This window comes from Salmo salar, chromosome ssa13, assembly GCF_905237065.1.
Source record: "Salmo salar chromosome ssa13, Ssal_v3.1, whole genome shotgun sequence".
Lineage (NCBI taxonomy): Eukaryota > Metazoa > Chordata > Actinopteri > Salmoniformes > Salmonidae > Salmo > Salmo salar.
Window position 1 is genome coordinate 87,698,276 of NC_059454.1, and position 424,750 is coordinate 88,123,025.

Consider the following 424,750-nt stretch of genomic DNA (forward strand, 5'->3'; position numbering starts at 1 on the left):
GTGTTTCAGCCAGAGCCTGCCTCGATATCCTTCAGCTTTTTCCTGGGCTCTGAGAGCCTATGGGAGCCGTAGGAAGTGTCACGTTATTGCAAAGATCCTAAGTCTTCAATAAAAAGAGCCCAGATGAAACACAACTTGTCAGACAGGCCACTTCCTGCATGGAATCTTCTCAGGTTTTGGCCTGCCATATGAGTTCTGTTATACTCACAGACACCATTCAAACAGTTTTAGAAACTTTAGGGTGTTTTCTATCCAAAGCCAATAATTATATGCACATTCTAGTTACTGGGCAGGAGTAGTAACCAGATTAAATCGGGTACGTTTTTTATCCAGCCGTGTCAATACTGCCCCCTAGCCCTAACAGGTTAAGACACTAACAGCTTACAAACGGTAGGCAATTAAGGTCACAGTTATGAAAACTTAGGACACTAAAGAGGCCTTTCTACTGAATCTGAAAAACACCAAAAGAAAGATGCCCAGGGTCCCTGCTCATCTGTGTGAATGTGCCTTAGGCATGCTGCAAGGAGGCATGAGGACTGCAGATGTGGCCAGGGCAATAAATTGCAATGTCTGTACTGTGAGACGCCTAAGACAGTGCTACAGGGAGACAGGACGGACAGCTGATCGTCCTCGCAGTGGTAGACCACATGTAACAACACCTGCACAGGATCGGTATATCCGAACATCACACCTGTGGGACAGGTACAGGATAGAAACAACAACTGCCTGAGTTACACCAGGAACGCACAATCCCTCCATCAGTGCTCAAACTGTCCGCAATAGGCTGAGAGAGGCTGGACTGAGGGCTTGTAGGCCTGTTGTAAGGCAGGTCCTCACCAGACATCACTGGCAACAACGTCACCAATGGGCACAAACCCACCGTCGCTGGACCAGACAGGACTGGCAAAAAGTGCTCTTCACTGACGAATCATGGTTTTGTCTCACCAGGGGTGATGGTCGGATTCACGTTTATCGTCGAAGGAATGAGCGTTACACCGAGGCCTGTACTCTGGAGTGATATCGATTTGGAGGTGGGGGGTCCGTCATGGTCTGGGGCGGTGTGTCACAGCATCATCGGACTGAGCTTGTTGTCACTGCAGGCAATCTCAGCGCTGTGCGTTACAGGGAAGACATCCTCCTCCCTCATGTGGTACCCTTCCTGCAGGCTCATTGTCAGTGTCCGTGTATAGGAGATGAGAAATAGAGTCAATCGCAGGACACCGAACTGAGTAAAACATACGTCTTTACTCTAGGAAAAGTTCATCATACAAAATCCACGCAGGGATAAAACAATAACGATACATACAACGAACACGACCAACAGTAAAACAATAACGCACAAAACATCATGAATATCAGAGGGTTTAAATAGGGAAGTAATCATAACAAAATGGGAACCAGGTGTGAACAATCAAGACATAACAAATGGACAAAGAAACATGGATCGGTGGCAGCTAGAAAGCCGGTGATGATGACCGCCGAACGCCGCCTGAACAAGGAGAGGCACCAACTTCGGCGGAAGTCGTGACACTCATCCTGACATGACCCTCCAGTATGACAATGCCACCAGCCATACTGCTCGTTCTGTGTGTGATTTCCTTCAAGACGGGAATGTCAGTGTTCTGCCATGGCCAGCGAAGAGCCCAGATCTCAATCCCATTGAGAACGTCTGGGACCTGTTGGATCGGAGGTTGAGGGCTAGGGCCATTTCCCCCAGAAATGTCCGGGAACTTGCAGGGGCCTTGGTGGAAGAGTGGGGTAACATCTCACAGCAAGAACTGGCAAATCTGGTGCAGTCTATGAGGAGGAGATGCACTGCAGTATTTAATGCAGCTTGTGGCCACACCAGATACTGACTGTTACTTTTGATATTGACCCCCCTTTGTTCAGGGACACATTATTTCATTTCTGTTAGTCACATGTCTGTGGAACTTGTTCAGTTTCTGTCTCAGTTGTTGAATCTAGCTATGTTCATACAAATATTAACACATGTTAACTTTGCTGAAAATAAACGCAGTTGACAGTGAGAAGACATTTATTTTTTTGCTGAGTTTAGGAGAAACTTTTTGATTACCTTTTTTCTGTGAGCCAGAAACAGAATCATTAAAACGTTTTGGGTGGAAAAAAGTGAACGCTGTCATGTCTCCCACCAATTTCAGCACTGGAGCTCTCTATCTTGAACTACAAGCATGCAGGTGGCCAAAACGCTCCTGCCATGCTCTGTGTCCCTGCCAAAGTGGAAGTGCTGCGCCTCTGTGATGAGGTCTCAGTATGTTTCCCCGAGCAGCTTGCTCTGTCTTAGGGATTGGAAAGAGTGAGCGGGAAACCCTCCCTCATGGGCCTCTGACAGTGAGAAGCCGTAGAAAAACCATCTGACACTTTAACAGCCTCCCGAAAGCACCAAGCTCATTACACTTCTACTTAAATATGTCCGTTGGTTTCACCGATGTGCTGTGATTCTATTCCTGTTGTCTAATCTCACCTGCCCTCTCTGTCTCCCTATTGGCAACATTCATGAGTATACATGTTTTGCTTTTTTAACTTGGCGTTGGTGTAACTTTGCTTAGACTTTCCTTAAAAGGTATGGTGCACAAACTGCCACATGCAGTAATGCATACAGTAATTTATGTTCATTGCATTTTCATGTAACCCATGCTGCAGGGAAGTATTGTTTGTCTTTTGACATTAAAGTATAGCTCATGCATTTTTTCCCTCACTAGCCAGGTCTGTGATCTTGAACTCCACATGAAATATTTCAAATCAGAAGGGAAAGAAGTGAATGTCAATCTATAATTTTGGCACCAATGTGAGCCCCCACTCCCCTCGAAGTGATTTCACACCCACTGTTCTTTCTCTCTCAATTCTAAGGGCACCAGCCCTCTCCACTTAAAAACAAGGTGTTGTCAAAGTTACCGGTTAACACCTTGCGTTTACTATGCGTGTGTTTTAATTTAAAACTTCCTTGTTGTCTCGCTCATACAGCCCACGACGATACCAACACATTTTCATCAAGATTAATTTTTCCTTTTCGTCGTGACCCACATTGGAACGGAGTTGTTCGGAAGCGTTGTCAAGCTAACTAAATATCAACAAGCAAAAGCTCCTCTGCGACTTTGCACGAAAGTCAGAGTTCGGAAGGAGAGAGAGTCGTTTGATTACGTGCTGTAGATGTCCACATTTTTGTACTTTTCTATGCATCCTTGTAATGTGTGTTGAAGACCCAGAGGGTGGTAATGACACTCGTTGAGCCTGTTCTGAGTATCTTTAAAACGCACCCTTTCTCCTCCTTCATCACTGATCTGTAAGTGACTGGATAGTGGAAGAATGGTATACATTTTATTGCTTTCACCAATCCAGCCTTGTCAGATCAGTGATTACCTCAAGGGAAGAAATGATGTATTTAATATTCAAAGTATTCGAACAGGCACTTTGGTTTTAGTAGTAGGAGGAAATGGATCTGAGTATGAGTGTATTGAGGATTGTTTTTTGCAGTTCGCTGCAGCTAGCGACTGGAACGAGCTGCAACAAACACTGAAACTGGACAGCTTTATCACCCTCTTCGTTCAAAGACTCAATCATGGACACTTACTGCCAGTTGTGGTTACTTCGCGTGATATTGTTGTCTCTACCTTCTTGCCCTTTCCGCCCAATAATGTTTGTACCATGTTGTTGTCATGTTGTGCTGCTACCATGCTATGTTGTTATCTTAGGTCTCTTTTTATGAAGTGATGTGGTGTCTCTTCATGATGTGTGTTTTGTACTATATATATATATATATATATATATATATATATATATATATATATATATATATATATTTATATTTATCCCAGCCCCCTGTCCCCGCAGGAGGCCTTTTGGTAGTCCGTCATTGTAAATAAGAATTTGTTCTTAACTGACTGTCCTAGTTAAAAAAAAATTTTTTTTTGTATAAATCATAAATAAACTATGCCACCACGGAATATGGCTTTGAAAACCTGGAAAGAAACCCATAAACGTTGTATTTTTGTTTTCCTAAAAGCAGCCATGAATCTCACTTTGTCAAATTCTGTTTGGATGGAGATGCAGCAAGATAAGCGGTGATGGAATTATCTAAATTGGCAAAATGAGCTCATAGGAGTTTATGCTCATTGACCCATCTTCCTGCTGTTGTGTTTGGGAATAATTTATGCTAAGAGCATTAGAAGTCACAGATCTGATGAGTTTCTAAAGGCTTTTCATTACATGCTGAACACAGTCAGAAAAGCAGGACCATACCGGAGTTTGAAGTGTGTTGCAGGTGCTCTTGTGAATGTGGGCGTTTTGTCATTTGTATTATCTTGTGTTGCCTGTTTCAAATTACCCCATCTACTCAAGCTTGATTTCAGCTGGCTATTTCAATATCAGGCTAGCTCACTGCAGAGATCCAACTGTTCCAAAATGAAACATCAAACTGTAACAGCTGAAGGCAGCAGAATGCATGAGGTGTAAAAATGGCCCAAGTGATGAAATCATCCCTGACAAATGAATTTGTCCGGAGAATGACTCATGCAAATGGTGTAATGTAATGCTTGTCTCCTCTCCTTCTGCTCCTGCAGTCTCTGCTCCTGCTTAGGGAGAGGCATGTATTTAGCCCTGTGCTGCTGGTGTAATGGCCTTTTTATGTGGCTGACTCAATCAATACAAATTCATTTCCAGCTCTGTGAATAAATATCCCAGTGATGTACTCACTGTGTAATTTCCCCATTGAAGCTGATGAACTGTGGTCATTGTGTGTCTGGCTGATTAGCGATAAAATGTTTACAGAGAGAACAGGTACGGTGGGACAGTACTGGCCTAGCAGTTAGCTGCCACGTCAGAAAGTAATGGCTTCACAGCTGATGACGTATTAACAATGTGTTTGCTCCATGAGGGGATTGTCACTGCAAGGAGAAACAAAGGGAGTGCCAAGGCATGAGGCAGGGATGATGCACATTACATTTCTTGGTTGAAATGACATGGAAACAATGTTGATTCAAACAGTTTTTGCCCAGTGGGACAGTAGTTCTTATGGTATTGTTTATCATTCACAAAGAGGTGGTATTCTACTCATATACACTTGGATACTACGCTTTCATAACAATGTTCACATTGGAAATTGTCAGTCAGTCTGTGGTCAGATGAAACATAGTGGACCAATACTTCCTACGGATTCCAGTTGTTAACTTTGAGGGGAATTCCGACCTGAGTTAAGCACACGCAAATGGAACGTAATTCCCGTTTTATGCACTTTTCTCTCTACATGTATTCTGACCTTGAATTTAAGCATGAGAATAGCATGCCATTCACCCGCTATTCGTTTGGTGTGGAGATCAAAGAAATGAAGGTGTCTACAGATACACCGTATTCTGACCTTGACTTAACTCCTTAAAGATTCCACCACCATTACACGCTATGAAACAATGAATAAAGTCAAGCAACCTGTCAGTTACATAGAAATAACACCATTCTCCATGTACTGTTATTAAAACATTGATACGAGCTAGGTAAATGAGTAAGCCGTTGTTATCAGGGGATTGTAAATCTATTTTACCTTCATGATTGCTGGAGACATATGTGAAACCAGTCATATGACAGCAAACTAAAGCATATCAACCTATTGTATCAGCTTTTCATTGTATTTTTTAAAACAATTTTATCGTGTTAAATATTAGCCACTATCAGTAGCCAGCATCAGTTATACCACATACATTTATAACATACATTTATCACTTTAGTGTTAGTTTCCTTACATTTAGCATAATTCCATTACATAGTTTACCTTTCTTTCTTCTGTCACGTTCGTGTGGTTTCATAAAGGCTTCATAAATACTTTCATAATGCTAAATAATATACAAAATCAGAGGGTTCTTTTTACTAATTGGTGCTGAGAAGGGGTTGAATATGAGTGTATTTAAGTCAAATCAAATCCAAAGTTATTTGTCACATGAGCCGAATACGACAGGTGTAGACCTTACAGTGAAATCCTTACTTACAAGCCCATAAACAACAATGCAGTTAAAAAAAGTGTTAAGTAAAAAATAGATAAGTAAAAAATAAATAAAAATAACAAGTAATTAAAGAGCAGCAGCAAAATAACAGTAGCGAGGCTATATACAGGGGGTACCGATACAGAGTCAATGTGCGGGGGCACAGGCTAGTCAAGGTCATTTAGGTAATAGTTCTTCGACCACTCCACAAATGTCTTGTTAACAAACTACAGTTTCGGCAAGCCGGTTAGGACATCTACTTTGTGCATGACGCAAGTAATATTTCCAACAATTGTTTACAGACAGATTATTTCACTTATAATTCACTGTATAACAATTCCAGTGGGTCAGATGTTTACATGCACAAAGTTGACTGTGCCTTTAAACAGCTTGGAAAATTCCAGAAAATGATGTCATGGCTTTAGAAACTTCTGATAGGCTAATTGACATCATTTGAGTTAATTGGAGGTGTACTTGTGGATGTATTTCAATGCCCAAAAATTGTAGACCTCGGCAAGTCTGGTTCATCCTTGGGAGTAATTTCCAAACGGCTGAAGGTACCACGTTCATCTGTACAAACAGTAGTACTGTCACGCTCTGACCTAGGAGAGCTGTGTTTAGTTAGGTCAGGGTGTGATAGGTGGGTGGACATTCTATGTTTTTGTTTTCTATGTTTTGGCCAGGTATGGTTTCCAACAAGAGGCAGCTGTCTATCGTTGTCTCTGATTGGAAGCCATACTTAGGCAGCCTGTTTTCCTGTGTTGGTGTGGGTAGTTGTTTTCCGTTTTGTTAGTTACCTGACGGAACTGTTGGCTGTCGTTTTGTTGTTTTTTTTGTTAAGTGTTTTCATTAAAGTAAAGTATGAGCACTCTACATGCTGGGCCTTGGTTCCGTTTATATGACCCTCGTTACAAGTACGTAAGTATAAACACCATGGGACCACGCAGCGTCATACCGCTGAGGAAGGAGACGCATTCTGTCTCCTAGAGATAAACGTACTTTGGTGCGAAAAGTGCAAATCAATCCCAGAACAACAGCAAAGGACCTTGTGAAGATGCTGGAGGAAACAGGTAGAAAAGTATCTATATCAACAGTAAAACGAGTCCTATATCGACAACCTGAAAGACCGCTCAGCAAGGAAGAAGCCACTGCTCCAAAACCGCCATAAAAAAGCCAGACTACGGTTTGCAACTGCACATGGGGACAAAGATCGTACTTTTTGGAGAAATGTCCTCTGGTCTGATGAAACAAAAATAGAACTCTTAGGCCATAATGACCATCTTTATATTTGGAGGAAAAAGGGGAGGCTTGCAAGCCGAAGAACACCATCCCAACTGTGAAGCACGGGGGTGGCAGTATAATGTTGTGGGGGTGCTTTGCTGCAGGAGGGACACGTGCACTTCACAAAATAGATGGCATCATGAGGGAGGAAAATTATGTGGATATATAGAAGCAACATCTCAAGACATCAGTCAGGAAGTTAAAGCTTGGTCGCAAATGAGTCTTCCAAATGGACAATGACCCCAAGCATATTTCCAAAGTTGTGGCAAAATGGCTTAAGGACAACAAAGTCAAGGAATTGGAGTGGCCATCACAAAGCCCTGACCTCAATCCCATAGAAAATATATGGACAGAACTGAAAAAGTGTGTGCGGGCAAGGTGGCCTTCAAACCTGACACAGTTACACAAACTCTGTCAGGAGGAATGGGCCAACATTCACCCAACTTATTGTGGGAAGCTTGTGGAAGTCTACCTGAAACGTTTTACCCAAGTTAAAGAATTTAAAGGCAATGCTACCAAATACTAATTGAGTGTATGTAAACTGCTGACCCACTGGGAATGTGATGAAAGCAATAAAAGCGGAAATAAATCATTCTCTCCAGTATTATTCTGACATTTCACATTCTTAAAATAAAGTGATGATCCTAACTGACCTAAGACAGGGAATTTTTACTAGGATTAAATGTCAGGAATTGTGAAAAACGGAGTTTAAATGTATTTGGCTAAAGTGTATGTTAACTTCTGACTTCAACTTGGTAGAGTTAAAGTGACTATGCATAGATAGTAAACAGAGTTGCAGCTGCGTAACGGGGGGGCAATGCAAATACTCTGGGTATCCATTTGATTAGCTGTTCAGGAGTCTCATAGCTTGGGGGTAGTTAAGAAGACTTTTGGAGAGACAGTCTATGACTAGGGTGGCTGGGGTCTTTGACAATTTTTAGGGCCTTCCTCTGACACCACCTGGTATAGAGGTCTTGGATGGCAGGAAGCTTGGCCCCAGTGATGTACTGGGCCGTACGCACTACCCTCTGTAGTGCCTTGTGGTCCGAGGCCGAGCAGTTGCCATACCAGGCAGCGATGCAACCAGTCAGGATGCTCTCGATGGTGCAGCTGTAGAACTTTTTGAGGATCGGAGGACCCATGCCACATCTTTTCAGTCTCCTGAGGTGGAATAGGCTTTGTCTTGCCCTCTTCATGACTGTCTTGGTGTGTTTGGACCATGATAGTTTGTTGTTGATGTGGACACCAAGGAACTTGAAGCTCTCAACCTGCTCCACTACAGCCCCGTTGATGACAATTGGGGCGTGCTCGGTCCTGTAGTCCACAATCATCTCCTTTGTCTTGATCACGTTGAGGGAGAGGTTGTTTTCCTGGCACCACACGGCCAGGTCTCTGACCTCCTCCCTATAGGCTGTCTCATCGTTGTCGGTGATCAGGCCTACCACTGTTGCGTCGTCGGCAAACTTAATGATGGTGTTGGGGTCGTGCCTGGCCATGCAGTCATGAGTGAACAGGGGGTACAGGAGGGGACTGAGCACTCACCCCTGAGGGGCCCCCATGTTGAGGATCAGCGTGGCAGATGTGTTGTTAACTACCCTTACCACCTGGAGGAAGTCCAGGATCCAGTTGCAGAGGGAGGTGTTTATTCCCAGGGTCCTTATCTTGGTGATGAGCTTTGAGGGCACTTTGTGTTGAATGCTGAGCTGTAGTCAATGAATAGCATTCTCACGTAGGTGTTCCTTTTGTCCAGATGGGAAAGGGCAGTGTGTGGGATGCAATAGAGATTGCATCATCTGTGGATCTGTTGGGGTGGTATTGGAGTGGATCTAGGGTTTCTGGGATAAGGGTTTTGATGTGAGCCATGACCAGCCTTTCAAAGCACTTCATAGCTACAGACGTGAGTGCTACGGGTCGGTAGTCATTTAGGCAGGTTATCTTGGTATTCTTGGGCACAGGGACTATGGTGGTCTGCTTGAAACATGTTGGTATTACAGACTCAGTCAGGGACAGGTTTTAAATGTCAGTGAAGACACTTACCAGTTGGTCAGCGCATGCTTGGAGTACACGTCCTGGTAATCCGTCTTGCCCTGCAGCCTTGTGAATGTTGACCTGTATAAAGGTCTTACTCACATCGTCTATGGAGAGTGTGATCACACAGTCATCCGGAACAGCTGCTGCTCTCATGCATGTTTCAGTGTTGCTTGCCTCGAAGCGAGCATAGAAGTAATTTAGCTCGTCTGGCCGGCTCGTGTCACTGGGCACCTCATGGCTGTGCTTCCCTTTGTAGTCTGTAATAGTTTGCAAGCCCTGCCACATTCGACGAGTGTTGGAGCTGGTGTAGTACGATTCAACCTTAGTCCTGTATTGATGCTTTGCCTGTTTGATGGTTCGTCGGAGGACATAAGGGGATTTCTTATATGCGTCCGGGTTAGAGTCCCACTCCTTGAAAGTGGCAGCTCTGCCCTTTAGCTCAGTGCGGATGTTGTCTGTAATCCATGGCTTCTGGTTGGGGTATGTACGCACATTTAACATTTAGGTAAAACGGAGTTAAGTTTCCCTGCATTAAAGTCCATGGCCTCTAGGAGCGCCACCTCAGGATGAGCGTTTTCCTGTTTTCTTATGGCCTTATACAGCTCATTGAGTGCGGTTTTAGTGCCAGCATCGGTTGGTGGTGGTAAATAGACAGCCACAAAAAAATATAGATGAAAACTCTCTTGGTAAATATTGTGGTCTACAGCTTATCATGAGATACTCTACCTCAGGCGAGCAAAACCTCGAGACTACCTAAATATCAGATTTCATGCACCAGCTGTTGTTTACAAATATACACAGACAGCCACCCCCAAGTCTTACCGGAGGCGGCTGTTCTATCTTGCCGATGCAGCGTAAACCCTGCCAGCTGCATGTTATTCATGTCGTCGTTCAGCCACGACTCGGTGAAACATAAGATATTATAGTTTTTAATGTCCTGTTGGTAGGATATTCGTGATCGTAGCTCGTCTATTTTGTTATCCTATGTTTGTACGTTGGCTAATAGGACTGATTGTAGAGGCAGATTTCCTACTCGCCGTTGGATCCTTACAAAGCACCCCAACCTACTTCACTGATATCGCCGTCTCTTTCTCCTGCCAATGACGGAATGTGGGCCTTGTCAGGTGTCTGAAGTAAATCCTTTGCGTCCGACTCGTTAAAGAAATTATCTTTGTCCAGTACAAGGTGAGTAATCGCTGTCCTGATATCTAGAAGCTCTTTTCTGGCATAAGAGACGGTGGCAGAAACATTATGTACAAAATAAGTTACAAATGATGCAAAAAAACACACACAATAGCATAATTGGTTAGGAGGCCGTAAAACAGCAGCCATCTCCTCCGGTGCCATTCTGCTATTTAGGATTACATAGCTTTCTTTCACTGATCCCTAATATTCTGAACCGTTGACTCTATATATTCCAGAGTATGTCGACAAAATTCTAATTAAAGGTACACCAAATTGAAGGTGCACCAAATTTAAAGGGAAGGCTTATTTCCCTCATTAAAATGCAAATCAATTTATAACATTTTTGACATGCGTTTTTCTGGAATTTTTTTGTTGTTATTCTGTCTCTCACTGTTCAAATAAACCTACCATTAAAATTATAGAATAATAATTTCTTTGTACAAAATCAGCAGGGGATCAAATACTTTTTTCCCTCACTGTAAGTATTCAGACCCTTTGCTATGAGACTCGAAATTGAGCTCAGGTGTATCCTGTTTCCATTGATCAGCTCTGTGGAGATGGGAGAACCTTCCAGAAAGACAACCATCTCTGCAGCACTCCACCAATCAGGTCTTTATGGCAGAGTGACCAGACGGAAGCCTCTCCTCAGTAAAAGGCACATGACAGCCCACTTGGAGTTTGCCAGAAGGCACCTTAAGGACTCTCAGACCATGAGAAACAATATTCTCTGGTCTGATGAAATCAAGATTGAACTCTTTGGCCTGAATGCCAAGCTTTGCGTCTGGAAGAAACCATGCTACGGTGAAGCATGGTGGTGGCAGCATCATGCTGTTGGGATATTTTTCAGCGGCAGATACTGGGAGACTAGTCAGGATCGAGGGAAAGAAGAACGGAGCAAAGTATAAAGAAATCCTTAATAAAAACCTGCTCCAGAGAGCTTAGGACCTTAGCCTGGGGCGAAGGTTCACCTTCCAACAGGAAACAGCCAAGACAACACAAAAGTGGCTTCGTGACAAGTCTCTGAATGTCATTGAATGGCCCAGCCAGAGCCCGGACTTGATCCCGATTGAACATCTCTGGAGTGACCTGAATATAGCTCTGCAGCGACAATCCCCATCCAACCTGACAGAGCTTGAGAGGATATGCAGAGAACAATTGGAGAAACCCCCAAATACAGGTGTGCCAAGCTTGTAGCGTCATATCCAAGGAGACTCAAGGCCGCAATCGCTGCCAAAGGTGCTTCAACAAAGTACTGATTAAATGGTCTGAATACTTATGTAAATGTAATATTTCATTATTATAATTTTTTTTACATATGCAAAACATTATGTTGCTTTGTCATTATGGGTTATTGTGTGTAGATTGATGTGGGAAAAACACCAATTTAATCAATTTTTGAATAAAGCTGTAACGTAGCAAAATGTGGAAAAAGTTAAGGGGTCTGAATACTTTCCGAATGACCTGTAAGGTAGCACACAACCAAATTATTAAGGGTTAAGATATTATATCTTTATAATGTCCCATTGCAAACCAGTATAATATTTTTCATATTTTGAAAGTACAGTGTGTTAGAAAGTTTCAAATGAGGTTAATTAGAACCTAGCATGTATATCTTTTAGATGAATACAAGGTCGTTCCACCTCAAAAAGCACAAGAAAGGGATTCGAAACCAACTAACATTGTGCTAACACTAGTTAGCATTGGCTTGCGAAACTACCTCTAACTTCCTTCATACTAGACACAGAGACATAAAAATGGTATCCATGAATTCATCTGACTCTGGGGAAGTAGATAAATGGCCTCGTTGCCAAAATCCAAAAGTATCCCTTTAATTTCTCCAAGATAAAATTATATTTCAACAAAATAATGTTTCAGGAAAGCCATTATTACCTGTTTATAACTACAGAAGCAATTTCAGAACAATCTGAGATGGTGGGTGTCAGGGCTTGCTGAAATGATAACTGGTTAAGTGCAGTAGGAGAGTATTATCCTGTCAACATGGTCAACAACATGTGGGTGGTATAAGAAAATCAAACTAATTAACAGTCATAAATGGTGACCCTGTCCGTTGCTCTGAATGCCTTACTACTAGAATGCTTGTAATAAATCATGAACCACCATAATATGAGGCGGCTGAAAGAACGATAGAGCATGCTCAGTCTAGCAGACAGCAAAGTCTTTCTCCAGTTGTGTTATTACATGTAAGACAATGCATCGCAAGATGAATAGCTTTGGCACCACGCCAGGACTGTGGCAGAGCTTGGTGGAGTTCCTAACCCCCAAGTTGTACTGGTCAGAGCTATAAATTGATTAAAGGCCCAGTGCAGTCAAAAGCGTGATTTACCTGTGTTTTATATATATTTCTACACTATGATGTTGGAATAATACTGTGAAATTGTGAAAATGATGATAATGCCCTTCCAGTGTAAGAGCTGTTTGAAAAGACCACCTTAAATTTCAGCCTGTTTTGGTGAGATGGAGTTTTAGCCTGCATGGTGATATCAACAGGGTATACATTAGGTAACAGACCAATAAGAAAGATAGTTCCAAACCTCTCTGCCAATAACAGATAGTTTTCAGTTTTCCCCTACCCACTCAGACCACTCCCAGACAGTCCTAGCAAAATTCTTGCTTGAGAAATTGCTCTTTGCTAAGAAGCCATTTTTGTTTATTCTTGACCATTTTAATTGAAAACAATCACAGTAAGGTACTTAATTGTTACCCAGAAATGATTTGATATTGAGATAAAAACGGTTGAATTGGACCTTTAAGAGCAGAAATTAATTACATGTTTAATCCAGAATTCATTAGTAGAAGCCGCTGAACAGATGGAAGAAATTCTGGGAAGTCCCTCCTGGTCTGAGTCAATGGGCTTTAAGTTTGGATTATTACACTTTGCCGTTATCCAAAGGGACGCACGCAGCCAGGCTACAAAACTGGCTTTCAGCAGGGTGGCCATTTGGCTGTAGGTTTTGATATGGTTTCTCAGTGCTGGAATGTGCAAATAGATATTGTAGAGGGATGCAAGAACACAGTACCATGACCACGAGAGGTGAATAGGGACTCCTGTAAATACACATAAGAATCCTGCTCCGATTACGATGTTGCCGTGGTGAGGGTGGCGATCTAGAACAAAGTGATGGTCTGGTGTAACCTGCAGGCAATCAGAGAGCATGCATACTCCTGTTAAAGTCTCCTTAGTACCTTACAGTACCTTGTGTACAGTGCATTTATCTTCATTTTATCTACAAGCGTAAATCAAGAAAATTATGAGTCAAGAGCTCGGTTTCCATCCAATTGGCGACAGATTTTCACGTGAATATTATAAAATCTGCATAAAAACAATATCCCACCTGATTAAAATGCTGTGCATGATGACATAGTGCACATGAAAATAACTTCTGAGTTTAAAATGTACTGAACCCCCCCCCCAAGTTAAATGGGCTTCCATCGCATTCTCAAATGTTTGGTTATATAGTGAATGTACCCACTCTGGTCTTGGCACATGTGCTCTAACCAACAGCTTGCACAATATTTATTATAAAGGAACATTGTCATACCCATGCACTTTCACTGACTACACTGTGAAGTTCATCCTAATTGATTTAATCTGTTGCCTAATAAACTGCATGCTCTCCTGAGTCGTAGTGGGAGGACCACACACCACATTACGTAACTGGTGATGGTTATTATAGCGATGGTTATTATATTGATGGTTAATATATTGATGGTTATTATATTGATGGTTATTATATTGATGGTTATTATATTGATGGTTAATATATTGATGGTTATTATAGCGATGGTTATTATATTGATGGTTAATATATTGATGGTTATTTTATCGATGGTTATTATATCGATGGTTAATATATCGATGGTTATTATAGCGATGGTTAATATATTGATGGTTAATATATTGATGGTTATTATATTGATGGTTAATATATTGATGGTTAATATATTGATGGTTATTATATTGATGGTTAATATATTGATGGTTATTATATCGATGGTTATTATATTGATGGTTAATATATTGATGGTTATTATATTGATGGTTATTATATCGATGGTTAATATATTGATGGTTAATATTGTCACACCCTGACCTGAGAGATGTTTTGTTTCTCTATTTTGGTTAGGTCAGGGTGTGATTTGGGTGGGCATTCGAGATTTGTAGTTCTTTGTTCTATTCTATGTTTTCTATTTCTATGTTGTCAGGGTCTAGTTCTGTATTTCTATGTTGGGGTTTTGTTTGGGATGATCTCCAATTAGAGGCAGCTGGTCCTCGTTGTCTTTAATTGGAGATTATACTTAAGTAGGTTTTTTTTTCCCCACTTGGGTTTGTAGGAGATTATCTTTGAGTCAGTGTATGTTTCACCTCTGCGTCACGGTTTGTTGTTTTTGTCATTCAGTTTATTTATGTATTGCATAGTTTCACAGTGTACACAAAATGTGAAACGACACACATGCTGCACTTTGGTCCGCTCCTCCTTACGACAGCCGTGACAAATATATCGATAGTTATTATAGCGATGTTTATTATACTGATGGTTATTATAGCGATGGTTATTATATTGATGGTTATTATAGCGATGGTTATTATACTGATGGTTATTATAGCGATGGTTATTATACTGATGGCTATTATAGCGATGGTTATTATACTGATGGTTATTATAGCGATGGTTATTATACTGATGGTTATTATAGCGATGGTTATTATATTGATGGTTATTATAGCGATGGTTATTATACTGATGGTTATTATAGCTGGTTATTATACTGATGGTTATTATAGCGATGGTTATTATATTGATGGTTATTATAGCGATGGTTATTATACTGATGGTTATTATAGCGATGGTTATTATACTGATGGTTATTATAGCGATGGTTATTATACTGATGGTTATTATAGCGATGGTTATTATATTGATGGTTATTATAGCGATGGTTATTATACTGATGGTTATTATAGCGATGGTTATTATACTGATGGTTATTATAGCGACAGTTATTATACTGATGGTTATTATAGCGATGGTTAATATATTGATGGTTCATATATTGATGGTTATTATAGCGATATTTGCGCATAAAGCCTTTTCCACTGCCATTTCTCGCATAATACATTTTACCGACACAAAAAGATCCAACCTTGTGAAGCATGTTTTGTTTTGTCAACTTTTGGGAAGTTTACTGTCAAATTAGTTGTTTCCATCAGGCCTGTCCTGACATTTTTTATCAGACATGTACAGTACTGCACTCCAGACATGGTGCCACAGGTTCAGAAGTGGTGTGGAAAAATGTGTCTTTTCTGAGGCCTGGAGTTTTTCCTGATCATATGACCACGTGAAGTAAACGTCTTGGCCCTATTCATAGGCTATGACAGGGTCCAACATTAGCTAATCTACTGGCCAGCACAGAATTTATACTGGCCTGGACATGGTGCAGTTTTTAAAATGCATTGTGGTCATGCAGGACCTATAATCCTCAAATTCAACTCTGAACCTTGAAGCCAGTTCCAATGCTTTTACTTATCAACAAAGCAGTTCAAGAAATATAGCTAAGAGAATATTTACTAAATAAATTAAAGTAGAAAATAAAATAACATTAACGATAACCAGGCTATATTCAGGGGATACTGGTACTGAGTCAATGTGCAGGCGTACAGGTTAGTCGAGGTCATTTGAACATGTGGGCAGGGGTAAAGGGACTATGCATAGATGTTCCCCTCTAATCAGGGACAGATTTAGACCTGGGGCACCAGGTGGGTGCAATGAATGATCAGGTAGGACAGAAAACCAACAGGCTCCGGACCTCGTAGGGTAAGAGTTGAGTACCCCTGGCCCCTGGCCTGACTGCTGGCCTATAGGTTAACATGCCTTCTCTCTACACTGAGTATACAAAACATTAAGAACACCTGCTCTTTTCATGACATAGACTGACCAGGTGAATCCAGGTGAAAGCTATGATCCCTTATTGATGTAATTTGTTAAATCCACTTCAATCAGTGTAGATGAAGGGGAAGACAGGTTAAAGAATGAGTTTTAAGCCTTGAGACAATTGAGACATTCAGAGGGTGGTAGTAGGTAGTAGGTGCCAGGCACACCGGTTTGTGTCAAGAACTACAACGCTGCTGGGTTTTCACAGTCAACAGTTTCCCGTGTGTATCAAGAATGGTCCACCACCCAAAGGACATCCAGCCAACTTGAAACAACTGTGGGAAGCATTGGAGCCAACACGGGACTCCAATATTAAGCGAAGGTGTTCCTAATGTTTGGTATACTCAGTTTATATGCAGCTATTAATAGGCTATATTTGGTTATTATGATATCTATTGAAAAACTGTTTAATATACACTGAACAAAAATATAAACGTAACATGCAACATTTTCATCGATTTTACTGAGTTAGTCAATTGAAATAATTTAATTAGGCCCTAATCTATGGATTTCACATGACTGAGAATACAGATATACCTTTAAAAAAGTTGGGGCGTTGATCAGAAAACCAGTCAGTATCTGCTGTGACCACCATTTGCCTCATGCAGCGCGCCACATCTCCTTCGCATAGAGTTGATCAGGCTGTTGATTGTGGCCTGTGGAATGTTGTCCCACTCCTCTTCAATGGCTGTGCGAAGTTAGTGGATATTGGAGGGAACTGGAACACTCTGTTATACACATCAATCCAGAGCATCCAAACATGCTCAATGGGTGACATGTCAGGTGAGTATGCAGGCCATGGAAGAACAGGGACATTTTCATCTTCCAGGAATTGTGTACAGATCCTTGCGTCAAATGAGGTAATGGCAGCGGATGAATGGCACGACAATGGGCCTCAGGATCTCGTGACGGTATCTCTGTGCATTCAAATTGCCATCGATAAAATGAAATTGCGTTTGTTGTCCGTACCTTATGCCTGCCCATACTACAACCCCACCGTCACCATGGGGCACTTTGTTCTCAACGTTGACATGAGCAAACCGCTCGCCCACACGTCTGCCATCTGCCCGGCACAGTTGAAACCGCGATTCACCTGTGAAGAGCACACTTCTCCAGCGTGCCAGGGGCCATCGAAGGTGAGCATTTGCTTACTGAAGTCAGTTACGATACCAAACAGCAGTCAGGTCAAGGCCCTGGTGAGGACGACGAGCATGCAGATGAGCTTCCCTGAGATGGTTTTTGAAGGTTTGGTTCGGTTGTGCAAACCCACAGTTTAATCAGCTGTCCTGGTGACTGGTCTCAGACGATCCCACAGGTGTAGAAACCGGATGTGGAGGTCCTGGGCTGGTGTGGTTACACCTGGTCTGCGGTTATGAGGCCGGTTGGATGTTCTGCCAACTTCTAAAAATGACGGTGGAGGCACCTTATGGTAGAGAAATGAACATTCAATTATCTGGCAACAGCTCTGGTTGACATTCTTGCAGTCAGCATGCCAATTGTACGCTCCCTCAAAACTTAACATCTGAGGCATTTTGTTGTGTGACAAAACACATGCACATTTTAGAGTAGCCTTTTATTTTCCCCAGCACAAGCCATGTGTCTGCTCAATTAGTAGTATTCTATGTTTTCACATGCAAAAGTGAATGCTTTTGATAAAAATGCTTTACATATATGGAAATGTTATGAAATGTTATGGAAAATAGATTTTGAATGTTTCTGGACGGTGCACCATGCTGCCTTGTTAACAACATGACCAAGCGGCGCAGATTACTGTTAGATTTGACCCTTTCACGTCACGGTGACCCGCGGCTCAACATTATCCAATCAGCCCTCTGTCCTGGCTACAGTAGCCTAGGCTAGCCAAGACAAATGCTAAAGTGCATTTTATTTGCTTTCTTTTCGCAGACTATCAACAGAAGCCAGCATATTGCTAGTATGTTCAATATTTAAGGTTTACTTTTGTAAATAAATCAGCTCAGTGAGTAGATTGATGGGTGCTTCTTTTTTCTCTTGACAGCTGGCGTGTGCTGTGTGAATGTATATGAAGCTATCCTCTTCTGTACTGCTCGAGATTTTGTGACTTACAGGAGCATAGTGTTGCTTGATTAATGGCCAATCATATTGCTCAAATACAAATAGCATGACTTTTCTATGTGTAGTCTTCAATGGTTTTCAATGGTAGACTGCGACAGAGCAAGTAAATATTATACTGGAACGCAAAAATGCGCTGAGAAGTTACTGGGCTAATCGGTGCTTTTGCTTTGAAAGTGGTGTGAAGTGCTAGGAAAAATGCTGTCTCACCACATGTTTCTGGAAGTTCTGCTTTACTTGCATAAAAAGGTTGGATGGAAACCTGGTTATTGTTTAAGCCATAGCCGCGGGAAGTAGGGGTGCTGAGGGTGCTGCACCACCCTTTTTTTTCTCACGAAAGTAGTGCGCTGGGCCTTTACTAGTCCTGTATTAGCGGAACGATAAAGCTGTCTGTAGCGTGGGCAACAAAAAATATTCAGCCGCACTCCCCCCTTGACAAAAACTTATCAGCAACCCCACCCCAAACATCTTCCCGCGGCTATGGTTGAAGTACATTGTTAAACCACTACTGAAAATGGGTCCCTCAGTGTTCTCTCTTCAATGATGTTGTTTAGAGTCTCTCTGAGAGTTTGCCACATGCTCTCATCCTAATTATATGAATCCAAACTGGATTGTTGAATGCAACTTGTGTTTCACGCTCAATTGAGTCACTCAACAGAACGTTGTAATTATAATGTCATGAGTGCTGTTAGAATTACATATTCAATAGTTTTCGGCGCTCTGAAAATAGCCAATACTAATGATATTGATGATTTAGTCAGACAGCAAAATCTCTACTTAGATTAGTGAGGATTAATTCATCTAGTGAATTGGTTAGTTCATTTTAGCTCTGGTTAACTGTAGTACATGGACATCAGTAGTCTGACTGTGTACAGGCAGCTCTCCACCAGGGCTGGTTCTGGCTCCAGTCCAGAGAGGTAGAGAGACACAAACTGGGAGAGGAGGAGGATGTTTGTCCTGTCCGTCTGTCTGACCCTCTCCTTATGTTCCATCTCACTGCCCCATGTGATAGCAGTTCTGAGGAACACAAGGCCGATAGCACCAGTTAATTAATAAACAGCATAAAGCAAATTTTAAATACCTGTGCATCCTTAGAGATTTTCTCTGATGAAAATGACTTGCTTTTAGAGGATAACAAGTTTCATTCACACTCTCTACAATAGTGTATTTAAATAGGAAAGACTATACCCTCAAAGCCCTCAAATAGCGTCCTCTGTGTATTCTCTCCTCACAATAGGGATCTGATTACAGTGTGAAGGAGTGTTGCTGTCAGGCTATCCCCTCCATAGGACAGCAGTTATTTTGCCCAGGGAAATGGCACTAATAGTTGCTGCATTATTCAGTGTCAGTAAGTGACACTTTCTGTATCCAGGGCGTGTCACAGTGTTCCTCACCTTCATCAGGCCTGGGCACTCATTGGAGAGAAGGCCATACAAGTGGTAATGCGCTCCCTCCGCTCCCATCTGGACGAAGCAGGGGAAGTGGCTGATGCCATATGTGCCCGGGGCAGACAGATTTAACAGACCTTCCTCAGAGGGAACACACCCTCCCTATAAGCTTCCTCTGGTGTTACTTGTGCTGTAACGGCCATCGTTGAAATGAGACCAAGGTGCAGCGGAGGATGTGTTCATCTTGTAAGGTTTTTAATGACCGAAAGAACACTATACAAAAATAAACCAAAAAGAACGATCAGCAACAGTTCTGTCAGGATACAAACTCTAAACAGAAAACATTCACCCACAAACCCCAAAGGAAAAACAGGCTGCCTATGTATGACTCTCAATCAGCAACAACGATCTACACCTGTTCCTGATTGAGAGCCATACACAGCCGAAACAAAGAAAACCACCAACATAGAAAAAGAAACCTAGAACGCCCACCCATGTCACACCCTGGCCTAACCAAAAATAGAGAACAAAAAACCCTCTCTATGGCCAGGGCGTTACAGTACCCCCCCCAAAGGTGCGGACTCCGGCCGCAAAACCTGACTCTAAAGGGGAGGGTCCGGGTGGGCCTTCCTACGGCAGCGGCTCTGGTGCGGGACGTGGACCCCGCTCCACCCTCGGCTTAGCCCACTTAGGTGGCGTCCCTGGCTGCGCCGGAGGACTGGCGGGTGACCCTGGCTGCGCCCGGCTGGCGACCCTGGCTGCGCCCGGCTGGCGGGAGACCCTGGCTGCGCCCGGCTGGCGGGCGACCCTGGCGGCTCCGGACAGGCGGGCGACCCTGGCGGCTCCGGACAGGCGGGCGACGCTGGCGGCTCCGGACAGGCGGGCGACGCTGGCGGCTCCGGACAGGCGGGCGACTCTGGCGGCTCCGGACAGGCGGGCGGCTCTGGCGGCTCCGGACAGGCGGGCGGCTCTGGTGGTTCCGGACAGGTGAGCGGCTCTGGCGGCTCCGGACAGGCGGGCGGCTCTGGCAGCTCTGGCCCAGGATTCACCAGGCTGGGGAGACATGCAGGAGGCCTGGCTCTGGGTGCAGGCACAGGACTCACCAGGCTAGGGAGACCCACAGGAGGCCTGGTCCGAGGAGGAGGCACAGGATGTACCAGGATGGGGAGACCCACTGGAGGCCTGGTCCTGGGAGGAGGCACAGGATAGACCAGGCTGGAGAGACCCCCTGGAGGCCTGGTCCTGGGAGGAGGCACAGGATAGACCAGGCTGGAGAGACCCACTGGAGGCCTGGTCCGAGGAGACACCCTCCTGAGGCAATACGCAGTGAGTTATAGCAGTCCGTGTCTTTGACAGACACTGCATAGTCAGACACAGGGCAGTAACATGCTCTGGGGGAGATGGACGGTCCATCTGCAGAATAAATAACTACTTGTTCTCCCTTACCCTTAGCAGGGCCATGATAGAAAACGCTTTCTATATTTCTGTAACTAAGAGGATTTATAATCAAATCTCCCAGGTCTTACTGTGGTAGAGCAGATCCTTTGTCTAGGGAAAACATTAGAGTCACAAGGGCTTGAACATACAGAGAGGTTGACTACATGAATGTAAGCTATGGAATAAAAGGCTATAGAAAGACTGCAGGCAAGCTATAGAAAGACTACCAGACAAGCTATAGAAAGACTACCAGACAATGTATAGAAAGACTACCAGACAAGCTATAGAAAGACTACCAGACAATCTATAGAAAGACTACCAGACAAGCTATAGAAAGACTACTAGACAAGCTATAGAAAGACTACCAGACAAGCTATAGAAAGACTACTAGACAAGCTATAGAAAACCGTAGACATACCAGGTAACTACAGCACATGTAGCCCTGGCCATAGAGAGGGTTTTTTGTGGTACACACACCGTGGAATGTTTGTGTATGCGAATGTGCGTGTGTATGTGCATGTACATGTGCATGCACGTGTCTAAAATGTCTGTGACTGTACCTGTAGTGGTTGTTGTAGTCCAGTATGGGCCACCAGTGTGTTGGCCCAGGGCCCAGCTGTAGTGGTAGTTGTAGTCCAGTATGGGCCACCAGTGTGTTGGCCCAGGTCCCAGCTGTAGTGGTAGTTGTAGTCCAGTATGGGCCTCCAGTGTGTTGGCCCAGGGCCCAGCTGTAGTCATTGTTGTAGTCCAGTATGGGCCACCAGTGTGTTGACCCAGGGCCCAGCTGTAGTGGTAGTTGTAGTCCAGTATGGGCCACCAGTGTGTTGGCCCAGGGCCCAGCTGTAGTGGTAGTTGTAGTCCAGTATGGGCCACCAGTGTGTTGGCCCAGGGCCCAGCTGTAGTGATAGTTGTAGTCCAGTGTGGGCCACCAGTGTGTTGGCCCAGGGCCCAGCTGTAGTGGTAGTTGTAGTCCAGTATGGGCCACCAGTGTGTTGGCCCAGGGCCCAGCTGTAGTGATAGTTGTAGTCCAGTGTGGGCCACCAGTGTGTTGGCCCAGGGCCCAGCTGTAGTGGTAGTTGTAGTCCAGTATGGGCCACCAGTATGTTGGCCCAGGGCCCAGCTGTAGTGATAGTTGTAGTCCAGTATGGGCCACCAGTGTGTTGGCCCAGGGCCCAGCTGTAGTGGTAGTTGTAGTCCAGTATGGGCCACCAGTGTGTTGGCCTAAGGCCCCGCTGTAATCACCAGGCTCTCTGGCCCGTAGACCCCACTTGCTGTCGTCACGGTGAGTGAAGAGCCAGGCTGGACTTTTGTAACCTTATCACCATCCTTAACACTCCCCCCAGACTCTGGAACTGTCTCTGGGAATGCATGGGACAGATGCAGAGATATGGGGAAAATCCTCTTACTTCCCTTAGCAGTCCTATGGGCCTGTATCAAATTCATGGAGGAGCCTGACTAAGATTTGAACCTGAGTCCCTGTGACTGTTACAGATGTAGGATCTTAATTTGAGTTAGTTTGCTATAGCAGGAAAATAATCCTGCAGCAACAAGAAATGTAGATTATATTTTTGTGGGGTTGATACATTTTTTGTAAGGGAAAATTAAGTCTGAAATTTCAGTGGAAATTACACATTTCAGAAGCCTTTTTAAACCTCAAATATACTATGTTTTAAATATCCCACATTGCAGGAAAGTTATCCTGCATCAGGGTGATCAAATTAAGATCCTACATCTGTAGTCCAATCCTTATTCATTACACCAAGAGGTCTGAACCTCTCTGCAGGGTCATTAGGTGTTGAACGAAGGTTGCTCCAGGGGCCCTGCCTGTACCTTGCTGCTCTGAGGGCCCGGCCTGCATACAGGACCCCAGCTGTGTGTCTATGAGGGCCCCCTCCCCAGCCAGCAGGTTGACCTGGGGGAGCCTCTGACTGAACTCCACTGGTCCCAGGGTCTCTGTGGTAACCTGGTTCCTCTCTCTGGCTGAACTCCTCTGGGCCCAGGGTCTCTGTGGGAACCTGGTTCCTCTCTCTGGCTGAACTCCTCTGGTCCCAGGGTCTCTGTGGGAACCTAGTTCCTCTCTCTGGCTGAACTCCTCTGGTCCCAGGGTCTCTGTGGGAACCTGGTTCCTCTCTCTGGCTGAACTCCTCTGGTCCCAGGGTCTCTGTGGGAACTTGGTTCCTCTCTCTGGCTGAACTCCTCTGGTCCCAGGGTCTCTGTGGGAACCTGGTTCCTCTTGCTGGCTGAACTCCACTGGTCCCAGGGTCTCTGTGAGAAACTGGTTCCTCTCTTTGGCTGAACTCCACTGGTCCCAGGGTCTCTGTGAGAAACTGGTTCCTCTCTTTGGCTGAACTCCACTGGTCCCAGGGTCTCTGTGAGAAGCTGGTTCCTCTCTTTGGCTGAACTCTCCAGGGTGCTTCTGAGCTGCTGGAAGTCCACGTCATCCTCAGGGCTCTTCACCAGGATACCAGTACGCCTGGGAGTGGGATTGGAAGAAACAAATGAAGTCCTCAAGTGTGTAGATGTTTGTGTATCATCAAGAGAACATTTTGACTGTTACCTGAGGCAGTTATTAAAGCATCCTGCCTACAGTGCCCAGTAAAAATAATAACATGGCCCTTTGCACTTTTGGCTCAGACAGAACTATTCATTTCCTATCAATACCACTATTACTGCACTGGCCAAATTCCTCAATCTCTTATTTCTGACAAGTTTGTGTTTTATGCAAGTTTGTTACATGTGCATACAGTACAGTATATCATGCATCTCAGTGTACTGTTGTGCAGTTGGGCCACCCAGGACGGCTGGGCTGCAGGCCCTCTGAGAGGCTGCCTCTAATTGAGTGGTCTGGGTGATGGATGGTCTCTGGGGCGATGTATGACTGCTGTTTTCTCTGGTGCACCCGGTGCGGATGGCCCGCTGTGATGCATGTGCAGCGCCCCAGCCAGGAGACTGCTCCATTCATCAGCTTTCCTCTCCTCTCCCTGACCCCCGCTCCACTAGGTGGGTGTAAATATGATCTGCACCCCCAGTGCGGCCCACCCGGCATTGAGTGATGGGCACAGTGTCCGGGGGCTGACAGAGGGCACCCAGCCAGGCTGGCTCAGCTAGACTCAGCCAGGCCCCCGCCCCCACAGCCCCCACAGCCCCCACAGGCAAAGCACTCATCCATCCTCCTCACTGAAGGATCCATTAGGCCGGTGAAATACAATCCAGGAAACTGGTATCGCTCACCAAGATTTACACAGCCCCCCCCCTCTATCTTTCATTGTCTCAATGGTTTTTAAAGGTCAAGGACATCCCTGCTTTAAGGCCCACGCCTCAGCCCTTATATCATCCTGTATATGCCTTAAACTGCATATACAGGATGATGCTGGGGTTCAAATGCAGGATGGAAGTCAGTTGACCCTCTATAGTCTATTAAATCAAACTGCATATGTCATTGTTTTTCTTGCTAGTATTGTAGCGTGTTATTTCACTGTTCTTTCCCCCTCAGACAATAATCTCTCCCACGCTAACATAACCTCACCAGATGCCTGTGATAGGTCAGTGAGCTGGAAAGGTGTCCTATCAGCTTTGGTTTGTGTGTTGCTAAGTCTAGCCCAGTGAGAACCGCCTTACGGTAACATGAGTGAACTCTCTCCTGTCATATCTACTCATGTCCATAAACACACAGTAAAAAATAGGCTCAGTTCAGGGCACTCTGTGGGAACCTAGTTCTTCTCTCTGGCTGAACTCCTCTGGTCCCAGGGTCTCTGTTCGAACCTGGTTCCTTTCTCTGGCTGAACTCCACTGGTCCCAGGGTCTCTGTGGGAACTTGGTTCCTCTCTCTGGCTGAACTCCTCTGGTCCCAGGGTCTCTGTGGGAACCTAGTTCCTCTCTCTGGCTGAACTCCTCTGGTCCCAGGGTCTCTGTGGGAACTTGGTTCCTCTCTCTGGCTGAACTCCACTGGTCCCAGGGTCTCTGTGGGAACCTGGTTCCTCTCTCTGGCTGAACTCCACTGGTCCCAGGGTCTCTGTGGGAACTTGGTTCCTCTCTCTGGTTGAACTCCTCTGGTCCCAGGGTCTCTGTGGGAACCTAGTTCCTCTCTCTGGCTGAACTCCTCTGGTCCCAGGGTCTCTGTTCGAACCTGGTTCCTCTCTCTGGCTGAACTCGTCTGGTCCCAGGGTCTCTGTGGTAACCTGGTCCCTCTCTCTGGCTGAACTCCTCTGGTCCCAGGGTCTCTGTTCGAACCTGGGTCCTCTCTCTGGCTGAACTCCACTGGTCCCAGGGTCTCTGTGGGAACTTGGTTCCTCTCTCTGGCTGAACTCCTCTGGTCCCAGGGTCTCTGTGGGAACCTAGTTCCTCTCTCTGGCTGAACTCCTCTGGTCCCAGGGTCTCTGTGGGAACTTGGTTCCTCTCTCTGGCTGAACTCCTCTGGTCCCAGGGTCTCTGTGGGAACCTAGTTCTTCTCTCTGGCTGAACTCCTCTGGTCCCAGGGTCTCTGTGGGAACCTAGTTCCTCTCTCTGGCTGAACTCCTCTGGTCCCAGGGTCTCTGTTCGAACCTGGTTCCTCTCTCTGGCTGAACTCCTCTGGTCCCAGGGTCTCTGTTTGAACCTGGTTCCTCTCTCTGGCTGAACTCCTCTGGTCCCAGGGTCTCTGTGGTAACCTAGTTCCTCTCTCTGGCTGAACTCCTCTGGTCCCAGGGTCTCTGTGGGAACCTAGTTCCTCTCTCTGGCTGAACTCCTCTGGTCCCAGGGTCTCTGTGGGAACCTGGTTCCTCTCTCTGGCTGAACTCCACTGGTCCCAGGGTCTCTGTGGGAACCTGGTTCCTCTCTCTGGCTGAACTCCTCTAGTCCCAGGGTCTCTGTGGTAACCTGGTTCCTCTCTCTGGCTGAACTCCTCTGGTCCCAGGGTCTCTGTGGGAACCTAGTTCCTCTCTCTGGCTGAACTCCTCTGGTCCCAGGGTCTCTGTTCGAACCTGGTTCCTCTCTCTGGCTGAACTCCTCTGGTCCCAGGGTCTCTGTGGGAACCTAGTTCCTCTCTCTGGCTGAACTCCACTGGTCCCAGGGTCTCTGTGGTAACCTGGTTCCTCTCTCTGGCTGAACTCCTCTGGTCCCAGGGTCTCTGTGGGAACCTGGTTCCTCTCTCTGGCTGAACTCCTCTGGTCCCAGGGTCTCTGTGGGAACCTGGTTCCTCTCTCTGGCTGAACTCCTCTTGGTCCCAGGGTCTCTGTTCGAATCTGGTTCCTTTCCCTGGCTGAACTCCTCTGGCCCCAGAGTCTCTGTGGGAACCTGGTTCCTCTCCAGGGTGCTCCTGAACTACTGAAAGTCCACAGCCTGCCTACAGTGCCTAGTGAAAATAATGACATGGCATAAATGCTCATTGCACTTTTGGCTCAGACAGAACTATTCATTTCCTATCAATACCACTATTACTGCACTGGCCAAATTCCTCAATCTCTTATTTCTGACTCTCTCGAGTATGATGTGTCTTTCCTTCTTCATAATTTCCTACATTAAGATGAAGTAGCAGCAGTGTACCTGAACAGTGTGATATTAGCCCCGGCCTCCAGTTTTGCTCAGAGCTGGTAGCACTCCTCCATCATGTGGGTCTATTCCTGTTCATAAGCCTTACGGATGATCCTGGTCTGGCCAAGGGAACTCCCCCGGGAGTGGGGCAGGAGCATAGAATTAGGAATTAGAATACTAGAATGGACATGAACCTTCTTATGATGGGGTAAAGGTCCACCATTTTGGTCAGGGAGTTGGTCAACCATGGTTTGCCAATGCTGTAAGATATTGTGTAAGATAATGAATTTGAAGAATTTATCTGCACTGTATGTTTGTTAGCTAGCTAGCCAGCCAATTCTAAATGTTTTTAAAAATGAACTGCCAATATGACAACATTGAATTCAGGTGATACATGGTGAAGGAGCCTTGGATCCCTGCTCCCATAATGATACAGTTGTAATTCTGCTGAGCTGACAGTGTGTCTCAGATCTGGTAGTGGTGGTACAACACACTGCTCTGTAATGAGTGTTTACCTCTCTACTCACCTACTGTACTGTACCTCTCCACCTTCATGATCTTCTGGGCAAAGTTCTCAAATTATTTATAAATGAGCCTGTCAGACTGACCATTCGCACCACAGCACTCTTTGGATAATTGGAGGGTCATTTACACAACGGGGATGATATAATAGATGTATTGTGTATGGAAGATATTATAATATAGGCATTTTACTGGATTCATCTGATCCTGTCTCAGAATCTCAGCAGCAAAGAAACTGTCAGAACATAAAGAATAGTTGGAGAATATGATATGACACCGTGAACATTGGTCTTATCTATGTGAAGAACTGATTCGAACTACATCTGTTATGTGGCAGCTCCTTTTTAGAGGCCGTCTCTCTCTGACATAGCTGATTTATCAGAAGACGGTAATGATAACTGTGATTCTCCATTCTCTTATATCTTCGAAACAGTGAGATGTTATTTCACACCCATTGCTTGAGCGTCACAATGATTTATATTCAGAAGGGCACTGATATTACTCTCCAAATAGGCCTACATACACAGCTTTATTGATGAGATATATTATGAACTTGCAATCACCCTTCTCACAGCATTAAAGCTACAACACACAGTCAGCATGTTTACCATCATCATAATATTGAGATTTGCATCATACACATTTACACATAAAGAAACAAAATCAAACCGGTGATACAGCAGTGTCAGCATGCAGATTCACTTTGATTTATTCATGAGACATTACTAGACACGTTGGTTGTTGTTGTTTAGTGCTGTTGTTGTTCCCCTGTGCAAATTGCAAGGTTTTCACACATTGGCTCCATCATCAATCATACATACGCACACACACACACACACACACTGATATGACACTCAGGCATTCCAATTAGTTCCACATCTAAGTATTCATCATAGAGGGGAATAACTGGTAGAGCATTGGCTGGCTGGCTTTACTCTCACATCAAACTACCCAGTTGCAAACTCTCAAGTGTTTTTCCCACTGTTTGCTTGATTGCAGTTTCATTGTAATGTGGGCAGTGTAAAAGTAAAGATACCTTAATAGAAAATGACTCAAGTAAAAATGAAAGTCACCCAGTAAAATACTGCCTGAGTAAAAGTCTGAAAGTATTTGATTTTCCATATACTTAGGTATCAAAAGTAAATGTAATTGCTAAAATATACTTAAGTATCAAAAGTAAAAGTATAAATCCTTTCACCAGATGGCACAATTTTATTGTTTTATTTTTATTTACGGATATCCAGGGGCACACTCCAACACTAAGACATGATATACAAACAACTATCCAAAATGTAATGAGTACTTTTGGGTGTCAGGGAAAATGTACGGAGTAAAAAGTACATTATTTTCTTTAGTAATGTAGTGAAGTAAAAGTAAAAGTTGTCAAAAATATAAATAGTAAAGTACACCTTATTTACATAAGTACTCAGACCCTTTGCTATGAGACTCGAAATTGAGCTCAGGTGCATTCCTGTTTCCATTGATCATCCTTGAGATGACATGATTTGGAAAGGCACACCTCTCTATATAAGTTCCCACAGTTGACAGTGTATGTCAGAGCAAAAACCAAGCCATGAGGTCGAAGGAATTGTCCTAAGAGCTCGGAGACAGGATTGTGTCGAGGCACAGATCTGGGGAAGGGTACCAAAAATGTCTGCAGCATTGAAGGTCCCCAAGAACACAGTGGCCTCGATCATTCTTAAATGGAAGAAGTTTGGAACCACCAAGACTCTTCCTAGAGCTGGCCCGTGGGCCAAACTGAGCAATCGGGGGAGAAGGGCCTTGGTCAGGGAGGTGAACAAGAACCCGATGGTCACTCTGACAGAGCTCCAGGGTTCCTCTGTGGAGATGGGAGAACATTCCAGAAAGACAATCATCTCTGCAGCACTCCACCAATCAGGTCTTTATGGTAGAGTGGCCAGACGGAGGCCTCTCCTCAGTAAAAGGCACATGACAGTCCGCTTGGAGTTTTCCAAAAGGCACCTAAAGGACTCTCAGACCATGAGAAACAAGATTTTCTGGTCTGATGAAAGATTGAACTCTTTGGCCTGAATGCCAAGCTTCGCGTCTGGACGAAACCTGGCACCATCCCTACAGTGAAGCATGGTTGTGGCATGCTTCACTGTAGGGATGAGGGAAAGGATCGAGGGAAAGATTAATCAGAACAAAGTACAGAGAGATCCTTGATGAAAGCCTGCTCCAGAGAGCTCAGGACCTTAGACTGGGGCGAAGGTTCACCTTCCAACAGGACAACGACCCTAAGCACACAGCCAAGACAATGCAGGAATGGCTTCGGGACAAGTCTCTGAATGTTCTTGAGGGGCCCAGCCAAATTCCGGACCTGAACCCGATCTAACATCTCTGGAGAGACCTGAAAATAGTTGTGCAGCGACGCTCCCCATCCAACCTGACAGAGCTTGAGAGGATCTGCAGAGAAGAAACTTGTAGGTTCATAGTGTTATACCCAAGAAGACTCGAGGTTGTATTTGCTGCCAAATGTGCTTCAGCAAAGTACTGAGTAAAGGTTCGGGAAAACTTATGTAAATGTGATATTAGCATTTTTTATTTTTAATACATTTGCAAAAATGTCAAAAAACCTGTTTTTGCTTTGTCATTATTGAGTGTTGTGCGTAGATTGATGAGGGGAATTTTTTTTAAATACATTTTAGAATAAGGCTGTAACGTAACAAAATGTGGAAAAAGTCAAGGGGTCTGAATACTTTCCGAATGCACCCCTAAAAACGTCTTAAGTATTACTTTACACCACTGAATGTGGGAGTGATTGGGTGATCACAGCCTGTGTTTCCAAGAAAACTAATTTTGATATCTAATTTGGTTTGAGGTAGAGGAAAACAGGCAAAAACAAAGGGCCACAGCTTTTTGATTATCACATGGAAGGAGGGAATTCATGCCAGTTCAGCTTTTAATTTTTTATTAATTTGTAAAAGAAATTTAAAACATAATTCACCTTTGACATTATAGGGTATTGTGTGTAGGCCAGGGACACACAATCTAAATTGAATCAATTTCAAATTCAATCTGTAACACAACAACATGTGGAAAAAGTAAAGAGGAGTGAATACTTTCTGAAGGCACTGTATTTGCACACACGCGTGTGCTTAAGGAGCGGACTTCCCCTGCAGCTACTCTAAAATCACCATCTGCCAGCTGAATGTTGACTCCCTGAGAGCGTTCTATGCAGGCTGGTAGTACGCCCGCTCACTTTCCCACTCTATGGGTTTTACCTCACCTTCTGAGATGATGCAGTTTAAAGGGTAGCTCTGAAATCTACTGAGTCAGGGTTTTCCCCAGAGAACTGCTCAACACTGTATGCATTTGAGAGGCTATAATATAAATGTTTGTCTTCAAGCTATTTCCATGTGTGCTGCAGATACGTCAGTGAGTTCTACATGCTCAGCTAAACCTATTTATACAATACATAAACCAAAATCCATTCAAGTGAATGGGTTGCAATATATGACTGCATGTTTCCCAGATTCTTTATTTAGTGGTATTGTAACGGCCGTCGAAGGGAATAGACCAAGGCGCAGCGGGTTGAGTGCTCATAATTAACTTTATTTAGAACACTAAACAAAGCAAGAAAAACCACGACAGCCAAACAGTACTGTCAGGTACACGAAACACTGAACAGAAAATAACCACCCACAAACACAATGAGGAAGAAAAAAAAACCCTACTTAAATATAGTCTCTAATCAGAGGCAACGAGATACAGCTGCCTCCAATTAGAAACCAATCCCAAACACTTCCAACCTAGACATAGACAACCTAGAATAAACATAGAAATAGACTAACATAGAACATAACCCCCAAAAAACCCAAAACACACAAAACAAACACCCCCTGCCACGCCCTGATCAAACTACAATAACAAATAACCCCTTTTACTGGTCAGGACATGACAGGTATAGCTACACCAGATTAGTTTTGTCCCTGCACATACTGTATGTCTCTGGGAACTCCTATGCTGTCCAATTGCCTGCAATCAAATAAAAAATGTCCTTCAGTCAGTCATTTGATTGGCTGTTGGGCCTCATATAGGCGGTTCTAAATACAATTTACCCAGCTCATCTGCAGACTTTGGAGAAAAACAAATCACTGTTCTAACATGTAAATGCCAACCTCATATTGGTCAGTTGGAATAATGAAATAATAATCACAATAATAATACATTTCATTTGTATAGCGCTTTTCATTACAGAGTTATCTCAAAGCAATAAAAACAACACGTTTAGAATCAAGGCAGGTAAGATAGCAACTAGTGGGCTTGGTGTTAAATTGATTTTATATTGGGACTAGGACTATGAAAAAGACAGTCTGTAGAAGTGGGTTTTAAGGCCCGTTTTAAAAGTTCAGAGTGATGGTGCAGCTCTCAGATGGCCAGGGAGAGCATTCCACAGGCGAGGGGCAAGGGCAAGGGACCAGAAGGGTCGGTCCCCCATAGTTCAGAGACGTGTCTTGAGGACTTGAAGCAGCAGGGAGTGGCTAGAGAGGAGAGTGTGAGGTGGCTTGCTGATTGAGATTAGGTTGCTGATGTGGGTGGGGCTCATTCCATTCATGGTTTTAATTAAACACAAGCATAAAGGTTTTTAAGTGGATCCTGTAGATGACTGGTAGCCATTGGAGTTGGGCCAGGATCGGGGTGATGTGGTCTGACTTCTTGGTCCTGGTCAGGACCCTGGCAGCACTGTTCTGGATTAGTTGGAGCCTTTGTAATGATTTGGCTGGGAGGCCCCCAAACAGCGCATTGCCGTAGTCGATCCAAGAGAAAATGAAGGCGTGGATGAGTTTTTATGCATCTGGCTGGGAGAGTGATGGTATGATCTGGGCAATGTTAAGATGCACATAACAGCTCATATGACATAATAGCTAATTTCCCATAGATAGAGGATTTGATAAAAAATGTTAACAGGGGCGTATACGTACCAGGGGAAATATAATGTTAATCCATGTCCCCATGTGTTATTAAACACAACACAGAGAGCTCCAGCTTAACCAACCAAAAGTGACTTAATTACCTGACATTTACAAGTCACGCTATTTATTTGTGTTCATGTTTAAATATAAGCCCTGCCTGTTGAATATTCATGTACCTCCCTTGCTTGCACACAGGTTAATATTTGTATGATGAATAACTAAAGGCTGATGAATAATGGATGGGCCTGCCTGTTTGTTACCAGCGTTGGGTCTGCCTGGCTTTGTGTGTCTGGTTGTGTTTGGTGTCTGAGGTGTCCATGCTGTCAGCTTGTGGAAGGTGACTCCAGAGATCACAATTCACTATCTACTCTGGCTTTTTGCACTTTTACACAGTCAGTATTGAGAGCATTTACGCAGTCAGGGTTTGGCATATTGAGACTGGGACGTACTGTACTGGAGAAAGTTTTAAAATGCCTGTTTTAAATGTCATTATACATTAAGCAAAAATGTGTCTATTATCATTGTATTTAAAAGGCACCATGTATCTACCTGATGTATTTTAAAGTTTGGTCTCTTTCTTTCCATGAGCATCCTACGTGTGTTTGACTCCTGTGTGTGCTCCATCTGTGTTGAAGTCCTTTGTCAGAGTGATTATGGATGTTGGTGTCCAGGCATGGAAAGTGGTTTAGCATGTGTTTCTCTATAATCATTCTGTGTAAATGATGAGATCCACAATTGGCGTACAAATATCCCTTGTGATTTGCTAACTACAATTGGAGTTATGGTAGTTATCCTACTTGCATTAAAACTAACTGGATATCAAGACACATTTAGTGTTGGCAAATGTAGTAATGCAATGCAAATCACATATATTCCAAAGCATATAAAAACACAATTTCTTCATACAATCCTATAGTCAATTTAAATCTAATATATTGAAATATACAGCATCCCACAATATTTGAAGTACAGTATATTGAAATGTACAGCATCCCACAATATTTGAAGTACAGTATATTGAAATATACAGCATCCCACAATATTTGAAGTACAGTATATTGAAATGTACAGCATCCCACAATATTTGAAGTACAGTATATTGAAATATACATCATCCCACAATATTTGAAGTACAGTATATTGAAATGTACAGCATCCCACAATATTTGAAGTGTGCATTGATGTGTCCATTTGTGCATGCTGCCTAACTACAGTATGTGAAGGCAGGCACTCCCAGCAGGGTAGGACTGACTGGCCCAGCCTATACACATTCTAATTGGTAAATGAGACAATGGCTGAGGAAGCTGCACCTCTGGAATACTTTGTTTGTTAGGCCAGGGAGCAGGGTGACGGGATCTTTATCTGGCTTATCAGTTAGTTCAGTTGAGCGGCTTTGCTTTACTGAGCGCTAGGTTGTAGTATCAACACTGGGTATCTACAGTATCAGGTGTTCTTGTAGAGTATCCCTGTATCACTGCAGCAGAGGGTGTTAGGAGAAGTACCTTTGCCATCCATGTTTACTTTCTTAAGTTGTTGATACTATCTGTCTTAGCATAATTATTCTGTATGTTATTAAACCGGCCCATGTCAGTGGATTTGACACATAATCCATCATTTGAACTGTTGCGTTGATTACGTAATCATGGTTAACCACTTATATTTTAATAACACAACACATTGAAGGGTAAAATGTGTTTTATGAAAACATCTGCAATGATTGATTTAATATCCCTGTGATTACGGTTCCACCTCCCTCCAGTGAACTGTGTTAACTGTAGTAGTAATCATGGGAGTACAGTATTCCCTGCCACATGTAGTCAAGGCAAGTGGAGGCGCAGGCTGGAGCTGTAATAACACACACTGCTGCTGACTGACATATTCATAGGCAGATGGAAATAAGGCCTCCTCTCAGGGCTGGTTACATGCATCTGCTATCATCACTTCCCCGTCTGTGTCTCAGCTCCAATAACAGTGGATGGATGCAGTGTTCTGTCTCAGCCAGTCTGTGCATGGTGCTGGTACAGTACAGGGCAGCCGGCATTGCTGCTGTTGTACCCTGTGTTAGGGCCAGTGAGGGCCATGGGGGGGTCGTTGGAAATGTAATTGCCTCTATGTATGCAAAACAGTGAGGCACTGTGAATGTTCACAGAACTGTGTGTTAAAATAGGGAGCTGCGCATGGGTGAGAAGTTATGGGGCTTTTTGTGTGGCTGAGGTTGGATGGATGGATACTCTGAAGGACGTGTAGGGCACTGAGCAGCAAGCACTCCAGCAGCGATGGGGCTGGCTTTAACTGCAGTGTGGAATCAATATGTGGAACCTCCATGCAGACTGTTAGGGCTACACATATTGCACTATAATTTACACTATAATGACTCAGTCCAGATAACAGTCATCAACAAGCCCCTGGGAAGTTTTGAGGGTCTCTCACTCTATTTACCAACTAATAGAAGTTTTCAGGAATAGATGTCATGGTCAGTTTGTGTGTGTACATTCATATGTTTGTGGGCTGGGTTTGGGTCAGGGCGAGTGCAGGCAGGAAGGGAAGACATTCAAAGGAGATGGTAACACAGTAGCAGTGATATAGGTGTTTTATGGTACGTAATAAATTATTAATACCATGCATGTGAGGTCTGGATCACTTCAAAAAGAATTCATAATGTAAACATCTTAGTGTTACTAAAAAGGGAAATCTGTGCCTGAGAGTAGACCAGTGATTCAGACTAGAGCTCCGCAGCTCAAAAGGCAGTCGGCCCTTCTGTGGAAAACAGCTGTTGAATTGAGAAAGGTGAAGAGAGCACTTGGCAGAGATGTAAGGTGAGCAGGGGAAATTAAACGCGGCGTGAGCTGCATTTGTCTGAGTGAGTCAGAGCCTTCATTTCTCTGATCCCATACATATGAGTTGTCCTGAAGGCCGTCAGCCGTACTCTATGGTCAGTGGGTGTCAGCCTCTCTCTGCCCCAGGCTGCTTCAACTTAGCATCTAATTAGGAGCTGTGGATATTTCTGGGTTGATAATCTGATACAGAATGACATGAGGAAACACATTGGGACCCAACAGATACGCTGTATATCAGACTATGAAAAGATGGGGGGGGGGTGCTGTGTAGCTGTAAGGCTATTGTCACCTGTCAGGTACAGTGGCCGCTGGCCTTGAGATGCTCGGCTGATGTCAGAGAGCCATCACATTGATAAAAAGCTGCAGCCTTGGAGCCGTGTTCTGTCTCAGCATGTTTAATGCCATGAGACACTGTTTGACTGATGCAAAGAGAAAGCCCAGTAGGAGGAGGAGGAGTGGAGCACCGTGAGAGTGTGAAAATGTCAATATTAGAACGAAGTAGAAAATAATAGTTAATGACAAGATGTCAGGTCACTGACTATCCCAATGGTTGTGTGTGTGGGTGTGTGTATGTGGATGCCAAGGGCAGTCAGGCTTCTCATAAAAATTGGCCAAGATAAAAACATGTAAAATAATGTATCTTTCTCTGTATTTCATAACCATCCTTCAATTCGCAAGAGGCTGAATGTATCTCAACGGAGAAAACTGAGCAAGTGAAACAGCGCCCCTCTGTCTCTGTATGTGTAGCCCATCTATACGATACTGTCTGGTAAAAACCAGTATAATATTGAATGCAAGGGAAACCAGCGGCATATGGCCTCCCTTTATATATTTTCTTTATACAATAATAGCCACAGCATTGCTTTATTTATGATTAGGATTATAACGGCGATTCTGATCCAACCATAAAGTCATACATGGGGCTCTTTGCCTGAGAGGATGAAGTTCAGTATGTAGCTAGATGTAGTAGGCTAATGTTAACTATCTGGCTAATCGTTGCCCATGAAACAAAGTAAGGCTAGCGAGCAAGCATTTTATCCAGGTAGTCTAGGTCAACAAAAAATAAAAGCATTTACTGTATGATTGTCACGTCCTGGCCAGTATAAGGTTAATTGTTTTTGTAGTTTGGTCAGGACGTGGCAGAGGATATTTGTTTTATGTGGTTCGGGGTGGTGTGTTTGTGTAAAGGGTGTTTGATTTAGTATTTCCGGGTTTTTGGTTGATGGTCTATGTGTTTGTATTCTATGGTTAGTCTGGTGTGTGTGTTTCTATGTTTGGTTAATTGGGGTTGGGACTCTCAGTTGAAGGCAGGTGTTGTCTATCTGCCTTTGATTGAGAGTCCCATATATTAGGGTGTCTTTGTGTGTGTGATTTGTGGGTGATTGTTCTGTGTTGAGCTTTGCTTTGCCAGACTGTTTGTTAGTTGTTCATTTTTCGGTTTTGTTATTTTGTATGTTCATTTTTGAAGATAATTAAAAATCAAGATGAGCATTCACGTACCTGCTGCGTTTTGGTCCTCATTCACCGACGACAACTGTGACAGAATCACCCACCACTCAAGGACCAAGCAGCAGAAGAAGGAGCAGAGGGAATTCGAGTTGGACTGGCGGGAGAAGTGGACCTGGGAGGAAGTTCTGGACGGGGCCGGACCTTGGCACCAGGCTAAGGATTATCGCCGCCCGCAGTGGGAAATTGAGGCAGCCAAGGCAGAGAGGCGGAGGTACGAGGCCAAGTACGCGCTGAGGGAGAAGCACGAGAGGCACCCCCAATAAAAAAATGTGGGGGGGCACACGGGTAGTTTGGCTAGGCGTAGGGAAGAGCCGGAAGCCAGCTACCCGTGGTTATATGGAGGAGCGTATGTGGTGGAGAGCGCTATGTTTCGCTGAGGAGCGCACTATTTCACCCATACGCACGCACAGTCCGGTGCGCGTTATTCCAGCCCCTCGCAGGTGCCGTGCTAGAGCGGGCATCCAGCCTGGTAGGAGGATGCCTGCGCAGCGCATCTGGTCGCCGGTACGCCTCTGAGGACCAGGCTACCCAACTCCCGCTCTACGCACGGCTACCATCAGGCCCCTGCACAGCCCAGTCTGCCCTGTACGAGCACCCCGATCGTACAGGGCTACTAGTTCCATCCAGCCAAGACGGGTTGTGCAGGAGGTAAGATCGAGACCGACTGTGCGCCTCCATAGCCCTGGGTTTCCAGCTCCTGTCTCTCGTGCGGACCCGGAAGTGCGTCAACCCAGTCCGACTCGTCCTGTTCCCGCTCCCCGCACTAGCCTGGAGGTGCGTGTACATAATCTGGTAAACCCAGTACCAGCACCACGCACCAGGCTACAAGTGCGTCAACCCAGCCCCGCCAGTCAACAGTCGTCACCAGAGCTGCCCGCCAGTCGACAGTCGTCATCAGAGCTGCCCGCCAGTCGACAGTCGTCATCAGAGCTGCCCGCCAGTCGACAGTCGTCGTCAGAGCTGCCCGCCAGTCGACAGTCGTCGTCAGAGCTGCCCGCCAGTCGACAGTCGTCGTCAGAGCTGCGCCAGTCGACAGTCGTCGTCAGAGCTGCCCGCCAGTCGACAGTCGTCGTCAGAGCTGCCCGCCAGTCGACAGTCGTCGTCAGAGCTGCCCGACAGTCGTCGTCAGAGCTGCCCGCCAGTCGTCGTCAGAGCTGCCCGCCAGTCGTCGTCAGAGCTGCCCGCCAGTCGTCGTCAGAGCTGGCCGCCAGTCAACAGTCGTCGTCAGAGCTGGCCGCCAGTCAACAGTCGTCGTCAGAGCTGCCCGCCAGTCAACAGTCGTCGCCAGAGCTGCCGAACTGCCGGAGTGCCAACTGTCGCCGAATGCCGGAGTGGCCAGACTGCGCCCGAACTGCCGGAGTGGCCAGACTGCGCCGAACTGCCGGAGTGGCCAGACTGCGCCGAACTGCCGGAGTGGCCAGACTGCGCCGAACTGCCGGAGTGGCCAGACTGCCCCGAACTGCCGGAGTGGCCAGACTGCCCCGAACTGCCGGAGTGGCCAGACTGCCCCGAACTGCCGGAGTGGCCAGACTGCCCCGAACTGCCGGAGTGGCCAGACTGCCTGGAACGGCCTGAGCCGGAGCCACCTCCAGAAATAGGTGGGTTGGGGAGGGGGGGTGTAGCACAGTGCCGTCGTTGACGGCAGCCACCCTCCCTTCCCTCCCTTTAGAAAAGGGGATTTTTTTTGGTGTTGCTTGGGGTTATTTTTTTGTTAAGGTGCTTCTGGGGTAGCACCTTTAAGGGGGGGGTACTGTCACGTCCTGGCCAGTATAAGGTTAATTGTTTTTGTAGTTTGGTCAGGACGTGGCAGAGGATATTTGTTTTATGTGGTTCGGGGTGGTGTGTTTGTGTAAAGGGTGTTTGATTTAGTATTTCCGGGTTTTTGGTTGATGGTCTATGTGTTTGTATTCTATGGTTAGTCTGGTGTGTGTGTTTCTATGTTTGGTTAATTGGGGTTGGGACTCTCAGTTGAAGGCAGGTGTTGTCTATCTGCCTTTGATTGAGAGTCCCATATATTAGGGTGTGTTTGTGTGTGTGATTTGTGGGTGATTGTTCTGTGTTGAGCTTTGCTTTGCCAGACTGTTTGTTTGTTGTTCGTTTTTCGGTTTTGTTATTTTGTATGTTCATTTTTGAAGATAATTAAAAATCAAGATGAGCATTCACGTACCTGCTGCGTTTTGGTCCTCATTCACCGACGACAACTGTGACAATGATAGAGTTATAGACCGTTTTGTCAACATGGTTGGTGTTTTTCTACAAGTTGGGTGAGTTAACATATTTTTTCTACTTACTTACACACACACACACACACGCACACAGACAAGCATAGGTGATTTGATGATGTTGAAATGGTGCTGGCATAGTGGAGGCAGCTCCTCTTTCCTTTGTGACTTGCGGTAACTCTCTGTGGTTCTAAATCAATAGTAGTCGGAAACTTTCTTGACCATGCTGTAGGTCATGTAACTCTTTGTTACATGCAATATGCTTTGTGGACTTCACCGGACAGATGCTGCTCTCCGGTTTTGTGATGAAACAAAGGTGTGGCTGAATGTATTCTGCCACTGTGTCTTCATATTGTCTTGGCCTTAGGCCTGTATATCACAATGTCAAGACATATGAACTAACAGGTTATAGAGCAAACAACACAATTATCACAACACATACTGTAGGTTGTAATATTGCATTTTATTCCTGGCTTGGCTTCCCCTGTGATTTTACCCACGTACTGCTGTGTGTGTGTGTGTGTGTGTGTGTGTGTGTGTGTGCGGGCACATGTTTATGTGCTTGCTCTGTAATCAGCCTGTCAAAGGCACGAAGGCTGTGTGAAGGGCATGTGTGTATGGCTAGGTGTTCCATCATAAAGAGGGTCTGAGATATGCCATGGACAGCTGACTGCCCTTCTTCAAAGACAGAGTATTATGTTATTCAGAACCTAGACTGTTCTCAGGGCAGGCCAGCTGGTTTTGACTAGCAGAAGTTACTTTTTGTAGCAGGTAGAGAGAACAGGTCAGGAAAATGAATGTGGCAGGTTAGGAGAATTAGGTTGAGGTTTGGAAAAGGGTTAGGATGAGTCGAACACATCCAGCTACAGCCAGGCCTTCCCTGAGAACAGCCTGTGTTTCCTCTAATGTGTTTCTGCTTCAAATACCTCTTTGTAAATACAAACAATATGTCTGTTCGGTCAGTATTTCATACGAAACATGGGATTGAGTTTTAAACTCAATTTTCATTTCATACTGTACATTTCTGACATGCAAAATGTCATGTTTTACTTTGCTACATTATGATGAATGCTTCTGGTAAGAGTTTATATTAACTTACAAGTAAATGCATAAAAAAACATGTGTGGATTATGGAATTCACCGACATTCCATTTAAAATGTTATTAACATGGTGTTAAAGGAATTTCAAATGTTATTTTAACATGGTGTTAAAGGAATTTTAAATGTTATTAACATGGTGTTAAAGGAATTTTAAATGTTATTAACATGGTGTTAAAGGAATTTCAAATCAATGTTCATTTTGGAGTTGTCAACCTGACACTGCTGAGCTTGGGGATACAGCTCTCATTTAGCATAGTCTGCTGAATCTATTGGCTGTGCTCCACATGACTGGGCAGACACGGCTCACCATATAGCTGTCAGTCCGAGGCAATGATCAGGGGGCTAACAGATGCAGCAGAATCCATGTGGTCACATCCACTGAAGTCCTGTGTTGGGACTGGCTCTGACTGAGTAGCTGGGCAGGACATCTCACAGCCCTCTGCCGTGGAAATAAAAAAAGTTATTTGAGAGTAGCAGCGCTTCCTAAGTGCAGTATGCAACGTATTTTTATATTGACTCCCCCTATCCAAGATGGGAGTGCTGTTTGATTAGGTTGTGTTTATTCAGTGCATCAGCAGTCCCAGGTTACGAGTCAGTCTTTGGCTAAAGACGACTGAGAACCATTAACAGAGGCTTATTGTTCAACCTGCTGGAGCCATACTGTGCGTAGGCTTGGGTTAAAATTCTCCCCTCCTCTCAATTCACACTGCCCTCATTGGCACTGTATACAGCTCCATGATGATTCATGCCATTAAACCCACAGTGTGATCTCTATAAATACCTTCTCTAAGTTCATCCCTGTTCAGGAAAAGGTAACGCAGGAAAAGGCCCCAGAACCAGATCACACAAACCCCATAACTAGGGCACGAACACTACCCCAAGGAATGAGTGAACTAATCGGTGGTGGTGCTTGCAGAATAGCATCGCAAATAGATTGCATTTTTGGGGGTAATATTATTCAATTCCTTTGTTCTGCCAGATGGTCCGTGCAGCTAGAATGACTTCATCAGGAAGCTACTATCCTGCGTGGCAAATGGACATGTATTCAGGGGGAAAGGGATCTTAAATAGAGCTCTGTGAGGGCACTCCTTGCTTATTGAGATAAATATGGCTGGCAGCTGAGGAAGGGCACAGAGCCTGCTGCCAGGGGGCCTGGAGCCCTAGACCCTGCAGACTGGAGTACAGTAGGCCTCATTTGGAGGCCAGAGGAGGAAAGGCAGAAAACCTTTTCTTACTTCCCAAGTCTGAGTGTTCTCACTTCTCATCCCAGCTGAATTATGGGGAAGTGTTGGGTAACCTGCTGTTTTAATCTGGCCTTATTCAGGATGACTCGGTTCCCATTTATATTGTACAGCTGGAGAAAGTCAATGCATTTAACGCTACTCTATGACGCACAGCAGTTTTAACCCTGGACTGGGCGAAAAAAAACATCTCCTCTACCTTTCTGATGTAAGGAACACATGGAATAATACAGCAAATTAGTTCAAAGCTAATGATATCAAAAGTCAGAATAGAGAACATTTGTATGCATGGTTGTTCATTTAGAGCTAATAGATTTCTGCACAATGCCCTAATGGCTGATGATTGTTCAGTGAAAGTGTAACTAGAAGGGGTTGCAGTAGGACAGCTATATGGTATGATTGTGATGGGAGCTGATTACCCCAGCATGCTTTTAAGAATCCCCTGGCTCTGGTGTTGCTGCAGCACTGAGTGGAGGTCTCTAATTCTACTCTGTGTTGGTAAGTAAGAGGCCCTCTGATACCATGTGACATCGTGTTTTCTTGTTTGGCTGAAAGACTAACAGTACAAATAAACATCTAAATCATTGCATACAGTTTCCATCTTTTGTTTGTCAGTTGCACGTGCCCTGAAACACGGTGATCCCTTAACAATACGATAAATGCTTTTAACATCCTGCCATCTAAGATGACCTTAATGCTTGTAACAGCACACCACTGATGTGGCTCATTACCTTGAGACATTGGTCATTTCATTTCACAGGCTTAGTTTTCATCAGCTGCCTTGACCGCCTGCCCATTAACTAAATTAAGGCTTGGCTGCAAATGTCTGGCTCCAAGCAAGACCTCTGGCTTGCTTAACTGGGCCAGTGAGCTTCACTGACGGGGTACCACACATTCCAAATGAAAGCCTGAAAGGGGGAAAGTGGGTGGGTGGGTGAGAGAGAGTGACAAAGAGAGAGAGAAAGAGACAAACCAAGAGAGACAGAGTCAAACAAATGGAGTGAGAAAGTGACAGAGGGGTATCTCTGCGATGACCGTGACATTCAATTTCCATACATTACCGCCACACAGTCACAGGAAATGTAATAGACATACAATAAGTCCCAGCAGAGACTCCCAACCAGTGAGGTCTTAGTGAGTGTCCACATCAGTGTCCACATCACTAAGGATCTATCATGGTCCACATACACCAACACAGTCGTGAAGAGGGCACGACAACGCCTCTTCCCCCTCAGGAGGCTGAAAAGATTTGGGATGGGCCCTCAGATCCTCAAAAAGTTCTACAGCTGCACCATTGTGAGCGTCTTTACTGGTGTCCATCACCGCTTGGTATGACAACTCCTTGGCATCCGACCGCAAGGCGCTACAGAGGGTAGTGCATACGGCACAGTGCATCACTGGGGCCAAGTTCCCTGCCATCCAGGACCTCTATAGCAGGCGGTGTCAGAGGAAGTCCCTAAAAATTGTCAAAGACTCCAGCCACCCAAGTCAAAGACTGTTCTCTCTGCTATCGCACGGCAAGCGGTACCGATGCACCAAGTCTGGAACAAACAGGACCCTGAACAGCTTCTACCCCCTAAGCCATAAGACTGCTAAATAGTTAGTGCAAAAAGAGCCAAAGAGTATGTAACTAACTTTTTTGATTCATCACATACGCTGATGTTACTGTTTATCTGTCACTGTATTCCTAGTTACTGTATATGTACATATCGACGTCAATTACCTCGTCGTACCCCTGCACATCGACTTGGTACTGGTACCACGTGTATGGAGCCAAGTTACTCATTGTGCATTTATTTGAACTTTTATTATAACGTGTTATACTTTTCTATTATTTCTCCTTTTTTTCATTGTTGGGAAGGGCCTGTAAGTAAGCATTTCACTGTTAGTCTACACCTATCATTTGATTTGATTGAAGTGGAGACATCTCTTCAAGAGGTGTGACGGTGGAGGCAGGCGCCGACTAGTCATCATGACACATCCCACCTTTACTTATACAAGAGAATGACTGGAATGTCTAAAACAAATGGTTGTGGAGCAGCTAGCAGAGAGAGGAAAACATGTAGCTCCATGTACATTATGGATCAATTTGGTTTAACCTTTTACTGCAGTGGGCTAAATCAGGGTCACACAGAGGGTTTTCTTGGTAGTCTTAAACAAATCTACTTTGAAACAAAAGTATACACCTCACACACATGGTTATAGGCTTCAAAAAAAGAAGACACCTGTACCATGTCAGATATAGAGAGTTTGCATCCTAAATTTACACTTTATATACATCACAGAAGACTGAAATATAACGAAGCAGTTTGACATAGAAATGCCGGATTTTCGGCATACATTTATTTTTATTTTGTATTTATTATGAAGTGATGAAACATATTAACACATTCCACATGAGGCCACTAGGTAATTTGACTGCAGGAAAGGGCTACTATGTCTCCAGTTAGGCATGATGCTGAAATAACACTAGGGTATCTTGCATTCCTGGTACATTAGATACGATGGGACTTACTGTTATCCTGTAGTTCCTGCTTCCCAGTCTTGTCTTACTCTCCTTTTATTTTTTTGTGTGAATTGATTTTCTCCTGTTCTATCTTGCATGATGGACTACCTGTACAGATGTAGGATCTTACTTTGAGCCAGTTTGCGACAGCAGGATAATAATCCTGTAGCAACATGAAATTATGAATTATTATGTGGATTATAATTAATGGATGTTTTTGTTGGAGTTTATACATTTTTTGTATCAACCGCTACAAGTCTGAAATGTTAAAGTGGAAATTACAAACTTTAGTAGCCTTTTTCATCCTCAAATACAGTGGCAATACTGTATGTAACGTTTTGGGCGACCTGACCAAATTCACATAGAAATGTGAGTTATAGAGCTATCATTCTACTTGAAAGCAATCTAAGAAGTTGTAGATATGTACTAAGTGCACTATTTCTATGCTTCCGTTCTTAAGTTTTGCTTTTACTTTTGCCTTTTACTATCGGTTTTGTACACCAGATTCAACAACAATATTTTTGATTATAGAAAATATATTTCACAGCGGTTTAGATGGTACAATGATTCTCTACACTATACTATCTTATTTTGCCACATAAACTGAAATTAGACAAAGTATTCGAGTTTTAGCAACCAGGAACGGTTTCTGCATAGTGCAACTTTAAATGTCCTGCATTTCAGGAAAGTTCAACTGCAACAGGTTCATCAAATTAGATCGTACATCTGTAGCTGCCTGTACACCATTTCAGTTCCTGCACTACTTTATCTGCCAACACATGGTTACTGTTACTTTAGGAGGGAGCATTGAGGCTGAATGAGCATATCATATGCAGTGTAATGATGCCATCCATGTGGTGTCAGAGCTCAATACTACCAAGGTGAGATTCACACTCCGATCGATGTGTTAAGCCATTCAGCTTATAGACCAGAGTCAGGGCAGAGGTGCTATAAACAGACAGAAAAATAAATCCACCTCACCAAAGGAGCATGAAAAAAAGTACCTAGTGAACTTCTGTATGAAGGCTATTACTATGTTCAATAACACAGGGCAAATGAGGCTCAGGCAAGTTAAAATGCATGAAGACAAGAAGCTAACCAACAATAATACCTTATCATTGATTAAAAAAAAATGCCTGAAGGCTCCACAGGTTCTACATCACATACAGTGCATTCGGAAAGTGTTCAGACCCCTTGACTTTTTCCACTTGTTGTTACGTTTCTGCTGTATTCTAAAATGGATTAAATTAATTGTTTTCCTCATCAATATACAGAAATACCTTATTCCCTTTGCTATGAGACTTTAAACTGAGCTCAGGTGCATCCTGTTGTCACGAGTGCTGTCTTCGAATTCCCTGTCATAAATTAGCCAAGGCGCAGCGTGCCGGTAGTTCCACATATTTTATTTGTGAACTCGAACAAAACAATAAACAGGTGAAACGGAAACAAACGTGACGTTCTGGGGCTGCACAAACACAGCTGCACAAAAACTAGACCCCACGAAAACAAAGGGAAAAACAGGCGGCCTAAGTATGGCTTCCAATCAGAGACAACGATAGACAGCTGCCTCTAATTGGAAACCATACCCGGCCAAAATATAGAAAACAAAACATAGAATGCCCACCCACCTATCACACCCTGACCTTACTAAACAGAGAAAATCAGCTCTCCTAGGTCAGAGTGTGACACCTGTTTCCATTGATCATCCTTGAGATGTTTCTACAACGTGATTGGAGGCCACCTGTGGAAAATTCAATTGATTGGACATGATTTGGAAAGGCACACACCTGTCTATATAAGGTCTCAAAGTTGACAGTGCATGTCAGAGCAAAAACCAAGCCATGAGGTTGAAGGAAGTGTCCCTAAAGCTCCGAGACAGGATTGTGTCGAGGCACAGATCTGGGGAAGGGTACCAAAAAAATGTCTGCAGCATTGAAGGTTCCCAACAAACTCAGTGGCCTCCATCATTCTTAAATGGAAGAAGTTTAGAACCACCGAGACTCTTCATAGAGCTGGCTGCCCGGCTAAACTGAACAATTGGGGGAGAAGGGCCTTGGTCAGGGAGATGACCAAGAAACCAATGGTCACACTGACAGAGCTCCAGAATTCGTCTGTGGAGATGGTAGAACATTCCAGAAGGACAACCATCTCTGCAGCACTCCAACAATCAGGCTTTTACGGCAGAGTGCCAGACGGAAGCCACTCCTCAGTAAAAGGCACATGACAGCCCACTTGGAGTTTGCTAAAAGGCACCTAAAGGACTCTCAGACCAAGAGAAACAAGATTCTCTGGTCTGGTGAAACCAAGGTTGAACTCTTTGGCCAGATGCCAAGCGTCACGTCTGGAGGAAACCTGGCACTATCCCTACAGTGAAGTATGGTGGTGGCAGCATCCTGCTTTTGGGATGTTTTTCAGCGTCAGGGACTGGGAGAGTAGTCAGGATTGAGGGGGAGATGAACGAAGCAAAGTACAGAGAGCTCCTTGATGAAAACCTTCTCCAGAGCGCCCAAGACTTCAGACTGGGGCGAAGGTTCACCTTCTAACACGACAACGACCCTAAGCACACAGCCAAGACAACGCATGAGTGGCTTCGGGGCAAGTCTCTGAATGTCCTTGTGTGGCCCAGCCAGAGCCCGGACTTGAATCCAATCGAACATCTTTGAAAAGACCTGAAAGTAGCTGAGCAGCGACACTCCCTATCCAACCTGACAGAGCTTGAGAGGATATGCAGAGAAGAATGGGAGAAAATCCCCAAATACAGGTGTGTCATACCCAAGAAGTCTCAAGGCTGAAATCACTGCCAATGGTGCTTCAACAAAGTACTGAGTAAAGGGTCTGAATACTTATGTCATGTGATATTTTTTTAATATATTTTTTTATACATTTGCAAAAAAATCTAAAAACCAGTTTTCACTTCGTCATTATGGGGTATTATGTGTAGATTGATAAGGGAAAGGCTGTAATGTGGAATGTGGAAAAAGTCAAGCGGTACTAATGCTTTCCCGAATCCACTGTATGAACGTTGCTCTTTATTATTTGTTGCCCTTTTAAGTGTTCAGTGAATGGATGATGACAGACAGGTCAAATATTACAGAGCGAAATATGAGTTATTTTATGTGTTATATAAAACCCTTCACCCTTAATATGATTGAAATTATAACACATGCAGCTGTTGCTCACTTTTTAGTTTTGATTATCGGCTGATCTTCGCGTTCTCAAACTTATAGCAATAACATGCATGCATATATCCAATAATTATTGAACATTTTATCTAACCAGAAAAAGGCATGTGATTTGTTGCTCATCACAAATGCACTGTCCAAATACGGAGTGGTAACTTTTCCATGGAGCGGAAGTTGTACCGTTTGCTGACGCTAGGAGCTGTCCAGGGTACTGAAGCTTCCGCGGCGTGCTTGCTGTCCTGAAGGTGCTGACAGCACAGAGAGCCAGCAAACCGCTTACTGAGCGTTGCAATTAAACGGGCTCTGCGTTTCAGTTGATTCTTGTCAGATCTGCTCATTGCTCGACTTGCTAAATAAGTGCAAAAGCAGCACGGATTTCTCTGTGTTTCACAGACCTCACGGACGTTTTATCATTCGTTTGCTTATTTTGCTCCGGAAAGTATTTAATGCAAGGACGTATTCTGTGATCAGAGAGGGACTTCGACTTCAGTAGACATGTGTATGAGAAGAGACTACCAATTACACGTCATCGTTACGGTGCTGGTTCTCGCTGCTGCGGTGACAAACACACATGGACAAGGTAAGAAATAGATTCAGTCCTACGTGGAGTTTTTAATGTCAGTCACAGTAGTCTATTTGTGATCTCAGCCCGTACGGCTCCGCGTACTGTACCATGCCACACATCTCCTGAAACCAGATCTACAAGTGTGTTTGTGCTTTCAGTAGTTATATATTTATATGCATAAATCCATTAAGGGTATGACTCCTATTCTGCCCCTGATATCCTCACATGCACCGTTGTCTGTCTACAATAAATAAAAATACCAAAAAGCCCAAAGCACTTGAAGGAAGCAGAAAGAAAAAGTCGCAGCCTAACATATCTTAGGTTACTTACATACTTCCAAGGCATTACGTAATGTTTGGTTATTTTAGACTTGAATAGGTTTGCATCATTGCATCAATTGAATCAAGCTAGAGCTAGTCATAACAAACTCTGGGACCAAAAGTTAAGCAAGCCCTTTAAACATGTAATATAAACTATTAAAAATAATTACATAGACATATAATACCAAACATGAAATACACTCTCAGTTAACATAGTTAATCATCATCTTGCTTGATTCAAATAAAATGGAAAAGGGTCTCGTAAAACCCATTTTAGGAGTAAAGTACTTAACCTACTTACCATCACAACAAGTTTGTTTTGGTTTTTGGCAACCGGAATCAATGCAATTGTAATGGTATGGAGTATAATATTAATGGAAATAAAATACTGTCATTCTGATTAAGAAAACATAAATGAAAAGTCAAATTCGATCAAATAACATAACAAACAATTAGGAGTCGCCTAAAACTAACATTTACGCAACACTGGGGTGAGCAGACCTTTATTATTTGTGTGTGAGAGGGTCCATGTGGCAGACAGTAACGAGAGACTAATCCTCAGGAATCGCTGAAGATTACTGACCGAACTGTTTGACATAGTTGATTGGTACTGCGGGGAGCGCCTCTCTACCCATTTACACAGTGCAATGGTCTTACTTGACATTAACATAACCGAAATAGGAGTTTATGCATTTTTAGATGATTGTAATTGAAGGTAAAAAAAAAAAAAAGTACAGCTTTTTTAAAACATTTTGACAACCCTGTTTGTAAGCGTTCAAATGATATCAAACTCAACTATGTATATTTTCAGTAATGAAGATATGGATGTCTCATGGTAGGGAGGGGTATGCTAAATGGGTCAACTTTGAGCACCTATATCTCCTGAATGTTTAGGCATACAGGCCCAAAAAGTTATCTGGTCTTTTCTACAACGTGCAAACATGTAGGGAAGGTTTCGTTGGAATCAAAACGGGTGCCAAATGGAACGACCCAGCTTGACACTAAAAGGAGTGGGAACAAAATGCACACAGTATTTTTAAAGCAAAGTAACCTTTGGCAGTTTCCATTAGTGCATTCAGGGCTGCAGCTATTCAATGATAACAATAAGCAGAATAAATGTGCATGTTGTGTTTTTTATGTGTAAACTTGAGCAGTGCTTTTAATGCTTCAGACTTTCATGAAGCAGAAAACCAAGCCTTGTGCATTACTTTGTATGGTTGAAGTCAGCCTGGATTCAAAGATTTGGTTAGAGACAAATTGCCTAACACCTTGAATTACAATGGTGTGATTACTGCTCAGTGATCAGCATCTATCTTATGCTATTGTATGGTCTGACCTTTCACCTTTCTTCTTTGTCTTTAAAGAGAGGCGAACATGAATGCCATTCATGCTCTTTAAAATACACAGGCGCGCGCATGCACACACATTTTTGTTTCCAACATTTTCACAGTAATTCAGAGACATTATCTTTGTAACAGTGTTCTACATTATCTGAGTGTTTTACTGTAACATGTGCGGTATGGGATCTAGAAGATTGGGTTTGGGGATGTTTTATGTATCCTGCAGCTCATTAAATGAATTACGAGCCCCTCCTGGTTGATGGAGCTGTCCTTGACACGCCACTGTTGGTTTGAATGTTGTACTAAAGATGAAAGCCTGTGATTAGAATAATGAGCTATTGAAGCCTCGTTGTGGAAGAATGGAGGATTATTACCCATGTGCTGGATGTGGGCTCAGCGGCTGCAATACGCCTGGAAACGGGTACTTATTACTCTAAAGAGTTCAAATCCATTTAGATTGTACGACAGAGGTTTTCACTGAAAGTCCGTCTTTCATTTTTGTCCTTTGGGGACACAGATATCCACCCCCAGTTTTGTGGGAGCTTGATATTGAGACTTGGTGGGGGCAGCTAGTTCCACTTTCAGATGGATGTACTGTAGACAACAAACAAAACCAAATGTAGAAAGAAACTGAGAAAATTAAATATTGTCAATTTCTCACCCTAATAGAATTCCAAGCTAATTTAAGTTGATGTACTTTAAAATGATAGCATGCAGTCATGCACTCTATAGCCTCAAAAAGACATAAAGCCACCATGAATATAATCACGGATAGAGCATTTTAGATAAACGGTTAACACCCGCACCTCATCTCAAAGCGAGGAGAGAAGGCTTGTCATTCATGGTGATCCACAGTAATCGTTTCCTCACAGTGTTTTTTAGGGTGGGGGTGGGAGGCGATGCAGCGGACGTCCCATTCAATTAAACTGCACACTCTTGAATTCTGATCATCCTGTAATTTCATAGGAGGGGATAGAAAATGTTCAACACCTGTTTTTTGAATTACTGGTGATTAACTTCATCAAGGGCTATTCAGCATCTGCACGCTGTCATAATTAGTTTCGCTTTCCTTCAGCTTGTCAATTGTAAATGAGAGTCATTATGCCAGAATGCCCCGTTTTCCGGGCTTGGCACCTGACAGAGCCGTTCCCTGCCTCTCTGCCTCTCGGCCTCCCAGGTGGAGCATACAGCCTGGCTAAATGCTGGCATTTTCAGCTCTCCATGTGCAAAGGCTTTCTGCTCTCACAGTATGTCACGTGCACTCTAATGTGAGTCATCTTTTTAAATGTTGTTTCAGAGGTTTATGTTTCTGTGGAAACTATTCTGTAAATATCTTATTTACTGAATCTGTTTTTTTACACTGCAATGATTCTGTCACTTGGACATTTTGTTGCTGTATTTTCTCAATGTAAAATTAATTCAGTTTCTCTTGTACAGCTAAATAATGGGTGGCTTTGTAGTGAAAACCTTAGCCTAGAGAGGAGCATGGATGTAATGATGTGCGCTGAGAGTCGGGAAACAAGTTCAAGGAGTGAGTGTTTTAATAAATAAACACAACACAATACAAAATAAGAAAAATGAACAACGCACAAACATGACACAGGAACAGAAACAATGACACCTGGGGAAGGAACCAAAGGAAGTGACATATATAGGGAAGGTAATCAAGGAGGTGATGGAGTCCAGGTGAGTCTGATGACGTGCAGGTGTGCGTAACGATGGTGACAGGTGTGTGCCATAATGAGCAGCCTGGTGACCTAGAGGCCAGAGAGGGAGCACACGTGACAATGGAACCTTTTATGGCTGTTCCTTCACTCTGTGGCCCTGGGTATGGCTCTTTGGTGATAGATACGGATTTGATGAGCAGATTCTTCAGGAGGACTTATCATCCATTTTCAGATTGTGATGGTTCCTCTCATCGCTCTCCTAGTCATCTCCAGTGTGATGAAGCACATTTAGAAGGGTTCACACCGACCGCAGCCCTTTTCACAAGTGACGTGCGTGCATTGGAGGAACTAAAAAAATCTCTTCAGGAGCAGATGCCATCACTCACAGCCAATCCTTTTATGATATATCAATCTCAACAGAGAGGACTGGGGAAAGAAGCAGTTAAGAGAGGGTCAGAGATTGAAAAAGATTAAGTGGATTCTCCCTCCCTCTCTGCCTCTCATGTCCACCTCCATTTGACATCTGACCTCCCTCAGATGTCTACTGCTACTTTGTCAATGCAGAGCAGAATGGGTTGAGTTTCCAGCTGTTGTCCCTTAGGCCTGTTGCCTTATCGATCCTACTACCACTCTCCCACTAAAAAACAGTGAGTGTGGTGAGCCCCCCCAGTGTTCACGCTCTGCCAGGCTGCGTACACACCTCTCTAATCAGGAGTGGCGTGTGCAGAGGAGCTGGTTCTCTGAAACGATTAAGCCCAGGGACAGCTGCAGCTCTCTTCCCCCTGTTCTGAACGCCAGATCCCATCTAGAAAGCACTTAATCTGGGTCGGCACAGAGGCCCCAGCTGGGTCGGGTAGAGCCATGTGGAAGGCAGCAGGTAATAGCCTGTGTAATGTGTTTGGAGGAGTAGCTTTAGTATTCACAGCCAGCGTTGACCTCAGCCAGGCAGGGCCACCCCCACAGTAACTTCCTCTGAAAAGATGTAATTGAATTCATCAGGAAGGGTAAACATATTCTAAGTAGCAGAGTAAGATAATGATGTTGTGGATAGATCAAGGAAGGGGATAGCAGCTTTACAAGTAATTGAAAATTGGCAAAGCCAAACACAAACATTAGGATTGGCAATGTGTCTGTTATACAACTTGCCTTTTCAGACAAACTAGCTAATGCTACTATACTTTGTGGCTGATTCAGATGGCAGATTCATTTTTATCGGCTACTAGAATTCTCACTTCAATCACTCCCCCCTCACAAAACTGATTACATTTGAGGATAATCTATGTTATGTGTTTAGGAGGCAGTTCTGCTAATTTAGAAACACCCAATTTCACAAAAACACACATACATACACATGCACACACTTGCACAGGTGCACATTCAGACAACGATTGCAATCCGATAAAGCAGAATATTTGCTTTTGGTGATGTGTTTTTATAGATATTGCTGTGGAAGTACAAAACAATTCCGGGTGTTATCTCAAACTAACTGACCATTGAAGAGTTTTCTTACCTGAGTAGCAGGCAGTCCTGTGGATGTCTATCCATCCAATCATTTTAAGAAAATAAAATGTTTTTGTTTATTTCCAACGTCACACTTCTTCTTGCCACACATCTCTTAAATGTGTTGTTTCCACCACTGTAGGTTTGCTGGTCTTTTCCATTACGGGACAGTGCCACTCCACTCCTGCTATTTACCTCCTAGCTCTATCCTTACCAACAGGGCTGTGATGTGGTTGTGGTTGTGAGCCTGTCATTCCTGTGTTTAGAGGTATTTAACCATGATCCCAGATGCATGTATAATTGAGAAGTTCTCACATCTGCTGCCATGTCAGAAATATTGAACATTGTCGCTCAGGGCAACCGTGGGGCAGCCTAGTTGTCTTGTCTTTTCCAGTCAGTCATTAGATAACAGTTCAGGAAGGAGGAAGACCCTCTGCCTCATGCAGAGCGCACCATCCACCATGCCTGTTCTGTTCTGTTCTGTTCTGTCAGTGCAGACTGTTCAGTGAGTGGCCCATAATAAGGACGCTCCTCTCTAGAAATGGATTAGTTAGCAGTGGACCTTGATCACTGTTAGGCTGTTAGGCCATTATATTGATTGGTCTGTTTGGCCCAAAGCTGTCTGTCTGTGGTACTGCTGCATCCAAAACAATGCCTGGACTATTTTAGGTTGTAATTAGTCCGAAGCCCAGCTGAGGACCCCTGTGTCCATCACTGTTGTTGATCAAATAAAAACATAACAGAGATGTATTCTGTTGATTTAGTTATATCATAGCTTTCATTCATTTCATATGTATTATTTTCATCACTGGTTTGACTAATTGTTATGCCTTTCTTTTGGTTAACTAATACAAGGTTTTCCCACTCGGCACACACTGGTTGAATCAACGTTGATTCCACGGCATTTCAATGAAATCTGTGTCCAGTGGGTTCTCTCATATGTTGGCTTTGGCAAAATGTTGTCCTACTACACACCAATCATAAAGGATTGGTAGGCATTTCAATGGATAATCTCTTTGGACTGTTCATACACTTCATATCATTCACACTAAAACAAAACTACACACTCCCAGGACATCCACAGCCTAGATTTTTGTAGAGCGGCCACTGCAGTTGGTAGGATTGTATCTATGTGGTGAGATGAGAGCCTGGGATAGTATAGCCTTCCTGCTCAGCCAGCGCCAGCAGCTCCCTGTGCCACTGCTCTGACGAACAATGAGATAAACAGCTGTAAATGTCTGTGCTGAACCTCTCTCTCTCTCCATTGCCAATGCTTTGGAAAACAGAGGAAGAGCTGCCTTCCTGATGTGACTATAGCATATGTGGAATAGTATTCTTCTCTCCAGCCATGTGTATTTATGGTTTATTTATCTAGCTGCTTTCCTTTGTAGGTGAATTTGATCAGCCTGCTTCACTTCGACGTGGCTTTGAGTGGATGGCTCTCCAAGTTTGTGTTTTTATTTTCTCAAGCTAAATGATTCACATAAAGAAAATAGAAGGGAAGGAGAACGGCTTGGAGAGATTAGTTTGTTTTATTGCCTTTCACTCGTCCTTGAGCCACTGTGGTTTGGGTATTCAATGATATGTGAGTGTGTTATTTTCCCTATCTCCGCCTCCACACCCAAATAACATAGAGAAGTTAGGTTATCTGTTTGGTGTGTGTGAAGCAGGCCACTAAAGACAACCACTCAGGCTACACCTTCACATTTTGTAATCATAAATCTTCATAGATCAGTGGTTTTAATGTGCTTGTTTGAGCAGTTATTATTAGCTGTAGACCTTGTCAATAATTCATTGAATACAATTTAGTCTGCAATTTATTTGACTATGGATTACTGAAGTGTGATTTCCTGAAGTAATGACTAGATCATCACTGTATCCAACAAGCCTGACCATGGTGGTAAATCTTGTACTCTTGCATCTTCATTTTGTATCTGTCATATTTTATTCACTGTTTAAAAAATATTGCAATATACAGAGCAATACTGTATGTTTACACATATGCCTTTTGCAGACGACGAAAAGTATGTGTAGGTCAGTGTGTGTGTATGCATGCATGTATGAATGCTGGAGGTCTTCAGCCATATAGCGCAGTGCGTGTGTGCCCCCGGGTGTTTTCTGACTGATTCTCCATGTAGCCAGGCCTATTACTGCAGCGTGTTGTCGCAGAAATCTAATCTTGTCACATCAAACAAGGCCCCTGTCCTCAGCCCCAGCACAATGGAACAGACCAACGGCTCCTGGCCGATGAGCTATCCTTCTGTTCGGACCTGTCATTTGAATGGCAGATGACTCCCCGTGAGACAGTCAGTCAGTGAGTCAGTCAGTCAGTCAGTCAGTCATAGGAGAGACACAGAGAGAACAGGGACAATCATCACACAGATGGCCTCGCCCCACCGCCTCTGGAGAGACACACGCCAGACAGCTTGTATTACAGCTTTTAGTCTGGAGAGAAATGTGGAAGCAAAATGCTTTCTTGATTGAGCATTTTGCATGTTATTTATTTATTTGACTATTTCCGAGATGAAATACACCCACTTAGTTTTTTTGCTCTGTGATTGCATATTCAGCTTGTGTTTGTCTTGTTGTGAAAAGGGAAAAACAAGTGTCAGTGAGCTTGTTATTTTCTGTCAACCCATCCCTAAGTTGTCTGCAGGTTAAGGTGTCAGTACCAATCAAATAGGGGATGGTCATCAGAGGAGCTGAGGGTTAGATCCTGTCATGGTCAGTCAGATGTGGGGTCTGGATGGTTGAGCTCACTGGGACATGGTCCAGATGTACCTTGGTAGCATCTGGCTAACCCTGTTTTTTTTTAATCAGATATGAAGGTAAGACCCAGATGCAGACCACGTTGACTAAACAGTAGTTTAATAATCCCACAGGGGCAGGCAATAGACAGGTCAAAGATGGGCAAAGGTACAGGTCGGCAGGTAGGCTCAAGGTAAGGGGCAGCAGGTGGGCTCGGAGTCAGGACAGGCTAAGGTCAAAACCAGGAGGGCGAGAGAAGAGAGACTGGAAAAAACAGGAGCTGAAAAACAAAACACTGGTTGACTTGACGAAAAAGACAAACTGGCACAGACAGATAGAAAACACAGGTATAAATACACAAGGGATAATGGGGAAGATGGGCGACACCTGGAGGGGGGTGGAGACAATCACAAAGACAGGTGAAACAGATCAGGTTGTGACAGTTTTATAGTCTCTTCCATTAGACTACAGGCCTGCTACAGTAACACTCAGCAGTCAGACTGGCAGAGCACAGAAAAACAGAATTTTGCAATCTACTGGTCCAACCCAACTATTATAACTTTAATGGGTTACAGAGTTAATTCATTGAGATGTATCTAAACATATTATTTACAGTGATTTACATGTACAAGAGTAATTGTATTAGAATTCATGTGATGAAGATTAAGAGTATTATGTACATTTCTGTTGCATTGGTTATAATTGGATTACGATATTGACTGAAAGCCCCAGAATGCTTTGCAACAGGAAGTGGAAAGAGAGAATGAGAATGCTCCAGTTATGAACACGTGTCAAGTGATTAGCCTGGTTTTCGCTAGCAACTTTGTTTATTATTTGTTATTTTTTATTAAGTGATAAAATGGAACGTGAACAAGTATTATTACCAAAAGAAGCTTTCATCTTATAATCGACGTCCCAAGTGATTACTTTTAAGATAGTTATTCTAAACCAACGCTGAAAAGTTTGTTAGTTAGATTCGCGTTCAAATGTAAAGGTAATTTCTGATTGAGCCGACATACGCAGCATTTACCGTGAATGCAGTCTCCGCTGCCTTTAATTGTCTATCGTGCTTTAAAGCGGATCTTCATCGTTACAGGTTGAATAGAGCCCTAAGTCTGTGTTTGGGAGTGGTGATTAGTGAGGAAGAGGATAGAGGCTCACTCTACGAGGAACCACAACAATGGGCACTTCATTAAAATCACTGTCACTTTTTGTGTCAGTTTATTTATCATGATGAAAGGTCTATTATAGTAATGTGAAGGGAGCACAGATTGCAACACTGAGCTGTTCTCTTCTCAAGATGATTTGAAGAGAACATTGTGCTGAGAAAGGAGGATAGTGGGGACTGGGGAGTATTGAGAGTTACAAGGTGAGTGTGTCTAAGGAGTCTATAATAATAATATATGCCATTTAGCAGATGCTTTTATACAAAGCGACTTACAGTCATGAGGTCATACATGAGGTCATACATTTTACGTGTGGGCCCTGGGAATCAAACCCACAATTCTGACATTACAAGCAATGTTCTATCAAAAACAATTTTTGCCATTGAGCAAATTTCAGGTCTGTTGAGCGCAAACTTGAACTTTGTGAAAATTCTGTGTAACTTCCAGCGTGCGTTTACTGTGAACACTGAGGCTGTACCCGCTTTAAGATACAGTTATAACACTGGACAAGTAGGCTACTGTGGCTATTCGATCATAATGTAGGCCTATCAGAGTGGCCTACCATCAAAAACAATGCATTAAATGCATCCCATAACATTTTAACATAGCTGTTGTATCATTCAGCCTACAGTAGCAGCCAATATGTGGTGTTCAATGTAGGCCTACATGCAGGGCTTGACATTAACCTGTTTATTGACTTGTCCTTCAGGCAAGGAGGTGACTGAAAATGTTGTGTTGTTTGATGCAAGAAACCACTTTACAAAATAAAATGCACTATTATTCCCATACCATTATTACAGAGAATCAGACAAATCATGCTACCCTCTTCCTATTGGCTATTTAGCTAATTCAAGCCTGCCTCAAAATACAACACTACCGCTTTTCAAAGATTTCTAGAAATGTACACAAAATGTGTTTTGTGCTCTTGTAGGAAACAATCACTCCCTTATTGCTGACTACAAATTATCTATAATTGGGCTAATAACTCACTAACTAGCACAGGATATGAACAAAATGTGCACACGTGGCTACATGCAGTTCTCGCTTTGATCTCAAAACAAGCGCAGCTATTCACGACCGCTCATGCTGTAAACACAGTCCAGTTAAAAGTAAATGGCACAGATCCATATATGGCAATCGTCTATTTGCATATAGGCCTACTGCCGCACCGGTCTGTGTAGAGTACAGGCTGAGTAGTGTGTGTCAATGCAATAGAATCCTACTCCAATGTGTTCTGCCTACAACAAAATCTCTTGCATAGACTGTTTTGTTTTGGTACATTGCATTGAAAGTGGCCTATATTGCATTGATTCGATCACTATTACCACAGTAAAGGGAAACGTTGATAGTATTAACAGAGGAAACTCTAGAACAGTGGTCACCAACCTTTTCTGAGTCAAGATCACCTTGAGTCAAAATGAATGCCGAGATCTACCACTCATATTTTTATTAACATGACTTAAAAACGTAAGCCTATGCAACATTAACCAATGAAAAACAGTACCGTATCAATGAGGTTTGTGCAGTACGCTATACATTACATTATCACCACATTTAGGCTTTTCTTGAATTGCTCAGGCCACTTAAAAAATATATATATTTCAAAATTTGAGGTAGACCATATGACACCGGTATTAGATCCATTGTTGTATTATTTGTGAAGCACAGCTGAGTGAGATAACATTTAAAGAATTTGCTTTTAATTTTTATTTTACTGGGTCAGCTTCTCCCTTTCCTCCACAGACACTGACCAAAAAGGGACGCTGTCTTCCAGCTGATGACAAAAATCACACTGCATTATTTCTGCCTCATGCACAAATTCATATTGTTACTCCTATGAACAGAGAAAGTAAAATCTTCCTCTCTGTTAAAAAAGACCCAAGCCGCTAATAATAACAACGCAAGCCTATAGATACACTTTCCTACTCATTCATTACTGCTGCACTGCTTGTGGCGCTGAGTGGAAATAGGAAGAACATCCATTTTATGGCTTATAAATGTGTTGAATACAAAGTGTTGACAGTGCTGGGTAAGAACTTAAACATCTGGGCCCAGCAGGAAGGCAGAGTTTGTACCTTCAGACACATGAAATGGTTCAAAATGGCAACATTTTGCCTGACCGGCGCGAGCAGGGCAGCAGAATCGGGTGCACCTACCAAACAGCCCGAGACAAAAAAAAATAGGAACACAAGGCTTTATCATTGGGTTTTTTACAGAAATGTTTGATGATCAACCGGTTGGTGACCACTGCTCTAGAAAGTTGAGTGAAGTTCAATCTCATGCTTCTCTCTGTGGGCTGATATTTCTGTGGGGCGAATATTTCTGTGAGGCAGTCCCGTGAGAGCTGTGCAAGCACACACGTGTGCAGTTTGGAGGGAACATTGGTTACAAGCACCATCCTCTACCAATTGAACCATGCAGAACCACTGCAATTCAGGACAAACTGAGCCATACAGGAGTCTCTGTTCTGCCCATGAGCCTTAGCTGTGTGTACATCTCAGGATTAAATCTGGATTATGGAGGCAAACAGAGAAAGAGGGGATGATCCTAGCCAGTGCTGGTGAGTGGGCAGCCCATGGTTCACACACAACACACTCTGGCTGTATGGGGTAAATAGCATGATGCTTATTTTCTTGTCTGCCTGTTTGAGAAATGAACAAGCTTTATTTCTCTGATTTGCCGTTACAATTGGGAGTCAGGTAAATACTAAAAATTGCCTACCATTGAGACATGTGTCTTGGCTGTCAAAAGGAGCAGACCAAAGTGCAGCGTGGTTGAAGTTCCCCATTTTATTAAATCCGTGAAACTTTGCAATACATAAATAACTGAATTGACAAAACAACAAACCGTGATGCAGAGCGAAACAAACACTACTCAAAATATAATAACCCACCAAACCCAGGAAGAAAAACCCCTACTTAAATATGATCTCCAATTAGAGACAACGAGGACCAGCTGCCTCCAATTGGAGATCAACCCCAAAAAACAACAACATAGAAATAGAAAAACTAGAACTTAAACATAGAAATACAAAACATAGAAAAACACAAAACATCCCCTGTCACGCCCTGACCTACTCTACCATAGAAAATAACCTCTTACTATGGTCAGGACGTGACAACATGTCTCAATTCAAACCGATCATAATGTCACATTGTGAGTCATTTTATGTGAATGGTGGGGAAAGTAGGGATTTTAGACAGCATTTTAACGGACTATTCCGGTGCCCCAAAATGCATATCATGTCAGCTCAAAAACGCAGTATGTACTATAAATGCTCTTGGTTGTTTTAACAAGCACTCAGACAAATAAGATGTATGAAAAAGGTGCTTGTCTAGCAGATGGTACCGTCTTTGCCCTGTTGTGCCTTTCACCACTTACATCAGTAGCATCATAGACACATCTCCTGTGCCTGTTCGCAGACAGTTCTTTGAAACAACTGCTAATATGGGGAGCCCAGATGTTTATCTCAGACTGGCTGACATAGGAACGAATATCGTGCCCAAGATCATCTGAAGGCATCCTTTGAGCAGACGTCCTTGATGTCGCAATCCATTTTTCTCATATGCTTCCTGAATTTGCACAATTTGCTGTATTTCCCTGTAAAACGTCCCTTTCCTCCTCCCTCTCCTTTCATCAGAACAAAGGGCTGCTATCACAGTTGTCTGTCAGTGTGTGGTGTGTGGAGAGGCCAAGAGATAATGGTCCAGGTGCAGAGACTCAAATAAACAAGGCCTGTCTCTTATCATTCCTCCAAAAGACAGAGCCAGCAAAGGGGATTCTGTCTAGTGATATCATATTGTTGTTGTGCTATTTATTTACCATAAAAGCACCGGATTTCTCACAGCACTCCAAACACACACACCAGAGAAGCAGCAGAAACATAGAAACACCAACTGGAGTATAACCTCTGTAATAAGATTACAGTAGTGGAGGCATGCCTTGTATTTTCATGGTAGGAATCACACTTCGGTGTGTCTGAGGTGGCAGTTTCTAAACAATTTGACAGAGAAAGAGAGTGAATGGGAGGAAGAAAGAGAGAGAGGGAAGCAAGAGGGAGAGTGAGAGTGAGTGAGAGAGGAGAAAGGGAGAGAGCGAAAGAGATTGTGTGGTACAGGTCATGCCTTGCGGACTCATTTTCCTTAGGGTGGTGGAGGTTGTGAACATGTTGTCTGAAGTGGATCTCTCCATGGTCACGCCTGTCATCCAGCTTACTGCCCCTGCTCTGGGTCATTTCACGGCTCGTCATGCACAACCGTGTCTACACTCAGCACAGAGCCTGATGCCCCCTTTGACCTCTCCAGCTTGGGGATGACGCGTTTACTTTTTGTTTACTGCTATTGGCCACATACAACTCCTTTATAGTCACCTTCATTTTGAGAGTAAACAACAACCCTCAAGGGTTTTAAGACGCCTGAAGATCTCAACACAAAGTGTTTCTTCCTGCCCGCCACATGGCTCCAGTGCAATTACCTTCTGTTAATGAAGCTCTCCCAGTCCTGTGGCTGGGTCGCCTTCCTTGCCTCCCCCTGGCCCTCCTCAGCCCCCAGACACTCACAGTGTAATCAAACTGACGAAGGCCTCTGTTTGTAAGACGGCAGGCTGTTTACCTTTGTTGCTGTGTGGATTGACGGCTGGGGCGTCTGAACTGGCATGGCTTGATGTGAAAAGCTCCTTGGTTGCTGCGGGAGGGAGGGAGGGAGAGGCAGGCAGAAGCAGCCCTCCTCTGAGGCGGTAGGCTAACTGAGTTTGACAGAGCTGTTTCTGCTGAGGGGCTGCAGGGATGCTGCTTTGTGTCTGGATGTGGAGTTGAGGAAGTGGTGAAAGGTAATGTAGAGAGAGGAGGCTCAGTCACCCCTCTATGGACTGTCAGCATGATGAGGACAGCAGCACACCACTCACTACTCTCTGCCTTTGTGGATCTGCAGGCTATCTGAATCCCCCCCACCATTTTCATAGGATATTACCCTCAAGTGTCCTTGGTTCCCAAGAGCTTCAGTAAAGCTTTTATTTAAAGTTCTCAAAGGCTCTTAAAAGCATTTAGTTTGCTTTCTGTTGGATCAGGTTAAGCTGTAAGAAATAATTGTTTTCATGGCATTTAAAACAGAATTGCCAGTTTTCAGGTAAATGTATCCATCCCATAACAAACAAGTGCATTAAACAGACCGCCAGACAAACAAAGTACCTGTTTTGCTTTCTGTAATGGCCATGACAAAGGTAGGCCTACTGTACAATTCTTTATTTATCACTTATTTTACCAGCTAAGTTGACTGAGAACACATTCTCATTTATAGCAACAAGCTGGGGAAAAGTTACAGGGGAGAGGAATGAGCCAATTGTAAGCTGGGGATGATTAGGTGACCATGATGGTATGAGGGACAGCTTGGGAATTTAGCCAGGACACCAGGGTTACCACCCCTACTCTTACAATAAATGCCACGGGATCTTTAATGACCTCAGAGAGTCAGGAGACCCATTTAACATCCCATCCAAAAGACAGCCCCCTACACAGAGCAGTGTCCCCAATCACTGCCCTGGGAGGGCCTACTGGCCCTCCAACAACACTTCCAGCAGCATCTGGTCTCCATCCAGGGACTGACAAGGACCAACCCACCTTAGCTTCAGAATGCAAACCAGCAGTGGGATGCAGGGTGGTATGCTGCTGGCAATGTTAAGGAAGCTTACTGTATTAGTTGGTAAGAGGCCATCCCTCCTTGACCTAACCATCTGTCCCTGGGTTTGGTCTTTCTTATCATTTCATATACCCCTAGCCATAAGATTAAGGCTACAGTGTAATGCTTTAGCCATCTCCATTTCATTTCCCAATGTCTGGGCTATAAATATCACCATTCAACTGTTCAGTGTTTTGTCCTTTGCGTTTGTCTGTTCCCCGTCACGGAGTTTATGGATAATGCAGCCTGTGTTTTGGGACAGAGGATTGGGCAGGCGATGAGGCACACCAGACTTTTTAGGATCAACCAGCTTGTGACTTTTACAGACTCTCAACTGCCAAGGAGAGCGGATTAGCCACCTACTGAATTTTGGGCTCACTTTATCCCCTTTAGAGAACAGTCAAGTAGTTTTTCTGGCCTCTTGTTCTGGTCAGGAACCCTCTCTCTCTGATCATAATCATTTCTAGCGTCCCTCTGTAATATACTCTGTTGTAAAGTACAACAGAAGCAAGGTAGATTAGAAATACTGTCAAAAATGACTATGTTGCTACTTCCCAAAATGTGGAAGTCATCAGCTACTTAATGTGAAAACAATAGTGGTGTATGGAGATAGTGAGAGTGAATGGTTATGTGAGACCCAGATTAAGTTGAAGAATAGATGAGTAAATGTCACCTCTTCCTGGAACCGCTGCCTGTCTGTCTTTTTGTCTGTCTGTCAAGGCAGGAAAAGGACTTATCCCTCCCAGTGGCGATTTTAGCATGTAGATCTTGTTGGGGCAAACAACAACAAAAAAAGTCTGATGCATGCCAGCAAAGCCACTACACATAAAAACATAGCTGATATGGCAGACTTGCTTAAACAAATGTGGTTTCTACTGACAAATGAGATGTGCAAACTATGGCATAAGGGGACGACAAGCGGATAAGAGGCAATACGTCATTTAGATTAAGACATTAATGAGCAACGACGGACGTAGTCAATATAACTATTTGTTTAGCACTTTTGAAATGTACAGCGACAGAATTCAGAACATGGTCCGTTCTTACAGTGTTCTCCATGTACACGTCAGAACCGTAGGATAAATAAATGGGGCATATAAACAGACAATGAAAGCTCTTACAATATTCAATGATTACATTTCTCTAAAACAGATTATAGGCTATTTGTGCACCACCAAATTAGAACAGTAGGCGAAATTAAGAGGTGAAAATAGATCAAATTATTAGGGTGAGGCACCTTGAACACCGTTTGGGTCTTTGCGTGTCAAAAAAGACACGTCATATAACACTATTTGATGTGTTAAATACATTTCTTACATTTTAGTCAACACTCAGCACTCACAGTAGTGAATGCATACATTTCATAAATGTTTTGTCCGTACTGGTCCCCCGTGGGAATCGAACCCACAACCCTGGCATTGCAAACACTATGCTCTACCAACTGAGCCACACGGGACCTAAATAAGCTTTTAATTTGACACATCTAAAACCAATTATATTATAGAATGTTGTGTGTTCTGAATTTGTACGTGCGAGCAAAGCACCACAACTACTATCAATAGCACTGTCAAAGCTGTACAAAAAAAGTTGCCAAACCAGCACACACCGGGCCACGAACGATGTGTTTACAATACCACGTTGGTGAAAATAGACCAAATTATTAGGGTGAGGCACATGGGATTGTAACAACTTACTACACAACATACACTTAGTATTACTTTCTTGGCTGCAGTATACATTTCTCCCTTGCATACTACATCACTTATGCAGCAGCATACAATACATTTTTGGACTCTCCTTGTGAAGGTGGCGCAGTCGTCCATTACTGGAACATTTTGTCATCAAAGTCTGGCATTCTCTGGATTAAAAAACACAGGCACTCCATCGAAGTCCCATAAAAATAAATAATTCTCTCTACTATTATTCTGACATTACACATTCTTAAAATAAAGTGGTGATCCTAACTGACCTATAACAGGGAATTTTTACTAGGATTAAATGTCAGGAATTGTGAAAAACTGAGTTTAAATATATTTGGCTAAGGTGTATGTAAACTTCCGACTTCAACTGTATGTATGTATATATGTATATATGTATATATATATATATATATATTCAATCCAGCAACCTTTCGGTTATTGGCCCTACGCTCTAACCACTAGGCTACCTGCTACCCCCCTGAATAAGAAATACAGAAGGTCTTGTTCTATAAATATACAGTAGGGCATCCCAGACGGCCAGATTATGTCAATGACGTTCTCTATGTTATTGTCACATATCAATGGCATAGTCATGTTGTAATACGAGGGTGAAAGTACAAGGCCATTTTTCAGGCCATTCAGGTTATTTCTGATGTAGAATAATCAGATGGATTAGAATTCGCCCAATAATGTAGACCACAAATTACATAAGGATGTTTGAGCCATCTTTTGAATCTGTACATTGTTTGTTTACAATGCAATTGTTTACAAACAATGGAGTAAAAAGCATTTCTATTTTGGGTTCTGATGGGGTTAGACAGTTAAAATAAGCTCATGCCGAATTTTAAAGTTACATTATATCTTTCAATAATCAATGGCTATATACAGTTAATTGAAAAGTAGATTGCCCCTTTAATAGTTTGTAAGTCCATTTACAGTGATCCGGTCATGGTCCTCATGTTCAGTTCATTACAGCATTGAGCGCCAAAAACAAATAAAATATAATCCACAATGAGACACTCATCCAGAGGTACGTCTTGCTCAAGGCAATGTGCTTTATGTTTGGCCTCCCTGATCAGCAGTAAATTGACTGTTAATAGTATCATAAGTCCATTTGCTGTAATCTGGTCATGGGCCTTGTTCCAGGGATGCATCTGCCCCACGCCAGTGTCCGCCCTTGGTCAGCCCTGGTTGATTGCATTGGCATACGCATAGGGGAACTGTGGAGAGGAGACAGCCAATGGGCACAACAGATGTGCCAGTTTGGCTGCAGGGACATGCAGGAAATGACTTGTATTACAAATTGCGTTTGCTGGAGGTTTAGCAGCTTTTCGTCAGTGTCCTGCGGGAAGGAAGGAGAAGATAAGAGTATACTGTCTATTTGGACTGGAAGGGAGAGAGCAGCCAAATGAAATTGTATTTAGAGACTATGTGCTGTTTACAATATCCTGAATGAAAGGTTTGGTCTGGAATAAACAGAGAGTGTATTTAGACAGTATCTTTGAATTGAGAGAATTACACAGACAATGCTGAAATTGTAAACCTTTTTTACAGATTTTCCATCAAGGAGTTGTCCTTGAGAAGTTAACAGAGTATCTACAGTGGGGGGAAAAAGTATTTGATCCCCTGCTGATTTTGTACGTTTGCCCACTTACAAAGAAATGATCAGTCTATAATTTTAATAGTAGGTTTATTTGAACAGTGAGAGACAGAATAACAACAACAAAAAATCCAGAAAAACGCATGTCATAAATGTTATAAAATGATTTGCATTTTAATGAGGGAAATAAGTATTTGACCCTTCTGCAAAACATGACTAAGTACTTGGTGGCAAAACCCTTGTTGGCAATCACAGAGGTCAGACGTTTCTTGTTGTTGGCCACCAGGTTTGCACACATCTCAGGAGGGATTTTGTCCCACTCCTCTTTGCAGATCTTCTCCAAGTCATTAAGGTTTCGAGGCTGACGCTTGGCAACTCGAACCTTCAGCTCCCTCCACAGATTTTCTATGGGATTAAGGTCTGGAGACTGGCTAGGCCACTCCAGGTCCTTAATGTGCTTCTTCTTGAGCCACTCCTTTGTTGCCTTGGCCGTGTGTTTTGGGTCATTGTCATGCTGGAATACCCATCCACGACCCATTTTCAATGCCCTGGCTGAGGGAAGGAGGTTTTCACCCAAGATTTGACGGTACATGGCCCCGTCCATCGTCCCTTTGATGCGGTGTCCCCTTAGCAGAAAAACACCCCCAAAGCATAATGTTTCCACCTCCATGTTTGACGGTGGATATGGTGTTCTTGGGGTCATAGGCAGCATTCCTCCTCCTCCAAACACGGCGAGTTGAGTTGATGTCAAAGAGCTCCATTTTGGTCTCATCTGACCACAGCACTTTCACCAGTTGTCCTCTGAGTCATTCAGATGTTCATTGGCAGACATCAGACGGGCCTGTATATGTATTCTTGAGCAGGGGGACCTTGCGGGCGCTGCAGGATTTCAGTCCTTCACGGCGTAGTGTGTTACCAATTGTTTTCTTGGTGACTATGGTCCCAGCTGCCTTGAGATCATTGACAAGATCCTCCCATGTAGTTCTGGGCTGATTGCTCACCGTTCTCATGATCATTGCAACTCCACGAGGTGAGATCTTGCATGGAGCCTCAGGCCGAGGGATATTGACAGTTCTTTTGTGTTTCTTCCATTTACGAATATTCGCACCAAATGTTGTCACCTTCTCACCAAGCTGCTTGGCGATGGTCTTGTAGCCCATTCCAGCCTTGTGTAGGTCTACAATCTTGTCCCTGACATCCTTGGAGAGCTCTTTGGTCTTGGCCATGGTGGAGAGTTTGGAATCTGATTGATTGATTTATTCTGTGGACAGGTGTCTTTTTTACAGGTAAGAAGCTGCGGTTAGGAGCACTCCCTTTAAGAGTGTGCTCCTAATCTCAGCTCGTTACCTGTATAAAAGACACCTGGGATCCAGAAATCTTTCTGATTGAGAGGGTGTCAAATACTTATTTCCCTCATTAAAATGCATTTGACATGCGTTTTTCTGGATATTTTTGTTGTTATTCTGTCTCTCACTGTTCAAATAAACCTACCATTAAAATTATAGACTGATGCTTTCTTTGTCAGTGGGCAAACGTACAAAATCAGCAGGGGATCAAATACTTTCCCCCCCCACTGTATAAAGTAGTCAAAAATGTTTTCCCTCCACAGTGAATCTTTGTTCTCTGTTACCAAGGACAGCATTGAAGGCCAAATATAGTAATAGTTGAATTTCATGGATATTATCTTATTAGGTTAACACATGAGTGTGCTGATGAATCTATTCTCCTCTGTTCTATACCGGAGGACAATAGATAGCTAACTTACTCACTCAACCACATACAGTTAGAACAGCTTTGACTGTGCTCTCAGTTTATGTAGCCACTGTAGTACATCAGCAGACCTTTCTTCCTTGTAGGGATTCCACAGACTCGATAGTCTTTATTTCTCATTTATCAACTTCATTTCTTTCTCTTCGTGTTTCTTTTTTGTCCTGTCTTCTGTATTCCTAATTCAAGACAATTCCAGTTTATCACAATAAGGCCACCTTCACCTTGAAGTTTATTGTTCCTGATTCATTTGTGTCATTTATATTTTCAATGTTTCAATTGTCATGAGAATACACATGCCTCCTTCTGCCTCCCTAGTTGGTATTCATTTGTTTAAACCAAGTTTGTTTCTTCCTTGTTGACCTAGTCAGACCTTCTGCCTCCCTAGTTGGTATTCATTTGTTTAAACCAAGTTTGTTTCTTCCATGTTGACCTAGTCAGACACAGACGGTGACATAGAGACGTCTCAAATCCTCATATTCATTATTCATCGCATAAATTGAATGGATCCACCGGGACGAAACTTAAAATTGTTTCCATGGTAATTCAAGGGAGAATACTCACCAAAGCAGGACCCAGAGGGGAGGTATAAATAAACTGGCAGAGAAACTTTAGAAAGTTAACAAGACACATGGGGAATACAGACAGCACCATTAGCAGCAGAGCAGTCTCAGTCAATTTCATGAGTCTCAAAAATGTCTCATGTTGGATGACAGTACAAATAACTCAACATTTCTAAATTTCCAACATAAACAAAACTCTCTCAGTTCATTGATTAACTGCACAACTATGAACAATTATTTGTCATTGTTTCTGAGCTAATCAGAACACCACAATATCTCCTCTGTTTTGTGTTGTATTTGATTTATTGACAGACCAAGAGAGGTAGAAGAAAGAAGAGTTAATACACACACTATCAGCCTGTTCACCGTCCACGAAAATGGATGTAAAAAGGCACTTCACTATGTTAGCTCTTCCTCTGTGGCCGTCTCTGGGCTTGGCGAGATTCAAGACAAACTGGCCCCTTGATCTCCCAGCTAAGACTCATGGGGCACTGAGATCAAAGCACAGCTCTCTGTCTGAGATGTTCCAGTTGGAGCCCGAGGGATGGAGGTAACCGTAGATAGAGGAAGAGAAAGAAGGGGTGGCGTGTTTTTGGGTGTGCGTGCCTGCGTGCGTGCATGGCGTGTGCATTTATTTCTTGGAGGAGAGCCAGTGAGTGGGGTGGCAGGTGGTCAGGCTAAAGGGGAGCATGGAGAGTGACCTGCATCAGAGGGCCCTCCTTCCTCCTCCTCAGACCCCCCACTGTCAGACGACAGGCTTCTGATATCATACAGTCTCACTGGCTATTGCTGGCCCTAATGGGCACACTAACCACAACGACTAGGAGAGGGCTCTCTGATGTCGGCAATTACTGTTTAGAGTAAGACAGACATTTAGCTTTTCTAGTGCACAGTATCGGAGTCAGCTATCTATGGCAGTCAGAAACATTCCAATAGTAGTGCTTATACTAGGGGTTTGGCCCACTACCCCATTTTGATATCTGAAAATTCTCACGACCCCAACAATGTAATTAACAGCCAATGTTTACTTTTTAAATGTGGGGCTATGACAGTCAATTGCAAATTAGTCTGACTGAATGTATCTTCTCACCACCACTAATGAGATGTGATTGCTTGATGCATGTTGCGTCGGAGCTTCTCAAAATCAGTAAGGACACAAGGCGAGACCCAAATGCAGACACAGGATGCAGATGGTTGAGCTCTGATATTTATTAATCCAAGGGGAAGGCAAAAGGTAGGTTGGGGACAGGTGAGAGTTCATACACCGGTTCAGAGTCCAAAACAGTACCAGATGAAGGGCAGTCTCGAGGTCAGGCTAGGCAGGTGTTCAGTAACCAGATCCGAGTCCAAACAGTACAAGGGGATAGGCAGGCTTGAAGACAGAACAGGTAGAGTTGTCAGGCAGGCAGGTTCAGAGTCAGGACAGGCAAGGGTCAAACCCAGGAGGACTAGAACCAAAAGAGACTGGGAAAAAAAATAGGCGCAAGCGAACCACTGGTTGACTTGGCAAACAAGATGAACTGGCACAGAGAGACAGGAAACACAGGGATATATACACCGGGGATAATAAGCGACACCTGGAGGGGGTGGAGACAATCACAAGGACAGGTGAACCAGATCAGGGTGTGACAAAAATCAGGGAACGTGGTCGACAGTGCACATCTCATCTTTGCTGTCACATCCAACCTGGAGACCATCCACAAGCACTGATGGTGCTTTCAAGACAACTGGGAACTTTGAAAAAAAACAAGGTCAAATCATGACGTCAGTGATCTTCAGGTCGGAAAGTCGGAGCTCTAGAAAGAGGCCAGAGTTCCCGAGTTGGATGACCGTAAAAAAATATTTTGCCCAGTCGGATCTAGTTTTTTTCTCAGTTCCAGTAGTCTTCAATGCACTGAAGATTCCCATTGAGTCAGGAACCAAAACTCCTCTGTAGTGACCCGTGAATGCATTTAGTCACATGACAGCTCAATCAGCTGTTCGATTTCACTTACTGGCATGTCAACTGAGCAAGGATTACAATCAAATGGATTGGGAAGTAGTTCTCAAAGTGATCTTCCAAGTGTTGGAGGTGAGCAGTCATCATTTGTGTAGGACACTTACTGATGCTGTTTTCAGCCTAGGGAAGGGGGCATGGTTCGCTTTTGAAAGACTCTCTCTCCAATAACCATTATTTCCTCTGAATCCACTGATTCAGTCACTCATCTCAAATCAAATCAAATTTTATTCGTCACATGCGCTGAATACATGCGCTGAACAGGTGTAGACCTTACAGTGAAATGCTTACTTACAAGCCCTTAACCAACAATGCATTTCAAGAAAGAGTTAAGAAAATATTTACAAAATAAACAAAAGTTTAAAAAAAAAGAAAAAAAAAAGTAACACAAAATAACAATAACGAGGCTATACATTATATAGGGGGTACCGGTGCCGAGTCAATGTGCGGGGGTACAGGTTAGTCGAGGTAATTTGTACATGTAGGCAGAGATAAAGTGACTATGCATAGATAATAAACAGCGAGTAGGAGCAGTGTAAAAACAAAGGAAGGGGGGGTCAATGTAAATAGTCCGGGTGTCACGGCTGTCTGAAGGATCGGACCAAAATGCAGCGTGTTCGTAGTTCCACATATTTATTTAACGTGAAACTAAATGCAATACATTAAATACTTGAAACACAAAAAAACAACAAACCATGCCGCAGACAGGAAAACACACTACTCAAAAGATAATCACCCACAAACACAGGTGGGACAAACATCAACATAAATATGACCTCCAATTAGAGGTAACGAGGATCAGCTGCCTCCAATTGGAGATCAACCCAAACAACACCAACATAGAAATACAAAACTAGAAACTGAACATAGAAATACAAAAACAGACAGGAAGCTTGGCTCCAGTGATGTACTGGGCTGTACGCACTACCCTCTGTAACACCTTTTGGTCGGATGCCAGGTGGTGATGCAACTGGTCAGGATGGTGCAGCTGAAGAACTTTTTGAGGATCGGGGGATCCATGCCTAATCTTTTCTCCTGAGAGGGAAAAGGCATTGTGCCCTCTTCACAACTTTCTTGGTGTGTTTGGACCATGATAGTTTGTTGGTGATGTGGACACCAAGGAACTTGAAACTCTCGACCCACTCCACTACAGCCCAGTCGATGTGAATGGGGACGTGTTCGGCCCTCCTTTTCTTGTGGTCAACGATCATCACTTTTGTCTTGTTCACGTTGAAGGAGAGGTTGTTGTCTTGGCACCACACTGCAAGGTCTCTGACCTCCTCCCTATAGGCTGTCTCATCGTTGTTGGTGATCAGGCCTACCACCGTTGTGTGGTCAGCAAACTTAATGATGGTGTTGGAGTCGTGCTTGGCCACACAGTCGTGGGTGAACAGGGAGTACAGGAGGGGACTAAGCATGCACCCCTGAGGTGCTCCTGTGTTGAAGATCAGTGTGGCAGATGTGATGTCGCCTACCCTTACCACCTTGGGGAGGCCCGTCAGGAAACGCAGGATCTAGTTGCAGAGGGAGGTGTTTAGTCCCCAGGACCTTAACTTAGTGATGGTTTTGAATGCTGAGGTGTAGTCAATGAACAGCATTCTCACATAGGTGTTCCTTTTGTCCAGGTAGAATGTTTTTGTATTTCCCCTGCATGCTTGCGTCCAGTTCTTTCAGTTTCCCAAATATGTCTGTTACATAGGCAAGGAGACACATTTTCCTTTCATTACACAGAAATGTAACCAAGTCTGTTTTTTTACATCCACTGTGAATGACAACAGTTCCTCTCTTAATGCAAAACAATAATACTCTCCCTCGATAGCCACCAAGCCTCTGTGTGAAATAGAACATTGTCGTGCTCTGATCCCATATCGCAACATAGTTTTTCTGACAGGCGTGCTCACAGTTACCTGCTGCAGTAAATCTCTCAGGTCTGTGCTCAGCTCTTTTGCCGCCAGTTGCTCTAGGTGTATCGTACAATGTGTCCATATGGCAGAGGGAGACACAGTCATAACTAGAGTGCAGAAGTCTGCCCACCGTCCCGCCATAGATGGAGCCCCATCTGTGCAAAAGCCCACCATTCAATCTGTTTTTCGTCAATATAGCCACGCAGCACACTGAACATCCCCTTTGCCGTGGCATGCTCGGGAATCGTGACACAGAACAACATGTCTTTGTGAATAGCATCCCCTGACATGTATAGCGAACAAAAGTCAATGCATGGGCATCTTGGCCCTCACAGCTAACGTCCATTTGGTGAGCATAAGCTGTGGCATTTTGAGTTTACTCTTGATTGCTAGCAATTGCATCATTTATTTGTTTAATAACAGTGTTATCTGACAAAGGTATTAATGTGAGATTCTGCGCCTCTGCCACCCCATACATTGTTTCACCATATCAATTGCAGCCGGTAATATCAAAGACTCTGCAATAGTGTGTGGTTTCACTGGACCCATATGTTCACTTGGCTACGCATGCCTCTCTCTAATATCAATATGCCTCGTCCATTACTGTCCTGGTTAGTGTTTACTGTCTTATTTCCTCTAGCCCTGCTCAATATGCCTTAACCAACCATGTTGTTTCACCTCCAACATATGCGATGACATCACCTGGTTTAAAACGTCTCTAGAGACTATATCTCTCATCATTACTCAATGCCTAGGTTTACCTCCAATGTACTCACATCCTACCTTACCTTTGTCTGTACACTATGCCTTGAATCTTTGCTATCGTGCCCAGAAACCGGCTCCTTTTACTCTCTGTTCCAAACGTGCTAGACGGCCAGTTCATATAGCCTTTAGCCGTACCCTTATCCTACTTCTCCTCTGTTCCTCTGATGATGTGGAGGTTAATCCAGGTCCTGCAGTGCCTAGCTCCACTCCCACTCCCTAGGTGCTCTCATTTGTTGACTTCTGTAACCGTAAAAGCCTTGGTTTCATGCATGTTAACATTAGAAGCCTACTCCCTAAGTTTGTTTTACTCACTGCTTTAGCACACTCTGCCAACCCGTATGTCTTAGCCGTGTCTGAATCCTGGCTTAGGAAAACCACCAAAAACCCTGATCGCTAACTATAACATTTTCCGCCAAGATAGAACTGCCAAAGGGGGCGGTGTTGCAATCTACTGCAAAGATAGCCTGCAGAGTTCTGTATTACTATCCAAGTCTGTACCCAAACAATTCGAGCTTCTACTTCTAAAAATGCACCTTTCCAGAAACAAGTCTCTCACTGTTGCCGCTTGCTATAGACCTCCCTCTGCCCCCAGCTGTTCCCTCGATATCATATGTGAATTGATTGCCCCCCATCTATCTTCTGAGCTTGTGCTACTAGGTGACCTAAACTGGGACATGCTTAACACCCAGGCCATCCTACAATCTAAGCTTGATGCACTCAATCTCACACAAATTATCAATGAACCTACCAGGTACAACCCCAAATCCGTAAACACAGGCACCCTCATAGATGTCATCCTAACTAACTCACCCTCCAAATACACCTCTGCTGTTTTCAACCAAGATCTCAGCGATCACTGCCTCATTGCCTGCATCCATAATGGGTCTGCGACCAAACGACCACCCCTCATCACTGTCAAACGCTCCCTAAAACACTTCTGCGAGCAGGCCTTTCTAATCGACCTGGCTGGTGTCCTGGAATGACATTGACCTCATCCCATCAGTAGATGATGCCTGGCTATTCTTTAAAAGTGCCTTCCTCACCAACTTAAATAAGCATGCCCCACTCAAAAAATGTAGAACTAGGAATAGATATAGTCCTTGGTTCACTCCAGACCTGTCTGCCATTGATCAGCACAAAAACATCCTGTGACGTTCTGCATTAGCATGTGATATGCAACTGTGATATGCAACTTTTCAGGGAAGTTAGGAACAAATATACACAGGCAGTTAGAAAAGCTAAGGCTAGCTTTTTCAAACAGAAATTTGCATCCTGTAGTACTAACTCAAAAAAGTTCTGGGACACTGTAAAGTCCATGGAGAATAAGAGCACCTCCTCCCAGCTGCCCACTGCTCTGAGGCTAGGAAACACTGTTACCACCTATAAATCCACTATAATTGAGAATTTCAATAAGCAATTCTCTACGGCTGGCCATGCTTTCCACCTGGCTACCCCTACCCCGGTCAACTGCCCAGCACCCTCCACAGCAACCCGCCAAAGCCCCCACCATTTCTCCTTCATCCAAATCCAGATAGCTGATCTTCTGAAAGAGCTGCAAAATCTGGACCCATACAAATCAGCCGGGCTAGGCAATCTGGACCCTCTCTTTCTAAAATTATCTGCTGAAATTGTTGCAACCCCTATTACTAGCCTGTTCAACCTCTCTTTCGTATCGTCTGAGATTCCCAAAGATTGGAAAGCTGCCGCGGTCATCCCCCTCTTCAAAGGGGGTGACACTCTAGACCCAAACTGCTACAGACCTATATCTATCCTACCCTGTCTTTCTAAGGTCTTCGAAAGCCAAGTTAACAAACAGATTACCGAGGATTTCGAATCCCACCGTACCTTCTACGTTATGCAATCTGGTTTCAGAGCTGGGCATGGGTGCACCTCAGCCACGCTCAAGGTCCTAAACGACATCATAACCGCCATCGATAAGAGACATTACTGTGCAGCCGTATTCATCGACCTGGCCAAGGCTTTCGACTCTGTCAATCACCACATTCTTATTGGCAGACTCGACAGCCTTGGTTTCTCAAATGATTGCCTCGCCTGGTTTACCAACTACTTCTCTGATAGAGTTCAGTGTGTCAAATCGGAGGGCCTGTTGTCCGGACCTCTGGCAGTCTCTATGGATGTGCCACAAGGCTCAATTCTCGGGCCGACTCTCTTCTCTGTATACATCAATGATGTCGCTCTTGCTGCTGGTGATTCTCTGATCCACCTCTACGCAGACGACACCATTCTGTATACTTCTGGCCCCTATTTGGACACTGTGCTAACTAACCTCCAGACGAGCTTCAATGCCATACAACTCTCCTTCTGTGGCCTCCAACTGCTCTTAAACGCAGGTAAAACTAAATGCATGCTATTCAATCGATCACTGCCCGCACCTGCTCGCCCGTCCAGCATCACTACTCTGGACGGCTCTGACTTAGAATACGTGGACAACTACAAATATCTGGGTGTCTGGTTAGACTGTAAACTCTCCTTCCAGACTCACACTAAGCATCTCCAATCCAAAATTAAATCTAGAATCGGCTTCCTATATCGCAACAAAGCATCTTTCACTCATGCTGCCAAACACACCCTCGTAAAACTGACCATCCTACCGATCCTCGACTTCGGTGATGTCATCTATAAAATGGCCTTCAACACTCTACTCAACAAACTGGATGCAGTCTATCACAGTGCCATCTGTTTTGTCACCAAAGCCCCATACACTACCCACTATGCGACCTGTACGCTCTCGTTGGTTAGCCCTCGCTTCATTCACATCGCCAAACCCACTGGCTACAGGTTATCTACAAGTCTCTGCTAGGTAAAGCCCTGCCTTATCTCAGCTCACTGGTCACCATAGCAGCACCCACTCGTAGCACGCTAGCTGGTCACCCCCAAAGCCAATTCCTCCTTTGGTCGTCTTTCCTTCCAGTTCTCTGCTGCCAATGACTGGAACGAACTGCAAAAATCTCTGAAGCTGGAGACTCATATCTCGCTCACTAGCTTTAAGCACCAGCTGTAAGAGCAGCTCACAGATCACTGCACCTGTACATAGCCCATCTGTAAACAGCCCATCTATCTACCTACCTCATCCCCTGTATTTATTTATTTATTTATTTATCTTGCTCCTTTCCACCTCAGTATCTCTACTTGCACATTAATTTTCTGCACATCTACCATTCCAGTGTTTTAATTGCTATATTGTAATTACTTCACCACCATGGCCTATTTATTGCCTTAACTCCCTTAACTTACCTCATTTGCACTCACTGTATATAGACTTTTTTTGTTTTCTTTTGTTTTACTGTATTATTGACTATGTTTTGTTTATTCCATGTGTAACTCTGTTGTTGTATGTGTCAAATTGCTAAGCTTTATCTTGGCCAGGTCGCAGTTGCAAATGAGAACTTGTTCTCAACTAGCCTACCTGGTTAAATAAAGGTGAAATAAAAAAATAAAAAATAGTATAGTGGGCCTAGCCATTCACCGTGGGTCAAGTGCGGCCTTTTTCCATGATCTAAGGGCACTCTCTGGTTGAATTTTATCTTTTAGATTTGAATCATTTAATATGAAGGTTAACCACATTACAATGATTTTGAGATACAACGATAATATTATAATATAAAAAAAAATCTTCAGGAATTTGGAAATTCCCCTGCGACCCCATTTTCATGTCAGGCGATCCCTAGTTATATTGTATACTTGTCATTATAGCAAAATTGTCATTCCGAGTTATATTATGTATACCTTTCAGTCATACAGTATGTTGCTGGTCTTTGCAGGTGCTCATCCTTGTGTGTAATATTTATGAGAGATTAATAATTATTTCGGGGCTCACTTCAGTGCTTTATTCCAAACATGTCAGATGATAAAGGATATCTAAATTAATTGTGTTTTGCAGTGTCTGAGTCAGGCCATTGTGGGTGTTTAAAGCGGTGTGCTATGCTGCTTGTCTGGCTGATTCCACATTAAGAGTGTGACATGAGCATTAGCAGACAAACGTGCCCCCTGTTCCACTCCTCCCCATGACTAAAATATTACCACTGATTATCTCCTGACATGTGTATAACAAGTCCATGTTATTCCTGTAACAGACCCACATTTTTTATCATGCTTAATTCTTTTGGGTTTCAGTTGCAACATACTAGCCAACGTCTGAGTATGGAAAAATAATTACTTAAATGTTCTAATTGTTAAAGTGGAACTAACAGCATTTGAACTACTTTGCAGATATGAAACAAACAGACCATCATAATATCAGTCAAAAATATCAAATTCCCAGTTTATGCTCCATGACGAAGAGTAAGGCATTGTTGTCAGAATAGATGGATGCAGTTCAATGCATGAATAATAGCTAATTCACCAATATATTTCTTGGTAGTCCAACAAATAGTGTTATCAGGTTGTACATCACAGCTTTCCTGAGACATTGTTTGCTGCCTCCAGCCCTTCAGGATGCACTGTTTAAGTTTCAATGACTCAATATTTTGGACAAAAACGGACGAATGTTATTAAAAATGGGATTGTCTTTACAATCAAACAAGCAAGGGAAAGTCAGTAATAATGTAGCTAATAGACTAGCTTTGAGAAAGTATTCAGACCCCTTGACTTTTTCCAAATGTTGTTAGCGTATAGTCTTATTCTAAAATTGATTTTTTTAAAAATTCAATCTACACACAATACCCCATAATGACAAAGCAAAAACAGGTTTTAAGAAATTGTAGCAAATTTATAAAAAAAAAGAAAACTGAAATATAACATTTACATAAGTATTCAGACCCTTTACTCGGTACTTTGTTGAAGCACCTTTGGCAGCGATTACAGCCTCGAGTATTCTTGGGTATGACGCTACAAGCTTTGCACACCTGTCTTTGGGGTGTTTCTCCCATTCTTCTCTGCAGAGCTTCTCAAGCTTTGTCAGGTTGGATGGGGAGCGTTACTACACAGCTATTTTTATTTTTTATTATTATATATTTTATTATATATTTTACCCCTTTTTCTCCCCAATTTCGTGGTATCCAATTGGTAGTTACAGTCTTGTTTCATCGCTGCAAGAAAATAAAACCTTGCTGATTCTTACATTTGGACGGATAGACAGAAACAGTCCAGAAAGGCAATTTTGGCGCAAAGGAAAGCTCATTGTCAGATAAGGTCTCATGCTGTGTTTCACAAAAAGGTCGAGAGCCCTGCGTCCTCCAAAACATGACCCAACCAAGCCGCACTGCTTCTTGACACAATGCCCACTTAACATGGGAAGCCAGCCACACCAATGTGTCGGAGGAAACACCGTACACCTGGCAACCGTGTCAGCATGCATGCGCCCGGCCCGCCACAGGAGTCACTAGTGCGCGATGGGACAAGGACATCCCTGTCAGCCAAACTCTCACCTAACCTGGATGACGCTGGGCCAATTGTAGGCTGCCCCATGGGTCTCCCGGTCGCGGCCGGCTGCAACAGAGCCTGGACTCGAACCAGGATCTCTAGTGGCACAGCTAGCATGGCAATGCAGTGCCTTAGACCACTGCCCAACTCGTGAGGCCCGCATAGCTATTTTCAGGTCTCTCCAGAGATGTTCCATCGGGTTTAAGCCACCACCATGCTTCACCGTAGGGATGGTGCCAGGTTTCCTCCAGACGTGACGCTTGGCATTCAAGCCAAATAGTTCAATCTTAGTTTCATTAGACCAGAGAATCTTGTTTCTCATGGTCTGAGAGTCTTTAGGTGCTTTTTGGCAAACTCCAAGCGGCCTGTCATGTGCCTTTTCCTGAGGAGTGGCTTCCGTCTGGCCACTCTACCATAAAGGCCTAATTGATGGAGTGCTACACAGATGGTTGTCCTTCTGGAAGGTTCTCCCATCTCCACAGAGGAACTCTAGAGCTCTATCAGAGTAACCATTGGGTTCTTGGTCACCTCCCTGACCAAGGTCCTTCTCCCCAATTTGCTCAGTTTGGCTGGGCGGCCAGCTTAAGGAAGAGTCTTGGTGTTTTCAAACTTCTTCCATTTAAGAATGATGGAGGCCACTGTGTTCTTGGGGACCTTCAATATTGCAGACATTTTTTGGTATCCTTCCACACAATGCTGTCTCGGAGCTCTATGGACAATTCCTTCGACCCCGTGGCTTAATTTTTGCTCCGACATGCACTGTCAATTGTTGGACCTTATAAAGAGAGGTGTGTGCCTTTCCAAATCATGTCTAATCAATTGAATTTACCACAGGGGGACTCAAATCAAATTGTAGAAACATCAAGGATGATCAATGGAAACAGGATGCACCTGACCTAAATTTTGTGTGTCATAGCAAAGGGTTTGAATACTTATGTAAATAAGGTATTTCTGTTTTTAAATTTGAATACCTTTACAAAAACTTCTGAAATCTGTTTTCCCTTTGTCATTGTAGTGTATTGTGTGTAGATTGCTGACCAGTTTATTTTATTTAATACATTTTAGAATAAGGTTCTAACGTTACAAAGTGTGGAAAAAGACAAGGGTGTGAGTACATTTCTAAAGCACTGTATTTATGTAGATATTTATTTAGCAAGCCAAAAAAAATCTGAGCCTAATGTTTGCTAGCTAGCTAGCTGCTGCGAGGATCTCATGTCATTGGACGTGTGGGTGATTGTGTAACCTATACGCCGGGAGTCAGAAAGCAGGTGCAGAAGGTGAATTTAATATGGAACAGATACAAAAGAACAAACATGGGACGTGTACTGAACGTGAGAGAAAACCAATAACACCTAAGGACTGATGATAACTGAGTGCTAAATAAAGGGGGAGTAATCATGGTCGTGATGAAGTCCAGGTGTGTCTAATAATGGGGCGCAGGTGTGCATAATGATGGGTTGCCAGGAGCGGTAGTTAGTTGACCGGTGATGTTGAGTGCCAGAGCGGGTGAGTGGGAGTAGAGTGGCCAACCCATATAACGTTTCAGTGGCTACAGCTAAAGATGCAGGTGTCTTTTGGTTAGCTAGCAAGAAATGTGAATCACTTTGCTTGCTAGCTGTGCTGAGCTGTGCTCAACAGTTAGCATATCTATTACTTGTCAATCAAATGTACACTGAACACAAATATAAACGCAACATGTTGGTCCCGTGTTTCATGAGCTGAAATAAAAGATCCCAGAAATGTTCCATACGCACAAAAAGCTTATTCCTCTCAAATTATGTGCACAAATTAGTTTACATCCCCCTGTTAGTGAGCATTTCTCCTTTGCCAAGATAATTAATCCACCTGACAGGTGTGGCATTTGCAGAAGCAGATTAAACAGCATGATCATTACACAGGTGCACCTTCTGCTGGGGAAAATAAAAGGCCACTCTAAAATATGCAGTTTTGTCACACAACACAATGCGTGCAATTGGCATTCATACGGCTGGAATGTCCACCAGAGCTGTTGCCAGATAATTTCATGTTAATTTCTCTTTAGAGAATTTGTCAGTACATCCAACGGGCTTCACAACCGCAGACTACGTGTATGGCATTGTTTGGGCGAGCGGTTTGCTGATGTCAACATTGTGAACAGAGTGCCCCATGGTGGCGGTGGGGTTATGGTATGGACAGGCATAAGCTATGGACAACAAACACAATTGCATTTTATTGATGGCAATTTTAATGCACAGAGATACCGTTGCAAGATCCATTGTCGTGCCATTCATCCACTGCCACCACCTCATGTTTCAGCATGATAATGCACACACCCCATGTCTCAAGGATCTGTACACAATTCCTGGAAGCTGAAAATATCCCTGCTCTTCCATGGCCTGCATACTCACCAGACATGTCACCCATTGAGCATGTTTAGGATGCTCTAGATTGACGTGTACGACAGTGTGTTTCAGTTCCCGCCAATATCCAGCAACTTCGCACAGCTATTGAATAGGAGTGGGACAACATTCCACAGGCCACAATCAACAGCCTGATCAACTCTATGTGAAGGAGACATGTCACACTGCATGAGGCAAATGTTTGGTCACACCAGATACTGACTGTTTTTTTATGGTATCTGTATTCCCAATCATGTAAAATCCATAGATTAGGGCCTAATTTATTTATTTCAATTGACTGATTTCCTTATATGAACTGTAACTCAGTAAAATCTTTGAAATTGTTGCATGTTGCGTTTATATTTTTGTTCAGTATATTTGACGTTGATCAAATAGGAGGGCAGGCAGGCAAGTTCCCATTCAGTTGTCAAAATGTGGGTTGGGACAAGCATGCATTGGCAGGCAAGTTGCAGAAGGGTGAGCAGGCTACTATTCCCCATCGTTAGTTCTTGATCATGTTCATAGGCAACTGAGGGATAGAGCAGCTACCTGCTCATGGTTGTTTGATCAATAGGACTGTAAAGTTCCCAAATGTAAGAGGACTCCTGTGGTTTTTAAATGTTTGCAGAAATCCATTTAGGTGTATTTTGTGGCTTTTGGCAAATGCGTTCTAATGATCTACAGTCACGCTGTTGCTACTGCCTCTAAACACACAGTCCAGTTCAAAGTTAATGATGGCAGGCCCGTGTGGCAAATGGCTTATTTGCATATAGGTCTACTGTAGCTCTGATGGGCTATGGTGTACCGGTCTGTATAGAGTCTGGTCCTGAGGTGCGTTCAGATCGCTTGAACGTTGTCTACTTTGCGGAACGGTTTGTAGTGAACGACACATTTCCCCAAAACGTTCTTGTACATTCTTGAAGAGACTTTGAGGTATGTTTGCTCCCGTTTGGTTGGTGTGGTGAAGTGTGGCTTGAAGCAATGAGTGACGTATTTAAAGGGATGTGGTCATGCTGACAATGTTCCCCAATCTACAACCCAACCCCTCCCCGTTTTTCAACTGGTTGTTTAGTTTAGTACATATTTTACCAAGATGGCGTAGCAGTGCAGACGTGGTTTGTCGTCCTCTCGTTTACTTTTTGTATTTTTCGTCTTTTTTTGGTATATATTTCAATTTATTTTCAATCTCTTTTCTATTTTTAAATTAAATATACCTTCCAGTAACCCGCCTCACTCAATTTGACATGGATCCGCAATTTTATTTAGACCTTATAGCCAGGACCACCATCAGAAGCTAGCCATCAGAAGCTAACCAGATAATTAGCTACTAGCTTTTTAGTCATTGTTAGCCACTGCTAGCGTCCTTTACCTTCTGCACAGGCACCAACCGTTTTTTTTTTTTGCCTGGATAATACCTACCAGCCTCGGACTGTTTTTCTCCACTACGACGCTGGATTCCTGCCGTAAACCCTGGACCATTACTCCTGATCATCACAGCTAGCTAGCTGCCACCGAGTGACCCAGCCTCGAAGCTAGCCCTGAGCCAGGCCCACCTCCCGGCCCCCTGTGATCACCGGGCTACCCAGCTGATGCCTCCCGGACACGGCTAGAATCCACTACACCTACCGGATATTTGCCGTAAGCTCTGGACCTTTGCAGTGGATCATCGCTGCTAGCTAGCTACCGAGGGGCTACAGTGGCTAAGGCCCCTGCCCCGAAGCTAGCACCAGTTAGCCGCGAGCCAGGTGCATCTCCCGGCTATCAAATGAAATTACTACAACTACAATACCTCTTTCGCCATCTGGCCCGGACCCTTTGCCGACACGACGCCCTGTTGTACCACCACAACTGGTCCGCAGACGTAATTCCATACACTGTGCCCTCAACTGGCCGTTGCCGGACGTCGGAGCAGACGCTTCCACTTACTCTGGCCTGCTAACTTTAAACGCTGTGTATCCCGCGTGCAAGCGTAGTAACGACTACGCCGCAGCTTCCCTGCTCCATCTATTGCTGTTCACTGGACCATATGATCACTTGGCTACATAGCTGATGCCCGCTGGACTGTTCATTTATCACGGTACTCCATTTGGATTATTTAACAACAAGTTAAGTTTTATTTTGATGTATTACACTTGTGATTTTATGAAAGTGAAATATTTATAATTCTGTAGTTTGAATTTCGTCCTCTGCCCATAAGAAGCTAAGTTTGTTTTACTCACTGCTTTTGCACACTCCGCCAACCCTGATGTCCTTGCCATGTCTGAATCCTGGCCTAGGAAGGCCACAAAAATTTGGAGATTTCCATACCCAACTACAACATTTTCCGTCAAGATAGAACGACCAAAGGGGGAGGAGTTGCAATCGACTGCAGAGGTAGCCTGCAAAGTTTTGTAATACTTTCCAGGTCTATGCTCAAACAGTTCGAACTTCTAATTTTAAAAATGAATCTCCCCAGAAATAAGTCTCTCACTGTTGCCGCCTGTTATAGACCCCCCCCCAGCTCCCAGCTGTGCCCTGGACACCATATGTGAATTGATTGCCCCTCATCTATCTTCAGAGTTCGTTCTGTTAGGTGACCTAAACTGGGATATGCTTAACACCCCGGCAGTCCTACAATCTAAGCTAGATTCCCTCAATCTCACACAAATCATCAAGGAACCCCCCCCTACAACCCTAAATCTGTAAACATGGGCACCCTCATAGATATTATCCTGACCAACTTGCCCTCCAAATACACCTCTGCTGTATCACTGCATCATTGCCTGCATCCGCTATGGGTTCGCGGTCAAACGACCACCGCTCATCACTGCCAAACGCTCCCTAAAACACTTCAGCGAGCAGGCCTTTCTAATTGAACTGGCCCGGGTATCCTGGAAGGATATTGACCTCATCCCGTCAGTCGAGGATGCCTGGTCATTCTTTAAAAGTAATTCTCTCACCATCTTAAAAAAGCATGCACCTTTCAAAAAATGTAGAACTAAGAACAGATATAGCCCTTGGTTCACTCCAGACCTGACTGCCCTTGACCAGCACAAAAACATCCTGTGGCGGACTGCAATAGCATCGAATAGTCCCCGCAATATGCAACTTTTCAGGGAAGTCAGGAACCAATATACACAGTCAGTCAGGAAAGCAAAGGCTAGCTTTTTCAAACAGAAATTTGCATCCTGTCGCTCTAACTCCAAAAAGTTTTGGGACACTGTAAAGTCCATGGAGAACAAGAGCACCTCCTCCCAGCTGCCCACTGCTCTGAGGCTAGGTAACACGGTCACCACCGATAAATCCATGATAATCGAACATTTCAATAAGCATTTCTCTACGGCTGGCCATGCTTTCCTCCTGGCTACCCCTGCCCCGGCCAACAGCTCCACCTCCCTCGCAGCTACTTGCCCGAACCTCCCCAGCTTCTCCTTCACCCAAATCCAGATAGCAGATGTTCTGAAAGAGCTGCAAAACCTGGACCCGTACAAATCAGCTGGGCTAGACAATCTGGACCCTCTCTTTCTAAAACTATCCGCAGCCACTTTAGTATCGTCCGAGTTCCCTAAAGATTGGAAAGCTGCCGCGGTCATCCCCCTCTTCAAAGGGGGAGACACTCTAGACCCAAACTGTTAAAGACCTATATCCATCCTGCCCTGCCTCTCTAAAGTCTTCGAAAGCCAAGTTAATAAACAGATCACTGACCAAGTTCGAATCCCACCGTACCTTCTCTGCTGTGCAATCCGGTTTCCGAGCTGGTCACGGGTGCACCTCAGCCACGCTCAAGGTACTAAACGATATCATAACCGCCATCGATAAAAGACAGTACTGTGCAGCCGTCTTCATCGACCTAGCCAAGGCTTTTGACTCTGTCAATCACCGTATTCTTATCGGCAGACTCAATAACCTTGGTTTCTCAAATGACTGTCTCGCCTGGTTCACCAACTACTTTGCAGACAGAGTTCAGTGTGTCAAATCGGAGGGCCTGTTGTCCGGACCACTGGCAGTCTCTATGGGGATACCACATGGTTAAATTCTCGGGCCGACTATTTTCTCTGTATATATTGTCGTGTCTTTGGCTATGCCGGATTAAGTGATATGACATGCTAACCTATACAATTCTTTCTCTGTAATTAATATTACCTGATTAAGCTAATCATGTAAATGTAATTAACTAGAAAATCGGGGCACCACGGAAGAACGTTTATAGAGCCGTTATCTTCCGAATAAACTCTTAAAATACTTAGTAATCTTTTACATCAATAGCAGTCAATATTAACCCTTATCTTATTTTCAGTCTCATAATGAAAGTTGTAAATTCTTGGCTATCTTCATGAACCCTGGCTAACAAGTTGAATCAGCAATACAAAGTTGGGTTTAATTATTTATTTACTAGATACCTAAACTAATCACACAGAATTACAAATACACAGAATACAAATGATGTCATACAGAAAACATCCCTGGTGGACGGAACCTGTATGAAAGCTGGTTACACAAAGGAAAGGGGGTTGGGCTTGAATGAAAGAGCGGGAAGACTTAGGAACAAAGAAACAGCAGCTATGCTATCGTAAATACATTATCTTATGCATTCTAAATTACCGCCCATTTGGAAAAGGAAAATGCAATAAATATTTACTCTGAGCTGTGCTTTGGTAGATTGGTCGTAGATGCTGGCTGGGTTGGCCAACAGATCTTCCTGTCCTCGGAAGAATGTATCTGGTGGTAAATTGGATACGTGGTGGTATCTTCGTGTGTTCGTTGTTAGACTGGATCCGTCGTCCGTCCTTTCCTAGCCCACGTCTACAGCGGCCGCTGCTAACTCAACGGCTAGGACGTATCACTTCTGTAGTGAATAAGCTCAAAGTTCATACCATTCGCCACCAAAGCTCACGCCGAGGTTGGCTTAGTTCTGTACTTGACGTGTGTCCTTCTAACGTAGAGGCTGCAGACCTCACGTACTGGAACATGTGGTTATCTTTTCATCAAAGGCTTATATAGTGGAGAGGGGGAAGGATGTGTTTCATCGTTTATAACCCCTGTCTCTTCACAGGGGTGGGCCACTGATCAAGCAGGGCACTTTCCTTATGAAAACCCAATTCTCTCATTTGGAAGCTAAAATTACATTTAATCTCCTAACAAACAATTTCAATATCAAACATTTCAATTGCATAACAATTCCATGTGACTCTGATAACTAGAGGGTGTATACTTTCCCAGGTACAGTTTATGTCGTCCTGTCATCAGTCATAATGTCTCAGATGACAACCGAACTGACATCCATACTCATTACGTTCCAAAGCATATTTCCAACTGGTTTTATTACCAAAATATGGTTCCTTTCCCCATTTGTTTGATGTTCCCATACTCTCTATATTTAACAGGACAGCAGTCCTTCAGGACAGCAGTCCTTCAGTAGGGTCAGAAAGAGAGAGGAAGGGAGAAAGGTATTTATGGGGGGGGTCATAAACCTTACCCACAGGCCAACGTCATGGCAATATCAATGATGTCGCTCTTGCTGCGGGTGATTCCCTGATCCACCTCTACGCAGACGACACCATTCTGTATACATCTAGCCCTTCTTTGGACACTGTGCTAACTAACCTCCAAACGAGCTTCAACGCCATACAACACTCCTTCCGTGGCCTCCAACTGCTCTTAAACGCTAGTAAAACCAAATGCGTGCTTTTCAACCATTCGCTGCCCGCACCCGCCCGCCCGACTCGCATCACTACTCTGGACGGTTCTGACTTAGAATATGTGGACAACTACAAATACCTAGGTGTCTGGCTAGACTGTAAACTCTCCTTCAAGACTTATATTAAACATCTCCAATCCAAAATCAAATCTAGAATCGGCTTTCTATTTCGCAACAAAGCCTCCTTCACTCACGCCGACAAACTTACCCTCGTAAAGCTGACTATCCTGCTGATCCTCGACTTCGGCAATGTCATCTACAAAATAGCTTCCAATAATCTACTCAGCAAACTGGGTGCAGTTTATCACAGTGCCATCCGTTTTGCTACCAAAGCCCCTTATACCACCCACCACTGCGACCTGTATGCTCAGTCTGGCCCTCGCTACATATTCGTCGCCAGACCCACTGGCTCCAGGTCATCTATAAGTCTATGCTAGGTAAAGCTCCGCCTTATCTCAGCTCACTGGTCACGATAACAACACCCACCCATAGCACGCGCTCCAGCAGGTATATCTCACTGGTCATCCCCAAAGCCAACACGTCCTTTGGCCGCCTTTCCTTCCAGTTCTCTGCTGCCAGTGACTGGAACGAATTGCATAAATCGCTGAAGCTGGAGACTTATATTTCCCTCACTAACTTTTATCAGCTATCTGAGCAGCTAACCGATCACTTCAGCTGTACATAGTCCATTTGTAAATAGCCCCCCCATCTACCTACCTCATCCCCAAATTGTTTTTATTTACTTTTCTGCTCTTTTGCACACCAGTATCTCTACTTGCACATCATCATCCGCTCATTTATCACTCCAGTATTAATATGCTAAATTGTAATTACTTCGCTACTATGGCCTATTTATTGCCAACCTCAAGACATTTACTCACTCCGTATATAGACTTTCTTTTTTTCTATTGTGTTATTGACTGTACACTTGTTTATTCCATGTGTAACTCTGTGTTGTTGTTTGTGTCGCACTGCTTTGCTTTATCTTGGCCAGGTCGCAGATGTAAATGAGAACTTGTTCTCAACTAGCTTACCTGGTGAAATAAAGGTGAAAAAAACGACAGAAAAACCCAGCACCATTTCCGTTCAATTGAACGTTCCAGAACGTAAAAATGTACTGACCACAGCCCTGGACAAGACTGACACATTTTTATTAAGTTTAAAAACTGCAGTGTTTATCAGTTGTCCTAACGGCCGCTCCCCCACTCTATATTTCTATAGAATTTTCACAAAGGCCTTACTCTACCTCAGTCCCAAACATTCTAGCCATGTATGAAAATGTAAAAATGACCATTGTCATGACTGTTCTGTGAGGATCCAAATAGGTCAGATCAGCAATAACTAACTTCAACCAGACCCCCTCTCACCCGCAGAATGACCAGACCTTACACCCTGTTGTAAATCAAGGACAGAATATTCAGCATCTCCCTCTCCAATGTTCACCAGAGGAATGTGCCTTTGTTTTTAAGAATACTTTAAACTCTAACACGTTCTAAAGCGAATACTGGAACAATATTTCATCAAAGAACGTGGGGAATGATCAGAGGCGATCCAAAGAACACTAATGTTGTTTAAGTTTTTATTTTGTGATGTCATTAAAAATGTTATAAAGGAAATACTGTAACTTGGAAAGTATACCGACGATATGTGTTTAGTGTCCATCTGATGCATTTTGCATGAAATATGAAAAATGATTAAAGTGTTTTTGTTTAGAGAGGGACATGATTTTAGGATCCATAAGAGATAATAGTATAACCTAACTTTGTACAAGTGACAAGTTGTGCCCTTGAGTGAGGTCAGAGAATGTGTCAGCCTGACAGAACCGTCCCTTTTGAACAAACTGTATAAAATTATGTGTTAAGAATTAACATATCAGACCAGAGAGACGTAGAGCTGCAGCTCAAGTTTAAAGTGGTTTGAACTCTGAATCTCAACACGAGGTAGAGACGATAAAGTCAGCTCCAAGACAATCACTGGTACGGCTGATTAGCTTTCTTAAGTAAAGTATCTAGAAAAGCGAATTTAAGTGGAACCATTCTACTACTCTTTTCAAACCATCGTAGTACGCTACTCTCATCACCCCACTTGGAACCATAGGTTAGCGAGCTGTGTCTATCTTCGGACAGCGGACGACGGCAGAGGAGAACAGCAGTAGAAGATGGGTGTGAAACCCTTTTGGACAATCAGAGCCTTACAAGCGTGCTGCGAAAAGGCCCAACCCCCTTTCCAAGGCGGCCTGGTTCAGAGAAATACATGGTGAACCAAGGCATTTTCACGTAAATACATTCATGATTTCTTACTCCAAGCAGGCGGCGGTTCTTGTGCAAAGTATAAGAGTACTATAAGTGAGAGTAGTTTCTAAAATGTACCAACGCTAAGTGTCTCTCTCTCTCTCACCCTCTCCATGTCTTTTATAACAAACAGCCATATTGTTGACAGTCCGCTAGGGACCTGTTTTTAATGTGTTAAGTGTGTATGTTTATCCTGTGTTACCATTTAGTTAGCTAGTGAATAAATAATTAAACCAATTGTGCAGTACTGAATCATAAGTAAGGCTTGGGTTTTTGCAGATGCAAGGAGGTTACAACTGTTCAGAATGATGTGGTGCCCCAGATCCTAATGAGTTAATTGTTACATGATGAATTTAATTGGGAAACAATTAAACATAGTTAGTTGATTAGATAAATAACAGTCTTCAGATTAATGTTAAAAGTCAAGTCACAACACCATATATGATGTGCTCGCTTCTCAGAAAAAGCGTCATATTCTTCCTGGGGGATATACAGTATATGAACAGATATGAATAAGATTTCATGTTGTTAAAATGCTGTCAGTTCCACTTTAAGTTAAAGTAGAAAATGACTTGAGACACTCTGGGGTCAACATGTCTACTTCATTTGTAATAGGAGAAGCACAAAGGGTAATGAAGGATTATGATGGAGCACAGAGATATTAAATTAGCTGAGGAGAACCATGCTGTTTGCAGCAAAACTGGACTTTGATACTGTTGCCATGGAGATTGAACAATCATTAAAATGTACTCAGCTGTCTTGAAGTACAGCATGATGAAAGTAAAATCTCTCCAGTCCAGTATTCCTCTGCAGGGTATACAGTTGAAGTCTGAAGTTTACATACACTTAGGTTGGAGTCATTAAAACTTGTTTTTCAACCACTCCACAAATTTCTTGTTAACAAACTATAGTTTTGGCAAGTTGGTTAGGACATCTACTTTGAGCATGACACAAGTAATTTTTCCAACAATTGTTTACAGACAGATTATTTCACTTATAATTCACTGTATCACAATTCCAGTGGGTCAGAAGTTTACACACACTAAGTTGACTGTGCCTTTAAACAGCTTGGAAAATTCCAGAAAATGATGTCATGGCTTTAGAAGCTTCTGATAGGCTAATTGACATCATTTGAGTCAATTGGAGGTGTACCTGTGGATGTATTTCAATTGCCTACCTTCAAACTCAGTGTCTCTTTGCTTGACATCATGGGAAAAATCTAAAGAAATCAGCCAAGACCTCAGAAAAGAAATGGTAGACCTCCACAAGTCTGGTTCATCCTTGGGAGCAATTTCCAAACGCCTGAAGGTACCATGTTCATACGTACAAACAATAGTCCACAAGTATAAACACCATGGGAACATGCATCCGTCATACTGCTCAGGAAGGAGATGCATTCTGTCTCCTAGAGATGAACGTACTTTGATGCGAAAAGTGCAAATCAATCCCAGAACAACAGCAAAGGACTGTGAAGATGCTGGCGGAAACAGGTACAAAAGTATCTATATCCACAGTAAAACAAGTCTTATATCGACATAACCTGAAAGGCCGCTCAGCAAGGAAGAAGCCACTGGTCCAAAACCACCATAAAAAGCCAGACTACGGTTTGCAACTGCACATGGGGACAAAGATCGTACTTTTTGGAGAAATGTCCTCTGGTCTGATGAAACAAAAATAGAACTGTTTGGCCATAATGACCATCGTCATGTTTGAAGGAAAAAGGGGGAGGCTTGCAAGCCGAAGAACACCATCCCAATTGTGAAGCACGGGGGTGGAAGCATCATGATGTGGGGGTCCTTTGCTGCAGGAGGGACTGGTGCACTTCACAAAATAGATAGCATCATGATAAGAGCGTCTGCTAAATGACGTAAATGTAAATGTAAATGTAGGAAAATTATGTGGATATATTGAAGCAATATCTCAAGACATCAGTCAGGAAGTTAAAGCTTGGTCGCAAATGGGTCTTCCAAATGGACAATGACCCCAAGCATACTTCCAAAGTTGTTGCAAAATGGCTTAAGGACAAGAAAGTCAAGGTATTGGAGTGGCCATCACAAAGCCCTGACCACAATCCTATGGAAAATTTGTGGGCAGAACTGAAAAAGCATGTGTGAGTGAGGAGGCCTACAAAACTGACTCAGTTACACCAGCTCTGTCAGGAGGAATAGGCCAAAATTCACTCAACTTATTGTGGGAAGCTTGTGGAAGGCTACCCGAAACATTTCACCCAAGTTAAAGAATTTAAAGGCAATGCTACCAAATACTTATTGAGTGTATGTAAACTTCTGACCCACTGGGAATGTGATGAAAGAACTGACCTAAAACAGGGAATTTTTACTAGGATTAAATGTCAGGAATTGTGAAAAACTGAGTTTAAATGTATTTGGCTAAGGTGTATGTAAACTTCTGACTTCAACTGTACATACAGATATCCATGTCTCTCCATGTCACTAGTTAGTGTGCAGTGTCCTGTCCAAAGACAGTGCCATGGAGTTTTAACTTGGCTTAGATCAGTAAAGATCCACTAATAGAAATGGTTGATGTATGATACTCTAAACTTCTCAATATCACTCTGAGCTCTTTTATAGAGCTTATAATGCAAAAAACAACTAAACTCGTTTGCCATCACAGAAGGCTGTCATCTAACTTTAAACTGCTGTTGATGTTTCTGTCCTCAGAAATAAAAACGTACTGTTCATCCGTGCTTGACAATTCTATTGGATACAGTAAAGCAGGAACAGAAACAGGACTGACAGTTATTATCTTTGCTCCCCTCAAAAATACATGCACATAATTCTGTGCACATGCACACACATACACATAAACACGCACGCATGCTCGCCCGCACACACACACACACGCACACACGCACACACTCACACACACACACACACACACACACACACACACACACACACACACACACACACACACACACACACACACACACACTCTCTCTCTCTCTTTTCCTCGCTCTCTCTCTCTCAATTTCTCTCTGTCTACTGAAAGCTTGCCAAGGAAACATTGGCTCGACAGGGAAAGGGCAAATTCTCTTCAGCCCATTTAAATTATGCCTAGCACATGGCACTGACAATTCCAAACTAATTAATAGATGTTATGAATAAAAACACTTTGATTATGCAAAAAGAGGGTGCCCTCCGCCTCCTTGTGGAGTTGTCATTAGAATGAGGACACGTGGTGAATGACTAAAGTGTCAGTCCATCAGCTCCTCCAGGGCCGTCAGACAGAGACGGCTCCAGATGCCCTCCCTTGATTAAATCTCCCCCCATGTTTTATTCAGATCTCGCTGCATGCCCCATGCCCCCTCGCCTCTCCCTCTGATTAGCTTGGGCCTTGCCAACATGACAAGGGGACAGGGGGACAGGAGGGGGTGGGTGGTGAGACAGGAGGGCAAAACCTGGTCAGGCGCCAGGGGATGGGGACACTCACACCCTCATTGACAGTGCTTACCCCTTCTACCCCCTCACCAGGACCCTCCTGCACTGTCATCTACTGTGACAGGCTCCTCTAACACCCCTGTACCATGTCTTCTGTTCACATTGTCTCCATTACCTTGGCTGTAGTGTCCTGCGGTTTAGTTAGAGGCCAGAGTATGCATGTGGCAATTGCAATTTGTTCCCCATTTTATGCGCAGTAAACATTGTTGTTGCCAATTAAGCCATCATCATGTCCCTCACATGAGACAGATTGCACAGTAGACACTTGGTAGATGATGATGTTGGGTTTTCTCTCGCTTTATCGGTCATGTTCCTACTGCCTACCCGATAGCAGACCGCCATCACAGTGTCTATCTATCTATCTATCTGCCCTAAGCTGCCACTGATCTCTCTGCGGCTCCTCCCGTCACACCAGACACTGTGGCTGTCAACATCTGGTTCCCAGCCCAGCCCTCCTCCCAGAGGGACCAGTTCCCCTTGAATGAACCATCTGTATGTTGGACAAGGCCATTCAAGGCACCCTGCCTTGGGGGGCTGTTCTGGAGACAGCCTGTGGCAGCAGCAAACAGCTCTATGTGTGCTTGTGGTGTAATGAAAACCCTTAAAGCAAGCCTCATGCTGGGCTAGGGGAAATCAATGGGACCCACCATCCCCTGGGTGGGGATACATCCCTGCTAGTTCACCCATGCTTTTCCTTGCTAGGTCAGAGAGACCTGAGGATCTTGGCTAGATGGTTAATGGTCCAAACAGCAGCTCAGACTGTGAACAACAAAAAGCAATTAGCATGTGACAGAGAGGGCAGATCAGTCCTCCAGGTAACCCATGGGCTTGATTCCATCTGTGAGAAGTAGTGAGTTTATTCCCCTGGTGCTACAGACTTCTATGTGTTGAGCATTGCACACTATGGACTGACCTGACCATCTGTTTTCATTCCAAAGTGTTTGTGTTACACTTATGTGGAGTGTGATCCAACAGAGACACTTGATTATATTGTGGTGGAGAAGAAGATACATTCAACTCCAAGGAGACAGGAATGTATGACCTATGGCTAACTGTTAACACCTCCCTGAATGTGAAGCAGAAACAGGAGACCTCTCACATAGCCTTCGAGAGCCCTCACTGACTTTACTGGGTTTACTGTCATCCTGGTTTACAATCAGCCCTGTTTGTTGTAGTTGAATGAGTGTGTTTATCCTGTCGTTGGTGTAAGTTATCAGGCTGCAGCATCCTCATCCTGGTCAAATCCTGTGTCAAACAAGTGTCCGAACGACCGGGGCTCAAACTATGTCAATAATGCATTTAAGTGTCTACAAGGGCGAGCGCTGAGAATCCACTTGTGTGGCGCTTAATTCAATCGGATTCAGCTGAATGGAGAGTGTTGACCACGCTCCCAGGGGGCAGTCTGGTTTGGAGATGGGAGAAAACAGGTTGGCAGGTGGAAAATGCCATAGGCGACTGCTCTGGACAGATGAGGCTGTCTACATTACACCGCTGACTTGGCCACTTACGTACTATAGTTGCAGCTTATTACATCTAAGTTGGAGGAGCGAAGCCAGGCGTTCACACACAATATGAATTGTTTTACTGAACATATTTTCCCACATTAAAATCTTATTCTTTATAGGATTGTGCTCAACCCCTCTCACAACAGCCCAAAATAGGCAGCTGTGTTTCTGCATCTCAAACCGCCCCACAACAATAACTCATCTAAATTGCTCTCCTCTCGATGTTGTATGTGATTTGTGGTGATGGCTGAATATGTTGCATCCGGCACACACATGGTCTCTGAGAGGCTCTAAGGTTTATACGCTGTGCTGGGGCAAGGAAATCCACACATTGCCTCAGGACATCACATATAAAAAGTTATTATGCCAAATTCATTTTTCAAATCTATGCACCAGAGTAGACTTTCTGTCTGTATTGCACATCACTATAAATAGCAGCTGGGCCCCCACCAGGTGATACCAATTAGCATGGCAGGGTTATGGAAGGAGAGGCGGGTAAGACTCAGTATGAGGCTCCCAGACAGTCCCCTGCATTGACCTGAGAGAGTGGGCACCGAAGGTGCCAAATCACCTTTTAAAAATGTCCACTGACTGAGTTGCTATTACATGTAGTAAGTGTGAAGAGTTATCCATTCTTTGGCTGTAGATGGACTGGCTCAGAGGAAAAGCAGACTCAAGGTCAACATCGACTTTCTCAGTCCTTCTGTGTGTCTGTGTCACGGCTGTCTTCGTCTTCTGACGATATAGCGAAATCGTCGTCTGAAAATGTAGACCAATACGCAGCGGATGTCGTGTTCATTTTTTAATTTAATTAATCGCTCACGTGAACACTATACAAAAAACAATAAACAATGACAGTGCAACAGTTTTGCAGGCTATCCTAACGCAGTGCAAAAACAATCTCCCACAACAGACAAACACACCCTCATATATGGGACTCTCAATCAAAGGCAAATAGACAACACCTGCCTTCAATTGAGAGTCCCAACCCCAATGAACCCAAACATAGAAACAGACACACTAGACTCAACATAGAATTACATAAACATAGATCATAAACCAAAACCCGGAAATACTAAATCAAACGCCCTTTTACCAAAACACCACCCCGAACCACATAAAACAAATACCCTCTGCCACGTCCTGACCAAACTAAAATGACAATTAACCCTTATACTGGCCAGGACGTGACAGTACCCCCCCTTAAAGGTGCTAACCCCGGAAGCACCTTAAGAAAACAAGAAAAACAACCCCAAACAACAACAAAACAAAAATTCCCCCTTACTAAAGGGAGGGAAGGGAGGGTGGCTGCCGTCAACGACGGCACTGTGCTACACCCCCCCTCCCCAACCCACCTATATCTGGAGGTGGCTCCGGTTCTGGCCGTTCCAGGCAGTCGGGCCACTCTGGCAGCTCGGGGCAGTCTGGCCACTCTGGCAGCTCGGGGCAGTCTGGCCACTCTGGCAGCTCCTGACTAGTGGGTGGCTCTGGCAGCTCCTGACTAGTGGGTGGCTCTGGCAGCTCCTGACTAGTGGGTGGCTCTGGCGACTCTTCACTGACGGGCGGCTCTGGCGATTCCTCACTGACGGGCAGCTCTGGCGACTGTTGACTGGCGGGCAGCTCTGGTGACTGTTGACTGGCGGGCAGCTCTGGTGACTGTTGACTGGCGGGCAGCTCTGGTGACTGTTGACTGGCGGGCAGCTCTGGTGACTGTTGACTGGCGGGCAGCTCTGGTGACTGTTGACTGGCGGGCAGCTCTGGTGACTGTTGACTGGCGAGGCTGGGTTTACGCACTTGAAGCCTGGTGCGTGGTGCTGGTACTGGGCGTACCAGATTGGGAACACGCACCTCCAGGCTAGTGCGGGGAGCGGGAACAGGACGAGTCGGACTGGCCTGACGCACTTCCGGGTCCGCACGAGAGACAGGAGCTGGAAACCCAGGGCTATGGAGGCGCACAGGCGGTCTTGATCTTACCTCCTGCACAACCCGTCCTGGCTGGATGGAACTAGTAGCCCTGCATGAGCGGGGTGCTTGTACAGGGCGGACTGGGTTGTGCAGGGGCCTGATGGTAGCCGTGCGTAGAGCGGGAGTTGGGTAGCCTGGTCCTCGGAGGCGTACCGGCGACCAGATGCGCTGCGCAGGCATCCTCCTACCAGGCTGGATGCCCGCTCTAGCACGGCACCTGCGAGGGGCTGGAATAACGCGCACCGGACTGTGCGTGCGTATGGGTGAGAGTGCGCTCCTCAGCGAAACATGGCGCTCTCCATCTCATACGCTCCTCCATATAACCACGGGTAGCTGGCTTCCGGCTCTTCCTAGGCCTAGCCAAACTACCCGTGTGCCCCCCCCCCAATTTTTTTGGGGGGTGCCTTTCGTGCTTCAACTCCAGTCGTGTCCCTCGGAAACGTTCCCGGTCCATACCAGCCTTACTCCATGGGCCTTCTCCCGCCATAACCTGCTCCCATGTCCATCTCTCCCCATAGTCCGTATCCTGAGCGTGCTGCTCCTCTCTCCACTGCTTGGTCTTGGTTTGGTGGGAGATTCTGTCACGGCTGTCTTCGTCTTCTGACGATATAGCGAAATCGTCGTCTGAAAATGTAGACCAATACGTAGCGGATGTCGTGTTCATTTTTGAATTTAATTAATCGCTCACGTGAACACTATACAAAAAACAATAAACAATGACAGTGCAACAGTTTTGCAGGCTATCCTAACGCAGTGCAAAAACAATCTCCCACAACAGCCAAACACACCCTCATATATGGGACTCTCAATCAAAGGCAAATAGACAACACCTGCCTTCAATTGAGAGTCCCAACCCCAATGAACACAAACATAGAAACAGACACATTAGACTCAACATAGAATTACATAAACATAGATCATAAACCAAAACCCGGAAATACTAAATCAAACGCCCTTTTACCAAAACACCACCCCGAACCACATAAAACAAATACCCTCTGCCACGTCCTGACCAAACTAAAATGACAATTAACCCTTATACTGGCCAGGACGTGACAGTCTGTCTGTGAGTGCAGCAGTGTCCTTGCCCTCCAAACTGATTAGGAGCCCTCCGTACTGTAGAAGAGGAGCTGTGAATCAATGCAATACTAACATGCTGCTGAGACACTTGAGATATTAGGTAAATATATTGGGGAGGAAACCATCATGGATGCCAAACTTCCCTCCCTCCCACTTTCTCTCCATCTATTTAATCTCTGTTTCTCTCCCTTTCTATCCTGATTTTGTGTGATGTTCAACATTAGATATAGCCTTTCTAGGTAGATGACTTAGTGAGTTGGACTGAGTGATACCTTGAAATAAGTTTATTTGGATTTGCATCACTATGCTCAGTTTACAAGGCATTTTAGTTGTTGTTTTATTCTATTATGGCCCCTGGGGAGGGGGGGGATTGTCAATAATAGCGGAAATTCTATTTGTGTAAAAGGTGGAAAGGGGAAAGGCAACCACTGCAACATATTGACCTACGTAGCGTTGGGTTTTAATCTATTCCCTCTCCCACATCAACCGCAGGCTGTGAAATTAAACACAGCACCCGATGAGGTGATTGGTCTTGTTGTTTGTGGGGGGACGCACACGTGCGTACCAACGCGACAATTCAATTAGTGCCTTTAATCATCTTCTCCAGAGCCATATATTTCGATATACATGGCTATGATCTTCTCTACTTCCCTTGTCTGGTGGAGTGTGACAATGCAGACATATAGGCTGCACTTCAAAAAACTCCATCATACAGAAATGTCTGAGTTTTGTGTTCATTAGGAGCTTTCTCTCTCCTGGCTCAGATCTCTCATCAATCCCTGCTCAGTCAGGAACGTCAGGATCAATTAACTAAACTTCCATTACATAGGACAGGAAAATTAGAAGAAAATGCATGAATAATTAATCATAAACAATAAAAACAGGACTCTCTGCTCCCCAAATCTACAATGAACCCCCATCCTGATACCCCCCCCGTTTTGATTGGATTAATTATAAAAGGTGAGTGGGCTACTGAAATGTCAGGAGGATTAAATTGGAGCAGGTAAGAGCGGTTAGGACCTGGCGGCAGCAGCCTGTCTTACCAGAGTAGCTGCTCCTCTTTAATAGAAATGTCAGAATGGGAGAGAGGATGAGAGGAGGGGAAGTTGGAAGGGAGGATAGGAGGAAGGGACGAGGGGGTAGGTGGTTGCTTTTCTCTTCCTCATGCAGGGTTTAAAAATCACTGCCGGCCTGCAATTCATCATCATCTCTGCTCTCCTAAAATTGCCCATAAGACTCTATTAGCCTCTGTACCTTTCCATCTGAATATTTATAGAAGTTGAGCATGACAGTGAATTGGAGAGGCCAAAACCGCTGTTATTTCAGACGAGTTTCACAAATACACCGAGCAGAGGAGAAAGGCTGTGAGATTGTGCCTTGAAGCACTTTTTAAAAAACACAAGGAGCTCTTAAGTTACTGCTGGGTATCAAATCTAATCAAAACAAATTGCATGTCACCAGCACCGTATACGACGGGTGTACACCTTATCGTGAAATGCTTACTTACGAGCCCTTAACCAACAATGCAGTTGAAGAAATAGAGTTAAGAAAAGATTTACTAAATAAACTAAAGTAAAAAATAAAATTAAAAGTAGCACAATAAAATAACGAGGCTATATACAGGGGGGTACCAGTACTGAGTCAATGTGCGGGGTTACAGGTTAGTTGACTTATGTCACTGGAGAGTTGAGGCAAAGAGGTGTCTTACACAGGAGGTATTCAGACAAGTCTGAATGTGATGTCCAACATGTGAGCTTGTCAGATTTGGAAAAAAATGTATATGTATCGTATGAGAGTGAAGATTAAGGATTTATGAGGTAAACGGCACACATTTTTCAAAATACTGCTGCTACAATCTTTTGCTCTGCTCATGCAGTAATACAGGTTATTATTGGGTTTCTGTCTGTAGACCTAAGTCTACATTAAATTTACGTGGGGCATGTCACAAGATCCATGTCAGTTACCTGACAGGATGTAGTATATTACTTGTTTAACTTACAGCCACACTGACACAAGCCATTAGTAGAAGTACTTTACCCGTTTTGAAATCAGAGTGGGTGTTATTTAATATCCATTTTCTTCTTGCTCCTGTTTTATTGTTTTATCTCTTCCTGAGTGATCGTTTTGTCAGTATCAGTAATGCCTGTGAATTCAACAGTGGAAGGGATTAGTTTGGGAGAAGTGGAGCCTCAGTAATTAAAACTGTTCTGGAGCTCCGCAAGCAGGCATTCTCCTCTTTTCCCTGCACCCCCCCCCCCGGCTCTCTCTCCCCCTCCCTCTCTCTCTCTCTCACTCTCTCTCTTTCTCTTTCTCTCTCTCTCCCCCCTCTCTTTCTCGCTCTCTCTGATTGCAGTTTTAAACTTCTTACAACAATTTTCTGATCTGATATGGAATGGAGGACTGTGTGTTATCTGAAGGGGACTGTTCTAAAAATAAAAACATATCTTGTCCATGAAACTGTATCTTATCACTGGTATGGGGATAATGGCAATGAGTGTTGTTACCTTGAACTATGAATTAAGCTCCAGAAATCGAAATTCTTTGACTGAACTTTTTCTCAAAAACTTTGATTTAAAGTGGATTATTTCAAGGAGATGTTATGTTCTGACTTCTGAAGGAATACCATCTTATAATGTTAAAACTTTACTGTAAAATATTTATCAAAGATCTGAATAAGTTCTATGTTCCTGTCGTAGTGTGATTTCATTGGCTAAAGAATAAGAGAGCATTTTCACTATGGGGGTCTGACTTTTAGTGCTGTTTTGAAGGTGAATGGTAATGGTGAAGTCTGAAACCTCATGATGTTGCCTAACCCTGAGATTTGGTGAACATTGTGTAGTGGGATAATATTTGATATGTATGCATATTATATACAGCCAGGTCACCCGTCACAAGTCAGTACTCGACGTCCATCCATGTCTGAGGACGTTGGGAGATTACGTGGAAACCAGCCACTAGGGGCAACAGTGAGCCAAAGGTTGCAGGTGCGAATCCAGTGAGATTTTTGTTTTAAGCCTATCCCAAACCTTAACACTTACCTTAAATATTCGGAGTTAATGCCTAACCTTAAGATGATGGAGTTAATGCCTAAACTTAAGCCTAACCTTAATAATTTTGAGTTAATGCCTAAACTTAACCTTAAACACTTCGAAATTTGACGTTTGGAACAACTTCACAATTTGACGTTTGAGAAACATGGATAAACATCTAATTCTGACATAAGACCGTGAGAGCTTGTTGATTATATACCTCACATGCGACACATGATAAGACTATGCAATTAATGGACAAAGTCTATTAAAAAATATATCTGACTCCATTTAACATTATAGTAAAACCATGTGCAATCAAGTATTATGTGTTTAGCTGACTAAGATCAAGGAATGGTCATGAGAAGCGAAATATCAAAGCAAGTATTATTTCATTTGAATGGATTGAAATACAAGGCATAAAACTTAAGTTAAAAGGAAATACTGACATTGACGAAACATAATTCGAGGCATATAGATCCTAAGGTTTCAAGACAAGGCATGAACAAAGAGATGCCTACTAGGCCAGAGGCCCAGAAGTCTAGGAAATTAAAATGTTTTATACAACTTTCCTCCAATGGACAGGATACAGGATAAGAGAGAGAACAACAGACCTTTATTCCATTTATACCAGATCTGACTTGTTTATATTCTAAATCAATTGTTGACCAATCCACAGGCCAAATCAAAGGTAGTAAAACTGAGATATCCAATCAGATCAAACCAACCAACGTCCTCTAGGAAGGGGGTCAAATCTATGTGTGATGACCTGAGTGGGTGGGCTGGGTAAGACACTTGCAGACAGTGTCGTCAGAGTTTACTCTGAACAACTTCAAGTAACCAATGAGATCATACATCCATATAGATAGCTTCAGAGTTCTATTCAGAGAACAAGTTTCAGATAGAATAATCCTACAGCAGTCATGTTTGCTTTCACACATTCAATAGTCAGTCCTCTGGATACTGTAGAGGGAGAGATACATTTTGGCACCTCAGAGGGGGGAAGGGCATTGTCTTGGGCAATTAGGGCTGAGCATACAAATCCCCCCTGGACAGAAGCTGTACATGGACAGCCTGTGTCCAATACAGGAAAAACTGACCCACACCACATGAGAGTTCATTCTTGAGTCTTCCATACAGTTTATGGAACCCAACATCTTGTCCTTGAGCCCATGACATCAGGAGTGTCTTCCCGTGGATCGTCGACAATGCGCTGTACACATGCAAATGTCCCTAGGTACACATTCCTTCAAACAAGCTCAATAAAGAGATTACATCAGTTCAATCAGTTCTCAACATTTGATTAAACATTATTACAGTCAAGAGTTACCAGTCACTGTTTGGCTGTGGATGTTGGTCAGATTGGTTGGTCTAGTTGATGGTATCCTCAAAGTTGATCAAGTATGAATCAGATGAATATAACATGGAATGAAAGGCCATTAAATGCATAATTAAAGTTACACTCTATCATAAGTGTTAAATTGTACTTTTCTCTGAGAAAGAGAGAAAGTTCAAAATGAAATAGCCTCCCCCTCAGGAGGAATTTGCCATGAAAATATAAAAAAACATTACAAATCATCTCAAGATCAATTTGTCAGTTTAGATTGATAGAAACAGAACATAATAATAACACATGTTAAAAGCACAAAGCAATAAAGTGTTCTGTAAAACAGTTGGGTAACACCATTAAAGGTACTGACACATGTGTCTATGTGTAGTGAGAATTACTATCAATCAATATTCTAATTTTAAAAACAAATGTATTTGGTTGCTAAATTATCTCCATGTTCTCCGCCGACAGGTAATAAGAGGAATTGCAACTTATAAACCAGAAGAGGGTATGCAAAGTAAATGTGTTTGAAATGTGTTTAGACCCAATCTTTAAACATGGATGAACTTTTTACTGCAGTGGACAGAGTGTTTCTTAGTATTCTTAAGCAAATCTACTTCGAAACAAAATAATACACCTCACGCATATGGTTATGGGTTTAAAAACAGAAGACACCTGTACCATGTCAGATATAGAGTTGAAATGTATTACATTCAGAATTTGTATCCCAATATTACTCTTTATATACATCACAGAAGCCTGAAATATAACAAAACTGTTTAACACAGAAACAACAGATTTTTGGTGTTAAAAAATATATATAGTTTATTAATTATGAAATTATGAAAAATATGAATAACATTCCACCCATGAGGCCACTAGGTCATCTGACTGCAGGAAAAGGCTATATGGTGTCTGACTGCTGCTCTGTCTCTGGAGCTGTCTTATGTAACATAATTGTCAAAGACTCCAGCCACCCTAGTCATAGACTGTTCTCTCTGCAACCACGCGGCAAACGGTACCGGAGCGCCAAGTCTAGGTCCAAAACGCTTCTTAACAGCTTCTACCCTCAAGCCATAAGACTCCTGAACAGCTAATCAAAGGGCTACCCAGACCCTTCTTTTACACTGCTGCTACTCTCTGTTTATTATCTATACATAGTCACTTTAACTCTACCTACATGTACATATTACCTCAATTACATCGACTAACCGGTGACCCCGCACATTGACTCTGTACCGGTACCCCCTGTATATAGCCTCGCTATTGTTATATTACTGCTGCTGTTGAATTATTTCTTACTTTTATTTTCTATTTTTTACTCATCTATTTTCTACTTAACACTTATTTTTTCTTAACTTCTTAAAGCATTGTTGGTTAAGGGCTTGTAAATAAGCATTTCACCATAAGGTCTACACCTTTTGTATTCTGCGCATGTGAGAAATACAATTTGATTTGATTTAATTTCAAACCTTACAAAATCACATTCAAATATTTATAAAAAAGTAATGCTATCTTTAGCAAGTTAACTTCTATTAGATGAGGATGATAGCAAAATTCTAAATAAAATTTGAGAGTGAAATCCAAAGACCAGGGAGGTTTTCCAATGTCTCGCAAAGAAGGGCACCTATTGGTAGATGCTGAATATCCCTTGGAGCATGGTGAAGTTATTCTTTACACTTTTGATGGTGTATTGATACACACGGTCAATACAAAGATACAGGTGTCCTTACTAACTCAGTTGCCGAAGAGAAAGGAAACCGCTTAGGGATTTAGCTATGATACCAATGGTGACTTTAAAACAGTTACAGGGTTTAATGGCTGTGATAGGAGAAAACTGAGGATGGATCAACAACATTGTAGTTACTCCACAATACTAACCTAAATAACAGAGTGAAAAGAAGTAAGCCTTTACAGAATAATATATTCCAAAACATGTATCCTGTTAGCAATAAGACACTGAAGTAGAACTGCAAAAAATGTGGCAAAGAAATTAACTTTATTCTGAATAAAATTATTATGTTCTGGGCAAATCCAACACAACATTTCACTGAGTACCACTCTTCATATTTTCAAGCAGGGTGGTGGCTGCATTATGTTATGGGCAAGGACTAGGGAGTTTTTTGGGATAAAAATAAACGAAAATCCTAGAGGACAACCTGGTTCAGTCTGCTTTCCAACAGACACTGGGAGACAAATTCACATTTCAGCAAGACAATAACCTTAAACACAAGGCCAAATATACACTGGAGTTGCTTACCAAGACAACATTTCATGTTCCTGAGTGGCTTAGTTACAGTTTTGACTTAAATCGGCTTCATTATCTATGGCAAGACTTGAAAATGGCTGTCTAGCAATGATCACCAACCAACTTGACAGAGCTTGAATAATTAAAAATATAGTAATGTGCAAATATTGCCAGCAGCATCCCACCCTGCATCCCACTGCTGGCTTGCTTCTGCAGCTAAGCAGGGTTGATCCTGGTTGGTCCTTGGATGGGAGATGGGATGGTGTTGGAGGGCCAGTAGGAGGCACTCTTTCCTCTGATCTAAAAAATATCCCAATGCCCCAGGGCAGTGATTGGGGACACTGCTCTGTGTAGGGTGCTGTCTTTTGGATGGGATGTTAAATGGGTGTCCTGACTCTCTGAGGTCATTAAAGATCCCATGGCACTTATTGTAAGAGTAGGGGTGTTAACCCTGGTATCCTGGCTAAATTCTCATACCATCATGGTCACCTAATCATCCCCAGCTTACAATTGGCTCATTCATCCCCCTCCTCTCCCCTGTAACTTTTCCCCAGGTCGTTGCTGTAAATGAGAATGTGTTCTCAGTCAACTTACCTGGTAAAATAAAAATATTGTACAATGCAGGTGTGAAAAGCTGTTAGAGACTTACCCAGAAAGAGGCACAGCTGTAATCGCTGCCAAATGGGATGCTAACATGTATGTAAATTAGATATTTCTGTACTTCATTTTCAATAAACAAATTTGCAAACATTTCTAAAAACATGTTTTAACTTTGCCATTATGGGTTATTGTGTGTAGATGGGTGAGATTATTTTTTGAATCAATTGTGAATTCAGGCTGTAACACAACAGAATGTGGAATAAGTCAAGGTGTATGAATTATTTCTGAATGCACTGTAAGCCATTTTGTCAAGCATTGTGTGTGACAACAAAGGGAGAACAGTTCAATTTAATGTTGCCACCGCACAAGGGTTGGAATTGTTTCGGCATACCCTAAAACAAGACATGTTGGCAGTGTGTGAGTAAGCATCTCAGTAGAATTATTGATAAAAAAATTCTGGCTATTCTCAAGACTCGACAGAAACATTCAACAAGTAAGAAATGTAACATATAACATACATGGAATATATAACGTAGACAAATGTAGGCCTATATATGGGACAAAGTGAAGGAGTTGCTATGGTCAAGGACTTCTGTCAAAGTCAGCTCAAAAGGGGGATTATCATAATCTCCCATTAAAAACGCATTAAAATCCACTGTTTCATATTGAGAGCTGAGTTTGGTATGAAAACCACCAGGCCGACGTGATTCCCATTTATCGTGCACATAAAAGGGACATCGAGCCAAAGAAATTCATCCAATGACTCAGCTTTCCATAGTGTTAGTGATTATCTAAAATGCTTGAAAAATACATAACAGCAATAGGTTGAGTCAGAAAAAGTTTAAATCTGAAATCAAAGTAATCCTTGCCGTGTAAGGGAAAAGAGTCAATCATCATTATAAAATAAGCAAACAAATTTAAACATACTGTAGGCAACTCTTATCAATTACATCAGACCACCCTGTGTAACCTATAAATAAACAGCCACCTGCCCAGTCACAGGCTAGCAGAGGTGTGGGACAAAACTCATATCTCACACACTTCACATCTTCACATATCAGATAGATTTGGCCACATGCACAATACGCTTAGGAACACAAAATATTAAACAAAATCACATTCAGAAATCTAACAACACTGATTACAACACAAGATTAAAAGAGTTAAATGTTATAAACGTACATGTATGTTTGAGACTACAATGTCCCAGCCCCAGGGCAGTGTTAGAATGACAGGTTTTGAAGGCTAAGTGGCACTATAATTACCCGGTCAAACCCTGCATTAAGAGGATGTCTACACATTGTATTTGCTAGTTGAAACCTGTCCTATGCACAACCAAGATAACCACAGTGTCGTGTCTTTGGGGGTACCATTAAACTGAAGACATATTTATCAATTAGCTCCCTGTAATTATTATCACGCGATTAAACTGATTAATCTTTTAATTGTAATTAACTAGGAGATCGGGGCACCAAGGAGAATATTCAGATTACAAAGCTATAATTTTCCTAATATAACTTTCCTGTACTATAATATTATATTCTATTATAGTATAGGCCGATTATCTTCTGGTTTAAATGGTGTATTTTACCTTTAGTCCAGTCTCATTCCAAACGTCGTAAATTGTTGTATCTGCACGAACCCAGTCTTTACTAAAATCATCCATACATCAATTGTCTTAAAATCATTTATTTACTACACTAAGTAATTAACAGAAAACATACAAACAGTAATTATCGTCACAAAGGATTGGTATAGTAATGTGCGCTAATGGCTAACAGGCATGGCTGGTCTGTTAGCCTCTATGGGCAAGGCGGGACGAATTCGTCCCACCTACGTAACAGCCACCTGAATTCAGTGGCGCGATTTTTGAATCGTTTGAAATACTATTACTTCAATTTCTCAAACATATGACTATTTTACAGCTATTTTAAGACAAGACTCTCCTTAATCTAACCACACTGTCCGATTTCAAAAAGGCTTTACAACGAAAGCAAAACATTAGATTATGTCAGGAGAGTGCCCAGCCAGAAATAATCAGACACCCATTTTTCAAGCTAGCATATAATGTCACAAAAACCCAAACCACAGCTAAATGCAGCACTAACCTTTTATGATCTTCATCAGATGACACACCTAGGACATTATGTTATACAATACATGCATGTCTGTTCGATCAAGTTCATATTTATATCAAAAAACAGCTTTTTACATTAGCATGTGACGTTCAGAAAAAGCATACCCCCGCAAACTTCCGGGGAATTTACTAACAGTTTGCTAAATTACTCACGATAAACGTTCACAAAAAGCATAACAATTATTTTAAGAATTATAGATACATTACTCCTCTATGCACTCGATATGTCCGATTTTAAAATAGCTTTTCGGATTAAGCACATTTTGCAATATTCTAAGTACATAGCCCAGCCATCACAGCTAGCTATTTAGACACCCGGCAAGATTAGCCTTCACCAAAATCCTATTTCCTATAAGAAAAATGTTCTTACCTTTCCTGTTCTTCGTCAGAATGCACTCCCAGGACTTCTACTTCAATAACAAATGTAGGTTTGGTCCCAAATAATCCATCGTTATATCCAAATATCCTCTGTTTTGTTCGTGCGTTCTAGACACTATACGAATGGTAAATAACAGTCGCACGCATGGCGCATGGCGTGACAAAAAATGTCTAAATATTCCATTACCGTACTTCGAAGCATGTCAACCACTGTTTAAAACCAATTTTTATGCCATTTATCTCGTAGAAAAGCGATAATATTCCGACCGGGAATCTGCAATAAGCTAAACAGCCGAATGAAATTTCTCCACGGGGGCGAATCGTGCACGCGCCTCATTCAATGGTCCTCTGATCGGCCACTTGGATAAGGCGATAATCTGTTTCAGCCAGAGGCTGCCTCGTCATCGTTCAGGTTTTTCCCGGGTTCTGAGAGCCTATTGGAGCCCTGGGAATTGTCACGTTACAGCTAAGATCCTTACTCTTCAATAAACAGATGCAAGACGCACGACTCCTTGTCAGACAGGCCACTTCCTGCATGAAACCTTGTCAGGTTTTTGCCTGCCATAGGAGTTCTGTTATACTCACAGACACCATTCAAACAGTTTTAGAAACTTTAGGGTGTTTTCTATCCAAACCTGAACAATAATATGCATATTCTAGCTTCTGAGTTGGTGTAGGAGGCAGTTAAAAATGGGCACATATTTTTTCCAAAATTCTCAATACTGCCCCCTAGCCCAAACAGGTTAGACAATGGGTCATAAACAGTCAGCTGAGAAGTTACACAGAGTTCATTAATATTAACAATTGACAATTGAAGGCTCACTCATTCGGGAACAATTGCAATCAATATATATTTACGCTCATGTGTCGTCGTTCTGATGGAGAGTTTTGTCCGCGTTCTCTCTCTCTCGGTTAGAATGGATCTTTCAGAGCGACATTCATTAATGTCGTCATAGAATGGTTGTTTCGTTGGTCTTCGCGTTCGATGATATAATTTACTTAGCTGCAGACTAATAATTAATATCAAAGACTTGTTCTTATTCTGTCGGTATCAATAGTCTAAAAGTTAAAATCGTGGTATGGTTCACTTTCAGTAGAGGAATTGGATGGTAAAACCTATTGGCCATGGAGTGGAGGCCTGGTCTGAAGAAATGTAAATCAGGGGGTGTTTTATAGTGCCCATCAAACAGGCTTGTCAAATGACGCCTGGTCCTGTATGTGTCCCTGGGGGCGGGCCGATGACTGAGCTAGACTTGGTTACAGAAATACAATTCTATCACATTAACATCAGTACAATAGCATCTCAATGTATTATAAAAGCTTCATCCTTATTAATACATTCTATACACCCATTATGATGCAAGTCTCAAGCTGAGTCTATTATATAAACAGTTTTATGGTAATATGGCTATATTGTCTCTTCTGAGTATCACAAAATTGTACCAAGCGGATCAGTTCGTAGCTGGATTCTTCACCAATCTTCCATACCTTCTCCAGAACACACATGTCGCTCGGTTCTCCAATTCTATGAGTTGGAAGAATTTCCTTTGTCTCTCTATGGGCCATGTGGCCAGAGACTCTACTGGAATTTTAGAGTTTTTACAACCCTTTACACACAGGGCCTGGGTTGGGGGGAAGGTAGGTTGGGGGGTGGTGCAAAAGGGAGGGAGTCAACTGTCCTCCCTGTACCAAAAGAGGCCAACGTCATGACAACAGCATAATAAACACCTATGTTTCCAAAAAACACTATGGTCTGTCCAGTTAAAACTTGCTATTCATGTTAAAAAAGGAGGAACGCATCACAAATTAAAGTTCAACAAGACTGCCCAAATGTGCCTAATTTGTTTATGAATAACTTTTCATGTTCAAACTGTGCACTCTCCTCAAACAATAGCATGGTATTATTTCACTGTAATAGCTACTGTGAATTGGACAGTGCACTTAGATTAACAAGAATGTAAGCTTTCTGCCAATATCAGATATGTCTATGTCCTGGGAAACGTACTTGTTACTTACAACCTCATGCTAATCGCATTAGCCTACGTTAGGATTGGTGGGTCCCTTGCGGGACCCACCAATCCTGAAGAATTGTAATAGCAATAATGTATAATGTGAACTATTGCTACCTGGCTCAGAGACTTGGAAACGTCCCGTGACCACAACGAACACCACTTACAGCATTAAAACATCTGACCATTTCTAGTTGTTAGGTCTATCAATCTCACATTTTTTTCTGATATTGTTCACATGTTCTGGAAGCAATCTGATGTGTTTCCAGCTCTAGTCATCAATAATTCACTTATAGCTTGTCAATGAAAGATGACTTTCAAAATATAAAAACAAAAAAACGGCGATTATGTGTGTGCTTGATCTTGTGTGCATTCTGTGTATTCTGAACTATGTAACTCTTATCTATCTTCTGATAATTTCCTCACAATCTCCCAAATGTCTTCTTTCCAAATATACCAAGTTTTTGCATGTCAGAATCATGTAATTAGCAGATACTCTTGGGTATTTCTATTAAGGCAGAAATCTACATTTTGCCATTAACTTTACTGCTATTGCTAAATGGACTCAATAGCCTATGAGTGAAACAGCGGCTGGGAGTTTGGATGCAGAACGTGTGTCCTGGAGGGAGGCTGCACTTTCCACAGTTGCCTGAAAAGCCAACACCACTTTCGGTTTCTGAAACATCACCAGTGCCTGAATGGTCGGCCTAAAAGCAGAGCTGTGGGCCTGGTGCTCCAGAGTCTTGATACTCTTTTTTAGCACTTGACATTGCTGCTTCAAAAGCGTCACCTCTCGCTCTAAGGAGGCAACACTTTCAACATTTTGCTCATGTTTCTTTTCCAAATAAATTAGTTCCAAAATGCCTATATTTCCCTTCAAATCCCCGTTTTGGTGTTTGCTCAACAAATTAATACTAACCTCAAGAATTGTAATCTCTTTAATATGAAGATCATTCTTATCCTTGATCAGTTTTTGAGCCAAATCATGAATATGAGATTCCCTTCACTGAAAAAAGTTTGTTGCCTGTACCTTATGTATGCAAGGTATACAATTGAAGTCGGAAGTTTACATACACTTAGGTTGGAGTCATTAAAACTCGTTTTTCAACCACTCCACAAATTTCTTGATAACAAACTATAGTATTGGCAAGTCGGTTAGGACATCTACTTTGTGCATGACACAAGTAATTTTTCCAACAATTGTTTACAGACAGATTATTTCACTTATAATTCACTGTATCACAATTCCAGTGGGTCAGAAGTTTACGTACACTAAGTTGACTGTGCCTTTAAACAGCTTGGAAAATTCCAGCATTTGAGTGAATTGGAGGTGTATTTGTGGATGTATTTCAAGGCCTACCTTCAAATTCAGTGCCTCTTTGCTTGACATCATGGGAAAAATGTAAAGAAAACAGCCATGAATAAAAAGTCTGTTTCATCCTTGGGAGCAATTTCCAATCGCCTGAAGGTACCACGTTCATTTGTACAAACAATAGTATGCAAGTATAAACACCATGGGACCACGCAACCGTCATACCGTTCAGGAACGAGATGTGTTCTGTCTCCATGAACGTACTTTGGTGAGAAAAGTGAAAATCAATCCCAGAACAACAGCAAAGGACCTTGTGAAGATGCTGGAGAAAACAGGTACAAAAGTATCTATATCCACAGTTAAACAAGTTCTATATCGACAAACTGAAAGGCCGCTCAGCAAGGAAGAAGCCACTGCTCCAAAACCGATATAAAAAAGCCAGGTTTGCAACTTCACATGGGGGCAAAGATCATCTTTTTGTCCTCTGGTCTGATGAAAAAAAAATAGAACTGTTTGGCCATAATGACCATCCTTATGTTTGGAGGAAAAAGGGGGAGGCTTGCAAGCTGAAGACATCATCCCAACCGTGAAGCATGGGGGTGGCAGTATAATGTTGTGGGGTGCTTTGCTGCAGGAGGGACTGGTGCACTTCACAAAATAGATGGCATCATGAGGATGGAAAATTATGTGGATTTATTGAAGCAACATCTCAAGACATCAGTCAGGAAGTTAAAGCTTGGTCGCAAATGGGTCTTCCAAATGGACAACGACCCCAAGCATACTTCCAAAGTTGTGGCAAAATGGCTTAAGGACAACAAAGTCAAGGTATTGGAGTGGCCATCACAAAGCCCTGACCTCAATCCCATAGAAAATTAGTGGGCAGAACTGAAAAAGCATGTGAGAGCAAGGAGGCCTACAAACCTGACTCAGTTACACCAGCTCTGTCAGGAGAAATGGGCCAGAATTCACCCAACTTATTGTGGGAAGCTTGTGGAAGTCTACCCGAAATGTTTGACCCAAGTTAAAGAATTTAAAGGCAATGCTACCAAATACTAATTGAGTGTATGTTAACCTCTGACGGACTGGGAATGTGATGAAAGAAATAAAAGCTGAAATAAACCATTCTCTCAACTATTATTCTGATATTTCTCATTCTTAAAATAAATCGGTGATCCTAACTGATATAAAACAGGGAATTTTTACTAGGATTAAATGTCAGGAATTGTGAAAAACTAAGTTTAAATGTACTTGGCTAAGGTGTATGTAAACTTCCGACTTCAACTGTATATCGGGGGCTACCCGAAACGTTTGACCCATGACAGCCCGCTAATAGAATAAACTCCAGTTTAGCCCAAATGATGCATAAGATACATCACATTGGGGTCACCATTTACTGTAGTGGGGTAATATTTTATGTGTATGCATATTATATATACCTCCCATGCGACCCATGATAAGACTATGCAATTAATAGACAAAGTCTATAGTAAAACTATGTGCAATCAAATATTATGTGTTTAGCTGACTAAGATCAAGAAATGCTCATGAGAAGCGAATATCAAAGCAAGTATTATTTAATAACTTTGTAATATGAATGGATTCAAATACAAGGCATAAAGCTTAAGTTAGAAGGCAATACTGACATTAACAAAACATAACTCTAGGCCTTAAAATCCTAAGACAAAACATGAACAAAGAGATCGCTACTAGGCAAGAGGCCCAGAAGCCTAGGGAATTAGAATTGATCATACGATATTCCAATGGACAGGATACAGGATAAAAGAGAGAACAACATACTTCTATTTATACCAGATCTGACTTGTTAATATTCAAAATCAATTGTTGACCAATCCACAGACCAAAACAAAGGTAGTAAAACAAAGATATCCAATCAGATCAAACCAGTCAACATCCTCTAGGAAGGGGGTCACATCTATGTGTCTTCTCTGTGGCTCAGTTGGTATGGTGTTTACAACACCAGCATGGTGTGTGCAACGCCAGGGTTGTGGGTTTGATTCCCATGGGGGGCCAGTACAAAGAAAATATATATATATATTACAAAAAAAATGCATGAAATGTATGCATTCACTACTGTATGTTGCTCTGGATAAGAGTGTCTGCTAAATGACTAAAATGTCAAATGTAAATGATCTGAGGGAGTAGAATATTTGCGTACAGCTTCGTCAGAGTTCACTCTGAACAACTTCAAGTAACCACAGACATCATACATCAGAGTTCTATTCAGAGGGCAAGTGTTGGATAGATACCAAATATAGATACTGTAGGTTTACTCTATCACATATTCAATAGTCAGTCCTCTCAATACTGTAGAGAGAGAGATACAATTTGGCCCCTCAGAGGGGGGGAAGGGCATTCCAGTCCTTGAGCAATGAGTGGTTATTTGCTAAGACAAGGCTGAAGGGACTTTTATAGCTTGGAAATTAAATAAAGAGGGGCACTTGGGGGTGTATGGTATACACAGTGCCTTCGGAAAGTATTCAGACCCTTTGACTTTTTCCACATTTGTTACGTTACAGCCTTATTCTAAAATGGATTAAATAAAAAAATATCCTCATCAATCTACACAATACCCCATAATGACAAAGCAAAAACAGGTTTTTAGAATAAAAACAAAAGTATTCAGAACCTTTGCTATGAGACTCAAAATTGAGATCAGGTCCATCCTGTTTCCATTGATCATCCTTGAGATGTTTCTACAACTTGATTGGAGTCCACCTGTGGTAAATTCAATTGATTGGACATGATTTAGAAAGGCACACACCTGTCTATACAAGGTGCCACAGTTGACAGTGCATGTCAGATCATAAACCAAGCCATGAGGTCAAAGGAATTAGAGCTGTAGAGCTCCGACACAGGATGGTGTTGAGGCACAGATCTGGGAAAGGGTACAAAAAAACATCTGCAGCATTGAAGGTCCCCAACACAGTGGCCTTCATCATTCTTAAATGGAATAATTATGGAATCACCGAGACTCTTCCTAGAGTTATTTTCCCGGCCAAACTGAACAATTGGGGGAGACGGGCCTTGGTCAGAGAGGTGACCAAGAACCCAATGGTCACACTGATAGAGCTCCAGCGTATATAGAGCTCCAAAGTTCCTCTGTGGAGATGGGAGAACCTTCCAGAAGGACAACCATCTTTGCAGCACTCTACTAATCAGGCCTCTATGTTAGAGTTCCCTGTAGCTCAGTTGGTAGAGCATGGTGTTTGCAACGCCAGGGTTGTGGGTTCGATTCCCATGGGGGGCCAGCACAGAAAAAAAAAAAAAAATGTATGAAATGTATGCATTCACTACTGTAAGTCGCTCTGGATAAGAGTGTCTGCTAAATGACGTAAAAAAAATAAAAAAAAAATAAAAGAGTGGCCAGACGGAAGCCACTCCTCAGTAAAAGGCACATGACAGCCCGCTTGGAGTTTGCCAAAAGGCACCTAAAGACTGTCAGACCATGAGAAACAAGATTCTCTAGTCTGTTGAAACCAAGATTGAACTCTTTGGCTTGAACGCCAAGCGTCACGTCTGTAGGAAACCTGGCACAATCCCTACTGTAAAGCATGTTGGTGGCAGCATCATGCTGTGTGGATGTTTTTCAGCGCCAGGGACTGGGAGACTAGTCAGGTTCGAGGGAAAGATGAATGGAGCAAAGCACAGAGAGATCCTTGATGAAAACCTCCTCCAGAGCGCTCAGGACCTCAGACTGGGGCGAAGGTTCACCTTCCAACAGGACAATGACCCTAATCACACAACCATGACAACACAAGCGTGGCTTCGGGACAAGTCTCTGAATGTCCTTTCAGTGGCCCAGCCAGAGCACAGACTTGAACCCGATCTAACATCTCTGAAAAGTGAAAACTGACTGTAGAATTGACGTGCTGTCTTTTTGGTAGGAGTGATTTCTCACTCTAGTAGTCACTGAGTTTTAAACTGTAATTGACTTTTAATACAAAGTAATATTTTTTCAGTGACACTGAAGTTGCTGCTTTGTTAAAAAGTAAAGTTATTCAAACATAACAATGGATCTAATTAATTACTCAAAGCCAGTAATAGATGGCAGTTTTAGCTGATAGCTTTTTGAGTGAAAAGACTTACCACTTTTGTGGTAATTAGGCATGAAAGGAGTCAGACTGATTCACATTCAGTACCGCAATTACTGACAGTTTTTGTCAAGACAATAATAAATGTAATCGTTGGTACACAGTTGTGAATGAATTAATGATCAAACAGCCTTTCTAATGGGCAATCTGAGAATGTTTCTCTAAAGACAGGTCTATTTTCTGTTTGTATTGTCTGAATCATTCTCATTCTTTATAGAACACTGATGTAACTGTCTGTCTACATTCTGCACCTTAGAGTTTAATGCTTTATTGGTTTATTCGGATCTCTATTAGCTTTTGCCGAAGCAGCAGCTATTTTTCCTGGGGTCCACACAAAAACATAACACACGACAAGTAACAAAACACTGATACACTGATAGACGAGAACAGTCACACAAATGTTAAAATACAACGATATACAAACAATACAACTAAGTTGGCGTTAGAACAATACATTCTACTCATTTATACAACGGGTGGGTCAAATCCTGAATGTTGATTGGTTAAAACCGCATTCCAGCCGATGTCTATTTCACAAGTTACCACCGGCTAAATCTGACATTGAAATGCCTATTTACTCTGTTCCATCTCACTGCGCAATCCACTGTCTCATCAACCCTGTCAGGAAATGTATAAACTTGATCTCCACAATAAAAAGCATCTAGACATTATCTCCCATTTCTTTTATACTAGCAATTGGGTTTCAACAGCAGAGATTTGTATAAACCTTGCTGTTTGTCTCACCGACCTTTTCAATATTGTTTCAATATTGGCTGGCTAGCAGAGAAGAAAAAAGTTGTTGACTTCAAAACTGTCACTAAGGAAGAGTTTAACATCCTTCTCCGACGGTTTTATGAAAATGTAGGAAATGGGAAGGGGGAGCAGTACAGCATAAGTAGCTATCTGGCACTCTGTAGTGGGCTCAACCGGTTTCTAAATGACCCACCCATCGGTCGCAGCTGGTGCCTTATGAAGGACGCTAAATTTACCACCTCGAATCATGTATTTCTGGGCAACATCAAACAGCTAAGAAGGCAAAGTCGCGAATCATAAGCTCATTATTATGGATGTATCCAAATAAATCTTAACTAGAAAACAGCTTAAACAAATGCCAATGAAGCTACTTTGTTGTTATTCAGGCTGCACATTTTGACATGACTTTAAATTAGCCGTAGTTGGCTACGTAGCTAGCAAGCAAGGGATAAGAACCTTGCCAGTCAGTATGGCAATGGAACATTTCGAGCGAACAACTGGGTCACGTCTATAGATACAGAACAAAAAGACTGAACGACTGGGTCGCATCCATAGATACAGAACAAAAAGAACGAACAACTGGGTTGCGTCTCTAGCAACACTAGATTTGTGTCCGGACTATATCTTGTGGAAGGATGAAATAGTATGAATAAATTAATCAAAATAAAGTTTTTCATGAAAATATGTCGATCATTATTTGAATATGTTGGTAACCCGTTGAATAAAAGTAATAATGCCCTCGAAGCCGGTGTTTGTTGGATATATTGGCACGGTTTGCCGGAAGCCGGTGTTTGTTGGATATATTGGCACGGTTTGCCGGAAGCCGGTGTTTGTTGGATATATTGGCACGGTTTGCCGGAAGCCGGGGTTTGTTGGATATATTGGCACGGTTTGCCGGAAGCCGGGGTTTGTTGGATATATTGGCACGGTTTGCCGGAAGCCGGGGTTTGTTGGATATATTGGCACGGTTTGCCGGAAGCCGAGGTTTGTTGGATATATTGGCACGGTTTGCCGGCCCTCAACTTCGTTTCGGGTTTAATAACACCCGTGCCAATATAGCCAACAAACACCAGCTTCTCGGGCATTATCACTTAAATAGCCCTGTACTAGTACCAGTTGTAATACCAGAGTCCTAATGTCCCACTGCAGTTTATGATGTCACTGCTGCCCTTGTCTTGTGCCTTGAAAGGCTGAGACTGTCATTAGATATATGCCAGAGATCACAGCATAAATCTGCTTGTTGGGAGGGCCTGGGAGGGCCCACCCCCTAGTTACCCCATGCCACCTGGCCTGCTCCTCACCTATCAGGATTAATGGAGGCATACATGTGAGCTATGAACAGCTCCATGAACAGCTCCTTCCATTACATCATCTCTGCTGTTACATTTACTGCCAGCTCAGAGTGACACCAAACATCTTAATTGGAAGAAGTTGATATTTTGCAGAATCATATTGTAAACCGCACCTGACCTTCACTTTGAACTCGTCTTTTAGTTTCGGTTGTGAGATCACCCTCTCCATCCCAAATGTACTTTCTCTTCTTATTTCACCCATAGGTTTTAGCTGAGTGTATGTGTAGTTTATTTGTATTTGACCTTTATTTTAAGAGGGAGTCCCATTGAGACTGTGTCTTTTGCAAGGGAGTTCTGCATACACACAATTTGCAAAATACAATGGAATACAAAATTACAACACACTTAAGAAAAACAAGCACATTTCTCAGCAAAGAGGTCCTCAATTAGCATGTTGAACTGCCCGAGAGCCACCAGTACATCCATGTCACGAGCATCGTATTGATTAGACCAAAATGCAGCGGGAGTCTGTATACTCATCTTCTTTTTATTTGGCAGAAAGAAGGAAAACCAAAACATAACACACGTATACAAAAATGACGACGATAAACAGTCCTGTAAGGCTTACAGCTATACAAGGAACAACTACCCACAAAATCTCATAGAAAAACACCCCTCTTAAATAGGCCCTTCAATTAGAAGCAACTAGGTGCAGCTGCTTCCAATTGAAGGTCAACCCAAGAAACACCACATAGAAATAGACATCCTAGAACTAACATAGAAATAGACTAACAAGAACATAACCCAACAAACCCCGAAACACTCTAAACAAACACCCCTCTTAAATAAGAACATAGCCCAACAAACACACCCCTGCCACGTCCTGACCAAACTACAATAACAAATAACCCCTTATACTGGTCAGGATGTGACAATCCAGTTGTAGGGAACTCTGAAGATTGTTCCATACATGGGATGCAAAGAAACTAAAAGCTGATTTACCTTAACTCTGTGGAGATCCAAGGGATTTCCAGAGTTAGCCATCCCTTGTAACTCGTACGTAGTGATGTTAAAGTTGTTGTGTGGGTTTGAGTGTTTATATTTACCTTCTGTTTTGTCCACTGACTCAAACTTTTTCATATCGCTGGCTGCCTATGAAGACTTAACAATGACAGATCAAGTTCAGATCCTCCATGAGAAACAAGCATAGCCTACCTGTGATTCACACATACTCCACACTGGAGATAGGGTGACTACATTTCAAATACCTAAATGCGGGACAACAGGATCATTTTGCGGGACATTCGCAGGACAGTGTAGCCTACACGAATACAAAAATGTTGGCAGCATTCTTCACGTTTTACCGGTGAAAAGTCCATACTGCATCTGCATGCAAAACATTTGATGGGTTACTTTTTTTGTGAGCAAATTAGATAAGATGGTGTTAACGAACTATGGTGCCTTCAGAAAGTATTCACACCCCTTTACTTTTTATACATTTTATTGTGTTGTGGGATTAAAATGTATTTAATAAAATAGTCAACGATCTACATGAAATACTCTGTAATGTCACAGTGGAAGAAAAACTCCAACATTTGTAAAACAATTATGAAAATTAAAACACTAATATATCTTGATTATATAAGTATTCAACCCCCTGAGCCAACACGTTAGAATCAGCTTTGGCAGTGACTATAACTGTGAGTCTTTCTGGGATGGTACAATATTTGCACATTATTCTTTTAAAAATGATTCAAGCTGTGTCAAGTTGGTTATTAATCATTGCTAGACAGCCATTTTCAAGTATTGTAATAGATTTTAAAGCCAATTTAAGTCAAAACTGTAACTGTAAGGCCACTCAGAAACATTCAAAGTCGTCTTGGTAAGCAACTCCAGTGTATATTTGGCATTGTGATGTGGATTATTGTCCAGCTGAAGGTGAATTTGTCCCCCAGTGTCTGTTGGAAAGCTCTTTTCTGTTTATTTTTATCATAAAAAACTCTGTAGTCCTTGCGGATGACAAGTATACCATAACATGATGCAGCCACCACCAATATAAAAAGTGGTACTCAGAGATGTGTTGGATTTGCCCCAAACATAACGCTTTGTATTCAGAACATAAAGTTAATTTCTTTGCCATATTATTTGTAATTTTTTGTAACTTTACTTTATTCTGTACGTGCTTCATTCTTTTCACTCTGTCATTTAAGTTAGTATTGTGGAGGTACTACTATGTTGTTGATCCATCCTCCGTTTTCTCCTATCACAACCATTAAACTCTGTAACTGTTTTAAAGTCACCGTTGGCCTTATGGTGAAATCCCTGAGCGGTTTCCTTCGTCTCCGGCAACTGAATTAGGAAGGACGACTGAATCTTTGTAGTGACTGGGTGTATTGATATACCAACCCAAGTGTAATTAATAACTTCAACATGCTCAAAGGGATATATATATACTGCTCAATAAAATAAAGGGAACACTTAAACAACACAATGTAACTCCAAGTCAATCACACTTCTGTGAAATCAAACTGTCCACTTAGGAAGCAACACTGATTGACAATAAATTTCACATGCTGTTGTGCAAATGGAATAGACAACAGGTGGAAATTATAGGCAATAAGCAAGACACCCCAAATAAAGGAGTGGTTCTGCAGGTGGAGACCACAGACCACTTCTCAGTTCCTATGCTTCCTGGCTGATGTTTTGGTCACTTTTGAATGCTGGCGGTGCTTTCACTCTAGTGGTAGCATGAGACGGAGTCTACAACCCACACAAGTGGCTCAGGTAGTGCAGCTCATCCAGGATGGCACATCAATGCAAGCTTTGGCAAGAAGGTTTGCTGTGTCTGTCAGTCGCAAAAACCATCAAGCGCTATGATGAAACTGGCTCTCATGAGGACCGGCACAGAAAAGAAAGACCCAGAGTTACCTCTGCTGCAGAGGATAAGTTCATTAGAGTTAACTGCACCTCAGATTACAGCCCAAATAAATGCCTCACAGAGTCCAAGTAACAGACACATCTCAATGTCAACTGTTCAGAGGAGACTACGTGAATCAGGCCTTCATGGTCAAATTGCTGTAAAGAAACCACTACTAAAGGACAACAATAATACGAATAGACTTGCTTGGGCCAAGAAACACAAGCAATGGACATTAGACCGGTGGAAATCTGTCCTTCACTCTGATGAGTCAGAGGGTGAATGAGCAAGACAAAATATTTAAGTGCCTTTGAACAGGGTACGGTAGTAGGTGCCAGGCGCACCGGTTTGAGTGTGTCAAATACTGCAACTCTGCTGGGTTTTTTCACACTCAACAGTTTTCCGTGTGTATTATGGAATGGTCCACCACCCAAAGGATATCAATCCAATATGACACAACTGTGGGAAGCATTGGAGTCAACATGGGCCAGCATCCCTGTGGAACGCATTCGACACCTTGTAGAGTCCATGCCTCAACGAATTGAGGCTGTTTTGAGGGAAAAGGGGGTGCAATATTAGGAAGGTGTTCCTAATGTTTTGTACACACAATCAAATCAAATTTTATTTGTCACATGCGCCGAATACAACAGGTGCAGACCTTACAGTGAAATGCTTACTTCCAAGCCCGTAACCAACAATGCAGTATTTAGAAAAAAAGTGTTAAAGTATTTCGTTAAATAAACTGTAGTAAAAATTAATAAAATATACAAATAACAAAAATAGAAAAATAACTAATAATTAAGGAGCAACAATAAAATAACAGAAAGCGAGTCTATATACTTTGGAACAGATTTTCTGGTGTTTTGTACAGTCTTATGTCCAACTAAAACATTTATTTATTTTTGCTCAAAATATTTGGGAGGCCAAATAAAATCAGGCCCACGGGCTGCCAGTTGGGGAGCCCTTCTCTAGAGAAAATCTTTGTCCAGCTTGTCCACAGCAGCCTTCCAGCTTGCTTTATTGCTATTTTGTCTTACTGAACTCCACAATTTTTATTTACAGTAATCCCTTAAATGTCTTTTTCCATATCAGGAGATCAGCTGATGAGAAGAGGTACTCAGAAGGTGTCATTGCTGAGTGGTTGGAGAAGTTATGATCCAAACGCAGAGTTCTAATCAACAGTCCTTGCCAAGGGACATGAGAGTTGCTTTTATGGACACATTGACCTTTTCTGAGCAATAAAACGTGTCCGCCAATCTCCTTAATGTCTCAGGGTCATCACTTAATCTCTTATCTCCCAACTAAAAACATGAGCACTCCCTAAACTCTCTCTCTCCAACCAGATGGATTGTTTTATCTGTAAAGATAGCTCATGCACTGTACTGTATACAACAAGACATCAATTCTCCGCTGATAAGAAGACACTTTTACAGACCAATCGATAGGTCAGGGCTGTTTCTGTGGCCCATGGCACTGCATGTAGAACAAGACATCAGAGCGCTGTGCTCTGCAGCATCAGAAATAACCATTAAAAACACACCAGGCTTATCAAAGCTGAGACAATACATTTTTTTGGGTCAGCAATAGCCACGTCTCATATAAGTCCACATATCCAATTATGATTATACCGTTAATACTCTATGCTAATTATTTTTCTATGGGGTAAAATAAAAAACCCACACCCTGCTGCCAATTACATTTGAGTACTGGATCGTAATACAGTATGTTGAGTAGAGGATCCTCAGCAGTGATTCCTATACAAAGCCAGTGTTTCACTGCATTGGGTCTCCCACTAAGTTTCTGTTCAGGAGATGAATGAGGAACTCTCAGAACTAGCTGATTATCTTCACACACAGCCTTGTGCAACACCTCCCTTATCCACAGACAAATGTTTTGGATATGGGAGGACAGCAAGCATCCTATCCTCCTCATGGACGTCGATATCCGGTTCATGATCACGATTATGGTCATATTCCATAAACATTCTCTCTTTGCCTTAGCAATTGACAAAAGGTTATTCAGTCTGGAAAGCGTACAATGCAATTGCCAAAGTTTTGATTTCTTCACAATTGATTATGTTGTTTGTTTCATAGAATCTTTTTTGGGGTGACTGAGAATGTGCTCCATTCCTAAGATACAGAGCACTAGATTGTGTGTGGCAGATTGTGATGCTTTCCGCACCTATCCAAGTCTCCTCTAAATCTCTGCTCCCATTTGGGTGTAATTGTTCTGCTGGAGGTAGATATGAGAATTGGTCTGACAGGCCGCTGCCTGATGAAAAACAACAGATCTCTCAGGTGTGGTTAAGATCAGAATAAACATAACCTCACTAGCAGACTGCAGAGTGAGGGGTTATGTGACCGTCCCCCCTCCAGCGGATGAGTGACCTTGCAGCAGGCTCTGCTCCCAGGCAGAACTCACACACAGAGGACATGTTGTGCTTACTTACTTCCCTATAGTGGGAGGCAGACAGGTAACAGGATCTAAAAGAACAGAGGATGTAGGCTGGTGCTGTCTGTCTGTCTGTCTGTCTGTCTGTCTGTCTGTCTGTCTGTCTGTCTGTCTGTCTGTCTGTCTGTCTGTCTGTCTGTCTGTCTGTCTGATGCAGTGACCGCCCCGGGGTAGTGACTCCTTATCGGCTTCCTTTTAAACAGATAGAACAGGCCAGTTTGGACCTTTAACCCTGGCTCAGGCTAACATCATAACACCTGTCATAAGGTTAGAGAGAAACTATACACCGGTGTATATATCTCAATGCTATACACACATGATATTGAGTTAAAATATATTTACATATTATTATTGTTTATTTTTTTACCCCTTTTTCTACCCAATTTTATGTTAGCAAAATGGTAGTTACAGTCTTATCTCATCACTGCAACTCCCGTACAGACTCGGGAGAGGCAAAGGTCGAGAGCCGTGCGTCCTCCGAAACACAACCCAACCAAGCCAAGGAAGCTTGTTGACACAATGCCCACTTAACCCGGAAGCCAAGCGCACCAATGTGTTGGAGGAAACACCGTACACCTGGCGACCGTGTCAGCATGCACTGCGCCCAGCCCGCCACATGAGTCACTAGTACGCGATGGGACAAGGACATCCCTTCAGGCCAAACCCTCCCCTTAACCAGATGACGCTGGGCCAATTGTGCACTGCCCCATGAGTCTCCCAGTCTCAGCCAGCTGCGACAGAGCCTGGACTCAAACCTAGAATCGCTAGTGGCACAGCTAGCACTGTGATGCAGTGCCTTAGACCACAGCACCACTCAGGAGGCCTCTAAATTTACATATTAAACAAATCATAGTATCCAGGGGATTGTGAAGAACAAGCCTGACATTTAAAAACACATGCCGCTGCATTTTCCTCCTGGCTCTCACCTCTGTCGCCTGTCAATCTGTTGCTCGCCATTTTGTGCTCTTTGTGTTTAATTATTATTTTAGTATTTTATTTTTTACCTTTATTTAACTAGGCAAGTCAGTTAAGAACAAATTCTTATTTACAATGACAGCCTACCCCAGCCAAACCTGGATGACATTGGGCCAATTGTGCGCCGCCCTATGGGACTCCCACTCACGGCGGTATATAATACAGCCTAGATTCGAACCAGGGACTGTAGTGACACCTCTTGCACTGAGATACAGTGCCTTAGACCGCTGCGCCACTCTATTTCACAGAGTATTTCTCCTCCCTCTATCATATTTTCCCAATGGTGTAACCTGCTGAGGCTATCAGCTAATACAGTTGAAGTCGGAAGTTTACATACACCTTAGCCAAGCACATTTAAACTCAGTTTTTCACAATTCCTGACATTTAATCCTAGTAAAAATTCCCTGTCTTAGGTCAGTTAGGATCACCACTTTATTTTAAGAATGTAAAATGTCAGAATAATAGAGAGAATGAGAACCACATTCCCAGTGGGTCCGAAGTTTACATATACTCAATTCGTATTTGGTAGCATTGCCTTTAAATTGTTTAACTTGGCTCAAACGATTCAGGTAGCCTTCCACAAGCTTCCCACAATAAATTGGATGAATTTTGGCCCATTCCTCCTGACAGAGCTGGTGTAACTGAGTCAGGTTTGTAGACCTCCTTGCTCGCACACGCTTTTTCAGCTCTGCCCACTAATTTTCCATAGGGTTGAGGTCAGGGCTTTGTGATGGCCACTCCAATACCTTGACTTTGTTGTCCTTAAGCCATTTTGTCACAACTTTGGAAGTATGCTTGGGCTCATTGACCATTTGGAAGACCCATTTGCGACCAAACTTTAACTTCCTGACTGATGTCTTGAGATGTTGCTTCAATAAATCCACATAATTTTCCTATCTCATGATTCCATCTATTTTGTGAAGTGCACCAATCCCTCCTGCAGCAAAGCACCCCCACAACATGATGCTGCCACCCCAGTGCTTCACGGTTGGGATGGTGTTCTTCGGCTTGCAAGCCTCCCCCTTTTTCCTCCAAACATAAGGATGGTCATTATGGCCAAACAGTTTAAACATTTTTTTTCATCAGACCAGAGGACATTTCTTCAAAAAGTACGATCTTTGTCCCCATGTGCAGTTGCAATCTGTAGTCTGGCGTTTTTATGGCGGTTTTGGAGCAGTAGCTTCTTCCTTGCTGAGCGGCCTTTCAGGTTATGACGGTTGCGTGGTCCCATGGTGTTTATACTTGCATGCTATTGTTTGTACAGATGAACGTGGTACCTTCAGGCATTTGGAAATTGCTCCCAAGGATAAACCAGACTTGTGGGGGTCTACAATTATTTTCTGAGGTCTTGACTGATTTCTTTAGATTTTCCCATGATGTCAAGCATAGAGCCACTGAGTTAGAAGGTAGGCCTTGAAATACATCCACAGGTACACCTCCAATTGACTCAAATTATGTCAATTAGCCTATCAGAAGCTTCTAAAGCCATGACATAATTTTCTGGAATTTTCCAAGCTGTTTAAAGGCACAGTCAACTTAGTGTATGTAAACTTCTGACCCACTGGAATTGTGATACAGTGAATTATAAGTGAAATAATCTGTCTGTAAACAATTGTTGGAAAAATTACTTGTGTCATGCACAAAGTAGATGTCCTAACCGACTTGACAAAACTATAGTTTGTTAACAAGAAATTTGTGGAGTGGTTGAAAAACGATTTTTAATGACTCCAACCTAAGTGTATGTAAACTTCCGACTTCAACTGTATACACATGAGAGATCGCAGTGTACAGTATTCCGATCCCTTTACTTTTTCTGCCTTTTACTATTACAGCCTTATTCTAAAATGTATTAAATAAAAAAAATCCTCAGCAATCTGCACACAACATGCCCAATTATGACAAAGCAAATGTATAAAAAAATATGTTTTACATATTTACATAAGTATTTAGACCCCTTGCTATGAGACTTGAAATTGAGCTCAGGTGGATGGTGTTTCCATTGATCATCCTTGAGATGTTTCTACAACGTGATTGGAGTCTACCTGTGGTATATTCAATTGATTGGACATGATTTTGAATGGCACACACCTGTCTGTACAAGGTCCCACAGTTCACAGTGCATGTCAGAGCAAAAACCAAGCCATGAGGTTGAAGGAATTGTCTGTAGAACTCTGAGACAGGATTATGTCGAGCCACACATCTGTGGAAGGGTACCAACAAATATCTGCAGCATTGAAGGTCCCCAAGAACACAGTGGCCTCCATCACTCTTAAATGGAAGATGTTTGGAACCACCAAGACTCTTCCTTGAGCTGGCCACCTGGCGAAACTGAGCAATTGGAGGAGAAGGGCCTTGGTCAGGGAGGTGACCAAGAACCCGATGGTCACTCTGACAGAGCTCTCGAGTTCTGTCAAACTAGATTCTCTGGTCTGAAGAGGAAAAAGATGTAACTCTTTGGCCTGAATGCCAAGTGTCATATCTGGAGGAATCCTAGCATCATCCCTACGGTGAAGCATGATGGTGGCATCATCATGCTGTCAGAGTGTTTTTCATTGGCAGGGACTGGGAGACTAGTCAGGATCAAGGCAAAGATGAACAGAGCAATCTACAGAGAGATCCTTGATGAAAACCTGCTCAAGAGCGCTCAGGACCTTAGACTGGGGCGAAGGTTCACCTTTCAACGGGACAGCGACCCTAATCACACAGCCAAGACAACGTAGGGGTGGCTTCGGGACAAGTCTCTGAATGTCCTTGAGTGATCCAGCCAGAGCCCAGACTTGAACCCGATCGAACATCTCTGGAGAGTCCTGAAAATAGCTGTGCAGCGACTTTCCCCATCCAACCTGACAGAGCTTGAGAGAATTTGCAGAGAAAAATGGGACAAACTCCCCAAATGCAGGTGTGCCAAGCTTGTAGTGTCATACCCAAGAAGTCTCAAGGCTGTATTTGCTGCCAAATGTGCTACAACAAAGTTCTGAGTAAAGCGTCTGAATACTTATCTAAATGTTATATATCCGTAATTGTTGGGGGGATAAATTAGCAAACATTTCTGAAACCTGTTTTTGCTTTGTCATTATGGGGCATTGTCTGTAGATTGATGATAGGGAAAAACAATTTAATCCGTTTTGGAATAAGGCTGTAACCTAACAAAATGTGGAAAAGTCAAGGGATCTGTATACTTTCCGAAGGCACTGTGTATGGACATTTTACACCTGCAAATGGTATTTACTTATGAATAAAGAAGTGCAATTTCATCTACAGTAGATATGTATGCAGTCTAATTTGTAATATATGTCTGAGATGGGAAAATGTTCTAATGAGAAATATCTCCCTCTCTCTTTCATATGCTGCTGCTGTTCCTCTCCCTCCTTTTACCACTGAATGATGGAACTACACAGGTGAGCTGATTTAGATTTTTCCTCTTTGAGTACGTTGTGTTTATTGGGTTCCTCTTTATTGGGAGAACGTCAGGAGAAAGTACTCAATCTAAATTCTCAGGGCAAAACCATGTAAAAGGATTCTTACATTTAATTTAAGTCTGTAATAAAATGAGGAGAGGAAGTCTTCTTAGACCGCTGAGAAGTGCAGCGCCCTCGTATGTCTCACCCTTTTCCTCCCATCGGCAACGTCAGCCATAGCCGTAGACTGTGTAGCGGGGTAATGTAACCCGATTCTAATGTAACATAACATCTGCGATAAGTCAAAATGCCATAAAAATGTTTTGTGCATAGCAGACCTTGCCCCCCCTGGTCTCTCCCTTGGTCATGCTCCAAATCCCCTCACTCCTGTCCTATCGCCCCTTCATCACCCCTCCTCCTCCACAGACCGTGGTTGAGGTGTTTGGTCACACTTGGACAGAGTCTATAGTGATGGAGGCTAAGCTGAGTCACCGTGGCAGTGGGCTTTAGCTTTAACAGGAATCTTAGTAATTCTGAAATAGCATCTCTTCAGAGCCCTTACAAATGACTCCTCTTGAACTTTCAAATCACTGCCTCCCCTTGAGCTGTCAACTCAGCCAATCAAAGTGCTGCCTCCTCCAATGCACACCTTCTGGAGTCTAAATCTAAATTCAAAAGCTAGACACTTCCATAGGCTGCGTCTCAATCCACTGCATCCGCTGGTGTCAGCCATTTGGCTCTACAGTGGAAGGCGGCAGAGTTACAATGGTATTTGTGAGTCCAGGAGACATCCTGGAAACAGGTCTTCTCACGTTAACATCTGTAAAGTCCAACCGGTTTGAGGCTATAAGCTACTATGACCCCACTATGAAAAGCTCAGACTCTTCCAGTCACGAACTTATCGTCCGTTTTGCTCTGATGCCCACAAGCTTCACAGGACTCGTCTGAAGTCAACCCGTCGGCGTGCCAACTTGTCACAGGTCTTCTCACGACAACGTCTGTCAATTTTGACCGGTTTGAGTTAGAAACTATTATAACCCCACTATAAAAAACAGACTCACAAACTCAGATGTGTCATCTGTTTTAAAGCTTCGTATGACTCATTAGAAGGTCACCCAGTGATTTTATTCCCCCTGAGCTTTCTTATTGCTCTCAGATATAGGAACCATACTGTACTTTATAAAACATACTTCCTTTTGCAAATTTGTTTTTATTCTGGGTTGCCATGTAGGAATTTGTTATTCAATGCGTTTCAATGGGCTAATAGCAGTAAGGCCAAATTCAATGTTTCATCAAAGAAAAAGAAAATGGATATCTTTTTTTATACCTACAGGTGTCCTAAATGATTCGTTTAATGGCCATCTTAAAACAATTCTAGGTATTAACTTAGTAGATATCGCCATCTAAGGACTTAGACCTACAAGGCCTACAAGGGCCATTCACATGAAGTCTTGAGGTAACATTTGAATCAAATGCCTCAGAGAAATAGAGGTAAAAACCAGAAGGTAAAGAGATAAAACAGCACCTCCTGCAGTGCGGAGGGAGCAATGTTTACCAACCTTTGTTTGCATACTGTCTGTCATTTTCCTTTCTCTTCTATCTTGTTCATTACAGAGCTTTATATCCCTTTGACAAGTTGTCACTTCCTCCCAGCCTTTTGTCCTTTTAAAAAAAAAACATGAATTATGCAGCTGGCTCCTGCCTTTGATGGTGCCGTTGTCAGTCCAAATCACTTTGGAAAACAGAAGGGAGAGAAGTTTGGGGTTTTTGGAGTTGTATGTTTGTGAAACCGGCTAGAGGGTGTAGCTGATGAAAGTGTTTTCTATGTTTGTGGCTCTCAGAGAGATCTCTGCATTATGTACACTTAGTTTTGTTTTGTTATCTAACATGTGGTCTCTAAAGAAAGCCCCATCTGGTTTGATCAGCTGAATTCACCTCTGTAAGCACAGACGATCAGTGCTGTCAGCAGAGTACAAAAGGGCAATCATATGTGTTTTTAGTGGGACTTTGAATGGCACATAATACTTACTTTTTGACTGTGGGCACATGTGGGATGTAGTGAGATTCTTGGTTGGTATTGGAATGTCAAACAGTACATGTCCTAGCTCAACACATATACAAAGGACAAGGTGCAGTACTATGCTCTTACTTACACTGTGTTCATTGACAAAGTGTTCATTACAATTGCCTAAGGTAAAAATAGGTATTTGCTGGGCCACACAATGTAAAGTAGAACAGCATACACAATCTGGAGGAATGCAGGTGTATTGAAATAAACCTCACCTGGCGAGTCTCATTATAAAATGACTGGCTGTTGGTGGGAAATTTAGTGTGAACTCCTCTCCTGAATGCGGTGGCGTGGTATAGCATCGGAAGCACAGTAATTATACATCAAAGCTAATCAGAGTGCTGTAACTGATTGTGTAACATTGTTTGTTTATTCTGCAGTGATGTCAGATCCCAGCGGGGAGACTGTTGTGACTGGAGCGTGTCTGTGTGGTCTCAGTTAGGATGACAAACACAAACAAACAGGTTCAGGTGTTGAATGTAATTTCCTCTGTATGTTTATTACGTAATGATATGGGGTGAGGATGGGGTGAGGGTGGGTCAGATGGAGCTATACCTGCTGAGATGAGTATACCTGCTGAGTTTAAAGGGGCTTGAAGAACTCCCTATAGCCTCAGTCCAGTTTGTCAGGAGTGAACAGAACGGTGGAGTTCTGAGGGTTGGTAAATAAAAAGAGAGCGGCTTACCCTTTTCACAGAGCTCTGTGTGTTGTGTGTGTAGTACCTGACCTTGCAATAACGTTCCTCTGGATGTCATGGCATTTCTATCGTGAAGCAGGAAAAAAGGCTGCAGATCATCTTTATTATTTCTCAGGAAGTGATCTCTGATCCCGGCTGTGTGCTGAGACCAAACCACTGGATGCAACCATCCAGCCTCCTCGCTTCCCTGACTCACTTTGTTGATTTTCAGTTTTTTCTGTGTGTGTAAAACTTTTGTGGGTATTTTCCTGTCTCAGTCAGTCTGGGGTGTGCTGGTCCACAGGGACATGTCCTTCTAGTCACCTCTACATTATGGCCACCAGAGGACTTTGTACATATTGATTATAACATAACCAATGCAGGTTCAGACCCCAGGTGCTCTAGTGGTCAAACTTGGATGAATGCCGCCTAAACTTTGGCAGGTGTTAAATGTAATTTGTGTGTGTGTGGGTCAGTGGTGGTCTGTGCCGTTGAAGATGAGCAAGGACTATTTTTTTTCATGAGCATGTCCTTATTTCTAAACTCAGCAACAACAAAAAAACGTCATTTTTTTCGGGACCCTGTCTTTCAAAGATAATTTGTAAAAATCCAAATAACTTCACAGATCTTCATTATAAAAGGTTTCAACACTGTTTCCCATACCTGTTCAATGAACCATAAACAATTAATGAACATGCACCTGTGGAACGGTCATTAAGACACTAACAGCTTACAGACGGTAGGCAATTAAGGTCACAGTTATGAAAACTTAGGACACTAAAGAGGCCTTTCTACTGACTCTGAAAAACACAAAAAGAAAGATGCCCAGAGTCCCTGCTCATCTGCGTGAACGTGCCTTAGGCATGCTGCAAGGAGGCATGAGGACTGCAGATGTGGCCAGGGCAATAAATTGCAATGTCCGTACTGTGAGACGCCTAAGACAGCGCTACAGGGAGACAGGACAGACAGCTGATCGTCCTTGCAGTGGCAGACCACGTGTAACAATACCTGCACGGGATCGGTACATCCGAATATCACACCTGCGGGACAGGTACAGGATAACAACAACAACTGCCGGAGTTACACCAGGAACGCACAATCCCTCCATCAGTGCTCAGACTGTCCGCAATCAGCTGTGAGAGGCTGGACTGAGGGCTTGTAGGCCTGTTGTTAGGCAGGTCCTCACCAGACATCACCGGAAACAACGTCGCCTATCGCTGGACCTGACAGGACTGGCAAAAAGTGCTCTTCACTGATGAGTCGCAGTTTGTCTCACCAGGGGTGATGGTCGGATTTGCGTTTATCGTCGAAGGAATGAGCATTACACTGAGGCCTGTTCTCTGGAGCGGGATCAATTTGGAGGTGGAGGGTCCGTCATGGTCTGAGGCGGTGTGTCACAGCATCATCGGACTGAGCTTGTTGTCATTGCAGGCAATCTCAACGCTGTGTGTTACAGGGAAGACATCCTCCTCCCTCATGTGGTACCCTTCCTGCAGGGTCATCCTGACATGACCCTCCAGCATGACAATGCCACCAGCCATACTGCTTGTTCTGTGCGTGAATTCTTGTAATACAGGAATGTCAGTGTTCTGCCATGGCCAGCGAAAAGCCCGGATCTCAATCCCATTGAGCATATCTGGGACTTGCTGGATCGGAGGGTGAGGGTTAGGGCCATTCCCCCCAGAAATGTCCGGGAACTTACAGGTCCTTGGTGGAAGAGTGGGGTAACATCTCACAGCAAGAACTGGCAAATCTGGTGCAGTCCATGAGGAGGAGATTCACTGCAGTACTTAATGCAGCTGGTGGCTGTTAGTCACATGTCTGTGGAACCTGTTCAATTTATGTCTGTTGTTGAATCTTGTTATGTTCATACAAATATTTACACATGTAAGAGGACATTTCTTTTTTTGCTGTTTATTACAGCATATTGGATGACTCTTATTCATATTCCATTCACCCAGTTCTATGTAACAGTGATAGGTTTAGGCTGCTACATGATACTCACATTTTCCCTTTACCCATCATGAGGTTGCTACAACCTAGCCTATGAATGAAAGTTTACAATGTAGGGGCACACAGGTCGAGAGACAAATACAACCTTGTACACTCTTGCCTGCATCTTTCTGTTATAGGGTGTAATCATTTGTCCAACAGTTGCAAATGAAAGTTTGTATTGGACAAATTCAGGTATGTTTATCCCCGTTTTGTTCCTTTTCCTTCCGTTTAAGAAATGTTTTTCAACAGAATCAGAGCAATGAATACACCCCTGATCACGCGTAAACACAGTTCACTTTCATAGCAGCTGTGCTCTCCTCCTCTCAGCTCTTCCCTTTACTTGTGGACTTCAATGCACAACACATCAGCTGTATGTGACCAGGCAAAAATAACTTTCCAGGCCAAACCCTATCATAACCACTACACACAGCCTACATCGTTGTCACCATATTAGCTAAAGTAACAATCATGAAGTAACGTTACAGTTTACAGTCAGTAAGCAGTAAGCAGTACTACCCCACAGAGTGCTGTTGAGGCTGCTGTATACCTTTTTTGCAAAATAGTGTGTTTTAAGCAATTAGTTGGTGACATATGATTATATTTTGTATAGTTTTATCTAAAAAATAACTTTTTTAATGTTTTACAATTTTTTTTAAATCAATTTCGCTGAGGAGGATGGTCCTCCCCTTCCTCCTCTGATCAGCCTCCACTGTGTATGTGGAATCTGTTTTGTACAGTGTAAAAGCTCTATGCTCTCTAAACGCAGAGGTGTTGAAAATGTCTGATTCTACAGAGATAAAGATCCATATATCGCTGACATTGTATTCAATCAATCATTGTGTCTTTCCTTTCAGATTACTTCCAGCAAATTTGCAGAAAAAGACCCACACAAAATGTCAATGGTAGGATTGCCTCAGTGCTTTACAACAAGAACAGATTGGCCTTGAAATTGTATTTGTTTGGAAAATTGCAGGGAAAATCCATAAGTCCCGCTGAGGTTCTGCACGCAATTTTAAGACAGATTTCAATCTAGGCCAGAGTGAAATGGATAGTTTTGCGAAGTTATAAAGCAGTTTTCTTGCACTTAAAACTTGCTGCATACTAAGTTGTACTTACATTATTGTTTGGCATTCTGAGAACTTTTCAGTCTAGGAATGCAGTATTCAATCCCCTTGGCCGTCTTTATCTTGCTGTGGATACGTGTCACCTATGGATTTTCTGTTGTGTCTGGTTGTGTCTGTCTGTCTCCCCAGGGCAGTTCTATACCCTGCCTAGAGACAGACTAAGCCTCGGGTAGCAGGAGACTAGGTTTTAAGATAACAAAGGTTAAAACAATGGGATTCTAATATGCCATACCTCTTTGCAAAAATGGGACCAGCATTACAACTTAGCAACGGTACTAGTAGTTATCAACAGCACTGGTCCAATGAATTTGTTTATTTTCGAACACTGCAGCATGGAAATATTACATTGTCTTAATCTGTATATATTCAACCTAGGCAGGAGGCTCAGACAACAGGAAGTTCAACAGCCTCGGGAAGACAGATCAGTGAAATCAGTGGGCAGCCTGCCATGATTGAGGACCTCTTTCCATGAGAATAGACATACTGCATACAGTATCTGTTGGAGAGACTCATCTATGTTTATTGTTGAACGTCGAAAGCTGAACGAGAGACCTCGGTTTATTGTTTTTGTAAAGCTGACAATGTTTTTATTTTATTTTGGATCCTGCGACTCTGTTGGGCTTAGTTGCTGTGAGCGCTGCTGACTGTCCCGGGATCCCTCCAGATTCCACAGAGGGGGAGAGACACGGAAGCCCAGCTAGCCTAGCTGGCTCTGCGTCTCAAATGGAGGTCGCTATTGAACATTTCCAGTGCTGCAGGAGCTGTGTTTACTTTGCTTTGTTCCGGGACAATATGGACTGCGCTAACTTTCATTGTAGCAACTGCTTGCTTACAGAGGACTACAGGGGGAATTGGCTACTCTTAGCAAGCAAGTAGCAAACCTACACAAGCTACTGGGGAATCCATGCCGCCTTCTTTTTATTTTTCTTCCACCCCAGTAGCCGGACACCGCTCTAGTCGTCGTGTCGGCTCTCCACAGCCGACTGGCTGGTGCTTAGCAGGGTTCCATCCCCGAAGGGGTCTCCCCCTTCGCTGGAGAACGGAGCTGTTCTCAACCCAACCAACCAGCCATGGAGATACGTCACTCACCTTGGAAGTCCAGGAGGTACCTGCGTCTTTGTCCTCTGTTCTGTCTCCCTCTCCGGTGGCTTCTACCTCGGGTTCAGATCCTCGGGGCTCCCATCCTCATCAGACCGTGAGGCTGCCTGAGAGACCGGCCCATTTAACATCGCCAGCTGTCATTATAGGCAGCTCTATGGAGAGAAACATCTCGGTTCCCAAGGCAAAAACCCTGTGCTACCCAGGAGCACGAGTACAGGACATCCCAAGGCTGCTTCCGACTGTTCTACGACAGATGCCGGGAGCTGACACTTTCGTAGTCCAGAACTGATTTTAGCATTTAAAGACTCCAAAAAACGGCCAATCATTTCAGGTCCAGTACCATTATTGGGCCGCAGGTGTGAAAGATTCAGCAGGCTACTCGCCTCACACATCTGGCTAAAAGATTATTGTAGCTCTGCTGGAGTCACTTTTATAGATAACTTTGACACCTTCTGGAAACAGAAGATACTCTACTGGAATGACGGAGTCCATCCAAATCATCTTGGCTCCTGGACTCATTTCAAGGCTGTGTTGAAACAATGACTTTTCAATGACCCTCAGCTAATCCCTACCATTGTGACAATGAGTCGTCATAATGCTGCATTACATGGACATTATCCTAAGGGTGTTGGCAGACACAATGTAAGTGTAACGGATTGGCAGTCGTGGTGAAGGAATGAGGCACAGGAAGCAGCGAGCACAGGGTAGTGGCGTATTTAATGTACACTCACTCATCAAACAAAATACTCCCAAACACAGGGGAGAAAATACACACGGCGTAAAATAGCGCCGACACGAACATGAGCCGTCACAATAGAAATAATCCCGCACAACACGGAAGCGGACCAGCTAACATAAATATCCCCGCTAATTAACCAAACTAAACACTGGTGCACAAAACCAAAATGAAAGGGAAAACCAAAAAGGGAATCAGTGGTAGCTAATAGGCCGGTGACGACGACCGCCGAGCGCCACCCGAGCAGGAGGGGGCGCCACCGTCGGTGGGAATCGTGACAGTAAGGAACTTAATTTATGTCCCGGTAATTGCCCTGAATACCTGTGTTAATCCTACAGCTATTGAATGCAGTAATCATGAGACTATGAATCAGAGTTACACTGTTAGCACTGAGGCAGTGTGCCCTAGTAGGAAGACCACTTTGTGCAGCTCACCCTGCACTAGAAAAGTCTACTTCTGATAAGCTTTCCAGTAAAGCATTAAAAACAATCAAGCAACCCAGAAAAGTGCTAAAAAGAGATTAACATATACAGGCTGAGAAACAAGGCCCATGAAGTCAATGACTTGCTTGTAACAGATGACATTCAATGTGCCCCCGCACGTTGACTCTGTACCGGTACCCCTAGTATATAGCCTCGCAATTGTTATTTTACTGCTGCTCTTTAATTCTTTGTTACTTTTATTTGTTACATTTTTTAGGTATGTTCTTAACTGCATTGTTGGTTAAGGACTTGTATGTAAGCTTTTCACTGTAAGTACTACACCTGCTGTATTCGGGGCATGTGACATATACAATTTGATTTGATTCTGATCTCTGAAACTCACAAGATCTAATGTTATATACTGTTGAAGTAATATAGCTACAGGTTTATCTGTCTCACCTAAAGCCAATTCTTGTGAGAAGCTGGTATAGACCACCAAGTGCTAACAGTCAGTACCTGGATAATATGTGTGAAATGCTTGATAATGTATGTGATATCAACAGAGAAGTATATTTTCTTGGTGACTTAAATATTGACTGGCTCTCATCAAGCTGCCTTCTCAAGAAAAAATGTCGAACTGTAACCAGTGCCTGCAACCTGTTTCAGGTTGTCAGTCAACCTTCCAGAGTATTTAAAAACAGCACAGGAATGAAATCATCAACATGTATTGATCATATCTTTACTAATGCTGCAGAAATTTGCTTTGAAGCAGTATCCAAATCCGTACATGTAAAGGTCCTGTGTGTAGCTGGTGCAGGCGCAGGACAGCAGATATGAGTAATCAACGTATTTTACTCAAAATACACAAATAGAAAGCAAAATAGTGAGCCCACAATAACGGACCGATTTACAACGAATATTTACTCACAAACAACATGCGGGAACAGAGGGTTAAATAATGAACAAGTAATTGGGGAATTGAAACCAGGTGTGTAAGACAAAGACAAAACAAATGGAAATTGAAAAGTGGATCGGCGATGGCTAGAAGGCCGCTGACGTCGACCACCGAACGCCGCCCGAACAAGGAGAGGGACCGACTTCGGCGGAAGTCGTGACAGTACCCCCCCCTTGACACGCGGCGCCAGCAGCGCGCTGACACCAACCTCGGGGTTGACCCGGAGGGCGAGGCGCAGGGCGATCCGGATGGAGACGATGGAACTCCCGCAGCAACGAAGGGTCCAAGACGTCCTCCACCGGCACCGAACATCTCTCCTCCGGACCGTACCGGAGTGGACCTGCCAGCACCGGCCTAAGGAGAGACACATGGAACGAGGGATTACTACGGTAATCTGGGAGAAGCTGTAACCTGTAGCATACCTCATTTAATCTCCTCAGGACTTTGAATGGTCCCACATACCGCGGACCCAGCTTCCGGCAGGGCAGGCGGAGGGGCAGGTTTCGGGTCGAGAGCCAGACCCGGTCCCCCGGTGCGAACACCGGGGCCTCACTGTGGTGGCTGTCGGCACTCGCCTTCTGCCGCCTCACGGCCCATTGCAGGTGCACATGGGCGGCATCCCAGGTCTCCTCCGAGCGCTTAAACCATTCGTCCACCGCAGGAGCTTCAATCTGGCTCTGATACCAAGGTGCCAGAACCGGCTGATACCCCAGTACGCACTGGAAGGGAGAGAGGTTAGTGGAGGAGTGGCAGAGTGAGTTTTGGGCCATCTCTGCCCAGGGGATGAACACCGCCCACTCCCCCGGCTGGTCCTGGCAATATGACCGCAGGAAACTACCCACATCCTGGTTTACTCTCTCCACCTGCCCGTTACTCTCGGGGTGAAAAGGTGAGGCTGACCGAGAGCCCCAGACGCTCCATAAACGCTCTCCAGACCCTGGGCATGAACTGGGGACTCTGATCAGAGACTATGTCCTCAGGCACCCCGTAGTGCCGGAAGACGTGAGTGAACAGGGCCTCCGCAGTCTGTAGGGTCGTAGGGAGACCAGGCAAAGGGAGGAGATGGCAGGACTTAGAAAACCAATTCACAACGACCAGGATCGTGGTGTTGCCCTGTCAGGAAGTCCACCGACAGGTGCGACCACGGCCGCTGTGGAACGGGTAGGGGTTGTAACTTCCCTCTGGGCAGGTGCCTGGGAGCCTTGCACTGGGCGCACACTGAGCAGGAGGAAACATAAACCCTCACGTCCTTGGCCAAGGTGGACCACCAGTACTTCCCACTAAGGCAACGCACCATCCGACCGATGCTAGGGTGACCAGAGGAGGGTGACGTGTGGGCCCAATAGATCAAACGGTCGCGGACAGCTGACGGAACGTACAGGCGCCCAGCTGGACACTGGGGGGAGTGGGCACTGTGCGTAACGCCCGCTCGATGTCCGCGTAAAGCTCCCACACCACCAGTGCCACCAGGCAAGAGGCCGGAAGTATGGGACTGTGATCCATGGACCGCTCCTCTGTGTCATACATCCGGGACAGTGCATCTGCCTTACCGTTCTGGGAACCTGGTCTGTAGGACAGAGTGAAAACAAAACGGGTAAAGAACATGGCCCACCTTGCCTGGCGAGGGTTCAGTCTCCTCGCTGCCCGGATGTACTCCAGATTGCGGTGGTCAGTCCAGATGAGAAAAGGGTGTTTAGCCCCCTCAAGCCAATGTCGCCACGCCTTCAGAGCCTTGACAACAGCCAACAGCTCCCTGTCCCCCACATCATAGTTTCGCTCCGCCGGTCTGAGCTTCTTCGAAAAGAAAGCACAGGGGCAGAGCTTTGGTGGCGTGCCCGAGCGCTGAGAGAGCACGGCTCCTATCCCAGCCTCAGATGCGTCCACCTCCACTATGAACGCCAAAGAGGGATCCAGATGAGCCAGTACGAGAGCCGAAGTAAACCAGAGCCTTCAGGTGACCAAAAGCCCTCTCCGCCTCAGTCGACCACTGCAGCCGCACCGGTCCCCCCTTCTGCAGTGAGGTAATGGGAGCTGCTACCTGACCAAAACGGATAAACCTCCGGTAGTAGTTGGCAAACCCTAGAAACTGCTGCACTACCTTTACCGTGGTGGGAGTCAGCCAATTACGCACGGCTGAAATGCGGTCATTCTCCATCTCCACCCCTGAAATGGAAATGCGGTTCCCTTGGAAGGAGACAGACTGTTGGAAGAACAGACATTTCTCAGCCTTGACATACAGGCCATGCTCCAACAGTCGACCAAGCACCCTGTGCACCAGGGACACATGCTCGGCGCGTGTAGTGGAGTATATCAGAATGTCGTCGATATACACCACTACACCCTGCCTGTGCAGGTCCCGGAAAATCTCATCAACCAAGGCCTGGAAGACTGATGGAGCATTCATCAACCCATACAGCATGACGAGGTATTCATAGTGCCCTGAGGTGGTACTAAATGCCGTCTTCCACTCGTCCTCCTCCCGGATACGCACCAGGTTGTAAGCGCTCCTGAGATCCAATTTTGTGAAGAAGCACGCCCCGAGCATTGACTCGATCGCACTGGCGATGAGAGGCAGGGGGTAGCTGTACCTCACAGTGATCTGATTGATACCTCGATAGTCAATACACGGGCGCAGACCCCCATCTTTCTTCTTCACAAAAAATAAACTCGAGGAGTCAGGTGAAGTAGAGGGCCGAATGTATCCCTGCCCAGGGATTCGGAGACATATGTTTCCATAGCCGCTGTCTCATTATGGAACACAGCTACCTCATCACGTGAACGCTCGCCAATGAACTCATGTCATTTTCTGAGTCACCAACTTCCTGGCCTTCTTGTTTGCTCTCTGTTCACTGCAAAAGCCTGAAACAAGGTTATAAAGACTGTTGATATCTAGTGGAATCCTTAGGAAGTGCAAAATTAACCCTAAGTCACTGTGTGTTAGATAGGCAATGACTTGAAAAGACTACAAGCATCAGATTTCCCACTTCCTGGTTGGATTTTTCTCAGGTTTTTGCCTGCCATATGAGTTCTGTTATACTCACAGACATCATTCAAACAGTTTGAGAAACTTCAGAGTGTTTTCTAACCACATCTACTAATAATATGCAAATATTTGACTCTGGGCCCGAGTATTAGGCAGTTTACTCTGGGCACGCTTTTCATCCGAAATCGAAATTACTGCCCCCTATACCTTAAAAAGTTAAGAAAATGAAACTGTTAAATCCCCTTGGATTGATGAGGAATTGAAAAATTGTATGGTTGAGGGATGAGGCAAAAGGTATGGCAAATAAGTCTGGCAGCCCAACTGACTGGCATACGTACTGCAAATTAAGAAATCATGTGACTAAGCTAAATAAAAATAAAAATAAACTATACTATGAAACAAAAATAAATTATATAAAGAATGACAGTAAAAAGCTTTGGAGCACCTTAAATGAAATTTTGGTGAAAAAAGCCAACACGGCTCCATCATTCATTGAATCAGATGGCTCTTTTATCACAAAACCCACTGACATTGCTAAGTACTTTAATGACTTTTTCATTGGCAAGATCAACACACTTAGGGATGACATGCCAGCAACAAACGCTGACACTACACATACAAGTATATCTGACCAAATTATGAAAGGCAAGAAATGTATTTTTAAATTCCATACAGTCAGTGTGGAAAATTATTGTTGTTTATCAACAATGACAAGCCACCGTGGTCTGACAATCTCAATGGAAAAATACTGAGGATAGTAGCGTACGATATTGCCACTCCTATTTGCCACATCTTCAATTTAAGCGTACTGGAAAGTGTGTGCCCTCAGGCCTGGAGGGAAGCTAATGTCATTCCGCTACCCAAGAATAGTAAAGCCCCCTGTTACCAGCCTGTTACCAACCCTTAGTAAACTTCTGTAAAGCCTCCTGTTACCAGCCTGTTACCAACCTTTAGTAAACTTCTGAAAAAAATGTGTTTGACCAGATACAATGCTATTTCACAGTAAACAAATTGACAACAGTCTTTCAGCACTTATATAGGGAAGGACACTCAACAAGCACAGCACTTACACATATGACTGATGATTGGCTGAGAGAAATTTATGTTAAAATTATTGTGAGGGCTGTCTTGTTAGACTTCAGTGCAGCTTTTGACATCATCGATCATAGTCTGCTGCTGGAAAAACGTATGTGTTATGGCTTTACACCCCCTGCTATAATGAGGATAAAGACTTACTTGTCTAACAGAACACAGAGGGTGTTCTTTAATGGAAGCCTCTCAAACATAATCCAGGTAGAAGCAGGAATTCCCCAGGGTAGCTGTTTAGGCTCCTTACTTTTTTCAATCTTTACTAACGATCCTTTGAGTGTATTTACTAATGCCAGGCTTTGAGTAAAGCCAGTGTGTCTATGTATGTGGATGACTCAACACTAAGCACGTCAGCAACTACAGCGACTGAAATAACTGCAACAATTAACAAAGAGCTGCAGTTCGTTTCGGAATGGGTAGCAAGGAATAAGTTAGTCCTAAATATTTCCTAAACTAAAAGCATTGTATTTGGGACAAATCATTCCCTAAACCCTAAACCTCAACTACATCTCGTAATGAATAATGTGGAAATTGAGCATGTTGAGGTGACTAAACTACTTGGACTAATCCTCGATTGTAAACTGTCATGGTCAAACATATTGATACAACAGTAGCTAAGATGGGAAGAAGTCTGTCCATAATAAAGCGCAACTCTGCCTTCTTAACAACACTATCAACAAGGCAGGTCCTACAGGCCCTGGTTTTGTCGCACCAGGACTACTGTTCAGTCGTGTGGTCAGGTGCCACAAAGAGGGCATGGCTGGGGCTCCATGCAAGATCTCACCTCGTGGAGTTGCAATGAGCATGAGAACGGTGAGGAATAAGCCCAGAACTACACGGGAGGATCTTGTCAATGATCTCAAGGCAGCTGAGACCATAGTCACCAAGAAAACAATTGTTAACACACTACGCGTGAAGGACTGAAATCCTGCAGCGCCCGCAAGGTCCCCCTGCTCAAGAATACATATACATGCCCGTCTGAAGTTTGTCAATGAACATCTGAATGATTCAGAGGACAACTGGTGAAAATGTTGTGGTCAGATGAGACCAAAATGGAGCTCTTTGGCATCAACTCAACTCGCCGTGTTTGGAGGAGGAGGAATGCTGCCTATGACCCCAAGAACACCATCTCCACCATCAAACATGGAGGTGGAAACATTATGCTTTGGGGTTGTTTTTCTGCTAAGTGGACAGGACAACTTCATCGCATTATTTGACGGGGCCATGTACTGTCAAATCTTGGGTGAGAACCTCCTTCCCTCAGCCAGGGCATTGAAAATGGGTCGTGGATGGGTATTCCAGCCTGACAATGACCCAAAACACACGGCCAAGGCAACAAAGGAGTGGCTCAAGAAGAAGCACATCAAGGTCCTGGAGTGGCCTAGGGAGCTGAAGGTTCGAGTTGCCAAACGTCAGCCTCGAAACCTTAATGACTTGGAAAATATCTGCAAAGAGGAGTGGGACAAAATCCCTCCTGAGATGTGTGCAACTTGGTGGCCAACTACAAGAAACGTCTGACCTCTGGGATTGCCAACAAGGGTTTTACCACCAAGTACTAAGTCATGTTTTGCAGAGGGGTCAAATACTTATTTCCCTCATTAAAATGCAAATCAATTTATAACATTTTTGACATGCGTTTTTTTTGGTTGTTATTCTGTCTCTCACTGTTCATATAAACCTACCATTAAAATGATAGACTGATCATTCTTTGTAAGTGGGCAAACGTACAAAATCAGCTGGGGATCAAATACTTTTCCCCCCCACTGTAGCATTAATGACATGCATTTCAATCTCTCATGGCTCAAAGTGGAAGAGAGATTGACTTCCTCATTACTTGTTTTTGTAAGAAGTGTTGATAAGCTGAAGGTACCGAGCTGTCTGTATAAAATACTGGCACACAGCTTGGAGATCCATGCATACCCCACAAGACACGCCACCAGAGGTCTCTTCACAGTCCCCAAGTCCAGAACAGACTATGGGAGGCGCAAAGTACTAAACTCAGTAAAAAAAAGAAACGTCTCTTTTTCAGGACCCTGTGTTTCAAAGATAATTCGTAAAAATCCAAATAACTTCTCAGATCTTCATTGTAAAAGGTTTAAACACTGTTACCATGCTTGTTCAATGAACCATAAACAATTAATGAACATGCACCTGTGGAACGGTCGTTAAGACACTAACAGCTTACAGACGGTAGGCAATTAAGGTCACAGTTATGAAAACTTAGGACACTAAAGAGGCCTTTCTACTGACTCTGAGTCCCTGCTCATCTGCGTGAACGTGCCTTAGGCATGCTGCAAGGAGGCATGAGGACTGTAGATGTGGCCAGGAAAATAAATGGCAATGTCCGTACTGTGAGACGCCTAAGACAGTGCTACAGGGAGACAGAACGGACAGCTGAACGTCCTCGCAGTGGCAGACCACGTGTAACAACACCTGCACTGGATCGGTACATCCGAACATCACACCTGCGGGACAGGTACAGGATGGCAACAACTACTTCCCGAGTTACACCAGGAACGCACAATCCCTCCATCAGTGCTCAGACTGTCCGCAATAGGCTGAGAGAGGCTGGACTGAGGGCTTGTAGGCCTGTTGTAAGGCAGGTCCTCACCAGACATCACCGGCAACAACGTCACCCATGGGCACAAATCCACCGTCACTGGACCAGACTGGACTGGCAAAAAGTGCTCTTCACTGACGAGTCGTGGCTTTGTCTCATCAGGGGTGATGGTCGGATTCACGTTACACAGAGGCCTGTACTCTTGAGTGGGATCGATTTGTAGGTGGACGGTCCGTCATGGTCTGGGGCGATGTGTCACAGCATCATCGGACTGCGCTTGTTGTCACTGCAGGCAATCTCAACGCTGTGCTTTACAGGGAAGAGATCCAATGGCCAGCGAAGAGCCTGGATCTCAATCCCATTGAGCATGTCTGGGACCTGTTGGATCAGAGGGTGAGGGCTAGGGCCATTCCCCCCAGAAATGTCCGGGAACTTGAAGGTGCCTTGGTGGAAGAGTGGGGAAAACATCTCACAACAAGAACTGGCAAATCTGGTGCAGTCCATGAGGAGGAGATGCACTGCAGCACTTAATGCAGCTGGTGGCCACACCAGATACTGACTGTTACTTTTGATTTTGACCACTCCCTTTGTTCAGGGTCACATTATTCAATTTCTGTTAGTCACATGTCTGGAACTTGTTCAGTTTCTGTCTCAGTTGTTGAATCTTGCTATGTTCATACAAATATTTACACATGTTAAGTTTACAGAAAATAAACCTTGTTGACAGTGAGAGGACGTTTCTTTATTTGCTGAGTTTACATAGAGCCATGACTACATGGAACTCTATTCCACATCAGGTAACTTATGCAAGCAGTAGAATCAGATAAAAAAAGCAGGTAAAAAGACACCTTATGGAACAGTGGGGACTGTGAAGTAACACAAACATAGGCTCAGACACATGCATACACACATATGATAACATACGCACTATACACACACGTACATATGGATTTTGCTTTGTAGATATGTGGTAGTGGAGTATGGGCATGAGGGTATACAATTAGTGTGTTGTGAATTCTGTAATTAATGTATTGTAATGTTTTTAAATTTGTATAACTGCCTTAATTTTGCCGGACCCCAGGAAGATTTTGCAGCAGCTAATGGGGATGCATATTAAATACAAATACAAATGCCTTTCCCCATTTTACCTTTCAATCACGATGACAGCTGTAGCTATACTGTGCATCGGGAATTGCTGCTATTAATGATTGGCATGCATTCAAAAGCAGGATAAAGTGTTCTTATTCTGCAGATATCTGAGGTTATCAACTTGGTATTCACACCATGATTGAATCGTAACCAAACATTAATCGCTACAATTATTGCAACAATCATTAAACTTTTTATTCTGTTTAACTAAGCTTTCTGTTTGTTTTTTTACCATATACATTGCTTTCTGCAGGGACATATGATTAACAGGATTGGATGAATTGTGTGTTTGTTTAATGCCGCCCACACGAGTGGTAAACCCTCGGTGTGATAGTCTGCAACAGCACACTGCTGATGCTTGCCTCAGGCATTCTATTGGATTCTATATCTGTGCCTCTGCATATAACGTCTTATTTGTGATTGTTGCCATTAACTACAGTATGTAAGCGATATCAGCGGAATGAATAGCATTCCACTAAAACCTTACTTCTCTTGTTTCAAGACCTTCCATGCTGAACCACTTGAATCTTCACTTTATTTTCCCTCTGACCCTCTCCCTCTTGCTCCACTTGTGCTTCTGTAGATCTTCCCGAGCTAGCCAGGCTTGAAATCCAATTTTGTTGCAGCCCTATAGCGAAAAATCCTAATAAGCTAACATGACTCTTTTCATTACACAGAAGCCAATACAGCAATCCGTTGCAATGTTATTTTCTATCTCTGTGATGCCAACAGGTGGTTAAGTGCAATGGTAGGAGTCTGGGTAATTGTCTAAATAGATCTTCACAGCCAATGCTTGTTTAGGTTACAGAACACTTGCTTGCTGAGAGTCTGTTCATTATCCAGACTGTTCTTGTCATCTACAGGTGCTTCAAATGAATTGGTTTGGTGATTTCTCTAGCTTGCAGTAAATGTAATACACAGCACTTTGTTAGTTCATATTAACTACCTCTTATACCATCAGGCGGCTCTCTACTGCTTGCAGCTAGTGGAAACACAACACAAAGATACAGTATCAACAATGTTCACAGAATTTCTAAGAGGCACTATAGATCAATGGTGAACTACAACATCAATAGTGCACATTCCACCAATGAAACAAAATCAGAGGATGGTTTTGCGATGGGTAACCGGGGTTCTACATGCATTCTATATGTGTGTTTTGAGTTTGCAACATGATGCAATAATCATGCAGCTTACAGTTCTTTGTAGGTCTTACTTGTTATACCACACTACAGGGTACTGGGTAGACATGCACATAGAGAGTTTGAGAGCAGAGCTCTCTCCGGATGGAGAGACCGAGGGTAGAGCACTCAAATCTTATTTAGGTGGATTATCAAATTTACTGAAGACATCTGTTTGTAAGGGCATGTAAACTGTTCTGCTATAGACACAGCAATCCCAACATAATTTAATAAACCACTCTCACTCTGAATTATGAAATGTACTGCCATCTTCAGAAGACACCCATTCATTTATCTAGTGGATATGTGGTAGTTTCATTTCAGTGTTCTCTTCTGTCTTAATTTCGTCACTGCTTTCACTTTGAGAGATTGATATCTACTATCTCTGGGTGAATGTGACAGTTTGTTCTGACAGGCAACAATATTTTTTAATCTCAAAGCTATTTGAGAGGAGAGTTCTATGCTGGTTATTATCTGATAAATCGGATGCTTGCCTTTAAAACAATACTCAATTGGCAATGAACTACATTTCTGTCAGGGCCACAACCACTACTAAACTCTGCAATGACAGTAGAAATATAGTTGGATACACAGAGGAACTATTCCAGACTCATAACAAGATCCTGCCTGACAAGTAAATATTGGAATGATATGAATTTGCAGTGGGCAGAGCAACCATTTATTTGAGCTATAGTGAGTAGCAGCAGCAGGCAATCTATTAGCTGTGGACAGGAGACAGAGTGAGGGAGGGATTGGCTTTTGATCTCCCATAAAGCTGCCAGCCACTCTCTCTTCCCAGAAGCCTCCATATTTCTTCATTAGACGAGACTGGACTCTGTCAGGACCCAATTTGTGCCCAGGACTCAATCTCTGGATGCTCACTGTAGCGTTGTCGCCAACCAAGGGAGTCATTCTATACTGTACGCACGCATGCACGTGCACACACACACACGCACACATACATACATACATACACACACGAGCGCACACACACGCACACACATGCATCCATGCACACACACGCATCCATGCACACACAAACATTACACATACACACATACCCTTTCTTGTTGTGTGCAAGCTACAATACCATTTATTTGGGGATTGTGGTCAGTCATTGTTTCCCTTTTCATTGAGGTCAACTTCTTCTCTGGCAGTATATGATCCCCTTGGATAATTTAGAGCACCATGGTATTAAGCTTTGGTCATCCCCTAATTGACCTAAGCTCTCACTAAACACTATGTACATTAACCGTACATACATGGAATGTCTTGTGATAGGCCAGACACTTACCACAGAGTAATCCCTATGGAATTCTCCTTCCCGGTGGTAATGGTGGTGCTCAGCTGTAAAGGGTACTATATAGACCTGTACAGCTAGCAACCTCATCCATCAGTGTCAGCTCTAATATTGTGTTTCCCCCCGGCTCCCAATGGGCACCTAGTGTTTTTGTTTACGTCATTTATGTTTTCAGACTTGTGTACTCACAGGCCCTCGCCTGGCGTTGCTCACTGACATCCTCCTGCCAAACCCCATAAAAGCAATTTCAGCGTTACATGCACCCAGCTTATTAAAATGCCTCAGCATGATGACACGACTCTGCTCTCTCTCCCCCCGCCGGTGGACTTGGATGTGACTTCAGACCCGGGAAATGGTCTCAAAATACATTTTTCCATCAAAATGTCCTCTGTCCCCAAATCTAATCCCCACTGTGGTGAAATATAAATGCATGATGCACCACAGAAACAAGTGTGAAGTGGTGAATTCCTCTTCAATACTTCGGAGTGATGAGGATGGTAGACAAAGTGAGATATTGGTTGTGGACTGGCCATGTTAACTGCTAACTGGGAGGCCTCATGCTGTCCGTCTGTTGCTGTCTGCCTGCCAACTCTGCTGGATCCCCATGAAGACTGGTGGCCAAACACACACCTCCATGTCCTGCAGGTAGCAGGCTGGCTGGAATGGGCAGGTCGGGCTGGAGGGGTTGGACCACTCTCTCAGTGTGGGAAAACTGGGCATGAATGGCCTGGTGTAGGCCTTGTCTGGCTGTGTATGAGTGAACAGCCAGATAGATATGCCTGGTCACAGTGAGTTTAATGAGCCAGTCCCTGTCCTCTTCCGTGTCTCTGTCCGTCCGCCCGTAGAAGTACAGGCCTCTACTGGGTTGCTGGCTCTACACTGGCTACATCTGATCCATCTGGGAGATAGTGAGATAAGCAGACCAGGAGACAGAGAGGGAAGGGAAGGGAGAGATATGGTGAGGTAGGGTGGTAATGGAAGGTAGTTGAATGGTGTGATTCAGGGCCTGGTGTCAGAATGCTGAGCACGACATATGCAGCATATCTGATCTGCTCCAGTAGGCCTTCTGGGGGCCTCCTGCACAGAGCTGCCTTCCAGCCAAGGCCATTTATCCCACAGCCAGAGTGGCCTAGCCCAGCCTGACTGTTTCTGACACGCACAGGACCGGTTCCAGGCATAAGCAACATAAGCGGTCCCCGGTCACAAATTATTATAAAACAAATTGTAGGAACTCAGCCAGTGTCTCAAAATGTGGTTGTGCATCAGCAGTTTTTTTCTTCTTATATCATTCACTGACAGTCAATAAATTAGCCATGTCAGCTAACAATGTTTAGATTGGTAGTTAGTCTAGCCAGCTATCTAAACTCGTAGTAATCATGGTCTAATACCGACCGGGCACTTGCCCAGGGCCCTGACCTCTAGGGAACCCCCATTGATATTGTTAGTTCTTCTCACTCAGATATCACATTAATATGGCATAAGTCATTACAAAATGTGTAGAATTGCAGGAAATGTGCTGTAAAACTGCAACAACAAAAAATATCTGCGCCATGGCAAAATTAGTACAATTGCATGAAATGTCTTATAAAATTGCCACATTTTCTCTCCGCCCCATGACAAAATGGGTAGAATTGCCATTTAGCTCTTATTGTCACGACTTCTGCCGAAGTCGGTTCCTCTCCTTGTTTGGGTGGTGTTCGGCGGTCGACGTCACCGATTTTCTAGCCATCGCTGATCCATTTTTCATTTTCCATTTGTTTTGTCTTGTTTTCCCACACACCTGGTTTTCATACCCTCATTACGTGTTGGGTTTTTAACCCTCTGTTCCCCCCATGTCTTTGTGTGGTATTGTTTATTGTAAGTGCTTGTGCACGTGTTGACTGGTGCACGATAGGTTTTGTACCCATGTCTTGTTATTTTTATGCCGTTGGTTTTGCTATTAAATTGCTCCGGCAATTACCTAGTTCTGCTCTCCTGCGTCTGACTTCCCTGCCACCGGTTACGCACCCCTTACACTTGTCCAGAGTGTATTACAGGAACAATTAGGTTTAAGTGCCTTGCTCAAGGACACATGAACAGATTTTTCATGTCGTAAGCTCAGGGATTCAAACCTGCGACCTTCCAGTTACTGGCCCAAAGCTCTTAACCACTAGGCTACCTGCAGGAAATTAACTTTAAAACTAAAATGTTTCTCTCCACCGTCAAGAGGGAGGCCACTAAAATGTTTTGCTCAACAGGCTAGGGCTCACACACACACATTGCGAGCGATTGGACTCGGTAGTTTTTTCCCATTTACCTTGAATACTACAGAGTGTGGCTCACGTTCAGTGGGACGGAAATAAACTATTCCAGAGTGAGCATGACAGACTAATGATTGTCACCTCCTTACTGTCACTTCTTTCAAAGAATATGATTATGGCACATTTACAGTTCATGTTTGAGATTCATTCTCTCTCTCTCTCTCTCTCTCTCTCTCTCTCTCTCTCTCTCTCTCTCTCTCTCTCTCTCTCTCTCTCTCTCTCTCTCTCTCTCTCTGGTTCATAAGCCACACTTACGACACACTTAAAGAGTACAGCGAGAGTGCTTGTAGCGTTCATATTGCCCTCGTTTTGGTGGATGAGAGAGCATACATTTGATCCTGATAACTCTTCCCTCAGTGAGGCGGGAGGGAGAGGCAGCCATTGAAGCTAATGACAGCACTTTATTCCTCATCACGCTGTTTGGCTCCCCCCTGGTTGCCCTCCACTTCCTTAGGCTTTGGGCTGATTACACAGCCAGATTGATGCCTGTCATCACCCCCCTGGGAATGGGAACATTGAACTAGTAGTCTCTAAACATATAAAACCAATGGAACCTGCAGTCAGCCACAGCTACACTAACTTTCATCTTGGAGTGTTTCAAACACCATGAGGACCACGGTAGCTTTGGTCAGTTGGGTTGATGAGGAGTAGATTTATTCGTAGCAGGACTTGGATCTTGCCATTGCCTTGCATCCGTCCTGATTTCATGGTCATAGCCACTGAGATCAGTGGAGGAGAGGGAGAGAGGGAGGAGATAGAGGAGACAGTAGTCGGAAGGAGATAGAGGAGACAGTAGTCGGGAGCTAAAGAGAGGTCTCTACATCTTCTGTGGTTGATGATGCGTATAGGTTATGCATACATGGACACAGGCTTTGTGTCCATGTACACTTTTGTGGTTACTACATGATTCCATGTGTGTTATTTTGTAGTTTTGATGTCTTCTCTATTATTCTACAATGTATGTTTTTTGAACACCAAGTTATGGTCAATGATAAAGAAAGGCTGAACTGTAATCTAACAGTACAGCTCCCACAATCTTCTTATTATAAATGTGTTCAACCAATCATCAGTCATTTGTGTCAGTTCAGTACATGCCGAGTGCCCTTTTCTGTAAGCATGCAGAAAGTCGGTTGTTAATTTGTTTACAGAGAAATTGCATTGTATTTAGTCACACAATTTTTTCCAACTGTTTGCTGAGAGCTGGCAGCAAGCTGATAGGTTGCCTGAAAGAACCAGTAAAGGCTGCTTTACCATTCTTGGGTAGCGGAATGAATTTGGCTTCCCTCCAGGCCTGAGGACAAACACTTTCCTCTAGGCTCAGATTAAAGATATTACAGATAGGAGTGGCTTTAGAGTCAGCTACCATCCTCAATAGTTTTCCATCTAAGTTGTCAATGCCAGGAGGGTTGTCTTTATTGATCGATAACAACAACAAAAAATCCACTAAGTATACTGCACTATATTTCACAACAGATTTGAAAGTGCTAAGCTTTCTCACCTAAAGCTTCTTTTTAATTGACTGAGAATGAGAATTGTGTTGAATGAGAAGGAAATTAATAGATAAATTACCCTAATGGAAGAAAATTAAGAGTGAAAAATACATTTACTCAAGCATTTTGAAGGCAGCACCACCACCATGTTCAAATAAAAGAAAACATGATTTTATAAATTGTTATTACAGCAAATGGTTTAATTTGAGATATCCTGCCCATGTGTGTACAGTAGGAAATGGGACATTCACATTCTTTGTTAAGGCAGACAAATAATAAAGGTACCAAAGCAAAACGGTGTTATTGTAGCTGTATAAAAAAATACAGTACATGTTGGAGCAATGAAACACCCTTTCTGTTTTCTGACAGAAAACTTCCAAGAACAAATATCCTTAATTTGTATGCTTTGCATTGCTATTGGAAACACTATATTTTTCCAATGAGTCATTGTTTTGTCAATAGAGCTCCATCAGTCATATTTTATGATTACTAGGGGTTTAACTGTTTATTTAGGGTTAGTCCATCCACATCGCAGCACAGTAGCTGCATTACTCTAGCGTGTAGCTATCATGCTAATAGTGGTTCTCTGTGCCTCTGCTTTGGTTCCGCTCCAGCTAAAGGTTGTGTCTGATGAGCTTATTGGAGCCATTAAGCCACAGTTTGTTCAAAGCCTGTCTGAAGGACGACTGCTCAATGAGCTGGAACACAGAGAGAGGCCATAATAAATTAAAATAGAAAGTTATGGTTCCACTTAATGAAGCAAAAGGGCAGATGGAGAGTATCTGAATGAGGGCAGGTATTCCAACTTCAACTCAATAAACTGTTATCCTTTCCACTCAAAGGCTGCTGCCTTCCAGAGAGGAGAGCAAGTGGTAATCTTTTGATACTTTGAATGGAATTGTCCACTTTTCTTTCAGCCCTTCAGTAATTTCTTAATTTCTATGTGCTTTTAATTTTTTTGCATTCTACACTGTATTATTTTATACAATCCAACTTGCCAAATCATTTTTTACACTTGCAGTACCATGCTTATGTAATTATTTATCTTCTCCATCCTTTCTTTCTCTTTCTTTCTCTCTAACACCCCTTCCCACCTGCACCATATCCTCACCAGCAGTAGGCAGGCATCACCTCAGACCATTGATCATTCTGACTCATAATGGTCCAGGTCCCTAATTACAACAGTCTGGCCAGCCCAGTCATTTACATGCCTTTACTATGCATTCAATACATCTGTAAGACCTCCTAAGGAGGGGATGAGAAAAGTCTGTCCTATAAAGCTGTCTTGTGATGGCAGCGTTGTAACCTCAGACAAGAGGAAAGCCGCTATTGATTTTCTTGTCTAGTGCCTCTCTAGAATAGTAAGGAAATGAAGGCCTGGATATTAGAGGATTGGTGTCCATCAGCAGCTTCTCTGGAGCCTGTCCTGTCTGATTAATTCTCTCTCTCTCTCTCTCTCTCTCTCACTGATGACTCCATTGATATACAGCTGTAGTGGGGAGGAATTCCCTGTGATTTTTCACCCATGGTCTTGATGTAAACAGAAATACTGGTACACAGAATGTACACAATGTACTCTAAAGCAGGGTTCATCAACTAGGTTTGGGCTTTTTCTGGGCTAATAGTCGGCGGGCCAGAACATAATTAGCATATAATTTTAGCACAATTAATAGGCCTACACTACAAATTGAACAACATTTTTAACACATCCGATTATACGTAATAAATTCAGTCACAATAGCATAATCATTTTGATCTGATTACACTCATAAAATCACCAATGTCTCTATTCAATTATTATTTATATATATATATATATTTCTCTGTGCGTTGATTGGTGGGGAAAAACAGGTATAATCAAATCAAACTTTATTTGCCACATGCGCCAAATACAAGTGTAGACTTTACTGTGAAATTCTTACTTACAAGCCCTTAACTAAAAGTGCAGTTCAAGAAGAAAATAATATTTACTAAGTAGGCTAAAATAAAAAGTAATAATAAAAAGTAACACAATAAGAATAACAATAATGAGGCTATATACAGGGGGCACCTGTACCGAGTCAGTGTGCACCGAGTCAGTGAGTAGCAGCAGTGTACAAGGGTGGGGGGGGGTCAATGTAAATTGTCCGGTGACGATTTTTATGAATTGTTCAGCAGTCTAATGGCTTGGGGATAGAAGCTGTTGAGGATCCTTTTGGTCCTAGACTTGGCGCTCCGGTACCGCTTGCCGTGCGGTTTTGACGTGCCCTCTTCACGACTGTCTTGGTATGTTTGGACCATGATAGTTCGTTGGTGATGTGGACACCAAGGAACTTGAAACTCTCGACCCGCTCCGCTACAGCCCCGTCGATGTTAATGAGAACGTGTTCGGCCCGCCTTTTCCTGTAGTCCACGATCAGCTCCTTTGTCTTGCTCACATTGAGGGAGAGGTTGTTGTAGCTTAAGCCTCCCTCAATAGCTTAAGCTACAACAACCTCTCCCTCAATGTTTCAAGTTTCAAGTTCCTTGGTGTCCACATCACCAACGAACTATCATGGTCCAAACATACCAAGACAGTCGTGAAGAGGGCACGACAAAACCTTTTCCCCCTCAGGAGACTGAAAATATTTGGCATGGGTCCCCTGATCCTCAAAAGGTTCTACAGATGCACCATCGAGAGCATCCTGACCGGTTGCATCACCGCCTGGTATGGCAACTGCTCAGCATCCAACCGTAAGGCGCTGAAGAGGGTAGTGCGAACGGCCCAGTACATCACTGGGGCCAGGCTTCCTGCCATCTAGGACTTATATACTAGGTGGTGTCAGAGGAAAGCCCAGAAAATTGTCAGAGACTCCAGTCACCGAATATAGACTGTTTTCTCTGCTATCGCACGGTGTGGGAGATAATGTAATATAAATAGGTATAATTGCTATGCTGAAGTAGCCAGGACATAAGTGCATTGGCCATAGGAAGAGAACATGAAACCCAGTGTCATTGCTATTCTGAAAAGGGTAACATGCCAAAGTATACCTTGAGCAGACCAAATGAGCAGGAATAGCCAAGGCCATGAGTACCTATACAACAGCTGACATTCCAATATCAGAACGACATAGGAAGGAGGATGGTGGCAAAAAGACCTACAGCGGCTGAAACCTGAACATGCAATGTATGCATTTCTTTTTGTGTAACATGAGGGGGTCCTGCTACCATTATAACCTATACAGCTGTCAGATGTGGGCGTTAAAAAGCAAGAACTGATATGGAGAGATAATGGTAAAGAACGGTCTAGGGAAGTTATTTTCATATAGAGGGAGGGGACTCTATACGTTATGCAAAGACAGAATCCTATAAAGATAGGACTCTGTAATATGAGAATTTAGTATTTTTCATGTAAGGGCTCGGCTTTGCTACTCTGTATTAAGGTCTATATTGAATTCAAAGGTTCTTGTAAGAGTGTTATATTTTTTAAGCAATATTCCACGACAACGGCAAGCGGTACCGGAGCGCCAAGTCTAGGACCAAAAGGCTCCTCAACAGCTTCTATCCCCAAGCCAGCTTACTCTGTAGCTTACTGTCGGCTACACTACTTTTTTTAACATCCACATTCGTTCAGAACAATTAGCTTGATAGCAAGACAGAATGTCACTCTCAAAAAGTATCAAAAGAAAGGTGGATAAGGAAAATCGAAGTTTCAGGGAAGAGTGGACAGAGAGATATGTGTTCATCTTACCATCTTTCTCGAATGCCAAGCCAGTGTGTCTTAGTTGCAATGAAAATGCCGCTGTTTGCATGGAATTCAATCTCAGACATCATTATGAATCCAAGCATGATACTTTCAAAGTGGCCTTCCCGCACCCAGACAAAGAAAAATGTAAGCGTTAACAGCAAGTTACACACACGGCAGCAGAATCCTCTTTTGTGGCCAGACCCAACAACAGAAGGTCACAAGTGCCTCCCCAAAAAAGTTCTGGGTTCTTACCAAACACAACATGCTCTTCACAGATGCAGAGGTATTTAAATAGTGCATGGTGACAGTTTGAGGAATTGGCTACCAACAAGTTTATGGATAGCATAATTGCATCTGTCAAACAGGTGCCCCTGTCTGTGTCAACAGCCGGCTGCCGGATCCGTGCACTGGCGGATGATGTGCATAGGATTGTTCTGGAGGGGCTCAGTCAGGCTGAGCATTTGTCCCTGGCTATTGATGAGAGTACTGACAACACCGATGTAGCACAGTTGTGTGTATATGTCCGTTATTTTGATGGGAATTAATTTAAAGAAGAGCTATTGGCACTGATTCCCCTCGAAGGACACACCACCAGGGATATCATATTCACAAACCTGGAAGAATTGTTTATAGAGCATGGCCTGTCATTCGAAAAAGTAAACTGTGGTCACCGATGGGGCTCCTGCTATGGTGGGCAGAATCTCTCCCCAAATGAATGGCTTGCAATGTCTCATCCATCAGAGTGTGCTGTGTGTGAGACCAAACGGTGAACAACTTTGTCAGGGGGACATCAAGCACCCAACACCGTCTTGTGACAGAACAGAACTAGCCACCCAAGATAATATCTTGCTTCACAACGACGTGCGCTGGCTAAGTAAAGGAAAAGTGCCGGAGCGGTTCTGTGAGCTGCATGACCAGGTTGTGGATTTTCGCAGAAAGAGCAAAATGAGGGTAGCAGTTGACCACCTTCGTATTCTGGAAATTGAGGAATTCCTTTCCAATGTTGCTTTTCTCCCACATATTCTGTCAATTAAATGGGTTAAATCTGCAGTTATAAGGAAAAGGGAACCAGTCGTGGACATGGTGGAAAAACTTGAGGCCTTTACTTGGAAGCTTGAGTTGTTCGATTTGGACTTGTAATCTGGAAGGCTACTACACTTTAGAACACTGAAAAAATGACAGGCAGAGAGACCAGGCCGCAGCATTGTCACAGAGGTGCTGGAAGATTTCATCAAGCAGCTGATGGACAACTTCTCCACCAGATTTGAAGACTACGGCATGCCCAAGGATATCATTGTGTTTGTACGTGATCTTCTCCCAGTCCGCCCAGGTGTAGAATTCTCCTCAATTTCTAAGAAGACGATACTCTCGCTGGATGAGGCCGCAATTCAAACTGAGATGATTGAATTCCAAATCGAGCCAAATCAGGGATGCGCTCAGGAGTGCCGAATCCTTGTGTCCATTTTGGGTGGAATGCTTAGAGGAATACAGCACAACAAAGAAACTTGCGTTTTACACTACATGACCAAAAGTATGTGGACACTTGCTCATCGAACATCCCATTCCAAAATCATGGACATTAATATGGAATTGGTCCTCCCTTTGCTACTATAACAGCCTCCACTCTTCTGGGAAGGCTTTCCTTTAGATGTTGGAACATTGCTGTGGGGACTTGCTTCCATTCAGCCACAAGAGCATTAGTGAGGTCGGACACTGATGTTGGGCGATTAGGCCTGGCTCACAGTCGGCGTTCCAATTCATTCCAAAGATGCAGGCCATTCAAGTTTTTCCACACCGATCTCAACAAACCATTTCTGTATGGACCACGCTTTGTGGACCTCGTTTTGTGGACCGTTGGACAGCCAGATGGTGAAGTGTGATTCATCACTCCAGAGAATGCATTTCCACTGCTTCAAAGTCCAAAGCCAGCGAGCTTTACACCACTCCAGCCTATGCTTAGTATTGCGCATGGTGATCTTAGGTTTGTGTGCGGCTGCTTTGCCATGGATACCCATTTCATGAAGCTCCCAACGAACCGTCCTTGTGCTGACATTGCTTCCAGATGCAATTTAGAAGTCAGTAGTGAGTGTTGCAACTGAGGACAGATGGTTTTTACCTGCTACACGCTTCAGCACTCGGCGGTCCCGTTCTGTGAGCTTGTATGGCCTACCTTTTCCCGGCTGAGACGTTGTTGCTCCTAGACATTTCCACTTCACAATAATAACGCTCACATTTAACCGGGGCAGCTCTAGCAGGGCAGAAATTTGTCGAACTGACTTGTTGGAAAGGTGATATTCTATGACAGTGCCACGTTGAAAGTCACTGAGTTCTTTAGTAAGCCCATTCTACTGGCAATGTTTGTCTATGGTGATTGCATGGCTGTGTGCTTGAGTTTATACACCTGTCAGCAACGGGAAGAGGTGTAAAGTACTTAAGTAAAAATAATTGAAAGTACTACTTAAGTTGTTTATTTTGGGTATCTGTACTTGGTTACTTTACTATTGATATTTTTGAATACTTTTATTTTTACTTCACTACATTCGTAAAGAAAAGGAAGTACGTTTTACTCCATACATTTTCCCTGACACCCAAAAGTACTCGTTTCATTTTGAATGCTTAGCAGGACAGGAAAATTGTCTAATTCACACACTTATTAAGAGAACATTGCTGGTCATTCCTACTGCCTCTGATCTGGAGGACTCACTAAATACATGCTTTGTTTGTAAATTATGTCTGATTGTTGGAGCATGCCCCTGGCTATCCGTTTATAAAAAAACAAGAAAATGGTGCTGCCTGGCTTGCTTTATATAAGGAATTTGAGCTCAAAATTGAGCTCAGGTGCATTCTGTGTCCATTGATCATCCTTGAGATGTCTCTACAACTTGATTGGAGACCACCTGTCCCACAGTTGACAGTGCATGTCAGAGCAAATCTAAGCCATGAGGTTGAAGGAATTTTCTGTAGAGCTCCGAGACAGGATTATGTCGAGGCACAGATCTGGGGAACGGTACCAAAAAATCTCTGTAGCTTGAAGGTCCAAGAACACAGTGGCATCCATCGTTCTTAAATGGAAGAAGTTTGGAACCACCAAGACTCTTCCTAGAGCTGGCCGCCTGGCCAAACTGAGCAATCGGGGGAGAATGGCCTTGGTCAGGGAGGTGACCAATAACCCTATGGTCACTCTGACAGAGCTCTAGAGTTCCTCTGTGGAGATGGGAGAACCTTCCAGAAGGACAACCATCTCTGCAGCACTCCATCAATCAGGCCGTTATGGTAGTGGCCAGACAGAAGCCACTTAGTAAAAGGCACATGACAGCCCGCTTGGAGTTTGACAAAAGGCACCTAAAGGTCTCTTAGACCATGACAAACAAGATTCTTGGGTCTAATGAAACCAAGATTGAACTCTTTGGCCTGAATGCCAAGCGTCACGTTTTGAAGAAACCTGGCACCATCCCTACGGTGAAGCGATGTGCTGGCAGCATCATGCTGTGGGGATTTTTCACCTTCCAACAAGACAATGACCCTAAGCACACATGCAAGACAACACAGGAGTGGCTTTGGGACAAGTCTCTGAATGTCCTTGTGTGGCCCAACCAGAGTCTGGACTTGAACCCGAACGAACATCCTGGAGAGACTTGAAAACAGCTGTGCTGCAACGCTCCCCATCCAACTGGACAGAGGATCTGCAGAGAGAAATAGGATAAACTCCCCAAATACAGGTGTACCAAATTTTTTGTGTCATGCTCAAGAAGACTCGAGGCTGAAATCGCTGCCAAAGGTGCTTGAACAAAGTACTGAGTAAAGGGTCTGATTACTTATGTAAATTTGTTAACATTTCAAACAAATTTGCTAACATTTCTAAAAAAAGAGTTTTTGCTTTGTCATTATGCGGTGTTGTGAGTAGATTGATGAGCGAAAAACAACAATTTGATCAATTTTAGAATAAGGCTGTAATGTAACAGAATGTGGAAAAAGTCAAGGGGTCTGAATACTTTCCGAATGCACTGTATATTTATTATTATAAATACCAACATTATTATGAGTGCTTATCCAGGGCTATTTAGTTCTCGTGCTGACAGTATTGTCTGTTTGTTCTGTCATTACAAGAGCAGGCTATCTCGAGCCTCCCGATACAGACATTCAGACACAGACATTGGCTTTTTTTAAAATTTTGTTTTATGTAGGATGCTACATTTTTGGCCAGGTGCAATTATAGGTAGGACTAATAAAAATAATATCACTTCTATTAGGATATATAACACCATTTTTTTTATTGTGAAAGGTAACTGGCTGAGGTAGGCTAAGTTATTTTATGTAGGCCTAGGCTCGGAAGAAATAGACTCCAATTAAGCCCTCTTGTTGTTTCTTAAGTCAAATGAAAATTATTGTTGAAATGAATTACTCGACTGGTGTAGTTGCATAACAAGTTAGCTATATTTTCAGCACCAGGCACTGTTGACCTCCTATTGATTGCGCTGCGGATGCAGTTTTACATTTCAGCACAACAAAATGGTCCGCTGCCTGCTTTATTAGTTGACTGTCTCATGAATGAAGTTCAAATGTAACTTTTGTGTTATTTAGGTAGGGCAACTTCCTTCTTGGAACATTGCATTTGGGACTTTTTGCATCTAATTAATTTGGGAGGCTTATGGGGGAAAAATAATATTTCTGGTGGGGCAGATTTGGCCTGCGGCCTGCCAGTTGGGAAACCCTGCTGTACAGGATCTCAGTGCTAAGCAGAGGTTTCTTCCAATCAGAATGTCACATAAAATACTGTACCATTTACTTTGGCTAAGGAATGAAAAGGAATAGTTAAGAGATGCCCTCAGTAGTGGCAGATTGAGACATAAATCCAGGTATCATGCTGCAGAACAGCTCTACAATTTATCTGATTGGCTCAATCGATTGTTTGCTCCCACCTTAACCACCTCTCTTCAACAATTTCTCTTCCTAGTGAGACAGTGTATTTTTCTTTGCCTCATTCTATCCTGCCCTGGCTATGTGGTGTGTAGCTCATTCTATCCTGCCCTGGCTATGTGGTGTGTAGAGCACCCTAATCCTGCAGCCAATCCATGGTGAAACAGTCAGTGATTTTCTCTCTGCCAGTCAAATGCAGTCAATGCCAGAATGTCTCTAAGCAGAGCAGTGTTCTGGCACAGCCAAGAGGAATCCAATAAAACAAAAGCATGCCTGGATTAGAGCTTTTTAAGAGGAACAAATACAATCCTTAATTGCTCTGCTATTCTGCCATCTTATTCAGGTCAGGATTTCAAGTCTGTTGTCATCAGGTTGACTGTCTGCCGCATCCTAACAAATAGATCCAGGCTATTGCTGTGGAACAGCAATCTTAGATATTTTAAATGAGGTCTCTGAGGCATGACATTTCCTTCATCGCTTGTCTCTCTCTGTCAGGCTATCTACACTTCCCAGTGTAGCATGTTCCCACTCTATTACTTGGCGATAGAGAGGAGGAACTCCGATAAGCTGTTTAGCTGAAACACATTAATTCTGAGCAGAAACAACAGAGGCCACCATCACAATTTGCTTTTTGGGTAGCATATTGAAGGCCATTTCACAATCAAGGCTCCTCCATTAAATGCACTTTGTTTCTCTGCCTTATATAATTTTCTTAATCATTTTCTTAAAGATGTAATTTGGTAAATGGTATACAGTGCTTTCAGAAAGTATTCAGACCCCTTAACCATATCCACGTTTTGTTACATTACAGCCTTATTCTAAAATAGATTTTTTTTAAAATCCTCATCAATCTACACACAATACCCCTGTCACGTCCTGACCAGTTAAGGGTTATTTGTTGTTGGAGTTTGGTCAGGATGTGGCAGAGGGTATTTGTTTTATATGGTTTGGGGTGGTGGTGTAGGTAGTAGGTTGTTTTATTTATGTATTCCGGGGGTTTTGGGCACTGCTCTGTGTTTATGTATTTCTAGGTTTAGTTAGTTAGTTGTGGGTATAGGTTCTAGGTTTGTTTTCTATGTAGAGTTAATTGGGATTGGACTCCCAATTGAAGGCAGGTGTGTTGAGTTGCCTTTGATTGGGAGTCCTATATTAGTAGGGTGTGTTTGTCTGTGTGTTTGTGGGTAATTGTTTGTGAGCACTGCTTGTTTAGCCTGCCACACTGTTTGGTCGTGAGTATCGTTTCTTGTTTGTTTTTTCCTGTGGATGCTTTGTGTTTTTTCATTAAAAGAATGAGTATCCACATACCCGCTGCAGTTTGGTCAATTCAACACGGCACTTTTTGTGACAACCCCATAATGACAGGTTTTTAGAAATGTTGGCTAATTTATCAAAATAAAATAATGGAAAGATCACATTTACATAACCTTTCAGAGCCTTTACTTAGTACTTTGTTGAAGCACCTTTGGCAGCGATTACAGCCTCGAGTCTTCTTGGGTAGCTTGGCATACCTGTATTTGGGGAGTTTCTCCCATTCTTTTCTGCAGATCCTCTCAAGCTCTGTCAGGTTTGATGGGGAGCGTCGCTGCACACCTGTTTCAGGTTTCTCCAGAGATGTTCGATCGGGTTTAAGTTAGAGCTCTGGCTGGGCTACTCAAGGACATTCAGGGACTTGCTCAAAGCCACTCCTGCGTTGTTTTGGCTGTGTGCTTAGGGTCGTTGTCCTATTGGAAGGTGAACCTTCGCCCCAGTCTGAGGTCCTGGATGCTCTGGAGCAGGTTTTCATCAAGGATCTCTCTGTACTTTGCTCCGTTCCTCTTTCCCTCAATCCTGACTAGTCTCCAAGTACCTGGCACTGATAAACATCCCTAACGCATGATGTGACCTCCACCATGCTTCACCGTAGGGATGGTGCCAGGTTTCCTCCAGACGTGACGCTTGGCATTCAGGCCAAAGAGTTCAATCTTGGTTTCATCAGACCAGAGAATCTTGTTTCTCGTGGTCTGAGAGTCTTTTAGAGGCCTTTTGGCAAACTCCAAGCGGCCTGTCATGTTCCTTTTACTGAGGAGTGGCTTCCGTCTGGCCACTCTAGCATAAAGGCCTGATTAGTGGAGTGCTACAGAGATGGTTGTCCTTCTGGAATGATCTCCCATCTCCACAGAGGACTCTTGAGCTCTGTCAGAGTGACCATCGGGTTCTTGTCCAACCTCTCTGACCGAGGCCCTTCGCCCCCGATTGCTAAGTTTGGCCGGGAGGCCAGCTCTAGGAAGAGTCTTGGTGGTTCCAAACTTCTTCCATTTCTGAATGATGGAGGCCACTGTGTTCCCTTCCCCAGATCTGTGCCTCAATACAATCCTGTCTCGGACCTCTACAGAAAATTCCTTCAACCTCATGGCTTAGTTTTTACTCTGACATGCACGGTCAACTGTGGGACCTTATATAGACAGGTGTGTGCCTTTCCAAATCATGTCCAATCAATTGCATTTACCACAGGTGGACTCCAATCAAGTTGTAGAGACATCTCAAGGATGATCAATGGAAACAGGATGCATTTCAGCTCAATTTCGAGTCTCCTAGCAAAGGTTCTGAATCCTTAAGTAAATAAGGTATTTCTGTTTTTTTTGTTTTTTTAAATAAATTAGTTACAATTTCAGGAACTGTTTTTATTTTGTCATTATGGGGTATTGTGTGTATATTGATGAGGAAAATGTTTTATTTATTCAATTTTAGAATAAGGCTGTAACATAACAAAATGTGGAAAAAGTCATGGGGTCTGAATACTTTCCGTATGTACTGTACCTGCTGTATTTTGCTGTGCTCCCTCTCGCTCCTTTGTTATGGGGTTACTTCACCAAAATTGAAAATGTACTTTTATGGAAGCATAGAGAGTAGTCTATGGAGCAGGAGATATTTGGGTTTGTTTACTTAGCTACAGTTTAGCTTTCACGTTATGTCCAGCCTGGCGATATGCTGGAGAAACAGACTTCAGACTTCACTGTCTGTACAAAGTCCTGTACTTAAAGAAATCCCTTCTCTTTTCACTCCCTCTCCAGTCTCATCACTCATTATCTTGTAGGTCTGGGCTGTTCCCTGTGTCTATGGGTAAAGCCAGTCATTCCCTCATCACAATCCCATGCATTGAGCCAGAACAGGCATGTCTGTCAGGATCACATCTATCTGACAGTGAAGCATCACACTCCGTTAGCCTCCCACTCCTGTCTTCTGTCTCTCTCAGGGACACTTAGACTAGTCAGCATATTTCATTTAAGCCTGTTTAGTAGAGTCCTTCAACCACTCAAAAACCTTGAATACTGTATCCCTCAAAAGTAATAATCCCGGAACTTTTAATAGGTTTTCCAGGACACTATTTGTCTTTGCAGCTTGTTCTACGGAAATCGTAGATATGTGGAAACACAACAACAAAGCAACTTCACAGTTTAGGTTCACTGTACCATATGAGTATGTATGTTTCTGTAATGTCACTCCACCTGCTTAACCAACGACTAGGCTGAAGGATGGAAGGTGCTTCAAAAGGTGAAAGTGTCTTATCTCCTCTGAGCAGGAGCTTAAGCATATACAGTATCAACCCTTTTCATTGGTCATCATTATGCAGATTAATATGTATATATTTAACCTTTATTTAACTAGGCAAGTCAGTTAAGAACAAATTCTTATTTACAATGACGGCCTACCCCGGCCAACACTGGGCCAATTGTGCACCGACCTATGGGACTCCCAATCACGGCCGGTTGTGATACAGCCTGGATACGAACCAGAGTGTCTGTAGTGACGCCTCTAGCACTGAGATGCAGTGCCTTAGACCGCTGCACCACTCGGGAGCCCAATGATAGGATGCGACCTCGGATATCACCAGTGGGGGACTTACCATTAGGCAGGAGAGGCAATTGCCTCAGAACTCACATCATCAAGGGGCCTCATGAGCTGGGAAACATAATTTGTATTTTTTTTAAACACACCAATAATTTATTTTCATACATATATATGTACATTTAACTTATCAGTATTAATATAATCTACGTTTTTCTCATCGTGGTAGAAACGAGTAATTAATGACCCACGGACTGGTTCATAATAAAGGACTATTCCTGGGCATTGTTTCACTCGATATGATTGCAAATGTGACTTTCATTGAAATTAAGCTGCAGCAATGAGACGCTTTCAGAGCACGGCAGAGAAAAGTTAGCGCATATCTTTAATAAAAAGACAGGTGCTGCTGAAAGTACTGGCATCTTCATTGAGGCAGAGGCAGAGTATATGCGCAGTGCCCTCAGAAAGTATTCATACCAATTTGTTGTGTTACAGCCTGAATTCTAAATGGATTAACTATATTTATTTCCTCACACATTTACACACATTATGACAGTGAAAACATGCCTTTAGAATTTTTTTGCAAATATATTGCAAATTAAATACAGAAATATCTCATTTACATACGTATTGACACCCCTGAGTCAATACATGTTAGAATAACCTTTACAGCGATTACAGCTGTGAGTCATTCTGGGTAAGTCTCTAAGAGCTTTGCACACCTGGAATGTACAATATATGAACATTATTATTTTTTTAATTCTTCAAGCTCTGTCAAGTTGGTGGTTGACTGGACAACTATTTTCAAGGCAATTTACATCAAAACTGTAACTAGGTCACTCAGGAATATTCAATGTTGTCTTGGTAAGCAACTCCAGTGTATATTTGGCCTTGTCATTTAGGTTAGTATTGTGGAGTAACTACAATGTTGTTGATCCATCCTCAATTTTCTCTTATCAAAGCCATTAAACTCTGTAATTGTTTTAAAGTCACCATTGACCTCATGGTGAAATCCCTGGGCTGTTTCCTTAGCATACGAAAACTGAGTTAGTGTCACGTCCTGGCCAGTATAAGGTTAATTGTTTTTGTAGTTTGGTCAGGACGTGGCAGAGGGTATTTGTTTTATGTGGTTCGGGTGGTGTGTTTGTGTAAAGGGTGGTTTGATTTAGTATTTCCGGGTTTTTGGTTGATGGTCTATGTGTTTGTATTCTATGGTTAGTCTGGTGTGTGTGTTTCTATGTTTGGTTAATTGGGGTTGGGACTCTCAGTTGAAGGCAGGTGTTGTCTATCTGCCTTTGATTGAGAGTCCCATATATTAGGGTGTGTTTGTGTGTGTGATTTGTGGGTGATTGTTCTGTGTTGAGCTTTGCTTTGCCAGACTGTTTGTTAGTTGTTAGTTTTTCGGTTTAGTTATTTTGTATGTTCATTTTTGAAGATAATTAAAAATCAAGATGAGCATTCACGTACCTGCTGCGTTTTGGTCCTCGTTCACCGACAACAACCGTGACAGAATCACCCACCAACTATGGACCAAGCAGCAGAAGAAGGAGCAGAGGGACTTCGAGTTGGACTGGCGGGAGAAATGGACCTGGGAGGAAGTTCTGGACGGGGCCGGACCTTGGCACCAGGCTGGGGATTATCGACGCCCGCAGTGGGAAATTGAGGCAGCCAAGGCAGAGAGGCGGTGGTACGAGGCCATGGACGCGCTGAAGGAGAAGCACGAGAGGCACCCCCAAGAACATTTTTTGGGGGGGCACACGGGTAGTTTGGCTAGGCGTAAGAAGAGCCGGAAGCCAGCTACCCGTGGTTATATGGAGGAGCGTATGGGGTGGAGAGCGCTATGTTTCGCTGAGGAGCGCACTATCTCACCCATACGCACGCACAGTCCGGTGCGCGTTATTCCAGCCCCTCGCAGGTGCCGTGCTAGAGCGGGCATCCAGCCTGGTAGGAGGATGCCTGCGCAGCCTATCTGGTCGCCGGTACGCCTCCGAGTACCAGGCTACCCAACTCCCGCTCTACGCACGGCTACCATCAGGCCCCTGCACAGCCCAGTCTGCCTTGTACGAGCACCCCGCTCGTACAGGGCTACTAGTTCCATCCAGCCAAGACGGGTTGTGCAGGAGGTAAGATCGAGACCGACTGTGCGCCTCCATAGCCCTGGGTTTCCAGCTCCTGTCTCTCGTGCGGACCCGGAAGTGCGTCAACCCAGTCCGACTCGTCCTGTTCCCGCTCCCCGCACTAGCCTGGAGGTGCGTGTACATAATCTGGTAAGCCCAGTACCAGCACCACGCACCAGGCTACAAGTGCGTCAACCCAGCCACGCCAGTCAACAGTCACCAGAGCTGCCCGCCAGTCAACAGTCGTCACCAGAGCTGCCCGCCAGTCAACAGTCGTCACCAGAGCTGCCCGCCAGTCAACAGTCGTCACCAGAGCTGCCCGCCAGTCAACAGTCGTCACCAGAGCTGCCCGCCAGTCAACAGTCGTCACCAGAGCTGCCCGCCAGTCAACAGTTGTCACCAGAGCTGCCCGCCAGTCAACAGTCGTCAGAGCTGCCCGCCAGTCAACAGTCGCCAGAGAGGTCAGACTGCGCTGAACTGCCGGAGTGGCCAGGCTGCGCTGAACTGCCGGAGTGGCCAGACTGCGCTGAACTGCCGGAGTGGCCAGACTGCGCTGAACTGCCGGAGTGGCCAGACTGCGCTGAACTGCCGGAGTGTCCAGACTGCGCTGAACTGCCGGAGTGGCCAGACTGCGCTGAACTGCCGGAGTGGCCAGACTGCGCTGAACTGCCGGAGTGGCCAGACTGCGCTGAACTGCCGGAGTGGCCAGACTGCGCTGAACTGCCGGAGTGGCCAGACTGCCCAGACTGTCCCGAGTGGCCAGACTGCCCAGACTGTCCCGAGTGGCCAGACTGCCCAGACTGTCCCGAGTGGCCAGACTGCCCAGACTGTCCCGAGTGGCCAGACTGCCCAGACTGTCCCGAGTGGCCAGACTGCCCAGACTGTCCCGAGTGGCCAGACTGCCCAGACTGTCCCGAGTGGCCAGACTGTCCCGAGTTGCCAGACTGCCCAGACTGTCCCGAGTTGCCAGACTGCCCAGACTGTCCCGAGTTGCCAGACTGTCCCGAGCTGCCAGACTGCCCAGACTGTCCCGAGCTGCCAGACTGCCCCGACAGCCTGGAACGGCCTGAGCCGGAGCCACCTCCAGAAATAGGTGGGTTGGGGAGGGGGGGGTGTAGCACAGTGCCGTCGTTGACGGCAGCCACCCTCCCTTCCCTCCCTTTAGAAAAGGGGAATTTTTTTTGGTTTTGCTTGGGGTTATTTTTTGTTAAGGTGCTTCTGGGGTAGCACCTTTAAGGGGGGGGTACTGTCACGTCCTGGCCAGTATAAGGTTAATTGTTTTTGTAGTTTGGTCAGGACGTGGCAGAGGGTATTTGTTTTATGTGGTTCGGGTGGTGTGTTTGTGTAAAGGGTGGTTTGATTTAGTATTTCCGGGTTTTTGGTTGATGGTCTATGTGTTTGTATTCTATGGTTAGTCTGGTGTGTGTGTTTCTATGTTTGGTTAATTGGGGTTGGGACTCTCAGTTGAAGGCAGGTGTTGTCTATCTGCCTTTGATTGAGAGTCCCATATATTAGGGTGTGTTTGTGTGTGTGATTTGTGGGTGATTGTTCTGTGTTGAGCTTTGCTTTGCCAGACTGTTTGTTAGTTGTTAGTTTTTCGGTTTTGTTATTTTGTATGTTCATTTTTGAAGATAATTAAAAATCAAGATGAGCATTCACGTACCTGCTGCGTTTTGGTCCTCATTCACCGACAACAACCGTGACAGTTAGGAAGGACGCCTGTATCTTTGTAGTGACTGGGTGTATTGATACACCATCCAAAGTGTAATTAATAACTTCACCATGCTCAAAGGGATATACATGTCTGCTTTTTTTCATTAAAATCCATCTACTAATACGTGCCCTTCTTTGCGAGGCATTGGAAAACCTCCCTGGTCTTTGTGGTTGAATCTGTGTTTGAAACTCACCGGGAACAAGTTAGGGTTCCATAGCTGCAGGCAAAAGAGCAGAAACTTTATCAGCAGCATGACCAGCTGGACTGGGGACAGCCAGGAGTCATCAGGCCAGGTAGTCCTGAGGCATGGAATTAGAGGGAGAATACTTAAGTTAACACACGACACCAGAAGACAGGAGAATCCCCTCTCTGCCCCCCCCCCCCCCCCACACACTTTTTGTCCTGAATACAAAGTGTTATCTTGCAAACTATTACAGACTACAAATGGAAGCACAGACGCAAGCTTCCCAGTGACACAAGCCACCAGACAAGCTAAATTACTTCTATGCTCGCTTCGTGGCAAGCAACACTGAAACATGCATGAGAGCATCAGCTGCTCCGTACGACTGTGTGATCACGCTCTCCGTAGCCAATGTGAGTAAGACCTTTAAACAGGTCAACATTCAGACGGATTACCAGGACGTGTACTCCAAGCATGGGCTGACCAACTGGCAAGTGTCTTCACTGACATTTTCAACCTGTCCCTGACTGAGTCTGTAATACCAACATGTTTCAAGAAGACCACCATAGCCCTTGTGCCCAAGAACATTAAGGTAACCTGCCTAAATAACTACCTACCCGGAGCACTCACATCTGTAGCCATGAAGTGCTTTGAAAGGCTGGTCATGGCTCACATCAACGTGATCAAGACAAAGGAGATGATTGTGGACTACAGGACAAGGAGGACAGAACACGCCCCCATTCTCATCGACATGGCTGTAGTGGAGCAGGTTGAGAGCTTCAAATTCCTTGGTGTCCACATCCCCAACAAACTATCATGGTCTAAACTCACCAAGACAGTTGTGAAGAGGGCACGACAAAGTCTATTCCCTCACAGGAGACTGAAAAGATTTGGCATAGGTCCTCAGATTCTCAAAAGTTCTACAAGTGCACCATCGAGAGCATCCTGACTGGTTGCATCGCTGCTGGATATTGCAACTGCTCGGCCTCCGACCGCAAGGGGAGTATGTATGGCCAAAAACTGGGGCCAAGCTTCCTGCCATCCAGGACCTCTATACCAGGTGGTGTCAGAGGAAGGCCCTAAAAAATGTCTCCAATTGACTCCAGCCCCCCTAGTCATATACTCTTCTCGCTGCTACCGCACGGCAGGTGGTACCCGAGAGGTAAGTTAACGTCCAAAAGGCTACTTAACAGCTTCTACCCCCAAGCCATAAGACTCATGAACAGCTAATCAAATGGCTACCCAGACTATTTGCGTTGCCCCCCCTCTTTTTTTGCTGCTGCTACTCTCTGTTTATTATCTATGAATAGTCACTTGAACTCTACCTACAGTTGAAGTCGGAAAATTACATACTGTACACCTTAGCCAAATACATTTAAACTCAATTTTTCACAATTCCTGACATTTAATCCTAGTAAAAATTCCCTGTTTTAGGTCAGTTAGGATATTCACTTTATTTAAAGAATGTGAAATGTCAAATAGTAGAGAGAATGATATATTTCAGCTTTTATTTCTTTCATCACATTCCCAGTGGGTTAGAAGTTTACATACACTCAATTAGTATTTGGTAGCGTTGCCTTTACATTGTTTAACTTGGGTCAAACGTTTTGGGTAGACTTCCACAAGCTTCCCACAATAAGTTGGGTAAATTTTGTCCCATTCCTCCTGACAGAGCTGGTGTAACTGAGTCAGGTTTGTAGGCCTCCTTGCTCGCACACGCTTTTTCAGTTCTGCCCACAAATTTTCTATAGGATTGAGGTCAGGTCTTTGTGATGGCCATTCCAATACCTTGACTTTGTTGTCCTTAAGCCATTTTGTCACAACTTTGGAAGTATGCTTGGGGTCATTGTCCATTTGGAAGACCCATTTGCGACCAAGCTTTAACTTCCTGACTGATGTCTTGAGATGTTGCTTCAATATATCCACGTAATTTTCCTATCTAATGATGCCATCTATTTTGTGAAGTGCACCAATCCCTCCTGCAGCAAAGCACCTCCACAACATGATGCTGCCACCCCAGTGCTTCACGGTTGGGATGGTGTTCTTCAGCTTGCAAGCCTCCCCCCTTTTCCTCCAAACATAACGATGGTCATTATGGCCAAACAGTTCTATTTTTGTACCTTCTATTTTTGTACATGTCCCATCAGACAAGAGGATATTTCTCCAAAAAGTATGATCTTTGTCCCCATGTGCAGTTGCCAACCGTAGTCTGGCTTTTTTATGGCGGTTTTGGAGCGGTGGCTTCTTCCTTGCTGAGTGGCCTTTCAGGTTATGTCGATATAGGACTCGTTTTACTGTGGATATAAACTCAGGTAAAAAGAAACGTCCCTTTTTCAGGACCCTGTCTTTCAAAGATAATTGGTAAAAATCCAAATAACTTCATTGATCTTCATTGTAAAAGGTTTAAACACTGTTTCCCATGCCTGTTCAATGAACCATAAACAATTAATGAACATGCACCTGTGGAACGGTCGTTAAGACACTAACAGCTTACAGACGGTAGGCAATTAAGGTCACAGTTATGAAAACTTAGGACACTAAAGAGGCCTTTCTACTGACTCTGAAAAACACCAAAAGAAAGATGCCCATGATCCCTGCTCATCTGCGTGAACGTGCCTTAGGCATGCTGCAAGGAGGCATGAGGACTGCAGATGTGGCCAGTGCAATAAATTGCTATGTCTGTACTGTGAGACACCTAAGACAGCGCTACAGGGAGACGGGACGGACAGCTGATCGTCCTCGCAGTGGCAGACCAAGTGTAACAACACCTGCGCAGGATCGGTACATCCGAACATCACACCTGCGGGACAGGTACAGGATAACAACAACAACTGCCCGAGTTACACCAGGAACGTACAATCCCTCCATCAGTGCTCAGACTGTCCGCAATAGGCTGGACTGAGAGCTTGTAGGCCTGTTGTAAGGCAGGTCCTCACCAGACATCACTGGCAGCAACATCGCCTATAGGCACAAACCCACCGTCTCTGGACCAGACAGGACTGGCAAAAAGTGCTCTTCACTGACGAGTCGTGGTTTTGTCTCACCGATGGTCGGATTCCCGTTTATCGTCGAAGGAATGAGCGTTACACCGAGGACTGTACTCTGGAGCGGGATCAATTTGGAGGTGGAGGGTTCGTCATGGTCTGGGGCAGTGTTTTCACAGCATCATCGGACTGAGGTTGTTGTCATTGCAGGCATCTCAACGCTGTGCGTTACAGGGAAGACATCCTCCTCCCTCATGTGGTACTCTTCCTGCAGGCTCAGCCTGACATGACCCTCCAGCATGACAATGCCACCAGCCATACTGCTCGTTCTGTGCATGATTTCCTGCAAGACAGTGTTCTGCCATGGCCAGAGAAGAGCCTGGATCTCAATCCCATTGAGCACGTCTGGGACCTGTTGGATCGGAGGGTGAGGGCTAGTGCCATTCCCTCCAGAAATGTCCGGGAACTTGCAGGTGCCGTGGTGGAAGAGTGGGGTAACATCTCACAGCAAGAACTGGCAAATCTGGTGCAGTCCATGAGGAGGAGATGCACTGCAGTACTTAATGCAGCTGGTGGCCACACCAGATACTGATTTATGTTTAATTTTGACCCCCCCCCCCCTTTGTTCAGGGACATATTCTTCCATTTCTGTTCGTCACATGTCTGTGAAACTTGTTCAGTTTATGTCTCAGTTGTTGAATATTGTGATGTTTATACAAATATTTACACATGTTAAGTTTGCTGAAAATAAATGCAATTGACAGTGAGAGGACGTTTCTTTTTTTTGCTGAGTTGATATACCTTTGTACCTGTTTCCTCCAGCATCTTCACAAGGTCCTTTGCTGTTGTTCTGGGATTGATTTGCACTTTTCGCACCAAAGTACGTTCATCTCTAGGAGATAGAACACGTCTCCTTCCTGAGCAGTATGACAGCTGCGTGGTCCCATGGTGTTTATACTTGCATGCTATTGTTTGTACAGATGAATCTGGTACCTTCAGGTGTTTGGAAATTGCTCCCAAGGATGAACCAGACTTTTGGAGGTCTACAATTTTTTTCTGAGGTCTTAGCTGATTTCTTTTGACGTGGGTTTTAGGTGGCATGGAAGTCAGGCGCAGGAGAAACCAACTTGATGTAATTGGAGTAGTTTAATGAGATAAAAACAAACTCCAAAAAACAAACGTACAAAAAATAACATGGGTAACATAACCCGTCGCACATCTATACATAATCCACGAAACCCAATAACACCAAACAATCTCGGACAAGGACATGAGGGAAAACAGAGGGTTAAATACACAACATCTATTGAATGGGATTGGAACCAGGTTTGTAGCAAAACAAGACAAAACCAATGGAACATGAAAAATGGATCAGTGATGGCTAGAAGACCGGTGACGTTGACCGCCGATCACCACCCGAACGAGGAGGGGCATCGACTTCGGCAGAAGTCATGACAAATAATATCTGTAAACAATTGTTGGAAAAATGATTTGTGTCATGCACAAAGTAGATGTCCTAACTGACTTGCAAAACTAGCATTTGTTAATAAGAAATTTGTGGAGTGGTTGAAAAACGAGTTTTAACCTCTCTTGGGTATGTGGGACGTAACCACACAGCCATTTTCCAAGCAAGGAGAGGCGTCACAAAAACCAGAAATACAGATAAAATGAATCACTAACCTTGATGATCTTCATCAGATGGCACTCATAGGACTTCATGTTACACAATACATGTATGTTTTGCTCGATAAAGTTCATATTTATATTAAAAAAAAAACATTTTACATTGGCGTGTAATGTTCAGAAATGTTTTGCCTCCCTAAACTTCCGGTGAATGAGCACATCAATTTACAGAAATACTCATCATAAATGTTGATAAAATATTAAACTGTAATTCAAAGAATTATAGATACACTTCTCCTTAATGCCGTGTCAGATTTCAAAAAACTTTACAGCGAAAGCACACTTTGCAATAATCTGAGTACAGCGTTCAGACACGAAACCAAACCCGCCATTTTGTGGAGTCAATAAAACTCAGAAATAATATTATAAATATTCACTTACCTTTGATGATCTTCATCAGAATACACTCCCAGGAATCCCAGGTCCACAATAAATGTTTGTTTTGTTCAATAAAGTCCATAATTTATGTTCAAATACCTCCTTTTTGTTCGCGCGTTCAGTCCACTACTCCAAATGCAGGAAGCGCGCTGAAATGTCACGACGAAAAGTCAAAAAAGTTATATTTACGTTCGTAGAAATATGTCAAACGATGTATAGCATCAATCTTTAGGATGTTTTTAACATAATTCTTCAGTAATATTCCAACCGGATAATTCCAATGTCTTCAGAAAAGAAAAGGAACACAGCTCACACTCACGTGAGCGAGCACCTCTGAGCTCATGTCATTTCCTCACTCATCTGACTGCAGGCCCTCTTGTTCGCTTCAAATTCACAGTAGAAGCATGAAACAACATTGTAAAGACTGTTGACATCTAGTGGATGCCTTAAGAAGTGCAAAATGAACCCTAAGTCACTGTAGTTTGAATAGGGAATCAATTGAAAAAACTACAAGCCTCAGATTTTCAACTTCCTGGTTGGATATTTCTCAGGGTTTTGCCTGCCATATGAGTTCTGTTATACTCACAGACATCATTCAAACAGTTTTAGAAACTTCAGAGTGTTTTCTATCCAAATCTACTAATAATATGCATATCCTACCTTCTGAGCCTGAGTAGCAGGCAGTTTAATTTGGGCACACCTTTCATCCGGACGTCAAAATACTGCCCCCTACCCTAGAGAAGTTAATGACTCCAACCTATGTAAACATCCGACTTCAACTGTACATGTATATATTACCTCGACTAACATGTGCCCCCACACGTTGACTCTGTACCGGTACCCCATGTATATAGCCTCGCTCCTCTTGTTTTACTGGTGCTATTTAATTATTTGTTATTTACTTAACACGTATTTTTCTTAAAACTGCATTGTTGGTTAAGGGCTTGTAAGTAAGCATTTCATTGTAACGTCTACACCTGTTGTATATTTTTTGGGCAAATCCAAAACAACACGTTACTGTGTACCACTCTCCATATTTTCATGCATAGTGGTAGCTGCATCATGTAATGCTTGTAACCGTTAAGGACTGTAGAGATTTTCTAGATAAAAAATTATTGGATTGGAGCTAAGAACAGGAAAAATCCTAAAGGAAACTCTGGTTCAGTCGTCCTTCCACCTGACACTGTAACAATGTACGCTGAGAGTTGGGAAGCCAGTTCATGGAGTGAATACATTTAATAAATAAATGAACAAAACAAGAAACACAAACAGCGCACCGACAGGAAACAGCTACAATGACAACTGGGGAAGAAACCAAAGGGAGTGACATAAAGGGCAGGTAATCAAGGAGGTGATGGAGTCCAGGTGAGTGTCATTATGAGCCTAACACTGGTGACAGGTGTGCGCCCTATCGAGCAGCCTGGTGACCTAGAGGCTGGAGAGGGAGCACAGGTGACACACTGGGTGATAAATTCACCTGTCAGCAGGACAATAACCTAAAACACAAGCCAAATCTACACTGGAGTTGCTTACCAAGCAGACAGTGAATGTTCCTGAGTGTCTGAGTTACAGTTTTGACTTAAATCTGCTGGCAATCTGTGGCAAGACCTGAAACTAATGTGACAGAGCTTGAATGATTTTGAAGAGAATAATGGGCAAATATTGCACAGTCCAGGTGTGGAATACTCTTAGAGACTTACCCAGCAAGTCTCACAGCTGTAATCACTGCCAAAGGTGATTATAACATGTATTGACTCAGGAGGTTGAATACTTTTCTAATCAAGATACATTTGTGTATTTTTCATAAATGTTTGACAAATGTTAAAAGTTTTCTTCCACTTTAGCAGAGTATTTTGTGTAGATCGTTGACAAAAAAAGAGAATTAAATACATTTTAATCCCATTTTGTAACACAACTGTCAAGGGTGCGTACTGGCGCCAGAGAAGTCAGACGCAGGAGAGCAAAACTGTGTTTCCAACGGCTAAGTTTATTTATCAAAACCTACCGGATACAGAACAATAAAATACATGGGTACATAACCCGACGCACACCAGAACATAACGTGCACTGACAACAAACAATTACGGACAAGGACTGGGGGGGGGGGGGGGGGCAGAGGGTTAAATACACAACATGTAATTGATGGAATTGGAACCAGGTGTGATGGAAGACAAGACAAAACCAATGGAAAATGAAAAGTGGATCGGCGATGGCTAGAAGGTCAGTGACGTCGACCGCCGAACGAACAAGGAGAGGGACCGACTTCGGCGGAAGTCGTGACAACAACAAAATGTGGAAAAAGTCTAGGTGTGTGAATATTTTCTGAAGGCACTGTATGTGTACAGAGATGAGGTAGTCATTCAAAAATCATGTTAAACACTATTATTGCACAGAGTGAGTTCATGCAAGTTATTATTTGACTTGTTTAGCAAATGTGTGGTCCTGAACTTATTTAAGCTTGGCATAACAAAGGGTTTGAATAAATTACAAAACCGGTGCTTGTTTTCTTTTTGTAATCCGTGATTGTCTGTAGACCCTGCCACACGCGTCTTGTGTTTGAGCCGTTGAATTGCGACTCCACATTGTCTCTATACTGACACTTTGCTTGTTTGATTGCCTTACAGAGGGAATAACTACACTGTTTGTATTCTGTCATGTTTACAGTCGCCTTGCTATGATTAAATGCGGTGGTACGTGCTTTCAGTTTTGTGTCAATGCTGCCATCAATCCACGGTTTCTGGTTAGGGAAGGTTTTAATAGTCACAGTGGGTACAACATCTCCTATACACTTCCTTATAAACTCACTCACCGAGTCAGCGTATACGTCAATGTTATTTTCTGAGGCTACCTGGAACATATCCCAGTCCACATGATCGAAGCAATCTTGAAGCGTGGAATCCGATTGGTCAGACCAGCGTTGGATAGACCTAAGCACGGGCGCTTCCTGTTTTAGTTTCTGCCTATAGGAGGGGAGCAACAAGATGGAGTCATGGTCAGATTTTCCAAAAGGAGGGCGAGGGGTGGACCTTGTATGCATTGCGGAAGTTAGAGTAGCAGTGGTCGAGTGTGTTATCGCTCGTGTACTGCAATCGATATGCTGATAGAATTTAGGTAGCCTTGTCCTCAAATTGGCTTTGTAAAAATCCCCAGCTACAATAAATGCAGCCTCAGGATATACTGTATGATTTCCAGTTTGCATAAAGTCCAGTGAAGTTCCTTGAGGGCCGTCTTGGTATCTACTTGTGGGGGGATATACACGGCTGTGACGATAACCGAGGAGAGTTCTCTTGGGAGATAATACGGTCGGCATTTGATTATGAGGAATTCTAGGTAAGGTGAACAAATGGACTTGAGTTCTTGTATGTTGTTACAATTACAGCATGAGTCGTTAATCATGAAAGATACACCTCTGGCCTTATTCTTACCAGAGAGATATTTGTTCCTGTCGGTGCAGTGCACTGAAAATCCCATTGGCTGTACGGACTTCGACAGCATGTCCCCAGCTAGCCATGTCTCCGTGAAACAGAGTTTGTTACAATCCCGGATATCTCTTTGGAAAGCAACTCTTGTCCTAATTTCATTGACTTTGTTAACTAGGGACTGGACATTAGCAAGTAATACGGCACCCTCTCCTCCGATGGCATTGTTTTGAGTCAGCCTCTGGAATCAGTCCAAATGCCCTGGGAGGTTCAGATAAAGAATCCGCTTTGGGAAAGCTGTATTCCTGGTCGTAGTGCTGGTTAGTTGACGTCTCTCTGATATCCAATAGTTCTTCCCGGCTGTATGTAATAACACTTAAGGTTTTCTGGGCTAACAATGTAAGAAATAATACATAAAAAACTAAATGCTGCACAGTTTCCTAAGGACTAGAAGCAAAGCTGCCATCTCTATCGGCGCCAACTTGTTAATAATTATTTTGGATGAACGTGCGAAGGTAACCTGCTTTTTGAAGTTATTTGTTTGACACTAACCACATTTCCATCCACAGTTTCTAATGCGAGTAAAGGCATACGGTATAAAAAGATATCAAGGCAGTTGTGATGGAAACCGGAAGTTTATAAATGCCTATAGATAATTTGTTTGTTTGACATGGTGGGATCTTTTTGTGTCAGTAAAATGTATTATGCGAGAAATGGCAGTGGAAACACCTTTATGCGCAAATATTTATATAATACTAACATGTTGAATTGAACTTGGAGTCACGCAAGGATATGGAATGTGGTCCTCCCACTAAGACTTGGGAAACCATGCAGTTTATTAGGCTACAGATGCAATAAGTTATGATGAACTTCACAGGGTGGTGAAAATGCACTGTGATGAGTTTGATGCTCCTTTCCAATAAATATCAAGGGTCTTATTCTGGTGACATGATGATCGATGCTTGACTGCTGTTTGAAAAATACAAATATTCTCACTTATCCATAATAAACCCTCATCATGTAGACTACCCTACCTGCACTGTAGGCTACCTGAGAGCTGTTGGCTAGAGCACACATGCCAAGATCAGTGTAGGCACATTTGCTATTTAACGCAATGGTTTTTGTTGACAAAACTACCAGTAGAGTCGAACATGCAATGGTAACACATTGAACTTTAGATTTTTATTCGGTACATGAAAACATAAGTCAAAAAGCACATTTTGTGTGCACTACGTCATCACACACTGATTTTTATCTGCAACAAGTCTGTTTGGTGGAAACACACCACTGGTAGGAAAAGATGCAGATTTTGGAATATTAGATAGTTGTGTTCATTGCACATGTTCATTGAACATTAAAAGGTAATACCTTTTCACAGTTAAATTACAAGTCTTTTCTATAAAACCCATAAAACTGGCTTCTCACTGGGGCCTCCAAATCACTAAGTCTGGCCCTGGAGGACAATGCTAAACAGGGTATAGAAGATGGACGTAATGAGCCATACTCTCCTTAACTACCACCATGGATCACTACTCACACGCACCATATGCAAAGAGAGAAGCCACTGAGAGGTTACTTAGTATTGTGTGTCATTTTACAGCTGCTCATTTTGCAATGTATCTCTGCTCTGATACTGAGTTGATAGTGGATTAAGAACATTGTAAGCTACGTATGGCATGAAACACCTGTTTTAAACATTCCGTTAGGATCTTAACACTTGTGAATAGCATCAGTTAGCAAAGCACCTATGACTTGTCTATAATCACCATGGTGAGGTCTCCAGCCTGTCCTCACTGGGTAATGTTTCCCTGATCATTGATCCGAGCATGAGATACCCTGTTAGTTTAATCTGAGGCTCAACTCCTACTCTCCAGTCTCCTGTCTCCCCTCTCCCCTCAGCGCTCTCCCCTCAGCGCTCTCCGCTCAGCACTCTCCACTCTCACTCAATATAAACACTGAAGGGTAGGGGCTGCACGGTCATTGGCCTCTCTCCATGTACCTTCTGTTCACACAGAGAGGGAGACATAGAGAGGGAGAGATGTGTGGGGAGGACCGGGTAGAGAGAAAGAGAGCAAGAGATCAGGAGAAAGAGAGCAAGATAAATATTTGAAGAGATTTGAAAAGGAGCAGTCTTTTACTGCAATGCTGTGATCATTAGCTACATGACACTCCAATTCAGAAAGAGAGATGATTATGGAAAAACAAAATAATGAATGCCTCTCACATAGTTTTCAGTTGTCTGCTTGCAATCATTTCAGAAATATTCATTTAGCTTCACCCTTTCCCATAGATACTACCTATGCTAACTATGTGGCTTGGGTTGTAGGAGGAAGAGAGGCTGATGTATTCATTGATACTTTATGGAGATCTTCCTTTACATCTTTTATCCTCTCTAGTTTGTGTGAGATGTCAAATGTGTTTAGTTTGCTTTTAAGAGCAGCTTGGGCTTCTCCTGTTGTGACATAATAAGGCTACAAGGAAATGTTCCCCTTCCATCTCGGAACATCAAAAGGCCTTTGAATTTCTTCTGTCACCCAGGAAGATTAATGACTGTTGAGTCTGTCGGTAAAATGTAACACTGTGTCAGCTCTCTGTCAGCCGGAGAGAGGCTTTGTAAAGAAATTGTTTACTCTGCCTCTTGAATGGTGCAATCAAACTTTTATTACTGCACACACCATGGCAGTGGTAAAAGCACGTATGCCTCTTTGCTTCAGAAAATGCTACAATGACATATACGCCTACTGTCTGTGACTGATGGGGGAGGCAGTGCTGCTGCAAATACTGAGACCAATCTGATTTTCAGAGCTAATTTTGATTCAATTTCTCATTTGCAATGTATGAATGTGTTTCCTGGTATGGGAGTCATTTCAGGATCAAATGAAAGTAAATGAGATTTCAAGGTTGAACATCTGGCCTCAGGGCAGAAAGAATTAAGTACACAAAAAATGTATTTGGATCTACTTAATTGAATTGTGTTATTGAAAGACTATTGAATTGAGAAATAATAATTAGAAATTATTATGTCAGATTGACAAAATGTTTTAAGGTAATCATGTTTCAATTTGATTAGAACAAGTACCTCCAAAATAAATTTACATTTTAGTCATTTAACAGGCGTATCTAGAGCAACTTACAGTAGTGAGTGCACACATTTTTGTACTGGTCCCCAGTGGGAATCAAACACACATCCATGACATTGCAAATGCCATGCTCTACCAACTGAGCAACTCTTTGATCCTACCTAGTATATGAACAACACACTTCTTCACATTCAAAAGTTGTATTTTCAATTAACAATTTAAACCTAAACCAGCAAGACTTAAAGCACAAAGAACTAACCAACAGATCAGTTTAACAATAATGACATTCTCAGTAACGGTTATATTAATGTTATATTTTTTTACTTGTGGTGGTTTATCTACCTTAGTTGAATGCACTGACTCACTCTTGATAAAAGTGCCTGCTAAATGACCAAAATGTAAATGTACAAATGTACGGTTGCACAGCACGCTGGGTATTATTCTAATGAGCTCTGTCACCCAAAATGGCATGTTCATGTATAAGTGAATGAATCTGGTGCACATCAAATTATAAACACAACATGCAACAGTTTAAAATATTTTACTAAGTTACAGTACATATAAGGAAATCAGTCAATTTTAATACATTTGATGGATTTCACATGACTGGAAATACAGATATGCATCTGTTGGTCACAGATAACTTTTTTTTAAAGGTAGGGGCATGGATCAGAAAACCAGTCAGTATCTGGTGTGACCACCATTTACCTCATGCAGCGCGACACATCTCCTTTGCATAGAATTGATTAGGCATTTGATTGTAATCTGTGGAATGTCGTCCCACTCCTCTTCAATGGCTGTGCAAAGTTGCTGGATATTGGTGGGAACTGGAACACGCTGTCGTACACGTCGATCCAGAGCACCCCAAACATGCTCAATGGGTGACATGTCTGGTGAGTATGCAGGCCATGGAAAATGTTCAGCTTCCAGGAATTGAGTACAGATCCTTGCGACATGGGGCTGTGCATTATCATGCTGAAACATGACGTTATGGTGGCGGATGAATGAATGACAATGGGCCTCAGGATCTCGTCACATTCAAATTGCCATCAATAAAATGCAATTGTGTTTGTTGTCCATAGCTTATGCCTGCCCAAACCATAACCCCACCGCCACCATGGTACACACCTCCACTACACTGATCCAAAACACAGGTGCCCCACTAGGGTGCGTGCTCAGCCCCCTCCTGTACTTGCTGTTTACCAATGACTGCATGGCAAGTTTGCAGACGACACAACAGTAGTAGGCCTGATTACCAACAATGACGAAACAGCCTACAGGGAGGAGACAAGGGCCCAGGCGGAGTGGTGCCAGGAAATAACCTCTCCCTCAACATCAACAAAATGAAGGAGCTGATCGTGGACTTCAGGAAACAGCAGAGGGAACACGGCCCTATCCACATCGATGGGACTGCAGTGGAGAAGGTGAAAAGCTTAAAGTTTCTCTGCGTAAAAATCACTGACAATCTGAAATGGCCCACCCAAACAGACAGCGGGGTGAACAAACAGCGGGCTGAAGAAATTAGTCTTGGCCCCTAAGTCCCTCACAAAATTTTACAGATGCACAATTGAGAGCATCCTGTTGGGCTGTATCACCGTCTGTACGGCAACTGCACCGCCCGCAATCGCAGGGCTCTCCAGAGGGTGGTGCGGTTTGCCCAATGCCTACACAACATCATACAAGCTGTCTGCAATCTGCCCGGTACACTTAAAACCGGGATTCATAAAACACTTCTCCAGATTGCCAGAGGCCATCGAAGGTGAATATTTGCCCGCTGAATATTTGCAGAACTGCAGTCAGGTCGAGACCCTGGTGAGGACAACGAGCACGCAAATGAGCTTCTCTGAGTTGGTTTCTGATGGTTTGTGCAGAAATTATTTGGTTGTGAAACCCCACAGTTTCATCAGCTGTCTGGGTGGCTGGTCTCAGATGATCCCGCAGGTAAAGAAGCCGGATGTGGAGGTCCTGGGCTGCCGTGGTTACATATGGTCTGTGGTTGTGAGGCCCGTTGGACAAACTGCCAAATTCTCTAAAACAACGTTGGAGGCGGCTTATGGTAGAGAAATTAACATTTAGTTCTCTGCCAACAGCTGTGGTGGACATTCCTGCAGTCAGCATGCCAATTGCACGCCCCCTCAAAACTTGAGACATCTGTGGCATTGTGTTGTGTGACAAAACTGCACATTTTAGAGTGGCCTTTTATTGTCCCCAGAACAAGGTGCGCCTATGTAATGATCATGCTGTTCAATCAGCTTCTTGATATTCCACACCTGTCAGGTGGATGGAATATGCTCACCAACAGGGGTGTAAACAAATTTGTGCACAGATTTTGAGACAAATTATTTTTTTTGTGTGTATGGAAATTTTTGACATGTTTTATTTCAGCTCAGGAAACATGGGACCAACACTTTGTTGCATTTATATCTTCTTGTATTTATATTTTTGTTCAGCATACAACAGACAATTACGTTCTGCCATAAAACATGAATTGATTGTGTAATGTTAAAATACGATAGAGACGAAACTGTTTGGCAGTGTGTATTTGTTTTGCATAAAAATCAACAAACCCAGCTAAGGATTAGCCCCTTTTTAATTATTTTTTGCCTAAAATGACATACACAAATCAAACTGCCTGTAGCTCAGGACCTGAAGCAAGGATATGCATATTCTTGATACCATTTGAAAGGAAACACTTTGAAGTTTGTGGAAATGTGAAATGAATGTAGGAGAATATAACACATTAGATCTGGTAAAAGATAATACAAAGAAAAAAAACGTGTTTTTTTGCATTTCTCTTTGAAATGCAAGAGAAAGACTATCATGTATTATTCCTGTCCAGGTGCAATTTAGATTTTGGTCACTAGATGGCATCAGTGTATTTGAAAAGACTTAGACTGATCCAATGAACCATTGCATTTCTGTTCAAAATGTTGTATCGTGACTGCCCAAATGTGCCTAATTAGTTTATTAATACATTTTCAAGTTCATAACTGTGCACTCTCCTCAAACAATAGCATGGTATTCTTTCACTGTAATAGCTATTGTAAATTGGACTGTGCAGTTAGATTAACACGAATTTAAGCTTTCTGCCAATGTCAGATATGTCTATGTCCTGGGAAATGTTCTTGTTACTTACAACCTCATGCTAATCACATTAGCTCAACCGTCCCACTAGTGACCCACCGATCCTGTAGAGGTTTTAACATTCTGAGAACCACATGTTTCTTATAGCTTGGTAAGATTGTGGTTGCCCTGTGGTTATTTTGCATACAACCTTTCCATAATGTTTCCTACAGGTTTCCTATTTAGTCATGTTCTTAAATTATTCATAGAACGTTAAACAAAATTTTTCTGTGGGAATTTCAGTACTTCATCAAAACGTTTTCTACAGGTTTCCTCATGGTTCTATTTAAACTCATATTCTCCGAGCGTTCAGGGAACATTAAGAAACAATGTTCTCCTGTTGGAATTTCAGTACTTCAGCTCAATGTTTACTGCAATTTTCCTCATGTTTCTATTTAAAGTAATGTTTTCAAATTGTTCAGAGATCGTCAAGAAACAACATTCTTCTGTGGGATTTCAGTAATTCAGCATAACGTTTTCTGCCAGTTTCTTCATTGTTCTATTATTTTTTTAAATCCATAAAAACCACAAGAAAACATTAGTAACGTTCAAAGAACGTTGTAAGAATGTTAATTAAAAACATATTCATTCCCTTCCCAGCATCAACAAAACATTCTCTTTCCTCTATCTCGTTAAGTGTGTTCAGGTGTGTTGGCCGCACCCACTAATTGGCCACACCTGATCTTAATGAGTGCTTGTTTCCTTTGAAATAGGGTCTGTTTGCATAAACTAAAGTGAACAGCTTTAAAAGTGTTAAAAAAATATGGCATGGGAGCTCCATCCTGGTGGTGCAGTGGACTAATTTCATGGATAGAGAGCAAATAATCTTGGATTTGAATCTCACTGTTGTCATGCCATAATAAAAAAGGAATGTGTTTGCATGATTTAATGTGCTTGGAGTTCAGAACAGTTAACCTAAGCTAGCGGTGTTGTCAGAAAGTTATTTAATTACCTTTAAATAACATATAATGTCCGTTCTCAGAACGTTAATAAAACCTCCCAGGAGAACTTTCAGCGAACCATAGAAAAACGTTCTCAGAACTTCCCTGCAACCTAAAAATGTACATTCCCAGAACAGGCAAAATGTTCACTTCTGTTTTCAGATCGTTTAGAAAATGTTCAGTTTTAACGGTCTGGAAATGTATGGCTTCGTTCCCAGAATCAATAGGAAACCAAAAACTTAAGTTCCGACAACTTCCTAGAAGCCAAATGTGCTAGCTGGGAACCTCATGATCAATATTGTCAAAATTGTTTTTGTGGAATACACAAGCATAACAATTTAATGGAGCATTAATAATGCATCTGTAACTCTATATGTTTTGGGGCAGAGAGAAAGTTAGCAAAGAGACAGATGAAAAGAGAATTGAGGGTTGTTTACTCTACACTGTCACTATATCGTTCCAGTGGTGCTAGACTCCATTTGGACATACTGTATTTTAGGCAAGCATTATAGTCCAGCTCATTTCTTTCAGCCCATCAAAAACTTGTTTATAGACTTAACAATGTTACTCAATTTGACCAGGTATGTCAAATGTAGTATTGCCAAAAATGTGTAAAGAAATCCAGTCTTCAAAACAAGTCACAAGGCGGTGTATCTGCTGTACTTCACTTGCAGAGTTTACAATATTATATTTATCATTGCATCACAGATTCATGCTTTCGAGCTCCCAGGTTGCATGGCTGAAATACGCTCCACTAGAGATTTGCCTTTCAGTATATGCAGCTCTGTGGCTTACATTGCTGCCTTGTGGGGTGCCGTGGCTTCAAAGCAGCCCTGGCTCTGGGATATCTAACTCATTTGCTGTCTGTGTCAACTCCATCCTTTCATCTCTCCCCATGTGAAGTGTGCTCGCAGCTCTCCCGCCTCGTTAAAACAAACTGTCACCCACAGAGCACAAGCTAATTAAGGTGTCAAAATACTCTCTGGATCCTTGTGTGTTTGCACATGGATACACCAGCAATTCAGGCCAGCATTCAGCATCGGGAGATGGCTAAATTATCCAGTTCAATATGTTCCATGGAATTCACTTTTTGAATTCTTTGAAGGCAATGATCATGTCATTAGAGCAATTTTATCAGTGGCTTTGTTCAGTGAGTTGAAATTGCCTAGGTTAAATGATTCATTTTCACCATTTGCTGGCTCATGCTCTGAGTTACAGGTCTTGATTGGGTGTGGCTCAGTAAAATGTGCAAATACATGACAAAGTACAGAACCACATAAGATATTACATAAAAATAAGAGTTATAGACTGAGTATACCAAACATTAGGAACACCTTCTTAATAGAGAACCTAGTGAGGAAATGGTTCCAATTATTTTTCCACCATTCATTTTTTCTAGACAAAGGCAGTGAGGCTGATATGTAAAGCTTATTAAAGAGCAGTGATACTATGAAGAGCAGTGTGCGTGTTTCTTCTTTATTCACATTCTAGAAACACTTAAATAAGGGCTATGTTTCGTGTAGGCTTACCCTGGCATGGCGTTTTAATTACCGTGTAAATCTCTCTAGGACTAAGTGACTTATATATATATATATATATATATATATATATATATATATATATATATATATATATATATATATATATATATATATATTCGCCTGTATTTACCCACATAAAAATTAAACGCTAATTAGCTGCTAATGTGGCTATCATAAAGAACTACAAATACCATGGTGATCTGGACAAGACTGCTGAATTGAGTTAAAGGTAAGAATTTCTGGATTAACTATCTAATGTTAGCTAAATGTAGTAATTCATAAATTGGCTAAATTTCTTTCAATTTACATGACATTCTGTGAACTGTCTTGCGCAAGTTTTAAATTGACACAATACCTGTTTAGCAAAGATTTCAGCTAGAGATGAAGTGCAGGAGCGTGCAAGGATTTGTAGTCTTGCATGATGTCTACTTAGCCCTCCAAACAGCCTCAATTTATCGGGGCATGCACTCTGTGTTGAAAGGTGTCGAAAGTGTCCACAGGGATGCTAGCCCATGTTGATGCCAATGCTTCCCACAGTTGTCAAGTTGGCTGGATGTCCTTTGGGTGGTGGATCATTCCTAATACACACGGGAAACTGATGAGCGTGGAAAAACCCAGCAGCATTGCAGTTCTTGGCACAAACCGGTGCGCCTGGCACCTACTACCATACCCCGTTCAAATGCACTTACATCTTTTGTCTTGCCCATTAACCCTCTGAATAAATGACACATACACAATCCATGTCTCAATTGTCTCAAGGCTTAATCTACAGTCGTGGCCAAAAGTTTTGAAAATGACACAAATATTAATTTTCACAAAGTTTGCCGCCTCAGTGTCTTTAGATATTTTTGTCAGATGTTACTATGGAATACTGAAGTATAATTACAAGCATTTCATAAGTGTCAAAGGCTTTTATTGACAATTACATGAAGTTGATGCAAAGAGTCAATATTTGCAGTGTTGACCCTTCTTTTTCAAGACCTCTGCAATCCGCCCTGGCATGCTGTCAATTAACTTCTGGGCCACATCCTGACTGATGGCAGCTCATTCTTGCATAATAAATGCTTGGAGTTTGTCAGAATATGGGGTTTTGTTTGTCCACCCGCCTCTTGAGGATTGACCACAAGTTCACAATGGGATTAAGGTCTGGGGAGTTTCCTGGCCATGGACCCAAAATATCGATATTTTGTTCCCCGAGCCACTTAGTTATCACTTTTGCCTTATGGCAAGGTGCTACATCATGCTGGAAAAGGCATTGTTCGTCACCAAACTGTTCCTGGATGCTTGGGAGAAGTTGCTCTCAGAGGATGTGTTGGTACCATTCTTTATTCATGGCTGTGTTCTTAGGCAAAATTGTGAGTGAGCCCACTCCCTTGGCTGAGAAGCAACCCCACACATGAATGGTCTCGGGATGCTTTACTGTTGGCATGACACAGGACTGATGGTAGCGCTCACCTTGTCTTCTCCGGACAAGCTTTTTTCCGGATGCCCCAAACAATCGGAAAAGGGATTCATCAGAAAAAATGACTTTACCCCAGCCCTCAGCAGTCCAATCCTTGTACCTTTTGCAGAATATCAGTCTGTCCCTGATGTTTTTTCCTGGAGAGAAGTGGCTTCTTTGCTGCCCTTCTTGACACCAGGCCATCCTCCAAAAGTCTTCGCCTCACTGTGCGTGCAGATGCACTCACACCTGCCTGCTGCCATTCCTGAGCTCTGTACTGGTGGTGCCCCGATCCCGCAGCTGAATCAACTTTAGGAGACGTCCTGGCGCTTGCTGGACTTTCTTGGGCGCCATGAAGCCTTCTTCACAACAATTGAACCACTCTCCTTGAAGTTCTTGATGATCCGATAAATGGTTGATTTAGGTGCATTCTTACTGGCGACAATATCCTTGCCTGTGAAGCCCTTTTTTGCAAAGCAATGATGACGGCACGTGTTTCCTTGCAGGTAACCATGGTTGACAGAGGAAGAACAATGATTCCAAGCACCACCCTCCTTTTGAAGCTTCCAGTCTGTTATTCGAACTCAATCAGCATGGCAGAGTGATCTCCAGCCTTGTCCTCGTCAACACTCAGACCTGTGTTAACGAGAGAATCACTGTCATGATGTGAGCTGCTCCTTTTGTGGCAGGGCTGAAATGCAGTGGAAATGTTTTTGGGGGATTCAGTTCATTTGCATGGGAAAGAGGGACTTTACAATTAATTGCAATTCATCTGATCATTCTTCATAACATTCTGGAGTATATGCAAATTGCCATCATACAAACTGAGGCAGCAGACTTTGTGAAAATTAATTTTTGTGTCATTCTCAAAACTTTTGGCCACGACTAAAGAGAATTTAATGGATCATAGCTTTCACCTGAATTCACCTGGTCAGTTTATGTCATGGAAAGAGCAGGTGTTCTTAATGTTTTGTATACTCACTGTATATTGGAAAGACACCAAGAGACAATAAAAATACTATTTACACACTATTCATATTTACAGTACAGTTAAATCATATCTTTAGAAAGAGAAGAAGAGCGCTGTGATACAATATATATTTTTAAATCCGTTTTTTAAGTAACCTCTGGTGGCAGAGCATTCCACGATGATTATGGCTCTATACATATCTGAGTGACGCCATCAATCTGTTTTTGGTTTTGGTAACATGAAGAAACCCATAGCGGTGTGTCTGGTGGGGTATGTACATGTATGTCTGTTTTGAAGTATATGCCAGTAGATTATACAAGTGGTTAAACATTTGACACAAATGTTTCTTAAAAATACTAAAAGAGAAGTAATCAATTTCTCCTCAACCATGAAAGACATCATGCATGTTGTTGATGTTAGTTCTGTGTTTGCAGTTAAGGGCAATGTGTGCTGCTTGGTTTTGAGCAAGCTGCTGCTTTGCTAGGTCATTCTTTGCTGCACCTGACAATAATTCTATCCTCCTGATTCCTGCTTACAAACAAAAACTCAAACAGGAAGTACCAGTGACGCACTCAATACGGAAGTTGTCCAATTGTCACGTCCTGACCATAGAAAGATGTTATTTTCTATGGTAGAGTAGGTCAGGGCAGCTATACGCTCGAGACCTCCGGTGCGCCTCCACGGCCCAGTATATCCTGTTCCTGCCCCACGTACCCGGCCTCCAGTGAGTCTATCCAGCCTGGTACGTCCTGTGCCTGCTCCTCGCACTTGCCCTGAGGTGCATGTCACCAGAATGGCGCCACCTATGACACCCCCACGCATCAGGCCTCCAGTGCACCTGCCCAGTCCAGGGTGTCCTGTTCCTGCTCCCCGCACTCGCCCTGAGGTGAGTGTTACTAGTCTGGCACCACCTGTGCCACCCCCACGCATCAGGCCTCCAGTGCGCATTCCCAGTCCAGAGCTTCCGGCCTCCAGTGCGCATTCCCAGTCCAGAGCTTCCGGCGACAGTTCCCAGTCCAGAGCTTCCTGAGGCGGCCCGCAGCCCGGAACCTCCTGAGGCGGCCCGCAGCCCGGAACCTCCTGAGGCGGCCCGCAGCCCGGAACCTCCTGAGGCGGCCCGCAGCCCGGAACCTCCTGAGGCGGCCCGCAGCCCGGAACCTCCTGCGGCGGCCCGCAGCCCGGAACCTCCGGCGATGATCTGCAGTCCGGTTCCTCCAGCGATGATCTACAGTCCGGTTCCTCCGATGACGATCCACGGTCCGGTGGTACTGAAGCAGAGGGATCAGCGGGCGGAGCGGGGTTTACGCCCTGAACCGGAGCCGCCTCCTCTGTGGGAAGATCCGTTGGATGATAGGGTTCTGGGAACTGCACCAGAGTCGCCATAGACAAGTTACCCACCCTGCCCACCCTTTTTTTTTTTTTTTTTTTTTTTTTTTGGGGGGGTTTGTTGTTTTGTCTAGGTGCGGTCGGAGTCCGCACCTTTGGGGGGGGGTACTGTCACGTCCTGACCATAGAAAGATGTTATTTTCTATGGTAGAGTAGGTCAGGGCGTGAAGGGGGGTTATTTCTAGTTTTAGGTTCTAGTTTTCTATTTTTATGTTGGGGTTTTGTTTGGGATGATCTCCAATTAGAGGCAGCTGGTCCTCGTTGTCTCTAATTGGAGATCATACTTAAGTAGGGATTTCTCCACCTGGGTTTTGTGGGTGATTCATTTTGAGTTGTGTATGTGTTCATCTCTGCGTCACAGTTTTTTATTTTTTTTCATTCAGTGTATTTATGTATTGCATAGTTTCACAGTAGAAATAAAATGTGGAACAACACACACACTGCACTTTGGTCCTATTCTCCTTTTGACAACCGTGATACCAATGAAACAGATGATTAACTAAAGGACTGCTTCACTAGCACAGACTGGAATATGTTCCGGTATTCATCTGATAACATCGAGGAGTTTACCACATCCGTCACCGGCTTCACTAACAAGTGCATCGACTACGTCGTCCCCACTGTAACCGTATCTACATATCCCAACCAAAAGCCATGGATTACAGGCAACATACAAACTGAACTAAAGGCAAGAGCTGCTTCTTTCAAGGAGTGAAAGACTGACCCGGACCCTTAGAAGAAATTCCGCTACAACCTCTGACGAGCCATCAAACAGGCAAGGCATCAATATAGGACTAAGATCGAATCCTACTACGCCGGCTCTGACGCCTGTCAGATGTGGCAGGGCTTGCAAACTATCACGGATTACAAAGGGAAACCCAGTGAGCTTCCCAGTGACCCGAGTCTACCAGTCAAGCAACATACCCAGTGACCCGAGCCTACCAGACAAGCTACATACCTAGCTTTGAGGCAAGCAACAATGAACAATGAATGAGAGCACCAGCAGTTCTGGATGATCTCACTCTCCGTAGCAGATATACCTGGTTAAATAAAGGTGAAATAAATAAAAGAAATAAAAAAATGTAAAATAGGTTATCATTCACAAGGCCACACAGTCAGACCGATTACCAGGATGCGTACTGGCGGGTGCTTTCACTGACATTTTCTACCTCTCCCTGACCAAGTCTGTAATACCTGCATGTTTCAGACTGGGACAAAGGGAGATTGAAAATGTCCGTGAAGACACTTGCCAGTTGGTCTGCGTATGCTTTGAGAACGCGCCCTGGTATTCCATCTGGCACGGCGGCCTTGCGAGTGTTAACCTGTTTAAAAGTTTTACTCACATCAAATAAAATCAAATGAAATTCTATTGGTCACATACACATATTTAGCAGATGTTATTGCGGGTGTAGCCAAATGCTTGTCATAGGTCAAGGAGAGCTATATCACAAAGTCATGAAGGGCGAATGACTTTGTTTGATCTCTTTTTTAGTCTGCTGTAGTTCAGAATACACAGCAGTTGCTGTGACTACAGGATAATGCATACAATATGAATGAATGGTGCGTCTTATCTATTTCTGTTAATAATTAATGCAAGCAGAGGCAACAAACTAAAGCACATCCAACAGTTCAACTTGGGTGCAGTTTTCTCTGAGTGATAAGTTACAGTTGTGTTCAATTGTCAGTCTAGAGGTTGGCTGAGGGTCAAGAAAAGCTTTGTGTTTCTTATGGCTTAACTATTGTGTGAGAGGTGTTGTTTTTTTATCCGTTTTGCTGGTATGTAAAAGTCTCATTTTCAAGATTGCACCCCACTGGATGTGTAAAGGGTTTATCCTAGTTCTACTGACATGGAGTAAACATGTTTTTGGTTCCTCACCTGGTGTCAGTCTCAGTGCTGGTAACTCCATCTGAATGAAAGAAGGTGTTACAGATTATGTTTCTCATCAGTACCAGGATGATTAGATCCCCTGGGTCTCTATCTTTTTCCATCTGAGAAATTTAAAAGAAAATACATTTCTAAAAGATTGGAGTGAGAAATCGTGCCAAGATCTAGAACTGTGAGTCAACATCTCCATTTGAAAGGCTTCAGATTCAGACAGCCCTGCTCACAAAAAGGTGTGCAAACATCCTCATTGACTCGTCACTGTAAATCCTAAAACTACCATCCAGCCTCAGGGAGAGTTAGTATGATCCATAGTACTTTGCGGCAAAGAGTGTGTAGTAACACCTACTGTGGCATCAGACAGCATTTGGATTGGCGATTTTCTGCTTTTATCAAGGTCACCATCAGTAGCCTGATTTCAGATGTGACCATGTAAACAGGATTATTAGGGAAATTGCTCTTCTTGCAAAGCATGTAAACATTTTAAACTAACTACTATATTAACCTGACTATCCACAATAATTGCATTATTGTGTGCATATTACTGTGCTTATTGTGAGGTTTGACATCAATGTCAGACTTACATATGTAGCCTAGTAGTCTACTATTTATAAACAGTGAACCACCATTCATCTTGTGATACGTTTAGACAGAGTAATTAGCACATTTTTCATAATAACAACCTTACTCACTTACTATACTGTAGCCTATATTCAGTCTACTGAATAGTTGCATCTCTATTTGTCCCCACAGCACGACCATAAGTGATGAAACTGTCAAGGACAATTATTGTTAAAAAAAAATCCCAGGACAAATAATGCAGTTTAACATCAGAGAGCTTTAGGAAGTCCTTTATTTCCAATTCACAGAAGTCCTACTCTGATAAAGGACAAGAGAAACCGTCATTATCACTGCTGTACCATAGCAATCCCTGTACACTGCCTGTTGTTTTGGCAGCTGTGTCTGTTTTTGTAGAAAATAACAGTACCTATATAACACAATTTTATAAATGTCCAAAGTGGTTTACCACTACAAGGCCTGTATGTTTTCATGTTTTACTTATTTTTCTGTCATGTGGTTAAATATGCAGATTTTAAGAACGGGCTACAGGTAGCCTAGTGGTTACAGTGTTGGGCCAGTAACCAAAAGATTTCTGGATCGAATCCCCGAGCTGACAAGGTAAAAATCTGTTGTTCTGCCCCTGAACAAGGCAGTTAACCCACTGTTCCCCGGTAGGCCGTCATTGTAAATAAGAATTTGTTCTTAACTGACTTGCCTAGTTAAATAAAGGTACAAATATATATATTTTTAAGAACTTACAAATTTGTAATGTATTGTATGAATTGAAATTTGTAACATATCATACAAATTGCAAAAAAACAAAAACAATTGTGCACAATTTTCAGGGGCCCGTTTTGGCTCATGAGCAATACTTTCAAAACTACTGTCTGAAATGATACTACTTTAAAACTACTGGAGCATCACTTTAAGGAGTGTGGATCAAGCAGTGTGTCTGTGTGTGTGTGCACACTAGGGGTAATCTACATCCTGAAAGTCATCCTATCCTTCAGCTGGAGTCTGTCCTTTAGAAAACTTGTGTCTTTTAATATTTTATCCCAGAAGTCAGATGAATATTTCAATTTTCTTTACTCTTTTTGGCTGTGATTGCAGCGCTTGTCTTCGATAATGATCACTCATGCTGACATGCTGCAGGCTTCACAGTGAGGACTGTCATTATTAATCTGTCACATAACTATTTAAAGGCATTCCATATACTAATGGAGATAAATGTAGAAGAGATGAAAGACAATCATGTTGTTGCTCATAATTCACCCTGAGAGACATCCTCTGGTGTCTTTTGACACTAAAGTTGTCATTCCGGCAAAATAAAGCCACTTTCAAAAGCACTGATAATTTTCCTCTATAATTCTTGAGAGCAAGTACACTGAACACTGGTTTTGGCTTCTTATAGAAATACTGTATGAGAGTAATTTGGAATTTTCATCATCAGCCCTCCCCTTCTTGAATTTAGCACCCATACCCCGGGGCTTCCTGATTGCATTTCACCTGCTGCAGGTGGGAATAATTACTCTCTACGGCTCAGCCATTATTACATTTGGTAATCATCACGAGAAATTTTGAGCAAAATCTTTACTTTGGATAATTGGAGGAAGGAGGAATAAAAGTATTCAAAGGCTTATCATGGGGGTGGGGGGGGGGGTTCTTAAAAGGCCTCATGACAATGTCTACAGTGGTAATTAATTAATCTGGGTTTTTATTGTTCCACTTTGCTCACTAGCCACAGCACTTAACCTTCTATCTAACATGATATCCATTCATAATGCTCCTTAGATCCTGGTAAGTTACAGTCCCTAGCCCTAGACTAAAGAACAGATTTAGCAATTACAGCAGAGCCAGATATCATGTATCCAATTTAGATTTTTGTACTAAGAAAATCTATTTTCTATGCAATGTTATATTTAGGAATCATGTTCTCTGGTATTTGTTGTCTTCTGGTATGCTCTAATATCTCCATGTTGTCTGTGTGTTTCTCTCCATTGTCTTCTCTAGAGAATGTCAATGCTGTGGGCCAGAGGAGAGTGGAGTCAGACAGTGGAGCCTTCACACACTCCCCCACACAGGACACAGCGAGTGAGAGCAACCATTTCACCACAGCATCCACCATGAACGTCCCCAACCACTGGCCCATCTTCAGAGGCTTCGCCCTCCATGAACACCTGCTCACTAAAAACTTCCAGGGGGACCAGCAGTTCTTCACAGACCATGGAGATGTGGCAGGACATCCTACAATGCCTGACTCTGTTTCCGCTCTTGAGGTGGGAGACGCTTCGACTCGCCTCGTGCAACATGAGGACACCCCTGCCTTCTCTGACATAGCCACTACTGCCACGGTGGCTGCCACAACACCACTCACCACCTCTGCTCCTACAACCCCGGGGCTACTGGTGAGCATGGCTCAGAAGGACAAGCCAGCCGAGGACGAGGCCAGGGAGGCAGAGAAGGTGACAGTGACCCCAGACTCCCTGACCACCACAGTAGTGGCAAACACTGCCCCTACAGTCAGTGGCCGCAGACCCAATGTCCTCCCCTCCCCGAATGGAAGCCTCCATAGTCAGAGGGCAGTTGTCATGGAGACCACCGTGGCACCCCCTGTGCTGACCACCTCAGTGAGGGTGGAGAAAGGGGAGTCAGAGGAATCAGGGGTAAAGAACAGGACAGGCCCTGGCATCCAGCTCACCAAACTGACCGCAGCATCCACAGGAGAGGTGGATGAGGGAACCACCACCACAACCATCATCACAACCACCACCATTACCACCATGCAGACACCAGGTACCTTCTATTTCTATTGGTCTCATATGAATATAGAGTGAAACTAGAAGTATGCAAATCCAGTTACATCTAATTGGCAAATGCAGCTTTTCTGTGATGACGATGGCTTAGGAGAAGCAGCTTTAATACAGGAATCGCCAAATCACAACCTATCAACCTAACTGCCTCTCACTAACAGTGTTTACTCCGACTTTAGTCAGAGTTTTGTACAGCGAGGCAGGAACAGCATCTGAGAGGGCCAGTCAGTGTTGCTCATCCTTCCATTGATGACTTCTCCCATTCATCCGGCACCCAGGATCACGAAGCTGATCATGCATCAAACCAATATGCCAAGGTTGGCTCCACCTGATCTGTGCTGCCTGGCTGTCCTGTCCAGTGGGTCTAGATGGCTGAGGGGCCGTGTGATAGCCAGGCCCTGGCTGTGAGGCAGAAAACCTGGGGAGTTAATGAGGGGGTTAGAGGGCCACTGAAACACAGATGGGCTGTCAGAAAGGGATCAGTCGTCTGGGAAGAGGGATCACTTGTATTTCTCTCTCTTCTGTGCCAGGTCCCTGCACTGTGAATTTCACTGACCCAGAGGGTCACATTGAGATTCCACAGCTGCATTCCTCAGCTTCGTTGCCTGACCCTGAAGTGGACTGCACCTACGTGGTGACCGTCTACCTGGGATACGGGATTGAAGTACAGGTCAGTGAAGACAGGATACTGTCTATGTTGTCCCTTTTATGGGGTTCACACTTCAAGGTTTTAATGAAAGCTTGCTCAGTGTAAATGTTAATGGAAATGATAGGACGGCTGTTATGTGCAGGTTTGCCAGTAGGCCTTGAGTTAGTGTTGCTGGACACATTGTTTCAGCCCCACAGTCCTCTCTCTCACTCTTTCTTCCCTACCTTAATTTAACCTAATTATCTATGGAGTAATCATGGCTGTCACTAGAGCCAGCGGCTCTGATGAAGTGCGTTGCACCTTTATGCTATTTTCAGATGCCCAAATGTATCTATTGGAATCTCAAACTAACAGAACACTTCAGCTTGCTCATGAAGCAAATACCAACATTTATGAATTTCTGCCATTACAAAGCCTGGAGCGTCAGATGACTTCAAAGGAAAATAGAATAAAAAAATAAACTGCGCTTCATGTTTAGTAAGTGTCTTTCTTGTGACCGAGCAGCTTAAAAAAAAAAACCCATCATAGTCGATCCTGAAAATGTTCTCTTGGAATGGTAAGGGAACACAAAAATTCAGCAGGGCTCTTGTTTGCTTGATGTGGTTCTATCCATTCATGTGGAACTTGTTATCCCTGTGCTGTCATGTCAACAGTCCCACCACAATCAATACAGAGACGGAACCAGGGACATCACTGCATAGCGAAATGTTTAGTCAGATGTAATTTCATAATTCATCTATTTACAATGGCCGACAATTTTTTTTACAAAATGCATAGTTAAAAGATAAACCCGGAGTTCCATTTGCTAGCATGCATTCAGAGGGCCCTTACTTTGTATGCATCTCTTTCACTGGTCTTTGGCTGCATCCAATCAGTGTTTATCTACGGAAGCAGGCATCATTCATTACTTTCTGCAGGGAAGGGATGGTGCATCTATTTCCCCCACCAAAAATAATCATAAGTTACTTATATTTATGTATGTGGAGCCTACATAAGAATGGGTCGAAATGCATTTAGATTCATTTATTTTCCCAGACATTATTTAAGAAACAAATATACTTGCATCAACAAACAAGTATTGCATCAACTGTAATATCCATATGGTAATTTCTGTATTGAAGTAGCTTCATTGATTGATTGTAAAATATAATGGCTGTTTCTTTTCACAGTCCCCATTGTCCCATAAGGTGTTCTTTTATCTGGATTTTGGAATCTGGTTTTATTGCTAGCATGAGATACCTGGGGTGGCAGAGAGTTCCTTGCAGCCATGTCTCTATTTAATACTGTGCATTTCCCAGCTTCTGTTCTGGACCTGGGGACTGTGAAGAGTCCTCTGATTGCATGTCTTGTGTTGTCAACTGCTTGAACAGACAGTTCAGTACCTTCAACACATCAACACCTCACACAAAGACCAATACTGATGCAGTCAATCTCTCCTCAACTTTGAGCCAGGAGAGATTGACATGCATGTTACTGACATACATCTAAGTGCAATACGTGCTACTCTGTTCTGGAACAACTGCAATTTACCAACAGTATGTCCCTCTTTGCCGCACATGACCACCAACTGAACAGTAGTCCAAGTGCGACAAACCTAGGCCTGTAGGACCTGTCTGGTTGGCAGATGTCAAGAAAGCATAGCAACGCCTTATCATGGACAGACCTTGTCCCATTTTAGCAGTTGAAACACTTCTGGGAGATTCTGGAGCGGTGCCTGAGACAGTGTTTTCCATCACCATCAACAAAACACCAAATTATGGAATTTCTTGTTGAAGAATGATGTCACATCACTTCAATAGAGTTCCAGACACTTGTAGAATCTATGCCCAGATGCATTGAAGCTGTTCTGGCGGTGTTATGTTGGTGTTCCCTTTATTTTGGCAGTTACATGTATTTCACAATATATTCATCATACATTGCATGATGCAATACAAACTGTGCATTTTATATCATTCATATAATTTTGTCTCATGGAAATGGACCCATTTTAATTCATAGTAAACTGCTTTAGCTATAGTTGCATACTGTTGCTGTTTCCAGCAATTGTTTAGTCTCTGGGGGTGTTCCTTGTACCTGGTTCAGTAGCCATGACTGTAGTAGTGTATTTTCTATGATTTCGGGCTCGATTCAATCCGTATCGCAGATGTATCGCGGAATATTCATGTTATAGTTAGACAGTGGTGTAAAGTACTTTAAAAGTATTTTTTTCTTAAGTACTAAAGTCATTTTTTGGGGTATCTGTACTTTACTATTTATATTTTTGACAACTTTTACTTAACTACATTCCTAAGGAAAATAATGTACTTTTTACTTCATGCATTTTCCCTGACACCCAAAAGTACTTGTTACATTTCAAATGCTTAGCATGACAGGAAAACAGTCCAATTCAAGCACTTCTCATAAGAACATCCCTGGTCATCCCTACTGCCTCTGGTCTGGCAGACTCACTAAACACAAAATGCTTCATTTGTAAATGAAGTCTGAGTATTGGAGTGTGCCCCTGGCTATCCGTAATTAAAAAAAATATTTAAAAAAATTGTGCGGGCTGGTTTGTTTAATATAAAGAATGTGAAATTAGTTATACTTTTGATACTTAAGTATATTTAAAACCAAATACTATTAGACTAACTAAAGTAGAATTTTGCTGGGTGACTCACTTTTACTTGAGTCATTTTCTATTAAGGCATCTTTACTCGTACTCAAGTATGACAATTGGGTACTTTTTCCACCACTGTAGGCAGATTGACATTTAAAAGGCAATGTTCCGGCGTTCGCGGAGACTGCATTCACGGTAAACTCTGCATGTGTCGGCTCAATTTCCTTTGCATTTTAATGTAGATCTTCCTGATACTTCCACGATACGGATTGAATCCAGTCCTAAATCAGAAAAACAAGAGTTGACATTAAATACATTTAGTCTAAATTCTTCACAAAGCAATCATCCCCTTTTGATTACACATGCACAAACAAACAATCTTTCAATTAGCAAAATATTTTAGAAGATGCTTTTTCTAAAGAGAAAGTGACACTACCCCTGTAGGTGAATGAAAGTCTGTGGCATTCCTAATAAATTGTCTCCTGCAATGGACAGAGTAATGATGTTTTTCCCCTTCAGCTGAAAATTGCCCGTCACAAACCACCAATTACTTAGCAAGAAGTATGCTGGGATGCTGTCCATTAGGACTTAACATTGCTACTGTATGTTAGACTTTTGTCCTTCAGAGCATGGCTAAACCACTACTTGTCTCCTTCCCCCTTTTTCCTCCAAACATGACGATGGTCATTATGGCCAAACAGTTCTATTTTTGTTTCATCAGACCAGAGGACATTTCTCCAAAAAGTGTGATCTTTGTCCCCATGTGTAGTTGCAAACCATAGTCTGGCTTTTTTATGGCGGATTTGGAGCAGTGGCTTCCTCCTTGCTGAGCTGCCTTTCAGGTTGTCGATATTGGACTTGTTTTACTGTGGATATAGATACTTTTGTACCCGTTTCCTACAGCATCTTCACAAGGTCCTTTGCTGTTTTTCTGGGATTGATTTTTATTTTCAAAGTATGTATAACCAAAGTATGTTCATCTCTAGGAGACAGAACGCGTCTCCTTCCTGAGCGGTATGACGGCTGCGTGGTCCCATGGTGTTTATACTTGCATGCTATTGTTTGTACTGATGAACGTGGTACCTTCAGGCGTTTGTAAATTGCTCCCAAGGATGATTCAGACTTGCAGAGGTCTACAGTTTTTTTCTGAGGTCTTGGCTGATTTCTTTTGATTTTCCCATGATGTCAAGCAAAGAGGCACTGAGTTTGAAGGTAGGCTTTGAAATACATCCACAGGTACAATCTCCAATTGACTCAAATGATGTCAATTAGCCTATCAGAAGGTTCTAAAGCCATGACATCATTTGCTGGAATTTTCCAAGCTGTATAAAAGGCACAGTCAACTTAGTGTATGTAAACTTCTGACACACTGGAATTGTGATACAGTGATTATAACTGAAATAATCTGTCTGTAAACAATTGTTGGAAAAATCACTTGTCATGCACAAAGTAGATGTCCTAACCGACTTGCCAAAACTATAGTTTGTTAACAAGAAATTTGTGGAGTGGTTGAAAAATGAGTTTTAAAGACTCCAACCTAAGTGCATGTAAACTTCTGACTTCACTGTGTGTGTGTGTGTGTATATATTACACACACATTTTTTTTTTTAAGCAAAGGTACACAGACTGGAGTGGGTGTCCTCTCCCTCAGAAACACCCATCATCTCCACTTGAAAAGGTTCCTCATTCAATTATGTACATTTGGAAAATTGAGTCACCAATCCAGCCTCTACAGCTCTTTTCATCATCAGTGTTCCTTGTGAAAGAGATCAGAAAGGATCTATCATGTGGAGCCCAGGAGGTCTCCTCCTCTCACCAGGCCCAGTGTCATGCTCACAGTCAAACAGATGACATCTCTTTGACTTTTATCTTCTTACAAAATTATTTCACAGCGCCTTGTAAATGCAAAGCTATTATTAGAGAGTCTCCAGCTAGTTGCCAGGAATTAAGTGCTTTGGACATCCTCCTCCATCGTGAGGAAGGGATTGGGACATCAGATCTGATCAGTGCCTCAGGGATCTAAACTTCTGTGTAACGTATACTTAGTTGCGGGAAACCAATTAGCCTGTGTCTATGCCCAAACACGAGCTAGGATTCAGGAAGTGAGCCCTGCTTAGAGCTAAAGTGTTAGCATCTCACATACAATGGAAATAGAACAACCAAATCAACTATGACTTCAGATAACTACACGAAACAATCAGTGCTGACTTGAGGCTATAGTGTTGCCAACAGAGGGATGGAGCCTGTATTAGGACAGCTTAAGTTCACGTCCTAGCCTCAGCTTGGCAGCAGAGACTCCGGTGGAGGAGTGTTGAGCAGCTCTGTAGTGCAGCAGAGTTTGCGACAAGGATTTGGCGAAGGAGAAACCCTGAACTAAGTGAGCTCTCAGTTTTTCAGAGTTTTATTGAACCTCTCCACCCATTTGACCCGCGTGTGGTAGTAGGCTGTTCTTATATGATTGATCCTCTTTATTTTTATTTAACTAGGCAAGTCAGTTAAGAACAAATTATTATTTACAATGACGGCTTACTCCGGCCAAACCCTGACGACGCTGGGCCAATTGTGCGTTGCCCTATGGGACTCCCAATCACGGCCAGATGTGATGCCGCCTGGATTCGAACCAGGGACTGCAGTGACACCTCTTGCACTGAGATGCAGTGCCTTAGACCGCTGCGCCATTCGCGAGCCCGCTGCGCCACTTGGGGAGCTCTTGCTTTGGATGTAAGAGCTGAACTCGTCTGAGACCAGCTGAGGGCTGTTGTCCATGGTCAGAGTTGCAGGCAGTTCCCAGCGAGCAAAGAGCATATCCACAAAGTTTAAGATGGACCCTGATGTGACAGAGCCCATGGGTGTGACCTCTGACCAATTTGAATGTAGGTCACCCGCAACCAACAAGAAGTATTGGTGTTGTGGCATATTGTGAAGTTCACTGCAGATGTCCCGTTGGATATGCTCCCATGGACGGGGGGGCCAAGCCAGTGGTTGCAGTGGTGGTGACGGAGGTGGGCCTGTCTATCTACTGACAAGACATGGTGCACAGTCACGTACTAGCCTTTCGATATCATGATCGATGCCAGGCCACCATACCAGGTCCCGGCAGCAGTGCTTCAGCTTCACAATGTCAAGGTGCCAACATTCGTCCCCTGAGGCTGCTTGGTACGATGGTGCAGTTTCCACGTGCCAGATGTGGCATTCCAGCTTGACAGCTCATGTTTGAACCTGGCATATGTTTTCCGTTCCGGTGGGAGCTGTGACGGCCAGCCATTGGCTATGTATTATAGCACGGTCATGATGATGTGATGTGATGACGGCTATTCATCGAATAATTACATACCACATTCAAGTATTACGCAGTTAAATTAATCATACAACAATTAATTAAGTAGTAATCTGGGGAACCACGGAAAAAGTTTGTTTAATGAGTTACAGTTTCCCAAATGAACTGAAGAATAGATCAGATATCTCGTTATCATAGCCGTCATTCAATCAATCATTTTCTAATAGTTACCTTATCAGTCTCATTCTGAATGTCGCAAAATTCTTGGATATCGGCATGAACCCTAGCATAAATGATGAATCAGCGATATACAAAATTGGCTTAATTATTTATTTACTAACTAACTAACTAATCACACAGAAATACATAACACACACACACACACACACACACACACAGGATACTTGCACATTATCATTTGCACATCTATCACTCCAGTGTTAATTTGCTAAATTGTAATTACTTTGCTACTATGGCCTATTTATTGCCTTACCTCCTTACTCCATTTGCACACACTGTATATTGATTTTCTATTGTGTTATTGACTGTACTTTTGTTTATCCCATGTGTAACTGTGTTGTTTTTTGTTGCAGTGCTCTGCTTGATCTTGGCCAGGTCACAGTTGTAAATGAGAACTTGTTCTCAACTGGCCTACCTGGTTAAATAAAAATATATAAAAAATAGATTATTCATTGGTTACTAACATGATGCAATGAAAAGTCCTTAGTGGACTAACCCGATATGATGGCTTGTTACACAATGAAAGGGGGGGGGGGGAGAAAGAACGGAAGAAGAAGAGACAAGGGAATTCAACTATCGTACATTCAGTTGAATAACACGCTTCATAAATATGGATATGTAGCACCCCAACAACCGCTCATTCGGATTTAGAAATGCAACACATATTTACACTTGCATGTCCTTGTCGTCTCTCTGTTGATATCAACCGGTTTGTCTATGGAGAGTAATTCATCAGAAGTCTCTGGTTGTGTAAGTCTCTGGTTGTCCACCAGAGGTCACCATGTCCTTTATAGTTGTAGTAGGTTGGTCTCGGAGTGTCTGTTAGAACGGAGTTTCATATTTAATCATATAAGTTCCACAACATGTAGATGTTAACCTGACAACTGGGAACTGTACACTTTCAGAGACAGCGAGACACACTTTCAGAGACACATAATGTTGTTCTACCGTATTTAATGACATCACAAAATCGTTATGAATTTGACAAGATTGAACTTTAAATACCCACGGACCATTCCAAATGTTCGGATTACAGAAATAGTTTCATTATCCAATTTTGGATGTTACAATACTACAAAATCTCTGTTGTAACAAAGGGATTTTTAACTTCCATTTCTGCAGTGGGAGACAGAGTTCCTGCAAGCTATTTACAATCGTCATAAAACGGCCAACATTGACTCATTCTTCAGACAGCTCCTTGAGCGACACTGTGTCTTGGAGAGGTGAGTGTAGGAGCTGGATGAGATCCTCCTACGAGTCAATGTGTGAACACGTGGAGTTTGGGGGAACTGAGTGTGAAAGGAGGTAGGCCACAACATTGTCCCTGCCTGGTGTGAGCTGCAGCTAAAAGTTATACTTCTGGAGGCGTTCTAACCAGCGGCACATACGAAGGGTTTTGTGACCCGACCCAGCGGTAAACATCAAGGCTTTGAGGGCCTGTTGGTCGGTGCGCATGGTGAAAGAATGTCCGTAGATGTAAATATGCAATCGGTCACAGGCCCAGACATGACAGTGCCTCCCTCTCGCCAATGGAGTACTTCTGTTCGATGGGGCTCAATGCTCGAGAGGCGAAGGCCACCGGCTTCGCAACGCCGTCCTGGAGCTGAGGGAGGTCCCACTGCTGTGGCTGATGCAGCACAGGTGACCAGAGTTAGACTGGTGAGGTCAAAGTTGGCCAAGACAGGTCAAATCAAATTGTATTTGTCACATGTGTCAAATACAACAGGTGTAGACCTTACTGTGAAATTCTTACTTACAAGCCCTTAACCAACAATGCAGCTCAAGAAATAGTGTTAAGAAAACATTTAATAAATAAAAAATGTATAAAAAGTAACAAGAAAATTACATAACAATAACAAGGCTATATACAGGGGGTACCGGTAGTCAATGTGTGGGGGTACATGTAAGTCAAGGAAATTTGTAAAGTGACTGTGCATAGATAATAAACAGTGAGGAGCAGCAGTGTAAAAAAAGTGTGTGTGTGTGTATGGGGGGGGGGTCAATATAAGTAGTCCCGGTGGCCATTTGATTATTGTTCAGCATTCTTATGGCTTGGGGGTAAAAGCTGTGAAGGAGCCTTTGGTCCTAGACAGTACCTCGTGCCGTGCGATAGCAGAGAGAACAGTCTTCCACTGGCACCGCCTAGTATATAGGTCCTGGATGTCAGGAAGCTTGGCCCCAGTGATGTACTGAGTCGTATGCACTACCCTCTGTAGCGCCTTACGGTCAGATGCCAAGCAGTTGCCATACCAGGCGGAGATGCAACTGGTCGCTCTCGATGGTGCAGCTGTAGAACTTTTTGAGGATCTGGGGACCCATGCCAAATCCTTTCAGTCTCCTGAGGGGGAAAAGGTGTTGTCGTGTTCTCTTCACAACTGTCTTGGTGTGTTTGGACCATGATAGTTCGTTGGTGATGTGGACACCAAGGAACTTGAAACTCAACCTGCTCCACTTCAGCCCCGTCGATGTTAATGGGGGCCTGTTTGGCCCTCCTTTTCCTATAGTTCAAGATCAGCTCCTTTGTCTTGCTCACATTGAGGGAGAGGTTGTTGTCCTGACACCACACTGCTAGGTCTCTGACCTCCTCCCTATAGGCTGTCTCATCGTTGTTGGTGATCAGGCCTACCACTGTTGAAGCAAACGTTATTTATTTTACCGTTATTTTACCAGGTAAGTTGACTGAGAACACATTCTCATTTACAGCAATGACCTGGGGAATAGTTACAGGGGAGAGGAGGGGGATGAATGAGCCAATTGTAAGCTGGGGATGATTAGGTGACCATGATGGTATGAGGGACAGCTTGGGAATTTAGCCAGGACACCTGGGTTAACACCCCTACTCTTACAATAAGTGCCATGGGATCTTTAATGACCTCAGTCAGGACACCCATTTAACGACCCATCCGAAAGACGGCACCCTACACAGGGCAGTGTCCCCAATCACTGCCCTAGGGCATTGGGATATTTTTTAGACCAGAGGAAAGAGTGCCTCCTACTGGCCCTCCAACACCACTTCCAGCAGCATCTGGTCTCCCATCCAGGGACTGACCAGGACTTAATGATGCTGTTGGAGTCGTGCTTGGCAAGTCAGTTATTTAACTAGGCCAGTCAGTTAAATTCTTATTTACGATGACGGCCTACCCCGGCCAAACCCGGACGACGCTGTGCCAATTGTGCGCCACCCTATGGGACTCCCAATGATGGTCAGATGTGATCCCTGAACCAGGGACTATAGTGATGCCTCTTGCACTTAGATGCAGTACCTTAGACCGCTGCGCCACTCGGGAGCACAAAGAGTAGTTCCCTGACTGGGAATCGAACCCAGGCCACGGCGATGAGCGTGCCGAATCCTAACCACTAGACAGAGAACAGAGAGTACAGGAGGGGACTAAGCACCCCTGAGGGGCCCCAGCATTGAGGATCAGCGTGGCAGATGTGTTGTTGCCTACCCTTAACACCTGGGGCAGCCCACCAGGTGCAGAGGGAGGTGTTTAGTCCCAGGGTCCTTAGCTTAGTGAGGAGTTTTGTGGGCACTATGGTGTTGAACACTGAGCTGTAGTCAATGAACAGCATTCTCACATAGGTGTTCCTTTTGTCCAGGTAGGAAAGATCAGTGTGGAGTGCGATTGAGATTGCGTCATCTGTGGGGCGGTATGCAAATTGGAGTGGGTATAGCGTTTACAGCATGATGGTGTTGATCAGCAGTTATCTGAGGGAGTGGACAGCATGTGCACAGTCGGGTGTCGTAACCCGTCGTTCCCAGAAATTAGGCGAGTTGTGCAGCAGATGTCGGTTCCAGGACAAAATGGATGGGTTCCACATTTGACTGCAACGGTGAGAGCCCTCGGGCTGACATGCAGAACCCGATGAATTCGATCTCTGGCACTCAGTGTTGAGTGTAAGGTTGTGCTGACTGAGCACTGCGAAGACTGCTTGCAGACGTTCATCATGGACATCAATGTTGGGTTTATGTTGTCAGAGCACCTACGCCATTGAAAAGGCTGGGCCACTATTGGACAACAAAGATAACCCCAGGCTGGTGAACATGTCCAGACCTAAGATATTAGTGCCCTGCTGTGTGATGTGGAAGGGGAACTGAGTGAGGGCCTTCTTGCTAAACTGTACAGGTGAGTGTATAAGGCAGACGACATCAATCACTGAGCGCCTATATCCGTACAGGTTAAGGCTGGGCCAGAGGGGTAGGCGGGACAATAACTGCTCGTAGGTGGCCATGTTGAGGAGCGACACTTTTGCTCCTGTGTCTAGAACGAGAGGAATACACGAATCACCTGTATGGAAAACAAGTGGAAAACCCAGCTGGGTTTGAGCCAAAAGTGCGAGTGACAGGAGGGGGTGTGGCCGCAGGGCATGATCCAGACGGGTTTGACCCAACTGCGTGAACGACAAGAGGGGGTGTGTCCGTGGGGCATAATACCGCTGGGTTTGAACCAACCAGGCCAGTAAAAGGAAAGGGCATGACCCAGCCTGGTGTGAGCCCACAGTATCAATAACAGCAGGGGTTGTGTCCATGGAGTGTTAGTGTTGCTGCACTGGGGGCTGGCGCTGACCTACACCACTTTGCAAAATGGTTTGGTTTCTGGACATCTTCTACATATGAGCAGGGCAATAAGAGGTACGCACATTTTTTTAAATTAACTAGGCAAGTCAGTTAAGAACAAATTCTTATTTACAATGATGGCCTACCCCGGCTAAACCCGGGCCAATTGTGTGCCGCCCATAGGACTCAGCCGGAGATACAGTCAGGATTTGAACCAGGGACTGTAGTGATGCGCCTTGCACTGAGATGCAGTGCCTTAGACCGCTGCACCACTCCGGAGCCCATTGTGTCTATTGGAACCACAGTTGGCACACCGTTGACGTGTCTAGGGTCTCATTAACTGCACTGAGTCACTCATGTCACCATCTGAGTGGCAGCTACAGTCTGAAAACTGAGACTCCTGCACAGCTTAAACAGCACTGAAGTCATGTGTCTGTGCCTCAGAGATCTTAGTTGCACAGTGAGCTGCTGATTTCACTTGGGAAGCTTTGACTACAGCTTTTGCTAAAGTCAGATAATCATCTTCAAGGAGAAGCCTCTCCCAAACAAGTGAGCTTGCGATTCTTTCAATTATCTGGGCCCTGATAATTTCATCTCTTAAACCGTGTTCACACTGCAGGCCTTAATGCTCAAATCAGTTTTGGAATACTGACTGTCCAAACAGCAAGTTACAAGTGGCAAAACTGGATTTGTGTGTGTTCAGACAGCAGTCATTCGCTGACATGCCTACACTAGTTGACATACTAACTGCGGGTGTGTGCGCAGTGGTGTAAGCTGATTGCTGGTGGTGCTTGTGCTTCCTACATGCAGAACTTATGTAGCAAGCTAAGGTGACAGCAATGCATGCCAGGAATGTATTTCAGTTGCTTTTAATCTTAAATCATAGTGTAAGAACAATTTTAAAGCCTCAAAGGATAAGATGAATCAACTTTAAAATTAGTCATTTTTGGCTAGCCACAGCAGTCAACAGTAGGTAGCTGATTAGCTTTCTAGCATATTCAGAAATTTGTTTGTAAACAATTAAAGGTAGTTTACCACATGGTATTGTTAAACTGTCAACAGAGTAGCTAGCAAGCAACAAGATATGCCAAATAAGTCTAAAAACCACTTGAGAGCAAATACATTTGATTTGACCTTTTAGACACAAATCGCATGGCCAGGAATTAGATTTGTATATGACTTCAAACCACCTACCAATGTGGTTTGAAATGTAACTTGAAATATTCGATTCAATGTGCTTTTTGGCTGTCAGACTGCAGAAAAAATAACAGATTCTAATTGGATATTTAAAAACAAAAAAAACATAATTCGAGTCATTTCAAACTGCCAATGTGAACAAGGCTTTTGATATCCAAACTAAAGACAGGACTGCGCTAGCACTTTAAGATCAGAAACACACTGAATTACTGACTCACCCGCACAACAAGCTTGCTGCTGACAATGCAGTCTCTTCAGAAGCACACTGTTTCTTAATGAAATGTCCATCAAAAATGTCAACAGCTTTATCATGTGTGCGCTTCCCAGAGTGTTTGGAAGATGCGCAACCCCTCGGCGCTGACACAGTGGAAAAGAATGGACCTTTTCCTCTCAGAGCTGTTTGAAAAGAAAAGCATCAGCCTGTTTTGGTGGGGTGGAGTTTTGGGGTTCCATGGTGACACCATGCGGTAAATTAGTTAATTGACCAATAAGAAAGAGAGTTCCAAACCTTTCTGCCAATAACAACACATTTTTGGTTTTCCCTTCCCCACTCAATCCACTCCCAGACAGTCTTAGCAAAATTTCGCTTGAGAAAGTGCTGTTAGCTAAGAAGCTTCTTTTGTTTCTTTTTGACCATTTTAATTGAAACAATCACAGCAAGGTACTTAATTCTTACCCAGAAATGATTTTATATTGAGATAAAAACAGCTGCATTGGACCTTTAATGATAGTCAAAGGTGGGTGGTGCCAAGACTTGCTCACAGTTTTATAAGTAATTAGAGGGCAGAATGGGCTTCAGGATGTATAGTTGGAAATGTAGAATATCTGATGTTGCATTCTACTGTTTACATCTAGGTAAACCAGCTATTCCATTATTTGTTTTTGGGCTTATGTAAATCATCAGCCTAAGAAAATGGGTCATGATTAGTTTTAGGCTTACCACAGACACAAATGGTAATGTATTAATGTTTACTTGCTTATTCTTTTGCCCTTCCTGTTAAAATATCCCCACATTACCCCTTCCCTGGCATTTCTAATACTCCAAACTAACACCTAATTTACTATACTCCAACACCTAATTTACTAGGATAGAATATTCAGACTTTAAAATGTGTGAGCTTTGTCAGCCCTGCGCTGGAGGGCTAAGATAAGTTTAGATGGAGGGTGTTTGTTTGTCTGTTTTTCTCCTGCTATCTTCAGTCGATGTGCCCTTGAGCATGGCACTTAACCCTAATTGGACCAAGGTCGCCGTTGATAATGTCAGACTCTGGCTGTGTCCCCACTCTCTGACAGTATATCAGGGAGCATTGGGATATGCAAAAAAAACACATTTCCAAATCACACGTGTACTGTTACACACTTGTACACGTTTGAAATAGGACGAATATAAGCACCACCCACCGCTCCCTCACTCTGGGTTTTGATATAGTAGCTCTCTTTCTTTCCAGTGCACTCTTGTCTCTGTGTAGTCAGGGGCAGACTTAGTGATTTGAAGGCCCCAAGCAAAGGCCAGTCTGAGGTCACCCTCCCTCATATTTTTTGGGGGGGGTTATAGTAAAGGCTTGTTATTTAACTTTTAATGTGCCATGAATACAACCAGTCATGATATTTCCATCTGATAGTCAAACAAATCACTTCAAAAAGTAGGTTACCGTCGCACATTCATCCAAAACAATTCCAGCACCCGAACATTGCACTTTGCACCCAACAACTTTCCTTTAATTCACAAGTAGCTGAAACTCACTTGAGAATGCACCCTCTGTCTTACTATATGTAGCCCATGTATCTGATGTTGTCTGACATGCCGCACTCTTTTTGGACAGACAGCATCTGATACATGAGCTACACATACATGTCCTCTGCCTCGACGACGATGGCAGTATTATCAGCAGAAAAAATGTGTTAACTTAAGTAATTGTTCTGTTAAAATTAAATATCTTTCTTATCTCTGCCCCACTCTGAAAACGCCTAATTGCTGCATCTTAATTTCAATTAAAGTCACGTTTGCAATCATATCACGTGAAACAATGCACGGGAACTCGAATACTATTATTTTTTTCATGCCCATCTCACGAGTCCCCTTGATGATGTGAGACCTGAGGCAATTGCCTCTTCTGTGTAATGGTAAGTCTGCGACTGTATGTAGTGGAGTATACAGAATGAAAGGCTGGTGCTGGAGAGCAGATCACCGAGGCATACTGCCTGATGGAAGGACTATGACCATGTGAGATGCAACTGGACCAAACGCACCGATTGAATCACCCACTGAGAATTGGGTAACATTTGGTAGATACGTTGATCAATGAGATTCCAACCTATTTTCACCTACTCAAAAAGTTAGTCATTCCCAATGTGTTATCACTATGCTTTCAACCATCTAAAAGCACAACCAAATTCCAATGGATATTCAATGTTAGATGTTTTGTTTATTTATACACCAACAATGTGTTATTGCTGTGCTTCATCTAATAGCACAACCAAGTGATCTGGATTGCAGTTGAGATTCCATTAAAGTACATGGTGCAGTTGATCAATGACGTTTGAGATTATCTGCAGATTATTATAACAATTGTGAAGATGTCCACAGACCTGGGATTCTGTGACGTTCGTCGCTAAGGGTAGACCAAGGCACAGCGTGAGTTGGGTTCATCATATTTATTTACAATGTGAACCAGCAAAACCAATAAACAATACAACGACCAAAAAGCTAGGCATGCAACACAAAGACAAGATCCCACAACTGACTGTTGGGGGGGAAAAAAAAGGGCTGCCTAAGTATGATTCCCAATCAGAGACAACGAATGACAGCTGCCTCTGATTGGAAACCATACTCGGCCAATCACAGAAGAAAAAAACATAGACATACAACACACAGAATGCCCACCCCATGTCACACCCTGACCTAACCAAACAGAGAAAAACGGCTCTCTCAGGTCAGGGCGTGACAGATTCCATAAGAAGACATTTATTGTTTCAGTAACCTCAAAGTGGCCATGGATGTGTTACTCAGTTTAAGGTTCAATAAATACTGTTACATTAGTTTGTAAAATGGTCTTAATATTTTATTGTGTTTGGTTGACAACACAACCAAATATGAAAATGTAAAGGATATGTATTTACTGCTTGGATAGTTAGATCTGAGCCACTGGTTTAATCTTATTATTTTATTTCCTACATTTCTATTTTTGGTTGAGATGGAGACCTGAATTCAACTTGTCGACAAAATTAATAGGCTATTTACCATATTACAAAAGTGATATTGAATTGTGTTTGGTTGTCAAAGCAACCAAATATCAACATTTGAAAGAGTTTTCTTTTCTGCTTGGATAGCTCCCTCTGTCCCACGTTGTCTGGCTTTCATTCCAGTTTGTCTACAAATTAATAATAATAATTTCAACCTAAAAATCTAAATGAAAGTATAGGACAAAATCAGATCAAACTTTAAATGCACTTTAAGTACAGTTTGATTTGATTGAATCCTATTCTATAGATGTTTGGTTGAGATGGAGATGTGAATCCAACATTTATTAAATTGCATCATTGATGATATATGATTGATAAAGCATGGTTACATTTCATTTGCTCTGTTAAACCTACCCTTTGGAATGACTTTGATAGCAATAGCGAATCTCTTAAGTGGAGATTTCTCAACAATCATTCTCATGATAGCACATTGGTTATAGTCAGTGGCAAATATCAGAGCCAAGCAGGGCTTGGTTAAAACCCTGAATGGGAGACTGAAGGGATAGCTGTAGATAGATCAACTCTCCAGTAGGAGGTGCTGCCCAGCCTATTGTTTTTTTATTATAGTGGCTATTAGTTTTGAAGATCTCACGTTGTTTCAAAGGTACTGATTCTACATATTTTATACAAGGTTTGGATATGCTGAAGATTGGTTACCATGATAACAATCCTGTGGTTGAAATTTTACCCTCAAAACAACAGTGATAACTCTTTTCAAATGCAATGTATTTTTGCTGTAGATTCCACATCACAATATGTTGCCAAATTACATTGAAACAATGTTGATTTAACCAGTTTGTTCCCAGTGGACAGGGACTCAAAGACACAGAGCAGTGGATGAATGGTTGGTGGCCCTGGGACAAATGTGATAAAGAGCTGTACAGTTACATACTAGGCCTAGTGTTCGGTTAGAGAGATAGAACAACTCAATTGACGGTAGTGCTGAGTGACTGATGAAAATAATGTTTTTTAAACAAGTAATTCACAACTTCGGTTCAATTACTTGAATTCCATTTAGTTTGCATTTTTTTGTGCCCTCAACGAGCCATTTCTTTATTTAATAAAAAAATATATATACTTAACTAGGCAAGTCAGTTAAGAACAAATTCATATTTACAACAATGGCCTACCCCAGCCAATGATGGACCACCCTGTGGGACTCCCAATCACAGCCAGATGTGATGCACTGAGATGCAGCGCCTTAGACCACTGCGCCACTTGGGAGCCTCTAGAAACAGCATCTAATCATTCACTAGAGACATTAAGTCAAGAGCTACAGTATGTGGGACACTAGGCTGATTGGAAGGTGTAGTTTTCATTAGGCAAATATTCAACCTAATTCAGTGCAGAATCATGGTAATTAACTACAATGACCATAATCCATTGTACCTGTTCTTTCCGGCCATGGACCAGAGGCGGATTAACACACAGACCATATGAGACCACATGGGAGGTTTGACAACACAGCACAACGGCGAGAGGGATAGAGACAGTTCATGATGTAACTCTACCTGATTGATAGTTGAAGTAGCTGGTAATAAACAGTCTTGAAAGTATGCCTTATCTCCTTTGAGGAACTAGTAAAAATTTGACTACTAGCCAAGCTAAATAGGATGACTCGTTCAATGGGGAGCACAGAGATAACGTTCGATGGTTGTCTGGCTGGCTGGCTGCTACTGCCTGAGCAGAGATGACTTCAAAGAATGAAAAATAATAAAGCCGTCAATAAAAACAAAGTAATATACATAATAAAAGTGTTTTTATTTAAATAAAATAAGTCATGTGAATGAATTATGGTTAATAAGTGAAAAGCAGTAATGGGTATTCACAACCATCATGGGGCTCTTACTAAAGCTGTAATTTGTAACTTTTTAGTTGACCCAACCAAATTCACATAGAATTGTGAGTTATACAGTAGATCTGTCATTCTCATTGATAGCAGTCTAAGAATCTGTAGATCTGTTCTATGTATGCCATTGCCATGCTTCCTGTTTTTAAGTTTAGTTTTTACACCAGCTTCAAATAGCTGGAAATACAATATATTTTTGGTAATTGAAAATATATTTCACAGCGGTTTAGATTGCAATGAGTCTCTACACTATATTTGCATTTTCTGTCACATAAACTGAAATTAGGCAAACTATTAGAATTTTAGCTACCAGGAAATGGTGCAGTGAGTTCGGCATAGTGCACCTTTGATTGTTTTATTTTATATTGATGCAGCGTTCAACCCATTGTCAGTGTCAGGGAAAAGGCAGGTGATGGCTGAAGGAAGCTCTAAATTAATTTTAATGTCATTATTTCATAATCCATTTAGTGTTTAAAAAAAAACATCTCTGAAAACGGTGATTTATTTTTTAATAATCTAACCGAAACCGAACCGACCTCAAAAAGCACGAATCGCTCAGCACTAACAGACAGTCTCCCACCCTCTCGGGTGACAGCAGAGAGTGATTGAAGCCAGGGAATACAGTGTATTCAGACTCCTTGACTTTTTCCACATTTTGTTACATTACAGCCTTATTCTGAAATGGATTAAATAAAACTTTTCCTCATCAATCTACACACAATACCCCATAAAGACAAAGCGAAAACAGGTTTTTAGAAAATGTTGCTAATTATTAAAAATAAACAACAGATATTACCCTATTTACATAAGTATTCAGACCCTTTGCTATGAGACTTGAAATTGAGCTCAGGTGGATCCTGTTTCCATTGATCATCCTTCAGATGCTTCTACAACTTGATTGGAGTCCACCTGTGGTAAATTTAATTGATTGGAAATGATTTGGAAAGGCACACACGTGTCTATATAAGGTCCTACAGTTGTCAGTGTATGTCAGAGAAAAAACCAAGCCATTAGGTCAACGGAATTGTCCGTAGAGCTCCGAGACAGGATGGTTTCGAGGCACAGATCTGTGGAAGGTAACAAAACATTTTTGTAGCATTGAAGGTCCTGAAGAACACAGTGGCCTCCATCATTCTTAAGTGGAAGAAGTTTGGAACAACCAAAACTTTTCCTAGAGCTGGCCTTTATGGTAGAGTGGCCAGACAGAAGCCACTCCTCAGTAAAAGGCACATGACAGCCCACTTGGAGTTTGCCAAAAGGCACCAAAAGGACTCTCAGACCATGAGAAACAAGATTCTCTGGTCTCATGAAACCAAGATTGAACTCTTTGGCCTGAATGCCAAGCGTCACGTCTAGAGGAAACCTGGCACCATCCCTACAGTGAAGCATGGAGGTGGCAGGATCATGCTGTGGGGATGTTTTTAAGTGGCAAAGCCTGGGGGACTAGTCAGGGCTGAGGGAAAGATGAATGGAGCAAAATACTGAAAGATCCTTGATGAAAACCTGCTCCAGAGCGCTCAGCTAAGACAAAGCAGGAGTGACTTCGGGACAAGTCTCTGAATGTCCTTGAGTGGCCCAGCCAGAACCCGGCCTTGAACCCAATCGAATATCTCTGGAGAGACCTGAAAATAGCTGTGCAGCGACGCTCCCCATCCAACCTGACAGGGCTTGAGAGGATCTGCAGAGTGTGAGAAACTCCCCAAATACAGGTGTGCCAAGCTTGTAGCGTCATACCAGTAGTGGAAAAAGTACCCAATTCTCATACTTGAGTAAAAGTAAATATATCTTAATAGAAAATGACTCAAGTAAAAGTCACCAAGTAAAATACTATTTCAATAAAAGTCTAAAAGTATTTTGTTTTAAATATACTTAAGTATCAAAAGTAAATGTAGTTGCTAAAATATACTTAATGAGGATCGGACATTTTTTTTAAATTTTCACCTAAAATGACATACCCAAATCTAACTGCACCGATCCCGTAGAGGTTAAGTATCAAAAGTAAAGTACAAATATTTGAATTCCTTATATTAAGCAAAACAGACGGCAAAATGTTCTTGTTTTATTTATTTACGGATAGCCAGTGTCACACTCCAACACTCAGACATCATTTACAAACAAAGCATTTGTGTTTAGTGAGTCCGCGAGATCAGTGGCAGTAGAGATGACCAGGGATGTTCTCTTGATAAGTGTGCGAATTTGACAATTTTCTGACCTGCTAAGCATTCAAAATGAAACAAGTGCTTTTGGGTGTCAGGGAAAGTTTATGGAGTAAAAAGTACATCATTTTCTTTAGGAATGTAGTAAAGTAAAAGTTGTCAAAAAATATAAATAGTAAAGCAAAATACAGATACCCAAAAAACGACTTAAGTAGTACTTTAAAGTATTTTTACTTAAGTACTTTACACCACTGCGCCATACCCAAGAAGACTTGAGGCTGTAATAGTTGCCAAAGTTGCTTCAACAAGGTACTGAGTAAAGGTTCTTATATACTTCTTATATACTTATATAAATATGATATTTCTACATTTCTAAAAACCTGTTATTGCTTTGTCATTATGGAGTATTATGTGTACATAGAGGGATAAAAACAATTTAATAAATTTTAGAATAAAGCTGTAGCATAACAAAATGTGGAAAAAGTCAAGGGGTCTGAATACTTTCCGAATGCACTGTATGTCACCGCACCAAATCATCTGCCACTCAAGGAATGCTGTACTGTCTGTAGATTGTTACAGGATCAATATGCACAGGTTCTGAGGCTGTAATGAAATGGAAATGGAAACCTGAGAGTGCCCTGCGGACTGACATGTTGTCCATAATGTTAATGGTAGCTCTAGTGGATAAGGTGCCTTGCCTGGATTCTGTTGACAAGGACATGCATGAACAGTAACAGGTGTGAAATTATGTAAGGATTCAGTGTCTGTTTATCTCCAAGATCAGATCACTGTAATTCCTTCTTACTACTTATTTATTCAGTGAATACATGTATAAAAATGAGAAAATATGCAGTAGTATCTCTCTACAGTATGTGTATTGTATAGTGGTTCTGCCACCAGGGGCAACACAGGGTTGATGCATCTCTTATGGATCACTTCTTCAGAATCACAGATATTATGTGTTTGTTTTCACTCTCTCTCACACAGTACTCTGCTCTATTAAGTGTTCTGTTATGAGGGGCCTCCCATGTGCATATTTCTTCCTCACTCTGTGCAGATTCTACTCAAAGAGGGATGTAATTACTATCCTCACTGTTGTATGAATCAGTAAAACACACACACGTACAGTACACACACACATTCAATATCATGGTATACTGTATGAAAATCAAAGCACGCACCATTCACTAACACTAGATCAGTCACTAACACTAGATCATTCACTAACACTAGATCAGTCACTAACACTAGATCAGTCACTAACACTAGATCAGTCACTAACACTAGATCAGTCACTAACACTAGATCAGTCACTAACACTAGATCATTAGAGATGGAAAGGAACTGCCAATAGGATGATTGTTTTATAGAATAGCTCAAGGATAATACCCTACCGTTTGTCAAATGGGAAATGTTGTTCAGTAGAGCCTCATGAGCTTCCTCATAAGTCTCAGGCCCTATTTGTCTTTTATAAAATCCAAGGATAATTAATAGCTTTCAATGTTACATGATCTCAGCATGTTATCCTTATATACTCAGAGCTCCCCTTGCTTACAATCATCAACAATCAGACAGTACAGAGACAATTTTTGCATCATCTATGGCTTTCAGCTTAATCTCCAACCAACACCAACCTCAGGAAAGACTTGGCTATGACACCATACCACTGATTGAGTAAATAGCTGTTGTGATTTTTTTTATTTTACTGAATATTTAAAACATACAGTATACTTGCAGTGAAGCCGCTCAACAACTACATCACATTAGTCATCTAACAGACTCATATCCAGAGTGACACACAGAAGCAACCAGGGTCAACGCCATGCTCAAGGGCACGTCGACATATCTCCCACAAGGTCAAAAATGGGGACCCGAATCAGCGATCCACCGGCCCAAGCTCCCAACTGCCAGGCCACCAGCCCTCCAAAATCCCCCCACAGTTCCCCAAGAGCTGCCCCTCAACCATCCAAGCCCCCCCCCACAGTCCCCCCCAACCAAAGATTTTTTACAAATAAAAATACAAAAAATAATTCCATTTCCCACCCCCAAGATTCCCCCCCCCATGCACCAACAACCAACAAAATGAACAAAAGACAAAGACAAAGGAAAACAGAAAACAACAATGCAAAAAAGAATTACATCAAGGACACAAAAAATCACAACAGCAAGGCCAATTGAAAATGTTTGAGTGCATGTATTGCACTATTTACAGGTGTGTGTGTCCGTTTATGTGCACGTGTGCATTTGAATGAAAGTGTGTATACAGTGAGGGAAAAAAATATTTGATCCCCTGCTGATTTTGTACGTTTGCCCACTGACAAAAAAATTATCAGACTAATTTTAATGGTAGGTTTTTTGAACAGTGAGAGACAGAATAACAACAAAAAATCCAGAAAAACGCATGTCAAAAATGTTAGATTTGTATTTTAATGAGGGAAATAAGTATTTGACCCCTCTCAATCAGAAAGATTTCTGGCTCCCAGGTGTCTTTTATACAGGTAACGAGCTGAGATTAGGAGCACACTCTTAAAGGGAGTGCTCCTAATCTCAGCTTGTTACCTGTATAAAAGACACCTGTCCACAGAAGCAATCAATCAATCAGATTCCAAACTCTCCACCATGACCAAGACCAAAGAGCTCTCCAAGGATGTCAGGGACAAGATTGTAGACCTACACAAGGCTGGAATGGGCTACAAGACCATCGCCAAGCAGCTTGGTGAGAAGGTGACAACAGTTGGTGCGATTATTCGCAAATGGAAGAAACACAAAAGAACTCTCAATCTCCCTCGGCCTGGGGCTCCATGCAAGATCTCACCTCGTGGAGTTGCAATGATTATGAGAATGGTGAGGAATCAGCCCAGAACTACACAGGAGGATCTTGTCGATGATCTCAAGGCAGCTGGGACCATAGTCACCAAGAAAACAATTGGTAACAAACTACGCCGTGAAGGACTGAAATCCTGCAGTGCCCGCAAGGTCCCCCTGCTCAAGAAAGCACATATACATGCCCGTCTGAAGTTTGCCAATGAACATCTGAATGATTCAGAGGACAACTGGGTGAAAGTGTTGTGGTCAGATGAGACCAAATTGGAGCTCTTTGGCATCAACTCAACTCGCCGTGTTTGGAGGAGGAGGAATGCTGCCTATGACCCCAAGAACACCATCCCCTCCGTCAAACATGGAGGTGGAAACGTTATGCTTTGGGGGTGTTTTTCTGCTAAGGGGACAGGACAACTTCACCGCATCAAAGGGACGATGGACGGGGCCATGTACCGTCAAATCTTGGGTGAGAACCTCCTTCCCTCAGCCAGGGAATTGAAAATGGGTCGTGGATGGGTATTCCAGCATGACAAAAACTCAAAACACACGGCCAAGGCAACAAAGGAGTGGCTCAAGAAGAAGCACATTAACCTCTTGGGGCTAGGTGGGACGCTAGCGTGCCACCCGTGGTGCACTCCATCAACAGCAGGTGCATTTCAAGAGCGGCAAATTTGAATCCAAATAAATGTCAAAATTCAAATTTTTCAAAAATACAACTATTTTACACCCTTTGAAAGATAAACATCTCCTTAATCTAACCACGTTTTACGATTTCAAAAAGGTTTTACGGCGAAAGCATAAATTTAGAGTATGTTAGGACAGTACATTTACAAGAGTTGTGTGTAATGTTTTGTCAAGTCAAAGACAGGGTCACCAAAACCATAAAACCAGCTAAAATGATGCACTAACCTTTTACAATCTCCATCAGATGACACTCCTAGGACATTATGTTAGACAATGCATGCATTTTTAGTTCTATCAAGTTCATATTTATATCCAAAAACAGCGTTTTACTATGGCATTGATGTTGAGGAAATCGTTTCCCTCCAATAACCGGCAGTCAAGTCAGCGTCACAAATTAAATAATTAAAATTAGAAAACATTGGTAAAATATTATATTGTCATTTAAAGAATTATAGATTTACATCTCTTGAACGCAATCAACTTGCCAGATTTAAAAATAACCTTACTGGGAAATCACACTTTGCAATAATCTGAGCACTGCGCCCAGAAAAATACGCGTTGCGATACAGACTAGACGTCATGTTGGGGAGATCTAAAATTGAAAATACTATGTAAATAATCCATTACCTTTGATTCTCTTCATCAGATGTCACTTCCAGGTATCACAGGTCCATAACGAATGTAGTTTTGTTCAAAAAAGCTCATCATTTATGTCCAAAAATCTCCGTCTTGTTAGCACATGATCTAAGCCAGCCGGACTTCTCGTCATGAACGAGGGGAAAAAATATATTTACGTTCGTTCAAACATGTCAAACGTTGTATAGCATAAATCATTAGGGCCTTTTTTAACCAGAACATGAATAATATTCAAGGTGGACGAATGCATACTCTTTTATAACGTATTGGAACGAGGGTACCCAACATGAACTCGCGCGGACATCATCGTTCCATGGCTCTTGTTCGGTCAGATCTCCCTCCAGAAGACTCAAAACACTTTGTAAAGGCTGGTGACATCTAGTGGAAGCAATAGGAAGTGCCAAAATATTCCTCAGCCCCTGTGTTTTTCAATGGGATAGGTTTAAAGTCAATACAACACATCAGGTATCCACTTCCTGTCAGAAAATGTCTCAGGGTTTTGCCTGCCAAATGAGTTCTGTTATACTCACAGACACCATTCAAACAGTTTTAGAAACTTTAGAGTGTTTTCTATCCATATATAATAAGTATATGCATATTCTAGTTACTGGGTAGGATTAGTAACCAGATTAAATCGGGTACATTTTTTTTATCCAGACATGCAAATGCTGCCCCCTAGCGCTAACAGGTTAAGGTCCTGGAGTGGCCTAGCCAGTCTCCAAACCTTAATCCCATAGAAAATCTGTGGAGGGAGCTGAAGGTTCGAGTTGCCAAACGTCAGCCTTGAAACCTTAATGACTTGGAGAAGATCTGCAAAGAGGAGTGGGACAAAATCCCTCCTGAGATGTGCGAACCTGGTAGCCAACTACAAGAAACGTCTGACCTCTGTTATTGCCAACAAGGGTTTTGCCACCAAGTACTAAGTTATGTTTTGCAGAGGGGTCAAATACTTATTTCCCTCATTAAAATTCAAATCAATGTATAACATTTTTGACATGCGTTTTTCTGGATTTTTTTGTTGTTATTCTGTCTCTCACTGTTCAAATAAACCTATCATTAAAATTATAGACTGATAATTTCTTTGTCAGTGGGCAAATGCACAAACTCAGCAGGGGATCAAATACTTTTTTCCCTCACTGTATGCATGTGTACAAACACCTGCACGGCATCAGCCTCAGGCAAACCAGCATTAGCTGTAAAAACATTGCCCCTCAGTGTCATTCAAATGTACTTTTTGCTATGTTTAATTTTTTTACTTTAACTTTGACCGTCATTCTGTCCCCCACCCAGCAACTCCACTCTCACTTGTCTCCAATTTTCACATCCCAATCCCTTAGCTTCCCTCAGCCCATCCCACCTATCTCTGCTGGCCACCCTCTTCAGATTTCTACGCACTATATATCACTCAACTATGCTGTGATGTTTAATGTACAATTTCAATCTATCTAATCGGATCCACAGATTGCGAGTTGAAGATAAATACTTTTACTAAGAGTATTAGCAATTGACTGACCCGGTCTCTTCAGATCTCCTAACAGTACTATTTCTAGTGTCAATTTTAGATGAATGTTATACATTTCCAGGCATTCCTGAACCTGAGACCATAAACAGGCTACCTGAGGACAATAACAAAATAAATGGTCTATTGATTCTGTATCTTCACAAAAACATCTGCAGAGCTTCGATGATTGTATGTCCCAAATATTCAGCATTTTATTGGTGGAAAGAATTCTGTATAATAATTTTAGCTGAAAAACACAAAGTCTTGAATCTTGCTTCATTTTATGTATCAACTCATACACCCTGTACCACGGAATCAGTACATCAAAAATCTCTTCCCAACTATATTGCAATCTGTATGGCACAGCTTTCAACATCCTGGTCCTCAAATGAAACTGGTATACTTTCCTATTTATGCTATTTTTATTCCTCTGCCAGTTTTGATTCTTTATATTAGGCAGACAGACCTGTTCCCTATCTCCTCCCGCTGCCACCTGCCTCCATTTTTGGGGTTAATGCTGAAATCAATTGGTTGTAATCTTGGATTGACCAGACCTTCCCGTAAAAGTCCATGAAAGACATAACTCTACCATTCCATTTTACAATATCATTTAAAAACAAAATACCTTTTTCAAACACCTTCCCGATAAATACAGGTATTTTATAAACCAGCACATTTGGGTTCAGCCATAATATTATAATATCCATAATACCCTTACTTAACTCCTCTTGACAATTCAAAACTCTCTGAGAAGTAGCCGCTATTTACTATTTTATACCTGGGGTTGGTTTACCCATTTTATAAGAGAATCACCGAAATTGAAAAAAATCCAGGAATTTATAAATAAAATCCAGTCTTGCTTTATCAAAGGCCTTTTCAAAATCCTTTAGAAATAAATGTTTCATGATGTTGGAGATGTTTGTGAGATGTTTATGAGAAGAGATGTCATCAATTCACTTTACTTTGATTAGTTTAGTTCCCAAAAGCTCATGTATAATCTGACTGTGAACTTGAGGGCCAGACCTGTGAGCTGATTTCATTTATCAGTGGCAATCAGAGTATATTAGAAGGCAGGATGGAGGGAGCGTGAAAGTCAGTAGCGGCCATGATCTAGTCAGACAGACGGGACAGACAGCCGGCCGGTCTCCAGGCACCCGCTACTCACACTGATAACAACCTCAGACATGATTGGATGGGAAACACTGACAAGGCTATGAAGGACAAACTAGTGATGCGCGTCTCCTTTTACCAATTAGATTTCTTTAGGGTATCCTATTCTCTCATACTGTGATTAAAATCTCTTTGACTCTCCTCTCAGCCCTTGGACATGTCCCTCCGTTCCACAGCTACATGAAGCTTGAGGAGACTGACTGACAATGTTACTGTCACGCCCTGACCTGAGAGAGACGGTTTATTTCTCTATTTTGTTAGGTCAGGGTGTGGGGTGGGCATTCTATGTTTTGTATTTCTTTGTTTTGGGCCGAGTATGGTTCCTAATCAGAGGCAACTGTCTATCGTTGTCTCTGATTAGGAATCATACTTAGGCAGCCTTTTCCCACCTGTGTTTGTGGGTAGTTGTTTTCTGTTTAGTTTTCTGTACCTGACAGAACTGTGCGCTTTCGTTTTCCCTTTGTTATTTTGGTTTGAGTGTTTGTTTGATTCCTATAAAAAATCATGAACACGTGCCACGCTGCATCTTGGTCCCCTCTCTACGACAGTCATTACAGAACTACCCACCACAACTGGATCAAGCAGCGTGCCCGGGAGGAGATGGATTCCTGGTCTCTGGAGGAGTTGCGAGAGAGGATAGACTGGACTTGGGGGCAAGTATTGGAGAGATACAGAAGCCTGCCGGGGAAGCACGAGAGGCAGCCCCCCCAAAGAAAATTGGGGGGGGCACACGGGTAGATTGGCGGAGTCAGGGTTGAGACCTGAGCCAACTCCCCGTGCTTATCGTGGTGAGCATGTGCCTGCTCCTCGCACTCTCCCTCCAGTGTGCCTCCACAGCCCAGTACGTCCTGTGCCTGCTCCTCGCACTCTCCCTCCAGTGCGCCTCCACGGCCCAGTATACCCTGTGCCAGCTCTGCGCACCCGGTCTCCAGTGCGTCTCTCCAGTCCGGTGAGACCTATTCCAGCTCCACGAAAGAAGCCTCCAGTGATGATCTATGGTCCGAAGCCTCCAGTGATGATCCATGGCACGAAGCCTCCAGTGATGATCCATGGCCCGGAGCCTGTAGGGATGATCCATGGCACGAAGCCTCCAGTGATAATCCATGGCCCAGAGCCTGTAGGGATAATCCATGGCAAGAAAGCTGTAGGGATGATCCATGGCCCGGAGCCTGTAGAGATGATCCATGGTACGAAGCCTCCAGTGATAATCCATGGCCCGTAGCCTCCAGTGATGATCCATGGCGTGGAACCTGTAGTCATGATCCATGGCACGGAGCCTGCAGCGACGGTCCCCAGTCCGGAACCTACAGCGACGCCCTCCAGTCCCGGAGCCTTTAGCGACGCTCCCCAGTCCGTAGCCTCCAGCGACGCTCCCCAGTCCGGAGCCTCCAGCAACGCTCCCCAGTCCGGAACCTCCAGCGATGCTCCCCAGTCCGGAACCTCCAGCGACGCTCCCCAACCCGGAACCCCCTGAGACGGCCTGCAGCCCGGAACCTCTTGAGACGGCCTGCAGCCCAGAACCTCTTGAGACGGCCTGCAGCCCAGAGTCTTCAGCGGCGGTCTGCAGCCCAGAGTCTTCAGCGATGATCCACGGTCTGGTTCTCCGGCGACACAGAAGCGGGGGGATCAGCGAGCGGAGTGGGGGCTACGCCCCGAACCAGAGCCGCCACCAAGAATAGATGCCCACCCGGACCCTCCCCTATAGGTTCAGGTTTGCGTCCGGGAGTCCGCACCTTGGGGGGGGGGTTACTGTCACGCCCTGACCTGAGAGAGATGGTTTATTTCTCTATTTTGTTAGGTCAGGGTGTGGGGTGGGCATTCTATGTTTTGTGTTTCTTTGTTTTGGGCCGAGTATGGTTCCTAATCAGAGGCAACTGTCTATCGTTGTCTCTGATTAGGAATCATACTTAGGCAGCCTTTTCCCACCTGTGTTTGTGGGTAGTTGTTTTCTGTTTAGTTTTCTGTCCCTGACAGAACTGTGCGCTTTCGTTTTTCCTTTGTTATTTTGGTTCGAGTGTTTGTTATGATTCAAATAAAAAATCATGAACACGTGCCACGCTGCATCTTGGTCCCCTCTCTACGACAGTCATTTCAGTTACTGGTCACAGTCAGACAGTCACTGTTCCTAGGCCGTCATTGAAAATAACAATTTGTTCGTAACTAACTTGCCCAAAAAAATTACAAATGTTGAATGACATACAGTATGGAAAGTAGGAGGAAATACATGGGTTAAGAAACAGGACATTTTGGTAATAATTTTATGGGCAGTGGTTTTAAGCCCCCCCCCCCCATGTTCTCCCTCTTCCACCTCCTCCTCTTCCCTCGCATATCCCAGTGAGTTGCAGTGGTGAGCAGGCGGCTGACAGGCCTGACAGGAGGGACGGTGTGTGCAATATGCAGGCTTCCTGCTGATAGTCACTCATCATTGAGGCTCACTGTGTAATGCTCTTGCGGCTGTTTCCCATAAATGTGGGCCGAGACGCTATCTGCACCATAGAGTGCCACAGTATTATAATCTCAGTGACTCACATTTCCCCAGTCAATCTCCACTATCTCCAACTGTTACAGTCCAGTTCATTCAGATACTTGTGTTACAATGGCTACTTATTTCCCCCCGGTGATGATCCTATAGATTACAGTGCTTTTTCAACCATTTCCTTAATTGTTATACTGCCTGGTTGTTATATGAATGGTTCTCAGAAGAGCTAGCCATCTTCTCCACACAGACTCTCAAACAGTTTATCAATCTGTGTACTGTCAGCTTAATGGAATTCCACTAGTAATGAGCTTTGATATTCCCTAACCTGTCCTTGCAAATTACTATTGAGCTCTTTTGAATTCCCAGTGGTCCAATTGCACTAGACAGCACTGTTTAAACTTTAGAAAATAGATATCTCGCCCTAGAGCTGTTGGTATGGACTGGCATGGCAGAGAGATCAAAATTTGGTATTTTGGTATTTTATTAGGATCCACATTAGCTGATCCCCATTAGCTGTTGCAAAAGCAGCAGCTACTCTTCCTGGGATCCACACAAAACATGAAACATGACACAATACAGAACATCAACAGACAAGAACAGCTCAAGGACAGAACTATATACATTTTTTAAGAAAGGCACACATAGCCTACATATCAATGCATACACACAAACTATCTAGGTCAAGTAGGGGAGAGTTGTTGTGCCATGAGGTGTTGCTTTATCTGTATTTCTTTAAACCAGGTTTTCTTTTTTTGCTGTTTATTTGAGCAATATGAGATGGAAAGAAGTTCCATGCAATAAGGACTCTATATAATACTGTTCGCTTTCTTGAATTTGTTACCAGATTCAGCTGAGGTCTAGAACTTCTTAAGGAATTGTACCAAATACAATGCTCTTAGTTTTAGAGATGTTCAGGGCCAGTTTATTACTGGCCACCGATTCCAAAACAGACTGCAACTCTTTGTTAAGGGTTTCAGTGACTTCATTAGCTGTGGTTACTGATGAGTATATTGTTGAATCATCAGCATACATGGACACACATGCTTTGATAAATGCCAGTGGAAGGTCATTGGTAAAAATAGAAAAGAGTAGAGGGCCTAGAGTGCTGCCCTGTGGTACACCACACTTTATGTGTTTGACATTAGAGAAGCTTCCATTAAAGAAAACCCTTTGAGTTCTACTAGATAGATTGCCATATCATGGATTCAGAGCTGAGGTTGAAAAGTCATAACACATAAGTTTTCTCAACAACAGGTTATGGTCAATAATATCAAAGGTTGCACTGAAATCTAACAGTACCGCTCCCACAATCTTCTTATTATCAATTTCTTTCCACCAATCATCAGTCATTTGTGTCAGTGCAGTACATGTTGATTGCCCTCCTCTATAAGCATGCTGAAAGTTGTTAATTTGTTTACAGAGAAATAGCATTGTATTTGGTCCAACAGTTTGCTAAGAGCTGGCAGCAAGCTTATAGGTCTGCTGTTAGAACCAGTAAAGGCCACTTTACCACTCTTGGGTAGCAGAATTACTTTGGCTTCCCTCCAGGCCTGAGGACAAAGACTTTCCTCTAGGCTCAGATTAAAAATATGACAGATAGGAGTGGCTATAGAGTCAGCTACCATCCTCAGTAGCTTTCCATCTAAGTTGTCAATGCCAGGAGGTTTGTCATTATTGATCGATAACAATACATTTTCAACTTCTCCCACACTAACTTTGGCAACATCCTTCTGCCCATAATTTCATTTAAAGTACTCCAAAGTTTTTTGACAACATTCTTTATATCATTGATCTTGGCTTCATAATACGGTTTCTTCTTCTTTTTGTTGAGTTTAGTCACATCATTTCTCAATTTGCAGCCAGCCAGATGTGCAGCCAGACTTATTAGCCTCTTTCAACCATGCAGTTTTTCAATTACTCATCAATCCATAGAGCCTTAACAGTTCTAACAGTCAGTTTGCTGTGTTCCGGTCGAATTGGACCGATTTACAAGTTTTCTCTCTGAAAAATTTAGTTAATTTAATCTGATTGTCATAAGGTCCCATGACTTTGTCCACACAGGTCATCTGAACGCACAAAATACATTTTGATGATTTTCATAACATTTTGGTCGTTTTATTTAACTTTTGTACACCTGTGGCGTTCCCAGTCAAAAATGTCCGGTCATTAGAAACGAATGTGTATAAAATGTATTAGTGTATAAAATTTTGATCAGGCACATGCCCATTCATCAGATGGACACACTTCCTCTCCACAAACCCCACATGCATGTGTGTTGGAACACACACCTCACTCCCGTTCTTGGCTTCCATGGCAACCCCCACGGGAATCTTTCCCCAATAGAATCTTTCCCCCATGGGAACCAGACCTGTTGGCATTCTCACAAACAATCACAACATTGTTTCAATAATACAGTATATAGAACTTTTCTCGCAGCTCTGGTATATAAAAGCTTTTTTGAGGCCTTGCCCACAATTCATTCTGCGGCAGCAAAATGACCAAACGATATACTGTGTGAGGCTCTTGATCATATCTTTGATCATGACACTGGTGAGGAGGAGAGAGTCCTTGTTAAACTTTAACACAAAGTAGTCTGTGAAAAATAGCGCAATATGTTTCATCTGAGTATTTGTTATAGTCCAAATAATCCATACATTATGTTGTTTTAAACTCAAAAACGAGTTGTATGACAGGTCAATGAGGCCTACAGGCCATAAATATCATTAATCACATCAGACCAACAAATATTTTTTACATAATCCACATAAGAGTCACAGCAAAATATGTTTTATGATCTCTTATACAGGACTTTAGGCCCAGCTGTTGGAATTTTGGTTTTCCTGGATATAGCCACTATATTGTGATCACTGCATCCTATGGGTACGGATACAGCTTTAGAACAAAGTTCTGCACTATTAGTAAAAATGTGATCTATACATGTGGATCATCTTGTTCCTGTAGTGTTTGTAAACACCCTGGTAGGTTGAATAATAACCTGAACCAGATTACAGGCACTGGTTACAGTGAGACGCTTCCTCTTGAGCGGAGAGCTTGATGAAAACCAGTCAATATTCAGGTCCCCAAGAAAGTAGACCTCTCTGTTTACATCACATACACTTTCAAGCATTTCACACACGTTATTTAGATACTGACTGTTAGCACTTGGTGGCCTATACCAATACCCCAAAAGAAAAGGCTTTAGATGTGCCAAGTGAACCTGCAACCACAACACTTCAATAACACTTGACATAAGATCTTCTCTAAGCATTACAGGGATATATGGCTCTGAATATATCCAGCAACACCTCCCCCGATAAGCATTTCTGTCTCTTCTATAGATGTTATATCCTTGTATTGCTACAACTGTATCATCAAATGAATTACCTAAGTGAGTCTCAGAAATGGCTAATATATTAATGTTATCATAACTGATGGTGAATTAGATAGTCATTCTGCTAAATGTTTGGTTGATGTTCCTGAGTATAGCCGAGATATGAATCTTTGCTCTTGCGGCAGGTGTGCCTACAGTATTTATAGCTTTGCAAGGTGTATACTGTTTAGATGTGTTTCTGAGGCTGATGGTGAGAATATATATCCTTTACATGCTAGACTTACACTCCCTTAAAAAGACATGGGGTCACACGGGCCATACAGTATATCATTCTCTCTGCATACACAGACAACAGTATGGGACTGTGAACCTGTTACATAGGCCTATAAGTCCTAGCTGCTTTAAAATGCATAACATAAACCGCAAATCACTTCATTTACACCCATAAAACAGAACCAAATGTATTCAGATGATATCAATTAATAACACAAGAAAACTCGTTATTTAAATCAAAGTTTGCTCTGCCCCCTCATTTTAAGTAGATTTGTGAGTCATTTATGTAGTCTCTTCAGATACTAATCTCCTTTTCATCATGGTTGGAGATAAAAGAAAGATTAAATACATTGTTGCTGAAGCTTGCGTAAATTGATTGCTTCCGCCTGTAACGTCGTCGCAGGGAGTCAGGAAGCAGGTGCAGTTAGTGAGTTTAATAATAATGAACACAGAACGATACAAAACAAGAGAGACGTCTGACAAGGAAACATAACCAATACTACTTGATAACTGATAACAAAAGAATGCTATATAAAGGGTAAGTAAATCAGGGATTAATGAATTCCAAGTCCTCCTCTGGACCGTACCCCTCCCAGACCACCAGGTACTGGAGCTGACCCCCACGATGTCGGGAGTCCAGGAGTGAGCTGATGACGAGACGCAGGTGTGTGTAAAGATGGGTTGCCAGGATCGGTGGTTAGTAGACCGGCGACATCGAGTGCTGGAGGGGGGAGGGGGAGTAGACGTGATACTGCCTTTCTGATCAGCTTTGTGTGTCTCAGTGTTTCCTCCTGGAGTTCAGAGTTAAACATTGCATCCACTGGGGCAGAGACATCCCCATTCCCCTCATGTTATCTACAAGTTTTCTATTTGATTATAGAGATTGGGTTTCGTGATAACCAAGTAGTATACAATTAGATTAGAACGACAGTGGTAACAACAACAGTGGTTATCAAATTAAACCACCCTTGTCTAATTTATAATCAGTAATCCAATACGACATTGTGCCACGGTTGTAATTTAATTGAATCATGTGTTGATCATAAAATTACTCAAGCACGAATGTTGCAGTGCATATTCATCATCTCCGATAGAAGCCAAGATAACAGAACTGGATCACTGTGAGACATATAAATCCATAAGATGTATCGCATAGACCAGTGGTTCCCAAACTTTTTATAGTCCCGTACCCCTTCAAACATTCAACCTCCAGCTGCGTACCCCCTAGCACCAGGTTCAGCATATTCTCAAATGTTGTTTTTTGCCATCATTGTAAGCCTGCCACACAGACCATACGATACATTTATTAAACATAAGAATGAGTGTGTTTTTGCACAACCCGGCTCGTGGGAAGTGACAAAGAGCTCTTATAGGACCAGGGCACAAATAATAATAAAATACTAATATAAAACCTTATTTGTTCATCAAAAATTGTGAATAACTCACCACAGGTTAATGAGGAGGGTGAGCTTGAAAGGAGGCACATAACTCTGCAATGTTGGGTTGTATTGGAGAGGGTCTCCGTCTTAAATCATTTTCCACACAGTCTGTGCCTGTATTTAGTTTGCATGTTAGTGAGGGCCGACTCACATAGGTACGTGGTTGCAAAGGGCATCAGTGTCTTAACAGTGCGATTTAGCAAGGCAGGATACTCTGAGCGCAGCCCAATCCAGAAATCTGGCAGTGGCTTCTGATTGAATTAAATTTTCACAGAACCGTTTGTTGCAATTTCGATGAGGCTTTCTTGTTCAGATATCGGTAAGTGGACTGGAGGCAGGGCATGAAAGGGAAAACGAATGCAGTTGTTTGTGTCATCCGTTTCAGGAAAGTACCTGCGTAATTGCACACCCAACTCACTCAGGTGCTTCGCTATATCACATTTTACATTGTCCGTAAGCTTGAGCTCATTTGCACACAAAAAAATCTAACAATAATGGAAAGACCTGTGTCTTGTCCTTCTTAATACAGACAGAGAAAAGCTCCAACTTCTTAATCATAGCCTCAATTTTGTCCCGCACATTGAATATAGTTGCGTAGAGTCCCTGTAATCCTAGATTCAGATCATTCAGGCGGAAAAAACATCACCCAGATTGGCCAGTCGTGTGAGAAACTCGTCATCATGTAAGCGGTCAGACAAGTGAAAATGATGGTCAGTAAAGAAAACTTTAAGCTCGTCTCTCAATTCAAAAAACGTGTCAATACTTTGCCCCTTGATAACCAGTGCACTTCTGTATGTTGTAAAGCGTTGCATAGTGCAGAAAATACACGAGAGTTCAGGGGCCTTGCTTTAACAAAGTTAACCATTTTCACTGTAGTGTTAAAGAGGTTAAAGATTGGATTGTTGCGCTATATTCAGGGTGTTAGACACTAGACAGACATAAGAGCTGCTATTTATTCAGTATTTACCACAGCTATAAAGTTTCATGAATAACCCGTCTAGAGGCTGATTTCTGTACCTCTCTCTGCGTCCTCTCTTCTCCTCTAATAGACAGTAAAAACAGAGGGAACGCCTCCTCTGTGTGAAACAGTAGGGACACAGGCAGGCTGTTCCACAGTACTTACTATTGGAGTTGTAGGAGGGAGGGAGCCTCTGTTGAAGTGTAATTGGAGAAAAACCTTGTGGAGTGTTCTCCTCTTCAGGGGTCTGCTCTCCTCCCCATGCCAACAGACTAGCAGAGGTGAGGGAGAAGAGGAATGAAGGGATGGAGAGAAGAGGCAAGGTCAAAGGCCACGGAGAAGAGATGCACTGGTTAATTTTTTTATCATTACTATTCTTTATGTTGCCCACCAACATGTCTGGGGGAGGGAGGCAACACATAATCAAGATGAGACATTTTCTGTGTTGGGTCAATTCTCCTCTCAATGCTCTCGCAGTCTTGCAAAAGAGGGCAAGCAAGGAGGAGGAAATACATATCAGGGAAATTGACTGCAATTAGCTTGGTCGCTCAACCTCACTGCTGCAGCTAACAACAGTGAATACATTATGAGTTCTTGTAAATCTGTCTACGAGATGAGGTACCGTTCACCATACAGATCAGTTTTTAGTAGCCAGCTCTCAATAACTGAGTACATTTTGTTACCGTGTTGGATGCAGCATTATCCAAATAGAAAACTGCAGATAGGTTGAGTCTGGAAACTGAAACTCATTACTTCCAAATCTCGATCCTCTCCACCTCTCCAAGTCACCTCATAATAAAGGGGACAGGTGCAGAGTTTCCAGAGTTGGCCAGAGCATCTGAACTATTTCAAGTCCGTAAAGGAGTGTTTCCGATCAAATAATGCCTGTCTGTTGCCTATCAGCTCTCTCCAGGCCACCTGGCTCTCTCTGATACATTCTGTTTCCATGCCCATTCATCTACCTGGCCCCTTCTCTAGGGGTTACCATCTGGACCTTCCTGTTACACACTCCTATAGACTCTCTAATCTCTCTTCAGACGGGCCACCTCCTGTGCCCCGTTCTGATTATACAGAGACCGAATGGACAGAACGGAGAGAGGATTAGAGTGAAGGAGAGAAAGAGAGAGATAGCATAAAGGTTTTTGAGGGGAATGAAGCAGAGAATCCTTGAAGCTTTTCAGCAGGGAAACTGGATGTGGTAAATTTCTACTGGAGCCACAATGCATGGTTTGGAGAGGATTCCATTTTCCATGAGGTTGGAGGCAGCATCATTCAAAGCAGAAAGTAGAGAGGGATTTGTTACACCGGCTGCTTCTGAGGTCAAGGTACACTGATATCATCTCACTATCACACTGCGATTAGTCCCACTCTCCAGCACCGCACAGCTATCTTTCCACCCCTCCCCTGCTCCCTCTCTCTTTCTCCTTCTCACACTCCTCTTCACTCTCCTACTTCTTCTGTCTATTTCTATATTTCTCACTTTCTCCCTCTCTCTATTCCCCCTCTTTCTCTCCCCTATCTTTTTCTCTCCTCTCTTTATTTCTCCTGCTTACTTCAATCAATTTCCTGGTCTGATTTGACAAACACCCAGGGATATATTATTGGGAAACAGGGACCAATTAAAATGAAGGTCCCAGATACAACAGTGAGAAAACTGGGTTGAGCTATTCAAAGCTGAATAGTTGTCTGAATGGCATTATATTATATCAAGTGTGGATATATATGGATATATGTTTATTTATTGTTATTTGAATAACATACTGATACTGACTTCAGAATGTTTCCTTCGGTGGAGCTTAATTAAGCATATATAGAATATTAAAACAATGCTATCTATATTTTCTAAGACTAAAATGTCAAGTCTTCGCTCTTTATTTTGTTGGAAAATGTGATGGCTGCCAACAATTGGTTGATCTATTAGTTGGATGTGACATAGAGAAGTGTTTACAACTCACACTGACTCAAGGGTTAACAACTGCTGTTTGATGGTGCCTCTGGGACCCTGATCCTCTGACTCCGATCAATAGTCATGTTAATAAACATCGCCAACAGCTGACACGCAGCTTCTTTCCCATGCAGAGAGAATTGCTCTATCGATTCCGGCACTTTCATTTTAATTCCACTGTTTCTGACAAAGGAAGCTAAATGCATTTAGCATTGATCCTGACAAACCATGGCAAGATGAAGAGGGACATTTCTATGTGTTTGTCAGTGATGTACGCCTCCTTATTCAGCTAACAAATCAATGGTGGAGACAGGCAATACATTACACCAAGACTCCAGCTGAAGGGACATTCAAATCAAATCAAATACCTTTTATTTGTCACATGCTTTGTAAACAACAGTTAAATGTTTTCTTATGGGCCTTTCCCATCAATGCAGAGAGAATTTTTTTGTTGTTGTAGAAAGGTAATAAATGGAATAAATACACAATGAGTAACGATAGCTTGGCTATATACATGGTGTACCAGTACCAAGTCGATGTGCAGGGGTAAAAGGTAATAGATGTACAGTACCAGTCAAAAGTTTGGACACACCAACTCTTTCAAGTGTTTCTCTTTATTTTTCTATTTTCTACATTGCAGAATAATAGTGAATACATCAAAACTATGAAATAACACATATGGAATCATGTAGTAACCAAAAAAGTATTAGACAAATCAAAATATATTTTAGATTCTTGCACACTTGGCATTCTCTCGACCAGCTTCATGAGGAATGCTTTTCCAATAGTCTTGAAGGAGTATCCACATATTATGCTGAGCACTTGTTGGCTGCTTTTCCTTCACTCTGCAGTCCAACTCATCCCAAACCATCTCAATTTGGTTGAGGTCGGGTGATTGTGGGAGCCAGGTCATCTGATGTAGCACTCCATCACTCTCCTTCTTGGACAAATAGCCCTTACACAGCCTGGAGGTGTGTTTTAGGTCCTTGTGTTCTTGGGGACCTTCAATGCTGCAGACATTTTTTGGTACCCTTCCCTAGATCTGTGCCTTGACACAATCCAATCCTGGGACCTTATATAGACAGGCGTGTGCCTTTCCAAATCATGTCCAATCAATTGAATTTACCACAGGTGGACTCCAAGGAAGTTGTAGAAACATTTCAAGGATGATCAATTGAAACAGGATACACCTGAGCTCAATTTCGAGGCTCATAGCAAAGGGTCTGAATACTTATGTAAATAAGGTATTTCTTTTTTTTTAACAGTTTTTGCTTTGATATTGTGTGTAGATTTCTGAGAAAAAAATAATATTTAGAACAAGGCTGTAATGTAACAAAATGTGGAATAAGTCAAAGGGTCTGAATACTTGCCGAAGGCACTGTACATAGAGGTAAGGATACAGTAACTAGGCAAGAGGATTGATAATAAACAGTAGCAGCAGCATATGTGATTAGTCAAAAGAGTTAGTGCAAAGGGGAGTCTATGCAGATAGTTCTGGAAGCTATTTGGTTAACTATTTAGCGGTCTTATGACTTGGGGGTAGAAGCTGTTCATGGTCCTGTTGGTTCCAAAATTGGTGCATCGGTACTGCTTGCCGTGCGGTAGCACTCTATGACTTGGGTGGCTGGAGTCTTTGACAATTCTGACACCACCTGGTATAGAGCTCGGTCCCAGTGATGTACTGGGCTGTACGCACTACCCTTTGTAGCGCCTTGCTGTCGGGTGCCAAGCAGTTGCCACACCAAGCGGTGATGCAGCCAGTCAAGATGCTCTCAATGGTGCCGCTGTGTAACTTTTTGAGGATCTGTTACACAGCCTGCTGAGGGGGAAGAGGTGTTGTTGTGCTTTCTTCATGACTGTGTTGGTGTGTGTGGACCATGTTAATTCCTTAGTGATGTGGACACAGAGGAACTTGAAGCTCTCAACCCTCTCCACTACAGCCCCATCAATTGTTGTTGTGGATGGGGGTGTGGTCGGCCTCCTTTTCCTGTAGTCCATGATCAGCTCCTTTGTCTTGCTGACATTGAGAGAAAGGTTGTCATCCTGGCACCACACTGCCAGGTCTCTGACCTCCTTCCTATAGGCTACCTCGTCAGCAAACGTATGATGGTATTGGAGTTGTGTGTGGCCACACAGCCGTAGGAGAACAGGAATGGACAAAGCACACACCCCTGAGGGCCCCCCGTGTTGAGGGTCAGCATGGTGGATGTGTTGTTGCCTGCCCTCACCACCTGGGGGGATGCCCGTGAGGAAGTCCAGGATCCAGTTGCAAAGTGACTTGTTCAGTCCTAGGATCCTAAGCTTAGTGTTGAGCTTGGAGGGCACTATGGTGTTGAACGCTGAGCTATAGTCAATGAACAACATTCTCACATAGGTGTTCCTCTTTTCCAGGTGGGAGAGGGCAGTGTGTAGTGCAAAAGAGATTGCATCATCTGTTGGGGCGATATTTGAATTTGCGTGGGTCAGGGTGTCTGGGATGATGTTGTTGATGTGAGCCATGACCAGCCTTTCAAAGCATTTCACGGCAACAGATGTGAGTGCTATGGGCGAAAGTCATTTATAGAGTTTACCTTGGCGTTCTTGGGCACAGAGACTATTGTGGTATGCTTAAAACATGTAGGTATTACAGACAGGGTCAGGGAGAAAATGTCAGTGAAGACACTTGAAAGCTGATCCATTCTGGCCCCGCGTCCTTGTGAATGTTAACCTGTTTAAAGCTCTTACTCACATCAGCTACAGAGAGCGACATCACAGTGTTCCAGAACAGCTGGTGCTCTCGTGCAGTGTTGCTTGCTCAGCTGGTAGGCTTGTATCACTGGGCAGCTCGTGGCTGGGTTTCCCTTGGTAATCCGTGATAGTTTGCAAGCACATCCTACGAGAATCCCGGAACATATTCCAGTCTGTGCTAGCGAAACAGTCCAGTAGATTAGCATCCGCTTCATCTGAGCACTTCCAAATTGAGCACATCACTGGTTCTTCCTGTTTGAGTTTTTGCTTGTAAGCAGGAATCAGGAGGGTAGCGTTATGGTCAAATTTGCCAAAGGGAGGGCCTTGTGTGGGTTTCTGTGTGTGGAGCAAAGGTCATCAAGAGTTTTGTCGCCTCTAGTTGCACAGGTGAGGTGCTGGCAAAAATGAGGTAAAACAGTATGTATGTATGGAGAATAATGTATTTACTGTTTTATTCACGTTTGGTGACAAATCATGCGTTCCGATTCTTGCATAGATTGTAATTGACACGTGTGTAAAATACTTTTTTGAATGTTGTGCTGATTATGGTGAGCTAATTCTAAGCTATTTGCCAGCTATGTGTGGTGCCATGTTTGTTGACCTCATACAATGCATTCATGTAAGTGTCTGTCAGACCAAAGATGTTATAAAACGAGGTGAATGGATAGTTCACTCGAGTGACTTATGGTGCTTTAAAGACAACTGGGAACTCTGAAAAATACGGTCAAATCATGATGTCAGTGATATTCAGGTCGGAATGTCGGAGCTCTATAAAGAAGCCCGAGTTCCCTAGTTTGAATTCCGAGTTGGATGACCATTCAAAAAGATTTTTCCCAGTCAGAGCTCGTTTTTTTTCCTTGAATACAGTGTAAGATTTCTGAGTTTCCAGTTGTTTTGAATGTGCATCAAATTGTAACTATGCTACCTCAGGGTTGACAGCTCAGACCCCCCTTTCCAGGGGTTTTATATTTATTTAGCATACAAACTTGTCCTGTGTTTGCCCACCATTTATTGATAAATATATATCATAGTAATATTTCCTGCATCATATCCCCCACGACACCTTCTGCCATGTATATCCCCCATGGACTTAAAAACCCCCCACAAATGAAATTAACCCCTCTAAAATGGTTTCATCCCTGTTTAGCTTTTGCGCTACGGTTAGGCTAGGCAGTAGGCTTGTATTTGGGGTGATGATCTGTGAGGTGATAACATTGTACTTGCTTTGTGATTTGGCAAAAGCGGTCAATGAAGTCATGTGCTCCGGTTCCTGTATACACTTTAACAAATACATAGAAGATTTGTAATATGCTGAAAAGTGGCCAAACGAAGTTCATATTTTTCATATAATGGGCGCAGCCATCTTTGACTTTGTTTATTTGTGTCTTCTAGTGAATGGCATTCTTGGATTAAGGAGTTTTCTCTTATCAAACATAAACAAACATGGCTGCCGTCATAAAGAATTTAGCTGCTGTTAGCTTAGCTGACACGCATCTCTTTTCTAAACAATATTACATTTCTCCCTTGTGCTCACCAGATATGTGGTACATTGTAAACAAGTCTAGCTGTTAGGTCGCTAACTTATGTTCTGTTTTTTTGCCAGCGCAGCCAGTTATTTAGACTGGTTTATGGAATGAGTTTGGCTGTGAATGTCTTCTATGTGATGTTTGGATGATGACGTTCACATTTATCTTTTGCAATAAAAGGTCAAATTGAGGAATAAAGTTGTGAAGACCTTTATTTCCCATCAGTACAAAACATTGTTTAGATGCTTTTCAGACAATGCTGTTTAGACATATATGTTGCATCATACGTTCCGTTGCTACTGTTCCAATCACAAATTTGCGATAGTTCGCTGCTGGGACAAATCAACAATGATCACAAATATGTGATCTTACATGTCAAAGAGTTAAGCCTTTTATCGAACAAACAATCTAGGAACTCCTGCATTTGCAATTATACATCATCGATACCTCTTTAGTAAACCAAGATCACATTCCTAAAAGGAGCCACAGTTACAGCCTACGGACTTTCTTTGGTTGGCCGCACTGACCAGTGAAGGAGGTAGTGAATAATGTATGGACACGTTTCACAACGATGGGGATAGTTGTTCTCCCTCCAGCCCTAGTCCCCCACCCCCAACCCACCGAACAGTAGAGCAGGCTACACTGACTGTGAAACGAGGAATGAAGCCAACTTCTGTAATGGAGGCTCTGAAAGCCGTAGTTGCTTTAATGAACTTGAGATGAGTTGAGGAGAACCTTTCATCCCGTGCATTGAGCCTGGGGGCAGGGTGGCAGGACATAAAGGAGGGTTGTCTGGTCCTAATGAGCTTTTTAAGGTGTCAGGCCTGGGCTGAAATGAGTTTTCATCAGGCTGTCCCCTCCCCAGAGGAATTCTTTCTGGTGACACTAATTTCACCTCTAACCTAGCTAGCCATCATAAAAAAGAAAAAGTGTCTGTGAGAATACTCTGTCCTCTCCATCTCTGTCAGCTCTGCAAGGACATCATGAGGCATGATGAGCGAGGAGAGGCACATGCAGGGAAATAAGCAGAGATATCACCAATGCATGTATTCAAATCTATGCAAAACTGCACCCCGCCACAAATATTAAAACGGAAATGTCCGTGCCTGAGCGGCACCTCAGGAAGCAGAAGTCAATTGCTAATATAGCAGAAATCTAATATGTCTCATAACCATATTTCATAAGAGTTTTTTAAGATATGCAGAGGTTGTTTCTTTAACCTCAGTCATTCCTGCTGAAAAAGTCTGCCTCAGGGAGACAACATAGCCTTAAGAGGATGCTTAATGTTGGGCATGACATCAAGTGTAAATTCAGTTAATTCATCAATGAGTGCAATGTCAACAGCTCACTAATCCTGGGGTTCATTACTTAGTCCATTTCGAACTTCACCAATTCCATGTACCACCTGTAAACTCAATAACAATGGGCATGTTGCTATCATCCAGGGTTTCTGCTATTGACTGCAATGCAGACTAGTGTTTAATAGACACAACACTGGCTCTGGTCTTCACAGTCTAATTATCTGCCTTCCAGTGTTTTGCTGATCATCCAGCCATTGTTTGAGACCTGTTTTTATGAATGCAGGTAAAAGGGAATGGATTGTGTTGATAAGGAAGAGGTGAATGTTCAACTTAGATAAGAAAGCAGACAATGATCATAGTTTGATTGTATTGTCTGTGTGGGTGGTAGTGTCAATATAGCCTCCACTCGTACTTATGCCTCTATTTTTTGGCATTGTCTGAGATACTCACAATAATAAAGATTGAGTGGCACCAGGCCGAGTCACTATATAAATCTGCCATTTAGAAACCTTGCAATGAGCAGACCACCCAACCCAGACTGTCAGAATGCACTAAATTATCACTATATTGGCCTTCCCTGTAGCTCAGTTGGTAGAGCATGGTGTTTGCAACGCCAGGGTTGTGGGTTCGATTCCCACGGGGGGCCAGCACAGGGAAAAAATGTATGAAATGTATGCATTCACTACTGTAAGTCGCTCTGGATAAGAGCGTCTGCTAAATGACTAAAATGTAAAATGTAAAAATGTACTATATAGCAGTCATCTTCAGGCAGAAACACAGTATCTGCAGAAACCAAGTAGTTTTAGCATTTTGATAACAAACCTATTGTTGGTGAATATAATGAGTTTTTTTCTGCAGCTGAAGACCTGCATTCATGTGGATGTCAGGCCTCATCCATTTAGATTACATAGAAGCCCAAACTGCACAAGCCAATGGCTCCTCAGATACATTTTGTATGTTCATAGCAGCACACTACCAGATGTTTTCCACAGTAAAATTAGCAAGGAGAGAGCCTCCTGTGAATGTTATCTTAGCCATAATGCATTCACTTGGTTGTAAAATTATTTATACACCATGAATGATAGCACTGTCATTTTTATACCTTGATTTGTATGTTTTGCGGTCACATTTTGGGCTGAGTTATCTACAGACATATGGCAAATGGTGCTCTCCTATCTTTAAGCCTTTCCTGTCAAAAGCATCGCATTGCATTTCTAACGAAAGATTCTTGACATTTAAATGTAGACTGATAAGAGCTAGACGTATGTAAACACCTCTTTCTATTTGATATGTGTAGTCTGTTATCCATACCTCAAAGAAAACACTTTTATCTGCTTTATTGAAGCAGCGGTCAGATAGCTGAACTGACCGCAGATCAGTGTGTTCTCCTGGTTGTAGTTACAATAGCATGTCAACTCCCTATCTGTCTGCACGTTGTGATAACAAACTCTCTTTCCATTCTGTCACACATTGGACTTTTATAGGGGTGGTCCTGGTAACTGTAATTTACAGAACTGTGATGAACACAGACTATGGACACATTGATACTATACATCAAGAACATCAACCACCCGAGCCACGGCCTGTTCACCCCGCTACCATCCAGAAGGCGAGGTCAGTACAGGTGCATCAAAGCTGGGACCGAGAGACTGAAAAACAGCTTCTATCTCAAGGCCATCAGACTGTTAAATAGCCATCACTAGCTGGCTACCGCCCGGTTACTCAACCCTGCACCTTAGAAGCTGCTGCCCTATGTACATAGACATGGAATCACTGGTCACTTTAATAATGGAACACCTAGTCACTTTTATAATGTTTACATACTGCTTTACTCATTTCATATGTATATACTGTATTCTATTCTACTGTATTTTAGTCAATGCAACTCCGACATTGCTTGTACTAATATTTATATATTTCTTAACTCCATTATTTTACTTTAGATGTGTGTATTGTTGTGAATTGTTAGATATTACTGCACTGTTGGAGCTAAGAACACAAGCATTTCGCTACACCCACAATAACATCTGCTAAATATGTGTATGGGACCCATACAATTTGATTTGATATTTACTGATGCAAATACACCTACAGTATCCGCAGATCCACCCATAACACCATAGCAATACGAGCATGCTTGCTATATGTGCAAACTGTAAAGTCAGAAAACACATTTCTTCCCTCTAATATTACGTCTAGAAGCTTCGACAAAGGCCAAGAGGCAGATACATCAGCTTTAACAAAATAAGGGATTTGAGCAAGAACAGTATGCTGGTTTTTCTTTTCTTTGAACTTACTCTTATATAACAACATACTGTACATACTTTACGTCCATGAAGTATAAACACACACATGGGGACACAGCTGGTTGTCTGCATCCACATTGTATTTTTCAAACAGACATTATCTCCTGCCTGTTTTGTAATCTATGATTCGTCCAATGTCTCTTAAGGGGTACTTTATCCTTGCCGCACGGTCTGTTCATTAAAATATTTTGATTGAGGAGACAATGAGAGATGACCCTCCACACAGCCATATTCACTCATAAATGGGATGTGGGCTCTGGAAGTATTTTAATGGAATACTGAAAAGAAATGGAACTAAAAGAGCACATACCCAGATGGCAGGACATTGCATTATATGCTCAGCATGTTACTGCTTTGAATTGCATTCTTTATTTTTTTTATTCTTTTACCTGCATATTTGCTTTGGAACATAATACACATTTGTGTTTACTAGCTGAACAGGATGGACATGTTACCATGAATTCTTGTTTGGTTTGCAGACTAGCCTGCATAGACCTAGTCATGTTTATAGGTTCCCAACTCATTCCCACTCATGTGGCCCTGTGTGGCTCCGTTTATAGAGCATGGTGCTTCCAACAGCAGGGTTCTGGGTTTGATTCCCATGGGGGACCAGTAAGAAAATGTATGCACTCACTACTGTAAGTTGCTCTGGATAAGAGTGTCTGCTAAAATGACAAAACTAACATTCAAATATTGTGCTGTCTATGTAGGCTAGTGTTCCATTTAATAAGTGGTTGCTTCTAGAATCAGTGTGTCCTCTGTCAGGGAAGCATGGAGATTGTTTTATAATTCACTGGTGAAACATATTGGTGGGTATGTAGATTTACAAGATTTTCTAATGTATTTTGAGGGGAGATCTCTCTACTTCACCTGGTAGATTGTTAGTGGGAGTGGACTGGAGTGTAGGCGTTATTGAAAAGCCTACCTTGGTTTCAAAATAATGGAGGCTCAAGAATTCTGTAACCACACGTATTCCATTGTCCTATTCTCTGCTATATCCTTCTTTCCTATTTTCAGACTCTCTCTGTCACTCTCCCTATTTATTTATTTATCTTTCCTCTATCTGGCTCAATTTGTTCCCTCTCTCCATCCCTCCCCTCTACCCCTTCTCTCTCTCTCTCTCTCTCTCTCTCTCATCTGGAAACCATCCAAGCCAATTTCCACACCACCACCCACTCATCACTTATTTCCAATGAAGTCTAATTTGACTCCAGTTATAGTTATTTCCTCTCAATAATAGGCCAGATGCCTCATTTTAGCATTTCTGAAGAATTATATTGACGTTTTATTTTCCTGCAAGCTCCTGTCTGCCCATCACAGATGCATGGGCTGCCATCACTAAGTACACACAAAGAAAACAGCAACTCCTATTCTCAGCAGGACCCTGAAAATGGAAATAGAACAACACATCCTGGTGTAAACCTACAGAAACCCAAAAGCCTGCCACTGTTGTTCTTTACTTGAACCCAGCTACCCTGGGCTCTTGTCCCAATGGGATACATTTTGTTGAAAGCTTAAGGGGTATACGCCAGGACTAGTCTCATTATGTTCCTGTAGTAGCAGTGTACTGTATGTGTATAATCTCAGAACTGCTCCCTGTGGTCCCCTGGCTGTAGTGCTGCTAGAGATAACAGGGTCTGATGTCTCCAGACATGGACAATGGTTCATAATTGAGGCTGGACAGCTGTTCCTGGCTGTAGTGACAGGTCACAGGATGGATGATGGATGACAGGGCCCCCAAGGACCCATACTATCTTCCAGTGCAAATTCCTGCTGGCTGCTTGCCTGTCCCTCAGGACGATGCCATGTTTATGTATACAGAGTGATAACACAGGTCAGGATACCATGCTCTAGTCTCTCCCCTGTTTCCATGTGAACAGCCTCAGAGCCATCACTAGTGAGCGCTCATACATCCCAGCCTCTGTTACTATATACTGTATATATTACTGTATGTGTTCAGGATGCTCCTTTCATATGTACTGTATGTACACATCCTCACATAACCTATCCCTCAGAGCATTGACATTGTCCAGTATTTCATCACAAATTGCACACAACTGTCACACTTCCATAGCACTCTTTTCCTCCCTGTTTGAAGACCTGGCTCTGAGTAAATAGACGCCGGACACTTTGAAAAATAGAGAGCTTTAAATTTCAATGTCATTTTTTTTGTTCCCCTCCCTTTGTCTCTCAAGGTGCATGCATAGCTCAGTAGATCCATGTCCTTGTGGAAATGAAACAAAATTACAGCTATAGCAGGAACATTATCAAAGCACAATAAACAAGGAAGAGATGAGGATTATCAACACAATTATAGAATATTCAACAAATTTTTCATTATAATTCTTTTTCAAAACCACCACTTTCCAAACTTTGCCTGAAAACAAACGACTTACTTTGGCTTGCAGATGAAAGGGATTATTAAATTTGACTTTTCCTGATATTATTTCAGGTTCCTATGGTGAAGCTTATTTGAGAGTGGGCAGGATGTCGCCCAAATCTGATATTTTTATGCCCTCATCTTTAAATGCAAGATTTCTCCTGGAGTCTCCGGTTTTCCATCACATTACACATGTCCACACTCACAGACCTCAAGAGTGTAAACATTTACTTTGTTTATTTTGTAGTAAATATTATATTTATGAATTGTGAAGTAAGACACTGGACATTGCACAACTATAACATTAATAAACGTGTCTGTATCTGTACAGACCATTTAGAGTTTGGTCAATTACTTCTAAAAACGTTCCCATTTTATTCCACCGTGATACCGGCATCATGCCTTAGCTGTCATTGATGGAGCTTTGGAGGTTCCAACAGTGAAGTAATCTCTTCGTCTCACCGGGTCCTGTCGAAGAATATTCTAGAATGCAAGCCATTTAGCTTGAGTGGCGGTCTGATGTTTGTGGAGCGAACGCTGACTGAAATATGTATGAACCTTGCATGGCAGAGGCATGGTGGAATGTAAACCATCTCTCATCGATTTAACAAATATATGAGAGAGAGACTTAAATACTTTGTATTCTGCCTTGCTTGCCAGATAGATGGAAAACAGTCCCTTTGTCCCCTGTAAAACAATGAAACCTTTCAGAAAGATGCACTTTCTGCACTGACAAATACAGACCAAATAACAACACTTCACACAACAAGTCATTCAAGCAATACATAAATGTCAATTCAAGCCTCAATCTTCTGCAAAGCATGCAGTCCTCAATAGAAACCCAGAGAGAAAGAACAGGGCCCAAGGCTTTGTCCTTGTCATTGCCCTTGAGAGAGAATGGAAATAAACACTTGAAGATCACATGGCATTTATTTTTCACATTGTAACTGCTCTGGGGGATAAATGGATAGAATAGTGACGGCTTAATCAAGTCTGGTGTTATTTTTAATCATAAGGATATATACCAGAGGCGTGATTGTCAACACAATGTAAATTAATTTGGTTACGTAAATAGTCAGTATATGTATACAGTTGAAGTCGGAAGTTTACATAAACCTTAGCCAAATACATTTAAACTCAGTTTCACATGTCCTGACATTTAATCCTAGTAAAAATTCCCTGTCTTAGGTCAGTTAGGATCACCACTTTATTTTAAGAATGTGAAATGTCAGAATAATAGTAGAGAGAATTATTTATTTCAGCTTTTATTTCTTTCATCACATTCCCAGTGGGTCAGAAGTTTACATACACTCAATTAGTATTTGATAGCATTGCCTTTAAATTTGGGTCAAATGTTTCGGGTACCCTTCCACAAGCTTCCCACAATAAGTTGGCTGAATTTTGGCCCATTTCTGCTGACATAGCTGGTGTAACTGAGTCAGGTTTGTAGGCCTCCTTGCTCACACACACTTTTTCAGTTCTGCCCACAAATTTTCTATAGGATTGAGGTCAGGGCTTTGTGATGGCCACTCCAATACCTTGACTTTGTTGTCCTTAAGCCATTTTGCCACAACTTTGAAAGTATGTTTGGGGTCATTGTACATTTGGAAGACCCATTTGTGACCAAGCTTTAACTTCCTGACTGATGTCTTGAGATGTTGCTCCAATATATCCACATAATTTTCCTACCTCATGATGCCATCTATCTTGTGAAGTGCACCAGTCCCTCCTGTAGCAAAGCAGCCCCACAACATGATCCTGCCACCCCCGTGCTTCACGGTTGGGATGGTGTTCTTCGGCTTGCAAGCTTCCCCCTTTTTCCTCAACATAACAATGGTCATTATGGCCAAACAGTTCTATTTTTTTTCATCAGACCAGAGGACATTTCTCCAAAAGTACGATCTTTGTCCCCATGTGCAGTTGCAAACCGTAGTCTGGCTTTTTTATGGGGGTTTTGGAGTAGTGGCTGCTTTCTTGCTGAGCGGCCTTTCAGTTCATGTCGACACAGGACATGTTTTACTGTGGATATAGATACTTTTGTACCTGTTTCCTCCAGCATCTTCATAAGGTCCTTTGCTGTTGTTCTGGGACTGATTTGCACTTTTCGCAGCAAAGTACATTCATCTCTAGGAGATAGAACGCATCTCCTTTCTGTGCAGTATGACGGCTGCGTGGTCCCATGGTGTTTATACCTGCGTACTATTGTTTGTACAGATGAACGTGGTACCTTCAGGCATTTGCAAATTGCTCCCAAGGATGAACCAGACTTGTGGAGGTCTACAATTTTTTCTGAGGTCTTAGCTGATTTCTTTTGATTTTCCCGTGATGTCAAGCAAAGAGGCACTGAGTTTGAAGGTAGGCCTTGAAATACATCTACAGGTACACCTCCAATTGACTCAAATGATGTCAATTAGCCGATCAGAAGCTTCTAAAGCCATGACATCATTTTCTGGAATTTTCCAAGCTGTTTAAAGCCACAGTCAGTGTATGTAAACTTCTGACCCACTGGAATTGTGATACTGTCAATTATAAGTGAAATAATCTGTCTGTAAACAATTGTTGGAAAAATTACTTGTGTCATGCACAAAGTAGATGTCCTAACCGACTTGCCAAAACTATAGTTTGTTAACAAGAAATTTGTGGAGTGGTTGAAAAACAAGTTTTATTGACTCCAACCTAAGTGTATGTAGACTTCCGACTTCAACTGTTTACAGTATTTGATTGTGGGCATCAACTAGATGAGGCTTATAAAAACGTTGATGTCCTGGGAAAGCTTTATTTTTGTGTAGCATTATGGTAAGAACAAAGGGAGTTTGACCTCAGTCTTGGATGATATCTGAGGGAGACAGAGTAACAGTCACATTTGAGCTATGTCTTTGAGAGCAGGAGTGAACCCCTCACACCCATTGTTGGCACCCCGTCAACCGAGTGACAGGTAGTCAGTGTGACCAAATTCATTCTGGTGCAAGTGTCTTGCCTGGTGCTCCTCTGCGTCACACTCTGGGCTCTCTCAGTCTGCCTCAGTGACACTCTCATTCCCCCTGGGAGAGCAGCCTATCAGAAGGCCACAGCAAGCTCCCACTACAACATCACATGCAAGGTCTGGTCTGGAGGTCATCCTGTCTGTGTTCTTACTAGTGGTTGAAAAAGTACCTAATAGTCATACTTCAGTAAAAGTCAAGATACCTTAATATAGAATGACTCAAGTAAAAGTCATCTAGTAAAATACTACTTGAGTTAAAGTCTAAAAGTATTTGATTTGAAATATACTTGAGTATCAAAAGTAAATGTAATTGCTAAAATATACTGAAGTAAAAGTATAAATAATTTCAAATTCCCTATATTAACAAAAACCAAACGGCACCATTTTCTTTTTTCTTTTTTTAATTTACGGATAGTCAGGGGAACAATCCAACATTCAGACATGATTTGCAAACAAAGCATTTGTGTTTAGTAAGTCCGCCAGATCAGAGGCAATTAGGGATGGCCAGGGATGTTTTTCTGATTAATGCGTGACTTGGACCATTTTCCTGTCCTGCTAGCCATGCAAAATGTAACAAGTGCTTTTGGGTGTCAGGGAAAATGTATAGAGTTAAAAGTACATTATTTTCTTGAAGAATGTAGTGAAGTAAAAGCAAAGGTTGTCAAAATATGAATAGTAAAGTAAAGTGCAGATACCCCAAATAAGTAGTACTTTAAAGTATTTTTACTTAAGTGCTTTACACCACTGGTTCTTACGCTAGATACAGGGCCTGTAGATCTAATGTAGTCTGGTGCATTTGTTCAAGATGATTATCAGATCCCTGGTTGTCTTTCATATCTGTTACCCACCGCTACACTCTAGATAACACATCACATTTTTGGGAACTGCAGATGTTCCCCCAAATGTGGATTATGCCACTGCTACTTTATTCAACCGGTAAAACTATAGAGCATCCTCTGGAGTGGCTTTCAGTACATTCAGCTGCAGCTGCTGTTTCAGCCTGTTCAAGAGATAAAACACAGCTGTCACAGAGGCTGACAGAAAACAGGAGAAAAGAAACACACTGGTTTTAACTACAGTTACAGGGCCTGAATACTGAAGGGGGTAAACCTTTACTAGCCATACTGGGTAATGAACCATGTGATCCAGCAAACTCTGCTGTCTTTCCAAATCACATTCTCTGTCCAGGAGAAAAAAAATGGCCTGATAAAAATACATCCTGCTGCCAGTTTATTAATGGAAATTGAACAGGAGGCGGCATATCTCGAGTGGTCTATTTTTTTAAGGTAAACATTAAGAGACTGGCTCTGGTTGGAAATGAGACAAGAATTATGGGGGTGTTAATTGCATTAAAATCACGTCTGATGTGAGCTGTGACCATACAAATGGCCTGTCAGGGTCGTGTGATGTTGTCTGGGGCACATTTGCCTGCTGTGTCGTACAAAGTGAGAGGGGATCATGGTGTGGCAAATTTGCCAGACCCTCAGTCCTAACGTAGCAGTAGTGGGCTGGGGAATGGTGAGAATGTACAGTACCAGTCAAAAGTTTGGACACCTACTCATTCCAGGGTTTTTCTTAATTTTTATTTTTACTATTTTCTACATTGTAGAATAATAGTGAATACATCAAAACTATGAAATAACACATATGAAATCATGTAGTAACAGGTGTGCCTTGTTAAAAGTTTATTTGTGGAATTTCTTTCCTTCTTAATGTGTTTGAGCCAATCAGTTGTGTTGTGACAAGGCAGTGGTGGTATACACAGGGTAGCCCTATTCGGTAAAAGACCAAGTCCATATTATGGAAAGAACAGCTCAAATAAGCAAAGAGAAATGACAGTCCATCAATACTTTAAGACATGAAGGTCAGTCAATCCGGAAAATCTCAACTTTTTTGCAGTCGCAAAAACCATCAAGCGCGGTGATGAAACTGGCACTCATGAGGACCGCCACAGGAAAGGAAGACCCAGAGTTACCTCTGCTGCACATGATAAGTTCATTAGAGTTACCAACCTCAGAAATTGCAGCCCAAATAAATGCTTCACAGAGTTCAAGTAACAGACACATCTCAGCATCAACTGTTCAGAGGAGACTGCGTGAATCAGGCCTTCATGGTCGAATTGCTGCAAAGAAACCACTACTAAAGGACAACAATAATAAGAAGAGACTTGCTTGGGCCAAGAAACACGAGCAATGGACATTAGACTGGTAGAAATCTTTCCTTTGGTCAGATGAGCTCAAATGTGAGATTTTTGGTTCCAACCGCCATGTCTTTGTGAGATGCAGAGTAGGTGAACGGATGATCTCCACATGTGTGGTTCCCACTGTGAAGCATGGAGGAGGTGTGATGGTGTGGGGGTGCTTTTCTGGTAACACTGTCTATGATTTATTTAGAATTCAAGACATACTTAACCAGCATGGCTAGCACAGCCTTCTGCAGCGATATGCCATCCCATCTGGTTTGTGCTTAGTCGAACTATCATTTGTTTTCAACAGGAAAATGACCCAAACACACCTCCAGGCTGTGTAAGGACTATTTGACCAAGGAGAGTGATGGAGTGCTGCAGCAGATGAGCTGGCCTCCACAATCACCTGACCTCAACCCAATTGAGGTGGTTGAGGTGAGTTGGACGGCAGAGTGAAGGAAAAGCAGCCAACAAGTGCTCAGCATAATATGTGGGAACTCCTTCAAGACTGTTGGAAAAGCATGGTTGAGAGAAGCTGGTTGAGAGAATGCCAAGAGTGTGCAAATCTTTCATTATGGCAAAGGGTGGCTACTTTGAAGAATATAAAATATATCTTGATTTATTTGACACTTTTCTTTTGGTTACTACATGATTCCATATGTGTAATTTCATAGTTTTGATGTCTTCACTATTATTCTACAATGTAAAAAACCCTTGAATGAGTAGTTGTGTCCAAACTTTTGACTGGTACTGTAGGTGACAGTATTTCTGATGCTGTATTGTACTAAACCTCAACTACATCTCAAGCTGGACATGAACCTGTCATGCAGTGTCCCATTATGCTGTGTGGTAATGAGCATTAAGTCGTTTGTCTCGTGGACTGTCGACAGCTGTAGCTTCTGAAGCAACGAAACAGACACTTTTCCCAACATCATCAGGCAGTTTGGAAACATCCCTAATTGTGACCAAATGCAACATCTGACTGACTGGTGGTGTGTTTGTGTTTGTTTGCAGGTGCTGAACGTGAGCCTGTCAGAGGGGGAGGTGGTGACGGTAGAAGATATGGGGGGACGAGAGCTGTCCATCCTGGCCAATGAGACAATCCTGATGAGGGGTCTGGTGGTGCGCAGCTGGAGCAATCAAATCTCCATCCTTTACCGCAGTGACCAGCAGCCTCGCTCTGGCTCCCTGCTGCTGCTGCGTTATCAAGGTGAGGTCACAACACAGAACCACACGACCACACACACTATGACTCAACGCTCACACAGGTCTCCTCCCTATCAATTACTCCTTTTTTATTTACACCTGCTGTACACCCAATGCACAATAAAATTGTATCTAAAATAATGTGGCAATGTAGAGGGCATTAATATTTGATATGTGAATATACATCACATTTGATTTGTAATGAGAATAATAAATTAGTCTATTAAAATGTTTATCTGACTCCATAAATATAATTAAAATATACAAATATTATTCAATGAATTGACATTGGCAAGCAAAAATTGATCTGAGAATTGTCTATATCAAAGGCAGATGTTTAATGATGTTTAATGATTGCCTACGGAGCTGTGAAGGGAACGGCACCTCCATACCTTCAGGCTCTGATCAGGCCCTACACCCAAACAAGGGCACTGCGTTCATCCACCTCTGGCCTGCTGGCCCCCCTACCTCTGAGGAAGCACAGTTCCCGTGCAGTCCAGTCAAAACTGTTCGCTGCTCTGGCACCCAATGGTGGAACAAGCTCCCTCACGACGCCAGGACAGCGGAGTCAGTCACCACCTTCCGGAGACACCTGAAACCCCACCTCTTTAAGGAATACCTAGGATAGGATAAAGTAATCCTTCTACCCCCCCCCCCCCCCTTAAAAGATTTAGATGCACTATTGTAAAGTGGTTGTTCCGCTGGATATCATAAGGTGAATGCACCAATTTGTAAGTCGCTCTGGATAAGAGCGTCTGCTAAATGACTTAAATGTAATGTAATGTTTAATTAACATTGTACAATGAATGGATTCACATACAAGGCATAAAGCTTAAGTTACGAGCATTAACAATCATTGCAAGGCATAATTTCAAGCATAAACAGTAGATCCTAAGGTTAACTTACAATACAAAGCATGAACAAACAGATGCTTACTAAGCCAGTGGCCTAGAAGCCTAAGAAATGAGAATTGATCATACAACCTTCCTCCATGGACTGGATACAGGATAAGAGAGAGAACAAAGGCATTTAATTCCATTTATAACATCTGACATCAACCCAAGACCAACCACCTTTGACCAATCAAACGATACCAATTTTACAGTGTAACTTGACCACCCAAGACCCAATCTCCACAGGGTGTCACAGCATTTAAAGGCTTGTGTGGGGGATGAGACCAGTGTAAATAATGTTATTTTATTTAACCTATATTTAACTAGGCAAGTCAGTTAAGAACAACTTCTTATTTACAATGATGGCCTACCAAAAGGCAAAAGGCCTCCTGCCAGGACGGGGTCTGGGATAAAAATAAAAAAAAGTATGTGTATATATATATAGGACAAAACACACATCACGACAACAGACAACACAACACTACATAAAGAGAGACCTAAGACAACAACATAGCAAGGCAGCAACACATGACAACACAGCATGGTAGAAACACAACATGGTAGCAGCACAAAACATGGTACAAACATTATTGGGAACAGACAACAGCACAAAGGGCAAGAAGGTAGAGACAACAATACATCATGCAAAGCAGCCACAACTGTCAGTAAGAATGCCCATGATTGTGTCTTTGAATTAAGAGATTGAGATCAAACTGTCCAGTTTGAATGTTTGTTGCAGCTCGTTCCAGTCGCTAGCTGCAGCGAACTGAAAAGAGGAGCGACCCAGGGATGTGTGTGCTTTGGGGACCTTCAACAGAATGTAACTGGCAGAACGGGTGTTGTACGTTGAGGATGAGGGTTACAGTAGATATTTAAATAAGACAGAATTCCTGAGAGGACAATAAAAAGCCTTTGCATAATGGAGTAATTCAGAGTTCACCCTGTACAAATACCACAGAGATAAAACATCCATATAGATAGCATCAGAGTTATCCTCCATGAACAAGTTTCAGATAGATACAAAACATGGATACTATAGTATGATTCAATCATATTCAATATTCATTGCTCTGGATACTGTAACAGTGAGATACATTTTGCTCCCTCAGAGGGGGAATGACTGACTAGTCCTTTGGCATTGTCCTTTGTTCCTGGACAATTTGCCATGCAACTCCAGGTGACAAAGAGGACATATATTAGGGCTGAGCCTACAGTAAAGTGTAGTAAAGTTCGAGGTACAGAGGATAAATCCTTCCAGAAGCATTTGGTTAAGCTGCCTAGCTCTTTATGCTGATAGCTCTCATCACTAGTAAACACAGCTTGCTCATGTTAGCCTGAAAAAACACAAGGGCTGTCATTTCAGGGGTATAATTACATGGCATAAGTATTGTGCTAATAGACATTTACAGAGCTGTCAGATAGCAGAGGGCTGTCGGGACCATTGTTCCTCATCACACCGTAGCCTTTGATGTGACATCACCAGGAGAAGGGGGAAAAAACAACACAACATTAAGCCAAAATCTTTTGTCTCTGGAAACTAATAAAATATGACAGACTTATAGAAGAAGAATGCGTTTTAACATGCCTCTGATGTGCCTGTTGAATATAATGTCACCCCTTGCCCCTCAAACTCCCTCTCTGTCTCTCTCACTTTGTCTCTTAAAAAAGTGTAAGCTGTTGGGGGGGTTGTACTAAGCTAACATATGGAATTGTTTTAAGATGTTCATACCATGGTTCATTTAGCTATTTGATATAGACTTTTAGGACCCCTTTAGGTATAATTGTTTGAGGGGATAAATATTGAATTTGGCCTTTACTCCTATAGCCCATAGAAACGCATTGAATAACACACATAAATGGCAACAAAAAAAACTGCCCAAAAATGTATCATAAGGAATAAAGTTTCGAAGTGTTTGTCCTATATCTAGGATATATAAGAAAGCTCAGGAAATATTATATTTTTTTATTTTTTTATTTAACCACTTATTTTTGTTGACACCTCCATACTTCCATTGGTTTGTATGGGTTACCTTCAGACGAGTCCTGGGACACTTGTGGGGGTCGTAGAGCAAAACAGAGAACATTGTGTCCCTGAGACTCCTCCCTTTCCATAGAGTGGTTTGTAGGCCAAACCATTCGGACGTTACAGATGTTTTTGTGAGAATATTGGTCTGACAAACATTGCTGTAGCTCGGCCACCTTCCACAGCAGAAGCGGAAGGCCAACGTAGGCATACTGTATGCGGTGGATTGATATCTCTAGCTTAAACTGATGGATTTTGATGACGATTTTTATATTATGTTACTTAGATTGACGCACGGGTGCATCAATAGGCTCTTGAGGATTTCTTTATACAGTAAACAGCAATGATCTGTTGTAGTACATATCCATTACAATAGTAATGAAACCATTACAACAAACTGGCAACCCAATTCACACCTCAAAGACTTTAGTTATAAGGTGAGACCCTAATGCAGACACAGGAGACAGATGGTAGAGCTCTGATATTTATTATAACAAAGGGAGTAAGCAAAGGCAGGTCAGGAACAGGTGAGAGTTCATAAACCAGGTCAGAGTCCGAACAGTACCAGACAATAGACAGTCTCAAGGTCAGGCCAGGCAGGGGTCAGAAACCAGATCCGAGTCCAAAAACAGTACAAGGGGATAGGCAAGCTGGTCGTTAGAACAGGCAGACTGGTCAGGCAGGCGGGTACAGAGTCAGAACAGGCAAGGGTCGAAATCAGGAGGACTAGAAACAAACAGAGACTGGGAAAAATAGGAGCAAGGAAAACCGCTGGTTGACTTGGCAAACAAGACAAACTGGCACAGAGAGACAGGAAACACAGGGATATATACACCGGGGATAATAAGTGACACCTGGAGGGGGTGGAGACAATCACAAGGACAGGTGAACCAGATCAGGGTGTGACATTAGCACTGTAAACAGACAAGACTCCTGACAGAAAATCAGCCATTTTCAAATCAAGACAGCAGTATCATTCATACTGTATATCATTCATATGACAAACGGCTAACTAGATGTTATTTGCCTGAGCCCAAGGACCAGTCAAGAGCACTTTCTGAGTCTGAAAGCAAGCCAAAAATTACTGCTCAAATGTTTTTTTAAACATGACTTCAAAAGCATAAGCCTATGCAACATGAACCTATTAAAACCAGTGAGGTTTACAAACATTTACATTTACGTCATTTAGCAGACGCTCTTATCCAGAGCGACTTACAAATTGGTGCATTCACCTTATGATATCCAGTGGAACAACCACTTTACAATAGTACATCTATATCTTTTTGGGGGGGATGGGGGGGGGGGTTAGAAGGATTACTCCATCCTATCCCAGGTATTCCTTAAAGAGGTGGGGTTTCAGGTGTCTCCGGAAGGTGGTGATTGACTCCGCTGTCCTGGCGTCGTGAGGGAGCTTTTTCCACCATTGGGGTGCCAGAGCAGCGAACAGTTTTGACTGGGCTGAGCGGGAACTGTGCTTCCGCAGAGGTAGGGAGGCGAGCAGGCCAGAGGTGGATGAACGCAGTGCCCTTCTTTGGGTGTAGGGACTGATCGAGCCTGAAGGTGCCGTTCCCCTCACAGCTCCGTAGGCAAGCACCATGGTCTTGTAGCAGATGCGAGCTTCAACTGGAAGCCAGTGGAGTGTGCGGAGGAGCGGGGTGGCATGAGAGAACTTGGGAAGGTTGAACACCAGACGGGCTGCGGCGTTCTGGATGAGTTGTAGGGGTTTAATGGCACAGGCAGGGAGCCCCGCCAACAGCGAGTTGCAGTAATCCAGACGGGAGATGACAAGTGCCTGGATTAGGACCTGCGCCGCTTCCTGTGTGAGGCAGGGTCGTACTCTGCGAATGTTGTAGAGCATGAACCTACAGGATCGGGTCACCGCCTTGATGTTAGCGGAGAACGACAGGGTGTTGTCCAGGGTCACGCCAAGGCTCTTAGCACTCTGGGAGGAGGACACAATGGAGTTGTCAACCGTGATGGCGAGATCATGGAACGGGCAGTCCTTCCCCGGGAGGAAGAGCAGCTCCATCTTGCCGAGGTTCAGCTTGAGGTGGTGATCCGTCATCCACACTGATATGTTTGCCAGACATGTAGAGATGCGATTTGCCACCTGGTTATCAGAAGGGGGAAAGGAGAAGATTAATTGTGTGTCGTCTGCATAGCAATGATAGGAGAGACCATGTGAGGATATGACAGAGCCAAGTGACTTGGTGTATAGCGAGAATAGGAGAGGGCCTAGAACTGAGCCCTGGGGGACACCAGTGGTGAGAGCACGTGGTGCGGAGACGGATTCTCGCCATGCCACCTGGTAGGAGCGACCTGTCAGGTAGGACGCAATCCAAGAGTGAGCCGCTCGGAGAGCCCAACTCGGAGAGGGTGGAGAGCAGGATCTGATGGTTCACAGTATCAAAGGCAGCAGATAGGTCTAGAAGGATGAGAGCAGAGGTGAGAGAGTTAGCTTTAGCAGTGCGGAGAGCCTCCGTGACACAGAGAAGAGCAGTCTCAGTTGAATGACCAGTCTTGAAACCTGACTGATTTGGATCAAGAAGGTCATTCTGAGAGAGATAGCAAGAGAGCTGGCCAAGGACGGCACGCTCAAGAGTTTTGGAGAGGAAAGAAAGAAGGGATACTGGTCTGTAGTTGTTGACATCGGAGGGATCGAGTATAGGTTTTTTGAGAAGGGGTGCAACTCTCGCTCTCTTGAAGACGGAAGGGACGTAGCCAGCGGTCAAGGATGAGTTGATGAGCAAGGTGAGGTAAGGGAGAAAGTCTCCGGAAATGGTCTGGAGAAGAGAGGAGGGGATAGGGTCAAGCGGGCAGGTTGTTGGGCGGCCGGCCGTCACAAGTCGCAAGATTTCATCTGGAGAGAGGGGAGAAAGAGGTCAAAGCATAGGGTAGGGCAATGTGTGCAGGACCAGCGGTGTCGTTTGACTTAACAAACGAGGATCGGATGTCGTCAACCTTCTTTTCATAATGGTTGACAAAGTCATCCGCAGAGAGGGAGGAGGGGGGGAGGGGGAGGAGGATTCAGGAGGGAGGAGAAGGTGGCAAAGAGCTTCCTAGGGTTAGAGGCAGATGCTTGGAATTTAGAGTGGTAGAAAGTGGCTTTAGCAGCAGAAACAGAGGAAGAAAATGTGGAGAGGAGGGAGTGAAAAGATGCCAGGTCCGCAGGGAGGCTAGTTTTCCTCCGTTTCCGCTCGGCTGCCCGGAGCCCTGTTCTGTGAGCTCGCAATGAGTCGTCAAGCCACGGAGCAGGAGGGGAGGACCGAGCCGGCCGGGAGGATAGGGGACATAGAGAGTCAAAGGATGCAGAAAGGGAGGAGAGGAGGGTTGAGGAGGCAGAATCAGGAGATTGGTTGGAGAAGGATTGAGCAGAGGGAAGAGATGATAGGATGGAAGAGGAGAGAGTAGCAGGAGAGAGAGAGTGAAGGTTGCGACGGCGCAATACCATCTGAGTAGGGGCAGAGTGAGTAGTGTTGGAGGAGAGCGAGAGGGAAAAGGATACAAGGTAGTGGTCGGAGACTTGGAGGGGAGTTGCAGTGAGATTGGTAGAAGAACAGCATCTAGTATTGCCTGCCTTGTGAGTAGGGGGGGACGGTGAGAGGGTGAGGCCAAAAGAGGAGAGGAGTGGAAAGAAGGAGGCAGAGAGAAATGAGTCAAAGGTAGACGTAGGGAGATTAACGTCACCCAGAATTGTGAGGGGTGAGCCATCCTCAGGAAAGGAACTTATCAAGGCGTCAAGCTCATTGATGAACTCTCCAAGGGAACCTGGAGGGCGATAAATGATAAGGATGTTAAGCTTGAATGGGCTAGTGATTGTGACAGCATGGAATTCAAAGGAGGAGATGGGTCAGATGGGTCAGGGGAGAAAGAGAGAATGTCCACTTGGGAGAGATGAGGATTCCAGTCCCGCCACCCCGCTGACCAGATGCTCTCTGGGTATGCGAGAACACGTGGTCAGACGAGGAGAGAGTAGTAGGAGTAGCAGTGTTTTCTGTGGTAATCCATGTTTCCGTCAGCGCCAAGAAGTCGAGGGACTGGAGGGTAGCATAGGCTGAGATGAACTCTGCCTTGTTGGCCGCAGACCGGCAGTTCCAGAGGCTGCCGGAGACCTGGAACTCCACGTGGGTCGTGCGCGCTGGGACCACCAGGTTAGAGTGGCAGCGGCCATGCGGTGTGAAGCGTTTGTGTGGCCTGTGCAGAGAGGAGAGAACAGGGATAGACAGACAGTTGACAGGCTACAGGAGAGGCTTCGCTAATGCAAAGGAGATTGGAAAGAAAATTAACTAAACAACTGGGGAAGCGAGAGAGCAGGGCCTCCCTCACTAACCATTCGCTGAAACACTCAAATATAACTATTCCAACTTCCACTTAGAAATTATAATTGATGTAAACTACAGTGGTTCAATGTTTCCAGGAATAGGCTCAAACTTTGTTTATTCAGCTAGATAACTTGGTACAGTGTTCTTCCGTGAAACCCACCCAGTGCACCGTGTCTTGTGACGCCGTAGCTAACTAGCATGCTAGCATCCAATAACACACGGTAACTGGTAACTGTAATTACCTTACCAGCTAAAATATTGTAATCCGATTACAGATACTTTTGAAAAACTAGATGATTACTTCGAGGATTACTTTTAAATTCAGAAAGGATGTTTGCGGAAAAAAATCTTTGACACTGTTTTCTCAATGACATTCAAGTTTAAGTTTGTTCCACCTGAGCGAGTCTGACCACAAGTCAGAGACCACTATGATGACACACCAAATGTGTTTGATCAATCGCCGGAAAAGAGCAGGAATAGGCTTTTGTAAGCTACAGTCCAAGCTATGTCTTCCAATGGTGCGACTGCTGTCAGCATCCAAAGATTATCCAACTTCAATAAACGCTTGGAGGTAAGGATGACAGCAGTGGTGTAGTCTACTACGATACAGATATGGCTTATTATTGATATCTACATAGCGCATTGATGTGAATCACACTGCTGCTCTCTCATTTAGCTATTTGCGCCTTACGGAATGTGGTTGTTGTGGATGGCTGTTCACAAATCTAAATGTGTATTTAAACCCAGTAATGGTTGAATTCAAGAAGTTTCAGCTGCCTATCAATCATTGTTTTTGAAACCAGTGGACAGCCAGTGAAAAATGCGCTCTTGCAACAGCTGCATAGTGCCTACGGAATAAAAGTGGGGTTTTAATTGCTCAATCTAATTCATGCTGATAATATAAATAAATCCATAGGCCTAATGGACACATGTTCAAACTCACACACTTTTGATAGACTTAAAGGGCCAGTCTGTAGTTGCTCCACCCATTTTTGGATTTATAAATTATATATATATCCATTGATTCTTGAAGAAAATAACTTATAATGCCCCATGAACCCAAAATATAAACTTGTTTTTTTCCAATGTTTGTATCCATTGTAAATGTAAACAAACACTGTATAGCCTCATAACATGGTTAAAACAATTAATTTGGATATCATGGGTGAGTCAGTCCTTGCATCAAAACAATGGCTAATCTACACTTCCATATTTCAAAGTCCTATTCTTGAAGATCAAGGGGTATAACATTTATTGGAATGACTGGAATTATGATAGACTTTGGTTTTTAATGTAAAGATATAATTTAATCATATTATATGTAGTAGAAAGCGATGGGTTAGAAGAAGCCTACATAACCAACCCATAATGTAAAATGTAACATCCATATATGGCCAGCTACGTAAACTTTAACATTGATTTATCCTGCAATAGATGTTGTTCAATTGGTAACATACATGTTTGTATTCTTCTAATGCCTCTTAAGGAGAAAGTAATCTAAAAGTAATTGAATGTAATCAGATTACGAGTTTGGGTAATCCAAAATGTATGTTACAGATTACAATTTTGGACAGGCAACTAGTAACTTTCTAAATGTAATGGATTACATTTACAAAGTAACCTACCCAACCCTGTATATTTCAAAATAATTTTTGGTATATGATCACACTGGTAATATATAATTTGTTTTATTGTGAGGCACAGCTGAGTGAGCATAATAATTTTTATTTTTTTTAAATGTTATTGGACTGATGGCCTGCATCTGATAGTCAGTCTGAGGAGGAGGGAGCAGAAGTGAGGCTGCCTCTCACCCGTCTCACAGTACCCCCGCTCTCCCACCCTCCACCGAGAAAAGGGGACACAGTCTTCCAGCTGATGACAAAACTCAAGTCGCACTGCATTATTTCTGTCTCATGCACCAATTCATGTTGTTACTCTTATGACCAGAGAAAGTGAAATATTCCTTGAATATAAAAAAAACACAAGCAGCTAATAATAACAGCACAAGCCTATCGAAACACTTTGCTATACTCATTCATTGCTGCTGCAGTGCTGGTTGTTGCGTGAGTGGAAGTAGGAAGAACGCGCATTGTATGACTTGTAAAAATATGGAACAAAGTGTTGACAGTGCTGAATAACAACATTAGCTCGGCTGTATTCACTGAGTCTCTCTCTAGTCATGGTTTTAAAAGTTTTGAATCTCACAGTATCAACTTTGCTGTGTGCTCAGGGTTTCTTTTTAAAACCTATGGCTCAAGGAAACTGTGCAGACACGGTGATCTGAGCATTCTGATTGGCCAACGGTAGGTCTATAGGTGCACTTGATTTGCTCTCTTGGCCTGCCGGATATTCAGAGTTCTACCTTCAGACACATGAAATGGTTGAAAATGGGAACACTTTGCCTTCCCGGTGCTAGGGCTGCTGAATCAAGTGGACATACCACTAACAGGGAAGAAAGGCTTTATTGTTGTTGTATTTTACAGAAATGTTTGGTGATTGACTACGAATGCCTTGGAGGTCAATCAGTTCATCGCGATCGACCGGTTGGTGACCACTGAACTACCATTTAGGGAATAGTTCATCAGTGTTTCTAAGTGGTAATGTGTGTCTTTGTTTGGCCGATATGAGTGCTGGCACTGCAGGGTAATAACCCACACATTACACTGTGTTAGAGCAGGGAGAGGGGGGTAGACAGGGATCACAGTAGGGGAGTGATGAGAGCTTTTACTAGGCCTCTAATGGATCAGTTATAGCCCACCTGTGAAATGTGTCCTGTGCATCACCACTCACAATGAGCCATGCTCTTTGTGTATCCCAAACAACCATGGAATGGGAAATGCTGTAATGTTGCTGCTTACCATGTGTGATTTGACCGCCCGTCCCCGTAGGGTGTAAATATATTGTTGGATATATAAATAGGTTGTAAAGTACAGCCTTTAATGCGCTGAATTCCCATTGTACCATTGATTATAAAGAACCCTGTGCGAAGAAAGCCCTCTTTAAAATAGTAACCAATAATCAAGCAGTGGGTGATGTGGAACTCTATTCTTTACAACTCTCCCACACACATTCAGACTTCACTGTTAGTGCCTACACAGACTATGTGATCTCCAGTGAACTGGCAGCACAGAATGCTGCTTATTGAGGAAGAGGGTGAACTTTAAAGATTCAAGCCTCTCAATAATTCACAAAGAAATAGGAGAATAGCAGCCGTGGCCGGGAGACTCGAGGCAAACAGACCACGAGAGAGAGAGGTGAATGGGGATCCAAAAGTAAAGGATTGGAGAAACAGAACATTTACTTTGGGTCAGAGACAAGTGAGACCACCTCATTAACAATTAGTCTGAGTACAATACATGCTACTGAGTGGCGATCCATCATGTAACAAAAAAAACATCACCTACTGGATATTAGAGAAATATCACAGGTCTGTACTAACAGCATTGTATTAACACCTACTCACTGAATAGTAAACACTACATCACATTTGAATAATAAACCTTGCTCTAAGTACAAGTCATCTTCTTTCCTATTATTCTGCTGAGGGTGAAACAGACTGGTTTTGTAAAGCACCACCCAACAATAAACAAAATTCTTGCTCAGTGAATGACTTTGCACTCACCCATGACGTTAGTTAATCACCCTGCATGAGGGCAGACAATGCAGGGTGTCCTGTTGATCAGCTCTCTCTGGCTTCAGCAGCACATCACCATTTCCCCTCATACTCAGACAACTGTGAGCCCAACAATCTGGGCTTTATCCTCATGCACTGAGTAAAGAACTCCCTCACTAAATCCTCAAAGCAGGGCTTTTCAGATTCGAGGCATTGGGGTGCATCTGTGGGGGTGCAGAAGGCAACCACATGTTTAAATCATTCAGTGATGTAGGTATTATGTCAAATTTTTATGCCGGGGTATTAAATTCTCTCTAATTGATATCAAACACTATGGCAGTATGACACGCTTTCACACTGCGCCCATGTCATTTTTTTATGCTTGGCAAAGCAACAATGGGAGCCTATAAAGTCATCATAACATATGGGGTTTCATTAGTTATACAGAGCTAATGTTGTGGAACAGCAGCTCTGCATTTGAATGATAAATGCTTTTCACACTATTTGAAATTTCTATTTGAAATCATCAGTCTCAAGAAAAAAGGTTCTTTTCAGAAAATATTTTGCTGTCTACATTAAACAAATTCCAATATGTACCTGCAGAGCTTCTCTCTCTGTCACGCTTGATATCATCATCCTTATATTAATGGTCTCATTTTATGCACATCCACAAATTCCGTCCGTGAAGGACATTTGGAGCAATTAGAATGCTACTCTTTAATCTATTTATAACCGTTACTCCACAAGCATGACAGCAAATTTCAAAGGCTATCAGGATTTAGATTTGTGTTAATCTCCATGGTGTGCGCAATCACCTTGTCCATTGTAATGGGGTGTTAAAAATGTGATGGGACAAGCGTTGAGAAGGAGACAGATCTGTAGTGAGATAGATCTCAGCTCTAGGTAATTAATATCTGCAGAAGGCCCTGGCTGTGGCTGAGATGACACTGATGAATGCTGCAGTAGTAATAGTAGCAGCACAGTTACCACTGGGGAGTGACGATGTGTCTGTGTCACAGCCTGCATCTAGTCTTCTTCAACTCTCCTGAGGGTTGAGCATGTTGTGTGTGTGTGTGTGCAATACATACAGGAAAGAGTGGACACTCAGGCTGAAATATTGGTGAAAGCAAACTTCAACTAAGCCCTCTTGCAATTCCTTTATGACTTCCCTGATCCCTCATACTGAGGTCGACATTTAATGACTGTCTAGACAGGTAGACACTTGGTTCTTGGATTGGATTGAGAAAAAGTCTATACATCTTTGAAATAGAATTAGAACACATCTGCTTACGGTCAGGTGTTTGGTACTGTAATAAAGTCTAACCTATTACATCTATAAACAGTCAATTTATTAATCATGACCTCATATCATATCATCATTCTGAACAGTCGGAACCTCCTTGCATCTGCAAAAACCCGAGCCTTACTTATGATTCAGTACTACACCAATTGGTTTAATAATTTATTTACTAGCTAATTAATTGGTAACACAGAATAAACATACTCACTTAATACTTTAAAAACAGGTTCCTAGCGGAATGACAATAACATGTCTGCTTGTTACAAAAGAGATGGAGAGGGGGCAGAGAGGGACAGAGACATTTAATCTTGGCACATGTAGAAACTACTCTCACTTACAGTAATCATATACACAAATTCACTCAACCATATCCTACCACCTTTCAGCATGGGGGATGAGAACTGTATCGTTGACTGTCGATTCTGATGAGGACTACAGCAGCTTATTCATAGAGGTTTCTGCCATGTGTCTCTCAGTGTGTCTCCTCTGCTGTAATGGGGACATCTGTTGGTGTGACACCAGAGGGGAGGGAGAGGAGGGCAGAGACATTTCCTACTCTAACTCCTTAATCAGCCATTTGATTTCCCACTACTACACGGCTCCCTGGGGGCTGCAGCTGGGAAGGGAGGACTCCCAGTGTGACAAACACTGGCCAAACATTGAGGCCCCAAAATGGAAAATGGTAGCTAGACGCCAGCCATCACCGGTGCAAGGCTGCTGCTCTGATCAGAGTTGGTCATTACTACAGGGGGGCAAGTATCATTTTATTACCAATCTAATATTCCCACCCTGCCAATATACTCTGCATGTAATTATCCTCAATGTGTTCTGATGGGCAGAGCACTAAACACATTCTCTCTGCATTTCATAATTGATACTCAGGCCAAAGGGGAGAGATGCATTTTTCATCTGGTCATGTAAAATTGAGGAGACTTCATAGACTTGGTTAGGAGAGGGCTGCAGAGCAGAGGGATACCCCAGCCAAAACAAGTTATCACCTCCACCAAGTCAGTATGCATGGAATATTTCACATGGCAAAGAAAAGCCATCCACTCAAATGTCAACTGAGAGCATTAAGGCCCTCACATATACACATACTGCCTACACACTTTACAGATGTGTGTTCAACCACAGTCTCATAGGTAACAGTCTGTGATCGATTCCGATACAGTTTGATTCCATGCCCAGTGGATATTGTGGTTCAGCATCATCAGCATCAGAGTGGAAACAGCCCTTGAAGGCTAAGTGAAAGGTCTGGTGAATTACTCTGATTTTAAGTACATGTGAGTCTTGCTCTGTACGAGTTCTCCGATGAAACATTACCCTTAAACAAAGATCAATAGCCTTGTCCCTGGGAAGAGAGGTTCAATCTGAGAGAGCCCCACCACAGTCCTGCTGTGATGTATTGATATTTATGTGGTTGGGTTAAACATTTAATTCCAACGGTCAACTGCTCAATAAATGCTATTAAGGAGAAGTAACTTTAGACTGCAGCCGGCCTGGTCCCATCAATGAGGGTTAGTCTACTCTAGACTGATGAGTAGAGTGAGTATCTCCAGAGCACCAAATTACATTACCACTGATGCCATAGGCTGTCATGCTGCCCTGCTGCCCTGCATCCTGTCATTACTGCTGATTTAGTTGCCATGAATCAGTTATGAGTTGTAACCCTCATCATCAATATCATTGATTTACTGTCATACAATTCTGAATACATGATAAATTGCAAATTGAGCCTACCATAATAGGTTAGAGGTTAAGTCAATACTAAGTTTATTAGCAATACCTTATTTTACTCAGTGACATGTCAGTCCAAAGGCATGTGATTAGTGTGGCCTGCCCTAATGCCAAAGTGGTGGTCAAACCTACAACTAGCCACCACTGCCACTAGTGATAATCCTTTATCCGCTTTGGCTCTGTGCGTCAATACCTATTGACCCTTGACTGATAAAGTGGCAATGGTCATTGATGAGATAGGATGTCATTCAAACTCCCATTAAAGCTGTCACTGATGGCAGAGATCAGGACCACATTTCCAGTTGTTTCCCTCCTCTTTCCCCCCTATTTTCTCTCTCTTATGGGGCAGAATAACCAAGGACATTACATCAGCATCTGTTGCCTGAGGCCCCACCATCAGCTAATCTGCCTCTGTGTTTACTGTGGTGCCATTACTTGTAATAGCAAAACAATCAGGCTTTATGGCCCTCTACGATGAAGTACAATGGAATGGAGGCTGCGTGTAATTTAATTCTTAGGGGATTGTCTCTGCCTGCAGCATCCCCACTGTACAGGCTCAACAAATATGAAATGGTGGTATGATAATGGCAATAACTGGGCTCAGTGGAGCCAGTGATAAAGAAAGAATTCAATGGATGACCTAGGGCAGCTGGACTCGCACTCTGCATCTCATTGATTTACTCCAGAGAGAGAGAAGGCTGGCTGGCTGGCTGGCTGGCTGGCTGGCTGGCTGCTTCATCATGGTGGAAATGTTAGTGTGGGAGAAATCAGTGTGCTATTTTTATTATAACCTATGCTAGCACACCAAACCTTAAGGCATTTATTAATAAGGAGGTGATTTGTAATTTAAGTTGTATGTGTTGAAATTTGATTGGTATTTGATTAATAATGGTTCAACAGCTGGAGGACAAAACTTGGTTTGTTTGGCCTTCAATATGGTGTTAATAAGTCTGAACCACATTCCTAGAGACAAGCCTTTATAAAACCATTGTTTCTCTACATTTACAGAGAGTCTTGTTAGGCTATGAGAGATATCTAGAGTATAAGCTCTTGAATGCAGTGTCGCAAGCAAATCATTTTCTCTTTATCAGTTCTGTGCTGTTCCTGTAGCATTAATGTAAACAATAAATGATAGTCTTTGAGTGACAAATGTTATTGTTTACTATTGGCCCCCTTGAGCAGTTGTTGATGCGCTGAGGCAGCCAGGTAAGATAATGATTTAACACACTATTACAGCCGGGAGAGTTATGAACAGAGTTGTGTACAGGTTTATGAGGGCATCCTGGGATAAATCATAGTTGCTGCACACTTTAACACCGACTTTAAATCACATCAAATACACTAAACGACTTCCTGCAAAAGTATGCCACACTGCACAATGGTGTCAAAAAGTACAATGATGTATAGTACACAACATGAAGAGAGTTAAAGTGAATCCTTAGTAAATAGACAGACACTAAAACCCCTGCCTCTGTCAGTCTTATTGAGTTTGATTGCTGGGGGAGAGCATCGTCTACTTTCAGCACTAATATCCAAATGTCTTCTGGCAGGCAGGGAGAGGGGATGAAGTTAAATTGCCTTCCAAAGTGTACTTTTCCTTAATGCCTTGTGTCGGGCGGCAGAGGGCTGTAAAACTGTTAGCTTTAATGTCGATTTTCATATGCAGCCATGAGAAGAAAGGGAAATAAAGAGCAGTGATTATGCCATTTGAATGGGTTCTGGAATGCTTAACCGTTTTATGTTGCGACAGCGTAATGCTCCCGTGCTCAGTCTCTGCACACTCAACCCCCTACAGTGGTTGTCTCAGGTTCAGCATTCTACACTGTGCCTTTTATTCCCATGTCTGGGGGAGCAGAAGGAGGAGGAGGTAGTGACTGGTCTACAGCAGGAGAGCAGGAGTGGGAGCTGAGCTGAGAGTTTTGTTTGAAATGTTTCCACCTGCATGTTGACACAACCTAACAGCTCATTTCCACTCCGACTGTTCCTCCAAATCATATTAATGAGTAAAGGATTGAGTCAGACATACTAAACAGTTGGGATCCTCCACAGGGTCCTTGTCTTTGCTCTCTGTTTTCGAAGCTGGCTGTCACACTTAGCCTACTAGTGCTTAAGGCTCTGTAGACACAGGCTATTTAACATCTTTGTTATCCTCAAAATATTCACTAATGTTGTTATTTAGAAACAGCAATCAGATGAAACAGTCAGATGCAACACATTCTTGGTATCATCACACCTACATATGTAGGATCTTAATTTGAGCCAGTTTGATAAAGCAGGAAATTAATAATCATCAACAGGAAATATGAATTATTATGTAGATTATAATTCATGTACATTTTTGTAGGGGGTGATGCATTTTTCGTATGGAAAAAGTTCAAAAGTATTTTTAAACCTCAAATACATTACAAGTTTTACATTTCATGCATTGCAGTAAAGTTCCCCTGCAACAGGGTGATCAAATTAAGATCCTACATCTGTACAGTAGATCTCTATGAGTTAGGCAAGAGACAGGCATTGTTACTAAATGTTTTTTAAAAATGTTTGTATTTTTTATTTCACCTTTATTTAACCAGGTAGGCCAGTTGAGAATAAGTTCTCATTTACAACTGCGACCTGGCCAAGATAAAGCAAAGCAGTGCGACAAAAAATAACAACACAGAGTTAGTTACACATGGGATAAACAAACGTACAGTAAATAACACAATATAAAAATCTATGTACAGAGTGAGCAAATGAAGTAAGGAGTTAAGGCAATAAATAGGCCAATAGTGGCGAAGTAATTACAATTTAGCAATTTACACTGGAGTGATATATGTGCAGACGAGGACGTTTTATCTTACACCACCTCTGTCTGTCACCATTATTTTAATTTAGGTCCAGTGTTGTTAAAAGTATATTTTTGCTTCCATGGTGTATTTTCAATAAATGCAAGGTTTTGGTGTAATCTGCACTGGACCTCAAGAACCTAATTTCAGAGAGAGAGAGCATGCTGTGCCAGTGAGGCAGAGCAGAGCAGAGTGAGCCTGCGCTCCGACGGACAGAGAGGCCTGTTATATAGCACTCATTAAGGACATGGTTAGCTCAATCCATCATCCACGCCAACTAATGATTGCTACCATACATCCCATGTAGCACCATCCGTTTAAGGACAGGGACAGGGACGCAGAGGAAGTTGAAGCCCATTCATCTTGCTGCGATGGACTCACAGCGCTTTGACAACTGGTACAGAGACAATTCTTCTCCCCACTATCACATTAAAGTACCAGCTCTGAAATGGAACTGATCTACAACTCTACTTTTACCCTGTACACCAAACCTAAATCTCCGTGCCGTAGCTGTGTGTGTGTGTGTAGACTTTGCAGCACACTGAAACGCATTAGCGATTGCAGACAAATCACAATCTATTTGCAGATGTACTTTTAAACTGCAATTAATTGCAGCAGATGGAGTGGAATATTTATAACCCAAGTAGAAATCTGATGACAACAGCCCTGCTCGACCCAATTACAGTACATTCTTCATACACAACATGTACTCTGTCTGTGTGTGTGTGTGTCTACACTGTCCATTGGTTTACTGTATGTATAATTCAAGTGAAATGGTAGCACTGTCATGTCCTGACCAGTAAAAGGGGTTATTTGTTATTGTAGTTTGGTCAGGGCGTGGCAGGGGGTGTTTGTTTTGTGTGGTTCAGGTTTTTTGGTTTATGTTCTACATTGTCTATTTCTATGTGATATCTAGTTTTTCTATTTCTATGTTGGGGTTTTGGTAGGACCTCCAATTAGAGGGAGCTGGTTGTCGTTGCCTCTAATTGGAGGCCTTATTTAGTTGGGGTTTGTTTCACTTGTGTTTTGTGGGTGGTTGTTTCTTGTATAGTCTGTGCACCTTATGGGACTATTTTTGGCGTTTGTTTTGTTTAAGTGTCTTCTCTATATTAAAGTAAAGAAGATAAATATACCTGCTGCATTTTGGTCCACTCCTTATGACGAACGTGACAAGCACTGAGATAACAACTAATTCCACTTCGAACAACCATGGTGAAAAAATTCACAAAGAGAAATAATATCAAACTGGTCATCACTGATTAAATCCCCTCCCTCCCTCTCTCCCTCTAGCCTTCGTGCTGAGCTGTGCCTTCCCTAAGGAGCCAGCCAACGGGGAGGTATCAGTGACTCACCTCCATGCTGGGGGAGAGGCCTACTTTCAGTGTCTGACCGGCTACCAGCTGCAAGGCCCCACCATGCTCGCCTGTCGCAACGCCACTACACCTTACTGGAGTGGCAAGGAGCCAAAATGCCTGGGTAAGAGACAACAACACTGCTTCCTTCCTGCCAAACATACACACAGACACAGATGCACAGACACACACACAGACTTCAGCTCATCAACTTCCAGGATCCATTCATCTGCTTACTGAGAACCAATGGGAAATTATAGTAACCCCTCAGAGAACACCACAGAGACTGACAACTGAGGAAAATAACATTTCAGCTGAATGATTAAAGTAATTAAACTCAGTTTAAATGGACTGGGTGTTATTTGGCACCCACTGCCCAGAGGTTAATTGGGGTTTATTGTGTGCTCTATTTGGTAGGCCTATCAGGTGTCTGGCTTACTGCTGTGCGACTTTAATTCTTTCTCTGTAACCCGCATCCCCTGCTATTCAGGCTGTTTAATATAAATCCAGGGTTAGGGGCAATAGTGCAGTTGTAAACAAACATGCCCTTGTTACTTGAGCGACTAACATGTCTAGCCTACTCTTCTTCACAAAGAGTGTTTCCCACAATAGTTGCATAGTATGGGGAAATAGTACATGTTCATATATGAATAGCAGGCCTGTGCCCTGTGGTACCACATATTTGTCATAAGTCACGTCATAAGAAAATAAAATGTTTTGGTTGCACTCGCACACCGATTCATTCCCTCCACACTACATATTACTCTGTTCCATTCATGGATTTGTTCATTAAATGTTACTACAAAAATTAATCATGGTAAGCAATTAAATCGATATGATTAAGCTAAAATCAAAGTAAATGCTTACCTTGTTTTCCTTGCATGCTACCAAGGGGGTATATTTTTCCGGTGCGCGCAAGGTGTGTCAAACATAAGTGTGTTCGAAAGTTCAATATTTAAACCAGAGCCATATATTTAGAGAGTTTGTCTAACTTTTAGATTTTTTTGCATTTGTCTAATTCTAGACATGGTTACATTGCATTATTTAAATATTCCCCATGTACTGTTAATGGGGTGCTAACATAAAGGAGTTAAGAATGTAAGCTCACTCCACAGCTAGGTTTAAACGTTGATATTTTTTGGATAGCTCATATGGTCGGTATGTTGTCAAGGAGGGTGGTCACGTGTGTCTGCAAGCAGAGGATCAGTAGTTCCAGTCCGGGATGGGGACAGGGACAGTGGAGGAAGATATACTGTTAGCAGCACAGTCATGGTTTCACTGGTGCCGTGACCCGGATCTGCAGTTGCGCTCAGCTCAACACTATGGTTGCTGTGGAATAAGTTTTATGGGTGAATGTAGCACATGGGGATGTGTGAAACGTGCTCCACCTAATTGCTAACTTTTCGGTGGCGCCAACTGATAAGATGCTTTGGGAGGGCGGTCACGTGTGCTAGGAAAGCAGAAGTCCTGGGTTTGAGCCTCGGTTTGAGCTGAATCAGGAGGAAGTGGTACTTGCTAAAAGCAGCATGACATCTGTTATACTAGCATGGCTGCCATAGAATTTTGAAGTGTCATGTAAATGTATCATGATGCCCATTCTAGTCATTCATGTATTACACTAATATGATTGCCATAGAATGTTGTAGGGCAGTGGTATTCAAAAAGCAGGGACCCCATTTTCTTAATAATCACATCAACAAATAACCTTCAATTCAATATATTTACTCAATAAAATTGAACTTTTCAAATGTCTAATCTTTCTCAAAAGCGTTTTGTGTGTTGTCCCATACAGCCCCCCCACCTCTCTGATTCAGTGGGGTTGGGTTAAATGCGGAAGACACATTTCAGTTGAATACATTCAGTTGGACAACTGACTAGGCAACTGACTGACTTTCCCTTTCTATAAAATAATCTGTACTCTAAATTTTTTGTTCCAAATGTTTTAGTTTTTGTGTTTTGGTTTATATGCCAACCCCACTGTGACCCCGACTTTGAATACCACGTTGTGTAGGGTCATGTAAATACATCATAATGCAGAAACCTCAATGGCCCAACTCTTTAAATACATGGCTCTGGTTTAAACCAACCCTGAGACAAATGCTGAATTGCAATTGGACAATATCAGGCGCATGAGCAAAATCGGGACATTCCAAGGATCCCACCTAAAACAAAAATGTTCTGTTGTAGCCAGACATGGAAGGGTGTGGCTATACTTCCTGCTGTATGGCCAAATTGCTGTCAGGAATGATTGAGGCCTATAGTTTATGTTGTTAGTGTTCTGACTTATGTTGCTCTTCATCCTGTTTATAATTTGTAAATATTGTGTGGGCATAATTAAGGCAACTCTTTATATGCACTTTGCAAATAATAGCACTCAGCGCGACGGCCTACCTCACAACACGTAACGCCCATGCCTCCCTGTATAGTAATGATACAAGCTACTTCCTACTGGGCACAGACGTCAGTTCAACATCTAGATTTGATTTACATTTGGTTAAGTTGTCAACTAACATGAATTCAACATGAAATCCCCCAAAAATTCACCATGTCATTGGATTTAGTTTAAAAGTTGGGTGAAAAAGGATTAAATTATTTTACGTTGATTACTTTTCTCAATCAGTTTTCCACTCTGATTCAGCGTCATCACATATATTTTTATTTGTTGAAATGACATTGATTCAACCAGTTTTTGCCCAGTGGGTTAGGCCTAAGGTGAGCTTTTACAACATCTCAGTCTAGCATCCTCGTTTAGGCCCAAGTTGATTGGTTGTGCTGAGAGCCCTGGTCTGTTAGTGTCTGATTACCAATATGGGGAGAGGGAGCAGTGCTATGGAGACGAGAGGGCTAAACCAGTCCATTTGGACCTGGCTACACTACACTAATTAGTAGTGGGCTGCATGACTATCCTTCACCTGCTCTCAATTAGCACCGTCTCTTCTGCCAGCCTCACTCTCACTCCCAACAGCTGTTCTGCACTGATACTGTTCTGCTGCTCTGCTCTCCTCACTAGTTGATAACACACAGATACAGTCAGTCAGTCCCATAGAGATAGATAGAGGACTCCAGTGGCCAAAAGCCCATTTTAGCATGGGCAGCACCATTGAGGACTTTCACCATTTTGAAGTAGTCAACTTGGTGGGACTTCCTATGGGTAAAGGAAGGATCACATAATTCCATCCAGGTCATCAGGAGGGATCAACCAATGAATTATATTCATGACAAAAAAAAAATCCATAACTGCAGGTGGCAGTAAATCGGCAACTTTATATCTGTTCAAACAACACACTCTAGGTGGCAGTATGCACCGAAGAAATGGAAGAAGAAAATTGACTACTTCAAAATGTAGATGGCCTCAGTTGCGTTGCCCATGTTCTCACAGACGCCATAATGTGACAGATACAATATTGATCTTAACTATCTATATGGTCAGTCCCTGGTGAGACCTATTCGCCAGACCACTGCACAGCTCCAAACATTCTCACTCTCTTTCAGCACAGGGATGGAAATGTTCTTCCTCCAAATCCCATGTACTGTGGTATTACTCAGCAAAGAGAGAGCAGAAAACAAATACTGTTTTTGAAATTAAGGGACATTTAAGCTGTTTTATGTCTCTCTTTTTCTCTGAGTTTTACCCTTCCCTCCCTCTCTGTCGATCTCATTCTCGCTCTTATCCAATCCATTTTCAATGCAGCTTCCTGTGGTGGGATGATAAAAAATGCCACGTTGGGCCGTATCGTCTCTCCTGGTTTCCCTGGCAACTACAGCAACAACTTGACTTGCCATTGGGTCCTGGAGGCTCCTGAAGGCCATCGGCTTCATGTTCACTTTGAGAAAGTGGCTTTGGCTGAGGATGATGACAGGTAGAGTACACATACAGCTGGATGGAAGCAGATTCGGAGTGTGTGTGTGTGTGTGTGTGTGTGTGTGTGTGTGTGTGTGTGTGTGTGTGTGTGTGTGTGTGTGTGTGTGTGTGTGTGTTTGAAGTTATTTTAACAGGGACAGTGCACATTAATCAATGTTTCAGTAAAAGTGCCGGTTTAGCCAGTCGGCTAATTTTCAACTGCAGTCCCTGGACAGGGACAACATAGTACAAGCAACACGTAGCATGCAGACAGAGCAACATAACATAAAAAGCAACAAAACAAAATATGTAAAAGTAACTAGTGTTTCCACACTTCACAAGCGTCAGACAAAAGACAACATGGAGAGCTGCAATACACAGCTAGGGATTATGTTCACAAATCTGATTGGCCTTTAGCCATCCATATCTTTATGTTTTTTGTGAAGGTGCGATAGGTGGTGCAGTTATGTGTGTCTGATGGCTGTGTGTTCCAGACATGGGAAGCTCTCACAGAGAAAGCAGATTGACTAAAGGTGCTTTTTCTTAAGGGAACTATATAGTTACCTCTCATGAGTTAGGCAGTATGTTAAGTGGGGGAGTATCATAGATTTGAAGTACAGTTTTACTACCTCTGTAGTCAAACAATTTTTGTATGAATCGGAAATTAGATGGGTTGAATTTGGTTATTTGCGTTACCTTTTTCACCTGCTTTTAAAAGAGAGGTTGGAATCAAATATGATGCCAAGGTACTTAAAATCAGATACCGCCTGGATCTTCTCCTCTGACACATAGACATCTGGCTCAGTAGCATCAATTGCCCTCTTTGTGAAGAACATGCAGACTGTTTTTTTTCACATTTAGATGCAAACATGAGTCCCTGACTGAGCCAATTTGTAACCTGGACCATTACAGTAGTGAGTTCTTGTGCAGCTTGTTGTTTGCTCTTTGCATGCACATATATCACTATATCATCTGCATACATTTGAACTTCAGACCCAGTACAAACAGAAGGCAGATCATTAATGTACAGGCCGAACAGGAGGTGCCCCAGTATTGACCCTTGGGGCACGCCCACATCATAGCTGAGAATGGGTGACAGCTCATTGCTCATTCTGACACGCTGGGAACTGCCTTCAAGGTGTGATTTCATCCATCTCAAGGCATCGGGGAAAGGTGTGAGAGTGTGTGTGTGTGGGGGGGGGGCTCAAATGGTGGGAAGCTTTCATTTGTTGCTAATTAGTTGCCAGTTGGACTAGATGCAGTGCCTTGCAAAAGTATTCACCCCACTTGGCATTATTCCTATTTTGTTGCCTTACAACCTGGAATTAAAAGATATTTTGGGGGGGGTTGTGTCATTTTATTTACACAACATGCCTACCACTTTGAAGATGCAATTTTTTTTAATTGTAAAACAAACAAGAAATAAGAAAACTTTAGCGTGCATAACAATTCACCCCCCCAAAGTCAATACTGTGTAGAGCCACTTTTGCAACAATTACAGCTGCAAGTCTCTTGGGGTATGCCTCTATAAGCTTGGCACATCTAGCCACTGGGATTTTTGCCCATTCTTCAAGGCAAAACTGCTCGAGCTCCTTCAAGTTGGATAGGTTCCACTGGTGTACAGCAATCTTTAAGTCATACCACAGATTCTCAATTGGATTGAGGTCTGGGCTTTGACTAGGCCATTCCAAGACATTTAAATGTTTACCCTTAAACCACTCGAGTGTTGCTATAGCATTATGCTTAGGGTCATTGTCCTGCTGGAAGATGAACCTCCATCCCAGTCTCAAATCTCTGGGAGACTGAAACAGGTTTCCCTCAAGAATGTCCCTGTATTTAGCACCATTCATTATTCCTTCAATTCTGACCAGTTTCCCAGTCCCTGCCGATGAAAAACATCCCCACAGCATGATGCTGCCACCACCATTCTTTACTGTGGGGATGGTGTTCTCAGGGGGATGAGAGGTGTTGGGTTTTGTGCCAGACATAGTGTTTTTCTTGATGGCCAAAAAGCTCAATTTTAGTCTCATCTGACCAGAGTACCTTCTTCCATATGTTTGGGGAGTCTCCCACATGCCTTTTATCTGGCCACTCTTCCGTAAAGTCCAGCTCTGTGGAGTGTACAGCTTAAAGTGGTCCTATGGACAGATACTCCAATCTTCGCTGTGGAGCTTTGCAGCTCATTCAGGGTTATCTTTGGTCTCTTTCTTGCCTCTCTGATTAATGCCCTCCTTGCCTGGTCCGTGAGTTTTGGTGGGCGACCTTCCCTTGGCAGGTTTGTTGTGGTGCCATATTCTTTCAATTTTTTAATAATGGATTTAATGGTGGTCAATGGGATGTTCAAAGTTTCTGATATTTTTTATAACCCAACCCTGATCTGTACTTCTCCACAACTTAGTCCCTGACCTGTTTGGAGAGCTCCTTTGTCTTCATGGTGGCGCTTGCTTGGTGGTGCCCCTTGCTTAGTGGTGTTGCAGACTCTGGGGCCTTTCAGAACAGGTGTATATATACTGAGATCATGTGACAGATCATGTGACACTTAGATTGCACACAAGTGGACTTTACTTAACTAATTTTGTGACTTCTGAAGGTAATTGGTTCCACCAGATCTTATTTAGAGGCTTCATAGCAAAGGGGGTGAATACATATGCACACACCACTTTTCCGTTTTTTATTTTTTTATACTTTTTTTAATCAAGTTGTTTTTTTCCATTTCACTTCACCAATTTGGACTATTTTGTGTATGTCCATTACATGAAATCTAAATAAAATCCATTTAAATTACAGGTTGTAATGCAAAAAAATAGGAAAAAAACGCCAAGCGGGGTGAATACTTTTGCAAGGCACTGTATGACAGGTTTTACATCCAGTTGTCAGAACGTGATGCAACACTGGGTAACAACGCCTAACTTTACTCCATATATTGCTCAAGGACATGTTTGCTTAGCCTAGGTGACTAAATCCCATATGTGAGTGATTTGGATGGAATTGATACAGCTTTATGTCATTTCAAATCATTGACTGTATTCACTCATGCAAATTAATTGAGGGACAACACAGGCCAGTCAGACGTGGGGAGCCGAGATTTAATTACATTTTTGTACCATAACTACTGTCTCAAGGCTATGTAACAAATGGACATTTAATGAAGCCGCTGGCTGCTGAGTTGATGAGAATGTTATCACAGGTTTATTACAGCCAATGATGAAACACTGAGCGCCACTTAAGAACCACTCACCACTCCCTTTTGATGTTTCTCTTAGTCATCAATGACAAGTCAATGTGTCCCATTTTCCTTTCTCCCTTTTTATTATGCAATGTTTTTGACTGTTTTTTTAGACTCCTAATAAAGAATGGGAACAACATTGACTCCCCTCTGGTGTATGACTCCTATGAGGTGGAGTACCTGCCCAATGAGGGCGTGGTGAGCACAGGACGTCACCTCTTTGTAGAGTTCACCACAGACGGGACTGTCACTTCCACGGGAGCAGCCATCAGATATGAAGGTACTGATGCAATGCGTGTGAGTGTGTCTCATGTGTGTGTTGATTACATTAACTTAATAGAATTATACTAGAAAACATGCTTCAAAGAATCAACACTGATATGTCTTTACCTTTTCCTAAGGAAGGTGAAATTGAGGGTTGATGTTGACTTAATATAACAAAGAATCCACCTGTGGGATTTGTATCCCGCAGCTTTTGCGAAGGGCACATGCTATGGGCCCTTTGTGAAATATGGCAACTTCACCAGCAGTAACACGGCTTGCGGTGTGGGTGCAGTGGTGGAGTTTGCCTGTGACCCGGGCTACACTCTGGAGCAGGGCTCAGTCATCATCGAGTGTGTGGATGCAGAAAACCCCCAGTGGAACGAGACAGAGCCAGCCTGCAGGGGTGAGTCCTCATTCCATTACAAACCCAGTCCACAGGATTTCATCAGCTCAAGTTTGGCTAATTCTCTATCAGCAAATTGAGTACAATCTAGGAACCCCAGCCACAATAAACCCAGCTACCCCAGTCTCCCAAGACCTGAGTTAGGGGCCAGTGCACAGCTTTAGAAGCCAAAGCCCAGTTTTATTCATTCTCTCCCTGCTTATCTCTCTCGTTCACCATCCTTGTCCCTCTCTCTCTCCCTCTTTATCAGCAACTGGAGTACGATCTAGGAACCCCAGCCACAAAGACCTAGGGATACCTCTCTCTCCCCCACAGACACACACTGACCTCTAACCCTTGTTTTATCCACTTTTCCCTGGCGCTGTCCCACACCACACTACCCATGATTTTATAGCTCTTCGGCAAAGGTAGAAATGAAAGGATTTAATTTCTGCTGTTCAGGGCTAGAGAACTGTATTTTTCAGCGTTAGCAGTTTGTAACAGTTCTAGCCCAACACTCTTAGGCTCCCTCAAGGAGCGTGGAAAGTCATTATGAATGGTATACTGTTCAGCAGTGATACTCTTTCACGACCGTCTTTTCTTTACCCCTGTGAATTCACATGGCTTTTAAAAGATGTTCCACAGTCCCCAGACCAACATCAAAACCAGAGATTATTAAAATATCATCAGCTCAGCTGGCACTGACAGTTAAGATTTTCAATCACTGATCACTTGTTTTTCCTATTTGAAGATGGCTATACTGTGAGTACTGGGCGTACACTGTGTCCGTTTGTATGTAGGTGTTTGTCTTTGTTTACTTTTTGGGAGTGTTGGCCATGTATTAATGTGTTTCTCAGTATTTGGACTTGACTGTGCTTATGTGTGTGTCCCAGCTGTGTGTAGTGGTGAGATCACAGATTCAGCCGGGGTGGTTCTCTCTCCAAACTGGCCAGAGGCCTACGACAAGGGCCAGGACTGCATCTGGGGCATCCACGTGGAAGAGGACAAGAGGATCATGCTAGACATCCAAGTGTAAGTGCCAGCTCTCTGCTTCAATAGCAGCAGAGGTCACACTAAAGTTCAAATCAACCTCATATCATTTAAGGTCATAGCCTGCTTTTCTTCTTCATTAACATTTTAAAGAGTAGATAGATCTATTTCAAGTCATGCTGCATAGGGTAAGAGGCATTTTCACTACATACACAAACACTCACATACCCTTGCACATACACACTCTCAAACATAGGCAAAAGAATACTGCAAGTTCAGGAGGCAAAATCTCAGAATGTAGAACTATCCTAAAGGGAAAGCATTGCTACTGATGTTGTAGTCAGAAATTAAATCTATGTTTTCATCCAGTCCATTGAATATTCAGCACAGCTTCCAGCACACTCTGACCAGATTAGCCAGTAAGCCTCCATGCTCTCCCTTTCCCTGGTGTGTGTCTCAGAGTTGGCTTTCAAAATATGCTCTGGCAGTGAGACCACTCCGAGCCACTTATCCAGCTCTCTCAACAACGTTAATTCACCACTTAAACACACACAAACACTCCTGCAGCACTTTCAGTAGGCCTCGGCCCCTCCAATAGTTTTTTTGTGCTCTGCTGATCCTCTGCTGTCTCTTCAGAGCACTCTGCCAAGAGAATGGACCAGTTTAGTTGGACATGATCAGAGAGCCTGCCTGCCTCCCTTATCTTCCTGAGTGAAGTCTCTTTAAAGTTTCACAAAGTTTCACACTGTGTGCGTGTGTGCACATGCATATGTAATGTTTACTCTTTGGCAGTCAAACAAGTTCATATGGGTTTCATACGCTAGCTGCATGCTGTCCACAGAGAATATAGCAGCTTAACTCCCATGAGATTGTATAAGGTACATATTTCTTCTCATCATATGTGAATCATGTTTTTGCCTGAAGCAGTAGCACAGGAGCATTGAGGAAAGGTCTAAGACACTGCATCTCAGTGATAGAGACGACACTACAGACCCTGGTTTCGATTCCAGGCTCTATCACAACCGACCGTGACTGGGAGTCCCATTGGGCTGCGCACAATTGGCCCAGCGTCATTAGGGTTTGGCCGGGGTAGGCCGTCATTGTAAATAAGAATTTGTTCTTAACTGCCTTGCCTAGTTAAATAAAGGTTAAATATAAAAATGTTTAAATAAAAATACTACAGTTTACTATAGAAAGCTACAGTTTATATTAGAATACCACAGTACTTACTATAGAATTCTGTAGTAATCTGTAGTATACTGTAGAATACTATACTACACACTATAGCATCCCTCGATCATGTGTATTTTGCATACTCTAGAATACTTTAGTAAATACTACAGTATTATCAACAACAAACTGTAGTAAATACTACAGAAATATCCGCAAAAACACTACAGTCCACAAAAACAAGATTAAAAAAATACTCCAGTATTGCATTTGCATTTATCCTGCCCATTCCCCTCCCCCATATCACAATTTGTGCCACCCATAAGTAAGAAACCTACATGCAAAGTATAAATCATAAATTGTGTTTCCTACAGGTTATTGAAGAGAGTAGAAGTTATTCCAGACCTGTCTATAGGTTATGGAGAATGTGCACTTTCAGCATTTCACCATTAGGTTTCCTCAAGGAGAATCCCCCTCACTTCTATGCCAAAGATACTAAACAAAAACACTTTAGTAAATACCACAGTAATGTCGCTAAAAACACTACAGTAAATATGACAGCGTACTACAGTCTGCAAAAACACTACAGTAAATGCTACATTATACTACATTCCGCAAAAACACCAAATTAAATACAGAAATATTCTAGTCTGCAAAAAACAACAGTAATTTGTACAGTATACTACAGTAAATAATACGGTATTCACTTTAGTGTTTTTGTAGACTTCAGTCCTCAAAAGTCCCAAAAAAAAACACTACAGAGAATACTATAGTATTCAATCTCCTACCATAGTATACACTATCATGGGGGGACATTAAGCATGCAGGAATACTAAATCAAATATTTGTATAACTAAACCAAGATAGACCAGAGCCTGTCGTTTCCAATAGGACTAAATTAGTCATAGTGGGCAGAACAAGCAAGGAGGTGGGCAGAGCAAAGCACCAGCTAGCCAGATCCTATTGGCCCGTTCTAGCATCATCTGCATATTTCCATTAGGGAACGCCTACTCAATTCGCCTTTGCACTCCTTCTAAACAACACATTTTTTTTTAACTTTGGCAAAGGGTAAAGTCAACTAAACTTAGTCCACTCTGTCCATAACATATTTTATTTTTGGAAACAGAAAACTGTATTGAGATCAAATGTTTCAACAGTGAGAAAATTAGCAGAATCTATCTTCTCACACTTCCTCTCACTACCATTGATTGAAGGGCTGCTGCAGTGTCTGCTTGCCTGCTGTCAGTACATTAGTCATGCAGACATACAGTCATTTGCTGTCATGATTAATATCTGCTCATTTGTTATCATCTGCCAATCCATTGTTCCATCATTATGTTATTTCATTAGGGTAATAGATGTCACTGCCAATGCTGTCTGATTAAACTGTTGACGTAATAACGTCTGAGATGCTACAACATGTAGGCTGGCAGACATACCATCATTATCTGCTACTTTTCATCAGCATGTACATTGCTTATATTCTTATGTAGTGAGTGAGAATTGTCTTGAAAGTTGTAGAAAATTAGTGAAAAGAGCACTGGTCCTTTAAGTTTCCTCACAGCTCAGCAGCCATCAAGGAGATGGAGAGCGAGAGAGAGACTGATAGAGAGGAGAAACAGATGGAAGGGACCTTGGCCTCCTCCTCTCATGGTCAGTCTTTCCCAGCATTCTCCCTGCTGGGCAGAGTGAAGCTCACACAGTGGTGCACCGCAGAGGTCCCTCCCCCCAACCCGAAACCGCTAACTTCCTACAATTCTACACATGGGGCAAAGAGAAAAATGTGCAGTTTTATAGCTAATCTCATGCTATTCTACACATTTTGCCATGAGACTTAGAGAAAAGTTTGCTGTTTTAAAGCAATTTTCTTGTGTTTCTACACATATTGCCATGGGGCAGAGAGACAAATGTGCAAAGATCCTATTAAATTACTAGAGGGGAGATGCCATAAACCCTCTAAGTTCCAGAATGGGGTAAAAATGGCAGCCATATTGGTCAGGGAGAAATCCAAACCATCTAATTGGAATAAATGGCAGTAGAGGCATAATCCTGATTTTACTTACACAGGAAAATAAAACAAAGGCATGTGATATATCAGAAATTGTGTAATAAAATGATTGTCAACCTAAAATATTGCCATATAATCATGAATACCGTTTACATGGGTTTTATACAATTTTTCTGTATAAATACTGAAATATATGTAAAGAGATTGTAAGTGTAGAAAGACAAAAAAAGGTGAGTGCTATTATATGATACAATATTAGTATTGTTGCATTTACAACTTGTCTAAGTCCTATCACCTACTGATTTCAGCCAGTGTATGGCTGTGGATTCACTGCATCGTTTGAATGGAATGTTGGAATATTGGCAGTATATTTGAAAATGTATGGAACCATTCCTCTAAAACTGTCTAGCTAGCTACCTAAAAAACACACTGCAGATACATTAATTAAATTAATTATTTTACACAATATCTTATCACAGCACTGGCAAACCATTTGACCAACTCCCTGACCAAAATGGCTGACCTTTATCTCATCATAAGGTTCATGGCCATTCTAGTATTCTAATTCCTAATTCTATGGGGGTGACACCCACCCCCACCCCCCATACAGCCCCTCACAGGACCCAAACTCTCTGATTTGTCCACTGGCATATGGATCATTATAAGTGAGGCACATCAAATGAGAGCCACAGATGGAAGGGAATGATAGCGTCAAGGTGTGCCAGTGACACACATCCCTAATCATACACATTTTACATTTTAGTCATTTAGCAGGAGCTCTTATCCAGAGCGACTTAGTTAGTGCATTCATCTTAAGATGTGGGACAACCACATATCATAGTCATAGTAAGTACATTGTTCCTCAATAAAGTAGATATCAGCAAAGTCAGAGCTAGTAAGGGGTGAAAATAAAGCCAAGTGGGGTTTATTTGATTGTCTTGGGGTTTAAATAACATTTCAGATACTTTGGTTAGGGTTCATGTTGCTCGAGAGCATCTCAATCAGTACAATAGCAACTGATGCATCTGAAAACATTAGTATAGCTAAGATACTGTTTATGGCGGACCCTGTAAAAACAACCCTTTTCACTGCACCTATCTGGTGTATGTGACAATACAATATCTTACTTTTTATTTTATTTTAGCATTAAGAAAATTCACTAATTTGTATAAGGCTGTAAAAATCTTTAGAGTTTACTAAGTTCCCTGGTCCTTGAATTTCGGTATCATTCTTAGCCACATAAGCTTCCATTAAATTGATCCTGCTCTACCCAACTCCAGCTAAGCTCCAAACTGGTCGGGCATAAATGGCAGAAACCCACTTCTTTCCTGACCCTGCAACACCCCACCGTCACACTGGTGGCCATTTATCTGAAATGAGTCCGCTGGTCTTGTCTCGGGTGGGGAGTCCCCAGTGTGCTCACTGTCCCAGAGCGAGAAAGAGCGAGAGAGAGGTGTGTGTGTAAGTGAGTGTGGGTACCTGTGTATGTGTGAGAGGCAGGAAGGGAAAGACCTCTGATGGGTGGGAGTGGGTTCATTATAAGGGTGGGCACACACTTTTCCCCGTTAATGAGAATCCTTTCTCTCCTCTATTATCATTCATCACTGTGCCTGTGCTTGCAATTACTGAGGAACAGTGTGCATAATGAGGACTGATTAATTAATTTAGGACAAACTAGGAGGGCTGGCTCACTGCTCATTAAAACAGCACACTTGGGGCATGGACAGGCGGGCAGCAGCACAGGTGGCAGTCATGCACACCTGCCTGTGAGTCACACCGCCGGGTACAGGATGGCATGTCTACGGTAGAGGCCAGGTAAAGATGGAAGTGTCGTTTCACCAATAACAAACTCCATACATACTGTAGCTAGCTACCAGGGTCAATTCGGGAATTTCAGAATATACGTCAATTCAACCATGAATTGAAAGCAGAATTTGAATTGGATACACAGCATGGATAGCAGAATTTGAATTGGAAACACCCCACGGAAAGCAGAATTTGAAATGGAAACACCCCACAGAAAGCAGAATTTGAATTAAAGGAAAGGGAAAATTAAAGCATTTGCCACATATTACTGCAAAGAATACCGATACCATTCCACATATCCAGATTTTTTTTTTTTTGGTCAAGAGACTAGATTGATCCCTTCCATTCTATAGCGTTTGATGCATTGTGGAAAAGGTATTTTATTGAATATTTAATAACATATAAGTAATTTTAAACCTACAAAGGGATCTTAGAATATTTCCATAGTACTGTAATTATTTACAATTATTTTGAGAATGAGTCATTAAAAATGTAAAATCTCATCCAAATATTTTACACTGTATTGGTCACTATGTCTAAATAAACCCTCTAGTGGAGGCTCTGGGAATTGCATGTGAGTTACTGACTATGATAACTGGCTCATGCATCTGTTTTGCAACTGTCAGTGCTATAGGTTATAGTCATCATAAAGAGAGAGATCTAGACTGATGGTGGTCCTCTGTACTTTGGAATGTCTCCTCCCTGCCGCTCTTCCCTCTCTTCTTCCTCTCCAGCTGCCAGGGTGCCTGTACGCAGGGCAGCGTGGTGTGAGTGATGCCCCCGGGGGCACAGGGATTTGGCAGGATTGTCATTAATAAGTCATTTTTCATACGCTGCCTGGCCCAGGCACCAAAGCCCTGGCCTTTAAAAACCAATATTTAACTTTCTAATTAAAAAGAGAAAGCTAAACGAACGGGAAAACCTCATTCCATTTAATTGTTTAAAAATAACTGAAGTCCAGATAAAGCCGAGGTTGAGAGGGAAGAGCTGTGTTTAATTACCATTTCAGAGGTGTTCCCTGTGTCTGGAACAGCCAGGAAGGCTCTGTCAGCCATGACTGTTTTTACATTAAATCTAGGAGAGGAATTCAAACAATGGAACGGGTGCGTGGTGGTTCTCTGATTAGAAAGTGTCCCACCCTCTCAGCCCAGCCGACCAGAGCCAGCATGCCACTGGACCAGGGAAGCACACAGCCTTCCACAGTCTCTCATGACTGGACACATCCACTGAGAGAGCTGCTCCATGGGTCCACAGATACACTTCTAGAGAATTCCTACATTCACTGGATGTTTCATGGCAGCATGCTAGTATTCCAATCCAAGTTAAATTTGAGCTGTCCAACACCTCTGAGATTGAGGTGTTAGTAATTACTTTCTTCCTCAGCTTCTGCCTGCCTCAAGCTTTTTTCCTCTCATGGAGACAGGGAAATGAAGATACTACACAATGCTCTTCATTCTGACCAGCTGTTTTGCATGCTTCTATTTCTGCAGAGAAACTGCTTTTACAGCAGCTGGATCCCTGAGAGCAATCTCAATCTCAAGTACCTGTACACTTGTGTGAAAGCAACAAAAGTGTGTGTGTGTGTGTGGGGGGGGGGGGGGCGGGGGGGCATTTCCAACATTTCTGGGGAGGTGCGGCAACAGAGCTTCCCACAGGCTTACTCCACATTTGCCCGAGGCTCATTCGTTGTTTTTGACACAGCATCACATCCCATCACTCTGTCGCTGTCCGTCCTCGTGAATCTACCTTTGCTTGTGTATCTGACAGGGCAATAAAGGGTCTGTCAGCTTCTGGTCCAATGCCTTTTACATACATAGGCATAGGCAAATAACACCATAAAGTACTATTTCAAGGTGCATGTGTAGCGTTATTGGTCTTCATGCTGGTGCTTGTTGTTGTTTGCCCATGATCATTTGGATCAGTGGACTTAAACACTGGCTTAATAAGGCAGCCGATCCATGTCAAACCTGTCAATTCCATAACCTCTCATTCCCATCCATCCTACAGGCGTTTGCTGTTGGAGTGCCTCGACCCAGGGTTTAAGTGGTAAAATGGAGATCTAATTTGATTTTGTGCCTATCCTGCAGACTAGAGGGAGTACTTTGTCAGGCTTCACCTTGTTTGGATCTCCGTCTTTGCCATCCCTGATTTGTATTCTGGAGTTGAAGGCGAGTTAGTTAAGCCCAAATCTGTCCGCAGGCAGACTGGGTAGGCACACGGTGGCCTACCTCCTTGCTAAGATGCCCTGTGGGCATCGCCCCGTTTAATAAGAGCTTAAGTAATGTATTGAAATGGTCTGCCACAATCCATCAACACAGAGACACTCACAGACAGATGTACGTGTACACACACACACACACACACACACACACACACACACACACACACACACACACACACACACACACACAGTAAAGTGTTAGTATTCACCTTACAAGGAGCTATGAAGGAGAGCAGAGGTAGAGATAGTACGTCCTACGGGTGCCCATCCTCAAAAAGTAATGTGCACTCTCATGTAAATGAAATTGATTCTGCATCCAGGTATTGTAGCGGATGCAGGAGACGGGTGATTAAAAGGTACAAGAAGATTGCTCTTACCCATAGCTGTCTGGAGAACGGAGCCACCCTCCTTTATCGCTCTTAAAGGAAAGATTCACCCATTTTGAATGTTATATTGTTTTTGTGCATCTCTGAGCGATGTTCTATCGATTTCCCGGGTTCATTTCATGTTTTCATGTGTATCTGAGCTATTGTCGTTCAAGCAAGCAGAACTTTGGGGGGAACAACAGACAGTCCCCCCCAAAAATCTAAAGGAAGTTTGTTCCGAAGTGTCTGTCCTATATCTGAGAGATATAAGAATAATCAGGAAACATTTATTATTATTATCGGGTTTTTTTTACATGAATTTTACCCCTTATTTTTTGCACTGAACAGTCCCAATAGACTGTACACTGACATTCATTTTTTAAACTGGTACCTGGGGACCTTCAGACGAGTCTCGTGAGGCCTGTGGGCATCCTAGAGCAAAACAACCAACATGTACGTGTTCGTGAGTCTCACCTTTACACCAGTGGAGGCTCCTCAGAGGAGGAAGGGAGGACCATCCTCCTCAGTGAATTTCATAAAAATATATATTTTTAAACACTTAAAGTATTTAGATAAAACTACACTAAATATAATCAGGTCACCAAATAATTGATTGTAACACACTATTTTGCAAAGAAGGTCTACAGTAGCCTCAACAGCACTCCCGTGTGGCTCAGTTGGTAGAGCATGGTGTTTGCAACGCCAGGGTTGTGGGTTTGATTCCCACGGGGGACCAGTAAGGGAAAAATGAAATGTATGCATTCACTACTGTAAGTCGCTCTGGATAAGAGCATCTGCTAAATGACTAAAATGTAAATGTAGGGTAGCACCATGGTGTAGCCGGAGGACAGCTAGCTTCCCGTCCTCCTCTGCGTACATTGACTTCAATACAAAACCTAGGAGATTCATGGTTCTCACCCCCTTCCATAGACTTGCACAGTAATTATGACAACTTTTGTAGGACGTCCTCCAACCTATCAGAGCTCTTGCAGCATGAAATGACGTTGTCCACCCAATCAAACGATCAGAAAATGTATCTAGTACTGAAAGCATAAGCTACAGCTAGCTAGCACAGCAGTGCATAACATGTAGTGAGTACTTGACTCAAAGAAGGAAAGGCAGTAGTTGTACAGTTTAACAAATTAATTTCTTCCAAAATGAAGGAGAAGCAAGAGAGAAAATGCAGCTATCTAGTTTAGCCTACTAAACACCTTGCTCAAACAGAGGGCTGTTAGCTAGCTGGCTATGACTTTCCAACACAACATTGGAACTCTTCCAAGTCAAGGTAAGCTTTACTAATTTATTGCCACCGGGGCCCACCGGTGTAACTGCTTACTGACTGTACACTGTAACATTATTGCATGATTGTGGCGGGTTTCTATTATCTTTTCTGACTATGATGTTACTTTAGCTAATACGGTCACAACGATGTAGGCTGTGTGGCGGTTTGGCTTGGAATTATTTTGTTTTGCCTGGTCACATACAGCTGATGTGTTGTGCATTGAAGTCCACAATGGAAGGGAAGAGCTGAGAGGAGGAGATGCGAGAAGGAACACAAGGTGGCTGGTATGGAAGTGAACTGTGTTTATGCGTGATCAGGGGTGTATTCATTCTGCCAATTCTGTTGAAAAACGTTTCTTAATAGCCAGCCAGCCCATACAGATCCCTTTACTTAATTTGAGCCAGTTTCACAGAGCAGGAAACTAATCCTACAGCAACAGGAAATGTGAATTCTTTATGCTGCAATAGTTTGTGTCGAGGGGCTAGGGTCAGTCTGTTATATCTGGAGTATTTCTACTGTCTTATTCGGTATCCTGTGTGAATTTAAGTATGCTCCCTCTAATTCTCTCTCTCTCTCTCCCTCTCCCTCCCATCCCAGAGGACCTGAGCCCTGGGACCATGCCTCAGGACTACCTGGCCTGATGACTCCTTGCTGTCCCCAGTCCACCTGGTTGTGCAGCTGCTCCAGTTTCAACTGTTCTGCCTGTGACTATTGAAATATGAACTACTCTCCCAACGTGCTACCTTGTCCCGGACCTAACTCTGAATGCTCAGCTATGAAAAGCCAACTGACATTTACTCATGAGTTGCTGACTCTCTACAACCACTGTGATTATTATTATTATTATTTGACCCTGCTGGTCATCTATGAACGTTTGAACATCTTGGCCATGTACAAGCCACCCCTCAGAGCCTGGTTCCTCTCTAGGTTTCTTCCTAGGTTCCTGCCTTTCTATGGAGTTTTTTCTAGCCACCGTGCTTCTACATCTGCATTGCTTGCTGTTTGGGGTTTTAGGCTGGGTTTCTGTATAGCACTTTGTGACATCGGCTGATGTAAAAAGGGCTTTATAAATACATTTGATTGATTGATTATGTGGATTGACATTTTTTACAGGGGTAGATACATTTTTTGTTAGGGCAAGTCTGAAAATGTAAAGTGGAAATTACAAACTTTAAAAGCCTTTTTAAATCTTGAATACAATACAAGTTTTCTTTACTTTCAGGGCAGGAAAATTCCGCCAACAACAGGATGAACAAATTACAGCTATGGCATCTGTACAGAGAGATTGCATTGTGGGTTTTGTAGTCGACTTGAGCTGCAACAGATTTCCATAATGATATTCAAATGTTGCTACCAACCTTATAACAACAAAATGATACATAAGTGTTCTCACATATTAGTGTTATTTAAATTATAGGAGTGAGTGGTTTTCTGTGGATTTGTCCTTTAAGTGATCTCCTACACATAGGCTGTGAATATTAACATGGCTCCTCCGTGGGCCGCACAGACATCTGCAAAGCTATTCTGACACCTGCTCCAAGGTGCACACTGTACACTGGAGCTTTCTCTGCTGAAATCATCTATGGGGGACTAGAGTTTTTCACTGCTTATTTTTCCATTCTTTCTCCTCTTTCTTCTTTGAATAAAGGTCAAGCTTTGCTCTTGCTCCAGAAAGAGAGAGGGCAATGAGTCAAAATCCTCTGGAAAGGTTAATGAATTCAGAAGTTAGGCCGAGGCAGCTGAGCCCCCAAGTCAAGCTGTGACAGGTTTTATGTGTGTGTCATCATGGAGATACGTTGCAGCAATGATGATGGAAAACAGGACCTATTCCTGACATTGATATAATGACAGTATTTATCTATACAATGACCTGCTCAGATGGAGTCCATCCTCCTTCAGCATTTGGCCTTCTTCCATTGTTTACTTCTTTTCTTCTTATGATGCGGTTTTATTTTTCTTTTGATTAATAGGTTACTCATGTATCTTATTCTCTCAACCACGTGACCCTTTCTAGGACCTCTCCAGTTTTTGCCTCTTTCCCTCTACCTACCATCTATCAATACCACTCAACAGTTAACCAGTATAGGCATTATTCAGCAATCTCATTTGCCCATGGGGGTAAACTATGCAGTTCCCCCTGAGTGAATGGCAATGAGGAATTGTGAGTTCCCATTATACTTTCACTTCAGCAAATACATCTTCCAGTACATATTCATGGAAGAGAGAGAGCTCTGTGGAGAGGAGTCAAACAGAGGCAAATTAATGCTGAATTATTTAGTGTTTATTTCACATCAGATCCATCCAATGTAAACAGAATTTAGATTTCCCACAAAGCTCTGACATTTCCCTGCAAGACGTCTCTCACCCTCCCTGACAGTTCTCTGCAGTCGTATTTTGATAGAAACATGAAAAATGAATTGGTATAATTTTTCAGGAGTTACTTTTTGGAGAAAATTAAGCATTCCTCTGCTGTGATATGTGCTCTGTCACTCTTTTTTTCCTGTATATGCAGATATAAATTAGACCCTGATTTTTTCCGATGTGTTGACTAACTCCTGCCTTTCCCTCTCCTTGCAGGCTCAATGTGGGTAAGAATGACCTGTTGACCTTTTACGACGGTGATGACCTAACAGCTAACATCTTGGGTCAGTACAGTGGCACCAGGTCTCGCTTCAAGCTCTACACCTCCATGGCTGATGTCACCATCCAGTTCCAGTCGGACCCTGCTACCAACATCTACGGCTATGGCAACGGCTTCGTGGTCCACTTCTTTGGTGAGACATTACTCAGATACTGTTTAATTGTACCTCCACACGGTTTTCTGAGAAATACTTTAATGGAAGAATTATTGGAAGATAAAAGATAAAACCTCTATTCTCCTATAACAAAATTGTCCATACAGTACACAGAATAGTGTTGTATTTTTTTTTTTACTATCACAGGCAACAAAATTAAATAAAGTTTCATTGGCTGAAAAGAGAGACTCCAAAAAGAGGCTGCTGTTAGCAACCAGTTAGAGAGGTAGATTATTACTAAATAGAAAGTAATACCGCAAAGAGAGAACAGAAGGATACAAGATGAAAAGCAGGGCTTTATCTGCTGTCTTCTCCCTCTGAATGGCCACCGGTCTATAGGATTATGGGACATCAAACACAAAAACACAATTATGTGCGCGCTTTGTCTACATCAGCTGTATTTGCTGCGTGCTGCACCCCCAGCCTTGTGTGCCATAGTGAAAGAAGAAAAGGGCAGAATGGGTAGTGCCAAACCACCCACTGCCCTCCCTCTGGCTGGCACACAGTGCAGTGTGCAATCACTGCAAATTGATGGCATGCTCTTCACACGCCAGAACCGAATTCACATGCAGAACGCACCACCGGATTCCCTGTGCCTGTCACTGCTCTGCTGCTGGACTCAATTCTCATTTATCTGTTTTATCAACCACACACATCAGTATAGTCATAGCATTTGGGCTTTACTTGCTGTGTATAAATCAACCTATATTTACATTTGATTAGTCTATATCATTAGAGCAATCAATTTCAATTTAAAGTTAATTTCTTTCTCAGATTAATGGATAACCCATGTGCAGATGAGGGACATTTTTGACAAAGATAACATCTCAACATCCTCTGCTCATTCTCTCTCCTTCCCCCTCTACCTCCCAACTCCCTCCATCCTGCCCCCACCTGGCTCACCACCCACAGAGGTCCCCAGGAACGACACATGCTCTGAGCTGCCAGAGATCACCAATGGCTGGAAGAGCACCTCCCACCCGGACCTGATCCATGGGACAGTGGTCACCTACCAGTGTTACCCAGGTTACGAGGTGCAGGGCTCTGAGATCCTCATGTGCCAGTGGGACCTGACGTGGAGCGGAGATGTGCCTAGCTGTGAGAAAGGTAAGCTAGGAAATAACAACCCACTGGGCACACCATTTCATTTCAACATGGACATTTTAGTCAAATTTGGTTGAGACGTTGATCAATGAAATGTCAACATTTATTCACCCATCCCAATGTGTTATCACTATGCTTTCAACCATTTAATAGCAGAACAAAGTTCAAATTGGAAGAGAATGTCAGATAGTTTATATTTATACAAAAATTTTGTGTTATCACTGTGCTGTATCTATAGCACAACCCAATGACTTGGATTGCAGTTGAGGTTACATTTAAAAATACATACAGTTGAAGTCGGAAGTTTACATACACCTTAGCCAAATACATTTCAACTCAGTTTTTCACAATTCCTGACATTTAATCCTAGTAAAAATTCCCTGTCTTAAGCCAGTCAGGATCACCACTTTATTTTAACAATGTGAAATGTTGGAACAATAGTAGAGTGACTTATTTCAGCTTTGATTTCTTTCATCGCATTCCCAGTGGGTCAGAAGTTTATATACACTCAATTAGTACTTGGTAGCATTGCCTTTAAATTGTTTAACTTGGGTCATATCCTGGTATATATCCTTATGATTAAAAATAACACCAGACTTGATTAAGCCATCGCTATTCTATTCATTTATCCCCCAGAACAGTTAAAAATGTATTTGGCTAAGGTGTATGTAAACTTCCGACTTCAACTGTTCATATGAGATGAATAAGGCAAAATATGTAAACATTAAAGTTAAAGTGACTAGTGTTCCGTTATTAAAGTGGCCAGTGATTTCAAGTCTATGTACACTGCTCAAAAAAATAAAGGGAACACTAAAATAACACATCCTAGATCTGAATGAATGAAATAATCTTATTAAATACTTTTTTCTTTACATTGTTGAATGTGCTGACAACAAAATCACACAAAAATAATCAATGGAAATCCAATTTATCAACCCATGGAGGTCTGGATTTGGAGTCACACTCAAAATTAAAGTGGAAAACCACACTACAGGCTGATCCAACTTTGATGTAATGTCCTTAAAACAAGTCAAAATGAGGCTCAGTAGTGTGTGTGGCCTCCACGTGCCTGTATGACCTCCCTACAACGCCTGGGCATGCTCCTGATGAGGTGGCGGATGGTCTCCTGAGGGATCTCCTCCCAGACCTGGACTAAAGCATCCGCCAACTCCTGGACAGTCTGTGGTGCAACGTGGCGTTGGTGGATGGAGCGAGACATGATGTCCCAGATGTGCTCAATTGGATTCAGGTCTGGGGAACGGGCGGGCCAGTCCATAGCATCAATGCCTTCCTCTTGTAGGAACTGCTGACACACTCCAGCCACATGAGGTCTAGCATTGTCTTGCATTAGGAGGAACCCAGGGCCAACCGCACCAGCATATGGTCTCACAAGGTGTCTGAGGATCTCATCTCGGTACCTAATGGCAGTCAGGCTACCTCTGGCGAGTCCATGGAGGGCTGTGCGGCCCCCCAAAGAAATGCCACCCCACACCATGACTGACCCACCGCCAAACCGGTCATGCTGGAGGATGTTGCAGGCAGCAGAACGTTCTCCACGGCGTCTCCAGACTCTGTCACGTCTGTCACATGTGCTCAGTGTGAACCTGCTTTCATCTGTGAAGAGCACGTGGCGAATTTGCCCACTTGTGTGGGTTGTAGACTCCGTGTCATGCTACCACTAGAGTGAAAGCACCGCCAGCATTCAAAAGTGACCAAAACATCAGCCAGGAAGCATAGGAACTGAGAAGTGGTCTGTGGTCACCAGCTGCAGAACCACTCCTTTATTGGGGGTGTCTTGCTAATTGCCTATAATTTCTACCTGTTGTCTATTCCATTTGCACAACAGCATGTGAAATTTATTGTCAGTGTTGCTTCCTAAGTGGACAGTTTGATTTCACAGAAGTGTGATTGACTTGGAGTTACATTGTGTTGTTTAAGTGTTCCCTTTATTTTTTTGAGCAGTGTATATAGGGCAGCAGCTTCTAAGGTGCTAGTGATGGCTATTTAACAGTCTGATGGCCTTGAGATAGAAGCTGTTTTTCAGTCTCTCGGTCCCAGCTTTGATACACCTGTACTGAGCTCGCCTTCTGGATGGTGAACATGCAGTGGCTCGGGTGGTTGTTGTCCTTGATTATCTTTTTGGCCTTCTTGTGTCATCGGCTGCTGTAGGTGTCCTGGAGGGCAGGTAGTTTACCCACGGTGATGCGTTGGTAAACCACCTTCTGGAGAGCCCTGCGGTTGCGGGTGTTGCAGTTGCCGTACCAGGCGGTGATACAGCCCAACGGGATGCTCTCAATTGTGCATCTGTAAAAGTTTGAGGGTTTTACGTGCCAAGCCAAGTTCCTTCAACCTCATTTCAGTTTTGTCCGTGATGTGAATGCCGAGGAACTTGAAGCTTTCCACCTTCTCCACTGCGGTCCCGTCGATGTGGATAGGGGGTGCTCCACGGTCCAAGTCCACGATCAGCTCCTTTGTTTTGTTGACGTTGAGTAAGAGGTTATTTTCCTGGCCCCACACTCCCAGTGCCCTCACCTCCTCAATGTAGGCTGTCTCTGGTAATCAGGATTATTACTGTTGTGTCGTCTGCAAACTTGATGATTTGAGTTTGAGGCATGTGCGGCCATGCACACATGGGTGAACAGGGAGTACAGGAGGGGGCTGAGCACGCACCCTTGTGGGGACCCTGTGTTGAAGGGTGTTGTGTCCTACCTTCACCACCTGGGGGTGGCCCGTCAGGAACTTCAGGACCCAGTTGCACAGGGCGGTGTTCAGACATAGGGCCCAGAGCTTAATGATGAGCTTGAAGGGTACTATGGTATTGAATGCTGAGCTATAGTCAACGAACAGCATTCTTAGATAGGTATTCCTCTTGTCCAGATGGGAAAGGGCAGTGTGCAGTACGATGGCGATTGCATCGTCTGTGGATCTTTTGGGGTGGTAAGCAAATTGAAGTGGGTTTAGGGTGTCAGGTAAGGAAGAGGTGATATGATTCTTGAATAGTCTCTCAAAGCACTTCATGATGACAGAAGTGAGTGCTACTCAGTCATTTAGTTTAATTCAGTTTGTCTGAACATGCTCTGAGGATGCGGCTAGGGATTCCGTCTGGGCAGGCAGCCTTGCAAGGGTTAACATACTTAAATGTCTTACTCACGTAGCCCACGGAGAAGGAGAGCCAACAGTCCTTGGTAGCTGGATGCGTCGGTGGCTGAGAGGATTCCAAGAGTGTGCAAAGCTGTCATCAAGGGTGGCTACTTTGAAGAATCTCAAATAGAAAATATATTTTGATTGAACACTTTTAGGTTTCTACATGATTCCATGTGTGTTATTTAATAGTGTTGATGTCTTCAGCATTATTCTACAATGTAGAAAATAGTACAAATAAAGAAAAACCCTTGAATGAGTAGGTGTGTCCAAACTTTTGACTGGTACTGTATGTACAGTAGGAACTAAATTCATTTATTTCAACAAGGCACATCTGTATGTAAAAAAGATACTATTAACATTTGAAATAACTTTAACATTCAAAGCAATTAAATTGTAGTGAGAAATAAAAAAAAACAGTACAATAAAACCATAAAGTTGCCAGACTTCAGTATACTTCAGACTCCAGAAATGAATGTGTATAATTCTTTCACCCATTCAATCCCTCATTCGCCCCTCTGTTAATTGTTACTTGTCCATGGACCAGCTGACATGTCATTGTCATGTTGTATCAGTTTGCTGTGTTAAAGAAGCCTACCTGCGGTCATTGTATAGAAACGCAGTAATACATGTAAAACCCATATCTGCATAAAATAGCTCCCTCATTGCCTGGATAATCTCTCGATTAGATATCAACACTTCCTACAGATGATAACCTGTGTTATCAAACCCAGAGGAAAATGCAATGTCAGGATACTCATTTTTAGTACCACTTGGTTTTACAGCCACTGCTACACCAAAGCAATAGTCATGCCAAATTTAACCAGACGTTTTAAGTGAGAACATTATTTAATTAATGGCGTTTATAAACCACTAGTGTGAACGTAATTGCTGTCTGAAATCTGTTGCTTCAGGGGTCTACTGAGAAACCTACAACTCAAACTGTTTTAACTGCCACCTACAGGTGAGAGAACATGTTGCATACACCTCAACAAGCCTTATGGTAGGGCACTGTGTTTTGTTTGATCATGTCACTTGACCTGGATTTAAACCTTTATTTAAAGCATTTTCCAGAAATTAGAATTATACCAAAAATGAAAGCAATTGTCTGAGGATGGTACTGGACCATCTGACATAAAAAGAAGAGAGGAAAGTTTGATGAAAAAGCTGTAGCCCTTTACACTCGTAACTGTATAAGGGTTGAAAATGGCAGATTTCAGCACTAATAAATTGGAAGACAGTAACTGCTATACATGACATAACAGCTCTCTGGCTCTGCACTTCACAGCACTGTATGGATTTTGACTGACAGACAATCTGAATTTGAGCACCTCGAGCGACAAGTTGCCTTATCCCTCCTGCTAATTTGGCAACTTTTGCAAATGTTTTGTTGTCTGAGTGGGGGAAATGCTGGACATTAAGAGGATTCTATGTATTTTGAAAGACGAGACATTGAGGATTATAATAAATACCATCTTGACATAGCCACGGAAAGTAGGGGTGCTGAGGGTGCTGCTGCACCCCCTTATAAATCTTTTTAAAAAGTATTAATATAAGAAATACAGTTACAAGATGACAAATGGCATATGCTTGGCTGTTCTAAACAGAATGAGCCTATGTTTGTCTATTGTGAAGACAATTAGCTGCGGCACACGCACCTGAAGGCACTCATGATTCCTTTCTACGCGCATCAAAATTATGCCTAACACTGTAATATCATATTTAATAACTTAGCTAGTCATGTTGGCATTAGAACAGGCTTTCAGATGATGCCCACCTGACCCGGACTGAGATTTATACTGGGATGTTTTTGAATTGCGTAGACGACGACAACAACAACAACAGTAATTGTGTGAGGGCGGGGATGCAGGGTTGTGTTCCAAACAAAACAACTATAAGTGTACTTGCTCTAGTTCCTCACGGGCACAGCTAGGAGAGCACAAAAAATATACTTTTACACTGAACAAAAATATAACGCAACATGCAACAATTTCAAAGATTTTACTTAGTTCATATAAGGAAATAAGTCAATTGAAATAAATGCATTAGGCCCTAATCTATGGGTTTCACATGACTGGGAATACAGATACGCATCTGTTGGTCACAGATAACTTTTAAAAAAAGGAAGGGGCGTGGATCAGAAAACCAGTCAGTATCTGGTGTAACAACTATTTGCCTCAGGCAGGCGACACATCTCCTTCACGTAGAGTTGATGAGGCTGATGATTGTGGCCTGTGGAACGTTGTCCCACTCCTCTTCAATGGCTGTGTAAAGTTGGATATTGGTGGGAACTGGAACACGCTGTCGTGCATGTCGATCCAGAGCATCCCACACATGCTCAATGGCTGACATGTCTGGTGAGTATGCAGGCCATGGAAGAACTGGAACATTTTCAAATTCCAGGAATCCTTGCAACATGGGTCCATGCTTTATCATGATGAAACATGAGGTGATGGCGGCAGATGAATGGCACGACAATGCGCCTCAGGATCTCGTCACGGTATCTCTGTGCATTCAAATTGACATCGATAAAATGCAATTGTGTTCATTGTCCGTAGCTTATGCCTGCCCATACAATAACCCCACCACCACTCTGTTCACAACATTGCTCGGTACAGATGAAACTGCGACGAGCACAATTCACGGATGTCAGTGGCCATCGAAGGTGAGCGTTTTCCCACCTAAGTCGGTTACGACGCCGAACTGCAGTCAGGTCAAGACTCTGGTGAGGACGACAAGCACGCAGATCAGCTTCCCTGAGATGGTTTCTGACAGTTTGTGCAGAAATTCCTCGGTTGTGCAAACCCAGAGTTTCATCAGTTGTCCTGGTGGCTGGTCTCAGACGATCCTGCAGGTCAAGAAGCCGGATGTGGACGTCCTGGGCTGGCGTGGTTACACAGGGTTTGCCTGTGAGGCCGGTTGGACGTACTGCCAAATTCTAAAAAATGAAGCTGGAAGCAGCTTATGGTTGAGAAATTAACATTCAATTATCTGGCAACAGCTCTGGTGGACATTCCTGCAGTTAACATGCCAATTGCACTCTCCCTCAAAACTTCAGACATTTGTAGCATTGTGTTGTGTGACAAAACTGCACATTTTAGAGTGGCCTTTTTTTCCCCCCTGCACACCTGTGTAATGATCATGCTATTTAATCAGCTTATTGATATGCCACACCTGTCGTCAGGTGGATTTATTATCTTGGGAAAGGAGAAATGCTCACTAACAGGGATGTCAAAAAATTTGTGCCCCAAAATGTAGAGAAATAAGCTTTTTGTGCATATGGAACATTTCTGGGATCTTTTATTTCAGCTCATGAAACATGGGACCAACACTTTATATGTCGCTATTGAATGTATCCAGAGTGAATACTGTAGTATTTACTGAAGTATAATGTAGTATTTACAGTTTACTATAGTATAAATACTGTAGCAAAAAAAAGAGTAGTACACTATATATACAAAAGTATGTGGACACCCCTTCAAATGAGTGGATTTGGCTATTTCAACCACACGCGTTGCAGACAGGTGTGTAAAATCAAGTACACAGCCATGCTGTCACGTCCTGGCCAGTATAAGGGTTAATTGTCATTTTAGTTTGGTCAGGACGTGGCAGAGGGTATTTGTTTTATGTGGTTCAGGGTGGTGTGTTAGTTAGGAGGGCGTTTGATTTATTATTTCCGGGTTTTTGGTTTATGATCTATGTTTATGTAATTCTATGTTTAGTCTAGGTAGTCTGTTTCTATGTAGAGTTAATTGGGGTGGACTTCCAATTGAAGGCAGCTGTGTGGTGTTGCCTTTGATTGGAAGTCCTATATTAGTTGGGTGTGTTTGTCTGTGTGTTGGTGGGAGATTGTTCCGTGTTTAGTGTGTGTAAACCTAACAGGACTGTCAGTGTATCGTGCGTTCGTTTTTGTTATTTTTGTATGTTCGTTTTGGAATTTATTAAAAGTTCAAAATGAACCATCTCAACTCTGCTGCATATTGGTCCTCATTTTCCGATGATGATTTCGCCATATCGTCCTCCGAAGAAGAAACCCCTGACAGAATCTCCCACCAAACCAGGACCAAGCAGCAGAGGAAGGAGCAGAGGAATTTTGATTTGGACAATCGGAAGAGATGGACATGGGAGCAAGTTATGGCCGGAGAGGGCCCATGGAGAATGGCTGGTAAGGACCGGGAACGTTTCCGAGGATCACGACTGACGGTGAAGCACGAGAGGCACCCCCAATCATTTTTTGGGGGGGGGCACACGGTAGTTTGGCTAGGCCTAGGAAGAGCCGGAAGCCAGCTACCCGTGGTTATATGGAGGAGCTTATGAGGTGGAGAGCGCCATGTTTCGCTGAGGAGCGCACTATCTCACCCATACGCACGCACAGTCCGGTGCGCGTTATTCCAGCCCCTCGCAGGTGCCGTGCTAGAGCGGGCATCCAGCCTGGTAGGAGGATGCCTCCGCAGCGCATCTGGTCGCCGGTACGCCTCCGAGGACCAGGCTACCCAACTCCCGCTCTACGCACGGCTACCATCAGGCCCCTGCACAGCCCAGTCTGCCCTGTACAAGCACCCCGCTCGTACAGGGCTACTAGTTCCATCCAGCCAAGATGGGTTGTGCAGGAGGTAAGATCAAGACCGACTGTGCGCCTCCATAGCCCTAGGTTTCCAGCTCCTGTCTCTCGTGCAGACCCGGAAGTACGTCAGCCCAGTCCGACTCGTCCTGTTCCCGCTCCCCGCACTAGCCTGGAGGTGCGTGTTCCCAGTCTGGTACGCCCAGTACCAGCACCACGCACAAGGCATCTAGTGCGTAAACCCAGCCTCGCCAGTCTAAAGTCGCCAGAGCTGCCCGCCAGTCAACAGTCGCCAGAGCTGCCCGCCAGTCAAGAGTCGCCAGAACTGCCCGTCAGTCAAGAGTCGCCAGAACTGCCCGTCAGTCAAGAGTCGCCAGAACTGCCCGTCAGTCAAGAGTCGCCAGAACTGCCCGTCAGTCAAGAGTCGCCAGAACCGCCCGTCAGTCAAGAGTCGCCAGAACTGCCCGTCAGTCAAGAGTCGCCAGAACCGCCCGTCAGTCAAGAGTCGCCAGAACCGCCCGTCAGTCAAGAGTCGCCAGAACTGCCCGTCAGTCAAGAGTCGCCAGAGCCGCCCGTCAGTCAAGAGTCGCCAGAGCTGCCCGGCATCGCCAGAGCCCGTCAGCAAGAGTCGCCAGACGCCCGCGATCGCCAGAGCTGCCCGTCGTCAGAGTCGCCAGAGCCGCCCGTCAGCAAGAGTCGCCAGAGCCGCCCGTCAGAGCCGCCTGTCAGCAGTCGCCAGAGCTGCCCGGAGTCGCCAGAGCCGCCCGTCAGAGTCGCCAGAGCCGCCCGGAACGCCAGAGCTGCCCTAGTGAAGAGTCGCCAGAGCCACCCACTAGTCAGGAGCTGCCAGAGTGGCCAGACTGCCCGGAGATGCCACAGTGGCCAGACTGCCCGGAGATGCCAGAGTGGCCAGACTGCCCGGAGATGCCAGAGTGGCCAGACTGCCCGGAGCTGCCAGAGTGGCCAAACTGCCCCGAGCTGCCAGAGTGGCCAGACTGCCCCGAGCTGCCAGACTGCCCCGAGCTGCCAGACTGCCCCGACTGCCCCCGGCGATGCCAGAGTGGCACAACTGCCTGGAACGGCCAGAACCGGAGCCACCTCCAGATATAGGTGGGTTGGGGAGGGGGGGTGTAGCACAGTGCCGTCGTTGACGGCAGCCACCCTCCCTTCCCTCCCTTTAGTAGGGGGGAATTTTTGTTTTGTTGTTGTTTGGGGTTGTTTTTCTTGTTTTCTTAAGGTGCTTCCGGGGTTAGCACCTTTAAGGGGGGGTACTGTCACGTCCTGGCCAGTATAAGGGTTAATTGTCATTTTAGTTTGGTCAGGACGTGGCAGAGGGTATTTGTTTTATGTGGTTCAGGGTGGTGTGTTAGTTAGGAGGGCGTTTGATTTATTATTTCCGGGTTTTTGGTTTATGATCTATGTTTATGTAATTCTATGTTTAGTCTAGGTAGTCTGTTTCTATGTAGAGTTCATTTGGGTGGACTTCCAATTGAAGGCAGCTGTGTGGTGTTGCCTTTGATTGGAAGTCCTCTATTAGTTGGGTGTGTTTGTCTGTGTGGTGGTGGGAGATTGTTCCGTGTTTAGTGTGTGTACGCCTAACAGGACTGTCTGTACATCGTGAGTTCATTTTGTTATTTTTGTATGTTCGTTTTTGAGTTTATTAAATGTTCAAAAATGAACTATCACAACCCTGCTGCATTTTGGTCATCTTTTTCCGACGATGATTTCGCTATATCGTCCTCCGACGAAGAAATTCCTGACACATGCAATCTCCATAGACAAACATTTGCAGTAGAATGGCCAAACTGAAGAGCTTAATGACTTTCAACATGACACCGTCATTGGATGCCACCTTTACAACAAGTCAGTTTGTCTAATTTCAGCCCTAATAGAGCTGTCAACTGTAAGTGCTGTTATTGTGAAGTGTAAACATCTTACAGCAACAACAGCTCAGCCGTGAAGTGGTAGGCCACACAAGCTCACAGAATGAGAACGCAGAGTGCTGAAGCGCGTAGTGTGTAAAAATTGTCCTCCGTTGCAACACTCACTTCCAAACTGCCTCTAGAAGCAACATCAGCACAAGGACTGTTCGTTGGGAGCTTCATGAAATGGGTTTCCATGGCTGAGCAGCCACACACAAGCCTCAGATCACCATGTGCATTGCCAAGCGTCGGCTGGAGTGGTGTAAAGATCACCGCCATTGGACCCTGGAGCAGTGGAGTGATGAATCACGCTTCACCATCTGGCAGTCCGATGTACAAATCTGGGTTTAGCGGATGCCAGGAGAACTGTAAAGTTTGATGGAGGAGGAATAATGGTCTGGGGCTGTTTTTCATGGTTCGGGCTAGGCCCCTTAGTTCCAGTGAAGGGAAAACGTAACGCTACAGCATACACAATGACATTCTAGACGATTCTGTGTTTCCAACTTTGTGGCAACAGTTTGGGGAAGGCCCTTTCCTGTTTCGGCATGACAATGGCCCCGTGCACAAAGCAAGGTCCATACAGAAATGTTTTTTCAAGATCGGGAAGGAACAACTTGACTGGCCTGCACAGAGCCCTGACCTCAACCCCATGGAGCACCTTTGGGATGAATTGGAATGCCGACTGCGAGCCAGGCCTAATCGCCCGAAACATCAGTGCCCGACCTCACTAATGCTCTTGTGGTTGAATGGAAGCAAGTCCACGCAGCAATCTAGTGGAAAGCCTTCCCAGAAGAGTGGAGGCTGTTATAGCAGCAAAGGGTGGACCAACTCCATATTTATGCCAATTATTTTGGAATGAAATATTTGACAAGCAAATGTCCACATACTTTTGTAGTGTATATACCATAGTATTTGCTGTAGTGGTTTTGCTGACTGTAGTATACTGTAGTATCTACTGTAGTTTTTGCGAACTGTTGTATACTGTAGTATTTACTGTAGTGTTTTTGGTGACATTACTGTAGTATTTACTAAAGTGTTTTTGTTTTATATTTGACATAGAAGTGTGGGACGTTGTCCTTCAGGAAACCTACTGTAGAAATACTAAAAGAGCAAATTTTCCATAACCTGTAAGGAGGTAGAACTGGGTTGGGAATGGAGACTTCAGCGCTTCTGCTCTTTTCTATAACCTGTAGGCAACACAATATATGGTCTATACTTGGCATATAGGTTTCTCACTCAGGGCGGGGGGGGGGGGCAAAAATAGGGATGAGGGGAATGGGCAGGGTATATGGAAATGAAATACTGCAGTATTTACTATATTTAAATAAGTGTAGTGTTTGTGTGGAATGTGATGATTTTGCAGACATTTCTGTAGTATTTATTTACTGCAGTGTTTTTGGGGGGATTTACTATAGTATTCTACAGTATACTACAAAATTATTACACATGATCTACAGTGTGAAGTATGGTATTACATAGTATACTACAGTTTACTACAGAATTCTATAGTAAGTACCCTAGTATTCTATAGTCATAATCATTTTTTATGTCAGGATGTCCCTTGGGCTGTAGGCTGCAACGCCTGAATGGCTTCAATATCCAGCCATGTTCATTTTTAATGACCAAGAAGATAGATGTCTGATATTTAATTAGAAGGCTCTGTGTCATCTACTGGGGTATTGTATGAGACTGGCGCTTTATTGAGGGAACCACTGTTGATCACCTGTGGTGTAACTGATAATGATGATTGTGAATGTATTGTACTGTAGTGGTTATGTATTGGAGTGGTTATCCATTTGCCTGTGTTTTCTGCCTGGTTGTGTCTGTGTAATCAGTGATGATGTGTCCTGACCCGGGGAATGTGGAGCACAGCCGGAGGATAGTGACGGGATCCCGTTTCATGGTGGGATCAACGGTGCAGTATGTGTGCAATAAAGGCTACTCCCTGTCTGGAAGCACACTGCTCACCTGCTACAACAGAGACTCAGCCAACCCCAAGTGGAGCGAGAGGCTGCCCAAGTGTAACCGTAAGTCGGGAAACTATATCTGGTCAAATACACACACATGCACGCCCGCACACACAGTGTTTTTTATTTTATTCAAGCAGGATAGTCGTCCTCCTCTCTATCAATCAGCACTGTTTTTCTAAAAGTCTGCAGTATTCCTTTAGATAACTCAGAGAACTCTGTGCCAGTAAGTGTATCGTTCAATTTGTGCTGTGATTTGTTGAGTCAACTCAACTGACATTACAAAAAATAGATTCCATTGCATGAGCGGCATATGTTAGCATAATTTGAATTAACATTATACATTACCATGGTAATCCAACATCAGTTGATAGAACATTCCACATTACCATGGAAATGATCACATCACAATACCAGGCAGCCATTGCGAGTGTACCCATGAGTTTACCATTCAAATTGCCAGGGTTAGAGCTTCCAAGCATGTTCTATTCATTCTATTTCTGTGGTGATAGAGCCTTTTCATAGCTGCATCTATCAGTGTGAAACATCATTACTTTTGCATAGCACAAAACAAAGCGAGGCACAGCTAACTGCCAAAATGAAGGAAACACCAACATAAAGTGTCTTAATATGGCATTTAGATTTATTTGATAATTTACAACACAATACAAGCACATGTGGATAATGCATTTAAAATCATTAAGAGTTAGAAAAAAAGTTAGAAAATGTCCATTGTGGTCCTCTTAAATAAATGGCTCAATGTAGAGTGCCTCAACAGCATGGGATGTTAGGTGAGAAGGACATCTCCAATAAGAATTCCTATTGTAAACTATCTAGGGTTATGACAATAGGGTATTAAAACCTGTTGGGGCTAGGGGGCAGTATTTGCACGGCCGGATAAAAAACGTACCCGATTTAAACTGGTTACTACTCTTGCCCAGAAACGAGAATATGCAAATAATTAGATTTGGATAGAAAACATTCTAAAGTTTCTAAAACTGTTTGAATGGTGTCTGTGAGTATAACAGAACTCATTTGGCAGGCCAAAACCTGAGAAGATTCCATACAGGAAGTGCCCTGTCTGACAATTTGTTCTCCTTCTGCGGCATCTCTATCGAAAATACAGCATCTCTGCTGTAACGTGACATTTTCTAAGGCTTCCATTGGCTCTCAGAAGGCGCCAGAAAGTGGAATGACGTCTCTCCAGTCTCTGGGCGAAAAACAGCAGGAGATTTTGTGAGTGGTCAGGCTGAGAACAGTGACACTGGAGATGCGCGTTCATGTGAATTCTCCATGTTTTTCTTTCTCTCTTTGAACGAATACAACGTCACCCGGTTGGAATATTATCGCTATTTTACGAGAAAAATCGCATAAAAATTGATTTTAAACAGCGTTTGACATGCTTCTAAGTACAGTAATGGAATATTTTGAATTTTTTTGTCACGAAATGCGCTCGCTCGTCACCCTTCGGATTGTGACCTGAACGCACGATTATTTGAATATAACAATGGATTATTTGGAACCAAAACAACATTTGTTGTTGAAGTAGAAGTCCTGGGAGTGCATTCTGACAAAGAACAGCAAAGATAATCCAATTTTTCTTATAGTAAATCTGAGTTTGGTGAGGGCCAAATTTGGTGGGTGTCAAATTAGCTAGCCATGATGGCCGGGCTATGTACTCAGAATATTGCAAAATGTGCTTTCACCAAAAAGCTATTTTAAAATCTGACACCGCGATTGCATAAAGGAGTTCTGTATCTATAATTCTTAAAATAATTGTTATGTTTTTTGTCAACGTTTATCGTGAGTAATTTAGTAAATTCACCAGAAGTTTGCAGTGGGTATGCTAGTTCTGAACATCACATGCTAATGTAAAAAGCTGTTTTTTTATATAAATATGAATTTGATTGAACAAAACATGCATGTATTGTATAACATAATGTCCTAGGAGTGTCATCTGATGAAGATCATCAAAAGTTAGTGCTGCATTTAGCTGTGGTTTTGGTTTTTGTGACATATATGCTTGCTTTGAAAATGTCTGCGTGATTATTTTTGGCAGGGTACTCTCCTGACATAATCTAATGTTTTGCTTTCGCTGTAAAGCCTTTTTGAAATCGGACAGTGTGGTTAGATTAACGAGAGTCTTGTCTTTAAAATGGTGTAAAATAGTCATATGTTTGAGAAATTGAAGTTATAGCATTTATGAGGTATTTGTATTTCGCGCCACGCGATTCCACTGGCTGTTAACTAGCATCCCACCTTGCCCAGGGAGGTTAACTTCAGATGAAATGATTATAGGTTTCTGTTATTGAATCAGAATAAACCATCCCATGCATTAAATGAAATTGAAACAATCAATGACTCCACCAAGGCAAGTTGGCGCGCGTTGGAGCTCAAAAAAAAATGACGACACCCAAAAATATCCAGAAGCACCTCACGTTGTGGTTACTCACTACTTGGTAGATATTCCCTCAGCGAAGTATGGCAGTTCCATGCAGGTTTCCTCACAAAGTCCAAGGCAAGCACAGCTACCCATGCAGACAGTACTCCTTAGCCGTAACCGATATCCCATGGGAACACAAACTTGTTAAGCTTCCCAAGCAATTATCTCCCGGTGTCACACGATGCTAGGCTAACCTCAAGGCTGGCAAATACCTCCACGACGAGACGGTAGCTTCAGTCTTTACTAAGTTTTAACAAAATTATAACAACTCTTTTATTAAATAAAATATGTATTTCCCTTCATGTCTCAGTAGGTATGGGTTTTGTTGTAGTTCTGTTGTCTTCTTTTATAATTTTTCTTCACCAACCGTCCTAAGGTAAAATGTCCATCCCTTTTCTCAAGGTCCCTTTTTCCCTCTCTTTTTTCCCAGGCCTCCCGTTAACCAGGTCAACTCCCATTTGGCCACAACTTAACAGGCGACCTTATTGGTCAAAACTTAAACTTCAAAGTAAAACAAACTATTCACTTAAACATTAAATAAATATTTCTTCAAAAAGCATAATGCATTAACAACATTACAGTTTAGGAGCAATTCAATCATCTTTTAAATATAATACCAATTAATTATAACAAATAAACTCCATACTTGGTTCAAACAAGGGTATTACACAAACATAGTAGGCCTAGGCTAGACAGTCGACCTAACCTACTATCACGTTTAATGTAAGACCCAGATGCAGACTGTGTCAAAGTAACAATGTTTATTACAACAACAGGGGCAAAGGTACAGGACTACAGGCAGGCTCAGGGTCAGGTCAGACAGAGGTCGGTAATCTAGAGTAGTAGGTCAAAGGTACAGGACGGCAGGCAGGCTCAGGGTCAGGACAGGCAGAAGGGTCAAAGTCGGGAAAAACTAGAAAACAGGAACTTAGACAAGACAGGAGCAAGGGGAAAACCGCTGATAGGTTCTACAAACAAAAACAAACTGGCAACAGACAAACAGAGAACACAGATATAAATACACAGGGGATAATGGGGAAGATGGGCGACACCTGGAGGGGGGTGGAGACGAGCATAAAGACAGATCAGGGCGTGACACCTACTAGGCATACTTAGGTTACAGATATAATGAATAAATGTTTGAACTTGTATAGTGCTTTTCAAAAAACCTCAAAGCGCATAAAAAGAAAAACAACAAGCATAACATTTAAATGATGGAGATTGAAAGTCTCTGTTGGCGTTGGGCCACCTTTAGCCTCGAGACCTGCTTCAATATGCCTTTGGAATAGATTCTACATGTGTCTGGAACTCTATTGGAGGGATGTGGCACCATTCTTCCGTGAGAAATTCCATGATTTGGTGTTCTTTGTTGACAGTGGTGGAAGACACTGTCTCAGGTGCCACTCCAGAATCTCCCATAAGTGTTCAACTGGGTTGAGCTCTGGTCACACACACACACACACACACACACACACACACACACACACACACACACACACACACACACACACACACACACACACACACACACACCCTTTAAACCCCCTATGCTCCTTTGAGACAGTCACGCACTCACCATAGAGATCCTTATTATTCTCTATGTTTGGTTAGGTCAGGGTGTGACTCGGGTGGGGAAGTCTATGTTTTCTGTTTCTTTGTTTTTGAGCCAGTGTGGTTCCCAATCAGAGGCAGCTGTCTATCGTTGTCTCTGATTGGGAATCATACTTAGGCAGCTTATTTTCCACCTGTGTTTGTGGGAGGTTGTTTTCTGTTTAGCATCTGAGCCTGACGGAACTGTGCGTTTTCATTTTTGCTTTTGGTTATTCTTGTTTGAGTGTTTCTTGAAATGAAGTATCATGAACACTTACCACGCTGCGCCTTGGTCCACTTCTCCTTCTAATGACGAGCGTTACAGAGACCCCCACTTTTAAAGTCACTGAGATCTCTTATAGCTATGGTAGCCAAAAATAATGGCTAACTGGGCATTTTTATACATGACCCTAAGAATGATGTGATGTTAATTGCTTAACCTCTAAAAGTCTAAGCCGTTAAACTGACATATGGAATTATTTTAATATGGTCATACCATGGATCATTTAGCTATTTGATTTTGATTTTTGGACTCCTTTAGGTGTCAAAAAAAATACAGAACAAATATTTGATGACATATTAAATTTGGCCTTTACTGCTACAGCACAGAAACACATTGAATAACCCATTCATAAATTGCAAACAAGACAGTCTAAAAATAAATCATAAGGAATAAGGTTTTGAAGTGTTTGTCCTATATCTGCTCAGGAAATATTATATATATATATATAATTAACCCCTCATATTTGTTTTCACAAAACTACCTCCATACTTACATTGATTTGTATGGGTTACCTTCAGACAAGTCCTGTGACACGTGTGGTGGGTCGTAGAGCAAAACGGGGAACATCATCGTGTTCATGAGAGTCTCATCTTTCCATAGAGTGGTCATATTAGTTAGTAGGCAAAACATACGTTTTTGTGAGAAGACCGATTTTCAGGATGTCTCCTGGTGTGACAAACACCGCTCTAGCTCTGCCACTTTCCACTGCAGATGCGGAAGGGTGGATTGAGAAGCAGCCCAGGCAAAAAAACAGATCTCTAGTTTAAACTGACAGATTTCTATGGGGATTTTTGTATTATGTTAATTAGATTGGCACATGGGTGCGTCAATATACTCTTAGGGATTAATTAACTCAGAAACCACACCTGTGTGGAAGCACCTGCTTTCAACATACTTTGTATCCCTCATTTACTGAAGTGTTTCCTTTAATTTGGCAGACCTGTAGCTGCCTTGTGTAAGTAAGTGGTGGCAGGCTGTACTGTACTGATGTTAGAAATGATACATGTAATAAGGGTACTCTGCTGTCTAAGAAACATAGAGACAACCATAGTGACAGCCATGGTGTGTGTCTGTCTGTGTGTGTCCTGGCAGCTGAGAAGTACGAGCCCTGCAGGAACCCTGGTGCCCCCTCCACCAGCGTGCAGAGCTTAGAGAAAGCCTTCTACCAGGCAGGGGAGACACTGAGCTTCTCCTGCCATACCGGCTATGAGCTGCAGGGGGAGCCCACCATCCGCTGTGTCCCTGGACACCCGTCACAGTGGAGCGGCACACCACCCGCCTGTAGAGGTACACTCTGCACACGTCTCAACTTCTAATAACTTATGATGCCCAGTTCCATGATGTGTAAAATGATCAGGGTACTCAAATTGCTTTTCTTTTTTTCCAGCATCCTCTTTGCAGTATTTGAATGAGCGAAAGTTGGATGGTAAGTACAGTATATCAGCTAGTTGTATCCAGTGTGAAGTATTATGATGCCAATTGAAGAGATATACATTACATGACCAAAGGTATGTGGACACCTGCTCGTTGAACATTTCATTGGAATTCATATGGAGTTGCCCCCCTCCCCCCCCCCCCCCTTTGCTGCTATAACAGCCTCCACTCTTCTGGGAAGGTTTTTCACTAGAGATTTGAACATTGCTGTGGGGACTTGCTTCCATTCAGCCACAAAAGCGTTAGTGAGGTCGGGCACCAATGTTAGGCGATTAGGCCTGGCTCGCAGTCGGCATTCCAATTCATCCCGAAGGTGTTCGATGGGGTTAAGGTCAGGGCTGTTGAGGTCAGGGCTGTGTTTCTCATCACTCCAGAGAACGCATTTCCACTGCTCCAGATTTCAATGGTGGTAAGTTTACACCACTCCAGCCAATGCTTGGCATTGCGCATGGTGATCTTAGGCTTGTGCTGACTTGTTGGAATGGTGGCATCCTATGACGGTGCCATGTTGAAAGTCGCTGATCTCCTCAGTAAAGCCGTTCTACTGCTGTGCTCTTTTTTATGTGCCTGTCAGCAACAGGTGTGGCTGAAATAGCCGTATCCACATACTTTTGTGTATATATAGTATACTTATGCTGTACTTGTTTCAGGTAATTTCTAGTTATGCATGTTTCATGTTTTTTTTCAGTTGCTAGTCCTGAGTACGGTATTGAGGGAACCAACATTGTCATCGCCGTTCTGATTCCTGCCGCGGTTGTATTGGTAGTCATCCTGGGGATTTACCGCTACTTTGCAAAGTGAGTATGAGAATGAGAGATTGGGAAGTAACTACATTACACTCATCAATTGCTAAATCAGGTATATGCTTCAGAGCAGTTGAGACTGTTCAAGTGTGCTTGTGTGTCTCTCTGTCCCTCTTAGACTTCAGGGGAAGACCATCAGAATGCCAACATCATCCCTGCCGCCGTATGACAACATGACAGAGGAATCAGCCTTCAACAACCCAATCTATGATACAGGAGTAAGTACGGATGTCATGCACATGAATCTCCAAGACGTGGACTCCAAGAATACCATTGTCCAGTCCTGATCCATCTCATTGCCATCTGCCTGACTGTCATCTCATATCGTACCAGCAGAGGGCACCATCTCCCATCCCAGCTACCAGAGCTCTGAGCTGAGCCTCTCAATTTATGGTCTTGTGATGAATACAGACAAGCACTATTGCCAACAAATTCTGGCTCTCGAGGTCTATTACTTAGCTTTGAACTTTGGAAGCTCTACAGTCTACTTAGCTTTAAATCTTTAAAGCAGTACAGTCTACTTAACTTTAAAGCTCAATGTGTTTTTGTATGAGTATCACATCTATTTTCAGTGGATAAATAGGACCGCACAAGCACTCCATCAGTGGAAAGGGGACATGTAGTGCACAGATGTGTTTACATTTGAAATTTGAGCTTGACAACTATGTTCCTGGAGAGATTATGTAGTATTGTAGTATTGTATGAAGGAGGTGAAAAATATATTTTTTTAATACTTAGTATCAGTGTCAGCTTCAAAGACACTTTATAGCTCATCCATCATTGTGTCATTATCATGTCATTCACATGTGATTGAGTTGTGCAGTCATTGAGTCTCATCCATTAATTACACTGAACAAAAATATAAACGCAACATGCAACAATTTCAAAGACTTTACTTAGTTACAGTTCATATAAGGAAATCAGTCAATTTAAATAAATTCATTAAGCCCTAATCTATGGATTTCACATGACTGGGAATACAGATATGCATCTGTTGGTCACAGAAACCTTTTAAAAATAAAGTAGACGCGTGGATCAGAAAACCAGTCAGTATCTGCTGTGACCACCATTTGCCTCATGCAGAGCAACACATCTCATTCTCATAGAGCTGACCAGGCTGTTGATTATGGAGAACTGGAAGATTTTCAGCTTCCAGGAATTGTGTACAGATCCTTGTGACATGGGGCCATGCATTATCATGCTGAAACATGAGGTGATGGCAGTGGATGAATGGCACGACAATGGGCCTCAGGATCTCGTCACGGTATCTCTGTGCATTCAAATTGCCATCAATAATGTGCAATTGTGCTCATTGTCTGTAGCTTATGCCTGTCCATACCATAACCCCACTGCCACCATGGGGCACTCTGTTCACAAAGTTGACATCAGAAAACCACTTGCCCACTTAACACCATCATCTGTCAACAGTTGAAACCGGGATTCGCCCGTTCACAACATTTTAGAGAAATCTGCTTTTTGTGCATATGGAACATTTCAGGGATCATTTATTTCAGCTCATGAAACATGGGACCAAAATCAAATCAAATGAAATGTATTTATATAGCCCTTCGTACATCAGCTGATATCTCAAAGTGCTGTACAGAAACCCAGCCTAAAACCCCAAACAGCAAGCAATGCATGTGAAAGAAGCACGGTGGCTAGGAAAAACTCCCTAGGAAAAACTCCCTAGAAAGGCCAAAAACCTAGGAAGAAACCTAGAGAGGAACCAGGCTATGAGGGGTGGCCAGTCCTCTTCTGGCTGTGCAGGGTGGATATTATAACAGAACATGGTCAAGATGTTAAAATGTTCATAAATGACCAGCATGGTCAAATAATAATAATAATCATAGTAGTTGTCGAGGGTGCAACAAGCACGTCCGGTGAACAGGTCAGGGTTCCATAGCCGCAGGCAGAACAGCTGAAACTGGAGCAGCAGCACGGCCAGGTGGACTGGGGACAGCAAGGAGTCACCATACCAGGTAGTCCTGAGGCATGGTCCTAGGGCTCAGGTCCTCCGAGAGAAAGACAGAAAGAGAGAATTAGAGAGAGCATATTTAAATTCACACAGGACACCGGATAAGACAAGAGAAATACTCCAGATGTAACAGACTGACCCTAGCCCCCCGACACATAAACTACTGCAGCATAAATACTGGAGGCTGAGACAGGAGGGATCAGAAGACACTGTGGCCCCATCCGATGATACCCCCGGACAGGGCCAAACAGGCAGGATATAACCCCACCCACTTTGCCAAAGCACAGCCCCCACACCACTAGAGGGATGTCTCCAACCACCAACTTACCGTCCTAAGACAAGGCCGAGTATAGCCCACAACAATCTCCGCCATGGCACAACCCAAGGGGGGGCGCCAACCCAGACAGGAAGACCACGTCAGTGACTCAACCCACTCAAGTGACGCACCCCTCCCATGGACGGCATGGAAGAACACCAGTAAGCCAATGATTCAGCCCCTGTAAAAGGGTTAGAGGCAGAGAATCCCAGTGGAAAGAGGGGAACCGGCAAGGCAGAGACAGCAAGGGCGGTTCGTTGCTCCAGCCTTTCCGTTCACCTTCACACTCCTGGGCCAGACTATACTTAATCATAGGACCTACTGAAGAGATAAGTCTTCAGTAAAGACTTAAAGGTTGAGACTGAGTCTGCGTCTCTCACATTGGTAGGCAGACCATTCCATAAAAATGGAGCTCTATAGGAGAAAGCCCTACCTCCAGCCGTTTGCTTAGAAATTCTAGGGACAATTAGGAGGCCTGCGTCTTGTGACCGTAGCGTACGTGTAGGTATGTACGGCAGGACCAAATCGGAAAGATAGGTAGGAGCAAGCCCATGTAATGCTTTGTAGGTTAGCAGTAAAACCTTGAAATTAGCCCTTGCCTTAACAGGAAGCCAGTGTAGGGAGGCTAGCACTGGAGTAATATGATCAAATTTTTTGGTTCTAGTCAGGATTCTAGCAGCCGTATTTAGCACTAACTGAAGTTTGTTTAGTGCTTTATCCGGGTAGCCGGAAAGTAGAGCATTGCAGTAGTCCAGCCTAGACGTAACAAAAGCATGGATTAATTTAGTTAGGCTAGTTGAGAACAAGTTGTCATTTACAACTGCGACCTGGCCAAGATAAAGCAAAGCGACACAGAGTTACACATGGAATAAACAAGCGTACAGTCAATAACACAATAGAAAAAAAAGAACGTCTATATACAGTGTGTGCAAATGGCGTGTGGAGCTAAGGCAATAAATACGCCATAGTAGCGAAGTAATTACAATTTAGCAAATTAACACTGGAGTGAGATTTGCAGATGATAATGTGCAAGTAGAAATACTGGTGTGCAAAAGAGCATAAAAGTAAATAAAAACAATATGGGGATGAGGTAGGTAGATTGTATGGGCTATTTACAGATGGCTATGTACAGCTGCAGCAATCGGTTAGCTGATGTTTAAAGTTAGTGAGGGAAATATGTCTCCAACTAAATGACTATCGCCCCGTAGCACTCACTTCTGTCATCATGAAGTGCTTTGAGAGACTATTCAAGGATCATATCACCTCTACCTTACCTGTCACCCTAGACCCACTTCAATTTGCTTACCGCCCCAATAGATCCACAGACCGATGCAATCGCCATCGCACTGCCCTATCCCATCTGGACAAGAATACCTATGTAAGAATGCTGTTCATTGACTACAGCCTTGCCTTCAACACCATAGTACCCTCCAAACTCATCATCAAGCTCGGGGCCCTGGGTCTGAACCCCGCCCTGTGCAACTGGGTCCTGGAGTTCCTGACGGGCCGCCCCCAGGTGGTGAAGGTAGGAAACAACACCTCCACTTTGCTGATCCTCAACACTGGGGCCCCACAAGGGTGCGTGCTCAGCCCCCTCCTGTACTCCCTGTTCACCCATGACTGCGTGGCCATGCACACCTCCAACTTAATCATCAAGTGTGCAGGCGACACAGCAGTAGTAGGCTTGATTACCAACAATAATGAGACTGCCTACAGGGATGTGGGGACATCTCTGGGAGTGTGGTTGCAGGAGAATAACCTCTCACTCAATGTCAATAAAACAAAAGGAGATGATTGTGGACTTCAGGAAACAGCAGAGAGAGCACTCCCCCATCCACGGAACCGCAGTGGAGAAGGTGTAATGCTTAAAATTCCTCAGCATACACATCACTGACAAACTGAAATGGTCCACCTACACAGACAGTGTGGTGAAGAAGTCTCAACAGCGCCTCTTCAACCTCAGGAGGCTAAAGACATTTGGCTTGGCACCTAAAACCCACAAACTTTTACAGATGCACAATTGAGAGCATCCTGTCGGGCTGTATCACCACCTGGTACCGTCTGCAACCGCAGGGCTCTCCAAGAGGGTGGTGCGGTCTGCCAAACGTATCACCGTGGGCAAACTACCTGTCCTCCAGGACACCTACAGCACCCGATGTCACAGGAAGGTTAAGAAGATAATCAAGGACAACCACCCGAGCCACTGCCTGTTCACCCCACTATCATCCAGAAGGCGAGATCAGTACAGGTGCGTCAAAGCTGGGACCGAAAAACAGCTTCTATCTAAATGCCATCACTGTTAAATAGCCATCACTAGCACATTAGAGGCTGCTGCCTATATACATAGACTTGAAAGCACTGGCCACTTTAACGTGACAGAGCTCCAAATTGAAGTGCGTCATAAAACAAACAATACCTCACAATGATGGGGTGCAAAGAACTGAACTAAATAGTGTGTGATAATGACATACAGGTGTGTGAACAGGTGATCAGAAGTCAGGTGATTGGGATCTAGAGAGTGAGCTGCGTTCAGGGGATCTATGTGTTTGAGAGTGTGAGCTGGAAAGTGGGCTGGAAAGTGAGCTGCGTTCAGGGGATCTACGTGTTTGAGAGTGTGAGTTGGAAGCAGATGTTAGAATCTGGTTCCAATCCAGGCTGCATCACATCTGGCCGTGATTGGAAGTCCCATAGGGCGGTGCACAATTGGCCCAGCGTTGTCCGGGTTTCGCTGGGGTAGGCCGTCATTGTAAATAAGAATATGTTCTTAACTGACTTGCCTAGTTAAATAAAGGTTACATTTAAAACATAAATAAATAAAGGTGAAATAAATATATGTATATAATGTATTCTATTCTACTGTATCTTAGTCTATGCTGCTCTGACAGTGCTCGTCCATATATTTCTATATTCTTAATTCCATTCCTTTACTTAGATTTGTATGTATTGGGTATAAGTTGTGAAATTGTTAGATATTACTTGTTAGTTAATATTGCACTGTCGGAGCTAGAAACACAAGCATTTCCCTACACCCGCAATAACATCTGCTAAACGTCTATGTGACCAATCAAATTTGATTTGATTTGTGTGGCATGAATTCTAAATAAATCACTGACAGTGTCACCAGCAAAGCACCCACACACCATCACACCTCCTCCTCCATACTTCATGGTGGGAACCACACATGCGGAGATCATCCATCCGTTCACCTACTCTGCATCTCACAAAGACACGGCGGTTGGAACCAAAAATCTCAAATTTGGACAGATTTCCACCGGTCTAATGTCCATTGCTTGTGTTTCTTGGCCCAAGCAAGTCTCTTCTTCATTTTGGTGTCCTTTAGTAGCAGTTTCTTTACAGCAATTCAACCATGAAGTCCTGATTCACAAGTCTCTTCTGAGCAGTTGATGTTGAGAAGAGACTGCAGAGGTAACTCTGGGTCTTCCTTTCCTGTGACGGTCCTCAGGAGAACTAGTTTCATCATAGTGCTTGATTGTTTTTGCGACTGCATTTGAAGAAACTTTAAAAGTTCTATTGAATGACCTTCATGTCTTAAAGTAAAGTAATGATGGACTGTCGTTTCTCTTTGCTTATTTGAGCTGTTCCTGCAATAATATGAACTTTGTCTTTTACCAAATAGGGCTATCTTCTGTATACCACCCCTACCTTGTCACAACACAACTGATTGGCTCAAACGCATTAATTAACTTTTAACAAGGCACACCTGTTAATTGAAATGCATTCCAGGTGACTACCTCATGAAGCTGGTTAAGAGAATGTCGAGAGTGTGCAAAGCTGTCATTAAGGCAAAGGGTGGCTACTTTGAAGAATCTCAAATATAAAATATACTGCTCAAAAAAATAAAGGGAACACTTAAACAACACAATGTAACTCCAAGTCAATCACACTTCTGTGAAATCAAACTGTCCACTTAGGAAGCAACACTGATTGGCAATGAATTTCACATGCTGTTGTGCAAATGGAATAGACAACAGGTGGAAATTATAGGCAATAAGCAAGACACCCCCAATAAAGGTGTGGTTCTGCAGGTGGAGACCACAGACCACTTCTCAGTTCCTATGCTTCCTGGCTGATGTTTTGGTCACTTGAATGCTGGCGGTGCTTTCACTCTAGTGGTAGCATGAGACGGAGTCTACAACCCACACAAGTGGCTCAGGTAGTGCAGCTCATCCAGGATGGCACATCAATGCGAGCTGTTGCAAGAAGGTTTGCTGTGTCTGTCAGCGTAGTGTCCAGAGCATGGAGGCGCTACCAGGATACAGGCCAGTACATCAGGAGACGTGGACGAGGCCGTAGGAGGGCAACAACCCAGCAACAGGATCGCTACCTCCGCCTTTGTGCAAGGAGGAGCAGGAGAAGCACTGCCAGAGCCCTGCAAAATAACCTCCAGCAAGCCACAAATGTGCATGTGTCTGCTCAAATGGTCCGAAACAGACTCCAAGAGGGTGGTATGAGGGCCCGACGTCCACAGGTGGGGGTTGTGCTTACAGCCCAACACCGTGCAGGACGTTTGGCATTTGCCAGAGAACACCAAGATTGGCAGATTCGCCACTGGCGCCCTGTGCTCTTCACAGATGAAAGCAGGTTCACACTGAGCACATGTGACAGACGTGACAGAGTCTGGAGACACCGTGGAGAACGTTCTGCTGCCTGCAACATCCTCCAGCATGACCGTTTGGCGGTGGGTCAGTCATGGTGTGGGGTGGCATTTCTTTGGGGGGCCGCACAGCCCTCCATGTGCTCGCCAGAGGTAGCCTGACTGCCATTAGGTACCGAGATGAGATCCTCAGACCCCTTGTGAGACCATATGCTGGTGCGGTTGGCCCTGGGTTCCTCCTAATGCAAGACAATGCTAGACCTCATGTGGCTGGAGTGTGTCAGCAGCTCCTGCAAGAGGAAGGCATTGATGCTATGGACTGGCCCGCCCGTTCCCCAGACCTGAATCCAATTGAGCACATCTGGGACATCATGTCTCGCTCCATCCACCAACACCACGTTGCACCACAGACTGTCCAGGAGTTGGCGGATGCTTTAGTCCAGGTCTGGGAGGAGATCCCTCAGGAGACCATCCGCCACCTCATCAGGAGCATGCCCAGGCGTTGTAGGGAGGTCATACATGCACGTGGAGGCCACACACACTACTGAGCCTCATTTTGACTTGTTTTAAGGACATTACATCAAAGTTGGATCAGCCTGTAGTGTGGTTTTCCACTTTAATTTTGAGTGTGACTCCAAATCCAGACCTCCATGGGTTGATAAATTGGATTTCCATTGATTATTTTTGTGTGATTTTGTTGTCAGCACATTCAACTATGTAAAGAAAAAAGTATTTAATAAGATTATTTCTTTCATTCAGATCTAGGATGTGTTGTTTAAGTGTTCCCTTTATTTTTTTGAGCAGTGTATATTTTATATATGATTCCATATGTGTTATTTCATAGTTTTGATGTCTTCACTATTATTCTATAATGTAGAAAATAGTAAAAATAAAGAAAAACCCTTGAATGAGTAGGTGTGTCCACACTTTTGACTGGTACCGTATATCAATGTGTTGTGTTAAACTATTCATCAACTCTGTTACAAATGTAACAGTGATGCATATCATGCTCTAAAAAAAACATCTCCCTTGATTCAAAATATTGTGTTGCGGGAATGTCCTATTAGTTAAGCAGGTATTCAGACAGCTGTGTGACGTGAGCGGATGCTGTGCTTCTCTCATTCGTTACTTCCATAATCCGGTCTCCGTTTTGACTGGGCCATACTCTCCTCATCCTCCTCGTTTTCCACCTCTTCCTCCCATCAGGTGTTCTGTGATTATTAATTGACTGTCTGTCTGTCCCTCCTTGGCTGCCTGCAAAAGAACAATGAGGTGAGGCCTTCTTCTGATGCCGACTGTCCATCTTAAAGAGCACAGCTCATATCCACCTCACCCACTGTATCACCTGTCACTGCACCAATGTACCAAACTGGTGTCAACACTTCAGTCAGCACATTGTGGGGTTAATGGGTTCCTCACCATTGAGCTCCCTGACCCTCACTAACTTCATCACTCTCTCTTTTTATCTTTCTCTCTCTCTCAAATAGTTACTATTAACTTCAATTGGGAAAGAAAATACCTTTACATAACATCTCACTGTTGATAATGAAAGTAAAGTATGGGGTGGCAGTGGCTGAGGAACTGAAGTATTATGACCCAGAGTAAGAACTTTTGGCCAGTAAGAACCTTATATGAGTGTGTTTGTCTGGTCTTTACAGGAAAAAAGAGATTATGAGGTAACCATTTAGAGACCTTACAGCGAGGGGAATTCAACCGTTGCTTTTTGGGACCTCTCAACTTTTCTGCGATGACTTCAGCTCCTATTCCTCACTCTTCTTCCTCTTCATTACTTCCTTTTTGTGGGCTTTTGTAAATATCCGTCTTTCCAGAGGACTTCTACCAGAGCTGCAAAGATGGTGGTTCAACATGGTGTTATTTTTGTAGAGCTTCAACACAGACGGCCTTTCTTTAGAGTTTGTACATTGTTTATTTCATAAGCCCAGGACTGGTTACATTATGGGGGGATAGGGATACATTAAGTTTAATTGGTTTTTAAGTTTTACATGAGATATCTGAAGAATGAATGTACCGATAATGTGTTGGCAAAGATTTTGAAATATACACTATACATGAAAAATACATTATGACCCACAGTTGACTGAACATTGTCCAAATTTCATATTTACCTTAAGTGAATATTTTATTTTCAATTTTGCTACTATAATTCCACCAACCATGTCTATAACTATATGTTTTTTTCTAAATCACTTTGTAAATAAACTGCCTGTCTAATATGAGGGTGTCTGAGACTTGCCGAACCAAATTAGTGTTTTGTTCAAGTTTTGACTCACAGTTTTGTTGAGAGACATGTCCTGTGCTAAAACAACTATAAAATACATCAGAGAAATGTATAGACCACAGTGTTAAGCTCCCCTTCATGGCCGATATAGAGTAGGTAAATACTACACGATCTCCTTGGTTAAACTAATGTCAAATCCCAACAGCTTTCTCTTGAGAGTATGCATCAATTTAATGAAAAGGAGGCCATCTAAAATCCCATCTTCTACAAAGTGCTGTTCTGTAAAGTATACAAATTTCATGTACATAAGAATGCTCATGGGCCACTGTCTACCACCCCTTGTCTGTGCTCTCATTCGTTTCTGTCTCTCCACACAAGAAACTGACTGCTTGAAGTACTGAACTGCAACCACAACATTTGTTGACGTCAAAGACCATGTCGGATATTCAAACTATGTGTACTTTTCTTCTCTTTGTAAAATAAACAATCCATCCAGTCCAATCTGAGTTTGCAAGTCACAACAGGTTTTATGTTTACTGTTTATCTTAATTGTTGTCTCTATAAATGTTAAATTGACCCACTTTGGTATCATTATGTGTCTTTGGTCATAAACTTGGAATATATAATGCAAACTAATGATTGCCCAGCAATAGTACATTCAGAGTAAGTTGTAAGGCGGGTGTATATTTTATTACTCAAAATCTGAAGAAAAAAAACTGCATTAACTGTGAAAAATTCCCCCGAGAGTTAGACTCTGTAAAAAGGATTGCAAGAAATGTACCACCTTTATCTGACAGAACTGTCATATCCTGCTGAAATGTGCATTGATTATCCAAAACAAATGTGAAATGCACCTTAAAATGAGTAAATCATAAAATTTCCACATGAAAAAATATTACAGTTTACTATAGAATACTACATTACTTACTATAGAATACTGTAGAATTCTATACTACACACTGTAGTATCCCTCTAACACGTGTAGTACTTACTATAGAATGTTGTAGTATACTGTAGAATATCGTAAATACTACAGCATTATTCACAAAAAAAGCACTCTAGGAAATACTACAGTAATGTCCACAAAAACACTACAGTCCGCAAAATCACCACACTTATTTAAATATAGTAAATACTACAGTATTTAATTTCCATATTACCTGCCCATTCCCCTCCCCATATCCCAATTTGTGCCACTGATAAGTGAGAAACATACATAACAAGTATAGACCATATATTGTGTTCCCTACAGATTATAGAAAAGAGCAGAGGATCTGAACTATCTGTTAAGACCTCAGTCCTACCTACCTACCTACAGGTTGTGGAAAATGTGCTATTTTGCAGATTCACTCAAGGAGAAAGTTTCAGCTTCTAAGTGAAAGATAATAAAACAAATACACTATAATAAATACTACACTATGTAAATACTACAGTATACAGTATAATACTACAGTATTCACTATAGTATTTTGCTGATTTGAGTCCGCAAAAACACTACAGTGAATACTATAGTATTTACATCATAGTATACTATAGCATTTTTTCATGTGTTTTCTAAGAGTGTGGAAAAGAGAAGATTAAATGAAATGCAACATGAAATAAAGTTAGCAAGATATCTATTTACCTTTGTGTTTGTTTTTCATTTCTTGTGAATTAGCTGTGATTGACACCATGAACTGAAATACTAAATCAATTTCATAACAAAGTTATCCACAGTTTTTCACTCTGACAGCGCCATTTTTAAACAGGAATAAATAAAGCAGATTATTGTGGGTGCCACAGGTTATCATAGTTTCCAGTTTTTACAATTATATTTATGCACTCAAACACATTCCATTCTAGACATTACAATGAGCCCATTCTCCTATAGCTCCTCCCAGCAGTCCCCACTGATTGATGAATACCAATTGTTTGCAGCCTCAGTGCTCATGCACAGCCTTGGCTATTTGCATTTCAAAACTCCCATAAGTAACCATATATGGTCATAATCGTACCTTTAAATCCGCAATATATAACTTTTTGGTTAACCCTACCAGATTCTCTTATAAATTTGTTATATATCTGTCATTCTCATTGAAAGCAAGTCTAAGAAGCGGTATATCTATTCTATGTGCTATTTCTATGCTTCCCGTTCTTAAGTTTCATTTTTGTGTCTTTTACTTTAGGTTTTGTACACCAGCTTCAAACAGCTCAAAAAAATTAAAAAATGGGGGGAGGGGGGGGATTATGGAAAATATATTTCACAGTGGTTTACAATGATTCTCTACACCCCTCAAACTCAACTCTGGACCTCAAAGCCAGTTCCACTGCATTTTTTCATTGATCGCCTCTAATTAGGGATTTAGACCTGGGACACCAGGTGTGTGCAATTAATTATCAGGTAGAACAGAAAACCAGCAGGCTCCGGACCTCGTAGGGTAAGAGTTGAGTACCCCTGCTCTACACTATACTTGCTGGTTTTGTCACGGAAACTTCTTCTTCTTCTTCTTCTTCTTCTTCTTCTTCTTCTTCTTCTTCGGTGGGATTTATCGGCGGTTGGCATCCAACGTTATGGTGCATTACCGCCACCTACTGTATTGGAGTGTGGGCCAGAGACCGGGAGAAATGAAATCCTACCTGCCAGCCCCTTTGCTCTTAAAAAAGATAACAAAATATTTGAGACTATATCTAATGACCTTTTACTCAATATACTCTTTAAACTAATTTCCTGTATCCCCTTCTCCCTCATACTAGATCTTAGCCTCTCTCTTTCCCTCTGATACTACCCACACCGTAGCAATACATGCTCCACGGTCTCTGTTTCCTGGCAATAATCACACTTTCCTGTTGGATGCTTTCCTATCACATTTAAAGACTTATTCAACCGGCTGTGTCCCACCCTTAATCTTCTAAAAATAGCCTCCTCTCTTCTGTCCCTTCCTGCCATCCTCCCCTCCCTGACTTTCCTCTGTACTGGAAATAAATGCCCGACCTTAGTATCTCTATTCCACTGCTCCTGCCATCTCTGCATATCAGGCGTTTTGCCTCTGCCTTGCTCATTGAAGCTGCAACATTAACATCCCCACTACTAAGTGCTTGTTTAGCCAGCACATCAACTGCCTCGTTCCCCTCCACCCCCACATGGGCTGGGATAAATCTTATCTGTATACCCATCTGTCTAATCCTGCCATGGGTTTGTAGCACCTCATAAAGCAGGTCTTGTCTGCTATGTGACCTAAAGGACTGGAGACTCATTAACACTGCACATGCATCAGAGCAAATAACTACTCTGGCTGGCTTGACTTCCTCCACCCACTGCAAGGCCAACAGTATGGCTATCAGCTCCACCGTATATACAGCCAGATTATCTGTAATACGTTTCCTGACTTACACCCCACATTTCTGCACTACAAATGTTGAACCAGTACATCCTGTGTAAATGGCCACAAAATCCTGATACACAGTATCCAGACGTCTCTTAAAGAAATCAGATGGATCATCACCCTCCCCATCTTTCTGTAGTCTCTCCAACACTTCTAGATCAACTACTGGAGGCGGGAGTAGCCATGGTGGATTTACAGGAATAGCTACCGTTGGACTAAACTCCCTTCCATACAGTCCCATCTCCTTTGTCTGGTTATTACTCACCCACCCAAAGCTTGTGATCCGTCTTCGCTCATGTTCCTAGCATGCCTGTAAAATCCCTTTTGCAGGATGAGACACCCCATGTCCCTGTAGGTTGACCCAATAATTAATTGCCAGCTGCTGTCTTCTAATCTGCAATGGCATATCCCCTATCTCCACCTGTAGTGCAGCCACTGCAGACGTCCAAAACGCCCCACTACATATTCTGAGTCCTTGTCCCTGTATGACATCTAGCCTTTCCAATGATGTCCGGACTGCCGAACCATACAGTATACTGCCATAGTCTATTACAGATCGGATCAATGCAACATACATGGTCCTCAGTGAGGAACGCCCAGCCCCCCACTCCTTCCCCGTCAGACAGCGCATCACATTTAGCACCTTCTTACACTTTCCCACCACTCTCTCAATGTGTTCTGCCCAGGTCATTCTAGTGTCAAAGTATACCCCAAGGAACCTGAAGGCACCCACCCTCTCCAGGTTTCTCCCATATAACCTCAAGCATACCTCATCTCCCACCTTCCTCCTGGTAAAGAACACTGTCTGAGTTTTCTCTATAGAAAACCTGAATCCCCACATTAATGCCCACCGCTCTACCTCATCAATTGCTTCCTGTATCTTCCTGATTATGTATGGCACATTTCTTCACCTCTTCCCTAAGGCCCCATCATCTGCAAATAACAACCTCCCAATATCCGGCTGTACCTGAGAGTAAACGTCATTGATCATGATACAGAACAACAGAGGACTAATCGCACTCCCCTGTGGTGTACCATTATCCACCAGGTAGCTGCCTGATAGTGACATTCCCACCCTCATCTGGATAGACCTTCCATTCACATAAACTGAAATGAGGCAAACTATTAGAATATTTGCAACCAGGAAATGGCGGAGCGATTTCTGTATAGGGAATATACCACCCTGTACCATGAAATACAAAGGCGCAACCAAAAACAGCTAAGAAAAATAAACTTTTCCGAGACTGACATAGAGATGCTAGTGTCAGGTTGGTTGAGTACAAACAAAATATTTTATTTGGCTCACTCAGTTGTGGCTTGACCAATAAAAATAAAGACATAGCTACAAAGAAAATACCATTATGACAATTTAAGTTACTTTAGCAATGACAAATATACTTCATATGAGTAGGCAACACATACCAATAAGCCATTCATCCTCAATAGCTCCCTGCTGGTTTATAGGCCAACAATGCTGAATGAGTCATGCGTTCCACATTGCCACCACATTCAGTAGGGTATTTTGTGCATCACATAACTTTTCACCTGCACATTGAGTGGAAGCCTTTTCTGTTCACATAGTTTAACTAGTTTTGGGATAGTGCTTTTATAGCGATGTAGTTGCCGTCTATTGCTCCGTTCGTGTTTACAACAAACAAACCCCTCTTGACTTCAACCTGTTGTGCGATGGTGTATGGAAATGGTATGTTCGTTTTGCTGATGATTGCATCCAAAACATTGGCTCATCAAGGGCTGTGAGATGCTGATCGACAAGCTGCCGCTGAAAATTGCCCTTTGCCAAAAACCGAAGCACTTGGATGTGCACTGAAATGGCATTATTGCCACGTGTTTGGCATTCTAAAGAAAGTCTTAAATTCTTGCAAAAATCATAGAAGATTGGTTTTGGGAAACGATATCTGATGAGCCAATCTGTACATTCTGCTCAAAAGACCCATCTGTCTCTAAACACGTACTCTCTGCTAAATGCAGCGTGTGTCAAATCTTCCAACAAAGCAAGATCAGCCATCTCTCATTTGATTTCCCATTATCTCAGTCTTTTATAGTATTTCAACAATGGTTTCACTTTCACACGTGCCTCTAATTTAACAAATTACTGTACTTTATTTGGATTATTACCGTAACAAACGCATCTATGTGGTCACATTTTAGCCTGTCAAGATATGTTGCATGAATTCACAATGAAATTGAACAATGACTTAATTATTACTCTCACAATTTCACACATTTTCAACATATATTTTCCACATGGACTAGGCCAGTGGTTCCCAACCTTTTTTTGGTTACTGTACCACCAACTGAATTTTGCTCTGCCCGGAGAACCCCTCATGTGCATTTTACCAGTATGGCTATAGTTTTATGACTCTTCTCAAGTACCCTCTGTGGATAGGCCAAGTACCCCTAGAGGTCCTACTATCCCGGGTTGGGAACTATTGGGTTAGGTACAGTAGGTTATGTTTGACAAGCAGTTCCCCTATTCCACAATTTGGCACTGTCAATTTACACACACTCTCAAGCCAAAGTTCATTTTGATAAATCTCACTTTGCTTGGACATTATCCCACGCATGGTTTACGCACATATTTTTCCCTACGCATGATTGATAAATGAGGCCTCGGGCATTTTTGGATATTATATATATTTTTAACAAATTTAAAATAAATTTTCCATGAATGTAATTGGTCAATTTACACACTTTATTTTATGATTTTCCTTTTCCTTGATGATTCCTATGAATAGTCAGGACGATTGACTGGAATTTCAACTAGGGCTAGGCTACTCGTCGTCGAGGACAAGTAGAAGGATGTACTATTGACAATATGGGGAACGAGGCAGCGAGGAGAAGTTTGTTTTCTTGTCAGTTTAGTAAAAGCAATAAGCACACTTGCAATCGGTGATCACCCTAGCAGAACAACCAAATTCCTGATATGATGTCTGACAACTTTTTTCCACGGATGACAATGTTATCTTCTATCGTATCCAAAGCTCAAGCTTTACTCGAAACGCCCATTTTTGCCTCTACTAAGATGAGAGCAAGCAGTGGTAGAGCGCATGCTCATAGCGTCGTTCTACGCAAATTTGCGCCAACTCCATGGTGAGGATGAAGCTAGCACTGTCAGGGCTGATGCTTTGCTAGCATTTATTCATAACAACAATACCAGCTACAGTTTCTGCGCTGTTTCCCCCGATATACAAGGATAATACTTCATCTATTTGCAATTATATGTCAGGTATGTGAGATATAGGTGTAAGATTGTATTATTTTATTATGGAAGGGAACAAATATGCCTCTGTAAACAGCATTATAGCTAACGTTAGCTTCAACCACAGGCGTAGGGACAAGCACAACCACCATGTACAGTACAAAGCTAGGCCTCAGTAAGGACTAAGGCCAAACGCCGAATATCTTTTATCCAATTTGGAAACAAGAGGAGTACTTTGTCTTTTTGCATTACACGGTTGGGACAACGTGGAAGATCAACAATTCAAGGCTGACCAAGCTAAGGATTTCATGAAGAAACGACTCTTCGTCTTTGAACTGTAAAGGGAGGCATTGTATTGAATCTACCTCGGAAACAACATTGTGTTCTCCAAAAACCATTAACTAGTTAACTAATAGGAACTTGTTTATTTCCCCAAGACTGTTGTCGTTTTAGGAAATAATCTGCTTGAAAGATTCGTTATAAACGGAGCTTGATTGTTTGCTCACTTCAGCTGTTTGAATGTGGGATAAAATGGAGACCCCAGCGATTGTCTATGATCTTGACACCTCTGGTGGTCTTATGCAGGTAAAGCCTTTACTGTTACTATCACGATGACAAATGGTTATAACATGTTTGTGTTGTTTATCTAGTAGTAACTAGCTAACTCACTAGCTGGTATATAGGGCGAAGTGGCAGTGCAATGTTTGTAACTAACTAACGTTACTACTAGCTAGCTAAGCTCTCTAACGTCGTTAGCTAACTGCTGGACGCCATTGCTCTTTCTAGCTAACCTCTGCCAGAAGTCATGTTACCAAACCGTATCAATTCAAACCATTGACTGAAATTGGTACATTGTAGCTCATTTAAATGTGGTTTGTTGTTGTATGGCAGACTTGCCACTACAGTAAATACGGTGCAACAATGTTGGTAGCTAACCAGATCTATCACTGCACTATTTTCCTTATATTTTAGCAAATACAAGCCTTGCTTGCGCCTCCCAAGTCTGAAGATGGAGAAAAAAGAAGTCGGAAACCAGATAAAAATGCCCGGAGAGCAGGGAGAGCCACGAATCACGACACTTGTGACAGTTGCAGAGAGGGAGGCGACCTCCTCTGTTGTGATCATTGTCCCGCCGCCTTTCATTTACAGTGCTGGTATGCTTATATCTTTCAATTTACAGTAATGACTTCCTGGTGTTGCTACCAATTTGCAAGGAAGGCAGAATTTGTGGTTGCCAAGTACCCAAACGACTCCATGGGATTGAGCACAGACAATCGTGTTTTTAAATGAGCCTTCAATACTTAAAACATGTAAATTCTTAAACCCTTACCATGTACCTATGTTTGTCCTCTGTTGCAAAACTTTGTTGAAATCCATAGTTTTGAATAAAGTATGGATTTCAGGAAACAAAAAAATCATGCAACAACAGGGGACCAACAGGTACAAGAATTTACACTTTTTGAAGTAATGAGTCAGTTCAATAAAGAAAAACTAGTCTGCACTCAAATCCTTGAAGTAGTTGAGGAACTTTGCTACATTTGTGGTTGTCTAACAACTCTGTGGGTAGCTGACTACTGACAGACAAGCTCCTAGTAGCTCTTGTTGGCTAATCTAATGCACATTCTTTGCCAAATTGTGGCGCTGTTGACTGTTTTTCAAAAATATTCTGCCACCTTATTATTTAGACCTACATGTTAAAACTCTGTAGCTTTGTACATGTTAAAACTCTGTAGCTTTGTACATGTTAAAACTCTGTAGCTTTGTACATGTTAACTCTGTAGCTTTGTACATGTTAAAACTCCGTAGCTTTGTACGTAACTACTGTAACTTGTGTTGTTGGCCATTTTTCTGGAGACATGTCTGCACTCAATTCTGCACTTAGCTACTTAGCCTTACTTCTCTTCAGTCAAGGATGACAGATTTTTTGCATGCATTGTCTACGCCACTTACTCGTCTCCTAACAGCCATTTTCAGTATGTAATGAGCCTGCGGATGTTAGTGAGGTTTAGTCAAGGATTTCTGCTGAAGCAGTGAGGAGCTCTGGGAACCTGGCAGTGCAGCCTCACTGACGATATGAATAATCATTAACCATGGCATGTGCTGCTGGGAGCTAAGCAGACCAGAGCTGGTGGCATGAGGCACCTAACAGAGCAGAGGCCTTTATCCTCATAGCCTGCACTACAGTATATCATTTTTGCCTATGAGTTCTGCGGGGTTATTTTAATGTATTTTTTTTTTTGCTCATTGTTAAGACTTATTCTAGGAAAGTGTTATCAGTGCCGTTCAGCTGTTGCCACAACGGTTTCATCGATTATGAAAGGTTTTTGCTGATGAAAATGGATTGTTTATTTAATCTTGTGGTCCTCCTTTTTTTGTGGTGCTCATCACTGCAGTCTTTGTCTTTCTTGGAAAGCTTGAATGAATCATGTTAGTTTTGGACCAGCAGCCTTTTCAATAGATTACTTTTGCCACTGAATCACGAGACTGTGTCCCCAGGGGCCTTGGAACTCTGCCTAAAAAGAGCCTTTTGAATTAATTCCCTCTCACCTGGCTTTCATCGGCTACAGGTCTCTAGCATTTTCAGTCATTTCAAATTAGAAAAATGGCCTTGGAAAACACCATACCTCTGGAAATTGTAAACTAGGCTTCATTGTGAGGGCATTGGATGTTATGAATTGCTGATTGAACTTCCTTGCCAGCTGTTTTGCTAATGCTTAACTTGTGTTGAACCTGCAGCAACCCACCCCTGAGTAAGGAGATGCTGCCCCCTGGAGACTGGATGTGTCATCGCTGCATGGTGCGCAGGAAGGTGATTCAAGTCTCTGATGAAACATGGGGAGAAATAGCCTTTTTGTTTAAGTGTTATGTTGAGTGCTTCATTCATCTGGATAGGTTGGTGAGACTAGTGTAACCAGTGCTTTTCAGACTGTTTACATGTTTTTCTTGTGTCATAGAAGCGGGAGCTGAAGAAGGAGCAGATTAATGGTCTGCTGGAGCGTCAGCTGTCTAAGCAGTCTTCCTCCCCTGCAGCAGAGTTAGAGCTTGCCCCAGGCACCCTGAGGCTGGACCCGACGGCGGCAGTAGGAGGCACCACAGGGCTGAGGGCTACAGCTGTTGCCCAGGTCCGTCTCCTGGAGAGGAGGCCCAGCAGCAGACCCAACACCCCCACCTCCACCGCCTCCACAGACACCCCCACGCCATCGGAGCAGAATTACATGGATGACGACATGCTAGACGTGGAGGACGACGCCCAGGGCTCGGAGCCCGAGAGCTCCACCCCACACCTCAAGAGGCCCTTTGACCTTCTGATAGCTGCTGCCATGGAGAGGAACCCCACGCAGTTCCAGCTCCCCAATGAGCTCACCTGCACAACTGCACTTCCAGGAACCAGTAAAAAGAGGAGGAGAGATGAGATGACAGGAAAGAATGTGAAGCGACCGCAGCACGAGCTGGACCACAATGGGCTGGTCCCACTGCCAGTGAAGGTCTGCTATCCCTGTGGAAGGTATGGACAACAGCAAGGCCAATGTTTTAATGACAAAATATCAGTGCCTTCTATTGAACTTCATTTTTGTGTAGGCTAACTGGGATTTTTTTTTGGCACCCGATGTTACATTCTTACTAAGCTTGGAGAACGAATCTGGAAAGAAGATATCTTGTCCAATTATATGCAGATCACACACGATTTCAGCTGTTTACTATGAAAATATTCAATATGCCATTTATTATATTGAATGCAGCGCCATCTTCTCTGGCTGGGCTAGGTAAAGCATTCAAAAGAGCAAACAGTGCACCATTATAGGACTCTCAACTGCCTGTGGAAAGAGGAGCCGTAATTACTAGGAAAATGGCACAGTCTCCCAGTGGAGAGGGAAAGGAAACGACAGAAGGAGACATAACAGTATGCAGACTCATCTTTCAGAACGCATGGCTTGGTCTTAAATGAGAGGCAGGCACCCCATTGGAACAGCGTTTTGGATTCAATAGCAGTACACATCTGTTCAGCAGATGTTTTTGTTTGAAGGCATTCCTGAATGCCAAACAGAGTTTGTGTTTTGTCTATTTGTTTTGTTTGTTTTGTTTTTACAGCAGTCTACTAGAATCATGATATAAAGTAATATTTGCCTAGTCTCTTATTTTTTATATATATATTTTCCTTGTATTGGGTTGTGCGGCTGAGAATCTTAAAGCCAGTTAATTATTTGATCATGGTGGCCGGGGGAGATGTATTCAACAATTGCCTGACTGACTGGCTACCCCATTATTTTATATATATATATATGAGAGAGGGTCAGACAAACTATATATATATATATATATATATATTTATTTGTAGAGTTTGTCTTGACATGTTTTCGTAGGCACCACAATGTTGCTATGTGTTATTTCTGACCCTCTAGAGCGCCTCTATGGGCTGGCATCGGGCTATGTCAGGAATACCACAGAATTCATAACCACATGGCTGGCTAGAGAGAAGGGGGAATTCAAACTATCTCACTGAGAATTTTATATATTCTGGAATGATGAGCCTTGGGGCTTGGCTTGGGGTCTCTACCACAGATACACTGCCTGGATTCCAGACTGTTCAAAATCATTCATGTCTTGTCCTCAAGTGATCCCCTCTTTCACTGAACTATTAGGACAAACTAACCCTAGCTCTATTTTGAGGATATTTTGCAGTCTACTTGTTTGATATCAGTCGTATATCTAACCCATCATGTTTTTGTCAATCTCCTCTGTTTGTGTTGTAGGAGCTGCAGGTTGGCACCATTAATCCAGTGTGACTATTGCCCCCTTTTGTTCCACATGGACTGTTTGGACCCCCCTCTTACTGCCATGCCCGTGGGCAAGTGGATGTGCCCCAATCACATAGAGCACATGGTGGTAAGTCATTTTTGTATTTTAGTTCACCTTTATTAAGTGAGGTTGTGCAAGTAAGCTCATAGTCACACACATCCACGTGTTGAAACATGAAGTTTTAATGGTATTGACCTGATTTTGTGCCCCTCTCTCCCAGCTGAAGCAGAGGAGCCTGACGTTGAGTGGCCGCTGCCAGCTGTTTGACCAGTTTCAGGACAGGATGTCCCAACACGCCGTCAAGGTGGATTTCCTGCAGCGGGTGCATCGTCTCCACCCCCCCGTTCGCCGAGGAGCCCACACACACCTGAAGAAAACCCTCAAGGTCAGCCTATTAGTCACTGTGAAATATAACACACCACCTCTTTGTTCACCGTTGTCACATCCTGTAACTCAATCTATCGTGTGTGTCTTGACAGGTCCCTGATGCTATAAAGTCCCAATACAAGTGTCCCCCAGCCATGATGGCCCCTGCTGGGATCCGCAACGGGGAGCTGATCTGTAACGGCAGTCCAGAATCCTCCCACCAGCACCTTACACCCTCTCAGCACTTAACAAGCGAGGACGAGCAACAGGAGGTAGGACACACTGGAGTGTTACGCAGCAGTGATATACAATGTCTCATGATAGTGAACAAATCCAATGTCTTTAATACTGATTTAATGTGTTTTGTTTTCCTGTATTGTCTCCCAGTGGCTACGCGATGTCATCACACTCCAGTGCAGCATAGTGAGACATCTATCGGCCAAGCAGAAGGAGAATCCATCGTCTGAGTGGAACTCTGAGCAAATGAACAAGGCCGACATCAAACCTTGTGGAACAGCAGAGGAGGATGGTGCAGTGTGCACTTCTAACAGGACAGAGTTGTCAGCCTCCAAGCCTAAGGCTGACAGTGCAGCATTTTGCCCCCAGGGGGCGCCTGCACTCAAAGAAGGCAAGTGTAGCATGTGTACAGAGAAGCCTTGTCATTACTGTGGGCCCAGTAATGTTAACAGTCCTCTGGAGCAGCTGGCTCGGACCAATGGGAGTTCAGAGGCCTGCAGACAGGACAAACTGAGAGAGCCCTCGGGTCCTGATAGGCCTGTTCCTCAGACACCAGCAGCCCCTGGCCCGGAGTTACCCAACCACACTGGAAGAGCTGTGGTCAAGACTGAGAAAACCCTGTTAAGACCCTGTGCAGTGACAGCATCCCCATGCACCAGTCCCTTCAAACCAGAACCCAGAGGTCCCTCTCCACCTCACAGACCCTCCCAAGGCACAGAGGGCCCTGCTCGGACCACTAGCAGCAGCACTGCAGCGACCCGTGCCCTCACCCCACCTGGAACACCATACCAGATCAAGGGCACGACCAAGCTGGGCTCCACTGCCCCACCAGCAGGTGGAAAAGTCAGTCTTGATGCTGTGACCCCCAGGAGTGGTTCTCTGCTCCCCAGCTCTTTCTCTATGGGAGACCTGTCCAGCTGTCTGAAGGCTGTGGCAGACTGCCACGGTGGTAAGTCTCACCTGACGCAATAAGATCGGCATTTTGATTGGCTTCACATGTGAATAATTGGTGAGGAGAAGTTAGATCCACACTAACTGAATTCACTATATCTCTTTAACTTTGATTATTTTCCAGAGATTCAGATGAGTAGTCTAGATGAGAAGTTTATTGAACTCCTGGCCTGGCAGAGGATCCAGCAGTTGTTTGGCCCTAAAGCTCCTTCCCCTCCACAGAGCAGCTGTATCAGACTACCTCCTGTGCCACAACCCCAGCCTACGGAAGGTAAGAATCCCTTGTTCATTATCAAGACCACCACCACCCAGTGTTCCCTATATCGCTACCTCACTCTGACTCACTGGCCATTCCCTCACTAACCCTACCTCACTGTCTTCACGCCGATCATTCTTTCCATTTCTATTGACGTCCGTTGCTTCTATCCCTCTTTCATCGTCATGTTTGTACTTTCATCCCTCATTTGAATTAGTTTGTGCTATATTGTTAACTTTGATTGTTCTGTATAAAGCATAATTTTGAGGAAGTTAATGTGTTATTTATTTTCTCAGCACAAAACAAGGATATCCAGGCCAGGGCTGTGTTTTATCCTTTGACTGGGAAAGGAGGAGCTTGTAGTATGTGCTACAGAAGCCTGTACATAGGAACTGGTAAGATTCACTCTCAGTCCCAGATAACCCAACATGACCCAATAGCAGGAACTCCTTTTCATGTAATGGTGTCTTCCATCCCTGGCAGATTTAGCTGACTTGAGGCTGTGTCTTGTTGTTTGCAGGTGCTGACATGGACGTGTGCCTTACAAACTATGGTCATTGTAATTATGTGTCAGGCAAACATGCATGCATCTTCTATGATGAGGTGGGTGGCTCATTTATTTCACATTCAAACATGTTCTTGGTATTGGCAACAGTTTTACGATAAGTTGTGACTTGTACAGAAATAAAGTATAAATATGTTTCAGATTTATATTTTCTTGATTGAGGGATTATTTTGTTAGCTGCTCTGTAAATTGAATATTTTATTTAGTAATTTCTCTTGCCTTGATCAGAACACCAAGCAGTATGAGCTTCTCAACTACAGTGAACATGGGACCATGGTGGACAATGTGCTGTACTCCTGTGACTTCTCTGAAAAGACTGGCCCCAGCCCCTCCAGCAGCCTGGTCTCCAAAGTGCAGAACATTATCAGTGAGTGGAGCTCCTCTGTCATAGCTTCCTATAGAAACAGGAAGGAAGTAGTTCACCTTTTAGTAATGACCATGGTGGCATGTTTCCTAATGTTGTTAAAGCAGAGACAGATGCTTTAACAAGGTCTGATGTATTTTACCCACAGAGCGCTGCAAGAGGAGGAAACAGGAAGTGGAAGGTGCGGGGGAGCCCATGGTGCTAGAGGAGGGGGTGATGAGCCAGTGTCAAGGAACTTCGTCCAGATCCTGCTGCGACTGCAAGGCCAGCAGCTCCAGTCTGATTGGGGGCAGTGGGGCAGGCTGGGAGGGCACTGCCCTGCTCCACCACGGCAGCTTCGTCAAGCTGGGCTGCATGCAGTTTGTCTTCAGTATTACAGAGTTTGCCTGCAAGCAGCCCAAAGATGAAACCCTGACTACCCCAAACACCACCTCCACTGCCACCTCCCAGAGCCAGGAGGGAACAGAACCCTCTGACAAGCATACCTCCCAGCTCCACCAAGTGCCAGTGATACAACCTAACCATGTCCCCTAGCTCTATGTTCCCACGTCAACAGAACCAGGCTCAGCAGCTGTACTTGTATACTGTATTTAAAAAAATTAAAAAAAAGGGAAAGCTTTCTTATTTTATGTTCATACATTTGCATGAAATTAAGTATTTTTAAGGCTCATATTTTGTGGGCAAGTTGCACATAGAATTTATATTTTTTGTAAATGGACAACTTTGGCATTGAAAAAAGGGATGGTTTATCGTAGACATGCGAAAAAACAAGCAACGTCATTTGTAAAGTACCCAACTTGTTGTATTTTGTGCCAGTAATGATGCTTCTTTCTCTGAGAATGCTACTTTTATTTGCTCTTTGTCATTTTAGTTTGTGTACTGTATTTGAAAATGTAGTTCAGATGTTTGTTTTGCTACTATTGCACTACAGGTAGCAGATATATATTCAAACTTATGTGTACACATCCATGCTTATACATACATGGGTGTGTGTGTTTAAATATCCACACACAAATGTACATGATTAAGAATTCTTTTTCAACAGAACAATGGAAGCATAGGATTCTGTATGCAAACTCAAATTATGGCCATTTTGGCTTAAATCTGTACAGTGCTTCACGTGTATTTTGTGCAGTAGTTTTCAAAAGTGTTAGTCCATTTTTTTTCAATACTATGTCAACATAGTAAATGGTCTGTTTTTAGAAATAATTCATCAAATGTTTATGTACTCTGTAAATACAAATCAACTTTGACTTTGTTTCTTGTCTGTTATAATGTAAATACCTAAAGATTTTTAAGAACAAGCATCAGTGAGCACTTTGGCTTTTGTCATTTCATTCGTTGCTAACCAATTGTAGATGTAGGCTACATAGTACGTACTGAAGCGATCCTCCCCTAAATGGGTTAACCTTATTGGAGCAGTGGTTAGCAAGCTTGCCTGGGAGACCCACAAAGGGATATTGCATGTCATCGTTTGCTACAATGGTGTCAGGAGTGGGATGGCGCCTGTTAGGCCATTGGAGAGTTGTGTACATGTGAGGCACTTCATAAAATGAAGAGTGGGGGGACACTCCCAAACTGAGGAGATAGTGTATCGACCTTTGTTTAGGTAAACTAGTTTGCCAAGACTGGGGTTCAAGAACCGAAAGGCGGTTTGCACTGTCTCTGTTTGCTACAATACATGCAGTAAACATGCCCCGGTAAATACTCATTTTGACCGCATTGGTTAACGTTTTACCATGGTCTGTGAGTAGCTTGTAACTCAATGTTTGTTACAGTGTATTAACGTTGCGCGTAGCTATGTTTGTTCCAGTGTAGCTTTGAACTATGTAGTGTAGGTTTGAGGTCAACTAGAATGTTTGTTATTGTACGAGGAAGTCAGTGTTTATAACCACTAGGTGGCACGAACATGAATTTTTGCCAAATTCTTGAACCATAATCTACTTGTTGCATAATTTGTTAATTTTATAAAGAGGGAGTGCCAGGACAAAGCGCAACAGCTACATAAATTCCCATGCCGCTGTAGTTCATACTTATGTACAGTCAGAGAAAAAGTACTGTGCGAAGATGTTCACACTGCTTCTTGTCAGCGCTGGACTCATCGCACTTTATGTACTTCATAATTGGTATCTCAAACGACCAAGATGCAAAAGAAATGCCAAGTTCCATGGGAAAACTGTAATCGTCACTGGTGAGTTCGTACATTATAAAACAATGTGACACTAATGGTGGTCAATTATTCATCGTCTTGTACAGTCAGTAAGTGACCGTTATCTAATGTTATGTACCGTTATTATTGGTCATATGGGACTGATTCCGCATTTCTTTGCTCAATTGTAGAATTGTATTTAAAACATTTGGTGTTGGGACAAACTAGACGTCTATGTGGGTGTGTCTCTCCAGGATCTAACACAGGCATTGGGAAAACAACAGCAATATATCTGTCCAGAAGAGGTGCGAGGGTTATAATGGCCTGCCGAGATAAGCAGAGGGCAGAAGCTGCCATCAGTAACATCATGAAGGTAAGAGAGGTGTCAGAATCCATGTCTCACTCCAGATGTCTGGTAAACAGTCAAGCCTTGCTGTAGTTACATGTCTTTGACTGAAGGGGTGCCAGTGGATCATACATGGACGATATTACTGTGGTTCCCCCTCAGTCAGGTTCACTCCTCCTCACACACTGTCCCTCTCATTCACATTTTACAGATAGTTGTGCTCTGGTCACTTTAGCTGATTAATTTGTTGACGGGTTGGTTTATTAGTCTCTATAAAGTGAGGGACACAGAGCATCTGACTGGTCATTCTTACTTTCTCAGGAGACTGTGAACAATGAGGTTGTGTTCATGGAGCTGGACCTTGGAAGCCTACAGTCTGTGCGATCTTTTGCTGAGACCTTCCTGAAGTCTGAATTTAGACTCAATATTCTTGTCAACAACGCTGGTGAGTCATGCATTGCTGGCATGAGTCCGGTATTGAGTGTGATATTTCACGTTGTGTTATAGTCATATTTGTTACATGTTCCATCCTCTCTCAAGCACACCAAATCTCAATGGATTATATGGCTGGTTGGTTTCTTAATATACAGAAAACCTGCATTAACAAAGCAGTGAAAGTGTATTTCTTTTGAAAACATTGGTCCTCTTTATGCAGGGCTTATGAATGGTGGCAAGACAAAGGATGGCGTGGGAATGATCTTTGGCGTTAATCACCTCGGCCACTTTCTGTTAACTGTGGTGCTGCTGGACCGTCTGAAGGAATGCGGTCCGAGTTGAGTGGTGACTGTCGCCTCCAAAGCTCATGAGTATGGCAAAATCGATTTTAACTGCCTGAGTACCCACAAAGACCTGGCTGTTGGAGAATCTGACTGGGCTTTGTTTCGGAAGTATAGTCATAGCAAGCTGTGTAATATGCTCTTCACACACGAGCTTGCCAAAAGACTGGAGGGAACAAATGTCACCTGCTACAGCTTGTGTCCAGGTCAGTGCTTCAACACTTTATAGCATGTAAGCAAGGAGGGGTGGTATGTACTGTAACTGTGCAGAAATATACAGTATGCTTACTAGTCCTGTTTATTTTCTGTCACAGGAGCAGTCAAGACAGAAATAGGCCGGTATTTCAAGCTTCTTGTGGTTCATGATGTCGGCACCTATCCTTTCGCTGTTCTATATGGACGCAGAATCTGGGGCCCAGACTACACTCTACTGTGCCCTCCAGGAGGGTATAGAGCCTCTGAGTGGATGCTACTTCTCCTGCTGTGCAGTACAGAAGGTGAATGCCAACACCAAAGATGACGCTATGGCCAAAAAATTGTGGGAAGTCAGTGAGACACTTTGTGGCATGTCTTAATGCAAACACAGAGACCCTGCTTTTCACTGCATTTATCAGGGCCAAAACCCTGGTGGGACAATCCTGAAAACGTGTTGCTTTTCCTGATAATTTTTAACAGAGATGTATTCAAGTTCAATTGAATGCTGGAAATTTGTTCCATTCCGTTACTCTTAAGTGTGGCAGTGGGTGAAAAGTCAAAGTTATACTGAAAAGATTGAATCAATTGATTGAATATTGAATTTTAAAAAAAGCTAGGCATATCCTCTCCCCTTGTGTCAAGACTGCTACTTAACTATTCCAGAAAAATCCTAGGCCTAGGTGATATGTCTCTGGGGAAGTGTCTCTGTCCCACCACAGTCAAGTTCTATAGGCAGAGCCACTGGTAATAAAGGGAATTAAAACACACACCATACCATCTTTGCCTCTTATTGTATTGTCTACACAACATTTCTTATAGGCTATACACTGTTTCAGGCAATCAGACATAGGCCAACTGTTACTAAAATAAAGTAATAAAGTTACCTTGGGAAGATTAGCAGTTTAGAGATGCTTTGGCAGGTACACTAGTAGCCTAAAGTGTAGGCCTGAGTATGATGAAAAAGCTATACAAGGTTTCACACAGCACACTAAGATGACTATTCATTATCTAAACACTAGGTGAGATAAATAATACCGGTCTGAGTTCGATTAGATTACAAAACCAAGGGCTACTTCATTTATAATTTTTTGCTAATGCATGTAGACTCCAGACTGAGGAAAAATAAGGAGAAATCCACACAATGCGTCTCTGACCACCTCCTGGGTCAGAATGGCTACGTTTACACAGGGAGCCCAATTATTATAATTTTTTTTCACTAATTTGCCTTTTGATCAATCACATCAGCTCTGAAAAAGATCTGATGTGAAAATTTCTGATGTGGTTGGTCAAAAGACACATATTTGTGGCGGAAAAAGTACTCAATTATCTTACTTGGTGTAAAAGTAAAGATACCTTTATAAAAAATTACTCAAGTGAAAGTCAACCAGTAAAATACTACTTTAGTAAAAGTCTAAAAGTATTTTGTTTTAAATATACTTAAGTATCAAAAGTACAAGTATAAATAATTTTTAAAAATCCTTATATTAAGCAAACCAGCCGGCACCATTTTATTTTTTATTTTTCATTTACGGATAGCCAGAGGCACACTCCAACACTCAGACATAATTTACAAACGAAGCAGATGCTTAGTGAGTCTGCCAGATCAGAGGGTGTAGAGATGACCTGAGATGTTCTCTTGATAAGTGTGTAAATTTCACAGTCCTGCTAAGCATTAAAAATGTAACGAGTACTTTTGGGTGTTAAGGAAAATGTATGGAGTAAAAAGTACATTCTTTAGGAATGTAGTGAAGTAAAAGTAAAAGTTGTCAAAAATGTAAATAGTAAAGATACCTCAAAAAACGACTTAAGTAGTATTTTAAAGTAATTCTGCCTAACCCTTGTGTGGTGTTCTGGTCTGTGTGACCCATTTTCAATGTTTACTAAAAGAAAAATAATACAATGAATTATTTTTTTCAACCTGAGACTCATTGGCCTTGGCTCATTTTCAGTGAAGAACATGTAAAATAACCAATTTTCATTGAGTACACACTGTGCACCCCCCTACATATTTTACATATGTGGGGTTACAGTAGGGTCCACTGGACCCGAGGGTAATAAAAGTGTGGGGAAGTGTGTGTGTAGGTGAAAACAAGTACAAATGAAACAAAAAGGTTTGGGCATGCTGTTTCAACATGCAGTGAGGGAAAAAAGTATTTGATCCCCTGCTGATTTTGTATGTTTGCCCACTGACAAAGAAATGATCAGTCTATAATTTTAATGGTAGGTTTATTTGAACAGTGCGAGACAGAATAACAACAAATAAATCCAGAAAAACGCATGTCAAAAATGTTACAAATTGATTTGCATTTTAATGATGGAACAACAAATAAACAGCTTTCCATGTGTGGCTCCTTACTACAATCAGTATGGCAAAAATATTCTCTGCTCAGAGGGCCTTAGAAATCATTTTTGCAGAGAGAAGCTAGTGTGGAAGGAATGTCTTCTACTTTGGAAGATGAAGAATCTTCCAAATATTAGGATCAATTCGAAGTCTGACAGTGAGTTGGAAGAAGAGGATGAGATTGACCCTCAGTCAGCTCCAGGACCAGCCCATCAGCAACCAGCTCATCAGCAGCCTGCAGGAGGAGAAATATGGATGTAAAAAAAAATTGTGAAATTGAATGCTCTTCTTGCCCAAGGAATGAGCCACCCCACACGCCATCCCCGTCTAACCTGGTTGTATCCAATGTGATAAGGATACAACCAGGTTAGACACGGATGGCGGTTACTCATGTGCAGGACGTAAAGTCTTCATTTGAACTGTTCATCCCAGACACCATCCCGAAAATCATTCTGGACTGCACAAATTTGGAGGGAACGCGTTTTTTGGAGAGAGATGGAAGGAGATGGACCAAACTCATTTACATGCATACTTTGGGGTTACACCTTGCTGGTGTTTTCAGATCCAATGGGGAATCCACAGAATCCTTGTGGGATGCAGAAACTGGCAGAGAACTTTTCCATGCAACAATGTCTCTGGTAAACTTCAACATTATTTCCAGGATTATCCGCTTTGATAACCGAGGCACCAGACCAGCTCGGTGGCATAGAGTCAAGCTAGCTGCAATCAGGTCAGTGTGGGACAAGTGGGTGAACCGCCTTCCCCTATTTTACAACCCTGGGCTCAACTTTACTGTTGATGAGCAACTTATGCCATTTAGGGGCTGCTGCCCCTTCAGGCAGTACATACCGTCTAAACCTGCAAAATATGGAATCGAGATCTGGGCTGCCTGTGATGCTGCTTCATCATATGCATGGAACTTGCAAGTGTAGATGTGGAAGCCAGATGGAGGAGACCCTGAGAAGAACCAAGGCATGCGGGTTGTCCTGGACATGACACAGGGACTCTGTGGCCACAACATCACATGCAAAAACTTTTTTACTTTGCACAAGCTGGGACAGGAGCTCCTCAAGAGGAAGCTGACGATGGTAGGAACGATACAAAAAACAAGCCAGAGCTCCCACCTCAGCTGTTGAATACATGGAACAAGCCTATTAATTCCTCTAAGTTTGTGTTCACGGCCGACACTTCCCTAGTGTTCTACGTGCCAAAGAAAGGAAAAAATGTGGTACTCATGATAACACTGCATAGGGATGTGAGAATCTGTGGGCAGGAACATCAAAAACCAGAAATCATAATGGATTACAATGCCACAAAAGGAGGGGTGGACAAGTTAGACAAGCTGGTGACTGGCTACAGCTGCAAAAGAAGAACCCTACCCTGGCCACTTGTGATACTCTTCAACATCTTGGACATCTCGGTGTACAACGTGTTTGTTATCTGTATGGCGTGGAACCCAGATTAGAACAGGTGGAAGCTACAGAGGAGATGACTCTTTCTCAAGGAGCTGGGCAAGGCATTGGTTAGACCTCAAATCCAGAGGAGGCAAGTTATCCCAAGGACCCCAGCTTCTGCAGCCATCGCGAGGAGTGTTGTGTTTGTGACTATTCATTAATGTGACGACTTGTATTATCAAATCAATTCTCTGTGTAATTATTACGTGATTAAACTAATCATGTGACTTTAATTAACTAGGAAGTCGGGGCACCACGAAAAAACGTTGTTTATAGAGTGCCAATTTCAGATATTTTCATATCTTATCGATTAGTCATTCTCATTAATGTATTATTACCTCATCAGTCTCATATCTGAATGTCGCAAACCCTTGGATATCTGCACGAACCCTAGCATAAATTATGAATCAGTGATATACAAATTGGCTTAAATATTTATTTACTAACTAACTAATCAAATCACAGAAATACATGAAAACACACACAATTAGTTCATGCATGGGGTATTACATAATACAAAGAAAAAGTCCCTAGCGGATAAAACTGATATGACGGCTTGGTATACAAAGGAAAGGTGGTGTGGACCGCTCAAGAGCGGGAAACTCATAGCAGATAACTACACTCATAGAAGTTGCTAATAGCTTACATGAACGACCGCTCATTTGAAATGAAATTGCTATTTACAAATTTACGAGTATATGTCTTGTTGTCTCTCTCTCTGGTCGCCGGTCCATCTGCTGGAGAGTCAATCGACAGAAAGTCTCTGGTTGTGTTCATTATGGATACGTCAGGCGTACCCATGGTTGTCGCATAGAATAGATATTTCGGCGGTTGTCTGTATTCTTGTCCCAGGCTTCGTACATTTCCGGTTGCAGACTGGTAGTTCGACGGCCTAGGATTTCTTAATTCTGTAGTGAATCGATAGTCTCAGAGTTTAACCATTTCCAGCTGTGTAGCCAATGCTCCATGTTGTACGGTCTTGTCCTTTGGTAGAGCTGTAGTGCCAACAATTTCAACATGTAGCGTTAGCTGCATGTTTTCTAGTCTAATGATCTATAGAATTGTAGCCATTCCAACGTGGGGACTCCATCCCGGTGTTCTCTGACTTAATGTACATTTTGTAGGAAGTGGTTTTATACTATGTGGAAAAAGGGGCGATTCCATGACACCTGATGTAATGTCTGGCCTCACGGGGGCATGACCACTGACTAGTTAAAACTTTAAATCTTAACAAGGATCTCGTTCAGAAAGCCAACATCACATTACATCTTCTCACAAATAGTTTCATATTTACTCATTCATTTTATCCAATATCTAGATGTAAATCTGATAATTGAAAAGTGTACACAAACAGAGATACAGTAATGTGGGTTTCCTGTCCTTCATGAGATCACCAAATGAAACACACTCGTGACTGTACCTTAAGTGTCCATGGACCACTCCCACATTCTCAAAAATAGAAATATTGTTTAATTATTCAAACTTTTGATGCCCAAGGGTCTCTCTGTGTTCCACAGTTCACATTCCTATCTCGAACACTACAGAGCATAGAGGCAGCATATTTTATGATTGACCATAAAACAGCCGACTTCCCGCTCTCCCCCTCTATGAGAGAGAGCACACTGTAGAGCGGACCCACTCTTACCTGATCCTTCAGATCGTCACAGGAGAGTTATGACAGAAGGAAGGATTCCGCCCGACCCACAGAACCAACAACTCCAATACCAGAAGTTAGTGTGAGGGATGTTGTTGCCTGTGTGTTTGTCTGATTCTTTTACCTTGGCCTGCTGTGGCTATATATGTGAGTGAGTGAGATGTTAGTAATATTCCTGAACTAAATTATTTCATCATTCTAGATTGCAGCCGGTAGCAACAAGAAGAAGCGCTGCGATGTATGTGGACCCAAGAAGGACAGAAAGACACAGTACCATCAAGTGCAATAAATACATTTGCCACACACACAGAGTAAAATTGTTTCCCATATGTGGTGTGTAGACCGGCCTTAATTTGTGTTCAATGGGGCTCATTTATCATTTTCATAAAATACTGTGTGTAAAATTAGTCCTTCCAATTTGTTCAATACAAAGCAATAAACATCAATGGTGGAGAGAAAACCTTGTTTCATTTATATTTGTTCAAGATAAACATGATTTATTCCACCCATGTCTTGATTATAATTTTACATTTACATTTACATTTTAGTCATTTAGCAGACGCTCTTATCCAGAGCGACTTACAGTAGTGAATGCATACATTTCATTAAAAAAAAAAATCCGTACTTCCGTATTTTATTTAAAAAAAATATTATTTAAAAAAATGTATAGCACTTTTGTTGATAAATGTGATCCAGCAGAGGTAAATGGCAAATATCAACCATGTATGCTGTCTGTATTGCTTGTAATTGATATGTCAACATCTAACTATTAAGTGTTTTAAAATAAATTGTTATATCTGTATTGTTTTAAAAACCCAATAATTTTGTGGGTCCATCAGACCCGTGAACATTGGGTGAATAACAAAAACATAAACACCACACAAGGGTACTTTACACCACTGCCAATTAGTGGAAATAATATCAGAATTGTGCTGCCTGTCTAAACGCTGACATTAATGTGACTTGTGCATCTAAATCTGAGGCCATGTCTACGCTTGACAGTTCATGCAGCCTTTGTATTCTGATCATTGAGTTCTGATCACGGAATTCCGAACACGTCATGCGTCTACACCTACATTGAAATGTGTCTACCATGTCCATGTTGTGTCTGGATTCCCTTTTCCCGCGCTATATTGAAATGTCTGTATGCATTCTGCAAATGGTGGAACAGGCTAAATCTGATAATAACACAACAACTTGATAGCAGTAGCCAACTACTGTAGCTAACTAGCCAACTAACCTCTGACAAGCCAGCTAGCTAGCAAAGCTGAAGGGATTGCAAACAGGATAGCATAACTCTTGCCAAACAATAAATTGTTTTCCTAGTAATGCTGGCTAGCATTTATGAAGCCAGAAAACACTTTAATTAAAAAAGATGCCTCTCGCTCCCAAAACACCTTTTTCTGGAGACAGTGCTGATGTGCTGATGACATCGCCCACTGTATGCACTTTTGGTTGCCTGATTGCATCCAGACTGAGGAGAAATCCATACAGATCTGAATACAATCTGATCACAGTGCTACTTTTGTGCATCTAGACCATAGCCGTGGGAAGTAGGGGTGCTGAAGGTGCTGCAGCACCCCCTGAAAAATCATTAAAAAATCTATTCTAAATTAAAAAAATGTAGAAAAAATTATAATAACAAAAGTAGTGCACTGGGCCTTAACTAGTCTTGATTTCCTCGATCAAAGTTTGTACTGACAGATTACAGGGCTCTCTAACCCTGTTCCTGGAGCGCTTAGGGTTGGAATAAAAACCTACAGGATGGTAGATCTCCAGGAACAGGGTTGGAGAGCCCTGTTATAAATATGCATAACATGCAACCTCCAATTGCAACGTCTGCCTATGCCCACACGTATTATGTCAAGGAAATTGTATATTTTTATTCCCTCAAACACCAAGTTAGGCATGCCTAATTCCAAAATAGGCCATCATCACTGTCAATCTGAATGATAAATATTCACGTTTTACCAGTGAAACTGCATCTGCATGCCAATCATTTGATTGACCTCAATCAGTTTCATGGGAATAGCCTATATATTTTGATCTTCTTGAACTACTGTTTCGTGAGCAAATTAGTGCAGAGGATGTTAACAAATTAGTAGCCTTTCTTGTATTTTGTTTAAATCAAAGCATATATCCTGCCTGGTGGCTCTGATGAGTTTTGATGCATAAGATTTATTTTTGACTATTTAGCTTCAACTAACCATCATAAAATCTCATTAGAAATGAGGAGGTGTTTTTGGTGAAACAGTAACATTAGCCTATATGCATACTATGCTATACTAATTTGATTTTGTTATGTAAAATGCAAATTCATTGTTATGTGATCTTCGAGACATTGATTCAGCTTTGATCTTACTTTACTAAACGAGCACCGTTGTGAGAAGTGATAACCTTCTATTTGTAATAATAATAAAGGATGAGTAGTGTTATAGTAAATGATTGGAGTGACCTTCATGGTTCTGAAAGGACAGCGCTAAATAAACTTTGATTTGATCAGCTTGAACACATGGTTACAATACACCCTATTACAGAATAAAAGAAAACAGAGGGGTGAACTATCAATTTATATAATTTATTTGCATAGATTTAATCAATAAATCATTTGACCAAGTAGTGAACATAAATCATTAATACGTAGAATTGCAGGAAATTAGTTTTAAAACAGCCATAAAATAAAGCTTTTGGTGTAGTGTATTCATGCATCTAATTAAACTATCATCTAAATGCATTATTACCTTCATATTTTGATAGCAGAAGTCACATGTAAGTGTCAAGTGTAGACACAGCGTCAGTGGTCTAGACCTGTCTTTTTAATGCGACCAAGGTATTCTGAGCAGAAGTTGCACAAATGTAGATGCGGCCTCCTTTGAGTCAAGCACACTACGAAGCAATTGAATAGTAAATCCGGACAGGTTTGTTCAGAATATTGTACCTGCGGGGAACCAGTGGGACAGGTAGCCTAGGTCTCACAGGTAACAAAAAGCATGCTGTACAACTAACCACGTTATATTCACGGGTTGCACTTCTACGAGGTGAGATAGAGATGTGTCACACGACCGTGCAAAACCATCATGCTACCTTTATTAGTTGCAGCTGGTGTAGTTGCATTGTACATTCTCTATGTTGAAACTATTTTCAAAAGCTCCAAATGTAAAGCAAATGCAGCGATGGCAGGGAAGACTGTAATAATAACAGGTAAGTTAGAAAATATTTTGTCCTTTAAAAATGTTTGACTGCTTTGAAGGCCTTTATTCCCAGAGACTGAACCGAATGTCAGTCTTGCCATGACATTGTCATTGTGAGAGCTCAATATCTAATCATCAGTGGCGATTTTATGCTTATTTATTTATTTTTATTTCACCTTTATTTAACCAGGTAGGCTAGTTGAGAACAAGTTCTCATTTGCAACTGCGACCTGGCCAAGATAAAGCATAGCAGTTAGACACATACAACACAGAGTTACACATGGAATGAACAAAACATACAGTCAATAATACAGTACAAAAAAAGAAAACAAAAAGTCTATATACAGTGAGTGCAAATTAGGTAAAATAAGGGAATTAAGGCAATAAATAGGCCATGGAGGCAAAGTAATTACAATATGTCAGTTAAACACTGGAATGGTAGATGTGCAAAAGATGGATGTGCAAGTAGAGACACTGGGGTGCAAAAGGAGCAGAATAAATAAATAAATACAGTATGGGGATGAGGTAGATAGATGGGCTGTATACAGATGGGCTATGAACAGGTGCAGTGATCTGTGAGCTGCTCTGACAGCTGGTGCTTAAAGCTAGTGAGGGAGATGGGAATCTCCAGCTTCAGAGATTTTTGCAGTTCATTCCAGTCATTGGCAGCAGAGAACTGGAAGGAAAGGCGACCAAAGGAGGAATTGGCTTTGGGGGTGACCAGTGAGATATACCTGTTGGAGCGCGTGCTACGATTGGGTGCTGCTATGGTGACCAGCGAGCTGAGATAAGGCGGGGCTTAACCTAGCAGAGACTTGTAGATAACCTGTAGCCAGTGGGTTTGGCGACGAGTATGAAGTGAGGGCCAGCCAACGAGAGCGTATAGGTCGCAATGGTGGGTAGTGTATGGATGTAAATCTTGGTGGGGCAAACCCCACCAGGCCTAATCCCCGACCTCACTAATGCTCTTGTAGCAGAATGGAAGCAAGTCCCCGCAGAAATGTTCCAACATCTAGTGGAAAACCTTCCCTGAAGAGTGGAGGCTGTTATTAAAGCAAAGCGGGGACCAACTCCATATTAATGCCCATGATTTTGGAATGAGATGAGCAGGTGTCCTCCTACTTTTGTCCATGTAGTGTATCATTAAGTCCAAAAATGAATGTAGCAACTGCTGATTGCCCCTTTAATCAAATAACCCATTAACATTTTTAAATTGCGCCAGGTAGCCTACCTGTTAAGAGCGTTTGATTCAGCAACCAAAAGGCTGCTGAATCAAATCCCTGAGACAACTATAAGTAAAAAATCATTGTGCCCTTGAGCAAGGCACTTAACCCTAATTGCCCCTGTAAGTCCCTCTGGATAAGAGCGTCTGCTAAATGTAAAAATGTGGTGTCATCTTTGTTGAGGTGTCATACAGCCTTTAGTAGGCGATGCTACTGTACCTCAGGGCTTGAATCAAGTTTCAATCAGGTTTGCACTTATGGAACTGTCCATGTCTTGTTCATTCTATAGGTGTGAACACTGGCATTGGAAAAGCCACCGCTATGGAGCTTGCCAGGAGGGTTGCAAGAGTAATCCTGGCATGCCACATCCAAAAGAAAGCTGAACTTGCTATAAGTGATATAAAAAGGGTGTGAGAATCTGATGAAAATCAATTATTCCAAATTTGTTTTCGAATATTCATTAGTGAGATGTACCATTAGAAAAAAATGGTATGCCTGTAAATATAGGCCTAGCAAATGTTATTTGTATTTCAGAAGACGGTCAACACTGATGTGGTGTACATACAGTTAGACCTGGGGAGCCTCCAGGCAGTGCATTCTTTCACTGAGACCTTCTTGAAGACAGAGGCTCGACGCGATCTGCTCATTAACAGTGGTCATATTGTAATAAAAAGAAGACATGAGTGGACTGTATTGCACCATCTCTGATTACTCTTCAGGTCTGGTGGCGGATGGGCACACTGCTGATGGCTTTGCTATTGAGTTTGGGGTCAACCACCTCAGCCACTTCCTGCTGATCTGTCTTTTGCTGGACCACCTGAAGGAGTGCACTGAGGGCCATGTAGTCACACTGGGCTCCATGACATATTGCTGGGGAAACATTGACTTTGATGCCCTTGTCACTAATGAACACCTGGGCACCGGGAGGTACAGCTGGCAGTTCTTCCACTCTTACTGCTAAAGCAAACTGTGCAATGTTCTCTTGAACCACGAGCTGGCCAAGAGGCTGAAGGGGACCAATGTCACTTGCTACGGTGTTCACCCAGGTTGGTAATTTCCTTCAAAATGATTAAATGGTATGTCTGTCACAATGAACAACAATGAGTCCCTCCCATACTACCTCGCCTCACCTCTAAATTAGAAATGTAGTAACTAGAAAACTCACTCTCAAGGCTGGTTTCCATTAGAGGTTCCACGGGTCTCCTTTGAGTTAGGGAAGACTGCTTTCAGTTACTATGCCCCTCAGTCCTGGAATGGCCTATAGGTCACTCTAAGACTTGATTATTTGGTCCCAAAAGGTGAATTTAATAAAAAATGTAACCAATGGAAACTGCACTTCTTTTTATTGATTGTACATATTAGTTTCTACTGCCCTTCTGAATGTAACATAATTTATTTGAAATGTTGTAACTGTAATTTTGTAGTGATAATGCTTGAATTGTTGCTCACATTGTTTGAACTGTTGTTCTCAGGGCACCTTTGGAAATGAGACCCTGGTCTCAATAGGTTCCCCTGGTTAAATTAAAGTTCATAAATACACTCTACAAGTCATGGGTTACAGGCTAAGGGTGTGCATTTTCCTGTGTTGGGTAGTTATCAGTTCAACTGTGTTCTTTCCATTAACTCACATCTCTATTATGTTTGGCCCCTGTAGGAGTAGTGAAAACGGAGCTACCCCGAAACTGCAGCTTGTGGCAGAAATTCATCATCAAGCCAATAGCCAGACTGTTGTTCCTGGATCCAGAATCCAGTGCCCAGACTACACTCCACTGTCCCTGCCCCTGAGCGGACGTTACTTCTTCTGCTGTGCGCCGCAGAACATGGTTGCCAAAGACAAAAACTACGCTGTCGCTAAGAAGTTATGGGAAGTTAATGAAAGTGGCCTGTTTTAAGGTGGCTGAGTGGCCTGTTTTAAGGTGGCTGAGTGGCCTGTTTTAAGGTGAAGGAGACCCTTTTACACACTGCTACAAGATTCAACCACTCACTTATGGACAATTAATTTTAGCAGTTTGCCCTTCACAGAAAATGTAATACATAACATTGTATTGTTCATTTTCCTTATTTTTGTCCCCCCAGACACAGTATAAAAGGAAAGGAAAGACATTAAGTTGTGTATAAAAAAACTAAACCAAAATGTATTGCCTTTTTTTTAATTCTGTTGTATTATGGTGCCATTTCATATTTCAATTATGATTTGAGGCGTTTGGTATTGTTCAGCCAGTGCTGAGAAAGACATTAACAATAGTTGATGGTTTACAGATCTGGGGGAAAATGCACCTGGTATGACTCAATTGATTAATGTGATTAATGTGACAAGAAGAAACTGCTCATACTGCACCATTGATGTTGGTGACATTGATATCCACCTGTTTGTGGTGTGTCTTGTATTGACGATTATGAGTAAGTGTACCTAGGACAGGTCAAAGATTTATGTAGCTCTAGTAGAAATGGTTTGGTATATTATAATAAATATGATACAGGTGATTGATTTCCCTAGGCCTTACCTTATTGTCATCACTGTAATTTCAAATAGAATAGGGCTCTATCGGATATAACACAGTGACTAATTCCAGCATGTTACCTACCGCACTAGCAGTGTTGGAAGCTACTCTGAAAATATATAGTTTGCCAAGCTACCAATTATTTCACAATGGAAGAAGTTAAGCTACACTAAAGCTACCCTTAAGAAATATATATTTTACTTAACTAAAGTTTCTTAGAATTATTTTTCAATACTTTGTGAAAATACATCTGAAATGTCGTAGACTGCAAATTACAAGAACAGATCGCTGTAGTCAGATGTTAACAGAATGTGTAATTTAGTCTACTGAACACAAAGTGAGAATTAGGGAGATCTGATGCTGAAAAAGAAAGGACATTCTTGCCTATTTCACCTATTTTATTTCAGCAAAAGTAGTAGTGTGTAGTTCCAGTAGCTATATATGTGTCACGTCCTGACCAGTATAAGGGTTATTTGTTATTGTAGTTTGGTCAGGATGTGGCAGAGGGTATTTTGTTCATGTGGTTCGGGGTGGTGATTTATTTAGTAGGGTGTTGGTTTAGTTAGTTCCGGGTTTTTGGGGTTATGTTCTATGTTTGTATTTCTATGTGGTCTCTAGTCTTTTGTATTTCTATGTCTAGTTTATTGGGGTTGGACTCTCAATTGGAGGCAGGTGTTTTCTAGTTGCCTCTGATTGAGAGTCCTATATATGGGTATGTGTTTGGTTTAGTGTTTGTGGGAGATTGTTCTTGGATTGCTGTGTTGCCTTCAAGACTGTTATTTTGTCGGTCATCATTTTGTTATTTTTGTATACTTGTTTGTTTTTTTTCCTTCTTTTCCCGTCAATAAAGAAGATGAGTATACATGTCCCTGCTGCGTTTTGGTCCTCTCCTTACGACAACCGTGACACTATGCCACTACATGGCAAAAAAAGTAATTAACAACTGAAATCACTACTAATATTTGAATTTAGTTAAACAAGTTACTGCAAAATGTAATTCAATTACTAGTTCAATCAAATTCAATCAAATGTAAAGCCCTTCTTACATCAGCTGATGTCACAAAGTGCTGTACAGAAACCCAGCCTAAAACCCCAAACAGCAAGCAATGCAGGTGTAGAAGCACGGTGGCTAGGAAAAACTCCCTAGAAAGGCCAGAACCTAGGAAGAAACAAAGAGAGGAACCAGGCTATGAGGGGTGGCCAGTCCTCTTCTGGCTGTGCCAGGTGGAGATTATAACAGAACATGGCCAAGATGTTCAAATGTTCATAGATGACCAGCAGGGTCAAATAATAATAATCACAGTGGTTGTAAGGGTGCAACAGGTCAGCACCTCAGGAGTAAATGTCAGTTGGCTTTTCATAGCCGATCATTTAGAGTATCTCTACTGCTCCTGCTGTCTCTAGAGAGTTTAAAATGGCAGGTCTGGGACAGGTAGCACATCCGGTGAACAGGTCAGGGTTCCATAGCCGCAGGCAGAACAATTGAAACTGGAGCAGCAACACAACCAGGTGGACTGGGGACAGCAAGGAGACATCAGGCCAGGTAGTCCTGAGGCAAGGTCCTAGGGCTCAGGTCCTCCGAGAGAGAAAGAAAGAAAATTAGAGAGAGCTAGTTGAATTACATGTAGTTCACTTCTCTCCGACAATGCACACTAGTGAATGTAATGTGCATTTGCATGTAGTGTAATTAGACTGCATACTCGAACATATTAGCTACCTTGTATACAGTGCATTTGGAAAGTATTCAGAACCCTTGACTTTTTCCACATTTTGTGACTTTATAGCCTTATTCTAAAATGGATTCAATATTGTTTTTCCTCATCAATTTACACACAGTACCCCATAATGGCAAAGCGAAAACAGGTTTTTAGAAATGTTAGCAAATTTATTACAAATAAAAAACATACTGTTTACCTAATGATTCAGACCCTTTGCTATGAGACTCGAAATTGAGCTCATATGCATCCCTTTTCCATTTATCATCCTTGAGATGTTTCTACATCTTAATTGGAGTCCACCTGTGGTTAAATCAATTGATTGGACATGATTTGGAAAGGTACACACCTGTCTATATAAGATCCGTAAGGTCTGTCTATATAAGGACTTGTCCGTGGAGCTCCGAGTCAGGATTGTGTAGAGGCACAGATCTGGAGAAGGGTACCAAAACATTTCTGCAGCATTGAAGGTCCCCAAGAACACAGTGGCCTCCATCATTCTTAAATGGAAGTAGTTTGGAACCACCAAAACTCTTACTAGAGATTGCCGCCCGGCCAAACTGAGAAATCGGGGGAGTAGGGCCTTGGTTAGGGAGGTGACCAAGACCCCGATGGTCACTCTGACAGAGCTCCAGAGTTTCTCTGTGGAGATGGGAGCACCTTCCAGAAGGACAACCATCTCTGCAGCACTCCACCAATCAAGCCGTTATGGTAGAATGGCCAGACGGAAGCCACTCCTCAGTAAATGGTCTGATTAAACCAAGATTGAACTCTTTGGCCTGAATGTCAAGTGTCGTGTCTGGAGGAAACCGGACTCCATCCCTACGGTGAAACATGGTGGTGGTGGCAGCATAATGCTGTGGGGATGTTTTTAAGCGGCAGGGACTAGGAGACTAATCAGGATCGAGGGAAAGATGAAACGGAGCAAAGTACAGAGAGATCCTTGATCAAAACCTGCTCCAGAGCACTCAGGACCTCAGACTGGGGCGAAGGTTCACCTTCCAACATGACAACGACCCTAAGCACACAGCCAAGACAACGCAGGAGTGGCTTCAGGACAAGTCTCTGAATGTCCTTAAGTGGCCCAGCCAGAGCCCGGACTTGAACCTGATCGAACATCTCTGGAAAGACCTGAAAATAGCTGTGCAGCGACACTCCCCATCCAACCTGGCAGAGCTTGATAGGATCTGCAGTAAATAATGGGAGAAACTCCCCAAATACAGGTGTGCCAAATTTGTTTACATCCCTGTTAGTGAGCATTTGTCCTTTGCCAAGATACGCCACACCTGTCAGGTGAATGGATTATCAAGAAGCTGATTAAATATGATCATTACACAGGTGCACCTTGTGCTGGGAACAATAAAATGCCACACTAAAATGTGGAGTTTAGTGACACAACACAATGCCACAGATGTCTCATGTTTTGAGGGAGCGGGCAGTTGGCATGCTGACTGCAGGAAAGTCCACCAGAGCTGTTGCCAGAGAATTTTGAATTTTTAGGCCTGTGGGAGTCCTAGAGCAGAGCAACCGACATGTTTGTGAGAGTCTCACCTTTCCACAGAAAAGTGTGTACCCCGAACTGTTTGGATGCTACTGACAGAAGTTGGCAGATTGGCTGTACCAATTACAGACGAGTCCCAAGACGCTTGTGGGAGGTCATAGAGCAAAACAGAGAACACCATTGTGTTCTTCTTTCCGTAGAGGGGTCATAAACTTTACAGGCAATTTTGTGAGAAGACTGATTTTCGGGATGTGTCATGGTCTTACAAAAATCGTTCTAGCTCTGTCACCTTTCACCATAGATGCGGAAGTGTGACATCGGAAGATTCTGGGGATTAAGACTCATCCAATGCAAAAAAAAACATATCTCTAGTTTAAATTGATGTATTTTTATGGGGATTTTTTGTATTATACTAATTAGATTTCCAGGGTGGGGCGAGGAAATCGACTCTCGGGGATTTTAAAACAGTCATCTCGGTTTTCATTTGAAGCATATTTTATACATCACTTGTTTGTTCCATTTGCGAAGACATTGGCAACTTTTTCTTTCTAATCAACTTTGTTCTGAAGTTATCAGTGGAAACAGAGAGACAGGTAAACTATGTGATTCAATGATCTTCTGTGTATAAAGTGACACGGGACGGCAAAAAAAAGCATCCAATGATGCACTTAACTGTTCTATGAGTGGTCTGGGGCAGCCATCAGACCTGCCTAGTTAAATACATTTTTTTATAAAAAAAAATATTAAATAAATAGCGTTTAAGTGCGAAGTTAATAACGATGGTTTGGTGAAACAGCTCTGAGATTTAATGATGCTCCTACGAAGGTTCTAATTATGAATTTTGCCTTAAGAAGCTTTTGGTAAACTGGGCCCTGAACTTTTGCCTAGTCTCGCGGGTGCTCTCATAACTTAAAAACTACTCAACAATGTGGTTGCACCTGCTGCAACAGCTAGGGCCTGCCTTTGTCTGTGTGAATGGGTGAGCTGGGATCTTGTTAGATATTTTCACTCTCAATCATTAGATTGAAAGGTAAAATAAGATTATTCTGTGAGGCACACTTACCCCAAAGTATAATAATACAACTGAAAAAAACAAAAATGTTAAAGTCTTATCTGTTTCGTGAGATAACGTGTGGACATGCAATATCATCGATGAACGTTAGAGGGTAGTGTTGATTATCGTACTAGGTATGTTCACCCTCTGAAGGATGAAGAAAATATATAGTTTACTTCCTGGAGGAGGCGGAGTCTTGAAATCACACTGGATAGCACCTGGAGTAGATGTTGAATGATATTGGTCTGGATTTTTAGAAAAGCATAAACTTAAACGAGTTAGCGTAATATGTAGTTTTAATTCAGGCATTATTATATGTTAAAGTTTTGTTTTTACGACGTGGTGTCCAGTCTGCATACGTTTTAACAAGTTGACTAGCTAGGTTAGCTAGCTTGCCATGCTTTCCGAAGGACATCTGCGTGACTGATGGTGGTAGGCGCTCGTTTATTTAAAGTTGACCATCCAGTCACAGTAGCTATAGAGCCATTTATGTATTTTCATCTTAAGAACATGGGGACTTGGAATTTGGCGTGTCAGTGTTCCAGGATGTTCGTCAACAGTAGACTGTTGAATTTGGTATCAGAGTCAGACATGAGAGTGGGTTGTCACTTTGCGTCCTACCATTGCGCTAGTGCTCTCCTCTGGCCTAAGGACAGCAGAGCCAAACCAGCAGAGAGGTGGCGACGCAGTGCTATAACCAGCCCTGGAATGCGACACAGGCCTGCTGTGTCTGAAGTAGGAAACTACAAAGCCGAAGGTCAGTCTGAAGACATAAAGGATGACCCAGAGACTCCAGCCTCCAGAAATGTCTGGAGGAGAGAGACTTCAGTATCCCAGGAGAGGAAGCCCAATGCAGACAGCAGAGTATCATCTGAGTTCCAGAGAGGTGCCCCAATCCAACGGGAGAGGAAAACAAATACAGACAGCAGAATGTCATCTGAGCTCCGGAGGCTCAGCCTGGATGACTTTCCAGAGGAGGACTCCAGAGAAAGACTGTCCAAAGAAGAACACAGGAATTATGAGACATTGTTTGGTGTGTCTCCCTGTCTCCTGGCTCTCACCCAGGGCAGAAGGAATGCACACAGGTTGTTTGTGAAGGAGGGTGAGGCCTCTCGTAGGGCCTCCGTACGACAGGTGTGTGAGGAGGCCCATAGACAGGGTGTGCCGATCCAGAGGGTTAGTAAGAATGACCTGAACAAGATGTGCTCAGGAGGGGTTCACCAGGGCTTATGCCTACAGGCCAGTTGTTTGGGTTTCCTCACAGATGACAAGACCTCCAAGCCCCCCAGGGACAGCAGTCACATCCCCCTCTGGCTAGTCCTAGATGGAGTGCAGGACCCAATGAACCTTGGTGCCATCCTGCGTTCTGCATATTTTCTTGGGGTGGACAGAGTTGCTAGCAGTCTTCGTAACAGGTAGCCAAACCTAATATTCAAGATCTAACTTTGTTTTGTAAGACTAAGAAATAATTTATCGAGTTTGTGGCTGTAATATGTGTTTTCTCTTTGCTTCTAGCTGTCCATTGACACCAGTTGTGAGTAAGGCCAGCTCGGGTGTAATGGAGGTCATGAGAGTGTATGGCTATGACAGCCTCACAGATATGCTCAAGGTACTGTACCTGTCCTAATGCATTTTAGCCTGGCCATGCACTGGTCAGCATACTTTCAGAATATCACTATTTGGCTTGAGTATTTTCTGAATGTGTTTTTACTTTTGTCTTTACTGTTAGCTCTTTTGACCTATAGGTAACTGCCAAAACAAAGGAAACACTTGAGTAAATGAGGGATGAAAAGTACAGTGGCTTCAGAAAGTATTCACACCCCTTGATTTTTCCACATTTTGTTGTCACAGCCTGAATTTAAAATGGATTTAATTTAGCATGTTTTATGTCACTGGCCTACACACAATACCCCATAATGTCAAAGTGGAATTATGTTATTTAACCCCTTTTGTTCTGGCAAGTCTAAATTAGTTCAGAAGTAAGAATGTTCTTAACAAATCACATATGTTGCGTGGAAGGTCCCTGAGTTGGGCAGTTTGGATGGTGTATCAATACACCCAGTCCCTACAAATATACAGGTGTCCTTCCTAACTCAGTTGCTGGAGAGGAAGGAAACCACTCAGAGACTTCACAATGGTGACTTTAAAACAGAGTTTAATGGCTGTGATAGGAGAACTTTGTACTTACTCCACAAGTTACTCCATTATACTAACCTAATTGACTGAGTGAAAAGAAGGAAGCCTGTACAGAATATGCCTCCTGTTTGCAACAAGGCAGTAAAGTAATACTGCTAAAACTGTGAATGTGGCTGAGTTACAGTTTTTACTTAAATATGCTTAAAAATCTATGGCAAGACTTGAAAATGGTTGTCTATCAATGATCAACAACCAATTTGACAGAGCTTGAATAATTTTATAAGAATCATGGACAAATATTGTACAATCCATGGGTCCAAAGCTCTTAGACTTACCCAGAAAGACTTGCAGCTGTAAGCGCTGCCAAAGGTGATTCTAACATGTATTGACTCAAGGGTGTGAATACTTATGTAAATGAGATCTCTGTATTTAATTTAATACATTTTTAAAAACATGTTTTCACTTTGTCATTATGGGGTATTGTGTGTAGATGGGTGAGGAAAAAACAAAAATGTAACCCATTTTGAATTCAGGCTGTACACAACAAAATGTGGAATAAGTCAAGGGGTATGAATACTTTCTGAAGGCACTATATATTGAAAGCAGATGTGATTCCTAAGTTAAACAATTAACAGGGTCATGTATAAAAATGTCCAGTTGCCCATTATTTTGGCTACTGTGGCTCGAAGAGATCTGTGACTTTGAAAGAGGGGTCTCAATGGAGCATAGGGGGGTTTAAAGGGTGTGTGTGTCACCAGAACTCAACCCAATTGAACATTTATGGGAGATTCTGGCGCGGTGCCGAGGAAAACACTTTCTATCAACAAAACACCAGATTATAATTTCTCGTGGTTGAATGGTGTTGCATCCCTCCAATAGAGTTTCAGACGCTTGTAGAATCTATGTCAAGGCCCATTGATACTGTTCTGGAGGCTATTGGTGGCCTAACGCTCTATTGAGACACTATGTTGGTGTTTCCTTTATTTTAGAAGTTACCTGTAAACATCAACTGTTAGGGGGTTGTTGCTGTTTGATAGTCCTCACTAGCTGATGACCAGGGTCTGTTCTGTGCAGGTGAAATTGGCACAAGGCTGGCAGGTTATTGGCACAGTGGGAGCTGAAGCAGAGAACGCCCATGTTCCTGTCATGAAATGTTCCAAATTCCAGATGACCAAACCTACGCTTCTGCTGATGGGTAAGTTTTTCCTGTGCGTGTCCGTGGACCATGCGTGTGAGTTTTATTTGCTTTCGCTTTCCTAACTCCACCCTGGTGTGTCCTCATTCAGGTGGTGAAGGGGAAGGTTTGTCCCGGGAGCTGCGTCTGCAGTGTGAGGTCATGCTCACCATCATACCCCGCAGAGATCTGCACCCTGGGGTCGAGTCCCTCAATGTCTCTGTGGCTACAGGTAAAGTCCACCACTAGACTATCTGCATTCATTGTCTCTGAAAAAGAAAAGAGATGGAATACTTTATCTATGCTCTCATTCAGTGTGATTTAACCATCCCCTTTCTTCCCCTCCTCCCTTCTGTTCTCCAGGCATCCTGCTGCACTCTCTGTTGTCGTCCCGTAGAGGTGGCCATTGATGCCCGACTAAACTACACAACTCAATGTGTTTACTTTGGAAGCCCTCGCTGGGCTTAATGACTGGATTTACTTCATCAATTGGCATTCAGGATGTCTGAGAGGCCTGGATGGCTGATTGATTGTGCTGAGGCAGCTGATGTGCCCTGGCTGTGCTGCTCTGCACTGCTTTGGACCGTCATGCTAGCTACTTTTCTGAATGTAAACATAGTATGAAGTAATGAAAATAAATAAAACCTTGTCTACTCAAAGTTATTGCATTCTTTGCAACTTTCTAATGTTAGCCGCTTGGGTTTTTAAGACTTTTGCACATGTGAATGTTGAATCCATAAAAATATAAATGTTTATGAGAATGTGGTGCCTGACGAAAGAGCTGCTGTTGTCAGAATGGGTCAGTGGCTTCGGTTCAGCTAAATTGATTGCAAATGCTGGTTTTGAATAGAAAGGGAGGGAGGGGAATGGCCACAGGCTCTGGGCTATTGCTTCTGGTCAGGGGCTGTTTAAAATTGATCATGGGAACAAGCGGCTGCTATTGATAGGCCACATTTGTCCTTTTATCACTGTCAGAATTTAACCACGGGGCTCATTTATAATTAATGTGCACACATGAATTTGTGTGTGTGTGTGTATAGTTTGAACATTATCACAAATCTTCAGGATTCATCAGAAGTTTAATTGTTAGGACTTGTTCTTTATTGAGCATATATTTAACAATTGCCTCAGACCATACATATGCTTATGAATTAGATTTAACAGATTTACATATCTGTTTTTGTTACAATCTGAACCTATCATTAAAAGGATTGCATGCTTCCATTGAAAACATGTTTTTGTGGGAATGTAATTATCTCTACAGTGTAAATACTCTCCTACAACTCAGAACAGTGCAGTGGTAGCTGATGAATCTTTCTATATAATTCATGAATAGCTTTATTATAACCAGACCTATTTGTTATTTCCCGGTGTGCCCCAGTGCTTGGCCATACAGTCATAGTTGAGGAGGGGCTGTGAATTGGCCTGAGGTACTTGGTTATTTATAAAAAAATATATATGAACGCAACATGTGAAGTGTTGGTTTCATGAGCTGAAATAAAAGATCCCAGAAACATTTCATATGTACAAAAAGCTTATTTCTCTCAAATTTGGTCACATCCCTGTTAGAGAGCATTTCTAGTTTACCAAGATAATCTATCCACCTGACAGATGTGGCATATCAAGAAGTTGATTAAACAGCATGATCATTACACTGGTGTTACTTGTGCTGTGGACAATAAAATCCCGCTCTAAAACGTGCAGTTTTGTTACAGCACAGTGCCACAGATGTCTCAAGTTTTGAGGGAGAGTTCAATTGGCATGCTGGCTGCAGGAATGTCCACCAGAGCTGTTGCCAGAGAATTTAATGTTCAGTTCTCTACCATAATCCGCCTCAAATGTTGTTTTAGAGAAATTGGAAGTACGTCCAACCAGCCTCACAACTGCAGACCACGTGTAACCATGCCAGCCCAGGACCTCCCCATCTGGCTTCTTCAGCTGTGGGATTGTTTGAGACCAGCCCTCTGGACAGCTGATGAAACAGGAGTATTTCTGTTTGTAATAAATACCTTTTGTGGGGAATAACATATTCTGATTGGCTGGGCCTGGCTCCCAAGAGGTTGGGCCTATGCCCTACCAGGCCTACCCATGGCTGCACCCCTGCCCAGTCGTGAAATCGCTAAATTAGGGTCTAATGAATTAATTTTAATTTACTGATTTCCTTATAAGAACTGTAACTCAGTACAATATGTGAAATTGTTGCATGTTGCGTTTATATTTTTGTTCAGTATAATTATGGAAAACAGGAGGCATTGTCTCTCTTAGCCCTACAGTTTTGATAAGCTCTGCACACTCGTCAACATGCACACAGTGAATTGGTGTTGATTGCTTTTGGCATGTTCAATAGTTATCGATCAAGTGGAAGCAGAGTCCTCTAGCTGACTGCTCGCCGGGAGCTGACACTATTCTTAGGGTAAGTCAAATGTCTAAGAGACATCTGGAGGTGGATTTCACAGGGCTATTGCTCTACTAGTGTTTGCTGCTAGAGCATTGAAATAGTATAAAGTGGTAGCTAATCCACATGCAAATGAAAGTAAACTGTTAACATAACATTTTGTTTGGGTGTAAAGGGAAATGTCATTGGCTGCTGCTATTCCCTCTACTGTGAGTTCTATACTTTCTGTTTCCGGGAAGGCGAGAATAGCTTCCCATGCCATTCCATCTCCCGACTAAGTTTTATGGGGTTTTTTGGCGCTGATCGTAACTTTTTTTGTATGTAATGTTTCTGCTATCGTTTCCTATGACCGGAAATAGCTTTTGAACATCAGAACAGCGATAACCAACCTCGATTTGGATGAAGAGTTCTACTTCAATGACCTGGCCGCGCAGGACATACTGCTCTCCCGGGACCAGGCCCAAATCCCAGACACTTGAAAACCTCACAAAATGTAGTTATATGCATAAACTGTCCTGAAATGTTTTGAATGGGAAGCATGTGGACGCCTTTAATTAAACCTTCCACAAGCTTCGGTCCGGCGGGTGTCTGAAGACAAACTCAGCTAGGCGAACCGAACGACTGTGCTCGCATACTCCCTGAAAAGACTCCCTTTACTTAGATTTGTCTGTATTAGGTAGTTGTTGTGGAATTGTTAGATTAATTGTTAGCTATTACAGCACTGTCGGAACTAGAAGTACAAGCACTTCCCTACACTCACATTAACATCTGCTAATCATGTGTATGTGACCAATACAATTTGATTTCATTTGATTTTGAAGACCTTTGCTTGAAAAATGAGAAAATAGCAAACAAAGGGAAACCCATCCACGAGCTGCCCGATGACACAAGCCTATCAGAAGAGCTAAGTGCCTTCTATGCTCACTTCGAGGCAAGCAACACTGAACCATGCGTGAGAGCACCAGCTGTTCAGGATGACTGTGTGATCACGCTCTCTGTAGCCGATGTGAGTAAGGCCTTTAAACAGGTTAACATTCACAAGGCCGCAGGGCCAGGTCAATTACCAGGACAAGTACTCAAAGCATACGCTGACCAGCTGGCAAGTGTCTTCACTGACATTTTCAACCTCTCCCTGACCCAGTCTAGCTACATATTTAAAGCAGACCACCATAGTCCCTGTGCCCATGAACGCAGCGGTAATCTTTCTAAATGACTATCGCCTTTAGCACTCAGATCTGTAGCCATGATAATCGTTGAAAGGCTGGTCATGGCTCACATCAACAACATCATCCCAGACACCATTGACACACACCAACTCGCATACTGCCCCAACAGATCCACAGATGACGTAATCTCTATTGCATTCGACACTGCCTTTTCCACTTGGAAAGAAGGAACACCTACTTGAGAATGCTGTTCATTGACTACAGCTCACTGTTCAACACCATAATGCCCTCAAAGCTCATCACCAAGCTAAGGTCCCTGGGACTGAACACCTCCCTCTGCAACTGGATCCTGGATTTCCTGACAGGCCGTGTCCAGGTGGTGAGGGTAGGCAACAACACCATCGCAATGCTAACCCTCAACATGGGGGCTCCTCAGGGGTGCGTACTTAGTCCTATTCTGTACTACCTGTTCACCCATGACTGCACAGGACACCATCATTAGGCATGGGCCGTTAGAATCTCAAAAAGTTCACCCGCTGCAACATCGAGAGCATCTTGACTGGCTGCATCACAACTTGGTATGGCAACTGCTTGGCATCTGACCGCAAGGCGCTACAGAGGGTAGTGCATACGGCACAGTGCATCACTGGGGCCAAACACCCTGCCATCCAGGACCTCTATACCAGGCGGTGTCAGAGGAAGGCACAAAAATTGGTCAAAGACTCAAACCACCCAAGCCACTGTCTGTTCTCTCTGCTACTGCACGGCAAGTGGTACCAATGCACCAAGTCTGGAACCAACAGGACCATGAACAGCTTCTACCCCCAAGCCATAAGAATTCTTAACAAGACCGCTAGATAGTTAATTAACTGGATACCCAGACTACCTACATTCACCCTTTTTCTCACTAACTCTCTTGTACTGACTCTTTGCACACATACTGGACTCTACCCACATACTCACACATACTGGACTCTACCCACATACTCACACATACTGGACTCTACCCACATACTCACACATACTGGACTCTACCCACATACTCACATACTTACACACACACACACACACACACACACACACACACACACACACACACACACACACACACACACACACACACACACACACACACACACACACACACACACACACACACACACTTACCACATACACTGCTGCTAGTCACTTTACCCCTACCTATATGTACAGTACATAGGTTTCCCAATTACCTCGTACCCCTGTACATCGACTCGGTACTGGCACTCCCTGTATATAGCCATGTTATTTTCTACTCCCCGTATATAGCCATGTTATTTTCTACTCCCTGTATATAGCCATGTTATTTTCTACTCCCCGTATATAGCCATGTTATTTTCTACTCCCTGTATATAGCCATGTTATTTTCTACTCCCTATATATAGCCAAGTTATTTTCTACTCCCTGTATATAGCCATGTTATTTTCTACTCCCTATATATAGCCATGTTATTTTTACTCATTATTTTCTCTTTATTCACTGTGTCACTATTTCTATTTCTGCATTGGTGGAAAAACACCCTTCAGTAAGCATTTCACTGTTAGTCTACACCCGTTGTCTACGAAGCATGTGATAAATACAATATGATATGATACATGGCCTTTGTGTTTTAGTTGGATGTTGATAAGGTGTTCTGAGCATAGTATGAGCTTAACATCTGGCGCAGATGCTGTATGTGTTATATTGTATAGCACACATATGATCAGGTCATTATAACAAAGACACTAATACTGTAAGGAGATCATTCGAAAGTGTTTGAACTGTCTTATATCTTAGCATGCTTTGTGCCTGTCTGCGGTCCTGTTCTGAAATGAGATGTGCATTGTCTAGGTGGGTTGCTCTGAACACTCGGGGAGCGGTCACCTGCTGTTTTTGTCTGAGCTTGCATTCTGATGCAGAGGCACCAAGCAGCTCTACTTATTAAAATGTAAATTCCCTATGGACTCAGTGGGATCAGACTGGAGGAGGAGAGAGGGGATCTGCTCAAGGGTTTCGGGGATGTGTCAGCTTGTCCTCCTCACTTCCCATGTTAATCACAGACATACAGGCCCATATGTCTGCTGCCATCGACCTGGAGGAGATGTGTGGAGCACAAAAAAAGCAATTAGAAAGAAATCTACCTGCTGCTGATTTGTAACTGCAGTTTCTCAGAATGACCCTGGTCTTTTAAGATGTGACTGTTCACTTGTTGACTTGGATGTTTATGAAGGAATTTGAAGGCCCATGTAGTGGCCATGGCAGTTGTTGTAATTAACAAGTTATTTGGTCAATTATTTTACTTACCACACATCTGCTGGGCACATGCTCATCATGTTCTGAAGAAGAATGGGTGATCACACAATCAAATAGGGGGAGTTTGTTGTGGGGTAGTGGAGTTTTGGTTTTATAGCTTTTTGAAACAATGGGTCAAATATCATCATTACAGCTTCTCTCTTTGCACTTGTCAACAACTACTGTTATTATTTTTGATTGGAAATAACACAAGGACTCTTATAAAGGCACTGAAGCTCTCTGAGCTGCAATTGTGCAAGACAAGATTTGTACAAGAGCAGCAGTGGAGGGCATACTATTGTTTGTTTCCAAATCTAGGCACACCATTTTTTCATCCTCAATAACATGGACCTTTGAGCCACAGCAATTTGAGGAGGAATGAAATGGTCAGGGGTCACAAAATGATTTTGATCTCTAATGGCCCTGCATTTATAATAATCTTATGCTGAAATGACTCCTGGAAGATGAGCTCTGTGGATTGAAAGGAGCACTTCACCAATGCAGTAGTGTTGGTCAGAAATTTGATTCATCCATCTGTTGATCTTACAAAGTTGGTGACATTTAAGCATTGATACAAACATAGTTATGGGTTTAGGTGTAGGACTAAGCCCTTTATAATGAACTGGTGTGTTGTGTTCCACTGAGTATAGAGTGACGGTAGCAGGATGGGACTGTAATTACTGTAGGGTCCTCCAGTTCACTGTTGAGCATGCGCTGCTCTACACTACACTCAGTCTCACTGCTGCCTCCCCTCTCATCATGACGGATTCCTAAGTGGCCCTGCTTGCTGCTGTTTGATTACATTCACAGGGTTGGTTGGCTACGCCATGTTGTCCAGTTGAGAGACAGACATCTCTTGTGCTCTTCTCAAGGTTAAGCATTTGGTTGGTTTTTAGTGTAACCTAAGTTCTACGTTTTGTCTGTGTAACCTTGTTTTGCTCAATCGAACACTTATGTATTAAATGCCCAAAACCCACAACCAACATTTAACTGAACGGCATAATAATTATGGTTCTGTCTAGCACCCACTGACATTTGGTCTGTCCCAGTCATAAGTTTGCCCAGGCTTGCCTCTTTTGATGTTGGTGGTGAAAATGTAGAGGTAGCCGGATGGAAGGCCAGTGCAGTCTCATGGACGATGAAGCTGATATGAAAATGTAAATGCAGGTTTGAGCGTTCTTCCTGCTGCTTGTTTCAGTTGTTGGTGGGGTTCCTGTAGTCTTGGCAGTCAAGAGCAGCGCACCTGGCTCTGCATTTCAATTGAGACCCCCTCAATAGGAAGTGCATGGACACACATGGAGCCCTGGCCTCTGTGACACAGCTATGTCTCACTACGGCCAACAGAGATACAAATGTCAGTGTCACACATCAGAGAGTTAATTTTCAGCACAGGGGAGAACATAGGCTTACTGTTTCTGACGAAGCCGCCAAGCTCGTCATTTTGTAGGTTTTTCAATCCATAACTATTTTCAGTGCCTGTGTACTGGCCACAATGGTTATTTGTTGCAACAGGGTCTTAGTAATTTTTTCTATGGGCATAAACTCAGCAAAAAAAGAAACGACCCCTTTCTCAGGACCGTGTCTTTCAAAGATAATTTGTAAAAATCCAAATAACTTCACAGATCTTCATTGTAAAGGGTTTAAACACTGTTTCCCATGCTTGCTCAATGAACCATAAACAATTAATGAACATGCACCTGTGGAACGGTCATTAAGACACTAACAGCTTACAGACGGTAGGCAATTAAGGTCAAAGTTATGAAAACGTAGGACACTAAAAGAGGCCTTTCTACTGACTCTGAAAAACACCAAAAGAAAGATGCCCAGGGTCCCTGCACATCTGCGTGAACGTGCCTTAGGCATGCTACAAGGAGGCATGAGGACTGCAGATGTGGCCAGGGCAATAAAATGCAATGTCCGTACTGTGAGACGCCTAAGACAGCGCTACAGGGAGACAGGACGGACAGCTGATTGTCCACGCAGTGGCAGACCACGTGTAACAACACCTGCACAGGATCGGTACATCCGAACATCACACCTGCGGGACAGGTACAGGATGGCAACAACAACTGCCTGAGTTACACCAGGAACGCACAATCCCTCCATCAGTGCTCAGACTGTCCGCAATAGGCTGAGAGAGGCTGGACTGAGGGCTTGTAGGCCTGTTGTAAGGCAGGTCCTCACCAGACATCACCGGCAACAACGTCGCCTATGGGCACAAACCCACCGTCGCTGGACCAGACAGGACTGGCAAAAAGTGCTCTTCACTGACGAGTCGCAGTTTTGTCTCACCAGGGGTGATGGTTGGATTCACGTTTATCGTCGAAGGAATGAGCGTTACACCGAAGCCTGTACTCTGGAGCGGGATCGATTTGGAGGTGGAGGGTCCATCATGATCTGGGGCGGTGTGTCACAGCATCATCGGACTGAGCTTCTTGTAGTTGTAGTCAATCTCAATGCTGTGCGTTACAGGGAAGACATCCTCCTCCCTCATGTGGTACCCTTCCTGCAGGCTCATCCTGACATGACCCTCCAGCATGACAATACCACCAGCCATTCAGCGTGATTTCCTGCAAGACAGGAATTCAGTGTTCTGCCATGGCCAGCGAAGAGCCCGGATCTCAATCCCATTGAGCACGTCTGGGACCTGTTGGATCGGAGGGTGAGGGCTAGGGCCATTCCCCCCAGAAATGTCCGGGAACTTGCAGGTGCCTTGGTGGAAGAGTGGGGTAACATCTCACAGCAAGAAATGGCAAATCTGGTGCAGTCCATGAGGAGGAGATGCACTGCAGTACTTAATGCAGCTGGTGGCCACACCAGATACTGACTGTTACTTTTGATTTTGACCCCTCCTTTGTTCAGAGACACATTGTTCCATTTCTGTTATTCACATGTCTGCGGAACTTGTTCAGTTTATGTCTCAGTTGTTGAATCTTGTTATGTTCCTACAAATATTTACACGTTAGTTTGCTGAAAATAAACACAGTTGACAGCGAGAGGACGTTTCTTTTTTTGCTGAGTTTAGTTATTTTTCTTTCTTAACCATGTTCCATATTTCTGTGACCCATGTGATTTAGTAAACATGTTGTCTTTACTGTAGTTTGGGATGTGTTGCTAAATGTGTAGTGTCTTACCCGTTAGGCTACCTATCCCCACCAGGCTCACCCTAACAGATCGAGACAGCCTCTGTAATTCTGAGTCCAGCCCCACCATTCTCAGATAAGGGTGTCACTTCCACCTAGGCTGATTGCCACTTTCTCTCTGTGTCGCTGGGGAGTTCAATACAAGGTGGAAAAGGTCATGAGCCAGTTTTTATCCCTGCTTCTCCCTCTTCCAAATGACTTGTCTGCCTCTGAGGAGAATGAGAAGGGACAGCGGAGGATAATCCCCTGGATGCTGGAGAGGAATGCCAAAGAGGGAGTGGCACAGGGAGAGAGGAGCAGGGGGAGTGGCTGAGTTCAAATAGATGAGTCTTGAACAAGTGATAATGAATTATTGGGAGCACAGTAGAAGGGATGTGAGAGGAACAGAGGAAGAGGAGATTGCTGAAGGAATGGACTAAGAGGGGGATAGGGGAGTGGAAGGACAACATCAAGAGTCTTGTCGGCATTGGTGTCTGTGTCTAAAGCACCCAAGGCCAATAGGGAAGACATCATTTGAACATATAAATGATATTACAGGTCCAAGACTGATCACTTTTAGGCTATCTTTGAGTTGTATGCTTCTGTACGTCAGTGAGAACAGGTAGAGTGAGAGCCAGCAGGTGGTGCTCTCTGTCAGTACTCCAGGGTGATGAAGGACTCCTCGACACTTAATCCAGCTCCATGCACCAGTGACTGGCTGCTTAGTGGGCGTTATGGAACGGGAAGGTTCACAATTAAACTAAAACGGGCTCCACTCGCAATCCAACGGAGACCACGACAGGACAATTAACCCGCTAATACAGTAGGCCATTAGACCTCCCTCTCTGTGCCGGGAGCCCCAGGGCATGGGCCTGGCATGGCACTGGGGGATATTAGAAGAGATGGTTTAATGTAATGACCCATTCTATGATTTTTAGTGCAGATAATGATTTATAGTGCTGTGTAAGTTTCTACAGTATGTATCTCATGCGCCAGCTTTACTCCTCAGTGCAGTGCTGTCTGTGTCCTTGAAATGCTTCCATCTCTTTGTTCTATACAGTGGGGTTCCACTGTAAACAGTGGGTTTTAATGGACTGATATTTGAATGACTGTATAGACATTTGTAGCAAAAATTATTTTCTACAGATGAATCAATGTCAATAGGCCAAGATCTTGGCTTAAAGACCAGTGTAGGTACACATCAGGAGCGTTTGCAGTAGTTACTGTGAGAGAATATGAGAGAATTTTCTTAATACATTTTGCTCAGCCATTCCCCTCCATTGATCTCACCGTATGGTGGCTTAGGTAGGCTATGTGGCCTCCTTTTTTCCTCACTCAACTTGTTGCGAGAATAAATATTTACTATCTGTCTGTTTTCCACCTGCGCTGCATGTGAGATTTAACTCTGTTTGATCAGCTCTGACGGTTCAGCCAGGGGCTTCTTCCATTTTCTGCTTTTGTGTTTTTAGCTGAGATTGACAAGCCGCTCTCTCTCTCCCGCCCCGGAGCGGAGCGCAGCCCTGTCCTATTCATCTGTTTAATATGCCAGGGAAACAGTGGAGCGGGAGAACTGGCAGCTCGCTAATGGAATCTGGGCAGGTTAGAGTGGCCTTGCATATCAGACAACGCAGCGGCACAAGGTGGAGGCCAAATGAATGGCTTGCTGTGCACCGGTGCCCTGGGAGACGGAGGGGGTCACATCTCTCTCATCACCCTGCATTATGACCCTCACACTGGTGACCTTTCCTCAGAAAGACTTCCACACTCCTCCATTCTGAATGAGAGTTACCTCCATTCTGTAGGAGTTTGGGGTACAGACTGGATTACTGTCTACCTGTCTGGATTGGCTATTTTGTCTGAAAACATGGGTAAACATATTTCTGAGCTCAGGAGTTCACCCCCCCCCCCAGCAGTACCATTTGCTTTAAGGATGAGGTAATGCAATAACATGTTATAAATCAAATCCATCTGTTACTGTTATAAATGTCAGTACTCTTTGCCTATACATTGAGCATTGCATCTCCATCTCCTTTTCAAGACCGTTTAGAGTTGTATGTAATTTGCAGTTGAAGTCTCAATATGATTTCATAAATGCCAGCGGATGAACAGATGATGCCTGGCCGTCTAGGTTGCAGCAGGCTGTAGGATGCTCTCACTTGGTTCTAGCCATATAATTAGTAGTCACTGGTCAGTACCATAGGCTCATAGAGGTGTTTGAAGAGTAGGGTATAGACATACCCCCTCCCTACCAGGAACCAGTCCTACTGCTAAATGACCAGACTCATACCCACAAATGAAAATGAGAAATCCCTCACACATTTTACATGGCAATGTTTTAGTTCATTATGGGTAGTGAATTTTTAGCTAATTTCCTCTGTGACATTCACAGTCACTTTGACTCAGCTGGTATGTCATAAATGAGCTGAATGCAATGTGTTATAGATGGTGACCAGGAGGATGGGAGAGGTAGGATTTACAGTTAAACCCAGGTGTTGGAGCTGTGCATTGTCCCAATTAATCAATTTAATAGCAGTACAATACTAATTTAAGGTGTTACATATTGTTATAAAGGTGTTTAGGTTTTTTACTGAGACTTTATAGTCTCAAGGCCCAGTGTGTAGCTTCCATTGGATTTAAAGTGATTTTCAACCTCCCTGTTCTATGATCATTTTGCACTAAAGTCTACTGTACAATATATTAATTGTCATCAGATAAATTCCAAGAAGCCAAATAAGTTAATTATTTATCATCACTTTCATTGTATTTATTTTCATTTTTTCCCATGTCAGTCCGATTTCTGCTGTGAAATCAGGAATTTTAGCATTTGTCTCCCCCTGTCCTCTCCTCTCCTCCTTCCCTCCTTTACTCTCTGACCCTGTGCCAGGGACATCCATCCTCCAATGTTCATATGTGTAGCTCACGCGGCGGGAGGCTGTGCTGACGCCTGTAGAGGCAGGCAGCCATATCATTCCACACCAAAGAGGAGGGGCTCACTCTGGTTGTTGTTGAAAATTGCAGCCTCAGAAATTCATTTGGCACAAAACAAAGAGTGAACCCAGGCAGCACTCTAGTTCCTCTGGTGTGTGTGTGTGTGTGTGTGTGTGTGTGTGTGTGTGTGTGTGTGTGTGTGTGTGTGTGTGTGTGTGTGTGTGTGTGCCCAGACGCTGTGGTTTCTCACTCTCCATGGTCCGCAGGGGGCCGGGGCTTCCCTAATGCCTCAAATTGCTGAGATACATGTAAACAAATACCCTCTTAAATTAGCTCCTGGTCTCTGAGCCAGGCCTACCACTGGCACGGGTAATCCCACTGCTCTTTCATCACTTCTCCTCATCTACATGGCACACAGAAATATACTGAACAAAACTATAAACGCAACATGCAACAATTTCAATGATTTTACTGAGTTACATTTCATAAAAGGAAAAGTCAATTAAAATTCATTAATTAGGCCCTAATCCATGGATTTCACATGACTGGGCAGGGGCGTAGCCATGGGTGGGTCTGGGAGGGTATAGGCCCACCCACTGGGGAGCCAGGCCCAGCCAATCAGAATTAGTTTTTCCCCATGAGGATTTTATTGTGTTATCTTGGCAAAGGAAAAATCCTCACTAACAGTGATGTAAACAAATGTGTGCCCCAAAATGTGAGAGAAATAAGCTTTTTGTGCATACAGAAAATTTCTGCTATGTTTTATTTCGGCTTATGAAACATGGGACCAACACTTTACATGTTGCGTTTATATTTTTGTTCAGTATAGATGAAGCGAGGCATGCAGAGCAGAGAGGACATACCTACCTCCTAGCTTTTTATTACCGTATTCATTGGGCAGGTTTGAATTGTAAATCATTTTTGTCTGGAAGGAGGAGGGGCTGGTTTTATTAGAGGGACCACACTCTGGAGTTATTAGGAATAAACACTTCTTCATTACAGCAGAATTTTGTGTACACAGTTTTTATCAAGTGTAATGTTACAACTAGTCTCTCAATGTTTGATTCTCGTTGTAGCTAGGTTGTCAGCCTTAATGAAATGGCCATGATCCAGCATGTACTGTCCTGTACATGGACTAGAATGATCAGTTGTCTGTGCATTAACCCACACTCATGCAAAATGTCTCAAGCAAGAAGCAAGTCCAGTAAATTATTATTTTGCACATTATCAAAGTATGTTGTAGGCCTAAAGAATTGCTCAAAATGTGTGGCTTAAAAAGGAAGGGTAAGAGGAGCAATGGTGTTGGTCTGTGTGAGAGAGAAGGAGAGACAGTGCCTTTTTCACAGGGGGCTTGGAGTCGGGTGTGAGGAACAGGGGGGAGGGGACGGTTGGTGGTCGGTGGGGAGTGGATGAGCCGGCCAGATGATAATGCAGCATGACACCTCTGAAATGAGACCCTGGTTGCCATGGCAAAGAGGCAGGAGGGGACAGTCTCTCAAGAGGCTGAAATAAAACAAGCTGTAAATGATGTTTGATCAGTATTTAGATCATGTAGCCGCTCAGGACAGACCTTTTGTCAGCTGCTTGCACGCCCATGCTTCTACAATTGTTTTCCACTAGACTGACTGACTCTCATCTTTATTTATCATATTCTCTTTCCCCCCATATTTCTCTTCTCCATCCACTCTCTTAGTTCACCCGCTTAATTTTAAAATGGACATAATAAACATTATGTGCATATTGCTAAATCCCCATAGCAAGAGCTTTATCAATATTCACACTTTATATAAATGAATGTCAGTTTTCTTCACTTTTATGTCTATTTCATTTTCTCTAATTTTCCTTCCCTCTCTTTCCCTCTTTCTCTCTCTCATGGCGCATGAACACCCAGTTTCAGAGTAAAAGACCAACCAGTAATAGGGGAAGGTGGGGTAAGTGGAGAATGTTTTTTACATTCAGTGTCACTCCATCAAGGAAAATATTGTGTTCTTTCTAGCAAAGATATCTACATATATTTCAGGATGTTGTGTATCCCTAGAAATGATCTGAATTCATTTAAACATTACAGTTTTGTAAAACATAGCTTATCCCAAAAAAGTGGTCTCTTGGCACAACTTACCCAGGGTATGGGGTAAGTTTAGCTGTGGGACAGGGTAAGTTCTGTACTGAATGAAATATTACCACTACATTTTTAAAAGCATGCCTATCTTTATTTCCCAAACACTATTCAACACCATCACGATCGCCTTTTTGTCTTTTAATAATATTAACCATCTTTACACCTAACAAACAGTTTGTACTTTAAAAAAAAAACACTTTTAACATAGGCCAAACCCTGTTGTTACTTCATATCCCAGTGACAATGCCTTGAATTACACCTGAGAACAAAACCCTTACATTTGCTCAACTTGCCATTGGCTCAACCATTAGCACAACATACCCCATGGTTATTGGCTGAACATACCCCAAGGCAAACATTTTCACTATATTAGCACACACAGCTACAAGGATGCACTTTCATGCTAGGTTTAGGACCTCATATTGAAGCTTATAGAGACCCCAACTGATGTATAGAACAATGATCTACTTTAGTTTAGATACACGCATCATGAAACTGCTAACACAATAAATGCATTTGTCACGACTTCCGCCGAAGTCGGTCCCTCTCCTTGTTCGGGCGGCGTTCGGCGGTCGACGTCACCGGCCTTCTAGCCATCGCCGATCCACTTTTCATTTTCCGTTTGTTTTGTCTTTGTCTTACACACCTGGTTTCAATTCCCCAATTACTTGTTCATTATTTAAACCTCTGTTCTCCCATGTTTGCTTGTGAATAATTGTTTGTATGTAATATGGTCCATTATTGTGGGCTCGCATTATTGCGTTGTATTTGTTTGTATTTTGAGTAAATACGTTTTTTACTCATATCTGCTGTCCTGCGCCTGACTCCTCCACACCAGCTCACACAGACTTTGTTACAGAATTACTCACCTAAAATGGAGTCAGCAGGAGCAGACGACCCCCCTTTTGCGGTCGAAGAGTGCATCCAGCGTACAGCATGTTACAACGTCTGGGCACCGCCATGGATTGCGTGCTCCAGATGACGGAGACAGTGAGGGAAAAAAGTATTTGATCCCCTGCTGATTTTGTACGTTTTCCCACTGACAAAGAAATGATCAGTCTATAATTTTAATGGTAGGTTTATTTGAACAGTGAGAGACAGAATAACAACAACAAAATCCAGAAAAACGCATGTCAAAAATGTTATAAATTGATTTGCATTTTAATGAGGGAAATAAGTATTTGACCCCCTCTCAATCAGAAAGATTTCTGGCTCCCAGGTGTCTTTTATACAGGTAACGAGCTGAGATTAGGAGCACACTCTTAAAGGGAGTGCTCCTAATCTCAGCTTGTTACCTGTATAAAAGACACCAGTCCACAGAAGCAATCAATCAATCAGATTCCAAACTCTCCACCATGGCCAAGACCAAAGAGCTCTCCAAGGATGTCAGGGACAAGATTGTAGACCTACACAAGGCTGGAATGGGCTACAAGACCATCGCCAAGCAGCTTGGTGAGAAGGTGACAACAGTTGGTGCGATTATTCGCAAATGGAAGAAACACAAAAGAACTGTCAATCTCCCTCGGCCTGGGGCTCCATGCAAGATCTCACCTCGTGGAGTTGCAATGATCATGAGAACGGTGAGGAATCAGCCCAGAACTATACGGGAGGATCTTGTCAATGATCTCAAGGCAGCTGGGACCATAGTCACCAACAAAACAATTGGTAACACACTACGCCGTGAAGGACTGAAATCCTGCAGCGCCCACAAGGTCCCCCTGCTCAAGAAAACACATATACATGCCCGTCTGAATTTTGCCAATGAACATCTGAATGATTCAGAGGACAACTGGGTGAAAGTGTTGTGGTCAGATGAGACCAAAATGGAGTTCTTTGGCATCAACTCAACTCGCCGTCTTTGGAGGAGGAGGAATGCTGCCGATGACCCCAAGAACACCATCGCCACCGTCAAACATGGAGGTGGAAACATTATGCTTTGGGGATGTTTTTCTGCTAAGGGGACAGGACAACTTCACTGCATCAAAGGGACGATGGACAGGGCCATGTACAGTCAAATCTTGGGTGAGAACCACCTTCCCTCAGCCAGGGCATTGAAAATGGGTCGTGGTTGGGTATTCCAGCATGACAATGACCCAAAACACACGGCCAAGGCAACAAAGGAGTGGCTCAAGAAGAAGCACATTAAGGTCCTGGAGTGGCCTAGCCAGTCTCCAGACCTTAATCCCATAGAAAATCTGTGGAGGGAGCTGAAGGTTCGAGATGCCAAACGTCAGCCTCGAAACCTTAATGACTTGGAGAAGATCTGCAAAGAGGAGTGGGACACCACCAAGTACTACGTTATGTTTTGCAGAGGGGTCAAATACTTATTTCCCTCATTAAAATGCAAATCAATTTATAAAATTTTTGACATGCGGTTTTCTGGATTTTGTTGTTGTTATTCTGTCTCTCACTGTTCAAATAAACCTACCATTAAAATTATAGACTGATCATTTCTTTGTAAGTGGGCAAACGTCAGCAGGGGATCAAGTACTTTTTTCCCTCACTGTAGATGGGAGAGAGAAGGAGGTCCTCCAATGCCTCCACCAGCCCACTACATCAGGCTCCACTGTCCACCCCTCCTTTACCCGGTCCCAGCAGGATTTGGCTCGCACTCCCGAGGGAGTATGATGGGACGGCTGCCGGATTCCAGGGGTTCCGACTCCAGCTGGAGCTCTACCTGGCGACCGTCCACCCAGCTCCTTCGGGACGTGAGAGCGTGTCCGCCCTCGTCTCCTGCCTCTCAGGCAAAGCCCTGGAATGGGCCAATGCCGTATGGAGTGAGGGAGACGCAGCGTTGAACCATTACGCAGACTTCACCCGCCGCTTTCGGGCAGTTTTCGACCACCTGAGGGTCAAGCGGCAGGTGAACGTCTGTTCCACCTGAGGCAGGGGACGAGGAGAGCGCAGGATTTCGCTTTGGACTTCAGGACCCTGGCCGCCAGCGCGGGATGGAACGACAGGGCCCTGATCAATCACTACCGGTGCAGTCTGCGCGAGGATGTCCATCGGGAATTGGCCTGCCGAGACACCACCCTCACGTTGGACCAGCTGGTGGACCTGTCCATCCGGCTGGACAAACTGCTGGCCACCCGCGGACATCCGGATCGGGGCCTGTCAATTCCATCCCCCATTCGATCCGACGCCCATGGAGCTAGGAGGTGCTGCATTTAGGGCGACCGGAGGAGGGGTCATTCCCTGCACCATCTGTGGCCACAGAGGGCACACTGCTGGTCGGTGCTGGGGGGGTTCCTCAGGGAGTCGAGGCAGCAGGCAGGGCACTCTTGTGTCACCCCAGGTGAGTCAGCACCAGGCTCACCCAGATCCCCCTGTTGCTCACATGTATGTGTTTATCAAATTTCCTGAGTTTTCCCTGTATTCCCAGCATAAGGCGCTTGTAGATTCAGGCCCAGCTGGGAATTTTATTGACCGTTCATTTGCTCATAGTTTAGGGATCCCCCTTGTTCCTGTAGATATGCCCTTCCCTGTGCACGCCCTAGATAGTCGACCATTAGGGTCAGGGCTGATTAGGGAGGCCACCGCTCCACTAAGCATGGTTACGCAGGAGGGTCACAAGGAGAGAATCAGTCTCTTCCTTATTGATTGTCCTGCGTTTCCCATGGTGCTGGGTCTACCCTGGTTGGCCTGTCATGACCCCACTATTTTGTGGCAACAGAGGGCTCTCAAGGTGTGGTCACGAGAGTGCTCAGGGAGGTGTGTGGGAGTTTCAATCGGTGTGACTACGGTGGAAAGTCCAGACCAGGTCTCCACCGTGCGCATCCCCTCTGAATATGCCGATTTGGCTCTCGCCTTCTGTAAGAAGAAGGCAACTCAATTACCACCCCATCGACGGGGGGATTGTGCGATAAATCTCCTGGTAGACGCAGCACTTCCCAGGAGTCACGTGTATCCTCTGTCACAGGAGGAGACGGTGGCTATGGAAACATATGTCTCCAAATCCCTGGGGCAGGAATACATTCGGCCTCCTCGAGTTTATTTTTTGTGAAGAAGAAGGATGGAGGTCTGCGCCCGTGTATTGACTATCGAGGTATCAATCAGATCACCGTGAGGTACAGCTACCCGCTGCCTCTCATTGCCAGTGCGATAAAGGTCAATGCACAGGGTGCGCTTCTTCACAAAGTTGGATCTCAGGAGCGCTTACAACCTGGTGCGTATCCAGGAGGGAGACGAGTGGTAGACGGCATTTAGTACCACCTCAGGGCACTATGAGTACCTCGTCATGCCGTACTGGTTGATGAATGCTCCATCAGTCTTCCAGGTTTCCACGCCTTTGTTGACGAGATTTTCCGGGACCTGCACGGGCAGGGTGTAGTGTTGTAAATCAATGACATTCTGATATACTCCGCTACACCCGCCGAGCATGTGTCCCTGGTGCGCAGGGTGCTTGGTCGACTGTTGGAGCATGACCTGTACGTCAAGGCTGAGAAATGTCTGTTCTTCCAACAGTCTGTCTCCTTCCTAGGGTACCGCATTTCCACTTCAGGGGCGGAGATGGAGAGCAATTGGCCGACTCCCACCACGATAAAGGAAGTGCAGCGGTTTCTAGGGTTTGCCACCTACTACCGGAGGTTCATCCGGGGTTATGGTCAGGTAGCGGCTCCCATTACCTCACTGTTGAAGGGGGGACCGGTGCGACTGCAGTGGTTGGCTGAGGCGGACAGGGCTTTTGGTCACCTGAAGGCTCTGTTTACCTCGGCTCCTGTGCTGGCTCATCTGGATCCCTCTTTGGTGTTCATAGTGGAGGTGGACACGTCTGAGGCTGGGATAGGAGCCGTGCTATCTCAGCGCTCGGGTACGCCACCAAAGCTCCGCCCATGTGCCTTCTTTTCGAAGAAGCTCAGCCCGGCAGAGCAAAACTATGAAGTGGGGGATCGGGAGCTGTTGGCTGTCGACAAGGCTCTGAATGCGTGGAGACATTGCCGTGAGGGGGCGAGAAACCCTTTTCTCATCTGGACTGACCACCGCAATCTGGAGTACATCCAGGCGACGAAGAGACTGAACCCTCGCCAGGCAAGGTGGGTCATGTTTTTTACCCGTTTTGTGTTCACCCTGTCCTACCGACCAGGTTCCCAAAACACTAACGCAGACGCACTGTCCCGGATGTATGACACAGAGGAGCGGTCCATGGATCACACTCCCATACTCCCGGCCTCTCGCCTAGTGGCACCGGTTGTGTGGGAGCTGGACGCGGACATCGAGCGGGCGTTACGTACAGAGCCCACTCCTCTCCAGTGTCCAGCTGGGCATCTGTACATTCCGTCTGCTCTCCGCGACAGTTTGATTTATTGGGCACACACGTCACCCTCCTCTGGTCATCCTGGCATCGGTCGGACTGTGCGTTGTCTTAGTGGGAAGTACTGGTGGTCCACCTTCGCCAAGGACATGAGGGTTTATGTTTCCTCCTGCTCGGTGTGCGCCCAGTGCAAGGCTCCCAGGCACCTGCCCAGAGGGAAGTTACACCCCTACCCGTTCCACAATGGCTGTGGTCACACCTGTCGGTGGACTTCCTGACGGATCTTCCTCCCTCACAGGGCAACACCACGATCCTGGTTGTTGTGGATCGGTTTTCTAAGTCCTGCCGTCTCCTCCCTTTGCCCGGTCTCCCTACGGCCCTACAGACTGCGGAGGCCCTGTTCACTCATGTCTTCCGGCACTACGGGGTGCCTGAGGACATAGTCTCTGATCGGGGTCCCCAGTTCACATCCAGGGTCTGGAGAGCGTTCATGGAACGTCTGGGGGTCTCGGTCAGCCTCACCTCAGGTTTTCACCCCGAGAGTAACGGGCAGGTGGAAAGAGTAAACCAGGATGTGGGTAGGTTTCTGCGGTCATATTGCCAGGACCGGCCAGGAGAGTGGGCGGCATTCATCCTCTGGGCAGAGATGGCCCAAAACTCACTCCACCACTCCACCACTCCACCCCTAACCTCTCTCCCTTCCATTGCATCCTGAGGTATCAGCTGGTTCTGGCATCTTGGCATCTGAGCTAGATCGAAGCTCCTGCGGTGGACAAATGGTTTAAGCGCACAGAGGAGACCTGGGACGCCGCCCATGTACACCTGCAACGGGCCTTGAGGCGTCAGAAGGCGAGCGCCGAGGCGTGAAATGTTTTTTACTCATATCTGCTGTCCTGCGCCTGACTCCTCCAGACCAGCTCACACATACTTTATTACAGTATTTGTCTTGGTGATAATATTTTTTGGGGACCCAACTTATTACCAATTTTTCCATGTGATTTCTTCTTTCACAGACTCCATTAAATATTTGGACAAATTATGCATTTTGTGTATGGTTTCCTAGAACCAAGGGTGGTCCAAGTTAACCCTTTGGCTCATCTTACCCCACTCTCCCCTACTGGTATGTTGCCTCAATTATGTTTTTATTGTAACTTCCCTATACAGTACATCAAGGTCCATGATTATGCACGCAGCTGTATTCCATCCAGACTACCCAATGATCAGCCATTCCAACTCTATGGTCATTGTCTTGGAGTGTATGGGGGATAAATGGGGTGCAGATCCACCATGCATCATGCCCAATCCATTCTATATTCTATATGCTCATGGATGTTCTGTTGTGAGCCGTTCTGTTTACTCAGGGCTTAGCAGCAGGGAAGAATCTGATCTGTGTGGCACGTTTGTAAATATAGGAGAAAATCCTGATCTCTCTGCCACAGTCCTATTTGCTCATGCACCCGAGCATGTTAAGTAGGCTTTAATCTAGCTTTTTGTCAAGCACCCACCTCCATACACAAATTATATGGAGCCCTTTTAGGTTGTGAACCCTCAGAAAGTATTTAATTGTATTAAACACTGAAGACTTGCCTGCAGAAACACGTTCATGTTTTCAAGATATTTTCCCCTGCTGTCTGAGTGACTATCCCTTGTCCAAGTTTACATTTATAGGGTTGATGAGTTTCCCTTAGAAATGGGAATTGAAATTGAAAATGGGGTCAGGTGTAAAAATAGTGAGAAGCTTATTAACTGAATCACATTTGGAGTATCACACTGTTATTTGGCAAGAGGGAAAGCAGCATGCTGGAAACATCTGCTGTTCATCATGAGTGAATGCAGTATGTATCATTATTGCTTGATTCAGAATGGAAAATAAATGATGATGTGATGATGGATATCTTTTTTCTTCTGGACCAACAGCTTCCCCAGTCCCTTTCTGCTGCTGCTTTAGCACTTGTGTTTTCTTCTGTCAGCTTTGCCATTGATGGACTGCTTACCAAGCCAGAACTAATCACCTCTGATTGCTATCTGTCTCTGTCAATTACACAGTAGCTGCCTCATGCCCTTCTGCCACCTCAAAGGGGTGAAAGACACCCCACGCATGCAGTACCCCACAACTATCACCTTCTGAGGTTTCCCTCCATTTTATGTTTAGACACATGGCTACATATTACAAAATTCTCCTTATACCAAGTAAGTTGACACATAGAAACAGCAGACTTGTTGACACATTAGGTTTTAGTTATTAGAAAATATCAGGTTATGGGAACAGAAGTAACAATGCAGGTATTGGACAAGACACTGGTAAGAGGTAGGTGTGGATGGCAATAGGGTGTTGGAGGCATCAGTGCTACTGCTTCTAGAAGTGAAGGCGTCCACATTTCTTTCCAGGAGCCCTGCTACAATCACCACCTTTAAAGGCAACTCAATGGTTAAAACAGTCAATATGATAGATCAGAAAGATACATGTACAGTCAAGTTCCCTCAGCAAGAGGTGGGATGTGTGAATGAATGTGACATCAGTGTGTCTGGGAGTGTTTGGCTAATCGATGGCAGATATCATCTGTAATCACAACAGTATTGCCCATAGAGATGTCCAGCACACTGATACTCAGCCTGGTTACTGTTACAGGTTTACTGATTCCAGGTCCAAGTGATAGTGAGTCTGAATCAAATCACATAATGTAAGGTGATAGAAGGCAATCGTTTAAATGTTTGTCTCATCTTTTCTGTTGGATTCTCATCTACAAAATATAGGCTACATTATAGGTCATCGTGTGTGTTTTTCGTCAGGTGTCGGCAACTTTACCATATTATATGGAGCTTCTCTCTCCTTTATTCTCATTCAAGGTATTAATGGAGAACGTTCATGTTAAGTTGAGTGGAGCTGCTGTTATCTGGAATCAATCCCCACCTGCCTCTAATGATGGTCTACATTAAAATCCATCAGCCCCACTTCATTGTGAAACCATATTTTAATTGGCAGTTACATTCTGGTTAATAGTATGATGATTGGAAACCTCTAATAGAGGCTCCATTGGGAGCTGCCGGTCTATTATTGTGCGGACGGACAGTTACGGCTCTTTTGTGTTACCCAGCTTTCAGAATTAAATCGCTGAAACATTGTGAAGAGGTATATTGGTTGTAGGAGATAAAAATGGGAGTGCTTTTTCCTCCTCAATGTTTCATTTTTATCTCCATCTCGTATATTTGATCTTCTCCCTTCCCCTATCTCCTCCATTTCTCTCCTTCATCTCCCTCTCTCTCTGTTTCTCACTGTCTACTTGGTGTTACATGGACAGAGATGGCTGGCAGAGACAGATTGCTCAGCCCCAGCTTAAAGGTGACTGCCTCGTTTCTACTGCCCCACAGCACTGGATCATGGGAATCCATCATGGACGCCGCGCTCCGCTTAGACTCATCACATGGGATGGAGAACAACAGAACAGGAGGCACAACAGAGATGAGAGTATATCTGATGAGGATAGACTGGGCTACATGGAGGATAGACTGGGCTACATGGAGGATAGACTGGGCTACATGAAGGATAGTCTAGATATAGAGAGGGGTGTGTAGGGGTTTGTCTCCCCCGAGCAGAGTGGAGGAGACAGAGGTGGGGGCTGGGCGGGTGGTCATGTGAGTGGGGCATTCATCATTATTGGCGCTCACCTCCATCCGTTGCTTACCCTGACGTCCCCTCCACTGCTGACATAAATCATGATTTCCCCATAATAGATCCCCTCTCTGCCATGCAGGGGAAGAGTGTACCGCTCATATCGATTTCACCCTCTCCTCCCTCTGCCTTCCCCCTCGGCTCTATGCCCATGACGCAAAATCATTATGAAACATCACTGATTTGAAATTCATGGAATACTAAATAAAGTACATTTTTTTGATGCATGAGAAGTAAAGGGAGAGTAAGTGAGAAGTAACAATATTGAGATTACAGAGCGCATACAATGCCATTATCCTCCTATTGATTTGGGTTCTAGCACATGTAATGAGAGCCAGTGGAGGGAATCATAAACAGCCATTGACAGAGAGGGAGAGAGGACTGGATGGACCGCAGGACAGGAGAGGGGCTGGTGGACATCCTGAGCATACCCTATAGTAGGCACTTTAGATGGGTCGTGCATCATGACCAGGTTGACCACAGGTTGACCCTGTGAGGCCTTGATGAATCAGATGACCCAGTATCTTTGGTTAAACTTGTCTGTGAGGTTATGACAATTTTTCCCCTCACATTCTGTACCGTAGATGGACATAGGATAGGTGTTGTTCTAAAACATTGGCTGCGTTTACACCGGCAGCCCAATTCTGATATTTTTTCCGACAAATTTTCAGAGCTGATCTGATTGAGCTGATCTGACATTCAGGTTGATGTCCTTGGGTTTATATTCCTAATTGCAGTTTAAATTGACTGAATCAATCGGTTAGGAAAGTACTGTGCATTTGGAAAGTATTCAGATCCCTTCACTTTTTCCACATTTTGTTAGGTTACAGCCTTATTCTAAAATTGATTAAATAAACATTTTTCCTCATCAATCTACACACAATACTCCTTAATAACAAAGTGAAAACAGGTTTTTAGAAATGTTTGCAAATGTAATAAAAATAAAAAACTGAAAAACCTTATTCATATAAGTACTCAGACACTTTGCTATGAGACTCGAAATTGAGCTCAGGTGAATCCTGTTTCCATTGACCATCCTTGAGATGTTTCTACAACTTGATTGGAGTCCACCTGTAGTAAATTCAATTGATTGGACATGATTTGGAAAGGCACACACCTGTCTATATAAGGTCCCACAGTTGAAAGTGCATGTCAGAGCAAACACCAAGCCATGAGGTCGAAGAAGTCTGTTGAGCTCCGAGACAGGATTGTGTCGAGGCACAGATCTTGGGAGGAGTACCAAAAAAAGGTCCCCAAGAACATACCGTAATTTCCGGACTATTAAGCGCACCTGAATATAAGCCGCACCCACTGAATTTAAATGTTTTATTTATTTTGAACATAAATAAGCCGCACATGTCTATAAGCCGCAGGTGCCTACCGGTACATTGATCAAATTAACTTTACACAGGCTTTAACGAAACACGGCTTGTAAAAAATAAATAAAATTAGCAGTAAGCTTTAGTTGTCTCTTTGCACTGAGTCAATTCCTCACGCTGCTGTTTCCAACGTCTTATCATCGACTCATTAAGACCAAGCTCCCGTGCCACACACACACACGTAAACCTTCAGAAGATATTCCACGTTTCTCTCAGTAAATAAGCGTGTGGATGGTTAATATGGCCACTTGATACATGACCAGGGGAAGGTGGCCTGGGCAGAATTATAGGTGGAGTAGTGGAGGGATATTAATGCAAAGGGGGGGGGGATAAGGCTTCTCAGGTCCAATTACTATGCACCCTGCCATCTCCATGCAGGCCAAACCGTGCTGTGGAAGGGATTAATGACCTTGGATGTGTGACTTAATAATAACAAAATAATAATACAGAATGATGTGTACTAGTAAGCAATACGATCTGTGTGCTCTATTGGTGTCTGATCTGAGTTTGAGTGGTTATACCTAGGAATTCCTATAGGGGCGCACATGGCTTTTCAGCTCACTCATTACAAGTGACTGAAAGCCGAAGGTTCAGCTCCGTGTGATGTATTTCTATTTATAAACTGGGTGGTTTGAGCCCTGAATGCTGATTGGCTGACAGCCGTGTTATATCAGACCGTGTACCACTGGTATGACAAAACATTTATTTTTACTGCTCTAATTACATTGGTAACCAGTTTATAATAGCAATAAGGCACGTCAGGGTATGTGGTATATGGCCAATATACCACGGCTAAGAGCTGTATCCAGGCACTCCACATTGCGTTTTGGGTAAGAACAGCCCTTAACCATGCCCCCTCGTGCCTTATTGCTTAAATCTCCCCCTTTCAGGTATGAATGTGATGTCGAATGTATTTGTTCATGTCAGAATGTTACAGGTGTTACTGTGTGTTATTTTGTCAGTAGCAAGCATGTTTAAAACAGTATAAATCTGTTATTTGAATGTTTAGACCACTTGGAAATGATCCATTAGCCGTTTTGCTAGCTAGCTTGCTTGAGGTGACTAAGTGATCATAGAGCGTGCCCGAGAGAGACCGCGCACAGCTCCTGTGTCTGTGGGTGGGTGAATGGGGAGCAATGAAAAACTTTTGGGAAATGTGAATGTTGTTTTAATTTGAAGCACTAAATACAAATTATTACAAGTTTATATATGTATTCTTTGTTATAAGAATGAGTTTGCGTACTGATAGGAATGAATACATATGTATTAACTATAGGAACAGTATATACAAGGATAATTAATATGTAATAAATATAGGAAAACTAAATACAAGGATAATTCATATGCAATAAATATAGGAACAGTATATACAAGGATAATTCATTGTGATAATAAATGGTGAGATGCGTGATGCATTTAAAAAGGTTAAAAGGTTTGTCATTGCTTTTATTTCATAGTGTCAATTTAAAAATAGGGATAATAAAACATGATTAATTGAGCCATTGTAATGTATAAATGAGACAAAACTGGCTAACTGAACAATTGTAACAGCTATGTAATTTGAGATATTTTGTGCATTTGTGAAGTATTCTATTTTGGAACTATGTAAATGGTTGATGATTTTATATGAAAAACACTCATAACAAGTGACTTGAAGCCAAAGATACATCTCTGTGTGATTTACTTCTAAATTCCCCCCTTTCAGGGGTATAAAGGATGCTGGCCGCAGACTGCCGCACCACCGGCCCAATTATAGAGCCATATTGGCTCCCAGCATGTCCACAGCCACTGCAGCAGTCTGCTGGGTGAGAATACTGTGTGAAATTGCTAATGGAGTCAGAGGTCATTGTGAGGCAGGGAGGGGATAGGGCTTACTGCTATAAGGATATTAGGGTAGGATGAGGGTTTACGTTCAGTGTAATGTGTAAACTTGCACTTTTATCTGTTGAGTAGACTACAAACGCTGACCTTTTTTTACGTACACTACACGACCAAAAGAATGTGGACACCTGGTCGTCAAACATCTCATTCCAAAATCATGGGCATTAATATGGAGTTGGTCCTCCCTTTGCTACTACAACAGCTTTCACTCTTCTGAGAAGACTTTCCACTAGATGTTGGAACATTGCTGCGGGGACTTGCTTCCATTCAGCCACAAGAGCATTGGTGAGGTCGGGCATTGATGTTGGGAGATTAGGCCTGGCTCACGGTCGGTGTTCCAATTGATCCCAAAGGTGTTCGATGGGGTGAGGTCAGGGCTCTGTTCAGGCCAGTCAAATTCTTCCACACCGATCTCGACAAACCATTTCTGTATGGACCTCACTATGTGCACGGGGGCATTGTTATGCTGAAACAGGAAAGGGCCTTCCCCAAACTGTTACCACAAAGTTGGAAGCACAGAATCATCTAGAATATCATTGTATGCTGTAACTGTCACGTTCTGACCAGTAAGGGGTTATCTGTTATTGTAGTTTGGTCAGGACGTGGCAGGGGGGGTATTTGTTTTCTGTGGTTCGGGGTGTGTGTTTATGTAGAGGGGTGTTTGATTGATGTATTCCGGGGTTTTGGTCTATGTTCTATGTTAGTGTATTTTCTAGTCTAGTCTTTTTAGTTCTATGTTTAGTTTATTGATTTGGCCTTCAATTGGAGGCAACTGTTCCTCGTTGCCTCTGATTGAAGGTCCTATATAGAGGGGTGTGTTTTGTTTGGGTTTTGTGGGAAGTTGTTCTTTGTACTGCTGTGTGAGCCTACAAGACTGTTTGTTTGTTTGTTTATTGTTTTGTTTATTAGTCGTGTTCACAATAAAAGTTAAGATGAGCACTCAACCCGCAGCGCCTTGGTCCAATTACTACGACGACCGTTACAGTAACATTAAGATTTCCCTTAACTGGAACTAAGGGGCCTAGCCCGAACCATGAAAAACAGCCCCAGACCATTATTCCTCCTCCACCAAAATGTACAAGTGGCACTATGCATTCGGGCAGGTTGTGTTCTTCAGATTCGTCCGTCGGACTGCGAGATAGTGAAGCGTGATTCCTCAACGCAGAGAACGAATTTCCACTGCTCCAAAGTCCAATGGCGGCGAGCTTTACATCACTCCAGCCGACACTTGGCATTGCGCATGGTGACCTTAGGCTTGTGTGCGGCTGCTCGGCCATGGAAACCCATTTCATGAAGCTCCCGACAAACAGTTATTGTGCTGACGTTGCTTCCAGAGGCAGTTTGGAACTCCGTAGTGAGTGTTGCAACTGAGGACAGACAATTTTTACGTACTTCAGCACTTGGTGGTCCCGTTCTGTGAGCTTGTGTGGCCTACCACTTGACGGCTGAGCCGTTGTTGCTCCTAGACATTTCCACTTCACATTAACAGCGCATAACACTTGACTGGGGCAGCTCTAGCAGAGCAGAAATGTGCAATTTGACTTTGTGACCTTTGTTTTTCCAAGTCAGCTATGAAGACAATATTAGCACTACAAATGAGTCTCCAAATTAGTAGCTGAATGATTAAAAGTTGTAAATATTTAATTTCACGCCTTGCTATAATTAGATCTGAAAATGTAATGTGTTAACCAGAAGTCAAAACTAGGCTGTTTTACTAATGTCTTGATTAATTACACACTGGCAAATGCATATATTTTCAATTGTAATGTATTTCCTCATCTTGCCACTGTGGCTAGTGATAAATGACTAACGAATGAGGAAGTAGCTCTTGGATCGCAAATTCATTTTCCTTCGCCCATGGTGTGCGGTTGTTAGTTTTGATTTCCATCAATGTCAGAGGTTAGCTGAATAGAGCTGTTGTGTCTAAAGTGGGCTGTGGGTAAAATCAATTGACCACAGACAGGAGTGCCCTTTGGAAATGGACCTAGGCATATGTTGATATTAGGGAACTATTCCTAGTGCAGTGAAAACATTAGGAGAGCTTTCTCATTCTTTTCTAGAGAAACAGTTGTTCCTTACTTCTTCAGAGGAAGCTTTAGTCCACGTCAAAGAGCCACAGAGCAGGTTGGGCCCAGCTGACTCCCAGAGCACCTTGCCTTGTGTGATTCGGCTGTTTTCTCCCCTAGTCTGGTGCTACGCTGCATACTCTAATGTGACTGATGTTTCCCCTCAAAGTCCTAAGTAATCAATGGAGTGCCATTTTGCACCGTGGCAAAGCCAGGCCTCCGTATTGATTAACTCTCATCATCGACTCTCTTCCACTTCCCTGATTTATGATCCTCTGTTATTTTTACATTAGCCATCAGATTCATCTCCTGGCCTGGCTAGGGCTGGTCGGGGCTGGGCAGCGTATGAGGCTAATTCTCCTTGAATGGGCTGCTGCTGACAGACACTCATTCTCTGTTTGCATGTGATGTTTATTGGTCTGGGCCATGTGAAGGCACATTATGTTGCTACCTTATATATAATACTGCAGTTATAGTACAGGACAATCCAGCTGTGCACTAACTGTATATTCAAATGTACACTGAAGTATACTGTATGTATAGTGGTCATTGGTAAGCAGTTAAAAACAAATATTCTTGCATTGCCTGCATGAATTGAATCATGGTGGTTACGTTAGATCTACCATCTCTGTTCTATGGCCTCTGGCATGATGAACAGGTCATGGTGTATTGGTCTTCCAATGCTAACCTAACTACAGGCAAACTAGATTGGTTTAAGTGGAAACAGTGATGAGAGAAAACAAGTGGTTCACTGGCTGACTGGAACAAAGGAGTGCAGGCTCTGTGGTGTAGAAGAGGATCAGTGATCCAGAGGATCTACATCAGGTTCATTTATCAGGCATCAGGCGCCCAGGTGCCACTCCCCTTCCTTCCCTCCCCTCCCCACTGACTGGGCTAGTTAATGATGCCTGTGTTGAGCTGTGCTGTGTGGGACCTAAAGGATGGTGGCCACCCCAGATAAGCACAACCTAAATAAATTATTGGAGGGGTAATTGCACAGTGACATGCAGGCTTTGTTAATAGAGAGAACTGTACTAATGAGAGAGGGTGAGTGGAGAATCTCTCTTTCTCTGAAGGACCCCTCTCCCTTCCCCTGTCTGTCTGTCTGTCTGTCTGTCTGTCTGTCTGTCTGTCTGTCTGTCTGTCTGTCTGTCTGTCTGTCTGTCTGTCTGTCTGTCTGTCTGTCTGTCTGTCTGTCTGTCTGTCTGTCTGTCTGTCTGTCTGTCTGTCTGTCTGTCTGTGTTTCTCTCTCTCAATTCAATTCAAGGGGCTTTATTGGCATGGGAAACATATGTTAGCATTGCCAAAAGCAAGTGAAGTAGATAATATACAAAAGTTAAATAAACAATAAAAATGAACAGTAAACATTACACTCAGAAGTTCCAAAAGAATAAAGACATTATAAATGTCATATTATGTATATATACAGTGTTGTAATGATGTAGAAATGGTTAAAGTACAAAAGGGAAAATAAATAAGCATAAATATGGGTTGTATTTACAATGGTGTTTGTTCTTCACTGGTTGACCTTTTCTTGTGGCAACAGGTCACAAATCTCTCTCTCTCTCTTGCTACCTCATTGGTCTTCTCTCATTTTGTGTGGAGATCTTCTTCACACTCTCTTGGTTATCTCTGCTCTCTCCAAGATAACCTAATTAGACAAAACAGGCACTAATGAGCTCTTCAGTAGAATTATTAGATCACTTTAATAACACTCTCTTACAAGGAATATTTTCATTTGGGGGAGGAGAGGTGAAAGAGGATGATGTCCTTTGGGTAGCAGGGTCTCCACCCTAGTACTTTATCTGTGTCTTGGATGATACTGTATCTTGATTGTATTGGCTTGTGCAGAAGAGACTAGAGGAAGAAGGAAAGCTAACGACTATGTGACTTTAAACCGATACTGGCAACATAGTATTATTGTGCTCTAAAGCCTTTTACATTGAAGCCCAGATCGACAGTGGCACTTTTAATTGTTTCTTCCCTGGAGCTTAAATGGCTGACGTTTACATGGTAGCCATTTACCAGATCAGAGTTGCCAACCGGTCTGCAGAGGAGGGTTAGCATGGCGTGATGATTTAACACAGTATAACGGCGCGAGAAGAGCCTGGTTATGGGTCTCCTGAGGATACCTGCTCCTCCATCCATGTCAGTTCATCCTTTAATAGCCAATGAGTGTCTTTGAGGGGGACATGGGGAGATGTTTCACTACTTAGCCTCCTGGAAGTGCAACGGAGCTTATTAAACTGCTATTAGTCAATAATTTCAATGTAATGTGGTCCTGGAGCTCTGATCCAACCTGTTCTCACTCCCTACTTCCTACTTTCTGTCTTTCTCACTCATCTATTATCTCTATCACACTCTTTACCTCGTCAGACTATTGGTCTAATTTACAGTCCAATTAGATTATGTTTGAATTACTACTGCCTCATATTGGTATTTTATTTGTACTTGATTGTATTCTACATCATAGATTGTTCCTGTTCATTTACTTCACTACCCAATAGCCCTTGGTACAGTGTTTGAGTTGTACATCGTATCTGCTGACATTTGTGTCATATTTAAATGCTAACGGTACAGAACATAATTTACTGAATATAGGGTCACTTGCTGAAGAAAATGCTTTTGTCTGCAGGCCAGACTTTAGTTATTTCTCTGACAAGGGTAATAAGTAGCCAACTGAAGAGGTCTAGTGAGCAGGTTACTCCGGGTCACTATTCCTGCGTAAACAATAGGGGAAGTCAATATTGTGTTATGTGTGAATGGATGTACGGTCACCTCCAAAATTATTGGCACCCTTGACAAAGATGATCAAAAAAAATACTTCGTAAAATAAAGAATAGAAATACTGAGCTATATTGTATGCAACAAAAAACAAAATTATATTGTTTTATACTTGATATTGTTCAGAGAAAGAAAATGTATCTGCATTAATATTTTACTTTTTTAAGTAAATCTCAGTTTAAGGAACTGTATTGTGGCCTTCCCTGGCTTACTGCTTCACTGGGGTATAAACATTTGGTAACACTCATCCAAAATCCCTTTGTCATCCATCACCATGGAAAAATACAAAGAAAAGAGACAAATAGTTGTTGACCTTCATAAACCAGGAAATGGGTACAAAACAAATATACCACTTACCCCTATTAGGGCAAAATTGAGAAGTTTAAAACAACTGGAACAGTGGTACACTTGCCTGGTTTTGGACACAAGTGTATCTTACATTTACATTACATTACATTTAAGTCATTTAGCAGACGCTCTTATCCAGAGCGACTTACAAAATGGTGCATTCACCTTATGATATCCAGTGGAACAACCACTTTACAATAGTGCATCTAAATCTTTTAAAGGGGGGGGGTTAGAAGGACTACTTTATCCTATCCTAGGTATTCCTTAAAGAGGTGGGGTTTCAGGTGTCTCCGGAAGGTGGTGATTGACTCCGCTGTCCTGGCGTCGTGAGGGAGCTTGTTCCACCATTGGGGTGCCAGAGCAGCGAACAGTTTTGACTGGGCTGAGCGGGAACTGTGCTTCCTCAGAGGTAGGGGGGCCAGCAGGCCAGTGGTGGATGAACGCAGTGCCCTTGTTTGGGTGTAGGGCCTGATCAGAGCCTGAAGGTATGGAGGTGCCGTTCCCTTCACAGCTCCGTAGGCAATCACCATGGTCTTGTAGCGGATGCGAGCTTCAACTGGAAGCCAGTGGAGAGAGCGGAGGAGCGGGGTGACGTGAGAGAACTTGGGAAGGTTGAACACCAGACGGGCTGCGGCGTTCTGGATGAGTTGTAGGGGTTTAATGGCACAGGCAGGGAGCCCAGCCAACAGCGAGTTGCAGTAATCCAGACGGGAGATGACAAGTGCCTGGATTAGGACCTGCGCCGCTTCCTGTGTGAGGCAGGGTCGTACTCTGCGAATGTTGTAGAGCATGAACCTACAGGATCGGGTCACCGCCTTGATGTTAGTGGAGAACGACAGGGTGTTGTCCAGGATCACGCCAAGGTTCTTAGCACTCTGGGAGGAGGACACAAGGGAGTTGTCAACCGTGATGGCGAGATCATGGAACGGGCAGTCCTTCCCCGGGAGGAAGAGCAGCTCCGTCTTGCCGAGGTTCAGCTTGAGCTGGTGATCCGTCATCCACACTGATATGTCTGACAGACATGCAGAGATGCGATTCGCCGCCTGGTTATCAGAAGGGGTAAAGGAGAAGATTAATTGTGTGTCGTCTGCATAGCAATGATAGGAGAGACCATGTGAGGATATGACAGAGCCAAGTGACTTGGTGTATAGCGAGAATAGGAGAGGGCCTAGAACAGAGCCCTGGGGGACACCAGTGGTGAGAGCGCATGGTGCGGAGACAGATTCTCGCCACGCCACCTGGTAGGAGCGACCTGTCAGGTAGGACGCAATCCAAGCGTGGGCCGCGCCGGAGATGCCCAACTCGGAGAGGGTGGAGAGGAAGATCTGATGGTTCACAGTATCAAAGGCAGCAGATAGGTCTAGAAGGATGAGAGCAGAGGAGAGAGAGTTAGCTTTAGCAGTGCGGAGAGCCTCCGTGACACAGAGAAGAGCAGTCTCAGTTGAATGCCCAGTCTTGAAACCTGACTGATTAGGATCAAGAAGGTCATTCTGAGAGAGATAGCAGGAGAGCTGGCCAAGGACGGCACGTTCAAGAGTTTTGGAGAGAAAAGAAAGAAGGGATACTGGTCTGTAGTTGTTGACATCGGAGGGATCGAGTGTAGGTTTTTTTCAGAAGGGGTGCAACTCTCGCTCTCTTGAAGACGGAAGGGACGTAGCCAGCGGTCAAGGATGAGTTGATGAGCGAGGTGAGGAAGGGGAGAAGGTCTCCGGAAATGGTCTGGAGAAGAGAGGAGGGGATAGGGTCAAGTGGGCAGGTTGTTGGGCGGCCGGCCGTCACAAGACGCGAGATTTCATCTGGAGAGAGAGGGGAGAAAGAGGTCAAAGCACAGGGTAGGGCAGTGTGAGCAGGACCAGCGGTGTCGTTTGACTTAGCAAACGAGGATCGGATATCGTCAACCTTCTTTTCAAAATGGTTGACGAAGTCATCCGCAGAGAGGGAGGAGGGGGGGGGGGGAGTAGGATTCAGGAGGGAGGAGAAGGTAGCAAAGAGCTTCCTAGGGTTAGAGGCAGATGCTTGGAATTTAGAGTGGTAGAAAGTGGCTTTAGCAGCAGAGACAGAAGAGGAGAATGTAGAGAGGAGTGAGTGAAAGGATGCCAGGTCCGCAGGGGAGGCAAGTTTTCCTCCATTTCCGCTCGGCTGCCCGGAGCCTTGTTCTGTGAGCTCGTAGTGAGTCGTCGAGCCACGGAGCAGGAGGGGAGGACCGAGCCGGCCTGGAGGATAGGGGACAGAGAAAATCAAAGGATGCAGAAAGGGAGGAGAGGAGGGTTGAGGAGGCAGAATCAGGAGATAGGTTGGAGAAGGTTTGAGCAGAGGGAAGAGATGATAGGATGGAAGAGGAGAGAGTAGCGGGAGAGAGAGAGCGAAGGTTGGGACGGCGCAATACCATCCGAGAAGGGGCAGAGTGAGAAGTGTTGGATGAGAGCAAGAGGGAAAAGGATACAAGGTAGTGGTCGGAGATTTGGAGGGGAGTTGCAATGAGATTAGTGGAAGAACAGCATCTAGTAAAGATGAGGTCAAGCGTATTGCCTGCCTTGTGAGTAGGGGGGGAAGGTGAGAGGGTGAGGTCAAAAGAGGAGAGGAGTGGAAAGAAGGAGGCAGAGAGGAATGAGTCAAAGGTAGACGTGGGGAGGTTAAAGTCACCCAGAACTGTGAGAGGTGAGCCATCCTCAGGAAAGGAACTTATCAAGGCGTCAAGCTCATTGATGAACTCTCCAAGGGAACCTGGAGGGCGATAAATGATAAGGATGTTAAGCTTGAAAGGTTCTTGTTCCAACGCAGAGTGAGGAAGATGGTTCGGAAGGCAAAGAAAAATCCAAGGGCCAATGTTGGAGTATTACAGAACTTGGTAGCATCTATGGATCATCAAGTCTCCAAATATACAATTAGATGCCACCGCCATGCCAACAGTCTCTTTGGAAGGATTGCCAGAAAAAATGCCTTTATTGAGAGCAACTAAGAAATGTAAATGCCTGGAGTTTGCTAAGACATTGGCACATGGATTGGAACCGGTGTGATGGTCAGATGACACAAAAATAGAGGTCTTAGGCCATGCACACATGTGGTGGGTTTAGCGTTGAAAGGATAGATATGCAGAAAATAACCTCATACCTACTGTAAAACATGGTGGTGGATCTTTGATGTTATGGGGCTGTTTTGCTCCCACTGGTCCTGGGGCGTTGTGTGAGGTCAATGGCATGGCCGCAATTAGATCTTCTAGCAAGACAAAAACCACAAGCACACATTAAAATCCACAAAGAAATAGTTAATTGACCACAAAATCAACATTTTGCAATGGCTATCTCAGTCTCCGGACTTGAACCCCATTGAAAACCTGTGGGTTGAATTGAAAAGGGCAGTCCAAACGCAGACTGAAGGATATCAAGGATTTGAAAATATTCTGTATGGAGGAATGTTTCTCCAATCTCATAAAACATTTTAGAATGAGGTTCAGTGCCTATATCCTCACAAGGGGTTGGTGCCAGAGTATTGAAAACAGGGGTACCAATCATTTTAACCTTTATCTTTTTGAGAACTAAAATGACTTTTTAAACAAAATCTCTTTCTCTGAGCAATTGTCTTAGTATAAAATAATATAATTTTCCTTATTTTTGTGCATACAATATAGCTCAGTATATACAGTGTATTCTGAAAAGTTTTCAGATCCCTTCACCTTTTCCACATTTTGTTATGTTACAGCCTTATTCTAAAATTGATTCATGACAAAGGGAAAACAGGTTTTAAGACATTTTTGCAAATGTATTAATAATAAAAATCAGAAATACCTTATTTACGTAAGTACTCAGACCCTTTACTATAAGACTCGAAATTGAGCTCAAGTGCATCCTGTTTCCATTGATCATCTTTTAGATGTTTCTACAACTTGATTGGAGTCCACCTGTGGTAAAATCAATTGATTGGACATGATTTGGAAAGGTACACACCTGTCTATATAAGGTCCGTAAGGTCTGTCTATATAAGGACTTGTCCGTAGAGCTCCGAGACAGGATTGTGTAGAGGCATAGATCTGGGGAAGGGTACCAAAAAATTGCTGCAGCATTGAAGGTCCCCAAGAACACAGTGGCCTCCATCATTCTTAATTGGAAGAAGTCTGGAACCACCAAGACTCTTCATAAAGCTGGCTGCCCGGCCAACCTGAGCAATCAGGGGAGAAGGTCCTTGGTCAGGGAAGTGACCAAGAACCTGATGGTCACTCTGACAGAGCTCCAGAGTTCCTCTGTGGAGATGGGAGAACCTTCCAGAAGGACAACCATCTCTGCAGCACTCCACCAATCAGGCCTTTATGGTAGAGTGGCCAGACGGAAGCCATTCCTCAGTAAAAGGCACATGACAGCCTGCTTGGAGTTTGCCAAAAGGCACCTAAAGGACTCTCATACCACGAGAAACATGATTCACTGGTCTGATGAAACCAAGATTGAACTCTTTGGCCTGAATGCCAAGCGTCACGTCTGGATGAAACCTGCCACCATCCCTACGGTGAACCATGGTGGTGGCAACATCCTTCTCTGGTGATGCTTTTCAGCGGCAGGGAATGGGAGACTAGTCAGGATCTAGGGAAAGATACAGAGAGATCCTTGATGAAAACCTGCTCCAGAATTCTCAGGACCTCAGACTGGGGAGAAGGTTCCTCTTCCAACAGGACAATGACCCTAAGCACACAGCCAAGACAATGCAGGAGTGGCTTCGGGACAAGTCTCCGAATGTCCTTGAGTGGCCCAGCCAGAGGCCGGAATTGAACCCGATTGAACATCTCAGAAGAGACCTGATCATAGATGTGCAGCGACGCCCCCAATCCAACCTGACAGAGCTTGAGAGGATTTGCAGAGACGAATGGGAGAAACTCCCCAAATACAGCTGTGCCAAGCTTGTTGCGTCATACCCAAGAAGACTCGAGGCTGTAATCGCTGCCAAAGGGGCTTCAACAAAATACTGAGTAAAGGGTCTGAATACTTATGTAAATGTCATGTTTCAGTTTTACATTTTTATAAATTTGCAAAAATGTATAAAAACCTGTTTTTGCACTTTTCATTATGGGGTATTGTGTGTAGATTGATGAGGGAACACAACTATTTAATATTTAATTGTAAAATAAGGCTCTAATGTAACAATATGTGGAAAAAGTCAAGGGGTCTGAATACTTTCCGAATACACTGTATATTTTATATAGTCTTTTTTACTCATCTTTATCAAGGGTGCCAATAATTATGAAGGTGACTGTATAGACATCAGAATCAGTGCCTTTTTGTGTGATTAGTACTGTCCAAAAAATTATAATGACATTGTAATTCCTCAATTATCAATGGACTGAGCATACATCAGTACAATACAGAATGGTTTTTCTAATACTGTTTACAACTTTAATCCAGCACATTAATAGAATTACAATGTAGTATATACTTTCTAAATGTTGTTAGCTAGTATGTAATAGTAATATATACAGTGGAAGTTGGAAGTTTACATATACCTTAGCCAAATACATTTAAACTCAGTTTTTCACAATTCCTGACATTTAATCCTAGTAAAAATGCCCTGTCTTAGGTCAGTTAGGATCACCACTTTATGTTAAGAATGTGAAATGTCAGAATAATAGTAGAGATAATGATTTATTTCAGCTTCTATTCCCAGTGGGTCAGAAGTTGACATACACTCAATTAGTATTTGGTAGCATTGCTTTTAAATTGTTTAACTTGGGTCAAATGTTTTGGGTAGCCTTCCACAAGCTTCCCACAATAAGTTGGGTGAATTTTGGCCCATTCCTCCCGACAGAGCTGGTGCAACTGAGTCAGGTTTGTAGGCCTCCTTGCTTGCACACGCTTTTTCAGTTCTGCCCACAAATTTTCTATGGGGTTGAGGTCAGGGCTTTGTGATGGCCACTCCAATACCTTGACTTTGTTGTCCTTTAGCCATTTTGCCACAACTTTCAAAGTATGCTTGAGGTCATTGTCCATTTGGAAGACAAATTTGTGACCAAGCTTTAACTTCCTGACTGATGTCTTGAAATGTTGCTTCAATATATCCGCATAATTTTCCTCCCTCATGATGCCATCTATTTTGTGAAGTGCACCAGTCCCCCCTGCAGCAAAGCACCCTACAACATGATGCTGCAGAGACAGGAAGGTGTTCTTTGGCTTGCAAGACTCCCCCTTTTTCCTCCAAGCATAACGATGGTCATTATGGCCAAACAGTTCGATTTTTGTTTCATCAGACCAGAGGACATTTCTCCAAAAGTACGATCTTTGTCCCCATGTGCAGTTGCAAACCATAGTCTGGCTTTTTTATGGGGGTTTTGGAGCAGTGGCTTCTTCCTTGCTGAGCGGCCTTTCAGGTTATGTCGATATAGGACTCGTTTTACTGTGGATATAGATACTTTTGTACCTGTTTCCTCCAGCATCTTCACAAGGTCCTTTGCTTTTGTTCTGGGATTGATTTGCACTTTTCACACCAAAGTTCGTTCATCTCTAGGAGACAGAATGCTTGTTCTTCCTGAGCGGTATGACGGCTGCATGGTCCCATGGTGTTTATACTTGAGTACTATTGTTTGTACAGATGAACATGCTACCTTCAGGCATTTGGAAATTGCTCCCAAGGATGAACCAGACTTGTGGAGGTCTACAATTTTCTTCTGAGGCCTTGGCTGATTTCTTTGGATTTTCCCATGATGTCAAGCAAAGATGCACTGAGTTTGAAGGTAGGCCTTGAAATATATCCACAGGTACACCTCCAATTGACTCAAATGATGTCAATTAGCCTATCAGAAGCTTCTAAAGCCATGACATAATTTTCTTGAATTTTCCAAGCTGTTTAAAGCCACGCTCAACTTAGTGTATGTAAACTTCTGACCCACTGGAATTGTGATACAGTGAGTTATAAGTGAAATAATCTGTCTGTAAACAATTGTTGGAAAAATTACTTGTGTCATGCACAAAGTAAATGTCCTAACCGACTTGCCAAAACTATAGTTTGTTAACAAGAAATTTGGGGAGTGGTTGAAAAACGAGTTTTATTGACTCCAACCTAAGTGTATGTAAACTTCTGACGTCAACTGTGTGTAGTGTGCATATATATTGTGTGCAGTGGAGCTTAGAAGCCTCCTGTTCGTGAGCCCTGCCGGTCCTTCACACAAAGCCAAGAGGAGGGCTGTCGTCATCAGCCTGGCAGGTGGTGCTTTTATATCCCCTGAATTCACCAGGAAATATGGCCGCCGTCTACGGCAAAGGCCACAGAGGAAGCAGCAGAATTATGAGCGCTTTTATATGATTGTCCAGAGAAGGGGGATGCAGGATTATTGATGCTCGGCAGGAAGGAAGGCAGGCTGTGTCCCCCTTACTTCTGCACTGGGGAGTAAGGATGACAAGGGGTCTCTGTCTAACTATTTGTCATGTGTCTAATATATTAATTAGCCAGTAAACACACCCCAGGGAATGCGACGGACTGACAGCTCCTGAATGAAACTCCTCTGATGGCCCCATCAAACAGCAATGTATTCTGTTGGTAAAGTCGGCCCGGGGTTAATTTAACTCTTTATACACTGATTTCTCATCAGATGCAGCGCAGCTGAATAATGAGTTGTATGGGAACAATAGGAACTGAGGGGAGCTTTTCTTTGTTCCATCTCTTCATCAGATTTTCATCAGATTTTAATTTTAGACTTGACAATGAGTTTGTTCATACAGTATTACTAGTCTAGTATTGCGATTGAATATGAATTGCCAATGGAGGACAAAGGAAATGTTTTATGTACCCAACTTTCTGTAGTTTTTTTGCTTTTTGTTTAGATCAATGTCTTTGTCTCTGAGAGTAGTTGCATTGGTTTCTAATATTTTAGCTTTCATTTTATCACTGTGTCCTACAATCTGCTGGACTAACTGTAAATGTTGATACATCAGAATATTACTGTTGATAGCTGTGTCCATAAGGCCAGGCAGGCACAACTAATCCATACTTGGCGAGTGCACTGTTGAATTTGATTCTAATATTTTACTCTAGCTAAACCAAAGTCTAACATTTTCACTTTCCATCATGAAATATTGTCTTTATGTCTCAGACTCACATGAACAGCCTTTGTGGGGAACCCCACCCAATGATTTAAGGGGTGGGGGAGCTTGTCGTGGCCTGCTCTGCACCGCTACCCATGAACCCCACTCCCCGGCCGGCCCGACTGGTCACACCCCCATCCTATGTCTGTGTGTGTAAGCACCATTAGCCTAGCAGAGCCTCTCCTTGGTCAATTACGGGCAATGTCATAAAGCTGCTTGAATTTGGAATGAGCATTACACAGTAATTGCGTTCTGTAGGTCCACATCAATACAGTGGCACAATCATCCTTCTGTGGTTTAGTGCAGCTGGTCCTGCAGCGTGGTCCTGCAGCGTGGTCCTGCAGCGTGGTCCTGCAGCGTGGACCTGCAGCATGGTCCTGTGAAGGTGGTGCCCATTAGCTACAGTATGTTAGTGATTTTTGATAGTGGCCCTGTTGTCGTTGAGCTCCACTGTCATTACTTGTATTTATGTATTTTACTAACAACGTTTTTCATTTCTACCATGTCCTCCACCGTGTCTTCTTCCTCAGTATGAGATGTCAAGGCGGAGTAGATCATGGCTATTTACATCAATTTAGTAATGTATAGATTGACAGTTATCCTTCTGTCGCTCCTGACCCGCATAATAAGCCATTCCACTACAGTCTCATCATGATGGTCTTGATGTGCAGTGGGGCCAGTCATCAGCTGGAGAGTCAATATTACAGCTACTCAGTGCTGAGTGCCACTGCCTAGGCCCCTATGTGTAATTGATCACATTGTAGTAAGTTAGAGAGGCCTCACATCACTGTGTCAATGAGACACTGTAAAGAAGGGCCCTTAATGTGGAGTGCATCACTTTCGTGTAGTGCTGGGATGAAAACAACATTTACCTTGAGTAGTAAAATAGGACCTGTGCACTCAAATGCTCCTGCCTTCATGCTACATAAATGTATATGTTGTAGCATGAGTGCAGGCCCTACTTTACTACAAAATGCATTGAACGACCATATAAAATGGTGTTTTACAATGTAGACCAACGGGTAAGTAGTTCTCAAGCCCACTACAGCCACAACTCCTAGTCATCAAATCAGCTTTTAACAATACAACAAAACAAGTAGGCCAGCAAACTACAGGAAATTGCCCTGTGCTCCAAACAAGGAGAAGAATAGGATGGGAGCAGTTAGGTGTTGCTAAATGGAGAGGTAATTATGGGAGATTGCGGTGGCTAAAGCACAGCGTAGTGCAGCGTTTCTCCACCTGCTCTGTCTCTCCATGCTAGGTCGCAGAGCACAGAAAGCCTCCTCTGCTGTAATGACAGTTTACAGAGCAATGTCGCACCACAAACATCTCATAATGTGCTCTAACAACCACAATTATGCCTCTTATTGATTCAGCCACGTATTAAATGGGAGCAGCAACACCTCTTGTATTGTGAGTGGTTAAAGTTGTTGAACGACGGAAATCGTTGAATTGTCCCCTCTTCATTGGCACTGGACGTGTCCCTTATACCATAATGTGTCCCGAATTTGGGCAGGGTAAACAGAGTGGTGAGAAGTGCCACAACAAAAGCAACACAGTCAGATGGACAAAGGCAACCAACATAGATGGTAAAAAGTGAGTTGTCAACAAATCCAAAGTGGGTCAGTTTGTTGTTTCTGAGAAACAGTCAGACCTTGCTGTCCTCTCCTCCTCTTTCCTCAAGCACATTTGTAGTTTAGAATCAGCACCACGTTTCACTGAACATAAAGAGTTACAATGATAAGGCGAACATCAAATCGAATTGTATTTGTCACATGCGCTGAATACAACCTTATCGTGAAAAGCTTACTTACATGCACCTAACCAACAATGCAGTTCAAGAAAAAGAGTTAAGAAAATAATAATATATAAAATAAAAAGTAACACAATAAAATAACAATGACGAGGCTATATACAGGGGGTACCGGTACCGAGTTAATATGCAGGGGTACAGGTTAGTCGAGGTAATTTGTACATGTACAGTAGAGGTAGGGGTAAAATGACTATATATAGATACATGTAGTAGACACAAATCCAGAGAGTACCATGTTTCTCTAAACTATTATCCGCACATTTGTTGTCATCATTTTATCAGCTGTCCTAAATCATGATGAATGCTTTATGAATCATTGCAAACACTCTGAGAATGCTCTATAAATCAATATTATAAATGTATATTCTGTTCATGGTTTCATTCTGATGTTGATGGAATTATTATATGCGTTTACATTTGTGGGAATTCTGCGTGGATCGTTGAGCATTCTGTTCATTGAATTATCGTGTACGCTTCCAGGTGTGCGCCTGTCACAGGTATTAAAATTGGTTGATTGATTTAATGGATTTTTTGAATAATTGATCTGTGCACGAGAGGATGAGGAATAATGTCTGTACTGTAACTTTTCACACCTCAAACTACAGCTGCCACCGTCAGTAAAATAAGACCTGTCGTAGACAAGGGGTTAAAACTGCTTTAACATGGTCCCTCTCAGCAGGAGTTGGTCACAGAGGAACAGCAGTCTGCTCCAGTACAGTAGCATGGTGGAATCACTGGAGGCAGACCAGTTTCTCATTCACAGCATGAAACCACTCGCTCTCTAATAATGGATAAACAAACAAGCGTGACGACTCTGATGTGTATCAGAACATAATTTAATTACATTTTGATAGTGAGCACTGTGGGCGTTTGAATAACCAAGGGGGGTAGGTCTCTGTAGACCAGGCACTCTGCTGGATACAATCTTTAGCATACTGCACAAATCGAAATGGCTTTCCATGAAATAAATCACTTTTTATTTCTTGGTCATATTTAATAATCGTCACCATGGTTGTCTCAAGGTCCTGTACATTATTTTTCACAGAAATAATGTACAAAAAATTATATTTGAGGTTATTGTATAACAGTTCCGCATTACTTTTGTGTCAGGATTCTTCAGTTGGCCAGCAGCGGTTTGTTATATACAAAGCAAACAACCCACCACAAAAGGATAAGTTTGTTAAAAGTGTAATATGTGTATCTAATATTATTATTATTATCATTGTTACATGTTTTACTTTTCTATTATTTCTCTACTTTCTCTCTCTGTATTGTTGGGAAGGGCCCGTAAGTAAGCATTTCACTGTTGTTTACAAAGCATGTGACAAGTAACATTTGATTTGATTTGACTCATTGACAATTAGGAAACAGAGAAACTGCGTAGGACAACAGCAGTAGCCTGCCCTTTTTTGTGTTCATCTGTCTGTGTCGTGTGTTGGGTGACCTTCGATCTGTGAATAGGACTGCAGCGTACTCCCTATGCGCTCCCGGTGTGAATGGACAATCCTTGTGCGCTCTGGCAGACATGTTCCAGATAAACCACTGATCTCCCACGGCACTTCAAATGAGCCTGGCTTCATTTACATGATACGATTTGGCATAATGTGTGTGTGAGCGTGTTGGGGCTAGCTAGAAAACCGTGGCATTAGATGGAAGCCAGTTACCCTGGGGAGGGTGAGGGTAGACACAGAGGGATGCAGATAGTGTGGTTGGCATTCATGTTTCTCTGTCCTGTTATCTGAGGGGAGAAGATCCCCATACTGAGGGCTCAACCAGGGTGTCTTCAAGAGACAGAGCACTGACAGAGATACAATGCTGAGAGATGAACAGTAGATATGAGTGAATGCATCGTATTAACATGAAACTAATCTCTTGTGGAAAGATTCTGTGTGTGAACTGAGAGAATCCGTCAGGCGTAGGATAAAGAGCAGCAGTAGTTCTGGGATACGATTTTGCGGGTGTTAGCATCTTTCAAATTCCGTAAGGGGAGGGGACATTCGGGCCTATAACTTGCAAAGAGAGAGGGTGGAGCTTCACGTTCTGGTTCCGCTCCACGTTGTAGCATTTAAAAAAATCTTTTCTCTTAACATGTATGGACCCAGAACCTAGTGGAGCAGCTGACCAATTAGGTGTTCTGGGTTAACAGAGATTAACAGGAAACTAGACTATGAATGAAACTAGATTCAAAAGCAATATCTATTGTGAGCATTTGTAGGCAAAGTGTACATTATGCATATACCTATATGGCAGATATAAGACTCAATGTACACATTTATGGACCATGTAGAATTGATTGACCTACTACCGATAGGTATAGTGTATAGCCTTTGTGGCTGGTTACGTTCATGATGAGAGTGTAGCTTACTCTGTGGGAAGCAGGTGCTATACTTTTGACTAGCCCTTTACCTCACATCTCTGTCAGAGCTCCCAGCAGGTAAGGCCCATGTAATTTACAAGGGGAAAAGAGGTGCTAATTTCTAGTTTACTGCTGGGGCTGCTGATTAGGCTTGGAGAGGCGGAAATTTGAGGAGCCAGCCCACAGTGATCCATATGGGGCTAACTATCTGCCGGGGAGGGGAGCGTTACAAGGGCAGCCAGGGCAAGGTAACACGCACGCACACACACTCTCACACACACACACACACACACACACACACACACACACACACACACACACACACACACACACACACACACACACACACACACACACACACACACACACACACACACACACACACACACACACACACACACACACACAGAGAGACACAGAGAGACACAGAGAGAGAGAGAGACACACAGAGAGAGAGAGAGACACACACAGTCTGAGGTTTGAACTCAGGGCCAGTTGGCCATCATCACGGAGGACCAACAGAAGGGATGCACTTCCTGTAAAAGTGTAAACCATCATCAACAGCCAGCCAGCACAGTATTTGGCTGGGTCTGCAGCATTCTAATAAACCATCTCTTCTCCTCTATGGGGAAATGGGTTCTACTACTAACAGTAGAGGATTAATCATTGTGGTGGCCCTGTCAAAACTGCAAGAAAAGGAATCGAAGTGTTGATTTTTTTAAATGACATCCTTAGATTCACATGGAGCATATGTGGATGCTGCTTTCAATGATTTGAAGGTTCAGTACATGCATCTGTTTTCTCCAAGCTGTACTGCAGGTGTGCATTGCCAGAGGCAAATTGGGCCTCCCACAATGAATCCCAATCTTATACACTCACTGACTGTTCCACCATATGGTACATTCATTGCCATGATAATACAAAGGCTGATTGCTTACGCTGTTTCACATCAAATTGATTAGTCTTGAAGAATACAGCACATTAGGCCAGTGTTGCCATTTAATAAACTGTCATTACTGACTGTCATTACTGTCATTTATTTTCACTCCGATCTTGATGGGTCAAAACAAAACTTCAAAAGCTGTATGTGGGTCACAATGCTAAAAGGTTTGTGAACCACTGCAGTAGGCTCGTCGATTCATCCATTCCCATACCTACCTCTCTCTCTTTCGTCACTCCCTCTCTCTGTCTCTCAGGCAGATGCCACATTTCAGTGACACATAAATCCCCCTCACCTTCTCTGTGTGGTGTTGGAGGGAGAGAGACATCAGCTGTCAAATCATCTCCTCTCTCCACTGTACCTGGCAGCTCTTCCCCATCCTATCCTAACATGGTAGCACTTGGGCATGGCCAGGGCTGCTCTTCATTTTTACTCCCCCTAGGGAACAAAAGGGAAAAGTAACACAAATTACCTTCAATAGTATTGTCTGGCAGCTCTGTAAATGAAGGTAAGTATCACTTATACCGTATAATGAGTGTCATTCTTAACTTAATGATTGGAGAGAAAAAAAAATCCAATCCCCCAGCTTCATCTAAATGGAAATGGGATGATTTCCACTTTATTACTTGAACCTCAAGGAGCAGCACAGTGCACTGAAAGCATTGAGGTGTCTGTCTTGGAGCAAAAGTGTGTCAGGGCTCAGGTTGTTTGTAAACGGTAGTATTTAAAGCATTACCAGAGTTTATTTTATGGACAGCCTCAGTCAGGTGTACATTGTGCTTCTCTGTAACAAAATAGTTTTACTCTTGAATGAATTGTGAGGATTTAAACATCCCTGTGTATAGATGTGAATAGATATCGTTTGGTGCCTTGCTCCCTTTGCTAGAAAAGTAAAGTTTCAGACCAAACTCTTTGGGTAGAGTATTGACCAATTTAGAAATATGATGTCCCAAAGTCAGCCGGTCAGTCTGTCAGACCACCAGTTCAGAGAGAGGAGCACTGTAGTTTCCCATTTGTCCTTTGTATCTAAACATTGATAAGCCTATAAGCATGAACATGATTCTCACCCTGGCCTTGCCCCACGAGGCAGGCTATGTGTGTAGTCTGGAGAGGAGAAGAGAGGGTGCTGCCAGCTTGAGAAACAAAAGGGGCTGTACTGCAGGCCTTTCGCCAGGCAGCCAGCTCAGAGCCTGGGAGGCTTCAGAGCCCCTCGCTCTTTCATGGAGAGGAGGGGAGTGATGGATGGACTCCCTCGACCCCCTCCCTCCCTCCCCCATCACCACCACAGGAGCAGGATTAACCCCCGAGCCCCACAATGGGGACACATGTCCCCCTAGTTACCAACCCATTCAGACCTGCGTTACTTACACTCTAATAAGGATTAGGCTTAATGAGCTTCAAGGAGTTAACAATGAATGAAGAAGTCCTTAAGCAGCCGCTAATTCTATTCTGCTCTGTGTCACTTTTCATCCCCGTCCATTCAGCCCACTGTGTTTGAACACAAGGTGTAATCCTCTTGAATATCAACGGTGAGCAGATCATATTAATTTAGACATCACCTCTCTTGGTCTGGGGACCCCAACCTCACCATCTGTTCCCCCTCTCGTCACCTGCCGCTGACAAACCCTCCTCTTCACCTCTACTCATTCTCTCTATTTCTCCATCTTTCACTTTCTCACACACTCTCCTCTATTTAATACCCTTCCTCCTTTTCATAATGTCCCTTGAGTACTGTTTGAATCTATAAACCGAAAATATGGAGAGAACATTTCAATCAATGAGATTCTGAGTACCTCTATGTGTCCTGGAGTTAAAATGACATAAAGCTTTTTCTGATGATAATGTGTTGCGTTACACGTGCACAAGCCACAGTACCAACAAAGTACTTTACTTTACAGGGATTTACTTAACTGTGATATAGGGACCGATAACTAAAGAGTATACCTCCTACTCAAACGCCAAACAAGTAATATTAGATCATCGACTCGTGATGTTAGTTTTTTATGGAAAGCTAATGGTCCATCTATCTGTCACTGCATTTCTCTGCTATGTCACTATTTCCATCTCGACCATTCTCCCTCGCTATTCACAGGTAGCTGAACTTCTGAACTCATACAACAGACAGTGATTATGGCGCTTGTAGTGCAACTCAGTATCTGTCTCTCCTAAAGATCCAAGCACCCTCTTTGGATGTTGGTGTGTGCAAGACTAGGGATACTGTTTTCATCAGATATTATCTACCCATATTACCTTCCTCTCATCTTTCCTCCTCTCACATCTCACATTTACTCTTCTTTTTTCAGTTAATTAGCTTTTTTGTGACAGAATTGTAACCGATTTGTCAGCTTATTAAACCTTAAGAAGTCTTTTTGGATTGTGTTTATAAAATGCTGTGCCCTCCAAAGGCATAGCGAGTGACCATAATGACCCCTCACAGCACTGTAATGATCTTAGCATGTTTATCCAGACTGTTAGGGAATGGGATCACCTAGCAGGACAATGGATAATGTACCCCACTTGAAGGGTTTCCCTCTGTCTTCCAGAGCTATGTTACGTCTTCATGTAGAAATTAACTATCCAGTGAGTGTCAGTACTGCTAGTTGATGGGCTAGAGGGGAAAGATATTGATGATTAAACCTGCTGAAACTCTTACATTTACAATATTGTATTTCCCCTTTCAACCTATTGCCTACCCGGCGAGACAAATGGCAATTTATAGCGAGCTTATTAAACTGAATATAGAAAGGTTATTAGAACAAGTCAGCTTACAGATTTCCCTGACACAATTCAATTACCTGACTAGCTAGAGGGAACCTGGCAATATTTTTTCTTCTTCAAAAACAAGTAATAAAATGTGCATGGTTTTAGGTGGAGACCAGTGAGAGGCAGTGGAATGCTTACACAGGGGAGAAGTAGGGAGTGCTGCCCTTTGAGATAGGAACCATACAGGTCAAAATATATATATATTTTAAAGAAGTTAATAATTATTATCTTGACTGTCTAGAATTTTGTTTTATTTTTTACTGTGCTCACTTTCATAAAGTAGTTATTAATCGTGAGATTCGATTTTATGTCAGATTAGATATTTTACGATTATCTTCCTTTGACCTGTTATAACATGTTCAGTTGTGTCATGAGCTTTCCTCAAAAGGCCTTGCCTCTGAATTCAAAAACACACATTGTATAACCAAGATTATCTCTATTGAACCTATACAGGGAAGGAAGGATGGCATCAATACAATCTCCAAATGATGTCAGGGATTGCTCAGGGAAGCTTTTGAATGACAAACACAAACAAAACCACACACAAGCGCAGGCGCGTGCACACACCCACACGCACGTCTTTCACAATACAGCCTTTTTCTAGACCAGGTGAATTGAGCAACGGAACACTATTGATTTTTTCTTACCTTCATAAATAAAGGCTCAGACAAAGGGAGAAGCTGCAGCTTTTTTGAGGGCAATAATGTGGCGAAAACACTTCCCAGGGCTAAAAAAAGATTGGAGAGGATATTATATCCCACATGAGATCCAAGCAGAAGGACTGACACACTAAGATGCTGTGCCAGGTCACACCTCTCTCTCTCCCTCTCTGCAGCCTCTCTGTGTTATCTGCAGACAGAGGAGATGCCGGCCTGCATGCCCACTGTCAAGCCCAACTTTCTGTGGCTTCCAAACAAAGCCAGCCAGTCTCAGAATGAGATGAGCTGAGGAGACCGATAAGGCCTCTCCTATAGGTCTTTGTATAGACCTCTCTTATTATTGTGCACAGTGGGAGAAAGAATCATAGCCAACATATTAATTCTCAACATGAATTCGCTAACATGGGTCTCTGCTCTTGTGCAAACCAACATTTAGCTCAAGTCCATGAAGAAAAGTTAAAGAGAAAATGAATGAGGAATTAGGTGAAGCTGACATAAAAGATACATGTATATTAGTATTTTCTGGAATTCTTCGTATTTTATCTCCCCTTGTGTACTGCTCTCTCTAATTCTCTCTCTCTTTCTTTCTCTTTTTCTTTCTTTCTTTCTCTCTCTCGGAGGACCTGAGCCCTAGGACCATGCCTCAGGACTACCTGGCCTGATGACTCCTTGCTGTCCCCAGTCCACCTGGCTGTGCTGCTGCTCCAGTTTTCAACTGTTCTGCCTGCGGCTATGGAACCCTAACCTGGTCACCGGGCGTGCTACCTGTCCCAGACCTGCTGTTTTCAACTCTCTAGAGACAGCAGGAGCAGTAGAGATACTCTGAATGATCGGCTATGAAAAGCCAACTGACATTTACTCCTGAGGTGCTGACCTGTTACACCCTCGACAACCACTGTGATTATTATTATTTGACCTTGCTGGTCATCTATGAACATTTGAACATCTTGGCCATGTTCTGTTATAATCTCCACCCGGCACAGCCAGAAGGGGACTGGCCACCCCTCATAGCCTGGTTCCTCTCTAGGTTTCTTCCTAGGTTCTGGCCTTTCTAGAGAGTTTTTCCTAGCCACCGTGCTTCTACACCTGCATTGCTTGATTTTGGGGGTTTTAGGCTGGGTTTCTGTACAGCACTTTGTGACATCAGCTGATGTAAGAAGGGCTTTATAAATACATTTGATTGAAATTTGATTGACTATGTCACCTCTGGGTACGCATGGCAAATGGCCCAAGACAATATCCAGGGGCAGTCAGCCCTTCCCCCTATTGAGAGAGCAAAATAATGTCTCTCTCTCTCTCTCTCTCTCTCTCTCTCTCTGTGATGCCACTTTGATGCTATCTATATGGATTTATGAGCTCTATGGTAAATTGTATCTATCTGTACACAACCTGGACTCAGGGTTAGACATAATATAGTACATGTAAATCTGGGATTATTATGATATAATACGTTTCGCATGGTATGTATTAATTTCTGGATGTCCATCATCCCTTTTCATATGATATATTATGAATTGCAATTCACACAAGATGTTACGAATTTGCAAAACGTATGATATGTTATGAATTCCAATTTGTTGTGGCTAACGTTTGCTAGATGCCTAGGTGGCTAACGCTAATGTCAGCTAGGCTAGGGTTTATGGGTTAAGGTTAGGAGTTAGGTTAAAGGGTTAAACCACTCGAGTGTTTCTTTAGACGTATGCTTAGGGTCATTGTCCTGCTGGAAGATGAACCTCCGTCCCAGTCTCAAATCTCTGGAAGACTGAAACAGGTTTCCCTCAAGAATTTCCCTGTATTTAGCGCCATCCATCATTTCTTCAATTCTAACCAGTTTCCCAGTCCCTGCTCATGAAAAACATCCCCACAGCATGATGCTGCCACCACCATGCTTCACTGTGGTGATGGTGTTCTTGGGGTGATGAGAGGTGTTGGGTTTGCACCAGACAGAGAGTTTTCCTTGATGGCCAAAAAGCTAAATTTCTGTCTCATCTGACCAGAGTACCTTCTTCCATATGTTTGGGGAGTCTCCCACATGCCTTTTCGCGAACACTGAACCTGTTTGCTAATTTCTTTCTTTAAGCAATGGCTTTTTTCTGGCCACTCTTCCTTAAAGCCCAGCTCTGTGGAGTGTATGGCTTAAAGTGGTCCAATGGACAGATACTCCAATCTCTTCTGTGGAGCTTTGCAGCTCCTTCAGTGTCATATTTGGTCTCTTTGTCGCCTCTCTGATTAATGCCCTCCTTGCCTGGTCTGTGAGTTTTGGTGGGTGGCCCTCTCTTGGCAGGTTTGATGTGGTGCCATATTCTTTCCATTTTTGAATAATGTGTTTAATGGTGCTCTGTGGGATGTTCAAAGTTTCTGATATTTATTTATAACCGAACCCTGATCTGTACTTCTCTACAACTTTGTCCCTGACCTGTTTGGAAAGCTCCTTGGTTTTCATGGTGCCGCTTGCTTGGTGGTGCCCCTTGCTTAGTGAAGTTGCATTTTCTGGGGCCTTTCAGAACAGGTGTATATATACTGAGATCATGTGACAGATCATGTGACACTTAGATTGTACACAGGTGGACTTTATTATGTGACTTCTGAAGGTAATTGGTTGCACCAGATCTTATTTAGGGGCTTTATAGCAAAGGGTGTGAATACATGTGCATGTACCACTTTTACGTTTTTTATTTTTTTAAATTTTTTAAAACAAGTAATTTTTTTCATTTCACCTCACCAATTTGGACTATTTTGTTAATGTCCATTGTCACATGCGTCGAAAGGGACAGACCAAAGCGCAACGTGTTGAGTGCTCATCTTCTTTTATTAGAGTAACGTGAACACTTAAACAAAAAAATAACAAAACACGACAGTTCTGTAAGGTAACATAGACTATACAAAAAACAACCACCCACAACCCACAGGAAAAAACAGGCTGCCTAAGTATGGCTTCCAATCAGAGACAATGAAAGACACCTGCCTCTGATTGGAAACCATACTTGGCCACACATAGAAAATGAACATAGAAAATGAAAACTAGAACAAATCCCCATGAAACAAACCAACCCCAAAACACACAAAAACAACAGCCCCTGCCACGCCCTGACCATACTACAATGACAAATGACCCCTTTTACTGGTCAGGACGTGACATCCATTACGTGAAATCCAAATAAAAATCCATTTAAATGACAGGTTGTAATGTAACAAAATAGGAAGAACACCAAGGGGAATGAATATTTTTGAAAGGCACAGTATATATATATATATATATATATATATATATATATATATATATATATATATATATATATATATATATATAAGCCGTGGTGACCCGTCATTCAGGGCAGAGCCCCAACTGTTTGAGCCCCTCATTTTAAGCAAAAAATAAATAAACTGGCTCGGTGGTGCTGCACATATAGCCTATAACCTGTTTTTGAGAAATGTCAACATCTAATATTGTACGAGGTTTCCTTTATTTATTCTACGATTCTGACTTGGTGTACAGTGAAAATTGTGGAAGACAGTCCATGTTTTGCATTCTGTCGCTCAACATTTCAAAAGTGCTGAACACATAGTTATATGGACTTCGTCTGTCTTACTGTAGCTCGCTCATTAATGTCTTAATCGAAATTACGGAATATCTCTTATCTGCTCATCGTGCCCTTATGCCATAGCTTCTACATCTCAATAGTCAGTAGAAACCACATTTGTTTAAACAAGTCAGCCATATCAGCTATGTTTTTTAAAAAGGCAGTAAACGAAGCTGAATTAATTGTTTCGTTGCCAAACAAGGATCCACTGAATGACTCACAAAGAAAGCTCTGCTGTTGGGACAGCTTTGTGTAGGCCCTAACAGTTTGTGGGGACTGCTTGTCGCTGTTAAAGTGCAATTCATGTATTGTTTAGTGTTGTGTAGTGTCTTTTCTGGCATGCATCTAAAAAAAATTGGGGGAGTTTTCCCTACCAAGATTGACATGCTAAATCGCCACTGCATATGAGATATTTGATGCACCTGAACTGACCTCGCTTCTGGATGATAACCGGGTGAACAGGCAGTGGCTCAGGTGGTTGTTGTCCTTGATGATCCTTTTGGACTTCCTGTGACATCGGGTGCTGTAGGTGTCCTGGAGGGCAGATAGTTTTCCCCCGGTGATACGTTGGGCAGACTGCACCAATCTCTAGAGAGCCCTGTGGTTGTCGGGCAGTGCAGTTGCCGTACCAGGCGGTGATACAGCCCGACAGGATGCTCTCAATTGTGCATGTGTAAAGGTTTGTGAGGGTTTTAGGTGTCAAGCCACATTTCATCAGCCTCCTGAGGTTGAAAAGGTGCTGTTGCGTCTTCTTCACCACATTGTCTGTGTGGGTGGACCATTTCAGTTTGTCAGTGATGTGTACGCCGAGGAACTTGATGCTTTCCACCTTCTCCACTGCAGTCCTGTTGATGTGGATGGGGGGTGCTCCCTCTGCTGGTTCCTGAAGTCCGCAATCACCTCCTTTGTTTTGTTGACATTGGGTAAGAGGTTATTTTCCTTGGCCCTACACTCCCAGGGCCCTCACCTTCTCTCTGTAGTGTTGTGTCGTCTGCAAACTTGATGATTGAGTTGGAGGCGTGCATGGCCATCAGGAAGTCCAGGATCCAGTTGCACAGAGCGGGTCTCTCAAGTCTCTCAAAGCACTTCATGATGACAGAAGTGAGTGTTACGGGGTGATAGTCATTTCGGTCATTTACCTTTGCTTTCTTGGGTACAGGAACAATGGCGGACATCTTAAAGCATGTGGGGACAGCAGACTGGGATAGGGAGAGATTGAAAATATCCGTAAACACTCCAGCCAGAAGGTCTGCGCACGCTCTGAAGATGCGGCTAGGGATGCCGTCTGGGCCGGCAGCCTTGAGAGGGTTAACACGCTTAAATGTCTAAGTCACGTAGGTCACGGAGAAGGATAGCCCACAGTCCTTGGTAGCGGGCTGCGTCGGTGGCACTGTGTTATCCTCAAAGCAGGCGAAGAAGGTGTTTAGCTTGTCTGGAAGCAAGACGTCGGTGTCCACGACGTGGCTAATTTTCCCTTTGTAGTCCGTGATTGTCTGTAGACCCTGCAACATACAATTGAAGTCGGAAGTTTACATACACCTTAGCCAAATACATTTAAACTCAGTTTTTCACAATTCCTGACATTTAATCCAGTAAAAATTCCCTCTCTTAGGTCAGTTAGGATCACCAATTTATTTTAAGAATGTGAAATGTCAGAATAATAATGGAGAGATTGATTTATTTCAGCTTTTATTTCTTTCATCACATTCCCAGTGGGTCAGAAGTTTACATACACTCAATTAACATTTGATAGCATTGCCTTTAAATTGTTTAACTTGGGTCAAACGTTTTGGGTAGCCTTCCACAAGCTTCCCACAAAACATTGGGTGAATTTTGGCCCATTCCTCCTGACAGAGCTGGTGTAACTGAGTCAGGTTTGTAGGCCTCCTTGCTCGCACACACTTTTTCAGTTGTGCCCACAAATTTTCTATGGGATTGAGGTCAGGGCATTGTGGTGGCCACTCCAATACCTTGACTTTGTTGTCCGTAAGCCAAATATGCTTGGGGTCATTGTCCATTTGGAAGACCCATTTGCGACCAAGCTTTAACATCCTCACTGATGTCTTGAGATGTTGCTTCAATATATCCACATAAAATTCCTCCCTCATGATGGCATCTATTTTGTGAAGTGCACCAGTCCCTCCTGCAGCAAAGCACCCCCACAACATGATGCTGCCACCCCCGTGCTTCACGGTTGGGATGGTGTTCTTTGGTTCTGTGTTCTTTTCCTCCAAACATAACGATGGTCATTATGGCCAAACAGTTCTATTTTTGTTTCATCAGACCGGGAGGACATTTCTCCAAAAAGTATGATCTCTGTCCCCATCTGCAGTTGCAAACCATAGTCTGACTTTTTTATGGCGGTTTTGGAGCAGTGTGTTCTTCCTTGCTGAGCGGCATTTCAGGTTATGTCGATATAGTACTCGTTTTACTGTGGATATAGATACTTTTGTACCTGTATCCTCCAGCATCTTCACAAGGTCCTTTGCTGTTGTTCTGGGATTGATTTGCACTTTTCACACCAAAGTTCGTTCATCTCTAGGAGACAGAAGGCGCCTCCTTCCTGAGTGGTATGAAGGTTGTGTGGTCCCATGGAATTTATACTTGCGTACTATTGTTTGTACAGCTGAACATGGTACTTTCAGGTGTTTGGAAATTGCTCTCAAGGATGAACCAGACTTGTGGAGGTCTACAATTTTTTTCTGAGGTCTTGACTTATTTCTATTGATTTTCCATTGATGTCAAGCAAAGAGGCACAGAGGCGGCATCCCGGAAGATGGAGTAGCAGTGGTTGAGTGTTTTAGCAGAGCGAGTACTGCAGTCAATTTGTTGATCGAACTTAGGTTTTTCTCAAATTTGCTTTATTAAAATCCCCAGCTTCAATAAAAGCGGCTTCGGGATATGAGGTTTCCATTTTGTGTAAAGTCCAGTGTAGTTCTTTGAGGGCCATTGTGGTATTGGCTTGATGGGGAATATACACGGCTTTGACTATAAAATAAGAGAATTCTCTTGTGAGGTTATACGGTCGGCATTTGATTGTGAGGTATTTTAAGTCGGGTGAACAAAAGGACATGAGTTCCTGTATGTTATCACAATCATACCATGAGTAGTTAATCATGAAACATACACACCCGCCCTTCTTCTTCCCAGAGGGATATTTATTCCTGTCTGCGCAATGAACTGAGAACCCAACTCGCTGTACGCACTCGACAGTGTATCCCAAGAGAACCATGTTTCCGGGAAACAGAGTATGTTACAATCCCTGATGTGTCTCTGGAAGGAAATCCTCACCCTGAGCTCGTCAACTTTATTATCCAGAGACAGAACATTAGTGAGTATTATACTCGGAAGCGGTGGGTGGTGTGCGTGCCTACTGAGTCGGACTAGAATTCCACTCAGGGTACATCTCCTCCGCCGGCGGTGTTTTGGATCAGACTCTGGAATCAGTTCAATTTTCCTGGGGGGTACGAACAAAGAATCTGATTCGGGAAAGTCTGGTCGTAGTGCTGGTAATGCTGGTGAGTTGCCATCGCTCTGATATCCAAAAGTTCTTCCCGGCTGTATGACACAAAAACAATTCTGGGCTAATAATGTAAGAAATTGCACATACAAAAACAAAATACTGCAAAGTTTCCTAAGTGCTAGAAACACGGCAGCCCTATCTGTTTGGCGCCATTTTCCCTCAATGAGATTAGGCTGCTGTACAGGGTACTGTACTAAACTGCTGTATGCAAAAAGGTTTTATTGAATTCTGCCTTATTTGCATTGGTTTCATCCCCCACACAAGCCTTTGGATGCTGTGACATCATTGAGCCAGGTTGATCATGTTACTCTAACTTGGTGTTTCTGATTGGTCAATGGTGGTTGGTTTTGGTTTGAAAAAGTCACACCTTCAAATGTTATAAATGGAATGCAATGCCTTTGCCTTTGTTTGTGCCTCTTGTTTTGCTATGCACTCTACGGAAAGGTTGTATGAGAAATTCTAATTCCCTAGGCTTCTAGGCCTCTGGCCTAGTAGGCATTTCTTTGTTCATGCTTTGTCTTGTAAGATCTTTTTGCCTAGATTGCTAATGCTAGCATAATGCCAGTAATGTCTTGTAACTCATGCTTATGCCTGTATATGAATTCATTCATTTTACAATGTAATTAAATCTATTTGCCTTTGATAGACAATTCTCAGACCTTTCTTGAAAGGGAATTCCTGTAACTCAACTATATGCCTGCTTGCACACTGCTACTTATCTTATGGAGTCAGATAAACATTTGAATAGACTTTGTTCATATTAATTGTATAGTCTTATCACGGGTCGCATGTGAGGTATACACTATACAGTATATATGGTATACACTCTATATATACTGCTCAAAAAAATAAAGGGAACACTTAAACAACACATCCTAGATCTGAATAAAAGAAATCATCTTATTAAATACTTTTTTCTTTACATAGTTGAATGTGCTGACAACAAAATCACACAAAAATAATCAATGGAAATCCAATTTATCAACCCATGGAGGTCTGGATTTGGAGTCACACTCAAAATTAAAGTGGAAAACCACACTACAGGCTGATCCAACTTTGATGTAATGTCCTTAAAACAAGTAAAAATGAGGCTCAGTAGTGTGTGTGGCCTCCACGTGCCTGTATGACCTCCCTACAACGCCTGGGCATGCTCCTGATGAGGTGGCGGATGGTCTCCTGAGGGATCTCCTCCCAGACCTGGACTAAAGCATCCGCCAACTCCTGGACAGTCTGTGGTGCAACGTGACGTTGGTGGATGGAGCGAGACATGATGTCCCAGATGTGCTCAATTGGATTCAGGTCTGGGGAACGGGCGGGCCAGTCCATAGCATCAATGCCTTCCTCTTGCAGGAACTGCTGACACACTCCAGCCACATGAGGTCTAGCATTGTCTTGCATTAGGAGGAACCCAGGGCCAACCGCACCAGCATATGGTCTCACAAGGGGTCTGAGGATCTCATCTCGGTACCTAATGGCAGTCAGGCTACCTCTGGAGAGCACATGGAGGGCTGTGCGGCCCCCCAAAGAAATGCCACCCCACACCATGACTGACCCACCGTCAAACCGGTCATGCTGGAGGATGTTGCAGGCAGCAGAACGTTCTCCACGGCGTCTCCAGACTCTGTCACATCTGTCACGTGCTCAGTGTGAACCTGTTTTCATCTGTGAAGAGCACAGGGCGCCAGTGGCGAATTTGCCAATCTTGGTGTTCTCTGGCAAATGCCAAACGTCCTGCACGGTGTTGGGCTGTAAGCACAACCCCCACCTGTGGACGTCGGGCCCTCATACCACTCTCATGGAGTCTGTTTCTGACCGTTTGAGCAGACACATGCACATTTGTGGCCTGCTGGAGGTCATTTTGCAGGGCTCTGGCAGTGCTTCTCCTGCTCCTCCTTGCACAACGGCTGAGGTAGCGGTCCTGCTGCTGGGTTGTTGCCCTCCTACGGCCTCCTCCACGTCTCCTGATGTACTGGCCTGTCTCCTGGTAGCACCTCCATGCTCTGGACACTACGCTGACAGACACAGCAAACCTTATTGCCACAGCTCGCATTGATGTGCCATCCTGGATGAGCTGCACTACCTGAGCCACTTGTGTGGGTTGTAGACTCCGTCTCATGCTACCACTAGAGTGAAAGCACCGCCAGCATTCAAAAGTGACCAAAACATCAGCCAGGAAGCATAGGAACTGAGAAGTGGTCTGTGGTCCCCACCTGCAGAACCACTCCTTTATTGGGGGTGTCTTGCTAATTGCCTATAATTTCTACCTGTTGTCTATTCCATTTGCACAACAGCATGTGAAATGTATTGTCAATCAGTGTTGCTTCCTAAGTGGACTGTTTGATTTCACTGAAGTGTGATTGACTTGGAGTTACATTGTGTTGTTTAAGTGTTCCATTTATTTTTTTGAGCAGTGTATATATGTTTATACATTATATGATAAATATTACTTCACTACAGAGGCTACCCCAACCAATGTGTATTCAATACCACAACCATAAGTTTACAAATCTACAAACCTTTCGGCATTTGAAAATAGGGTTAATTGAAGGTAATATCAAAGAGAGCAAAAAGAGAGAGAGTAGGTTGTATAGTGTTGGAGGGCATGGACATCAGCCAAAGTCAGAGGGATACACTGAGAGAGGCAGAGAGCGCTAAGGACACGAGCCCATTTCTCCTCACCATTGTTGTGCCTATCCTCTGGTGCCTCCAACTTCATTTCCACTTCAATTTTATCAACCTTCTGCTAGCATCTCAAGGAGATAGGATACACGCTCTGACATGAATTAGCCCCAGATTGACTGATACTGCCTGGCCCAGGGGGATTCATGGCTAGAAGAGCCCCTGGCTTTTCTCGTCCTTTGCTCTCTTTTTTCCCTTCCCCTCCTCTTTTCACTCCTCCTTCTGTCTTGTTCCCTCCTGGCTCGTCCTTGTCACTCACCTGTCTGTGTGACATCACCCTTCCCTCCGGCATGACGGACAGGCGCCGGCTGCATCTGATGGAGTAATTTGCCACAAATTTACAAAACACAGCGCTTCAGAGGGATCCCAGCTGGGGTGGTGGGGAAGGCTGTAGCACTGAGGAGAGGGCTGAGAGGTCCATTTCCATTTATCACCACCACTGACAGATGGTCCCTTGACTCATTTTCCCTCTCTCCCTTTCTCTGTCTCCCTCTGACTGTCTGACTCTTTCATTTCCTCTCTCTCTCTCTCTCTCTCTCTTTCTCTCTCTCTCTCTCTCTCTCTCTCTCTCTCTCTCTCTGTGTCTCTCTCTCTCTCTCTCTCTGTCTCTCTCTCTCTGTCTCTCTCTCTCTGTCTCTGTCTCTGTCTACAGAGAGGAGGCACCACTACACAACTACCTGCTCCTCTCTTGCTGCTAGACCTGGCCAGTTGGGGCACACAGCACTTTTGGGTATGAGTGACATACTGTAATATGTAAAAAGAGGACTTATCTTTTTACCATGCCCAGTACAAACCTCCCCAATACTTTCATCATATCAAACCTGTGAACAAATCCTTAAATCAGAGCCAAGTGCAGAGTTGAATCATGGCAGCGATTTGACATAATATTGTATTAATGAACAGTCTAAATTCAAAGTCAGCTTCTCATTTCTCACCTCAGTCGCTGATTTAAAGGAGAAGAAAGTGACCTTCTTAAAAAATGCACTGATGGATTCGGACAGCCAGTGGCCCCAGGGCAAGCCACTTGTTTCACATTTTTTCAATCAATACATTATGATCCTGTGATTTTGGGGCAAGATAGTGAGTTTACCAATTGGCTCTATATGTTTCCAACCCTCTACCACTTTGTCTTTAGTACTTGGGACAAAATAAATAGGAAAGAAGAATATGTAGCATATATACTTGGTGAAATGTTTCTCTGACCCTCAGTGTCCGTGGACTCTCATGTTGTCCGGAACTGGTCCTAGGTCCAAGGCCACACTAACACAGTGGTCACAGCCACTTCTGTAGTCAAGGGTGTAGGAGCTGGAGATGGAGTGACACTAGACATTGGTATCATCATAGAGTCTGGTTGAAATATACCAATGGTTGCAAAAAAGCATCATGACAATATTAGACAAAACTACTGACAAAATGTACACTGCACTATTCAACATGTTTACGCTTTAGAGATGCTACTGTGACAAATATAAGCAATGTCATGCCAATCATGGATTATCTAGGCTTCAGTCAAACGAGGAATTAAGAAAATAGATAAAGAAAATGAAATAATGAAACAGTGTATTGAGTGATTAGAGAGTTAACAACAAATAGCAGAACAATGGCCTGCTAATCCTGGGATTGAAACACAGTACTTAGAAATACCACTGTTGCTGTTGGGGGATTAAACTGGAAAATAAAAGCCAGGTCTTATGTCTTATTCATCTCCTACAGAGAGCCTTGTTTCTTTTACATTCCAATGGCACGTTGTGTTAGCTAATCCAAGTTGATCATTTTAAAAGGCTAACCCTTTTGCAATTATGTTAGCACAGCTGAAAACTGTTGTCTGATTAAAAAAGCAATAAAACTGACCTTTAGACGAGTTGAGTATCTGGAGCATCAGCATTTGTGGGTTGATTACAGGATCAAAATGGCTAGAAACAATTAACTTTCTTCTGAAACTCATCAGTCTATTCTTGTTCTGAGAAATGAAGGCTATTCCATGCAAGAAATTGTCAAGAAACTGAAGATCTCGTACAACGCTGTGTACTACTCCCTTCACAGAACAGTGCAAACTGGCACTAACCAGAATAGAAAGAGGAGTGGGAGGCCCCGGTGCACAACTGAGCAAGAGGACAAGTACATTAGAGTGTCTAGTTTGAGAAACAGACGCCTCACAAGTCCTCAACTGGCAGCTTCATTAAATAGTACCCGCAAAACACCAGTCTCAACGTTAACAGTGAAGAGGCGATTCCAGGATGCTGGCCTTCTAGGCAGAGTTGCAAAGAAAAAGCCATATCTCAGACTGGCCAATAAAAATACAAGATTAAGATGGGCAAAAGAACACAGACACTGGACAGAGGAAGTCTGCCTAGAAGGCCAGCATCCTGGAGTCGCCTCTTCACTGTTGACGTTGAGACTGGTGTTTTGCGGGTACTATATAATGAAGCTGCCAGTTGAGGACTTGTATGTTTCTCAAACTAGATACTCTAATGTACTTGTCCTATTGCTCAGTTGTGCACCAAGAATAGACTGACGAGTTTCAGAAGAAAGTTATTTGTTTCTGGCCATTTTGAGCCTGTAATCGAACCCACAAATGCTGATGCTCCAGATACTCAACTAGTCTAAAGAAGGCCCGTTTTATTGCTTCTTTAATCAGAACAACAGATTACAGCTGTGCTAGCATAATTGCAAAAGGGTTTTCTAATGATCATTTACCCTTTTAAAATGATAAACTTGGACTAGCTAACACAACGTGCCATTGGAACACAGGAGTGATATTTCTGAGTGACCCCAAACTTTTGAATGGTAGTGTGTTTATGTGTATATATATATACACTGCTCAAAAAAATTAAGGGAACACTTAAACAACACAATGTAAGTCCAAGTCAATCACACTTCTGTGAAATCAAACTGTCCACTTAGGAAGCAACACTGATTGACAATACATTTCACATGCTGTTGTGCAAATGGAATAGACAACAGGTGGAAATTATAGGCGATTAGCAAGACACCCCCAATAAAGGAGTGATTCTGCAGGTGGGGACCACAGACCACTTCTCAGTTCCTATGCTTCCTGGCTGATGTTTTGGTCACTTTTGAATGCTGGCGGTGCTTTCACTCTAGTGGTAGCATGAGACGGAGTCTACAACCCACACAAGTGGCTCAGGTAGTGCAGCTCATCCAGGATGGCACATCAATGCAAGCTGTGGCAAGAAGGTTTGCTGTGTCTGTCAGCGTAGTGTCCAGAGCATGGAGGCGCTACCAGGAGACAGGCCAGTACATCAGGAGACGTGGAGGAGGCCGTAGGAGGGCAACAACCCAGCAGCAGGATCGCTACCTCCGCCGTTGTGCAAGGAGGAGCAGGAGAAGCACTGCCAGAGCCCTGCAAAATGACCTCCAGCAGGCCACAAATGTGCATGTGTCTGCTCAAACAGTCAGAAACAGACTCCATGAGGGTGGTATGAGGGCCCGACGTCCACAGGTGGGGGTTGTGCTTACAGCCCAACACTGTGCAGGACGTTTGGCATTTGCCAGAGAACACCAAGATTGGCAAATTCGCCACTGGCGCCCTGTGCTCTTCACAGATGAAAGCAGGTTCACACTGAGCACGTGACAGACGTGACAGAGTCTGGAGACGCCGTGGAGAACGTTCTGCTGCCTGCAACATCCTCCAGCATGACCGGTTTGGCGGTGGGTCAGTCATGGTGTAGGGTGGCATTTCTTTGGGGGGCCGCACAGCCCTCCATGTGCTCGCCAGAGGTAGCCTGACTGCCATTAGGTACCGAGATGAGATCCTTAGACCCCTTGTGAGACCATATGCTGGTGCGGTTGGCCCTGGGTTCCTCCTAATGCAAGACAATGCTAGACCTCATGTGGCTGGAGTGTGTCAGCAGTTCCTGCAAGAGGAAGGCATTGATGCTATGGACTGGCCCGCCCGTTCCCCAGACCTGAATCCAATTGAGCACATCTGGGACGTCATGTCTCGCTCCATCCACCAACGCCACGTTGCACCACAGACTGTCCAGGAGTTGGCGGATGCTTTAGTCCAGGTCTGGGAGGAGATCCCTCAGGAGACCATCTGCCACCTCATCAGGAGCATTCCCAGGCGTTGTAGGGAGGTCATACAGGCACGTGGAGGCCACACACACTACTGAGCCTCATTTTGACTTGTTTTAAGGACATTACATCAAAGTTGGATCAGCCTGTAGTGTGGTTTTCCACTTTAATTTTGAGTGTGACTCCAAATCCAGACCTCCATGGGTTGATAAATTGGATTTCCATTGATTCTTTTTGTGTGATTTTGTTGTCAGCACATTCAACTATGTAAAGAAAAAAGTATTTAATAAGATTATTTATTTAATTCAGATCTAGAACGTGTTGTTTAAGTGTTCCCTTTATTTTTTGGAGCAGTATATATATATATATATATATACTGCTCAAAATATATACTGAACAAATACATAAACTCAACATGCAACAATTTCAACGATTTCACTGAGTTAAAGTTCATATTTTGAAATCAGTCAATTGAAATAAATGTATTAGGCCCTAATCTATGGATTTTACATGACTGGGCAGGTGCGCAGCCATGGGTTGGCCTGGGAGGGCAAAGGTCCACCTAGTTGGGAGCCAGGCCCACCCATTGAGGAGCCAGGCCCAGCCAATCAGAATTAGTTTAACCCCTTAAAAGGGCTCCATTACAGACAGAAATACTCCTCAGTTTCATCAGCTGTCCGGGTGGCTGGTCTCCGATGATCCCGCAGTTGAAGAAGCCGCATGTGGAGGTCATGGGCTGGCTGCTGGTTACACGTGGTCTGCGGTTATGCAGCTGGTTGGACGTACTCTCAAATTCTCTAAAACGACATATGGTAGAGAAATTAACATTACATTATCTGGCAACAGCTCTGGTGGTCATTCCTGCAGTCAGCATGCCAATTGCACACTCTCTCAAAACTTGAGACATCTGTGGCATTGTGTTGTGTGACAAAACTGAACATTTTAGAATTGCCTTTTATTGTCCCCAGCACAAGGTGCACCTGTGTAATGATCATCCTGTTTAATCAGCTTCTTGATAAGCCACACCTGTCAGGTGGATGGATTATTTTGGCAAGGGAGAAATGCTCACTAACAGGGATGTAAACAAATTTAATCACAAAAATGTAGAAAAATAAGCTTTTTGTGCGTATGGAACATTTCTGGGATATTTTATTTCAGCTCATGAAACATGGGACCAACACTTTATATGTTGGGTTCATATTTTGTTCAGTGTATAGATATATATACTCAACATGTAAAGTTTTAGTCCCATGTTTCATGAGCTGAAATAATAATAATAATAATAATAATAATAATATATATATATATATATATATATATATATATATATATATATATATATATATATATACTGACTTTGCTCGTTCTGACATTCCTTAATTTCTTTCTTAAAATGTTTGGGGACATGTGTGTATTGTTTTGTATTGTTAGGTATTACTGTTGAAGCTAGAAACAAGCATTGCGCTGCACCTGCTATAACATCTGCAAAATACAGTATGTGTACGCAACCAATAGAATTTGATTTGCTTTAAAGGCCAGTAGTATTTTCTTGGTGTCAGGACCAAGGCCCTCAATGCTATTTATGTTAATAGTTTATTCATCAATGTTTACACCGTCTCTTCTATCTGCTCTGTCGATATTCATTTTCCATCCCCAATCATCTTTTCATGGCTTTGACAATTGCTGTGGCGAGCCACAAGATTAACTTGGACTGCATTTCACAATGCAAATCAGCAAATGTCTAGAATCAAATCAGCAAATGTTGAATTTGTCACCCCTGAAAAGAATCTAATGAAATCATTAATTGGGTTGTTTCATACAGACAGTGTTTTATATTTTGGTGCATCTACAGCGCAATAACAAATTATCTACACTTCGTGAATTTGATATGGGGCTCATTCTGGTCAAGCATTATTCTAAATAGCATTTTATTATTCATTTGCTATTATGTTGACGGAGCATGTAGCCACCGCCTTGTTTATGAAATGATAGACTGAATGCCACGTGCATTTCAATTGCTGCTGCTCTCTGTTTTTCTCTACCTCCCCCCACCGACTGCTCTGCCTGACGAAAGTTGGACTATCCATAGTGAAATCAAAGGGCTACATGTGTTTGAGTAACGTCCCTCACATACCATCAATGTATAGTAAAAATGTAATTGCTACATGGCAGACATTCTACCATCACTCAATCAGTCTACCAATTACTGCTGTGAGGAATGATTTGAGAAGTTATGGCTCTTGTGGCTGAGTTTAGGGGACTTTAATCAGTAATAAAGAATTGGGCTTTACAAAACTCATTGTGATCTCTCGTGCATAACCTATTATTCCTCACAATGCAATCAACTGTTCCAATGTAATGTGTTGTGCTACAATATGACTACAATATGACTATTCAATCTATTGCTGAAGCGTTACAGACTGCTCAGTAGAAATGTAAAGGTAATTTCCAATTGAGCCGACATATACAGCATTTACCGTGAATGCAGTCGCCTCTAACTCGGGAACATTGCCTTTAAATTTAAATCACGCTGTAACAGTGCATTTCAACTTAACACGATGATTCGGATAGCCACGCTAGCTTTGCCCTCTTGTGGGTGCTAGCAAGCAGCCTAGGTAATGCTAGGTATCAACAGCCAATCCAGTAAGTGCTGGAAGCTATAGTGAGCTTCGGTTGGTCAATAGCGTTGCGATATTGCAGAGTATTTGCATAAAGTTCAGCCTTCCCCAACTTTGGTCCTGCCCTGTTCACGTCCCTCGCCTTTGCTCACATTGCCCAACGGTCCCCAGCCCACTTCGCTTCTCTTCCATTGGAAATTAATGGTTTCCGAAGTTTCATCACCCACATCGTCTTCAGTTAAGAGGCACTGTAATGCTGTTCTTCCGCGATACGGATTGAATAGAGCCCTTAAACTAGTCTGGCACGGCCAATAACACTATTACACTGTAGTGTTCATCAGAGTCATCACATTTGTTTGTTAACAATTAAGCATGCTGTTTATTCTCATCTTACATTGTTGGAGATAGATTCACAAGCATTTAGCTGCACCTGCGATAACATCTGCAAACCTGTTTATGCAACCAATACATTTGATATGATTTGATTTGACATTGTAAATCACTGTACTAGAACCACAACAGTACTAATAGCTTAACAGTCTATTCATAGACTAATTTCTAGTTTAAATTCTAGTCTCGTTTTTTAAATATTTTTTTATTAACTTCAATTAATTAAGCACGTCACATGTATTAAATTGGGAGAATTAGCAAGTCATGAAATTGCTTGGAGTCTCAGTATTATTTGAAGACCCCCGCAGGCTATTTCTTTCATTTGGAAAGAAAAGACGTCATTGTGGAGCTTTAAAACGCAGCCAATGGTTTCGTCACTGTTGTGTTTTATTTCCACATCTTGAAACACTTACGCACTGTTGCATTATATTGTTTTAGGGCAATTTAACCAGTACCATGACTCTGGAGGACCATGAAGATTTAGCAATTTACACATATTCGCTTGTAAACACGGTGTGCTAAACAAAAAGAGAGCCCTACCATTTAACACCTTGCACAATTCTTCAACACAATTCTCAGCGCCTCTGAGTTTTATGGAAGTGGTCAATACACTCCTAGAAAAAAGGGTTAAAAAAGGTTTCTGCGGCTGTCCCCATAGGAAAACCCATTTTGGTTTCAGGTAGAAACCTTTTTGGTTCCAGGTAGAACTCAATTGGGTTCCATGTAGGACCGTCTGTAGAAAGGGTTCAACGTGACACCTAAAAGGGTTCTACCTGTAACTAAAAGTGGTTCTTCAATGGGTTCTCCTATGGGGCCAGCCGAATAACACTTTTCTAGATAGACAAAATGGTGCTAAGAGTGTATTGTCAGAAGTTAGGGATGGGCTAGCCTTTGCCACTGTAAATGTGATCCACCATAAGAAGGCAGAGAGACTGAGAGGTCAAATGTATTTACTCCTCAGAGTCTCCTCCACTCAACTAGAGAAAGGAAATGAGCATCCATGCAGTCCTGAGTTGCCTCCTGTCTCTGTGTGTGAAAGAGCACAGTGGTTCATGTAGTCACCCAGGGTGAGAGAAATCAATAGGAGCCTTAATACAGGAGGATGTGTGCAGCACAAGCGCCTCATCTAAAGGCCCTCTCCCAAAGTCTGTTCTGACCCTGAAATGACCATATTCCATTATGTACTTTCATCTCCATCGAGGGGATAAGACCCAAGCCGAATTGATTGTGTTTCCACAGATTGGAGATAGGGAGAAAATCAATGTCTTTCTCAAAAAAATTGACCATTTGTTCAGCTGACAGAGCTGTCTTCCTTTTTTGGACAGAAAGAGAAACAGCCATGAGCATCCTGAGGAGAGAAGACATTGACTCTGGGAATATTCTGTTTGATCACGTTGCACCTTAAGACCTAGCAGTCAGAACAGGATTAGAAAGGAAACACTACTACACCGCATTCAGGGTGAAGGCCAACTTCTTGACATCTAGTCAGGTCATTTGAGTTTAGCATTTTGTAGAGGATTTTGTCTCTGTGGTCTTTGTCCATTGAGGGGACAGAGCCAATATAGAATCACACCCCCACTGTACCCCATTCCCTCCCTGCAGAACCCCTCTCCCCCCCTGGTTACAGCCAGCTGAGTGGGGATATCAGGCCAGCCAGGCAGGCAGGGCCAGTGTTATCAGGCTCTATCTCCAGGGAGCAGCAGCAGCAGTGCTGTATGTAGCAGGCCATGGAGAGACACAGGAGTGGTTATCACAAGGCCACTGATACCATCTGGGGTTAGCGAATCAGAGCTTCCTCACTCACTCCCTCTGGCTCTCTGGCTCTCTCAGGAGCCCCCTGTGGGAACCAAGGGCCTGCAGCTGATCAATGCACTGCAAATAGCTTTATTGACATGACAAATGTTACATCTGCATTGACAGAGCTGTGTAGACAAACAGTGTGCATTAAGACAGAAGAGCAGAAAATGCAGAGGAAAAGGCTGTCAAATGAAACAACAACAAACTGTTCAAAAACAGAGGGGTATACATTTGGTTGACAACAACCATTCTCCTTTAGATATGCTGTAAGCAGTCTTGTGAGATAGTCTTGGCATTATGTGATATAATCTGTCTGACCCTAATAGATATCAGTGATCAGTTCAACTCTCATATTCATCTGATGAACCAGTCTTCATTACATTCCCATAAACCACCCAGATACTATTAAGAATGCTGAATCCTCCACATATATACTTCAGTTATCAAATATGTGTCATCACGTCTCACCATCCAAAAGACTATGATGGCCTGGAATAATTTAATTAAGAGGTCCATCTATATTTGATTAAGATTTTAATAATTGCCAGCCAGCACTCGATAACGCTTGATAAGTACCATCACATAAAATAGAATTTATTTTTAAAAGTAATTATACTTTTTTTTTCTGTTGGATCTGTTGCGATGGACTTCTACTACTCAAGCAATTTGTACAATATTTAATGTGAAGTTATTTTGTCATTTGGAAATTAACCTGCCGCTCAAGCAGATGAATGGTCACTTAATTACGACACTAATAACTTCTAACATGTCAGTCCATGAATATATGAATGAGTAAGGATGTCTATCTTGATACTTCTTCAAGAGTTTAATAGGAGTTGAGACCGGACATTTTTCCACGCAGAGAGACTGGTAGTGTGATTTAGATCTACTTCAATGTAAAATCATCAGATACAAATGTTAGATGATAATGTTTTCTGTAGAAATATAGGAAGGACATATTTGTATGTTGAAAGCAAAAAAAAATGACTGTGTTCTCAGGGTCCACTTTTGTACTCAGTGTTGTTGAAGGGGTGTGATCCAAGCTGCACAGTGCAGGTGTATGCCCTGCCCAGCCAGCCATCCCCAGTCAGGATAGTTCTGTGAGGGCTCAGGTCTGCACTCTGCCCCCACCCTGCTGGATGATGTATTGACCGGGAGGGCTGCATGCGGGACGGGGGGGGGGGGACGGGGGACGGGGAGGCTTGAATAGGGAGCAGAGAGGGCCCCAGAGCTGGATGTGAGATGGGTTTTTACATTAGCATATGTCTTAGTCACAAGGCGTAGAACAACCCCAGAGTGCCAGGCCAGGCGAGGCGACATTGGCAGGGTCTCAGTGCTGTGATCAGCTGTTCTTCTGCTTAGCTACATTAGCACTTCCCACGCTCCCCCGCTCTCTCGGTCTCTCCCTGTCTTTCTTTCTCTCTCCCTCTCAGCCCTTGGCACCACCCTCTGCCCATCACACACTTGCTCTCAGACAGGGGGAAGCCCCATTGGTCAATGAATGATGCCACATAAAGCACATCTGTCATGTAGAATATTGTTTTTTGGTTGATATCCAGGAGTTATCCAGAAAGATGGTTTTCATTGGTGATACTGTATGCTGAAACCAAAATTATTATGTCTTCACTTGTATTTGTGTGAAGACCAAATATCCTTTATACTTTCTTGTAGTAGATGATCGTCTGCACAGTGGAGCAGATATAGTTTTTCAGAGGCAGACACAAGGCGTGACAGTGACCGCCTTAAGGGAATGGGTATACCTTGCATCTAAACTGAACAAAAACGAGATCGAATTCCTGACGAGATCCTGAGGCCCATTGTCGTGCCATTCATCCACCGCCATCACCTCATGTTTCAGCATGATAATGCACGGCCCCATGTCGCAAGGATCTGCACACAATTCCTGGAAGCTAAAAATGTCCCAGTTCTCCCATGGCCTGCATACTCACCAGAAATGTCACCCATTGAGCACGTTTGGGATGCTCTGGATCAATGTGTACGACAGTGTGTTCTAGTTCCCGCCAATATCCAGAAACTTTTCACAGCCAATGAAGAGGAGTGGGACAACATTCCACAGGCCACAATCAACAGCCTGATCAACTCTATGCGAAGGAGATGTGTTGCGCTGCATAAGGCAAATGGTGGTCCCACCAGATCCTGACTGTTTTTCTGATTCAGGCCCCTACCTTTTTTAAAGGTATTTCTGAACAACAGATGCATATCTGTATTCCCAATGTGAAATCCATAGATTATGGCTTATTGATTTTTTTCAAATTGACTGATTTCCTTATATGAACTGTAACTCAGTAAAATCATTGAAATTGTTGCATGTTGCGTTTATATTTTTGTTCAGTATACATAGTCATGATGAAAGTGGACGTTGTCTATCGATTCACTGTCCCTATAGTGTGACCAATTAACCAATTTAAGTAAAGGACAATTTCATAGGCCTCACACATGGCTATAGATAGCCGCGGGGCGCACTAGAGAAAACAGATTAGCACATTAGCTTAGTGGGGGCTGAAGGGGGACCTCTGGCCTAGGCTGTGTTGCCTCCAGGCTGAGGTCTGCTGGCTGTCTGGGTATCAGAGCATCCGCCCCTCACTGTTGTCACTCTGCTCTATCATCCTCCGCTCTCTCTGCATGTGACGGAGGGCCTTTAGAGGCTATAATCAACTGCTCCTCCTCCCTCTCTCTTTCTCTTTCTCTCTCGCTCTTCTTCTGCCTCTACATTCACACCTCTCTTTCTACAAATGCATGTTTGTACCGCAGATTTTGGCTGTAAGCATGCATCCGTTGTTAGTGTTTTTTGTAGCTTTTTTTAAATGAACGCATCATAGTAGAAAATTGCAATTGCAATTGGCTCAGAACAGGGCAGCACGGCTGGCCCTTGGATGTACACAGAGAGCTAATATTAATAATATGCATGTCAATCTCTCCTGGCTGAAAGTGGAGGAGAGATTGACTTCATCACTACTTTTATTTGTGAGAAGTATTGACATGTTGAATGTTCGAGCTGTCTGTCTAAACTACTGGCACACAGCTCAGACACCCATGCATACCCCACAAGACATGCCACAAGAGGTCTCTTCACAGTCCCCAAGTCCAGAACAGACTGTGGGAGGCACACAGTATTACATAGCGTCATGACTACATGGAACACTATTCCACATCAAGTAACTGACGCAAGCAGTAAAATTTGGAGGGAAAAAAACGGAGAAAAAAAACCCTTATGGAACAGCGGGGACTGTGAAGCAACACAAACATTGACACAGACACATGCATATACAGACACACAGACCCACACACGATAACATACGCACTATACGTACACATGGATTTAGCACTGTAGATATGTGGTAGTGGTGGAGTAGGGGCCTGAGGGCACACAGTGTGTTGTGAAATCTGTGAATGTTTTGTAATGTTTTTAAAATTGTATAAACTGCCTTAATTTTGCTGGACCCCATGAAGAGTAGCTGCTGCTTTGGCAGCAGTTAATGGGGATCCATAATAAATACAAATACAAATTGTCGAGCGTATTATATTTCACATTATTTTAAAAGTGAAATATTTATGTCCAATCAGACTACACAAAGAAAAGCTCTGGAACAGTTGAATGGCTTTATTGGACCTGTCAGTGAAGTTCTGGTTCAGTGGTCAGGTGCCTCACTGCTCGGCAGAGGTGTGGGACTGTGGGAGGAGAGATACGGCCCTGTCTGGAACCCAGGTGTGCTGAAGGAAGCTGTTAAATTTGGTCATTACTCCTGTAATAGTGCTTTACGTTCAGCACCGAGAGGTCTCGTGTGTTACAGACCCAGTGGCTCCAGGGAGAGCAGGGCTGGAGAGAAGTACCCAGGCATCACTTGTCAGGTTGACGTGAGGATGATATAAAAACAACGTCCAGCGTAGTGGATAAGGCTGGTGATGGATGGCCGGACCGACGTCCACACATCCAGCTGAAGGATTGAAGGATTTGAGAAATAACTGAGTGTAATGAGTAAAAATGGGCAAAAAACAAGGGGGTGGGGGGGAAATGGGCCACTAGGAAGGAGGAATGATGATGGAAAGGGATAAGATAGATATAAAGTGTTATTGTGTCTGTTGTTTGAGTATTTGACTCTCTGTGTCTGTTGTTGGAGTATCTGACTCTCTGTGTCTGTTGTTGGAGTATCTGACTCTCTGTGTCTGTTGTTGGAGTATCTGACTCTCTGTGTCTGTTGTTGGAGTATCTGACTCTCTGTGTCTGTTGTTGGAGTATCTGACTCTCTGTGTCTGTTGTTGGAGTATCTGACTCTCTGTGTCTGTTGTTGGAGTATCTGACTCTCTGTGTCGGTTGTTGGAGTATCTGACTCTATGTGTCTGTTGTAGTATCTGACTCTCTTTGTCTGTTGTTGGAGTATCTGACTTTCTTTGTCTGTTGTTGGAGTATCTGACTCTCTGTGTCTGTTGTTGGAGTATCTGACTCACTGTGTCTGTTGTTGGAGTATCTGACTCTCTGTGTCTGTTGTTGGAGTATCTGACTCTCTTTGTCTGTTGTTGGAGTATCTGACTTTCTTTGTCTGTTGTTGGAGTATCTGACTCTCTGTGTCGGTTGTTGGAGTATCTGACTCTATGTGTCTGTTGTTGGAGTATCTGACTCTATGTGTCTGTTGTAGTATCTGACTCTCTTTGTCTGTTGTTGTAGTATCTGACTCTCTTTGTCTGTTGTTGGAGTATCTGACTTTCTTTGTCTGTTGTTGGAGTATCTGACTCTCTGTGTCTGTTGTTGGAGTATCTGACTCACTGTGTCTGTTGTTGGAGTATCTGACTCTCTGTGTCTGTTGTTGGAATATCTGACTCTCTGTGTCTGTTGTTGGAATATCTGACTCTCTGTGTGTGTTGTTTGTTCAAGTATGTCTGCTTACACCTATTGGTGTTCATGTGCCTGCGTGTGCATGAGTGTGTTCGCCTACGTACGTATGTGTGTATGCATGTGTATGCTGGAGGAAGGATCGGGGGGAGGAGAGAGCAGTCCTAACGGCTTTTTGAATGAGATAAATGGCTTACAGATGGCCCACTCAATATATTCTAATGAGACATGCTAAACAAGGGCAGGGTGAGCCAATACTGGGAGCGTCTCAGCTGTATCCCTGTCTGTCTGTGATTGCAGACACTGCTCACTCCCTACCACCATAGTGGCACTACACACCAATATGGCCCACCACTGAGACGGATGATTACACGGTAAGCTAGAGTAGGTTTAAAGAATAACAGTCATGCATACTGTAGGTTTGACAACTTGTTTTTCCTTTATCAAAGATAACTACACACAGTTATTGGAGGCTATGGATATAAGAGTTTGGAGTGTCTGTTGGTGTAAAATAAGGACTGGCACACAGCTTAGGGGCAGGGTATGAGGTCAAAGGTCAGGAAGAGGGCAGTCAGTTGTTTAGGGAAGAAAGGGGAGATGTATTTTTTATTTCACCTTTATTTAACCAGGCAGGCCTGTTGAGAACAAGTCTCATTTACAACTGCGACCTGGCCAAGATAAAGCAAAGCAGTGCGACAAAAACAACAACACAGAGTTATACATGGGATAAACAAACGTACAGTCAATAACACAATAGAAAAGTCTATATACAGTGTGTGCAAATGTAGTAAGACTAGGGAGGTAAGGCAATAAATAGGCCACAGTGGTGAAATAATTACAATTTAGCATTAACACAAGAGTGATAGATGTGCAGATGATGATGAGCAAGTAGAGATACAGGGGTGCAAAATAGCAAAAAAAATAACAATATGGGGATGAGGTAGTCGGGTGGGCTATTTACAGATGGGCTGTGTACAGGTGCAGTGATCGGTAAGCCGCCCTGACAGCTGATGCTTATAGTTAGTCAGGGAGATATAAGTCTCCAGCTTCAGTGATTTTTGCAATTTGTTCCAGTCATTGGCAGCAGAGAACTGGAAGGAAAGGCGGATGAAGCAGGTGTTGGCTTTGGGGATGACCAGTGAAATATACCTGCTGGAGTGCGTGCTACTGGTGGGTGTTGCTATGGTGACCAGTGAGCTGAGATAAGGCGGGGCTTTACCTAGCAAACACTTATAGATGACCTGGAGCCAACAGGCTAGTAATAGGGGTTGCAACAATTGCGGCAGATAATTTTAGAAAGAGAGGGTCCAGATTGTCTAGCCCAGTTGTGTGGGGGGAGGGGGCTTGGGCAGGTTGCTGCGGGGGGTGCAGAGCTGTTGGCTGGAGTAGGGGTAGCCAGGTGGAAAGCATGGCCGGCCGTAGAAAAATGCTTCTTGAAATTGTCAATTATCGTAGATTTGTCGGTGGTGACAGTGTTTCCTAGCCTCAGTGCAGTGGGCAGCTGGGAGGAGGTGCTCTTATTCTCCATGGACTATACAGTGTCCCAAAACTTTTGGGAATTAGTGCTACAGGATGCAAATTTCTGTTTGAAAAAGCTAGCCTTTGCTTTCCTAACTGAATGTATATTGGTTCCTGACTTCCCTGAAAAGTTGCATATCACGGGGGCTATTCGATTCCAATGCAGGGCATCTAGCTTAGATTGTAGGACGGCCGGGGTGTTAACCTGTCGGGGCTAGGGGGCAGTATTTTCACGGCCGGATAAAAAATGTACCCGATTTAAACTGGTTACTACTCTTGCCCAGAAACGAGAATATGCATATAATTAGTAGATTTGGATAGAAAACACTCTAAAGTTTCTAAAACTGTTTGAATGGTGTCTGTGAGTATAACAGAACTCATATGGCAGGTCAAAACCTGAGAAGATTCCATGCAGGAAGTGCCCTGTCTGACAATTTGTTGTCCTTCTGTTGCATCTCTATCGACATTACAGCATCTGTGCTGTTACGTGACACTTTCTAAGGCTTCCATTGGCTCTCTAAAGCGTTCAGAAAGCGGAATGACGTAACTCCTGTCTCTGGGCAAACTACAGCAGCAGAGTTTGTAAGTGACCTGCCTGGGGACAGTGAGACTGAGATGCGCGTTCACGATTCACGAAACTTCTCCAATATGAACTTGATTGAACAAAACATGCATGTATTGTATAACATAATGTCCTAGGGTTGTCATCTGATGAAGATCATCAAAGGTTAGTGCTGCATTTAGCTGTGGTTTGGGTTTTTGTGACATGTATGCTTGCTTTGAAAATGTCTGTGTGATTATTTTTGGCAGGGTACTCTCCTGACATAATCTAATGTTTTGCTTTCGCTGTAAAGCCTTTTTTAAATCGGACAACGTGGTTGGATTAACGAGAGTCTTATCTATCAAATGGTCATATAGTCATATGTTTGAGAAATTGAAGTTATAGCATTTTTTAGGTATTTGTATTTCGCGCCACGCGATTCCACTGGCTGTTGACTAGGGTGGGACGCAAACGTCCCACTGGCCCAGAGAGGATAAGCATATCCCAGTTTTGGTCACGTAATAGTATTAATTCTGAAGAGATGGGGGGCAATCAATTCACATATGGTGTCCAGGGCACAGCTGGGGGTTTAGGGGGGTCTATAACAAGCGGCAACGTATTTCTGTAAAGGTGGATTTTTAAAAGTAGAAGCTCGAACTGTTTGGGCGCAGACCTGGACAGTAAGAGAGAACTCTGCAGGCAATCTCTGCAGTAGATTGCAAATCCACCCCCTTTTGGCAGTTCTATCTTGGCGGAAAATGTTGTAGTTGGGGTTGGAAAGTTCATAATTTTTGGTGGCCTTCCTAAGCCAGGATTCAGACAAGGCTAGGACATCAGGGTTGGCGGAGTGTGCTAAAGCAGTGAATTAAACAAACTTATGGAGGAGGCCTCTGATGTTAGCATGCAAGAAACCAAGGCTTTTACGGTTACAGAAGTCATCAAATGAAAGCGCCTGGGGAATAGGTGTAGAACTGGGGGCTACAGGGCCTGGGTTAACCTCTACATCACCAGAGGAACAGAGGAGGACTAGGATCAGGGTACGGAAAAAGGCTATAAGAACTGGTTGTCTAGTGCGTTGGGAACAGAGAATAAAAGGAGCAGATTTCTGAGAGTGGTAGAATAGATTCGGGGCATAATGTACAGACAATGGTATGGTAGGATGTGAGTACAGTGGATGTAAACCTAGGCATTGAGTGACGATGAGAGAGGTTGCGTCTTTGGAGGCACCAGTTAAGTCAGGTGAGGTGGTGGGTGGGACAAAAGAGCTATCTAAGGCATGTTGAGCGGGACCACAGTGAAATAAAACAATAATAACTAACTGAAACAGCAGTAGGCAAGGAATATTGACATTAGAGATAGGCATAAAGCAATCACGAGTGTTGGTCAGAAGAGCTAAGACAACAACGGGTAAATGGTACACACAGGACCTGAGTTTGAGGCTGTGGACGACAGATAAACAAAATGAGGTACAGGGTTAATGAACAGACCAGCAGGCATCAGCTGTGTAGCCGAGGGATCATATTGTCCAATGAGCAGCAGTAGGTGAGTCAGGGAGCCGTTTGGTAGTCGCTACTACGCTAGGCGAGCGGGAGACACGGCATTCAGAAAGCTAGTGGGCCGGGGTAGTAGATGGTTCTTCGGCGACATCGCAACGGAAAAGCCTGTTGAAACCACAGTAGACAATTATGTCGGCAGACCTGTCGTGATGGATCGGCGGGGCTCCGTGTCAACAATAAAAGGTCCAGACCAATTGGCAAAATAGGTATTGTAGCCCAAGAATTAGCTGGTCGGGAGATGAGCCTAGCTCGAGGCTAGCTCAAGGCTAACTGGTGCTTGCTTCGGGACAGAGGCGTTAGCCAACAGTAGCCACATGGTTGCAGCTAGCTAGCTGCGATGATCTGGTGTAATGGTCCAGAGCTTGCGTCAGGAATCCGGTGATGTGGTGGAGAAAAGCACTCCGATATGCTCTTGGTTGATATCGTGCTGTGCAGACTGGCATGTGATTGTCTAAAAGATGGCTAGTGTCCGAGCTAAAGGTGAAGACCGCTAACAGTGGCAAACAATGACTAATAGCTAGTAGTTAGTTTGCTGGCTAGGTTCTGATGGAGGTTCCAGTTATAAGGTATAAAAATATAGCAGCTTCGTACCACATTGGGTGAGGCGGGTTGCAGGAAGGTATGTTTAGTTCGTAGATGGAAAGTGAGATTAAAATATATACAAAAAAATTAAAAACAGACTATGAAGGGGAAGTGGAGGTGGGAACTCTACTCCTGGGAGGGACAGGGTAAATGTCCATTGTCAGTCCCCTGGCTGGGACAGGTAAAGGACAGTCCTCCGCAAACCACTCCTCTCCCTCACCCTGCCTGTCCTGTCCTGTCCTCCACCTGGCTGTCTTCCCCCTCTCCTCTGGTGTTTCTCCACAAGGTGGTGTTTCTCATCAAATTGCTCTAAAGTTCACTCATTCATACTTTACTCCATTTGATTTAACCAGGTAAGTGAATTAAGAACATTCTTACATATAATAAAGACATGCAAAGTCATTTCTCACTGATCTCTGGTAGTTTACAAATATTTATTGTTCTGACATTGTATATAAAATATGGC

The 424,750-nt window shown here is 43.1% G+C and overlaps 3 protein-coding genes and 2 pseudogenes across 6 annotated transcripts; all 5 read left to right on the forward strand.

The window, feature by feature from the left end:
• The first annotated feature begins 47,148 nt into the window (after positions 1 to 47,148).
• LOC106568079 (seizure protein 6) lies at positions 47,149 to 312,700 on the forward strand. 3 transcript variants are annotated; one of them, XM_045692343.1, is made up of 18 exons: positions 47,149 to 47,496; positions 189,855 to 190,637; positions 191,185 to 191,324; positions 244,078 to 244,273; positions 262,273 to 262,458; positions 266,026 to 266,194; positions 269,515 to 269,681; positions 269,874 to 270,068; positions 270,941 to 271,079; positions 282,467 to 282,663; positions 283,597 to 283,791; positions 295,248 to 295,439; positions 300,788 to 300,982; positions 301,083 to 301,121; positions 301,818 to 301,926; positions 302,051 to 302,150; positions 310,045 to 310,110; positions 310,497 to 312,700. In XM_045692343.1, exons 1-17 carry the CDS (start codon positions 47,412 to 47,414, stop codon positions 310,060 to 310,062), a joined length of 3,105 nt encoding a protein of 1,034 aa, XP_045548299.1. In that variant the 5' UTR covers positions 47,149 to 47,411; the 3' UTR covers positions 310,063 to 310,110; positions 310,497 to 312,700. The 3 variants fall into 3 exon arrangements, with proteins under 3 accessions (XP_045548299.1, XP_045548298.1, XP_013993565.2); XM_045692342.1 differs by having other exon boundaries at positions 310,102 to 310,110; XM_014138090.2 differs by lacking the exons at positions 310,045 to 310,110; positions 310,497 to 312,700 and having other exon boundaries at positions 302,051 to 302,670.
• Positions 312,701 to 317,498: 4,798 nt separating this feature from the next.
• Positions 317,499 to 326,453, forward strand: LOC106568081 (PHD finger protein 12). Of its 2 annotated transcripts, none has more exons than XM_045692344.1 (13): positions 317,499 to 318,244; positions 318,632 to 318,813; positions 320,396 to 320,456; positions 320,614 to 321,164; positions 322,411 to 322,543; positions 322,677 to 322,841; positions 322,936 to 323,094; positions 323,210 to 324,008; positions 324,135 to 324,281; positions 324,563 to 324,661; positions 324,787 to 324,869; positions 325,060 to 325,198; positions 325,344 to 326,453. In XM_045692344.1, the coding sequence occupies exons 1-13, from the start codon at positions 318,179 to 318,181 to the stop codon at positions 325,727 to 325,729; spliced, it is 2,970 nt and encodes a 989-aa protein (XP_045548300.1). In that variant the 5' UTR covers positions 317,499 to 318,178; the 3' UTR covers positions 325,730 to 326,453. The 2 variants fall into 2 exon arrangements, with proteins under 2 accessions (XP_045548300.1, XP_013993567.2); XM_014138092.2 differs by having other exon boundaries at positions 317,504 to 318,244; positions 320,396 to 320,468.
• Positions 326,454 to 326,994: 541 nt separating this feature from the next.
• Positions 326,995 to 329,262, forward strand: LOC106568120 (dehydrogenase/reductase SDR family member 13-like; annotated as a pseudogene).
• Positions 329,263 to 337,187: 7,925 nt separating this feature from the next.
• Positions 337,188 to 349,264, forward strand: LOC106568083 (retinol dehydrogenase 12-like; annotated as a pseudogene).
• mrm1 (mitochondrial rRNA methyltransferase 1 homolog (S. cerevisiae)) lies at positions 345,481 to 349,264 on the forward strand. Its single transcript, XM_014138093.2, has 5 exons — positions 345,481 to 346,710; positions 346,811 to 346,904; positions 348,506 to 348,626; positions 348,718 to 348,837; positions 348,969 to 349,264. Exons 1-5 carry the CDS (start codon positions 345,722 to 345,724, stop codon positions 349,013 to 349,015), a joined length of 1,371 nt encoding a protein of 456 aa, XP_013993568.2. The 5' UTR covers positions 345,481 to 345,721; the 3' UTR covers positions 349,016 to 349,264.
• Positions 349,265 to 424,750: the final 75,486 nt, after the last annotated feature.

Excerpts from the sequence above, each read along its gene's own strand:
- mrm1 (XM_014138093.2), top strand. The coding sequence starts at position 345,722 with ATGGTGGTAGGCGCTCGTTTATTTAAAGTTGACCATCCAGTCACAGTA. Across the intron at positions 346,905-348,505 it reads GCCTCACAGATATGCTCAAG|GTGAAATTGGCACAAGGCTG; the intron begins GTACTGTACCTG and ends TGTTCTGTGCAG. Across the intron at positions 348,838-348,968 it reads CAATGTCTCTGTGGCTACAG|GCATCCTGCTGCACTCTCTG; the intron begins GTAAAGTCCACC and ends TCTGTTCTCCAG.
- LOC106568079 (XM_014138090.2), top strand. The coding sequence starts at position 47,412 with ATGTGTATGAGAAGAGACTACCAATTACACGTCATCGTTACGGTGCTG. Across the intron at positions 190,638-191,184 it reads TACCACCATGCAGACACCAG|GTCCCTGCACTGTGAATTTC; the intron begins GTACCTTCTATT and ends CTTCTGTGCCAG. Across the intron at positions 283,792-295,247 it reads TGTGCCTAGCTGTGAGAAAG|TGATGATGTGTCCTGACCCG; the intron begins GTAAGCTAGGAA and ends CTGTGTAATCAG.
- LOC106568081 (XM_014138092.2), top strand. The coding sequence starts at position 318,179 with ATGTGGGATAAAATGGAGACCCCAGCGATTGTCTATGATCTTGACACC. Across the intron at positions 321,165-322,410 it reads GTCTGCTATCCCTGTGGAAG|GAGCTGCAGGTTGGCACCAT; the intron begins GTATGGACAACA and ends TTTGTGTTGTAG. Across the intron at positions 322,544-322,676 it reads ATCACATAGAGCACATGGTG|CTGAAGCAGAGGAGCCTGAC; the intron begins GTAAGTCATTTT and ends CCTCTCTCCCAG.